This window comes from Xyrauchen texanus, chromosome 46 (genome assembly GCF_025860055.1).
Source record: "Xyrauchen texanus isolate HMW12.3.18 chromosome 46, RBS_HiC_50CHRs, whole genome shotgun sequence".
Classification (NCBI taxonomy): domain Eukaryota; kingdom Metazoa; phylum Chordata; class Actinopteri; order Cypriniformes; family Catostomidae; genus Xyrauchen; species Xyrauchen texanus.
In genome coordinates this window covers 1,013,141-1,541,875 of record NC_068321.1, presented here as the reverse complement: position 1 = coordinate 1,541,875, position 528,735 = coordinate 1,013,141, and the positions used below count along the sequence as shown (strand labels likewise).

The 528,735-nt window shown below is 41.3% G+C and overlaps 8 protein-coding genes and 4 long non-coding RNA genes across 35 annotated transcripts; 6 read left to right on the top strand and 6 right to left on the bottom strand.

Moving 5' to 3' along the window:
• Nucleotides 1-45,290: 45,290 nt before the first annotated feature.
• On the bottom strand, nucleotides 45,291-49,717 carry LOC127637902 (arp2/3 complex-activating protein rickA-like). Of its 2 annotated transcripts, none has more exons than XM_052119143.1 (11): nucleotides 49,598-49,717; nucleotides 48,564-48,764; nucleotides 48,406-48,477; nucleotides 48,070-48,303; nucleotides 47,837-47,943; nucleotides 47,533-47,701; nucleotides 46,147-47,407; nucleotides 45,949-46,066; nucleotides 45,726-45,848; nucleotides 45,581-45,646; nucleotides 45,291-45,355 (listed from the first exon to the last, which is right to left on the bottom strand). In XM_052119143.1, the coding sequence occupies exons 2-9, from the start codon at nucleotides 48,687-48,689 to the stop codon at nucleotides 45,842-45,844; spliced, it is 2,094 nt and encodes a 697-aa protein (XP_051975103.1). In that variant the 5' UTR covers nucleotides 48,690-48,764; nucleotides 49,598-49,717; the 3' UTR covers nucleotides 45,291-45,355; nucleotides 45,581-45,646; nucleotides 45,726-45,841. The 2 variants fall into 2 exon arrangements, with proteins under 2 accessions (XP_051975103.1, XP_051975104.1); XM_052119144.1 differs by having other exon boundaries at nucleotides 45,333-45,355; nucleotides 45,554-45,646.
• Nucleotides 49,718-57,604: 7,887 nt separating this feature from the next.
• On the top strand, nucleotides 57,605-81,284 carry LOC127637941 (uncharacterized). The gene is made up of 3 exons (XR_007969821.1): nucleotides 57,605-57,697; nucleotides 59,694-59,837; nucleotides 80,006-81,284. It is a non-coding gene; the product is annotated as an uncharacterized LOC127637941 (long non-coding RNA).
• LOC127637921 (protein inscuteable homolog) lies at nucleotides 78,063-374,483 on the bottom strand. 3 transcript variants are annotated; one of them, XM_052119175.1, is made up of 14 exons: nucleotides 373,933-374,483; nucleotides 256,600-256,688; nucleotides 243,018-243,378; nucleotides 242,520-242,572; nucleotides 237,984-238,107; nucleotides 222,068-222,181; nucleotides 203,741-203,866; nucleotides 186,166-186,337; nucleotides 185,795-185,973; nucleotides 104,034-104,066; nucleotides 85,851-85,917; nucleotides 85,350-85,505; nucleotides 81,984-82,060; nucleotides 78,063-78,917 (listed from the first exon to the last, which is right to left on the bottom strand). In XM_052119175.1, exons 2-14 carry the CDS (start codon nucleotides 256,653-256,655, stop codon nucleotides 78,789-78,791), a joined length of 1,647 nt encoding a protein of 548 aa, XP_051975135.1. In that variant the 5' UTR covers nucleotides 256,656-256,688; nucleotides 373,933-374,483; the 3' UTR covers nucleotides 78,063-78,788. The 3 variants fall into 3 exon arrangements, with proteins under 3 accessions (XP_051975135.1, XP_051975136.1, XP_051975137.1); XM_052119176.1 differs by lacking the exon at nucleotides 104,034-104,066; XM_052119177.1 differs by lacking the exon at nucleotides 104,034-104,066 and having other exon boundaries at nucleotides 85,851-85,878.
• On the bottom strand, nucleotides 113,828-124,303 carry LOC127637938 (uncharacterized). Of its 2 annotated transcripts, XR_007969816.1 has the most exons (7): nucleotides 124,289-124,303; nucleotides 122,742-122,812; nucleotides 121,680-121,773; nucleotides 118,315-119,440; nucleotides 117,971-118,205; nucleotides 115,557-115,598; nucleotides 113,828-113,931 (listed from the first exon to the last, which is right to left on the bottom strand). It is a non-coding gene; the product is annotated as an uncharacterized LOC127637938 (long non-coding RNA). The 2 variants fall into 2 exon arrangements; XR_007969815.1 differs by lacking the exon at nucleotides 124,289-124,303 and having other exon boundaries at nucleotides 122,742-122,950.
• Nucleotides 120,330-126,704, top strand: LOC127637939 (uncharacterized). The gene is made up of 3 exons (XR_007969817.1): nucleotides 120,330-121,465; nucleotides 121,699-121,808; nucleotides 126,222-126,704. It is a non-coding gene; the product is annotated as an uncharacterized LOC127637939 (long non-coding RNA).
• Nucleotides 127,840-200,939, top strand: LOC127637940 (uncharacterized). 2 transcript variants are annotated; one of them, XR_007969820.1, is made up of 6 exons: nucleotides 127,840-127,892; nucleotides 196,932-196,980; nucleotides 198,026-198,079; nucleotides 198,642-198,841; nucleotides 199,053-199,192; nucleotides 199,670-200,939. It is a non-coding gene; the product is annotated as an uncharacterized LOC127637940 (long non-coding RNA). The 2 variants fall into 2 exon arrangements; XR_007969819.1 differs by lacking the exon at nucleotides 127,840-127,892 and having other exon boundaries at nucleotides 196,741-196,980.
• Nucleotides 374,484-379,294: 4,811 nt separating the features above from the next.
• Nucleotides 379,295-385,974, bottom strand: LOC127637934 (calcitonin gene-related peptide-like). 4 transcript variants are annotated; one of them, XM_052119206.1, is made up of 5 exons: nucleotides 382,871-383,963; nucleotides 381,543-381,634; nucleotides 381,298-381,429; nucleotides 379,778-379,949; nucleotides 379,295-379,654 (listed from the first exon to the last, which is right to left on the bottom strand). In XM_052119206.1, the coding sequence occupies exons 1-4, from the start codon at nucleotides 382,874-382,876 to the stop codon at nucleotides 379,790-379,792; spliced, it is 390 nt and encodes a 129-aa protein (XP_051975166.1). In that variant the 5' UTR covers nucleotides 382,877-383,963; the 3' UTR covers nucleotides 379,295-379,654; nucleotides 379,778-379,789. The 4 variants fall into 4 exon arrangements, with proteins under 4 accessions (XP_051975166.1, XP_051975163.1, XP_051975165.1 ...); XM_052119203.1 differs by lacking the exon at nucleotides 379,295-379,654 and adding an exon at nucleotides 385,899-385,974 and having other exon boundaries at nucleotides 379,816-380,750; nucleotides 382,871-382,996; XM_052119205.1 differs by lacking the exons at nucleotides 379,295-379,654; nucleotides 382,871-383,963 and adding an exon at nucleotides 381,995-382,085 and having other exon boundaries at nucleotides 379,816-380,750.
• A 27,126-nt stretch (nucleotides 385,975-413,100) lies between these two features.
• On the bottom strand, nucleotides 413,101-421,738 carry LOC127637924 (uncharacterized). The gene is made up of 2 exons (XM_052119180.1): nucleotides 420,713-421,738; nucleotides 413,101-413,980 (listed from the first exon to the last, which is right to left on the bottom strand). Exons 1-2 carry the CDS (start codon nucleotides 421,303-421,305, stop codon nucleotides 413,101-413,103), a joined length of 1,473 nt encoding a protein of 490 aa, XP_051975140.1. The 5' UTR covers nucleotides 421,306-421,738.
• A 9,114-nt stretch (nucleotides 421,739-430,852) lies between these two features.
• Nucleotides 430,853-456,183, top strand: psma1 (proteasome 20S subunit alpha 1). The gene is made up of 10 exons (XM_052119189.1): nucleotides 430,853-430,957; nucleotides 431,603-431,647; nucleotides 431,734-431,835; nucleotides 433,056-433,159; nucleotides 433,378-433,466; nucleotides 433,591-433,661; nucleotides 439,003-439,132; nucleotides 440,173-440,252; nucleotides 440,353-440,457; nucleotides 455,980-456,183. The coding sequence occupies exons 1-10, from the start codon at nucleotides 430,955-430,957 to the stop codon at nucleotides 456,037-456,039; spliced, it is 789 nt and encodes a 262-aa protein (XP_051975149.1). The 5' UTR covers nucleotides 430,853-430,954; the 3' UTR covers nucleotides 456,040-456,183.
• A 195-nt stretch (nucleotides 456,184-456,378) lies between these two features.
• Nucleotides 456,379-475,949, bottom strand: ric3b (RIC3 acetylcholine receptor chaperone b). 2 transcript variants are annotated; one of them, XM_052119184.1, is made up of 6 exons: nucleotides 475,687-475,949; nucleotides 474,840-475,054; nucleotides 474,680-474,755; nucleotides 474,459-474,552; nucleotides 474,193-474,335; nucleotides 456,379-457,933 (listed from the first exon to the last, which is right to left on the bottom strand). In XM_052119184.1, the coding sequence occupies exons 1-6, from the start codon at nucleotides 475,817-475,819 to the stop codon at nucleotides 457,575-457,577; spliced, it is 1,020 nt and encodes a 339-aa protein (XP_051975144.1). In that variant the 5' UTR covers nucleotides 475,820-475,949; the 3' UTR covers nucleotides 456,379-457,574. The 2 variants fall into 2 exon arrangements, with proteins under 2 accessions (XP_051975144.1, XP_051975145.1); XM_052119185.1 differs by having other exon boundaries at nucleotides 475,702-475,949.
• Nucleotides 475,950-479,518: 3,569 nt separating this feature from the next.
• Nucleotides 479,519-483,121, top strand: LOC127637930 (uncharacterized). Of its 15 annotated transcripts, XM_052119193.1 has the most exons (5): nucleotides 479,519-479,902; nucleotides 481,002-481,090; nucleotides 481,797-481,832; nucleotides 482,469-482,556; nucleotides 482,717-483,121. In XM_052119193.1, the coding sequence occupies exons 1-5, from the start codon at nucleotides 479,725-479,727 to the stop codon at nucleotides 482,740-482,742; spliced, it is 417 nt and encodes a 138-aa protein (XP_051975153.1). In that variant the 5' UTR covers nucleotides 479,519-479,724; the 3' UTR covers nucleotides 482,743-483,121. The 15 variants fall into 15 exon arrangements, 12 of the variants coding, with proteins under 12 accessions (XP_051975153.1, XP_051975154.1, XP_051975159.1 ...); XM_052119194.1 differs by lacking the exon at nucleotides 482,469-482,556 and having other exon boundaries at nucleotides 481,797-481,828; XM_052119199.1 differs by lacking the exon at nucleotides 482,469-482,556.
• A 12,624-nt stretch (nucleotides 483,122-495,745) lies between these two features.
• Nucleotides 495,746-512,049, top strand: rpl27a (ribosomal protein L27a). Its single transcript, XM_052119207.1, has 4 exons — nucleotides 495,746-495,900; nucleotides 496,042-496,117; nucleotides 498,372-498,546; nucleotides 511,882-512,049. Exons 2-4 carry the CDS (start codon nucleotides 496,086-496,088, stop codon nucleotides 512,008-512,010), a joined length of 336 nt encoding a protein of 111 aa, XP_051975167.1. The 5' UTR covers nucleotides 495,746-495,900; nucleotides 496,042-496,085; the 3' UTR covers nucleotides 512,011-512,049.
• Nucleotides 512,050-528,735: the final 16,686 nt, after the last annotated feature.

Here is a 528,735-nt window from a genome sequence, read left to right as displayed (position 1 = left end):
TAGGATATAAAAATGAGACTAGTAAGAAATTCAAAGGACATAATGTATTTCACTGATCAATTATTGCAAAACACAAGATATATGTCTGAACTTCCATTGTGCCACTTTACTATTTTATTTTGTTTAAAATCTTCAATTTATTTTCTGTTAATTTAAAAGGTAATTTATGTTGGTTTATTTGACATAATGAAAATTCCTTCTCCTGAGAAAGAGTAAGAAAAGGGAGAAAGTAATCATAAGAGAGTTTTAAATGAAAACTTAAATTTCTCAATGGTCTGAATACAAATGTGCATTAATTTTATTGCGTGAGGAGGGAAGGGATAAGAGAAGTAGAAATTCTAGAAGTTTTCTTGAAGATGGTTTACAATGGCAAAGGTTGAAAGCAGATAATATAATAAAATATATTTGATTATATCATTTTATTAAATTACATTTATCACTATTCTCACTGTTGTAGAATTACAAATGTGTTATTGTGATTTTCTAAGAAAAAAAAGGAATAACTGTAACAACAGTGTGAAGGAGTGCAATCTCTCTCTCAAAATTCTTTCCCTCTCGCTCTCAGTTTAAGTTTTTAAGTGGGCTAAAACCATATCACTAATTTGTTTTATTTTCTTTTGATTTTATTTTCTTTTACATGGAAAATGATGTGATTTGACAATAATGTTAGATACAGTAATATGAAGGAAAGGTTCAAACAGCTTTCCTCATCATGATTAAAGATTTGTTATTTTCAGAGGGCAATTTGAATCTCATACTAAAGATAAGAGATTTGGTTGAGTGTACATCTGGATGAATAAATGTAGGTTCTAAAACTACCTAGAAATTATTAAATTAAGTGATGATTTAAATTAAGCATCTTAGAAACTTGACAGAGGCGATCCTGTATTTTGATTTGTTCTGATGGATAGTCTTCACCAAGAGACAAAGTCTTTTATGACCTTTGCTAAATGAGAAAATATAACAACTTGAATGGAAATTAGTGAACTGTAAATGAGTTCAATTGTTGCATTTTACTTTTCATTTGGACAATTTCAATAGATTGTTGAACTGTGAATAATGCTTTGTGAATTTAACCATGTTTTGGACTGTCTCAATGTTTGAGCAGTTGTAGATGCTCCATTGGCTGTGATGGTTCTCAGGTGATGCTCCCTGAAGCAAGGGAAGATGTTTGTTTACAGATACCAAATTATTAAAGATTGGATAATAAGACTGAGCGGTACCGAGACCAGAGACAAGAGATGATGACCCAATAATGGGTAAAATTCTCCAGTGGCAAGAGGTGACTGACCCAATGACGGGTAAAGACTCTCCAATTGCAAAATGAGAGCTGCCTAAGACAGGCGCCACCGCCCTGGAAACATGCCCAAGAAGGGTGAACTGGGTTTAAGGAAGTGGATGGATGCTTTAAGGAAAGAAGCATCAAAAGGGAGGTCTAGAAGAAACCTGCCAGAAGTTGTGAGTTCCACTCAACCTGACAGTGTCTTAATAACCGCTTTATTAAAATATTTTATCACAGCGATGAATAACAAGCATTCTATCACTGTGTTATCAGGGGATCACACCCTGTGTAGAAGACCAATTATAGATTGATTTTGGAGGTAAAGCTTTGAGAACCGTTGCATACAAAGAAGTGCCTAAATTATTATTAAGCAAACCTGGGACTGTTTGCATGATGAAGGAAAATTATTTTTATTTATGCTGTTATTGAACTCATGTACATTTGAATAATAATGAAGAATGGAAAAGAATATATGGTGGTGACTAAAAATGAACATGACCTGATTGCCAAAAGAAATGGGGTACACAATTAACTAAAATTAATATAATGTCTGGATAATAACATTGTGGAAGGAATAAGATTCTGTTGTGTGTGATCATTGGTAAAATAATTTTGGATTCAAGCAACAGTAAAGCAGATGACTTTGATTGATGTGAATGGCCCAATGCAATGGCAACTACCCTGAATGGACAGAAAGACCAACTTGGGAGGAAATTGATTCCTTCAATGAATATATAAGAAGATATGAAGAACCACGCCCTGGGTGTAAGTGCTGGTTAACCTCTCCCCAAAGGGTGATCCTCTACGATGCATAAAGCATCTGGGTTGAAGACATCTACACTACAAGCAAGAACTCTTAAAATTAGGATGAATATTTTGTTTAATGCAATCTACATAACTGTGACAACCAAAAACAAGACCAAACCAGGAGCACGTACATGCTTAAATATGTTAATTTGTGACTATAGAAAGTCACAGAGGAGGGAATATGTAGTATATTTTTTATCAAGTTAAATTGTTGTTTTATACCACAGTTATGTCTGAGGAGCAAACATGCAGTTTACTGTGTGTAAAGGCCTGTGACGTGATGAATGTGTGCTCACATAGGTTTGACTATTTGACTTTGTGTGCAGAAACATAAATAGCATTACTTAGGGGAGAATTGATCTCTTCCAAAGGACATTCTGTTACTTCTTAATATGGTCAAGACCAGAGTCAATGAAGAGCATGATGGATAATACATGTAAGCCCCACCTTGTTTGAGGAGATGTATTTAAGTAAAACCAAACCAGAGATGCTTCAGTTGTTGTTGGTACTGTGGTTTCACCGTAGGCAACTCGGCTTTATTGTGTGATAATAAAGTCTATTCTTCTGAAATCAAAACCCCAAAGATGCTGAGTGATTTTTCACAAAATTGGCATGAAAAACTACTACAATAGATAGATAGATAGATAGATAGATAGATAGATAGATAGATAGATAGATAGATAGATAGATAGATAGATAGATAGATAGATAGATAGATAGATAGATAGATAGATAGATAGATTGATTGATCCTTGCTACCCTGAGTCCCATGAACAAAGCCAGAAGTCATTATGTTGTTCTGGTGCAGAGATATGTGATTTGTTACTTGGTTGCTAAGGTAACACCATCTGCTTGCTAGGTAGTTACCAAGGTGATACTCAAAAATCTCCTTGTCAACCTGTGTGAAATGAATCAAACCCAGAAGTCTCTATGAATTTCTGGTGAGAGATATGTGATTTAATTCTCGGTTGCTAGGGTAACCCCATCTGGTTGCTATGCAGTTACCATAGTTATACTTATCAAGTCTCCTTGCCATCCTGATTGAAAAAAATCAACCCAGAATTTTCTATGAATTTCTGGTGCAGAGATATGTGATTTGTTACTTGGTTGCTAGGGTAACCACATCTGCTTTATGTGATTTAATTCTCGGTTGCTAGGGTAACCCCATCTGGTTGCTAGGCAGTTACCATAGTTATACTTATCAAGTCTCATTGCCATCCTGATTGAAAAAAATCAACCCAGAAGTCTCTACGAATTTCTGGTGCAGAGATATGTGATTTGTTACCCGGGGGCTAGGGTAACCCCATCTGCTTGCTAGGCAGTTACCATTGTGTTATTTATCAAGTCTCCTTGCCATACTGATTTAAATGAATCAACCTGGAAGTCTCTACGATTTTCTGGTGCAGAGATATGTCATTTGTTACTTGGTTGGTAGGGTAACCTCATCTGGTTGCTAAGCTGTTACCAGGGTGATACTTCTCAAGCCTCCTTTCCATCCTGAGTGAATTAAGTCAACCCGGAAGTCTCTACCATTTTCTGGTGCAGGGATAAGTGATTTGTTACTTGGTTGCTAGGGTAGCCCCATGTTGTTGCTAGGTAGTTACCAGAGTAATACTTAACGAGCCTCCATGCTATCTTGAGTGAAATAATTCAACCCGGAAGTCTCTACAATTTTCTTTTGCAGAGATAAGTGATTTGTTAATCGGTTGCTAGGGTAACTTATGTGGTTGCTAGGCAGTTACCAAGGTGATACTTAATGAGGCTCCTTGCCACCCTGAGTGAAATAAGTCATCCCAGAAGTCTCTATGACATTCTGATCCTGAGATACCCATCTTAGTGATTTTTATTTTTTTATTGTATTTTTTTTTCTTCTTTATTTTTACAGGCAAGTCATTAAGAACAAGTTCTTATTTATAATGGCGGCCTGACAAGTGGAATAACCACTTAGGGAAAGGTAATGGGGCTAAAATAAATACAGTACATTAGAAATACATACAGGTTAAGAATTACATTAAATACAATTTAAAACAACACAGTAGATAACACAAAATGATTATGTAGAGAAGCAACTGCATGTGTCCATGAACAAGGATGACATAATAGTTTTAAAAGATGAAATTTAAATTAGTGTATCTAGTTTGAGAATATTTTGCAGGGCATTCCAGTCGCGAGCGGCAGCTGATTGAAAAGAAGACCAAAGGCAGAGTTAGTTTTGGGAATATGAAATTGAAGACGAAGTGAGGACCGGGTGTTGTATGTGACAGGCTTTGGCTGCAGCAGGTGACCCAAGTAAGGGGTTGAGCGGCCGAGAAGGGTCTTGTAAATGAAATTTAACCAGTGAATTTTGTGGCGATTGTGAAGGGAGGGCGAGTTGACAGATGAATATAAAGCGCAGTGGTGTGTATTGAAAGGAGCATTTATGGCAAACCTGATAGCGGAATGGTAAAGAATGTCAAGAGTTGATAGAGTGGACTTGCAAGCAACTCTGTATATAGTGTCTCCATAGTCTAACATGGGTAGAATGGTCATTTGAATTAGAGTAAGTTTGGCAGAAGTGGTGAAGGAAGAGCGGTTTCTGTAAAGGAAACCATGGAGAAAGAAAATGACGTTTCCAACCAAATACCCAAGTATTTATATGCAGTGACTTGTTCTAGAATAGCCCCCTTGCAAGTGGTGATTTTAAGGGCTGGAGGAGGCGTTGTACCCTTACGGTAAAACCACATGGTTTTTGTTTTGAAGGTATTAAGAGTGAGTTTGAGTTGTGTAAAGGATTGCTGTAGTTGGAAAAAGCTATCTTGCAAGGTAGTTTGAACAGCATCAGGGGAGGAGCCCGTGGCATAAAGGATTGTATCATCAGCATATAAGTGAATAAGTGAATTACCAACTGCCTGGGGAATGTTATTAATATAAATTGAGAAAAGTGTTGGGCCAAGGATGGAGCCTTGGGGGACACCCCTGGTGACCGGTAGAGAATGGGAAAAAAGGTTTTCAAATCTTACACGTTGAACCCGGTGAGAAAGATAATTTGAGAACCAAACCAGTGAGTGATCAGTGACACCAATGCTGCTAAGTCTGTGGATGAGTGTGTTGTGGTCCACGGAGTCAAAGGTTTTGCAAGGTCAATAAATATAGCAGCGCAGTGTTGTTTGATATCTAACGCGGATGTAATGTCATTGAGCACTTTAGTGGTAGTTGTAACACAACCATTTTCTGATCGGAAGCCAGACTGTGCCCCGGAGATGATACCGTTCACATTAAGATGATTGATTAGTTGTTTATTAACAAGTTTTACCATAATTTTAGACAAACAAGGCAAGATGGAGATTGGTCTGTAATTGTTTAAGTCAGCCTGTATAAGTGCTTCCCCTTATACAGAGGAAGCACAACCGCTTCTTTCCAAGCAGGTGGCATCTCGGCTGTATGGAAGGATAGATTAATGAGGGCTGTTAGAGGAGCCGCAATAACCGGGGCAGCAATTTTAATGAAAAAAAGCGGCAAGATCATCTCATTCAGCCATTTTATTGGAGTCCTGAGCGGTCAATTCCTTCAGGACTTCCCCCACTAAAACCGGCCGAATGGAAAAACTGTGAGGAGGTGCTAAAAGGCTGCAGGTATTAGAGACTGCAGGGGCTGTAGCAATAGGGTTTAACGCCTTGGAAACAAAGCCAGAATTTATGAAGTGGTGATTGAATGCTTCAGCCATGGAGTTTTTATTAGTAACAACTATGTCATCCACTTTTAGGGACAATGGTATGGTCTGGGGTTTGTTTTCAAGTTTTTTTACCGTGTTCCAAAATGCTTTTGGATTCGCACCACAAAGTGTGAACTGTTCTTTAAAGAAGCCAGCTTTAGCCGCCCTCACCGCTTGTGTGGCCTTGTTCCTGATTTGACGAAATAAACGGTTGTCTTTGGCAGAATGTGACTTGCGTGCATTTTGAATGGAAGTCAAAGGGATTTGGTTGCTAGGGTGCTCTAAATGGTTGCTAGGGCATGGCCTAGTATTTTCCATGATGATACTTAAAGACTGACTGCTCACCCAATTCAAACAAGCCAACTCTCATGTCTGTAGGACATTCTGATCAGGTGAGAAGACAGATAGACAGACAGATAGACAGACAGACAGACAGATAGACAGAGGAAAAAGGATGAATAGAAATAAATAGATAGAGAGAGAGAGAGAGAGATAAACATTGTATTGACATAGCAATATTGTAAAAACAGTGAATTAAATAAAGTTTGATTGAATTTGTAAAATTCATAAAATAATACAAATAATAATAAATATAGTCACAAGCGGCAACCATCGGTCCAAGCAGATTTGGGAACCAACAGTGAAAATTGTGCATGGTGTTTATAGACTGCATATGAGCCTTCAGTAAACAATGTGTAGACAGAAGTGGTAGTTCAAAACTTTGTAAGTGGACAAGTATTTATCTGAAGTACTTAATTTTAGACAAATAAGTATTTCTATAATAAATATATGTGGCCCTCTAACTTATAAAACTATGTAATTTTGTGAATTGTGTTGAAAGTCTAATGTGCAACATGTCTATAGCAATGAAACTAAAACCAAATTAATGCTAGAAATTGTATAATTATTAGCTTATGTGTGTACATAGGTTATGTGTATTTGAACATTCATATAACTCATGAAACTGCTTATTTTATGTTGCAATTTAAAATATGTTGAAAATTAAGAAATGGCATATGGCCCAATGATAAAAGAAATTCTTTCATCTTATATCACAAATTCTAGTGTGTGTAAATGAGTAGGTAAAGAGATGAAAGCTATATGTGTAAACTAAGAAAAACGTAAGTAATAACCTACTGTTCCCCTACTGTCGCTCTCTCCACGTTGTGTCGGAGAAGTGACACTAGGGGTCTCTCTTGAGTGCCGATATATACCTCTGTTCTATGAGAAGTTGGCAGACGGTATTTGCATATCCTGCCCCCGGACATACAGGCATTTAAGTGGGGCAAATACGGGAGTTCATTCAGAAAATTTATTTGGAGCCGGTGGTCGTGTATGCAGTTGCTGAGAGTTACACACCAAGTTCCTGCTATTCCTCTGATGCTCTGCATGCTGTTGGATCTGACGGCGCACAACAGCGGCTTTCTCCCTCGTGCACGGCTGTGCATTCTTGCCCCTGGGCGCTTCGACAGCGCAGATAAAACTCAGATGAGTTTTCTTCATAAAAGAGTGATTTTATTTAAAAGAGTAATTTCCTCTAAAAGAGCAAAACACAGCGGCGTTGAACGTCCTTTTAAGCACGCATCTTTATAAAGATGCCTTTCCGCCCCTGTGTTGTTCCTGGATAGGGTAGAGTGAGTGCTCTCCGCTTCAGACAGCCACAGGCGTTGTCTCGTGTGTCTGGGCAGCGATCACACCGAGGCTGCGTTTGTGGATGACTCATGTTCTCACTGCGTCCCCCTGTGGCTAAGAAACACACTGCTCCACCTCAACCCGGGCCCAGCTCTCAGCCCCAGCGTCGCCCCCTGTCTCACGGACCCCCTCGAGGACACGGAAGGCTCCCAGGCGCTCCTGAGACAGTCCACCCAGAGTCCAAGACGTTAGCTCCAGAGGTGGTAAGACCGCTCCGTCCCCCGGTGGAGGGCCGGGAGGAGAATCTTGTGTTTTTTCATTTGCCGCACTACCTAACAAGGGCTGCGGTACCCAAATTCTCAATAAAAGAGCTATTTCCTTTGTCTCTGGGTCACCTGGCCCGCAAATGCCGTTCTCACGGCACTTTGCTTCCAGATCTCAACAGTCCCTGCCCTCAGCCCCATGACTGTTCCCCGGCCGGATGGTTCAGACAATTCCAGAGGACGCCAACATCAGACCTCCTCCTCAGTCACGAACCCGCCCCTGCTGGGTGCGCGGAGCAAGGTAAGTTCTCAGCACCAGAGCCTCGGGACACATCACTGCCTCCCGACGCCATATTACCTGTTCCGCAGCGCTGCGAAGCCCCACCGTGTACGTCCAAAATACTCGTCCCCTTGGTGCCCCTAGCACGGAGTTTAGAGGCATGGCTTTCACTGCCCAACATGTCACGACGGCTGCACCGGACCTTTCGACTCAGTTACGCAATTCAGTTTGCCAGGTCTCCACCCCCCTTCGCGGGTGTCCATTTTTCCGCAGTATACGGCGAACATGCCTAGTCCCTGCCCGAGGAAATCACCTCTCTTTTACTCAAAGATGCGATAGAGCCTGTCCCTCCAACTGAAACGAAGAAGGGTTTCTACAGCCCTTACTTCATTGTACCCAAGAAAGGCGGCAGCTTACGACCGATCTTGGACCTGCGAGTTTTCAACCGGGTTCTGTCCAAACTCCCATTCAAAATGCTCACCCAGAAACAAATTCTGTCTGGCGTCCGGCATCTAGATTGGTTTGCAGCGTACTTTCACGTCTCGATCCTGCCACGACACCGACCCTTTCTACGGTTCGCGTTCGACGGCCAGGCGTATCAGTACAAAGTCCTCCCCTTTGGCCTGTCTCTGGCCCCCTCGCGAGAGTTACTATACGTGCACAGAGACCAGGTGCTCAGGCACCTCAGCCGTCTGGGGCTTCAGGTCAACTGGGAAAAGAGCAAGCTTGCCCCGGTTCAGAGCATCTCTTTTCTCGGCATGGAGTTAGACTCAGTCTCAATGTCAGCACGTCTCTCCAACGAGCGTGCACAGTCAGTGCTGAAATGCCTCACTTCCTTCAAGCCAGGCACTATGGTCCCTTTAAAACATTTCCAAAAGCTCCTGGGGCATATGGCATCCTCCGCGGTGGCCGCACCACTAGGGATCATGCATATGATACCACTTCAGTAATGGCTGGTCCAGCTGATCTGGGAGCGGTTCGGCAAGGCCCAGGTAGACCTGTTTGCCTCCCAAGAAACCTCCCACTGCCCGCTCTGGTATGCCAAGACAGAGGTTCCCCTCAGGGCAGACGCTTTGGCACACAGCTTGCCCGCGGGGCTGCGCAAGTACGCATTTCCCCCAGTGAGCCTTCTTGCACAGGTGCTGTGCAAGGTCAGGGAGGATGAAGAGCAAGTTACCTTGGTGGCCCCCTGTTGGCCCACTCAGACTTGGTTCTCGGACCTCACGCTTCTCGCGACAGCCCCTCCCTGGCGAATCCCCCTGAGGAAGGACCTTCTTTCTCAGGGACGGGGCACGCTCTGGCACCCGCACCCAGACCTCTGGAACCTCCACGTCTGGCCCTTGGACAGGATGCGGAAGATCTAGCCGGTCTACCATCGACCGTCGTAGATACTATCAACCAAGCCAGTGCCCCCTCTACCAGGCATCTTCACGCCCTAAAGTGGCGCCTATTCGCAAATTGGTGTTCCTCCCGGGCTGAAGACCCACAGAGGTGCGCGGTTAGATCAGTGCCCGTGAGCACTGGAGAGGCTGGAGAGAAGGCTGTCCCCCTCCACCCTCAAGGTGTATGTCACCATGACACGACAGACGGCAAGTCTGTAGGTAAGCACGACTTGATTATCAGGTTCCTAGAGGCTAACTCCCTCCCGGCCAAGCCTATTCCCCTCCTGGGATGTCTCGGTGGTCCTCACGGGCCTCCATAGACCCCCCTTCGAGCCACTAAATTCAGCTGATTTACTCTATGCGAGTGATAAATCTAAAGTTCCACACTTTTACAGAAAGCTGCTCACGTACCTGTTTGCTACACTCCTCCTTGCTGCTGTCGTCCACCTGAGTGTGGAGGAGTGTTCGAGGAACACGCAACGGTACATCAGAGAACCGGTGAGTGAGCTTTTTCTCTCTCTCTCCTCTCTCTCTCTCTCTCTGTCGCACCGTGTTGGCCTCTTCCCTTGCCTTTTTTTTTGTTGTTGTTGTCTTCCCCTCCTGTCTCCTCCCAGGGCGAGGAAGGCGGGGATGACCACGGCCTGAGATAACGCCGGGAGGAGTGTGGAGTGGAGGGGGGCAGGGCCGGGTCGAAATATCACGCGCCCGGTCCCCAATCGGCCTGATGAGGCGCGCAAGGGATAAAGGCGGCTGGTGACGATGGTTCGCGAGAGAGAGAATTACAGGCATGTCTGTCATGTGTTTATGTTTATGCTTTTGGTTTAAGTTTTCATTAAATATTATTTATATTGACAAGCCGGTTCTCGCCTCCTCCTTGCCCATCCTTTAACTGTGTTACACACCTGTTATTGAAAGTGACAAAGGCACTCCGTTCACATCCAAAGTTATGCAACTACTCGCAAAGGAATTAAACATAAATTGTCATTTCAACATACCTTATCCACAGTTGGCAGGCATGGTTAAAAACAAATCTAATATTAAAAGAACGCTAGAACAAAGCCTGCACCGAAACCGGAAGAACATGGGTTGATGTTCTACCGGCTGTGTTGACTGAACTCAGAATGTCACCATTCTCTGTTGTTAAACCCTCTCCATTTCAAATACTACTGGGTAAGCCTTTCCCAACCATTTGAGCCAAAGGCCGTGCTGACTCTCTCTCCATAGGAGACATGGAGGTGGTGATTGCAGAATATTTGGATTCCCTCATTAAAACATTAAATGGCATAAATGGTGATGTTTCTCTTTCTCTCTCTCTGCCTGCAGAAAGCCCTACTCGTCCATTTGTTCCAAATCAGCAGGTTTTGGTAAAGTGTCTGAAACCAACAAAGTTAGGTGAACCAAAGTATTTGGGCACGACTACTGTACTGGCGGTGACTAGAACGGGGGTGCTGACTGACCTTCAACCACAGTGGATCCACACAAGCCGCGTGAATCCCTCTCCAGAGGAGGGCCTTACTGATTCAAGGTGAAGGGTGAAAGCACTGGAGGAGCTGAACATGCAGCGCCAGTGTCCAACCAGGAATCTGTGAATTAGGAGGACCTGAGAAGGGACCCGGAATAATCAACATGAAAACATTCTTACCGACGCTCTGCATATGGCAGGTGGTCATGCTTGCCTAGCCTGTTCAGTGTTAACACAACAGCAAGGAGTCATAAGTGTAATTCCAATTCCCAGAATCAATGCCCAGCGTTTACCGCACTGGTGGTAAACAATGTATAGTGTGCTCTAGATCATCAGCATCAATTTCTTATGTCATCCCCGTGCCAATGAATGCAACAACATGCCTAACTCATCAGGAGGAGGTGATAAAGAGGAGGCCTCCATGTTTGAAAAAGTATGAGCATGTGTTACATCTATCGCATATGGGGAAACTGAAGGGTACATTTTATTGAGTTTAGTTTTGGTATAGTGTAACCTATGCAACACTTTAAACTGTATAAGTTGTAATCTTGAATTAATAGAGCAGGTATGAATTCACTTCAGTCCTTCTTCCCAGATCTCATTTGAGATATTAATTCCAGTATCATTTTCCCAAGCTACTTTGAGGTGATCTAACGACACTGAAAAATGAGAAACAAACACTGCAAAATGAGAAACAAACAAAGAAACTAACCGTGCCACCAAATGTTTACCAATAGGAGGTTGACCCAAAAGATCATAAATATAATGATCCTGAGGCAAATCCTGAAACTCAGTAAAGGAATGTTTTATGTAGTGGCGCACCTGTAGATATCGGAAAAATTGTGATTGGGAAAGCTCAAAGGTGTTTGAAGTGGCGAATTTTCCATCTATATAAAATCCTTAACTGTGCTCAGTCCTTTGCCTCTCCACAGTGAAAATACCTTATCTGATTGACCAGGCAAAAAATTATGTTTATCACAAATGGGCAGGAGCACTGAGGGACGCGTAATGTTCAATGCGGTCTTCAATTGATTCAAAATTCTAAAAGGAATTCTAAAGCTAGATCAAATAACATTGGGCTTAAAGCCCATGGTGCAGGTTAAACACCACTGTCGATTAATGGGTAGATAAAGCAGTCAAGATATGTATATAAAGTTAGAAATGTCTCCAAAATGGTGTTAAAGTCCAGTTTTTGTAGTTTTTGGTTAGAAACGGTTATTTTTTACGCGATTTGGCGATGACGTCACATGAGGTAGACGCGGTGGAATGTAGCCTCAGCCGTTCTCAGCTAGGGCCTACTTGAACTAATTCTAGCAGACTAGCACTGACTACTATGGCGTCTAACTGGGATGAGGAAGAGGTGGCAAGACCCACAGTTAACATTTATGATGGCCCACAGCCATACAATTTCGAACCGTTTAGACGTGAGAGGGCGAATGAGGAAATACCGTGAGCAGATGGCCGTCAAAGACAAATAAATGCATGGTCAGAGAATGAATGGAGAGTTGCTATCATTTAGAAACGCAGCAATGACCGCTGGAGCTAGTAGTCTATGAACAGCAGTGCATACAATAACTTTAATGCTTTATTTCTAAGCTTTTACCTCTTTCTCCGGTGAAAATGTTGTTTAGCCGTGAGCTCGACCGAGTAGGCGTCGCCAGTGTGATTATTGTTGATAGTGCCAACTAGTTTTCCTCGTGATTGATTGTTATTGACACCGCCAGGCTTACCGGAGAGGGAGTGAGTGAGTAGTTTGGCGTCTGTGTCGCTGTGTTTGGCAGGTGTCTGTGTGGGCGGTGTCGTCCCATGGAAACTGTGGTGGAGAGCTTGTGTTGTAGGGAGGTGAGCTGCTTTTGGTCGCTGGTCGAGGATCTCACCCCGCTGCCAGCAGATGTAACGTGCCTAACGCAGCATCCTGGATTTGAGGCATGCTGCCTGAATCCGCTTGTGCTACAAATAGCATATTCACACTTCAGACAGGATCATGGTCCCCTTCAAGCCAGCACGCACGAGTATGTTCATGGTTTATGTTTACTTTACCAATGTTTTTACACTGAGTCCTTTGAACAACAGCAATAGGTGACAGGAGATGTGTTGCATGCACAAACATGCATAAGAGACAGGCTTCAAATGACGTTTCCAACCTACTTACAGAGTTTAAAACTTAAGGATCTTTCCTACTTATTCCTAGGCAATACCGGTACACTGCGTACAGGCAGGCTATACGCTGGGCTTATGGAGTTTTAGGGAGGAGTATAAGGAAGCCTCTACCCTCTTGTGTGGTTTCAACCATCAGACAAAACTTCCAAAGTGGTGACCAAACCTATCAGGGCTTTCAATGGCCTCGTTTGGATGAGAATGAATAAAAATAATTGTTTATTCTGTTGTGATCGCCCAATTGCCCTTAAAATGTTATAAAGTACACAGAACACATGAATTTTAATAAGAAAAATCAGTTTATTGGCATTGCTTGTAAGGGTTACTAAACATTTACTGAACAAGGACAAGGATTACTGAACAAAGACACAGGTTGCAAGTAAACAAATCTATATAAAAAAAGCCCACTGATGAAGGGCTAGACCTGAAACCTTTGCACATTGTTTCTTTTGCCTGCAAAAGTGTGGTCTTACCTGAGGGTCAACTGATGGTTCTCGCACTCACTCACACTCACTTACTCACACACAGTCACTCACACTCTTTCATGAATGCATATGCAGTGATACATGCAAAAGCATATCAAGCTGACACACAGTGAACCCAGACAACACCGCACACAGATGTTGACAAGGCACAGGTAAAATGATTGGTAAATTATTTTGAATTACATAAAACAAATTTCATGCAAATAACAGACAGAGGAGCAGACATGCAGCATGCAGGACCCCTTGAAGTCAAGTCAAGTCAATGGGGTACAGCGACAATTAATGCCACTTACAAAGACGAAAAAAATGCCACTTACAAAGACGAAAAAAAGTAATGATTTAGTGCAAAGTAAAACCAAAGCAACAACACACAAAACATGCAGAATACAGGAAACCACCACCAAATGAGATGACAGGGACAGAAGGAAAGAAGATAAATAACAACTAAAATAAATACAACTAAATCATTGGACTTGTCTGTGGAAAAAAAAAATAATAATAATGTGAATTTAGGTTCTCTTGTAGCGTGACTGCCGGGCTAGGAAGAGGCTGACGGCCTCCTCCTTAGGCACCTGTTCGAAGGATTTAGCGATAGGGGCGGGTGCATCGGAGGACAAATTAGCGTTAACCTCTCGAAGAGCTGCAGGTGAATGGGTGTAGCTTTCCTGAAGGGCCTTCATCAATGATGTTGCATAACCTGCAGATATAATAATAATAATACTGAATAAAGATCATTGCCACTGATCACAGATGTCTCGTGAGCCATCTCAAAATATGATAGAACTGCATGACACTGCTTACCGTATGAGGCTGCCTCTTTGATGGGACGCACCACATGGGCACCTTTTCTGAAGCGCGGATACCGCGACGCAGTACTTCTCCGTCCCATCACTTTTCCGTGCTGTCTCGCGGTTGGCATTGTGATTGTAATGCAGCCGCTAAGAGAAGCCTACAAAATAACACATTTGAGATTTTTTTACTACAATAGGCATGATAATAGGTACTATTATTACTATAAAAGGCATAATAATTGGCTGTATTATTCCTTGGATAGCACTGACCTGCTATACATCCCAACGTATGAAAACCCTGTGTGCTTGGGTGCGAAGTGCAAGATGAGGGAGTGGTAAGCCTCAAGGGAGAATGTCTGATGCTGTGGAGACAGCTGTCGAACATCTTTCAGTAAGGCAGTCCTCGTGATTATGTTCTCCAACTTTACTGCTGCCAATGAGCCTGCAAAGACCAAGACAGGGAGGCAGACAGACACACAAATGGAAAACGTATAAATAGACAAGATAGATTCAGACAAAAATTATTTTTTTAATGGAAACACATGAAATGGTCCTGCATATGAATTATAGCAAACATAAACAGTAAACAGAATGTTATGAGATTGCCAGGGAATGAAAAAATAATTTAATCATCATAGGTCACATGTCAAAGCACTCAGACAGCAAATACAACAAAACTGTAGAGCGTACATAATACCACATGCTGTGTGTACTGTACCTGGGTCCAGCCACTCTTTGTTGCGCTGATCCCCGCCTAGAGGGCCATGGGCACAACTGGAGAAAGCAGGGGTGTCATGGTCATGGATGTCCTGGATGTGGTTGACTAAACTTTTCCATTTAGCCTCCATGACTGCTGGGTTGCCGTCTGGGGTTGAGGCTGCAGTCCAATAGAGGTGATTCACTATAGCAGGCCTCCACAGCTGTAGTTGGTTACACTCTTTTGAAGCTGCATCCAATGCCTTCCCCAGACCTGTTTTAGAACAAATGGTATTAATTGATATGCACTAACAAAAACTGCTTCAAGGTTCCAACAATGGATACATACTTTTGGCAATGTGCCACACATCAAAATAATGCCGTGTCCCTTCAGGGCTCAGCTCCTCTCTCACCCATTTGGCAACCTAAGGAGAAATAAACAAACTTTTGTGGATGATTGACCTGTGTGGCCCTCTGTGTATCAGCAAACCACAAACATCCAGCTTCAGTGCAATTCAGATGTTTACATTCTATACTGCATTTTTATTGTAAATACCTGGCGATGACGGTCCGTGATCAGCGTTGCTAAATGCAGGTCCTTTCCCCTCAGCAGGCCAACACTGTGCTTGAGCCCTTCAAGCTCACACCATGAGCTGTTGGGGACCTCTGAGCTCTGCAACATGACATAACAGTGTAAGTGTAAAATGCTGGTGTTGTTGAAGGAGGCGTGAACGAACCGACGCGTTGCTGGTCCAAGCATTACGATACACTGTACTCTAGTTAGGCAATACACAAATCTCTAAGCATCGTTGTACTAGTGGAAAGATGTTATATTAATATACAATCAGTTTACTAAATTGCAGAGTTCATTTCTTTGTCTAATAACATCAGGTTTACCTGAACAAGCTGAACATCCACCACCTTGTTCACTCTGTCCTCGATCAGAGAGTAGGATCCATACTTGCAAGCAGTGCCCAGGAGAATCTGACCTGGAATTAATTACAAATTTGAATTAGGTTTCAAGTTTTTAATAACCAAGGTCTGTAAAGACAATCCACCATGTCATCTGCAAATGCCAACTAAAGCCACCCTACATGATAACAAATAAAAAAATCAAAATGTGCAACTGGTCTATGAGCTCTCACACTGGTTTACTTGCAGTCATCAGCAAGAACTAGCCTGCCATCCATTGCCCGTAGGTCACTAAAATTCTTCGCTTGATCGTTTTGCCAGGCCTGAACGATTACAGGGATGGTGTAGCGGCGCTGATGGCGAAAGTAACTGCTCGCACTGATGCACTGCAGGCCAAACAGAGTCAACATTCCTAATGTCTGGGTGGCCAAACATCCAGTGAAATGAATGGCCCCGCTTAACAGGAGGTTGCAGGTCAGCATGTTCCTGTGGAGCATTGGCTGGTTTTGCCAGAAACGGTGGTAGCCACATGATGCACAGACCTAGATATGTAAAAAAAAAAAAAAAAAGAAGAAAAAAAAGTGTAATCAACAGTATATCAGGATTCAATATAGATTAGGTACTGTACATTACTGGTCAAAGGTTTCATGTTTTCAATGAAATACACGACCAATACAGTATAACACTCAAATATGATGCCATCACAAACCAATAGACTAAAGCCAGCCTGGTACATACATTGTAAATTAAATTAACTGGCAAGACAGTCAGAGCTATCAGATTGTAATTAGATATTCTGATTTTCTAATCAGATGGCCTGCTGCGTAAACAAAACCGTACCTGCTTGATCTTAAGAAAAGTTCCTTCCTGCTGCACGATGCTACTATCTGACCTCTCACAACAGGCCGGACAGATGACAAAAAGGCCCATCAGCTCCTCTTGGCAAACAATGAATTTGTCAATGCCACTACAAGAACAAAAAAATTGTTGTTGGGGGCATTCAAATTACCAAAGCTACAGTACACCAAAATGAGCATTCAAAATGGTCTATGTTGGTTTTAAACTATCTCACTTGTGATGGGGGTCACACGTGTAAGGTGGCTCCTCATCAAACAAGTCCTCCTCATGCATCGGCTCTTCGGGCACCCACGATAAGTCACTGATGACAGAGGCATTATCATCATCTTCATCTGTCTGTTCAGGACTAGCAAGGGAGTGGAGGTTTGTGTGCCGAATGATGTCTGTGTGCCCACGCTGACCATCTTGGGCTTCAGGTTAACCTGCACAGCTGTGGAGAGGCAGTAAACATACCCAAACATGAGACAATCATGGCAAATCTAAACTGGTATGTTTTTTGGTGTAGGCTATGTATTAATTTAATCAATGTGTATGGAAATGTTCTGATTGCATAGATACTGGCAATGTTTTAGAGACTATATCTAATAACTACCCCTTAAAATACCCAAGTTTTACCGTGAGACCATCGGGGGCTTCAAAGAACACTGTGTCCCAGCGTCAGAAGTGGAGGAGGGCAAGGGCTGATCCCCAGTATCGACACTCTCCACAGTGTCTACACTGTCCACAGTCTCCTGCTGTGAGGCGTCTGTCAACATCTTGCGAAAACAAATATGAAAAAGGGTCAGCAAAATGCAAATGAGTGTAGTGGTGAAATAAGAGGTGGGTATACTATGAATACTTAGAACAGTGATTCGCAAGCACATTGGGTGTACAAACACATTGCAGGAGTACATGGAAACATTTAATCATTTATTTTCAACTTGGAAGTACTGAGAATTATTTACTTATCATCTTTGAAATTCCAAGAAGATAAGTAAATATTCCCAGTCATTTCATAAGTCCATCAATAAAATGGGACGTGTGTGCTACAACTAACGTTAGTTTCCCAGTGGAAACAATAACCTATGGCACAGCCATAAAGCTTTCATGATGATATGGACTTTTACTTCAGGGCAATTTTGTTAGTATTCAAATTTTTATTCGTGAATCACGAAATATGCTCTTCTAATGTCAGAGTGATCGTGCGTGTAAGTTAGTGGAGGCTGTGTCAAAGGGAACACGGTATACAAAATACACACAGAGCTAGCTAAAGCTGCGTACACACTGCCAGCGACTTTATCGCTGCAGGTCGCCAGTGGCTGGCGGTGAAGTCGCTAGTGGGTGTTCCCACTACTGGTTGCCTAGTAACGTTTATAAATGACATTCACGGATGTCATTCCATTGCTGTTGACAGCGAATCTCTTTTCTTGCCACTAAAAACAAACATTTTGGAGGGCAAAGACTAAATATAAATGGAATCAGTACATAAAATGCTTTATATCAAAGATGAATGATAAACAAGTCGTGCTGTTTGCCAGAGTGGCTGTTTATCTGCGGCGAAAATGCAAATGTCGGTCTGTCTGGGTCCATAAAATCCCCGCGATCTCAGATACACCTTTCCACGCAGTATTTTTCTTTAAAATGTCCTTGTACGTGGGAAGAGACATATCATAGAGCACTGGAAACTTTCTAACAGCAAGAATTAGCCTTTCATCCATCTTTCCGTTACTGCAGGAGAGAGAGAGAGAGAGAGAGAGAGAGAGAGATCACGTGAGCTCTCCCGTCGTCTCTCCTATTGGCTTCCGTTAGTCGCTCCAAAGTTGAACTTTTCTCAACTTTGTCGCGTCGCTGGACACGCCCACATCTAGCGCCAACGGTCGCGACAGCTCGTGTCGCCGGAAGTCGCTGTGCTCGCATTGAAAATGAATGGTATTGAGTCGCTGTCGCGCGCGATGTCGCTGGCAGTGTGTACGCACCTTCACTCTCCCTCAATTGTAAGGTGGGCTGCGGGCTTTCTTCCGTCGTCCAACAGTCAGCGAGTACCTCATGTGACGTCATGGAATGCATTGTGGGAGAAATAAGAATAATCGCTAAGCTGTAGCTAAAAGCTAACATATCACCTACTTTTCCGTATTATATTTCTTTTTTGTAGTACCCTACAACATCAAATACAATGGATAACTGTTTAAATGTTTATTACCAACTAGAAAATTGCCAAAAAAAAAAAAAAACCTGCACCATGGGCTTTGAACAACAGCCCTGTCGTGTCTACACTGAAGAGGAAAGAATTTTTATGAATGATTTAAAATTCTCACCAAAGCCAAACCGATCCAGCACAGAAAACATATTACAAGCCCGTAGGCAGGGGGGGTTCGGGTGGTTCGAACGAACCCCCCCCCCTCACTGCCAAAGGTCCAGAATTTAAGTTGTTTTTTTTTTTTTTTTATGTGATTATTGTCATCATTGTTTTAATCAATGCTTGTGACAAATATTCTGGATTGCCGTTTCAAATTAATATGATTTAATATTGTAGCTGGACATGTGTGTGTGTGTGCCGCGTGTGCAGTTCAGAGAGAGTTCTCGCAATACACGTTTCAAAGCAACGGTGAAGAAGCATCGCCTCTGAATGATGGGGGGGGGGTTATATATATATATATATATTTTTTTTTTAATGAAAATTTCTATATTTTATACACTCAATAGTCTACAATATAATAGCCATATAAACGTAGCGTAATTAATAATAAAACATAGTTGGATATTCAGTGATACTGGCTGTGCAATATCGACTTTTGTGATTGGCCAATACCGGCAGACTGGAGCCAATGGAAATGCTTCTCCTTCGGTGCGCATCTTATTCCTCTGAGAACTTCAAATCAGACCGCTTGAGGTAAATTATCTGGAATGATTTAATTGATTTACGATGCCTAGTATGCGAGAGTGTTATGTCTTAATGTGAGTTAGTCTGAGTGTTTTTTATGCGTGTCATGTTATCCTTTATTTATTAACTGTTATGAGTTTATTTTGCACCGATTCACTGATAGTGTGAGGATGTATGAGGTCACGAGTATGTACTAGTTGAGCACACATTCATGCGTAGCAGCATGGGAGAGGACCGCTTGTCATCCCTGGCCCTCATCCATACACACTATGACATGGCAGTCAACCTGGATGAAGCTGTGAACATATTCTCCAAATTGCACCCAAGAAGATTGGAACTGACCAGTGTATGGCGTTTAATTTTGGACAAAACAGCGCAAGCTAAAAACACCGCACGCAAGTGAATTTCAACAGTGTGAGCACCATGACACAGCTCGCGACGTAAAATTTAAACCTGCAGAACTTGCAAATCACAAACTCGAGCACAAAAAATATGATTGTGCACACAAATTAACAAGTCCCACACACGCGCTAGTTTTTTCTGCACGCGCAAGAGAACTGTACACACGCTGCGAGTTCTTTTCTGCACACAAATCGGTTTTGACACTCAGGGCGGGGCCCAATCCTTTCTGTTAACAAATGCTATTGGCTGCTGACCAAATACTGTATTGATTGGCTGCATCTCTTCGAATCTCTCGTGATTGGCTGTTGTTGGACGAGAACAGACAGAAAGCGGAACTTATTATTTTTGACAAGAAAAAAACATACAAAACTCTCTTAGTGGAGAAATAAGAAATATACATCAATTGGAACAATACAATTATTGTCAGTGTAAATGAAAAAAAAAAGCGTCCCCTACACAATACTGAACAACAAAAAGCAAACAACAAGGGGATATTGGTTTAAAAAAAAGTATTGAGATCAAAAGGCTTGAGAGAAAATGTAAATATTAAAGATAAAATTTAAATAAAAGCATCCTTTAGACGTAGCATACAAGTGGATATTTATAGAAACAATTGTCTGGATATATCATTACACATCTTTCTTGCAATTTTAGACTTTACTTATTTCAGTGAGGAAAATACTATTTATAATCGTTCATAAACCATGAAAAAGAAGGATTCGAAAATCTCCACTTACTATAATGAATGATATTTACCCATGAGGACAATCATATTAACCAAATCAGATAGGGATGAATCTACATTATGGATCCATATAAAAGAGAATTTGTGATAAGTCAAACATCAGGATGTCATCAATCTTAAATGACATGTAAATCAGACCAGAAGCTTTTGGCCATAGGACACACAAAAGAACAAGTGTTCCAGAGTCTCATCAGCAGCCTCACAAAATTCACAGGGATCTACTTCCAATTTAAACCTCTTTCTAAGAAAGTCAGCAACCGGATATATTTTATAAATTATTTTAAAGTGAGTCTCTTTGACTTTAGGGCAAATGGGCCATTTGATGAATTTGAAATGTGGTTTATCAATGGACAAGTCATTCATATTTGGAATTTGTACACACAATCCTCTATTATAATCCAAAAACATTTTGTTATATAAATACATTTGTTATAACATTTTCTGTAATGTAAATTACATTCATTAATTACTAGATTTGGTAAGGTTGGTGAAAGTCTTATTCTCACATACAACAATGTGTTTTGGATTAACGGTAATAACGGTATTGATTTACACATTTTATTATATTCTCTATAAGTGCGGTTAAGATTATACTTGAGCAAAAATGCTAAATGTCCCAAAAAGTCACTATTATCATCTAATTTATCATTCACAAACACAATACCCTTCTCATACCAATCACTTTTAAACAATGATTTCATATTAATTATAATGACCCTGTTATTCCATAGGGTGGATCCATGGGGAAAAAAGTTGTGGGTAAATATAATTTTACAGTATTGGAGAAGTTGTTTGTGGAAGTTTGATAATTTAATAGGAATCTTAGATACCTCAATCACATTTTAAAAGAAATTCAGGCCCACCTATTTTATTAAATAGAAATCTAGAGATCTATCATATAGAGTAAGTATGATTTCAACCATTTACCCTTAAATGCCCCAAACATTGATTCAAAGTCCAAGGCATTGATACCACCCTTATCATTCTCTTTCACTAACTGTGATTTCCTAATATAATGGGTTTTATTTTTACAAAGGAGGGAACTGGGAATATTGGGAATCGGATGATGGCAGACAGTAAAGAGGTTATGGTTTCTTTCTAAATTCCTCCTTAATTTCTTTTAGCTGTAAGATGTTTTGTGCGTTTATATATATATATATATATATATATATATATATATATATATATATATATATATATATGTGTGTGTGTGTATGTGTGTGTGTATGCACAAAACATCTTACAGCTACAAGAAACTAAGGAGGAATTTAGAAAGAAACCATAACCTCTTTACTGTCTGCATAATCCTTCCTATTGTCTGTCTGTTCTCGTCCAACAACAGCCAATCGCGAGAGATTCGAAGAGATGCAGCCAATCAATACAGTATTTGGTCAGCAGCCAATAGCATTTGTTAACAGAAAGGATTGGGCCCCGCCCCTGAGTGTCAAAACCGACTTGTGTGCAGAAAAAAACTCGCGCGTGTGTGGGACTTGTTAATTTGTGTGCACAATCATATTTTTTGAGCTCGAGTTTGTGATTTGCAAGTTCTGCCGGTTTAAATTTTACATGCGAGCTGTGACATGGTGCTCACACTGTTGAAATTCACTTACGCGCTGTGTTTTTGCACTTGCGCTGTTTTGTCCAAAATTAAACGCCATACTAGTGTACTAAATCCATAAGTGTCAAGACAAATACAGCAACAAGCAAAGAGGCATTGACAGAGAGTCAAGAAATGATGATGAGAAGAATTATTATTAATATTTCAGTAAAGTTCATTAAATCTATTCTGTTGTTAGTGTGGTCTTTAAACTTATGAACTGTGTATGGACTGACAAAGGTGTTACATGAGGAAGCATTTGACAACAATGCAGTAAATATTTTAGGTGCATCAAAAAGCGTGCTCGTTAACCAGCAGGCAAGCTAATCCAGCACAAATTAGTGCATAAAAGGTCACCAAAATGAAGTATTTGAACCTCATAATTAAATACAAAAGGAGGAGAAAAACTGTAAAAAGGTCCACTTTTTGAAAAAAAGAACCCCCCCCTTTCAATAGGCTGGCTACAGACCTGTATTACTCCATTCAATTCGGTCGAAGGCCTTTTCAGCGTCTAAAGAAAGAACAGCGGCCTTAGAACTCATACTCTGATTACAATACAAAATATTTAGCAGGCGACGCAAATTAAAAAATTAAAATCGACCTGTGATAAAGGCAGTTTGATCTGGGGGAATTAACAAGGCCACATGTTTAGTTAAATGGGTGGCCAAAATCTTGGCAATCACTTTTTGATCGCAAGTGAGGAGACCAATTGGCCTGTAACTAGAGGGCTCTGTAACATCTCTGTCTTTTTTCTTCAAAAGGCATATGTGTGCCTCATACAAAGAGTCAGGAAATATTTTCTTCTCAACCGAATGATTTACCATTCTAAGCAACAAAGGAATGATTGCATTTGCATTCGCCTTATATAATTCCACACCAAACCCGTCAGGGCCTGTGGCTTTCCCATTAAAAAAGTAGATTTGCCTCCAAAATTTAACAAAGAGTGAACGGTTCCTCTAATTCCTCTCTGGCACATTCATTAAGTTTTGGAAAGTCCAGTGCATCAAGAAATTGGTGCCCTGTAGCATTCAGCTCAGAACAGCTGGAAGAATAAAGATGCTTATAAAATTCAATAAAACGATTATTGATTTCTTTAGGATGTATTAATAAAGTACCATTCTGAGATTTTATTTGATGAATGGCCCTGCTAGCCTGCACACCTCTTAGTTGCCTGGCAAAAAGCTTGTCTGTTGTATCTCCCAACTCAAACTGTTTTTGTTTAAGTTTAATTAATAAATTAGAAATCTGATTGCTCAAGTTATATTCATATTTCAACTTAAGAATAGCATTAAGGTCACTCTGAGCTTTAAATGAACAAAATGTTTGTTCTAAAGAAGGAAGTATGGATTCCATCTCAGACAGACGCCTACACTTCTCCTTCCTCAACAAGGATTCATATGCAATAATATGACCTCTTAACACTACTTTACAGGTTTCCCACAGACAAAAATCTGAAACATCCCCCTTGTCGTTGGTCTCCAGAAATTGGCTTAAATACTCAAGTCAAGATTGAAACTGTCTATCCATTAATAATTGAGGGTTGAAACGCCAACAATCCTGCGCCCTTGGACGCAAAATATTCAGACCCATAGAAATAGGGCTATGATCAGAAATTAGAATATAATGATATTTGGACTGAGTCACCCCCTGAATGAGTTTGGAGTCAATAATAAAGTAGTCAATACGTGTATATGATTTATGGACATTGGAAAAAAAGAATAATCACGAGCAGTCAGGTTAAATAATCTCCATATATCCACAAGATTTATAGATTTTATCAAATTATTTAAAACACCTACAGACTGAATAGAAGGAGAAACTTGTGAAGAATGACGATCGAGATAGCAATTAAAGCCACCTGCAATTATCAAATTAGTCGAGTTAGTATCTGGGATAAGCCCAAATAATTTCCTAAAAAAAAAAACAGGATCATCCATATTTGGCCCATACACGTTAACATGTAATAGGGAAATTATTAATTGAATCCGGATATAATAATATATCTTCCCGCAGGGTCAGACACCACAGAGTGCATTCGAAAAGGAATTGATTTCCTAAAAAGTATAGCCACACCTCTAGCTTTAGTGGAAAAAGTGGCTTGATAAACTTGTGAGATCCAATTTGCCCTAAGCCGCATCTGTTCGCTGGGTCTAATATGGCTTTCCTGAAGAAAAATAATGTCAGCCGACAATAGGAAAGGTGGTGCCCCATTCCTCTTACATTCCAACTAACAAATGTAATATTCACTATGGCATCGTTATTACTATTAGTAATAGTGCCACTCATACAACATCTTCAAAAACTTAGCAAACACAAAACTGATAATAATCGTAGCAAGAATAAACATTATCTGGTGCAACAAAAAACATTAAAAAGAACTCACAAACTCCCCAAAGCTGCCCCAGGAACCGGAGCAGCAAATATTCCCCAATCTCTCGCCCCTGCTCCTCTCCTTCGCTTATTCCCACACATTTAAGATTCAGCCTACGAGAGCGTCCATCCAAGTCACTCAGTTTAGCCCAGAAAGATGTATTTTTCCACACGCAAATCTTCACACACCTTCCCGAGAAGTAAATCCATACCGTACATGGCCCCCTTAGCTCTTCCATTTTTTGTTTAACACAGGTGTTGTGCCTAATTCCGACTGCCGGCTAAAGTCTACCCCCCTCAGCGTGCACGCGCACAGTACCGCTGTGCTTCCACTAGATGGCAGTAAAATGTGACAATTTCGTCTTCCCCCAAGCCATCCGAAAGATCAGTTTGGATGATAAGTTATACATTTTCCAGTAGATGGCAGCACAGACTCTGAAATTTAATTCGAAGGATTTCAAACGTCATTGCCCTACGTCCTTTTGATCCTTATGGAAATAGTGTTTCTACACAACAAGTCGATTCTAGGTCTCTTTTGTCTGCTATTTGGACGTTAAATCACTAGCCTACTGGTAGAAAGTTCTGTAATTGGCTCTTGGTGGCAATAAATAATATAGACTATTTTTATTTCTACTGCACCTTTCAGATTTTAAGCACATTTTTTTTAACAAATGAATAAGAGAAATCTACATAAATTAATAACATAAACAACATAAACATACAAGAATATCATATATAGATATAGATATACACACTGTGTACTGACACAAGCAACACTGTTTGTCTCATAACATATTCTGTTTACTTAAAAAGTTTTTCTTCTTGGTTGTTTTTAAAATGTTTTAGCATACAGTAAGTGCACACACAAATCCCATGTCAGCCCAAGTAATAATGCAATTTCTTTATATTATTTGAGCAGGCAAGACATAGAAACACAACAAAAGGAAAAAAAGAGCATTTAACATGCACAATTAGAAAACAAACATGACAAAAAAATAAATATCTTTTTTAAAAATCATAAAGAAATTAAACCCACCTAGATTCTACCTCCCTCATTATTCTGCATGGATGACCAAATAGTCAAATAGGTACAGTGCATTGACACAAGAGAAACTCTATGTCTCAGAACACTTTTGATTCCATTGACCTAAACACCTATATTATTCAGGGGGGTATTATCTAGGCAGCACTATTGTTTACATCTCTGCCTAGATTCTACCTCCCTCATTATTCTGCATGGATGCTCAAAAAGTCATACAAATAGGTACAGTGCATTGACACAAGAGGCACTTTAAGTCTCATAACACTTTTGATTCTATTGACTTAAACACCTATATAATTCAGGGGGGTATTATCTAGGCAGCACTATTGTATACACCTCTGCCTAGATTCTACCTCCCTCATTATTCTGCATAGATGCTCAAAAAGTCATACAAATAGGTACAGTGCATTGACACAAGAGGCACTTTATGTCTCATAACACTATTGATTCCATTGACTTAAACTCCTATATTATTCAGGGGGGTATTATCTAGGCAGCAATACTGTTTACACCTCTGCCTAGATTCTACCTCCCTCATTATTCTGCATGGATGCTCAAAAAGTCATACAAATAAGAGGCACTCTATGTCTCATAACACTATTGATTCCATTGACTTAAACACCTATATTATTCAGGGGGGTATTATCTAGGCAGCACTATTGTATACACCTCTGCCTAGATTCTACCTCCCTCATTATTCTGCATGGATGCTCAAAAAGTCAAACAAATAGGTAAAATGCATTGACACAAGAGGCACTTTATGTCTCATAACACTTTTGATTCTATTGACTTAAACACCTATACTATTCAGGGGGGTATTATCTAGGCAGCACTATTGTTTACATCTCTGCCTGGATTCTAACTCCCTCATTATTCTGCATGGATGCTCAAAAAGTCAAACAAATAGGTAAAATGCATTGACACAAGAGGCACTTTATGTCTCATAACACTTTTGATTCTATTGACTTAAACACCTATATAATTCAGGGGGTATTATTTAGGCAGGGCAATTTTACACCTCTGCCTAGATTCTACCTCCCTCATTATTCTGCATGGATGCTCAAAAGTCATACAAATAGGTAAAATGCATTGACACAAGAGGCACTCTATGTCTCATAACACTATTGATTCCATTGACTTAAACACCTATATTATTCAGGGGGTATTATCTAGGCAGCACTATTGTATACACCTCTGCCTAGATTCTACCTCCCTCATTATTCTGCATGGATGCTCAAAAGTCATACAAATAAGAGGCACTCTATGTCTCATAACACTATTGATTCCATTGACTTAAACACCTATATTATTCAGGGGGTATTATCTAGGCAGCACTATTGTATACACCTCTGCCTAGATTCTACCTCCCTCATTATTCTGCATGGATGCTCAAAAGTCAAACAAATAGGTAAAATGCATTGACACAAGAGGCACTTTATGTCTCATAACACTTTTGATTCTATTGACTTAAACACCTATATAATTCAGGGGGTATTATTTAGGCAGGGCAATTTTTACACCTCTGCCTAGATTCTACCTCCCTCATTATTCTGCATGGATGCTCAAAAAGTCATACAAATAGGTTAAATGCATTGACACAAGAGGCACTTTATGTCTCATAACACTTTTGATTCTATTGACTTAAACACCTATATAATACAGGGGGTATTATTTAGGCAGGGCAATTTTACACCTCTGCCTAGATTCTACCTCCCTCATTATTCTGCATGGATGCTCAAAAAGTCATACAAATAGGTAAAATGCATTGACACAAGAGGCACTTTATGTCTCATAACACTTTTGATTCTATTGACTTAAACACCTATACTATTCAGGGAGGTATTATCTAGGCAGCACTGTTGTTTACACCTCTGCCTGGATTCTAACTCCCTCATTATTCTGCATGGATGCTCAAAAAGTCAAACAAATAGGTAAAATGCATTGACACAAGAGGCACTTTATGTCTCATAACACTTTTGATTCTATTGACTTAAACACCTATATAATTCAGGGGTATTATTTAGGCAGGGCAATTTTACACCTCTGCCTAGATTCTACCTCCCTCATTATTCTGCATGGATGCTCAAAAAGTCATACAAATAGGTAAAATGCATTGACACAAGAGGCACTCTATGTCTCATAACACTATTATTGATTCCTATTGACTTAAACACCTATATTATTCAGGGGAGTATTATCTAGGCAGCACTATTGTATACACCTCTGCCTAGATTCTACCTCCCTCATTATTCTGCATGGATGCTCAAAAGTCAAACAAATAGGTAAAATGCATTGACACAAGAGGCACTTTATGTCTCATAACACTTTTGATTCTATTGACTTAAACACCTATATAATTCAGGGGGTATTATTTAGGCAGGGCAATTTTACACCTCTGCCTAGATTCTACCTCCCTCATTATTCTGCATGGATGCTCAAAAAGTCATACAAATAGGTAAAATGCATTGACACAAGAGGCACTTTATGTCTCATAACACTTTTGATTCTATTGACTTAAACACCTATACTATTCAGGGGGGTATTATCTAGGCAGCACTATTGTTTACACCTCTGCCTGGATTCTACCTCCCTCATTATTCTGCATAGATGCTCAAAAAGTCAAACAAAATAGGTAAAATGCACTGACACAAGAGGCACTCTATGTCTCATAACACTATTGATTCCATTGACTTAAACACCCATATTATTCAGGGGGGTATTATCTAGGCAGCACTATTGTTTACATCTCTGCCTAGATTCTACCTCCCTCATTATTCTGCATGGATGCTCAAAAAGTCATACAAATAGGTAAAATGATATTGACACAAGAGGCACTTTATGTCTCATAACACTTTTGATTCTATTGACTTAAACACCTATATAATCCAGGGGGGTATTATTTAGGCAGGGCATTTTTTACACCTCTGCCTAGATTCTACCTCCCTCATTATTCTGCATGGATGCTCAAAAAGTCATACAAATAGGTAAAATGCATTGACACAAGAGGCACTTTATGTCTCATAACACTTTTGATTCTATTGACTTAAACACCTATACTATTCAGGGGGTATTATCTAGGCAGCACTATTGTTTACACCTCTGCCTGGATTCTAACTCCCTCATTATTCTGCATGGATGCTCAAAAGTCAAACAAATAGGTAAAATGCATTGACACAAGAGGCACTTTATGTCTCATAACACTTTTGATTCTATTGACTTAAACACCTATATAATTCAGGGGGTATTATTTAGGCAGGGCAATTTTTACACCTCTGCCTAGATTCTACCTCCCTCATTATTCTGCATGGATGCTCAAAAAGTCATACAAATAGGTAAAATGCATTGACACAAGAGGCACTCTATGTCTCATAACACTATTGATTCCATTGACTTAAACACCTATATTATTCAGGGGGTATTATCTAGGCAGCACTATTGTATACACCTCTGCCTAGATTCTACCTCCCTCATTATTCTGCATGGATGCTCAAAAGTCATACAAATAAGAGGCACTCTATGTCTCATAACACTATTGATTCCATTGACTTAAACACCTATATTATTCAGGGGGTATTATCTAGGCAGCACTATTGTATACACCTCTGCCTAGATTCTACCTCCCTCATTATTCTGCATGGATGCTCAAAAGTCATACAAATAGGTAAAATGCATTGACACAAGAGGCACTTTATGTCTCATAACACTTTTGATTCTATTGACTTAAACACCTATATAATACAGGGGGTATTATTTAGGCAGGGCAATTTTACACCTCTGCCTAGATTCTACCTCCCTCATTATTCTGCATGGATGCTCAAAAAGTCATACAAATAGGTAAAATGCATTGACACAAGAGGCACTTTATGTCTCATAACACTTTTGATTCTATTGACTTAAACACCTATACTATTCAGGGGGTATTATCTAGGCAGCACTATTGTTTACACCTCTGCCTGGATTCTAACTCCCTCATTATTCTGCATGGATGCTCAAAAAGTCAAACAAATAGGTAAAATGCATTGACACAAGAGGCACTTTATGTCTCATAACACTTTTGATTCTATTGACTTAAACACCTATATAATTCAGGGGGTATTATTTAGGCAGGGCAATTTTTACACCTCTGCCTAGATTCTACCTCCCTCATTATTCTGCATGGATGCTCAAAAGTCATACAAATAGGTAAAATGCATTGACACAAGAGGCACTCTATGTCTCATAACACTATTGATTCCATTGACTTACACCTATATTATTCAGGGGGTATTATCTAGGCAGCACTATTGTATACACCTCTGCCTAGATTCTACCTCCCTCATTATTCTGCATGGATGCTCAAAAGTCATACAAATAAACAGAGGCACTCTATGTCTCATAACACTATTGATTCCATTGACTTAAACACCTATATTATTCAGGGGGTATTATCTAGGCAGCACTATTGTTTACATCTCTGCCTAGATTCTACCTCCCTCATTATTCTGCATGGATGCTCAAAAAGTCATACAAAAAGGTAAAATGATATTGACACAAGAGGCACTTTATGTCTCATAACACTTTTGATTCTATTGACTTAAACACCTATATAATCCAGGGGGGTATTATTTAGGCAGGGCATTTTTTACACCTCTGCCTAGATTCTACCTCCCTCATTATTCTGCATGGATGCTCAAAAAGTCATACAAATAGGTAAAATGCACTGACACAAGAGGCACTTTATGTCTCATAACACTTTTGATTCTATTGACTTAAACACCTATACTATTCAGGGGGGTATTATCTAGGCAGCACTATTGTTTACATCTCTGCCTGGATTCTAACTCCCTCATTATTCTGCATGGATGCTCAAAAAGTCAAACAAATAGGTAAAATGCATTGACACAAGAGGCACTTTATGTCTCATAACACTTTTGATTCTATTGACTTAAACACCTATATAATTCAGGGGCGTATTATTTAGGCAGGGCAATTTTTACACCTCTGCCTAGATTCTACCTCCCTCATTATTCTGCATGGATGCTCAAAAAGTCATACAAATAGGTAAAATGCATTGACACAAGAGGCACTCTATGTCTCATAACACTATTGATTCCATTGACTTAAACACCTATATTATTCAGGGGGTATTATCTAGGCAGCACTATTGTATACACCTCTGCCTAGATTCTACCTCCCTCATTATTCTGCATGGATGCTCAAAAGTCATACAAATAGGTAAATGCATTGACACAGAGGCACTCTATGTCTCATAACACTATTGATTCCATTGACTTAAACACCTATATTATTCAGGGGGGTATTATCTAGGCAGCACTATTGTATACACCTCTGCCTAGATTCTACCTCCCTCATTATTCTGCATGGATGCTCAAAAAGTCATACAAATAGGTTAAATGCATTGACACAAGAGGCACTTTATGTCTCATAACACTTTTGATTCTATTGACTTAAACACCTATATAATACAGGGGGGTATTATTTAGGCAGGGCAATTTTACACCTCTGCCTAGATTCTACCTCCCTCATTATTCTGCATGGATGCTCAAAAAGTCATACAAATAGGTAAAATGCATTGACACAAGAGGCACTTTATGTCTCATAACACTTTTGATTCTATTGACTTAAACACCTATACTATTCAGGGGGTATTATCTAGGCAGCACTATTGTTTACACCTCTGCCTGGATTCTAACTCCCTCATTATTCTGCATGGATGCTCAAAAGTCAAACAAATAGGTAAAATGCATTGACACAAGAGGCACTTTATGTCTCATAACACTTTTGATTCTATTGACTTAAACACCTATATAATTCAGGGGGTATTATTTAGGCAGGGCAATTTTTACACCTCTGCCTAGATTCTACCTCCCTCATTATTCTGCATGGATGCTCAAAAAGTCATACAAATAGGTAAAATGCATTGACACAAGAGGCACTCTATGTCTCATAACACTATTGATTCCATTGACTTAAACACCTATATTATTCAGGGGGTATTATCTAGGCAGCACTATTGTATACACCTCTGCCTAGATTCTACCTCCCTCATTATTCTGCATGGATGCTCAAAAGTCATACAAATAGGTAAAATGCATTGACACAAGAGGCACTCTATGTCTCATAACACTATTGATTCCATTGACTTAAACACCTATATTATTCAGGGGGTATTATCTAGGCAGCACTATTGTATACACCTCTGCCTAGATTCTACCTCCCTCATTATTCTGCATGGATGCTCAAAAAGTCATACAAATAGGTAAAATGCATTGACACAAGAGGCACTTTATGTCTCATAACACTTTTGATTCTATTGACTTAAACACCTATATAATTCAGGGGTATTATTTAGGCAGGGCAATTTTTACACCTCTGCCTAGATTCTACCTCCCTCATTATTCTGCATGGATGCTCAAAAAGTCATACAAATAGGTAAAATGCATTGACACAAGAGGCACTTTATGTCTCATAACACTTTTGATTCTATTGACTTAAACACCTATATAATTCAGGGGGTATTATTTAGGCAGGGCAATTTTTACACCTCTGCCTAGATTCTACCTCCCTCATTATTCTGCATGGATGCTCAAAAGTCATACAAATAGGTAAAATGCATTGACACAAGAGGCACTTTATGTCTCATAACACTTTTGATTCTATTGACTTAAACACCTATATAATACAGGGGGTATTATTTAGGCAGGGCAATTTTACACCTCTGCCTAGATTCTACCTCCCTCATTATTCTGCATGGATGCTCAAAAAGTCATACAAATAGGTAAAATGCATTGACACAAGAGGCACTTTATGTCTCATAACACTTTTGATTCTATTGACTTAAACACCTATACTATTCAGGGGGTATTATCTAGGCAGCACTATTGTTTACACCTCTGCCTAGATTCTACCTCCCTCATTATTCTGCATGGATGCTCAAAAGTCATACAAATAGGTAAAATGCATTGACACAAGAGGCACTTTATGTCTCATAACACTTTTGATTCTATTGACTTAAACACCTATATAATTCAGGGGGTATTATTTAGGCAGGGCAATTTTACACCTCTGCCTAGATTCTACCTCCCTCATTATTCTGCATGGATGCTCAAAAAGTCATACAAATAGGTAAAATGCATTGACACAAGAGGCACTTTATGTCTCATAACACTTTTGATTCTATTGACTTAAACACCTATATTATTCAGGGGGTATTATCTAGGCAGGACAATTGTTACACCTCTGCCTAGATTCTACCTCCCTCATTATTCTGCATGGATGCTCAAAAGTCATACAAATAGGTAAAATGCATTGACACAAGAGGCACTTTATGTCTCATAACACTTTTGATTCTATTGACTTAAACACCTATACTATTCAGGGGGTATTATCTAGGCAGCACTATTGTTTACACCTCTGCCTGGATTCTACCTCCCTCATTATTCTGCATGGATGCTCAAAAGTCAAACAAATAGGTAAAATGCATTGACACAAGAGGCACTTTATGTCTCATAACACTTTTGATTCTATTGACTTAAACACCTATATAATTCAGGGGGTATTATTTAGGCAGGGCAATTTTACACCTCTGCCTAGATTCTACCTCCCTCATTATTCTGCATGGATGCTCAAAAAGTCATACAAATAGGTAAAATGCATTGACACAAGAGGCACTCTATGTCTCATAACACTATTGATTCCATTGACTTAAACCTATATTATTCAGGGGGTATTATCTAGGCAGCACTATTGTATACACCTCTGCCTAGATTCTACCTCCCTCATTATTCTGCATGGATGCTCAAAAGTCATACAAATAAGAGGCACTCTATGTCTCATAACACTATTGATTCCATTGACTTAAACACCTATATTATTCAGGGGGTATTATCTAGGCAGCACTATTGTATACACCTCTGCCTAGATTCTACCTCCCTCATTATTCTGCATGGATGCTCAAAAGTCAAACAAATAGGTAAAATGCATTGACACAAGAGGCACTTTATGTCTCATAACACTTTTGATTCTATTGACTTAAACACCTATATAATTCAGGGGGTATTATTTAGGCAGGGCAATTTTACACCTCTGCCTAGATTCTACCTCCCTCATTATTCTGCATGGATGCTCAAAAGTCATACAAATAGGTAAAATGCATTGACACAAGAGGCACTTTATGTCTCATAACACTTTTGATTCTATTGACTTAAACACCTATATAATTCAGGGGTATTATTTAGGCAGGGCAATTTTTACACCTCTGCCTAGATTCTACCTCCCTCATTATTCTGCATGGATGCTCAAAAAGTCATACAAATAGGTAAAATGCATTGACACAAGAGGCACTTTATGTCTCATAACACTTTTGATTCTATTGACTTAAACACCTATATAATACAGGGGGTATTATTTAGGCAGGGCAATTTTTACACCTCTGCCTAGATTCTACCTCCCTCATTATTCTGCATGGATGCTCAAAAAGTCATACAAATAGGTAAAATGCATTGACACAAGAGGCACTTTATGTCTCATAACACTTTTGATTCTATTGACTTAAACACCTATACTATTCAGGGGGGTATTATCTAGGCAGCACTATTGTTTACACCTCTGCCTGGATTCTAACTCCCTCATTATTCTGCATGGATGCTCAAAAAGTCAAACAAATAGGTAAAATGCATTGACACAAGAGGCACTTTATGTCTCATAACACTTTTGATTCTATTGACTTAAACACCTATATAATTCAGGGGGTATTATTTAGGCAGGGCAATTTTACACCTCTGCCTAGATTCTACCTCCCTCATTATTCTGCATGGATGCTCAAAAGTCATACAAATAGGTAAAATGCATTGACACAAGAGGCACTCTATGTCTCATAACACTATTGATTCCATTGACTTACCTATATTATTCAGGGGGGTATTATCTAGGCAGCACTATTGTATACACCTCTGCCTAGATTCTACCTCCCTCATTATTCTGCATGGATGCTCAAAAAGTCATACAAATAAGAGGCACTCTATGTCTCATAACACTATTGATTCCATTGACTTAAACACCTATATTATTCAGGGGGGTATTATCTAGGCAGCACGATTGTATACACCTCTGCCTAGATTCTACCTCCCTCATTATTCTGCATGGATGCTCAAAAGTCAAACAAATAGGTAAAATGCATTGACACAAGAGGCACTTTATGTCTCATAACACTTTTGATTCTATTGACTTAAACACCTATATAATTCAGGGGGGTATTATTTAGGCAGGGCAATTTTTACACCTCTGCCTAGATTCTACCTCCCTCATTACTCTGCATGGATGCTCAAAAAGTCATACAAATAGGTAAAATGCATTGACACAAGAGGCACTTTATGTCTCATAACACTTTTGATTCTATTGACTTAAACACCTATACTATTCAGGGGGGTATTATCTAGGCAGCACTATTGTTTACACCTCTGCCTGGATTCTACCTCCCTCATTATTCTGCATAGATGCTCAAAAAGTCAAACAAATAGGTAAAATGCATTGACACAAGAGGCACTCTATGTCTCATAACACTATTGATTCCATTGACTTAAACACCCATATTATTCAGGGGGTATTATCTAGGCAGCACTATTGTTTACATCTCTGCCTAGATTCTACCTCCCTCATTATTCTGCATGGATGCTCAAAAAGTCATACAAATAGGTAAAATGCATTGACACAAGAGGCACTTTATGTCTCATAACACTTTTGATTCTATTGACTTAAACACCTATATAATCCAGGGGGTATTATTTAGGCAGGGCAATTTTTACACCTCTGCCTAGATTCTACCTCCCTCATTATTCTGCATGGATGCTCAAAAGTCATACAAATAGGTTAAATGCATTGACACAAGAGGCACTTTATGTCTCATAACACTTTTGATTCTATTGACTTAAACACCTATATAATACAGGGGTATTATTTAGGCAGGGCAATTTTACACCTCTGCCTAGATTCTACCTCCCTCATTATTCTGCATGGATGCTCAAAACGTCATACAAATAGGTAAAATGCATTGACACAAGAGGCACTCTATGTCTCATAACACTATTGATTCCATTGACTTAAACACCTATATTATTCAGGGGGTATTATCTAGGCAGCACTATTGTATACACCTCTGCCTAGATTCTACCTCCCTCATTATTCTGCATGGATGCTCAAAAGTCATACAAATAAGAGGCACTCTATGTCTCATAACACTATTGATTCCATTGACTTAAACACCTATATTATTCAGGCGGGTATTATCTAGGCAGCACTATTGTATACACCTCTGCCTAGATTCTACCTCCCTCATTATTCTGCATGGATGCTCAAAATGTCAAACAAATAGGTAAAATGCATTGACACAAGAGGCACTTTATGTCTCATAACACTTTTGATTCTATTGACTTAAACACCTATATAATTCAGGGGGGTATTATTTAGGCAGGGCAATTTTTACACCTCTGCCTAGATTCTACCTCCCTCATTATTCTGCATGGATGCTCAAAAAGTCATACAAATAGGTAAAATGCATTGACACAAGAGGCACTTTATGTCTCATAACACTTTTGATTCTATTGACTTAAACACCTATATAATACAGGGGGGTATTATTTAGGCAGGGCAATTTTTACACCTCTGCCTAGATTCTACCTCCCTCATTATTCTGCATGGATGCTCAAAAAGTCATACAAATAGGTAAAATGCATTGACACAAGAGGCACTTTATGTCTCATAACACTTTTGATTCTATTGACTTAAACACCTATACTATTCAGGGGGTATTATCTAGGCAGCACTATTGTTTACACCTCTGCCTGGATTCTAACTCCCTCATTATTCTGCATGGATGCTCAAAAAGTCAAACAAATAGGTAAAATGCATTGACACAAGAGGCACTTTATGTCTCATAACACTTTTGATTCTATTGACTTAAACACCTATATAATTCAGGGGGGTATTATTTAGGCAGGGCAATTTTTACACCTCTGCCTAGATTCTACCTCCCTCATTATTCTGCATGGATGCTCAAAAAGTCATACAAATAGGTAAAATGCATTGACACAAGAGGCACTCTATGTCTCATAACACTATTGATTCCATTGACTTACCTATATTATTCAGGGGGGTATTATCTAGGCAGCACTATTGTATACACCTCTGCCTAGATTCTACCTCCCTCATTATTCTGCATGGATGCTCAAAAAGTCATACAAATAAGAGGCACTCTATGTCTCATAACACTATTGATTCCATTGACTTAAACACCTATATTATTCAGGGGGGTATTATCTAGGCAGCACTATTGTATACACCTCTGCCTAGATTCTACCTCCCTCATTATTCTGCATGGATGCTCAAAAAGTCAAACAAATAGGTAAAATGCATTGACACAAGAGGCACTTTATGTCTCATAACACTTTTGATTCTATTGACTTAAACACCTATATAATTCAGGGGGGTATTATTTAGGCAGGGCAATTTTTACACCTCTGCCTAGATTCTACCTCCCTCATTATTCTGCATGGATGCTCAAAAAGTCATACAAATAGGTAAAATGCATTGACACAAGAGGCACTTTATGTCTCATAACACTTTTGATTCTATTGACTTAAACACCTATACTATTCAGGGGGGTATTATCTAGGCAGCACTATTGTTTACACCTCTGCCTGGATTCTACCTCCCTCATTATTCTGCATAGATGCTCAAAAAGTCAAACAAATAGGTAAAATGCATTGACACAAGAGGCACTCTATGTCTCATAACACTATTGATTCCATTGACTTAAACACCCATATTATTCAGGGGGGTATTATCTAGGCAGCACTATTGTTTACATCTCTGCCTAGATTCTACCTCCCTCATTATTCTGCATGGATGCTCAAAAAGTCATACAAATAGGTAAAATGCATTGACACAAGAGGCACTTTATGTCTCATAACACTTTTGATTCTATTGACTTAAACACCTATATAATCCAGGGGGGTATTATTTAGGCAGGGCAATTTTTACACCTCTGCCTAGATTCTACCTCCCTCATTATTCTGCATGGATGCTCAAAAAGTCATACAAATAGGTTAAATGCATTGACACAAGAGGCACTTTATGTCTCATAACACTTTTGATTCTATTGACTTAAACACCTATATAATACAGGGGGGTATTATTTAGGCAGGGCAATTTTTACACCTCTGCCTAGATTCTACCTCCCTCATTATTCTGCATGGATGCTCAAAACGTCATACAAATAGGTAAAATGCATTGACACAAGAGGCACTCTATGTCTCATAACACTATTGATTCCATTGACTTAAACACCTATATTATTCAGGGGGGTATTATCTAGGCAGCACTATTGTATACACCTCTGCCTAGATTCTACCTCCCTCATTATTCTGCATGGATGCTCAAAAAGTCATACAAATAAGAGGCACTCTATGTCTCATAACACTATTGATTCCATTGACTTAAACACCTATATTATTCAGGCGGGTATTATCTAGGCAGCACTATTGTATACACCTCTGCCTAGATTCTACCTCCCTCATTATTCTGCATGGATGCTCAAAATGTCAAACAAATAGGTAAAATGCATTGACACAAGAGGCACTTTATGTCTCATAACACTTTTGATTCTATTGACTTAAACACCTATATAATTCAGGGGGGTATTATTTAGGCAGGGCAATTTTTACACCTCTGCCTAGATTCTACCTCCCTCATTATTCTGCATGGATGCTCAAAAAGTCATACAAATAGGTAAAATGCATTGACACAAGAGGCACTTTATGTCTCATAACACTTTTGATTCTATTGACTTAAACACCTATATAATTCAGGGGGTATTATTTAGGCAGGGCAATTTTTACACCTCTGCCTAGATTCTACCTCCCTCATTATTCTGCATGGATGCTCAAAAAGTCATACAAATAGGTTAAATGCATTGACACAAGAGGCACTTTATGTCTCATAACACTTTTGATTCTATTGACTTAAACACCTATATAATACAGGGGGTATTATTTAGGCAGGGCAATTTTACACCTCTGCCTAGATTCTACCTCCCTCATTATTCTGCATGGATGCTCAAAAAGTCATACAAATAGGTAAAATGCATTGACACAAGAGGCACTTTATGTCTCATAACACTTTTGATTCCATTGACTTAAACACCTATACTATTCAGGGGGGTATTATCTAGGCAGCACTATTGTTTACACCTCTGCCTGGATTCTAACTCCCTCATTATTCTGCATGGATGCTCAAAAAGTCATACAAATAGGTTAAATGCATTGACACAAGAGGCACTTTATGTCTCATAACACTTTTGATTCTATTGACTTAAACACCTATATAATACAGGGGGGTATTATTTAGGCAGGGCAATTTTTACACCTCTGCCTAGATTCTACCTCCCTCATTATTCTGCATGGATGCTCAAAAAGTCATACAAATAGGTAAAATGCATTGACACAAGAGGCACTCTATGTCTCATAACACTATTGATTCCATTGACTTAAACACCTATATAATCCAGGGGGGTATTATTTAGGCAGGGCAATTTTTACACCTCTGCCTAGATTCTACCTCCCTCATTATTCTGCATGGATGCTCAAAAAGTCATACAAATAGGTAAAATGCATTGACACAAGAGGCACTTTATGTCTCATAACACTTTTGATTCTATTGACTTAAACACCTATATAATCCAGGGGGGTATTATTTAGGCAGGGCAATTTTTACACCTCTGCCTAGATTCTACCTCCCTCATTATTCTGCATGGATGCTCAAAAAGTCATACAAATAGGTAAAATGCATTGACACAAGAGGCACTTTATGTCTCATAACACTTTTGATTCTATTGACTTAAACACCTATACTATTCAGGGGGGTATTATTTAGGCAGGGCAATTTTTACACCTCTGCCTAGATTCTACCTCCCTCATTATTCTGCATGGATGCTCAAAAGTCATACAAATAGGTAAAATGCATTGACACAAGAGGCACTCTATGTCTCATAACACTATTGATTCCATTGACTTAAACACCTATATTATTCAGGGGGTATTATCTAGGCAGCACTATTGTATACACCTCTGCCTAGATTCTACCTCCCTCATTATTCTGCATGGATGCTCAAAAGTCATACAAATAAGAGGCACTCTATGTCTCATAACAATATTGATTCCATTGACTTAAACACCTATATTATTCAGGGGTATTATCTAGGCAGCACTATTGTATACACCTCTGCCTAGATTCTACCTCCCTCATTATTCTGCATGGATGCTCAAAAAGTCAAACAAATAGGTAAAATGCATTGACACAAGAGGCACTTTATGTCTCATAACACTTTTGATTCTATTGACTTAAACACCTATATAATTCAGGGGGGTATTATTTAGGCAGGGCAATTTTTACACCTCTGCCTAGATTCTACCTCCCTCATTAATCTGCATGGATGCTCAAAAAGTCATACAAATAGGTAAAATGCATTGACACAAGAGGCACTTTATGTCTCATAACACTTTTGATTCTATTGACTTAAACACCCATATTATTCAGGGGGGGTATTATCTAGTCAGCACTATTGTTTACATCTCTGCCTAGATTCTACCTCCCTCATTATTCTGCATGGATGCTCAAAAAGTCATACAAATAGGTAAAATGCATTGACACAAGAGGCACTTTATGTCTCATAACACTTTTGATTCTATTGACTTAAACACCTATATAATCCAGGGGGGTATTATTTAGGCAGGGCAATTTTTACACCTCTGCCTAGATTCTACCTCCCTCATTATTCTGCATGGATGCTCAAAAAGTCATACAAATAGGTAAAATGCATTGACACAAGAGGCACTTTATGTCTCATAACACTTTTGATTCTATTGACTTAAACACCTATATAATTCAGGGGGGTATTATCTAGGCAGCACTATTGTTTACATCTCTGCCTGGATTCTAACTCCCTCATTATTCTGCATGGATGCTCAAAAAGTCAAACAAATAGGTAAAATGCATTGACACAAGAGGCACTTTATGTCTCATAACACTTTTGATTCTATTGACTTAAACACCTATATAATTCAGGGGGTATTATTTAGGCAGGGCAATTTTACACCTCTGCCTAGATTCTACCTCCCTCATTATTCTGCATGGATGCTCAAAAAGTCATACAAATAGGTAAAATGCATTGACACAAGAGGCACTTTATGTCTCATAACACTTTTGATTCTATTGACTTAAACACCTATACTATTCAGGGGGTATTATCTAGGCAGCACTATTGTTTACACCTCTGCCTGGATTCTACCTCCCTCATTATTCTGCATAGATGCTCAAAAAGTCAAACAAATAGGTAAAATGCATTGACACAAGAGGCACTCTATGTCTCATAACACTATTGATTCCATTGACTTAAACACCTATATTATTCAGGGGGTATTATCTAGGCAGCACTATTGTTTACACCTCTGCCTAGATTCTACCTCCCCATTATTCTGCATGGATGCTCAAAAAGTCATACAAATAGGTAAAATGCATTGACACAAGAGGCACTTTATGTCTCATAACACTTTTGATTCTATTGACTTAAACACCTATATAATTCAGGGGGTATTATTTAGGCAGGGCAATTTTTACACCTCTGCCTAGATTCTACCTCCCTCATTATTCTGCATGGATGCTCAAAAGTCATACAAATAGGTAAAATGCATTGACACAAGAGGCACTTTATGTCTCATAACACTTTTGATTCTATTGACTTAAACACCTATACTATTCAGGGGGTATTATCTAGGCAGCACTATTGTTTACACCTCTGCCTGGATTCTAACTCCCTCATTATTCTGCATGGATGCTCAAAAAGTCAAACAAATAGGTAAAATGCATTGACACAAGAGGCACTTTATGTCTCATAACACTTTTGATTCTATTGACTTAAACACCTATATAATTCAGGGGGGTATTATTTAGGCAGGGCAATTTTTACACCTCTGCCTAGATTCTACCTCCCTCATTATTCTGCATGGATGCTCAAAAAGTCATACAAATAGGTAAAATGCATTGACACAAGAGGCACTATATGTCTCATAACACTATTGATTCCATTGACTTAAACCTATATTATTCAGGGGGTATTATCTAGGCAGCACTATTGTATACACCTCTGCCTAGATTCTACCTCCCTCATTATTCTGCATGGATGCTCAAAAAGTCAAATAGGTAATGCATTGACATAAGAGGCACTCTATGTCTCATAACACTATTGATTCCATTGACTTAAACACCTATATTATTCAGGGGGTATTATCTAGGCAGCACTATTGTATACACCTCTGCCTAGATTCTACCTCCCTCATTATTCTGCATGGATGCTCAAAAAGTCATACAAATAGGTAAAATGCATTGACACAAGAGGCACTTTATGTCTCATAACACTTTTGATTCTATTGACTTAAACACCTATATAATTCAGGGGGTATTATTTAGGCAGGGCAATTTTTACACCTCTGCCTAGATTCTACCTCCCTCATTATTCTGCATGGATGCTCAAAAAGTCATACAAATAGGTAAAATGCATTGACACAAGAGGCACTTTATGTCTCATAACACTTTTGATTCTATTGACTTAAACACCTATATAATTCAGGGGGTATTATTTAGGCAGGGCAATTTTACACCTCTGCCTAGATTCTACCTCCCTCATTATTCTGCATGGATGCTCAAAAAGTCATACAAATAGGTAAAATGCATTGACACAAGAGGCACTTTATGTCTCATAACACTTTTGATTCTATTGACTTAAACACCTATACTATTCAGGGGGTATTATCTAGGCAGCACTATTGTTTACACCTCTGCCTGGATTCTACCTCCCTCATTATTCTGCATGGATGCTCAAAAAGTCATACAAATAGGTAAAATGCATTGACACAAGAGGCACTCTATGTCTCATAACACTATTGATTCCATTGACTTAAACACCTATATTATTCAGGGGGTATTATCTAGGCAGCACTATTGTTTACATCTCTGCCTAGATTCTACCTCCCTCATTATTCTGCATGGATGCTCAAAAAGTCATACAAATAGGTAAAATGCATTGACACAAGAGGCACTTTATGTCTCATAACACTTTGATTCTATTGACTTAAACACCTATATTATTCAGGGGGTATTATCTAGGCAGCACTATTGTTTACACCTCTGCCTAGATTCTACCTCCCTCATTATTCTGCATGGATGCTCAAAAGTCATACAAATAGGTACAGTGCATTGACACAAGAAGCACTTTATGTCTCATAACACACTGGATTCTATTAACTTAAACACTTATTTTATGCCCAAATATTTAACATTATCCCACTTTCAGGAGAAACAGAATACTTATCAACACGTAGAATTATTTTATTAACAATAGCATTCAGTGTTTGAAGGAAATAACATAATAAATATTAACAATATACAAATAAATAATAAGCAAATTTCACAGATAAATATATTGAAGAGAGAGAGAGAGAGAGAGAGAATAGGGTTGTAAAGGAAGTAGAGTGAGCATGGCACGAGAGTTAGAGGAAAAGTGACAGAGAGAGAGAGAAATACAAACAAACAAATTTAGCCAATGGCCCTGTAGAGGGTATTTTCTACCCAAGCATTCCAATTAAATAAACATCAGAAGAAACAAAATATGTATAAATATCCTAATTTACAATTAGCAGCCAGTGTTTGAACAATGTACAATGTAACTTATTAAATAAATAGATATGTTTATTTTACATAAAAAACAAGGGAATTAAATTAACAAGAAACAACCAAAAAAAAGTATTTTTTTAATGTAATTTACACAAGCCTCTTTGTATGTGTTCCTCATGTCATCAGAATTTTAACAGGCAGGACACAGAAAATTCACATTTGATTTCCCTCGACGCATGATTGGTGGTACCAATGGTTGCATGAGTCACAGGCAATCTAAAATTAAGCAAGAACTTATTATCTTTCAGCAATAAAAAGGACAGAGTTGGTAAAATTGCTCTAGATGAAATGAGTGAACAATACTGAAATACAGCTGTGATGGTCCCAAGCACCATGGGTTCTTTTTAAGTTTTGAAACACTTACTATAATTTTTCACATTTTAGAATAATAGTAAGTCATCAAAACTATGGAATAACATAAATAGAACTATGGGAATTATGTTGTGACTAAACAAAATCCAAACAAAATAAAAGTGGTGTTATATTTTAGCATCTTCAAAGTGGCCACCCTTTGCCTAGAATTTGCAGAAATGTACTCTTGACATTTTCTCAAACAACTTATTGCGGTATCACCCTGGGATGCTATATATATATATATATATATATATATATATATATATATATATATATATCTAAGCTATTAAAGTATTTTGCCTTGCCATCGTAACACTTTTCAATATATCAAATATCTGTTCACAATTTAGCATCTACAATGTATTGGCATAATGTTGCCGAAATGTGTTGCCAGTCACATGAATCCTGTTGAATGTTGTCCAGCTTGATGAGAACAATCTATGTACAAAGTAAGTGAAACTGACCCCACTACTTTAGTTAAAAAGTGGCACTGAAAAGCCCCCACCCCCAATGTGTTAACTAGATATGTGTTCCAACTTTCTTAATTCTTTAAGCATGCTAAGCACCCAAAACTATGAAAATAAAAATTAATTAATAAACCCTAATAATAACAATAATACTGTTAATAATAAAATATAATCCCATCAAAAATAAGGGACCACCAGACCTTCAGTGATTGAGACCTAAAGATAAACACTGAAGAGTTTGTAACTACTTACCCAGTTATAATCTCCACTTTCTTCTCCACAGGCATGGCACAGCTGGCTCAGGTCATCTAAAAAAATGTTGAATTTAAATTTTGCATCCTTTTAAAATTACAATTTGCAAGTTATGTTTTCTAAAGAATCCTATGCAGACTTGAAAATCAAAGTGTTATAACAAATATTATGTAAATGCATTACTTTAAACATACCACTGTTTTGTAGAAGAGTGACAGCTATTGCTTTCCTCAATTCTTCCACTCCCTCTGCTGTATTAAGAAAAACAATTGGCTCCTCTCTGAGTACACATTCTGCAAACTGAAAAAGAGCAAAGCAATAAAATAAGCAATAAATATATTTTATAATATAGAGAAATCAAACATATGTTACACATCAACCATATTTTCCATAAATCGTCTTCATTGTGTTTTCCAAGATCATGCTTGAGGACATTGTCAGTTTAGTAGGATAGCATAAAAAATATATTTTACATCACTTACTTTCAAAGCAAAGACACCACATGATGTGCCATCTTTTTGCTTTGGGTGAGGCAGCGTTCGGCAAGACCACCTTGACACATGGCATCCTTTGTGTTGCAAAAAGCCCTTAACAAATAATAATCATCATTATTCTGTCATTGAAACACAACTTATTTATTTATTTTAAATCAATTGAGCACATTAAAAGCACATTTTGTAGTCTAACAACTTCTGATACCTTGTTACATCCTGACACCTTTTAGATTGGAAGAAATTTCTCCCATGGGATCAAGGAACAAAGCCCTCCTTTGGGATGGTAGCATAATCTTTTAAATGTAGAAAAAAAATGTAGGAGATAAGGATACTTTGTTACACTTATATTATGTTAAAGAAAAAATTATATTCATTAAAAGTAAATTCAATGTACATCACATGGTTTTAGAAAAACTATAAAAGGTTATATAATCTTATTAATAATTCAATATCTGTATTATAATATGAAATCTTGCAAGTGTCTTATTTACATGTAAAGACAAATGTTTTGTTTTTACCACAACTGTCCAGTGGTGATGGTCATTCACAATGCCAATGAGATATTTGTACATTGTGGGATCAACCTGAAATTCAGAAAGAGTATTATAACATTTCTGTACTACATTTCAAAATTGCAACATACATTAACCTGAATAAACTAACCTTTAGTTTTGATCTTTTTCCATTCCAGATTTTTGTCATTTCAAATGTGTCAATTTGGAATGCTTGTACTTCTGAATGTGTATTGAATCTCTTTACAAGAAGAGACATGTATGCATTTATGACCTTAAGAAAGACAATGAGAGATTTACAGTTAAAGCCAACATTTGATACTATGATGATCCTTGTCTATGATTTAAATCACTGACATTTAAAAAACTTTTACCTCACTTTCAAGCTCATTATTTGGAGCAGTTTTATTAATGTCTGCAAAGAAGATTTTGTATGGTCCAATTCTGGACAGCAACACATAGACATTTTTCCTGACCAAGCCTCTTGGATACCTGTAATGATGGATGTCAAAAATAAACATTTTAAAGCACTATCAGTCAGCATATGTGACCAAATAAGATTTCTAACTTACATTGGTTAACAACTGTTAATCCTGTTGCTGAGGTACTGTTGTTGAGGTTGTCCTGTACTGCTGTTGCTGTGGTGGTGGTGGTTGATACCACAACTGCTTTTAAGCTGAAGTGAGAAGGCACAGATTTTGCTAAGGTTATAAGTGATTGTGCTGTGGCAGAGATGGTGGGTGATGGCAAGGTTGCAACTGAATGTACAGGTGTTGCAGATGCTACAGAGTTGGTAGGGGATGACACAGATGCAGCAGTGGTGAAAGATATTGCAGCCATGTCAGAGGTGGTGGGTGATGGCACTGATAATGCTGTGGTGGAGGGTGATGGCACTGATGATGCTGTGGTGGTGGGTGTTGGCACTGATGATGCTGTGGTGGTGGGTGTTGGCACTGATGATGCTGTGATGGTGGGTGATGGCACTGATGATGCTGTGGTGGTGTGTGATGGCACTGATAATGCTGTGGTGGTGGGTGATGGCACTGATGATGCTGTGGTGGTGGGTGATGGCACTGATAATGCTGTGGTGGTGGGTGTTGGCACTGATGATGCTGTGATGGTGGGTGATGGCACTGATAATGCTGTGGTGGTGGGTGATGGCACTGATAATGCTGTGGTGGTGGGTGATGGCACTGATGATGCTGAGGTGGTGGGTGATGGCACTGATGATGCTGTGGTGGTGGGTGATGGCACTGATAATGCTGTGGTGCTGGGTGATGGCATTGATGATGCTGCTGTGGTGGGTGACGGCACTGATGATGCTGTGGTGGTGGGTGATGGCACTGATAATGCTGCTGTGGTGGGTGATGGCACTGATGATGCTGAGGTGGTGGGTGATAACACATTTGCAGGTGATGCAGCAGAGGTGTTTTGTGATGCAGGTGTTGCTGTGGACATCCCAGAGACAATCTTGTGAGGAATGCGTGGAGTCTCCTCAATATACAGCCTCATGTGGTCAATATTTATTTTTTTTAAAATGAACCCTCTCTCATCTGCCAGATCAGCACTCTTCCCTTCTATAGTTTTAACGGTGTAAGGGCCTAGAAAATCTGGATCCAGTTTTCCTCCTTTTCTCTGCTGGCTTCGAACATTCAACCTCCACACCCTGTCACCCACAGAGAATTTAATTTTTTGTGATTTTTTGTCTTTTTTGTTCATTTGTTTCTGGACCTGAGCAGTGTGGGTCAGGGCAGTTTGAATAACTTCATCAAGTTTTAGGACACTCTCAGTCATTTCTTCAATCCCCATGACAGCTTCAACAGTGTTGTCGATCTGAAAATAGTACATTTATTTACTTGATTTCTAATTTTAAATATCTGCATTTCAAGTTCATGTAGATAATTTCACACTGAATGCAAGACAAAGAAACAAAACAACAAAAAACAACACATGCCCACCTTATAATATTCAGGGACCTCAGATGGGTATCGTGCCTCACGACCAAACATCATATAAAAGGGGGAAAACTTCGTGGTCATCTGTTTTTTGGTCCTCAATCCGAACATTACAGCATCAAGATGTTTATCCCATTGCTTTGGTTTTTTTGAAACTAATTTACAGAGAGCCCTATAACATTTTTTAATACATTACAATTATTTTACATCCATAGTGTAAATATAACATTAGTTTCATTTTGGTTCAAATGACAAATACAGCAAAGTACCGATGTATAAAATCGGATGTATTATTACAGTACAGTACCTCTGTATTGTCCCATTCATTCTTTCAACAAGACCATTTGTCTGCGGATGATAAGGTGAACACAAACTCCTTTTGATTCCGAGAATTCTGGACACATTTTTGTTGATCTGTCATTACAAACAAAATAGTATGATTAATTCTGGTACAATTATTTAAAAATAAAAAACAATTTGTAGTTGCATTTACCACTTTTATATGCTGTTATTGTAGAGCAGTGTACAAGTTCAACTTACCTGATTAACAAACTCCCTCCCTTGATCTGTGAGTACACGTTTTGGTGCCTCAAACTGATAAAAAAACTTAATAATGCAGTTTGTGACCTCCTCTGCCGACTTAGATTGAAGTGGATATGCCTGTGGCCATTTGGTCAAGTAATCAATCATTACACATATGTACTGATGGCCACTGTCTGTGAGTGAGAGTTTCCCAATCAGATCCATACCCAAAAGTTCAAAGGGCTGTGTAACCTTGAAAGGAATATGAAATGTATATATCATTTATTAGAGCATTATGAATGGCAATTGCTGGTGGTGCAGACAGAAAGAAAGAAACAGAGAGAGACAGTTTACATGTATAGGTGTAAATTGTACTTCTTCTTTAATTGATGCTTTGGCAGTCTGACATGACACACATTCAGCCACCTGAATAAAAAGGAGAACAGTTTACATTTACAAGATAGAATAAAAATGTTATTAATTTTTATAAAACGAATTAATAGTGTATTTACCCATTTGTCAAGATCTATTGACATCCCTGGCCAGTAAAATCTTTTTGATATGGCATCTTTGGTTTTTTCTGTCCACAATGTGCACCAATGTTGCTTGCATGGAACTCCAAAAAAGATTGTTTGCATCCTCTGCACCACAAACAACCTTCACTTTGAGTTTACGTGAAGTGCCTTTATATCTAGTATAGTAGAGCTCTCCATCTGCAAGATAAGTGTAATAAATTAAATATTATTATTAGTAGTAGTATGTGAAGAAGAAGCCTTTATTATGGTCACTTATTTTACATACATTTTTGTTTTTGAAATTCTTTTTTCACATATTAAACTGATAATAACGGTTTAAACTTGCATGAGTTGGGCACTGTTCGCTGTGTTACCACTTTACTCCAATACAACACTACTCAGTATACTCTGTTTGGCAGGTCATATTTATGAACAAAGTGGGAGAGGGCAGTGCTGATTCCAGACATCTATATATAATATTTAGCTATGTTTAAGAAAAAGTGGCTAATTTTATGACCAAATGCAATTATAACTTAAGTTCTAATGACAAAATATTGAATCTGTGCAATTCAATATTTACCTATAAACAAATTTTTTATGAATAAAAATAATCTTAAAGTGTAACTTTATGCTATATAATGTTAAAAGTTTACGTAATACTCTTTTCTTTTTATCCTGTTTTTGTAAGTAAAAAATAACGTTTTTTCCCCCAAGAGTCATGAAACTAGATTCCCTAAATTGTTAAATATGTTTGATTGTACTGTACAATGTAGAATTAGTACCACAATCAATTTTATAAATAATCATGCTAAATTTTGCATTAGTGCGATGGTAAACTTAACATCTCCATCAGGTCCTTTGAATAAACCTGGTAAATTGATTGATTATATTAAAATAGTAGGCCTTCATGAAAGACTAATGTAGCCTTTAATAAAAATGTTATCCCAATATGTTGCTATATTGTTATTCTGTAAATAGTTTAGAAAATAATAATACAGTTTTAACAGAGTTGTTTGATTAAGTTTACTCACCTTCAATGCAATAAAGAGCAACTTTTTTTCGAAAATTTGACTTTTGATCCTTGGACAATCCCTGAGGGTAACCACCACCTGTTTTGTAGATCACAATACCACGGTATGATGCGGGATCCATATTCTATAGACAAAAAAATTAAAATTGACTGAGTAAGAGAGATTGAGGTTGGTTGGAACAGATTTAATTCTTTGTTATTTTCTATTTAATTTTACAGAAATGTAACATCTAACTAAATAAATGCTCAGTTTCTTGCTCTACAGTGATTCTGTCAGGGTATTTAAATGTTAAAATCTATTAAGGTGAATATAACAAACCAGAGAAAGATTATAACAATTTAAATTTTAGTTAAAAGTTATTGGTATAATAATTATTTAGATATAAGATTTACAAATAATAGTGGACTAATATCATGTGCAGAAAACGTATGATTAGGGTTGGTTGACAAAGTTTTTGATAAGACAGATTACTTAACATTTAATAACCTTCAAACACACCGTTTACAAAATGCCTACCTGTACATGCACAAATGTTTCATTAAATGTATTTTTACCAAATAACTTTAGCTTTATTCAATTATGTGTTTGAAGAAACCCTCATCAGTTTGATTAGGAACATATTTGAATATAAATAAGTGACAATTGAAAAATATTTACCTCAAACTTTTTTTACCTCAAAAAGTGACAATTTCGAGGGGTATTCGATTTCTTCTCGTTCTACACATGAACATTAACCTGCGATTAAAAGAGAGAGAAAAAAACACTTGTTTCTAAAATGAAATATGTTACATCTGAAGTACATTTCTGGAATTTCGTTCACAATTTGTCATTCTTAAAGATATTAGCCTAATTATTCAACTGTATGATTACCTTCATGGGATTCTTCAGTGTACCGAATAGCACCTCCTCTTTTGCACACGTCATCGCACCTGATGCCGAGTACTGATTGGCCGATCTCCTGCATGATCGGGGCATGGACAATACTTGTGCTCTGCTACAAGATTATCTTTTTTTTTTTTTTTGCCACTCAGCACCCCTCTTCTGCACACGGCTATTCGCACCCTAAAACGAGTCCTGATTGGCCGATTTTCTACTTTATCGGCACATGGACAAAACATGAGGCTTCCAATTCTGCAGATTAAGCAATTGTTTTGCTGTAGGCTAGTTGTTGAAAAATAAAATGACATAATTTGCCTTTCAAGTGTTATTGAAATAAAAGTGTAGTATGCAGAATCATCATCCAATACATAATTATGAGAATTACTTTAATGTTGCTATTATTGGACAAAATAAAAAGATTGAACACACGTTAATAGTATCAAATATTATATCACTACCAATGTATTTTCTTATTTATTGTTTATCTCTACATAATACATTTATGTAGTGATATAATTTCACAATGAAGAGTAATAATTTAATATCTTAATTAAAATACAAAATAAACATCAAATTTAAAAATCTCAGCTAAAAAGGCTAGTAATTTTAAACGTAACTAAACGGTGTATAATAAAAGCTCATACATGAGTTTAAATAATTAGAGGGATGATAAAAAATAAATATAGAGATTAAATTATAAAATTCAATTAACATGTAGGTTTTCATGAACAGTGTACGCACATAAAATGCATATAAACACACACAAGCACACACACACACACACACACACACACACACACACACACACACACACAACACACACACAAACAAACGTTAGTCTACCTATCATTATGTGGAATTTCCATTGACTTAATGATTTTTATACTGTACAAACTCTAGATTCTATACCATAACCCTCACAAGAAACTTTCTGCATTTTTGACATTTTCAATCAAACATAATTTAGTATGTTTAAGCAATTTAAATTATGGGGACAATAGAAATGTCATCATAAATCCCTTTATATCAAAATACCCTTCTAATTATTAAATGTTCCTGCCTAGATAATTCCCCCTGAATAATGTAGGTGTTTAAGTCAATAGAATCACATTTGTTATGGGACATACAGTGCTTCTTGTGTCAATGCACTGTACCTATTTGTATGACTTTTGAGCATCTATGCAGAATAATGAGGGAGGTAGAATCTAGGCAGAGGTGTATACAATAGTGCTGCCTAGATAATACCCCCCTGAATAATATAGGTGTTTAAGTCAATAGAATCAAAAGTGTTATGAGACATAAAGTGCCTCTTGTGTCAATGCATTTTACCTATTTGTATGACTTTTTGAGCATCCATGCAGAATAATGAGGGAGGTAGAATCTAGGCAGAGGTGTATACAATAGTGCTGCCTAGATAATACCCCCCTGAATAATATAGGTGTTTAAGTCAATGGAATCAATAGTGTTATGAGACATAGAGTGCCTCTTATTTGTATGACTTTTTGAGCATCCATGCAGAATAATGAGGGAGGTAGAATCTAGGCAGACGTGTATACAACAGTGCTGCCTAGATAATACCCCCCTGAATAATATAGGTGTTTAAGTCAATGGAATCAATAGTGTTATGAGACATAGAGTGCCTCTTGTGTCAATGCATTTTACCTATTTGTTTGACTTTTTGAGCATCTATGCAGAATAATGAGGGAGGTAGAATCCAGGCAGAGGTGTAAACAATAGTGCTGCCTAGATAATACCCCCCTGAATAGTATAGGTGTTTAAGTCAATAGAATCAAAAGTGTTATGAGACATAAAGTGCCTCTTGTGTCAATGCATTTTACCTATTTGTATGACTTTTTGAGCATCCATGCAGAATAATGAGGGAGGTAGAATCTAGGCAGAGGTGTATACAATAGTGCTGCCTAGATAATACCCCCCTGAATAATATGGGTTTTTAAGTCAATGGAATCAATAGTGTTATGAGACATAAAGTGCCTCTTGTGTCAATGCATTTTACCTATTTGTTTGACTTTTTGAGCATCCATGCAGAATAATGAGGGAGGTAGAATCTAGGCAGAGGTGTATACAATAGTGCTGCCTAGATAATACCCCCCTGAATAATATAGGTGTTTAAGTCAATGGAATCAATAGTGTTATGAGACATAGAGTGCCTCTTATTTGTATGACTTTTTGAGCATCCATGCAGAATAATGAGGGAGGTAGAATCTAGGCAGAGGTGTAAAAATTGCCCTGCCTAAATAATACCCCCCTGAATAATATAGGTGTTTAAATCAATAGAATCAAAAGTGTTATGAGACATAAAGTGCCTCTTGTGTCAATGCATTTGACCTATTTGTTTGACTTTTTGAGCATCCATGCAGAATAATGAGGGAGTTAGAATCCAGACAGAGGTGTAAACAATAGTGCTGCCTAGATAATACCCCCCTGAATAGTATAGGTGTTTAAGTCAATAGAATCAAAAGTGTTATGAGACAAAAAGTGCCTCTTGTGTCAATGCATTTTACCTATTTGTATGACTTTTTGAGCATCCATGCAGAATAATGAGGGAGGTAGAATCTAGGCAGAGGTGTAAAAATTGCCCTGCCTAAATAATACCCCCCTGTATTATATAGGTGTTTAAGTCAATAGAATCAAAAGTGTTATGAGACATAAAGTGCCTCTTGTGTCAATGCATTTTACCTATTTGTATGACTTTTGAGCATCCATGCAGAATAATGAGGGAGGTAGAATCTAGGCAGAGGTGTAAAATTGCCCTGCCTAAATAATACCCCTGTATTATATAGGTGTTTAAGTCAATAGAATCAAAAGTGTTATGAGACATAAAGTGCCTCTTGTGTCAATGCATTTAACCTATTTGTATGACTTTTTGAGCATCCATGCAGAATAATGAGGGAGGTAGAATCTAGGCAGAGGTGTAAAAATTGCCCTGCCTAAATAATACCCCCCTGGATTATATAGGTGTTTAAGTCAATAGAATCAAAAGTGTTATGAGACATAAAGTGCCTCTTGTGTCAATGCATTTTACCTATTTGTATGACTTTTTGAGCATCCATGCAGAATAATGAGGGAGGTAGAATCTAGGCAGAGGTGTAAACAGTATTGCTGCCTAGATAATACCCCCCTGAATAATATAGGAGTATAAGTCAATGGAATCAATAGTGTTATGAGACATAAAGTGCCTCTTGTGTCAATGCACTGTACCTATTTGTATGACTTTTTGAGCATCCATGCAGAATAATGAGGGAGGTAGAATCTAGGCAGAGATGTAAACAATAGTGCTGCCTAGATAATACCCCCCTGAATAATATAGGTGTTTAGGTCAATGGAATCAAAAGTGTTCTGAGACATAGAGTTTCTCTTGTCAATGCACTGTACCTATTTGACTATTTGGTCATCCATGCAGAATAATGAGGGAGGTAGAATCTAGGTGGGTTTAATTTCTTTATGATTTTTAAAAAAGATATTTATTTTTTTGTCATGTTTGTTTTCTAATTGTGCATGTTAAATGCTCTTTTTTCCTTTTGTTGTGTTTCTATGTCTTGCCTGCTCAAATAATATAAAGAAATTGCATTATTATTTGGGCTGACATGGGATTTGTGTGTGCACTTACTGTATGCTAAAACATTTTAAAAACAACCAAGAAGAAAAACTTTTTAAGTAAATAGAATATGTTATGAGACAAACAGTGTTGCTTGTGTCAGTACACAGTGTGTATATCTATATATGATATTCTTGTATGTTTATGTTGTTTATGTTATTAATTTATGTAGATTTCTCTTATTCATTTCTTAAAAAAAAATGTGCTTAAAATCTGAAAGGTGCAGTAGAAATAAAAATAGTCTATAATATTTATTTCCACCAAGAGCCAATTACAGAACTTTCTACCAGTAGGCTAGTGATTTAACGTCCAAATAGCAGACAAAAGAGACCTAGAATCGACTTGTTGTGTAGAAACACTATTTCCATAAGGATCAAAAGGACGTAGGGCAATGACGTTTGAAATCCTTTGAATTAAATTTCAAAGTCTGTGCTGCCATCTACTGGAAAATGTATAACTTATCATCCAATCTGATCTTTCGGATGGCTTGGGGGAAGACGAAATTCTCACATTTTACTGCCATCTAGTGGAAGCACAGCGGTACTGTGCGCGTGCACGCTGAGGGGGGTAGACTTTAGCCGGGCAGTCGGAATTAGGCACAACACCGGCCTGTTCTGACTGCAAAATTACCAGTGTGGTGTCCGGCGTATCCAAGCGAACACTTAAGGCTGTCATCTTACCCTCTATCAGCTTTTTCAAATCATCTCATTGGGCATTGATTGCGGCAAGTATCCCGTTCACTTCCCTGTGAGACAGAGTCACCTGAGTTGGCGTCCTCCTGCAAAGGTTTTTGAAGATTTATTAGACGCCATTTTGTGGACACAGCGAAATGATGGAAATCGTGCTCAACACACTTAAATTTCACAAAGTACTCAAAACAACTGACAAAGGGTAATGTAACCCTGGTTACAAACAGTATTAAGATGTGACTGAAAAATGTAAATGAGCAGAAGGTAATTATTTTTAATAAGCAGTAAGACAGCAAATTAAAATATGTTGTACTTTGGAGAACTGACCAATGATATTTGAGAATGGTGTTTAGCGCATTTTTCATTTCCTTAAGTAGCACGCGGAACAGAAGTTGTGTTTCATTGCACTCTGAAGAAATTAGAAACGTTATTAGTCAAATAGCAATATTTGATTAATATTGAAGTGATATTTATTTAGACACAATTTAACATGTGAAATGGAAGATTTAGTGTATAAAAAAAAAGGATTTTATTTAGTTGCTCAGATTGACGTGGCTGCTGAGAAGAAGCCTCGTTAACGCGTAACTAACGCATTAAACAGTTGTTTTATGAAGAACGAAAGAGTTTGTAATGAGTGTAGTTTTCAGGAGATGTTTGAGCAAAAGATCAATGGAAATCTGAATTCTTTTGGAGTTAAAATATTCAAGTTCATCAGTGGTCTTGGTGAGTTAAAACTGTACTATTTCATGTACTAATCTGTTGTATAAATGTTCATATAACTGAAATGTAAAATGAAAGCATTGCATTTAATTAATGGTGAATATACGATATGAGGCCACAGATGATGAACGCATGCTTCAATGTTCGTATGTAAAATACAACGGCCATTTTTGATATCGTTGTGAACTGCGGTAATAGATGTTTGTATATCATTAAAAAAAACGCATTACTGATGGCTCTGTGAGCTTGATTTCAAGGTCAGGTTTTTTTTTGTGTTTCTTTCTGTTTATTATTTTTTTGGTTTCATCGTCTCCTGCCTGATGAATGCTGTGTGCTGATGAGCCAAGGTTGCATTGAAGTGACGTTCAAAGAAGTGAAGTTCTTGGACTTCTAGAATTGTCCAAATTCCCGTGTCGTGGAGGGAGTTGGGACTGGCGAGCCACAAGGATCTAAAATCAAGCTTTAATTGAGTGACATTGTCGTTGCTGAGTTGGACGGTAGGAAATTGAACCAACAACAACTGTATTTCTCTGGTTCTTTTGGAGGATCAAAATCAGAGGAAAGACTGAGTGGAAAAAAAAACAATACAGTTGTTCTATGGTTCTATTGTTCACAAAGTTGTGAATTTAAGAATTAAAAGACTGATTCACAGAACTTATTTTGAAACTGGGATCTAAGTTTATGTAAAAAAAAAAAAAAAAAGGAAATCATATGTGAAATTATTCAGATTTAATTTGTGTTTCTTTTATTGGTATTGTTGTTCGTGTCATTTGATTTTTTTTATTTACACAAATTGAAACGGGGAAATGTATTGCATAAATTGAAAGAAATACCAAACAAGTGAATTTACCTGCTAAGATAAGTTTGTTTTTTGAGTACATTTATTCAAAAGTTAAACTCAAGAGGTTCATTGGAGTGGGTTCACATGTATCTCTATATTAAACTGAAACTAATAAGAGAATAATACCTAGAAGCAATCAAATTCAAAGTGTAATACAATTGGAATAAAAAAAAAAATTATTCTATGTTTATTTAATTGTTTTACACAAACTTTGTGTTTTTTGAACCTAAAACAATGTCTGAGGGAGTCATTGTTGTGAGCTCCTTATTTTCAGTAGGCAAATCTAATCTTCTGATTAGAGCTGGTCCATATTCGGACTGTTTGTGTATGCAGTAAATTGTGTAAAGGCTTACAGTAACTTTCAAAAAGTCATTATCGACTGTAAACTGGATTGACGGTACTTTAATTACAAAGACATTCAAAATCTAGCATCAGCTAGAGGAGCTCAGAAAAAAATGACTACTATATGATCTGCACCCATAAGGTAATATTTATGGAATCAATTCCACGCCACATATATTTGCAAAAATATAAAGTTTTGCAAAATAAAAAAGTACTGAGCAAAAAAAAAATTTGATACGTATTTCAGACGCGTTAGCGAGTATTGGCTAATAAATCCACCGCTTTAACTGATCTGTCACTACTTTATCTGAAGCAAATGTTGTTAAAACGCATTTAATGCTAATTAAATAAAAGGAAAGAATCAACTTTACATACCTGAGATCCACCCACATGCCTTTGCTCTGCCATGATGTTTGATCCGTGTCTTAAGCTAATGACGTAACTTCCAGGGAGGCATCACTGAGCCCGTTGTACACGCCCCAATCCCCTGACTCCACCCCCACGTCTTAACCGTGCCATAAAGTGAAACGCACAGAAAAGTGAAGCGCAAAGGCAAAATGGTATCATGAACTCGCACGTGATGGAAATGCAGATTAAAAGGACTGGGGCGTGTGAGAATTTGAGAAATAATCTGTCCATCTGTTTTTTTGAGTGTAGCCCTGAATGTATTTTGAATAGTTGACTGACAAATATGAAATCGGACAAAAGCCTATGTAAACCCCTGAAATCATAAGTTGCCTTATTTCATTGTGCTTTGGCTTTGCACATACTGCATACAGCCTGTAAAAGTAGACATAATCTAGCCTATAGAATAAAAATTCCTCTGCTGTCGGTAGCCTATGGGCTACTCCGTTTCTTCCTGTCTGTTGAATATGCAGCAGGTAGAGGAGGAGCTTGCACAGTCGTTGACGTCAACTAACGTTACTTAGTGGCGAGTTAACGGCAATTAGCAGGAAAGACAGCAAAAATTAAGCAAATGAGGCTTTGGGGATTTTTCCGAAAGAAGTCAGTGGGTAAGAATTCACATTTGTTTTTGTCCTTAAAGTCTTAAGATCATCATCTAGCTGGCTTTCACCCGCAGTAGGCTAAACCTCAAGAGTTGTAGCATCTAACGTCCGTGTATAGATTAACGCAGCTTGGTAGCTCCGAGTTAACGCAATCGCCTCTCACGCCAGATTCTGCTGTTCGAGCCCCGTTCGGAGCTTACTTTTCTTGTTTATCAGGTGTTGTTTTCGCTAAGGATATCCAATAAGCATTAACATAAAATGTATGTGTGACTTGTTTTGTGATATTAGTTTGTAGGAAATATACACGTTGATTTGATTAAATGGTTTTGTAGAGTGTAGCAAAGATGAGCTACAGACTGAGGAGCAGCAGCTGTGCCAGAATCAGGCATGGAAACTGGTAACAATTAATAAGTCACTTTACTTTAGAGAAAGTTAAAAGTGAAACATTGTTTATCTCAATGATCCTAATGAAAGGATTTTGACAGGTGAATTATTCTCATAGAGATGATGAGAATTATATACAGTTCGATGCCATGGTGTGTCAATGAACTAAAGTCATTCATGTATTGCTTTAACTTAGGATATTATACATCATTTTGACTATTTATGTCAAAAAATATAAATGATTTATATTCAATATTTTTTTTTACATCACTTTACTCACTATAATATAACTCTTTTGTGATGACTTTATGTTAATGTACATGAAAATTCAAGAATCATGATAGATCTAAGGGCAATCCCACTGATCTGCTCTTCCCAATACATTTTCTTCAATGGTATTGGTCTACAATTTGACATATGTAGCACTTGATGAATTAGTTGTTTGAAGCTGATTTGCAATAAGATATGTGCTGTATCTGTTCTTTTGCATCACAGATGATTCAGGGAGGAGAGAGGATGTTGAGGATAGTACTAGAGTGGAAGATTTAGGAACTGTAGAAACAGGCCCAGCCAGAACAAAACTCAAACCCTCTCACCAGCTTTGGACTACAGGGAAGTGGTTGCTAGTGTGAAAATAAAATTGTCTGGGCTAAGCCCCGGATGTCCTTCAATGCTGGAAACGCCTCTGCATCTGATGATAAATTACAATTTAAAAGCGGATTGTTTTGTGAATATTTTTCCATCGCTAGCAGATGAGTGAGGTCTGACACAACAAAAATCCAGTTTAAGCCCTATAGTCTAATAGGGGCCCTGTGCCTATCTCTGGGTTCCTGGCTTAGAAAAAGATATGCACTAAAACAGATTGTGTGTAGTATAGCTTAATTTTGCGCTGATTTTTTCAATTGTTTATGTTGCCCCCCCAAACATGATATCCTGGTAACCCCTCTGTAAAAGGAGCGTTGCTAAATAATTAGTAGGCATTGCAAAGAAAAAGATGTGTGGCAAAATCATTGCTGCCTAAAAATCTGTTGCAGAGATAAAAAAGGATAAAAGTTAATTAGTTTCTTTTACAACAGTCATTGATTTTTGCAATTAATTATATCTTGGTTTTTGCTATATTTTATTTATATGTTTGCAAAACTTTATTTTTTTTCTCTCGATACTTTATTTTACTTTTGTGATAATTTTTTGTTTTAAAAAAAATTTTTTTTTTTTTTTGCTCAATACTTTTTTCTTTTGCAAAACTTTATATTTTTGCAAATATATGTGGCGAGGAATTGATTCCATAAATATTTAATTAAAATAAATTATGAGTCATTTAATGTCTCTTCACAAATTTGAACAGTTTTTAAAAATTTCTTGTTGCTTAGTACTCTCAAAGACATTATTGGTGAAGCAAAAGCATGTGTGTGAAAACAGTAAAGTCACTTCATGTGAAAGACTCTGAATGCGTATAAATATCAGTCACATTTGCACATTAATCATTGCTCTTCACAATCACAAAAGTGACCGATTATGGTTTCAAAATTGTGAATTTCTCTGAAAGGTGTTTGGATACCTGAAATATTTTTTTCTTTTTCATGCATTTATTTATTTTGTGGAATTTTCATTTTCACAGCACACCCGACAATCTTTCAGTGGTTGGGAAACACTGCTTTAGGCGATGCTGAGCTAGAGGACCGAAGAAGAGCGAGGAACAGATGTGAAGGAACAATAATGAGTGAATTTTATGGCCCTTGCATTGTTGGGGGTGTTATTTCAGGTATATATTTTAATTGCATGATAAGATCTGTGTGCCTGTTCTCCCAGAGGACTTTGCATCCCTGGTGAGATTTTCCCTCTGCTTTCAGACTCCCTGTGCTCCAGCCTTACACAGCTCCTCTCATGCCCACATGAATACTCTTAATAAAAACATTCTGTCAGTGAACCAGAAATGAGAGCGTAGCAAAGATGGTTGCAAATATCAGAAATATCTATAGACAGTCATTAATGTTAATGAATAAATAGAATACAACAGGGATATTGTTTTAATCAATTTGTATACAGCATAGAGTTAGCCTACATACAGTATAAACACATGTGGCTCACTTATTGCATTTATTTTTTCATGAAACATAAACGATATGAAAAAGTGTTACACATGATTACTTAAGGTGCACTCAGTAACTTTTGTCTTTGTGTCATCTTGGTCATACACTGACACCCAGAGGCTTGGATGCAGCATAATTTTAAATCATAGTTTTCAATTTCAGATGTCATTGTAGAAATTTAGTATTCACATGATTCCTTTAATCAATGAGTGAAAGTGTCAAATAACAAAGATTAAGTGAGTAGTATTTGGCTGGTCATGTGTTTCTAAAATGACCCTCACCATTAAGGTTACTGATATGACTGGTGTCTTCATTATAATGTGAGTGGTCATGATTTCCTACGTATATTGCTAAAGCCAGCCAGAGGAGAACTGGCCCACACAGTGAGCCTGGTTTCTCCAAAGGTTATTTTTCTCCATTAACCAGCATCTTATGGTGTTTTGTGTTCCTTGTGTAGCCGGTGAGGTGTTACCAGTAGAGGGTGTGGCCAGTTAGGCAATGAGAGGGTTTTTAAGCAGCCGCCCGATATGAGACATTGAGATGGGGTCCGCTTTTATGCATTGAAGCGTGCTGTCTGATAGCGCTTCATTGTTTGATTTTGCATGGACATGATCTGGGTGAGCAGATGCAAACATTGTGGATGGTCTGGTAGGCCATTGGTCACGCCCGCTCTCATTTCATCTTGGCAGTTAAATATGGAGATAGCTGTGTTTCAGGTTTACGTTGATCGCTTTTCTTGTGTTTTTTGTGTTTCATTTCATCGCTGGCCCGTCCTTGTATGTGCGCGCTGTGTGCCTCCAGCGCTGGTATCTTTAATGGTTGTTGTAAACGGGACTGGCTCGTGGGGCGTTTGATGTTTTTGTTTGTTAGTCTATACCTTCCCAGCCTCATGTTGCCAGCCAACCTCCATACTCCCGATGCTTTGAAACACGTAAACTTTTCATTTGTATGGGGTTTATGTTTGCTGTGGAATTCATTTGGTTTGGAGTAGGTTTTCTGGTAAACCGGTTATATATTTGATGTGATTTTTGATTTTGTTTCTTTAATTTGCATGATTCTGCATGAAGAAGCTTTGGTTTTGTTGACGTTTATGGAGTGTTGGTTGGCTATTAATATTTGAGTGGGAATGAGTTTGTTGTATGTTTGTTTGTTCAATACATGTGTTTATTGGTATCTTAGGTTTATTTATTTGTATTAATAAATTACTATTTTTGTCAAATAAGTTTTATTTTGGGTCACCTTGGCTTAAGGTGACCCACAGTCAACTTCTGTTGCCACAGTGAACTTCAGCTTGCTCACTGGGGTTCTGAATACAATTATTATTTATTTATTTTCATACACATTTTACAATCATATTTAATTAAACTACACAATGATGTGTCACGATGCAGGAGGAGGCAGACAATGGGTTGGATCCAAATGCAGTGTACTTTATTGTAAATCAAAGTGAGACAAAACAAACAGGAACAAAGGAAATGACCACGATGGGTAAAACGACACTAAAACCTGTAAACACGGAAAACATGAAAGGGAGAACAGGCAGGATAAACATCAGGGGGAGCACGGAGACAGGCATCCACAAACATCAAAGACCGACAGGGGAATGGTGAAACAAACCGGGTTAAATACACAAACACAATGACGACTAAACGAGACACAGGTGAGACCAATGAAGCGTGCAGGCAGTGAGAGAGGCCAGGAATTGTGGGAATTGTAGTTTTATACACAGACAGTGAAACACTGGGCGGACAACAAGGAAAACGTGACATGGAATTTGACGTGCTGAGTGAAACAGAAAACACGGACCGGACCACAAGGAATGTGACATGGAATGTGATAGGTGAAACGGAGAACATAGGCCAGACAACACAGGAACGTGACATAGCCCCCCCGTCAAAAGGACCGGATTCCAGACGGTCCTAAGAAACAACAGAATAGGAAAAATAAACAGAGGTTAAAGGAGAGGGGGGCTGGACAAGGGTGAAAACAGACAGACCAGAGGGGCACAAGGGACACAAAGACAGACTAAGGAGGCACAAAGGAACACAGAGACAGACCAAGGAGGCACAAGGGACACAGAGACAGACCAAGGAGGCACAAGGGACACAGAGACAGACCAAGGAGGCACAAGGGACACGGAGACAGACCAAGGGGGCACAAGGGGCAATTAGGCAGTCCACGGAGGCACAAGGGCAAAGGGCAGTCCAAGGGGCAGGGACAGATCCAGGAGGCCTGGGAGGTGGCCACAGGACAGGGACAGGTCTAGGAGGCCTGGGAGGCGGCCACAAGACCGGGACAGGTCTAGGAGGCCTGGGAGGCAGCCATCGGACAGGGACAGGTCCAGGCCCAGGAGGCGGCCACAGGACAGGGACAGGTTCAGGAGGCCTGGGAGGCGGCCATAAGACAGGGACAGGTCTAGGAGGCCTGGGAGGCGGCCTCAAGACGGGGACAGGTCTAGGAGGCCTGGGAGGCGGCCTCAAGACGGGGACAGGTCTAGGAGGCCTGGGAGGCGGCCTCAAGACAGGGACAGGTCTAGGAGGCCTGGGAGGCTCTGGAGTCCCTGGGGGCAGAGCCGTAGGAGGCTCAGGAGGCGGCGCCGTAGGAGGCTCAGGAGGCAGAGCCCTAGAAGTCTCTGGGAGTAGAGCCGTAGGAGGCGGAGCCGAGGAAGGCCTAGGAGGCGGAGCCGAGGGAGGTTCGGGAGGCTCTGGAGTCTCGGGGTGCAGAGCTGTAGGAGGCTCGGGAGGCAGAGCCGTAGGAGGCTCGGGAGGCGGAGCTCTAGAAGGTTCTGAAGTCTCTGGGAGCAGAGCCATAGGAGGCTCTGGAGACGGAGCCATAGGAGGCTCGGGGAGTAGAGCCGTAGGAGGCGGAGCCGAGGAAGGCCTAGGAGGCGGAGCCGAGGGAGGCTCTGGAGTCTCTGGGGGCAGAGCTGTAGGAGGCTCGGGGAGAAGAGCCCTAGGAGGCAGAGCCGTGGAAGGCTCAGGAGGCTCTGGAGGCAGAGCCGTAGGAGGCTCGGGGAGAAGAGCTCTAGGAGGCTCGGGAGGCGGAGCCGTGGAAGGCTCAGGAGGTTCTGGAGGCAGAGCCGTAGGAGGCTCGAGGGGGGAGCCCTGGAAGACTTGAGAGACTTGAGGGGTGGAGCCCGGGGAGGCTCGAGAGACTTGAGGGGCGGAGCCCTAGAAGGCTCGAGAGGCTTGAGAGGCAGAGCCCTGGAAGGCTTGAGGGGCGGAGCCTTGGGAGGCTCGAGAGGAGCCCTGGGAGGCTCGAGAGACTTGAGAGGCGGAGCCCTGGGAGGTTCGGGAGGAGGAGCCCTGGAAGATTCGAGAGACTGGAGAGGCGGAGCCCTGGGAGGCTCGGGAAGCTCGAGAGGCGGAGCCCTGGAAGGCTCGGGAGACTTGGGAGACGGAGCCCTGGGAGGCTCGAGAGACTTGGGAGACGGAGCCCTGGGAGGCTCGGGGGAAGGAGCCCTGGAAGACTCGAGAGACTGAGCTCTGGAAAGCTCGGGAGGCGGAGCTCTGGAAAGCTCGGAGGGCGGAGCTCTGGGAAGCTCGGAGGGCGGAGCTCTGGGAAGCTCGGGAGGCGGAGCTCTGGGAAGCTCGGGAGGCGGAGCTCTGGAAAGCTCGGAAGGCGGAGCTCTGGAAAGCTCGGGAAGCTCGGAAGGCAGAGCTTTGGAAAGCTCTGAGGGCGGAGCTCTGGAAAGCTCGGAAGGCGGAGCTCTGGAAAGCTCGGGAGGCGGAGCTCTGGAAAGCTCGGGAGGCGGAGCTCTGGAAAGCTCGGGTACTGGCACTGGCTCTTGGTCAGACTCGGGTACTGGCACTGGCTCTTGGTCAGACACGGCTACTGGCACTGGCTCTTGGACGGTCATGGCTACTGGTGCTGGCTCTTGGACGGTCATGGCTACTGGTGCTGGCTCTTGGACGGTCATGGCTACTGGTACTGGGACAGACAAGACCACAGGCGCTGGCTCAGGGACGGTCGAGGCTACAGGCGCTGGCTCAGGAACGGTCGAGGCTACAGGCGCTGGCTCAGGGACGGTCGAGGCTACAGGCGCTGGCTGAGGGACGGTCGAGGCTACAGGCGCTGGCTCGCTGACGTCGGAGGCTACAGGCGCTGGCTCGCTGACGTCGGAGGCTACAGGCGCTGGCTCGCTGACGTCGGAGGCTATAGGCGCTGGCTCGCTGACGTCGGAGGCTACAGGCGCTGGCTCGCTGACGTCGGAGGCTACTGGCGCTGGCTCGCTGACGGCTGAGGCGACAGGCGCTGGCTCCGGGGCGCTGACATCGGGGGCTAACGGTTCACTTACCGTGGCAGGCGTGGGCTCTGGCTCGCTGGCCGGGACAGGCGTGGGCTCTGGCTCGCTGGCCGGGGCAGGCGTGGGCTCTGGCTCGAAAACCGGGATCTTGAGGGGTGGTTCGTCGGGCGCGAGTTTCTTTAGGACGAGACTCACATACTCCCTCCACGTGTGGTCTCCGGGTTCTGGCGCTTCCCACCACTGGGCTGATGGTAACCCGATCCAGTAGATGGTCTTCAGGGAAGCGTCATCGAACCCGGAATAGATGGTGACCGTGGAGAAGAGACGTGAGTCAGATCAGCCTGGGCCAGTTCGGTGAAAACCGCTGCTGGATCCATTATTGGGTCGGTCTATCTGTCACGATGCAGGAGGAGGCAGACAATGGGTTGGATCCAAATGCAGTGTACTTTATTGTAAATCAAAGTGAGACAAAACAAACAGGAACAAAGGAAATGACCACGATGGGTAAAACGACACTAAAACCTGGAAACACGGAAAACATGAAAGGTAGAACAGGCAGGATAAACATCAGGGGGAGCACGGAGACAGGCATCCACAAACATCAAAGACCGACAGGGGAATGGTGAAACAAACCGGGTTAAATACACAAACACAATGACGACTAAACGAGACACAGGTGAGACCAATGAAGAGTGCAGGCAGTGAGAGAGGCCAGGAATTGTGGGAATTGTAGTTTTATACACAGACAGTGAAACACGGGGCGGACAACAAGGAAAACGTGACATGGAATTTGACATGGAATGTGATAGGTGAAACGGAGAACATAGGCCAGACAACACAGGAACGTGACATGATGACTCAGACTTTATAGATATTACAGTTTAATTTTCTGTTAATGCATGAGTTTCTGTAAAACTGCTTTGAAACAATGTGTGTTGTGAAAAGCGCTAGTCAAATTAAAATGACTTGAAAAATTACAATTTGTCTTTAGGAGTTAAACTTTTTTTAATGAGGAAAAAATTACTGAGTGCACCTTTTAAATTAAATACAAAAAGTCTTAAAGGAATAGTTCACCCAGAAATGAAAATTTGCTGATCATTTACTCCACCTCAGACCATTGAAGATGTATCTGATTTTCTTATTTCACCAAATACAATATAAGTATAAACAATGCAAGTGAAAGTACTCAAAATGCATATTTAGGGTGCACCAAAATAATCCACACTACTCCAGTCGACAAATAAAGTTCTTCTGAACCCAAAATATTGATTATTTTTTTAGAAACCAAACAATACTTGTATACTTTTTAACTACAAATGTTCACTTCCGTACATCTCTGTGATGCACGCTCATGAGAGGAATGACAAGCTCAATACTTGTATACTTTTTAACTACAAATGTTCACTTCCGTACATCTCTGTGATGAACGCTCATGAGAGGAATGACAAGCTCATTGGTAAGGTCATGCTTCACATGGAGGAGGAGGCAGTAAGCGCGTCATTGTTTACAAGAAGGAGAGCTGTAAAAAAAGTTACATTTTCTTTGCTGTAGATTTGTATTTGTAGAAGTGTATTGTTCAAAATGTTCATTTGGCGTGTGTATCCTGAATGCGTCAACCTTCAGAAACCCCAAAGAAAATGCACGCCTTGAAAAATATAAACTTTTCAATGATTTCCTATACATGATCATGAGCGATTGAAGCTTTGGCTTATCGCGCTGAACCTGGATATCAGTACACCCCTACATTCTCTCAAATATTAGAGGGTGTGCAGTGAACATTTTAATCCTGATGATTTCAGACCGGAATTCATTGGCTGTGCCGTGCTGTTTTTTCCAGCGAACTCTGGTATGTGTGAAAACTTTATTATGTCATTATCGTGTCATTATCACACCTTCTAATTCACCACTCCTGCACTCAATTAACTCGCTTATCACTGCCTACATAAATAATTCACTGTCAAGTCTCACACAAAGAACTTGCAGTGTTTATTTACATGTCTGTATTTGCTCTTGTTCTTCGTCGATATCTGGTTAGTGCTTACTAACAGTTACAGCTTGCACACTACAGCACTTTTGACCTGTTTTGTTTGTGAATCTTTTCTTCTATGTGATATCACCTATACCATTGATAATGTGGTGTAAATGTGTAAATCCTGTGAATCTCAGTAAATGCTCTCGCACTTGGTTTCACTAATTACAACTTGTGTGGCTTGAATTCCTGACAGTCATAAAGCCTATATATTTCTGCTAAAGAAAAAGCAGAAGTAGATAACTCAACGGCATTGCTCTGAAATAAAGGATGAAAATTTACTGCAGTAATTTTTTTTATTTTTTTATTATTTGGAAATAATTTTGTATTTTATATTGTTTTGAAATTATTTTGGACTGTTTTGGTTTTTGAATTGCGCTTGGTCTGTGCAAGTTTCTCTTTTAAACAATGACTTGTTTCCTGCCTCCTCCGCATGTGACCTTACCAACAAGCTTACGTCATCCCTCTCATCACAGAGATATACCGAAGCGAACATTTGTAGTTGAAGTATATAAGTTTTGTTACTAAAACTAATCAATCGTTTGGGTTCAGAAGAACTTTATTTGTCGACTGGAGTAGTGTTTATTTATTTTGATGCACCCTAAATAGGCATTTTGGACCATCAAAAAATTTTGTACATTCATTTGCATTGTTTAAAGGAGGAGGCCAGAAATGAAATCATAATCTCAAATTCTGTTTTGATGAAGAAAGAAATTCAGATATATCTTGGATGGCCTGAAGTTGAGTAAATTATCTGCAATTTTTCATTTTTGGGAGAACTATTCCTTTAAATTTTGTTTACAGAGGTCTTAACTTTAGGACATGAATATAGGAGATGCTTACATGTGATTTATCTGATGGGCTTTTAATAACGATGGTAACTAATTTGCAAGCTGTTAAAACAGTATGATGGATTATTGGGTGAAGTAATCAAAATACCAAACAATGGGGAAATATAAGTTTAACAATAAGTAGCAAAAAAATTATGACTTATCGGACTGATTAAAACCAAAGAGCTCTAAAATGGTTAAAATCAGTTAACATTAGGTAATCTGGGTCTGATTGCAGGGATTTCAGCTATTGCACACAATTGTCGGCATTCTTGCATGTTCAACTTTCATAACCTGATGTTCAAACACTTCTATTCACTTTAACATGTAGCTGACAATTGGTAAACCAATCCAAACAGATAAACAACTCAAATAATCAATAATTTGTTTCAAACTGTAATTTTGCTCTAGTAAATCCGATCTTCTGTCTCTCTCGTGCTGCCAGCATTCAGCAGCTCATTATACGCTTGAGTTGTGAGAGCTCGCACGGCGAGGAAGCTCATTTGACAGAATTTAAGATGTTACAGAAACCTGTTAATCCAACATGCAAATGATGTTACACCATGTCTCTGCAAGTGAGTGATGCAAGTATTTGAAATACTTTATAATCCACTTTATAATCAACAAAGCTAACAATGTTGCAACTTGCAAATTACGAGGTTGGAGCGATCTAGTTTTACCACCTTTCATATCATAGTACTCCCTCACACTACAGCACTTTTGACCAGAAAGACAGAAATGGCAAAAATGCTTGATGTAATGCTAACAGGACTGCTCACCTGCATCTCTCATCTCCATCTCTCTAGAGTTCCATCTGATGCATGCAGGTATTTACTTTACAATGTGAATCAGTCAATTAGTATGTAATTATAAATAACAGTATAATACAATTATATAATTTTTATAATATGAATTATATGCTTAATGTGAAAATATATTATATTTAATATATATAGTATATTGTCTGTTCCCTTACGAGGGAACTCGCGATGCGTCGATGACGCTTTGGGAACGCCTTTGCGTGAATGCCCCTGAAGCACGTATGTCAACTAGTCCAATGGAATGAATGAACGCCACGGGTGGGTGACGTCATGACCAGGAAAGGATATAAGCACATCCGGTGCGTTACTCGCGTTAGCTTTTGTGCCTCAGCAAAGCGCTCTGTGTCAAAACTGTCTGTCTTATTTATTGTTGTCTGTCTCTCTTTATATTGATATTATGGCGAAACAACTATTTAAAGCCTGTGCTTCTCCTTGCCCTCGTTATATCACGGGTGGAGATACACATGAGCTTTGTGTAGTTTGTTTGGGAGTGGAGCATGCGATGTCAGCTTTCAAGGGGGCTGACTGTCACCATTGTGAGGGTCTGCCGCTCCGCATGCTCCGCTCCCGTCTGTCCGCATTTGAGGATGATGGACAGGCTCGCGAACCTCAGGGTTCTGGACCCGCGGCTGTCGAGGCAGCTCGGAGAAGGCTCACTGGGGGTTCGTAAATGGATCTCTCCGAGGGATCCATTGCTCTCTTGCCGGTGTCGGAAGCCCGCGCTGCGGCTTCTTCCGCCCGGGAAGAGAGCCCGATGCTTCGGTGCTCTAGATCTGAGGAGGTGGAGTTACTGAGCATTTATGAGAGTGACACAAACACTAACACAATAGGGGGAGCCTCCCTCTCCCCAGCATATGAGGTGATAACTCATGCTGTTAATAAATTAAATGTTGACTGGCCAGCAGAAAAGAGATACTCGTCCTAAAAGCAATTTAGACGAGCGTTTTCTCACATCTAATGTTTCATCTCAACCGGGCCCCTCCATTTTTCCGGATCTACATAGTGAGCTATGTAGATCATGGAATAAACCACATTCGTCTTTTTAACCTCTATGTTCACACATATTCAAATATAAAGGGGCTGAAAGATTTTGGTTATGGGTCGATGCCCCCAGCTGAATAGACGCTTGCGAGCTATCTGTCTCCTGGGTCAGCATCGTCCCTGAAGGATCCCGTGTTGCCGAATAAACCACTAAAAACCACATCGAATTTAGTGGGTAAGGCTTATATGGCAGCAGGTCAAGCTGGAGCCTGTCTACACATGATGGCAGTGCTCCAAGCCTATCAAGCAGATCTGCTGGGGGATATCGATAGGAGTGAGGGAGTTAGTCCCGACGAAATTCGAGAACTTCGTCGGGCTATAGATCTTTCTCTCAGAGCTACGAAGGAGACCGCCCATGCTATTGGGCGGTCTATGGCAGCCCTCGTAGCTACTGAGAGACATCTTTGGTTAAATCTTGCAGAGATTAAAGATAAAGAGCGGGCTTTTCTTTTAGATGCCCCTGTGTCTCCCTCTGGTCTCTTCGGTGACTCGGTGAATACGGTTGTTGAAAGATTTCTAGAAAATATAAAACAATCTGAGGCTTTTAAAAAATTCCTTCCTTGCCGAGTCCATCCTCCAACTAAAGATGCTGGGCGTGAGCATCCCCAGCCAAGCTCCTCGCACCGTGTGCAACAGAAAATAAGTGTTGCGTCTCGTGCTCCCCCGAAATCTTGGGGACCGAGCCAACACTCTCAGCCGAAGTCGGCTAAGTCTAAGCCGGATCTGAGGACTGTACTTACGGCTAAGAAGGCTTCGGCTCAAAAAAAAAAGGTCCTGATGCTATGCACGTCAGACCATCAAGGACAGCCCCAACTGAGGTGGAGCGGTGTACACCTCAGAATACGGTGCCCGCTCCACTTCGGGGTCCTCATGGGACCAGTCTGCCAACCCCGCCACCCTTGGTGCTTCGGGGCGCAGTGGTATCCAGCGGAAGTTCGGCACAATGTCGACTCGACGTTGCGACTGGACGTGAGCCCTCTGAGGGGGGTTCAAAAACAGTCAGTTCGGTTGTTTCCTGCCAATATGCTTCAGGTCGCCGGAGTGGCTGTTCCTTTAACACCAGAGGCCAGTCTCGAGAGACTGGTACCCTTAGTACGGTCTAGCTCTGTCACCCCACACGTTCACGAAGTGCGTAGATGCAGCTCTGGCCCCGCTCAGGCTGCAGGGCATACGCATTCTGAACTACATCGACGACTGGCTGATTCTGGCGGAATCAGAGCAGTCAGCGTTTCAGCATCGAGATGTTGTTCTCGCTCATATGAAGAAATTGGGGTTGAGACTCAATGCCAAGAAGAGTGTGCTTTCTCCATTACAGAGAACCACTTTCCTTGGTGTGGTATGGGATTCAGTCACGATGCGGGCCACACTATCGCCTGTTCGTGTAGCTGCTATCATCACAGCCACAAAAGAGTTGAAGCTAGGCCAGTCACGCACTGTGAAACAGTTCGAGAGACTGTTAGGCCTCACGGCAGCAGCGTCCAATGTGATCCCCTTTGGCCTGCTGTACATGAGACCTTTGCAGTGGTGGCTCAGGACCAGAGGGTTCTCCCCGAGGGGGAACCCACTTCGTATGATCAAGATCACGCAGCGGTGCATCCGCGCCTTGATTATATGGAGGAAACATTGGTTCCTGTCCCAGGGTCCGGTGCTGGGAGCTCTTTGCCATCGAGTTGCTATCTCGACAGACGCTTCTCTCACCGGCTGGGGAGCGGTAATGGAAGGCCGCTCAGCTCAGGGTCTGTGGAGGAACATCGTCTCTCTTGGCACATAAATTGCCTGGAGATGATGGCCGTCTTCAATGCGTTGAGACATTTCTTCCCAGATCTTAGGGGCCATCATGTGCTTGTCCGTACAGACAACACATCGGTGGTCTCTTATTTAAATCGACGGGGGTCTGTGCTCATGTCCACTCTGCAAACTGGCGCACCAGATCCTCTTGTGGTCCCTGGGTAAAATACTCTCCCTGAGGGCAGTGTATATCCCAGGGTACCAGAATATAGGAGCAGACACCCTGTCGAGGCAGGTGCTGAGGCCAGGGGAATGGAGACTCCACCCCGAGGTGGTGGAGCTCATTTGGGAATTTTACGGCCAAGCAGAAGTGGATCTGTTTGCGTCTCCGCTTACGACGCACTGTCCACTTTGGTTCTCCCTCACGCAACCAGCCCCCTTGGGGTTGGACGCTATGGTACAGATGTGGCCGAGGCTACGTCTGTACACATTTCCCCCTGTTGCTCTGCTCCCAGGAGTTCTGGAGAGAGTCCGCCAGGACGGAGTAAGTCTATTATTAGTAGCTCCACGCTGGCCGAGTCGAATTTGGTTTGCGGACCTAATTCATCTCCTCGACGGCCCTCTTTTCGAGGTACCCGTCAGGAGAGACCTTCTGTCTCAGGCAGGGGGCACAACATTTTACCCCCGACCGGAGATTTGGAACCTATGGGTTTGGCCTCTGAGGGGGCCCAACTTTTAGAGAGTGGTCTTTCGACTGAGGTCGGTGAGACCATTCTTAGCTCCAGAGCTCCAGCCACGAGGAAATTATATACACTTAAGTGGAAAGTTTTCATGTCTTGGTGTCACCAGCATCAGCGAGATCCAGTTAACTGTTCAGTCAACACAGTACTTGAGTTTCTCCAGTATCGTTTTACATCAGGTTCATGTCCTTCTACCTTAAAGGTTTACGTGGCGGCCATTGCGGCTTTCCACGCCCCTGTGGGTAGGACATTCTTGGGTCGAGACCCCCTGATTATTCATTTCCTTCGTGGCACCTTGAGGCTGAGGCCTGTGGTTATTGTACTGCAGGCATTCTGTCCTCCTCAGTTTACATCTTCGGACCAGGAAAAACTGAATCTCTTGTGTCCAGTGCGAGCCCCGTGGAGAAGATCTAATCAGTAAGTGGATAGCTGAGGCTATTTCTCTTGCATATGAGTCCTCTGGCCAGCCGTGCCCTTCGGTGGTCAGAGCTCACTCTACTCGAAGTATGGCGGCCTCTAAAGCCCTGGTATCAGGAGTTTCCCTTCAGGAGGTTTCTGATGCGGCAGGTTGGTCCTCGCCGCTAACTTTTGTGAGGTTTTATAGCCTGGACCTGGAAGCTGCCCCAGGATCCCAGGTGCTTTTTACTGATTTGCCGACAGTTTTTATCAACTGGCATTTTGTAATTATGGCGTATTGGGTATTATCGTTCCCAAAGCGTCATCGACACATCGCGAGTTCCCTCGTAAGGGAACGTCTCAGGTTACGACTGTAACCCTAGTTCCCTGAGAAGGGAACGAGACGATGCGTCGCCCTGCCATACTTCCTGCATCCCTGCGATCGACTTTGCTTCGGCTCTAAAAGCTAACGCGAGTAACGCACCGGATGTGCTTATATCCTTTCCTGGTCATGACGTCACCCGCCCGTGGCGTTCATTCATTCCATTGGACTAGTTGACATACGTGCTTCAGGGGCGTTCACGCAAAGGCGTTCCCAAAGCGTCATAAACGCATCTTCTCGTTCCCTTCTCAGGGAACTAGGGTTACAGTCGTAACCTGAGACGTTTTCAATATACATCATAACTGATTATGCAGCAAGGTTCTCTTTCATGATTTCAACGGTTAACATTTTCAATACATTTTGTCAACATTATAATGCCATTTTTAATGTAACTTTTGAGTATTGACTTGTACTTGTCACCCAAAAATCACTCCAAAATAAAAATTATCATCACTTACCTTCATACTGTTGCAAACCTGTTATCATTTCTTTTTTTTAGTGGATATCTAAAGGAAATTTTTGTTTCGGTCACCATCCACTTTCAACAAAAGATGCAGTGACAGTATGATTGGAGACCGAGACTAACATTCTGCTTAACATAATTATTTTTTTTTTTTCCCAACAAGAGAGAAATTCTATAGATTTGAGGGTTAGTAACAATGACAGAAATTTAATTTGGGAATTAAATCCCCTTTAACTACCTGTAAAATAGTCCATATTATGCTCATTTACAGGCTCATAATTTTATTTTGGGGGTCTACTAGAATAGGTTTACATGCTTTAATGTACAAAAAATATTATCATACTGTACATTGCTGCAGCCCCTCTTTTCACCTTCTGTCTGAAATGCTCTGTTGTAGCTCATCTCTATAAAGCCCCCTTTCCGAAAAGCCCAGTCTGCTGTGAATGGTCAGCTACTCAGTCAGTAGTGATTGGTCAACCACTTAGAGTGTGTGTCAGAAATGTAACCCCGTACCATAACCGAGATTCAGCTACTGGGCATTAGGCGGGCATCATGCAAATGTGCTACATGGTGACATAGTTATGAAAAAAGATGCACCGATCCAATGCCACTCCGATACTGAAGCTTTTAGACGGATCAGGTATGGGGCCAAAGAGCCTGATACAAATCCGAATGTTCGTTACTGTCAAGCTCCAAAAATGACACAAAAGAACCATAAAACCACAATTAAAGTAGTTCATATGACTCGTGCATTTTATTCAAAGCATTTTGAAGACGTGTGATAGCTCTGTGAATCACAAAAGGCTGTTTTAAAGTAAATATATGAAATGCAGATCCACCATGTCAATGAATGGCGCTGCATTTTTACACACACTTGCAGCTATTTTTAGCCTTCACGCTGTGCGCAACATTTGAGCACTACTCACGATCAACATCTGAGATGTAGATGCTCAAAATTTCGGTTCACTTATAATATGCATTCATAATGGCACTAGAGGTTTTTTTTTTTTTTTTTTTTTTTTTTTACCAGAATCTGAATAAGAAGCGAATTAAACTACTGTGAACTTGCCAGCAATCAGACACATTTACAGAACTTCCTGGATAATTCAGAATGTCAAAATAAAAGCATGAGGGTTTAAAAGTTAAAGGTGCACAATTGAGATATATTACTATGTATTACTATTATAATATATTATTATTATTATCATTTGTTTACAAATGATGATTTTTAAATTGAATGGGTTAAAAAAATAAATGTGTGAATGAAAAGTGAGCTAATATCATAAAACTAAATAGAACAAAAAAGAGATCTGAATCCTTTAAAGTCCTTCTTTTCTACTAATGACATACTGGAATTACTGTTAATTTTGCTGCTACATTATCCAGTATACTAGTTAACGCTAAAGTTTTTCTTAATAAGCTATACATTTATATTGAAATAATGGGTAGTTAGAGGTTTGGATTTCTTTACATATTAAAGAGCACACCCAATTATTTCCACACAATAATGTAAAGTGGACTTTAATAGGAGCGCATGCTCGGTCCCAGGCACATTTCGCAGGGTTCTTTGGCCGTGGTTCTCTGATTGGTGGATTTTCTCTGCTGTACTATGGGTAATGTAGTTGTTTACCATGAATTCCACCATCAAACATGATTTTTAAACAATGAAGTTGTATGCATATACAATCAATAAACAACCTCATAGCTCATGGTAGGTCTGTCTTTAAAATTGTATCATTTATCACTGAAAATCAATTAGTCTATGGGATAAATTAATGGGATTTTTACTTCCAGAACCAGACTGTTGCACTCTATAACACTGGCCATCTTTGGTTGAAATAAAGAAAGACAAATGCTGATGTAAAACTATCGTAATAATAAATAAAAAAAACAGTTTGAAAGAATTGATTTGTGCAAATAAGTCAAATTCCCAAAACCCCGGGTAACTGAGAATTGTGTTTCATATGCATTATTAATATAACAAAATGACATTGTTTATTTTTCAAAATCACAGAAATGCATGTTGAGCACCTGAATGCAACAGCCAATCAGAGGCACTGGTGCAGAAGAAATTAGTGATGGGAAGATCGGTTCATTTTACTGACTTGGGGTCTTTGTTCAGCAAAATGAACGAATCATTTCATCCATTTGAGCAGAATTAAATAAAAATTTTACATTTTCAATAGGCAAATCGCCCCCAACATGTCTACTTACGCAAACTTTCATTATAGTCCCAATAAGGAAAAAATTATAATGCAGCTAAGGACCAATTATGAGAAACAGAAAGATTAGTTCACCTCTGGAATCTTCTTATCCGTGTCATTTGTCAAGTGATAGTCATATACGCAATGCACACACAGGAAACAGAAATTATTAGTTCACCTCCTGAGTCATCACGTATAATGTTTTAGATAATTATATTCTGTTTGAAACAGAAATTCGCTAGATTATCATCAGATTCGTTGCATTCACATTAATAATATCGCCGTCATGTCTAAGGTGCCGTTTACACAACAACGTTTTCAACTAAAAACTGAAAACCTTTTATGCATTTTGGCTGTTCGTTTACATGACTACGCATTTTGGGACCTGAAACTTTCAAGAAACTTTGAAAATGGGTTTCACTACATCACTGCAACGACCAGCTATCGGCGGCTTCATTGTTTGTATTCACTGCTCTGTGGAAGAATGCTTATGTGCGCAGGTGCGTAGTGTTTCTTTACAAAGTGACATCACCAGCTACTGGCCTGGCATGTATGATACAGCGTTTTTAGTCATTTTCGTGGATCAGTGTGAATGGGGATCATTTTGATAATGCTGGCTGTACGCGAAACTTTTCAAAAACGCAAAGGAAAAATTTTAAAATGTTTAGTACATCGTTGTCGTGTAAATGTACCCTAAAAGTCGCCAAATCTAGCGACAAATTCGCTAAATTGGCAACACTGCCCACAACATAAAAAGCTTATTGGTCCCACAGCTACAGCAAGTAGAATCATGATCTCTACATGGCAGTTCTAACCATAAATAATGATTGTTCCCTTTACAAAAAGCTTCACTATGATGCTGCTCTGCTAAGCACTATGGGGAACAATCCTAGTTGTGACCGAGCTGAATAATGTGTGTAACACGTCAATGAACATTGACCGGAATTTATAGCCTCGGCTGATGTAATCATTAGATGCACCTGCGGCCAGGCTATAAATGGATACGTCACCAGGTGTCGTCAGAAACTCTTTTTTCAGAGCGATTCTGTTTCTGTGTGTTTTACAAACCCTGTCAAAACTTTATTTCCTCTGTTAGGAGTTAGAATTGGTTAGGCAGTGTGCAGTGAACGTTGTTCTCTTTTCTCTTCTGTTTAGAAAATATTATATATATATATATATATATATATATATATATATATATATATATATATATATATATATATATATATAATTCTAAAAAAAGAAAAGAAAACAAGAGAGAATGACTGAAAGCCGCAAACACTGCATCAGTTTTTGCTCTGTTTGTTTGGGGGTAAGAGCACGCTGCTCTCGCATTGCAGCAGGGCGGGTGTGAGCACTGCGATTTGCTTTAACAGGCAAAGTGTGATCAAACAAGTTTGGGTGAGATCTTAGGGCAGAAGAGGAGCTCTTCGCCTCTATGAATAGCGCAATGTCTCCTCTACCTCTCCCTGAAATCACCCAGCCCCCTTGGGTCTGGACGTCAAGACACATACATGACCCAGATTGCGTCTGTATGCGTTTCTTTCCCCGGTTTCTCTGCTCCCAGGAGTCTTGGCAATGTTCACCAGCAAGGGTCTTGCCTCCTATTAATGGCGCTGCGCTGGCCGAACAGGATATGTTTCTCGGAGTTAATTCCTCTCCTCAACGGCTCGCCTTGGGCGATTCCGAACAGGGAGGACCTTCTCATCCTTAGCCCGAATTGTGAAACCTTTCATGTCTGGCCCCTAAGGGTACCAAATGAGGTTCACAGGGTTTTCTCTTGAGGTTATCGAGACCATTTCAAGTGCTAGGGCTCCCTCCACTTGGAACTGATCTGGGTAGATTTTACAGGGCAGAAGAGGACCTCTTCGCCACTGTTGATAGCGCAATGTCTCCTCTACTTCTCCCCGAGTCGCCCAGTCCCCCTCCTCGGGAGGGGCTGATCGTAGTAACGCATACATAGAACAAATGCGCCTGCATGCGTTTCCTTCTTATGCGTTTCCTCTTACCCCCAAACAAACAGAGCAAAAACTGATGCAGTGTTTGCGGCTTTCAGTCATTCTCTCTTGTTTTCTTTTCTTTTTTAGAATTATATATATATATATATATATATATATATAATATTTTCTAAACAGAAGAGAAAAGAGAACAACGTTCACTGCACACTGCCTAACCAATTCTAACTCCTAACAGAGGAAATAAAGTTTTGACAGGGTTTGTAAAACACACAGAAACAGAATCGCTCTGAAAAAAGAGTTTCTGACGACACCTGGTGACGTATCCATTTATAGCCTGGCCGCAGGTGCATCTAATGATTACATCAGCCGAGGCTATAAATTCCGGTCAATGTTCATTGACGTGTTACACACATTATTCAGCTCGGTCACAACAAGGATTGTTCCCCATAGCGCTTAGCAGCGCAGCATCTACGCTTTTTCAGGGAACATAGGTTACACATGTAACCCGAGACGTTTTATGTTATTAGTAGAGCTGTTTGAATTAATGCATTAATTACATGCAATTAATGTAAACATTTAAACGCATTCATTTTTCTTGATCGCGATTAACGTATTTGCCATTAATACAGCATAAACCAGCATAATTATTAAATATTTAATTATAGTGCACTGTCTTGACTAAGACCATAAGCCAAGACCCAGATCCAGACAAAGACACTGAGTAACGAGACCCAAATCCTAAAACTGCGATAATATGGACCAAGACCACAAGATCAAGACTCCAACTCTGTAGAGGTATCTGCCAAGAACAGCAATATAAATGTAATTCAGCATATGATTGCAACACATCTGGCTGGGAAACAAGACTAAATAAAAGGATCATAATGTATTCTACATACTTTAGGCTACATGCATTCATTATGAATTCATTTAGAGTTTATAAATAGTAAAGATTGCATATGTTAATGTATTCTATAAAAATAATATTATATAAAAACAGAAAACTCACATGAATGCACAATATAACATAAAAGACATGTCCAGGGACATCCAAGTGGCCTCATTTATTTTTTTTATATAGAAAAATTTTATATAGAGCCATTATTTTCATGTCAGAGTGGTCTTAAATGTAATTTTATTTGGCCTTCAACAGTCTTAAAAAGACATACATTTATTTTTTCAAAGCTGCAGATACCCTGTTATATTCAGGCGTGACTTTACTTCTGGGAAATACAGGTAAATAAAATGATCAACAAGCACATACATGCTTGGTGTTCAGGTGTACACATAGCATTAACCATAGTGTATATTTTCATAACACACTTGAGGTATTAATTGAGTTTATAACATTTGTCAGGTTTAGTAGAAGATCAGTGTGAATTAGTCAAAAACAAATTGAACACTGTAGCGTACCGATGCCCCATGGTTATTGCAGATTTTTAACCCCACAAACAGTTTTTCCCATCCAGATAAAGAGCAAAGATTCAGTTACAATAATATCTACTGAGGTTTTTATTCAGGACATGCCGTAAAGTATCAAATATTTGTTTTATTATAAACTAATTTGAAAAAAATAAATAAAAAAATAGTCCACAATGATCTACTGTATTAAAATGTCTGTTAAACCTTGAAGTGCATTATATTTCTAACATGTGACTAAGTTTTATACAAAAACATACAACATGGCATTTTCTTTTAGTAATATATAAATATGCTAAAATAATTGCACAAATTCTTTATTTCCCATCTTAATCAATGCCAATGGTGTATATAAGCCAGAGTCTGTCAGACAAAGCTTTCCTCCATGTTGGAGCACAGCAGGAAGGAGTCCACTAATCTGGGTTTGATCAGCTGTTGATGGTCAGTGGGCGCAATACTGTCTGGACATTCAACCGCAAGTCTCCTCAGAGCAGCCTGTGTACAATGAAAAATACACATACTCTATCTTCTCATACAGAAGGTGTTTACACTTTTTCTTGAATTTCTAATTGCATGTATAATTAGATGTACAGGTGTTCCTAATAAAGTGGTCGGTGACTGTATAATACCTTGCTTCATTTCTGTAATCTTATTTCACACTGGATTTAGTTTTTTACTATTTTGAAAAATCATTACTTGATTAAATAAAGTGAGCCAAAATTATACAGATACATTTTTAAATTATACGGATTAAATTTTATATATATGAGGTTATTGTTGATTTATCTTTTGATATAAACTCATCTTAACTTTTCACTCTGAATTATTAATTCAGAAGAATTCTTAAAATAATTAATAAAGAATTCATAAAGTGTCAGTTATAATTTGGTGGATGATTAAAATATTCGGGTATCACCTGTAGGTAACAGATGTGTCTAATCAAAGAATGTTGTAATTAATCTTAGTACTGTATTATAGTTGGATGTGTCAAATCTCCTCTGTGCTCAGAAAAGCAGTCCAGCTTGGAAAGAAAAATACTTTTGTCCTAAGAACACAAAAAAACCTATTGATAAAATGTTGCCATCGTAATATATTTGAGCCTTGTCTTAAAGTGATAGTTCATGCAAAAATGAAAATTCTCTCATCATTTACTCACCCTCATGCCACCTAAGATGTGTATAACTTTCTGGTGATCAGGCCTTTGAAGCTCCAATTAAGAGATAAAGTCATAAATATAATCCATCAGAATTCAGTGGTTTAATCAATTTAATTATTAAGTTAATAGTTCCTAGAATATCAAAATCCACAAAAGGAGGTAGATCCTTTTCATATTTGGCTCCTAAACTATGGAATAGTCTCCCAAACACTGATCGAGATGCAGACACACTCTCTCAGTTTAAGTCTAGACTAAAGACTCATCTATTTAGCCAGGCATACACCTAATTTATCCTCCAACCCACAATTAGGCTGCTTTAGTTGGGTCTGCCGGAACCAGAAACATTGAGCATGATCTCTAACTCTGCAATAATTTTAATGGCATCTATGCTTACATCTTTTTATTTGTTTCCCTGTCTCAACCTCAGGACTCCTATCCTGAGGTCACCAGAACCGGCTGGATCCAGCACCATTCCTGCTTCATGTTGGACTCCACTGCTACATGTCGCTGAATGATGATGACTAAATGCAGCCGATGCCAGCCATATATCACTTCAGTCTATTATGATGGACTTCAGAGGATGAACTGATGCCAATTCCAACCTGCACCACCTCGGTCTATTGATGGACTACGATCTTGAAATGAATGCATAGACTAACTATTGCCAACAAAAGCCTTCATCAGTCAATTAACAAGGACAATTGCATCTATGTGAACTTCTGAAGTTAATCAAGATGGACTTCAAAGACTGTGGTCATTAACCTTACAGTTTAAACACTGACCCTTAACCCTTACTTAGTTTAATAATTTTAAAACATGATTTTAACTATACATAAGTAATATTGACATTATATTCATGCTGTTAGTCAGAGGGGAACTGGCCCCCACAGTGAGTCTGGTTTCTCCCAAGGTTATAAAACATCTTATGGAGTTTTGTGTTCCTTGCCACAGTCGCCTTCGGCTTGCTCACTGGGGTTATTAATACAATTATTATTTAATTATTTTTAAACACGATTAAGAATCGTATTTTATCTAAATTACACAATGATGATTCATCGACCTTATATACATTACAGTTTTATCATCTGTTAATGCTGATCTTCTGTAAAGCTGCTTTGAAACAATGTGTGTTGTGAAAGGCGCTATACAAATAAAATTGACTTGACTTGACGGACATACCACAATAGTGCTTCCCTGTCAGTGATATAATGATGGAAAAAGGAGCTCTTAGCTGTATTATTTGATGTACAAAACAAGCCTAGATGGGACTTGTGATAGAAATCAAGTATTTTCAGCACATTTTAATTACCGTGGCAAGTCTTAACAATCACTCAGATTTTCCCGTGGAGCACTGGATGCTGGCGCTATCACATTATGGAGTTGACTCGAATCATGAATGCAGCTTCAAGATTGCTTTAGGAAATATTGTGGATGATGAGAGTTTAAGAGATTTAATGCCCATTGAAATGAATACTAAACCAATGGGGACTAAAGCCATCTTACACTGCAAAATTGGCAGAGAAGAAGCATCTGAAGTGGCAATTAGATATTTTCACAGAGCAGGAATAAATGCATTTACACAGCAGTTGCAAATGCATAAATAATGTTATGAGATGAATATTTTAAATGTAAAATTATGAATATAGAAATATGAAATTAATGAAAATATGAATGAATACTAATTCTGTGGGGACAAATGTTTTCAATAACTTCCCACTTAGACTTTGGGAAACATTTAATGATACTTGAATTGGTGCTATTTTAATGCATTTCTATCTATATTATGGAACATATTGTTTTGTTTTCTTTTGTAAGATGGAAATAAATGTATTTTGACAGGAAAATAAGTATATATGGTGTCAAATGTCATTAAAAAAAAATTTTAATCCCCATTTTCTCTCAATTTGGAATGCCCAGTTCCCACTACTTTCTAGGTCCTCGTGGTGGCACGGTTACTCACATCAATCCGGGTGGTGGAGGACAAGTCTCAGTTGCCTCCGCTTCTGAGACCACCAACACATGCACCTTATCACATGGCTCGTTGTGCATTACACCATGGAGACTCCGCATGTGGAGGCTCATGCTACTCCGCGATCCACGCACAAATTACAATGCGCCCCATTGAGAGCGAGAGCCACTAATCATGACCACGAGGAGGTTACCCCATGTGACTCTAGCCTCCCTAGCAACCGGGCCAATTTGGTTGCATCGGAGGCCTAGCTGGAGTCACTCAGCATGCCCTGGATTCAAACTCATGACTCCAGGGGTGGTAGTCAGCATCAATACTCATGCCCTAATATAAATGTATAAATATATTTCAACAAACAAAAGAAATTAGAAAATTTTCATATCAGCTGTACATGCAACATGTATGTTTAAGCAAAATGTTAAAATGATTTTGTTACCAGACAGGCCACAAGCACAGAGTCACTGTTGTTCCTTTCTGCTGGAGACCGACACAACTCAATGAGACGAGGAACAGCTAAGGAAATAAGGACTATTATACATGTGTTGTGCTTTTACAATTTTGTTCTGTGCTTATAATATATATATACATAATTTCAATAAGAAACACCAGAAGTGATAAAACACAGTTCTCAGTGTCACAGCTTAAAAGGAATAGTTTACCTAAAAAAATATATATGTACTGTATATTTTATATAAAGTCAGTGACTCACTTTAAAGTTTGGGAGGAGCATGTACACTTAATCCTACCAATCACAACACCAGAGTAAGCATATATAATCCGCAGCGTACCTCACTGCTGCAACAATTCTTTCGGAATTTGGCCCCGCCCACTAACCCGTGAGAGATCCATGCAACAGATTTGAATGACCCACTAATCTGCGTGAAGCATTTGCCCTCATCAGATAAGCTCTTCCATCACAATTGTCATGTTATTCAACAAAAGCTACCACAGAAGCTCACTATTTTCATATTTTATGGCAAGACTGGCTGCCATTTAACTGTTCTAACATTCTAATCTTTACTCACCGAAGCAGACCCTGGCGTTGAGGCAGCCTCTGCAAAGCTGCCACTGCTTCACTGTATACCTGTTGTACAGCTCCCTTTAGCTGCATACAGGTCCTCTCATCTTAACATTCCACCCTATATGGCATAAAGCCTATATGCGATGGGCACTGCGCCGGCTGCACATCACTTGAGCTCTATTACAGCTTTAGTTGAAGACAAGGTAATCAAATTATTAGAAATTGAATTCCGACATTATTCCAATGTACAGTGTTTCAATCCTGTAATCCTGCAAAGGTGCTTCCTGTCAGCCTGGATAACCTTGGTGTGCATTTCGTTTTATGGTGCGTTCCATTCAGAAGTAATCATCAATATGCCGCAGAGGTGGGGGACTCGAGTTACATGAATTGACTCGAGTCACAAATTTAAGGACTTGTGACTTGCATGACTAAATGAAGAAAAAGACTCGACTTGACTTTGACTTGAGAATCTGTGACTCGAGACTTGACTTGAACTGCATGACTCAACAATGACTTGAATGTTCCCCTTCTGTCGCTCTCTCTACATTGTGTCAGAGAAGGGGTCTCTCTTGAGCGCCGATATACACCTCTGATCTATGAAAAAAGGCCAATGAGAAGTTGGCAGCCGGTATTTGCATATCCCGCCCCCGGACATACGGGTATTTAAGTGGGGCAAATACGGGAGTTGGCCGTGTACTGCGGAAAAATGTACGCCCACGAAGGGGGGCGGAGACCTGGCAAACTGAATTGCGTAAACGAGTCGAATGGTCCGGTGCAGCCAGCGTGACGGGTTGGGCAGTGAAAGCCACGCCTCTAAACTCCGTGCTAGGGGCACCAAGGGGACGAGTTTTTTGGACGTACCCGGCGGGACTTCGCAGCGGTGCAGAAAAGGTAACGCAGCGTCGGGAGGCAACGTGGCGTCCCGAGGCTCTGGTGCTGAGAATAAACTCAAAGCACTTACATTGCTCCGCGCATCCGGCAGGGGGCGGGTTCGTGACTGAGGAGGAGGTCTGATGCTGGCGTCCTCTGGACTCGTCTGAACTGGCCGGCCGGGGAACAGTCGTGGGGCTGAAGGCGGGGACACCGCGTCCATGGAGCCGGGACTGTTGAGGCCTGAAAGCAGAGTGCCGTGAGAACGGCATTTGCGGGCCATGTGCCCCAGAGACAAAGGAAATAGCTCTTATATTGAGAATTTGTGTACCGCAGCCCTTGTTGGGGGGTGCGGCAAATGAAAAAACAAAGGATTCTCCTCCCGGCCCTCCACCGGGGGACGGAGTGGTCTTATCACCTCCGGAGCTAATGTCTTGGGCTCTGGGTGCGTTGTCTCAGGAGCGCCTGGGAGCCTTCCGGATCCTCGAGGGGGTCCGTGAGACAGGGGGCGTGCGCTTCCCGCGGGTTGCTCGACGCTGGGGCTGAGAGCTGGGCCAGGGTTGAGGCAGAGCAGCAGCTTGCCGGACGAGCCTGTGGCGGTGTGACGAGTGGAGAGGGGTGCTCTCCACGAAGACGTCAGCTCGTCATGCACTTCCGGGAAAAACGGAACCGGGGGGGCGAAACTGTGAGCGGCGCCCAGACCCCAGGAACCAGACGTCCAGCCGTGATGGTTGTGGGGAGGATGGAGGGTTCCAATCCAAGCCCACGCTGTTGGCTGCCCAGGAAAGCATGTCGGTCATCTGTGCGTCGGCCTCAGCCTGGGCGTGTAGGCCCGAAAGCGGCAGCCCAGGGGAGTCCTCAGCATCAGATACCACGCCCTCCGATGCCGCGCTGAGCTCATCTGCTTCCATCGCAAGAGGGTCGGCAGACTGGCTGTGAGGCGAGTCGCCGCCGCCTCGAGCACGGACGGGAATCAACGAGCGTGCTGGGGTGCGGGTGGTCCGAGGGGGCGTACCTGGCGGAGCTGCACCCGCTGCCATCCCCAAATCGCCTCCATCGCCAGCCGCATCGTCCTCAATCCCGTGGGAAGAAGGAGCAACATGGGGGGCGGCTGGAGTGGCTTATTGGACAGTGCAATAACAGCTCATGCGAGAGCTAATTTCCAAGTGGCCATAACTGACAATTCTTCTACAGTGCTTCCATCTTCACTTCATTTCTTCTCTGCTATCTTCAAATTCTATCCCCATTCTCAATTTCTCAATAATTTCCTACCCTCAGGCCAACCCAAGCATGAGGCTGCCTCTGCAAGTGACAACTGCTTGGTCTATTATTTGTGGCACTTTGCCCCACTTACCCAATAAAGCCCAGAGAGCACTCCCTTATGCTGCTTTCTGCTGTATGAGCGGAATCATAGAAATGCTGATTATGATTATGATGATTTTGGGTGAACTATTCCTTTAAATAATATGTTTTTAATTTAAATTTACCAGTTAATAAATTACAAATAAATGTAAAAAAAGATGCTTCAACAAAATGTATTTTCTCTATGTACTGTACAGTGGCCCCAAAAATTATTTGAACTATCTCTGTGTTGACTGTGCTAGGACACCTGTGTGAACTTGAGCCGAACAGACTTCATATATCCACTGAAAAGCACGTTGACAACAGTTATGTAAAATGTATTGCTAAAGTGGCTCAGAAAACTGAAGTTAGTAATAAGAAAAGTATAATTTGTTTGCAAATTACTTTCACTTTGATATTTTGTTATCTTGAATTATATTCAGACATTTTAAGTGTGACTTAAACAGTCCAAATACTATTTTGTGGCCACAATATAAAGACTAAACTTAAGGTTCAGTGCTGGGTTTTTTTTCTCAGCTGTATTGTGAAGTTAGTGGTTTTGCTTCATACCCATGAGTTGTATGGCAGTTTGAGCAACCAGCGGATCTCTGCTGAGACGGGCCAGTGTGACGACAGCTTTCTGCTGGACTCGCTCACATGCTGAACTTTCTGAGGGACTGAAGGATGAAGGCTTCTCATTCAGCAACAGAAGCAGCTGCTCGATTCCTACAGAAAACATTTACAACACTAAACACCAGTGGCTTATCTCCGCAAACATTCAACAACACCAGTGTGACATTAGGCTATATGTGATACTAAGATGTTGCATTTAGTGCATCTTAATCTTTATGTAAAAAATGCATAGAAATATAACAGCTACAATCTACATCAATGGTAAACATTCCATTATCTAGATTTTATATGTTAGGTGCTAATCTATTTTACATTTTGAGAAGCAGAGCAACATTACAATACACTACAACAGAAAGGGTAGACACATTAAAAAAATTATATTCAGAATTAATAATTCAACCTATATATCATTGATTTGATAATGTTATTTTCCGATACCTTTCTCCTGAAGCACTTCTGTACTGCACTGCTCCAAAACAGACAGATTAGCAAGAATTGTCACAACCTACAGGGATTGAAGTATTGTGTCATTTTTATTTGTCGTCATCATCAATATGATTGTCATGTTTAAATGTGTTTTTGTTCATGTTTTGATTTCATGTCTTATGTTAATATTCTAGTTCCTGTTTTATAGTCACGTGTTCATATCATATGATTTCCTGTAACCTCATGTGATCTTGTCATGTGATTCTGTAATGTGTTACCCCTGTTCATGTGTCTTATTTTCATTGGTTCATAGTTTAAGCAGTCTTGTTAGCAGTCTTGTCTTTTCATTGGTTAAAGTTTATTATTCTTGTTATTTTGTTTATACTTCAGTCTTGTTCTGGTTGTCATTGTCATTTGTTTGCCCATGTCCATGTATTTAAGCCCTCATGTTTGCTATTGTCTTCGGTCAAGTACTGTTGGTGTAACGTTGTGTCTTTGTTCTGTCAAGTCAAGCCAATTCAAGTAAGGTGAAGTCTATATCTGTTTTGTTTTCACTTTGGAGTTCCGGTTTTGGATTTCACGTCGTAAATAAATTGCACTTGGGCTTTCTCACTTCATCGTTGTCTTCGTCTGCCTGTCATTGCTAAGCAACGTTACAATGATACTGGGGAAATAAATACTGTTTGTGGATAACATGGAATCCAAATGATATTGGAGTACTACTAGGGATGTGCTAGTCGAGTAGTCTGTTTTAAGGATAGTAATGTATAATATAGGCTCTGTCATGTGACCATGATTGGATGCATTTCGAGATATACGGCCAATAAGCGCAGCACTATGGCAACTAAAGGATATTAAACCAAAAAAATGTTAATAACTATAACATCTTATTCCACAATACTATCAAAGTAAGAAATAAGAAAGGCTCCAATAAAGAACAGCACAAAACCGTTTATGCATATCCTGAACACAGAATGATGTGCTTCAATGTAAACATAGAGCTTGGGAGTCTCAGGATGATCCTCGTCGCACAGTCAAAAGCGCAGATCTGCTAAATAAAATTCCAGGTACACATCTTGTTCACAACATAGTCATGGGAAGTCCAGTTATTTTCAGTGGACCAGTCCTTTTGGATGGTTCATTTCAATTAACCCTTTAATAAAAACTATTCGACAGTTCTTTTACGTCATAACATAATGACGTCACTAATATCTAAAGCTAATCAACCCGGCATATTGGAATGCATGCTTAAACACATTCTTGTTGATTATTACATTTTATTCAATTGCGTTATAATAATAAGTGTGTTTATTTTCCTCAGAGTTTCATTCAGTGATACTGCACCTCAAATACGACTGACAACTGTTGAAAATATCTTGGATCAATTTTAATAAGTCTTAATCAACTCTCCCTTTTTTACAAAAGCCATAAACAAGCTCGTAACACCTTAAAATATAATCTGCATGCACAATAGCTTCTCAAAAGTACTAGCCAGAAACTGTTAACCACAGTAGTCAATAACTGAAGACCATTTCTGGCAAATACCCTCTCAAGAAGCGAGTGTTTAACTAGCAGATCAACCCATTCGATAGAATAGATTATTTAATTTTCAAAAACTTGACATTCTATAGAGATTGCCCTCCTGTCAGTACCTGAAACCCTGCAATGGTAGGATCTAATTGAAAATTATCAGTCCACATACTACATCCTAAAAATTCTACCTTCTAGCTCTGAACTGGTTGCCCACTGAAGCTAAGCAGGGTTGAGAATGGGCAGTACCTAGATGTGAGAATTCATGTGGTAAACAAGGTTCCTGCTGGAAGAGGTGTTTGTGAGTCCAACAGGGCCATGCAGCCTGTGTGGGCCCTAATGCCTCAGTTTAGTGAATGGGGACACTACACTGTAAAGAGGCCACCACCTTTTGGATGAGAGGTTAAACCTATGTCCTGACTCTCTGTGGTCCGTAAAAAATCCAAAGTAAAGTATAAAAGTGTAGGGGTATAACCCTGGCATCCAGGTAAAATTTTCACATTATCCCTTATCAATCATGTACTTTAACAACATGAACAAGAGGTCTGGTACTTGACCTAGTTGAGGATAAGTTGGGGTTTGGGTTGGTAAATAATTAAAAACAATGCTTGCAAACACACAAGGTGTGTTTTGCGTGACCCTGTTTTTTGCTTTTTTTGTTGTTGTTGTTGTTCTTTCCATTTTTCAGTGTAAACACACGCTGGTAAGAAATCTTCATCCATTGCATGCATCTTGCTGGGTTTTTTTTCAGCATCTCCTGAAAAACTGCAGCATTTTTTTAGACAACATTATTAATTTAGATTAAAAGAAATGACTAAATTCAGGCATGAAACTCATGGTGTAATCTGTTAAAACCACGTAGTTAACAAGGTAAGTCACTAGTTAAATACGCTCTAGGCTTTCCTGGTCCAGGTACACATTATAAGTTAGTTTACTAGCAGTGTAAGCCTTTCTGCCAAGAAGGCTCAGGTGCACATAGAGATTTAGTTTGTTAGCATAACGCCATTCAGCCAAGCAGGCAAAGGCACATTTAGTTAGCATACTCTCAGTGCACATGGCTCATTGGAGCAGCAGCAGTACACAAGTCTTGGCAATAGATCTGCTTGTTTTGTTTTGTGTTGTGTTTTTTTGTTATATGCAACTTCCCTGCTATTTTAATTTTTCTTTGAAACCCTTCTTCTCCCCAGCTCTACCTGTCTAGATCTGTGACATGAGTATAATATTTATGTATAATTGTGCAGCAGCATGTTCACATGGTTAACTAAAATGTCTGTGTATGCAGGTGTAACGGGTTGTATATGGGTTCTTTTAAATTGCTGCATAAATGGGGACAGCGCCCTCTGCTGGCGTCATTTTCACATTGCACCGCGGCGCTAAAAATAACGATTTCTGGGTAATCCACAGCAGAACTTCTGATAACTGCTGTGGGCTGTTTATGTCTCTGTCCGTGATTTTGACATGCCTATCCTGATTCAGCTTGGTTTCCCCATGTGCAGATGCCGCTCCACATACACAACATAGTGAGACTGATCCAAAGAGGACCGTTACACAGGGGTGTAAAATGTACTCCGAAATTATACTTAAGTGAAAGTATAGATTCTGAGTGAAAATTTTACTCAAATAAAAGTCCAAGTATCTAGCCACAAACATACTTGAGTGAAAGTAAAAAAGTATTCACATTAAATTGTACTTAAGTATTAAATTAAAAAGTAATTTTTTGCCTAGCAAGAATGAAATCAAGAGAGGAGATTGTGTGAGAGAGGATGTTGTTAAATTCGATTGGTTTATTAAGTCGCCTTTTTACTGTCTCTGACGACTGTCATATTTCTCAAATCGTTTTACAATAACAACATTTTTGCTAAATTATTTTTATGTGGCCTGTTGTATGTAACACAGCATTTACAAGCTTGTATATCAAATGTAAGCTGTGATCAAATTGCATGGTAGCTCAACTGATAGTGTTGCACTTGCTAGTCGACACGTGAGCCAAAAGTGTCATAGAATCACCACAAAATAACATGGTTGTTTCAAAAATTAGCTTTTTATGACACAATCAGTTAGGTTTAGGTTTAAGGTGGGGAGATAGAACATTAAACTTAACCATTAACATTAAACCTCATCTGTTCGGGAGAACATTTCACTCTCTTTTAGTGCCAAGCAATGGACATTTTACTTCAAAACTGCCCTGAGAACTGTAATGAACCACATCATTTTATTTAGCAAAAACGTTGTCATAGAGAGCATGGGAGAAGGCACCCCTGAATTGTGATGTCAGAGGACCCAGCCCCTTGAGACATAGACAAAGATTAAAACAAAAAATATCTATATAAGCTTTGAAGAAAGTTGGTAATGTTGTTGGTTTGTGAATAGTTTTTTGAGGTTTGCTACCAAACATTGCTGTTGAGCAGATTCCAAATTAATATTTACTCAGATTCCATTATTTTTATTATCATTGTTATTATCATTAAAAAAAAAATGTTTTATAGTTATTATAAATATAGCTGCAAGCAGTGATTAACAGGGTTCAAGCCTTTAGGGTCCTTTAAGTTCACATGCAACAGATATCAAGTATTAATTAGATTGCTTTAGTTGCTTTCAGGCTATGTACATTTTGAGAAACATCAGGTGAGGTATCACACAGATATGGTCATTTTAAGTTCCTGACTGTTACAGCACCACCAAGAGGCATATGTATGCAATGTTTTTCTTTATGTATTCAATGTTCTTAGAATGACCTCACACATACAGTATGTGTCTCAAATTTTGTGAAAATATCTCATTCCATTCAAGAGTTATAACTATTTGTTTATAAAAAGTGGCCACACCAACTGCTTACATTTTGGTGTAGCTTTGCAAAGTTGAATCAAAAGTTAAACATTTTTTGATAATTATTAATAATGGGACTCTAGAGTATCTTTCTGCACTGGTGTAGTAGTGCAAATAGCTGCTAAAAGATCATTTTGTTGATGGCGGCAATGTTTTTCAAGGTATGTGACTGTCCTTATAGACCTTGATTGCACCTTAGTCATAGACACTGCATACAAATCAAAGTTGATGGCCCAACCGTTCCATAGTTAGATCCATTTTAAAGGTTTTTACTATTATAGTGCCACCAAGAGATGGAGATGCACATTACATTTGTGTGTCCTTAAGGTGCGTACACACTGCCAGCGACTTTGTCGCTGCAGGTCGCCAGTGGCTGGCGGTGAAGTCGCTAGTGGGTGTTCCCACTACTGGTTGCCTAGTAACGTTTATAAATGACATTCACGGATGTCATTCCATTGCTGTTGACAGCGAATCTCTTTTCTTGCCACTGAAAAAAAACATTTTGGAGGGAAAAGACTAAATATAAATGGAATCAGTACATAAAATGCTTTATATCAAAGATGAATGAGAAACAAGGCGTGCTGTTTGCCATAGCGGCTGTTTATCTGCGGCAAAAATGCAAATGCCGGTCTGTCTGGGTCCATAAAATCCCCGCGATCTCAGATACACCTTTCAACGCAGTATTTTTCTTAAAAATGTCCTTGTACGTGGGAAGAGACATGTCATAGATCACTGGAAAATTTCTAACAGCAAGAATTAGCCTTTCATCCATCTTTCCATTACTGCAGGAGCTGAGAGAGAGAGAAGGATCACGTGAGCTCTCCCGTCTTCTCTCCTATTGGCTGTTGCTTCCGTTAGTCACTTTTCATTTGAATAAAGTTGACCTTGTCCCAACTTTTTCGCGTCACTGGACACGCCCACATCTAGTCGCACCTTTAGAATAACTCCATACATATGTGTACCAAATTTGGTGACAATATCTGATTCTGTTAAATAGTTATAATCATTTTAGTAAAAGTAGCCACGTCCATTACAAAGTTTTGGTGTACCTATGACAATAAATCAAAATTAAAAAATTCCTTTAATAACTTTTCATTTTGGGACTACAGAGAATATTTCTGCACTGGATTGGTTCCGACTGGGCGAATGGCCTAGGACTAGTTCGAAAAAGTAAGTATTTATGCAATGTTTTGTTTCACACCAATGATACTTGCGTACAAAATGTTGTTCAGAACGAGGAGATCTACATTATGGTATGAATAACATGTTTCTTTGTGAAACACAGTGGTAAATACAATGATTTACACGCATGTAAACATGATAGTGCCTCCCGGTGGCCAATTTCTTCCAAATTTTCCACATACCTCTTGGGCCAAGCGACAAATAGGCCTACAATGTTTAGTTCCAATCAACCTAACCCTATATAAAAGCTGCTGAAAATGTATTGGTCGATGGTGGACATGTTTTTAAAGATATGCGACTGTCCTCATAAACCTTGATGGCACCTTGGTCAAAGACACTGCATGCAAAATTCCAAGTCGATTGGACCAACGGCTCCATAGTTATTGTAATTGTATTTTTTATTATTATTATAGCACCCCCAAGAGGAAGAGATTATAATTTTTTCAACAAATCATTGAAAAAAGATTCTTTCCAAAAAAAATAAATAAATCAGTAAACAACAAACTCCACAAAGCACATGTTGTGAATATTAGATGTGATCTAAGACCTTTATAGGCCCTAAGAGATCTAATGATTTTCACATAAATACACTTTTATGTTTCTATTTTATATACAATGATAGATTGTAGCCTACTAAAAGGCATGATTTACCTTTATACATTTTTACTTAATTTGTTTTGCCTATGAACAAGGTTCACAACAAAATTTTTGAAACTCAGTAGAACATTGCATAATGCAAAAATATTACTGTGGGTCCTTGTTTGGCAGTATTGTTATCGTAATACCTCTTTAAAGCACAATCAAATAAATTACAGAAAACATCTAGGTTACTATTGTAACCTCTATTCCAAATAGGCAACGAGACGTTGGGTCGAACAAGCGACACTAGGGGTCTCTCTTGAGAGCCTCACGCATCTCTGAACTTGAGAAAAGGCCAATGAGAAATTGGCAGACAGAATTTGCACTTCCCGCCCCCGGACATACGGTTATAAAGGTAGGGAAATGCGTCTGCCCATTCAGGATTTTGCTCTTGCTGCCGAGAATGAGGTTCGGCTGTAACAGTGGCTCAGTTCAGCGTCGTGGCCGGGAGGACACAATGTCTCGTTCCCTCCTTCAGGGAACGGAGGTTACAATAGTAACCTAGATGTTCCCCGTCTGTCTCTCAGTTCGACGTTGTGTCGAAGAAGCGACACTAGGGGTCCATATTTAATCACGCCATGCACTGAACCTTGTACGTGCGCTGCTAACACAGGTGCGGGCAGGCAGTTGCGTGCCAAAGAGACAGGCCATGTCAGCCTACACGTACCCTTCCCTAACGCCCCATAAAATCGTCATAACCTTCTGGTACCCTACACCCCGATATGGGGGGAACAAGAGGACGTGCTAAGCATGGGAGTAAGCTGTGGCAGCAGCGCCTTTTCTCTCTCTATGTTTCTCGCATAGAGTCAAAGCGGCTGGGGCCATCTTAACGCTATCACACGCATCGGGGAAGGCGTTCTTTTCCAATTCCTATTCTTTCAGAGGGAAAAGACCCCGCAGAGACCACACCTGCCCAGGCTGGGGGAGGTAAAGAGTGATGAATTACATCACATGGGTTTTCAGGTCACATGTGGAGAATGGCGTGGTGGTAGATCCTACCTATTGAGAGGGAGGAGTTGCTACAAACACGGTGACTGATGGGCAGCGGGGACTGCCCAAGGGAGACACGGGTCCACTCGCAAGGGGATCGTACCACGGAAAATACACACAGCGGGATTAATCCACATGGGGGCCCGTCTTGTGGAGCACCTATTCCAGTACAGAGTAGTTTCAGTACTCGTTGTTGGTCTGGTCGGGGAATTCCTCCGCTGAATTCGCGGACCAGAGGTATAGGGAGGAGTCATCCAGGGAGCCGAGTTAGTGGGATCTCCTGGGATAAGAGTGCACGTGATCGCCTCAGTGGAGGGAAAAGGCGCTAGGTGCAAGCGGTACACTCAGTCAGTTGTTCCGCATTACCAAGTTCTACCGGCTCGAACCTGAGAAAACATGGGATGAGACCGAATCAGCCCTGAGATTGTAAAATCTCATAAAGGTAATGGGTGTTGCCCAGCCCGCTGCTCTGCATATGTCTGCTAGGGAGGTGCCATTGGCCAGTGCCCACGAGGATGCCACACTTCTCGTAGTGTGTTTTCAAACCCATAAGGGGGTGGCACGGCCTGGGTGTGATAGGTCAATGCTATGGCATCAACGACCCAGTGGGAAAGACTCTGTTTGGAGACAGCGTTCCCTTTACGCTGTCCACCAAAGCAGACAAAAGAGCTGCTCAGAACATTTAAAGTTCTGCATGCGGTCCACATAAGTACGCAAAACGCACACCGGACACAGCAACGGAAAATGCTGGAACTGCCTCCTCCCGGGACAGCTTCGCTTGCAGGTTCACTACTTGATCCATAAAGGGGGTCGTAGGAACCTTGGGCATGTAGCCCGGTCACAGTCTTTGGACGACATGTGTGTCTGCCAGACCGAACTCCAGGTGACAGAGAACGCTTGCAGGTCCCCAACCCTCTTGATGGAGGCGAGCGCAATCAGGAGGGACGTCTTCAAGGAGAGGGCCTCGAGCTCAACTGAGTCAAGTGGCTCGAAGGGGGGGTCTCTGAATGCCTGCGAGGACCACTGAGAGAACCCAGGAGGGGAACAGGCTTGGCCAGGGAGGATTCAACCTCCGGCACCTATAAGGAACCTGATAATCAAGTCATGCTTAACCAAGGACTTGCCGTCCACTGGGTCATGGTCCAACCTCTCTTGCAGGGATGAATGCACTGACCGAACTGCGCATCTCTGCGGGTCTTCAGACCGGGAAGAACCCCAATTTGCAAACAAGCATCAATTTGGGGTGTAAATTTGCCTGGTAGAGGGAGCTCTGGCTTGGCTGATCATGTCTACGATGGCAGGTAGTAGGCCAACTAGATCTTCCGCATCCTGTCACGGGCCAGACATGGAGTTTCCAGAGGTCTGGGCATGGATGCCAGAGGGTGCAAGAAGGGGAAAGAAGGTCCTCCTCAGGGGAATTCGCCAGGGAGGGGCTGTTGCGAGCGTAGCATCCATTAGGGAGTAGCAGAGCGGGTAGTGGGAGGTCTCATGGGAGTCAAACAGGACTACCTGTGCTTTGCCGAACTTTTCCCAAATCAGCTGGACCGACAGGGGGTGAAGCCTCCACTCTCCGCTTATTGTACCTTGTCGCGACAACGCGTCCGCTTCCGTGTTGAAGCTGCCTAGGATGTGAGTGGCGCGCAGCTCCAAAGGAGGAGATGGCGAACCAGTTTTGACATGTGACGGGAGCACACGCCGCCTTGGCAATTTATGTACATTACGTCGTGGTGCTGTCTGAATGGATCAAGATGTGCTTGCAACAAGTTTAATGGAAGGAAACTCCGTAGGGCAAGATATACAGCCAGCAACTCTAGGCAGTTGATTTTCCAATGCAGCGGGGGCATGCCTGTTGCACACCGTGCCCCAACCCAACTGTTCCTGTCCGTAGAAAACAGAGGTCTGTCCAGGGTTTGAATCTGGCGGCAGGCGTAAATACACGGTGCGTGCCGCGGCACCATGCCCATCTCTCTGGGGCCAGTGCTGAAGTGGTCTCATATGCATCAATCCCAGTGGCGTGACTGCCGCAGAGGATGTTATATGCCCCAGGAGCCTCTGGAAATGTTTTTAGAGGAACCGCCATGCCTGGCTTGAACAAGGTGAGGCATTTCAGCACTGAGCATTGAGACTGAGTCTAACTCCATGCCGAGAAAATAGATGCTCTGAACCAGGGTGAGCTTGCTCTTTTCCCAGTTGACCTGAAGCCCTCGGTGGCTGAGGTGCCTGAGCACCTGTCCCTGTGGGCGCATAGTAACTCTCTGGAGTGGGCCAGGATGAGCCAGTCGTCGAGGTAGTTGAATATGCGGATGCCCACTTCCCCTGGTGGGGCAAGGGCTGCCTCTGCGACCCACGTGAGGACGACATGAGGGGACAAGCACACGCCGAAGGGGAGGACCTTGTACTGATACGCCTGTCCATCGAATGCAAACTGTAGAAACGGTCGGTGTTGAGGCAAGATAGAGAAGTCCTGGCCAACTAGCGTGATGGGTTGGGAAGTGAAAGACATGCGTCCAAGCTCCATGCGAGGGGCACTAAAGGGACGATCGTTTTCGACATACCTGGAGAGGCTTCGCAGCGGGGCAGATAGTGTGGCATCAGGAGGCAAAAGCGCGTCCCGAGGCTCTGGTGCTGAGAGAAGACTCAAACATTTCAAAATAAGAGTCCCCAATATATTTCATACTTTAAAGTTAAAAGTTCCACTCTGTAAATAAAATATTTTTTTCTTTTTTATCCATAGTTTGGTTGCACCATAAACTGCATCTTGAATTGTATTTAATTAGGACAATATTAGCCTCTGTCTGGCCCTCCACACCACAGGAAGGAAAGATGAAGAACATATAATATAGGCCACTAATTTTAAAAACTATTGGCAGATAAAATTGTTTTTATTTCAATACATTATCATATCAGCAAAATTCAATATTTGTCGACCTCTAATTTGTATTTATTTACATAAAGATACATAAAACAATTTATTGTGATATATATGTGGTAAACCTGTCTTTTGCGATTGTGTGGATTTGATTTTGGATGGGATTACAGTATCAATTTTATTAGTACAGGTCTTTAAAAAGTCTTAAGTTTGATTTAGAAAACTCTGCAGCAACCCTACTATCAAGCATCTCATATGTGGTGGTCCATCTGTTTACTTTGCTAGAAAAAGTGTCACCTGCTTGAAATTTGTTTTTGTCGAGACGTCAGGTTTGCGCACTCATGATAACAAGCGAGTGATTGCAATAAACAACAGCCAATGAAATAGAGAGCTCAAAAGGAGAGTAAGACAATGTGAAGAAGCAGACAAAAAATATTTTGTTACCTATCGCTTGCAACTGCTCTCATTAAGTGCCGGATTAATATTGTTTTATCATTTCTTCTTGAGAGAACCGTCTTTGTCCCGTGTCCCCGCATACAGGGAAGCGGTAATCACTCCGACACCGAGATGAGCCATCGCTCTTGAACCTTGGATTTGAAAGAATACGTCGCAGCTGATTGACAAAGATTTCGGGCCATAATACATATAAATAATATGATAAATCGTTTCACAGAGGGCTGATGGCATATTCACTGTTCTCTTACAAAGTTATTCATGTATTCATTCTATTTCAATTAAATATTTATATGACCTTATCTGCAAGTTTAAATGAATCCATAAGGGAGGTTTAAATGTTAAATTGGTGTTTAAATCACCCCATGTTAAAAATTATCTGAATTAAGATATACAGAATGTTTAACCATTATGTAATACCTGCAATAATTGAATTACAGTCAGACAGCGGATCATAACAGACTTAAAAAGATTATCTGAATTACAGGGCCTGTGGTAAATTAAAGAATGTAGAATTTCTGTGGAATCAGACATTTACAATTTTTCTTGTGGCTCCCTCTGGTGGAAAAACTGTAAAACAGCTTGCCTATCTCCATATTTCTAAAAATGCAGTTGTAAAATTGTTATTTTTTTTATCTTATAGCACTGCCAAATTTATGCAATTTTGTATGTTACCTCAGAATGTTATTTTGCGCATGAATATTAGGTTTTGTTATATTTAAAAAATGTGCTCACAAGCAGGGACAAGATTCATTGATAGGGGGCTAAGCCTCTTTTAAGGAGGTCTGGGCATTAATTGAATGTCACACAAATACAGGACACGGGTCTCGTCTCAACGTCTGACCTTTTTATGATTTAATACGGGACACAATGCCTTATGGGATATTCAATATTTCGCTCTTTGCTAAAATACAGGACCCCGAGATAAAAGGCATCCCATATGGAGCATCGTGATTTCGGCCAAGGTACAGGACATCCACGTTAAAACACTAGCAGCAACAAACATTGCATATGTCACCTATCCCATTTTAAGCCATTTTCTGTGAAGAATGTTCATATTTGGATACCGCCATCATGAAAAGTGCAATCAATCGTAAAATATCCATCGCTAAAATATCATGCATGGTGAATGACAACCACGACAACGAATGTGGACATGACAACAAAAGCGACTGTAGTATGAACAGAAAATATCTGATCTAGCCACATATAATTTGCAGTTTGAACAGTCACTCAAAAAACAAAAAAACAAAACGTATTTGTGGGAAAAATCAGATTTGTCCTGCAGTGTGAACAAAGCAATATAGTTTCACTGCTCACATCATACATGGCACTGACTGCTGAACTAACATGATGTTACTTGCTTTCCTTGAGCTGCTCCTCGAGAAATGTGAGTCCCGCCTTTTTGATTGGTAATCTCAAACGAAATTGATGAGCAGTGTTAAATCACTAACATTTCTACTGCAAACCTATTTACAACTTGAAACTTACTGTGATTTAAAACATTGTTATTATTATTACTATTAAAAGCATTTTTTGTATTGTTAGCTTTGTGAAAACTTGTAAATGGCATATAGTTATGTTTATGTATGTAGATAGATATTTATATTGATACCTTTCTCCTCTTCTCCTTCCAGGGGTTGTGTTATAACACGTAACATTTAAAATATATATTTGATTTAGATTTTGATCTTCAACAAATCAACATTCCATGGTAAATTGTTCATATAAAAAAAAAAAAAACTAAAATCATTCTGTTCTTAAGAGTGCCATCTTGTGGTGGAATAATGTAAGGACACCACATATTGTGTCATGTTTTTGTTTGAAGAATACAGAAGCCCTGAACTTCAAGGTTGGGGGAACAAACGGTGATTTTTTTTTGTTTTGTTTGTCCCAATTTGTTTGGGATGAGCATTTTACATCGGTATAACTGTCTAGCTCATGTTTAGACAGGCCAACAATATTTGGATATTTATTTGACATTCTTCATCTGGAACTCTTTGCTTTCTGCAGTAGACAGTGTGTTTCAAAAGCATAAGCAACTTGTTATATTAAAATATAAATAATTATATAAATATATTATTATTATTAAATGTCACCATGAAAGTCTGATCATGACATATAGCAACAGAGAAAGCATTAAAAGCATAAGATTACATGTTTACTAATAGTGGCACCTGATGGCCATGGTTGGTACTGCAATCCTTTTTTTGAAGAGAAAAAATAATAATTTGGAAGAGAGAAAAAAAAAATTGAGCTTCCGTAGAAGAGTGAGTTGAATAACGTGAAAAAAGAGGAAGAAAGAAATCTAGTGATCAGTGCAAGATCTTCCTTACCTAAACGTCCTCTCACTTTCAACTGCTTTTATTTTCAGCAAACTTAACAAGTGTTTGTAAGAACATAAAATGAAGAAAAGCCAAAATCAAAAGTAACAGTCAGTATCTGGTGTGGCCACCAGCTGCATTAAGTACTGCAGTGCATCTCCTCCTCATGGACTGCACCAGATTTGCCAGTTCTTGCTGTGAGTTGTTACCCCACTAAGGCACTTGCAAGTTTCCGGACATTTTTGTGGGGAATGGCCCTAACCCTCACCCTCCGATCCAATAGGTTCCAAACGTGCTTAATGGGATTGAGATCCTGGCTCTTCGATGGTCCTGGCAGAACACTGGCATTCCTGTCTTGCAGGAAATCACACACAGAACAAGTAGTATTGGCATTGTCATGCTGGAGGGACATGTCAGGATGAGCCTGCAAGAAGGGTACCGCATGAGGGAGCAGGATGTCTTACCTGTAATGCACAGCATTGAGATTGTCGCCATGACAACAAGCTCAGTCCGATGATGCTGTGACACACCGCTCCAGACCATGATGGATCCTCCACCTCCAAACAAGTGGTGTTGGTGCGTAGTGGGCTAAAGCACATAACTGTTAATCAGAAGGTTGCTGGTTCGAGCCCCACAGCCACCATCATTGTGTCCTTGTGCAAGACTTAACTCCAGGTTGCTCCGGGGATTGTCCCTGTAATAAGTTCACTGTAAGTCGCTTTGGATAAAAGCGTCTGCCAAATGCATAAATGTAAATAAATCCTGCTCCAGAGTACACTGAATCCTCCTCAGTGTAATGCTTGTTCCTTCAACAAAAATTGTTGCTGGTGATGTCTGGTAAGGACCTGCCTTACAACAGGCCTACAAGACCTCAGTTCAGCCTCTCTCAGCCTATTGCCTGGTGTAACTCAGGCAGTTGTTGTTGCCATTCTTTACCTGTCCTCATAGAGTCCTCCCAGCTGGCGGAGGTCCTCCAGTCCCTCACGACACTACACCAGAGCCACCAACAATCCCTGCTTGAGCTCCGGCAGGACCAGGATCGCCGGTTTTTTGAGATCATGCGGGCTCAGGCAGAGGACCGGCACGCCATCCGGAGCCTCCTCAGCCAGGAGGCCGCGCCGGCCACAGCCGCGACCCCGGACACCCGCTCCACGCTGCCCCCGCCCACGTTACAGAAGATGGGGGTAGCAGACGATCCTGAGGCCTTTCTGGATTTGTTTGAGCGAACGGCAGAAATCTGGGTCTGGCCGCATGAACGATGGGCAGCCCGCCTAGTTCCTCTCCTGTCCGGGGAAGCTCAACTCGCGGCTCAACAACTGCCGGCAACTAACCTCCTGGCCTATACAGACCTAAAAAGAGCCATTTTGCAACGGGTCGGTCGGAGCCCGGAAGAGAATCGTCAGCTCTTCCGGGGCATGAAGTTGGAAAAGTCCGGTCGCCCGTTCGCATTTGCCCAACGGCTCCGGGACGCCTGTCGGAGGTGGCTGCTCGAGGGGGACCGCAACGTCGAGGGTGTTATCGATCAGGTGGTACTGGAGCAATTTAGTCAACGGCTGCCCCGGAAAACGGCGGAGTGGGTCCAGTGCCACCGCCCAGCGTCGCTGGAGGAAGCCATTCGTCTCGCAGAGGACCATCTGGCGGCGATCCCGAGGGCGGACGAGCCCTCTTCTTCGTCTCTCTCTCTCTCTCTCCCCTTCCCTTGTGTCTGCCCCTGCCCTCGCCTCCTCCCCTTTGGTCTCTTCTTCTGTTCTCTCCCCAGGGCCCGTTCCTGCCCCGCGCAGGCGTGGAGGGTTCCAGAGACCAGCTTCCCGGCCTTGGGAGAATGTACCCTCCCACTCCCCGTCTTTCAGCCGCTCTCCTCCTCAGGTGGGGGCGCCCGCCAGCACAAGTGCGGCCGCAACGCCTGGGCCGGCCTGTTGGAGGTGCGGAGACCCGGACCACTTCCGGGATCAGTGTCCGCTGATGGATTCCGGTAAGGATCAGGGGGGGTATTTACCAAGCTTTGCTGGATACCGGCTGCAATCAGACCACCATCCACCAACGCTTGGTTCAACCCGGGGCTTTGGGTTTAGCTAAACTGGTGAGGGTGAGGTGTGTGCATGGGGATGTTCACAAGTATCCCATGGTGACTTTGGTGATTAAATTCAGGGAAAAAAACCATAGTGTGGAGGCAGCGGTTAGTCCCAGCCTCACCCATCCGCTAATCTTGGGTACCGATTGGCCGAATTTTAAAGATATTTTAGAGGGTATTTGTGCGGATGGGTCCTGCATAAAGAGGTGTGTGGTGTGCGATGCTTTGGCAGGGGAGGCGGAGCCGGGGCCGTCCTCAGCTGCTCGGAATGACGAGGAAAGGGGCGAGGTGGCCACCCCTCCTCTCAGGGAATTCCCTGAGGGGGACTTCCCTCTAGAGCAGTCGCGGGACGAAACCCTTAAACATGCTCTTGACCAAGTGAGAGTAATTGATGGTCAACAGCTCCGGCCGGGCATCGCCATTTCATACCCATATTTTGCCATGATTAGAGATCGGTTATTGACGCAGGACGCTCAAACAAAGGAGGAAGTAACGCAATTATTGATGGTTACAGGAAACGGGAAATGGTTTTCCAGGCGGCTCACTATAATCCTATGGCCGGTCACCTAGGGGAACGGAAAACACTTCTCCGTCTAATAGCCCGTTTCTATTGGCCGGGCATTGGCGGTGACGTCCGCAGGTGGTGTGCAGCGTGCCGTGAATGTCAGCTGGTAAACCCACCGGCCACCCCAAAAGCGCCATTGCGCCCTCTACCATTAATCGAGGTCCCCTTCGAAAGAATTGGGATGGACCTCGTCGGGCCATTAGAACGGTCAGCACGCGGACATCGCTTCATGTTAGTCCTAGTGGATTACGCGACGCGATATCCGGAAGCAGTGCCTCTGAGCAACATCTCCGCACGTAGTGTTGCGGGGGCACTCTTCAAGATAATCTCCCGGGTGGGGATTCCGAAAGAAATCCTCACCGATCAAGGCACGACTTTTATGTCACGAACACTTCGCAAACTTTACGAGCTCTTGGGCATTAAATCGATTCGCACTAGCATTTACCATCCGCAGACTGATGGCCTAGTGGAACGATTTAATAAAACGCTCAAGAACATGATTCGTAAATTCATACACGATGACGCTAGAAATTGGGATAAGTGGCTAGACCCCCTGTTGTTTGCAGTACGAGAGGTCCCACAAGCCTCCACAGGGTTCTCCCCGTTTGAGCTGCTGTACGGGCGACGCCCCGCGGTGTCCTTGACGTCATCCGCGAGCGTGGGAGGAGGGACCTTCTAATAGCAAAAATGAAATTCAGTTCGTTCTCGATCTTAGAGCAAAACTCCACACACTGGGGCGATTAACACAGGAGAATTTGCTCCAAGCTCAAGAACGCCAACGCCGGCTGTATGACAGGGGTGCTCGGCTACGGGAATTCGCACCGGAGATAAGGTACTCAGTATTACTCCCAACATCGAGCTCTAAATTACTCGCCAAGTGGCAAGGACCCTTTGAGGTCACACGACGAGTAGGGGATCTCGATTATGAAGTTAAACGTACCGATAGAGGGGGCGCACGTCAAATTTATCACCTCAACTTCCTGAAATTATGGAGGGAGGAGGCGGCCTCTGTGACGTTGGCCACGGTAGTTCCGGAGAGGGCGGAGCTCGGACCGGAGGTAAACAAAAACTACAATCTTAACACTCTGGTTACTTGTGGAGACCAACTCTCACCGCGGCAACTCACAGAGGTTTCCGAATTACAAAAGGAATTTGCGGATGTGTTTTCCCCTCTACCGGGCCATACAAACATCATACAGCACCACATCGAGACCGAGCCGGGCGCGGTGGTGCATTGCCGCCCCTATCGCTTACCTGAACATAAAAAGAAAATAGTACGGGAGGAATTAGATGCGATGCTTGATATGGGCGTAATAGAGGAATCCCACAGTGATTGGTCCAGCCCGGTTGTTCTTGTTCCCAAGAGTGATGGTTCTGTTCGATTCTGTGTGGATCAACGCGGTGTCTAAATTTGACGCGTACCCAATGCCCCGTGTTGATGAACTGCTCGATCGGTTAGGTACTGCTCGATTTTATTCGACCTTGGATTTAACAAAGGGTTATTGGCAGATCCTCTTGACACCAATGTCCCGTGAGAAAACAGCCTTCACTATGCCGTTTGGATTACACCAATTTGTGACGCTTCCTTTCGGTTTGTTTGGGGCTCCGGCCACGTTTCAGCGACTCATGGATCGGATCCTCAGACCTCACACCGCGTACGCCGCTGCCTATTTAGATGATATTATCATTTATAGCAATGATTGGCAGCGGCACATGCAACATCTGAGGGCCGTCCTGAGATCGCTGCGGCGGGCGGGGCTCACAGCAAACCCTAAGAAGTGCGCGATTGGGCGTGTGGAGGTACGGTATCTGGGGTTCCACTTGGGTCATGGCCAGGTGCGTCCCCAAATTGATAAGACCGCGGCGATTGCGACTTGCCCTAGACCTAAGACCAAAAAGGGGGTGAGGCAGTTCCTGGGGCTGGCTGGCTATTATAGAAGGTTTGTGCCTTATTATTCGGACGTCACCAGCCCGCTGACAGACCTCAGTAAAAAGGGGGCTCCAGATCCGGTCCAATGGTCAGAGCAGTGCCAACAAGCGTTTATGCAGATTAAAGCCGCACTTTGTGGGGGGCCGCTTCTTCATGCACCTGATTTCTCTCTCCCTTTTATTTTGCAGACGGACGCTTCAGACAGAGGGCTGGGGGCCATACTCTCGCAGGTGGTGGAGGGGGAGGAGCGCCCAGTGCTGTACATTAGCCGGAAGCTCTCTTTGAGGGAGACTAAGTACAGCACCGTGGAGAAGGAGTGTTTGGCCATCAAGTGGGCGGTCCTCACCCTCCGGTATTACCTGCTGGGGCGGGCCTTCACCCTCTGCTCGGATCACGCCCCACTCCAATGGCTCCACCGCATGAAATATACTAACGCCCGGATCACTCGTTGGTATCTGGCTCTCCAGCCCTTTAAATTCAAGGTGGTCCACAGACCGGGGGTGCAGATGGCTGTCGCCGACTTTCTCTCCAGAAATGGGGGGGAGTGGTAGGCAGGCCAGATGGTGCCCCGGCCTGAGTCGGGCGGTGGGGGTATGTGGCAGCGGGGGCGTGGTCAAGCGCCCGTCCGGGAGAGGAAAGCAGTAAGGGCGCTTACACCTGAGCTAAATTATGCCTAACACCTGTCTCTAATTCCAGTGAGCACGAGGAGAGCGGCATAAAAGCAGACACAGAGCCTCCAGTCAAGGGGAGACGACAAGCCAACTCAGTGCGCTTGTATTACATTGTGTGTTGTAAAGAAAGAGAATAAAAGCTTACCTTGCGCTGAACACCTGTTTCCTGTCCTCCTTCCTGTGGGAAGCGTTACAATTATATTAACATAATAAATTGTATTCGGGGAAAAAGCAACAACTATGAACTTACTTTGGTCATATGAATACAGACAGTCTTGAATAATGACACAGAGAGCCCAACTCAGAATCTTACGTAGGTTCGTGGAGTGAACTCAGCAGCATAAATGCATTTTGGTAACCAACATTGCTGGAAAGTGCTGATTTACAGGCTTTTTACCAACGTATCAAGTGGTTACCCCCACTTTGTAAGATTTGGCATACTGTTGAATGTTTTATGCACAGCTGTTAGCAGTTTCATATGTGTTACCAATGTACAAAAACACAAAAGCTCTGTACCCAGTTGAGCTGATAATATATTTGTTAAAGTGTTTGCGTAGTTGTAGTTTCAGTTCTAAAAACATTGCACAATAGAGTTTAAACACAACAGTTCATGAAAACACATAGTTTTATAAGTTAGAGGGCCACATATGTTTATTATAGAAATACATATTTGTATATCATAGGATATCATAGCTCAATTTCAAACAAATGTTAAGTTACTTTTTATGGCCCAAGCACAAAGTGCGTAGGACCCTATTGTTTTCGTTAGGATTATTATTATTATTATTATTATTAGGGCCCAAGCACAAAGTGCGTAGGACCCTATTGTTTTCGTTAGGATTATTATTATTATTATTAGGGCCCAAGCCTTGAAAAGGCAAGGCCCTATTGTTTTCGTTAGGATTATTATTATTATTAGGGCCCAAGCAAAAAGTGCGTAGGACCTTATTGTTTTCGTTAGAATTATTATTATTATTATTATTATTATTTTTTTTTTTTTTTTTACGACTTACGGGGCACTTTTGGGGCTCTTAACATGCTCAAAAACTCTTGAAACTTTGCACACGGGTCAGAACCTGCGGTCATTAGGGCCGGCCTGAAGCTGGTACCCGGGCGTGGCAGGGGGGCTCGACAGCGCCCCTGGAACAGGGGCCGAAAACTTGGTCTATAACTCAAACACGCTTGCATGTAATAATATGAAACTCGGTACACATATAGATCTCATCATTTCATATATCCTTCATACTTTTACTTTTTACCCCAGACCAACAGGAAACCGTCTATTTAGGGTTGTTTGAAAACGCACGCAATGGAATTTGGAATACTCCTCCCAGAGAACTCCACCAATCGCCACCAAACTCGGTCAGCATGATGTCAAGACATTGACCATGAAAAATTGCCGGCAGGTTTTTGATATCTCCAACGGTTTGGCCGTGGCGAGGAAACGAAATGATGGCGAGAAACGAGAAACAGTCAGAGTGTTATAACTTCTACATACATTAATTGATCTCGATGAAACTTCAGCGGTGTGTTCGCTGTAAGAGGCCGATCGCATGGATGTGACTATTGTGAGTCAAAGTTATAGCGCCACCAACTGGCAGAAGGAAGTGTGTCACTTTCAAAATGCTTTAAAATCACCCACTTATTGTTACACGATTTACTTCAAACTTTAGGTGTATAATGTAAACACACGGCAGATGTAGACGTGTGAAAGAATTATTGATATCTTAAATACTGCTGTCGCGGCAGCTCTTCAAACTTGAATTTTCTTTTTTGATGCCTGGTGCAGGGGCTCAGTAGCGCCACCTTCAGACAAAAGTGGGGTATTGGTTTCATACTTTGACCTAGAGTCAGATATTTTGGTTTGAATGTGGAACACATTGCAAAAGAACTTTGAAGCTCAAAAAAGCACATAAATGAAGCTTAAACAGCAAGGAAGTGTGTTATAACTTCTGCATACATTACTTGATCTCGATGAAACTTCAGCAGTGTGTTCGCTGTAAGAGGCCGATCGCATGGATGTTGCTATTGTGAGTCAGTTATAGCGCCACCAACTGGCAGAAGGAAGTGTGTCACTTTCAAAATGCTTTTAAATCACCCCCTTATGTCTCAAGTGAACAAACAGACCAACAGAAAGTCAGATATTTTGGTTTGAATGTGGATTTCTTGGAATTTGCACACATCTTCTCGACGGTCGAAGCGAGCTTACGTTATTGCCCGTCATGCGCGGCGACCCTAAAGGCCCAGGGGTGGCGGTGCCACCGGCTTGGGCCCGTCATCGCTGCTCGCAGCTTTAATTATTATTATTATTATTATTATTATTATTATTAGGGCCCAAGCCTTGAAAAGGCAAGGCCCTATTGTTTTCGTTAGAATTATTATTAGGGCCCAAGCACAAAGTGCGTAGGACCCTATTGTTTTCGTTAGGATTATTATTAGGGCCCAAGCACAAAGTGCGTAGGACCCTATTGTTTTCGTTAGGATTATTATTATTATTAGGGCCCAAGCACAAAGTGCGTAGGACCCTATTGTTTTCAGTTAGGATTATTATTATTATTATTATTATTATTATTATTATTTTATTTTTTTTACGACTTACGGGGCACTTTTGGGGCTCTTAACATGCTCAAAAACTCTTGAAACTTTGCACACGGGTCAGAACCTGCGGTCATTAGGGCCGGGCTGAAGCTGGTACCGGGCGTGGCAGGGGGCTCGACAGCGCCCCTGGAACAGGGGCCGAAAACTTGGTCTATAACTCAAACACGCTTGCATGTAATAATATGAAACTGGGTACACATATAGATCTCATCGTTTCATATATCCTTCATACTTTTACTTTTTACCCCAGACCAACAGGAAACCGTCTATTTAGGGTTGTTTGAAAACGCACGCAATGGAATTTGGAATACTCCTCCCAGAGAATTCCACCAATCGCCACCAAACTCGGTCAGCATGATGTCAAGACATTGAGCATGAAAAATTGCCTGCAGATTTTTGATATCTCTAACGGTTTGGCCGTGGCGAGGAAACGAAATGATGGCGGAAACGAGAAACAGTCAGAGTGTTATAACTTCTGCATACATTAATTGATCTCGATGAAACTTCAGCGGTGTGTTCGCTGTAAGAGGCCGATTGCATGGATGTGACTATTGTGAGTCAAAGTTATAGCGCCACCAACTGGCAGAAGGAAGTGTGTCACTTTCAAAATGCTTTAAAATCACCCACTTATTGTTACACGATTTACTTCAAACTTTATGTGTATAATGTAAACACCCGGCAGATGTAGACGTGTGAAAGGATTATTGATATCTTAAATACTGTTGTTGTGGCAGCTCTTCAAACTTGAATTTTCTTTTTTGATGCCTGGTGCAGGGGCTCAGTAGCGCCACCTTCAGACAAAAGTGGGGTATTGGTTTCATACTTTGACCTAGAGTCAGATATTTTGGTTTGAATGTGGAACACATTGCAAATGAACTTTGAAGCTCCAAAAAGCACACCATGGAAGCATAAAAGCAAGGAAGTGTGTTATAACTTTTGCATATATTAACTGATCTCGATGAAACTTCAGCAGTGTGTCACATTGATGTGACTACTGTGAGTCAAAGTTATAGCGCCACCAACTGGCAGAAGGAAGTGTGTCACTTTCAAAATGCTTTGAAATCACCCCCTTATGTCTCAATTGAACAAACAGTTGATAAACAAATCGGGTATCAATATATTGAATTATGAATTATTGCAGTGATCAACTTTAATGTCCGGTTAAGATGAAAATAAACTATTGCTCTGTCTAAGCCATTATCTTTCTGAAACACGTCACAAAAACTTACAGAAACTGATAACACAAACATGATGTTGGAAATATACACTTATCAGAATAGTTATATTAAACTTTAGTCTATTTCAGTTAAAGCCATTTCAGTTATAAAGCTGTCTCATATGTAATTTCTCCTTTAATTCTATAATATAACCACTAGGTGGAGTTCTAAGCCTATTTTCTGTATTGTCGTTGTTTTAACGTATGAAGAAGACTTGTACATGTTGTTGAGAACGCAGTAAAGTGTGACGCATATTTCGTTCTGTGAGTTTTATGAGTACTCCGAGTCTTTATTAAAACCAACACATGAAACATATGTCTAAAGAAAGTAGGGATGGGCTGATCGATCCGAACGTATCAAAACGTCCGAGAATGATGTTGATTTAGGGTTGTGTCTGACAACACGTGATCCTCGAGGCGAGATTATTTTTGCTCGCATCTTCACGAAGGTTTGTCGGTTGTATACAATGTTTGCCTGTTTGAACATTCAAGCGATTTTACACTATTCAACTCAACAAATGTGAAAACAACTCAAATACATGTTTGCGAGCAGATTGTGTGACACAGCGAGCCGCCGAACGCCGATGAGAGTTCGCTTTCGCTCCTGCTTGCGTCTGAACGGACAATTTCATACAAAATAAATGTCAAAATAGGCTACATGATATATTGGGGAGTCTGTTATATCTCAAGTGAACAAACAGACCAACAGAAAGTCAGATATTTTGGTTTGAATGTGGATTTCTTGGAATTTTTCTCTCTCTCTCCCTCTCTGAGTGCCGCCTGCTGTGTGTGTGCGTGCGGGGAATTTACTGAATAAATACGGTCTATATGTAAAATCCCATTCACTTACATTGGCTGAGCAACTGCTACTGGAGTAACTTTGTCTACCACATGCAGCTCTCCTGTTTAATCTCTCTAATGGAGCATTTCGGTCTCCTAGTAGGTGGAGCTCCTCCAAGAGGTCCTCGCTGCAGCCTGTAGCACGATGACGTAGCTGGATGGTCCAATACGTACTGGACGCTGTTACGCTTTGTTAAATTAAAACTGTTTCTATATGTGAGTCCTTCAATATATTTACATGATGTTTAGCCTTCCCCCCTGGCTGTTTTGTTTTTCTCTTTATATATGTATTATTGTAGTTTTGACTGTACATTGACTTTGTTTGTTTGAATCTTAATAAAAGTTTAAAAAAAACGCTGTTACGCTTTGTTGTGGGGACTTATTTAAAGACTTCACGCAGGCTATGTTGGAGATGGAAGGAAAGGAATCCTTCGTGACTTTTACTCGACCAAAGACTTTGAAGGTTACTGCTCAGCAGACTGCTTCATCAGTGACGGCAATCACTATAGCACAAAGGACAACTATTTATAAATATAAATGGTCACTTTAGTGACAAGCGCTTGATCTGATCTGCTGTGATCAGTTTGTATATTAAACTTAAAATCAGTTGTTGTTTTTTTTTTTTTTTTTTAATGTACGTACATGTCCTGCAGACACTGAAATAAAAAATATACTTCTGGTTTAAAGTTAGGTTTAAAATTATGTGATTTAAAATGTTGTAAAATTAACTATCCAGTACGTATTGGACCATCCAGCTACGTCATCGTGCTACAGGCTGCAGCGAGGGGTGTCTCAGCTCCAGACTTAGACTACAGAAGACATCTTATTTGCGTCTGCACGAAGGTAAGTCAATTGTGTTTTAATGCTTTCCAGTTTGAACATTCAAGCGATTTTACACTATTCAACTCAACAAAGGCAAAACAACTCAAATAAATGTTTGCGAACGTTCGCACGTCGATGAGAGTTCGCTTTCCCTTCTTGCGTTTGAACGGACAATTTCATACACCAAACTGCATGATATATTATGTCTCAAGTGAACAAACAGTTGATAAAGAAATCGTGTATCAATATATTGAATTAGGAAGTATTGCAGTGATCAACACGGATTCCGCTGTGATGTCCTGTTAAGATGAATATAAACTATCGCTCTGTCTAAGCGATTATCTTTCTGAAACACGTCACAAAAACTTACAGAAACGTATAACACAAACATGAAACATATGTCTAAAGAAAGTAGGGATGGGCTGATCGATCCGAACGTATCAAAACTTCCGAGAATGATGTTGTTTTAGGGTTGTCTCTGACAACACGCGAGGCGAGATCATTTTTGCTCGCATCTTCACGAAGGTTTGTCGGTTGTATACAATGTTTGCCTGTTTGAACATTCAATCGATTTTACACTATTCAACTCAACAAATGTCAAAACAACTCAAATACATGTTTGCGAGCAGATTGTGTGACACAGCGAGCCGCGTCGCGTCTAACTCACGCACTCTGATGAGAGTTCGCTTTCGCTCCTGCTTGCGTCTGAACGGACAATTTCATACAAAAAAAATGTCAAAATAGGCTACATGATATATTGGGGAGTCTGTTATGTCTCAAGTAAACAAACAGACCAACAGAAAGTCAGATATTTTGGTTTGAATGTGGAACACATTGCAAACGAACTTTGAAGCTCAAAAAGCACATAAAGGGAGCATAAAAGCAAGGAAGTGTGTTATTATCTGCGTACATTAACTGATCTCAATGAAACTTCAGCGGTGTGTTCGCGGGAAGAGGCCGGTCGCATGGACGTGACTATTGTGAGTCAAAGTTATAGCGCCACCAACTGGCAGAAGGAAGTGTGTCACTTTCAAAATGCTTTGAAATCATCCTCTTATGTCTCAAGTGAACAAACGAACCAACAGAAAGTCAGATATTTTGGTTTGAATGTGGACCACGTTGCAAATGAACTTTGAAGCTCCAAAAAGCACATAAAGGGAGCATAAAAGCAAGGAAGTGTGTTATTATCTGCGTACATTAACTGATCTCAATGAAACTTCAGCGGTGCGTAAATTATAATTACATTCATAAACCTGTACAAAGACCTCCGGATAAATACTGGCCTTCTGGATTAACACGTTTAAGTGCTGCAAAAGATATTGACCTATGACATAAAAAATTATTCTACATTTGAATTACCTCATAGATGTGACTATTGTGGTTCACGGTCATAGACCCTGTCCCAAATGGCACACTTCATATGAATTTTCAGTCTTGTGTAATTATTTCGTGTGTCCATTAACTCCATGAGACCGTAGGGTGTCTCATTTTTCATTTTAGGTATCAGAACGGTGCTCGCGCATACTTTGTGGTTGATGTGTGCCCTCGATGTGCACTTTTGCAGAGCCCGCGCTGATGCGAGCTCTACAGCGCGCGTCTTCTCGACGGTCAAAGCGAGGTTACGTTATTGCCCATCGTGCACAGCGACCCTAAAGGCACGGGGGTGGCGGTGCCACCGGCTTGGGCCCGCCATCGCTGCTTGCAGCTATATTTATTATTATTATTATTATTATTATTTTTTTTGTTACGACTATTGGGGCACTTTTGGGGCTCTTAACGTGCTGAAACTTTGCACACTGGTCAGAACCCGCGGCCATTAGGGCCGGGCTGAAGCTGGTACCCGGGCGTGGCAGGGGGGCTCGACAGCGCCCCCTGAAACAGGGTCCGAAAACTTGGTCCATAAATCAAACACTCTTGCATGTAATAATATGAAACTCGGTACACATATAGATCTCATCGTTTCATATATCCTTCATACTTTTACTTTTTACCCCAGCCCAACAGGAAATCGTCTATTTAGGGTTCTTTGGAAAACACATGCAATGGAATGTGAAATACTCCTCCTAGAGAATTCCACCAATCGCCACGAAACTCGGTCAGCATGAAGTCAAGACATTGAGGATGAAAAATTGACAGCGGATTTTTGATATCTCGAACGGTTTGGCCGTGGCGAGGAAACGAAATGATGGCGCGAAAAGTGAAACAGGAAATGTGTTATAACTTCTGCATACATTAATTGATCTTGATGAAACCGCAGCAGTGTGATCGCTGGAAGAGGCCGATCGCATGGATGTGACTATTGTGAGTCCAAGTTATAGCGCCACCAACTGGCAGAAGGAAGTGTGTCACTTTCAAAATGCTTTGAAATCACACTCTTATTTTTACCCGATTTACTTAAAACTTTATGTGTATAATGTAAACACACGGCAGATGTAGACGTGTGAAAGGATTATTGATATCTTAAATACTGTGGTCGTGGCAGCGCTTCAAAGTTGAACATTCTTTTTTGATGCGTGGTGCAGGGGCTCAGTAGCGCCACCTGTTGAAAAAAGTGGGGTATTGGTTTTATACTTCGACCTAGAGTCACAAAACTCAGGAATTATATTGTTCTCATCGAGCCGGACAACTTTCTAATTTACAGTCATTGGCTCAGACCAACAGAAAGTCAGATATTTTTGTTTGTATGTGGAACACATTGCAAAGGAAACTTTGAAGTTCCAAAAACCCCATAAAGGTAGCATATAATGGGAGCAAATAGCAAGGAAGTGTGTTATAACTTCTGCATACATTAACTGATCTCGATGAAACTTCAGTAGTGTATCACATGGATGTGACTATTGTGAGTCAAAGTTATAGCGCCACCAACTGGCAGAAGGAAGTGTGTCACTTTCAAAATGCTTTGAAATCACCCTCTTATGTCTCAAGTGAACAAACAGACCAACAGAAAGTCAGATATTTTGGTTTGAATGTGGAACACATTGCAAATGAACTTTGAAGCTCCAAAAAGCACACAAAGGAAGCATAAAAGCAAGGAAGTGCGTTATAACTTTTGCATACATTAACTGATCTCGATGAAACTTCAGCAGTGTCACATGGATGTGACTACTGTGAGTCAAAGTTATAGCGCCACCAACTGGCAGAAGGAAGTGTGTCACTTTCAAAATGCTTTGAAATCACCCCCTTATGTCTCAATTGAACAAACAGTTGATAAAGAAATCGGGTATCAATATATTGAATTATGAATTATTTCAGTGATCAACTGTGATGTCCGGTTAAGATGAAAATAAACTATCGCTCTGTCTAAGCGATTATCTTTCTGAAACACGTCACAAAAACTTACAGAAACGGATAACACAAACATGATGTTGGAAATATACACTTATCAGAATAGTTATATTAAACTTTAGTCTATTTCAGTTAAAGCCATCCCAGCAAACAGGGGACGTCCCCCGGACGTTGTGAACGTCTACTTAGGTCCGCATTTGGTCCGGTTCATAACGTTCGCTGGGGGACGTTCCGAGGACGTCCGCATTTGGTCCGGTTTATAACGTTCGCGGGGGACGTTCCGTGGACGTCCGCATTTGGTCCGGTTTATAACGTTCGCGGGGGACATTCCGTGGACGTCCGCATTTGGTCCGGTTTATAACGTTCGCGGGGGACTTTCCGTGGACGTCCGCATTTGGTCCGGTTTATAACGTTCGCGGGGGACGTTTCGTGGACGTCCGCATTTGGTCCGGTTTATAACGTTCGCGGGGGACATTCCAAGAACGTCCGCATTTGGTCCGGTTTATAACGTTCGCTGGAGGGCATTCCAAGGACGCCCAATTACCTAGTAATGTTTTTTTTTGACATTACTATGGTTTTAATGCATTAAACCATAGTAATGTAAGGAAAAACATGTCTATTTGTGGAAATGGTTTTACCAATAAAAAAAAAGTTATATGTAACAAATCATGTTTCTTAAGAATGGTTTAGAAACTACTCAATATTCTGTAAAACATGGCCTTAATATTGATCCTTTACTGATTGTATTACAATGATCCAACTAAACCTGATTTCACTATTTAAAATGAATAAAAAGATATGATACAATGCAATTGTTTTCATTAAATAATTTCCACCACCATTACTATATGACTTAATTAGGGTCAATTTAATGTGTTGCATAATCTAAATCACAATGCACACAAAATCAGGCAATAGTGCACCACCATTGTGCAGTTATAGATTAACTGATTAAAACAATGACAATAAAAATTAAGAACAATGTTAATGTGTTTTTTTAATTCAGAATCTTTGCAAATTTCCATCAATGAAGTACTATAAAATAAATAATTGTTGCATATCCACACAAACACATTCAATTAAGAAAAACAAACTTGAATGTACAACTATAGCCCAAATAGAAAACGTTTATTATTGCTAAGGGTTCAAAATGTAAGCAAAGCTGAATGAAAACAGAAATGCAGAATGACAGGTCCTGAATCAGATGCAAGCAATGACTTCCAAACAGCAAGTGCAGGAGAGGCGACCAAAAAGGATGGGAACAAGTCCAATGCTGAAATTGCTGGAAAAGAAAAATGAAAAAGATACAGGTAAGACATGCATCCTCATGTAAACTTCGGCAATTTCACATTCTACACACCCATCATTTCAATTGACAAACTGTTGGTCAGGCTGCAAAGTAAGGTATTTTTTGTCCCAAAATAAAAATAATATGAATAACAGTTCATGCATAATGGATGGGTGGAAATACATGATTCTCATTTAAAAAAAATCTGAATAATATGAGAGCCCAAATATATATATATATAAAAAACAGGAATACAAGCTTGATAAAAAATAAATAAATGTGACTGTTCATTTGAAACATTTTGTAAAAGGTATAAACTACAAAAAGAATATTGTCACTACAGACAAAAATTGTTCTACGTGACTTCAAAAAAAATTTCAACACTTTTCTGTGATGTCAAACACCAAAAATACTGCTGTAAAAGTGTCCTTAAAGAACAGTTGACCAAATAATGAATTATTGCTCATTGTAGGTGAAAAAGACGTACAGTAAAATTTATTAAAAATGCATTCAAGTATATTTGTATTGTACTAAAAACATACTCAAGTACATTTTAATAGTACGTCTTTTTCACCTGGCCACATTGGTCTGACCTGCATTGTGTGAATACAAATAATATCTCAGATCTGTATAGGTCCAAAGTGAACAGATTTTACAATGAAACAATCTATATTTATGTATGATTTAGCACCATATCAGCAGCAATGGGTATATATATACCCATTATACTGGGACGATACGCCTATCTCCCTATTTGATACTATTACGATGGCGATACAATATGTATTGCGTTTTTTTTTTAAGAATTGCGATTCTACAAGACTGTATAAGTAACATTTACAAAAACAATTCATCACAACTTTCTGACTTATTTCAGAAGCATCATACAGTACTACATTCTCTTGAATAAATAATTCAATAACAAAAACATTTTTTAACAGTCACTTGTCACCACGTAGTAACGAAACAATGTAATTGATAATTTTTATTTTTTTTACATTATTTTAAGCGCCAAGTTTCTATCAAGAGCTGATTTCTATGATAATTTGAACTATTGGATCATCACAGTGAAGTGCACTTTGGGTGAGAGCACAAAATCTGCAGGAATGAGTAAAATTTTGCTCAATACGCGCAATCCTCGCCAGAATTCAAGCCCTGTACCACCAACAACATTAATCCGGAGCAAATTAAATGAGTGAGTAAAGGGTTGGTGTGTCAACTTCATGGTCGGAGAGATTAAAGAGCGAGAACACGCAGCTGGTATCGTTTGTATCTTTTCTGCCAGAGAGTTTCAGATATTTCAGTATCAATATGTATCGAAAAATCAATATTACTGCCAACACTAGATTGCACTTAGTTTTATTATTTCAGATGCCTTTTTAAAACACTACCATTGAAAAATGTAAGGTATATAAAATTCAACCTGCCAAAGCGGTGTTAATGTCAAGCCCTGGTGTTAAAACAAATGCTAAGATTTTTAATAAATTCATGTTTCAGTATTGAACACCCCATTTCCATTTGTTTTACACAGATACATAATACCCTTGCAGCCCTAATATGTTATTAAAATAGTAAGAAAGCAAACGTTTCAGGTAGTGGTGTCATTTGAATTTGCTTACCTAAAGCATCCTCCTCCAGGAAGTAAACTATGACACCAGGGACTGGAACACAGAAACAAATTAGATTAATAGGCATTAATTGTTAGGTTAAGTGTAAATGCTCTCTTGTACCACAATCCTCCATTATTATTACAATAGTCATCTGTGGGTTTACAAAAAGGTTGAGTCTGGAATAAAAAGCAACAAACTTCCCTTTAATAGGGAAAGAAGAAGAAGAAGGGAAAAAAAAGAAAAAAAAAAACACTAGTACTGATGAATTGTCACAATTAAAATTCAGCCAAACCAAAAAGAGGGGATACAATACATTTGAATACACAAATTTGAATGCACCTCGCGAGAGATACTTATAACTGACATAACGGAATTAACGTTTGTTAGTGAAAGACAGTGGTGGATATAGACGAGCTCCTATTGATTTTCGTATTTTTTTCATAAATTGCGTGTATTTTGTAGTTAATTGTTAGATAAGTTAGTTGATTCATTTAGATTTCATCATAGGTTAAGTTATAGTTATCATATATAGTATTTATATTAGTTATAGTGTACAGTTTGATAATTAGATAGGTAGTTTTCGTAGCTTAATTGACGTTAGTTAAGTTGTGTGTATATATATGCTGTTCATACGTGTTTGTGAATAGGATTAGTTAGTTTATACGAGGTTTATAGCTATAAGTTACTTATTTGTTTGATTTTTCATATCGTATTCGCGTTCATATCATAGGTAACGTTACATTAGTTATCATATTTTAGTGGATTTTAGCTTTCATAGTACGTCGCAGGTCCATTACACCACTTTCTTCGCGAAACCAGTGGAAATAAAGTTAAATTTGAGGTAAGTAACTTACGTGTATTAATATATATTAACCGTACATACATATAAGATACGCTGCGTGAAGTGCGCGAGATACAGTTACAGCTAGCGCGAGCGAAGTGCGCGAGATACAGTTACAGCTAGCGCGAGCGATGTGCACAAGATCATGCATCCTTAGCTAGTGACGAATAACTTTAATCTGTCAAAAGATTAACGTTATTGTATAGAAGAAAAACAAAGTTACTGTAGTCACGATTAAACACATTTTAACGTTCAAATTAGGCAAAAATTTTTACCCGCAGTCTTCCAGCAACTCGTCTGCCTGCCGTGATGTGTGCATATCATAGGCGGATATGGCCCTACAACTTCCTGTTCATCAAATGGGTTTACTGGCGGGCAGCACACTAAATGCATGCCGCCACCTATTGTACTGGAGTTTAATTAAAATTAGAGTTATTTCTATCTTATAAACTGTTTTACAGTCTATGGGGAAAACACACTGGAAAGTAATGATTCAAGTGGACCTTAAAAACAATAACCACTGCAAGTAGCTTTTGGGCCAAATCAGAATAATAATTCACCTCCCGTGTTTGTAGAAAGACGTGGATTCATGAACTTATTCCTAAGGTCACAGCTGTAGACTGAGCAGACCATTGATTTAGTCTGAATTTATGTATAAATAATGCATATCTTTTTGGAATTATCTTTAAATCTGTATAGCTTACATTATACATTCAAATTAATTAAATTTAAATGTATATTTAAATATAACTTTTAAACATTGAAAAATCAAACTATGAACAATTTACAAATTGTTTACCTGAGAACAAAACCATGTGTTATGTATGACTAAGTTTTTTATGCCATACATCACAAAAAATAACAATTAAATTTGATATAAACAATATTAAGTATTATGATGTTAAAAACAGCCAACAGTGTGGCTACATCTTTTAATTGATCTTGTTTGAAATAGTTATGTATGTATATATATATATATATATATATATATATATATATATATGTATGTGTGTGTGTGTGTGTATTTATTTAATTGTTTATTTCTGTTTTCTCAGCCTTTGTACTTCTGGCCAGTATGTCCTCCAAAAAGGTAAGTTCAGTACCAATCAAGTTATATGGCTGATAGTTTAAGGGAAAAACAGATTAAATCTGGAAATGTACTGATAAACGCAATTTATTGAATTATTGGCAGAGACACCAGTATAGTAGATGGATGACATCAATAGAGCGTAAGAGGCAGTACAATAAAATCTGGGCTAGAGTGTCAAGGGCACAAAAGGCAGCAGCCAACAAGGAAACGATCAGTGCAATTGAGACGGCCAGCTTTGCTGATAGTGACAGTCACAACCAGGTCTTTGAGGAGGAAAATTTTAGCATGTTTATAGATCCAGCCCTGTCAAGTTCTGATAGCTGAACAGGATACAACTACTCTCAAGGAAGAACTTTCAAAATGGGCATGCAAGTTTCAAGTTAAACATAATGCTGTGGATGCTCTCTTAAACATCCTCAAAATACATGGGCATGCAGAACTCCCCTATACTGCAAGGACACTCTTTGCAAATGAGAAGCATTATGAACTTACTACCAAAGATGCTGTTGAGAGTGTACAGTTCAATGTGGCAGATCAGCTCTCAAAGCATCTGAGCAGATATTATGCAGCTGTGACAGACCATCTGCAGTCACTGGACCTCTCCTTAAATGTTGATGGGCTACCATTATTTAAAAGCTCAAACTTGTCCCTCTGGCCAGTTCTTTGTTCCATTAATTTGTCACCAGCATGTATTTTCCCCTCTGCCTCACCACTGCTGCATCCAAACCTAAAACACAAGACTTTATTAGTGACACAGTTCAGGAATTGGCAGAACTAATGCAGAATGGTCTGACCTGGGAAGGCAAACATTTAAACATCCAACTGAGATGCGTTACCTGCGATGCTCCTGCCAAAGCCATGGTCAAGTGTGTCAAGCAGTTCTCGGGCTACTATGGGTGCGACAGATGCACCCAGAAGGGATCCTGGGATGGTCGGATGACGTATCCAGATGTTGACAATCTGACCTTGAGGACAGACCAATCATTCAGGGAGTGTTGGCAACCAGAACACCATCACGAGGAGAAGATTTCGCCTTTCTCTGTCCTCCCAATCGACATGATCAAATCATTCCCCATCGATTACATGCACCAGAGCTGCCTTGGGGTCATGAAAAAGTTGCTGCTATTGTGGACAAGAGGTAGATCCGAGTACCGCATGTCATCAGGGGACGTGGCCCGTGTAAGCAATAGGCTGGTGACACTGAAGAAAACAATTCCTGACTGCTTTGCCAGAAAGCCAAGGGGTTGCAAGAAATTGAGCGTTGGAAAGCAACCGAATTCAGACAGTTTGCATTATACACAGGGAAGATAGTTCTGAAGGGAGCACTACAAGGACAACTGTACGAACACTTCTTGTGTTTTAGCACTGCTCTGTGCATCTTAGTGAGTCCAGAACTTACAAAGGCACAAGGGCCTTATGCCAGCCAACTACTTCAATACTTTGTGGAGAAAGGACGGGAGATATATGGAGAGACATTTTTAGTGTACAACGTCCATTCATTGCTGCACCTTTCAGAAGATGCTCAAAACTTTGGCTGCCTTGACAACTGCAGTGCGTTTAAATTTGAAAACTATCTACATCAGATGAAGAACATGGTCCGCTCTGGAAAAAATGTCTTAACTCAAGTAGCAAATCGTCTGGAGGAAACATCAAAGCTGAAGCAAGAAAACAAGGAAAAAGTGGTGTCATTGAAAAGCCCAAACAATGTGTTTGTTTTAAGCCCTGAAGAATGTTGTGAGGTGGTGTCAGAAGGGGTGGACAACACAATGTTATGCAGAGTGTTCACCAATTTACAGCCATATCTGATGACACCATGCGATTCCCGTCTTTATGGAGCGTATGTAGCTAGCATTAGGCACTCACAAATGCGTTGCCTTGACAGAAAGGCACTTGAGAGGAGGGCATTCATGTTGGAAGATCGTGGAATCAGAATTGTCGTGTCTATCCTTCATACTTTGTAGACTGTTGAAAGATGTACATAGTTATTTATTAGTTTCATTTAAAGACACAGAGCATTACAACCAAATCATCAAATATGTCACAAGACTCAAGCCTTTCTGTAGAAGAACATTTTAACTACAAAAATGAAATGAGAATGTCTAGAACTTAAGAAAACAAGGAGGATCAAAATGGAACAAATGGATCTGATACAAAACAGCCATTATCATAATTTATTCATGAGGTTAGAGCATGTCCTATGGATCAATTCATAACTAATTATAAAAATTTCAACAAATTATATTTTAACTTTTCTGTTTAATACAGGATTATTTGCGCTATGTTGTGCTTCATTTTATTGAGCACAATGAAGTTGAGGTGGCTCCATCCAGCTGGTTGGAGTTAAATAATGAGGTAAGACGAAGTCCATATATATAAAAATAAATGTTAAATATTAAACAGGTTTATTGTAAATGTGCAAATGAAAACAAATACATCTATGTCTGAAAGGTATTGTATTGCTACTGGCCTCACGTGAACGCTGGTATTATGGTAAAAAATGTGCCATTCCAGACAAGAAGCTGTGGTCAAAACATCAAGTCAGAATATTTTCTGACACAGGTAAAGTATGCAAAATAATACCTTACAAACTTTTTAATCAAGACAAAACAATAGCAAATATTTCTATAATAAGTTATGCTGCTTTGTGAGCAGATAATTATGGTCTCGCAAGATTTCGGGCAAGAAAGGCCCAAGAAACGTCGCATGTTGAGGACTCTGATGAGAATAGGGGAGAAAAGTCATTCCCCTAGACGATTTAGAGGTATTTAGATATGGTATAATACATAGGTTAAAGATCTTCCCTAATTTATTATGAAAGGTAATTTTTTTAATTTGTTTTTGCAGAGGAAGAAGTCTTGCCCAGCCAGCCCAGATGGGCAAAACAGGCTCAAAGCTGTAAGCATATAAACTATAACTGAAATGAGAATGATTATGAAAAGCCAAAATTTGTGTTCTCTATTAATGTTTAATTAAATTTTGTTTTGCAGTTCATGAGAATGGTGGGTCGTCTCAAGGTGAATTCATTGTGGTGTGCTCATACCAAAAAAAAAAAAGGGTTTTAAATATCAGTGAGGATTTTTAAAAGGAGAATTTATTTAACTATATAACCTAATTCTTTATTTTCATTATTCCATTTGGCCTGGAAGATGACATTACCAGCTTACAAGCAAAGAAAAAGAAAACAAAATCGAAGAAAGACTTTATACACATATATACAGATGACCTGGATAGATATGTACAGGCATTGTGATTCTAACAGTCATACTTTCTTTAATATGAATCAGCTCTGTTTAATCTGTCTTTTTGACATTTGCTATAATATATATATATATATAATATTTTGAAGGGCATAGGCCTTTTTTGTTGCATTGATTACAATAGTGTTATTTGAAGCATTTATTACATAAATGTTAAAATTGATAGATTTTAATTATACTGTAATGCTGAATGGCTATAATTACTAAAATTGAGAAAAAAATCAGAGAGAGAGAGAGAGACAATGTTTTCACAATGTTTTCACAGATATCTCTCAGCTATTTGATGGCTTGGAGAGAAGAATACTGCTGAAACTTGACCAAATCCATGCCGATATTAAAACAGCTATTGGACTGCAGTCTGTGAACCAGCAAAGCACCTCTGCCTTGGACCTATTCGAGGTGCTAGAGGAGCCTTGCAAGTCAGTGGAGGAATTGGAAGAGCTGTGCGAAAAGCTGAAAGCTGTTGAGTTTCGCAAGAAGATTGTATGTGCTGAAACAAATGCTGTTTTATGTTATGCTGCAATTTCTTGGCACTGTTCTTTGATAACTGATTGTTGTTGTTTGTATGTAGATTCGATATCTTTGTCTTCAGAGTGCAGGCAGTTTGGGGGATGGCATTAGAAGAATGCTAAAAAAATCGGAGAGAATTCCCTTTGGGCTGAATACAGCTACAAAGGGAGAAAAGGAAAACGGGCATTTCAGCAACTGCTGATCAATGATGCGATCATACGTAAGTTCAAAACATTACTCAAGAGATCCTGTCTCCAAGATTGCAAAAAGCGCAAGTTGAATGTGATAGATTCATTCTCTTTGATTGAAATATTCATTCAAACTTAGCATATAAATATATAAGTGGAAAATGATCTGTTATGAGAACATGATGGATTTTTAGTACTATCGAGAATAATACTTTCTACATGTGTCTGTGATCTAGTTATACTTACTGTGAACTATAACTTGAAGGTGCCTGCAGTAAGGTGTATCCACACCACAAGACCCAGAGTGTGGAAGACATGATAGCCGTGACCCTTAAGCATGCTCCACATCGTGAGAAAGCAAAGAAAAATGTTCAGGTAAGAGGATTTTGTCCAAAAACTCACAATATAAGTAGGCTTACTTTTAAAAGAGTATTAACACTGGAGAGTACGTAGATGTGAATTTGAGAACTTGTACAATAAATATTCATACTTGTACGTGAACATTTACACTCACAGCTCCAATGTGAAAACCTGTCAAATTAAAATCTGAAGTTGAATGTTGAAATTTGCACTCGCAGACAAAAGACAAAAAAAATATATATATTCTGAATTTGAAGCTGCAGACAAGTAGTCACAAATGTGAAAAATGCCATTCACAGAAATACAATGACAGTCACAAACTTGTAATATATATATTTGCCTTTAATCGCAGTACAACCTCAATTAGGCACTTCTCAAATCTGTCACTACAATTTCAAATTTCGTTGCAAAACTAACTTGTGCACTTGCAACTCAGTGGCGGTGAGAGAGAAAGGGAGACGCTCTGAGATGCTAACATGGCTTAATGCATTAGACTGATATATAAAGAAATAAATGATATTATCAAACTCAGTAAACACCATACTAATAATGCATTCTACAGAAAAGCAGATGAGCACAGAATATGACGAAAGAAAGCAAATTTGTGTTCAGTGCAAATAAACCTGCTGCCTTTGTTTTATTAATAATGTATAACGAATTGTGTGGTTTTTTTAATAACTGTTGGTCTATTAAGCGTTTTCAATGGGAGGGAGATGCTTAACGTACAATTAAACACATTGCTTTGAACACCCTGCCACCCCTTCTCTCTCACCGCCCCTGAGTTGCAAGTGTAAATGTTCACGAAATATGATTATTTTTTGTACAAGTTCTCAAATTCACATCTACGTGCTCTAGGGTGTTGATACTTTTTACCTTCATAGAGTAGTGAGTAATGAATGCGAGAGTGGTGATTAGGTAAAGTGAAAGGCATCTATATATAATACTTACGAGCCATAATGGCCATGGTTGGTTATGATGTTTTTGGTATCTCTTCAACCAATGGAGGACAGCATTCCCACCTGTGGAAACAAAAGTCTAAATTAGTGAGAAGTAAAAGACTGATAAATGATAGAGAGGTATGGGCAACATATTCATAGACAGTATATTCTGATTTACAGGATAACAAAAGCAGATATCCATAAATCCCTCTGTAATTATTTCTCCATCTAATATGTGAACACAGTGAAAAACAAGGTTAAACGTCAGTAATTAGCCAGCATAAGCCGCAAAATTAAATTAAAATTGGATATTTGTGATAAATAAACTGTATTATTAAATAATATATAAAATATATTGTTTCTGTTTTATAAATTTTTACCAGTGCTAATTGGCTTTATGCACAGCTGCACTAATTCCTGAACTTCAGCCAGCTCCTTTGTTTCCTGTCTGCCATTATTGGACAAACTGATTAATCCAGGTGTGTCTGATTATTGTTGTTGTGACTACTGAGGTCAGGCACACCTGGATTAATCAGTTTGTCCAATAATGGCAGACAGGAAACAAAGGAGCTGGCTGAAGTTCAGGAAGTAGTGCAGCTGTGCATAAAGCCAATTTAAACAAAATTAATTAATTTAAATGGATGAATAAACAAACATGTTGCACAATTGTTATTTTATTTATTTGTCTTTATTTATTATATTTGCAATGAACGATTAGTTTACCTTTACATCATTAAAAATGGGTGTCTCAACTGTACCACATATGGGTACAGTTGAGACAAAGTTGAGACAAAAAGCACCTTATTTTTATGAGCTAATTGTGGAAAATATAAACTACTCATGGGTATTATTGATTGATAATATCTTAGTCTACAAGCTAATGAAATGTCATGTGGCATGTCATGTGGAAATTCACTTCTTTTCAGTATCTATTTTTGTGTGAAATATCAAAACGAAAAAAGTGTCTCAACTATACTCACTCTACCCTACAATAGCCAATCAGAAAATAGCACTATTGTATCTGGGTAAGATTCAAGATAAATCATGATCGCCTGTTTTAATGTTATAAAAACAACTTGTTTGACACAAAAAATGACAACTTGACTGATGTTAGACAATGTTTCCCAGATAATTAGCATCAGTTTTTCATGAGTGTCTGTAACTTAGACAACAGTTTTACAGCCTGTTCACTGACAACACCTGCTTAGAACAAGTAGTAGTAGGCCTAGTTATATTTTCGTTATCACACGATGACTGACATATTGTCACATTATAAACATCTCTCTCTCCAAATAGGCTTAAAATAATAACTTTTAAAATCATGTCATATTTTATAATTATATCCTGGCCATGGATGCATTAATCATTGCATCTGTCTTTCAAAGATGTCAGGTAAAAAGCAGGGGGGTTTTGGTGAATTAAATTCAGCAATTTTGGTGAATAATAAGCAAATATCACCGATTCAGCCTATATAATTATGTAACAGACTAACATGACATCAACACCAGTTTACTTTTATAATGTACTTCCTAAATGATACTTGAATAACGCACTTACCAATTAGCAATGACGGTGCAGCCTGCAGTCTTCCACTCTTGTCAGCGGGATTATGGGGTGGCGCAGCAGCTCGCAGGGGGAGGGGGTCGAAGTACTTTTATTGTACTTGACCGACCGGACGAGTAACTTAATTTTAGTGACAAAAAACAATAACCAGGGAAGCACCGAAACGTAAGAATGATTGTGATTTTATTACATTCAATGTAACGTTAAACAGCGGTTGATAATGGGTGTATTTCTGGTAACAATGTCGCGTTGAGGCTTAGATACATTCGTGGAGAAATAAAAACAAATGAGTGAAACAGCACACAAAACTCACAGAAGAAATGCACTGAGGTAAAAAATCAAACGTTAGTGGTGTTATGTTAAACAATCATATGTTATAAATAAAACAACAAAGGGAGCTTTTTTGCTAAATATTAATATCACGATTGAAAATGTTACATTGAATTTATAGTTCATTAATCAAGTAGCGTAGTTAATATGTATTATTAAGCTATTTACATTTTAGACACAAACAATATCAACTGTTTATGTTCTATTTTGCCGACGAAAATAGTTCCAACAGCAGCGCAGTTACTGAACGATTCAGCGTTTTGAAGGAATCTTTTGTATGAATGACTCAATTATGACTCACTAATTAAGACGGTCACATGCCGCCACCTATTGGCGGTTTAGTTTCATGTTCAAGCATTGCATTTTTTTATTTGTATATTCAAACATTTATTTAAAACATCAATCTCATAACATTATTTATTGCAGTTGTAATTTTGCAGTGCGAATTATTTAATGTAATGGGTAACAGCCCTCTTATTATTATAACTGAATTTATTGATCAAATGTAACAATTTGACATGAAAGATGATACATACATTTAATAACGTAAAGTTGTCTTAATAAAAATAAATAACACACTGGGGTAAATATCACAAATATGAAGATTTAAGCGTGTCAAATCTGAAAATATTGCTTCAGAATAAATATATTTACACCACCAAATCCCCCACTCCGTACAGTAGGCTGCAGTAGGCTACAATATTTATTTTTATTGGTAGCCTACAATCCGTGCCGCGAGATGTTTTAAAAGGTGGTGGGGACAATATCAACCCTGGCAAAAAGTTTATTTTACTAAAAACATACTCAAGTACATTTTTAATACATTTAGTATATGTCTACGTCTTTTTCACCTGCATGGGTGCTCCAAAAGTGTTTGAGCAAGATGATTCGGTGAATTGCCATGTGTCTAATCAAATATAATGTTTGCATATTTAAGCATGTCTTGCTACTTGACAAATATAGACCTGTTGTCATTGTTAATATGATATATGAAAAAATAAGTTAAAATTGTATGATCTTTAAGCATTTTTGAAGATGACTTATTTTTGTGTGTGTAGCCTATCATAGCCTAAAAAAGCGCGTATAGGCTTTATACTAAAAAGGTGTGTATCGGCAAGTAAAAGGTCATTTATGTGTATAAAGAGCACGCAGAATGAATGCATGAATTTGTACTCAGTACCAGGAGACTTCCCGAATTCATACATCTCTATGATGCTGTGCTTGTGTCGTGTGTGTATGCAAACAGACAGTGGGTACGATGCGGTAACACTTTATTTTACAGTGTCCTTGTTACATGTAGCCTACTTACAATAGCATAATTATGCATAATTACATGCAACTAACCCTCAACCAAACCCTAATCCTACCCTAACTCTATAGTAAGTAGCCTACATGTATAATATTACTTAAATATATAATTACGCTGTCAATGACACCGTAAAACAAAGTATAACCGCACAATGTGTTCTTGAATAAAATCACTTCTAGCCTAGGGCACAATGATCCTCTGTAGCCCATTTAAAAATATTTAAATTATAGAAAACTAGCTGTATTTAAGATAAAACCTAAAGGTTTACATTTTGTTACTTTGTTTTAGGTTCCAAGGGTGGAATCAGATGTGGAGGAGTAACGCTTCAACATGGAAACTTGGCAACTCCACGCAAACACACACACACGTTTTTGTTTATGAAAATAAAAGTATTTTTGTGTCCTGATATTCGGAATTTGTGTGTTTTTCCTTGTTGTGTGTTTGTTCCTTGGTTGTTCAATTTTGTGTTATCAGACTAATGCTACACTATAAAAGGGTGTTAAGATGTTAAAAGGACTTCTAGTGAAGTTCCGTAAAGGTCCCCGAAAGTTTTCTAAACGTCCCGTGAATGTCCCTCGGGACGTCGCGCGAACGTCCCCCGCGAAGTCCTGCGAACGTCCCGCTGACGTCCCCCGCAACGTCCTGCGAACGTCCCGCTAACGTCCCCCACGACGTCCTGCGAACGTTTAAAGAACCCTACACGAAGACGTTCAGGGAACGTTCGCAGTGGACGTTCAGGGGACGTTCTGGGGACGTTTTTTTGTTAGCTGGGATTTCAGTTATAAAGCTGTCTCCTGTAATTTCTCCTTTAATTCTATAATATAACCACTAGGTGGAGTTCTAAGCCTATTTTCTGTATTCTCGTTGTTTTAACGTATGAAGAAGACTTGTACATGTTGTTGAGAACGCAGTGAAGTGTGACGCATATTTCGTTCTGTGAGTTTTATGAGTACTCCGAGTCTTTATTAAAACCAACACATGAAACATATGTCTAAAGAAAGTAGGGATGGGCTGATCGATCCGAACGTATCAAAACGTCCGAGAATGATGATCAAATTTCAAAATGCTTTGAAATCACACTCTTATTTTTATTGTAAACCTGTGATAAAACATATATGCTTGTGTTTTACATTTTTAAGAAAACAAAAAAATGGCAGCAAACAACCACTTTTATAATTATTGTTTTGCGATCTTTGCGATTGATTTTCTTTCTGATTAATTTTCTGATAAATCTACCATTTGTTGTTGAAATGACGTAGTTCCAACGGGAGTGCGAAGTGGAGGGCGGGTCCACCTTCTTCATGTAGCCAATCAGATGAGCTAATCGCTAACTCTCGATTTACTCTTATCTGATTGGTTTAAAAACACGCCAGTCACCAGAACACATCTTTAACATAATTTGGCTCAGACCCGTTCTCGTTGCTGCAATGGTACTTTTAATAATGCACACATGCATGTTAAATAATAAATAAATAAAAGAACAAATGAATAAATAAATGAATAAATAAACCATGATTACTTAAGGTTACAAATACACACACACACACACACACTCCATCATTGCAATCTTGACATCGCAGCCTGTTCATTATATCCGCAATAAAATATAATAATAAAATAGTAAACCTAACATATAAAAATTACTCTGTTTAAATTAGGGCTGGGCGATAAAACGATCTCGATATGGCATCGCGATAATATTTATTTAGACTACGATGATAAACTTTTGACATGTTTACTCGATATGGATAGACCTAACAGCCTATTACAAAGCAGAAATAAACGGACAACAGCCAGTCAGAACGCAGATTTTGGCTTGTGCGTCTAAGTACACGCCCATTTGCTAGCAGAGCACTGTTTGAGCTACCGGCAGTGAAGAAAGTGAGTGTAAAGAAAAAATGAGTGGAAACGACGAACTCGAACTATCTTCCAAAGCCGAGGAAATTGTTGACAAAAAAGGTAACAAGACGTCAATTATATGGAAGTGGTTTGGATATCTGAAAAGCGACGACGCGCAAATAAAGACGGTCTGCGAAATATGCCGTCGGTCGGTGATAACCAAGACTGGAAACACAACAGATAAAACCTTTTCGGTCACCTGAAAAGGTACCATCCCAGCGACCACACCGAGAGTATGAAAATGCGGGCCCATGTTAATGTTACTCCGTCCAAAAGTTTTGCAGACTAGTCTTTCTGGTAAAAAACCTATAATAGGGTAATTTGGGTTACATATGACGAGCACTACCTAAAAGGTGTAGCATAGTGACTGGTTTACAATGTTTACATTTTGCACTTTTTACTCAGATTGCTACCTCTAAAACATTTGAGATATTTAAAACCAGTACACAATTAATATTTTATTTATCTGACAGTTAAGTACTTAAATCTGCCAGGGACTTTGTGGTTCACTTGTTTACATTTGTTGTCTTGGTTGTACCTCTGCAAACATTTTGAAATGTTTGCTGCCCTGCCAAAGAAATTTGATGTGATAGTACTGTAGTCACAGCTTTTAGTTTGATATTTTATAATCAGTTACAAGGCAAGCTAACTTGCATTGTTTTGTCAAGGCAGATAAAGCATGTTTGCTAAAAGTAAAATGTTAACATTTAGATTTAAAGTTTATCAATATTCTTTTATAACAAAATATATTCTCAACCAATCCATGTTTGCACAGTTAAATGTTTGCATTGTTATTTATTTATGTTAATAAACTATATAGTTCAACTATTGAACCTTCTGGTTTCTTCAGGCATCATTATCAGTATACTTTTCAAACGGGCAGCATTATTAAATTATATATCGTAACAAATATCGATATCGATCAATATGGAAAAAAATATCGTGATAATATATTTTGCCATATCGCCCAGCCCTAGTTTAAATAGTCAGTAGTACAATTCGTATCATTCACAGTAAGCACCGCTCCACTGTGATGTTTCCAAGCATATTTTTGCGCATGTAAAGCGGATGATTTTCTACGTCGGTATTGGAGCGTGAGTAAAGTACAAAGCCTATAATAAAGAATAGTTTAGCATCCAAATACATCGCAAATGTAAAAACATTTTGATTGTAAAGAGAGCGTTTTTTTATTCGTGTTCTGTTCTGAATATCATTCAATTTCAAGGATTTGTTGTGGAATGTTTTGAGAGTATCATCAAATAAGAATAATTCTCTCGTTTTAGTGATTCCCTAGTTATTTTTTTTATAATTCTAATCAGGTAAGGCAAGTAATATTCTCTGTGTCTTTATATAAATAAACCAAAACAAAAAAGTTTGAGAACCGCTGCTTTATGGCACGTTTTGGATTGTGGTCAGCACAGAAAACAGCGCACGATTCTTAAATGGTTTGAAAGTTATATTGAAATGCTTACAAAGGAATGGATAAGAGGAATCGACATTTTTATTTAAAAACAAGTCATCTGAAACCTGACATCAAGTAAGGTGAGGAACAACGAATTTCACACACTTGGAAAATGCTTTTTATTTGAATGAGTGAATGTGGCTCTTAAAAGAGCCATTGTTGCTGCCCTTAAAAGGACATTTGTTGCTTCATCTTCTGAGTTCCACCTGCAGAGCTTCTCGGAGGTTGCTCGGCAGAAGCTGGTTTCCCTCTGGTCTCAGGTGGACTCCGTCTCTGCACAGATGGAACAAGCCGATGTTTCTGTGGTGAATGCAGCGCATCTGCCTCTCTGCCAAGAAGCCAGACATGGCGCCGTTGATCCACCGCCGGCTTCGTTCAATGCCATAGCCAGTCCTGCCAGTCTGTCCTCTCCAATTTAGACGGGGTAAAATGCCAGAAAACACCAGCCTGGTTCTGGGAAACATTTGTAAGACTTCGGTCAGGTCACTCTTTATTTCCCGAAGAAAATCGAGGCGGTTGCGGCCCACCCGACACAAACTGTTCCCTCCCAGGTGAATAATGAGAATATCTGGAGCTGTAGCTTTGGCCCTGAGAGAGCGCAGAGCTGGAAACAGCTGCTCCCAGAGTCTGCCTCCTCTGCCGTCCCAGGTGATCTCACACTGAAGACCGAGGTTTCCGTCCAGGCGCTGCTCACAGAAGCGAGTATGCAGTGTGCGGATGATGGAACTGCCGACGATCCAAACACGTGAAGCCATCTCAAAGACGAGTGAGGGAATGTGATTTACAACCGGTATTTATGAGTGTTGCACGTTTGGTTCCTAAAGGTGTTACAGGCCCCACCCATTTCCAGATTCAATAATCGGCTCGTTCTTACATAGTAGAGCACGTTCGCACATGCGCAGTCTTCAAAAACGGTGCTTTATTTATTTATGTACCGCACTAAAAACGGTACATAAATAACATTTGTATGTGTTCTAAACAAAAGACACAGGTTGTACTGAATGTCAGCTTGTTTATTTGGCTCAAGATAAGGATTTATTAAGTCCACATGTCATGCAAACAAGAAATGCTTCTAACTAGGTCGAGAGCTGTCGTTGCGAATGTTCGTTGGAGCTCTACAGCACACATCTTCTTCGACAGTCAAAGCGAGGTTACGTTATTGCCCATCGTGCACAGCAACCCTAAAGGCACGGGGTGGCGGTGCCACCGGCTTGGGCCCGTCATCGCTGCTCGCAGCTTTAATTAGGGCCCAAGCACAAAGTCGAGGACCTATTGTTTCGTTAGATTATTATTATTATTATTATTATTTTTTTACGACTATTGGGGCACTTTTGGGGCTCTTAACGTGCTCAAAAACTCTTGAAACTTTGCACACGGGTCAGAACCCGCGGCTGTCAGGGCCGGGCTGAAGCTGGTACCCGGGCGTGGCAGGGGCTCGACAGCGCCCCTGGAACAGGGTCCGAAAACTTGGTCTATAACTCAAACACGCTTGCATGTAATAATATGAAACTCGGTGCACGTATAGATCTCATCGTTTCATATATCCTTCATACTTTTACTTTTTACCCCAGACCAACAGGAAACCGTCTATTTAGGGTTGTTTGAAAAACGCACGCAATGGAATTTGGAATACTCCTCCCAGAGAATTCCACCAATCGCCACCAAACTCGGTCAGCATGATGTCAAGACATTGAGCATGAAAAATTGCCGGCAGATTTTTGATATCTCTAACGGTTTGGCCGTGGCGAGGAAACGAAATGATGGCGCGAAAAGAGAAACAGGAAGTGTGTTATAACTTCTGCATACATTAATTGATCTCCATGAAACCGCAGCAGCGTGATCGCTGGAAGAAGCCGATCGCATGGATGTGACTATTGTCAGTCAAAGTTATAGCGCCACCAACTGGCAGAAGGAAGTGTGTCACTTTCAAAATGCTTTGAAATCACCCACTTATTTTTACCCGATTTACTTAAAACTTTAGGTGTATAATGTAAACACACGGCAGATGTAGACATGTGAAAGGATTATTGATATCTTCGATACTGTCGCCGCGGCAACGCTTCAAACTCGAATATTCTTTTTTGATGCTTTTGAGACTCTTAGCATACTTGAAATTGCATGAAACTCGACAGACACATCACATTTATTAGCCAGTACACATGTGCAAAGTTTCAGAAACGGGCGTGGTGCAGGGGCTCAGTAGCGCCACCTTTTGACAAAAGTGGGGGTTGCTTTACACTTTGACCCACAGTCACAAAACTCAGGAATTATATTGTTCTCATCGAGCCGGACAACTTTCTAATTTACAGTCATTAGCTCAGACCAACAGAAAGTCAGATATTGTGGTTTGAATGTGGATGTTTTGGAGAATTTTCTCTCCTCTCTCACTGACCCTACGTCTCTCTGTGTCTGGGGGAGGGTGCTGATTTTGCTGAGGAGTGAAAATGCTTTTATTTTTGTTTTTCAAGGTTTTGGGGCCCTTAACGTGCTCGAAAACTCTTGAAACTTTGCACACGGGTCGGAACCCGCGGCCATCAGGGTCGGACCGAAGATGGTACCCGAGCGTGGCAGGGGGCTCGACAGCGCCCCTGGAATGGGATTCGAACACTTGTCCATATATCAAACATGCTTGCATGTAATGATATGAAACTCGGTACACTTGTAGGTCTCGTCGGGCCGAACAACTTTCGTGCTCTAAGTTTTACGCCAGCCCAACAGGAAGTCGGCTATTATGGGTTGTTTGGAAACACGTGCTCTGGAATTATATATTTTCCTCCTAGAGAATGAATCCAATCGCCACCAAACTCGGTCGGCATGAAGTCAAGACATTGAGGATGCTACATTCCGGACGGATTTTTGATATCTCGAACGGTTTGGCCGTGGCGAGGAAATTGATTTATGACTAAAAAGGACACATGAAGTGTGTTATAACTTAGTTAGTTCTATCTACAGTTACAAAACTCGGCGTGTATATTGTTCTCGTCGAGCCGAACAACTTTCTAATTTACAGTCATTAGCTCCGACCAACAGAAAGTCAGATATTGTGGTTTGAATGTGGATTTCTTAAAATTTTTCTCTTTCTGAGTGACCAATCCTCCTCCCTTTCTGTGTTTTTTCTCTCAGTGTCTCTCTGTCTGACAGACAGAATGGGCCTGCCAAATTTTTTTGTGTGTGTGTGTGTGTGGGGAGGGGAGGGGGGGGGTTCTCTGTTGGGTTTAGATTTGCTTTTTGATTGTTTGATTGTTTTTCAAGGTTTCTGGGACTTTTGGGGCCCTTAACATGCTCGAAAACTCTTGAAACTTTGCACACAGGCCAGAACCCGCGGCCATCAGGGCCGGGCTGAATCTGGTACCCGGGCGTGGCAGGGGGCTCGACAGCGACACCTGGAATGGGATTCAAACACTTGTCCATATATCAAACATGCTTGCATGTAATAATATGAAACTCGGAACACTTCTAGATCTCGTCGGGCCGAACAACTTTCTAATTTACAGTCATTAGCTCAGACCAACAGAAAGTCAGATATTTTGGTTTGAATGTGGAACACATTTCAAATTAACTTTGAAGCTCCAAAAGCACATCAAAAGTAACATAAAAGAAGGGAGTGTGTTATAACTTCTGCATACATTAACTGATCTCGATGAAACTTCAGCAGTGTGTTTGCGGGAAGAGGACGGTCGCATGGATGTGACTACTGTGAGTCAAAGTTATAGCGCCACCAACTGGCAGAAGAAAGTGTGTCACTTTCAAAATGCTTTGAAATCACCCTCTTATGTCTCAAGTGAACAAACAGACCAACAGAAAATCAGATATTTTGGTTTGAATGTGGAACACATTTCAAATTAACTTTGAAGCTCCAAAAAGCACATCAAAAGTAACATAAAAGCAAGGAAGTGTGTTATAACTTCTGCATACATTAACTGATCTCGATGAAACTTCAGCAGTGTGTCACATGGATGTGACTATTGTGAGACAAACTTATAGCGCCACCAACTGGCAGAAGGGAGTGTGTCACTTTCAAAATGCTTTTAAATCACCCTCTTATGTCTCAAGTGAACAAACAGACCAACAGAAAGTCAGATATTTTGGTTTGAATGTGGAACACATTGCAAATGAACTTTGAAGCTCCAAAAAGCACATAAAGGCAGCATAAAAGCAAGGAAGTGTGTTATAACTTCTGCATACATTAACTGATCTCGATGAAACTTCAGCAGTGCGTAAATTATAATTACATTAATAAACCTGAACAGAGACCTCCGGATAAATACTGGCCTTCTGGATTAACACGTTTAAGTGCTGCAAAAGATATTGACCTATGACATCAAAAATTATTCTACATTTGAATTACCTCATAGATGTGACTATTGTGGTTCACGGTCCTAGGCACTGTCCCTGTCTCAAATGGCACACTTCATATGAATTTTCAGTCTTGTGTACTTATTTCGTGTGTCCATTAACTCCATGAGACCGTAGGGTGTCTCATTTTTCATTTTAGGTATCGGAAGGGTGCTCACGCATACTTTGTGGTTGATATGTGCCCTCCATGCGAACTTTTGCAGAGCCCACGCTGATGCGAGCTCTACAGCACACGTCTTCTCGACGGTCAAAGCGAGGTTACGTTATTGCCCATCGTGCACAGCGACCCTAAAGGCACGGGGTGGCGGTGCCACCGGCTTGGGCCCGCCATCGCTGCTCGCAGCTATATTTATTATTATTATTTTTTTTTACGACTATTGGGGCACTTTTGGGGCTCTTAACGTGCTCAAAAACTCTTGAAACTTTGCACACGGGTCAGAACCCGCGGCCATTAGGGCCGGGCTGAAGCTGGTACCCGGGCGTGGCAGGGGGGCTCGACAGCGCCCCCTGGAACAGGGTCCGAAAACTTGGTCTATAACTCAAACACGCTTGCATGTAATAATATGAAACTCGGTACACATATAGATCTCATCGTTTCATATATCCTTCATACTTTTACTTTTTACCTCAGCCCAACAGGAAATCGTCTATTTAGGGTTGTTTGGAAAACGCATGCAATGGAATTTGAAATACTCCTCCTAGAGAATTCCACCAATCGCCACGAAACTCGGTCAGCATGAAGTCAAGACATTGAGGATGAAAAATTGCCGGCGGATTTTTGATATCTCGAACGGTTTGGCCGTGGCGAGGAAACGAAATGATGGCGTGAAAAGAGAAACAGGAAGTGTGTTATAACTTCTGCATACATTAATTGATCTCGATGAAACTTCAGCAGTGTGTTCGCTGTAAGAGGCCGATCGCATGGATGTGACTATTGTGAGTCAAAGTTATAGCGCCACCAACTGGCAGAAGGAAGTGTGTCACTTTCAAAATGCTTTGAAATCACCCTCTTATTTTTACCCGATTTACTTAAAACTTTAGGTGTATAATGTAAACACACGGCAGATGTAGACATGTGAAAGGATTATTGATATCTTAGATACTGTTGCCGCGGCAATGCTTCAAACTCGAATATTCTTTTTTGATGCTTTTGAGACTCTTAGCATACTTGAAATTGCATGAAACTCGACAGACACATCACATTTATTAGCCAGTAGACATGTGCAAAGTTTCAGAAACGGGCGTGGTGCAGGGGCTCAGTAGCGCCACCTTTTGACAAAAGTGAGGGGGTTGGTTTTATACTTTGACCCACAGTCACAAAACTCAGTAATTATATTGTTCTCATCGAGCCGGACAACTTTCTAATTTACAGTCATTAGCTCAGACCAACAGAAAGTCAGATATTTTGGTTTGAATGTGGATGTTTTGGAGAATTTTCTCTGCCTCTCTCACTGACCCTACGTCTCTCTGTGTCTGGGGGAGGGGGCTGATTTTGCTGATGAGTGAAATGCTTTTATTTTTGTTTTCAAGGTTTTGGGGCCCTTAACGTGCTCGAAAACTCTTGAAACTTTGCACACGGGTCGGAACCCGCGGCCATCAGGGCTGGGCCGAAGATGGTACCCGGGCGTGGCAGGGGGGCTCGACAGCGCCCCCTGGAATGGGATTCGAACACTTGTCCGTATATCAAACACGCTTGCATGTAATAATATGAAACTCTGTACACTTGTAGATCTCATCGGGCCGAACAACTTTCGTGCTCTAAGTTTTACGCCAGCCCAACAGGAAGTCGGCTATTATGGGTTGTTTGGAAACACATGCTCTGGAATTATATATATTTCTCCTAGAGAATGAATCCAATTGCCACCAAACTCGGTCGGCATGAAGTCAAGACATTGAGGATGCTACATTCCGGACGGATTTTTGATATCTCGAACGGTTTGGCCGTGGCGAGGAAATTGATTTAGGACTAAAAAAGGACACATGAAGTGTGTTATAACTTAGTTAGTTCTATCTACAGTTACAAAACTCGGCGTGTATATTGTTCTCGTCAAGCTGAACAACTTTCTAATTTACAGTCATTAGCTCCGACCAACAGAAAGTCAGATATTGTGGTTTGAATGTGGATTTCTCTGAATTTTTCTCTCTCTGACAGACAGACCTGCGATTCTGTGTGTGTGTGTGTGTGTGTGTGTGTGGGGAGGGGAGGGGAGGGAGGGGAGGGGAGGGAGAGGGGATTTCTCTGTTGGGTAAGATTTGCATTAAGATATTGTTTTTCAAGGTTTCTGGGACTTTTGGGACCCTTAACGTACTCAAAAACTCTTGAAACTTTGCACACAGGTCAGAACCCGCGGCCATCGGGGCCGGGCTGAAGCTGGTACCCGGGTGGCAGGGGGGCTCGACAGCGCCCCCTTGAATGGGGTCTGAAATCTTGGTCCATATATCAAACATGCTTGCATGTAATAATATGAAACTCGGTACACTTCTATATCTCATCGGGCCGAACAACTTTCGTGCTCTAAGTTTTACGCCAGCCCAACAGGAAGTCGGATATTATGGGTTGTTTGGAAACACATGCTCTGGAATTATATATATTTCTCCTAGAGAATGAATCCAATTGCCACCAAACTCGGTCGGCATGAAGTCAAGACATTGAGGATGCTACATTCCGGACGGATTTTTGATATCTCGAACGGTTTGGCCGTGGCGAGGAAATTGATTTAGGACTAAAAAAGGACACATGAAGTGTGTTATAACTTAGTTAGTTCTATCTACAGTTACAAAACTCGGCGTGTATATTGTTCTCGTCAAGCTGAACAACTTTCTAATTTACAGTCATTAGCTCCGACCAACAGAAAGTCAGATATTGTGGTTTGAATGTGGATTTCTCTGAATTTTTCTCTCTCTGACAGACAGACCTGCGATTCTGTGTGTGTGTGTGTGTGTGTGGGGAGGGGAGGGAGGGGAGGGGAGGGAGAGGGATTTCTCTGTTGGGTAAGATTTGCATTAAGATATTGTTTTTCAAGGTTTCTGGGACTTTTGGGACCCTTAACGTACTCAAAAACTCTTGAAACTTTGCACACAGGTCAGAACCCGCGGCCATCGGGGCCGGGCTGAAGCTGGTACCCGGGTGGCAGGGGGGCTCGACAGCGCCCCCTTGAATGGGGTCTGAAATCTTGGTCCATATATCAAACATGCTTGCATGTAATAATATGAAACTCGGTACACTTCTATATCTCATCGGGCCGAACAACTTTCGTGCTCTAAATTTTACGCCAGCCCAACAGGAAGTCGGATATTATGGGTTGTTTGGAAACACATGCTCTGGAATTATATATATTCCTCCTAGAGAATTAATCCAATCGCCACCAAACTCGGTCAGCATGAAGTCAAGACATTGAGGATGCTACATTGCCGACGGATTTTTGATATCTCTAACGTTTTGGCCGTGGCGAGGAAATTAATTTATGACTAAAAAGGACACATGAAGTGTGTTATAACTTAGTTCTATCTACAGTTACAAAACTCGGCGTGTATATTGTTCTCGTCAAGCCGAACAACTTTCTAATTTACAGTCATTAGCTCCGACCAACAGACAGTCAGATATTTTGGTTTGAATGTGGAACACATTGCAAATTAATCTCTGAAGCTCCAGAAAGCACATAAAGGCAGCATAAAAGCAATCCATACTCCATTGGTATAATTCATAATTCCCGCAGTGTACTTGCTTGTTATATTAGCTACTACAAAATATATAAATACATTTACTATCTTAACTTTAATGATGTACTTAACATAATGATAAATAATCTTAAAATATTATATTGTATGCTATGTATTGTGAATACACCCATGTTAAACATAAAAATGTACTTCCATTGCATATCATAGGAACACATAAGCGTAAATTATAATTACATTAATAAACCTGTACAAAGACCTCCAGATAAATACTGGCCTTCTGGATTAACACATTTAAGTGCTGCAAAAGATATTGACCTATGACATCAAAAAATTATTCTACATTTGAATTACCTCATAGATGTGACTATTGTGGTTCACGGTCATAGGCCCTGTCCCAAATAGGGATGGGCGATATGGCCAAAAAAATTTATCACTGATAATTTCAGGGATTTATTGCGATAACGATACAAATGACGATAAATTATTTTCTTCTGTAAAATATCAGATTATGTTATGTTTAAGTTGTGTTCCAGTGACTGTGCTGAAAAACATCACACAACAACAATTACACAATAATAATAATTCAAATCAATTACAAGTTTAAAATGTAAACACAGATTCTTCATTTATTTATACTCTCATGGTGGAAAAATAGTGCACAGCAAACAGCAAAAGTAACAATCACCAACCATGTCTTCAGTTGTGTTTCAAAATTACAACAGAGTACAACTGCAAATAAATCCTGATAAAGTAAAGAAGTTCAGAGTGAAACACACTCTTACCCCGGATTTCCACCAACTGCGGATCGGCTCCGCTGCGTGTCGGATCCGTGCTCTGCCGTCCTTCAATACCAGATACGGATTTGTTGTGGAACGGCTGCGTTCCGCCATGCTTGTTTTCACTCCGCACAGAGAATGTCCGCACGTGAACAGTGAATCGCGCGCGCGCGCACAAAACTACGTCATCAACTAGACTTATCATTATTATCGTGAGGAGACACATTTTTATCGTGAGGAGAATTTTAAACAATATATCGCAAACGATAAGATATCGCCCATCCCTAGTCCCAAATGGCACACTTCATATGAATTTTCAGTCTTCTGTACATATTTCATGTGTCCATTAACTCCATGAGACCGTAGGGTGTGTCATTTTTCATTTTAGATATCAGAAGGGTGCTCGCGCATACTTTGTGGTTGATATGTGCCCTCAATGCGCACTTTTGAAGAGCCCACACTGATGCAAGCTCTACAGCACACAACTTCTCGACGGTCAAAGCGAGGTTACGTTTTTGCCCATCGTGCACAGCAACCCTAAAGGCACGGGGGTGGCGGTGCCACCGGCTTGGGCCCGCCATCGCTGCTTGCAGCTATATTTAGGGCCCAAGCACAAAGTGCGTAGGACCCTATTGTTTTCGTTTGGATTATTATTATTATTATTATTATTTTTTTTACGACTATTGGGGCACTTTTGGGGCTCTTAACATGCTCAAAAACTCTTGAAACTTTGCACACTGGTCAGAACCCGCGGCCATTAGGGCCGGGCTGAAGCTGGTACCGGGGCGTGGCAGGGGGGCTCGACGGCGCCCCCTGGAACGGGGTCCGAAAACTTGGTCCATAAATCAAACACGCTTGCATGTAATAATATGAAACTTGGTACACATATAGATCTCATCGTTTCATATATCCTTCATACTTTTACTTTTTACCTCAGCCCAACAGGAAATCGTCTATTTAGGGTTCTTTGGAAAACACATGCAATGGAATGTGAAATACTCCTCCTAGAGAATTCCACCAATCGCCACGAAACTCGGTCAGCATGAAGTCAAGACATTGAGGATGAAATATTGACAGCGGATTTTTGATATGTTGAACGGTTTGGCAGTGGCGAGGAAACGAAATGATGGCACGAAAAGAGAAACAGGAAGTGTGTTATAACTTCTGCATACATTAATTGATCTCGATGAAACTTCAGCAGTGGGTTCGCTGTAACAGGCCGATCGCATGGATGTGAGTATTGTGAGTCAAATTTATAGCGCCACCAACTGGCAGAAGGAAGTGTGTCACTTTCAAAATGCTTTGAAATCACCCTCTTATTTTTACCCGATTTACTTAAAACTTTAGGTGTATAATGTAAACACACGGCAGATGTAGACATGTGAAAGGATTATTGATATCTTCGATACTGTCGCCGCGGCAACGCTTCAAACTCGAATATTCTTTTTTGATGCTTTTGAGACTCTTAGCATACTTGAAATTGCATGAAACTCGACAGACACATCACATTTATTAGCCAGTAGACATGTGCAAAGTTTCAGAAACGGGCGTGGTGCAGGGGCTCAGTAGCGCCACCTTTTGACAAAAGTGGGGGGTTGCTTTACACTTTGACCCACAGTCACAAAACTCAAAAATTATATTGTTCTCATCGAGCCGGACAACTTTCTAATTTACAGTCATTAGCTCAGATCAACAGAAAGTCAGATATTTTGGTTTGAATGTGGATGTTTTGGAGAATTTTCTCTGCCTCTCTCACTGACCCTACGTGCTCTCTGTGTCTGTGGGGAGGGTGCTGATTTTGCTGATGAGTGAAAATGCTTTTATTTTTGTTTTTCAAGGTTTTGGGGCCCTTAACATGCTCGAAAACTCTTGAAACTTTGCACACGGGTCGGAACCCGCGGCCATCAGGGCCGGGCCGAAGATGGTACCCGGGCGTGGCAGGGGGCTCGACAGCGCCCCTGGAATGGGATTCGAACACTTGTCCAGTATATCAAACATGCTTGCATGTAATAATATGAAACTCGGTACACTTGTAGATCTCATCGGGCCGAACAACTTTCGTGCTCTAAGTTTTATGCCAGCCCAACAGGAAGTCGGCTATTATGGGTTGTTTGGAAACACGTGCTCTGGAATTATATATATTCCTCCTAGAGAATGAATCCAATCGCCACCAAACTCGGTCGGCATGAAGTCAAGACATTGAGGATGCTACATTCGGACGGATTTTTGATATCTCGAACGGTTTGGCCGTGGCGTGGAAATTGATTTAGGACTAAAAATGGACACATGAAGTGTGTTATAACTTAGTTAGTTCTATCTACAGTTACAAAATTCGGCGTGTATATTGTTCTCGTCAAGCCGAACAACTTTCTAATTTACAGTCATTAGCTCTGACCAACAGAAAGTCAGATATTGTGGTTTGAATGTGGATTTCTTGGAATTCCTGACAAACAGAGTGACCCCTCCCATTCTGTGTTTTTTCTCTCTGTGTCTCTCTCTCTGACAGACAGAATGGCCTGCCATTTTTTTGTGTGTGTGTGTGTGAGGGAGGGGAGGGGAGGGAATTTCTCTGTTGGAACTTTGAAGCGCCAAAAATCACATAAATGCAACATAACAGTAACCCATAACACTCCAGTGGTTTAATCCATACTTTCAGAAGGGATATTATAGGTGTGGGTGTGAAAAAGATAAATAGTATATATTGTATGTAGTATATATAGTATTTTTATATTTTTTACTATAAATTGTCCACCCTGCTCAGGAGGGGTGATATGCTTAAGTAAATCACCCAAAAAAAAAAAAAACAACTGAAACAGAACTCTTAAGAGAGAAGAGCTTGTGAAAGTGAAAGTAGAGATTTATAGTAAAAAATGACTTAATTATTGATCTGTTTCACACCACTTCTCATTTACTTACATTGAAAGGACCAACAGAGCTGAGATATTTGTAACCCAGATGATCCAGGCTACCAGTAGAAGAGTTGAGAGATGTGTAAAAAGATGGGAAAATTAAGAAAATGCGAATAAGAGAGAACAACGAGTGCTTTAGAAGAGAAAGTGTTTCATCCACTTATGGATCGTGCTGCATTGACTGACACTCCAATGAGCCAATGGTAGCAGCGCACTGAGACTGCGCGGGCCACACTGCTGTTGTCAAAAAAACATTGGGAGAGAGCGAGCGAGTCTGACGAAGCAGATACTCCTCATTAAAAAGTAGATATTGAGGAAAAGAAACTTGAATGCAATCAAAATATTACATTTGAGTGAAAGTGATAACTTTGAAGAGCTGACGTCGAAGTCGAGAATAAAAACCGATGTAGATACACGGAGCGCCAAAAAGCACCGCAAATTATCTTCTTGCAAAATAAGATGTGAAATTCTTGCCTTGGTGAGTTGTTTTTTTGTTTATTGACTTGACATTTTACAAGAAACTGTTGCAGACGCAGCGGCAAATCAGTAGTGTGACATTAGAGTTCATATAGGCCGCTTGTGCATAGTGTGTGAGCTAGTGTTAATTTGCACGTTGGGCTAAAGCTAATCACATGTGAAGATGCAAACGAGTCGATGAAAAGTGACAATGTTGTGTGTAAGTGTCAAGATATTGAGTTAATGCGTTGTTTGAAGTGTATACATGATATTTGTTGATGAAAGTGTTTGAATGGAAGATTAATTATTGTTCTGCCTTGTGCTTTTGCAAGGCTGTTTTTTTTTTGTTGGCTGTTTTTTTTTTTTTTTGTATGTTTGTTTCTTCCGAGAAATTGTGATCAACATCCTGGATACGTGCAACGCATATGAGCGTATGTAAAAGGCGAGCCACCCACGGAGACCATTTGATTGAACTTTGATCTTGAACTCATCGAAACTGGTATGAGAAACCTTTTCGTTTTCGGACAAATTGGACCGAGACTTTGTTTTTGCATATTTTTCCTCGAGCTTTGAACGGAGAGACATCGATTCTGAACTGAACGATTCTAAAGAGTCAAAAACTCTTTTGATCCGAGTCATTTGACTCTGAACTGACACTAACTGAATCAATTCAGTGGATTTTGAACATTTGATTCATTTGGCTGAAAAGACTGTTACATTTTAAATTGAAAGAGTGATTTGAGTTATTAAGTTGCAATATGTTGTTTTAAGAACATTGTTTATTGTTTCTAAAAATGTTATTGGGTCATAACCAAACTGAGTCTGAGTTTTCCAAGTTTCATTTTATTATTTCATTTTCATACAAAGTATATGACAACTGTTGTCAATTGAGTTGATTTGTTTGAGTTGATGAGTCCAACTTCCTGGAATTTCAAAAAAGAGATTTGATTGTAAGCATTATCATACATTGTATGTTGTCAAATTACAGTATTGAGATTTACATGCTCCAGACAAATTGCAATTAAGAATTTCTTCAACGAATACAAGATTCCAACCAGTAAAAAAAGCTCTTGGTTTTCACCTACCTGCTGTGTTGTTTCCCTCTCTCCAGTAGCCGCTCCTTATCTTCTGATCAGTTGGCCCATATCGAATTATATTGAACCTTATACAAGTGTGACACACAAGACCTGGCACGTGTGCCTCGTTACATATTCTTGCATACTTTGTGGTTGATATGTGCCCTCGATGCGCACTTTTGCAGAGCCCACACTGATGCAAGCTCTACAGCACACATCTTCTCGACAGTCAAAGCGAGGTTATGTTATTGCCCATCGTGCACAGCAACCCTAAAGGCACGGGGGTGGCGGTGCCACCGGCTTGGGCCCGCCATCGCTGCTTGCAGCTATATTTAGGGCCCAAGCACAAAGTGCGTAGGACCCTATTGTTTTCGTAGGATTATTATTATTTTTTTTTTTACGACTATTTGGGCACTTTTGGGGCTCTTAACGTGCTCAAAAACTCTTGAAACTTTGCACACGGGTCAGAACCCGCGGCTGTCAGGGCCGGGCTGAAGCTGGTACCCGGGCGTGGCAGGGGGCTCGACAGCGCCCCTGGAACAGGGTCCGAAAACTTGGTCTATAACTCAAACACGCTTGCATGTAATAATATGAAACTCGGTGCACGTATAGATCTCATCGTTTCATATATCCTTCATACTTTTACTTTTTACCCCAGACCAACAGGAAACCGTCTATTTAGGGTTGTTTGAAAACGCACGCAATGGAATTTGGAATACTCCTCCTAGAGAATTCCACCAATCGCCACCAAACTCGGTCAGCATGATGTCAACACATTGAGCATGAAAAATTGCCGGCAGATTTTTGATATCTCTAACGGTTTGGCCGTGGCGAGGAAACGAAATGATGGCGCGAAAAGAGAAACAGGAAGTGTGTTATAACTTCTGCATACATTAATTGATCTCGATGAAACTTCAGCAGTGTGTTCGCTGTAAGAGGCCGATCGCATGGATGTGAGTATTGTGATTCAAAGTTATAGCGCCACCAACTGGCAGAATGAAGTGTGTCACTTTCAAAATGCTTTGAAATCACCCTCTTATTTTTACCCGATTTACTTAAAACTTTAGGTGTGTGATGTAAACACACGGCAGATGTTGACATGTGAAAGGATTATTGATATCTTCGATACTGTTGCCGCGGCAACGCTTCAAACTTGAATATTCTTTTTTTATGCTTTTGAGACTCTTAGCATACTTGCAATTGCATGAAACTCGACAGACACATCACATTTATTAGCCAGTAGACATGTGCAAAGTTTCAGAAACGGGCGTGGTGCAGGGGCTCAGTAGCGCCACCTTTTGACAAAAGTGGGGGGGTTGCTTTACACTTTGACCCACAGTCACAAAACTCAGGAATTATATTGTTCTCATCGAGCCGGACAACTTTCTAATTTACAGTCATTAGCTCAGACCAACAGAAAGTCAGATATTTTGGTTTGAATGTGGATGTTTTGGAGAATTTTCTCTCCCTCTCTCACTGACCCTACGTGTCTCTGTGTCTGTGGGGAGGGTGCTGATTTTGCTGATGAGTGAAAATGCTTTTATTTTAGTTTTTCAAGGTTTTGGGGCCCTTAACGTGCTCGAAAACTCTTGAAACTTTGCACACAGGTCAGAACCCGCGGCCATCAGGGCCGGGCTGAATCTGGTACCCGGGCGTGGCAGGGGGGCTCGACAGCGCCCCCTTGAACAGGGTCTGAACACTTGTCCATATATCAACATGCTTGCATGTAATAATATGAAACTCGGTACACTTCTATATCTCATCGGGCCGAACAACTTTCGTGCTCTAAGTTTTACGCCAGCCCAACAGGAAGTCAGCTATTATGGGTTGTTTGGAAACACATGCTCTGGATTTATATATATTCGTCCTAGAGAATTAATCCAATCACCACCAAACTCGGTCAGCATGAAGTCAAGTCATTGAGGATGCTACATTGCAGACGGATTTTTGATATCTCGAACGTTTTGGCCGTGGCGAGGAAATTAATTTATGACTAAAAAAGGACATATGAAGTGTGTTATAACTTAGTTAGTTCTATCTACAGTTACAAAACTCGGCGTGTATATTGTTCTCGTCGAGCCGAACAACTTTCTAATTTACAGTCATTAGCTCCGACCAACAGACAGTCAGATATTTTGGTTTGAATGTGGAACACATAGCAAATGAACTTTGAAGCTCCAAAAAGCACATAAAGGTAGCATAAAAGCAATCCATACGACTCCATTGGTATAATTCATAATTCCCACAGTGTACTTGCTTGTTAAATTAGCTACTACAAAATATATAAATACATTTACTGTCTTAACTTTAATGATGTACTTAACATAATGATAAATAATCTTAAAATATTATATCGTATGCTATGTATTGTGAATACACCCATGTTAAACATAAAAATGTACTTCCATTGCATATCATAGGAACACATAAGCGTAAATTATAATTACATTAATAAACCTGTACAAAGACCTCCAGATAAATACTGGCCTTCTGGATTAACATATTTAAGTGCTGCAAAAGATATTGACCTATGACATCCTATGATATCAAAAATTATTCTACATTTGAATTATCTCATAGATGTGACTATTGTGGTTCACGGTCATATACCCTGTCCCAAATGGCACACTTCATATGAATTTTCAGTCTTGTGTACTTATTTCATGTGTCCATTAACTCCATGAGACCGTAGGGTGTCTAATTTTTCATTTTAGGTATCAGAAGGGTGCTCACGCATACTTTGTGGTTGATATGTGCCCTCGATGCGCACTTTTGCAGAGCACACACTGATGCGAGCTCTACAGCACACATCTTCTCGACATTCAAAGCGAGGTTATGTTATTGCCCATCGTGCACAGCAACCCTAAAGGCACGGGGGTGGCGGCGCCACCGGCTTGGGCCCGCCATCGCTGCTTGCAGCTATATTTAGGGCCCAAGCCTTGAAAAGGCAAGGCCCTATTGTTTTCGTTAGAATTATTAGGGCCCAAGCACAAAGTGCGTAGGACCCTATTGTTTTCGTTAGGATTATTATTAGGGCCCAAGCACAAAGTGCGTAGGACCCTATTGTTTTCGTTAGGATTATTAGGGCCCAAGCACAAAGTGCGTAGGACCCTATTGTTTTCGTTAGGATTATTATTATTATTAGGGCCCAAGCACAAAGTGCGTAGGACCCTATTGTTTTCGTTAGGATTATTATTATTATTATTATTATTATTATTATTATTATTTTATTTTTTTTTACGACTTACGGGGCACTTTTGGGGCTCTTAACATGCTCAAAAACTCTTGAAACTTTGCACACGGGTCAGAACCTGCGGTCATTAGGGCCGGCCTGAAGCTGGTACCGAGCGTGGCAGGGGCTCGACAGCGCCCCTGGAACAGGGGCCGAAAACTTGGTCTATAACTCAAACACGCTTGCATGTAATAATATGAAACTCGGTACACATATAGATCTCATCATTTCATATATCCTTCATACTTTCACTTTTTACCCCAGACCAACAGGAAACCGTCTATTTAGGGTTGTTTGAAAACGCACGCAATGGAATTTGGAATACTCCTCCCAGAGAACTCCACCAATCGCCACCAAACTCGGTCAGCATGATGTCAAGACATTGACCATGAAAAATTGCCGGCAGATTATTGATATCTCCAACGGTTTGGCCGTGGCAAGGAAGCGAAATGATGGCGAGAAACGAGAAACAGTCAGAGTGTTATAACTTCTACATACATTAATTGATCTCGATGAAACTTCAGCGGTGTGTTACGCTGTAAGAGGCCGATCGCATGGATGTGACTATTGTGAGTCAAAGTTATAGCGCCACCAACTGGCAGAAGGAAGTGTGTCACTTTCAAAATGCTTTAAAATCACCCACTTATTGTTACACGATTTACTTCAAACTTTAGGTGTATAATGTAAACACACGGCAGATGTAGACGTGTGAAAGAATTATTGATATCTTAAATACTGCTGTCGCGGCAGCTCTTCAAACTTGAATTTTCTTTTTGATGCCTGGTGCAGGGGCTCAGTAGCGCCACCTTCAGACAAAAGTGGGGTATTGGTTTCATACTTTGACCTACAGTCAGATATTTTGGTTTGAATGTGGAACACATTGCACAAGAACTTTGAAGCTCAAAAAGCACATAAATGAAGCTTAAACAGCAAGGAAGTGTGTTATAACTTCTGCATACATTACTTGATCTCGATGAAACTTAAGCAGTTTCTTCACTTGAAGAGGCCGGTCGCGTGGATGTGACTATTGTGAGTCAAAGTTATAGCGCCACCAACTGGCAGAAGGAAGTGTGTCACTTTCAAAATGCTTTGAATTCACCCCCTTATGTCTCAATTGAACAAACAGTTGATAAAGAAATCGGTATCAATATATTGAATTATGAATTATTTCACTGATCAACTGTGATGTCCGGTTAAGATGAAAATAAACTATTACTCTGTCTAAGCGATTATCTTTCTGAAACACGTCACAAAAACTTACAGAAACGGATAACACAAACATGACGTTGGAAATATACACTTATCAGTATAGTTATATTAAACTTGTCTATTTCAGTTATAAAGCTGTCTCATATGTAATTTCTCCTTTAATTCTATAATATAACCACTAGATGGAGGTCTAAGCACATTTTCTGTATTCTCGTTGTTTTAACGTAAGAAGAACACTTGTACGTGTTGACTGTTGAGAACGGTGTTTGGAGATTTTAAAAGACGCGGACCAGACGGAAAAACAAGACATACTGCATCATTGCGTTCAATATTTTAACGAGGGCCACTCGTACGCTGTACACGGTGTAAGCATCAGCTTGAGGACTCTTCAAAATGTATATAGGTCTCAGTTCTGGATGGAGTTATTTGCAGACCTTAGAGATGCTGGATACTTCAACGGGAGTCGTGAGCGTCATTGCTTTGGTGATACAATAAAAAATACTCTACAAAAAAAAAAAAAAAAAAAAAAAAACAGGGTTTCCACGGGGTCTTAAAAAGTCTTAAAAGTCTAAAATTTCAAAATCACAATTTAAGGCCTTAAAAAGTCTTAAATTTGCTGAAGTATTGTGTTCTAGGTCTTAAATAATTTTTAACAGGTCTTAATTTTCCTACGTCCATGTAAATCTCATTTAAATGCTCCCGCAGCGCTTTGGAATGTTTCTTTTTTACTTCCGTGGTGTTGTAGTTTCTTATTTCAGCTAGTCCAAATATAATTCGCTGTATTATGACTACAAAATAGACCAACATGCAACAGCCAGCTTTGAGCTTTCGTGTTATTGGCGCGAGTCTCTCGGATACAACAGAAAGACGTTAAACGGATTTTATTCAGCTATGAGGAAGTGCAAGTTTAGCGATACTTGGCTTGAAAAATCTGAATTTCGTGCTTGGTTAAACCCAGTTGCAAATAACGCATTTGAAGCCTACTGCTTATGCAAGAAAGCTATTAAATTGGGAATGTTGGGTGTACGGGCGCTGGAGTCTCATTCAAAAAGTGAAAAATATCTAACTGCTGTCAAGGGTCTCCAGCAAACTACAGCCATCAGCCATTACGCGCTTTGGAATAGCGGATGATGACTAATTTCCAAAATCACGGGACCGTTCGTGCTGATGTTCGACGAAAGTCTTCATCGCACCACCAAAACGAAACAGCTGGACCTGCACGTACGTTTTTCGTCTGCTGCGAATGGGTCGAGACTGCAATAAATAAAAATAAAAAGGAATAGGCTACAATGAATGATCTATGGCAGGGCTAGTATAATGGTGGCCCCCAGATCATCTTTATCTGACCCTCCAACAGTTTTTTTATTTTTAAAAACCCTCACAATCTGATATCAAAGTGCCCTCTCAGCAAAGGTTTAGCGCGTTCATAGGCAACCGCATTCATCGGTGAGTTTAACAACGCTCATTGTGGCGTACAACACCATTCATCGGTGAGTTTAACAACGCTCAACTGCAGGTAAAGCAGCACTCAGAGGTGAGTTCAACCAAAACAACGCTAAACTGCATGTGGCTAATGTTTACACTCAGGGTACATTACGGCATGTTTTCCATAACGTTACGACGTTCTCAATATAATTCATAATCACACGTTTATAATGAACAACGCGTTATGGTTATTGTGTTATTAAAAACTGTGTACGCAGGTGTTACAGTTAACATGGTAACACTAAGTTACACCTGGTTTACTTGTATGTTACTGATTAAGAAGTAATGTAAAAAAAACAGTTATAACTGCATGAAGATGAATGGTAACACAATACTGGCAAAATACTGTTTACATCTTGCAAATGCATATGATTCAAGACTACAATTCCCCCAGAACGGAGGGAGGGGCGGGGTGACCAAACCTCATTATCATTTAAAGTCATATGCACTGAAACGGCGTGCTGAAAACGGAGCTGTTTTTGAGCAGTTAAAATTAGTGTTTTCTTAAAATACTAATGAGAATTTTTAATAAAAGTATATTACAAAGTTTTCATTTAGACCCTAAAGATTCATATTAACTTGTACAAAAATGGCATTATATGACCCCTTTAAGGTTACAAATACACACACACACACACACACACATCCATCATTGCAATCTTGACATTGCAGCCTGTTCATTATAGCCGCAATAAAATATAATAATAAAATAGTAAACCTACCATATAAAAATTACTCTGTTTAAATAGTCAGTAGTACAATTAGTATCATTCACAGTAAGCACCGCTCCACTGTGATGTTTCCAAGCATATTTTTACGCATGCAAAGAGGATGATTTTCTACGTCGGTATTGGAGCGTGAGTAAAGTACAAAGCCTATAATAACTGGCAGAAGGCAGTAAGAGAAACAGGAAGTCTGTTATAACTTCTGCATACATTAATTGATCTCGACGAAACTTCAGCAGTGTGTTCGCTGTAAGAGGCCGATCGCATGGATGTTGCTATTGTGAGTCAGTTATAGCGCCACCAACTGGCAGAAGGAAGTGTGTCACTTTCAAAATGCTTTTAAATCACCCCTTATGTCTCAAGTGAACAAACAGACCAACAGAAAGTCAGATATTTTGGTTTGAATGTGGATTTCTTGGAATTTGCACACATCTTCTCGACGGTCGAAGCGAGCTTACGTTATTGCCCGTCGTGCGCGGCGACCCTAAAGGCCCAGGGGTGGCGGTGCCACCGGCTTGGGCCCGTCATCGCTGCTCGCAGCTTTAATTAGGGCCCAAGCACAAAGTGCGTAGGACCCTATTGTTTTCGTTAGGATTATTATTATTATTATTATTATTTTTTTTACGACTATTGGGGCACTTTTGGGGCTCTTAACGTGCTCAAAAACTCTTGAAATTTTGCACACGGGTCAGAACCCGCGGCTGTCAGGGCCGGGCTGAAGCTGGTACCCGGGCGTGGCAGGGGGGCTCGACAGCGCCCCCTGGAACAGGGTCCGAAAACTTGGTCTATAACTCAAACACGCTTGCATGTAATAATATGAAACTCGATGCACGTATAGATCTCATCGTTTCATATATCCTTCATACTTTTACTTTTTACCCCAGGCCAACAGGAAACCGTCTATTTAGGGTTGTTTGAAAAACGCACGCAATGGAATTTGGAATACTCCTCCCAGAGAATTCCACCAATCGCCACCAAACTCGGTCAGCATGATGTCAAGACATTGAGCATGAAAAATTGCCGGCAGATTTTTGATATCTCGAACGGTTTGGCCGTGGCGAGGAAACGAAATGATGGCGCGAAAAGAGAAACAGGAAGTGTGTTATAACTTCTGCATACATTAATTGATCTCCATGAAACCGCAGCAGCGTGATCGCTGGAAGAAGCCGATCGCATGGATGTGACTATTGTCAGTCAAAGTTATAGCGCCACCAACTGGCAGAAGGAAGTGTGTCACTTTCAAAATGCTTTGAAATCACCCACTTATTTTTACCCGATTTACTTAAAACTTTAGGTGTATAATGTAAACACACGGCAGATGTTGACCTGTGAAAGGATTATTGATATCTTCGATACTGTCGCCGCGGCAACGCTTCAAAGTTGAATATTCTTTTTGATGCTTTTGAGACTCTTAGCATACTTGAAATTGCATGAAACTCGACAGACACATCACATTTATTAGCCAGTACACATGTGCAAAGTTTCAGAAACGGGCGTGGTGCAGGGGCTCAGTAGCGCCACCTTTTGACAAAAGTGGGGGTTGCTTTACACTTTGACCCACAGTCACAAAACTCAAGATTTTTATTGTTCTCATCGAGCCGGACAACTTTCTAATTTACAGTCATTAGCTCAGACCAACAGAAAGTCAGATATTTTGGTTTGAATGTGGATGTTTTGGAGAATTTTCTCTGCCTCTCTCACTGACCCTACGTCTCTCTGTGTCTGGGGGAGGGGGTGATTTGGCTGTTGAATGAGAATGCTTTTATTTTTGTTTTTCAAGGTTTTGGGGCCCTTAACGTGCTCGAAAACTCTTGAAACTTTGCACACGGGTCGGAACCCGCGGCCATCAGGGCCGGGCCGAAGATGGTACCCGGGCGTGGCAGGGGGCTCGACAGCGCCCCTGGAATGGGATTCGAACACTTGTCCATATATCAAACATGCTTGCATGTAATGATATGAAACTCGGTACACTTGTAGATCTCGTCGGGCCGAACAACTTTCGTGCTCTAAGTTTTACGCCAGCCCAACAGGAAGTCGTCTATTATGGGTTGTTTGGAAACACGTGCTCTGGAAATATATATTTTCCTCCTAGAGAATGAATCCAATCGCCACCAAACTCGGTCGGCATGAAGTCAAGACATTGAGGATGCTACATTCCGGACGGATTTTTGATATCTCGAACGGTTTGGCCGTGGCGAGGAAATTGATTTAGGACTAAAAATGGACACATAAAGTGTGTTATAACTTAGTTAGTTCTATCTACAGTTACAAAACTCGGCGTGTATATTGTTCTCGTCAAGCCGAACAACTTTCTAATTTACAGTCATTAGCTCCGACCAACAGAAAGTCAGATATTGTGGTTTGAATGTGGATTTCTTAAAATTTTTCTCTTTCTGAGTGACCCCTCCTCCTCCCTTTCTGTGTTTTTTCTCTCAGTGTCTCTCTGTCTGACAGACAGAATGGGCCTGCCAAATTTTTTTTGTGTGTGTGTGTGTGAGGGGGGGTTCTCTGTTGGGTTTAGATTTTAAATTCTGGGACTTTTGGGGCCCTTAACATGCTCGAAAACTCTTGAAACTTTGCACACAGGTCAGAACCCGCGGCCATCAGGGCCGGGCTGAATCTGGTACCCAGGCGTGGCAGGGGGCTCGACAGCGACACCTGGAATGGGATTCAAACACTTGTCCATATATCAAACATGCTTGCATGTAATAATATGAAACTCGGAACACCTCTAGATCTCGTCGGGCCGAACAACTTTCTAATTTACAGTCATTAGCTCAGACCAACAGAAAGTCAGATATTTTGGTTTGAATGTGGAACACATTTCAAATTAACTTTGAAGCTCCAAAAAGCACATCAAAAGTAACATAAAAGTTGCATGTTAACATGCATGTTAAATAATAAATAAATAAAAGAACAAATGAATAAATAAATGAATAAATAAACCATGATTACTTAAGGTTACAAATACACACACACACACACACACTCCATCATTGCAATCTTGACATCGCAGCCTGTTCATTATATCCGCAATAAAATATAATAATAAAATAGTAAACCTAACATATAAAAATTACTCTGTTTAAATTAGGGCTGGGCGATAAAGCGATCTCGATATGGCATCTCGATAATATTTATTTAGACTACGATGATAAACTTTTGACATGTTTACTCGATATGGATAGACCTAACAGCCTATTACAAAGCAGAAATAAGCGGACAACAGCCAGTCAGAACGCAGATTTTGGCTTGTGCGTCTAAGTACACGCCCATTTGCTAGCAGAGCACTGTTTGAACTACCGGCAGTGAAGAAAGTGAGTGTAAAGAAAAATGAGTGGAAACGACGAACTCAAACTATCTTCCAAAGCTGAGGAAATTGTTGACAAAAAAGGTAACAAGACGTCAATTATATGGAAGTGGTTTGGATATCTGAAAGCGACGACGCGCAAATAAAGACGGTCTCGCGAAATATGCCGTCGGTCGGTGATAACCAAGATGGGAAACACAAATAAAACCTTTTCGGTCACCTGAAAAGGTACCATCCCAGCGACCACACCGAGAGTATGAAAATGCGGGCCCATGTTAATGTTACTCCGTCCAAAAGTTTTGCAGACTAGTCTTTCTGGCAAAAAACCTATAATAGGGTAATTAGGGTTACATGAGCACTACCTAAAAGGTGTAGCATAGTGACTGGTTTACAATGTTTACATTTTGCACTTTTTACTCAGATTGCTACCTCTAAAACATTTGAGATATTTAAAACCAGTATACAATTAATATTTTATTTATCTGACAGTTAAGTACTTAAATCTGCCAGGGACTTTGTGGTTCACTTGTTTACATTTGTTGTCTTGGTTGTACCTCTGCAAACATTTTGAAATGTTTGCTGCCCTGCCAAAGAAATTTGATGTGATAGTACTGTAGTCACAGCTTTTAGTTTGATATTTTATAATCAGTTACAAGGCAAGCTAACTTGCATTGTTTTGTCAAAGCAGATAAAGCATGTTTGCTAAAAGTAAAATGTTAACATTTAGATTTAAAGTTTATCAATATTCTTTTATAACAAAATATATTCTCAACCGATCCATGTTTGCACAGTTAAATGTTTGCATTGTTATTTATTTATGTTAATAAACTATATAGTTCAACTATTGAACCTTCTGGTTTCTTCAGGCATCATTATCAGTATACTTTTCAAACAGCAAACGTCCGAGAATGATGATCAAATTTCAAAATGCTTTGAAATCACACTCTTATTTTTATTGTAAACCTGTGATAAAACATATATGCTTGTGTTTTACATTTTTAAGAAAACAAAAAAATGGCAGCAAACAACCACTTTTATAATTATTGTTTTGCGATCTTTGCGATTGATTTTCTTTCTGATTAATTTTCTGATAAATCTACCATTTGTTGTTGAAATGACGTAGTTCCAACGGGAGTGCGAAGTGGAGGGCGGGTCCACCTTCTTCATGTAGCCAATCAGATGAGCTAATCGCTAACTCTCGATTTACTCTTATCTGATTGGTTTAAAAACACGCCAGTCACCAGAACACATCTTTAACATAATTTGGCTCAGACCCGTTCTCGTTGCTGCAATGATACTTTTAATAATGCACACATGCATGTTAAATAATAAATAAATAAAAGAACAAATGAATAAATAAATGAATAAATAAACCATGATTACTTAAGGTTACAAATACACACACACACACACACTCCATCATTGCAATCTTGACATCGCAGCCTGTTCATTATATCCGCAATAAAATATAATAATAAAATAGTAAACCTAACATATAAAAATTACTCTGTTTAAATTAGGGCTGGGCGATAAAACGATCTCGATATGGCATCGCGATAATATTTATTTAGACTACGATGATAAACTTTTGACATGTTTACTCGATATGGATAGACCTAACAGCCTATTACAAAGCAGAAATAAACGGACAACAGCCAGTCAGAACGCAGATTTTGGCTTGTGCGTCTAAGTACACGCCCATTTGCTAGCAGAGCACTGTTTGAGCTACCGGCAGTGAAGAAAGTGAGTGTAAAGAAAAAATGAGTGGAAACGACGAACTCGAACTATCTTCCAAAGCTGAGGAAATTGTTGACAAAAAAGGTAACAAGACGTCAATTATATGGAAGTGGTTTGGATATCTGAAAAGCGACGACGCGCAAATAAAGACGGTCTCGCGAAATATGCCGTCGGTCGGTGATAACCAAGACGGAAACACAACAAATAAAACCTTTTCGGTCACCTGAAAAGGTACCATCCCAGCGACCACACCGAGAGTATGAAAATGCGGGCCCATGTTAATGTTACTCCGTCCAAAAGTTTTGCAGACTAGTCTTTCTGGCAAAAAACCTATAATAGGGTAATTAGGGTTACATGAGCACTACCTAAAAGGTGTAGCATAGTGACTGGTTTACAATGTTTACATTTTGCACTTTTTACTCAGATTGCTACCTCTAAAACATTTGAGATATTTAAAACCAGTACACAATTAATATTTTATTTATCTGACAGTTAAGTACTTAAATCTGCCAGGGACTTTGTGGTTCACTTGTTTACATTTGTTGTCTTGGTTGTACCTCTGCAAACATTTTGAAATGTTTGCTGCCCTGCCAAAGAAATTTGATGTGATAGTACTGTAGTCACAGCTTTTAGTTTGATATTTTATAATCAGTTACAAGGCAAGCTAACTTGCATTGTTTTGTCAAGGCAGATAAAGCATGTTTGCTAAAAGTAAAATGTTAACATTTAGATTTAAAGTTTATCAATATTCTTTTATAACAAAATATATTCTCAACCAATCCATGTTTGCACAGTTAAATGTTTGCATTGTTATTTATTTATGTTAATAAACTATATAGTTCAACTATTGAACCTTCTGGTTTCTTCAGGCATCATTATCAGTATACTTTTCAAACGGGCAGCATTATTAAATTATATATCGTAACAAATATCGATATCGATCAATATGGAAAAAATATCGTGATAATATATTTTGCCATATCGCCCAGCCCTAGTTTAAATAGTCAGTAGTACAATTCAGTATCATTCACAGTAAGCACCGCTCCACTGTGATGTTTCCAAGCATATTTTTACGCATGTAAAGCGGATGATTTTCTACGTCGGTATTGGAGCGTGAGTAAAGTACAAAGCCTATAATAAAGAATAGTTTAGCATCCAAATACATCGCAAATGTAAAAACATTTTGATTGTAAAGAGAGCGTTTTTTTATTCGTGTTCTGTTCTGAATATCATTCAATTTCAAGGATTTGTTGTGGAATGTTTTGAGAGTATCATCAAATAAGAATAATTCTCTCGTTTTAGTGATTCCCTAGTTATTTTTTTTATAATTCTAATCAGGTAAGGCAAGTAATATTCTCTGTGTCTTTATATAAATAAACCAAAACAAAAAAGTTTGAGAACCGCTGCTTTATGGCACGTTTTGGATTGTGGTCAGCACAGAAAACAGCGCACGATTCTTAAATGGTTTGAAAGTTATATTGAAATGCTTACAAAGGAATGGATAAGAGGAATCGACATTTTTATTTAAAAACAAGTCATCTGAAACCTGACATCAAGTAAGGTGAGGAACAACGAATTTCAAACACTTGGAAAATGCTTTTTATTTGAATGAGTGAATGTGGCTCTTAAAAGAGCCATTGTTGCTGCCCTTAAAAGGACATTTGTTGCTTCATCTTCTGAGTTCCACCTGCAGAGCTTCTCGGAGGTTGCTCGGCAGAAGCTGGTTTCCCTCTGGTCTCAGGTGGACTCCGTCTCTGCACAGATGGAACAAGCCGATGTTTCTGTGGTGAATGCAGCGCATCTGCCTCTCTGCCAAGAAGCCAGACATGGCGCCGTTGATCCACCGCCGGCTTCGTTCAATGCCATAGCCAGTCCTGCCAGTCTGTCCTCTCCAATTTAGACGGGGTAAAATGCCAGAAAACACCAGCCTGGTTCTGGGAAACATTTGTAAGACTTCGGTCAGGTCACTCTTTATTTCCCGAAGAAAATCGAGGCGGTTGCGGCCCACCCGACACAAACTGTTCCCTCCCAGGTAAATAATGAGAATATCTGGAGCTGTAGCTTTGGCCCCGAGAGAGCGCAGAGCTGGAAACAGCTGCTCCCAGAGTCTGCCTCCTCTGCCGTCCCAGGTGATCTCACACTGAAGACCGAGGTTTCCGTCCAGGCGCTGCTCACAGAAGCGAGTATGCAGTGTGCGGATGATGGAACTGCCGACGATCCAAACACGTGAAGCCATCTCAAAGACGAGTGAGGGAATGTGATTTACAACTGGTATTTATGAGTGTTGCACGTTTGGTTCCTAAAGGTGTTACAGGCCCCACCCATTTCCAGATTCAATAATCGGCTCGTTCTTACATAGTAGAGCACGTTCGCACATGCGCAGTCTTCAAAAACGGTGCTTTATTTATTTATGTACCGTACAAAAACGGTACATAAATAACATTTGTATGTGTTCTAAACAAAAGACACAGGTTGTACTGAATGTCAGCTTGTTTATTTGGCTCAAGATAAGGATTTATTAAGTCCACATGTCATGCAAACAAGAAATGCTTCTAACTAGGTCGAGAGCTGTCGTTGCGAATGTTCGTTGGAGCTCTACAGCACACATCTTCTTCTCGACAGTCAAAGCGAGGTTACGTTATTGCCCATCGTGCACAGCAACCCTAAAGGCACGGGGGTGGCGGTGCCACCGGCTTGGGCCCGTCATCGCTGCTCGCAGCTTTAATTACAGTTTACATTTTTTATTACAAGTCCATAATATTTATCTTTAGCACTCTTATTTTAATGTTCATTTATTTAATATGTATTTTTGTTAACTTAATAATGTATTTATCTGATTTACAAGGAGTGGCTGAATGTCAAAATATAAATGTTAGTATTCTTTAAAAACATTTCTTGTCATGTGGACAAACAGTAAAACAGCCTGTTTATTTCCATATTTCTAACTGCTTAAAAAGGCAGTTGTAAAAATAGCTATTTGTTCTGTTATAGCACTGCCAAAATTATTATAATTTTTTGTTCTAAGTTTAAAAATTGTGTTCACAAGATACAGGCTAATCAGTCATTATAAGCCTTGCCCAATACATATTTGTTTATGTGTTTGGAATGATTAGAAATATAAAAATTCTTGTGTAGCACCCCATAGGGGTGAAATTGTACAAAATTTGCGGAAGTCTTCTAAAGTCCTGTTGATTGTGTGTACCGAGTTTGGTTACTTTTGGAGTTTGCATTTAGATATTGATCAATTACACAAAATCGTTAATATTGTAGGATTATCTGTGAACAAAGCACATCAAATGAACAGAACACCACATTCCACAGTTTAGAGAGATCCCCCACAGAGCCATTATAGAGCCATAAAAACGAATCCATCACTCTCCCATACCTGTTTAACTTCAGACTTTGTAATGACAGCGCTGACCAATAATGAAGACCATTCTTTGTTCCACAAACTCAACACTCTGTAAAACCAAACGGCCAGGTAATACCTCTTGACATTAATGCATAAATCCACGTGGGAATCCACGTATCAGGAATGGAGATCGTGAAGACAGTCCCACGGCCTGAAATCAACATAGACCGGCTCCCTCAATTATAGGAAGTATATGTTCCCCTTCTGTCGCTCTCTCCACGTTGTGTCAGAGAAGCGACACTAGGGGTCTCTCTTGAGCGCCGATATTCACCTCTGAACTATGAAAAAAGGCCAATGAAAGTTGGCAACCAGTATTTGCATGTCCCGCCCCCGGACATACGGGTATTTAAGCGGCGCAAATACGGGAGTTCATTCAGAAAATTTCTTCTGAGCCGATGGTCGTGTCTGCAAGTGCTGCGAGTTACACACCGAGTTCCTGCTATCCCTCTGCTGCATGCTGTTGGATTCTACGGCGCACAACAGCGGCTTTCTCCTGTTGTACGGCTGTGTACTTCCTGCCCCTGGGCGCTTCGACAGCGCAGATTAAAAAACTCTCACAAGTTTTTTTCATAAAAGAGTGATTTTATTTAAAAGAGTAATTTCCTCTAAAAGAGCAAAACACAGTGGCGTTGAACGTCCTTTTAAGGACGCGTCTTTATAAAGATGCCTTTCCGCCCCTGTGTTGTTTCTGGATGCGGTAGAGTGCTCTCTGCTTCCGACGGCCACAGGCGTTGTCTTGTGTGTCTGGGTAGTGATCACACCGAGGCTGCATTTGTGGATGGTTCATGTTCTCACTGCGAGAACATGACCATGACAACGTTGTGGTCGCGGCTTGCTTACAACCGTGAGCAAGCCACTCCAGCCGCCCCCCGTGTTGCTCCTTCTTCCCACGGGATTGAGGACGATGCGGCTGGCGATGGAGGCGATTTGGGGATGGCAGCGGGTGCAGCTCCGCCGGGTACGCCCCCTCGGACCACCCGCACCCCAGCACGCTCGTTGATTCCCATGCCCCATCTGCTCGCCGAGGGCGTCCTCCCGCAGCCAGAAGGCAAGCTCCTGCTCCACCTCAACCCGGGCCCAGCTCTCAGCCCCAGCGTCAAGCAACCCGCGGGAAGCGCACGCCCCCTGTCTCACGGACCCCCTCGAGGGCCCGGAAGGCTCCCAGGTGCGCCTGAGACAATGCACCCAGAGCCCAAGACGTTAGCTCCAGAGGTGGTAAGACCACTCCGTCCCCTGGTGGAGGGCCGGGAGGAGAATCCTTTGTTTTTAAAAAAATAAAAGTTTGCCGCACCCCCCAACAAGGGCTGCGGTACACAAATTCTCAATAAAAGAGTTATTTCCTTTGTCTCTGGGGCACATGGCCCGCAAATGCCGTTCTCACGGCACTCTGCTTTCAGGCCTCAACAGTCCCGGCTCCATGGACGCGGTGTCCCCACCTTCAGCCCCATGACTGTTCCCCGGCCGGCCGGTTCAGAAGAGTCCAGAGGACGCCAGCATCTGACCTCCTCCTCAGTCACGAACCGCCCCCTGCCGGATGCGCGGAGCAATGTAAGTGCTTTGAGTTTATTCTCAGCACCAGAGCCTCGGGACGCCACATTGCCTCCCGACGCCCCGTTACCTGTTCCGCACCGCTGCGAAGCCCCGCCGGGTACGTCCAAAAAACTTGTCCCCTTGGTGCCCTAGCACGGAGTTTAGAGGCGTGGCTTTCACTGCCCAACCCGTCAAGCTGGCTGCACCAGACCATATGACTCGGTTACGCAATTCAGTTTGCCAGGTCTCCGCCCCCCTTCGTGGGCGTACATTTTTCCGCAGTACACGGCCAACATGCCCATTCCCTTCTATTAAAGGACGCGATAGAGCCTGTCCCTCCAACCGAAACGAAGAAGGGTTTCTACAGCCCTTACTTCGCTGTACCCAAGAAAGGCAGCGGCTTATGACCGATCTTGGACCTGCGAGTTTTCAATCGGACCTTGTCCAAACTCTTGTTCAAAATGCTCACCCAGAAACAAATTCTATCTGGCGTCCGGCATCTAGATTGGTTCGCAGTGGTAGACCTGAAGGACGCGTACTTCCACGTCTCAATTCGCCCTCGACATCAACCCTTCCTAAGGTTTGCGTTCGACGGCCAGGCGTATCAGTACAAAGTCCTCCCCTTCGGCCTGTCTCTGTCCCCTCGCGTCTTCACGAAAGTCGCAGAGGAAGCTCTTGCCCCGCTCCGAGAAGCCGGCCTACGCATACTCAATTACCTCGATGACTGGCTCATACTGGCCAACTCCCGAGAGTTACTATGCGCACACAGAGACCAGGTGCTCAGCCACCTCAGCCGTTTGGGGCTTCAGGTCAACTGGGAAAAGAGCAAGCTCTCCCCGGTCCAGAGCATCTCTTTTCTCGGTCTGGAGTTAGACTCAGTCCCAATGACAGCACGTCTCTCCAACGGGCGCGCAGCCGCAGGCCGGTGGAACCGAGGCCCGCTGCGCTGGCACATCAACTGCCTAGAGCTGCTGGCTGTTTTTCTGGCCCTGCAGAAGTTTCTTCCGTTAATTCGGAACAAACACGTCCTAGTCAGAACAGACAGCACCACGGTTGTAGCCTACATAAACCGCCAAGGCGGAGTATGCTCCCTCCACATGTCACAGCTCGCCTGTCGTCTCCTCCTTTGGAGTCAGCAGCGACTCAAGTCACTGCGCGCCACTCACATCCACGGCAACCTCAATGTGATAGCGGACGCGCTGTCAAGACAAAGCTTGCCTGGCGGAGAGTGGAGGCTCCACCCCCAGTCGGTCCAGCTGATTTGGGACCGGTTCGGCAAGGCTCAGGTAGACCTGTTTGCCTCCCAAGAAACCTCCCACAGCCCGCTCTGGTATGCCCGGACAGAGGCTCCCCTTGGGCCAGACGCGTTGGCACACAGCTGGCCGGGCGGGCTGCGTAAGCACGCATTTCCCCCAGTGAGCCTTCTTGCACAGGTGCTATGCAAGGTCAGGGAGGACGAGGAGCAAGTCATTCTGGTAGCCCCTTACTGACCCACCCGGACTTGGTTTTCGGACCTTACGCTCCTCACGACAGCCCCTCCCTGGCGAATTCCCCTGAGGAAGGACCTTCTTTCTCAGGGACAGGGCACGCTCTAGCACCCGCACCCAGACCTCTGGAACCTCCACGTCTGGCCCTTGGACGGGATGCGGAAGATCTAGCCGGCCTACCACCGACCGTCATAGATACAATCAATCAAGCCAGAGCCCCCTCTACCAGGCATCTCTACGCTCTAAAGTGGCATCTGTTTGCAGACTGGTGTTCTTCCCGAGCCGAAGAAGTGCGCAGTTAGGTCAGTGCTCGTGTTTCTTCAGGAGAGGCTGGAGAGGAGGCTGTCCCCCTCCACCCTCAAGGTGTATGTCGCCGCTATCGCGGCCCACCACAACACGGTAGACGGCAAGTCTCTTGGTAAGCACGACTTAATCGTCAGGTTCCTAAAAGGTGCCCGGAGGATAACTCCCTTCCGGCCTAACCTGTTCCCTCCTGGGATCTCTCGGTCGCCCTCACGGGACTCCAGAGACCCCCTTCGAGCCACTTGACTCAGTTGGACTCAGGGCCCGCCTCTCAAGACTGCCCTGCTGATCGCGCTCGCTTCCATCAAGAGGGTCGGGGACCTGCATGCGTTCTCTGTTAGCGATGCTTGCCTGGAGTTCGGTCCGGCAGATACTTTCGTGATCCTAAGACCGCGACCGGGCTATGTGCCCAAGGCTCCTACCACGCCCTTCAGGGATCAGGTTGTGAACCTGCAAGCGCTGCCCCGGGAGCAGGCAGACCCAGCCCTTTCACTGCTGTGTCCAGTACGTGCCTTATGTATTTATCTGGACCGCACACAGAGCACCAGATGCAGATCTGAGCAGCTCTTCGTCTGATTTTGGGGGACAGCAGAAAGGGAACGCTGTCTCCAAGCAGAGACTCGCCCACTGGGTTGTCGACGCCATTTCCCTGGCTTATCACACCCAGGCCGTGCCCCCCCTTGCGGGTCCGAGCTCACTCCACCAGGAGTGTTAAGGCCCTCATGGGCACTGGCTAGGGGCACTGCCCTAGCAGACATTTGTAGAGCAGCGGGCTGGGCAACACCTAACACTTTTGCGAGATTCTACAATCTCCGAGTTGAGTCAGTATCGTCCCGTGTTTTCTCAGGTACCGAGCCCGTGAGAACTCGGTAGCACGCCTCAATCTGACCGGGTGAATCGCTTGCACCTAGCTCCTTCCCTAACCAGGGGAAACAGTGCCTTCATTCCCAGGAGATCCCAGGTTTGGGACACTGGTTGATTCCTCCCTAGCCCTCGTGGGTCACAGTTCAGCAGAGGAACTCGCCGTCCCAAGCCACTGCGGGTACCACAAGCTACCCTGTACTGGTATAGGTGCTCCACAGGTAAGGCCTCCTTCGGACTCCCCCTGTGTGTAACACCACGGTTCTGTCCCCTCTGGCGAGCGGACTCCCGTGTTTCCCTTAGGCAGTCACGGCTGCCTCGGTTGCCGTGCTGTATGTTCCCCCCTCTATGAGGCTGGATCCACCACCGCACCAACTTTTCCACATAGGCCCTAAGTCTTAAACTTGCCTCCCCTCTCGGGTAGGCGTGGCCTCCGCAGGGTCTTCTCCGCCCTGAATAAGGGCTAAGACCCCCTTCCCTCAATGCGCGTAAGGGCCCCGGCCTTAGTTGCTCTATGCGAGAAACATAGAGAGAAAAGAGGCCCGGCCAGGCTTGGCCCGTTCCCAGGTTGGCGGCCAGCACCTTGTTCCCCCCTCCAGGGTAACGATAAGGAATCCTGATGGCTTAAATGGGGCATTGGGGAAGAATACCTGCTCGCTCCTGTATCAGCAGTTCACGTACACGGCTCAGCGCATGGCACTTTTATAAGTGGGACCCCTAGTGTCGCTTCTCTGACACAACGTGGAGAGAGCAACAGAAGGGGAACGTCTAGGTTACGTATGTAACCTCTGTTCCCCGATGGAGGGAACGAGACGTTGTGTCTCCCCTGCCACGTCGCTGAGCCGAGCCACTGTTGTGGCCGGACCATTTCCGGCTCCTCAGAAAAATCCTGAATGAACTCCCGTATTTGCGCCGCCTAAATACCCGTATGTCCGGGGGCCGGACATGCAAATACTGGTTGCCAACTCTCATTGGCCTTTTTTCATAGTTCAGAGGTGAATATCGGCGCTCAAGAGAGACCCCTAGTGTCGCTTCTCTGACACAACGTCTCGTTCCCTCCATCGGGGAATGGAGGTTACATACGTAACCTAGACGTTATTTGGTATCTTTTTGATGGATGAATGATTTCTAGTAATTCTAGTAATCTAAATTTGATGCAATGTAGACTTGTGCAGGATGCACCATAGGTACACTATAAAAGTTGTCTTAAAGTGCATACTAAAACGCACGCGATCATGTGGATATTATTGAAATTACATGCAAGAACAGGAGAACAGGGCGTAGAACCCACCCAAGCCCACATCTGATTGGGAGAAACACTCGTGGGGATGGACCAGATCGACATGGTTAAAACCCAATGACAATCATTCCAAGTTGGCTTTTGCTTGTTTACTTTGGTTTGCTTGTGCTGCTTGCAGGCTCTTCGACCACCAAGATCTCACTCCAAGATTCATCAACTCTTCCGTCTGAGCCTTTGTTAAACCTCACCGAAGAATAACTCCTCAAAGTCCCTGCTTCCAGCAGTTCATCGAGACGCAGAGAAAACTTTCTTGTGCAGCAATGCGTAACCCTGCAACCGGCATACGAGGCTCCACCCTGCAGAGTCAACCATCCATTCACTGCATAGTGGTTTCCCTGAGGACTCAACATCGACTGACCACCCGCCAATCAGAGCTGCCGAGATTCCCTCCAGCAAACTCACAGGAGAAACCAAACGCAAGTACAACAGTCTCCTAACTCTTGCTGAACTGGTGCAAATCTTATTAAGCAAACGAACAAAGGTTGAATTGCTAGTGTGATGATACCCTCAGGTTGCGGTCTAAGACATAATGTCTAATGCTAGACATTTGGGACTCCAATATCACACTTTTTCCTGACACTGTATGAATGTATGTGTGTGTGTCTGTGTTCTCGTTAGATTAGTTTATGTGTATTAGAGTAGTTCAGTAAAGTCTTGTTTAATTTTACATACAAGTGTCTTGTGCAATTATTGGTGTTCAAGCACTGTAGGGCCTTTAAGCCCATGTTCTGGACTATATTAGGCATTTCTCAAACATTATGCAACAAAGACAATGCGAAATTGCATACAAAATGTCAACTCAATCGGAAAAGCGGTAACGTTGTTACATGCACTTTAAATTTAGTCATTGTTGTAGCACCACCAAGTGGCCAAGCCCCATTTCTTTGTATGTTTGTCCTAATAATGAGCCCTTACATAAGTGTGCCAAATTTTGTGACAATATCAAGAGTTATAGCAATTAAAGTGCAGTGGCTAAGTCAACTACTTATATTTTGCATGCCATTGACATGTAAAATCAAACGTCAGATTTATTTATATAACTATTCATAAACAGACGCCAGATAATCTTGTGGCACTTGTTTCATTGGGATTGCGCAAAAAACCTAGAAGTTCACAAAAATAGGTTTTTAACATAATCTCAAATATTTAACGAATGGTTTGATGGACACCATTGGTTCTTGAGGCAAAGTTGTTCAGAATGAGAAGAGCTATCATATGATATGAAGTACTTGTGTTTTGTAAAATGCTGCATTATATACAACCGTTAATATGCACAAAAATTGTGATAGCACCACCAAGTGGGCGATTAAAAAAAATAAATTGCACAGACCTCTTAGGACAAGAGTCAAAATAGGTCCACCAAATTTCATTCCAATTTCATTTCTAGCCCTTCAGGTTTGAACCCCTAATAATAAAAATCCTTACAAAAACAATACGTTTTTCTAGCCCTTCGGGCATGTGTGGAATATTTTTATCAAGTTAAATATAAATTAATCAAGAGTAAATATAGCCATTTTATTCTACAATTATTTCTGATGGTCAATATGTATTTTACTGTGTGTGTGTGTGTGTGTGTGTTTGAGTATAGAGGCCTGTGAAAATTAGGCCCCTCATATATGGTAAACTTGAGTCTCATGGTTTGACACTAGAGAAAATATATGATAAGAGGTTCCAGATGTTCCCTTCTTAAAAATAACAGACTGAAGACACAGAACAAAATGTATGGAAGGTTTTAGCCACGCCTTGTTAGACCTATGTCCTGGGGCAAACTCAAGACACATGAGTTGTTTCTGCAGGGGCAACTCGGCTTGTTATCGCTGATCATAAAGTCTATTTTCTGGCGTCAAAAACTCCAAGTATTTTAGAGTGATTTTTCACAAATTGGGCAGAAACCACAACAAAATTGGTGACCACGAAGGGACGGAACAGGGCAGAAGAGTGACCACAGCAGGTTTGCTGGATGAGCAACACAAAAACAGGTGGCCACATAGGCGGAAATCACGGGGGGGTCTGGGGGGTCAGGACCCTCCCTATCCGAGGGTTGTCCCCCCCCCCTAAAATATCATGAAAATGTGTGTATTGTAAATAATATAATAATATATTCTTAAAATAATTTTTTAAGAAATAAAATAATACAAATGCAAACGGGGCAACAACAAAAAACCTTGGTTTCCCCTTCAAAAATTGCCCCCCCAACATTTTGATGAAATTTTCGCCCCTGGGTGGCCACCAAAAAGGTAAGCATTTTGCTTATATAATTTTGTGTTGCTTGCCAGTTTTCCTGTGGTGGTAAAGACACTCAAAAGCTCTTCCAAATTTAAATAATAAAATGACTAAAAGGGTTTTTGATTCCAGAAGAGAAATAATTGCATACAATGATCTGTTTTTACTGTTCATATGATGGAGAGTGATACATAAAAACCTCCTGTGTTGAGGAATTAAAAATATTCCTCATGTGTTGAGGAATTCAATATTACAGAGATTTTTGACAGAGTAGGCAAAAATTCTGTAGGTCACCTAAGAGGGGTGGTAGAATAGTTGCGTTTTAGAATTTGTATTGTATTTTTTTTGAGAGCTCCGTGTTTATAAAGGTCTTGTGTATGTAAAAAGTGTATGTGTATGTGGAATTGTCTGTGTCCGTGTCTGTGGGAGTGTTGGTATGACTGTGACAGTATGAGAGAATAAGACCTGAAGAAAAATAAAGAGGACAATAAATAAAGGGTTGACTGCATGAGCCTTAAGTAATATTATTATTAATAAGGCTTATACATTCATATCCTTATAAGGATAAATAATGAATGTATGAGAATACCAAACAAATGGGACAAGTATAGATGAGAAAATATATGTATGAGACATTTGAGCCCCACACAACAATAAAGGGCCTTTTATGAATTTATGGATTGAATAGTGAAGGTGAAACAAATTAGAAAAATTGTTTCAAGATATAAGGCTATGAAGATTAATTGTAGAAGGGAAATAAACAAAAATAATAAGATATAAGTTTATTCTCTAAATTTAATGATTTATCTAAATTAATGGTGATAAAATTATTTTTCATTCTTTAGGCCAAGTAGAAATAACAGTGAAAGAAATAAAGACTCATCTAATCTAAGTAAAAGCATAAGATAAGGAAATTGTTTTAGAAAGAAATACAAATAATTGGAAACTTTGATTAAAAAAAAAAGATAAGGGTAAAAACAGAAGAAAAAGAATAAAGTAAGAGCTACCAATATCCAGGAAGGATACAATTTACTGAGAAATATGAGGCAGGCCAGGGATGCAGAGGAGGGTTAAATGGCAAGGTCCTTTTTAAAATACCTCCATATGTGACCCCAAAGGTGAGCTCCCAATACTCAAGGGAACTGTAGAAGTTTTAGGAGAATGTGGATGGTGGACTTATAAAAAGAAAGACAAACAAGGGTGAAGAGACAGGATAGGAGAAATTAGAGAAACGTCTAGGTTACGGATGTAACCTCCGTTCCCTGATGGAGGGAACGAGACATTGTGCCGAAGAAGGCACAAGAGAGCCTCTTGAGAGCCTATGGCATCTCTGATCTATGAGAAAAGGCCAATGAGAAATTGGCAGACAGAATTTGCATGTCCCACCCCCGGACATACGGGTATAAAGAGAGAGCAATGCGTCTGTTTCATTCAGGATTTTTCTGAGGAGCCGAAAATGAGGTTCGGCCGCAACAGTGGCTCGGTTCAGCGACGTGACTAGGAGGACACAACGTCTCGTTCACTCCATCAGGGAACGGAGGTTACATCCGTAACCTAGACGTTCCCCGTCTGTCGCTCACTTCGACGTTGTGTCGAAGAAGCGACACTAGGGGTCCAATTTCAATTACGTAATGCGCTGAGTCATGTACGTGTAATGCTGACACAGGAGCGGGCAGGTATTTTACGTGCCAAAGCGACCAGCTATGCCAGGCAGCACTTACCCTTCCCCAACAGCCCATAAAATCGTCAAAGCCTTCTGATTTTTTACCCCCGACAGGGGGGAACAAGGCGATGTGCCAAGCATGGGAGCAGGCCGCGCCAGCCACACCTTTTCTCTCTTTATGTTTCTCGCATAGAGTTAAAGCGGCTGGGGCCATCTTAACGCTATCATACGCATCGGGGAAGGGGATCTTTCCAAGTTTTCCTATTCTTTCCGGGGGGAAAGACCCTGCGGAGACCACACCTACCCAGACTGGGGGAGGTAAAGAGTGCTTAAATACGTCATATGGGCTTTTAGGTCACATGTGGAGAATGGCGCGGTGGTAGATCCTACCTCATTGGGAGGGAGGAGTGGCTTAAAACATGGCGACCGGGGGTCCGTGAGGACTGCCCAAGGGAGACACGGGTCCGCTCGCAAGGGGACCGTACTGCGGAAAATACACACAGGGGGAAAAGTACACGGGGTAGCCCGTCCTGTGGTGTACATATTCCAGTACAGGGTAAATTGAGTACCCGCATTGGTCTTGGTCGGCGAATTCGGAATTCTTGGTCGGGAGGAGTCATCCAGGGAGCCGAGTTCGTGGGATATCCTGGTGTAAAAGTGTACGGTATTACCTCAGTGGAGGGAAAGGTCGCTATGTGCAAGAGGTCCACCCAGTCAGTTTGTCAGCGTGTACTGAGTTCTACCGGCTCGGACCTGAGAAAACATGGGACGAAACCGGCTCAACCTTGAGATTGTAAAATCTCGCAAAGATATTGGGTGTTGCCCAACCCGCTGCTCTGCATATGTCTGCTAGGGAGGTGCCCTTGGCCAGTGCCCATGAGGATGCAACACTTCTTGTTGAGTGTGCTCGGATCCGCAAGGGGGAGGGGGGGGCACGGCTTTGGTGTGATAGGCCAACGTAATGGCATCCACTACCCAGTGGGAAAGCCTCTGTTTGGAGACAGCGTTCCCTTTCCGCTGTCCACCAAAGTAGACAAAGAGCTGCTCAGAATGTCTAAAGCTCCGTGTGTGGTCCAAGTAGATATGCAAAGCACGTAATGGACACAGCAATGAAGGGGCTGGGCCTGCCTCCTCCCAGGGCAGTGCTTGCAGGTTCACTACCTGGTCCCTGAAGGGAGTGGTAGGAACCTTGGGCACGTAGCCTGATCGCGGTCTTAGGATCACACGAGTGTCTGCCAGACTGAACTCCAGGCAGGTGTCACTGACAGAGAACACTTGCAGGTCCCCGACCCTTTTGATGGAGGCGAGCGCAATCCGAAGGGCCATCTTCAAGGAGAGGGCCCTGAGTCCGACTGATTCTAGCGGCTCGAAAGGGGGTTCTCTGAAGGCCCGAGAGGACCATTGAGAGATCCCAGGAGGGAAACAGGCTCGGTCGGGGGGATTTAACCTCTGGGCGCCTCTTAGGACCCTGATAATTAAGTCATGCTTACCCAAAGACCTGCCGTCTACTGTGTCGTGGTGGGCCGCGATAGCAGCTACATACACCTTGAAGGTGGAGGGGGACAGCCTCCCCTCTAACCTCTCCTGCAGGAATGAAAGCACTGACCTAACTGCGCACCTATTTGCGCTGAAGAACACCAATTTGCGAACAAGCGCCACTTCAGGGCGTAAAGTTGCCTGGTAGAGGGGGCTCTGGCTTGGTTGATCGTGTCTATGACAGGTGGTAGATCAGCTAGATCTTCCGCATCCCATCCAGGGGCCAGACGTGGAGGTCCCAGAGGTCTGGGTGCAGATGCCAGAGCGTGCCTCGTCCCTGAGAAAGAAGGTCCTTCCTCAGGGGGATTTGCCAGGGAGGGGCTGTCGCGAGGAGTACGAGATCCGAGAACCAAGTCAAACTGAATTGCATAATGAGTCGAATGGTCCTGGCCAGCTAGCATGACGGATTGTGAAGCGAGAGCCAAGCGTCCAAGCTCCGTGCCAGGGGCACTAAGGGGACGATTATTTTTGACGTACCCGGCGGGGATTCGCAGCGGGGCGGAGTAGGTAATGAGGTGTCGGGAGGCAAAAACGCATCCCGAGGCTCTGGTGCTGAGAGAAAACTCAAAGGTTCACCGAAAAGGCCGAACTGGGAGACAGGTGCGTCGAGGAAGGGGCTGGGCTGGGCTGTGTGCGGCGTGCAGACCCGAGGAACCAATCATCCAGCCACGAAAGCTGTGGGGAGGACGGAGGGTTCCAGTCCAGCCCCACGCTGACGGCGGCCCGGGCAAGCATGTCGGATATCTGGGCGTCTGCCTCAGACAAGGCGTGCTGGGCCGAAGGCAGCAGCCCAGTCGAGTCATCCACGTCAGACGCCGGACCACTCTCCGATGCAGAGGCGAGCTCATCCGGCTCGGGGGGCTCAAGAGGATAGGCAGGCTGGCCGTGAGGTGAGCCGCTGTTGCCTTGAGCCCGGACAGAAGTCAATGATCGTGTTGGGTGGTTCACGGGGACATACCCGGCGAAACCGAGTCCGCTGCCATCCCAAATCGCCTCCATCGCCAGCCGGGTCATCCTCAATTCCGTGGGAAGGAGCGGCGTGGGGGGTGGCTGGAGTGGCGTTACTACTGAGGAAGGAAAGCCGCGACCGCAACGTTTCCATGGTCATGTTCTCGCAGTGAGAACATGAGCCATCCACAAATGCTGCCTCGGTGTTATTGCTGCCCAGACACACGAGACAGCACCAGTGGCCATCAGGAGTGGAGAGCACTCTACCACATCCAGGAACTACACAGGGGTGGAATGGCATCTTTATAAAGACGTGTCCTGAAAAGGACATTCAACGCCAGCTGTGTATATTGCTCTTTTAGAGAAAATAACTCTTTTAGAGAAATATCTCTTTTACTGCGCTGTCTAAGCGCCCAGGGGCAAAACTGCACTGCTGTGCAGAGAAGGGAGAAAGCCGCTGATATGCGCCGTAGATCCAACAGCAATCGCACTCAGAGATCGGAGAAACAGTGTGTGACTTGCAGCTCACTGCATAAACAACCAGTCGGCTCCGAAGAACATTTCTGAATGAAACAGACGCATTTTCCTTTATACCTGTATGTCCGGGGGCGGGACATGCAAATTCTGTCTGCCAATTTCTCATTGGCCTTTTCTCATAGATCAGAGATGCAAAAGGCTCTCAAGAGAGACCCCTAGTGTCGCTTCTTCAACACAACGTCTAAGTGAGCGACAGACGAGGAACCTGCCTTTAGATTGTTATGAACAGGAGAGCTATTGTTTTGTTGTGTACTTCCCTTATTGAGGCTAGTAATTGTCAATATAATGATTAAGAGAAATTTAAAAAAAGGATTTTTTAACTGGAGTATGAAAAATAAACCTTAAATGAGAAAACTTCACATTCATGTGTCTGTTTTAAGTTCTGTCTATTAAACTTTATGAGAGAATAAAATTTTTGACAATATTAAATTAAACACTATAATATCTTGATATCTAAATGTGTAACGGTTACCCTGTCTTGTTTCACTGTTGCCCTCTTGTTTTCCATCTTGTCACTTTTGCACTTCTTAGTTTTCACTTTAGTCCCTTATGTAACTCCATAGTCCTCTGTTAGCGTTTGTGTTCCCTGTCATTGTTTTCACCTGCCCTCATTAGTTTGCCGTTTGCTTCTGTTAATCACCTTATTATCTTGTTTGAGTTCTGTTCGTTCATTGGCCCCTTTTTCCCTTGTTTGTGTATTTATACCCCGTGTCTTTGTTCAGTCCTTGTCTATCGTCGTTTGATGTCAACCTGGTGTGTGTTTCCTCCTCGAGTCCCCTGTTTGCTTACGTCGTGTTAATTTACTATTTTATGTTTTATTTCCCCATCGTGGGTTGTTCCTTTGTGTTTTCTTGTTTTGTTCATGTAATATAGTTCGAACTGCGTTTGGACCCACATCTCCTCGTCTGCCTCGTTAATCATTCATGACAGAACGATCGACCACCCATGGATCCAGCAGTTCAACGCGCCAACTACCATCTACTCTGCTTAAAACAAGAGGACCGCCCTATCGAAGACCACATCCACGACTTCCTGAACCTGGCGAGTGTCTCAGACTTCCCGGACTCAGCCTTGGTGGCCTTCTTTAGGGGCAATTTGAACGCGGTGCTGAGGGAGCGGTTGCCACAGGCAACGCACGGCTGGACGCTCTGCAACTTCCTGGAGGCGACCCTACTAGTTTGCGGCTCACAGCTCACCGTGGGCGTCGTAGAGGAGGAGGACCCTACCCCTCCACCCACTGTGGAGACCCTTCAGCTGTCCGGGGCTCTTCCTGTCACGCCTGCCCCGGTCTGCAAGCCAGAGCCCACGCCTGCCCCGGTCTGCGAGCCAGAACCCACGCCTGCCCCGGTCTGCAAACCAGAGCCCACGCCTGCCCCGGTCTGCGAGCCAGAACCCACGCCTGCCCCGGTCTGCAAGCCAGGGCCCACGCATGTCACAGTGAGCGAGCCAGCAGCCACGCATGTCACAGTGAGCGAGCCAGCGGCCACGCATGTCACAGTGAGCGAGCCAGCAGCCACGCATGTCACAGTGAGCGAGCCAGTGGCCACGCATGTCACAGTGAGCGAGCCAGCGGCCACGTATGTCACAGTGAGCGAACCAGCGCCTACGGCCTCTACCATCAGCAAGCCTGAGCCCTCGTCAACCACGGCCAGCGAGCCTGAACCCACGCTGACCAGGAACAGCATCCCAGCCTCCCCAGTCGCATCAGCCCGGAGGAAGAGGAGAAAGGGAGTGGTCTCTGTGCTCCAGCCTCCGCCTGCCGCAGCTCCATGCCCTAAACCCCCCTTGACCCTGCCCTCAGCGCCCGGCGAACCTAAGCCGGCACATACCATGGTAACCCAGCCAGAGCCAGTAGCCTCGGACGTCAGTGAGCCAGTGCCGTTAGCCTCGGACGTCAGTGAGCCAGTGCCGTTAGCCTCAGACGTCAGTGAGCCAGTGCCGCTAGCCTCGACCGTCCCTGAACCAGCGCCTGTAGCCTCGACCGTCCCAGAGCCAGCGCCTGTAGCCTCGACCGTCCCAGAGCCAGCGCCTGTAGCCTCGACCGTCCCAGAGCCAGCGCCTGTAGCCTCGACCGTCCCAGAGCCAGTGCCTGTAGCCTCGACCGTCCAAGAGCCAGTGCCAGTAGCCATGACCGTCCAAGAGCCAGTGCCAGTAGCCATGACCGTCCAAGAGCCAGTGCCAGTAGCCATGACCGTCCAAGAGCCAGAGCCAGTAGCCGTGACCGTCCAAGAGCCAGTGCCTAAAGCCGTGACCGTCCAAGAGCCAGTGCCTAAAGCCATGACCGTCCACGAGCCAGTGCCAGTAGCCATGACCGTCCACGAGCCAGTGCCAGTAGCCATGACCGTCCAAGAGTCAGTGCCGGTAGCCATGACCGTCCAAGAGCCAGCACCAGAAGCCTCGATCGTCCAAGAACCAGCACCTCTCGAGTCTCCCAGGGCTCCTCCTCCCGAGCTTTCCAGAGCTCCACCATCCGAGTTTCCCGAGCTTTCCAGAGCTCCGCCATCCGAGTGTCCCGAGCTTTCCAGAGCTCCGCCATCCGAGTTTCCCGAGCTTTCCAGAGCTCCGCCATCCGAGTTTCCCGAGCTTTCCAGAGCTCCGCCATCCGAGTCTCCCGAGCTTTCCAGAGCTCCGCCTTCCGAGTTTCCCGAGCTTTCCAGAGCTCCGCCTTCCGAGTTTCCCGAGCTTTCCAGAGCTCCGCCATCCGAGTTTCCCGAGCCTTCCAGAGCTCCGCTGTCCGAATTTCCCGAGCTTTCCAGAGCTCCGCCCTCCGAGCTTCCCAGAGCTCCACCTCTCAAGCTTCTCGAGCCTACCAGGGCTCCGCCTCTCAAGTCTCTCGAGTCTTCCAGGGCTCCGCCTCTCAAGCCTTCCAGGGCTCCGCCTCTCAAGTCTCTCGAGTCTTCCAGGGCTCTGTCTCTCAAGCCTCCCAAGCTTTCCAGAGCTCCGCCCTCCGAGCTTCCCAGAGCTCCGCCTCTCAAGCCTTATGGGGCTCCGCCCCTCAAGCCTCTCGAGCCTGCCAGGGCTCTGCCCCTCAAGCCTCTCGAGCCTGCCAGGGCTCCGCCCCTCAAGCCTCTCGAGCCTGCCAGGGCTCCGCCCCTCAAGCCTCTCGAGCCTGCCAGGGCTCCGCCCCTCAAGCCTCTCGAGCCTGCCAGGGCTCCGCCTCCTGAACCTCTTGAGCCTTCCAGGGCTCTGCCTCTCGAGCCTTCCAGGGCTCCGCCCCCGAGTCTCCTACGGCTCCGCCCCCAGAGCCTCTCGAGCCTCCTGCAGCTCCGCCTATGGGGCCTCCTGCGGCTCCGCCTCCAGAGCCTCCTATTGCTCCGCCTCTCGATCCACTCAAGCCTTTGAAGGCTCCGCCCCCAGAGCCTCTTGAGCCTCCTACGGCTCTGCCCCCAGGGCCTCTCGAGCCTCCTGCAGCTCCGCCCCCGGGGCCTCCTGCAGCTCCTCCTCCAGAGCCTCCTATGGCTCCGCCTCTCGATCCACTCAAGCCTTCGACGGCTCCGCCTCTCGAGCCACTCAAGCCTTCGACGGCACCGCCCTCCGAGCCTCCCGAGCCTCCTACGGCTCCGCCGCTCGAGCCACTCAAGCCTTCGACGGCTCCGCCCTCAGAGCCTCCTCCGGCACCGCCTCTCAAGCAACTCAAGCCTTCGACGGCTCCACCCTCAGAGCCTCCTACGTCTCTGCCCCCAGAGACTCCAGAGTCTTCCTGGTCTCCGCTCCTAGAGCCTCCCACGGCGCCGCCTACCCCGGCTCCGCCTCCTGCGCCTCCTTTGGTTCCACCTCCTGAGCCTCCCTCAGCTCCGCCTTCTGGGCCTTCTGAGCCATCACCTCCCTCGGCTCCGCCTCAGAGGTCCTCCTTGGCTCCGCCTCACGCGGCTCCGCCGGCCTCCCCTGTGGCCACTCCATCCCCTAGGCCACCAAAACCGGCCTCTGTCCTGTGGTCATCTCCCAGGTCCCCTGAACCGGCCCTTGGCCCACGACCACCTCCCAGGCCACCAAAGCCGGTCTCTATCCTGTGGCCTCCTCCCAGGCCTCCTGACCCGGTCCCTGTCCTGTGGCCTCCTCCCAGACCTCCTGACCCAGTTCCCGTCCCGTGGCCTCTTCCCAGGCCCCCCGACCCAGTCCCTGTCCTGTGGCCTCCACCCAGGCCTCCTGACCCTGTTCCCGTCCTGAGTCCTCCCTCCTGGCCTCCTGACCCAGTCCCCGTCCAGTGGCCTCCTCCCAGGTTCCCCAAACCTGTCCTAGCCCTGTGGCCAGCTCCCAGGCCTCCTGCACCTACCCTTGCCCGGTGGCCAGCTCCCAGACCATCGAAACCTGTCCCTGCCCGGTCGATACCACCCCGGCCTCCTAAACCTGTCCCTTTGTGCCCCCATGGACTGCCTAATTGTCCCTTGTGCCCCCGTGGACTGTCTCATCTCCCTTTGTGCCCCCGTGGACTGTCTCACCTCCATTTGTGCCCTCGTGGACTGTCTCATTTCCCCCCCGGACGTCCTGCCTGCCCAGTGTGCCCCCCTGGTCTGCCTGTCTGCCCATGTGCCCACTTGGACTGTCTGTTTGCCCCTGGTGCCCTCATGTTGTTCTTGTGGGTTTTTGTCTTTTGTTATTTGTTGTTAAGGATCGTCTGGTATCCAATCCTTGAGGGGGGGGGGCTATGTAACGGTTACCCTGTCTTGTTTCACTGTTGCCCTCTTGTTTTCCATCTTGTCACTTTTGCAGTTCTTAGTTTTCACTTTAGTCCCTTATGTAACTCCATAGTCCTCTGTTAGCGTTCGTGTTCCCTGTCATTGTTTTCACCTGCCCTCATTAGTTTGCCGTTTGCTTCTGTTAATCACCTTATTATCTTGTTTGAGTTCTGTTCGTTCATTGGCCCCTTTTTCCCTTGTTTGTGTATTTATACCCTGTGTCTTTGTTCAGTCCATGTCTATCGTCGTTTGATGTCAACCTGGTGTTTGTTTCCTCCTCGAGTCCCCTGTTTGCTTACGTCGTGTTAATTTACTATTTTATGTTTTATTTCCCCATCGTGGGTTGTTCCTTTGTGTTTTCCTGTTTTGTTCATGTAATAAAGTTCGAACTGCGTTTGGACCCGCATCTCCTCGTCTGCCTCGTTAATCATTCATGACAAAATGTAAGAACCCATGATTATATGTTTTGTTTTTTTGATGTGTTTAAATATGTCTGGAGAACAATTTACATGTGAGTGCAACTTTATCGGTAAAATATATAAATAAAAAATAAGACAAGCAAAAATAATAAACACTGCTTGTCTTATTTTCAAGTTTAGATCAATCAACAAAAATAAGACAAGCAGTGTTTATTATTTTTGCTAGGGCATGTCTGAATGAAGAGATTGAGTGAGATATATTAGTGCCCTGATTAGAAACAGATCCTGCACTCTGTAAGGAGAGTGAGCAGGAGGGGTTATACCCTGTACTAAAAAATCTCTCTTGATGTCTCCGCTTAAAACAAAGGGGCGCCCCGAATTTAGAAAAGATAGATAGCAGATTCTTTTAAGATTAGATATTTTTCTTTTATTTCTTGTTTTATATACACAGTGTAGGTATTGGTTGATCATGAGTACACTGAGAGCTGCCACTGAGACTAGAATTAAAGAAAATAAATTTAAGAATGATTTAGATCATTTCATGTTCTCTACTTTTCAAATTTGCTTTGAGAAGTTTTTTTCTTGGGTTTGTTCTGTGACCAACAATGCCAGATTAAATTAAAATAAAGTCCTAACCTTCAATAAGGAAGCAGACCTAAGCAAACGTTATAAACAGTTTTGCTCAGATGCTCTGATATTTAACAAAATAGAAGTTCCCCATTTGTCGCTCACTTCGACGTTGTGTTGAAGAAGCGACACTAGGGGTCTCTCTTGAGCACCGAATATGCCTCTGATCTATGAAAAAAGGCCAATGGGAATTAGGCAGACAGCATTTGCATACACCGCCCCAGACATACGGGTATAAAAGTGGAGAAATACGTCGAGTTCATTCAGAAATTTTCTTCGGAGCCGATGGTCGTGTTGCAGTCAGCTGCGAGTTACACAACTGTTCCTGTTCCTCTGACGCTTGCCTGCTGTTGGATCTACAGCGCTAGAGTGCTCTCCGCTTCAGATGGCCACAGTTGTTGTCTCGTGTGTCTGGGTTGCGATCACACCGAGACAGCATTTGTGGATGGTTCATGTTCTCACTGCGAGAATATGACCATGCAACGTTGCGGTCATGGCTCGCTTTCAACCCCCCACGTTGCTCCTTCTTCCCACGGGATTGAGGACGATGTGGCTGGCGATGGAGGCGATCTGGGTGCAGCTCCGCTGGGTACGCGCCCTCGGACCACCCGCCCCCCCAGCATGCTCGTTGACTCCCGTCCGTGCTCGAGACAACAGCAGCTCGCCTTACAGCCAGCCTGCCTATCCTCTAGAGCTCGAGGTGGATGGTCCCCTTTTTCCCGGAAGTGCATGATGAGCTGACGTCTGCATGAAGGGCACCCCTCTCCACACGTCACAAAGCCATTCGCTCATCTGCTCTCGCTACCGTCGATGGTGGAGCAGGCGATTCCCCAGATGGACAGGGCTGTTGCGCTCCACCTGTGTCCCGAAAACTCTACCACCTGGCGGGGTCACCCTGTACTCCCCTCCAAGGCCTCTAGGACAACGTCTTCACTAATGGCCAAAGCCTACAGCGCCGCTGGACACGCCGCTTCTGCCCTGCATACCATGACCCTCCTGCAAGTCCACCAGGGCACTCAAAGATCTGCACGGGGATAGCCCTGATCCCGACATGCTGCAGGAACTGCGCTCAGTGACCGACATCGCCCACAGAGCCACGAAGGTCACAGCGCAGTCACTCGGGCAGGCGATGGCCACACTCGTGTTCCAGGAACGTCATCTGTGGCTGAACTTGGTCGAAATGCATGAGACCGACAAAGTGCGCTTCCTCAATGCCCCTGTCTCCCAGTTCGCCCTCTTCGGCGACACCGTTGAGGACTTTGCCCAGCAGTTATACGCGGTGAAGAAACAGACGGAGGCCATTTCGCATATCCTGCCCTGCCGCAAGCCTGCCGCCATGGGCCATGCCCCGTCTGCTCGCCGAGGGCGTCCTCCTGTGGCGAAAAAAACACCCTGCTCCAACTCAACCCGGGCCCAGCTCTCAGTCCGCGGGTCGAGCACCCCCCTTGCGGGTCCGAGCACACTCAACAAGGAGTGTTGCGTCCTCATGGGCACTGGCCAGGGGCACCTCCCTGGCAGATATATGTAGAGCAGCGGGTTGGGCAACACCTAATACCTGAGTCAGTATTGTCCCGTATTTTCTCAGGTCCGAGCCGGTAGAACTTGGTAACACGCTGACGGACAGGCCGGGTGGATCGCTTGCACCTAGTGCCCTTTCCCTCGGTCGTGGTAAAACTGTGCACTTTCTTTACTAGGTTATTACATATATTCAGATCCCTGGACGACTCCTCCCTAGCCCTATGGGTACACAATTCGGCGGAGGAATTCACTGACCCAATACACTGCGGGTACTCAAATCTACCCTGTACTGGAATAGGTGCTCCACAGGTCGGGACTCCTGTATGGACTCCTCCTGTGTGTATTTTCCACGGTACAGTCCCCTTGCGAGTGGACCCGAGTGGAGTGCCCTGTCTACCTTAGGCAGTTCCAGCTGTCCTCGTCGCCGTTCTGTAGCAACTTCCCCCTCCTTGAGGCTGGATCTACCACTGCGCCATTTTTCCACATGTGACCTGAATGTGATGTATTCGCCACATTTACCTCCCCATCCCTGGGCAGGTGTGGTCTCCACAGGGTTTTTTCCCCCTGAAAGAATAGTAAACTCTATGCGAGAAACATAGAGCGAAAAGAGGCCCGGCTAGGCTCGGCCCGTTCCCCTGCTTAGGGTAACCAAAAGGATTCTGATGTTTTTCATGGGTTATTGGGGAAGGGTACGTGCAGTCTGACACATGTAGGGCCTTGCCCCACTGAAAATGGCATCAGAGACAGCATGGCCCTTTGTTCTATGATCAAAGGTGAGACATTGAACTCGGTTTCCCAGAATGCATCACAACCGGACGGAAGTCCTGCCCATGGACTCAATCTCAGACGTCATTGGTCAAAAGCGGCCGATGACGTCATCTTAACAAAACTAGCGCTCACATTTGAGCTCGCTCTCTCTCTGCATCCAGCCTGACTGTTACACCTACAGCTTCGCTGTGCTCTAAAGAGACATATCTACACCAATGAATTTCCCTCCTTCTGGACAAAGAAAGACCACGTTTTTCTAAACCTCACCATTTGGCCACGGTAGAGTAAGATTAACTTAGCTTTGTTCCAGTCGTGTAGTGTACAATCTTCAATGTAAAACAACAGTGAATTTATTTAGATAACGGAAAATGTGACCAGCTTCCCTTCTCAATCGTTTTCTCTCAACGTTGACTAACTCTCGCATTTCTCGCGATGTGTCAAATTGTGTGAATCAGGCTGGTGTTTTTCAAATTCTCCCGCCTGTTTCGTTCAGTTCCTTTGTGTGTCTGCTCATTACCACCCGCACGTGGTATTAGCTCTGTTGTGCTGGATCTGATCCAGCCATCTTGCTTTCCCTACATCTTCGCATAATCGTTGGCTCCGCCCTTTCCGGCCTAGCCCTCCATTTTGACTAGTTCCTCATGAGGAGTTTAGATTGCCATTTTGTGTCTTGGTTACCGACTCGAGACACACACACAGCATATAGCTCCACCATTTAGTTAGGATTTCCACCTTATGTTTTTGTGTTATATTCATTTAGTATTGGCAGTGTTCATTACTGTTTGATTATAATAAAGCTTGTTATATTACAATAAGTATTCCTGGTTTGTTTGTTTGAATATTGTGTTGAAGCCAGCCTCTGCCACGTCAAGAACTCCTGTATTACTTCAGTATTGTTAAATTGTTGTTGTTAGAAGCCAACTGTAACCAGATTACTGTTGGGTTTATATGGCAACAATTTGACTAACTTCTTCCCCTTTTGATTATTTTATTCTCAATCAAAATACTCAATCTGCAGGGTAGAATTTTATGAGACTTGATCAGTCACTTACTATCATTTTTCTCTTGTCAAAGAGTGGTGCCCCGAGGATAGAATTTAACTAACTAAATTCTATTATTTAATTTAATTATTAATTAATAACCATTAATTATTCATTTATATCTGATAGTAAAACTGATCTAACCAACCTGTGAGCCTACATAAATTGGTGCCTGTGTAACATTGATTCTAATCAATGTTCTATTAATTAATAATTGATGGTTGTCTATGATAATTATTAATTATTACTAATAAACACACCCGCTCCAAAAACTGTGAGCCCTACACACATCTGGTCGCCTTTGCATGTGAAATACCTGCCCCTCTTGTGTCAGCAGTACACGTACACGGCTCAGCGCATGGAGTGATTTGAATTGGACCCCTATTGTCGCTTCTTCGACACAACGTTGATGTGAGGGACAGATTGGGAACGTCAAGGTTACGGATGTAACCTCCATTTCCTTATGGAGGGAACGAGACATTGTGTCTTCCCGGCCACGTCGCTGAGCCGAGCCACTGTAGTGGCCGGATCATTTCCGGCTCCTCAGAAAACTCCTGAATGGACTCGTATTTCAACGTATTTCTCCGCTTTTATACCCGTATGTCCGGGGCGGGGTATGCAAATACTGTCAGCCTAATTCCCATTGGCCTTTTTTCATAGATCAGAGGCATATTCGGCACTCAAGAGAGACCCCTAGTGTCGCTTCTTCGACACAACGTCTCGTTCCCTCCATCAGGGAACGGAGGTTACATCAGTAACCTAGACGTTTTCTTTGTTTAGAAGTGCATAAAATGGAAAATGCTATTTGTGCTAGAAGTTCTAATTTGAAGATTTAAGAAATATATATGATATATTTAATTATAAAAATAATTGAAAATGCTAATAAAAAATTGGTCATTGGTAGCAATGCAGATGATTGAGAATACAACATTGAGATTGAGATTAAATTGAATATCAAAAATAAGTTCATGTTGTCATCATTAAGTGTATGTTGTTCACTAACTCTGCAACTAGTCTCTTACCACTGTAGATGAGCTGGTCAAATGATTTATTGAAGCGGCTAATACTGCAGGAGGAAGTCAGAGGAAAAAAAATAAAAGATGAAAGATGAGGGCTATTATCTGATTAGCCCTCCCACTATCATGACTGCTGGTAATCATTACTGAATTGACATTACAAATGTGGATTCAAGTTGATATCAGTCATATATGACTAATTGGATTTTTGACTTTCCAACTGCCATCCATGTGTTCAATACCCATGTCTAAATTGTTCTGAGGGTCTAAATTTAAATCCAGCATCTAACCGCTGAGTTATTGATTTATAGAGTAAATATTACAAATGTATGGCAAAGTAAGAGTTACCTATTGGATTGGTATTCGCCAAAATTTTCCAGAGTACCCTCACTTTAAAGAAAAAGGGTAGTGGGTGTTACAAAAAGTTGATAGAGTATCTTTTTCTAGTAAAATTTTTCCATTTTGAGATAAATCTATTAAAGTATCACTTTAAAGGCATAAAGTTGTGATGTTTGTCTCTACAATTTAACAGAATAATTTATCAGGAAATGCTGAGGAATATAAATAATAATAACTGAAAAATCTTATTGTTAAATGATGCTAAACATTAGGATATAAAAGATGAGAGTCATGAGAAATTAAAAGATTTAATGTATTTTACTGATCAATTATTTCAAAACACAAGAGATTTGATGAATTTCAATTGTGCCTCTTTTATACTTTATTTTGTTTAAACATTGACTTACTTTTCTGTTAGTTTAAAAAGGTGATTTTTGTTGTTTCATTAGATAGAATGGAACTTCCTTCTCATGAGAGAGTAAGAAAACAGAGAAAGTAATCATTAGAGTTATTTTAACAGAAAGTAAAAAGAAGGGATAACATAGGTTTTGTAAATGTAAAGCTGAGCTTGAACAGAAGGCTAAAGTAAATTGAATTGAATGTAAAGAGAATGTTGAAAAAGAAAGGAAAAGCTGGCATTTTATTAAAGATTTAATGGCTCTAGTTTTAGAAATCATAATGGAAAATAATGCAGGTCTATATAAATACTATGTGGAAAAATAGGAAGAAAAAATAAAAAGACACAAGTTATATGGCGTTTTCATGAAGCATAGATGGATCAACTAAGATTAACGGTGGGGGGGGGGGGGGTAATAAAAGGTATTAAATAACAGGAATATTGGTCTTCATTTTTAGGTTGATGAGTTTTTAACCACATGTGAAGTCTGTGCACAAAACAATGTCAGAAACCTACACCACGGGGATTGTGAAGCCGTACGTGGGAAATGGCACGGTGGTAGGTCCAGCCTAATGAGGGGGGACTCTACAAGCACGGCGACCGGGGCAGCGGGGCTGCCCAAGGGAAACGCGGGTCCGCCGACAGGGGAACCTTACTGCGGGAAATACATCACGGGGAGTTTGCCTAAAAGTTGAACAAAGCCCGTGGAGCCCGACCCCAGTACAGAGCACCTGTGACTCGTAGTGGGTTTGGCCGTGAATTGCTCTGCTGAATTCGCAGGCCAGAAGGCTAGGGAGGAGAACATACAGGGAGCAACGCTTAGTGGCTAACCTGAGATAGAAGGCGCACTGGATCAACTTGGTGAAGGGCGCTGTGTGCAAGCTGAACATCCGGTCGGTTGTGACGCGTTACCGAGTTCTACCGGCTCGGACCAGACAAAACATGGGATGAGACCGACTCAACCCTGAGATAGTAAAATCTAGCAAAGGTATTGGGTGTTGCCCAGCCCGCTGCTCTGCAGATGTCTGCTAAGGAGGTGCAAAGGGCCAGTAACCATGAGGATGCCACACTTCTCGTAGAGTGTGCTCAAACCCACAAGGGGGCGGGCACGGCCTGGGTGTGACAAGATAAAGAAATAGCATCAACAACCCAGTGAGCTAACCTCTGTTTGGAGACGGCGTCCCCTTTCCGCTGTCCGCTGAAGCAGACAAAGAGCTGCACAGAACATCTAGAGCTCTGCGTGCGGTCCAAATAGACACGCAAAGCACGTACCGGACACAGCAACGAGAAGGCTGGGTCTGCCTCCTCCTGGGGCAGCTTGCTTGCAGGCTCATGACCTGGTCCCTGAAGGGAGTCATAGGAACCTTGGGCACGTAGCCCGGTCGTGGCCTCAGGATAACGTGAGAATGTGCTGGACCGAACTCTAGGCAGGTGTTGCTGACAGAAAACACATGCAGGTCCCCCACCCTCTTGATGGAGGCTAACGCAAGGCTGTGACGCTCTCCGATGCAGCGGCGATGTCGTCATCCAATTCCGGGGGCTCAAGGGTGAATGCTGGCTGGCCGCGAGGCGAGCCTCACTCATCCCGAGCTCGGACGGAAGCAAGCAAGCATGCCGGGGGGGGGGCGGGTGGTTCGTGGGGATTTACCCGGAGAAACCGAGCCTGCCGTTATCCCCAAGTCGCGTTCATCGCCAGCCGGGTCATCCTCAATCCCATGGGAAGAAGGAACGATGCGGGGGCGGCTGAAGTGGCTTTCTCTCATGATAAAATGTTGCCATAGCTATGTTCTGAGAACATGAACCATTCATAAAATGCTGCCTGCGTGTGATCGCAGCCCAGGTAAGCGCAGGCAGCTTTTATGACCGTCAGAAGTGGAGAGAAATCAACCGCATCCAGGAACTACACAGAGGCGGAAAGACATTTTTAAAAAGACGCGTCCTGAAGAGGACGTTCAACGCCTGCTGTGTATTGCTCTTTTATGAGTGGGAACTCAAACTCTTTTAGAGAAAATAAACACTTTTTAGGAGTAGAAACACTCTTTCAGGGAATGAAAGCGCTGTCGAAGCGCCCAGGGGCGTAGACTGCACAGCGTGCAGAGAGAGAGAACGCCAGCTGGAAACACGCCGTAGATCCAACAGCAGTGCTTATTGCCAGTAGAGGTAAGTGAAACAGTGGTGAACTCAGCTTGCTGTTGCACAACCGTTCGGCTCTGAAGAAAAATTCTAACTGGCACTCGCTGCCCTGCTTCCCTTTATACCCTTATGTCCGGGGCGGGGCATGCAAATTCTGTCTGCCAGCTTGACATTGGCCTTTTCTCAGGTTCACAGGTACGTTTGGCGTCCGAAGAAGACCCCTTGTGTCCCCAGTGAGAGAAGGGGAACTCTTAATATTATGATGCATATTTTGTTTTATGTTTGATATACTCTAATTGCACACTCATGCTTAAACATGCTTATATGCTTCAATAATTGAATGAAGGTATATGGGGACAGAATTTTTTTACTCCATTCTCAATCAAACTTGAATGAGATGAGATGTTTAGTTTCTGAAAAATCTCCACTGGAGTGTGGTTGCATAATCTGGTCATTGAAGGTGAAGCTGTGTGAAATAATTTAGTCACTAACTGAGTCATAACTGAGATGACTAAATTATGAAACTGTACTCTGGGTAAAAACAGTGAAGGTGAGACTTATTTAAGTCTCAGAGGGGGAAATGTGGACAATTTGTATCAATTAAATAAAAATTAATCAAGTGTAAATATAGCCATTTAATTCTACAATTATTTCTGATGGTCAAGTATGTATTTTACTGTGTGTGTGTGTGTGTGTGTGTGTGTGTGTGTGTGTGTGTGTGTGTGTGTGTGTGTTGTTTCTGCCGGGGCAACTCGGCTTGTTATCTCTGATAATAAAGTCTATTTTCTGGCGTCAAAAACAAGTATTTCAGAGTTATTTTTCACAAATTGGGTAGAAACCACAACACTTAAACCCCTAATAATAATCCTTACAAAAACAATAGGGTTTCTAGACTTTCGGGATTGAACCCCTAATAATAAATAGAAAATCAGTACAAATACAATAGGGTTCCAGCACTTCATGCTTGGACCCCTAAAAATCCTTACAAAAAAATAGTATTTCTAGCCCGAAGGGCTTGTACCCCTAATAATAATAATTAGGGCTGTCGATTTAATGCGTTAATTCAGTGCGATTAATGTTATTAAAAATATTTGTTAAAACAATTTACGCAATTAATTGCAATGCCCCTGGACCCTAATAAGGAAGATTCCTGAGAAATGCAAGCTTGTAGTACCACCTGTTTACTTCAGGGGGCAGTAAGTGAAACTTCAGCTGTATGGGCAACACGCAGTTTATACAGTGAAGAAAACAAACCTTCAGCAGCAGCACACTTGATGGAGTGCAAATTCGAACTAAGGGATCTCAAGATGTGCTCAAGATAATTTTTTTAATATTTAAAGATAACTATGTATAATTATTTCATCATTATATATAGAATTATTGTTATATGAGGGGCTTTCTCAGCAAATATTTGTATATTCGATTAAATGTGATTAATTTAATGTGGCTCGGGATAGGGAAGTTTGGGTTCCCCTGCTGGAGCAGCTGCCCCCGCGACCCGACTTCGGATAAGCGATTAAAGATGGATGGTGATTAATCGCGATTAATTAATCGGGACACCATGTAATTAATTAGATTAAAAAAAATGATCGATATACAGCCCTAATAATAATACAATTTCTTAAAAAAACAATAGGGTTTCTAGCCCTTTGGGCTTGAACCCCTAATTAATTACTGCCTCAAAAATTATAATTCAGAAAATAGAGCGTAGAAATTCATAGATATGATTTAAATATGCAAGTGTAAAAATAAATTACATGTAGACATTTGATTACAAAAGCCTTTTGTTTTTATATATATATACACTACCTGTCAAAAGTTTTGAAACACTTGACTGAAATGTTTCTCATGATCTTAAAATTATTTTGATCTGAAGGCATATGCTTTAATGTTTGAAACAATTGTTTTGTAGACAAAAATATAATTGTGCCACCATATTAATTTATTTCATTACAAACTAAAATGTAAATGTATGACTTGGACCAAATAATAAAGAAAAGCAGCCAATACGTGCCCAACATAGATGAGAACTCCTTCAATACTGTTTAAAAAGCATCCCAGATCAAGAACTTGGTTGAGAAAATGTTTTGGGTACATGTCTGCAAATTCTAGGCAAAGGGTGACTAATTTGAAGATGCTAAAATATAACACAGTTTTGATTTATTTTGGATTTTGTTTAGACACAACATAATTCCCATAGTTTCATTTATGTTATTCCATAGTTTTGATGACTTTACTATTATTCTAAAATGTGAAAAATAAAGAATGAGTAAGTGTTTCAAAAGTTTTTACCGGTAGTGTATTTGTAACGTGAATGATAATTTTTTACTTCATAACTGTCCAATCGGAAGAAGTAGCAGGCGTTTAAAAAACTTCAGTGTTTCTCTCTTCATGCTCATAATTTTAAAAACGTACAGACATCACATTCAGTCAGTCAGTCGCTTTTTTAGAAAACATTTTTAGGAATTTTGTGTAACAAAACTTCAACACTCTGAAAAATCTCAGGTTGCAAAGAGGGCTTCATTTGACTGTTACACTGTTAACATGATTCAAGATTGTTTTTAACCTTTGAAAGATTCAGCACTTGATAAACAGTTCTAAAAGGACTGGGGGTAATGTAAGGGGGATGTGGAAGATTAATCGAAAAATTGATATTTTTACCCACCCCTAGTATTTAACATAATTTTACTGCATAATATATACAATATACTTTGAAAGTGCTTGTATATCACGTGGTATATTTGCTTAAGTGCAGTTCTTTGCAATGATTTTTCAATGTAAGATTTTTTGCTGTAGATTTGTGTGAGAGCAATACCTGGTCTTTGGAGTATGGCGTGTCGACTCGTTGACGGTCTCTGCAGGCATGCAGCAGGATGTGAATGGCATTCATCTGCAGGAGTATTTCACACGCCATGCTGTCAAAGAATGTGATGTTTGCCAGTGCTGCTGAAGCCAACAGAAACACTTCACCACAGGAGGCACTCTCACACAGATCTGCAGAGACAGGCAAACACATATGAGATCATACACACATAAATAAAGCATTAAAGGATTCTGAAGAATACTCAATACATTACAGTAATCAACTTCTGCACAATAGAAAGTCACCCTATTTTTTCAGCACAGACGCATGCTTGCTGAGAGGTGCAATGCTGAAAAGACAAGTTAATGAGTGTTAAAACTCACTGATGAGGGCCGTGACAATGTCCTGCATGCTCTCCAGGAAGCTGGCGAGATATTGTGTGGAAGTGTGATGTGGAGACGTGATCTGAGCCATTACTGCTGCAGCCTCTGCTCGTGTCGCTTCCGTACAAGTGCCGTCAGTTAAGATGTCTGCCAAACACAGGATTCCATCCACCTCGACACACACACATAAGCACAAATTTACAATTCATCATCCTCATTCAGTTTATCAAAGATGAAACAAGATCATAATCATGGTGTTTCTAATCTGAGATTGATGGAGGATAAATGAAAACCTATGTCCTTTATTCTACGTGTGCTTCTTTGTCAAAGAAACCAGGGCCAGGTTTCAAGAAAAACCTTAAATTAAGAAAACAATTCATAATTTTATTGCCACTAAGGCTTTCCTTAAAGGGGTCATAAAGTGTTTTGCACCAAATGTGATAATTTTCCACCCTGTATTTGGCCCTCTGTCTGAAAATCTCAGTTTTGGCCTAAGTACCTCCTTAAAACTTCAACGTAAATGCCCACTGTTCTGATTAGCTAACATAATTCACCCTCTAATATTCAGCAAACTCAATCGGGAGAACATTACAAAACAATTTGTCAGGGTTTACACATAACACACATCCAATACATTGCATCTGAATATATTAAACTGTTCATCTGTTAAAACTCAGCACCATAAACATATATAAAGCATATCAAATGGACTGATTGTTGATGAATCTTTTGGTTTCTGAATGTCCATTTGTTCAGAAGTGATTTTATATGTCTCTCAATCTATTTGTAAATATATATCTACAATATATTCATATATCTATCAATCTGGTAAAAAAGTCAGTTATATCATATATTAGCACATGGTGGCGCAATTACTCTATCTATGATACGCTTCTCACTATAATACAATGACATGACTCACAATATCTATACTGCAAAATGTAAAAAGAGAAGATACCTTGTTTGAAAAGTGTGCTCCTGTGAAGCCAAACATAAAGGTACGAGTATGTGGTTTGATAGTATGTTTGAGAGGTTTAGTATTAACTCACACACACACACGTGAAGACTTGCAAGTAGTATCTCTTCTTTACTTTTACATATTTATCTTTCACAGCTGATACGGTGAGTCTGTCGCTCACTTCAACGTTGTGTCAAGTGAAGCGACACTAGGGGACTTTCTTGAAGGCCTCGGTTACCTCTGAACTAGAGAAAAGACCAATGAGAATTTGGCAAGCAAAATTTGCAAGTCCCTCCCTTGGACATATGGGTACAAAAGGAGGGACTCGTGCATCTGTTCATTCAGATTTCTTCTTCGGAGCCAGGTGGTTGTGCGATCAGCGAGCTGAGAACTACGTTGGATCTACTGCGCATATCAGTGGCTTTCTCCAGCAGTTTTGCCCCTGGGTGCTTCAACAGCACTTCTAAAAGAGAGTATTTTCTAATAGAGTTTATTTCTCTTTTCAGGACGCGGCTTTGTAAAGATACCCTTCCACCCCGTGTAGTTCCTGGATGCAGTCAATTTCTCTCTGCTCCTGATGGTCATAGATGCTGCCTCGTGTGTCTGGGCCACGATCACACCGAGGCGACGTTTGTGGATGGTTCATGTTCTTACTGCAAGAACTTATCCATGGTAACGTTGCGGTCGCGGCTTTCTTTCTTAAAGCGGAACGCCCCCCCGTTTCGCTCCTTCTTCCTACGGGATTGATCTATCTACGTAGATGTACACAAAGGACGCTAGCATCTATGTAGATGTAAGCAAAGGACGCGTGCATCTACGTAGCTGTACGCAAAGGACGTGGGCATCTACATAGATGTGCGCAAAGGACGCGTACATCTACGAAGATGTACACGAAGGGCGCGTGCATCTACGTCTCTATCTTGCCTCGATACCGACCTGTCCTACGGTTTGCATTCAACGACCAGGTGAATCAGTACAAGATCCTCCCATTCGGCATGTCCCTGTCCCCTTGTGTCTTCACGAAGGTCACAGAGGCAGCCCTTGCCCCACTAAGGGAAGTGGGTATCCGCCTACTCAATTACCTCGATGACATCCTAGGACATCCTAGCCTACTCTCGAGAGTCACTGTGCGCCCACAGGGACCAGGTGCTCAGACACCTCAGCCATCTTGGGCTTCAGGTAAACTGGGAGAAGAGCAAGCTCACCCCAGTTCAGAGCATCTCTTTTTTCGGCATGACAGTATGCCTCACCAACGAGCGTATGCAGTCGGTACTGAAATGCCTCACCTTATTTAACCCATTCACAACGGTTCCTCTAAAACAATTCCAGAGGCTCCTGGGGCATATGGCATTCTCCGCGATGCATATGAGACCGCCTTAGCACTGGCTTCAGACTCCAGTCCCGAGATGGGCATGGCGCACATACAGTGTTCATCACCCCCTTGCCACCAAACTTTCAACCCCTGTACAGACCTCTGTTTTCTGTGGACAGGAGTCCCCCTACAGCAGGTGTCCCGAAGCGTTCTGGTCACCACAGATGCCTCCAAACAGGGTTGGGGCACCGTGTGCAATGGACACGTAGCCGCCGGCAAATTGGTGTTCTTTCCGATCTGAAGACCCACAGATAAGCACAGTCGGGTCAGTGCTCTCAGTTCTGCAGGAGAGGCTGGAGGGGAGGCTGTCCCCCTCCACCTTGAAGGTTTATGTAGCCGCCATATTGGCCTACCATGACGCAGTGGACTGTAAATCCCTAAGGAAGCACAATCTGAATATCAGGTTCCTTAGAGGCACCCGGAGGCTGAACCCTCATGGGATCTCTCTGTGATCCAGTCCAGCTAGAATCAGTCGAGCTCAAAGCGCTCTCCTTGAAGATGGCCCTCCTTATCATGCTCTCTTCCATCAAGAGGGTTGGGGACCTGCAAGCGTTCTCTGTCGGCGACACTTGCCTGCAGTTCGGTCCAGCAGACACCCTTGTTGTCCTAAGACCGCGACCGGGCTACGTGCCCAAGGTTCCTACGACCTGAACCTGCAAGCGCTGCCCTGGGAGGAGGCAGCCTCAGCCTTTTCTTTGCTGTGTCCGGTGCGTGCTTGGCGTACCTATGTGGACTGCACGCAGAGCTTTAGATGGTTCTGAGCACCTCTTTGTCTGCTTTGGTGGACAGCGGAAAGGGAATGCTGTCTCCAAACAGAGGCTTTCCCACTGGGTCATTGATCACACCCAGGCCGCCCCCCTTGCGGTTTCGAGCACACTAAACAAGAAGTGTGGCATCCTCGTGGGCACTGGCCAACGGCATCTCCCTAGAAGACATTTTTAGAGCAGCGGGCTGGGCAACACCCAATACCTTTACAAGATTTTACAATCTCAGTGTTGATTCGGTCTTGTCCCATGTTCTCTCATGTCCGAGCACGTAGAACTCGGGAATTTGGATCATCTGACCGGGTGTTCCGCTTGCACATTTACCCTCCACTGAGGTGATCATGTGTGCTCTTTTCGCCCAGGAGAGTCCACTAAATTCACGCTCCCTGGATGTTCTTCCTCCCTAGCCCTCTGGTCCACGAATTCAGCAGAGGAATTCCCCCACCAGACCCACTACGGGTACTAAAATTACTCTGTACTGGAATAGGTGCTTCACAGGATGGGCCCTATTAATCCCCCTGTGTGTATTTTCTGTGGTACGGTCCCCTTACTGGTGGACCCGCATCTCCCTTGGGCAGTCCCCGCTGCCCCCCCGGTTTCCATGTTTGTAGCAATTCCTCCCTTGCAGCAGGTAGGATCTACCACTGCGCCATTTCCACATGTGGCCTGAAAACACATGTGATGTATTTCTCCACACTTTACCACCCCCAGCCTGGGCAGGTGATGGTCTCCGCTGGGAGTTGGAAAAGAATGCATTTCCTGATGTGTGTGATAGCGTCAAAATGGCCCCAGCCACTGTAATTCTATACGAGAAACATAGAGAGAGAAATGGCACAGACTGCTCCCATGCAAATTCTGCCTGCTAAATACTCATTGGCCTGTTCTCAAGTTCAAAGGTAACCAAGTCCCCTAGTGTCGCTTCACTCAACACAATGCCTCCATCAGGGAACATTACAACAGTAATCTAGACATTCATTTTCTTCCTTTCTCCATTAATTTTTATCCCATAGGGATTTTTTAACGATAACTTATTAACTTTTAAAGACAGACCTACTGAGAAATCTGAAGTAAATTGATGATATATGTTCATATTGAAGCCATCACTCCATATTGTTTCAACTTTATTAAAAAAAAAAAGTGTTTAACAGCAGGATTTCTGGTAAAGAAATACCTATGATGTTGAAGAGAATGGTTCACAGTGAGTCAAATGGTCTCGGAATTCATCCCACATTACTTATATAGTTCTGACTTTCTGCAGGAAAATTATCAGCAGGCACATGCCCCGCCACTCTCAGGGTTTACGTGGCCACTCTATCAGCTTGCCACGCCTTGACTGACGGAGGCCGTGGAGCCATGCGATTGAGACCTCCTGCTAGGACCAGGATCCCTTCATGGGACTTAGCAATAGTCCTTGAGGGTCTGGTTGAGACCCCCTTTGGACCTCTATAGAGTCAGCGTCTGAGAAACTTCTGACTCTCAAGATGGTTTTTCTTATAGCAATTACTTCTCTAAAAAGAATTGGGGATCTGCAGGCTTTGTCTGTCTTGCCAGCCTGCTTAGATTTTGCCCAATGGTGCGGTCAAGCTTCGCCAATAGGGATTAGGGCTCACTCTACCAGAGGGGTGGCCTCCTCTAAAGCCTTGGCTATGTTCTTGGAACGTCGTTTTGAGGTTATTAACAACTGGCGAATGTTCTCATGAGTTGGGAGAAAATGTTTTTAGAATAATGTTCTCGGAATGTTCTTTTGATGTTATTAACAAGTGAATAATGTTCTCAAGATGTTGGGAGAAAAAGCTTTTAGAACAATGTTCTTTGAACGTCCTTATAATTTTATAAACAACTGAATAATATTCTAATAATGCTGGCAGGAAATGTTCTTAGAACAATGTTCTTGGAAAGTCCATATGATGTTATGAAAACTGAAGAATGTTCTTCAGAACATCCTTGAAACCTTTTGATGTTATTAACAACAGAAGAATAGGGAAAAACATACTTTAAACAGAATTCGTGGAACATCCTCAAGATTTTTCTAATTACTGAAAAACTTTCTCATAATGTTAAGAGAACATTCTTAGAATCTTTTATCCAAAGCGACTTACAACTGAGGAACATCACAAGCAATTTCTCATATGAGCTAACAATATTCGTAGGACACATTGTCAAGCAGGGTGAAAGAGATTAGTACATTGAAAGCTAGAGTAGATGTGAAATGTGCAAAATGGAAAGAGTTATATTAAGTGCCTATAATTATGATTGTGGGTTAGATGTTTCTTGAAAGTTGTAATGAAGATCGGGTGGAGGTTGGCAGCTTGTTCCACCAAAGAGGGTGACAGTTTTGATAAGTGATTGTGTGCCTCGTTGTGAAGGAACAACCAGGTGACGTTTGTTCATTGACCATATCTGGCATGAGGGAACATACACTTGTATATTGAGGTAGGGAGGTGCAGTCCTGAAGGCCAAAGTCAAAGCCTTGAATTTGATGTGGAAGGCTAAGTTAGCCAGTGGACTTAGACTAAGAGAGGTGTGATGTGTGATTTTTTGTCTGATTGAAGACCAGATGTGCTGTTGAGTTCTGGATAATCTGCAGAGGCTTAGTCCCGCTGCTTGGATGGCCGGCCAAGAGAGGGTTGTGGTAGTCCAGTCTTGAAATGACAAGAGCTTGAACAGGGAGCTGTGCAGAGTACTCAAGACAGGATGATGATGTTAAAAATAATTGTGTGTTTACATAGTTTCTGGGGAAGATCGATCAATCCATCCATCTAGAAAATATTGAAATTGTGGTTTCTGTCAAGTTTTGCCCTACACCTTTAAAAGAGTTATTTTAAACCTCCTCGGATCTACCATTGGAAGAGCCAAATTTCTCTATGGTTAATGGTCAAATAAGACACTGTGCACTATAAAGTCTCCCCAGAATTGAGGCAACTCTGCATAGAAGGAATTGAAATTTGTGACAATAAATGTAACAACAGGGTAATTACAAATATTCTTTTACAGGCATGTTACCAGAACCCTGTAAAATGGAAATATGTGCTTAAGGAATTTGGTGCTCTAGAGATTTAGAAAATAAGGAAAAGTTAATTGTAACTTCCAATTCCTCCTAAGGTTAAAGATGTGAACTTCTACATTTTAAATAAGACATCCAACAAATGAATTTATTTAAGATAAAATTTAAATTTTGTATATGATTAATTGTGTATTTTGTTAAACAGATATAAAAAAATATTATAATGTTTTTTCATTGTGAATTGGTGCAACCTTTTTGGAGAGATGAGCTGATAACAGACCAGGGAGACTGAACTTCCACCCCTGACAGAGAAGATAATAAAATATGGTATTTTCTTTTTTGAAAATAAGGAACTAGACTTTGAAACAAAAACTATAACAAATTATTGAAACTTGTATATGTTTGGTTAAATTTAAGCTAATTTGAGAAATACCTTTATAATAAAGGTAAAGGTAAGTGTATAAAGAGCGGCTATACTTTTCTTAATCATTATGAACTGTTTGTTTTGTTGATTACCAAGTTCACGGCTGTTTTACCTTAATGTGTATTTAATGTTTGAAAGTATTTACTTGTTTTAGCAGGATATTCTATTGTAAATCTAGCATACATAGATTGAATATATATTAAAATGAAGTGCACTAAATATAACTGTTAGGGTTACCTGTCTTGTTTCACTGTTGCCCTTTTGTTTGCCATTTTTGTCACTTTTGCATTCCTTAGTTTTCGCTTTTGTCCCTTGTGTAACTCCATAGTCTCTTTGTTAGCTTTCGTGTTCACCGTTCATTGTTTGCACCTGCCCTCGTTTATTTGCCATTTTGCTTCTGTTAATCACCTAGTTATCTTGTTTGAGTTCTGTTTGTTCATTGGTTCCTGTCTTCCCATGTCCACGTATTTAACCCTGTCTGTTTGTTTAGTCACTGTCTATCGTTGAATGTTGTTAGCCTGGTGTGTGTTCCCTGCCCGTTTTCCTCAGTCTTGTGTTCATTTACCCATCGAGGGTTTTTCCTTTGTTCCCGTGTTTTCCATGTATCTGCCTTGTTTGTTCCTCAATAAAAGTTGAACTGCACTTGGATCCGCATCTCCTCGTCTGCCTTTGCTGCTCATTCGTAACAGAACGCTAGAACCAACTATGGATCCAGCGGTTCAGCAAGCAAACTACCACCTGCTCTGCTTACAACAAGAAGACCGCCCTATAGAGGACCACATCCGCGACTTCCTTGAGCTGGCGAGTATTTCGGATTTCCCGGACTACTCTCTGGTGGTCTTCTTCAGGGGCAATCTACACCCCGCACTGAAGGAGCGGCTGCCACAGGCGACGCGTGACTGGACCCTCCGCGACTTCCTGGTGGCAACCCTACTGGTGTGCGCCTCACCGCTCGCGGGTTCCTGGTGGCGACCCTACTGGTGTGCGCCTCACCGCTCGTGGGCGTTGCTGAGAAGGACCCTGCCTCACCGTCCACAGTGGTGTCTCTCCAGCCACCCCCGGCGCCCCCTGTAACACCAACTCCACCTGTCAACGAGGTCACCCTCACGTCAGTCGCCTTCCATGAGCCAGCACGGCCCTCTTCGTCTGCCCGGAGGAGGGAGAGAAGACTGGCTTCCGCCTTTCGGTCCGCGCCTGCCCCGGTCTTCGAGCCTGTGCCCACGCCTTCCACGGTCAGCAAGCCTGTGCCCACGCCTTCCATGGTGAGCGAGCCAGCGTCTACGCATGTCACTGTGAGCGAGCCAGTGCCTACGCATGTCACTGTGAGCGAGCCTGCGCCTACGCATGTCACTGTGCGCGAGCCTGCGCCAACGCATGTCACTGTGAGCGAGCCTGCACCAACGCATGTCACTGGGAGCGAGCCTGTCGCCTCAGAAGTCAGTGAGCCAGTGCCTGTTGCCTCGACCGTCCCCGAGCCAGTGCCTGTAGCCTCGACCGTCCCTGAACCAGCATCTGTAGCCTCGACCGTCCCTGAGCCAGCGTCTGTAGCCATGACCGTCCAAGCACCAATGCCTCCCGAGCTTTCCAGAGCTCCTCCTCCCGAGCTTTCCAGAGCTCTGCCTACCGAGCCTTCCAGGGCTCCTCTCGAGCTTCCCAGAGCTCCGCCTCCCGAGCTTCCCAGAGCTCCGCCTCCCGAGCTTTCCAGAGCTCCGCCTACCGAGTCTTCCAGGGCTCCTGTCGAGCTTCCCAGAGCTCCGCCTCCCGAGTCTTCCCGGGCTCAGTCTTTCAAGTCTCTCTCGAGCCTCCCAGGGCTCCTCTCGGGCCTCCCAGGGCACCGCCTCTCAAGCCTCCCAGGGCTCCTCCTCTCGAGCCTCCCAGGGCTCCGCCTCTCAAGCCTCTCGAGCCTTCCAGGGCTCCTCCTCTCAAGCCTCCCAGGGCTCCACCTCTCAAGCCTCTCGAGCCTTCCAGGGCTCCTCCTCTCGAGCCTCCCAGGGCTCCGCCTCTCAAGCCTCTCGAGCCTCCCAGGGCTCCGCCTCTCAAGCCTCTCGGGCCTCCCAGGGCTCCGCCTCTCAAGCCTCTCGGGCCTCCCAGGGCTCCACCTCTCAAGCCTCTCGGGCCTTCCACGGCCCTACTCCCCGAGCCTCCTATGGCTCCACCTCCAGAGCCTCCTACGGCTCCGCCTCCCGAGCCTCCTACGGCTCTGCTCCCAGAAACTCCAGAGCTTTCTAGGGCTCTGCCTCTCGAGCCTCCTACGGCTCCGCCTCTCGAGCCTCCTATGGATCCGCCTCCCAAGCCTCCTACGGCTCTGCCCCCAGAGACTCCAGGGCTTTCTAGGGCTCCGCCTCTCGAGCATCCTACGGCTCCACCTCACAAGCCTCCTTCGGCTCCGCCTCCCGAGCCTCCTATGGATCCGCCTCCCGAGCCTCCTACGGCTCTGCCCCCAGAGACTCCAGAGCTTTCTAGGGCTCCGCCTCTAGAGCGCCCTACGACTCTTCTCCCCGAGCCTCCTTCGGCTCCGCCTCCTGAACCTACCCTTGCCCTGTGGCCAGCTTCCAGACCACCTGAACCTGTCCTTGCCCTCTGTGCCCCCTTGGACTTCCTGCCTGCCCTCTGTGCCCCCTTGGACTTCCTGCCTGCCCTTTGTGCCCCCCTGGACTTCCTGCCTGCCCTTTGTGCCCCCCTGGACTTCCTGCCTGCCCATTGTGCCCCCCTGGACTTCCTGCATGCCCTCTGTGCCCCCCTGGACCTCTTGTCTGCCCCTCGTTGCCCCCTGGACTGCCTGTCTGCCCCTCGTTGCCCCCTGGACTGCCTGTCTGCCCCTTGTTACCCCCTGGACTGCCTGTCTGCCCTTCGTTGCTCCCCTTGGTCTGTCTGCCCACCACAAGCTTCCCCCCCCCAGTCAATGGACATTTGTTCTTCATGTTTTTTTGTTTTTTTTGTTCTGTTACTGTTGAATCCGATCCTTGAGGGGGGCTATGTTAGGGTTACCTGTCTTGTTGCCCTTTTGTTTGCCATTTTTGTCACTTTTGCATTCCTTGTGTAACTCCATAGTCTCTTTGTTAGCTTTCGTGTTCACCGTTCATTGTTTGCACCTGCCCTCGTTTATTTGCCATTTTGCTTCTGTTAATCACCTAGTTATCTTGTTTGAGTTCTGTTTGTTCATTGGTTCCTGTCTTCCCATGTCCACGTATTTAACCCTGTCTGTTTGTTTAGTCACTGTCTATCGTTGAATGTTGTTAGCCTGGTGTGTGTTCCCTGCCCGTTTTCCTCAGTCTTGTGTTCATTTCCCCATCGAGGGTTTTTCCTTTGTTCCCGTGTTTTCCATGTACCTGCCTTGTTTGTTCCTCAATTAAAGTTGAACTGCACTTGGATCCGCATCTCTTCGTCTGCCTTCGCTGCCCATTCGTAACAATAACAAAGATATAAAAAGAAACATTAAAGTTTTAGTTGGGGAATGACCCAAATTATTAAAAATAAATACATTCATATTGCAACGAGCCATAGACAGTAAGCATTTTTTGAATTTTCCCGTCCACCTTTTCAGGTCTAGTGATATTTGAGCTCCGTTTTATGTTGGTGGTTTGCGCAGTTGTTTTTGTATAGCAGATGTTTTGTTGATTTTTTATATTTCAAAATTAAAAGTTCAGTCTCTTTCATAAATACTGTAACATCCGTACTAGTGAAATTGCATTTATTAATGTGAAATGTACAGAGAAACAATACAATTGCGCACGTTTTTGATAGAGAGAGATAGTGTGTCACCCTAATGTTCACCACAGTGACCCTCAGTTTATGTGTGTACATATTAATTTATGTGTAAGTGGTCTTCAGTTATTTAAACACTGTGGTCTTCAGCAGTTCTGATCTTGTTTTTGTATTTATTTGTATATTTGTTAAATTGGTCAACTAAATTTAATTATAGATTAAGGTGTAGTTCTGTTTTTACACAATCTCTGCTTTGGCAATATTGTATTGTTTACAGTCATGCCAATAAAGCCACTTTGAATTGAATTGAATTGAGAGAGAGAGAGAGAGAGAGAGAGAGACAGAGAAAAAAAAATATGTAGAGAGGTGACAAAATAATTTATTTTATTTTATTTCCAAAATCTCAATCCTGTACTCTTCAGTTAATAAAATGGCAATATACTGTATGAGTTTTGGAATTCCCTGCATGCCTTTAAAGGTTAGGGCACAATAAGTGGGTCTCGACACTAATTTGTCATATTTATATTTTTTCTCTACAGTGATCAAGCCAAAAAAGAAGGATAATTGAGGAGCTTTTGTCCATACAATGTAAGTCAGTGTGGCCCAAATCATTCAAGCTCCTAAAAGGATATTAAAGCAGAATAAAGGTAATCTATATGACTCAAGAGGTTTAATACTGAAGCAGTTTTGGCCGAGATACCATAATTTCCTTATTCATAAGCAGTTTACTTGGCATGTTCATGAGTGAATCTTGTTCACACTTGCACAGACCTGATCTATGTGCGGAGCACTGTCCATATGTTTAGCTGATGTACACATGCTCTTCACAAGTGTCAAGCTTAAAGAAATGTGAACAAGCTTCTCTCATGAACGCGCATAGGAGACTGTCGATGTCAAGTTTCATTACGATTAAGAAGTCACATATTGGGCTCACTACTAGCCCTGCCACTGTTGAAGTAGTTAGTCCATTTGAAGTCTACCCTAAGAGACCTAAGTAATACAGGCAGAGTTGGTTGTATTTAATTTCCTGTGAAGTCCATCTGAAGTGACACAGGCAGTTGTCTTCACCATTGAATCACTCACCTAATAAATATAATAAAGGGCACCAGAAATATTTCTAGGCTGCACCTGGGTATTTGACAGTTCTCTCAAGCAACAGAATACTGTTTAGTAGTGTTTGAAGTCATGTTTAATTTAAAAGTAAAACATTATTGTAGAACTTATTCTAGGGGCTGGGTAGCTCAGTTGACAATGACACTGACTTTCACCCGTTGAATCACAAGTTTGAGTCCAGGCTGTACTGAATGCCTCCAGCCAGGCCTCCTAAGCAACCAAATTGGCCCTGTTGCTAGATAGGGTAGAGTCACATGTCACAGGTTACCCTCCTGGAGGTAGTGATAGTGTAGCCGGTCTCAGTGGGGTGCATGGTAAGTTGTGAGCGGAGAATAGCACGGCCCACGCACCAAGTCTCCGTGAGCCACGTGAAAAGATGACCATCTCTGTAGCAGAGGCAACTGAGATCGCGCCACCACAAGCACTGGGAATTGGACATGCCAAATTGATTGAAAAAGGGGAGAAATGGCCCAAAAAATAAAAACATACTTATTGTAATATTTTATTTCCTTAATTTCAGTTGATTACATGCCATGCACACCTACCTCAGACAACACCCACAACACCAATGTGGGTGAGTATGCATTGCCCTGCACTGCTTATTCATTCAATTAATATTTTTGACTAATATTGATTCAGTGAATTCTTGACATTTTTATAGCCTAATATAAAATAAGCAGAAAAGCGATTCCATTTTTTGTCTAAAGCTTATAGTATCAGATTAGGCAACTAGAATAATAAAATTACGTTTTTCAAATGGATTGCATATGCACATAATATTTTTGACTATTTACCTAAAGGATTTAAACTTTTAAACTAGTCGATTACAACATTTCTTTTTAAACAGCACTTAAATTAGTCATTGGCACATTCCTATTGCTGAAATGAGCTAAATTAACTGTTGTCAGTTTATTTTTCTGCGACTAAACCTGTTTTACGATAAAACACAGATAGCAATAAAAAAAATCTGTTTCAAATTGTCCTATGGACTTATGAACTGCAAATTTAAATGTTTTTTATAATTTAATGAAATTTAGATGAGTCATTGTGAATGAATATGTGATTTGTTTTGACAAATAACCATAAAGTGTCTTTCACTACTTATAACCTTCTCTTTTGTGTTAACTTGTTAACAGCACAAATGTCAGAGAATTCAGAACTGGAGAAACTGGAACGAGTCATATTTGTTCGACTGGACAATGTAGACCAGAAACTGTCAGATATCAAATCCATGCTTTTTGGTCTTGTCCCACCAAATGACTCTACCGATGAGTTCTTTTTAAATCCTTGCCAGAGCACAAATGAATTGGATGATGGCGAATATACAAATAAAACTGTAAGATATTTAAATTTACCAGGAGTTTGCCAGTTGATGTTTTGTTTCAATTTTGAATGCAGCATTTGTCATTCTTTTAGTCACATAAGTCCCAGAGACTTGCTTTTTCTACATTTTATACTGTTTTAGTGGTCTGCACGTAAGTCTATATGGAATTGAAATGGGAAAAATGCAGCCCGCAAAGTGCTAAAATATAATTGATTTATTTCAGATCCATCACCTAAGTCTTCTTGGTAGCAAAACTCTGTAAGGAGGGTGTTGTGCACAGTTGCCACAAACAATGTGTGGGCAGTACAGTATGAAGGGTCGAAAGGGAAAGAAAAGACCTGGAAATCTGCACGGTGATCATTCGTAAGTGTTCCATAAAAAGATTTTCTGTACCTCAACTGTGATATTGCTTTTATACAAGTTTAATCAGCAAGCATATTTGTTCAATAAATGGCCATTTAAAACAGAGATATTCTGATACACAAAGATATTCTTTTTTACTTTTGCCTACCTATGCTCTATGGTTATTTCAGAATCCCTGTCACATGTTCCCTGTTGTCTTTTTTTTTTGTGCTTTTATTTTGAAGTTTAGTTTAGTTCCTGTTTCCTGTTAGATTTGTAGTGCTTTGTAGTTTAATTCCTTGATTGGTTCTCCCTGATTATTTGTCATTCCCTGATTGTTTCCCCAGGTGTTCCTCGTTCCCTTGTTTGTTCCCTTGTATATTTAAGTCCTTGGTTTCCCCTGTGTCAGTTCTTGCATGTTTTGTTATGCTCTGTACTAGGTTCCCTGTGTTTTTCTTTATTCTGAGTTACCTTGTTTATCTTTTGTTTTTATTAAAGCTGCACTTAGATCCCCATTCTTTGCCTGCCTCGTCACAGAAGAACTGACCTAAGATGGATCTAGCAGCTGTCAGAATTCTCCTCCTGAGCAAGGGGACTGTCCAGTTGAGGATCACGTCCGTGAGTTTTTAGAGCTGGTGAATTTAGTGCACTACCCAGACTACTCTTTGGTGGTTTTCTTCAGGGCGGGTCTCAGTAGTGCACTAAAGGAGCTATTGCCTCCAGCAGATCCTCACTGGACGCTCACCAAGTTCGTGGAGGAGGCTCTGCGAGTTAGCGGCTCGCCTTTCACTGTGGGTGTAGAGGAAGTGGGCTTTAAATCTCCTCCCACAGTGGTCGCCACCCAGCCTTCCATACCTCATCCTTCCACGGCCAACGAGCCAACGCCCACCACGGCCAACATGCTGGAAGTCTCGTCTGTCCCAGAGCCAGCGTTGCCAGCCTTGTCTGTCCCAGAGCCGGCGTTTCCAGCTCTCTTTGCCCCTTGTGCCCCCTTGGACTGCCTATTTGCGCCATGGATTTTTTTTTGGAGCGTCTGGAATCCGCTCCTTAAAGCGGGGGCTCTGTCACATGTTCCCTGTTGTCTTTTGTTTTTGTGCTTCTATTTTGAAGTTTAGTTTAGTTCCTGTTAGTTTTTCTAGTCCTTTGTAGTTTTATTCCTTGAATGGTTCTCCCTGATTATTAGTCATTCCCTGATTATTTCACCAGGTGTTCCTCGTTCCTTTGTTTGTTCCCTTGTGTATTTAAGTCCTTGGTTTCCCTGTGTCAGTTCTTGCATGTTTTGTTATGCGCTGTACTAGGTTCCCTGTGTTTTTCTTTATTCTGAGTTACCTTGTTTATCTTTGTTTTATTAAAGCTGCACTTAGATCCCCATTCTTTGCCTGCCTCATCACAATCCCAACAGAATTCAGATTCATTGCACCTGTAAAATGATGGGATACATTCTTTAGGACATCTTTTGTTTTAAGCTATTTAGGGCTTTTCACACGGTTTATCCATAGTTTAAAGGAGATGTTAAACCAGTGTTAAGGAAAATTGTGGCCATTATAATCAATTAGATTGTATATGCTGGTTGTGTCGCCACGTTGCATTGCACAAACAATAGAACAGTGTTCCAAAATGTCAATGAAATGCCTCTTTTGAAAATAAAACAGCATGCAAATTATTCAGAAATTGTAATTGTTTAAGTCTACTCAAGTTCGAAGCTGATTGTCTGTGCTCTATGTACATTTTACAATTATTAATTTATTATAACCTTTATTCAAGATATGCAGCAAGTAAATAAATTCATAACTTAAAGTATCAAGTATTTTTGTCTTGTTTTACATTTTAAATTGTCTAAAAATCCTTCAAGAGGGACGAGTGTCCACGCGACAGTGTGCATCAGCCGGGTGCAGTTTCAAACTCTTCCCATTAGATTGGGATAGTCGCGCAACTCATAGAAGAGGCGCTGACCACAAACACACACACACATATATATATATATATATATATATATATTTCTATTTGTATCCCTGTCTCAACCTCAGCACTCCTATCCTAAGGTCCATTCCTGTTTCATGTTGGACTCCACTGCTACATGACTCTGAGTGATGGCGACAAAATTCAGTCGGTGCCAACCAAACACCACTTCAGTCTATTACGATAGACTTCAGAGGATGAACTGATGCCAAATTCCAACCATAAGACATTGGATACAAAATATGCCATTGCCTGAACCTTGGATTTAGGATTTAGGACTCCCTGAAATTGAACTGCGATGCACCTCACTGATCTCTGCCTGTATCAACTTGGTCTAATGATGGACTACACTCTTATAATGGAATACATAGACTATAATGCACTGCCATCACAACACTTCATCAGCCAACTAACAAAGGACAATGCATCTATGTGAACTTCTGTATATAATCCAGGATGAACTTCAAAGAAATTAGTCATTAATACTACAGTTCATACAAAATCTTTGTTTAAACACTGACCCATAACACTAACTTAGTTTACTAAATTTAAACCATGACTTGCACTATACATAAATAACTAATATTGTCATTATATTCATGATGTTAGTCAGAGGGGAACTGGCCCCCACAGTGAGCCTGGTTTCTTCCAAGTTTATTTTTCTCCATTAACCAACATCTTATGGAGTTTTGTGTTCCTTGCCACAGTCACCTTTGGCTTGCTCACTGGATTTCTAAATACACTAAAAACACAATTCACAATCGTATTTTATCAAACTACACAATGATGACTCCAAGACATTATAGATATTACAGTTTCATTTTCTGTTAATAAAAATGACGACTTGAAAAACTTAAAATCAATAGTGTGGAGCGGAGGGGGGTGGGGCCGGGTCGGAATATCGCGCGCCCGGTCCCCAATCGGCCTGATGAGGCGCGCGAGGGATAAAGACGGCCGGTGACGATGGTTCATGAGAGAGAGAATTATGGGCATGTCCGTCATGTGTGTGTTTATGTTTGTGCTTTTGGTTTGAGTTTAATTAAATTATAATTTATATTGACAAGCCGGGTCTCGCCTCCTCCTTGCCCATTCTTAACTGTGTTACATTGGTGCTGAAAGCCCGGGAAAGAGGAGGGATTCCCGTTGCAGAGTCCTCGACACTGCGGTCCACCCAGGGAAGCGTCGCTACCATCTGCCGGGTGACGGAGTAGCCCGACCGCCCGGATGCAGGGAACGGCCGTCGTCTGCGGGGCAAGTGGACTGGATACCCTGACCGCCTGGAGCGAGGGAGCCGCTGCCGGGGGCGGAGGAGTGCCCTGCCATCCCCAGAGACGCGGAGGGGTCGAGGGAGACCGCAGTCCGCGAGGGGAGGAGGGAAGAAACTCTCCGACCGCCCGGAGCCGCTGCCAGGGGAGGAGGAGTGTCTCCATTTGCTGCCAGAAAAGCGGAGGGGCGTTCTGCCCGCTGGGGGTCGAAGGGCTGACTCCGGTTCGCCCAGGGTTGGAGCGGATGTCGTCCGCCTGAGTGTGGAGGAGTGTTCGAGGACCACTCGACATCAGAGAACCGTTGAGTGAGCTTTTTCTCTCTCTCCTCTCTCTCTCTCTGTCGCACCGTGTTGGCCTTTTCCCCTCGCCTGTTTTTTTTTTGTTGTTGTTGTCTTCCCCTCCTGTCTCCTCCCAGGGCGTGGAAGGCAGGGATGACCACGCGGGATGCAAGATATACCCCGCCCCAGGGATAGGGGGGGTGTACGTCATGCAGGTGGCACCCCGGCGTAACCGGGTCGGAATATCGCGCATGTCCATCGTGTGTGTGTTTGTTTATGTTTGTGCTTTTGGTACCAATGTAACACTGTTAAAGGATGGGCAAGGAGGAGGCGAGAACCGGCTAGTCAACATAAATCATAATTTAATGAGAACTCAAACCAAAAGCACAAATATAAACACACACATGACGGACATGCCCGTAATTCTCTCTCTCTCGAACAATCGTCACCGGCCGCCTTTATCCCTCGCACGCCTCATCAGGCCGATTGGGGACCGGCTGCGCGATATTCCAACCCTGCCCTGCCCCCCTCCGCTCCACAAATAGTTTATATATTTCCATATTTTTATACATACATTATGTCATTCACAATGCTCCATGGGACTGTAGTTCATGTCCTCATCAAAGACATTAGCCTAGGTATTTCCTTTGTTTTTTTCCCGATTTTCAAATACTTTTTGGGCTTCAAATTAAAGCTTGTTGTAATGTTTGAGCTTGTTGGTTTGGTTTATGACTTCATAAATTGTTATCAAAGAACACTTTTATGAATACTTTTATGAAATCTCTAAGAAAAAACAGCAACAAAACAAATGGGAAAAATACTTCCGGAACCCAGAAGGCTGAAAAAGTGTGCTGCACTATTGCAATCTATTGAACTATTTGAAATGGCCCAGACTAAAACCACTGTTGATTGTTCATAAAATCTCATCTGGTAATCATCTTTAAACATGGATACATGGTTTTCAAGCACTTCATGAGGAACATGTAGACCACTGCACTCTCACTCCCTGCTCCTCTGCACATACAGTACATGTGTGTCATCTAAAGAGCATACTGAGAAACTGATACCTTCTCCAGCTGGTTAATGCCCTCTTCCACACAGCAGATTGAAGCCACGGTTCTCAACGCGCGAGCGTATAAAGTACTGAAGCAGTCCTGCCTGCAGATCTTCAGCAGGGCCACAACAGCGCCCTCCTGTGGGCCACACAGACATTAAAGCTTAACATATCCATTCAAACAGACATTACTTTTAGAAAAAAGTTAGTCCAAGTAGTACTTTTTTATATTTACCCTTAAACCTTTTATTTGACTTTCCCTTTCCCAAAAGAAATTAAAAAATATATATATATATTTTTATTCACATTAAAAAGTTATTACTCTTTCAAGTAAGGTTTAAATATCCTCAGAAATAATTTGATTGGATTTAGGCATATGTGTGTTTTTTATTTGATATGCTCAATACAGAACTTGACTGTGTGTTGAGTATGTGAATACATCATGTGTGTTTATGAGAGATTTTCTCAGGATCAGCATCCTTTAGCCCAGAGCTGTGCATGTGCAAATAAGTCGGCCACTTCGGAGAAAATGACCGCGAGATAAGCTAACCACTGTCATTATGTGAATAAGCCTAATTATATGTGCAACACACCTGGTGTAATTCGGGTTCACATGATGCCACGTTAGAGAGCCGCAATCTGCAGGATATTCATAGTCTCTAAACACACATATTCACATCAGCTCTGGGTTTCTCATGTCAAAACTGTTGTTCATTCTAGGAAATGCACATCAATCCTAAAGCAGCTCTGTTCTGATATTAATGATGTTCTTGCTTTTTTGAAAAAAATAAATAAATAAAAATGAGTCACCCTCAGAAAAGGATTTGCTGACGAATTTGTTGATTGAATTTTTATGTTTATGTGCACTGCTGTAGCATGAACATTATAATATAAAAATTGCATTGAGTTATATCCTTTTTTTGTTTGTTTGTTTCTTTCTTTCTTTCTTTAACCACAACCTGTGCATACTTTTATGGTTTCATGGCTAAACATATACATATAGCCTACTAACATTTTTACAATCTCTTCAATTAGAATTTTTTTTTAAATTATTATTAGCTGGGTAAATTTTAGGTTGGACTATTCTAACCTACGTATTCTAATTCAGATGTACAAATATGTAAGACAGTGGTAAAGAGACTGCTGTAGTCAAGGCACAGAACCATGAAAACAAGACTGTCACCCTATGCAGAACGCTTATGCAATGGGACAGTATTGATCTGATTACACACACACACACACACACACACACACACACACGGGTTTCCATGTTTTATGGGAACTTTCCATAGACATAACGGTTTTTATATTGTACAAACTATATATTCTATCCCGTAACTCTACCCCTAAACCTAACCCTCACAGAAAACTCTCTGCATTTTTACATTTTCAAAAAACATAATTAGTATGATTTAAAAGCTGTTTTCCCCATGGGGACCGACAAAATGTCCCCACAATGTCAAAAATGTGGGGTTTTACAATCCTTATGACATTTGGTCCCCCACACACACATACACACATTATATGTGAGCTCATCCAGGTCAATGTTTTGGCAGCCACAGACCTGGATGAGCCCACCGATACTGTGACATCATATATCAGTTTCTGTGAAGATATGTGAATCCCAAATAGGACATTTTTATCATTAAAAAACGATAAACTATGGTTTACAGGAAAACTCAGACAGCTTTGTCATGCCAAAGAGGATGCTTAAAGAAGTGTAGATAAAATATTGTACAACCAGGCCAGGAACACACTCCATAAGGAAATCAGAGTGGCTATAAGAAGCTATTCTGAAAGGCTGAAAAAACAGTTTCCCACCAATGATCCTGCATCTGTGTGGAAAGGCCTGAAAAGTACAAGACACCTCCCCATCGCTCTGTAGAGAGTCAACTAATGGTTGATGAACTGAATGCGTTTACTGCAGGTTTGAATAGCCCAGTCTCACACCCCTCCCCTGCACTGATCTTCAATTCACATACACATCAACATCTCCTGGAACCCCCCTCCTGCTACTCAGTCTGCATTTATGATCTGTGAGGAGGATGTGTGCAGGGTATTTCGGAAACAAAAGTCCCACCATACAACAGTGTTTCCCAGCCACTGTGCCTGAGTGGATAATTATAAAATTCCACAAAATAAATGCATGCATGAAAAAAAAAATATTATTTTAGGGATCTAAACTCCTCACATATCTGAGAAATTCACCATTTTGAAATCATAATCAGTCACTTTTGTGATAGTGAAGAGCAATGATTAATGTGCAAATGTGACTGATATTTATACGCGTTCAGGGTCTTTCACATGACTCGCGTCAGCGCTGTAGAATAAATTGAAGTCTATGAAATGACTTTACACCAAAGTGTTTTTCACACATGTTTTTGCTTCACCAATAATGTCTTTGAGAGTACTAAGCAACAATAAATATTTAAAAACTGTCCAAATTTGTGGAGAGACATTGAATGTCTCATAATTTCTTTTAATTAAATATTACCTTATCGTTTACGAATATCAGAGACCCCAGTTATTGAACAAAATGCTTAGACCTAAACATAAACTAGTCCTTTTATTACTTTCTGCAATCAAAGCAACTGCAAGCTTTTTGTCTCTCTTCCAAATACATGTTTTCAATGTTTATTGTGCACACCTCCTGCTTTTTTACATTGGCAAACTCGTTAAATCGCCCCTCTGTGACACTTTCTGCAACTCTTGTCATGTGGAGGGCGATGCGGTGCTTGACGCTGGGTTCAGCCTCCAGAACCAAATTACACTGCCACGAGAAGTCGTCTGTCCGAGGCAAAGACACAGAATCTAATGACAATTGCCTCAGCATCAGTCTCCCTTGATGCGTTTGATTACGCACAGGTAAGCACACAGTTTAAGTCGATGTGGACCAGGAGGAAGGTTTGAGTTGTCGATTGAGTTCTGTTCAGTTAATTTTCTTTTAATATTTTAATCGTATTTGTTTTTTTTTATATTGCGTTGTTCATATGTCGTGTTTTAGTGGCCTCCGAATCTGCTTCATGTGATGTCTCTGTTGTTCATCTGTTCTCTTCATAAATAAATAAATGCATAATCTGCTATATGCTCGTCCTGTAAATTCTCTTCATAAATAAATAAATGCATAATCTGCTATACGCTCGTCCTGTAAATTCATGATTAAAAATGAAAATGTGAATGAAAATAAAAGCTATTAAAATTCTTATTGTCATTAAAATATGAAAAATAAAATTATTTTGACTGAATATTTCCGAAATTATCCGTCAAAATGTAAAGTAGAAAGTCTAACGTAAGCACTGTATGTGACTTGTTATTTTATTTTTTTCAAATCAAATTTCAAACATTACAATTAAACACGCTACTAAGATGGACAGAAAACATGGACAAGTTCTTGAAAAGGAAAAATAATAGCCTATGTGGGATAGTGGTGTGCCGTAAAATTTTAATGAATCTTCATTGCATTTCATATTCTTTTTTATAATACAGATGAAGTCAGAAGTTTACATACACCTTAGCCAAATACATTTAAACTCAGTTTTTTCACAATTCCTGACATTTCATCGTAGAAAACATTTCCTGTCTTAGATCAGTTATTATGACTACTTTATTTTAAGAACGTGAAATGTTAGAATAATAGTAGAGAGAATTATTTATTTCAGCTTTTATTTCTTTCATCACATTCCCAGTGGGTCAGAAGTTTACATACACTTTGTTAGTATTTGGTACCATTGCCTCATTGTTTAATATGTGTCAAACTTTTTGGGTAGCCTTCCACAAGCTTCTCACAAAAAGTTGCTGGAATTTTGGCCATTCCTCCAGACAGAACAGGTGTAAATGAATAAGGTTTGTAGGCCTCCTTGATTGCACATGCTTTTTCATCGGATTGAGGTCATGGCCAAACAGTTAAATTTTTGTTTCATTAGACCAGAGGACATTTCTCCAAAAAGTAAGACTTGTCTACCAGTTACCTCCAGCATCTTCACAAGGTCCTTTGATGTTGTTCTGAGATTGATTTACACTTTTCTAACCAAACTATGTTCATCTCTATGAGACAGAATGTGTCTCCTTCCTGAGCGGTATCATGGCTGTGTGGTCCCATGGTGTTTATACTTGCATACTATTGTTTGTACAGATGAACATGTGTAACCGGTGGCTCGCGACACCAGTTATGAAAACACTTGTCTGCGTTGTGAAGCGTTGTGGAGACAGACACTGGACAACAGGCGGCAGTTTCACTGGGTTTACTGATACACAAAACATACAAGAGCAGCATCTAAGTAAATCGCACTTATATTGCTCTCTTCAGTGCATTAACAATGCCAAGAGCAAGAAAAAAAATACAGAGAAAACATACCTGATACACAAAACATACAAGAGCCGCGTCTGAGTAAATCGCCCTTATATTGCTCTATAAAACATATGTGATGTACATATAATCAACATGTGCTTTCATCTCCACAAATATAGGCTAAAGTCAAAAATATAACTTAATTAGGGTAAAATGATCAAAATAACCGCACAGATAAGTAAAATAACATAATACACATAACTTGCAGTGAAGATATTTACACAAACACAACAATTAAAATAAAGATGAATTACGATTAACAGGAGCCACAAATAACTCACCTCTTCAGTGCATTAACAATGCCAAGAGGAAGGAGGAGACAAAATGTCTAGGTTATGTATGTAACCTCTGTTCCCCTTCTGTCGCTCTCTCCATGTTGTGTCAGAGAAGCGACACTAGGGGTCTCTCTTGAGCGCCGATATCCACCTCTGATCTATGAAAAAAGGCCAATGAGAAGTTGGCAGCCAGTATTTGCATATCCCACAACGTCTCATTCCCTCCATTGGGGAACGGAGGTTACATACGTAACCTAGACGTTCCCCTTCTGTTGCTCTTTCCACGTTGTGTCAGAGAAGCGACACTAGGGGTCCACTTATAAACGTGCCATGTGCTGAGCCGTGTATGTGAACTGCTGATACAGGAGCGAGCATGTATTCTTACGTGCAGGACGACCAACTGTATCAGACTGCACGTACCCTTCCCCAATGCCCCATTCAAGCCATCAGAATCCTTCTCGTTACCCTGGAGGGGGGAACAAGGTGATGGCCGCCAACCTGGGAAGCAACTACGGCCGGGGCCCACCCTGCAGAGGCCACACCTACCCCACAGGGGAGGCAAAGGGTGGCAGATACCTCACATGGCCTGTCAGGACCTATGTGGAAAAGTTGGTGCGGTGGTAGATCCAACCTCGTAGAGGGGGGATAGCGTACAGCACGGCGACCGAGGCAGCTGTAACTGCCTAAGGGAGACACGGGAGTCCGCTCGTGAGGGGACAGGACCGCGGAATTACATACAGGGGGAGTCCGAACAGGAGGCCTTACCTGTGGAGCACCTATTCCAGTACAGGGTAGATTGGGTAACCGTAGTGGCTTGGGTCGGCGAGTTCCTCCGCTGAACTGCGGACCCAAAAGGGCTAGGGAGGAGTCAACCAGCGACACAAAGATGGGATCTCCTGGGAACAGAGGCGCACTATTTTACCTCGGTTGAGGGAAAGGCCGCTAGGCGCAAGCGATTTACCCGGTCAGATCGTCAGCGTGTTACCGAGTTCTACGGGCTCGGACCTGAGAAAACACAGGATGATACTGACTCAACTCGGAGATTGTAGAATCTCGAAAAAGTGTTAGGTGTTGCCCAGCCTGCTGCTCTGCAGATGTCTGCTAGGGAGGTGCCCCTGGCCAGTGCCCACGAGGACGCAACACCCCTGGTGGAGTGAGCTCGGACCCACAAGGGGGGGGCACGGTCTGTGTGTGATAACCCAATGAAATGGCATCGACAACCCAATGGGCAAGCCACTGTTTGGAGACATCGTTCCCTTCCCGCTGACCCCCGAAGCAGACAAAGAGCTGCTCAGAGCATCTAGTGCTCTGTGTGCGGTCCAGATAGATACGCAAAGCACGTACTGGACACAGCAACGAAAGGGCTGGGTCTGCCTCCTCCCGGGGCAGCGCTTGCAGGTTCATTACCTGCTCTCTGAAGGGTGTGGTAGGAACCTTGGGCACATAGCCCAGTCGCGGTCTTAGGATCACGTATGTGTCTGCCGGACCGAACTCCAGGCAAGTGTCAGCTAACAGAGAACGCTTGCAGGTCCCCGACCCTCTTGATGGAGGCAAGCGTGACGTGGAGGTTCTAGAGGTCTGGGTGCAGGTGCGGGTGCCAGAGCGTGCCCCGTCCCTGAGAAAGAACATTCTTCCTCAGGGGAATTCGCCAGGGAGGGGCTGTCGTGAGGAGTGTGAGGTCAGAGAACCAAGTCCGGGTGGGCCAGTAGGGGGCCACCAGAATGACCTGCTTTTCGTCCTCCCTGACCTTGCATAGCACCTATGCAAGAAGGCTCACTGGGTGAAATGCGTACTTGCGCAGCCCCGCCGGCCAGCTGTATGCCAAAGCATCTGCCCCGAGGGGAGCCTCTGTCCGGGCATACCAGAGCGGGCAGTGGGGGGTTTCTTGGGAAGCAAACAGGTCTACCTGGGCGTTGCCGAACCGGTCCCAAATCAGCTGGACCGACTGGGGGTGGAGCCTCCACTCTCCGCCGGGCAAGCTTCGTCTTGACAGCGCATCCGCTATCATATTGAGGTTGCCGGGGATGTGAGTGGCACGCAGTGACTTGAGTCGCTGCTGACTCCAAAGGAGGAGACGATGGCCGAGCTGTGACATGTGGAGGGAGCGTACTCCGCCTTGGCGATTTATTTAGGCTACGACCGTGGTGCTGTCTGTCCTGACTAGGACGTGCTTGCCCCGAATTAATGGGAGAAACTTCCTCAGGGCAAGGAAAACAGCCAGCAGCTCTAGGCAGTTGATGTGCCAACGCAGCGGGCCTCGGTTCCACTGGCCTGCGGCTGCGTGCCTGTTGCACACGGCGCCCCAACCCAATTTGGAGGCATCAGTTGTAACCAGAACGCGTCGGGACACCTGCTGCAAGGGTACTCCTGCCCGTAGAAAGCAGAGGTCTGTCCAGGGTTTGAAGGATTGGCGGCAGGCAGTGGTAACTTTTACGTTGTGCGTGCCGCAGCGCCATGCTCGTCTCAGGACTCAAGTCTGGAGCCAGTGCTGAAGTGGTCTCATATGCATCAACCCCAGTGGCGCGGCCACCGCGGAAGATGCCATATGCCCCAGGAGCTGTTGGAATCATTTTAGAGGGACCACGGCACATGGCTTGAAGGAAGCGAGGCATTTCAGCACTGACTGAGCACGCTCGTTGGAGAGACGTGCTGTCATTGAGACTGAGTCTAACTCCAAACCGAGAAAAAAGATGCTCTGGACCGGGGTGAGCTTGCTCTTTTTCCAGTTGACCTGAAGCCCCAAATGGCTGAGGTGCCTGAGCACCTGGTCTCTGTGCGCGCATAGTAACTCTCGCGAGGGGGCCAGGATGCGCCAGTTGTCGAGGTAATTGAGTATGCGTATGCCGGCTTCTCGGAGCGGGGCAAGAGCTGCCTCTGCGACTTTCATGAAGACGCAAGGGGACAGAGACAGGCCGAAGTGGAGGACTTTGTACTGATACGCCTGGCCGTCGAACGGAAACCGTAGGAAGGATCGATGTCGAGGGCGAATCGAGACGTGGAAGTACGCGTCCTTCAGGTCTACCGCTGCGAACCAATCTATATGCCGGACGCCAGATAGAATTTGTTTCTGGGTGAGCATTTTGAACGGGAGTTTGGACAAGGTCCGATTGAAAACTCGTAGGTCCAAGATCAGTCGTAAGCCGCCGCCTTTCTTGGGTACAACAAAGTAAGGGCTGTAGAAACCCTTCTTCGTTTCGGTTGGAGGGACAGGCTCTATCGCATCCTTGGCTAAAAGGGAGGCGATTTCTTCGTCCTCTTTTAAATAAAATCACTATTTTATGAAAAAAACACGGGAGAGTAATCTGCCCTGTCGAAGCGCCCAGGGGCAGGAATGCACAGCCGTGCAAACTAGAAAGCCGCTGTTGTGCGCCGTAAGGTCCAACAGCATGCAGCAGAGGAATGGCAGGAACTGGTGTGTAACTCGCAGCAATTGCAGACACGACCATCGGCTCTGAAGAAATTTTCTGAATGAACTCTCGTATTTGCGCCGCTTAAATACCCGTATGTCCGGGGGCGGGATATGCAAATACTGGCTGCCAACTTCTCATTGGCCTTTTTTCATAGATCAGAGGTGGATATCGGCGCTCAAGAGAGACCCCTAGTGTCGCTTCTCTGACACAACATGTCAGTATATAACAACAGATTTCAAGTTGAAGAGTAATGTACTTACAACTGCCATGTTCCCTCACGATGATGCTAAAACAGCTGAAAATATCCGCAAGGAATTGCAGAAGCAGCTTGTGTCAGTTCTGAAGTTTGATCCCTCTGTAATGACTAAGGTGGTGTGGGTAACAGACCAAGGTTCGAATATTGTTGCTGCATTACGACCTTACCGGCGCTTGGACTGTCATGATCACATCTACAACATGGTGCTCCGACATGCTTTGGACATCACAGAGTTGTCAGTAACAGTCCCAGAGGTTGGTGCAACTTTGCTGGCTGTTAAGAAAGTAGTCCGGTTTGTGAAACAAAGCGGTCTGGCAAGCCAGTTATCCAAGACCGTTCTGCAGATGGTAGAAACACGTTACAGAACTGTATTTCTCACACTCAAGTCTATCAAGGATGTGTATGCTGAACTACTGGAAAAACTGGAGAGCCGTGGAGAAGGCCAAAGAATGTGTCCCCAGATGTTCTGGATTTTTTTGGTATTTTTTCTCCAACCCTTCTACGAAGCCCAGCGGGAGTTGGAAGGGGATCAATATCCAACTTTAAACCTTGTTGTGTTGTGGCACGAGAAGCTGACGCGTCATTCCCAGCCAGTAAGCACTGACATGCCTTATCAAGCCACCATCCGCCAGCGCCACTTGGAGTGGATTGGCAAGAAGGTCCAGATTCAGCCACTCCATAAACTGGCAATATTCCTGCGGCCAAAATTCAACCAGTTGCGGATGTTCTGTGCTACCGAGAGAGATACCATCCTGCAAGATGCGAAGAGTTGGATCGCAAGCTATCGAGCAACAGGTGGAAATGCGACTGAGGAGCCAGCTAGCTGTCCGCCGCCACCGGCAACAAAAAAAAGAACACTGTCAAACTTAGAATTGGAGTGGGAGAATGTCACTCAGGGTGATGACACAGCTGTGGATGAGGTTCACATATACCTCAACCTTAACCAGAAAACGGAATTTGATGACCGAGATTTGCTGGGTTGGTGGAGTGAACATGAGAAGACCCTTCCTTTGTTGTCAAGACTTGCCTGTCATGTATACCTGCAAGCAGCAGCAGCAGCGAACGCGTTTTCAGCACAGCAGGGAGGACGCTGGAGGAGAGGAGAACAGCTCTGAAGCCTTCAGTGGTGGATGCGATTATTTTTCTTCACAACACCGCCAATAAACAGTGACAGTTCAGCCTTTACACAGTTCACCGATTTATTATTTATTTTTTACGTTAGCCAGTTGGCGAAGAGTTCTTTGAAACATTGTTCTCCCGTTTCTGTAAAGTTTCTTCACATCAAATAAAGGTAGGCCGTACATCTTTATTTACTTATTTGCTATATTTGAGGCCTATAATAACATTACCTATTAGCAATAGCATGTGTGTTTGCGTGTATTAGAGAGAGCGTGCATTAAGATTTACACACACACACACACACACACACACACACACAAACAAACACCACTGAAAGTATATACAATGTTAATTTTTTTATTTTATTTATAAATTTTTTAAACACACTTGTTCAATACAGAATTTGTTCTACTCTGTTATTTTTCATGCTCATATGAATGCTTTGGCAATACAATGTACAATTTGTCATGCCAATAAAGCTCATTTGAATTGCATTAGAGAGAGCGCACATCAGAGAGCTTAAATATTGGCGTCAGAGAGAGCGCGCGTCAGAGAGCTTAAATATTGGCGTCGGGCTCGGGCTGAATAATTGCATTTGTTTTCGGGCTGGGGTCGGGCTAGGGCTTGAACACTACGGGCTAGGGCCAGGCTAGGGCTGGAGTTTTTGGCCCGTGCAGGGCTCTACTTCACGGCCTGCCTGCCGGTCCCTAGAGCTCCCGGGATTGGATGACGATAATCACCGCTGCATCGGAGAGCATTACAGCGGCGTCTGAAGTTGATGACTCGTCTGCGCCGCCACCTCCGGGTCTGCGCGGCCAGTCTGAGCCTGATGCATAGAGGTCCGATCTGCTTCCCCGTGTACCGCGAGTGAAAGGTTGGACCGGAGAAATCCCATCCCCCTCCCCCTCACGACTATTTGATTGGTTCCACGGGCATGTGCGCCGCTCACAGCCACGCACACCCCCCCCAGTTCCTTTCTTCCCGGGCGTGCATGACGGGCTGAGCAAGCCAAGCTTCCTCGCTCCTCTGCTCTCACTACCCTCGGCGGTAGAGCGGTCGCAGACCACTCCCCCCTGCACGCCATGGCCCCCTCCTGCAAGTCCACTGGGCCAAGGCACTCCAAAATTTGCACTTGGGTAGTCCTGTTCTTGACGTGCCGCAGGAACTGCACTCGAACAGGCGATGGCCACCCTCGTGGTCCGGAAACGCATGGACTGGACCTGGTCGCAGTAGAGGAGGTAGACAAAGCACGCTTTCTCAAACTCTCCCATCTCCCAGCTCCGTCCATTCGGCGACACCACCTGACAACTCCACCCAGCAGTCCTCAGTGGTGAAGAAACAGACGGAGGCTATTCACACATCCTGCCCTGCCGCAAACACCTGCCGCCAGGGGCCTTGCCCTGTCTGCTCGCCGAGGGCGTCCTCCTGCGGCTTTCAAGAAAGAAAGAAAAGTGGTGCTCCGCCTCAACAAACATGGGCTCAACTCTCAGCCCCGGCGTCGAGCTACCCGCGGAAGATGGACGCCCCCTCATCTCACGGACATGCGTCCGGCACCTAGATTGGTTCGCAGCGGTAGACCTGAAGGATGCGTACTTCCACGTCTCAATTCTGCCGCAACACCAACCCTTCCTACGGTTCGCGTTCGACGGCCAGGCGTTTCAGTACAAAGTCCTCCCCTTCGGCATGTCTCTGTCCCCTCGTGTCTTCACGGAAGTCGCAGAGGCAGCCCTTGCCCCGCTCCGAGAAGCCGGCATCCGCATACTCAACTACCTCGACGACTGCCTCATACCGGCCCACTCCCGAGAGTTACTATGCGCTCACAGAGACCAAGTGCTCAAACACCTCAGCCACTTGGGGCTTCAGGTCAACCGAGAAAAGAGCAAGCTCACTCCGGTTCAGAGCATCTCCTTTCTCAGCATGGAGTTGTCTGCAACTCAGTGTCTGCACGTCTCACCAATGAGCATGCACAGTCGGTGCTGAAATGCCTCGCAAAGTTCAAGCCAGGCACAACGGTCCCTCTAAAACTCTTCCAGAGGCTCCTGGGGCATATAGAATCCTCCGCCGCAGTCATGCCGCTGGGGTTGGTGCATATGAGACCGCTTCAGCACTGGCTTCAGACTCGAGTCCCGAGATGAGCATGGCGCCATGGCACGCACCATGTGATAATCACCCCCGCATGCCGCCAAACACTCAAACCCTGGACAGACCTCTGCTTTCCTGCAGCAGGTGTCCCGACGCGTTCTGGTCACTACCGACGCCTCCAAATCGGGTTGGGGCGCCGTTTGCAACGGGCATGCAGCTGTGGGCCTTTGGAGAGGGGCCCCGCTGCGCTGGCATATCAATTGCCTAGAGTTGTTGACTGTTTTCTTTGCCCTGCGACAGTTTCTCCCGTTAATTCAAGACAAACATGTCCTAATCAGGTCAGACAGCACCACTGCGGTAGCGTACATAAATCGGCAAGGCGGCGTACGCTCCTGCCACATGTCACGACTCGCCCGTTGTCTCCTCCTTTGGAGCGACTCAGGTCGCTGCGTGCCACTCACATCCCCGGCAAACTCAATGTGGTAGCGGACGTGCTGTCACGACAACACTTGCCCAGTGGAGAGTGGAGGCTTCACCCCCAGTCGGTCCAGCTAAATTGGGAATGATTTGGCAAGGCCCAGGTAGACCTGCTTGCCTCCCGAAAGACCTCCCACTGCCCGCTCTCGTATGGCCGAACAGAGGCTCCCTTCGGGGCAGACGCGCTGGCACACAGCTGGCCCTCGGGGCTGCGCAAGTACGCATTCCCCCAGTGAGCCTTATTGCACAGGTGCTGTGCAAGGTCAGGGAGGACGAGGAGCAAGTCACACTAGTGGCTCCATACTGGCCCACCGGGCCTGGTTCTCGGACCTCGTACTCCTCGCAACAGCCCCTCCCTGGCGAATTCCCCTGAGGAAGGACCTTCTTTTTCAGGGGCAGGGCATGCTCTGGCATCCGCATCCAGACCTCTGGAAACTCCACGTCTGGTCCCTGGACGGGACGCGGAAGATCTAGCTGGCCTACCACCTACTGTCGTAGACACGATCAACCAAGCCAGAGCCCCTTCCACCAGGCAGCTCTACGCCCTGAAGTGGCGCTTGTTCGCAAATTGGTGTTCTTCCCGGGCCGAAGACCCACAGAGGTGCGCAGTTAGGTCAGTGCTCCTATTCCTGCAAGAGAGGTTGGAGGGGAGGCTGTCCCCGTCCACCTTGAAGACGCAGTAGATGGCAAGTCCCTTGGTAAACACGACTTAATCATCAGGTTCCTAAGAGGCCTGGTTAGGTTAAATCCATCCCGGCCAAGCCTGTTCCCCTCCTGGGACCTCTCGGTAGTCCTCACGGTCCTCCAGAGACCTCCCTTCGAGCCGCTAGAATCAGTTGGACTCAGGGCCCTCTCTCTTAAAACTGCCCTGCTGATCGCGCTCGCCTCCATCAAGAGGGTCGGGGACCTGCAAGCGTTCTCTGTCAGTGACACTTTCCTGGAGTTCGGTCCGGCAGACACTCTGTGATCCTAAGACCACGACCGGGCTACGTGCCCAAGGTTCCTACCACTCCCTTTAGAGACCAGGTAGTGAACCTGCAAGTGCCGCCCCGGGAGGAGGCAGACCCAGCCCCATCGTTGCTGTGTCTGGTACGTGCTTTGCATACCTATTTGGACCGCACGCAGAGCTTTAGATGTTCTGAGCAGCTGTTTGTATGCTTTGGGGGACAGCGGAAAGGAAACGCTGTCTCCAAACAGAGGCTTTCCCACTGGGTAGTAGATGCCATTTCATTGGCTTATCATACTCAGGCCGTACGCCCCCCCCGCTTGGGAGTCCGAGCTCACTCGACAAGGAGTGTTGCGTCCTCGTGGGCACTGGCCAGGTGTACCTCCCTGGCAGACATTTGTAGAGCAGCGGGTTGGGTGACACACAACACCTTTACGAGATACTACAATCTCAGGGTTGAGTCAGTTTCATCCTGTGTTTTCTCAGGTCCGAGCCAGTAGAAATCGGTAACACGCTGATGGGCTGGCCGGGTGAATCGCTTGCATATAGCGCCCTTTCCCTCGCTTGAGGTAAAACTGTGCGTCTTTTTTTCCCAGGAGATTTCACTCAACTGGAATCCCTGGTCGATTCCGCCCTAGCCCTCATGGGTCCGCAGTTCTGCGGAGGAACTTGCCGACCCAATCCACTGCGGGTACTCAAATCTACCCTGTACTGGAATAGGTGCTCCACAGGGTGAGGACTCCTACGCGGACTCCCCCTATGTGTATTTTCTGCGATACGGTCCCCTTACGAACGGACTCGCGTTTTCCTTGGGTAAGTTTCGGCTGCCCCCCGGTCGCCGTGTGTAGCAACTCCCCCCTCGCTGAGGCTGGATCTACCACCGCGCCACTCCCACGTGTCGCCTAAAAACACATGTGATGTATTAACCACCTTACCTCCCCAGCTGGGTAGGGGTGGTCTCCGCAGGGTCTTTTCCCCCTGAAAGAATAGGAAATTGGGTAAGACCCCCTTCCCTCAGTGCATGTAAGGGCCCCGGCTGTCTATTGCTGTATGCGAGAAACATAGAGAGAAAAGAGGCCCAGCCAGGCTTGGCCCGTTCCCAGGTTGGCAAGCGTCACCTTGTTCCCCTGTCAGGGTAACCAAAAGGATCCCGACGACTTTTGTGGGGCATTGGGGAAGGGTATGTGCAGTCTGATACAGCTGGTCGTCTGGCACGTAAAAACACCTGCCCGCTCCTGTGTCAGACCAGGTACACGGCTCAACGCATGCCGTAATTTAAATTGGACCCCTAGTGTCGCTTCTCCGACACAACGTGGAGAGAGCGACAGAAGGGGAACGTCTAGGTTACGAATGTAACCTCCGTTCCCCGATGGAGGGAACGAGACGTTGTGTCCTTCCCGGCCACGTCGCTGAGCCGCTGTAGTGGCCGAACCATTTCCGGCTCCTCAGAAAAATCCTGAATGAACTCTAGTATTTGCCTCGCCTTTGTACCCGTATGTCCGGGGGCGGGGTATGCAAATACTAGCTGCCAACTTCTCATTGGCCGTTTTTCATAGATCAGAGGTATATTCGGTGCTAAAGAGAGACCCCTAGTGTCGCTTCTCCGACGGGGAACGGAGGTTACATTCGTAACCTAGACGTTCACCTCTTATCAGAAGCTATTTGACTAATTGTCTAAAGGCTTGACATCATTTTCTGGAATTTTCCAAGCTGCTTAAAGGCATGGTTAATTTAGTGTATGTAAACTTCTGACCCACTTTAATTGTGATATAGTCAATTGAAAGTAAAACTGCTACTGTTTGAGTGAGAACAGCTCATGAATTTTGTCAGTTGTGCTCACTGAATGCATTTTGTGTCAGAGCAAAGACTAAATTAGTCTACAGAAACTGCTGTTGTGTTGACTGTATGAAGAGTTTGAAAATGTGTACTAGGTATTAAGATAAGCGTAACCAGTTATAAAAAACTGTAAATGATTCAAAGCTATAACTACAAGAAATGACTTTGATAACAGAGTTTCTATTATGAAATGGCCAAATGAAACAAATGTGTGGCATGACCTGAAAACGTTCACATATGATCTCTATCTCACCTGCTCATGCAGTAACAAATTTGTATTGGATTGCAAATCTGGTTTAAAAGAAACAGAATGTGAAACAAAGGTGAATACATTCTGAAGACAGATACTGAATATAAGCTGAGTGATGCAAACACCTGAGAATAATCATGACTACAGCAGGACTGGAACGTTGCTGGCAATGGAAATGCCAAAGACTTTGAAGATGGAGTGACGAACCCAAGTGCAGTTTATTTACAATAGTGAAATCCAACAAACCATAACTCCAAAAGTGAACAAAACATGAACTTGACTAAACTTCACTTGAACAAATCATAAACATGAACTTGTCTTGATTAAACATGACTATGAACTTGACACAACGCTACACCAACAGAATAAACATGGCATTTCCCTCCCTCTAAGGGGCAGCTCCTGACGCCCCAACACATGAACAAAAACACATAGAACATGACCAGTCCAGAGTTCTGTAGGGAGCTGGGGGAAGGGGGTCTTGGGGTGTGGTCTGGCATGACAGGGTGTGGAGCATGGGATTAAGGTGGAGCCTATGGGAGGATGCTGGAGCCATGAGAAGCTCAAGGGGCAGAGCCGATGGGGCTGAGGAACAAGGTGTAGTATGGGCGGGCCTGCATTGCATGGAGCAGACTGAGGTTCGGCTGTGACATGGTCTGGAGCTGACACTGGCGTGGTTGTGACATGGCCTGGAGCGGACTCTGGCATAGACAGAGACTCTGGAATGACCTCTGTGGTCGAGGGCAAGGACTGAGACTCGGAAATGACCTCCGTGGTAATGAACATGGGCAGAGACTTGGAAATGACCTCCGTGGTCGTGTACATGGGCAGAGACTTGGAAACGACCTCCAGGCTCATGAACATGAACAGAGATTCCTCCTCCGTGAGGCCAAAGTGGGCGTTGCAGGCTCTGTGACAGACGAGGCTGGCAACGTTGGCTCTTTGGCTGTGGCAGACTTGGTAGTTGGCTTGTTGTCCATGGCAGGCATGGGCTCATTGGCAATGACGTGGGATGCTGGCTTGGCGGCCATGACGTGAATTTCTGGCTTGGCGGCCATGACGTGAAGCTCTGGCTTGTAGGCCATGTCGAGGAACTCTAGCTCTGTGGTGGCCATGTTGAGGAACTCTGGTTCGGTGCTGACCATGTCGTGGAACTCTGGCTCGGTATCCGCCTCCCCCACAGTGAACGTAGAACCAATGATCTGCAGGAAGAGGTCAATATATTGGGCCAAATTGAGGGGACTGCGACCGCCTGGCATAAAGGAGGAGATTGGCTCATTAAGTCCGAACCGAAAAATGTCCTTGAGGGCAAGCTCATTAAAAGCCACCTGACTGGCTAGGGCACAAAAGTCCTCAACATAATCCTCCAGGGGATGACTCCCCTGACAGAGGCTCAGAAGCTGAACTGCTGGGTCCATTGTGTGGTTGAGTATTCTGTAACGTTGCTGGCAATGGCAATGACGAAGACTTTGACGATGGAGTGACAAACCCAAGTGCAGTTTATTTACAATAGGGAAATCCAACAAACCATAATTCCAAACGTGAACAAAACATGAACTTGAATAAACTTCACTTGAACCAAATGTGGCAAGGCGGGTTAGAACCCACCCTATTATTTGTGATTTGTTACATGACTGATGGGTGTGACAGCCTATGGGCTGCTGTCCCTGACCTATTTAAGGCGGAGTTCGGGCCACCTGGATATGCGTCATCATCAGATTCACTTTTGCGTGTGCGCGCGCAGCTCTGTGGGAGGTATGTACCTAGCTGTTTGGCTAATGTTGCTGCTAGTACACACACATACACTATTAAAGTGGTGGTGTATTTGTTGTAGCCAGGTTCTGGCCAGGATTGGTGCGACTTTGCTTTTGGGGTGCAGGCTGTCTTTTACCTCCGGTATGTCTATTTTAACGGACTAATGTTTGTCCTGGTGTGAACCCCCCCGGTAACTTGTGCTTCTATCGTATTGCAGTTAATGTGTACGTTCAGATGGAACACCTGTACATTGGGGTTTGCTTATTATGAACGAAGCTGTGAGTGAAGGAAAATAATCTGTGGGTCTAACGCTCTACTATACCCGGGTATATTTAACCACTTGAGCATGATGAGGTTGAGTATTTTTCATTCATTCATTTTGCATTAATCTGCTCTGGAGCGGTTCGTCACTGTGGACTGTGGGGCAAATGCTTCCTAGACGACAACCTTGTTAGACTGCACTGTTTGTTCTGCTGCCTTTCATACTACAGTGTGACTTTGTTTTCTTTTGTTTTGTAGATAGCTTTACGCTAATACTGGTGGTCTTGGTGAAGGGTGGCTAGTCTCAGGGCCGTCACTCAGCGTGAGACTTTCCAATGTTGTACCCTAGCCCCACCTTTTGCAATATCGCTACCAACTGTTTGTTTGTTAATTTGTTGCTTTCTTTGTTTTGTACTTTTCCTAGTTTAACTTTCTAATTACTTTTTGTTTTGTGATTTCATTTGTTTGAAGTATAATTAATTGTCATTTCCATTTTGTATTGTTTGACTTATTTTGTTTGTTTGTTATTATTTATTTTTTTATCGCAGTTGGCTGCTCCATTGTTTGTTCAGGAATTACTGGCAATTTGGTGTAAACCTTTCTGGGTTACACCAGTCTGTCAAACTTGTGGCCAGTAATTCGCCAGTTATTGACCTTCTTCAGGGTTGGAACCTGCTTTACTATAACTGAGTGTCTGTTGATTGCAAAATAAATTGTTTTTGTTGTTTGTTTCAGGAACTGGAGGCCCCCGGTGTAGGGAAGCTATCTGTCCTTGTCCTTTTTGTGGTGTTTCCTTCACAGAGTGTTTTGCCGTTGGTACTTGCCTTTCTCTCACTTGGCGTGTGTGAGTGTGTGTGAGTGTTGGTGTGGTCTTAGGATACTCACTGTGCAGCTAGCCACCCTACTGGTAAGCCTCAGCCTGAAAGTTTTTCTTCTTTATTTTCCATTTTTTTTTGGTCTGGCACCCACTGAAGCAGTATAAACTCTTAACCGTTCTTATACATTTTAAATGTATTATTGTTGTGAAAATAAAAAAATAGTTTTGTATTCATGTCCACGTCTCTTGTTCTCTGTGGTAGCGAACCTGTGTGTCTTATGAAATTTCCCCGTTCATAGAAACGGGGTGGCGTAGTCTGCTCTTCATCTTGGTTCATTTTGTACATTTAGTGTATTTTTTGTCCAACCACTGCCCCGCCACACAAACATAAACATGAATTTGACTTGATTAAACATGACTAGACTATGAACTTAACACAACGCTACACCAACAGAATAAACATGACAAGAACAGTGTAATAAACACCAGAAATCTGCATGTGTCTTACTTTAGCGATGATGCTGCAGAGCTGCGGTCCATCTTGAGTTAAAGACTGCAGATTACTTATGGCTGTGCTGATGGCAAAAACATTATCAGACTCTTCAATCTGTCTGATTAAGATCTGTGAAAAAACAGTAATGTTAGAATCAGTTCAGATGTTGTAATATTTTACATCCTAGTCTTTCTTAAGCAGTCAAATTAGATATGTTTAATCAATCTACATGAAAATCGAGAACTGTAGTACAATATTGTTTAAGCAACACCGTGTGTGCACAACATGCGATTTAGTGTCAGCAAAATTGGCAGACCATCTTAACTTAGCCTACATTTGTAGTACACAATACACATTCAATGAATTAAAAAAAGACTTGAGAAAAAGACTTTGTCGGAGAGGCTGTTCCATCTAGCTGGGTTAGACACTAGTTCAACTTGAGACTGGAGAAGCTACAATTATATATAACTTAATTATAATAATAATAATTAGGAATAATAATCATTTGAGGGTTTAATATTTTGCAAGATGCTAGTGTGAATGAAAGACAACATCTTTTGGATTCAATAATATAAAAATGTGCATTTATATATAATTCATACATAATTATTTTTTTTCTGTATGTGTGTCCCTTGCTCTCCAGGGGCCAGTTGCACCAGCTATATGTAGGTTACAACTTAGCCTAGTTGTGGTGTAAATGGGTACTACAGTAAGTCACAATTTTCACACTACAAAATATTTGAGCATTGTACCATTAAACTTAGGTAGGACTAAATATTTATGGAAGCCTCCACCAGGAGTACTGGTTGGAGTAAAAAAGCAGACAGATTTTTAATGACATCAATAAGCTCATGTGTGACAGGCATCAATAAGCTCATGTGTGACAGGCATCGATCATTTCAACATTCAGTATGATGTTGATATTTACACTCATTTACATTTATGAGAGAGAAAATAAACATACTTTTAAGCAGCTCTTCAGCATGAAACAGTTCAAACGGTGCAGTTTTCAGGGTGTGTCACCCAGTGTCAAGTTTTAACACATTCAAAATATACAGTATATAGGTTATTCAAATGAATAAATGTCTATTTTTCCAGCCTGTTGTATTAGTATTTATTTATCACCCCTGATTTATTTTAGATACAGTTCCTATATATTGTTGTTTACACAGGGCAAATATACTATTTATCAAATCTAATTTTATTACATATCATATTAAATGGGGATATAATGTATTACAGCTGACAGTTACGTAAGCAGACAAGGTTTGAACATCAACTGTAACAAGATCAAATTAAAGTTCATGTCTTTTTATCAATTCTATGTGCAAATTTGAAGGCTGTTTATTGGATAAATACAGGTAAACGTCATATTATGTGACTATGCATTACTTTATTGGGCGCTTATGACCTACAATTTAAGTCTTGCCTTCAGAACAGGTGGTGCAACTAAATTAAGCACTGACTTAGTTACAAACTAACTAGTAGTTACTGCGCCCTTAGTGTGAACTTTATGTCCCAATTTATGTGTGACCTTACGCACAGCTGGTGCAACCCTACCCAGGTCTTTCTGTTCCTACTAACCAGCCAATCAGAGGTGGGGTCCTGAGCAATGAGAGCATATAAAAACACCCAAGATGAACACCTGGGGGCTGTTCAAGAAACCAGTTTCAGCAACTAAACTAGGTATGTTTACTCAGAGTAAGCGGTCAACTTTTGGTTCCAAAGACCGGAGAAGTTTTCAGAATAGATAGGAAAGTCTAGGTTACGTATGTAACCTCCGTTCCCCGATGGAGGGAACGAGACGTTGTGTCAGAGAAGCGACACTAGGGGTCTCTCTTGAGCACCGAAATATGCCTCTGACTTATGAAAAAAGGCCAATGAGGAGTTGGCAGACAGTATTTGCATACCCCGTTTGCATACCCGGACATACGGGTATTTAAACGGGGAAAATACGGGAGTTCATTCAGGATTTTTCTGAGGAGCCGGAAATGGTCCGGCCACAACAGTGGCTCGGCTCAGCGACATGGCGGGGAGGACACAACGTCTCGTACCCTCCATTGGGGAACGGAGGTTACATACGTAACCTAGACGTTCCCCTTCTGTCGCTCTCGCCACGTTGTGTCGAAGAAGCGACACTAGGGGTCCCACTTTAATCATGCCATGTGCTGAGCCATGTACGTGAACTGCTGAAACAGAAGCAGGCAGGTAATCTTACGTACAAACGCGACCAGCTGTATCAGGCTGCACGTACCCTTCCCCAATGCCCCATTAAAGTCCCAGATAGCAAAAAATATCTGCACGGCTTCTTTTTGCCGCCGACCCTAAGCTGTCGGCTATAGGTGCGTCCCACTGGCGGGGATGAAACGTTTGCCGCCGAATTCGTCACTCCCATTTCTTGCGAGATGCCGCCGGCGAAAAGCCGGTGGGCCGACTGCTTCATTTTCTCTGGCGCTTGCCTCCGTCTAATGGAACGGGCTGGCTGGCGGCAAGCCGCTTTGATATACAAGGATTTCTACTCTCAAAATCGACCAGCCATGTTAAGCCATTAGGGTTTATAACAGAGTCTTGACTCTTGATTCCATGATAAGGTAAGGTCTAGGAAATGACATTTAAATTACTTTGAAACTCTGAAGCGATTATACAGTAATATATGTAAAATATATTGAATTATTTTATGCACTTAGGTGAAAATTGTTTAAATTTCTTTGATTGATGCACATTTGAGACATGCACCAATAAACCAAAAATAATTCCTTTTGTAAAACTTACTTGGCAATAAATATCTTTCTGATTAGGTTTTAAAATAGATATTTAATTCATGGTATGAACAATTTAGCAGAATAAATTGATGAAGTTAGACTTTTCACCAATGCCTGACTATCAGTGAACAGTGAAAGACATCTGCAACATGGCCAAAATCTTGGGTATAATTTATATTTTTTTTATTAATTTGCAACCATGGTGATATCTATCATAAACATGAAAATCCCTGTTTTGACGTGAAGGACAAACTCAATGAAAAAGGCATTGTGCTACAGGTCCATGAGGAAAGCAGAGAAACCTCACAGTTTGAGTGTATGGTGAAGCTAGAATTGATAAGACAGCAGGCTTGTTACTTTAATAGTACTAAAGTAAAAAATAGGTGTTCCCGATGTTCCTGGGGACTCGACTAAGGTTATTCATGTTTAATGTAACTCAAATCAAATGAAAACAGTTATTGTAGGCAGGTACGTTTCCCTAGCTGGTCCCCTCCGTGTAAAATGCGTTCTTATTCAAGTTTTCAACTCAGTCATTCGTTTAAGATGCAATCTTGTGTTATACGTATTAGGCTATCATGATTATACAGTGAGCAAGCTATATAAATAAGTATTTAATATAATAAAAGTGTAGAGAAACAACCTAGGGTGTAAGGTAAAGGCTGAATATTGTAGATTTATTACAATATGTTGCATGTTTGAATTAAAATACCTGTGGATATGCAACTTCCCACTCATGAAAGTTTTATGTTCTACAAAGGAGCACACTCTACAAAGGCCTGACTGGAGATTTGCCTGATCTATCCATCCTTCAGGTGAGTAGGGATATAACAATAGCACATTTCACTGTACAGTATGATATATCAAACAAAATCTGTATACCAATATTTTATTATTTTCTTTTTCCTCCCCTTTTACAAACAAATATTCTGCTTCAAAGAAAATAAATGAAATTGAATTCATGTTCTCATAAGGGTTCTTCATTATGAACTTGTATGCCATTCATAACATACTGTGGATAGAAAAGGGAAAGTTACTGGTATGATAATTGTGGTTATATTATATTACTATTATATTTAGTGTATTGCTAATCAATATATTGTTACTTCCCAGGTGACAGCGCCTCACTTCGAGAGCAGGTGAAGCAAGTTGGGACAATGTTGAAGATTCTACAGACACGATTGGAATGGACATGGCTAATAAGCAAAGGGTCCCTAGGAAATTCATTTGAGGGTGGATAAGGTTAACAAGTTCTGCAGATTCATCACTGAAAGATGAAATGTGGCATTGTGCTGCAGCAGCAGGTAGACAAGAAGGATACAGAGCTTGTTGAGCACCGCTGTGTTACTTAATCCATTGTTGTGGAGTGGCACCAAGAAGACCAGAACAAGTCAAGCCCACGAGGTACGCCCCAGAAGGATACAACTTTTACCCCACAGACAAGACAGGGAAGGCAAGACAAGGAGAAGAAACCAGGGAGGAGGCGGCTATTCAATTGGCCAAGATCTAACGATAATGATGCATGGATCAAGCTAGATTGGGACCTGTGCTACACTTAGAGGAAGGGTGAAGGCCAAACCTAACATGTTTAGTGACATTTTGTTTGAAGAATGCATTAGTAGATTTAGTTAAGTATTATTGGGGAAGAATAGTCCCAGGGTGATGGGTAGGAGAGAGAAGGAGATACTAAACCAGGTGAAAAAGCGGAGGCAACGTTGCAAGGCATGGAGGATGGCAGAGGAGCATGAGTAGGAGGTGTTGTGGGATGGCATAAGGGCTAGGTTAGCGGTACTGAAGAGGGCAGGGGGTGAATTGTGATCAGATCTTTGTAGCTCCAAAATCACAAAGTAATCCATATGACTCCAGTGGTTAAATCTATATCTTTAAAAGCGATAAGACAAGTGTGGGTGAGAAACACATCAGTATACACCACATGTGGCTTTCAGATGTAAAACTGAAAGTGAATGTGGAGTTTTAGAGTAAAAAAGGACTTGATCTGTTTCTCACCCACACTTATCATATTGCTTTTTAAGATATGGATTTACCCACTGGATGTCAGGATGGTGTCAATTTGGTCCGTTCCTTTTTCATTCATTGTGACTGGATCCTATCATTCACATCTGGTTTTTGTGTTTGGGAACTCTTTCTTTCGTGTTTAAGCACATGACCTGTTTGTGTTTCATGTCAGGCATGTGCTTTCTCTACTCCTCCTACTTGTTTCCATTATCACACCCTTATTCTGTGTTTAATCTCTGTCATTACTCTCACATGTTGTTCATTTCATCCTCTCTTCCTGCTCCCTATTTATACTCCCTTGCTTCCTCAGTTTGATGCTGGATTTTCTTCTGAGTATATCTCCTGTGAATTCCTGCTTTGAGGATTTTCTGAGATCCTCCTGACTACAGCTTTCTTAGTTTTTCCAGTTTTATTTCTGTTACTTTGAAGCTGTTAGTTATTTTTTCCTGTCTATTTTTTGTACCCTAATTTCCATGTCACTCCCCTGGACATACGGGTATAAAAGGAGACAGCTTGCAACCACTGATTTAGATTTGTTCTTCGGATCCGATCAGTGTTGGAAGCTAATCCACATGCATTCCATTCACCAATACAAGTGTTTAACCCTCTGGGGTCAACTGCTGGATATTTTCGTCATTACAGCAGAAACAACTTAAAATACTCCATCATTTTTGGGTATACAGATAAGTGTAAGACGTCATTAGAGACTATAAAGGGTCTACTTGTATTTGTGTACACACACAATAACAACAAAATCTTGTGCTTTTGTAAAATAAAGAAAATAAAAAGGGTGAGCTTTCAGCAGTCTCTGTGTTCACGAGCATATTTCAGTCACAAAAATGAACTGAAACTCCGCCAATACTTCACACAAACATGAAACATATGTCTAAAGAAAGCTTAAAATGTCTACTTTTAAATAAAACAATTCAAATTTAAAACAAATATCCTCCTGCAATGCAATCTGTTTGAAACAAAGCGATATACAGTTTATACAGTTTTTACTAGGCTATCTAATTATCTGTAATTTGATCCCACCCACCAGCAGAGCGTGCCATTCATACGCTAATGTGCTGAGACGATCAATGCAAATGTACACGCCCCCGACTGTGAGGTTTGATGTAAACACAACACAACTCAACTTTTCTGCATGTTTGTAATGATACACAGGCGACTGTGAGGTTTGATTTAAACACATTTAATTCATTTTTCTGCGCGTTTGCAACGATACACAGATGAGAAAGCTCCACGATATTATGGAAGAGTTAACATTTTCCTCAGAAGAAGAGCGGGACTCCGATGAACGTTTAAAGCAGGTATTTAAATTGTATGCTGTATAATATAAATATGATATGTAATATGATATAAAATTATATGAACGTTTAGATTATATTTTAAATAGCGTTTATGCTGCCTCATTATCATCAACAAAGCTTGTGCTTGCAAAGATCTGTTCAGGTGTAAATGAGTAAAATACACTTTAAATATGCCCATATTAGAAAATCAGGTTTCTGAAGGATCATGTGACATTGAAGACTGCAGTAATGATGCTGAAAATTCAGCTTTGATCACAAATTGCATTTTACAATATATTAAATAGAAAACTGTTCTTTTAAATTGTAAAAAGTGTTCAGAATATCAATGTTGTTTCTGTATTTTGGATCAAATAAATCCAGTCTTGGTGAGCAGAAGAGACTTCTTTTAATGGTAGTGTAGTTCTAAAATTAAGTAAAGAAAATATTTAGTCAGATTACTTCTTTTAACTTAAAACTTGATTTGGATAATTAAGTCTCCTCACATTCATTCTCTATCAGAATCAGAAGAATCAGAATCAGAATCAGCTTTATTGCCACGTATGCTTACACATACAAGGAATTTGCAACCAATAATCCTCTCAGCAGACCGAACTGTCCTTTGTAGTCTTCTGATGTCTGATTTCGTAGCTGCACCAAACCAGACAGTTATTGAAGTGCAGAGGACAGACTCAATGACTGCTGAGTAGAACTGTTTCAGCAGCACCTGTGGCAGGTTGAACTTCCTCAGCTGGTGAAGGAAGTATAACCTCTGCTGGGCCTTTTTCACAATGGAGTCGATGTGTATCTCCCACTTCAGGTCCTGTGAGATGGTAGTGCCCAGGAACCTGAATGACTCCACTGCTGCCACAGTGCTGTTTAGAATGGTGAGGGGGGACAATGTTGGGGTGTTCCTCCTAAAGTCCACAATCATCTCCACCGTTTTGAGCGTGTTCAGCTCCAGGTTGTTTTGAATGCACCAGACAGCCAGCCGTTTAACCTCCTTTCTATATGCAGACACATCATCATCTCGGATGAGGCCGATGACAGTGGTGTCGTCTGCAAACTTCAGGAGCTTGATAGAGGGGTCCTTGGTGGTGCAGTCATTGGTGTACGGGGAGAAGAGTAGTGGGGAGAGCACACATCCCTGGGGGGCACCAGTTCTGATGGTACAGGTGGTGGAAGTGAATTTTCCCTGCCTCACAATCTGCTGCCTGTCCGTCAGAAAGCTGGTAATCCACTGACAGGTAGAGGTGGGAACAGGGAGTTGGTTTAACTTAGTCCGGAGTATATCTGGGATGATTGTGTTGAAAGCCGAGCTGACGTCCACAAAAAGGATCCTTACGAATGTCCCTGGTCTGTCCAGATGTTGCAGTTGCAGGGATGCAATCCCATGTTGACTGCATCATCCACAGACCTGTTTGCTCGATAAGCAAATTGAAGGGGGTCCAGAAAGGGTCCAGTGATGTCCTTCAGGTGGGCCAACACCAGTCTCTCAAACGACTTCATATCTCTCATTGATAGGCCCATGGGAGGGTCTTTGTCTTATCAGGTGTAAATCACCTTCATATTCATGATCATTCACGCCTCCTCTCATATTACCTTTCAACACTAAAATTGTCTTACAAAAGTTAAATTACTACATTGTTTTGTATGAATGAGTGCTCAGGATGGTTTTCACATCATTTTGTAGCAAAAACTCTAGGTTACAAGATCCAGTTCTCAAAAGTCTTGTGGACAAATGTTTAGATCTGTTATATGACCTTATTTCAGTGACTTAAAGTTTTAGTTTTTTCAAAAACCACGCATAAACATTATTTTCTCAAAAATACAAACCTGTACATACATGTTGCTCACATATTATTGTAGCCCAGTTTGTGCTGAATACAGTGTTATCAGATTTTAGCCATTAATATGTTTTTAAGCAACTGAAAAAAGCACAAACGTCAAGGCATGTCAAAACTTCTCCAGGGCCCAAAATACCCTCAGACCCCAGAGGATTAAAAGGCTGTTGGATATACGGTAATTTTACAGTGGGTTCTCCTTCTTGCCCCAGTTCCTTTCTTCCCCGGCACCTCTCTAACAGACATCTGTAGAGCAGTGGGCTGAGCAACACCCAATACCTTTCCAAGATTTTACAATCTCCGGTTTGAGCCAGTTTCATCCCGTGTGTTAGCAGGTACGAACAGGTAAATATGTGAGCAGCTGGCTGGGTGGACCGCTTGCACTCAGTGACTTTCCACTCCCTGAGGGGATAACATGCGCTTTTTCATCCACATGAGTTCCCAGGACTGGCGAACGCTGGATGTCTTTCCTCCCCAGCACCCAGCAGCAGGCGAATTCGGCGGAGGAATTCGATGCCAGGCTTAGTACTTGTGTAGTATGCCCTGTCAGGTCAGACCCTGTACTTGGGATAAGTGCTCCATATATAGTGGATCCCTGTCGGTCATCCCATTTGAGGTATTTTTCATGGTACTGTTTCCCTGACGGTACGCCCGTGTCTTCCCCTGAGCAGAGCTCTGCACTGCCACAGTCCCTGCGCTTGTAGAGCTCCTCCCTTCCTGGTAGGACCTACTGCAGGGACTCCTTTCTATGTGTGGTACTTCCCGGTGGGTAAGTCCATGTGATGTGCTCTCCCCATGTTAACCTCCCTCCGGGCAGGATGTGGTATCCGCGGTGTCCTTTCTCCGTGGGGGAAAAGAACACCTTCCCCAGTGCAAATATATCTTGGTCCCAGCTAAGGGAATTTTTAAAAAACATCTATTATACAAAATTATACAAAACATCTGATGGGACCTATTCCCATTGTAAGTATGTCTTGTCCACCACCTTTTGGGGTATGAGGGACTATGTGACTTATGTGGGACGTTGGGAAGGTTACGATGGGGCTGTGTGCACTTGTTACTAGGCACGCCGTAGCCTGCCTGAATCTGCACCGCCGATCTATGTAACACAGTTCAGCTGGTCGTGGTGTTTTGTATAGCGACCCCTAGTGTCACTACATTGACACAACTTCAAGTGAGTGACAGACAGGGAGCGTCTTGGTTACTGTTGTAACCTTCACTCCCTGATGGAGGGAACACAACTTTGTGTCCCTCCTGTCTCTGCCTTTCAGCACAAACTTGAATGAGTGGATACAAGCCGTCTCCTTTTATACCCGTATGTCTGGGGGAGTGGCATGCAAATTCCACTCGCCAATTCTCATTTGGCCTTTTCTCAAATTTCAGAGGTGATTGGGGCTCCAAAATTCGACCCCTAGTGTCACTACATCGACACAACGTCTCATTCCCTCCATCAGGAAATGGAGGTTACAACAGTAACCAAGACGGTTTTACCGATCCCAGATTCTCTCCCTTGTTTGGCACTGTTAATCTGATTTAGCTCATAGCCTTCCAGTGTCTCTGAACTCACTGTGTTGCCAGCCCAGTGTGTGCCTACTGTCTTTCCTCAGACCCAGTGGATCTGCCGGAACTCTCTCCCTCTTTGCAAGTCCTTCAGCATTCATCTCTCATCCTCCCTTGTTGTGTTTGTCTTCTTCACTCCCTCTGAGTCCAACAGTGTCTCGTCTCTGCTCCCTCATTGTAACAACCCATCTCTGCAAGGCCTCAAGCGGTCCATGTCTCATACTCCCATTGTGCGTCTGTCTCCCTCACTTCTGCAGAACCCTACAGTCATCAACCCACTCTGCCTGCTGATGAATCTACATATACCCTGCCCTATTATTTGCTGCTGACTGTTCAATAAATCCCATATCATATAATCTGTGTTGTCTCTGTTTACAGAAAACCTGACACTGGAGTCCTATGGTTTACTTTTATGTTTCCTTTATTTGATTCTTGGAACTAGATCTGATCACCATTCACTTGCATTGTATGGACCTACAGAGCTGAGATATTCTTCTAAAAATATTTGTTTGTTTTCTGCTGAAAAAGAAAGTAGTGCACATCTGGGATGGCATGAGGGTGAGTAAATGGTCTGCACTTATATAGCACCTTTTTAAACTTTGCGGTATTCAAAGAAATTTACACTGCGTCTCATTCACCCATTCACACACCAATGATGGCAGAGCTGCCACGCAAGGCGCTAGCCTGCAATTGGGAGCAACTTGGGGTTCTGTGTCTTGCCCAAGGACACTTCGGTATGTGGAGTCGTGGAGCCACAGCCGCCCCATGATGAGACGATGAGAGAATTTTCTTTTTTGGGCGAACTATCCCTTTAAATCTGTGAGTGGTGGTGGCGTAGTGGGATAATGCACACAACTGTTAATCAGAAGGTCATTGGTTTGAGGCCACCACTATTGTGTCCTTGAGCAAGGCACTTAACTCCAGGTTACTCCGGGGGGATTGTCCCTGTAATAAATGCACTGTAAGTCGCTTTGGAGAAAAGCATCTGCCAAATGCATAAATGTAAATGTAAAACCCTGACAATTGTATTGAATTATATGATGACATCAAATAAGACAGGTTCAGGCCCCTTATTCTTACACTTGGGGGAAAGGCTGCAGCTGTGATGGGTCATGACCTCAGACATTTTGACATCTTTTGAGTTTTCAATCTTTTGAGATCAATTTTGAACTTTATTTGTTTTGGCTGCTTACTGTGAGTTACTGTGCTGTGCAATTAATTTTTCTCTCTTGAAGTAGTATGTTCCATTGGTGAAACTTGATTCAGATTTTTCTGGGTCAAAATTGAAAATTCCAAACAATTTCAACTAAATTTCTAACAGTCTTGATTTTTTAGTAAATATGAGCTCTTACTGTTGTTAATGGGTTGTGGTTTATCTTTAGTTACCCAGATCAGGTCTGTTTGGCATTCCACAGTTCGTAAAAACCTTATGCAGTCTGAAGGCAGGGGACCCTTCAACCAGTTTGCATGCTTCAGCGTATCTCACCTTGTTTACACATTTGATTTTCTGAATTTCCTTTACTTTGACCTAGACAGCGCAGACTTTTGAGGAGGCTGAATGGTCAGCTGAGCAATGTCTGTATTTTGGTGGTCTATTACAGGCTGCTTCACTGACCTTCTCTCCAGAATTACAGCAAACAGACTTATTCTTGTACCCAGCAGAACCATGGTCAAATTTCTGGCATTTTAAACATCTAAGTGGATTTGATATAATGATATCCACAGTGACACTCAAGTAGCGAATTTGGATTCTTTATGGTGGTTGAGGCATAGTGAATGTCATGATGTATGTACCAGTTTTGATTATTTGGTCAACTTTTTTAATTGTAATTTGTTTACACACTTATCACACATTGTTTTGTCAATTCTGCCGCTATGTCAGACTCCTCCATGTCCTGTAGTTCTCTGGTACGAATTACACCTTTGCTGTTGTTCAGAGATGGATGATAAATGGCTTTTATAGCAACTCCAGCCAAAACACTAGTTTGTAAAAAATTTTAAGAATGAGCTTTTCTAGCACACTCCACCAGAATCTTTCCAGATCTCAACTTTTTAATATCTTAAACTGCCCCTGCTATTCATGTAATCCCATTCTGTATAGCAAAATGGGACAGTTTGGTAAGAGGCATGACTGGAGACAGTGATTCCAGAAAGAGAAACCTTTGCCAGTTATCATTTTTGGTGGAAAACATAAAGCCAGTGGTTAAATCAACATCCAATTCCTGGTCTAACATCCGTCCTTTAGGGTTTCATTTGTTAACCATGTTTGAAAAATTATTTTTCATCCTCCCTACTCCTCACCCACCTCGTAGTCCAAAAAGGGGATGCACAGAGCCATGGGAATCCACTGGTTCCGCACCAAGGATACAGGAATGGAATATATAGGTGTTTATAATATAAATAGGTGTTTATAATACTCAATAGACCCTTGTCAGCACCTTGGAAGTATTAAAGTATTGCTGATTTTAATACCAAAGAGCAGCACAGGGCAAGTCTTGACTAGCTGCTTGATTGGAACAGGCCTTTCCAACCACCCATCTATGTGAAATAGGAGCCAAAGTGCTGTGTTGGACTTGGGATAGCCACAGCTAACCACATTCCTCAAGTACTAGGACCTCTACCTCAACCGACACAGGTCACAATTCACAGCAAACAAGTCGCCCCATTTGTCACCTCTTACGATCAGCAAGGGGGTGCTGGGGTCCTATTCTACCCCGGATCAACACGGGGGGATGTATGCAGGAATTGAGCCTATGACAAACCCTCCTAAATCTCTGTGCTCAATATCCCCTCCTCTCACATCTTACTCATATGGTCCCTCAAAAGCCATTGAGAAGTGGGAGGTGAGAGGAGCGGCTTCAGAACAAAAGTAAGCTGCTAAAGCAATGGTTCTCAACACTGTTCCTGGAGCCTCCCCAACACTACACATTTTAGATATCTCCCTAATCAAACACACCTTATTCAACTCATCAGCTCGTTAGTGGAGACTCAAAGATCTGAATTGTGTGTGTCAGAAAAGGGACATATACAAAATGTGCAGTATTGGGGGGCCTCCAGGAACAGGACTGAGAACCCCTGTGCTAGAGCCAAGCATTTTGCGTTTTATATGCACACATTGAATTCATCCAGTCTCATTGAGCACTGTTAGAGAACAGCCTGTCATCAAAAAGGATGTATCGCTTGCAGTTGGAGAAAATTTCTGTCTTTAAATAGATATAATTTTCAGCAAGTGGCTCTTTTAGTTTTCTACAATATACTCTATTATGAGTGCAGTCTGAACACACTACAAACCCAGAAGAGTTTTTGAAGAGGTGCTTCTTTGCCAGTAGATGTAAGGAGAAGAGTAGAACTTTTCCTGCTGACCAGTTGCAAGATGCTCAGCGAAGTGTTGGTTTAAGGGATCCAGTAGCACAAGTCTATGCTGCCTTGAAAAAGAAAAAGTCTGACGATATGAAGCTGGGTTTGACATTCACAATGATGTTAGCATAGGCGTGATGGTAAAGAGTTTCAAAGTCCCGCTTCCTAATGGAGTTAATTAACAGAGGTTCGGGAGGAGCATGTTAATTTTAATTTGACAAATCACAGCCTGCGAGCAGGAGTATATAAGACACTGCTTATGCAGAGTTTACACTACATGATTTTAAGCCCGATTTTTGCTCGCCGACAGTTTTGTGGAGATTGTAGGCAAATCAGAGCTTGCTCAAGAACAGACCCAGGCAGTCGGATCATCGGATGCAACTTCACTGCAAAGCATTCGGCTCCACCAGCTCTTCTATCCAAATAATCTCATTATTCAACAAAAGCTGCCACAGCAGCTCTTTTGCTTTAAGCAGAATTGACGGCTACCACGTTAAGTATTGTATTTTTTACCCTGTCTTTCTTTCAATGCTCCATTTGCTGAAGCAGTTTATAGCATGAAGTTGCTTCCACAAACTGGCTACTCCGGCACTTTAAAAATGCAAAACAGCTTTCTACGACTGCTCATGTTCTCATATCTAAACTTTCCACATGGAAAGCAGTACGAGCTGCCTCCACGAATGGGCTCCGTTCTGGCTTCATGCCATTAGAGTTCAGTTTTTATTTGAAAGCGAGAGAAACAAAGATTATCTATTCAATCCAACCACCATTTCAGCCCCCAACAAATCAGGTTCTGCCACACTGGTGATTCTCATCAGCCTGTTTACCTCACCACAGCTTGTTTAGGGCGTGCTGTATCCAGTTATCGTTCATCATCTAACATGTATATCACAATTGTTTCTCCCCCGTAAGTGCCCTTCGGAGTGTGATTTATACCATTCTGAACACCGGGTCATCATGCAACAGAGAACTCCTTCCAATCGACCGATAATCTAATGACAACTGCATTCCTCAATAATTTCATGCTGTTCACAGCTATCACAATGCAATGCATTTCCTGTGCAAGACCTATATTGTACTACATGTGACATGTGTCATACTCCTAAGGAACAAATGGTCTCAAGTGAATCCTTCAATTATGATTGCAAGTCCATTTCTCCTGCATGTCTATATGCAGTTCAGAGCCAAAACTCTGAACTGCATATAGACAATTTTCTGCAGTTTTTTCAGATAATTTTCTGCAGTTTTTTCACATTGTTTATTAAGACGTACTGTATTCCCCAGCACTTTTCTCCAAAATTTCTGTATGCATTGCAAAGCTGCAACTCTCTTTTCATAGATCATTATGCATGTGGTCAAATTTTTTCTAAATGTTACTAATATTTATTTTCTCTTCTGTCTCTCTCTAGTAAAAGAAGTATTCCCTCTACCGGCACAGGAGCAGCCCACTCTCCAGTGGCCATGGAGCTAACTTTTCACAGATTATTTCTTATTTCACAGGGTTGTGAAATGTCTTCCTAGTATAAGTTTCACCTAAATATGACTATTTTATCTTTTATTCAGCAATGCCTGAAATTGCACCTTCCACAGGGGTTTTACCATTATTACTTCCAACAGGTACAGGTTTAATTTCCTGTCACTGGATTGTACGCAGGTTTCCCTCCTGCTTTCTCTATCTAGGTGTCTTTCTAAGACTTCACCATTAGCTACCGAGGAGCCAAAGAGGGCAAACATTTTAGTTGTTAAGAAAGCACAACTGTGGTGCTCCTACCTTTGGCTCAAAACATTCCTAAGTAGCACAAATGTGCTGTCCACGGGCCACGACTGTGGTGTCTTTCGTATAGTTCAACAAACTCCCATGACACCACAAAACAGCGCAAACGTGCTGTACTGATGCCGCAACTGCTGTGTCTTTTAGGCTGTGAGTCTAAAACTCCGCCATGCAACAAACTCCCACCCTACTGCAAAGTTGTCTAATCGCATTGTAGCCCTCTTGACCAGCCATTGTATATAAGTATATAAGCCGCTGCTTACCTGCTTCCTGTGACAACTCTCCTTATATTCCATCTCCACTCCATCTCCAACTGTTCTCTAGATTCATTATCTAAATAAGTAAATTCCAGGGGGGTAATCAGGACTCGAGATGAGTCTTTGACCTCCGAGCCCTCCTGTATATGGACAGCAAGCCAAATACATTTACTGCTTCAACATAAGATTGCATAAACATATGCACTACTGAACTGGGCTCTCCCAAAGAATCAGCTTCTGATGCAGCATAGAAGTTACCTTCTTAAAAAGGAAACTTAGGGTTACAGGATTGATTTTGATTTGACAAAAACAAAAAGAGAGATCTGTGAGAACAGGCACGTTTCAATGGAGAAATAATGCAAATGCAACTAATGACGCATTAAAATAACCATGATGGAAACTTTACAACTCATATCCATCCGAATGACAGGTCATTTGTATTTGGATCACAACCTCTAAATGGCAACGCTCGAAAATTCTCTAAAATTTGTAATGGTTTAATTTTTTTTTAAATCATATAACTTTAACCGGTATATCAATGTATGAGCTTAATCCTGTAACATATATAAACATAGTGACAAATAAGGGGACAGCTTGCCCACATGTGACTTTATTTGACATCGATGTGGTTGGTCTGTTTTGAAATGTTGCCTTGTAAAAGCAAACCGAACCAAGAAGAAAATGGAACATTGTAACAATTTAGTCCCCGTTTCTGAATAAAGCAAATAGTCTACAGGTCTAAAAACACCCTTAGTGTCTTAATTGCATTATAGATGTCACTTTACTCAAAAAAGATTGGTTCAGTTTCTGTTAATGATCTGTTACCCCAAACAAAAGTTACTATGGTATTGAACACTCATAGAAGCCAAGCCAAATTCATGGTACCTTAAACCCAGGGTTGACACAAACTAAACTAAAACTTACCTAGCTATCCACCTAAACCAGTTGCATGTATAGGCCCCCTGGCAATTTCACAATGTTGAGTAATGACATAAGGGCAAATCTAATGATCAATGAAGAACAGCATACCAAGCACTTAATGTTTAAAGTTTATCTGTCTATAAAAGTTGTGACTTACCTGTATCTCATTAGCCAATGCCATGTCAATCATATGGCTGAAGGAGTCGCTGACATCAGTGAGGATCTCATGAATGGCCTCCTTCATGGATTTGAGGAAGTATTCATCCTCCGTGTGAAGACATCTACAGAACAAATGAGACATCAGAGCTTTTTACAGCTGTAAGATGTATATTTCTCAATGAGAAAAACATTCAAGACACTTTCAAAAAACAATTTAAATTACCTGCTGGACAGGTTGACTGGCAATATATGTCAGGATCCTATCACAAGGGTCTGCTTTGTTTATAGTTCTTTGTGTTAGGATCCTGACACCCATGTTGTGTCTTGTTATGTGTTAGCACATGGTTGCTGTTTGTGTTCCTTTCACATATGTTCTTCTGTCATTTCTTTGTTTTGTGTTCAGTTCCTTTTTTGTCTGTGAGCACATGGCCTTTGTTTGTGTTTCCATGTGCTCTCCTGTCAGTCTGTCTTGAGTGCTAACCATGCCCCGCCAATTTCCTTATTATTATTCCATTTGTCACACCTGCCTTCCTCCTTACCCTCTTCATTTATCACTCTATTTACTCTCCCCCAGTGCTGTTTTATGTCAGTTAGTGTTGGTGATTTTGATTCATTTTGTGACTCAAGTCTTTTGAATCCATTCGCCAAATATATTTGATCAGATTCGTTCCTTGATTCAATTATTTACCATTTCTACAAATTACACCTTTGCACCATTAGATGTAATGGTTGACTGTGCCAAAAGACAGTCTTTTACTCAAATGAGTAAATAGCATTGAACCAAAGCACAGACATTCACAACAGGATCAAGTCTAACTATCCTTTGTTCAAATTTGCATGTCCACAATTCTTATAAGAGATTATAAGCACTGCAGAGTGTTTAAGCATCATAAGCATTATTCCACAAATGACAACAAAGCATATCTATCAAATTGTGACCTGCTGAGCACAACTTTTTCATCTGGCTATGCAAAAAAAGACAACAATACTAACCTAAAAATAATTATGAGTCAATAATATCCTTATGTCATTGTAATGTTTGGTCATCACTCATTTTGATTCGTAATTCATCAGGGACCTTTTCTTGTTGAATGAAATTGACGAACTGTATGACTTGCTTTTTCTTCTTGTTCAGCCAATCAGTAGCAGATCCTTGTTTGTGAATGAGATGACTGATTCACTCATTTCATTCATGAACAAGTGTACGATTATGTTCAGTTCATTCATGATTGAGATGTCTCAACTCGTTCAGACTCAAATGAACAGTGAGTGGTGAATTTGTTCAGTAGGTCATGCTCTTTCACAGTCCACACTCACATGCTATTGGCTCATGCTGAAATCTTTAAAACAAGGACATCACAAATGAAATTTTCATTTCAACAAATGTAGAAACAGAGTTGGAGAGTAACGGACTACATGTAACGATGTTATGTATCTAAAAACATAATTCAAGTAATTGTACTTACCACTACAGTTACAATTTAAATTGTTGGTTATCAGAATACAGTTACTTTCAAAAAATATTTTGATTACTGAAGAGATTAATTCGTATTTTATTGTCATTTGTTTCAATTTATATTTAGTCTATTCAGTTGGAAAACATTAATGCTTTTAAATGAACCAATCTGAGGAGTGTTTGAACAGCGGATAAAGTGAAACTCAGCTGATGAGTTGAATCAGGTGTGTCTGATTAGGGAGGTATCAAAATGTTTAGTGCTGGGGGGGAGGCTCCAGGAACAGGGTTGACAACCACTGGTCTAGTGGATACCATTAGACCAATACAATCTATAATGGAAACCAATACATACTGTTAAATCTTAATAGAATATTACCCAAAATACACTATACTCATAATGGTATTCTTAGTGGAAACCCTTACAATATAAAATTTAGTCTTTAAAAATTCCTTATTGTAGAGGTGTAACCCCGGTGTCCTGGCCAAATTTGCCTATTGGCTTCTTTCCATCATGGCTTCCTTATAATCCCCTATGCATATGAATTGGTGGTTGAGGAGATACTACTTAAAGCACTTTGATTGTCTAGAAAAGTGCTCCATCCATCCATTCTCTATAGCTGCTTACCCAGTGTAGGGTTACTAGTAGTGCTGGAGCCTATCCAGATTTTTGTCAAATGTAAAATAAAATGTTAAATGTAACAAATTATTATTATTATCATCATTTCTATATTTTTTTTTTCAGCAAGTGGGGCATCAAATATAGTTCCTTGTGTAAATTTCCATGTGAACATTTAGCATTATGTTAAGGTATAATAGTATTTATAGCCATGTACTGTTACCAGTTGTAATTATATTTTATAATTCTCTATGGATATATGGATATAACTCTATGGATATAATGCAAACATATTACTCTTAATTAGAATTTGTATTCATTTTGTTTTTTCAGTAAAAAAAAATCTAAGAAATCCTTACTTGAGATTTACTTGAAATTTACTTGAGAAGCTACACTGCGTAAGATATTCAGGCTTTTTTCAGAGCATATATTTTTTATATAAGTATATGTTGTTTACCGATTTTTTTCCTGCGCTCACATTCCCTGTACAGGCCACCTGCATCCTTGAATTGGGCAAGCCTGGGCTGACAGAAGGGATGTAAATTATTAAAGCTTGCAGTCTTTGTGTTGCGGCCCCAGAGTGTCCTTTAATGAATAATCCTATGCTTGTTTTTCATAAAGTAAAAAGCAACTGTTATTTCTGATTCTGCTTTTATGCTTATCACATATTTCTGCCATGCTATCATCTGTAAGTTTCTAGAATGTTCTCTGCTAGGTTTGCTTATCTTCTGCAGGTGTCTCATGGCTATAAAAGTCTGTGTTTGCAACTACTAAATTGTCTTTGAAATAGACCCAGCATGTAAAACTCAATAAAGGACTCATGCATGATTGGTCTCAACTTTGTCTCTGGCCATCCTAAAACACAATGTATTTAGATTATGTTACTGATGATGAGTAGGCTATTCTAACAGAATACATTCTGTAATCTGTAGTGGAATAAATGTTAAAAGTATTCCAACTCTGTGTATGAAGAGACTAAGAGATCAAATATATGAAGAGATCAAAATAGTTTAAACTCCACAACCATTTTCACCACACATGGAAGGTCTTATTTTTCCCATATTTTGTATAATGCCAAGACACAGAAAACATCCAAGAAAAGCCAACATATCTTACACTGTGCACCAAAGCACAATTTTTCGATTCTTAATTTATGTCATTTTAACTGAATGGTCTTCAGCCATTTATATATTCATAAATTGGGGGATAGTTTTTTGCATAACTATGAATTTGTCATAGTGCATTTGACCTATTTCTCTCCGTGTCGAATGCAATTGCCTCACATGCCAAACTGACCAACATGCCTCCTCTCATATAATCAGTCAGTAAATCCTCGTTCATGAAGGATATGACTGAGAACGAGTTTACATTCAGTCCATATGTGAACTAGACATGACATCTCATCTCATTCAGACTCAAACGACTGTCTTGACTTGTTAATTGAAGGGCATATTTGTTACAAGGGTGAAACCAATGATATGCATCTCAGCCCGCACCAAAGCAGTCTTGTTGGAGAGATTATTGGTTCTAAAAGGGAGAGACTTCAGTAAGCGAAAAAAATATATCAGTCAGTGTACGAAGGTAAATGAGAACGATTCGGTCATTTAAAAGATTTGTTCACAAATGAAACATCACTAGTGTCAGTTTTGGTGGGGTATTTTCCCTGTCAAGATATTGGATCATTGTTCTCCCTATTAGTCTTTGTGTCTATTTGGATTTGTCTGTCAGTTCTTGCTCTGGTGCCTCACTTTTGTGTCTCTAGCTGAGATATCCAGCCTAACTAGGCAGCAGACTTCCTATTGAGAAGCATGACAGCTGGACTGAGCACAAGAGAATGCAGGGATCTCGAGATGGGTATTTCAAAGTTTCAAACTATGTTTAACTTGATACAGCGTCCTAAAAACACAGCGCTAATGACTAGAGGTGCTGAAAACTAGTGAGACACGATGCAACCAAAGTGAGATGCTCTAAAAGCATCAATTTAGTATATATTAAGTATATTAAGTAGAGCAAAAGAAAGTTTGAGTTATGTTTAGTGATATGGAAATACACAAAATTTTCACATTTTATATTACCTAAATGAGTTGTAATATGGTGTAATGGATTTGAATTATCTGAATTATAATATGTATTATTAGGTCTATATAGCATATTTAAAAATATTTTAAATATTCTAAACTACCTTCATTTTGGGGCATTTGTCAGTAAATAGTGCAATACGATTAATTCTATAATCTGCAGATCATTTAAATAAATCGATTTATGTTTGTTTAAAATTGTCAGGCAAGGATACAAAATTGACACACTCACTGTAAAAAAAAAAAAAACTACATTTGTTAAAGTTTCTATCTGAATCCATTGTTTCTAAATTGCAGAAAAAAATATGCATTTGGTGTAAAACTGCTTGAACAGAGTGAGATAACATGAGATGTTGTGTTGTGGATAATGTTTGAGATCTTCACCTCTCAGTAATGACGTTGAGCTCCATGCATTTCTCCAGCAAAGACATCTCATACTGAGAAAGAGAGATGAGCAAACAGAATATCAGACATTTAGGATTCACAATGAAGTTTTGCAGTTTGATAACATCTGATATCACAGATCTAGGGACAAATGACTGAAGTGTTTGTGAGAATACAGGAGTTGAGTGACATCAATTCCAAATGAGCTGTTAGTCATCTACTGCTGAATCAATAACATTTTATTTTATTGTAAGAGAGCTGAGGTGGAAGTTTAAATTCCCATGGCTTACAACAATAAAATGTTATTTCACACTGGTTGTCTTTACCATAAAGATACTGTGTATGAAAGAGTTCATGACAGAGCTGTAAGAAGAAAGAGATTATCTGTGATAGACTGGCTATTTTGTTAATTGATTATATACTGTTCATAAAGGAACCTTAAATATAATAAATCAACAGTTAACAAATTATTTTATTTATGAATCTGTTCTTACGCACCTTCTGCATTTCGGCTGGGGCGTTTCTGGCTGTGCTGTACTCTTGGATCAGCGAGCGCACATGGCAGTTGACTCTGACGGCAGTGCTGTTGACCCTCTGCCAGCGACCCTTCTCCAAACGCTGGAACATCTTCCCCATCTCTGTACTGACCACCAGCGCCCGCTTCAGCAGCGTCTGCAGGTTATCACGAGTGACGTGCTCGCCGACAGCACCCACTCTGGATACAATCAGCTCACTTGGAGCATCTTCATCCATGCCTATGGGTTTGGACTGTAGAACACACATGCACTCTACCTCCGTCATGTGACGCAAGTCTTCCATCCAGCGCTGGACCGAGTCCACATGTATGGAGTGCATCTTGCTGCAGAGGATGATTTTTTGTTATTCACTTAACTGAAAAAAAAAACTCTGAACATGAGAGGAACTGATTTCATACATGCTCTGAAATTAATGAACTCTAGACAGTGCAAAGCCCAGACCTAAACCCCACTGACCATTTGAAAGCACAAGGCCCAATATTAGTGCACCTGACCTCTGATTCTCTTGTGCCTGAATGAACAAGTAGTTGAAATCCAAACCAATGTTCGGTTTTACAAAGGAAGATTACGTGGCTGGCTAGATACGTTTAAAATTAGTTCAAGAAAACTCTGAATTCACAGTATCAGTAAGGTAGATTGGTTTTCATCAAGATTCATCACTGTATAACATAAAGGGCTAATCTGCACCTGGGCAGGTTATGTTCTCGATCACAGATCATGCACAGATGCTGAACCAATAAGCTGTAGGCAAAGCAATATCTCTGATGCAATAAGGTCACTCCCCCCATATCTCTTGCTCCAATTTAAGCACACTTCAAATAAACTATTTTAGATATCCATAAAATCATCTTTTTATGATAATTATTTATTTAATAAATTACCAGTGTTTGTAGAGCAACGTTCTTCCACCTCAGATATATTTCTAAATTATTGCTCATGCACTATGTTGCTGATGCTGAAAAACTAATTCATGTGTTCATTACCTCAAGACTAGATTATTGTAATGCATTACAGGGAGGATGTACTGCAAGTTCAATAAATAAACTTCAGTTGGTTCAAAATGCAGTTGCCAGAGCGCTGACTGGGATCAAGGAATATGATCATTTTATCTTCATTACATTGGCTACCTGTACAATTTTGTATTCATTTAAATTTCTGTTAACTGTATACAAAGCTTTGAATGGTCTAGCTCCATAGTACTTAAGTGAACTTCTGCCACGCTATATTCAAACACATTCATTTAAGCCCAAGGTGGACTTAGAGCACGTTTGGGAAAAGTTGTGAAGACTTGGAGAATCGTAACCAGCGGAACAACGTCCGAATTGTTGGAAATCCTGAGGACGAAGAAGGCCAACATATGGTGAAATATCTAGATGGGCTCTTCCCAAGTCTGCTCGACATAACACGCCATAACAGGCCAAAGGTTTTCGAGTGATGTGGGCAGGTGGGCTTCATTACATTTATCTATGATTAGGAAGGTTAATGTTATTAAAATGAATTGTATTCCAAAATGTAACTAACTGTTAGAATCTCTCCCTGTAGATTTCTCCCTCTCTTATTTCAAGCAATTTGATAGCATAGCAAAGTCCTTCATTTTGAATGGTAAGCGTCCTAGATTACATTTTAATAAATTACATAGGCTGATTGACAAAGGTGGGCTAGGCCTACCCAAGATTTGGCTCATTGGTCACTTCCACCTGAGAGAGCCCCTCCCTGGTTTGATATTAAACAGGAAGTTTTTGTTCCTATTTTGCCATTGCAAAATCTTTCTATCAAACTAATCTGAGAAGTTAAGTTACACCCTGCTATCTCGCATTTGCACTCGGTATGGACAAAAGTGTCCAGAGTGTTAAATTCTGACATTTATTTAAATGTTGCCTCGAGCATATCCCTGAACCCTAAATTATGTATTAATAAGTCCCTTTTCTGCTGGTCAGAGTGGATTGTGAGGGGTGGTTACTACACTCTGTGACCTATATGAGAGTGGAGTGTTGAGATCTTTCGAAAATTTGGTTCAACATTTTGAGGTTCCCAGATCTCAGTTCTATAGGTGTAACGATTACCCTGTCTTGTCCCTCTGTTGCCCTTTGTTTTCCACCTTGTCACTTTTCACTTCTTAGTTTTCACTTTAGTCCCTTATTTAACTCCATAGTCCACCCTGTCTCATTTCACTGTTGCCCTCTTGTTTACCATTGTCACTTTTGCACTTCTTAGTTTTCACTTTAGTCCCTTATGTAATTCCATAGTCCTTGTTAGCGTTCGTGTTCACTGTTCATTGTTTACACCTGCCCTTGTTAATTTGCCTTTGGTTTCTGTGAATCACCTTGTTATCTTGTTTGAGTTCTGTTCTTTCATTGGCCACCTTTCCTATGTTTGTGTCTTTGTTCAGTCTTTGTCGATCGTTGTTCGATGTTTGCCTGATGTTTGCGTCTCTCCCTTGTTCCCTGTTTGTCTCTACCGTGGTTACCTTATCTAGTTTATGTTTCTTTTCCCCATCGTGGGTTGTTATTTTGTTCATTTAGTCTTTTTGTTATCAAATAAACTCAAACTGCGTTTGGATCCGCATCTCCTCGTCAGCCTCATTATTCAGACGTTACAGAATGATCGACCACACAATGGATCCAGCAGTTTTTCGAGCGAATTACGATCTGCTCAGCCTGAAGCAAGGGGACCGACCTATAGAAGACCACATCCACGACTTTCTGGCTCTGGCAAACGTTTCAGACTTTCCTAATTACTCCCTCGTGGTCTTCTTCCGAGGCAACCTGAATGACAGGCTGAAGGAGCGGCTGCCACCGGCAACGCGCCACTGGACGCTTCACGCGTTCGTTGAGGAGACCCTACAGATCTGCGGTTCTCATTTAACAGTGGACATCATCGAGGAGAACCCGTGGCGCCTCCGCAGAATTGACCCTCCATTCGCCCGTGGCTCGTCCTTTCGCGCCGGTCAGCGAGCCAGCGTGGTCCTCTTCGTCTGCCGGAGAAGGAGGAGAAGACAAGCTTCGCCTCCCGGCCCATGCCGGCCCCTGTCAGCGAGCCCGTCCCCACGCCAGTCACCTTCCACGAGCCAGCGGCCCACTGCGTCTGCTCGAGGAGGAGAGAAGACGGGCTTCCGCCTCCGGCCAGCGCCTGCCGCGGTGAGCGAGCTAGAGCCCACGCATGTCACGGTGAGCGAACTAGAGCCCACGCATGTCACGGTGAGCGAGCTAGAGCCCACGCATGTCACCGTGAGCGAGCCCGAATCCTCGTCAACCACGGTAACCCAGCCAGAGCCTGTAGCCTCGACCGTCCCTGAGCCAGCGCCTGTAGCCTCGACCGTCCCTGAGCCAGCGCCTGTAGCCTCGACCGTCCCTGAGCCAGCGCCTGTAGCCTCGACCGTCCCTGAGCCAGCGCCTGTGGCCTCGACCGTCCCTGAGCCAGCGCCAGTAGCCATGACCATCCAAGAGCCAGCGCCAGTAGCCATGACCATCCAAGAGCCAGTGCCCAAAGCCACGACCGTCCAAGAGCCAGTGCCAGTAGCCGTGACCATCCAAGAGCCAGTGCCTGTAGCCGTGACCGTCCAAGAGCCAGTGCCAGAAGCCTTGACCGTCCAAGAGCCAGTGCCAGTAGCCATGACCGTCCAAGAGCCAGTGCCAGTGCCAATGGCCGTGACCGTCCAAGAGCCAGCGCCTCTCGAGCCCCCTAGGGTTCTGCCTCCCAAGTCTCTCAAGTCTCTCGAGCCTTCCAGGGCTCCTCCTCCCGAGCTTTCCAGAGCTCAGCCATCCGAGTTTCCCGAGCTTTCCAGAGCTCCGCCATCCGAGTTTCCGAGCTTTCCAGAGCTCAGCCATCCGAGTTTCCGAGCTTTCCAGAGCTCAGCCATCCGAGTTTCCGAGCTTTCCAGAGCTCAGCCATCCGAGTTTCCCGAGCTTTCCAGAGCTCAGCCATCCGAGTTTCCCGAGCTTTCCAGAGCTCAGCCATCCGAGTTTCCCGAGCTTTCCAGAGCTCCGCCTCCCGAGCTTTCCAGAGCTCCACCTCTCGAGCCTTCCAGGGCTCCGCCCCTCAAGCCTCTCGAGCCTACCAGGGGTCCGCCCCTCAAGCCTCTCGAGCCTCCTAGGGCTCCGCCTCTCAAGTCTCTCGAGTCTTCCAGGGCTCCATCTCTCAAGCCTCCTAAGCTTTCCAGAGCTCCGCCCTCCGAGCTTCCCAGAGCTCCGCCTCTCAAGCGTCTCGAGCCTTCCAGGGCCCTGCCTCTCAGCCCTCTTGAGCCTACCAGGGCTCCGCCCCTCAAGTCCCTCGAGCCTTCCAGGGCTCCGCCCCTCAAGTCTCTCGAGTCTTCCAGGACTCCGTCTCTCGAGCCTCCAAAGCTTTCCAGAACTCCGCCTCTCGAACCTGCCAGGGCTCCGCCCCTCAAGCCTCTCGAGCCTGCCAGGGCTCCGCCCCTCAAGCCTCTCGAGCCTGCCAGGGCTCCGCCCCCCGAACCTCTCGAGCCTGCCAGGGCTCCGCCTCCTGAACCTCTCGAGCCTTCCAGGGCTCCGCCCCCGAGTCTCCTACGGCTCCGCCCCCAGAGCCTCTCGAGCCTCCTGCAGCTCTGCCTACGGGGCCTCCTACGGCTCCGCCTCCAGAGCCTCCGATTGCTCCGCCTCTCGGTCCACTCAAGCCTTTGACGGCTCCGCCCCCAGAGCCTCTTGAGCCTCCTACTGCTCCGCCTCTCGAGCCACTCAAGCCTTCGACGGCTCCGCCCTCAGAGCCTCCCGAGCCTCCTATGGCTCCGCCTCCCGAGACTCCTCGGCTCGCCTCTCCGAGCCACTCAAGCCTTCGATGGCTCCGCCCTCAGAGCCTCCTATGGCTCCGCCTCCCGAGCCTCCTCCGGCACCGCCTCTCAAGCCACTCAAGCCTTTGGCGGCTCCACCCTCAGAGCCTCCTACGTCTCTACCCCCAGAGACTCCAGAGTCTTCCTGGTCTCCGCTCCTAGAGCCTCCCACGGTGCCGCCTACCTCGGCTCCGCATCCTGAGCCTCTTTCAGCTCCACCTCCTGAGCCTCCCGAGCCTCTCCCGGCTCCGCCTCCGAAGCCTCCATTGGCTCCGTCTTCAGAGCCTTCATCGCCCTCGCCTCCTTCGGCTCCGCCTCCTTCAAATCCTCCTCCGAAGCCTCCATTGGCTCCGTCTTCAGAGCCTTCTTCGCCCATGCCACCTTCGGCTCCACCTCCAGTGGCTCCGCCTTCTGAGCCTTCTACACCATCGCCTCCCTTGGCTCCGCCCAACACTGTTCCGCCTCCTGACCTGCCCAAGGCCTTACCACTTGAGTCTGCCATGGCCCTGCCTAAGCCTCCTTTGGCGCCGCCTCCTAAGTCTTCTATGGCTCCGCCTCCGAAGTCCTCCTTGGCTCCGCCTCACACGGCTCTGCCAGCCTCTGTCCTATGGCCTCTCCCCAGACCTCCAGACCTAGTCCCAGTCCCGTGGCCTCTTCCCAGGCCTCCTGACCCTGTTCCCGTCCTGAGGCCTTCCCCCAGGCCTCCTGACCCAGCTCCCAGACCACTGAAACCTGTCCCCGCCCAGTCGATACTACCCCGGCCTCCCAAACCTGTCCCTTTGTGCCCCCATGGACTGTCTGGTTGTCCCTTGTGCCCCCCGTGGACTGTCGCATCTCCCTTTGCGCCCCCGTGGACTGTCTCATTTCCCCTCGTGGCCCCCCCGGACTTCCTGCCTGCCCTCTGTGCCCCTTGGACTGCCTCCTTGTTCTTGTGCCCCCCCGGTCTGCCTGTCTGCCCCCGGACTTCCTGCCTGCCCAGTGTTCCCCCCTGGTCTGCCTGTCTACCCATGTGCCCACTTGTACGGTCTGTTAGCCCCTGGTGCCCTCATGTTGTTCTTATGGACTTTTGTCTTTTGTTGTGTGTTTTTTAGGATCGTCTGGAATCCGATCTTTAAACGGGGGGCTATGTAACGATTACCCTGTCTTGTCCCTCTGTTGCCCTTTGTTTTCCACCTTGTCACTTTTCACTTCTTAGTTTTCACTTTAGTCCCTTATTTAACTCCATAGTCCACCCTGTCTCGTTTCACTGTTGCCCTCTTGTTTACCATTGTCACTTTTGCACTTCTTAGTTTTCACTTTAGTCCCTTATGTAATTCCATAGTCCTTGTTAGCGTTCGTGTTCACTGTTCATTGTTTACACCTGCCCTTGTTAATTTGCCTTTGGTTTCTGTGAATCACCTTGTTATCTTGTTTGAGTTCTGTTCTTTCATTGGCCACCTTTCCTATGTTTGTGTATTTATACCCCGTGTCTTTGTTCAGTCTTTGTCAATCGTTGTTCGATGTTTGCCTGATGTTTGCGTCTCTCCCTTGTTCCCTGTTTGTCTCTACCGTGGTTACCTTATCTAGTTTATGTTTCTTTTCCCCATCGTGGGTTGTTATTTTGTTCATTTAGTCTTTTTGTTATCAAATAAACTCAAACTGCGTTTGGATCCGCATCTCCTCGTCAGCCTCATTATTCAGACGTTACAATAGGTATTTACAGCTGCACCACCTGCTCTGTATTGTTTTTGGGAGCGCACACCCTGTTGGTGTGCAGAATAGGGAGGGTGGCAGCTTTCGATGATGTGGCAAGTAGAAGGCTGGGGTTTTGAGATATGTTTGATAGGAAATGGAGCAATTATTTAGTGCTTTTGGGTGACTCTCAGGGAGGGGCTGTAGAGAGAATTTTAGTTTTAATTATGCATGTTTATTATATATTCTTTTTTGTTTTCAATTTTATGTGTATTTGTATTATTATATGTGACCACAGGAGTGTTTGTTAGGGGTCAGGGTGGGATTGGTGATTGGGGGCGGGGTATTAGTGGGGGTTAAATTTAAAATGTTGATTCGATGTATAAGTGTTTTTCTTTGTTGTGTATCTATGAATAAAAAAAAACTGTTAATTGGAAAGAGTGCGGCACCACGGATGCCATCCATGCCCACCGGTTGCTGATGGAGAAGTACTGGGAGAAGAACAACATGGTGCACATGGCATTTATAGATTTGGAAAAGTCTTTTGATCAGGTCCCACATGACCTCATATGGCAAGCGCGTCGATCCTATGGTGTCCCAGAAGTGTAGATTTGGGCCCAACTTCTTTACTGTAATGTCAAAAGCATGGTTCAATGTCCAGCCAGATTTCACCACCTTTCAACATCACTGTCGGTGTCCACCAATGATCAGCCCTCTCACCCCTTCTGTTCATCCTCTTTATGGATATGGTGATGGCCTGCAATCACCGCTCCCCTGGACACTCATTTATTCAGACGATGTGGCGCTTTCACAAGAGACCTGCCCTGCACTTCAACACCATGTGCAGAATTAGAAATATCTGCTTGGTGAGAATGGAATGTCCCATCTGTATGCAGACTTGTCACCATTGCGGATGAGGCCAATGACTGTGGTGTCGTCTGCAAACTTTAGGAGTTAAGCTTGACAGAGGGGTCCTTTGCAGTGCAGTCATTCATGTAGAGCATTCGAGAGAGAACACATCCCTGAGGAGCACCAGTGCTAAAAGTGAGGGTCCCGGATGTGAGTTTTCCCAGTTTCAATAGCTGCTGCCTATCTGTCAAAAAGCTGGTGATGCATTAACAGATTGGGGTGGGAATGGAGAGCTGGGTCAGTTTGGCTGAAAGAAGATCAGGCATGATGGTATTGAAGGCTGGACTGAAGTCCACAAATAGAATCCTTGCATAAGTCCCAGGTCTGTTGAGGTGTTGCAGGATATAATTAAGTCCCATATTGACAGCATCATCCTGTAGCGTATGAAGGATAATCATTAACCCATCAGATTCTGAATAACAAAGAACCCACTGTTAAAACTCCTAATCACGGAAATAGCGCCAAATAGTCTCCACGAGCACAATGCGCTATTGACAAAGAGACACTCCAGCTATTGACAGAGGGACCGCGTGCTTTACCATGTGAGAAAAGGCACGTGGAAAGTTGGCAACAGAATGTGTGTCTTTCATTTTAAAACCTAGAAGGGTTTATTTTTAAGTAAATACGTTTAATCCCTGTATGTTGTGTATTTCTGATGTTAGATTAAACTAGTAAAAGTTTGTTTAGTTGTGTTAGTTAAACTCTGGAGCTTTAAATAAGGGTCATAAAATGTATATCCACTTTTAAGTGTACTAAATACACGTTTCTTGGTATCAAATTAAACCTTACGACTTGTCCTAGCTGAATATATATATATATGGTCACATTAAAACGCATTCTGCTATGTTTTACCATCTTTTGAGTTATTCAAGCCAAAGCCGGACCCGGTCATGCAAATGAGCCTTGACGGGACAAAGGGACCATCTCATGCCCAAAATAAGGGAGACTTTTACGACCTCCAAAGGAATGTGCAGAGATTGCTGATACTCACTTAATTCTTACTGAGAAGGAGAAATGAACCCTTTTAATCCTATATATTCTATATATATATCCATGTGATAAATGTATTGACATGTATCTAATGTTCCATCTCATGATTTCCCTTTATGCTGTTTGGTCTATGTTTTCTTGCAAACTCTAATGGGTTAATGTTTCAGACTTTGCATACTATGGTTAACCGAAATCATATGTATGGCACATTTGGTCTCTATAACTTGGTATTTTGAAGATCGAAATGACTGTGTACATGATATGTCGATAACAACAACATATTAGTATTACAAGTATATTTCCTAGTTTCTTCATTGGCTACCACCCCTCCAGGGTGCACACCAAGGAGCACCCTTAGAACAAAGAGCAATAAACCAAATTCCCGCCTGGAACTTCCACCCTTCTTATTGGTCGAGCCAATGAGAGGTGGGACACGTTTTCTAAGGTTATAAATTGCATCCACACTGGCCCTTCACTCTCTTATCTTATCTTCTCCTCTTCTTGGCTGCTCCCAACTCCCAACTTACTTCATCTCTCCTCCCTTCCCCTTGGACTCCCCCCGGCACACCTCTCTCTTCTCTTCTGCTGAACATTGCAACTTCTCGGAACAACCCTTCAATTCCTCTTCAAGTGAGTTTCAACTCCACGCGCTGGAAACACCAAACCGAAATCCTCCATCTCAAGGATGCCATGGAGACGCGACATCCACGCAGCCTTGCTCAGCCACACATAGGTCCATTTTGCAAGTATTATTCCATTGAAATTCAAATGCATCACAGTGTGTAATTTCCTCGCTGGCTCCAAAGGGTGAATTGTTGAAATAAGTTTGCCATACTTCTAATAATTATTTTATCTTCCCTTACTGTGTTTACTTTGCTTATTTTATGTTTATTCTATGTTAAATGTTTGTTTGTTGAGTTCGTGATATATCCTAGTTCCTTGTATTAAACCCAATTATACGCTTTATTGTCTATGTTTGTTGATCATAAAACAAAGCCTTTTTAATGTGCGATTTTAAGCCACGAGCTGATATTATCAAAGTAAGTTAACGTGCTTTGATGAGTAAGCTTATAACTAAGAATAAACCTTCAAGAGAATTGATCAGGAATATTTAGCAAAGCAGTTCGCTGGACGAACTGACTGATTGCGGTAGCCTACGGGTCAATTCCATTGAGGGTTTAATTAAATTAATATAGCCTGTCTGCATATAATGTATATTCCTAATTAATTATAATTCGTTGTGTTATTTGAAGCAGACTCTTGGACTATATAAGCCCTTTTTGGGGCTCATTACTCATTAAGTCCTGTGATTTTGTTTTTTGGGGGACCAGAATGATGGTGGGGTGTTTGAAGCAGCAGGGAACTTCACACTGCTCCAGTGATCATTTAAAGATCTGTGTGAAGATGGGGGCCAGTTCATCAGCATAGACTTTCAGACAGGCAGCTGAGACACTGTCTGGGCCTGAAGCTTTTCTAGTCTTTTGTTTTCGAAAGACTAGACACATCCTTCTCACAGACCATAAGTGAAGATTGAGTAGCAGGAGGGGGGGAGGGGAGTTCTAGGATGTGTTAGTGTGTGTGAAGATCAGAGTTGAGGAGGGGTGTGAGACTGGGCTTTTCAAACCTACAGTAAAACACATTCAGCTAATCAGCCATTAGTTGACTCTCTACAGAGCGAGGGGGGTGGTGTCTTGTACTTGGTGATGCTTTTCAGGCATTTCCACACAGATGCAGGATCGTTGGTTGAAAACAGGTTTTTCAGCTTTTCAAAGTAGCTTCTTTTAGCCACTTTGATTTCCTTAGTCAGTGTGTTCCTGGCCTGGTTTACAATATTTTATTCCCACTTCTGTAAGCATCCTCTTTGGCATGACAAAGATGTCTGAGTTTTCCTGTAAACCATAGTTTATCATTTTGAATGGTAAAAATGTCAGAGTAGGGATGCACATATCCTCACAGAAACTGATATATGATGTCACAGTAGTAGCTCATCCAGGTCTGTGGCTGCAGCTTTAAAAGACACTCCAATCTGCTTTGACTGCACTGATTGGAGTGTTTGGTATTGTTTGGCATCTCTGTATCTAGAAATGCAAGGGTGCGCCTTATGCAATTCAAGATATTACATAGATTCTATTGGAATCTACTTTCGTTGATGTAAAAGCATGTTCCACCACCCCTTGTTTTCCCAGATGATTCCACAACACAATCTACTCTGAATAGCTCATCATCCCTGGTGAAACTGATCAGAATAGAGTGTCAAAAACATGACAAACAAACTAAATTAACAAAACTGCTAGAGAGTTCCACACCGATACAGACATCCATGGTGCCATCATTTGTGTTGACAATGCACGTTATTAGCGAACCTAGCCTCAGACTGCAAGCGAACTGTACTCAGACCACCTCCCAAGATGCTCTCGGTTCGGTTTGCTTTAAAGGGGTCTGAGTTTGGAATGTACACATATGGGCCAAAAATCCCTCGAACCGTACTCAGACCCCTGAAAAGGACCAAGTGTGAAAACACCCGTAGTATTTTTTTATTTGAATGACAGCATGCACTGCCGCTGATGTGAACAAAACCTGATGATCATGTTCTCCAGTACGATTTAAGAATGTCCCAAAGAGCATAAAATTAGCTTTTTTTGGTTAATGACCTAGAAAGAGTGCAAATTTTTTTTTTCATTGTATTTCAAAACGCTTCCGTTTTAAATATTTAAAACTCCTAAAATTTTGGTTGGTTTGTTAGGTTTAAAATAAGATTTAGAATTTTTAATGTGGACACAGATTTTGAACCCCACTTGAATGGGAAAAAGAACCTTATATCACAAACTTACACAGGGAAAAAGCTGCACGGTACACCTACAAACTGCACATCCAGAGCGATTTAAAGCATGTATTACCATCCACAAATTCATCAATTATTCAGCTCATCTTGTCAGCGGGCATGTGAATGTTTACCATGTCAGCTCAAATGTCAGATTCACGTCAATGGAGAATCCCTCAGAATAGAAACAGTAATTTCTGGAGAAAAGTCTGGATCTGAATATCAAATTCTACATTTGATGGTCAAACAAAAGATTGTTTTGGATGAGCTGTCTAGCTTCTGTATTATTCATGTACACCCTGCATTGTGAATCAGAGGTGGCATTATTAACATATTGACATGAGCACATCTATATGGGTCATAGAGTGACATCACAGTTCAGTTCACAGATTAAATGTTATTATGTCAAATCAGATGATCAGATGTGTGGGTATATTATATCACAGGCAACTCGTGTGTGTGTGTGTGTGTGTGTGTGTGTGTGTGTGTGTGTGTGTGTGTGTGTGTGTGTGAGCGTGTATTTATCACTTTGTGGGGACCAAATGTCCCCATAAGGATAGTAAAACCCGAAATTTTTGACCTTGTGGGGACATTTTGTCGGTCCCCATGAGGAAAACAGCTTATAAATCATACTAAATTATGTTTTTTGAAAATGTAAAAATGCAGAAAGTTTTCTGTGAGGGTTAGGTTTAGGGGTAGGGTTAGATTTAGGGGATAGAATATAAAGTTTGTACAGTATAAAAACCATTATGTCTATGGAAAGACCCCATAAAACATGGAAACACAACAAGTGTGTGTGTGTGTGTGTGTGTGTGTGTGTGTGTGTGTGTGTGTGTGTGTGTGTGTGTGTGTGTGTGTGTGTGTGTAAGCTGATATAAAGTCCAGTGGAGCAAAGACAAGCACCTGTTTAAACTGCTGGCGTGTGCAATGCTAATTGTTCATCAGGGGTGGACAGAAAACTCAACTCGCTATGATTCAGCATCACCGTGAACATGAATGAGCAGCAAAAAAACATCTTGTTTGCTTCTCGCTTAAACCTCCACCTGTTGTCTGACGTAGTATTGAGTCGTGAATCACACAGGCTTCATTTCAGCCTGCTGTCTTCATACTAATGCACATGTGAATATATATTTATACATGCATGTATTCAGGTGATCTAAAAAACAAATTATGTACATTCTGAATACATTTTCGTTATTTCGCTATGTTAGTGTTTTCAAATCCTAGCCCAAAACAAATTGTAAAAAGCAATCTTGCAAAGAAATTAGAGAAATGTAGTAAAACTACAGTAGTAAAAAAATAATATTTATAACACAGGAAAATGAGGGTGGATGTAGAATTGTTAGGAATTCCTTGTCTTGTTTCACTGTTGCCCTCTGTCTGCCATTTTTGTCACCTTTGCATTCCTTAGTTTTCACTTTTGTCCCTTGTGTAGCCCCTTAGTCTCTTTGTTAGTCTTCGTGTTCACTTGTCATTGTTAAAGAACTACACTTCCCAGAATCCACCTGCCATCATCACTGCCATTTTTTGTTCATTGTTCTCACCTGTGTCTTATTCAGTCATCACTCACTGTGTATTTAAGCCCTGCATTTTGTTCACTCCTTGTCGTTCGTTGAGTGTTGTTAGCCTGGTATGTGTTTCCTGCCTGTTTCCTCTGTCTTGTGTTTATTTCCCCATTGTGGGTTTTTTCTTTGTGTTTATTTGTTTATCTGTTTATAATAAAGTAAGCTTGCATTTAGACCCGCTCTCCTCGTCTGCCTTCGCTGTCTGCACACGTAACAAGAATGTTGTCAAAATAAAATGTCATATTTAAATATATTTTATTGAAATTTAAAATACCCTCTACATGAGTTTCTATTGTTGCCTAATATTAAAGAAATCCAAAAGAACAAATGCCACTTTTCATTTATTTCATAAACAAAGCAATCCAGCATACCTTATACTGTATGCTCTGCGTTTATTATATTACCTTTTATTCAATAACAGTCCTTCACTTTAAACGAAGAACATATTCATCCTCCCATAACAAATAGTTACATGTTTCCACACATATACATTTATAAAACATCCCTGACTAAAAATAATGTAACATACTGTAAATGATACTGACAAAGGTGTGTTTTGAAAAACAAACAAGTTCGTTTCATATCACTGGTAATGTAGGTCACAGATTTTTGTGTCCAGGGAAGAAGCTTCATCATGTTTACTGTCATAGCAACAGGAGCACACCACAATATCAACCTGTGAGGCATGTCAGCATCTATTACTACACATTCTCATTCATCACCTCATACTGTTTGCTTTGGCTTTCTGCTTCCCCATTCATATAAAATGTTGAGACTGTGTTTTCAGTGATTTTGCACTTACATTTTTCCAGAGATGGAGGAGTAGCTGCTCTGTCTTGAACTTTGAGGGCTCGCCATTCTGACTGTGTCCTCTCCACTTTAACATAACACCTAAAAATTATTCACACATAAAACACAGAAGGCACTTATTAAAAAATGTTACAGATACTTTATTAAACAAGAATATATTATATTTGTGTCTGATACTACCAGCAATAAAGTAAAGAAATCTTACATTAACAACAGAGATTTTTCATGAATCATGACCAACCTTCATTCTCAAAGTCAATGATACCCCCAAAGGCAGTAACAGAGACCTGGCCAGTTCTGTACTGTAACTGATCACAGTCAGGTGGCCATTGAGAGATCTGATCATCTGAAATATTTATATATATTTGGACTTAATGTAAAAATTTGGCATTCACAATGAATATTTTAAGTTCTGTTCTGTATCTGCTGCTCTTTTTTTGTGAATAGTTTGATTGTGTCTTTTTGTTACAATCTTTGCTCAATCCTCATTTTCTGTGAGTGTAATATTCTCTCCAAGAAAATTGTATAAAAAAGAAATCCCTGCCTGTCTGCTGAGGTCATAGACCTAAAAATAGCTATATAAATTGTACTGTGTTTTGTTGGGGAGAATAAGCGTTCTCTAATGAGTGACGCGTGGTTTCCCACATATATTGCACAGTACAACGTAAATTACTGTTTCAGTGACGTTAGTGTGGTCAGAAAGAGCCTGTCCAAGTTCATCTCTCACCATTGATCTAAATTCAGGAGCTTTCTATTCTTGTCCAGTCCTTTCCTCCATAATAATTTTATTATCAATAAATTGCTAGAGCTGGAGAGCGCCAAAAGAGTATGTCTTATCTTCTGATTTCTGTCAGATTGCCATCCAGTGACTATACTTTAAGTTCGAGCAAAAGCTTTAGTGCTTATTTCATGTTATTTATTAATGTATACCATTTTCATTATTTAATTAATAAAACTGGCAAACCATGGGAGCCTGTACTCTCTTCTCATACATTTGATGCTATCCTGCAGCAGGATAATTTAACTTTGAAATTACTTTAATCGAGCCATTGTAACCTGATCTTGTCATCGTACCACAGAGAATTTTACCGCATTTTGTGTTAATTATCGGAAGTTAGTACCTATGATTTGGAAGCATGAGCAATGCTGCAGTGACAGGACAACAAAGACAACATCCCTTTGACTGCACCTAGAAAGTTATACTTGGATAAAACTGTGTTGTGAGTTGTCATGTATTTCCTTTGAAGAAAAAAAACTCTCTGTCCCTGTCTTTCTCAAGAGCTGCCATTAAAACCACCTACAGCATTAACATACAAATTGAAGTGGACAAGTCAAGCACATCCTGACCAGAACAGCACTTGTTTAAGTGACATGTCAAGGGCCATTGAAAATGATCTCACCATTTCACCGTAAGAGCCATTTTCACTGTAACCATGTGATGTGATTATGATGATGATTAATGTAATAGAATGATTTCAAACAGGTAATTGTTTGCCTTGGGCTTGTGTAGATTTAGCTATGGATGTTCAGGGAGAAAGGGATACATGCCCTTATACAGCAGAATAATTTAACTAACTTTAACTGTGTGTTTGTGTCTGACAAAAGTCAATTTCAAATGCCTTTACAAGGCTTCATAATAATATGTAAAGTGAATTCATGTGTTATAAAAAAAAAAAAAAAGGAAACCGAATCAAGCAAAAATAATCTTATTCATGTTCATTTATCAATAAGATCAAACACCCTTTCACATACCAGCAAGACACAATCATATGTTATTATCCACCAATATTTTAATGATATGATGCCATGAATTCCCAAACAGACACTATGTTATAGGCTGGGTTTCCTGATAATGTTGCAACTTATGCTTTTAAGTTCATCTTAACAAAAGCCCAGTGCACACTGTATGATTTTCCCCACAACTTTGCCATCTGAGACAGTAAATCCTAAAGGATTTCTGTGGTCACAGGGCAAAATCAACTATCTTACAATGTTTAGTGTGACATGCTCACCGATGGCCGATTAATAGCCTTTGCGATGATCTTTAGCCTCTGACGATGTTCTGGCAGTGTCAGAAATTTAGCATCTCATTCATACATTGTGACCGCTATTATGATGGCCAGATGAGAGTCCGCTCCTCCCTCGCTCCCGAATCCCAACTGCGAGTCTGCACCTGTCACGTATTCCCTGTTTCTGTGCTTAGACTTATGTTGAAATTCTTGTTTAGTTCCCCATTCCTGTTTCCAGTTCATTTTGAAGTCCTTTGTTCATGATTGGTTTTCCCCGGATTGTTTCCACAGGTGTTCCTCATTCCCTTGTTCCCCCTGGTTTCTTTGTCTGTCTTCACATGTATTGTTTGATGCACTGTGCTAGGTTCCCTGTGTTTTGTTTCCTTATGAGTTACTTTGTTTATCTTTGTTTTATTAAAGCTGCGCTTAGATCCTCATTCCTCGCCTGCCTCATCACAGAAAGACTGACCAAAAATGGACCTAGCGGCTCCCAGAATTCTGCTTCTTAAGCAAGGGGACAGTCCTGATGAGGATCACAACCGTGAGTTTTTAGAGCTAGCTAATTTATTGCACTATTCAGACCGCTCTCTGGTGGTTTTCTTCTGGACTTGTCTGAATAGTGCACTGAAGGAACTGATGCCTCCTGCTGATCCTCACTGGATACTCTGCGAATATGTGGAGAAAGCTCTGGAACTTTGCAGATCCCTTTACATAGCCGATTATGGTGGGAACCCCGGGCCAAATCCTTAATCTTCAGCTCCCTTGTCCAAGCCTTCCACAGATCCTTGGTCTAAGCCTTCCATAGCTCCTTGCTCCAAGCCCACCCACGGCTCCTTGCTCCAAGCACACCCAAGGCTCCTTGGCCAATGAGCCAGCACCCAGAGCCAATGCTTGTGGCTTTGCTCCCAGCTGTCCCGAAAAGAAGGAAATGGACACCTTCTCCCAGTCTCTGCCAGTGTTCAGGACCACACAGGTTGTTCCCCAGTCGCTACCAATGCTCACGACCACGGAGGTCATTTCCAAGTTGTATACCAATGCTCATGACAACGGAGGTTATTCCCCAGTCACTGCTAGTGCTCACGAACACAGAGGTTGTTCCCGAGTTGCTACCAGTGCTTTTGTTCATGGAGGTCTGTTCCCAGTCACAGCCAGCTCTCGTTGAGCCTCCCACGGCTCCACCTTCCATGGCTTCACCCCTCAGAGCCTTCCACGGCCCCGTCCGCTCCCCCCGAGACTCCTCCTCCAGCGGCTCCGCCCGCTACCCCCCAAGACTCCTCCTCCAGTGGCTCTGCCTACTCCCCCCGAGAATCCTCCTCCAGTGGTTCAACCCGCTCCACCAGAGACTCCTCCTGCGGTTCCATCCATCTTCCCAGAGACTCCTCTTACAGCTGCTCTGCCCACCCCTCCTCCATCGGCTCTGCCGTCTGATCCAGTCCTTGTCCTGTGGCCACCTCACAGGCCTCCAGACTTAGTCTTGGCCCTGTGGCCGCCTTCCAGGCCTCCTGACCCTGTCTCAGCCCTGTGACTGCCTCCCAGGCCTCCTGACCACGTCTCGGCCCTCTGGCTGCCTACCAGGACTCCTGATCCAGTCCCTACCCTGAGGTGATCTCCTTGGTCTCCTAGTCATCCGCCTGATCTGCTCTGGTCTCTTTGGTCTCCTGGCCATCTGCCTGATCTGCTCTGGTCTCCTGGCCGTCCGCATGATCTGCTATCGTCTCCTTGGTCTCCTGGTCATCCACCTGATTTGCTCTGGTCTCCTTGGTCTCCTTGCCTGCTCTGGTCTCCTTGGTCTCCTGGCCATTTGCCTCATCTGCTCTGGTATCCTTGGTCTCCTGGATGTCCACTTGATCTGCTCTGGTCTTCCTGGTCTCCTGGCCATCTGCCTGATCAGCTCTGGCCTCTTTGGTCTCCAGCTCCACCTCAGCCCTCTGAAACTCTGGCTCCAGCTTGGTCCTCCGAGTCTGCTGCATCGCCCTTGCTCTCCATCCCTCCGGCTCCACCTTGGTCTCAAGCATCCCTGACTTTGCCTTGTTCCTCTGCTCCCCTTGTCCCTTGTGCCCCCTTGAACTGCCTGCTTCCCATTTCTCCCTGCACTCTATGGACATTTTTTTTTTGTGGAGCATCTGGAATCCGCTCCTTAAAGGGGGCTCTGTCACATATTCCCTGTTTCTGTGCTTTGACTTATGTTGAAATTCTTGTTTAGTTCCCTGTTCCTGTTTCCTGTTAGTTTTGTAGTTTATTTTCATTACTGGTTTTTCCCGGATAGTTTCCACAGGTTTTCCTCGTTCCCTTGTTTCCTCTTGTGTATTTAAGCCCTTGTTTCCCCTGGTTTCTTTGTCAGTCTTTGCATGTATTGTTTGATGTTCTGTGCTTGGTTCACTGTGTTTTGTTTCCTTATATTCTGATTTACTTTGTTTATCTTTGTTTTATTAAAGCTGTGTTTAGATCCTCATTCCTCGCCTGCCTCGTTAAAGCACCATAACAACATTTGTGCCCAGTTATCAAAAAAATAAGCAGAAAATACTTGGAGAAAGTGTAAGACTTCAGCAATATGAAAGCATTATTCCTCTAATTAAATACAGAGCTTACGAAATGATTTCATTTTGTTAACATGTATTTTTTTTATCATGAATTTTATTTACAACTTTATTAGTGGTGCTTGCCAAAGGCAAGGCATCACTATTGTTATTCGCCATACTTATTAGTGGTGCTTGCAAAGCATCACTATTGTAATCTCACAAACTTATTTTTCTTTTTATTATTATATCTCCGTACAAAACTTCGGCACCTAACTCGTCCCGCACCGTTTGGCGTAGACCCACGAATGAGGTGTCAAATCGAACGGCCTATTCAGGACACGTGTGCTATAACTTTTATAAGCGATCGGGGGTACGGTGTTTGCCCCAGGGGCAAAAAAGCGGCCGAAAAATCCCATAGACTTAACATTGCGACAAACTTTGATGCGTCACAGCTCCGAGCGAGGATTTTGCAGAAACGTGTGATTTGCCACATTTAAAGAGGCTGGCAGGCTCTGTAAGAGCATACCTCAATATGGGGTAAAAGTTGCACCCCTGGGGGGCAGGAGCTGCCCAAAGTTGCCCCCATTGACTTACAATGGTGTAGGACGGCCCATGAAATGAAATTGCATAATTGTGTTTAACATAGCTCTGGATCACAGTGTCATAGAGACAAGGGGTCGGGCTCATTTTACTCAGATGACCAATCAGTCTCTCGGGATCATTGTGAAGCTATCAAGCCAGCAACAATTTAAAGCACCTTAGCAACAAGTCCCATAGACTTCTAATGAAAGATATCAAAGGGATATCTCCGGATAGTAGTGTCATAGAAACACAAGGGTGGTCTCGTTTGACTCGGGGCAGCAAACAGCCAATCATGAATCACCTGAACACTTTCTAGCCCCTCCCTAGCAACCATTGTCGAGCACCTTAGCAACCAAAATCCATAGAGGGATATCTTCTTGATAAGTATCACTATGGTAACTACCTAGCAACCAGATGGGGTTACCCTAGCAACCGACTAGCAAATCACATATCTCTGCATCACAATAACATAGAGACTTCCGGGTTGACTTATTTCAATCAGGATGGCAAAGAGACTTGATTAGTATCACTATGGTAACTGCCTAGCAACCAGATGGGGTTACCCTAGCAACCGAGTAACAAATCACATATCTCTGCATCAGAAAAACGTAGAGACTTCCGGGTTGACTTATTTCAATCAGGATGGCAAGGAGACTTGATAAGTATCACTATGGTAACTGCCTAGCAACCAGATGGGCTTACCCTAGCAACCGACTAACAAATCACATATCTCTGCATCACAAAAACGTAGAGACTTCCGGGTTGACTTATTTCAATCATGATGGCAAAGAGACTTGATTAGTATCACTATGCTAACTGCCTAGCAACCAGATGGGGTTACCCTAGCAACCGAGTAACAAATCACATATCTCTGCATCAGAAAAACGTAGAGACTTTCCGGGTTGACTTATTTCAATCAGGATGGCAAGGAGACTTGATAAGTATCACTATGGTAACTGCCTAGCAACCAGATGGGGTTACCCTAGCAACCGACTAACAAATCACATATCTCTGCATCACAAAAACGTAGAGACTTCCGGGTTGACTTATTTCAATCAGGATGGCAAAGAGACTTGATTAGTATCACTATGGTAACTGCCTAGCAACCAGATGGGGTTACCCTAGCAACCGACTAACAAATCACATATCTCTGCACCAGAAAATAGTAGAGACTTCCGGGTTGACTTATTTCACTCAGGATGGAAAGGAGCCATGCATTGTATTCCCTTGGTAACTGCATAGCAACCACATGGCCTTACCCTAGCAACCGAGTAACAAATCACATATTTCTGCACCAGAAAATCGTACAGACTACTGGGTTGATTTATTTATGACCATAATTTTTGTTCTTTTCAAGTAATAACATGCTGTTTGACGAGTTTTGCCACGGAAAGCACCACTCACATTTTCTTCAGGAAATGTACCTATCTAGTTAGTGGTGCTTGCAAAGCATCACTATTGTAATCTCACATACTTATTATTAGTGGTGCTTGCAAAGCATCACTATTGTAATCTCACATACTTATTATTTTTATTTTTATTTTTATTTTTATATCTCTTAACAAAACTTCGGCACCTAACTCGTCCCACACCGTTTGGCGTAGACCCACGAATGAGGTGTCAAATCGAACGACCTATTGAGGACACGTGTGCTATGACTTTTATAAGCGTATCGGAGTACGGTATTTGCCCCAGGGGCAAAAAGCGGCCGAAAAATCCCATAGACTTAACATTGAGACAAACTTTGACGCGTCACAGCTCCAAGCGAGGATTTCATAGAAACGTGTGATTTGCCACATTTGAAGAGGCTGGCAGGCTCTGTAAGAGCATACCTCAATATGGGGTAAAAGTTGCACCCTGGGGGCAGGAGCTGCCCAAAAATGCCCCAATTGACTTATAATGGTGTAGGACGGCCCATGAAATGAAAAGGCATAGGGATTTGTATTGAACATAGCTCTGGATCACAGTGTCATAGAGACGAGGGGTGGGCTCATTTTACTCAGACGACCAATCAGTCTCTCAGGATCATTGTGAAGCTATCAAGCCACGCCCTAGCAACCATTAAGAGCACCTTAGCAACAAGTCCCATACACTTCTATTGAAACAGATCAAAGGGATATCTCCGGATAGAAGTGTCATAGAAACACAAGGGTGGTCTCGTTTGACTCGGGACAGCAAACAGCCAATCATGCATCAAATCAACACTTCCTAGCCCCTCCCTAGCAACCATTGTCAAGCACCTTAACAACCAAAATCCATAGAGGGATATCTTCCATTCTGAATGTCACAGAGGCATGGGAGTTGGTTTATATCATTCATACTGACAAGCAGCCTTTGGAGATTCATGATTGGCAGCTGCCAAGCCACTCCCTAGCAACTACACAGAGTACCCTAGCAACCGCTTAGCAGTAACTATATCTCTGCACCAGAAAATCAGAGAGACTTCTGGGTTGATTTATTTCAATCAGGATGGCAAGGACACTTGATTAGTATCACTATGGTAACTGCCTAGCAACCAGATGGGGTTACCCTAGCAACCGAGTAACAAATCACATATCTCTGCATCAGAAAAACGTAGAGACTTCCGGGTTGACTTATTTCAATCAGGATGGAAAGGAGACTTCATTAGTATCACTATGGTAACTGCCTAGCAACCAGATGGGCTTACCCTAGCAACCGAGTAACAAATCACATATCTCTGCATCACAAAAACATAGAGACTTCCGGGTTGACTTATTTCAATCAGGATGGCAAGGACACTTGATTAGTATCACTATGGTAACTGCCTAGCAACCACATGGGGTTACCCTAGCAACCGAGTAACAAATCACATATCTCTGCACCAGAAAACAGTACAGATTTTTGGGTTGACTTATTTCACTCAGGATGGAAAGGAGCCATGTATTGTATTACCTTGCTAACTGCATAGCAACCACATGGGCTTACCCTAGCAACCTAGTAACAAATCACATATTTCTGCACCAGAAAATTATACAGACTTCTGGGTTGATTTATTTATGACCACAATTTCTGTTCTTTTCAAGCAGGCTATTTGACGAGTTTTGCCACGGCAAGCACCACTCACATTTTCTTCAGGAAATGTACCTATCTAGTTTTTATTTTTATTTTTATATCTCCGTACAAAATTTCGGCACCTAACACGTCCCGCACCATTTGGCGTAGACCCACGAATGAGGTGTCAAATCGAACGGCCTATTGATGACACGTGTGCTATGACTTTTATAAGCTTATCGGAGTACGGTATTTGCCCCAGGGGCAAAAAAGCGGCCGAAAAATCCCATAGACTTAACATTGCGACAAACTTTGACGCGTCACAGATCCGATCGAGGATTTCACAGAAACGTGTGATTTGCCACATTTGAAGAGGCTGGCAGGCTCTGTAAGAGCATACCTCAATATGGGGTAAAAGTTGCACCCCTAGGGGGCAGGAGCTGCCCAAAAATGCCCCAGTTGACTTATAATGGTGTAGGACGGCCCATGAAATGAAATGGCATAGGAATTTTGTATTGAACATAGCTCTGGATCACATTGTCATAGAGACAAGAGGGCGGGCTCATTTTACTCAGATGACCAATCAGTCTCTCAGGATCATTTTCAGTCTATCAAGCCACGCCCTAGCAACAATTTAGAGCACCTTAGCAACAAGTCCCATAGACTTCGAATGAAAGACATCAAAGGGATATCTCCGGATAGAAGTGTCATAGAAACACAAGGGTGGTCTCGTTTGACTCGGGGCAGCAAACAGCCAATCATGAATCACCTCAACACTTCCTAGCCCCTCCCTAGCAACCATTGTCGAACACCTTAGCAACCAAAATCCATAGAGGGATATCTTCCATTCTGAATGTCACAGAGGCATGGGAGTTGGTTTATATCATTCATACTGACAAGCAGCCTTTGGAGTTTCATGACTGGCAGCTGCCAAGCCACTCCCTAGCAACTAAACACAGTACCCTAGCAACCGTTTAGCAATAACTATATCTCTGCATCAGAAAAACATAGAGACATCCGGGTTGACTTATTTCAATCAGGATGGCAAGGAGACTTGATTAGTATCACTATGGTAACTGCCTAGCAACCAGATGGGGTTACCCTAGCAACCGAGTAACAAATCACATATCTCTGCATCAGAAAAACGTAGAGACTTCCGGGCTGACTTATTTCAATCAGGATAGCAAGGAGACTTCAATAGTATCACTATGGTAACTGCCTAGCAACCAGATGGGGTTACCCTAGCAACCGAGTAACAAATCACATATCTCTGCCCCAGAAAATAGTACAGACTTCCGGGTTGACTTATTTCAATCAGGATGGCAAGGAGACTTTATTAGTATCACTATAGTAACTGCCTAGCAACCACATGGGGTTACCCTAGGAACCGAGTACCAAATCACATATCTCTGCACCAGAAAATAGTAGAGACTTCCGGTTTGACTTATTTCACTCAGGATGTAAAGGAGCCATGTATTGTATTACCTTGGTAACTGCATAGCAACCAGATGGGGTTACACTAGCAACCGAGTAACAAATCACATATCTCTGCACCAGAAAATAGTACAGAGTTCTGGTTTGATTTATTTCAATCAGAATGGCAAGGAGACTTGATTAGTATCACTATGGTAACTGCCTAGCAACTAGACGGGGTTACCCTAGCAACCGAGTAACAAATCACATATCTTAGCACCAGAAAATAGTACAGACTTCCGGGTTGACTTATTTCACTCAGGATGGAAAGGAGCCATGTATTGTATTACCTTGGTAACTGCATAGCAACCACATGGCCTTACCCTAGCAACCGAATAACAAATCACATATTTCTGCACCAGAAAATCGTACAGACTTCTGGGTTGATTTATTTATGACCATAATTTTTGTGCTTTTCAAGTTATAACATGCTATTTCATGAGTTTTGCCATGGCAAGCACCACTCACATTTTCTTCAGGAAATGTACATTCTAGTTTTTCTTATTATTATATCTCCGTACAAAAATTCGGCACCTAACTCGTCCCGCACCGTTTGGCATAGACCCACAAATGAGGTGTCAAATCGAACGGCCTATTGAGGACACGTGTGCTATGACTTTTATAAGCGATCAGGGGTATGGTGTTTGCCCCAGGGGCAAAAAAGTCCCATAGACTTAACATTGCGACAAACTTTGACGCGTCACAGCTCCGAGCGAGGATTTCACAGAAACGTGTGATTTGCCACATTTGAAGAGGCAGGCAGGCTCTGTAAGAGCATACCTCAATATGGGGTAAAAGTTGCACCCCTGGGGGCAGGAGCTGCCCAAAGTTGCCCCCATTGACTTACAATGGTGTAGGACGGCCCATCAAATAGGGATTTTGTATTAAACATAGCTCTGGATCACAGTGTCATAGAGACAAGGGGGCGGGCTCATTTTACTCAGACTACCAATCAGTCTCTCGGGATCATTGTGAAGCTATCAAGCCACGCCCTAGCAACAATTTAAAGCACCTTAGCAACAAGTCCCATAGATTTCTAATGAAAGACATCAAAGGGATATATCCGGATAGAAGTGTCATAGAAACACAAGGGTGGTCTCGTTTGACTCGGGGCAGGAAAAAGCCAATCATGAATCACCTCAACACTTCCTAGCCCCTCCCTAGCAACCATTGTCGAGCACCTTAGCAACCAAAATCCATAGAGGGATATCTTCCATTCTGAATGTCACAGAGGCATGGGAGTTGGTTTACATCATTCATACTGACAAGCAGCCTTTGAAGTTTCATGATTGGCAGCTGCCAAGCCACTCCCTAGCAACTAAACAGAGTACCCTATCAACAGTTCAGCAATAACTATATCTCTGCACCAGAAAATCAGAGAGACTTCTGGGTTGATTTATTTCAATCAGGATGGCAAGGACACTTGATAAGTATCACTATGGTAACTGCCTAGCAACCACATGGGGTTACCCTAGCAACAGAGTAACAAATCACATATCTCTGCATCAGAAAAAACGTAGAGACTTCCGGGTTGACTTATTTCAATCAGGATGGCAAGGAGACTTCATTAGTATCACTATGGAAACTGCCTAGCAACCAGATGGGGTTACCCTAGCAACCGAGTAACAAATCACATACCCTAGCAACCATTTAGCAATACCTTTATCTCTGCATAAGAACATCATAGAGACATGGGGGTTGGTTTATATCATTCACACTGACAAGCAGCCTTTGTAGTTTCATGATTGGCAGCTGCCAAGCCACTCCCTAGCAAATAAACAGATTACCCTAGCAACCGTTTTGCAAGAACTATATCTCTGCACCAGAAAAATATTGACACTTCTGGGTTGATTTAATTCAATCAGGATGGCAAGGACACTTGATTAGTATCACAATGGTAACTGCCTAGCAACCAGATGGGGGTTACCCAAGCAACCGAGTAACAAATCACATATCTCTGCACCAGAAAATCGTAGAGACTTCTGGGTTGATTTATTTCAATCAGGATGGCAATGAGACTTGATAAGTATCACTATGGCAACTGCCTAGCAACCACATGGGGTTACCCTAGCAACCGAGTAACAAATCACATATCTCTGCACCAGAAAATGGTAGAGAATTCTGGGTTGATTTATAAAAAATCAGGATGCAAGGTGACTTGATAAGTATCACTAAGGTAACTGCCTAGCAACCAGATGGGGGTACCCTAGCAACCGGGTAACAAATCACATATCTCTGCATCAGAAAAACGTAGAGACTTCTGGGTTGATTTATTTCAATCAGGATGGCAAGGACACTTGATTACTATCACTATGGTCACTGCCTATCAATGAGATGGGGTTACCCTAGCAACCGAGTAACAAATCACATATCTTTGCACCAGAAAATAGTAGAGACTTCTGGGTTGACTTATTTCAATCAGGATGGCAAGGAGACTTCATTACTATCACTATGGTAACTGCCTTGCAACCAGATGGGGTTACCCTAGCAACCGAGTAACAAATCACATATCTCTGCACCAGAAAATAGTACAGACTTCTGGGTTGATTTATTTCACTCAGGATGGCAAGGAGACTAGATTAGTATCACTATGGTAACTGCCTTGCAACCAGATGGGGTTACCCTAGCAACCGAGTAACAAATCACATATCTCTGCACCAGAAAATAGTACAGACTTCTGGGTTGATTTATTTCACTCAGGATGGCAAGGAGACTAGATTAGTATCACTATGGTAACTGCCTTGCAACCAGATGGGGTTACCCTAGCAACCGAGTAACAAATCACATATCTCTGCACCAGAAAATAGTACAGACTTCTGGGTTGACTTATTTCACTCAGGATGGAAAGGAGCCATGTATTGTATTACCTTGGTAACTGCATAGCAACCACATGGCCTTACCCTAGCAACCAAGTAACAAATTACATATTTCTGCACCAGAAAATCGTACAGACTTCTGGGTTGATTTATTTATGACCGTAATTTTTGTTCTTTTCAAGTTATAACATGCTATTTGACGAGTTTTGCCACGGCAAGCACCACTCACATTTTCTTCAGGAAATGTACCTATCTAGATAGTGGTGCTTGCAAAGCATCACTATTGTAATCTCACATACTTATTATTTTTATTTTTATTTTTATTATATCTCCGTGCAAAACTTCGGCACCTAACTCGTCCCGCACCGTTTGGTGTAGACCCACGAATGAGGTGTCAAATCGAATGGCCTATTGAGGAGAAGTGTGCTATGACTTTTATAAGCGATCGGGGGTACGGTATTTGCCCCAGGGGCAAAAAAGCGGCAGAAAAATCCCATAGACTTAACATTGTGACAAACTTTGACGCATCACAGCTCCGAGCGAGGATTTCGCAGAAACGTGTTATTTGCTACATTTGAAGAGGCTGGCAGGCTCTGTAAGAGCATGCCTCAATATGGGGTAAAAGTTGCACCCCTGGGGAGCAGGAGCTGCCCAAATGTGCCCCAATTGACTTACAATGGTGTAGGATGGCCCATGAAATGAAATTGCATAGGGATTTTGTATTGAACATAGCTCTGGATCACAGTGTCATACAGACAAGGGGGCGGGCTCATTTTAATCAGACGACCAATCAGTCTCTCAGGATCATTTTGAATCTATCAAGCCACGCCCTAGCAACAATTTAGAGCACCTTAGCAACAAGTCCCATAGACTTCTAATGTCAAGTCAAGTCAAGTCAATTTTATTTGTATAGTGCCTTTCACAACACACACCGTTTCAAAGCAGCTTTACAGAATATTAGCATTAATAGATGATAAAAACTGTAATGTCTATAAAGTCGATTAATCATCATTGTGTAATTTAGATAAATTACGAATTTTAATAGTGTTTATAATAATTAAATTATAATTGTATTAATAACCCCAGTGAGCAAGCTGTAGGTGACTGTGGCAAGGAACACAAAACTCCATAAGATGTAGATTAATGGAGAAAAATAACCTTGGGAGAAACCAGACTCACTGTGGGGGCCAGTTCCCCTCTGGCTAACATTATGAATGTAATGTAAATATTAATTTTGTATAGGTAAAATCATGGTTTAAAATTATTAAACTAAGTGATAAGGGTCATTGATTAAACATAGATTGTGTTTGAACTGTAAGATTAATGACCAAAGTCTTTGAAGTCCATCTTGATTAATTGCAGAAGTTCACATAGATGCAATTGTCCTTGTTAATTGGCTGATGAAGGCTTTTGTTGGCAATTGTTAGTCTAAGCATTTCATTTCAGGATCGTAGTCCATAAATAGACCGAGGTGATGCAGGTTGGAGTTGGCATAATTTCATCCTCTGAAGTCAGTCATAATAGATTGAAGTGATGTTTGGCTGGCACCGGCTGCATTTAGTCATCATCATTCTGCGACATGTAGCAGTGAAGTCCAACATGAAGCAGGAATGGTGCTGGATCCAGCCGGTTCTGGTGACCTCAGGGTAGGAGTCCCGAGGTTGAGACAGGGAAACAAATAAAAAGATGTAAGCGTAGATGCCATTGAATTTATTGCAGAGTTAGAGATCATGCTCAATGTTTCTGGTTTCTGGTTCCGGCAGACCCAACTAAAGCAGCCTAATTGTGGGATAAATTAGGTGTATGCCTGGCTAAATAGATGAGTCTTTAGTCTAGACTTAAACTGAGAGAGTGTGTCTGCATCTCGAACAGTGTTTGGGAGACTATTCCATAGTTTAGGAGCCATATACGAAAAGGATCTTCCTCCTTTAGTGGATTTTGATATTCTAGGAACTATTAATAGGCCAGAATTTTGCGATCTTAATGAATGTGTTGGAATATAGCGTGTTAGAAGATCACTTAAGTACTGCTGAGCTAGACCATTCAAAGCTTTGTACGTAGTTAACAGAATTTTAAAATCAATACGGAATTTAACAGGTAGCCAATGTAACGATGATAAAATGGGGCTAATATGATCATATTTCTTGGTTCTCGTCAGCACTCTGGCTGCTGCATTTTGAACCAATTGAAGTTTATTTATTGATCTTGCTGGACATCCTCCCAGTAATGCATTACAATAATCTAGTCTTGAGGTCATGAACGCATGAATTACTTTTTCGGCATCAGCAACCGAGAGCATATGCCTTAATTTAGCAATATTTCTTAGGTGGAAGAATGCTGTTCTACAAACATTTGTAATTTGATTTTCAAAGGACAGATTGGTATCAAATATAACACCTAAGTTCTTTGCTGTTGAAGATGATGTAACAGTACATCCATCTAGAGTCAAATTATATTTTAGTGGCTTATTTTTAGAGTTTTTTGGTCCAATAATTAGAACCTCTGTTTTGTCAGAACTGAGCAGAAGGAAATTTCTGGCCATCCAATCTTTTATTTCATTGATACACTCTGCTAATTTTGAGAATTGTGAAATCTCATCAGGTTTTGAAGAAATATAAAGTTGTGTATCGTCAGCATAGCAGTGGAAACTTATTCCACGATTCCTGATAATATCTCCCAGGGGAAGCATATACATGGAGAAAAGCAGAGGCCCTAAAACTGATCCCTGTGGCACTCCATACTTTACTTTTGTTTGGTTTGACAATTTCTCACTTAAATAGACAAAGTGGTAGCGGTCTGCTAAATATGACCTAAACCATGCTAATGCCACTCCACAAATTCCAACATAATTCTCCAGCCTATTCAAGAGAATGTTGTGATCTATCGTGTCGAATGCAGCACTAAGATCTAAAAGCACTAGAAGAGAAATGCTGCTGCGATCAGATGATAAGAGTAAGTCATTTGTAACTCTGATAAGTGCAGTCTCTGTACTGTGATGAGGCCTAAATCCTGATTGAAATTCTTCATATATACTACTTCTCTGTAGAAATGAACATATTTGGGAGGATACTACCTTTTCTAGTATTTTTGACATAAACGGGAGATTTGAAATCGGTCTATAATTAGCAAGTTCTCCAGGATCAAGTTGTGGCTTCTTAATTAGCGGTTTGATAATTGCCATTTTAAAGTTTCTTGGGACATGTCCTAAGCATAGCGAGGAGTTAATGATATTAAGAAGCGGTTCTGATATTACAGGAGATACCTCTTTTAAGAGCTTAGTTGGTATAGGATCTAACAAACAAGTTGTGGCTTTTGATGTTTCGATAAGTTTTGTTAGCTCTTCATGACCTATGATAGCGAAGGATTGAAGTTGCACATGAGGGAAATTATTCGACACTGTTTTCTGAGGTGCTATGACAGATGATTGCATAATTCCAATTTTATTTCTGATTATTTCAATTTTATTTGTAAAGAAATTCATGAAGTCATTACTCTTGAGCTGTGACGTAATATCTGGTTCGGTTGAGGCTTTATTCCTAACCAATTTAGCCACAGTACTGAATAAACATCTAGGATTTTTGTGGTTATTTTCTATTAGTTTACTAAAATATGACCTGGCAGCTTTGAGTGCGTGTTTGTAGCTACAGACACTATCCTTCCATGCACCCTGAAATACATCTAATTTTGTATTTTTCCACATGCGCTCCATTTTCCGAGCTGCTCTCTTCAGAGCATGAGTGTGATCATTGTACCATGGTGCAGGGCTTATTTCTTTAATTTTCTTTAATCGAAGTGGGGCGACAACATCAAGGGTGCTAGAGAAGACTGCATTTAAATTTTTGTTATTTCATCAAGTTCTTCTGGGCTTTGGGGTTTATTGAGTATATGAGATAGATCTGGAAGAGTATTAGTGAAGTGATCTTTAGTGGTCGAAAGAATAGTTCTACCTGAACGATAGCGTGGTGTAGATTGAGTAACATTAGCTGATTGCAGCATGCAAGATACGAGGTAATGATCCGAGATGTCATCGCTCTGCTGCAGAATTTCTATTTTATCAACATCAACTCCATATGAAAGAATTAAATCTAGCGTATGATTATGGCTGATGAGTTGGTCCTGTTACATTTTGTCTGACTCCAAGAGAGTTGAGAATATCGATAAATGCTAATCCCAATGTATCATTTTCATTATCTATGTGAATGTTGAAGTCACCAACAATTAAGGCTCTATCTACAGTAACTACAAGATCTGATAAAAAATTTGCAAATTCACTAAGGAAATCTGAATAAGGCCCGGTGATCTATACACTGTAGCAAGGGTAAAGGACTACAGAGATTTTTTTATTTATATTTGTATTTGACGGTGTCACATTAAGCATTATTAGTTCAAAAGACTTACATTTATATCCTGTCCTCTGAGTAACACCAAAAACTTCACTGTAAATTGTAGCAACACCTCCTCCTCGACCCTTCAGACGAGGTTCATGTTTATAACAATAACCTGGGGAGTAGATTCATTTAAACTAATATATTCATCCGGTTTAAGCCAGGTTTCAGTCAAACAGAGCGCATCCAATCTATGATCTGTAATCATTTCATTGACAATTAGTGCTTTGGTAGCAAGAGATCTAATGTTTAGTAGCCCTATTTTTATATGATATTTATTTTTAATTTGTTTGTTTTGTTCAAGTTTGACCTTAATCAAATTTTTTCTAAATGATTTAGTGAGGGTATTGTGTTTGGTAGTTCGGGAAACAGACACAGTCTCTATGAGATATCTAGGTGATACAGTCTCTATGTGTTGTAGTTTATGTGACATCAAAGGGATATCTCCGGATAGAAGTGCCATAGAAACACAAGGGTGGTCTCGTTTGACTCGGGGCAGCAAACAGGCAATCATGAATCACCTCAACACTTCCTAGCCCCTTCCTAGCAACCATTGTCGAGCACCTTAGCAACCAAAATCCATAGAGGGATATCTTCCATTCTGAATGTCACAGAGGCATGGGAGTTGGTTTATATCATTCATACTAACAAGCAGCCTTTGGAGTTTCATGATTGGCAGCTTCCAAGCCACTCCCTAGCAACTAAACAGAGTACCCTAGCAACCGTTTAGCAATAACTATATCTCTGCACCAGAAAATCAGAGAGACTTCTGGGTTGATTTATTTCAATAAGGATGGCAAGGACACTTGATAAGTATCACTATGGTAACTGCCTAGCAACCAGATGGGGTTACCCTAGCAACCGAGTAACAAATCACATATCTCTGCACCAGAAAATCAGAGAGACTTCTGGGTTGATTTATTTCAATCAGGATGGCAAGGAGACTTGATTAGTATCACTATGGTAAAGGCTCTCAGCCCCAGCGTCGAGCACTCCGCAGGAGGTGCATGCCCCCTGTCTCACGGACCCCCTCGAGGACCCAGAAGGCTCCCAGGTGTTCCTGAGACATCCGACCCAGAGTCCAAGACGTTAGCTCCGGAGGTGGTAAGACCACTCCGTCCCCCGGTGGAGGGCCGGGAGGAGAATCTTATGTTTTTTCATTTGTACCCACATTCTCAATAAAAGAGCTATTTCCTTTGTCTCTGGGTCACCTGGCCCACAAATGGCGTTCTCACAGCACTTTGCTTCCAGATCTCAACAGTCCCGGCTCCCTGGACGCGGTACCTCCGCCCTCAGCCCCACGACTGTTCCCCGGCCTGCTGGTTCAGACGAGTTTAGAGGACGCCAAGATCGGACCTCCTCCTCACTCATGAACCCGCCGGGCCTGCGGAGCAAGGTAAGTGCTTTGAGATTATTCTCAGCACCAGTGCCTCGGGACGCACCCGTGCCTCCCGACGCCACACTACCTGCTCTGTCCTGCTGCAAAGCCCCGCCAGGTATGTCCAAAATACTCGTCCCCTTGGTGCCCCTAGCACAGAGTTTAGAGGCGTGGCTTTCACTGCCCAACCCGTCACGCTGGCTGCACCGGACCATTCCAATCGGTTACACAATTCAGTTTGCCAGGTCTCCGCCCCCCTTCGTGGGTCCGTTTTCCCGCAGTACACGGCAAACATGCCAATTCCCTGTGCACGCAAATCGCCACTCTTTTACTCAAAGATGCCTGTCCCTCCAACCGAAATGAAGAAGGGTTTCTACAGCCCTTACTTCATTGTACCCAAGAAAGGCGTCGGCTTACGACTGATCTTGGACCTGCGAGTTTTCAACTGGGCTTTGCTCAAACTCTCATTCAAAATGCTCACTCAGAAACAGATTCTGAATTGCTTCCAGCATCTAGATTGGTTCGCAGCGGTAGACCTGAATGACGCGTACTTCCACGTCTCGATTCTACCACGACACCGACCCTTCTTACGATTCGTGTTCGACGGCCAGGCGTATCAGTACAAAGTCCTCCCCTTCGGCCTGTCTCTGTCCCCTTGCGTCTTCACGAAAGTCGCAGAGGCAGCTCTTGCCCCGCTCCGAGAAGCCGGCATCCGCATACTCAACTACCTTGACGATTGGCTCATCCTGGCCCCCTCATGAGAATTACTATGCACGCACAGAAACCAGGTGCTCAGGCACCTCAGCCATTTGGGACTTCAGGTCAACTGGGAAAAGAGCAAGCTCGCCCCGGTTCAGAGCATCTCTTTTCTCGGAATGGAGTTAGACTCAGTCTCAATGTCAGCACGTCTCACCAACGAGCGTGCACAGTCGGTGCTGAAATGCCTCGCTTCCTTCAAGCCAGGCACTATGGTCCCTTTAAAACATTTCCAAAGGCTCCTGGGGTATATGGCATCCTCCACGGCGGTCGCGCCGCTGGGGTTGATGCACATGAGACCACTTCAGCACTGGCTTCAGTCTCGAGTCCCGAGAGGAGCATGGCGCCACAGCATGCACCGTGTGATGATCACCACCGCCTGCCACCAAACACTCAAACCCTGGACAGACCTCTGCTTTCTGCGGGTAGGAGTACCCTTGCAGCAGGTGTCCCGATGCGTCCTGGTCATGACCGACGCCTCCAGATCGGGTTGGGGTGCCATGTGCAATGGGCACGCAGCCGTGGGCCATTGGAAAGGGGCCCCGCTGCGCTGGCACATCAACTGCCTAGAGATGCTGACTGTTTTCTTTGCCCTGAGGAAGTTCCTCCCCTTATTTCAGGACAAAAATGTCCTGGTCAGGTCAGACAGCACCGCAGTGGTGGCGTACATAAATCGCCAAGGCGGAGTACGCTTCCACAACATGTCACGACTCGCCCGTCGTCTCCTCCTTTGGAGCCAGCAACTAATCAGATCGCTGCGTGCCACTCACATCCCCGGCAACCTCAATGTGATAGCGGACGCGCTGTCACGACAACGATTGCCCAGTGGAGAGTGGAGGCTTCGCCCCCAGACGGTCCAGCTGATTTGGGAATGGTTTGGCCCAGGTAGACCTGTTTGCCTCACAAGAAACCTCCCACTGCCCGCTCTGGTATGCCCGAACAGAGGCTCCCCTCGAGGCAGACGCATTGGCACACATTGGGGCTGCACAAGTACGCATTCCCCCCAGTGAGCCTTCTTGCACAGGTGCTGTGCACGGTCAGGGAGGACGAGGAGCAAGTCACCTTAGTGGCCCCCTATTGGCCCACTCGGACTTGGTTCTTGGATCTCACACTTCTCGTGACAGCCCCTCCCTGGTGAATTCCCCTAAGAAAGGACCTTCTTTCTCAGGGATGGGGCATGCTCTGGCACCCGCATCCAGACCTCTGGAACCTCCACGTCTGGCCCTCGGACAGGACGCGGAACAGCTAGCCGGTCTACCACAGACCGTCGTAGACACAATCAACCAAGACAGAGCCCCTTCTACCACTAGCCAACAGGGTAGTGAAACACTGACACATAAGCCCTCCTTCAAAGTCAAAATCTGGGAAGAGGGGGAGGAAACATCCAAGTTCAAAAACCTGGTGAAGGTGTTAGGGGAAGCCCAGCCTGCTGCTAGGCAAATGTCCTCCAAGGCCCAAGCAAGAAGGCCATGCTCCTGGTGGAATGAGCTTTAAAAACCATGGGGCACTGTATGTATTGTGAATTGTAAGTGAGCACAATGGTATCAACAACCCAGTGAGAAAGTCTTTGCTTGGAGATGGTCAAACCTTTTCTATGATAAAAAGTGGATGTTACAGCCTGAATTGAGTTGTTCGGACAATTTAAATATGCTATGCCCCAACATGACAAAGCATGTTCATCCTCTTAGCCTTGTCTGACTCAAATGGAGGAGGAAAAGACCCTTGAAAGGTGCAAAACTACGACTTGAAAGAAGTGGTCAATACTTTGGGTACATAACCTTCCCTAAGCTTAAGAATGGCTTCCAACAAGCCCAGTCCAAACCTTAAGCAAGTATCTTTGACAGACAAGTCCTGAACCTTAAACAACAGCGTGGATTCCTTGTCTTCCCAAACCTTGCAAAACACTTGTTGTAGCAAGTGGACAGGAGGGAACGCATACTTGCATTTTGCTTACCATTTGTGAGCTAGGACATCCAAGCCCTACAAAGCTTGTGTCATGAATACCAAAGGCAACTTCCCAGAATACCTCCCAAATCCTCTGAACTGTCCATTCCCATGGTCTGACTCCCTTCTCCACATTGATAGGAGATGAGAATTGTCCCGGATGAGAATTCAACAAGCCAGAGCCAACATCGGGCATGCACATACTCAGCGGCATGTTACTAGGGGATCTAAGTGACTGCGTTTCCACATGTGATGAGCCAAATACTGGAGGTACTGCAGATGCACTGACATGGTCACCCAGTTGAGTTTTGACTTTGAGGCCCAAATGCTCCAAATAATGGTTAATGTGTGATTAGCCAGGGACAATCAGAATGGTAGGACTTCCTCATTCCCTCGAAGGCGAATCTCAAGAATTACCTCGAGGGACTAATTGTACATGAAACAATGCGTCTTTCAGATCTATTGACACAACCCTGTCTAAAGGGCTGACATAAGACAAAATCTGTCTCTGAGTAACCGTTTTGAATGTAGATTTTCCGAGTGTCCGGGTTGGGGTGGCAGCCTTCTGTTTCCCGGCTTGCGATAGCAAGGATAGCAAGAGGGATGTAATGTAATGAATGAATAACAGAGGTGTTATTCCAAGCCTTATTGAGCCCGGAAGAAGGCTCCAAATCTCTGATATGCGATGTGGCAGTCTTCTGGCATTAGTAAAGAGGCACTGAGGTGACCTGCGCCATGCCTCAAACGCGTTCCCAGCTTGCAATGGTGGGGAAAGTATGAGTGCTGCATTGAGGACACAAAAGGGTTTCCTTCTCAAGTGCCGGAAGAAAATACTGTGGGCCCTATTTTAAACGTTTTGGGCCCTGGAGAAGTTTTGACATGCCTTGACATTTGTGCTTTTTTTCAGTTGCTTAAATACATATTAATGGCTAAAGTCTGATAGCACTGTATTCAGCACAAACTGGGCTACAATAATATGTGAGCAACATGTGTGTACAAGTTTGTATTTTTGAGAAAATAACATTTATGCATGGTTATTGAAAAAACTAAATTTTTAAGTCATTGAAATAAGGCCATATAAACACATAATAAATATTTGTCCACAAGACTTTTGAGAACTGGATCTTGTAGCCTAGATTTTTTGCTACAAAATGATGTGAAAACCATCCTGAGCACTCATTCATACAAAACAATGTAGTAATTTAACTTTTGTAAGACAATTTTAGTGTTGAAAGGTAATATGCGAGGAGGCGTGAACGATCATGAATATTAAGGTAATTTACACCTGAAGAGACAAAAGACGCCTCCCCTTGGCCTATCAATGATGGATAGAGAATGAATGTGAGGAGACTTAATGAACAAAATCAAGTTTTAAGTTAAAAGAAGTAATCTGACTATACATTTTCTTTACATAAAGACTTTACTTAATTTTATACCTACACTACCATTTAAAAGAAGTGTCTTCTGCTCACCAAGGCTGCATTTATTTGTAAAAACAATATAGTAATTTAACTAAAAGAACAGTTTTCTATTTGAATATATTGTAAAATGCATTTGTGATCAAAGCTGAATTTTCAGCATCATTACTCCAATCTTCAGTGTCACATGATCCTTCAGAAATCATTACAAAATGGTGATTTTCTAATATGGGCATATTTAAAGTGCATTTGACTCATTTAACCTGAACACATATTTGCAAGCACAAGCTTTGTTGATGATAATGAGGTAGCATAAACACTAGTTAAAATATAATCTAAACATTCATATTATTTTTATATCATATTTATATCATATTCATATCATACAGCATACAATTTAAATACATCTAAAGGCTGTTTCGGCTGAAGCAGGTAACTAAAACTTGCCTATTAGGACATATTTCAAATTTCAATACTGGAATCCTGGCTGGTAAGTCTGGAAATATTCCCACTAGTAAAATATGTACATGTTTATATAAAATAGCATGTCAACTAATGAAAACTAAATGACTTACTTGTCCGAAATTGTATCCTCAGCTGGATCAAATCTCTCGATCAAAGTACAAACGTTCATCGGAGTCTCGCTCTTATTCTGAGGAAAATGTTAACTCTTCGTCACTATACAGGAGTTTTCTCACTTGTGTATCATGCTGTCTTTCAAATGTGCAGAAAAGTGAATGACTTTGTTTTTAAGGCACAGTTGGGGGCGTTTACCATTTCATTTGATCGTCTCAGCACATTAGCGTATGAATTGGGGTGGTGGGTGTGATCACATTAGAGATAATTAGCTGAGCCAGTAAAAACTGTACATCACTTTGTTTCATGCAGGAGAATATTTGTTTTAAATTTGAATTCTTTTATTTAAAAGTAGACATTTTAAGCTTTCTTTAGACATAGGTTTCATGTTTGTGGGATAAGTATTTGTGGAGTATCAGTTCATTTTTGTGACGTGTTTCAGATATATGCTTGCGAACCCAGAGACTGCTTACAGCTCACCCTTTTTATTTTCTTTATTTTACAAAAGCACAAGGTTTTGTTGTTATTGTGAGTGTACACAAATAAAAGTAGACCCTTTATATTCTCTAATGATGTCTTTCACTTATCTGTATGCCCCAAAATGACAGAGAATTTTATGTTGTTTCCGCTGTAATGACGAAAAAATTCAGCACGCACTTCACTTCTACCGGTCGACATTGAATTTGACAAACTACATTCATTAATTGAAACATGAAAAAATTACTGATAGTATTTCTAAATACAAATTACATGAAATGAAAATATAATCCAAATAAAGAAGAGGCAAAAAATTCATACCAAATGCAAACATTTTACTCTTCTTCTTCCACCTACCCCTTTTGCAGTGACTTAAATATAACAATAATAATAATAAATATAGCTGCTATCAGCAATTAATGGGTTCAAACCTTTTAAGAACTTTCAAATTATGCAAAAAAGGAATGTATTTGTATATGTATATGTACTTTGTAAATTGCTGAATTTGCAAACTGGTGTTAAATATGACTGATGTCTTGTGTTCAACGATCCTGAAAAAGGATAATTGTTATGGTGGTCATTTTTATTAACTTTTTAACTGTTATAAAGCCACAATGCACCCAATCTCCAAAAAGTTTTTAGAAGTTTGAATATTTATATTAATTAGAATAGCGGAGCCATTTTATAAAATGCCATAAAACAAAGATATACATTTTGTACGTCTTGGTGCAAGGAATTGAGGGAAAAATAATTTTGAGATTATTCAACTCGGTTGCGGAGTTATTGGTGAAAATGTAAATGTTCTTGTTATAGCACAACCTTGTGGCTGATTTTCATAAAACTTGGTACACAGCCTCATTCTAACACTGTGTATAAATATGTCAAGTTTCGTAACAGTCGGCCATTCAGATCGTCTAGGTTACGTTATGCCAGCCGTGTACGTGAACTACTGAAACAGAAGCGGGCAGGTAATCTTACGTGCAAATGCGACCAGCTGTATCAGGCTGCACGTACCCTTCCCCAATGGCCCATTAAAGACATCAGAATCCTTGTTACCCTAGTGAGGGGAACAAGGTGATGCTTGCCAACCTGGGAATGGGCCAAGCCTGGCTGGGCCTCTTTTCTCTCTATGTTTCTCGCATAGAGCAATCACGGCCTGGGCCCTTACATGCATTAAGGGAAGGGGGTCTTACCCAGCGCACTATTTTACCTCGGGTGAGGGAAAGGGCGCTAGGCACAAGCGATTCACCCGTCCAGTTCGTCAATGTGTTACCGAGTTCTACGGGCTCGGACCTGAGAAAACACGAGATGATACCAACTCAACCCGGAGATTGCAGAATCTCGCAAAGGTATTGGGTGTTGCCCACCCTGCTGCTCTTCAGATGTCTGCTAGGGAGTTGCCCACGGCCATTGCCCACGAGGACGCAACACTTCTGGTTGAGTGCGCTCGAACCCGCAAGGGGGGGGGCACGGCCTGGGTGTGATAAGCCAATGAAATGGCATCGACAACCCAGTGGGCAAGCCTCTGTTTGGAGACAGCGTTCCCTTTCTGCTGTCCCCCGAAGCAGATAAAGAGCTTCTCAGAACATCTAGAGCTCTGCGTGCGGTCCAAATAGATACGCAAAGCACGCACCGGACACAGCACCGTAAGGGCTGGGTCTGCCTCCTCCCGGGGCAGCGCTTGCAGGTTCACTACATGATCTCTGAAGGGGGTGGTAGGAACCTTGCGCACGTAGCCCGGTCGCGGTCTTAGGATCACATATGTGTCTGCCGGACCAAACTCCAGGCAAGTGTCGCTTACAGAGAACGCTTGCAGGTCCCCGACCCTCTTGATGGAGGCGAGCGCGATCAGCAGGGCCCTGCGTTTTGAGAGAGGGCCCTGAGTCTAGATGGCTCGAAGGGGGGTCTCTGGAGGCCCGCGAGGACCACTGAGAGATCCCAGGAGGGGAACAGGCTTGGCCGGGAGGGATTTAGCCTCTGGGGCGCTTTCAGGAACCTGACGATTAAGTTGTGCTTACCCAGAGACTTGCCGTCTACTGTATCGTGGTAAGTCACGATGGTGGCGACATACACATTGAGGATGGAGGGGGACAGCTCCCCTCGAGCCTCTCCTATAGGAACAAAAGCACCGACCTAACTGCGCACCTCTGTGGGTCTTCAGCTAGGGAATAACACCAATTTATGAACAAGCGCCACTTTAGGGCGTAAAGATGCCAATATGCATATCAAAAAAATTTGCTAGATGATCAGACAATCCCAAATCAATAGTAGACAACCCAGACACAAAAGACCCATTTGATATCACTAAATCTAAAATATGTCCTTTGTTATGTGTAGTACAGTCAACAAATTGATTTAAACCAAAGCACTCCAGCAAGGACGAAAAATCCTTTGTTAATGCAGAGTCTTTTTTGTCCATCTGGATGTTAAAATCCCCCAAAAAAAGAGTTCTCTCAAATTTAAGGCACAGATACGACAACAGTTCTGCAAACTCAGATAGAAAGTCTTTGTTTGCTTTAGGAGGGCGGTAGACTGTAGTTATGGCAATTGAATGACACTCGGGAACAGCTAAAACAAAACTTTCGAATGAAGAGAACAGAGGACCAGCAACAGGTCTTAAATTGATTTTCTGATTGTACAGAACAATAATGCCACCACCTCTGCCAGTTGTTCGCGGGAGATCTAACAATCCGTAGCCAGCTGGAGTAAGTTCATTAAAAAGAAGACCGTCCGAATGTTTGTGCCATGTTTCGACTATACTTAAAAAGTCAAGTTTTTCTTCGAGAATGATATCAGATAAAGCCACCGCTTTACTGCTGACAGAGCGAGCATTAAAACATGCAGACTTCAACAGGCACAGGGACTCCGAAACCTCCCGTGAATGCTCTTTGTATGTTAGTACGGTCAAGTTGTTATGGTTAATCCCAACAGGTTTACATACCGGCTTTCGGGGTTTATGAAGAAATGCAGGGCAGGGAATAGCATCAGCATCAGATGAGGAACATATAACACCGCGCCTTGAGGAGCGATGTAAATAGCGCTTACGCCGGAGCATTCCAACATCATCACAGTTAGCATAGGTGTCGTGTGCTAAAAAAGAGTTCCGTTTTAGTTTCAACAGTTGGAAAACAGTGTACCTCAGTGCCATACGGAAAGAATCCACACTAATAGCAGCCTCGCAGAAGTGTAGATCCAGAGGAGGGCACCAGGAAAATGTGTTCCAGCAACAGACGTATAAATTAGGAACAATAGGCCAACAGGTGAAACCAAAACGCACATCGTAATTCAGTAGTTCAAAAAGGTTTTTCAAACTTCCAACTTCTTCAAACTTTAAATGCTCCAAGACCGTTGCTCCAAAACCGTTGTCTAATATTTAAAAACAAACAAACAAAATGGGAGAGAGGAGCGGCAGCCAAAATGCGCCAGCGTTCCCAATCACCAACCACATGATTGAACCATTTTAACCATTCAAATGACACATCAAAATACATTTCACACTACAGGATTTGGAATCGCAGACAGGTATAGATATTTAACCAGCTAAACAGATCTCGGGCATCTGGAACACATCGGCGTATCTCTCAGATTGCGTCTTTGAAAATTCACACATATCGACTGTCGCTCATGTGAGCAAGCACCGATTTGCCTTTGAATTCGGGCTTTTGTCAGCGATCTTCGTGAGTGGAAAATCAGGGCTAAAATTGAGCAATGTATACACTGCATAACCCTACCTTACGCAAATTAACCATGGTTTTACTACAGTAATCATAGTATCACCATGGTATTTTTCTAGTAAAATCATAGTAACCACAAGATTAAATATGGTTAATATTAATTACTATTAACAACATGTTTCTGTAGTAACACCATGGTTAGTACATCAGAATGATATAGTTTCCACCAAAACACATGGTTACAATATTACTACAATAAAACCATGGTTAATTTGGGGGCAATGTCATTTCTTGCAGAGTGCCCTGTTCTTCTATTCTAATCTTTTCTATTTTCAAAAGTAATGTTTGGGAGTCTAAAATGTATTTTTCCTATTGACACACTAAAGCTGAAGATATAAATAACCATCTTAAGACAAATGTTTTTGTGAAACATCTTAAGTGCATAAAACTTTTGCACAGTACTGTATAGTTTTTTTTATAAAAAAAACTTTTAGATATTTTAATATATTCATATAATATTTTATTATATTATGAAAGTAAACTATTTCTGTCCTAATTCTTCTCTTTCACACATTATTTTAAACTCCAGAGCCTTTATTTGTCATGAAGCAAAATCATGGTGATTTCATTTCATAATTTCATTCCTCCACAAATAAAGCATGCGTCTCTTCTGTGTCACTGCGTGTATGAACCAGGAACATTTGCCATTAAACGATCTTTTAAAATGAAAACGGAGAGCTTTCCAGTCACTATTGGAGTATTTTAGTGGACTAGTTTTCAGATTGGACAGTTATCCACACGTAAGTTTAAACATTTGTTCGGTGGGTGACTGACTTCAATTAGACTGGCCACATGACCAAGAAACCCCCAAACGCTCCAAGTTAGAGGACAGATTTCTGTCTGGTGGCCAAGGGAAGGGAACACCTCATCAGTCCCTTCCCTTCTTTGATGACCTCCACGATGAGCTTGCTCGTTCATGGAGGAAACCTTATACCTCGCGCGTTCACGTGCCCTCGACGTCGTTATATTCGACTATCGTGGGTGCTGAGGTGCGAGGGTATTCAAGGATGCCGCCGGTCGAAGAGACACTTGCGGGTTATCTCTCGCCAGGTTCGGCATCGTCTTTGAAAAAACCTGTGCTCCCCTCTAAGCCATGCAGAACTACCTCCATGCTAGTTGGGAGGGCTTATCAAGCGGCAGGTCAGGCGTACCAGGCTGACCTGCTAAAAGATCTGAGTGCGGGTAAAACTCTCGACAAAGAGGCCTTTTCAGAGCTTCGTCGAGCTACAGATTTGTCTCTCCGTGCGACCAAGCAGTCAGCCCGTGCCATTGGCCGGTCTATGTCCGCTTTGGTCAGTACGGAGAGGTATTTATGGCTTAACCTTTCAGGCATCCGAGATAAAGACAGTTTTCTTACTCGATGCCCCGTTTTCGCCTTCTGGTCTCTTCGGAGACGCCATGAATACGGTTATCTCCACATTCCAGGAGGCGAAAAGCCACGAGGAAGCCTTTGGGCAGTTTCTTCCTCACCGCATTCAGGGGGCGGGGCCGTCGGCCACCCAGTCTCGCCCCGATTCTGCTAGGAGAAAGGCTCAAAAACAGAGCGTGGCGAGTCGTGCTCCCCCTCGTAGGGACTGGGGACAGGCTCGTCGCCCTCAGCAGCTGCCCAAGAAAGACCTCAGGGCTGTGATTTCTAAAAGAAAGAAGCCCTGACGGTCTTGTACCCAACCATGTGAGGGTAGTTCCCTTCGGGACAGGGCATGTGTATCATCCACTTCGGCCCTCCCGATACCCTCACGAAACCTCTTCACTCCCGCCGCCTTTGGTGTTTCGGGTGATAGAGGCTTCCAACAAAGAGTTGGGTGTACCGTTGCTTCCTGCCTTAATCCAGGACACGGAACACTCAACACCCCCTCAACAGGAAGTGTTGAAATTAGTACCCATCTCAGAGAACCTGGCAGCGTGGAAACTTCTGCCAGTTATTTCTATATGGGTTCTAAAGACAGTAGAAAGAGGCTACAGAATTAAATTCGCTCGCCGCCCTCCGCATTTCAACGGTGTGGTTCCCACTACCGTAAGACCGGAACAGGCATGTCTACTGTGGAAAGAACAGCAAAATCTCTTGGCAAAAGGGGCCATAGAACACGTTCCCCTTCCAGAGAAAGAGTCAGGCTATTACAGCAGATACTTCCTGGTTCCCAAGAAAGGTGGGGGGTTGCGTCCGATTCTAGATCTTCGAGGCTTGAACCGCTCAGTCAGGGTGTTCAAGTTCAAGATTCCACCTGTCAAGTCGGTCGTGTCTCAGATCCAACATCACGATTGACTGGTCACGATCGATCTCATGAACGCATATTTCCATATTGGACTTCTGCCACAGCACAGGAAGTTCCTGAGGTTTGCTTTCAGGGACGAAGCCTTCCAGTATCGGGTTCTTCCATTCGGCCTAGCCGTATCACCACGCACATTCACGAAATGCATGGATGCAGCACTGGCTCCTTTGCATCTCCAGGGCATCCGCATTCTGAATTATTTAGACGACTGGCTGATACTAGCACAATCTCAAGAACTGGCAGTTCAGCACAGAGATATTGTCTTGGCTCATCTAGGTTCTCTGGGTCTGAGACTCAACGTCCAAAAGAGCGTTCTTTCTCCAACCCAGGAAATTACCTATCTAGGGATTATATGGAACTCGATCACGATGCGGGCACAGTTGTCTCCCGCTCCTGTCAGGTCCATCCAGAACTCCCTGAGCAATCTCAGGCTAGGTCAAAGTTGCACTGTTCGTCAGTATCAACGAATACTAGGTCTCGTGGCGTCTGCGTCCACGGTGATTCCTTTGGGCCTTCTCCATATGAGACCGTTTCAGCTGTGGTTAAAAGCCAGGGGATTTCATCCAAGGGCCAGTCCCCTAAGGCAAATAAGGGTTACGCGCCGAGCACTTCGTTCCCTTTCTATGTGGTTCAGACCCCGGTTCCTTACCTTGGGTCCTACTCTCGGTGCGTCATGTCGTCGCAGGATGCTAACAACAGACGCCTCTCTGACGGGTTGGGGTGCGATCTTAAGTGGTCATCCAGCCCAAGGGGAATGGGAGGGTCATCAGCTCGATTGGCACATCAACTGCCTCGAGCTGATGGCGGTATTTCTGGCCCTGAAATACTTCCTCCGACATCTGAGAGGCTGCCATGTCCTTGTGCGGGTGGACAACACAGCAGCAGTCTCCTACATAAACCATCAAGGATGTCTACGTTCTCGCCACCTGAATTTGCTGGCACGTCGGATTCTCCTTTGGGCCCAGGGCAAGCTCCTGTCACTCAGGGCAATTTATATCTGTGGACGCCCATGTGGGAGCAGATTTTCTGTCCAGACAAAACATACCGAGGGGCGAGTGGAAACTCCATCCCGAGGTAGTACAACAAATTTGGGAGAGATTTTACAGAGCAGAAGTGGACCTCTTCACCTCTCAAGAGACTGTGCAATGTCCCCTCTACTTCTCTCTGAGTCACCCAGCCCCCCTGGGTCTGGACGTGATGGCGCATACATGGCCCAGAATGTGTCTGTATGCATTTCCCCCGGTTTCTCTGCTCCCGGGAGTCTTAGCCAGAGTTCGCCAGCAAGGGTCTTGCCTCTTACTGATAGCGCCTCGCTGGCCGAACAGGATTTGGTTCTCAGAAATGATATCTCTCCTCGACGGCTCGCCTTGGGCGATTCCAGACAGGAGGGACCTTCTGTCTCAGGCACAGGGGACGATATTTCATCCCCGGCCCCTGAAGGGTACCAACTGAGGGACACAGGGCTGTCGCCTGAAGTTATCGAGACCATTCTTAGTGCTAGGGCTCCCTCCACCAGAAGAATCTACACCAATAAATGGGGTGTCTTCGAAAAGTGTCACAGTTTACATGGTGCAGATCCAGTTAACTGCCAAATTGTTTCAGTTCTGGACTTTCTGCAGGAAAAACTGTCAGCAGGCATATACTCCGCTACTCTCAGGGTTTATGTGGCCGCCATTTCGGCTTGCCACGCCTTGATGGACGGGGTGCCTTTGGGGAGGCACCCTCTCCTCGCTCGCTTCATTCTTGGAGCCAGGCGACTGAGGCCTCCTGTTAGGACCAAAACTCCCTCATGGGACTTAGCAATAGTCCTGGAGGGTCTGGTGGAAACCCCCTTTGAACCTCTAGAGTCAGCGTCTGACAGACTTCTGACTCTCAAGCTGGTTATTTCTTGTGGCGATTACCTCTCTTAAGAGAATCGGGGATCTACAGGCTCTGTCTGTTTTGCCAGCCTGTTTAGAGTTTGCCCCAGGTATGGCCAAAGCTATCCTGCATCCTCATCCTGACTACCTTCCTAAGGTGCCTTTTTCGACACTACACCCTGTCACTCTGGAAGCCTTCTGCTCCCCGCCGTTTTTAACACTGGAGCAGGAAAGTCTTCATGGACTCTGCCCAGTCCGTGCCCTTCAGACTTATGTCCACTGCACTAGCCAGTGGCGTAAGTCAGGGCAATTATTTGTCTGCTTTGGGGGCTGCAACAGGGGGGCAGCCGCTACCAAGCAGACTATGTCACATTGGGTGAGGGATGCTATTGCCCTGGCCTATGAGGCGCGCGGTCAAGCTTCGCCAGTAGGTGTCAGGGCTCACTCCACCAGAGGGGTCGCCGCCTCTAAAGCCTTGGCTAGAGGGGTCCCTCTGCAGCAAGTTTGTGATGAGGCAGGCTGGTCCTCTCTGCACACATTCATCAGATTTTATAGTTTGGATGTTCATGCTACTAAGGGCTCTTACGTCCTTGAGTCAACATCCCAATCTCATGCCTGAACAGGGTTGTGACGCGGCAGGCTGGTCCTCTCCGCGCAAATTCTTCAGTTTTTTTATGGCAGGCTCATACCTGAACACGTTTGTGATGCGGCAGGCTGGTCCTTTCCGCACACGTTCATCGAACTTCATGGGTTAGATGTTTCTGCTACTCCGGACTCTTACGTCCTTGAGTCGACATCTCAAGCTCACGTCTGAACAAGTTTGTGATGCGGCAGGCTGGTCCTCTCCGCACACATTCATCAGATTTTATAGTTTGGATGTTCATGCTACTCCGGGCTCTTACGTCCATGAGTCGACATCAAGCTCATGTCTGAGACCTCTCGCATTTTTGTGAGCACACTTCACAACCGTAGGGTTCCGGACAGCTCCAGTGCGGCGGCGTGGGTATTTTTGTTCACCGTAGCACTTAGCAAAAGCGCAGCATCATAGTGAAGCTTTTTGTAAAGGGAACGTCTTGGGTTACATGTGTAACCCTTGTTCCCTGAAAAAAGCGGAATGAGATGCTGCGGTTTTTTGCCGCACTGGGACGTCCCAGGACTGCTCTTCAGAAAAAGGTATCTGTCGACACGCTGGTGACGCCTCTATTTTATAGCCTGGCCACAGGTGCATCTAATGATCATCACCAGCAGAGGCTATAAATTCAGGTCAATGTTCATTGACGTGTTACACACAAAATCACAGCTGTTCACAATGCAGGATTGTTCCCCATAGCGCTTAGCAAAAGCGCAGCATCTTGTTCTGCTTTTTTCAGGGAACAAGGGTTACACATGTAACCCGAGACGTTCAACTGAATGACACACAAATGTGCCATTCATGGCATTTATAGACTATATTAGCTTAAAATTCCCTTATTTGGACATTAAAATGTGATTGGAATTACAATGCCCAATAATCGTGGTTAACTCAAATAATCGCAGTCAGATCAAATAATCTCGATCAGACGGTTATTTAATAATGGCGACAGGCCTTATGCTCATAAAAAGTGACATCATCCGAGGTCAACTCCGCCTTACAATTACATTAAAATTTCCAATGGTTGCCAACTCATTTGGTGTTCTTTCAGGGTGTGTTTCACACCCTTGCACTACCCAAATAAATCTCACGCCAATTAACAAGACAATGTAATTCAAATTAAAATAAATAAAACATAACAATTATTGCAAGTATGATTTTTCCATCAGAGTGGGACTTAAATTTTCAGGCTGCCAAAGCAAATTTAACACAATCTATAAGCTGGAAGAGGTAGGATGAAAATAAGGTGCCTTACATACTGTTCTGATAACAGTTTCCTTAAGAGTTAAGGAAAGTTAAGCCATCTGACTGGGCATCAAGTCATCTGCTTTCGGATGCAGAAGATATCTCTGCGGAGACCACAAAAGAATGCACCCACATTGTCTACAGAGAATCAAAGCGCTGTGGAAGAAGTCAAACCTCTCATACTGCTAGCAACATTTTAAACAGCACTGATGAGGTAAAAAGTAAAGAACACCATGCACGCATCAACATCAGTTACAAGGCTTTTTAAAATACACATTATAACCCTTACTAATATGTATAATGTTTATTCTGTAGTAACATGGTGACAGAAAATACATTTTCACATTAAATCTATTAGGCGGAATCAATTATAATACATTTTTATATTATTGTTTATTGTTATTATTTATTGTTATTTTTTATATAAATGTGTTTAGGCTGTTAGTTTTAGACTAGCTACAATGACCTAACCAAGGCAATTAGGAGACATCCATTGTGGTTATGGCCCTATTATAACAAATGCCTGTTAAACTTTGGAAGAACTATAACAGTCTAAACATTCATTAGGTTCAGTTTAGAATGAAGGGATTTAGTCTTGATCTCCATGAATTTTTAAGAAATTATGGACATGCTAAAGCACATAACTGTTAATCAGAAGGTTGCTGGTTTGATCCCCGCTGCCACCACCATTGTGTCCTTGAGAAAGACACTAACTCCAGGTTGCTCAGGGGGAATTGTCCCTGTAATAAGTGCACTGTAAGTTGCTTTGGATAAAAGTGTCTGCCAAATGCGTAAATGTAAAATATTCAACAAACTCTCTGTAAATGATCTGATCTCACAGTAAAATTGGAAACAGTAGGTTCGTAGGCATCCAAGATATCCAATATTAACATGAAATGCAATTTAGTAATTATGTTAATTATTTATTAATTGCAATTATGTAATCAACCAACTCTGAGATTGTGGGAGACAGTGAACTACAGCCACCACTGAAGGTAATTTTTGGAACCAGGTAAAACCCTGGTTATGCAATAGTGTTTTGAAATTGTGAATACCAGGTTAATTGGTGAGCACAAATACAAGAAAATGATCATTACATGCCTTTGTAGGGATTGATTATGCCGGGTTAGAAACTGAAAATAGTACTAGTATTAGTATTTACTAGTATTATGCAGACTATTTCCAGGGCCTCATTAAGGTACCACGGGGGTCCAGGGCTTAAACGTTTCGTCTATGCAATGCGCCCCTACCATGTCATCAATATTTCATCTCAACTATTTAACCAAAGTTGGCAACCCTGGATTTCCTTAGTAAAACTTGTTCTTTGCAGTTTCATGAATAGGTTTTAAGCAAAACAGGTTTTAACTAGGAACTCTTTGGAGAACTCCAAGTGGTAAGAAAAAACTCTTGCCCTGACGGCTGAGAGGGCTAAAAGTAGCTTTTCCTGAGATGTCTGGCCCTGTTATCACTGACCTTCCCCTTTCAAAATACTTTCAATATAAAAGCTAACATAATGTTTAATCTGTTTAACCAATACCTTAATTACTGTGAAAAATTACCTCGTTACCGTCATCACATAAAAACTGCAAACAACAAGCTAATTTCATTAGTTTTTATCTTTAATGTATAAGCCTGTAGATTCTGAGTGTTCAATATCACATGTGGACACATACAGTACAGTAAAGCAAATGACTGAAAATCCCTATAGACTCAACAAGAACTAATATAAACAAGTGTTAGGTAAGTTATTCTAAAAAAAGGAATTCATTACTAACTACATCTTCTACAGTGTAATTAGATTACTGCACTAATTATGCTGTCTGATATTTTATTGTATTAATTAATACTAATTACTTTCTAAAACCCTTATCAACTTCAACCAGATGAAAAATACAAGGATAGACATTAAACTGTTCTTTTAATTCTTTCAAATAAATCATATAAAATCAAATAAGTTATTCATTAACTGATTTAACAGGGCAAAATTTAATTAGACGTTAAATTTCGATTGAAAATTCACTATTATTTAATATAAAATTGTTCTATTGTCTATACAGTATTTATTGCAATTATATCAGAAGTAACTGTAATTAAATTACCAAAAATAATCAAGAGTAATCCCTTACTTTTTTCAATGAAAAGTAATTTAATTACAGTAATTAATTACTTAGTAATGCATTACACCCCACACTGTATATAAATGATGACAATACAGACAAACAGGGTTTTAGTACACAATATGATATTCTGAACTTATTAGGAGACATAGTATTTTCATTCATGTCACAGACAGAATAAATACATGAGACATTTTGTAAATTATGTAGATGCAGTCACATGAATCACACACAAATTTTGCACTAATACGAGGATGATAATATTTGGACATGAGGCAAGCATGAAATTCAACATGTTGTGACTGTGATTATATTCTAGTTTTGTTCTTGCTTGGAATGGCCATAAATACATTATTCATAACCTTTAATAACTAGCACTCAGAATAATTTTCCTAGAAATTTTATTGCTCATATGCTGTAAAATGTAGGGCAGGTGACAGCTCATGAGAGTTACATAATCAGTGTACAGGAGTGGACAACATGATAAATCACTGGCCGCTCCATTGACTAAAGACTTCCTCACTATTATTTGCTAATGAAAAGAGGTCTTATGAGCACATTATCCTCCAATTCCAATGAAAGGACAAAAAGCAAAAAGGCAAATAATGAAATTCAACAAGGGTTGGCTGAACAGGAGCCAGAGCAGACTGTGTATTGTACCGTCACAACCTTATCAGCCAAGCTGCATGCAAGGATTTGGAGAGTGAGTGAGTGAGTGAGTGAGTGAGTGAGTGAGTGAGTGAGTGAGTGAGTGAGTGAGTGAGTGAGTGAGTGAGTGAGTGCGTGCGTGCGTGCGTGCGTGCGTGCGTGCGTGTGCGTGCGTGCCTGCGTGTGAGAGAGAGAGAGAGAGAGAGAGAGAGAGAGTCCAGATCTGGAGCAAAGTTAATTAGGGCAACATGATCATACACTTCCAAAAGTTCATGTATCCTGAAATCAACCCCAATCAAACCAAAATTACTCACAAACAGCCTCCCACATTATATTTTTTTTTTTTTGCACTTTATGTGTGCATGTAAACTATTTTAATGCACAACGTGGAGGCAAAGAATCAGTTGACGCAAAGTGCATTTAAACATTTAATGCACACCTAGCCGCAGATTATACCACAGATTATAAAATGGTCAATGCAAGCACTGATTATTTAAATCTGTCATTGATTTTGCAGTGAAACTTTCGACTGGAAGTATAACACCAATGGTTAACTTTATCTATGAGTCAATAGATCCAGAGATCTGCCTGTTCTTAATCAGACACAGAGATAAAGTAGTGTGGTAATATTACTGAAATAATATTTATTTGAATTAATTAAATAAAAAGCTGTGAGGATAATTGAAAAAACATTTTTTTTTGAAGACTACATACATAGACTACATGTAAATGCGTAAATGTAGAAGGGTTGGCATTCATAACATATTTATTTTGGACTCTTTGTCATTTTCACATTATTGAGGATAAGCCAACATTACAGGTGCAACATCTCTCTTTTACAGACTTAACAGTTGTAAAAGAGAGAGTTGGTATGATTAGGGGAAACCATCCAAAATGCTATAAAACCTGCAGACTTTGACCTCTGATACATCGGTATGGTGTTCATTAACACCGTGCGTGCGTGCTTACTTAACCACAAAAGGCTGCCTTTAAATGTCTACATTGACAGCTTCAGTCAACTATGCATAATCAAATGTGTCAAGTGGCTGAGCAGCGCAGAAATAATAGATTATGTTTTTCATATTATAATTCAAATCATCTTGCCTCGTCTTGCTGGATAGCGGAAGACACCTTTGCTAGATCCTTTACCTTTACCTTCCCTCTCCCTTTGTACAAAACATAACTGAAAATTAAATCAGACTTTATTTGCAATTAGGGTTGACACCCATCCATCCATCCATCCATCCATCTTCAACCGCTTATCCAAAGTCGGGTCGCGGGGGCAGCTGCTCCAGCAGGGGGCCCCAAACTTCCCTATCCCGAGCCACATTAACCAGCTCTGACTGCGGGACCCCTGGCCAGTGTGGAGATGTAATCTCTCCACCTAATCCTGGGTCTTCCCAGAGGCCTCCTCCCAGCTGGACGTGCCTGAAACTCCCCCTTACCAGATGCCCAAACCACCTCAACTGACTCCTTTTGACACAAAGGAGCAGCAGCTCTACTCCGAGCTCCTCACGGATGACTGAGCTCCTCACCCTATCTCTAAGGGAGAAGCCCGCCACCCTTCTGAGGAAGCCCATTTTGGCCGCTTGTACTCGTGACCTAGTTCTTTCGGTCATGACCCAGCCTTCATGACCATAGGTGAGGGTAGGAACAAAAATTGACCGGTAGATCGAGAGCTTTGCCTTCCGGCTCAGCTTTCTTTTCGTGACAACGGTGCGATAGAGCGAGTGCAATACCGCCCCCGCTGCCCCGATTCTCCGGCCAATCTCCTGCTCCATTGTCCACTCACTCGTGAACAAGACCCCGAGGTACTTGAACTCCTTCACTTGGGGCAATACCTGCTTGACACCCGTCCTGTAAAATATGGGATTGTCCTGTATTTAAAGACGAAATCATGCTTACCGAATCTAATCCATTTGTCCCGTATTTAGGCTGGTCCATTGACGTCACTGCAAAATCATTGAAGATCGTTAATTTAACCATGATATTTGTTGGAAATTGTGGCCACGGTGTGGCATTTTTAGCTAAATATCAGTAACTTTTTTGGCCAATTTTGTTGCTTGTGGAAGATAGTCAAACCTTTTTAGTTATGAAGCATTTATTTGTAGTACTGCTGCTAACAAATTTTTCCTGGAAAAAAACTTGACCATCATCAGCAAGCCTCTTCTTTTTATATAAACGTTTTTTGGAAGTTTCTGTGAAACTAGCTAAATAAACATTAGCTAGCAATACTATTGTAACGATTTGTGGGAAGCAGGACAAGGAAGACGGGAGGTAGGATCCAAACGCGGCTTTATTATTACACAAAAATAAACAAACAAAAATCAGGAACAAAGAAAAGATCCACAAGGGGAAAAGGAAACCAAAATACTGGGTTGAACACAGAAGGGGTGCAGGCATCGAACATCCACGGAGCACAGGGTAAACCTGAAACAACAGACAGCAGGGAACATGGACAGCAGGGTAACCTCGGACGGATGAGCAACGAGAGCGGGGAGCATCAACAAGGAACACACGAATGAACGAACATGAAGCGTAGACAGGGACATGAAACGCCAACGCACGACAACGGGAAAGGAAAACAGCGGGGTTTAAATAAAGAGACACGGTAACGACAAAATGACGGACAGGTGCGGACAATAACACAGTGACAGGGCCGGAAAACATGGGAAGAAGGGAAGTGTAGTTTTCACAGAGACAGTGAAACATGGGCGGACAACAAGGAAGACATGACCGGGAGCGTGATCGGTAAAACAGAAAACACGGGGCGGATAACAAGAGAGCGTGACATGGAACGTGACTAGTGATGGGTGAAACAGAAAACACGGGACAAACGACACGAAACACGGTGCAGACGACACGAAACATGGTGCAGATGACACAAAACAGGGTGCAGGTGAGCGAGACCGTGACAACTATGTACAATTTTAACTAAATATCAATAGCTTTTTTGCCAATTATGTCGCTTAAAAATCCACCTAAAATAATGTGAGGATTTTAATTTTTTTTAAGCTGTTCAGACCTGCCTGGAAACTGGCCTGCTAGTGAGATAACTTATCTAGCTTGCTGATTTTACCATGTAATAAAAATGTAGATATCTTTCTATAATTTTGCAAATAGCCTTACCCATCCATCACACAGACATGATATGATTTTAGATTGTGTGTAGCTTTCTGTACGCAAGGAAAGTGAGAGAGGGCTGTTTGCAGTTGGACATTCTGGTTAGACTATTCAGTGTACAGATTTGTGAAGGACACACTGCTGGCTACCAATTGTGTACTTTTTTCTGTTGTAAAGATGGATAGCTGTTCTGTGATGAAATCCAAAAGGCAAAAAATCCAAGAAAATAAAGATAATTCCACAATGTATTTTCTGTCACAGTCTGGAACAGCTTGATAAGGGTGGTTTTTGCACGATCGATCGCTAATCCCTTTGAGCAGCAACATGTCGTTCCTGAACGCCGGTTTACATTCAGCTGATTCGAGTGACATCACGGGGATTCCCTGGAGCTACGCGACAGAACTCTCGCATGAGTAAAACGGGAACTCAAACACATAACTGGGCAATAAACACAGGTAGAATAATTATAACATAGCAGCTGTCTTATAAGAATAATTAGAATAACTCACAGCAATATAAATATTCATCCCTTATGTGGCCACGCTACACTGTTACTCTTATTATTTTGGGTATGGCTAGCCATTCTTGCACATGTCCCAAGGCCTCTCCCATTTAAGCCTAGCTGTCCATTCGGAATTGACCGGTATGCGTCAGGCTGTGCGGTCAACCACCAATATGATGTTGTTTTTCATGCTGTTTTTACTGTATATCTCAGGCTGTGGTTGCTGAGATATGCAGCTTTATAAACCATCAGGGGTGGAAGCTCGTCCTAAACTGTCATATTCCAGCTACCATAAAAAAGTTTAGAAAGTTTGATTTTGTATGTTTTGCTGTGTAATTTGTGTGTAATTCTAATGTTCAAATTAAATAAAGTGTGTGTTTTATTGAACACATAAAATTTATATTTCAGTGTTTGTGTTCAGTGTTTGTGTCCTTCAATTTCAGATGCAATCTCAATTTATTATTATACATGCTCAAAAGGAAAATTTGAGGAGTGGTCATGTGAAATGTATTTTAACATTCTAAATGCTTGTTTTATTCCATTTTCCCACTAATCACTAGAATGGTCATAACTTTTAAACAATAGATTATATCTCTAATCTGTGTGCTATTCTACATTGCCACAAAATTATGCATATTTCATACACTCCAAGTTTCCCTCTAGCTTGTAAATAAATGGTTGAAAATGCAGTTGTCTGACGAAGTATGGTAGCCGGAGAAAAGTTTTGTAAAAATTGCTGTGTGAAATCTTATTGATAAAGGATGATTATACTTAAATAATCATACATATATTTATATCATTTGAAAATGGTATATAGGTGTGTGATGCTATTTGAATATGAATATAATATGAATTTGGATATGAATACCATATTCTGGCACAGAATGGAATTTTCAGAATTTTGGGCTCAGGCTGGAAAGGGACGATATATAATATATTTGCAATTTATAATTAGAAAAGTTACATGGTACTTCTGAGGAGAGGCTTATAGAATACGTGCTTTAATATTAAATACGTATATAAGCGCTCCACAGGATGCTGGATCTGTTCAAGTTGTGTAAGGTTGGTTTATTACATCTGTCTGAACTAGATATGCACATATTGGCAGACGGTATATAATATACATTTTATTGATATTTGCCTTTATCATTAGACAAGACAGTTTAAAGTTAAAACGTGCTAGCAGCATGCTAACACATGCTAGTATCGCCTAGCATAGTGCTAAAATGTGCTAAAATAATGCTAGCATCATGTTAACACATTCTAGCAATGCCTAGCGAAGTGCTGAAATGGGCTAAAAATGTGCTAGCAACATGCTAATACATGCTAGCAACACTTAGCAAAGTGCTAAACATGCTAAAAACATGCTAGCATCATGTTAACACATGTTAGCAGTGACTAGCTAAGTGTTAAAATATGCTAAAAACGTCTAGCATCAGGCTAATACATGCTAGCATCACCTAACGAAGTGGTAAAACATGCTAAAAACATGCTAGAACATGTTAGCAATGTCTAGCAAATTGCAAAACATCCTCAAATTGTGCAAGTGTTAAAACATGTTAAAACATGTTAACAAATGCTAGCAACACCTAGTGAAGTGTTAAAACATACTATCTACATGTTAGCAACATACAAACATGATTATAATAGCAGTGCTTTGCAACATGCTAGAACATGCTAGGTGACAACTTTTACCATGGCTAGCACCACTCACATTTTCTTCAGGAATCTAGTTAGTGGTGCTTGCAAAGTAATCTATGTAATCTCACATACTTATTATTTTTATTATTATTATAAGTGGTGCTTGAAAAGCATCATTATTGTAATCTCACATACTTATTTTTCTTCCTATTCTTCCGAACAAAACCTAACTCGAAACAAAAAAAGCCCGAAAAATCCCATAGACTTTGTATTGCGACAAATTTTGATGGATCATATCTCCGGATCAGAATTTCATAAAGACATGTGGGTGGACTTGTTTCATACGGCCTAGCAAGCAGTTTTGGAGCATTACATGAGTTAGGGGATAAGATTTATCCCTGGGGGGTAAACGGGCCCAAATATGCCCCATAGGCATACTTCCGTAACCTCTGTTCCCTGATGGAGGGAACGAGAAGTTTTGTCGATGAAGTGACACTAGAGGTCACTCTTGGGAGCCTGAGACACCTCTGATCTTTAATAAAAGGCCAATAGGAATTGGCGAGAGGTATTTGCATGACACTCCCCCGAACATATGAGTAAAAAGGAGCTGGCAGACTAATGTGTGCCTCACAGCCAGCGCACCAGGCCGACACGTAACCTCCCACAACGCTGTTATGAGCGTCGAGCGTTGCTCGTTCGTGAGTGGAGTCCAACTCCAAGCCGAGACCAACAAGGTGGACATCAACCGCTCGAGAGACCGTGCTGTGACCTTCGTCGCCCAGAGGGTGAGGTCGGTCACCAAATGCAGATCATGCATCAATCCCAGGGCAGAACTACCCTTGTGCAGCTCTTTTAGCACATTGGCTTGGTGGACTTGCAGAAGAGCCATGGCAAGCAGGGTGGAGGCGGCTTTCCAGTGGCACCGTAGGCCTTGGCCGTCAGGGACAACGTAAACCTACAGGCCCTGGAGGGGAGCTTTGGGTGGCCGCGCCAGGTGCCAGCGCTCATTAGGCATAGGTGTGGGTAGGGGAGCTGAAAGATCGGGACTAGGCAGTAAAAGTTGCCTCCCACGATCTTGTCAGCTCCTTGTGCACTTCTGTGAAGAAAGGAACCAGGAACCAATCATTGAGCCGTTCAGGGGAGAGCGGAGGGTTCCAATCGAGCCTGACGCTTGTGGCTGCCCGGAAAAGGATGTCCATCACTTCGGAGCCAGCCTGCGACTGGGGGACCCGATGGGGGAAGCCCAGCCGAGGCATTCACAGAGTGAATCGGAGACTGGACAAACCCACTCTCCGATGCTACCCCTGAGAGCTCATCACCTTCGTGGGCCCCAAACAAGAAGTCAAACATGCCCTGAGTTGAGCTGGCGCACTCATCCGGAAGTCCAATTGGGGCAAACGAGCATGCTGGGGAATGGGAGGTCTGTGGTGAAATACCCGGCAGAGGTGGTCCCACTGAGGTTCCCAAATCATACCTGTAGGTAGAAGGACCGCAGTGGGGAGCCAGAATCCAGCAGAGGTGAATGGAAGCCGTGGGATTTCAGCTCAATGAATAGCGAAAAGAAGAAAAGAGAAAATCTGAATGAGCGGTTTGCACACCAGCTCCTTTATACCCATATGTTCGGGGGAGTGGCATGCAAATACCACTCGCCAATTCCCATTGGCCTTTAATCAAAGATCAGAGGTGTCTCGGGCTCCCAAGAGTGACCCCTAGTGTCACTTCATCGACAAAACGTCGAGTGAGTGACAGATATGGAACAATTGTTTTTTCCCTACAACTCAGAATGTCCTACAGACATGAGAGTTGGTTTGTTTCAATTGGTTGAGCAATCAGTCTTCAAGTATCATCATGGGTAATACATAGCCATTCCCTAGCAACCAAACACCGCTGACTTCCATTCAAAATCACTAAGATGGGCATCTCAAGATAAGAATGTCGTAGAGACTTCCAGGTTAACTTATTTCACTCAGGATAGAAATTAGCTCTGTATCACTCTGGTAACTGCCTAGCAACCACATGGGGCTACCCTAGCAACCAAGTAACAAATCACATATCTCTGCACCAGAAAATCATAGAGAGACTTCCGTATTTACTTATTTCACTCAGGATAGCAAGGAGTCTTGAAAAGTATCACTCTGGTAACTGCCTAGCAACCAGTTGGGGTTACCCTAGCAACCAAGTAACAAATCACATATCTCTTGATCAGAAAATCGTAGAGACTTCCGTATTTACTTATTTCACTCAGGATAGCAAGGAGTCTTGAAAAGTATCACTTTGATAACTGCCTAGCAATCAGATGGGGTTACCCTTGCAACCAAGTAACAAATCATATATCTCTGAACCAGAACATATCTATCAATCTATCTATTTATCTATCTGTCTGTCTGTCTATCTATCGATCTATATATCAGATTGTCTTATAATCTTTAAACTTTTAAAACTATTACTTTAACTTGTAACTACTTCAAACTTAAAACCTTCAAACTTCTAACATTTACAGCTACTTCAAACTTTCAGGATAGACTTTCTCAAGCCAACCTAAAGTTTGTCCACAAACTTTCAATCTAATTATTCTTATTCTTCTAAACCAAAATTTTAACAGTATCTCCTCTGAGAGCTTTAAAGCTACAACCACCTAACTCAGGTCAGACCTTCAGACTCTTCTGACTCTGATTGCTATATCTTCTCTAACTGATCGGACTTCCAAAAAGGACTGATTTTACATTGACATTAAAAAAAAAAAATATATATATATATATATATATATATATATATATATATATATATATATATATTTTTTTTTTTATTTTTGATATATATATATTTTGATATATCTTTGATATAACGGCGGCGGAACGGCGGATGGCCAGCGGGCCGGCCACGGAACGAAGGCGGTAGGAATGCGGCTGCCGCTTTTTAAAAGCGGCTGCCACCGGCGGTGCGCCGTCAAACGTGTTTGCGATATCGCCATTCTGTCGCTTCTACTGCCTCCGGAGCACCGCCAGGGGCCCGCCGACTCATAGCTATCTGGGTATGATAGACTGAATGGTCTTATAATCTTTAAACTTTGAACTTTTAAAACTACTACTTAAACTTGTAACTACTTCAAACTTAAAACCTTCAAACTTCAAGCTTTTGCAACTACTTCAAACTTTTATGCTAGGCTTTCTCAAGCCATCATCAAAGTTTGTCTTGACTAACTTTTTTGTCTAGTTAATATTATTATTGTATCAATAATAGTAAGCTATCAAGCTTATTTAAGTGTACTTTTAAAAGTATTTTGCATTTGTATAGATGAATTAGGGAGTTTTTATTCTGATGGTACTATATAAGATCATAAGTTTAGGGGCGGGTCATTAAAAGAAAGGTTTCTCTCTCAAACATGAATGTGCATGTGCTTTCTCTGTTTCTTATGTTTATGCAGACCAAGAGGAGAGAGTGAAGAGTAAAGAGTAAAGAGTTTCTTTCATGGTTGTATTTTGACTGTCAAAGTGATTGACAGCGTTTGAATGATCCATCAATGTTTCAAAATTTTGGTAAATGATGGATGTATTAAATGTGTCGCTCAGGCACAAGATGCTGAGAAAAACAGTAAGACATGAAGAAAATGTTTAAAAGATGTCCATGAAGCATAAGCAAACAATTACATTTACAGTATATACTTATACACTTATGTATACGGATGCAAAAAAATTATAATACGTTTTTGAAATATGAGAGGCAGTTTATGTGTCATAGAAATATATTACTTCTGTTTATAACTTTCATGAAAAACATGAATGCATTATTTCAATAGCCTATAGGCTACTCTTGCTGAACTTAGTAGTTAACATTTATGAAGGACTAATCGATTTTCTGAATCCTACAATGTTTGTTAATGACTAATGAATGTATAAAGTGTTATCAATATAATGCCTGCCTGTGAATATATTGTATATTGTGAGTCTTAAAAAGCCTTTAAAAACTGAACTCTGACTGAACCCTGCCCCTACATTTTGTACTTTGCACCTCAAAATATTCAGTCATTGGCATTAGTAGCCTACTCCAAAACACAAATGTTAATGTAGAGTCCCTTACATGTATACAGCATATAATAATAATAATATTATAATTTTTTTTAAATCACGTTCTATAATTTAGCTGTGACCCACCAATGAGCCTCAGTCCACAGTTTGAGGACCGCTGACATAAGGACATGTAAAACTGATGCCCAGTAGCCCATCAAATACACAGAATGTATGATAGACAGTCCTAACTGTACAGAGGATGGCCTCGTTTCCTAAAAGCATCGTAAGCCTAAGTATATCAAAGAATTCATTTTAAGATTCATCTTAGTTTTGAGGCCCATTTCCCAAAAGCATCTTAATTTAAGTAGTACTTGAAAATTATCGTAGATTAAAGAGTGCTCTGGAGTACATCGTAAGGAGACATATGCAGACATCAGCAGTACAATCTCGAAATTAGACCTGATACAATTTAATCACCCATAGCTACACTTTATGCTTATTTAATATCAGTATACTGTACATTTTATAAAAAAAAATTTTTTAACTGAAAAGGCTAATAATAATAATAATAATAGTAATAGTAATAATGAATGCATAAAATGTTTAGTCAATATCGGATGAACAGATAAATTAATAAGTAAACAAATGACATTTATTTGTGGACTAGTTGGTAACAACAAAGTGGTGGGACGATTGTTGTAGGGAACTGCAAAAATTACAATCAGAGACAGAAGGAAAAAGTCAATAACTTAATGCCCTGCATGAAAACTGTCCGTACAGTATAATGGCTCCTCATCCTCGTCTCCTCTTCCTCTCTGACACCTAAGGGCGCTCTGACCCACACCACGCGTTGTGTAGTACTGCACATGTTGTGTAGCATTGCTGTTACCGTTATCAATTTAGGAGGAAAAAGCAGATCTCACTTTGATTGGCGAATGTCCCAAAAGCGCAGCTTCCACACGTCTCCTTATTTTGCGCTCTGCAATAACATGGTGAAACTTGTTATATTCAATTAATGCATGTTAGCAGGACCATACACAGGGCTCCGCTATATTCACTGATTCTTTAATCAATGAAGCTTTAATCTCGACCCACAGGGCAATTTTTTTAAAAAATATTAAAATGCACATCTGATGAATGAAAGTGATTGTATAAAAGAAATATATCGGTCTTCACAAAATGATTGGAAAACAAAATGCAATTATGTAGTGAATTAAATTGTACATTTAAGAAGAGTTAAATAACAAATGTTTTTAAAGTTAAGCAACAAATAATGTAGTTGCAATGATAAGTAGCAATATATGGTCACAATTCAGCGCTTTACCTTTGTGGACAGCATCTCTCTTAAGTAGCACATAAAGCGCGTCCTCCAACATTATTAAATGTAGAAAAAAACACTCTTAACCGCTAAAATCAATTGTTATTTGGAAACGCAGCACACATCAATATGAAGATGATGCAACATCCCAGACATTTTTAGCCAATTTTGAAATCCCGGTCAAGACATTTTTTTCATGTCCGAAAAAGAGGACATGTCAGAAAAAAAGAGGACGAATATAGCAATATAAAATGTTTTATTGTAAAATATTAAAACAACAATATTTTTTATAACTTTTCACTCTACTACTATTTTTTATATTTTGTATTATTACTACTTTTCACATTTTAGATTAACAGTTATTTTATTAACAATATACAGTTTTGGCTGCTTTTATTCTATCTTTTTGTTTATATTATTATCTACTCTAACTCTTACATTTGAATGTAATTGTTTCTTTATTAAATTTTTTGTGTTGTAAAGAAATGTATACATAGGCACAATTTATTTTTGTCTGATTTCACACATATAAGCATAAGCCTCTGCATCAAAAGGTCTTCATAAAAAAACACAATTGACCAGTAAAGGTTTATTCAATGTAAAGAGCCATTTCCATTAAATTTTAAACGAGTATTCTATTTTATTGTGTAACACCTGCTGACATAATGTCAGAATGTACAATACACTAAAGAGATTCCTCATGACATCAACAGACAGATGGCAGCGTGAGGTCAAATTACTCACAAGTGAGGTTAAGTTACTGTTTAAAGAGACACTTCCTCTATAGTACAATACACATATAATACACACAAATCACCTGAATAGTACTTTCTCTTAATACAGACAAGAGGACTGACGCATAATGTATACACTCACTGACATCATTGGCCAAATCTGTCTATTAAACCTCAATACCATACACTTTATAACATTAAATGACATGCTAAACAGCATGGGTTCCTTGTCTTATTAAGACAGACAGACAGACAGACAGACAGACAGACAGACAGACAGACAGACAGACAGACAGACAGACAGACAGATAGATAGATAGATAGATAGATAGATAGATAGATAGATAGATAGATAGATAGATAGATAGATAGATAGATAGATAGATAGATAGATAGATAGATAGATAGATACCTTTTGTAAACTCAATTAAAAGATGCAAAAAAAGGAACCAATGATCCAGGATGAATTCTCAAAAATAGCTGAAGATAGGGTCACGCTAAATATGTCCAGGAGCTCATAGCACATCTTTGAAAGGTTACGAGAGGAACTACAGTCACTCCTGTCTAATGAAAGAGAGTGACTTGCAGCAGAAGGGATGCAGGCAGCTAAACACCTTTAGCCTCTTAATAATTCATAAAGTGCAACTAGACCCTGAAAAGCACATGCTGTCCACATGCTCAGTAAGCAACTAACTCAACAGTCCAGACCATTTGAGAAAAATTTTCTCTAGTCCTTTAAAAAACATTTTATGCTCATATTCATCTATGTATAAATAAATAATAACAAGGTGGGATCTATTTTCGTGAGTGCGCATTGCGCAAAGCAACGTGCTATGGATGCGTGCAAAGTGTTATTCAATTTGAATGAGAGCATTAATTCTAAGTTATCACAAAAATGGCCCGGTTGCTAGGGAGGGTAGAGTCACCTGGGGGTTACCTCTTCTTGGTCATGATTAGGTGTTCTCGCTCTCAATGGGGTGCATGGCAAGTTGTGTGTGGATCGTGGAGAGTAGCATGAGCCTCCACATACAGAGTTTCCACGGTGTCATGCACAATGAGCCATGTGATAAGATGTTTTCTGGATTGACGTCTCAGAAGCAGATTCAACTGCCTTGTCCTCTGCACACCAACACAAGGACCTGCTAAGTAGTGGGAATGGGCAGTCCAATTTGGGAGAAAAAGGGTATAAAAATGTAATTTAAAAAAATGTATGAGATTTTCTGGAGGTCACGGTTGTTATAGGGCAGACAAGGAGTGGGATCTAAATGCGGGTTTTATTGACAACAGAGTGAAAACAAACAAACAGGAACAAAAGAAACATCCACGATGGGAAAACTGAAACTAAAACAAGAAAACCTTGAAGGAACACGGACTGGGGAAACACGGCATAAACATGAACAGCGAAACATTAAACATGAGAGAAACATCATAACATTCAGAACAACGAACGACAAGGGAATGGAGGAACAGCAGGGTTTAAATACACAGAGACATGATGATAACAAACGACAATCAGGTGCGAACAATGACATAGTGATGAAGGATGGGAATCGGTGTGACGACGACACGGAAAACACGGGGCAGACAACCAGGGATCGTAACATAATCCCCCCTCAAAGGATCAGATTCCAGACGATCCTAAACAAACAAAAAAAATGACAAAAAACCCACAAAACAAAATCGTCCATGGAGTGGAGGGGGGCTAACAGACCAAAAGAGGGCACCAGGGGCAAACAGACAGTCCAAGGGAGCACAGAGGGCAAGAAGGCAGTCCAAGGGGGCACAGAGGGCAAGAAGGCAGTCCAAGGGGGCACAGGGGGCAAGAAGGCAGTCCAAGGGGCAGGGACAGGTTCAGGAGGCCTGGGAGGCAGCCACAGGACAGCCATGGGGAACTCCGAGGGCGGAGCCGAGGTAGGAGGAGCCATGGAAGTTTCTGGTAGCGGAGCCATGGAGGGCAGAGCCGTGGAAGACCCAGGTGGCAGAGCTGAGGGAGGCTCGGGAGGCGGAGCTGTGGGAGGCTCAGGAGGCGGCGCCATGGGAGGCTCAGGAGGCAGAGCCGAGGAAGGCAGAGGCTCAGGAGGCGGAGCCGAGGGAGACTCAGGAGGTGGAGCCTAGGGAGGCGGAACCATGGAAAGCTCTGGAGGCTCAGGGGGCAGAGCCTTGGGGGGCTCAGGAGGTGGAGCTGAGGGAGGCTCAGGAGACAGAGTTGAGGGAGGCTCAGGAGGCAGAACAGAGGGAGGCTCAGGAGGCGGAGCCAAGGAAGGCTCAGATGGCGTAGCCGTGGAAGGCGAAGCCGTGGAAGGCTCGGGAGGCGGAGCCGTAGGAGGCTCTAGAGGCGGAGGCCTGGAAGGCTCTGGAGGCGGAGCCGTAGACATAGTGATGAAGGACGGAAATCGGGGTGACGGCGACACGGAAAACATGGGGCAGACAACCAGGGATCGTAACAACGGTAAACATTTTTCAATTATTATTATTAGTGGTCCTTGCGGAGCAAAAGACCGAAAAACCCCTATTGTTATCATTAGTTTTCTTATTATTATTATTATAATGAAGGTTGTTATTGTTTGTTTTCTTCTTCTTATTATTATTATTAGGGGTCAAGCCCCGAAGGGGCGAAAGACCCCTATTGTTTTTGTTAGTTTTCTTATTATTAGGGATCAAGCCCCAAAGGTGTGAAAGACCCCTATTGTTTTCGTTAGTTTTCTTATTATTATTATCAGGGGTTCAAGCCTGAAGGGCTGAAACCCTATTGTAATTGTAAGGATTATTATTTATTATAATGATTAGGGGTCAAGCACGAAAAACAAGCCCGTGAAAGACCCCTATAGTTTTCATCAGTTTTCTTATAATTGGGGGTCAAGCCCCGAAAGGGTGAAAGACCCTGTAACACAGTTAAAGATGGGCAAGGAGGAGGCGAGAACCGGCTTGTCAACATAAATGATATTTAATTAAACTCAAACCAAAAGCACAAACATAAACACACACATGACGGACATGCCCGTAATTCTCTTTCTCTCGAACCATCGTCACCGGCCGCCTTTATCCCTCGAGCGCCTCATCAGGCCGATTGGGGACCGGGCGAGCGATATTCTGACCCGGCCCCACCCCCCTCCGCTCCACACTCCTCCCGGCGTTATCTCAGGCCGGGGTGCCACCGGCATGATGTACACCCCCCCATCCCTGGGGCGGGGTGTATCTTGCGTCCCGCGTGGTCATCCCCATCTTCCTCGCCCTGGGAGGAGACAGGAGGGGAAGAAAACAACAACAAAAATAGGCGAGGGAAAAGGCCAACACGGTGCGAAAGAGAGAGAGAGGAGAGAGAGAGAAAAAGCTCACTCACCGGTTCTCTGATGTACCATCGCGTGGTCCTCGAACACTCCTCCACACTCAGGCGGACGACAGCCGCTCCAACCCCGGGGGAACCAGAGTGAAACCTTCGACCCCCAGCGGGCAGAACGCGCCTCCGCTTTTCTGGCAGCAAATGGGGACACTCCTCCGCCCCTGGCAGCGGCTCTACCGCTCCGGGCGGTCGGAGAGTTTCTTCCCTCCTCCCCTCGCGGACGGCGGTCTCCCTCGACCCCTCCGCGTCTCTGGGGAGGGCAGGGCACTCCTCCGCCCCCAGCAGCGACTCCCTCGCTTCAGGCAGTCGGGTTATCCAGTCCCCACTTGCTCCGCGGACGACGGCCGTTCCCCGTATCCGGGCGGTCGGGCTACTCCGTCACCCGGCAGATGGCAGCGGCGCTCCCCAGGGTGGACGGCAGTGTCGAGGACTCTGCGACGGGCACCCTCCTCCTTCCCGGGCTTCGGCACCAATGTAACACAGTTAAAGATGGGCAAGGAGGAGGTGAGAACCGGCTTGTCAACATAAATGATATTTAATTAAACTCAAACCAAAAGCACAAACATAAACACACACGTGACGGACATGCCCGTAATTCTCTCTCTCTCGAACCATCGTCACCGGGCGCCTTTATCCCTCGCGCGCCTCATCAGGCCGATTGGGGACCGGGCGTGCGATATTCCGACCCGGCCCCGCCCCCCCTCCGCTCCACAGATCCCTATTGTTTTTGTCAGTTTTCTTATTAGGGGTCAAACCCCAAAGGAGTGAAAGACCCCTATTTTTTTCGTTAGTTTTCTTATTATTATTATTATTAGGGGTTCAAGCTCGAAGGGCTGAAAACCTATTGTAATTGTAAGGATTATTATTATTATTAGGGGCCCAAGCCCGAAGGACTGAAACCCTGTTATAATTGTAAGGATTTTTATTATCAGGGGTTCAAGCCCGAAGGGCTGAAACCCTACTGTAATTTTAAAGATTTTATTATTATTTTTTTTTTATTATTCTGCCCTAAAACTGATCACGCAGACCATAAACAGTAAGTCGTAGAGAGCTGAAACTTCTAGGGAAGGTAGTCTCCCAGAGCACTATATGTTATCAAATTTTCGGCCCGATTGGCCTCAAGGTAGCACTATAGTGATCATGTTTACGTTAGCTGTTACCCTAAACCATTTGTCACACACTCAAGTGTCTTACATCATTGGATTCCTTGGCTCAAGATGAACAAATAATTGTAATTGTAAGGATTATTATTTATTATTATAATTAGGGTCAAGCACGAAAAACAAGCCTGTGAAAGACCCCTATAATTTTCATTAATTTTCTTATTAGGGGTCAAGCCCCGAAGGGGCGAAATACCTCTATTGTTTTCTAAAACTTTTTTGGAGATTGTGGCTTTATAACAGTTAAAAAGTTAATGTCCACCATAACAATTATCCTGTTTCAGGATCGTTGAACACAAGACATCAATCATATTTAACACCAGTTTGCAAATTCAGCAACTTACAAAGTACTTATACATATACAAATACATTCCTTTTTTGCATACTTTTGAAAGTTCTTAAAAGTCTTGAACCCCGTTAATTGCTACTTGCAGCTATATTTCTTTTCTTTGAAATGAAATGGCACACAGATAGACGACAGTCTGATATGTTACCACAGCAAATTTGGCATCTCTACCTTACACCCTCTAGCGCCACCAACTACCCAAACATGCACACGTTTATGTTAATAACTTTTGAACCGTGAGTCCTAGAAACAAATGTTTTTTATCTGATTCATTGGCTCAAGAAGATTCGATTACACCTTACAACATAATTTTCTGTCGTGAAAATATTTTGCCATTTTGAATTTTCTGAAAAACATACTTTTTCGAACTCGTCCTAGGCCGTTTGTTTGATTTCCGCAAAAATTGGCCTGTATTATCTAGAGGCACGCACAACAAAAATGTATTCACAGAATTTTGATAAACCATACCATTTTCGAATGGAGTTTCAATGAATTTGACGAAGAACATGCAAAATTGAATAAAATTCATTTTAAAAATGCTAATAGCTATTGACTCCTTTTGCCTACTGTTATGAGACTGGTCTTGATCGATTCTGTAGTTCATGCCAAGAACAATGATACAAATTATGTCATGATCGAGCAAACTTTCTATCCGCCATTTTTAAATGTTTTGAAAACCTATTTTTTTGAACTCCTCTTAGACTATTTGTCTGATTTGCACGAAAATTTACCTGCATCATCTAGAGGCACGCACATCAAAAATCACAGATTATTTTGATAAACCATACTTTTTCCGAATGGCGCTTCAATTAATTCAGAAAATGTAACGAGGTAGTATCTCCACAACGCTTGGAGAGATTGGGACAAAACTTGGTACGTGTCATCAGCCTGAGGCCCTGAGGTTACCTGCAGTGTTTTGGTGCACTGCCCCCAACTGGTCACGAGATAACAGCAAATGTTTGCTTATAAATTCGGAACAGTTTGTCATAAAATCAGCCAATTGGTCTCATTAGATTCAGTGAGGTATAGCGAGTCCAAAGATATGAAAAATTCCTATTTTGGCCATTTTTGATGTCGGCCATTTAGAATTTTCTGAAAAACATTCTTTTTCGACCTCGTCCTAGGCTGTTTGTCCTATTTGCACGAAAATTGGCCTGCATCATCAAGAGGTGATGTCTACCTGCAGCATTTTGGCATACTGCCCCCTACAGGTCAGGAGATATATAGTATATAACTTGAACGCTTTCCTGTATAATAACCATCATGCCCAGATACTACCTAAGCAATATCAGAACAGCACCACATACTAGACAAAAATTCTAAGAAGTAGCTATTTTGAGTTTTTTATGGTTGAAAGTTTACTTTTTCTAACTCCACTTACACTGTTCATCGGACTGTAACCAAAAACATGTCACAAAGCTTCTTTTGCTGCTCAAGATGCCGATAATTATCTTGACCCCGGTATTGCTGCTTGACGCTATATTTATTAGGTTGGCTTGAGAAAGCCAACTTACTGAAATCCTATTTAAACTAATTATTATTATTATTATTATTATTATTATTAGGTTGCTTGAGAAAGCCAACTTACTGAAATCCTATTTAAACTAATTATTATTATTATTATTATTATTATTATTATTATTAGGTTGCTTGAGAAAGCCAACTTACTGAAATCCTATTTAAACTTATTAGGTTGGCTTGAGAAAGCCAACTTACTGAAATCCTATTTAAACTTATTATTATTATTATTATTATTAGTGGTGCTTGCCAAAGGCAAGGCATCACTATTGTTCTCTTGCATACTTATTAGTGGTGCTTGCCAAAGGCAAGGCATCACTATTGTTTTCTTGCATACTTATTCTTCTTCTTCTTATTAGGTTGGCTTGAGAAAGCCAACTTACTGAAATTCTATTTAAACTTATTATTAGTGGTGCTTGCCAAAGGTAAAGCATCACTATTGTTCTCTTGCATACTTATTAGTGGTGCTTCCCAAAGGCAAAGCATCACTATTGTTCTCTTGCATACTTATTATTAGTGGTGCTTGCAAAGCATCACTATTGTAATCTCACATACTTATTATTTTCATTATTTTTATTAGTGGTGCATGCAAAGCATCACTATTGTAATCTCATATACTTATTATTAGTGGTGCTTGCCAAAGGCAAGGCATCACTATTGTTATTCGCCATACTTATTAGTGGTGCTTGCAAAGCATCACTATTATAATCTCACATACTTATTTTTATTATTATTATTATTAGTGGTGCTTGCAAAGCATCACTATTGTAATCTCCCATACTTATTATTATTAGTGGTGCTTGCCAAAGGCAAGGCATCACTATTGTTATTCGCCATACTTATTAGTGGTGCTTGCCAAAGGCAAGGCATCACTATTGTTATTCGCCATACTTATTATTATAATTAGTGGTGCTTGCAAAGCATCACTATTGTAATCTCACATACTTATTTTTATTAGTGGTGCTTGCAAAGCATCACTATTGTAATCTCACATACTTATTAGTGGTGCTTGCAAAGCATCACTATTGTAAACTCACATACTTATTATTATTATTTTTATTAGTGGTGCTTGCAAAGCATCACTATTGTAATCTCACATACTTATTTTTCTTCTTCTTTTTATTAGTGGTGCTTGCAAAGCATCACTATTGTAATCTCACATACTTATTATTTTTATTTTTATTTAGTGGTGCTTGCAAAGCATCACTATTGTAATCTCACATACTTATTAGTGGTGCTTGCAAAGCATCACTATTGTAATCTCACATACTTATTTTTATTTTTATTAGTGGTGCTTGCAAAGCATCACTATTGTAATCTCACATACTTATTTTTCTTCTTATTATTATATCTCCGTAAGAGATATAATAGACATCAAAGGAATATCTCCGGATAGAAGTGTCATAGAAACACAAGGGTGGTCTCGTTTGACTCGGGGCAGCAAACAGCCAATCATGAATCACCTCAACACTTCCTAGCCCCTCCCTAGCAACCATTGTCGAGCACCTTAGCAACCAAAATCCATAGAGGGATATCTTCCATTCTGAATGTCACAGAGGCATGGGAGTTGGTTTATATCATTCATACTGACAAGCAGCCTTTGGAGATTCATGATTGGCAGCTGCCAAGCCACTCCCTAGAAACTACACACAGTACCCTAGCAACCGAGTAACAAATCACATATTTCTGCACCAGAAAATCCTACAGACTTCTGGGTTGATTTATTTCAACCAGGATGGCAAGGACACTTGATTACTATCACTATGGTAACTGCCTAGCAACCAGATGGGGTTACCCTAGCAACCAAGTAACAAATCACATATCTCTGCACCAGAAAATCAGAGAGACTTCTAGGTTGATTTACTTCAATCAGGATGGCAAGGACACTTGATTACTATCACTATGGTAACTGCCTAGCAACCAGATGGGGTTACCCTAGCAACAGAGTAACAAATCACATATCTCTGCATCAGAATCACATATCTCTGCATCACAAAAACGTAGAGACTTCCGGGTTGACTTATTTCAATCAGGATGGCAAGGAGACTTCATTAGTATCACTATGGTAACTGCCTAGCAACCAGATGGGGTTACCCTAGCAACCCACTAACAAATCACATATCTCTGCATCACAAAAACGTAGAGACTTCCGGGTTGACTTATTTCAATCAGGATGGCAAAGAGACTTGATTAGTATCACTATGGTAACTGCCTAGCAACCAGATGGGGTTACCCTAGCAACCGAGTAACTAATCACATATCTCTGCATCAGAAAAACATAGAGGCTTCGGGTTGACTTAATTCAATCAGGATGGCAAGGACACTTCATTTGTATCACTATGGTAACTGCCTAGCAACCAGATGGGCTTACCCTAGCAACCGAGTAGCAAATCACATATCTCTGCATCACAAAAACATAGAGACTTCGGGTTGACTTATTTCAATCAGCATGGCAAGGAGACTTGATTAGTATCACTATGGTAACTGCCTAGCAACCAGATGGGGTTACCCTAGCAACCAAATAACAAATCACATATCTCTGGATCAGAACATCATAGAGACTTCCTGGTTGACTGATTTTACTCTGGATAGCAAGAACACTTGATAAGTATCACTATGGTAACTGCCTAGCAACCACATGGGGTTACCCTAGCAACCAAGTAACAAATCACATATCTCTGCACCAGAAAATCAGAGAGACTTCTAGGTTGATTTATTTCAATCAGGATGGCAAGGACACTTGATTAGTATCACTATGGTAACTGCCTAGCAACCAGATGGAGTTACCCTAGCAACCAAGTAACAAATCACATATCTCTGCATCACAAAAACGTAGAGACTTCCGGGTTGACTTATTTCAATCAGGATGGCAAGGAGACTTCATTAGTATCACTATGGTAACTGCCTAGCAACCAGATGGGGTTACCCTAGCAACCGAGTAACTAATCACATATCTCTGCATCAGAAAAACATAGAGGCTTCCGGGTTGACTTAATTCAATCAGGATGGCAAGGACACTTCATTTGTATCACTATGGTAACTGCCTAGCAACCAGATGGGCTTACCCTAGCAACCGAGTAGCAAATCACATATCTCTGCATCACAAAAACATAGAGACTTCCGGGTTGACTTATTTCAATCAGCATGGCAAGGAGACTTGATTAGTATCACTATGGTAACTGCCTAGCAACCAGATGGGGTTACCCTAGCAACCAAATAACAAATCACATATCTCTGGATCAGAACATCATAGAGACTTCCTGGTTGACTGATTTTACTCTGGATAGCAAGAACACTTGATAAGTATCACTATGGTAACTGCCTAGCAACCACATGGGGTTACCCTAGCAACCAAGTAACAAATCACATATCTCTGCACCAGAAAAACGTAGAGACTTCCGGGTTGACTTATTTGACTCAGGATGGAAAGGAGCCATGTATTGTATTACCTTGGTAACTGCATGGCAACCACATGGGCTTACCCTAGCAACCGAGTAACAAATCACATATTTCTGCACCAGAAAATCGTACAGACTTCTGGATTGATTTATTTATGACCATAATTTTTGTTCTTTTCAAGCATGCTATTTTACGAGTTTTGCCACGGCAAGCACCACTCACATTTTCTTCAGGAAATGTACCTATATAGTTAGTGGTGCTTGCAAAGCATCACTATTGTAATCTCACATACTTATTAGTGGTGCTTGCAAAGCATCACTATTGTAATCTCACATACTTATTAGTGGTGCTTGCAAAGCATCACTATTGTAATCTCACATACTTATTAGTGGTGCTTGCAAAGCATCACTATTGTAATCTCACATACTTATTAGTGGTGCTTGCAAAGCATCACTATTGTAATCTCACATACTTATTATTTTTTTATTAGTGGTGCTTGCAAAGCATCACTATTGTAATCTCACATACTTATTATTTTTTATTTTTATTTTTATTTTTATATCTCTTAACAAAACTTCGGCACCTAACTCGTCCCGTACCGTTTGGCGTAGACCCACGAATGAGGTGTCAAATCGAACGACCTATTGAGGACACGTGTGCTATGACTTTTATAAGCGATCGGAGTGCGGTATTTGCCCCAGGGGCAAAAAGCGGCGAAAAATCACATAGACTTAACATTGAGACAAACTTTGGCGCGTCACAGCTCCAAGCGAGGATTTCGTAGAAACGTGTGATTTGCCACATTTGAAGAGGCTGGCAGGCTCTGTAAGAGCATACCTCAATATGGGGTAAAAGTTGCACCCCTGGGGGCAGGAGCTGCCCAAAAATGCCCCAATTGACTTATAATGGTGTAGGGCGGCCCATGAAATGAAAAGGCATAGGGATTTGTATTGAACATAGCTCTGGATCACAGTGTCATAGAGACGAGGGGTGGGCTCATTTTACTCAGACGACCAATCAGTCTCTCAGGATCATTGTGAAGCTATCAAGCCACGCCCTAGCAACCATTAAGAGCACCTTAGCAACAAGTCCCATAGACTTCTATTGAAACATATCAAAGGGATATCTCCGGATAGAAGTGTCATAGAAACACAAGGGTGGTCTCGTTTGACTCGGGACAGCAAACAGCCAATCATGCATCAAATCAACACTTCCTAGCCCCTCCCTAGCAACCATTGTCGAGCACCTTAACAACCAAAATCCATAGAGGGATATCTTCCATTCTGAATGTCACAGAGGCATGGGAGTTGGTTTATATCATTCATACTGACAAGCAGCCTTTGGAGATTCATGATTGGCAGCTGCCAAGCCACTCCTAGCAACTAAACAGAGTACCCTAGCAACCGTTTAGCAGTAACTATATCTCTGCACCAGAAAATCAGAGAGACTTCTGGGTTGATTTATTTCAATCAGGATGGCAAGGAGACTTGATTAGTATCACTATGGTAACTGCCTAGCAACCAGATGGGGTTACCCTAGCAACCGAGTAACAAATCACATATCTCTGCATCAGAAAAGCGTAGAGACTTCGGGTTGACTTATTTCAATCAGGATGGAAAGGACACTTCATTAGTATCACTATGGTAACTGCCTAGCAACCAGATGGGCTTACCCTAGCAACCGAGTAACAAATCACATATCTCTGCATCACAAAAACATAGAGACTTCGGGTTGACTTATTTCAATCAGGCTGGCAAGGACACTTGATTAGTATCACTATGGTAACTGCCTAGCAACCAGATGGGGTTACCCTAGCAACCAAGTAACAAATCACATATCTCTGCACCAGAAAATCAGTACAGACTTCTGGGTTGATTTATTTCAATCAGGATGGCAAGGACACTTGATTACTATCACTATGGTAACTGCCTAGCAACCAGATGGGGTTACCCTAGCAACAGAGTAACAAATCACATATCTCTGCATCAGAATCACATATCTCTGCATCACAAAAGCGTAGAGACTTCGGGTTGACTTATTTCAATCAGGATGGCAAGGAGACTTCATTAGTATCACTATGGTAACTGCCTAGCAACCAGATGGGGTTACCCTAGCAACCCAGTAACAAATCACATATCTCTGCATCACAAAAGCGTAGAGACTTCGGGTTGACTTATTTCAATCAGGATGGCAAAGAGACTTGATTAGTATCACTATGGTAACTGCCTAGCAACCAGATGGGGTTACCCTAGCAACCGAGTAACTAATCACATATCTCTGCATCAGAAAAACATAGAGGCTTCGGGTTGACTTAATTCAATCAGGATGGCAAGGACACTTCATTTGTATCACTATGGTAACTGCCTAGCAACCAGATGGGCTTACCCTAGCAACCGAGTAACAAATCACATATCTCTGCATCACAAAAACATAGAGACTTCGGGTTGACTTATTTCAATCAGCATGGCAAGGAGACTTGATTAGTATCACTATGGTAACTGCCTAGCAACCAGATGGGGTTACCCTAGCAACCAAATAACAAATCACATATCTCTGGATCAGAACATCATAGAGACTTCCTGGTTGACTGATTTTACTCTGGATAGCAAGAACACTTGATAAGTATCACTATGGTAACTGCCTAGCAACCACATGGGGTTACCCTAGCAACCAAGTAACAAATCACATATCTCTGCACCAGAAAATCAGAGAGACTTCTAGGTTGATTTATTTCAATCAGGATGGCAAGGACACTTGATTACTATCACTATGGTAACTGCCTAGCAACCAAATGGGGTTACCCTAGCAACAGAGTAACAAATCACATATCTCTGCATCAGAAAAACGTAGAGATTTCCGGGTTGACTTATTTCAATCAGGATGGCAAGGACACTTGATTATTATAACTATGGTAACTGCCTAGCAACCAGATGGGGTTACCCTAGCAACCGACTAACAAAACACATATCTCTGCATCACAAAAACGTAGAGACTTCGGGTTGACTTATTTCAATCAGGATGGCAAGGAGACTTCATTAGTATCACTATGGTAACTGCCTAGCAACCAGATGGAGTTACCCTAGCAACCAAGTAACAAATCACATATCTCTGCATCACAAAAGCGTAGAGACTTCGGGTTGACTTATTTCAATCAGGATGGCAAGGAGACTTCATTAGTATCACTATGGTAACTGCCTAGCAACCAGATGGGGTTACCCTAGCAACCGAGTAACTAATCACATATCTCTGCATCAGAAAAACATAGAGGCTTCGGGTTGACTTATTTCAATCAGGATGGCAAGGACACTTCATTTGTATCACTATGGTAACTGCCTAGCAACCAGATGGGCTTACCCTAGCAACCGAGTAACAAATCACATATCTCTGCATCACAAAAACATAGAGACTTCGGGTTGACTTATTTCAATCAGGATGGCAAGGAGACTTGATTAGTATCACTATGGTAACTGCCTAGCAACCAGATGGGGTTACCCTAGCAACCAAATAACAAATCACATATCTCTGGATCAGAACATCATAGAGACTTCCTGGTTGACTTATTTCACTCAGGATGGCAAGAACACTTGATAAGTATCACTATGGTAACTGCCTAGCAACCAGATGGGGTTACCCTAGCAACCAAGTAACAAATCACATATCTCTGCACCAGAAAAACGTACAGACTTCGGGTTGACTTATTTCACTCAGGATGGAAAGGAGCCATGTATTGTATTACCTTGGTAACTGCATAGCAACCACATGGGCTTACCCTAGCAACCGAGTAACAAATCACATATTTCTGCACCAGAAAATCGTACAGACTTCTGGATTGATTTATTTATGACCATAATTTTTGTTCTTTTCAAGCATGCTATTTTACGAGTTTTGCCACGGCAAGCACCACTCACATTTTCTTCAGGAAATGTACCTATATAGTTAGTGGTGCTTGCAAAGCATCACTATTGTAATCTCACATACTTATTAGTGGTGCTTGCAAAGCATCACTATTGTAATCTCACATACTTATTAGTGGTGCTTGCAAAGCATCACTATTGTAATCTCACATACTTATTAGTGGTGCTTGCAAAGCATCACTATTGTAATCTCACATACTTATTAGTGGTGCTTGCAAAGCATCACTATTGTAATCTCACATACTTATTATTTTTATTAGTGGTGCTTGCAAAGCATCACTATTGTAATCTCACATACTTATTATTTTTATTTTTATTTTTATTTTTATATCTCTTAACAAAACTTGACACCTAACTCGTCCCGTACCGTTTGGCGTAGACCCACGAATGAGGTGTCAAATCGAGCGACCTATTGAGGACACGTGTGCTATGACTTTTATAAGCGATCGAGTGCGGTATTTGCCCCAGGGGCAAAAAAGCGGCGAAAAAATCACATAGACTTAACATTGAGACAAACTTTGGCGTCACAGCTCCAAGCGAGGATTTAGTAGAAGCGTGTGATTTGCCACATTTGAAGAGGCTGGCAGGCTCTGTAAGAGCATACCTCAATATGGGGTAAAAGTTGCACCCCTGGGGGCAGGAGCTGCCCAAAAATGCCCCAATTGACTTATAATGGTGTAGGGCGGCCCATGAAATGAAAAGGCATAGGGATTTGTATTGAACATAGCTCTGGATCACAGTGTCATAGAGACGAGGGGGTGGGCTCATTTTACTCAGACGACCAATCAGTCTCTCAGGATCATTGTGAAGCTATCAAGCCACGCCCTAGCAACCATTAAGAGCACCTTAGCAACAAGTCCCATAGACTTCTATTGAAACATATCAAAGGGATATCTCCGGATAGAAGTGTCATAGAAACACAAGGGTGGTCTCGTTTGACTCGGGACAGCAAACAGCCAATCATGCATCAAATCAACACTTCCTAGCCCCTCCCTAGCAACCATTGTCGAGCACCTTAACAACCAAAATCCATAGAGGGATATCTTCCATTCTGAATGTCACAGAGGCATGGGAGTTGGTTTATATCATTCATACTGACAAGCAGCCTTTGGAGATTCATGATTGGCAGCTGCCAAGCCACTCCTAGCAACTAAACAGAGTACCCTAGCAACCGTTTAGCAGTAACTATATCTCTGCACCAGAAAATCAGAGAGACTTCTGGGTTGATTTATTTCAATCAGGATGGCAAGGAGACTTGATTAGTATCACTATGGTAACTGCCTAGCAACCAGATGGGGTTACCCTAGCAACCGAGTAACAAATCACATATCTCTGCATCAGAAAAGCGTAGAGACTTCGGGTTGACTTATTTCAATCAGGATGGAAAGGACACTTCATTAGTATCACTATGGTAACTGCCTAGCAACCAGATGGGCTTACCCTAGCAACCGAGTAACAAATCACATATCTCTGCATCACAAAAACATAGAGACTTCGGGTTGACTTATTTCAATCAGGCTGGCAAGGACACTTGATTAGTATCACTATGGTAACTGCCTAGCAACCAGATGGGGTTACCCTAGCAACCGAGTAACAAATCACATATCTCTGCACCACAAAATAGTACAGACCTCTGGGTTGATTTATTTCATTCAGGATGGCAAGGACACTTTATTACTATCACTATGGTAACTGCCTAGCAACCAGATGGGGTTACCCTAGCAACCAAGTAACAAATCACATATCTCTGCACCAGAAAATATCACAGACCTCTGGGTTGATTTATTTCACTCAGGATGGCAAGGACACTTGATTACTATCACTATGGTAACTGCCTAGCAACCAGATGGGGTTACCCTAGCAACCGAGTAACAAATCACATATCTCTGCACTAGAAAACAGTAGAGACTTCGGGTTGACTTATTTTACTCAGGATGGCAAGGAGACTTCATTAGTATCACTATGGTAACTGCCTAGCAACCATATGGGGTTACCCTAGCAACCAAGTAACAAATCACATATCTCTGCATCAGAAAAACGTAGATACTTCTGGGTTGGTTTATTTCAATCAGGATGGCAAAGACACTTGATTATGATCACTATGGTAACTGCCTAGCAACAAGGAGGGGTTACCCTAGCAACCGAGTAACAAATCACATATCTCTGCACCAGAAAATTGAAGAGAATTCTGGGTTGATTTATTTTAATCAGGATGGCCAGGAGACTTGATTAGTATCACTATGGTAACTGCCTAGAAACCAGATGGGGTTAACCTAGCAACCGAGTAACAAATCACATATCTTTCCACCAGAAATTTGTAGAGATTTCGGGTTGACTTATTTCACTCAGGATGGCAAGGAGACTTCATTACTATCACTATGGTAACTGCCTAGCAACCATATGGGGTTACCCTAGCAACCAAGTAACAAATCACATATCTCTGCATCAGAAAAGCGTACAGACTTCTGGGTTGGTTTATTTCACTCAGGATGGCAAGGAGACCTGATTACTATCACTATGGTAACTGCCTAGCAACCAGATGGGGTTACCCTAGCAACCGAGTAACAAATCACATATCTCTGCACCAGAAAACACTACAGACTTCGGGTTGACTTATTTCACTCAGGATGGAAAGGAGCCATGTGTTGTATTACCTTGGTAACTGCATAGCAACCACTTGGGCTTACCCTAGCAACCGAGTAACAAATCACATATTTCTGCACCAGAAAATCGTACAGACTTCTGGTTTGATTTATTTATGACCATAATTTTTGTTCTTTTCAAGTTATAGCATGCTGTTTGGCGAGTTTTGCCACGACAAGCACCACTCACATTTTCTTCAGGAAATGTACCTATCTAGTTATTTTTATTTTTCTTATTTTTTATATCTCTTAACAAAACTCGACACCTAACTCGTCCCGCACCGTTTGGCGTAGACCCACGAATGAGGTGTCAAATCGAGCGACCTATTGAGGACACGTGTGCTATGACTTTTATAAGCGATCGAGTGCGGTACTTGCCCCAGGGGCAAAAAAGCAGCCGAAAAATCCCATAGACTTAACATTGAGACAAACTTTGGCGTCACAGCTCCAAGCGAGGATTTAGTAGAAGCGTGTGATTTGCCACATTTGAAGAGGCTGGCAGGCTCTGTAAGAGCATACCTCAATATGGGGTAAAGCTGCACCCCTGGGGGCAGGAGCTGCCCAAAAATGCCCCAATTGACTTATAATGGTGTAGGGCGGCCCCTGAAATGAAAAGGCATAGGGATTTGTATTGAACATAGCTCTGGATCACAGTGTCATAGAGGCGAGGGGTGGGCTCATTTTACTCAGGCGACCAATCAGTCTCTCAGGATCATTGTGAAGCTATCAAGCCACGCCCTAGCAACCATTAAGAGCACCTTAGCAACAAGTCCCATAGACTTCTATTGAAACAGATCAAAGGGATATCTCCGGATAGAAGTGTCATAGAAACACAAGGGTGGTCTCGTTTTACTCGGGACAGCAAACAGCCAATCATGCATCAAATCAACACTTCCTAGCCCCTCCCTAGCAACCATTGTCGAGCACCTTAACAACCAAAATCCATAGAGGGATATCTTCCATTCTGAATGTCACAGAGGCATGGGAGTTGGTTTATATCATTCATACTGACAAGCAGCCTTTGGAGATTCATGATTGGCAGCTGCCAAGCCACTCCTAGCAACTAAACAGAGTACCCTAGCAACCGTTTAGCAGTAACTATATCTCTGCACCAGAAAATCAGAGACTTCTGGGTTGATTTATTTCAATCAGGATGGCAAGGACACTTGATTAGTATCACTATGGTAACTGCCTAGCAACCAGATGGGGTTACCCTAGCAACCGAGTAACAAATCACATATCTCTGCATCAGAAAAGCGTAGAGACTTCGGGTTGACTTATTTCAATCAGGATGGAAAGGAGACTTCATTAGTATCACTATGGTAACTGCCTAGCAACCAGATGGGCTTACCCTAGCAACCGAGTAACAAATCACATATCTCTGCATCACAAAAACATACAGACTTCGGTTTGACTTATTTCAATCAGGATGGCAAGGACACTTGATTAGTATCACTATGGTAACTGCCTAGCAACCACATGGGGTTACCCTAGCAACCTACTAACAAATCACATATTTCTGCACCAGAACATTATACAGACTTCTGGGTTGATTTATTTATGACCACAATTTCTGTTCTTTTCAAGCAGGCTATTTGGCGAGTTTTGCCACGGCAAGCACCACTCACATTTTCTTCAGGAAATGTACCTATCTAGTTATGTGGTGCTTGCAAAGCATCACTATTGTAATCTCACATACTTATTATACTTTTTATTTTTATTTTTTATATCTCTTAACAAAACTTGGCACCTAACTCGTCCCGCTACCGTTTGGCGTAGACCCACGAATGAGGTGTCAAATCGAGCGACCTATTGAGGACACATGTGCTATGACTTTTATAAGCGATCGAGTGCGGTATTTGCCCCAGGGGCAAAAAGCGGCGAAAAATCCCATAGACTTAACATTGAGACAAACTTTGGCGTCACAGCTCCAAGCGAGGATTTCAGTAGAAGCGTGTGATTTGCCACATTTGAAGAGGCTGGCAGGCTCTGTAAGAGCATACCTCAATATGGGGTAAAAGTTGCACCCCTGGGGGCAGGAGCTGCCCAAAATGCCCCAATTGACTTATAATGGTGTAGGACGGCCCATGAAATGAAAAGGCATAGGGATTTGTATTGAACATAGCTCTGGATCACAGTGTCATAGAGACGAGGGGGTGGGCTCATTTTACTCAGACAACCAATCAGTCTCTCTGGATCATTGTGAAGCTATCAAGCCACGCCCTAGCAACCATTAAGAGCACCTTAGCAACAAGTCCCATAGACTTCTATTGAAAAAGATCAAAGGGATATCTCGGATAGAAGTGTCATAGAAACACAAGGGTGGTCTCGTTTGACTCGGGACAGCAAACAGCCAATCATGCATCACTTCAACACTTCCTAGCCCCTCCCTAGCAACCATTGTCGAGCACCTTAACAACCAAAATCCATAGAGGGATATCTTCCATTCTGAATGTCACAGAGGCATGGGAGTTGGTTTATATCATTCATACTGACAAGCAGCCTTTGGAGATTCATGATTGGCAGCTGCCAAGCCACTCCTAGCAACTACACAGAGTACCCTAGCAACCGTTTAGCAGTAACTATATCTCTGCACCAGAAAATCAGAGAGACTTCTGGGTTGATTTATTTCAATCAGGATGGCAAGGACACTTGATAAGTATCACTATGTTAACTGCCTAGCAACCAGATGGGGTTACCCTAGCAACCGAGTAACAAATCACATATCTCTGCATCAGAAAAGCGTAGAGACTTCGGGTTGACTTATTTCAATCAGGATGGCAAGGACACTTCATTAGTATCACTATGGTAACTGCCTAGCAACCAGATGGGCTTACCCTAGCAACCGAGTAACAAATCACATATCTCTGCATCACAAAAACATAGAGACTTCGGGTTGACTTATTTCAATCAGGATGGCAAGGAGACTTCATTAGTATCACTATGGTAACTGCCTAGCAACCAGATGGGCTTACCCTAGCAACCGAGTAACAAATCACATATCTCTGCATCAGAAAAGCGTAGAGACTTCGGGTTGACTTATTTCAATAAGGATGGCAAGGACACTTGATTAGTATCACTATGGTATCTGCCTAGCAACCAGATGGGGTTACCCTAGCAACCGAGTAAAAAATCACATATCTCTGCATCACAAAAACATAGAGACTTCGGGTTGACTTATTTCAATCAGGATGGCAAGGAGACTTCATTAGTATCACTATGGTAACTGCCTAGCAACCAGATGGGCTTACCCTAGCAACCGAGTAACAAATCACATATCTCTGCATCAGAAAAGCGTAGAGACTTCGGGTTGACTTATTTCAATCAGGATGGCAAGGAGACTTGATAAGTATCACTATGGTAACTGCCTAGCAACCAGATGGGGTTACCCTAGCAACCGAGTAACAAATCACATATCTCTGCATCACAAAAGCGTAGAGACTTCGGGTTGACTTATTTCAATCAGGATGGCAAGGAGACATCATTAGTATCACTATGGTAACTGCCTAGCAACCAGATGGGGTTACCCTAGCAACCGAGTAACAAATCACATATCTCTGCATCAGAAAAGCGTAGAGACTTCGGGTTGACTTATTTCAACCAGGATGGCAAGGAGACTTCATTAGTATCACTATGGTAACTGCCTAGCAACCAGATGGGGTTACCCTAGCAACCGAGCAACAAATCACATATCTCTGCACCAGAAAACACTACAGACTTCGGGTTGACTTATTTCACTCAGGATGGAAAGGAGCCATGTATTGTATTACCTTGGTAACTGCATAGCAACCACATGGGCTTACCCTAGCAACCGAGTAACAAATCACATATTTCTGCACCAGAAAATCGTACAGACTTCTGGGTTGATTTATTTATGACCATAATTTTTTTCTTTTCAAGTTATAACATGCTGTTTGGCGAGTTTTGCCACGGCAAGCACCACTCACATTTTCTTCAGGAAATGTACCTATCTAGTTAGTGGTGCTTGCAAAGCATCACTATTGTAATCTCACATACTTATTATTTTTATTTTATTTTTATTTTATTTTATATCTCTTAACAAAACTTGACACCTAACTCGTCCCGCACCGTTTGGCGTAGACCCACGAATGAGGTGTCAAATCGAGCGACCTATTGAGGACACGTGTGCTATGACTTTTATAAGCGATCGAGTGCGGTATTTGCCCCAGGGGCAAAAAAGCGGCGAAAAATCCCATTGACTTAACATTGAGACAAACTTGTGGCGTCACAGCTCCGAGCGAGGATTTAGCAGAAGCGTGTGATTTGCCACATTTGAAGAGGCTGGCAGGCTCTGTAAGAGCATACCTCAATATGGGGTAAAAGTTGCACCCTGGGGGCAGGAGCTGCCCAAAGTTGCCCCCATTGACTTACAATGGTGTAGGGCGGCCCATGAAATAGGGATTTTTAATTAAACATAGCTCTGGATCACAGTGTCATAGAGACAAGGGGCCTGCCTCATTTTACTAAGACGACCAATCAGTCTCTCAGGATCATTGCAAAGCTATCAAGCCACGCCCTAGCAACCATTTAGAGGACCTTAGCAACAAGTCCCATAGACTTCTAATGAAAGAGATCAAAGGGATATCTCCGGATAGAAGTGTCATACCAACACAAGGGTGGTCTCGTTTGACTCGGGGCAGCAAACAGCCAATCATGAATCACCTCAACACTTCCTAGCCCCTCCCTAGCAACTATTGTCGAGCACCTTAGCAACCAAAATCCATAGAGGGATATCTTCCATTCTGAATGTCACAGAGGCATGGGAGTTGGTTTATATCATTCATACTGACAAGCAGCCTTTGGAATTTCATGATTGGCAGCTGCCAAACCACTCCCTAGCAACTACACATAGTACCCTAGCAACCGAGTAACAAATCACATATCTCTACACCAGAAAATAGTACAGACTTCTGGGTTGATTTATTTCACTCAGGATGGCAAGGAAACTTGATTACTATCACTATGGAAACTGCCTAGCAACCAGATGGGGTTACCCTAGCAACCGAGTAACAAATCACATATCTCTGCACCAGAAAATAGTACAGACTTCGGGTTGACTTATTTCAATAAGGATGGCAAGGAGACTTCATTACTATCACTATGGTAACTGCCTAGCAACCAGATGGGTTTACCCTAGCAACCGAGTAACAAATCACATATCTCTGCATCAGAAAAGCGTAGAGACTTCTGGGTTGATTTATTTATGACCATAATTTTTGTTCTTTTCAAGCATGCTATTTGGTCGAGTTTTGCCACGGCAAGCACCACTCACATTTTCTTCAGGAAATGTACCTATCTAGATTTTTATTATTTCTTATCATCTCGTAACAAAACTTCGGCACCTAACTTCGTCCCGCTACCGTTTGTCGTAGACCCATGAATGAGGTATCAAATCGAGCGACCTATTGAGGACACGTGTGCTATGACTTTTATAAGCGATCGAGTGCGGTATTTGCCCCAGGGGCAAAAAGCGGCCGAAAAATCCCATAGACTTAACATTGCGACAAACTTTGATGCATCACAGCTCCAGCGAGGATTTAGTAGAAGCGTGTGATTTGCCACATTTGAAGAGGCTGGCAGGCTCTGTAAGAGCATACCTCAATATGGGGTAAAAGTTGCACCCCTGGGGGCAGGAGCAGCCTAAAGTTGCCCCAATTGACTTACAATGGTGTAGGGCGGCCCATGAAATAGAAGGCATAGGTTTGTATTGAACATAGCTCTGGATCACAGTGTCATAGAGACAAGCGGGCAGGCTCATTTTACTCAGACGACCAATCAGTCTCTCTGGATCATTGTGAAGCTATCAAGCCACGCCCTAGCAACAATTTAAGAGCACCTTAGCAACAAGTCCCATAGACTTCTAATGAAAGACATCAAAGGGATATCTCCGGATAGAAGTGTCATAGAAACACAAGGGTGGTCTCGTTTGACTCGGGGAAGCAAACAGCCAATCATGAATCACCTCAACACTTCCTAGCCCCTCCCTAGCAACCATTGTCGAGCACCTTAGCAACCAAAATCCATAGAGGGATATCTTCCATTCTTAATGTCACAGAGGCATGGGAGTTGGTTTATATCATTCATACTGACAAGCAGCCTTTGGTGATTCATGATTGGCAGCTGCCAAGCCACTCCCTAGCAACTAAACAGAGTACCCTAGCAACCGAGTAACAAATCACGTATTTCTGCACCTGAAAATTGTACAGATTTCTGGGTTGATTTATTTCAACCAGGATGGCAAGGAGACTTCATTAGTATCACTATGGTAACTGCCTAGCAACCAGATGGGGTTACCCTAGCAACCGAGCAACAAATCACATATCTCTGCACCAGAAAACACTACAGACTTCCGGGTTGACTTATTTCACTCAGGATGGAAAGAAGCCATGTATTGTATTACCTTGGTAATTGCATAGCAACCACATGGGCTTACCCTAGCAACCGAGTAACAAATCAGATATTTCTGCACCAGAACATCGTACAGACTTCTGGGTTGATTTATATATGACCATTATTTTTGCTCTTTTCAAGCTATAACATGCTGTTTGACGAGTTTTGCCACGGCAAGCACCACTCACATTTTCTTCAGGAAATGTACCTATCTAGTTAGTGGTGCTTGCAAAGCATCACTATTGTAATCTCACATACTTATTATTTTTATTTTTATTTTTATTTTTATTTTTATTTTTATTTTTATTTTTATATCTCCGTACAAAACTTCGGCACCTAACTCGTCCAGCACCGTTTGGAGTAGACCCACGAATGAGGTATCAAATCGAACGGCCTATTGAGGACACGTGTGCTATAACTTTTATAAGCGATCAGGGGTACGGTGTTTGCCCCAGGGGCAAAAAAGCAGCCGAAAAATCCCATAGACTTAACATTGAGACAAACTTTGACGAGTCAAAGCTCCGAGCGAGGATTTCGCAGAAATGTGTGATTTGCCACATTTGAAGAGGCTGGCAGGCTCTGTAAGAGCATACCGCAATATGGGGTAAAAGTTGCACCCCTGGGGGGCAGGAGCTGCTCAAAGTTGCCCCCATTGACTTACAATGGTGTAGGACGGACCATGAAATAGGGATTTTGTATTGAACATAGCTCTGGATCACAGTGTCGTAGAGACAAGGGGGTGGGCTCATTTTACTCAGACGACCAATCAGTCTCTCGGGATCATTGTGAAGCTATCAAGCCACGCCCTAACAACAATTTAAAACACCTTAGCAACAAGTCCCATAGACTTCTAATGAAAGACATCAAAGGGATATCTCCGGATAGAAGTGTCATAGAAACACAAGGGTGGTCTCGTTTGACTCAGGGCAGCAAACAGCCAATCATGAATCACCTCAACACTTCCTAGTCCCTCCCTAACAACCATTGTCGAGCACCTTAGCAACCAAAATCCATAGAGGCATGTCTTCGATTCTGAATGTCACAGAGGCATGGGAGTTGGTTTATATCACTCATACTGACAAGCAGCCTTTGAAGTTTCATGACTGGCAGCTGCCAAGCCACTCCTAGCAACTAAACAGAGTACCCTAGCAACCGTTTAGCTACAACTATATCTCTGCACCAGAAAATCAGAGAGACTTCTGGGTTGATTTATTTCAATCAGGATGGCAAGGACACTTCATAAGTATCACTATGGTAACTGCCTATCAACCAGATGGGGTTACCCTAGCAACAGAGTAACAAATCACATATCTCTGCATCAGAAAACACTAGAGACTTCGGGTTGACTTATTTCACTCAGGATGGAAAGGAGCCACGTATTGTATTACCTTGGTAACTGCATAGCAACCACATGGGCTTACCCTAGCAACCGAGTAACAAATCACATATTTCTGCACCAGAAAATCGTACAGAATTCCGGGTTGATTTATTTACGACCGTGATTTTTGTTCTTTTCGAGCTACAGCATGCTGTTTGACGAGTTTCGCCACAGCAAGCACCACTCACATTTTCTTCAGGAAATGTACCCATCTAGTTATTATTATTAGTGGTGCTTGCAAAGCATCACTATTGTAATCTCACATACTTATTATTTTTATTTTTATTTTTATTTTTATATCTCCGTACAAAACTTGGCACCTAACTCGTCCCGCATCGTTTGGCGTAGACCCACGAATGAGGTGTCAAATCGAGCGACCTATTGAGGACACGTGTGCTATGACTTTTATAGCGATCGAGTGCGGTATTTGCCCCAGGGGCAAAAAAGCAGCCGAAAAATCCCATAGACTTAACATTGAGATCAAACTTTGACAAATCACAGCTCCAGCGAGGATTTAGCAGAAGCGTGTGATTTGCTACATTTGAAGAGGCTGGCAGGCTCTGTAGGCATACCTCAATATGGGGTAAATGTTGCACCCTGGGGCAGGGCTCAAAGTGCCCCATTGACTTACAATGGTGTAGGCCCATGAAATGAAATTGCATGGTGATTTTGTATTGAACATAGCTCTGGATCACAGTGTCATAGAGACAAGGGGAAGGCTCATTTTACTCAGACGACCAATCAGTCAATCAGGATCATTGTGAAGCTATCAAGCCACGCCCTAGCAACAATTTAGAGCACCTTAGCAACAAGTCCCATAGACTTCTAATGAAACACATCAAAGGAATATCTCGGATAGAAGTATCATAGAAACACAAGGGTGGTCTCGTTTGACTCGGGACAGCAAACAGCCAATCATGAATCACCTCAACACTTCCTAGCCCCTCCCTAGCAACCATTGTCGAGCACCTTAGCAACCAAAATCCATAGAGGGATATCTTCCATTCTGAATGTCACAGAGGCATGGGAGTTGGTTTATATCATTCATACTGACAAGCAGCCTTTGGAGATTCATGATTGGCAGCTGCCAAGCCACTCCTAGCAACTACACACAGTACCCTAGCAACCGAGTAACAAATCACATATTTCTGCACCAGAAAATCCTACAGACTTCTGGGTTGATTTATTTCAACCAGGATGGCAAGGACACTTCATTAGTATCACTATGGTAACTGCCTAGCAACCAGATGGGGTTACCCTAGCAACCAAGTAACAAATCACATATCTCTGCACCAGAAAATCAGAGAGACTTCTGGGTTGATTTATTTCAATCAGGATGGCAAGGACACTTGATTACTATCACTATGGTAACTGCCTAGCAACCAGATGGGGTTACCCTAGCAACAGAGTAACAAATCACATATCTCTGCATCAGAAAAACGTAGAGACCTCCGGGTTGACTTATTTCAATCAGGATGGCCAAGAGACTTGATTAGTATCACTATGGTAACTGCCTAGCAACCAGATGGGGTTACCCTAGCAACCGAGTAACTAATCACATATCTCTGCATCAGAAAAACATAGACGCTTCCGGGTTGACTTAATTCAATCAGGATGGCAAGGACACTTCATTTGTATCACTATGGTAACTGCCTAGCAACCAGATGGGCTTACCCTAGCAACCGAGTAACAAATCACATATCTCTGCATCACAAAAACATAGAGACTTCGGGTTGACTTATTTCAATCAGCATGGCAAGGAGACTTGATTAGTATCACTATGGTAACTGCCTAGCAACCAGATGGGGTTACCCTAGCAACCAAGTAACAAATCACATATCTCTGCATCAGAAAAACGTAGAGATTTCTGGGTTGGTTTATTTCACTCAGGATGGCAAGGACACTTCATAAGTATCACTATGGTAACTGCCTAGCAACCACATGGGGTTACCCTAGCAACCGAGTAACAAATCACATATCTCTGCATCAGAAAAACATAGGGATTTCTGGATTGGTTTATTTCAATCAGGATGGCAAAGACACTTGATTATAATCACTATGGTAACTGCCTAGCAACAAGGAGGGGTTACCCTAGTATCCAAATAACAAATCACATATCTCTGGATCAGAACATCGTAGAGACTTCCTGGTTGACTGATTTTACTCTGGATAGCAAGGACACTTGATAAGTATCACTATGGTAACTGCCTAGCAACCACATGGGGTTACCCTAGCAACCGAGTAACAAATCACATATCTCTGCATCAGAAAAACATTGGGACTTCTGGGTTGGTTTATTTCAATCAGGCTGGCAAAGACACTTCATTATAATCACTATGGTAACTGCCTAGCAACAAGGAGGGGTTACCCTAGCAACAGAGTAACATATCACATATCTCTGCATCAGAAAAGCGTAGAGACTTCGGGTTGACTTATTTGACTCAGGATGGAAAGGAGCCATGTATTGTATTACCTTGGTAACTGCATGCAACCACATGGGCTTACCCTAGCAACCGAGTAACAAATCACATATTTCTGCACCAGAAAATCGTACAGACTTCTGGATTGATTTATTTATGACCATAATTTTTGTTCTTTTCAAGCATGCTATTTTACGAGTTTTGCCATGGCAAGCACCACTCACATTTTCTTCAGGAAATGTACCTATCTAGTTAGTGGTGCTTGCAAAGCATCACTATTGTAATCTCACATACTTATTTTTATTTTTCTTCTTTTTATTATTATTCTATCTCCGTACAAAACTTCGACACCTAACTTCGTCCCGCACCGTTTGGCGTAGACCCACAAATGAGGTGTCAAATCGAGCGGCCTATTGAGGACACGTGTGCTATGACTTTTATAAGCGATCGAGTGCGGTATTTGCCCCAGGGGCAAAAAAGCGGCGAAAAATCCCATAGACTTAACATTGTGACAAACTTTGAGCGTCACAGCTCCAGCGAGGATTTCACAGAAGCGTGTGATTTGCCACATTTGAAGAGGCTGGCAGGCTCTGTAAGAGCATACCTCAATATGGGGTAAAAGTTGCACCCCTGGGGGCAGGAGCTGCCCAAAAATGCCCCAATTGACTTATAATGGTGTAGGACGGCCCATGAAATGAAAAGGCATAGGGATTTGTATTGAACATAGCTCTGGATCACAGTGTCATAGAGACCAGGGGGTGGGCTCATTTTACTCAGACGACCAATCAGTCTCTCAGGATCATTGTGAAGCTATCAAGCCACGCCCTAGCAACCATTAAGAGCACCTTAGCAACAAGTCCCATAGACTTCTATTGAAACAGATCAAAGGGATATCTCCGGATAGAAGTATCATAGAAACACAAGGGTGGTCTCGTTTGACTCGGGACAGCAAACAGCCAATCATGCATCAAATCAACACTTCCTAGCCCCTCCCTAGCAACCATTGTCGAGCACCTTAACAACCAAAATCCATAGAGGGATATCTTCCATTCTGAATGTCACAGAGGCATGGGAGTTGGTTTATATCATTCATACTGACAAGCAGCCTTTGGAGATTCATGATTGGCAGCTGCCAAGCCACTCCTAGCAACTAAACAGAGTACCCTAGCAACCGTTTAGCAGTAACTATATCTCTGCACCACAAAATCAGAGAGACTTCTGGGTTGATTTATTTCAATCAGGATGGCAAGGAGACTTCATTAGTATCACTATGGTAACTGCCTAGCAACCAGATGGGGTTACCCTAGCAACCGAGTAACAAATCACATATCTCTGCATCAGAAAAGCGTAGAGACTTCGGGTTGACTTATTTCAATCAGGATGGAAAGGACACTTCATTAGTATCACTATGGTAACTGCCTAGCAACCAGATGGGCTTACCCTAGCAACCGAGTAACAAATCACATATCTCTGCATCACAAAAACATAGAGACTTCGGGTTGACTTATTTCAATCAGGATGGCAAGGACACTTCATTAGTATCACTATGGTAACTGCCTAGCAACCAGATGAGCTTACCCTAGCAACCGAGTAACAAATCACATATCTCTGCATCAGAAAAGCGTAGAGACTTCGGGTTGACTTATTTCAATCAGGATGGCAAGGACACTTGATTAGTATCACTATGGTATCTGCCTAGCAACCAGATGGGCTTACCCTAGCAACCGAGTAACAAATCACATATCTCTGCATCACAAAAACATAGAGACTTCGGGTTGACTTATTTCAATCAGGATGGCAAGGAGACTTGATAAGTATCACTATGTTAACTGCCTAGCAACCAGATGGGGTTACCCTAGCAACCGAGAAACAAATCACATATCTCGGCACCAGAAAAGAGTACAGACTTCGGGTTGATTTATTTCAATCAGGATGGCAAGGACACTTGATTACTATCACTATGGTAACTGCCTAGCAACCAGATGGGGTTACCCTAGCAACCGAGAAACAAATCACATATCTCGGCACCAGAAAAGAGTACAGACTTCGGGTTGATTTATTTCAATCAGGATGGCAAGGACACTTGATTACTATCACTATGTTAACTGCCTAGCAACCAGATGGGGTTACCCTAGCAACCGAGAAACAAATCACATATCTCGGCACCAGAAAAGAGTACAGACTTCGGGTTGATTTATTTCAATCAGGATGGCAAGGACACTTGATTACTATCACTATGGTAACTGCCTAGCAACCAGATGGGGTTACCCTAGCAACCGAGAAACAAATCACATATCTCGGCACCAGAAAGAGTACAGACTTCGGGTTGATTTATTTCACTCAGCATCGCAAGGACACTTGATTACTATCACTATGGTAACTGCCTAGCAACCAGATGGGGTTACCCTAGCAACCGAGTAACAAATCACATATCTCTGCACCACAAAATAGTACTGACTTCGGGTTGATTTATTTCACTCAGGATCGCAAGGACACTTGATTACTATCACTATGGTAACTGCCTAGCAACCAGATGGGGTTACCCTAGCAACCGAGAAACAAATCACATATCTCGGCACCAGAAAAGAGTACAGACTTCGGGTTGATTTATTTCACTCAGCATCGCAAGGACACTTGATTACTATCACTATGGTAACTGCCTAGCAACCAGATGGGGTTACCCTAGCAACCGAGAAACAAATCACATATCTCGGCACCAGAAAACAGTACAGACTTCTGGGTTGATTTATTTCAACCAGGATGGCAAGGACACTTCATTAGTATCAATATGGTAACTGCCTAGCAACCAGATGGGGTTACCCTAGCAACCGAGTAACAAATCACATATCTCTGCACCAGAAAACACTACAGACTTCGGGTTGACTTATTTCACTCAGGATGGAAAGGAGCCATGTATTGTATTACCTTGGTAACTGCATAGCAACCACATGGGCTTACCCTAGCAACCGAGTAAAAAATCACATATTTCTGCACCAGAAAATCATACAGACTTCTGGGCTGATTTATTTATGACCATAATTTTTTTTCTTTTCCAGTTACAACATGCTGTTTGACGAGTTTTGCCACGGCAAGCACCACTCACATTTTCTTCAGGAAATGTACCCATCTAGTTATTATTATATCTCTGTATAAAACTTCGGCACCTAACTCGTCCCGCACCGTTTGGCGTAGACCCACGCATGAGGTGTCAAATCGAACAGCCTATTGAGGACACGTGTGCTGTGACTTTTATAAGCGATCGGGGGTACGGTGTTTGCCCCAGGGGCAAAAAAGCAGCCGAAAAATCCCATAGACTTAACATTGCGTCAAACTTTGACGCATCACAGCTCCGAGCGAGGATTTCGCAGAAACGTGTGATTTGCTACATTTGAAGAGGCTGGCAGGCTCTGTAAGAAATGAAATGAAATTGCATGGTGATTTTGTATTGAACATAGCTCTGGATCACAGTGTCATAGAGACAAGGGGGCAGGCTCATTTTACTCAGACGACCAATCAGTCAATCAGGATCATTGTGAAGCTATCAAGCCACGCCCTAGCAACAATTTAAAGCACCTTAGCAACAAGTCCCATAGACTTCTAATGAAACACATCAAAGGAATATCTCCGGATAGAAGTGTCATAGAAACACAAGGGTGGTCTCGTTTGACTCGGGGCAGCAAACAGCCAATCATGAATCACCTCAACACTTCCTAGCCCCTCCCTAGCAACCATTGTCGAGCACCTTAGCAACCAAAATCCATAGAGGGATATCTTCCATTCTGAATGTCACAGAGGCATTGGAGTTGGTTTATATCATTCATACTGACAAGCAGCCTTTGGAGATTCATGATTGGCAGCTGCCAAGCCACTCCCTAGCAACTACACACAGTACCCTAGCAACCGAGAAACAAATCACATATTTCTGCACCAGAAAATCCTACAGACTTCTGGGTTGATTTATTTCAACAAGGATGGCAAGGACACTTCATTAGTATCACTATGGTAACTGCCTAGCAACCAGATGGGGTTACCCTAGCAACCAAGTAACAAATCACATATCTCTGCACCAGAAAATCAGAGAGACTTCTGGGTTGATTTATTTCAATCAGGATGGCAAGGACACTTGATTACTATCACTATGGTAACTGCCTAGCAACCAGATGGGGTTACCCTAGCAACAGAGTAACAAATCACATATCTCTGCACCAGAAAATCAGAGAGACTTCTGGGTTGATTTATTTCAATCAGGATGGCAAGGACACTTGATTACTATCACTATGGTAACTGCCTAGCAACCAGATGGGGTTACCCTAGCAACAGAGTAACAAATCACATATCTCTGCATCAGAAAAACGTACAGACTTCCGGGTTGACTTATTTCAATCAGGATGGCAAGGACACTTGATTATTATAACTATGGTAAATGCCTAGCAACCAGATGGGGTTACCCTAGCAACCGAGTAACAAATCACATATCTCTGCATCACAAAAACGTAGAGACTTCCGGGTTGACTTATTTCAATCAGGATGGCAAGGAGACTTCATTAGTATCACTATGGTAACTGCCTAGCAACCAGATGGAGTTACCCTAGCAACCAAGTAACAAATCACATATCTCTGCATCACAAAAACGTAGAGACTTCTGGGTTGACTTATTTCAATCAGGATGGCAAGGACACTTCATTAGTATCACTATGGCAACTGCCTAGCAACCAGATGGGGTTACCCTAGCAACCCACTAACAAATCACATATCTCTGCATCACAAAAACGTAGAGACTTCTGGGTTGATTTATTTCAATCAGGATGGCAAGGACACTTGATTAGTATCACTATGGTAACTGCCTAGCAACCAGATGGGGTTAACCTAGCAACCTAGTTACAAATCACATATTTCTGCACCAGAAAATCGTAGAGACTTCTGGGTTGATTTATTTCAATCAGGATGGCAAGGACACTTGATAAGTATCACTATGGTAACTGCCTAGCAACCAGATGGGGTTACCCTAGCAAACGAGTAACAAATCACATATCTCTGCATCAGAAAAACATAGAGACTTCTGGGTTGGTTTATTTCAATCAGGATGGCAAAGACACTTCATTAGAATCACTATGGTAACTGCCTAGCAACAAGGAGGGGTTACCCTAGCAACCAAGTAACAAATCACATATCTCTGGATCAGAACATCGTTGACACTTCCGGGTTGACTGATTTTACTCAGGATAGCAAGGAGACTTGATAAGTATCACTATGGTAACTGCCTAGCAACAAGATGGGGATACCCTAGCAACTGAGTAAAAGCAACTAAAACATGCTAAAAACGTGCTAGCATCGCCTAGCGAAGTGCTAAAAAATGCTAAAAACGTGCTACCATCATGCTAACACATGCTAGCATCGCCTAGCGAAGTGCTAAAAAAATGCTAAAAACGTGCTAGCATCATGCTAACACATGCTAGCATCGCCTAGCCGAAGTGCTAAAAAATGCTAAAAGCGTCTTAGCATCATGCTTAACACATGCTAGCATCGCCTAGCGAGGTGCTAAAAAATGCTAAAAGCGTCTTAGCATCATGTTAACATATGCTTAGCATTGCCTAGCGAGTCGCTAAAACATGCTAAAAACATGCTTAGCATCATGCTTAACACATGCTTAGCATCGCCTAGCAAAGTCTTAAAACATGCTAAAAATGTGCTAGCAACATGCTAACACATGCTAGCATCGCCTAAGCAAAGTGCTAAAACATGCTAAAAACATGCTAGCATCATGCTAACACATTCTAGCATTGACTAGCGAAGTGATAAAACAAGCTAAAAATGTGCTAGCATCATGCTAAAATCGCCTAGCAAAGTGCTAAAACTTGCTAAAAACGTACTAGCATCATGCTAACATCGCCTAGCGACGTGCTAATTCATGCTAAAAACATGGTAGCATCATGCTAACATATGCTAGCATTGCCTTGCAAAGTCATAAAACATGCTAAAAACGTGCTAGCATCATGCTAACACATGCTAGCATTGCCTAGCGAAGTGCTATAACATGCTAAAAACGTGCTAGCATCATGCTAACATCGCCTAGCGACGTGCTAATTCATGCTAAAAACGTGTTAGCATCATGCTAGCATCGCCTAGCGAAGTGCTAAAACATGCTATAAACTTGTTAACACATGCTAGCATTGCCTAGCCAAGTGCTAAATCATGCTAAAAACGTGCTAGCATCATGAAAACTGACATTTTCAGACACACAGATAAAAAGGGCCTAGCATCATGGTAACACATGCTAGCATCACCTTGCTAAGTGCTAAAACATGATAAAAATGCTAGCATCATGGTAACACATGCTAGCATCGCCTAGCAAAGTGCTAAAACCTGCTAAAAACGTGCTAGCATCATGCTAACACATGCTAGCATCGCCTAGCGAAGTACTAAAACATGCTAAAAACGTGCTAACATCTTGCTAACACATGCTAGCATTGCCTAGCAAAGAGTTAAATTATGTTAAAAACGTGCTAACATCATGCTAACACATGCTAGCATCGCCTAGCAAAGTGTTAAATCATGCTAAAAACATGCTAGCATCGCCTAGCGAAGTGTTAATACATGCTAAAAACATGCTAGCATCGCCTAGCGAAGTGCTAAAACATGCTAAAAACTTGATAACACATGCTAACATTGCCTAGCGAAGTGCTAAATCATGCAAAAAACGTGTTAGCATCATGAAAACTTACATTTTCACACACACAGACAAAAAGGGCCTAGCATCATGCTAACACATGCTAACATCGCCTAGCAAAGTGCTAAAACCTGCTAAAAACATGTTAGCATCATGTTAACACATGCTAGCATCGACTAGCAAAGTACTAAAACATGCTAAAAATGTGCTAACAGCTTGCTAACACATGCTAGCATCGCCTAGCAAAGAGTTAAAATGTGTTAAAAACGTGCTAGCATCATGCTAACACATGTTAGCATCGCCTAGCGAAGTGCTAAATCATGCTTTAAAACGTGCTAACATCATGCTAACACATGCTAGCATCGCCTGGCAAAGTGTTATAACATGCTAAAAACGTGCTAGCATCATGCTAACACATCCTAGCATCACCTAGTGAATTGCTAATCCTTGCTAAAAACGTGCTAGCATCATGGTAGCATCGCCTTGCGAAGTGTTAAAACATGCTAAAAACGTGTTAGCATCATGGTAACACATGTTAGCATTGCCTAGCGAAGTGCTAAAACATGATAAAAACGTGCTAGCATCATGCTAACACATGCTAGCATCGCCTAGCAAAGTGTTAAAACATGCTTAAAACGTGATAGCATCATGTTAACAAATGTTAGCATCACCTAACGAGGTGTTAAAACATGCTAAAAATGTGTTATGATCATGTTGACACATGCTTACATTGCCTAGCGAAGTGCTAAAACATGCTAAAAACGTGCTAGCATCATGCTAACACATGTTAGCATCACCTAGCAGAGTAATAAAACTTGCTAAAAATGTGCTAGATTCATGTTAACAAATGCTAGCATCACCTAACAAGGTGGTAAAACATGCTAAAAATGTGTTAGGATCATGTTGACACATGCTAGCATTGCCTAGCGAAGTGCTAAAACATGCTAAAAACTTACTAACTTCATGCTAACACATGCTAGTGTCACCTAGCGAAGTACTAAAATGTGCTAGCATCATGCTAACACATGTTAGCATCGCCTAGGGAAGTGTTAAAACATGCTAAAAACTTGTTAATATCATATTAACACATGCTATCATCGCCCAACGAAGTGCTAAACATGCTTACACATGCTAATATCGCCTTGAGGTTCATTCTATCTTGAGTCTATATATCTGATGGTCATTATCTATCTATCTATCTATCTATTTATCTATGGGTCATTATCTATCTATCTATAGATCTGTCTATCTATCTATCTATCTATCTATCTATCTATCTATCTATCTATCTATCTAAGGGTCATTCTCCATCCATCCATCTATCTATCTGAGGGTCATACTCTATCTATCTATCTATCTATCTATCTATCTATCTATCTATCTATCTATCTATCGGAGTGTCAATATCTATCTATCTATCTATCTATCTATCTATCTATGGGTCATACTCTATCTATTTATATCTATCTAGATTCAAGATTCAAGATTCAAATAGCTTTATTGGCATGGTAAATGAAATCTTTACATTGCCAAAGCATTCATAACACTATACAATACAAATAAGTAAATAATTATAAAATAAATAAAAATAAAGTGGAAATAACCTGGAAATAAACATTGCAATAAAAATGTTATATTTTCTAAAAGTTATAATAGTGGCGTATGGTTGGTAGCTCTGTCCTGCAGGAGGCTCTTTCTTCGTGACAGGACCTCACGTACCTGGCAGCCAGGCTTGAGCTCGCTGGGCTTTCTCCTAGCAGGAGTGGGAGTTTGTCCATATTTAATTTTTGGTGGAAGTCTTTCTGGTAGGTTGTAAAAAGGGGATAGAAAGTGTCCCTAATATTTGTATAATTGGGGCAGGATGTCAAAAAGTGTAGTTCTGTTTAAACTTGGTTCTCTGTGCAGTGAGGACACAGTCGCTCTTCCTTCGGCCAGGTCTGTCTGTGTCTGCCTATCTCTATGCTCAGTGTGTGTTCACTGAGTCTGTACATGCTCAGGACTTTCCTCAGTTTAGGGTTGCTCACTTTACTCAGGTATCCTGCCAATTCATATTTTCTGTTTAGGGCCAAATAGCATTCCAATTTACTCTGTTTTGCTGTTGCGTCTGTCCAATGTTTGAGGTATTTCTCTTTTTGTGTTTTAATTATTTGGTTTGGTCTGGCTATGTTTTTATTGTCAGTTTGTGACGTCAGCTCTAAGACCAATCAGCCGAGGGCGTTTTTCTCTGGCTTCAGCTCTTGGTAGGACAGGGCTTTGTGATGGAGGGTCTGTTCATCGCTATTTTTTAAGTGGGCATGGAATTTAATGGCTCTTTTTTGAATCGTTATTACAAGGGGGTATAATCCTAATTCTGCTCCACAGGCATTATTTGGGGTTTTGCGCTGAACTCGTAGCATGATTTTGCACAGCTCGGTCTACAGAGTCTCTATTGGGTGTTTGTCCCATTTAGTGAACTCTTGGTCTGTGAGTGGACCCCAGACTTCACACCCGTACAGTGCGATGGGCTCTATTACAGTTTTTATTATTTTTAGCCAGATTCTGATTGGGATGTAAATTTCGATATTTCTCTTAATAGCATAAAAAGCTCTCCGTGCCTTGTCTCTCAAGTCGTTTACAGCTTTTTTTTTATTTCCTGTGTTGCTAATATTTATGCCAAGGTAAGTGTAGTCCTGCGTGTGTTCGAGGAGCATGTCATTCAATTTAAAACTATGATGTTGGTCTTGGTGGCTGGGTCATTATTTTTGTCTTTTTGGGGTTAACTGACAGTGCCCATGACTGACAGAAGCTGTGCAGGAGGTCTAGATGCTGCTGTAGACCCTCTTTAGTGGGAGACAGCAGCACCAGATCATCAGCAAACAGAAGGCATCTGACTTCAGTGTCCAGTAGAGTAAGGCCAGGTGCTGTAGACTGATCCAGAGCCCTCGCTAGCTCATTTATGTAGATATTGAACAGAGTGGGACTTAAGCTGCAGCCCTGTCTCACTCCACGACTCTGAGGGAGGAATTCTGTGTGTTTGTTACCAATTTTAACAGCAAATTTGTTGTTTGTGTACATTGATTTGATGATGTCATATGTTTTTCCTCCAATGCCGCACTGGATTAATTGAAGAAAAAGACCTTCATGCCAAATGGAGTCAAATGCTTTTTTGAAGTCAACAAAGCATGAGAAAATTTTACTTTTGTTTTGGTTAATTTGCTTATCGACTAAGGTATGGAGAGTGTATATATGGTCTGATGTGCGATATTTTGGTTGGAAGCCAATTTGACACTTGCTCAGGACATTTCTGTCTCTGAGAAAATGGGCTAGTCTGCTATTTAGGATGTTGCAGAAGAGTTTGCCTAGGTTGCTGTTTACACATATACCACGGTAGTTATTAGGGTCAAATCTGTCTCCGTTTTTATGGATTGGGGGTAATTAGTCCTTTGTTCCAAATGTTGGGGAATATACCTAAACTCAGGATGATATTGAAGAGCTTGAGAATGGCTAATTTGAATTTGTGGTCTGTGTATTTAATCATTTAATTTAGGATACCATCGACACCACAGGCTTTTTGCAATTTCAGGGTTTGTATTTTGTCTAATAGTTTGGTTAGTGTCATTGGGGAGTCTAAGGGGTTCTGGTAGTCTTTGATGGTTGATTCTAAAACCCTTAGTTTGTCATAAAGGGCATTTTGTTCCTGATTTTTGTTTACATTATTAAAGAGGTTGGAGAAGCGGTTAATCCAAACTTCTCCATTCTGGATAGCTAGTTCTTGATGGTAGGATTTGTTTAGTGTGTTCCAATGTTTCCAGAACTGGTCGGATTCTAAGGATTCTTCAATTTCCCTGAGTTGACTTTTTTGTGTTTTTGTTCTTTATTCTTTCTTAAAGTATTCCTATATTGTTTAAGTTTTTTGTGATAGAGATGACAGATGTTCTCATTGTCAGCATCTCTGTGTTTCTGGTTGGATAGGATTCTTAATTCTTTCCTAAGTTTTTGCAGTCATTGTCAAACCATTTCTCAGTGGCATGTGGTCTTTTTGGTTTTCTTTATGTGGTTTTGAAGTTGGAGAATGTTGCTGATACCTCAAATATTCTGTTCAGCTTGTCTACTGCTAGGTTTGTACCTTCACTATTGTGCGGGAAAGGAGTGGCAAGGAATTGATCTAATAGGGCTTGAATTTTCGGTTGACTAATTGTACTTAGATATGTATCTTTACTGTTTTGTTTCCATCTATACATGTTTCTAAGTGAGTGGAGCTGGGTTTGTTTAGATGCTTCTTGGTTGGGCATTGCTCTGTTTAAGTAGAGGGTTATTTTACTGTGGTCTGACAGGGGGTTTAGTGGGCTACCTGTGAACGCTCTGAGGCAGTTTGGGTTAAGGTCTGTCAGAAAATAGTCGACTGTACTGCTACCGAAAGATGAGCTGTAGGTGTATCTACCGTAGGAGTCTCCTCGAAGCCTGCCATTGACTAGAAACAGACCTAGTGTGCGACACAGATGAAGAAGATGTGTTCCGCTTTTGTTTGTTGTTTTATCTTAATTGTGTCTCTGTGCTTGTATAGGTGTGGGGAGGGCGTCTCCTCCAGGCAGGTGTCCCCCTGAGAGTTAAGTGTGTCCAGTTCTTCACTTGTTCTGGCATTCAGGTCTCCACAGAGCAGTACACTTCCCTGTGACTGGAAGTAATTAATGTCTTCTTCAAGAATGGAGAAACTGTCTTCATTAAAATATGGAGACTGTGCTGGAGGGATATAAGTGGCACACAGGAGGATGTTTTTCTCTGTTGCAGTGACTGTCTTATTAATTTCTAACCATGTGTAGAATTGTCCTGTTTTAGCTACTTTGATGGCATGGGCAAGATTTGATCTGTACCAAATAAGCATGCCTCCTGAGTCTCTTCCTTGTGTCACTCCAGGCAGTTGAATGGATGGGATGATGAGTTCTCTGTAGCCTATCTATCTATCGGAGTGTCAATATCTATCTATCTATCTATGGGTCATATTCTATCTATCTATATCTATCTATCTTTGGGTCATACTCTATCCATCTATCTTTGGGTCATACTATATCTATCTATCCATCCATCTATCTATGGGTCATAATCTATCTATCTATCTATCTATCTATCTATCTATCTATCTATCTATCTATCTATCTATCTATCTATCTATCTATCTATCTATCATGCTAGGCTTTCTCAAGCCAACCTAAAGTTTGTACTCAAACTTTTTAATCTAGTTATTATTATTCTTCTGAGACTAAAATTATCAAGACTAACTCCTCCTAGAGCTTTAAGCTACATGCACCAAACTCGGGACAGACCTTCAGACTCATCCCGAATAGTTTGCTGTATCTTTTCTAACTGATCGGACTTACGGTTTTCCCACAGCAGATGATCAATAACGGGAAAATTCCCATTGACTTAACATTGCAGAATGTTAAGAAATTTAAATCCCAACTGACATTTTCGCACACACAGACACAAAAGGGCCTGACAGCCCTGCGTCTCTCCCTCTCTCTCTCCCTCAGAGGATTTATATTATCAAGCAGCCAATAAATAATGACTTAAAATCTTCATAGCCACACCCTAAAACATGTTAAAACATGCTAGCTTCATGCTAACACATGCTAGCATTGCCTAGCGAAGTGCTACAACATGACAGACAGACAATGTCTATCTGTCTGTCTGTCTATCTGTCTGTCTGTCTATCATTTAGTGCAACCTAGCAACCAGAACCCATTGACTGCCATTCAAAATTGCTTTGATGGATATCACCTCATCAGAATGTCCTACAGACATGAGAGTTGGCTTGTTTGAATTGGGTGAGCAGTCAGTCTTTAAGAATCATCATGGAAAATACTAAGCCATGCCCTAGCAACCATTTAGATCACCCTAGCAACAAAATTCCTTTGACTTCCATTCAAAATCACTAAGATGGGTATCTCAGGATCAGAATGTCATAGAAACTTTTGGGATGAATTATTTCACTCAGGATGGCAAGGAGCCTCATTAAGTATCACCTTGGTAACTGCCTAGCAACCACATAAGTTACCTTAGCAACCGATTAACAAATCATATATCTCTGCACCAGAAAATTGTAGAGACTTCCGGGTTGAATTATTTCACTCAAGATAGCATGGAGGCTCATTAAATATTACTGTGGTAACTACCTAGCAACCAGATGGGGTTACCCTAGCAACCGAGTAACAAAAAACATATCTCTGGACCAGAAATTAGTAGAGACATCCGGGTTGACTTAATTCACCCAGGATGGAAAGGAGGCTTGAGAAGTATCATGCTGGTAACTGCTTAGCAACCAGATGAGGTTACCCTAGCAACTGAGTAACAAATCTCATATCTCTGCACCAGAAAATCGTAGAGATGTCTGTGTTTATTTATTTCAATCAGGATGGCAAGGAAACTTGATATGTATCACTATGGTAACTGTCTAGCAACCAGATGAGGTTACCCTAGCAACCAACTAACAAATCACATATCTCTACACCAGAACAACATAAATACTTCTGGCTTTGTTCATGGTACTCAGGGTAGCAAGGATCTATCTAACTATCTATCTATCTGAGGGTAAATATATATATATATATATAAATATCTATCTCTCTATTTATCTATCTATCTGAGGGTCAATATCTATCTATCTATCTATCTATCTATCTATCTATCTATCTATCTATCTATTTCATAGACTGAATGGTCTTGTAATATTTAAAATTTGAACTTTGAAAACTTTGAAAACGTATAACTATATCAAACTAAAAACCTTCAAGCTTTTACAACTACTTCAAACTTTCACGCTAGGCTTTCTCAAGCCAACCTAAAGTTTGTACTAGTTATTAGTGGTGCTTGCCAAAGGCAAGGCAAGGCATCACTATTGTTCTCTTGCATACTTATTAGGTTGGCTTGAGAAAGCCAACTTACTGAAATTTTATTTAATCTTGTTGTTATTATTATTATTAGGTTGGCTTGAGAAAGCCAACATACTGAAATCCAATTTGAACTTATTAATATTATTATTATTATTATTATTCTGAGACTAAAATTATCAAGACTAACTCCTCCCCTAGCAACCGAGTAACAAATCACATATCTTTGCACCAGAAATTCGTAGAGACTTCCGGGTTGACATAATTCACTCAGGATGGAAAGGAGAGTTGAGAAGTATCACCCTGGTAACTGCTTAGCAACCATATGGGCTTACTCTAGGAACCTAGTAACAAATATCATATCTCTGCACCAGAAAATCGTAAAGACTTATGGGTTGACTTATCAAGGGTACTTGCCATACTGATTTAAATAAGTCAACCCATAAGTCTTTACGATTTTCTGGTGCAGAGATATGATATTTGTTACTAGGTTGCTAGGGTAAGCCCATGTGGTTGCTAGGCAGTTACCATAGTTATACTTATCAAGGGTACTTGCCATACTGATTTAAATAAGTATCACCCTGGTAACTGCTTAGCAATGACAAGGGGCTACCCAAGCAACCAAGTAACAAATCACATTTATCTCCACCAGAACATCGTAGAGACTTCAGGGTTGACTTATTTCACTCAGAATGGCAAGGAGCCATGTTAAGTATCACCCTGGTAACTGCCTAGCAACCAGATGGGCTTACCCTAACAACCAAGTAACAAATCAAATTTCTCTGCACCAGAAAATCCTAGAGACTTCTGGGTTGACTTATTTCACTGAGGATAGCATGGAGCCTCATTAAGTTTCACTCGGGTAATAGCCTAGCAACGACATGGGGCTACTCTAGCAACCAAATAACAAATCACATATCTCTGCACCAGAACATCATAGAGACTTCAGGGTAAACTTATTTCACTCAGGATGGAAAGGAGGCTTGGTGAGTATCACTCTGGTAACTGCCTAGCAACCAGATGAGGTTACCCTAGCAACCAAGTAACAAATCATATATCTCTACACCAGAACATCGTAGGGACTTCTGGGTAAACTTATTTCAATCAAGATGGCAAGGAGAATTGTTAAGTATCACTATGGTAACTTGATATTTATCACCCTGGTAACTGCATAGCAACCAGACAGGGTTACCCTTGCAACCGAATAACAAATCACATATCTCTGCACCAGAATATCATATAGACTTCTGGGTTGATTTATTTCAATCAGGATGGCAAGGCGAATTGGAATGTATCACACTGGTAACTGCTTAGCAACCAGATGAGGTTACCCTAGCAACCAAGTAACAAATAATATATCTCTGCATCAGAACATCGTAGAGAATTCCGGGTTGACTTATTTCACTCAGGATAGCAAGGAGCCTTGATAAGTAGCACCCTGGTAACTGTTTAGAAACCACATGGGGTTACCCTAGCAACCAAGTAACAAATAATATATCTCTGCATCAGAACATCGTAGAGAATTCCGGGTTGACTTATTTCACTCAGGATAGCAAGGAGCCTTGATAAGTATCACTATGGTAACTGTTTAGCAACCACATGGGGTTACCTTAGCAACCGACTAACAAATAACATATCTCTGCACCAGACAATCGTAGAGATTCCGGGTTGATTTATTTCACTCAGGATGGCAAGGAGCCTTGATAACTATCACTATGGTAACTGCTTAGCAACCAGATGGGGTTACACTAACAACTAAGTAACAAATCCCATATCTCTGCACCAGAATATCGTAGAGTCTTCCAGATGGACTTAATTTACTCAGGATGGAAAGGAGGCTTGATAAGTATCACCCTGGTAACTGCATAGCAACCATACTGGGTTACCCTAGCAACCAAATAACAAATCACATATCTGCAGCAGAACATCATAGAGACTTCTGGGTTGACTTATTTCACTCAGGATAGCAAGGAGGCTTGATAAGTATCACTCTGGTAACTGCCTAGCAACCAGATTAGGTTACCCTAGCAATCAAGTAACAAATCACATATATCTGCACAAGAATATTGTAGAGACTTCTGGTGTTGTTCATGGGTCTCAGGATAGCAAGGATCGATCCATCCATCTATCTATCTATCTGTCTGTCTGTCTTATAATCTTTAAACTTTTAAAACTACTACTTAAACTTATAACTACTTCAAACTTCAATCTTTTACAACTACTTCAAACTTTAATTCTAGGCTTTCTCAAGCCAACCTAAAGTTTGTCCACAATCTTTTCAATTTAGTTATATTTTATTATTCCATTATTGAGACAAAAATTTTTGACTCTAACTCCTCCTTGAGCTTTTAAGCTGCATGCACCAAACTCGCCACAGACCTTCAGACTAATCCTGAATAGTGTGCAATATCATTTCTAATTGATCGGAAATCTGGTTTTCACGTATCAGACTTCTGAACAGGACTGATTTTTCATTGACTCCCATTCAATGTGTGAAAAGGTTTTCCTATAATTTTCTCTTTACATCACTCTTTTTATTCTTTCTTTCACTATATCACTTTAACACCCTAGCAACTGCATACAACCTAGCAACCATTTAGTGCACCCAAACAACCAAAACCCATTAACTGCAATTCAAAGTGGCTTAGATGATATCTCCTTATCAGAATATCCTACAGACATGAGAGTTGCAACCAGATGGGGTTACCCTAGCAACAGAGTAGCAAAACACATATCTCAGAACCAGAACATCATAGAAACTTCAAGGATGGATCATTTGACTCAGGATAGCAAGGAACCTTTTGAGTATCACCCTGGTAACTGCCTTGAAATCAGATGGGGTTACCTTTGCAACCAAGTTTCAAAAACATATCTCTGCACTAGAAGATTGTAGAGACTTATGGGTTGGGTCATTTGACTCAGGCTAGCATGGAGCCTTGTTACTATCACCCTGGTTACTAAAATTCAAGTCAGTGACTCACCTCAAGCAAGTCAAGTCAAGTCCTGATGAGTTTCAATAAAGTCGAGTGAACCCACAGTGCTAAAATAAATAGAGATTCATTTTATAAATAAATATGTATTTTTGCTCTGAAAAGATAAACTTATATACATATCTTTACATTCACTTTTATATGAATTGTATAACAATAATGTGTCATACAATACATATATATAACATATGTAACATATGTATTAGTAAATTGCATTAATGAACATGCACAGTATTTTTATCGTGGGCACTTCAAAATACTGTGAATACTTCTAGATACCTTATAATCCGAATTTTTTTACCGGTTAAAATTTATAACACTGTGTGTATGCAACGAGGCTCAATCCAGTTTGCAAGCTCCTCGTCCAAATGTTGTTAATTCAAGAGTAAATTTGCTCATCTACCCTCAACAGGCAGATGATCTGTAAGAGGTCTCGGAGTGACACATCAGTTAGTACAGTACACAGTGAACCACATGAGACTAAACAGACTAAATAATATTTCTACATAAAGTGCATGTGCAAACGTGTGCAAAAAAGAACGGGTGGGTACAATAAATTACTAAAAGGAACAGGACAATAGACACAGTAAGAGACAGTGCAGCACCGACCAGTACACATTTGTAATGAATAGTGCAAAAAGATAACACTTTCTAAAAATGCCAAATGTAAACATAACATACTATGAAATGGACATAGCAGTTATTGAAAAAGTTGGATGGTGTACGTGTGTGTGTGTGTGTGTGTGTGTGTGTCAGTCCAGTCTCTGAGTATTGAGGAGTCTGATGGCTTGGGGGAATAAGCTGTTACACAGTCTGGTGGGAGAAGATGGTAGGAGGGAGAAGAGTTTGTGTGAGGGGCGTGTGGGGTCATTTGCGGATGCAGCACTTTGTGTAATTGTCTTTGATGGAGGGAAGAGAGACCCCGATGATCTTCTCAGCTGTCCTCACTATCCTCTGCAGGGCTTTGCGGTCCAAAACTGTGCTGTTCTCAGCCTTCGAAGAAAGTAGAGACGCCTCTGGGCTTTCTTGGTAATAGAGCTGGTGTTGAGGGACCAGGTGAGGTTCTCCGCCAGGTGAACACCAAGGAATTTGGTGCTCTTGACAATCTCCACAGATGAGCCATCGATGTTCAGCGGACAGTAGTCACTCTGTGCTCTCTTAAAGTCAACAACCATCTCTTTTGTTTTGTCAAAAGACAGGTTGTTGGCTCTACACGGTCTGTTAGCCGCTGCACCTCCTCTTGTATGCTGACTCATCATTCTTGCTGATGAGACCCACCATGGTCATGTCATCGGCGAACTTGATGATGTGGTTCAAGCTGTGCATTGCTGCACAGTCGTGAGTCAGCAGAGTGAACAGCAGTGGACTCATTATTGTGTTGAATGCTGAGCTGAAGTCTATGAACAGCATTCAAACATATGAGTCCTTTTTATCTAGGTGGGTGAGAGCCAGATGGAGGTTGGTGGCGATGGCGTCGTCTGTTGAACGGCAGCGGGGTCTTAATGTGCCTCATGACAAGCCTCTCGAAGCACTTCATGATGATGGGTGTGATTGCGATGGGACGGTAGTCATTGAGGCAGGACCCTGAAGACTTCTTTGGCATGGGGACAATGGTGGTGGCCTTGAAGCACATTGGAACAATGGCGCTGCTCAGAGGAATGTTGTCTAGTCCAGCAGCCTTCCGTGGGTTAACTCTACGTAGAGTTTTCCTCACATCAGCCATGGTAAGACAGAGCACCTGGTCGTTGGGAGGAAGGGTGGTCTTCCTCGCCACCACGTTATACCTCAAACCGAGCGTAGAAGTCATTCAGCGCATCTGGAAGGGAGGCATCTTTGTCACAGGCAACTGATGTTGTTCTGTAGTTGGTGATGGCCTGGATGCCCTGCCATATGCGCCGCATGTCGCCGCTGTCCTGGAAGTGACTGTGGATTCTCTGGGAAGTCAATGAGTCTTTTCAGAAATAAAGTATTTTTATAAATAAAAAGCTCTGCATCTAACAGTCACAAGCTCCACCAGCGATGAGCAATAGCTAGAAACTAGCATAGAGTTCTTGCACCATTCCGTGTTGATGTAACAAACAAGACACCACCGTGGGTCTTACCACACAGAGCTGCATTTCTGTCGGCACGGAACGAGGTGAGCCCGTCTAGCTGAACACTAGAACACTGTCGCTGAGCCACGTATCTGTGAAAACAAAGACACAGCAGTCTCTAAACTCACGCTGCGTAGTCTGCTGGAGTCAGATGTAGTCCAGTTTATTGTCCAGGGAGCGAACATTTGAGAGCAGGATAGATGGGAGAGCCGGCCGGCTAGGGTTTGTTTTTAGCCTAGCATGGACCCCCGCCCTCTTGCCGCACTTCCGCTTCCTCACACACCGCTTATGACGGTAACTGCTTCAGGCAACGCTGAGGATTGGAGGCCTGGTCTCTGCAGAAAGCTGAGGTCATGTAGCTTCTCCTGCAGATCATCATGCAGCTTGGTTGTTGCATGAGTTTTATATTTTAGCAGTGTCTGGCTATGGTAAACACGAACACCGGTTGCTCCGATGTCCGTGTGCCATAAAAAGTCGGGCTAAGTACAAAAATAGCACTATTTTGGATACGGAGTGGCCGCTGCGTGCTACTGTGCCATCATCTTGGATCAAAAGCCCGAAATGCTGTTAGTCACAAAGACATGCTTGAAGAAACACATTTATATTTTTAAGAACAGACAAAATAAAAGCCTTCAGTGCTCATGTCTGATTCACTGTTTGTTCAGAGGCGTGCAATGGGACCCTGTCTCGTGAAACAAGCTTATAAAGAGTTTTCCCTCCTTTTTCTCTTTTTCATTCAACAGAAAACTGTTTGGAAGAATAATGTTGTCTATGAGAATGATGCACATGATCTCCGATCATCTTGTGAGGTACTGCGAGTTTAGTTCAATCTTACACATTGTTAACGCATCTCTGTAGGTTCAGTAATATATACAGGTATCTTTGTATTAAAGAAATAAATACAAAGTGATTAAATCATAAAGTAATACAAGACATGTTCATCTTGAACCTAAAACTGAGTTCTATTTTATTTTCTTTAGGCAGCATTAACTGCATTACCAAAATGCAATGCAGACACATTCGATAATAACACACATTTGGCAGCATTTTTTGGGAACACAAGGGATATTTATTAGGCTTATTTATCATGATGATTATTATAATTATCTTTACATTTACAATTGTCTTTAGTTCTTAATTTGCACCTGTTGCCGCATACTCATACTTGCGTGATGGCAAATGGGGTCCTTGGAGATGGTAAATGTTTGTATTTGGGAAGTGGTTATATAGAACATTCTTTAATCACTTTGTTATTTTAATTGCTTTCGTTTCATTTTTGTTTAAGTTTTTTGTGTTTTATTAAATTAATTACATTTTTAAAGCAAAATCAATCAAGCTAAAATATTCACCATATAATTAAGTATTGCGATATTTTAAATGTGATTATCATTCAAATATTCTTACATATCACCCAGCCCAAAAGAGAAGTGGAATAATTTTATGGAGACTCACACAAACAGTCACAAGCTCCACCAGCGATGAGCAGTAGCTAGAAACTAGCATAGAGTTCTTGCACCATTCTGTGAATAATTTTATGGAGACTCACACAAACACGTGTACTCAATTCCATATTGCAACATTATCTATTAATGTTTGCATATTTTTGTGTTTGTTTTTGAGTAGTCTATGGGCAATATAAAAATGGTATTTTATTGAAAAATTTTGTTTTTGAAAATAGGAAATTATTTGTTTGTGGTATGGCTCTTTCACTTCCGCAATGAATCATTTGGAGCAGTTTTTTGCTCAGTAAAAACGAAATCTTTGACTTAAAATAAAAATAGTAGAGGTGTTAACAGATCAAAATAATTCATCCCGATTAATCTCATGAGTTTGCAATTAATTTTGTGTAACAAAGGTTTTATTTGCTGCAGGACTGATGGTGTTCACCTTTGAACAAATGATGTTGTTTCATTCATGTGTGATATTTCATACATGTCGACCTTTAATAATAATTAAATACCATCATATAAACACTTTACAAATACTTTTATTTTTGTTAAATGCCCATCCGTATTTAATTTATAAATAATTTTATAAAGAACATGGATGTCACGTTTCTCTTGCAAAACTATTAAAAGAATATTCCAGTTTTAACACAAGTTATGAAATGCTCAAATGACAGCATTTAAGGCATAATATTGGTTACAACAACAAAAACATTTTACTTGTCCCTCCCTGTCTTTACAAAAAGGAATTCAATGGAAGTGAATGGGGTCAATCCGTAAAACTATTGAAACAATTTCATAACTACAGACAAGACATAAACCGAATATGTGTGTTAACTTGATTTTAGTGGGATAAAATCTCTTACTCACCTTTTCTGCGTAAAGTTATAGCCAATTTTACAATTCCCCTCCCCTATTTGCCACTCCATCATTCAACAAACGATGGATATCCTCTGTAGCCTGCATAACCAACATGTCAAAGCGAACCTGGACATATAAATTGTTTGGAAGACCAGGTTGGACTAACTGCCAACCCAAAGAAAAGTCATCCTTGTTAGCCTGTCCTCTCAGACCTGATTTAGACAAGCCCCAAAAATAAAGTTGAGCAAGAGGTCGGATCTATGGATATATTACTCCATGCTAAAAGAGCAGGCTGTGAAGGCACCAGACATCAGCCAGCTGCTTCTCCTGTGCACAGATGCTTCACAGATGATATCAGGGGCAGATGAGGTGCTCTCATGGGTATGCCTAGTATAGGAGCATCTGGGTCACAAGTTGTCCAGCAATCTAGTGGGCAATCCTGGAGTTGTATTGAGGTGTAGTCATACCTTAATAAAAGACTTTGGTCCTTTCAATGGTTCGATAAGGTGGCAAACACTAATTACACAAAACATACTGTTTCCTTACACTACAGTTCCACAATAAAACACAAAATGGGGTTAAATTGTCCATAATGTTCAATAAAATATAAATACATTTACAATTCTTCTATTTTTTGTGTGCTCCATTCCAGTCACGTGTTTGTTTAGTAAATTTCACACATTATGTCCTCATTTAGCATAGTTCTCTAGAGCAGCACATGACAGCACAACTCCAAATATAAAATGTGGAATATACAAGAAACTGCACACCAATTTCTCACTTCCATGCAATTTTGCTAGGTTCATTAAAAAGCTGAGTAACCGTCAACCGGAGGGGTTTAAATCCAGGACTTGCATCAAAAGCAAAGATCATGCTAGACCTGCACACTGTAAATGTTTAATTGTTATGTGTATATTTACTGTATTTATGTGGGTACTAAATTTTTAATTCTTTTATTTTTTGTATTTGTTTTATTTTCAAAATGATTTGTGTTTTATAGAAAATACAGTGAGATTCACTAGTGTAAATGCCTTTATTTTGCATTGTTTCATAATTTAATACAAATATTTCTGTACAAATCATATTAAAAATTATATTTCTAATGGTATCGTGCATTGGCTCACACTCATGATCTTCTATTGTGGACAGTGACAGCGAGCTTTCTGTACGGCTGTCAACATTGCTGATGGAATCGGGAGATAGCATGTTACGTCCACAACAACAGTGAGCGATCCCAAAATATCTGTAGGATATTTAGGGTGTGATGGTGACCCACAAAGGAGCATGATCAATGCATTTTTACTTAGTTTTTTCAATCTCTTTTTCTTCTTTTCTATAGAAAGTGAGTTATTTGACATTAAATATGGATTCTGGACTGCTTCAAAAATAAATTGATATGATTCATATTGTGATTTTGAATATTAATTTTGCTTTGGCTTGTAACTTTATATGTTTGTAACATATATATGATAGTTTTATAGGTTTGTCTAAACAGTGATTTATAATAATACGAAACCGCTATTGGGAAGATACAACTTTTCTCTTAATTTATTTGATGCAACAAACAGTTGAAACCGAAACTAAAAACCGATCAGCACACCTGGCATTCTTGTATATAAGCTGCCTGCGGCAAGACCAGTGGGGAAAATACAGCAAAAACTCATAAACAGGGCAAATTAAGACTTAAACAGTAACATTTAAATAAATTTAATGTGACATTTCTTAAGGTTTTCTTACAGTAAGTGCTTGTTTCCTATAAGGCTTATCTTAAAGGTGTCATGCATTGAGAAATGTAATTTTCCTTGATGTTTAGACATATAAGATAGTACTATAAAAACATACTGTAAGTTTCAGAACTCTATAATTATTAGTTATTCGTTAGACCAAAAAAGGCTTAATTGAAACCAATATTCCGAAACGAATAGATTATATGCAGCTCCATGACTCGTAACTTAATTAATCATAATGTATGTGTCACTGTGCATTTCTTATTGTGAAGAAAAATGCCAATACGCAGCTTTATTAATAAGAGAGAGTTTTGTTTGTGTGAGTTAAAGATGGATTAAAGTGAACAGAAAGTTGAGAGAAGTAGTCTTTGCCCCATTATACACTGCAAATTTTCTTTACAAAAATTAAATATATATATATATATATATATATATATATATATATATATATATTTTTTTTTATTATTATTATTATTTATTTATTTTTTTATTTTTTTTTATTAACAATTTTATTGATTCAAAAGATAAAACATACAAACACAACATCAAAAATGGCATCAACGGACTTCCGGTCATGGCAGCGCTAGAGTGAATTGCGTTTGACATACCTCCCAAAACAATCATCTATAAAAACCCCTATTAAGATACTAAATATTACCAAAAGTACTTGCGTAATTGTAAGATATTCTTGCTGAACATCAGACACGCATTTAAATATGCCATCATCAAAGAAAACCGCAGTAAAAAGAAGAATTATCTGATCCACCGCCATGGTTCCATGCAGAAATGGAAAAGGGCTTTATGAGATCAGGATCTAATTGACGGATGGTTGAATAAGATTGTGGACTATAGAAAAAATTAACAGTGAACAGCAATCAATGAAACTGAAAATTATGGAAATGGAATCAAAACAAAAGGAGTTTCGAAGTATCAGTAACAGACCTACACAAAGATATCACAGAAGTCAGAACAGCCAACGATGAAGAAATTAAACAATTAAAAGACAAAACTGAAGAGCTAGAAAATCAATTGCGTTGACAGAACTTGCGTCTAATTGGATTTCCAGAAAGAGTGGAAGGTAGAGATACTGTGGAATTTTTGCAGGAATGGCTGCCCAAAATTCTGGGTAAGGAAGGTGAAGTTTACGAAATTAAGAGAGCTACCTCCCTGAAAGTCTGCCCACAGTGATAACTGATAGGTCTAGTTAGCAGGAAGAGCGACCAATCAGGATACACTCTCTGTCACTCGCTCTCTAGGTCTCTCCAAAACACGTCTAATATTAAAATTTCTCTGGTCTTGTCATATTCCCTGTAGTTTTTTTGGTCTTGTCTTTTATGTTGTAATTCTTGTTTAGTTCCTGTTTCCTGTAAATTTTTCTAGTCCTTTGTAGTTTCATTTTATGATTGGGTTTCCGTTGATTGTTTCCCCAGGTGTTCCTCATTCCCTGATTGTCTCCCCAGGTGTTCCTTGTTTTCCCTTGTATATTAAAGCCTGTGTTTCCCCTGATTAGTTGGTCAGTCTTTGCATGTATTGTTTATGCTTGTTTCCCGGTTTGGGTTCATGGTATGCACCACCCTGCGATACTGAAGATTCAGCTACCGGAGGGGCAGAGATCTTTTAGTTCAAAAGGCTTGGCAGAGGTCTACCTTCACCAGCACCATCCACATTTGATCAACCAATAAGGTACCAATTTGGGCATTCGGCAAAACTTGGTGGACAATTAATAGATGTTAATCAGCGGATTACACTAAAACTGTATTAAGAGTGGGTTCTAGACAGGGATAATGACAACACCTCTTCCTGTGGTATGTTGGACTCCACGTTATAGGGAACCACCTAAACCCTTTTTTTCCGTTATTATGTATACAGTTAGTTTTTACACTGTTACTGTTTGCTTACGATACAGAAATGTCTGATGGAAGTAATGTCTCAAATTTAAAGTAACATTAATCAATCAATAATAATTCAGAATGGGCAGTTGTCCGGGGGCTATCTATGCTAGAAGGTACAAGAGAAGTCAAGTTAGACTGTAGGTTGTTGAATACAGTCAGTTATTGGTGTTCTAATTTACCCTTTCCAGTTGGGGAGGAGGTGGAATGGGAAAGGGAGGACAGGCAATGCTAGGGATTCCTTTAACCAGTTATTTAACTTTCCTTTGCTATAACAGAGTTTAAAGTATATGAAGTTGCAGTTAATACCTTACGTGATAGTCACCAGTATAATTACACTTCTACATAGTAAACTATGACTAATGATACAAAGTCCATGACAGGGGAGATAAAATATAAATATGTCACCTGGAATGTGAATGGCCTAAATCAAATACTTAAAAGGAAAAAATAATTTTATACCTTAAAAGACATAACATAGGAATCGCTCTACTGTAGGAAATGCGTTTGACTGAAATTGAACATTAAAAACTAGCGAGACAAGGGCCAGGACAAACATTCTTCTCGTCCATCACATAAAAATCAAGAGGGGTCACTATACTTATTGATGAACATACACCATCAAAAGGAATCAGGTAGATGCATCATTTTGAGAGGAATAAAGGCTTTTCAAAGGGTAACACTGGTGAACATATACCATCCCGAGATAGAAAGGGCTGACTTTATTCATAACATTCTCTTTAAATTATCATACCCTGCTACAGAATTAATAATTTGAGCAGACTTTAATTTGGTTCTAGACCCTGTACTAGATAGATCATCTGCCAAATTATCAGCACTAAGCCTGTGCTGACCTTAAAAATTTAAATGGTATTTTATTTTATTATTCATTCGTTATATTGTGAATTATTTCCTCTGGGACTTACGTTGTGAATTATTTCTTCCGGGACTTTTATTTTGAAATAGCGATCTGATAGCACAATTGCGGATATGTTATGACATGTTCAGAATGCAACAGATAAAGGAAAACGTCGCAGCACAGCTTAAAAATTCGATCTTCTAACAGTTTAGCTTTGGAAAACATTTGACTGTAAGTAATTAACAAGTTTATTCTACTGTAATTAAGTTATGATTGTTGAATGTAACAAGTGATTGAATTGATTACAACATTGAAACGAACTTTGTAGAGAATGGTTTGAACTGAGAGTAGTCAGTTGACTGTTATCTAACAGTATTATTGTATTTGTTTTCCTGCAATATATATTTACATATTTTATTTTTTTTATTTCAGTTTTACAGTAAAGAATAATCACCAAGAAAAGTTACGCCTTGGGACTTTATTTCCGTATGTTCACTATCTGTCTAATGGAGCACAGTCACGTTCTGTGAGGGCAGAATAGTAAAAAGTCAAATATCACAGCGGGCTAAGCTTAACAAGGTTTCTGCATGAACAGCTCATGATACTGCGGTCTTCCAAGAGACTTCCTCCTCTTGAAGATAAGGTACAACTCACAATGGAGCAACAACAAGGAGCAAGCTACCAACCAACTGAGGTAGAGGAGCATATGAAGAAATCCACTGAGCCTGTAAAGCCGATGGATACACGATCGCTATCCTCTAGGTCATCAAAGTCCAGCACAAGCTCAGCAGCTGTGAGAGCCAGAGCAAAAGCAGTTGCAGCACAAGCTCAAATTGCCTATGCAGAAAAAGAGGCACTTATGATGAAACAAAAAGCAGAGCTTGAAGCAAGTATGATGAAACAGAAAGCAGATTTGGATGCGAGTCTACACATCTTACAGGTTGAACGTGCAGCAGCAGCCGCTTCAGCTCAAGCAGCAGCATATGAGGAAGCAGAAGAAGAGCGTGAAAGTGACGAATTTCATGTAAAGACAGTTCCTGACATGCAGCCAGTCAATGTTGTTCAGCGTACCTGTGAGTATGTACAACAGCACTCAAGAGAATCTTTTACAGAACTCCCATTTAATGATGAGTCATTAGAAAACAAAGTTAAGCCATCATTACCTCCAGCTACAGCAAAAGTTGACTATACACTGCCGACGCAACATTATTCAGATGTAAACAATCTGCGTTTTACAAATCAAAAGATTGGTTCTGCAAAAAATGAGAATGATGTGAAAAGAATATCATTCTTCACAATATGTACCAGAGACACAATTTTCATCAGATCTAACCAAATATCTGATCAGACGTGAAATGGTCAGTTCTGGTCTTCTGAAATTTGATGACTGCCCAGAGAACTACTGGGCGTGGAAAGCCTCCTTTGTTAATTCAAACAGAGAACTGAATCTAACAGCCAAAGAAGAGTTGGATTTGATGGTAAAATGGCTAGGAAAAGACTCCTCGTAACAGGTCAAATGAATAAGGTCTGTGCATGTTCTTAATGCAACAGCAGCAATCAGTACGGCTTGGCAGCGTTTAGAGGAGTGCTATGGAGCACCTGAAGTGATTGAAAACGCACTTCTAAAGAAAACTGAGAATCTACCGAAACTGTCAAGCAAAGACAACCACAAATTGAGAGAGTTAGGAGATATCCTTCTCGAACTGGAATGTGCTAAAGCTGACGGGTACCTTCCAGGCCTTGCTTATCTCGACACTCCACGTGGGGTTAATCCAATAGTAGAAAAACTGCCCATAAGCCTCCAAGACAAATGGATAGTGCAGGGGTCTAAATACAAGGAGGATTATCAGGTAGCATTCCCTCCCTATATATTTTTCTCACAGTTTGTGAGAAATCAAGCTAAAATAAGGAATGACCCCAGTTTTTCATTCTCCACTTCTAGTAGTCAACCAGCATCAAGCAGAGTTGAACCTAACAAATTCAGTGGAAGGAGTTCTGTAACTGTACATCGAACAGAGGTGTCATCTCAGACGTTTGATTTGCAGGCAAAACAGTATCAGAAACGAATTGAAAGTCCAGATCGCTTTTGTCCAATTCATCGCAAGCCTCATTCACTCAAAAAGTGTAGGACTTTTAGAGAGAGACCGTTAGAGGAGCGTATATCTTTTCTAAAAGAAAATCGTATCTACTTCAGATGCTGTGACTCTACAAAGCATATTGCAAAAAATTGCAAAGCACAAATCAAATGTTCTGACTGTAACAGCGAAAGACATGTTGCTGCTCTGCACTCAGATCCACCATTTCTAACTTCAGATAAGCCTATCAAGGAGAAAGAGCAATGCGGGGAGCAGACTGATATCTCACCTACCTCGGTTACTTCAAAATGCACAGAGATATGTGGTGAGTCCGATCATGCAAGATCATGTTCTAAAATTTGTCTGGTGACGGTGTATCCTGCTGGCAAACGAGAGAAAGCGGTCAGGGTATATGCGGTCTTGGATGAACAAAGTAACAGATCTTTAGCCAAGACAGAGTTTTTCAATCTTTTCAAAATCAAAGCCAGTTTCGCCCCATACACTATTAAGACATGTGCTGGGGTAAATCAGACTTCTGGACGGAGAGCCATAAACTTTATGGTAGAATCTATAGATGGACTGACAAAACTCTCATTGCCAACCTTAATAGAGTGTGATATGCTGCCAGAGGATAGAACAGAGATTCCCTCTCCGGATGTTGCTCAGCATTATCCTCACTTACGGCCAATTCTAAATAAAATTCCTTCAGTTGATCCTGATGCTCCTATCCTTTTACATTTAGGAAGAGATATTCTGAGGGTGCACAAAGTTAGAGAGCAAATCAATGGACCCAATGATACTCCTTATGCTCAGAGACTGGATCTTGGATGGGTGATAGTTGGGGAAGTGTGCCTGGGAACAGCACATCGACCTTTGAGTGTAAATGTCTATCGGACACATGTGCACAGTAATGGTCGCACATCATATCTCACCCCTTGCCCAAAACAGATTCAAGTGAAGGAATGTATTGGTGAGATACCAAAGCATCTTACCATGTCATCAGAATATGATGTAAAATTAGGTGCAAGGAGAACTACTGATAACTGTACAGTGTTTCAAAGAACAGCAGATGACGACAAGCCTGGGCTGTCTGTGGAGGATAAAGTTTTTTTAGAAATCATGGACAGAGATGTATTCCAGGATTCCGCAAACAGCTGGGTGGCACCATTACCATTTCGCTCCCCAAGGTCTCGATTGCCAAATAATAGAGATCAGGCAATGAAACGCCTCACATCACTTCGCAAAACTCTGGATAAAAAAACCTGAGATGAAACGTCAGTTCATTGAATTCATGCAAAAACTTTTTGACAATGACCATGCAGAGCATGCCCCTCCTGTGTATAAAGAAGAAGAGAGTCGGTACCTTCCTATGTTTGGTGTTTACCACCCACAAAAACCTGACCAAATCAGGGTTGTGTTTGACTCAAGTGCAGAATTTGAAGGCATGTCACTTAACAAGGTGTTACTCAGTGGACCTGATTTAAACAATACACTCCTTGGATTTCTCATGAGGTTCCGAAAAGAGAGCATTGCAGTGACAGCGGACGTGCAGCAGATGTTTTATTGTTTTGTAGTACGCGAGGACCACAGAGATTATTTAAGGTTTTTGTGGTATGAGGACAACAACCTAGAAAAAAGGGTAATTGAGTACAGGATGAAAGTTCATGTATTTGGGAACAGTCCTTCACCTGCTGTGGCAATTTACTGCATGCGACAAGCTGCTCTGCAGGGAGAAAATGATTATGGCTCCGATGCCAAGCACTTTATTGTGAGAAATTTTTATGTTGATGATGGGCTGACTTCTGTCTCCACTTCTGAGGAAGCCGTTGACCTCTTCAAAAACACACAAAAAATGCTTGCAGAGTCAAATCTTAGATTACACAAAATCGCATCCAACAGCAAAACCGTCATGGAAGCATTTCCCAAAGAAGATCATGCCAAAGACTTGAAGGACTTAGACCTAGGAGTTGATGATTTGCCTGTTCAACACAGTCTGGGTCTCTCTTGGAACTTAGAGACTGACAGCTTTAATTTTCAATTGAATCAAGAAGAGAAACCATTTACAAGAAGGGGCATTTTATCCACAGTGAATAGTCTATTCGACCCACTTGGATTTCTGGCTCCTGTCATAGTGCGAGGAAAAGGTTTACTCAGAGAACTTTTATCTGAACAGAACGATTGGGACGCACCTCTTTCAAAAGAAAGACAAGGAGAGTGGAATGAAAGGAGAAATTCTCTAATGACATTGGAACATTTGCAGATTAAGAGGCCGTATGTACCTGTTCCGCTGTCTGCTACTCAAAGAAAAGAACTGTGCTTCTTCTCGGATGCCTCCACAGTTGCAATAGGAGCAGTAGCTTACCTTAGGGTAGTCGATGCTGATAACCAATATCAAGTAGGGTTTGTCAAGGGAAAAGCAATGTTAGCCCCTCTTCCAGTTCACACCATACCTCGCCTAGAATTATGTGCAGCTGTGCTAGCAGTGGAAATGTATGAAACGATCATGGATGAGATTGATGAGGAAATAGACTCCGTTCGGTTCTTCACAGACAGCAGGGTAGTCTTAGGATATATCCATAATGTCACAAAGAGATTTTATTTATACGTAGCCAATTGGGTGACTCGTATAAGGAAATCAACATATCCTGACCAGTGGTGTTATGTAAATACCAACTACAACCCAGCAGACATTGCCACCAGAGATGTGTCAGCGGAACGCTTACAGTATACCCATTGGTTTTCTGGGCCACAATTTCTACTTCAGAGCAGTGCTCAAGAATTGACTGAGACTTTTGAATTGGTGGAACCTGATGCTGAAATTTGACCAGACATTTCAGTTCTTGCAACCAAGATTTCTACAGCTCAACTAACCTCTCACAGATTTGAGAGGTTCTCTAGCTGGAAAGATCTTTGTAAGTCAATAGCTCGACTAATTCATGTTGCAAGATCCTATCATGGTAAAACAGATGACACTCATTTTAAAGGGTGGCATAACTGCACCAAATCCTGCAGCATAAGTGAGTTGACACAAGCCAAGAATGCAATAATACGCAGTGTGCAACATGAAACATTTAAGGAAGAGTTTGAGTGCCTTAAAAACAGGGTGGTCCTTGCAAAACGAAGCCTCCTTCGAAAATTAAATCCTGTAATTGATGAGAATGGGTTGCTAAGAGTTGGAGGTCGTGTATCTTCATCAGACCTGTCTCAAAGCGAAAAGCATCCTCTCATTATCCCACACAAGCACCATGTTGCCACCCTTCTGGTAAGACACTATCATAACCAGGTAGCACACCAGGGTCACCATTTTACTGATGGAGCCATCAGAGCAGCTGGATTTTGGATAATAGGAAGCAAACGTCTCATTTCTAACAATATTCACAACTGTGTTATCTGCCGCAAGCTTAGAGGGAAATTGCTGATTCAAAGAATGGCAGACTTGCCTGCAGATAGGCTGTCTTCTGAACCACCTTTTACTAACGTGGGCATTGATGTGTTTGGCCCATGGAGTGTAGTCACACGGCGTACAAGAGGTGGCAGTGCAGATTCAAAACGCTGGGCAGTGATATTCGTATGCATGTCTGTCACAGCAGTACATATTGAGTTAATTGAATCTATGTCTACACCAAGTTTCATCAATGCATTGCGATGTTTTTTCTCCATCCGTGGTCCAGCAAAACTACTTCGTTCTGATAGAGGGACAAATTTTGTTGGTGCCTGCAAAGAGTTGAAAATCAATGTGAACGATACAGAGGTAAACCATTATCTCAAAGACAAAGGATGCACATGGATTTTCAATCCACCCCATGCTTCTCACATGGGGGGATCTTGGGAGAGACTCATTGGAGTTGCTAGACGAATTCTGGATGGTATGCTGATTCAAAAACCCACTCGCCTCACACATGAGGTTTTGGCAACTCTAATGGCGGAAGTTATGGCAATCATAAATGCCAGGCCTTTAGTACCAGTGTCTACAGACCCAGAAGCACCTGAAATACTCACTTCAGCATTGTTGTTGACACAGAAAAGAGATGCAGATTCAGCTCCTGTGGGTAATTTTGACACAGCTGATCTTCATTTAAAACAATGGAAACAAGTGCAGTGTCTTGCGGATACTTTTTGGAAAAGATGGCGAAAGGAGTATTTGTCGACACTGCAGAATCGTAAAAAGTGGCTTGATGAAAGACCAAATGTGAATATTGGTGATGTTGTACTTTTGAAAGAAAGTCAGGCGCCAAGGAACAACTGGCCTGTTGGACTTGTTGTCAAAACCTTTCCAAGTGCAGACAAAATGGTTAGAAAAGTGGAAGTGAAAATTGTTGACCAAGGAACCATTAAATTCTTTCTGAGACCAATCTCAGAAATAGTTGTCCTCTTTTCTCAGAAACTATAGAGACCTTTATCAAAGACTCTGAAGTAAAACAACTTTTTGATTGTTGATAAGCAGTGGCATAATTTCATTATTCCATGCGGAGAGTGTGTTGACCTTAAAAATTTAAATGGTATTTTATTTTATTATTGCATTCGTTATATTGTGAATTATTTCCTCTGGGACTTACATTGTGAATTATTTCTTCCGGGACTTTTATTTTGAAATAGCGATCTGATAGCACAATTGCGGATGTGTTATGACATGTTCAGAATGCAACAGATAAAGGAAAACATCGCAGCACAGCTTAAAAATGCGATCTTCTAACAGTTTAGCTTTGGAAAACATTTGACTGTAAGTAATTAACAAGTTTATTCTACTATAATTAAGTTGTGATTGTTGAATGTAACAAGTGATTGAATTGATTACAACATTGAAACGAACTTTGTAGAGAATGGTTTGAACTGAGAGTAATCAGTTGACTGTTATCTAACAGTATTATTGTATTTGTTTTCCTGCAGTATATATATATTTACATATTTTATTTTTTGTATTTCAGTTTTACAGTAAAGAATAATCACCAAGAAAAGTTACGCCTTGGGACTTTATTTCAATATGTTCACTATCTGTCTAATGGAGCACAGTCACATTCTGTGAGGGCAGAATAAAGCCAAACTGTGAAACATGAGCTATCCGATCTGAATCTGATTGATATATGGAGACAAAAAAATTAGAACACTAATTTTATTCACATAAGTATAAAAATTATTCAAGAATGTATTATTTCTTCATTCCCAAAGGGAGAGTATACTTGAGTAATTTATGCAATTATTTTGCCAATAATACTGTCAGACCACGGCCCCTTATCTATGTCAATGCAACAAGTGGCTGAATTGCAAAATTGTCAAATATGGCTGTTCAGGAATTATTACCTCAATGGATCCAATGCAATGTAAATAAATAACAATATTGATAGTTTTATGACTTTAAATAAGGATTTGACTAATCCTGGAGTAGTTTAGGAATATGAAAGCTTTTCTGAGTGGCCAAATTACTCCAAGTTACTCTACCGACAAGAAAAAAAACAGTATCAATTAAAAACGCAATCACTTGAAAACGAAATTGCAAAAATGGAACAAGAATATTTTCACACTAAAAATAGTCAATTACTTCAACAATTACACTCCAAAAAATTGGAATACAATATTCTGACTACCAAAGAAGCATAGAATGCCCTTTTAAGGTCGAAGCAGAGATATTTTGAACATGGTTAGAAGAGTGGGAAAGTATTGGCGTGGCAACTTAGAAAAGAACCCTGCCTCGTTTCAGCGGCTGGTAGGGGACTCCTCTGCCCCTGGCAGCGGCCCTGACCACTCCAGGCGGTCGGTTAGGAGCCCCTTCTCCTCTCGCAGTCGGCGGCCATTCCTCCACTTCCAGGAGGCCGGGCTCCTCGTCCCCCGGCAGACGGCCGCGGCTGCTACGTTGGGGTGGACGGTAGATGGCGATGATATCGAAATACATGATTTTCTAAACACATTAACTATCCCTGCTATAATTAATGAAGACCGGGAGGAATTGGAGAAAGACATTTCAAAACAAGAAATTCAGACAGCTATCTCAGCTCTAGCTGTAGGTAAAATACGGGACTGGATAGTTTTTTTGATGAATTTTTATAAAGCCTTTTTACCAAAATTGGCGGATCCATTGCTTTCTATGTACACTGACGCAACACATAAAAAAGTACTACCAGAAACTTTGAGGCAAGCTCTAATAACCATTTTGTTGAAACTTGGCAAGGATCCTGAATTACATGCCTCATACCGACCAATATCATTGCTTAATTGTGATTTATAAAATCCTCACTAAGATGATTGCATTGCAGTTAGAGCAAGTTCTACCAAATCTAATTGATCAGGATCAAAATGGTTTTATTAAAAACAGATCCTTTTTTGATAATATACGGAGATTCACGAATGTCATGTTCTAATCCAAACAAGTAGAATACCCGGTAATTGCACTCTCTCTTTAGGCAGAAAAAGCCTTTGACTGAGTGGAGTGGCCTTACTTAATGGTAGTTCTGCAAAGAATTAATTTTGGAGCAAAATTCCTTGACATGGTCCATATGCTATACAGAAATCCAGTAGCAGCTGTCCGAACCAACTCCGATACGTCACCGCAGTTTAGTTTAACAAGGGGAACCAGACAAGTGTGCCCTTTATTCCCTTTACTTTTTGCAATAGCAGCGGAACCTTTAGCTATTGCAATAAGGTCTCATGAATTACTGTCAGTGCTGGAAATTGGAGGTATGAAACATATCATATCGCTATATGCTATTGACATAATGTTAGATTTTACTAATCCAGAAGTTTCTGTGCCAACCTTATTGCAATTATTGGAAAAATTTAGTAAAAATGATTCCTAGAAAATTGGAGAAGACATACTCCTTGAATTATACCCCATATTAAAAAAGTAACAAGAGGCCTAGCTGGAATGCATTACCTCTTTCATTGATTGGCTGTGTAAATTTGTATAAAATTGTGTATTCTCCCAAAATTCTTATATCTATTTCAAACTACTAGTAATGTAACAATTTGATGCATTGTCTATTAGAGAGGGTGGGTGAGGGGAGAAAAGTTGTACCAGATGTTATCCTGTTGTAAATTTTTTTTGTACACTTTTTTTCATTGAAAAAACAATATATTGAAAAAAAATTTAATCAATTATTCACACAACCCCCCCCCCCCCCCATTAAGCATGCCTCCAAAAATCCCTCTCCACAGCCACTCCCCGAGAACCCTCCAAAAATGCCAAATATCCCCCCACTCTCTGACGAACAAATCACATTTCCCCAGCCTTCTAAAAAACATCTGTACAAATGCTACCACCTTGCCCATCTTCCTGCACCATTCCCTAAATGAGGGCGCCCCAGCAGACTTTCCAATCATGACTCTGGCTAGGACCCATCTTTTTAAATAACTGTCCCAATATCAAGAGTCGTCCCATCACCCATGGGGCTAAATGAAAGTTCAGTGTTCAACACCTCACACATAAAGTTCTGAACCCCCAACCAAAATTCTTGGACCATTACACATCCCCAGAACATGGATTGTGTCCCCATCTTCTGATTGGCACCACCAGCAGGTGGGTGTGTCTTTAAGACCCAACCTATACAATTGGTAAATGAGGCATTATATATATATATATATTATTCTAGATTAAATCTTATGGACTGAAGAAAAAAATGTATAGTCCCTACCAGATGGGTTCAAAAGTCATCCCTTCAAAAAAATCCCTGATCATCAGCATTAGGTGTGTAAATATTAGCCAAAATTAATCTTTGCCCCTGAATTTCTGCTAACACAATTATGACTCTTCCTAATTCATCATTAATCAGTTAGAGAAATTTTAAATGTAGATGTTTATTTATCAATATAATGACTCCCCTGCTTTTACTTTAGCCAGCACTAAAGAAAACATGTCCACCCCATATCTTCACACATTTTCCAGCTTCCTGTGGGGAAAGATGAGTTCCCCTTCTGTCACTCACTCGACGTTGTGTCAATGTAGTGACACTAGGTGTCTCTCTTGAGAGCCTCGGTTACCTCTTATCTTTGAGAAAAGAATTCGAACAGAACAGAATTTGCATGCCCCTATCCCGGACATACAGGTATAAAAGGAGGGAAGCCTGCATCTGTTCAGACAGATTTTTTCTTCGGGGGCCGAGCTGTTGTGTTTCAGCGAGCTGAGTAAACCCACTGCTGTTCCACTCACCTCTAAAAGGGCATACGCTGTTGGAGATACAGCGCATTTTCAGCGGCTTTTCTCTTCTTCTGCATGCCAGTACAGACTATGCCCCTGGGTGCTTCGACAGCCCTCTAAACAAGTATATATTACTTTAAAAGAGTACACATTGACGTAGAACGTCTTTTTAAAGACGCATCTTTTTCAAGATGCCCTTCCGTCTTTGTATCATTCCTGGATGCGGTCGTTACTTCTCCGCTTCTGATGGCTACGGGTGCTGCCTCACGTTTCTGGGCAGCAATCTCACCGAGGCAATGTTTGTGGATGGCTCATGTTTTCCCTGCGAGAACATGACCATGGCAACGTTGTGGTCACTTTTTTAAAGCCACTTTAGCCGCCCCCCATGTCATGCCTTCTACCTAGGGGTATAGGGACTGGCGCTGTAGGCGATTTTGGGAGTTTAATGGGCAAAGTATTGCCGGGTAAATCCCTGCGGACCCCCCATTCCCCAGCATGCTTTTCTGCCCCCGTCTGATTCCGAGAGGAGACCGGCTCGCCTTACGGCCAGTCTGATGTCTCTTTCGGAACCCCCGAGCTGGATGAGAGTTTCGCCACTGCATCGGAGAGCGTCTTGGCAGACTCCGATGCTGAGGACTCGACTGGGCTAGCGCCTTCAGGTGTGCCGGCTCAGACTGAGGCCGGCGCCGAGCTATGCTACGCTTGCCCGGGTCGCCGCGAGTGTGGGGCTGGACTGAAACCCTCCGAACTCCCCTCGGACGATTGGTTCCTGAGTTTGGGGCTTCTCTCACAGCCACGCCCCCCCCCCCCCACCAAGTCCACCAGGGCAAGGCGTTAAAATGTCTGCACCTGGGCAGTCCTGATCCTGATGTGCTGCAGGAACTGCACTCGGCGACCGAGCTCGCCCTCCGGGCCACGAAGGTCACAGCGCGCGCACTCGGACAGGTGATGACCACCCTCGTGGTCCAGGAACGCCACCTGTGGCTGAATCTGCTCGAGATGCAGGACTTAGACAAGGCTCCCTTTCTCAATGCCCCCATCTCCCAGATAAGCCTATTCGGCAACATCGTTGAGGACTTCGCCCAGCAATTCTTGGTGGTGAAGAAACAGACAGAGGCCATCAAACACATCTTGCTCCACCGTAGCTAAAGATCCCATACCCCATCTGCTGACAAGGACCATCTGACTCAGCTACACGATTCAGTTCCTCCACCCTGCGTGCGGAGATTGCAACCCTTCTGCACAAGGACGCGATAGAGCCTGTCCCTCCAGCCGAGAAGGGGTTTTACAGCCCCTACTTCATCGTACCCAAGAAAGGCCTTACACAGACTCCCGTTCAAGATGCTGACGCAGAAACGTATTCTAACATGTGTCCGGCATCAGGATTGGTTCAGGGCGGTAGACCTGAAGGACGCATAATTTCACGTCTCAATATTACCCCGTCACAGACCCTTTCTACGGTTTGCTTTTGACGGACAGTAGGCGTATCAGTACAAGGTCCTCCCCTTCGGTCTGTCCCTGTCCCCTCGCATCTTCATGAAAGTCACAGAGGCAGCTCTTGCCCTGTTAAGGGAAGTGGGCATTTGCATACTCAACTAGCTCGACAACTGGCTAATCCTAGCACATTCTCGGCAGTTGCTCTGTGCACACAGGGACCTGGTGCTCAGGCACCTCAGCCTTTTAGGGCTTTGGGTCAATTGGGAAAAGAGCAAGCTCTCTTTTCTTGGCATGGAGTTAGACTTGGTTCCTCATACGTCCAGTGTATATTTAACGAGTCAAGTTGACTCAGAGGCCACGTAAGAAATACACCATGATTTACTCAGTCCATCAACTCTATAAAATACATCGCTTGTTGTTGGCATGTAGATATTTTGCTTCAGTGTAAAAGCGATCCTCTGTCAATGCAAAAGTTTCTTGAAGGAGTGTTATTCCACAAAACAAACTCCAACTGCTAGGCGAAACCAACACAAAAAGAAACAAAAATTGATTCTTCCAAGAAAGCTTTCCTTTGCTCCTTGCCTCCTGTTACACAAGATGTTTATCGGATGATCTCAGGAGTCTGGCCAGGATTGTCTCCCTCAGCTGTCTATGAATCTGAACCCTGTGAGCTTGCTCGATTTCCAGTTTATGGCCTGTTATTTTTAGCAGACTCTGGAAGAGCTTGTCTAGGAATTTCACCATATCTCTGCCCTCCTCATGCTCAGGAATACCAACAATTTAGATGTTATTCCTGCGGTTCCTATTCTCAAGGTCTTCAAGTTTTTCAAGAACGTGTTCCAAATCAACTTTGGTTGCCAGTGGATTATCAGATAATTCCCTCTCCGATGACTCCAGATAATTGATCGCTTCTCAACATCTGCCACTCTTGTAACCAACTCAGAGAATTTAGTTTCCATCACCATAATCGATCAACGTATTACAGTGGAATATTCTAAGTCAGCATCACAAACATGTTGGACAGTTGACGCTGGATTTCTCCTGCCGCACCATTCAAACCGAGTCCCTGGTCTGCAGGCCCATCAGAGGTTTCAGCTTGAGCACGTAAGTGTCTTTTTATTTCTCCAGAGCCCGAGGATTTTGAATTTTTTTACATATTGACTTCAAAGAGAAAATGTGTAGCAGGGTGTTTCAAATCTCACCAGATTATAAACACAAAAAGCAAAGTGCGCAGAGTTCGTCACCTACGTGTCGGCTCCTGGCATGGCATTATGTGACTAAACAAAATATGCATTTGATTTGTTTTTGTTATGCTTGTTTTCCAATATAAATATCTAAAACTCAGTTAAAACAAAATACATTTTCTTTAGCATTTATACTGCCAAAACCATCCGAACGTTTCAAAACAATTTCACATGCGTAAAGGCAGGGGCGTTGACACTTATTTCATATGAAAAGATGTTCACAAATCATATTAGTGGGCATTTACATTGAAGTTTAAAGGGGACATGACCCAAAAAAAATTATCAGAGGGCCAAAAACAGAATAGAAAATTGACAATTATATCTAAATTATGACTATTGTTTTATAAAAAATCTTACTAACATAATAAGTGGACCTTAATGAACATTATAAAAATAAATGCAATGCATGACACCTTTAAGGCTATCTGTTAGGAATGCAGACGAGGGCAGACGAGGAGTGGGGATCTAACTGCGGGTTCTTCATTATTAAGCAGAGTGAGGACAAAACAAACAGGAACAAATGAAACATCCACGGTGGGAAAACGAAACCAAAACCCGAAAAAACATCAAAAGAATAAACAGGCTGGGGAAACATCCACGACGGGCAAAGGTAACATAGAAACATCTGAAACATTGACATTCAGTGAAACATACACATTCAACGATCGACAAGGAGTGGAGAAACAGCAGGGTTTAAATACACAGGAGACATGATGATAACAAACGACAATCAGGTGAGAACAATGACACAGGGCTGGCAGTGATGAGGGCCGGGAATTGTGGGAAGTGTAGTTTTTGACAAAGACTAGTGAAACACAGGGAAGACAACAAGGGAATCGTGACATAACCCCCCCTCAAAGGAGTGGCTTCCAGACACTCTTAAAAAAAAAGGAATACCCAAAAAACTAAAATCGTCCAAGGAGTGAGGGGGGCGGAACCCTGGATGGCTCTAGAGGCAGAGCCCTGGATGGCTCGAGAGGTGGAGCCCGGGGAGGCTTGAGATGCGCTGGCTCTTGGACGGTCATGGCTATTGGCACTGGCTCTGGGACGGTCAAGGCTACTGGCGCTGGCTCTGGGATGGTCGAGGCTACAGGCGCTGGCTCTGGGACGGTCAAGGCTACTGGCTCTGGCTCTGGGACGGTCGGGGCTACAGGCGCTGGCTCTGCGATGGTCGAGGCTACAGGCGCTGGCTCTGGGATGGTCGAGGCTACAGGCGCTGGCTCACTAACGTTCGGGGGCTGCAGGCATTGGCTGGTTGGCCGTGGTAGGCGGAGGCTGGTGAGCAGAGACCTTTCCTTTTCTCCTCCTCCTCCGGGCGGACGAGACCGGCAACGCTGGATCGTTGACTGTGGCTGGCGTGGACTCAGGCTCGCTGACCGTGGCTGGCATGGGCTCAGGCTCGCTGACCGTGGCTGGCGTGGGCTCAGGCTCGCTGACCGTGGCAGGCGTGGGCTCTGGCTCGCAGACCGTGGCAGGCGTGGGCTCTGGCTCGCAGACCATGGCAGGCGTGAGCTGGGGAGCAGAAACCTTTCTTCTCCTCCTCCTCCGGGTGGACGAAGTTGGCAGCACTGGCTCGTTGACCAAGGCAGGCGTGGGGGTTGGCTTTCTGGCAGGTGGGGCAGGCGTGAAAGGACAAGCCATGGACAACTGGAGGGTCACCACTGTGGGAGGAGAGGCAGGATCCTCCTCAACAACGGCCACAGTGAGTGGCGAGCTGCATGCCAGCAGAGTCTCCTCCACGAAGTCGCGGAGTGTCCAGCCGCGCGTCGCCGGAGGCAACTGCTCCTTGAGCGAACTGCTCAGGTTGCCCCGGAAAAAGACCACCAGGGAGGAGTCCGGGAAGTCCGCGACACTCGCCAGCTCGAGGAAATCGTGGATGTGGTCTTCCACCGGACGGGCCTCTTGTTTGAGGCAGAGGAATTTGTAGTTCGCCTGTTGAACCGCTAGATCCATTTGTAGTCGATTGTTCTCTTAGGGATGCAGAGGGCAGACGAGGAGTGGGGATCTAACTGCGGGTTCTTTATTATTAAGCAGAGTGAGGACAAAACAAACAGGAACAAATGAAACATCCACGGTGGGAAAACGAAACCAAAACACGAAAAAACATCAAAAGAATAAACAGGCTGGGGAAACATCCACGACGGGCAAAGGTAACATCTGAAACATACACATTCAACGATCGACAAGGAGTGGAGAAACAGCAGGGTTTAAATACACAGGAGACATGATGATAACAAACGACAATCAGGTGAGAACAATGACACAGGGCTGGCAGTGATGAGGGCCGGGAATTGTGGGAAGTGTAGTTTTTGACAAAGACTAGTGAAACACAGGGCAGACAACAAGGGAATCGGGACACTATCAAAAGCCTACAACTGTGATGTTAGCTTAGCTAACCAAAAGACAGTTTGCTGCTTTGTGAAGCTAACAGTATTTATGGAGAATTCTGTACAAAATAATTCTTATTCAGGGAATAGCGAGATTTTTTATTTTTTTTTCAAACCTCATGTAACACGGTTTTCTTGCTTTGTCCGATTTAAAAAAAAATAATAATAATAATTTTAGGAGTAATCATTGTATCTGTGTGCATTTAAACAGGCTCAAATGTTGACTAGTTCCACAAATCAGATCCATAGTGTAGAGTATGAACGGAAAATCATGAACTCATTAATGCTGAATGCAATGCACACATTCTTGCAAGGGTCCTAAACCCCCCACACACTGTTTCTCTCCCCACACCCCCCTCCTTAGATGAGAAAGGAATGTGATATTTTCTTAGACACACACGTTCCTTTCATTTAAAACCAAGAAATGGCTTAATTTTAAGGAAATATGTTTTATTCCCGTATGCTTGGGTATTTCTGCTGTTATATCAAACTAGTTAAGATTGTTTAGTTGTGTAGTTAAACTCTGAGGGCTTATATAAAGAATCTAAGAGTATATACTCACTTTTAAGTGTACCAAATACAAGTTTCTTGGTATCAAATTAAACCTTACGACTCGCCCTAGCTGAATATATATATATGGTTACATTAAAATGTATTCTGCTATGTTTTACCATCTTTTGAGTGATTCAAACCACATCCAGACCCTGTTGTAAATTAGGCAAATGGCGAGCCTTGACAAGACAAAGGGAACCTTCTCGCGCCAAAACTGAGGAGCCTCATTGGGTCATTCCTCCCAAAGGAGGCATGACCTTCCTACCTTAAAAGTCAGGATCTGGTGTGGAATCACCCTCTCTTTGTCCTCTCTTGTCCTCTTGCTTTCTCTTCTGAACCTCTTCAAGTTTTCTTCAACTTCTCTTCAAACTCTCGTCAGACATGTCTTTTGTTTTATTTGGCGTTTATCTCAGTCTTTTTCTTGTCTTCGGACAAAGCTCAACACTCTACGTTTTTGGAGCAGTCCGATATCCTCCGGGTGAAAGGACTCTCTCTCAGTTTCAACCATTACTCCTAAGATGCTTTGAACTTCCTGCGAGCTATCCACGCTCGAGAACCACCAAGAGAAATCCTCCATCTCACGAACGCAACGAGGACATTCACGCACACACGCAGTCTTGTTCAGTGACACAAAGGTCCATTTTGCAAGTATTATTCCATCTAAATTCAAATGCATTAAAGTGTGTAATTCCCTTGCTGGCTCTTAAGGTTTAACTGTTGTAACAAGTGTGCTATCCCTGTAATCTCTTTATTTTCCTGACTGTTTTACATTGTTTGTTCTATGTTAAATGTGTTCTACGTTTGTTAAGTTTGTGATATATCCTAGTTCCTTGTATTAAACCCAATTATACGCTTGATTGTCTGTGTTTGTTGGTCATAAAGCAAAGCCTCTTTAATGTGCGATCTAAAGCTACAAGCTGATATTATCAAAGTAAGTTAACGTGCTTTGATTAAGTAAGCTTATACTAAGAATAAACCTTCTGGAGAATTGATCAAGAGTGTCGAGCAAAGTGGTTCAGTGGACGAACTGATTGGTTGCGGTACGGGTTAATTCCATTAAGGTGTTCTGAAAATTAATACAGCCTGTCTGCATATGATGTATATTCCTAATTAATTATAATTCGTTGTGTTTAATTATCTATATCTGAAGCAGACTTTTGGGCTATATAACCCCTGTTTTGGGGCAATTTAGAATGTATTGGTATCTAGTTCAAACCGTATGATTAATCATTGATTACAATCATTAATATTAATTGTACATTACCCAAACCTGAACCAAGAAACCCTACAATAGCAATCCATAATTGACTAAATACTGTTATATTTGCAATCTACCTTTTGTGTAATTTTCTTTTTTTCCATCCTTGTTTGAGTTATTGCTTTAGATTCAGTAGTCCTGAACACCATTGCAGCTGATAACTCCATACTGATGGAAGGCCAGACTAATGTCTGGTATAGCGCAAAGCAGAAGCTCAAATTAGACTTATTTGTTCTTTCATTTGTTTGACACATTTCCACAAATTCATGTGGCCCAAGTTTCCATGCATGAAAACGATGCTATTCCCTTGACACGCTTCCCCCACCCACAATTCACGAAGTAGTCCGTTTACAGATTGGCTAAAAATGCTTACGAATTGATTGATTTTTTTATTGCTTTTTTTGTTATTTGTAATTAACTGTAACCCTCCAATATGCATTTAAAGAAAAATGCTGACTGCGAGACTATATGAGTGACCTTGACTTGAGGCCTGACTCTGCTGAACAAAGAGTCTTTCTGGGTAGACTGAGTGTAGTAACCGTATCCCTGAGCCCTTTAAATCCACACATGCATTTGTTTGAGGTACTGGAGACATTTGTGTCTCTAGATGCCCATTAAATGGTTACACTCCTTCAACTCTGTTATTAGTGGTCGCAGTGTCCACATGTTTGATGCTCCACATAAACACACCCATCAGCTCTACAATAGCAGGCAGATTTTGAAAGTCAGCACATCTCTGGAGCAGGGTAATAATACAACCAAATCATTCTGACACATACAGTAAATCTTCAAAGTATATGTCCTTGACATTTTAGTTTGAAAGGTGCAATCAGCCATGGAGAGTTTAAAGTAATTAGAAGAAAAACGGTTCTACCTCTGTAAACACATTCTGATCCGAATCATGTCAAGTAAGAATTACTAGCACTTTTCACACAACGCATTGATTTGACCCCTTAAAAATCCCCCCCCCCCCCAGAGAGTCATCCAAAGGCAAGAGTGCCAAAGAATAAACTCCCTGCGATTTTATTTTATTATAATTTTTTTTCTTTAGCAATCAACTAAATGATTTACTAGCACCCTTTATTCTACACAGATCAGTGCGACAAGAAAACCAGCTTTTTCAATAAAGTTTATATATGGGAAAGACTTACCACAGTAGTTTCCAAAAGTTTGCACGTCCTATCAAGTGAAGAGCCACATATTGATAGCTGATATCTTCACACCGTGATGCTAACTGGAGATCTGGAACTCAGTAGATGCAGCTGCAGTCTGAAATGAGCCCAGTGAATCTCCTCATCAGTCAAGCAGCATAGTTTCAGCTGGGCTAAAGTCCAAGTTGACACGAAACCAGTCTATTTCTGTCTGCCTTATGAGGCTGTGCTTTTCAAGACATTCTGTGGTCAAACATGTAATTTCAGAGTGACCGGCTATGGTAAAATGTAATTGTAGACTTCATCGGATGAAGCCTGGCTGCCAACAGTACACTGGAGAGAACTTTAAACTCCCTGAAAAACAACCCAAGTCGCATAAATAAATGTGGGCCTGGATTCCAGATGTGGAATAGGGGAGGAATGAGAGAGGTAGCAGACGATGGGGAAACCAGTTAGGAGAGCTAGACGGCAGAGCTGCTGCTGTGATGGGAAAGAATTTGACATGAAAGTGTTTTTCGTAGAATCTCAGAAGATGGGCTATTTTGGGAGGAGCTGTCTGGGTGAGGTTATTCCTAGACTTTTACCATTAAACTTCCAGGGTATCTGATTTCACCATGGAAAAAAAGCCTATGAAAACAAAAGTCAGCACAAGGAGGCCAATTCATCAGGCCAAAAGCACATTGAAATTTTTCTTGGCTTATCAGAAAGAATATTAAAGAATGAGTGTTTATATTCTCACTACAGAAAAAAATTTATGTTGTGTTGAAAATAACAAAACATTGTGACTAGTGACTCAAGCCATTAGTAAAGGAGTTCCTTACTCACTCTGTAACATTTTATATTCAACTGCAATTATTAAACGACAAACAGCTGTTCACTATTAAGGACACTCTCTTCATTGGCTCAGGAGGAACATTGCTGAAAATGTTTGAAAACCCAGAAGGAGAAAAAAAGATCCCTGGTTTCGAGTGAGACACAATCTTCTGAGCAAACTTTCCATGTGAATACCGCAAGAGTTTCTCCACAACTGAGTTTGTCCAAATGAATTGCATGGAGACCATGGAAAGATGGTGAAAAATAAATTTGAGTGAAATAATGGCCATAATTTCAGGTTATATAATGGGCTCTGTATTCCAAAATGCAGTAAATTACCATTAACCACAAGAACTAAAGTTTATGACACCAAATTTAAGAAACTTTCCCTACTGCTGCTGTCTTTTATGTTTCTAAATCAAATTTGAAAAATAACTAAATATAATTTGAAGGCATGACTCCTATTGCGCATACAGCATGTACTGTAGGTTCAGTTATTTGAACAAACCCCAAACCGTTATTAAGTTGATATGTATAATTTTTTCAGTGTTAAAATTCTTTCTTAATATTCTTTATATGCAGAGTAAACTATAAATATAAATTGTAGGATAATTTCACCCTTAAAGTGTGACTCTGGGGGGGGGGGGGGTTTACTGAATTTGTTTTGAAAATAGGGATTATTTATGCAATGCCATTTCAGAAATGATACACTTCAGCTTTAAATTTCAATGTGTAACTCCTACACTGTTTGTGTTACAGACATGAATTAGACAAATCATGTGTTGTTGAGGAGAGGTGTGAAATAACACTTATTTCCACTTAAATACAGGACAATTGGTGTCCCGTATGGGACATCTTAATTTCAGCAAATATATGGGCCACCCCAGCAAATACAGGACAGTTGACAACCCTTGTGTGTGTCTTGACTCAACAATTAAGTAATACCCATTGTTTTAAGTCTTTTCTTTTCTTGTATTATCATGACAATTATCATAATTTGATATCTAAAATATCAAATGATCAGAGATTTATATTTAAAAATAGATGAGATTCACTCTGCCACCTGTTGGGAGGATGACGGTATTACATAATTAATGTTAGATCTTGAATTCAATTGGCAAGTTTAACATGTTAAACAATGAACATAAATCCATGACTTGAATAATTATCTAAGGTCAGCGAAACTCCACATCAAATTCCGACTTGTGACAACAAAGGAAATAGGAAGCTATTATAACAGGATAAGTACATGATAATATGGTTATAATATCAAATAGATGTAAATAACAATTATTGTTATTCTTGAATGAATGAAAACATTTTATTTTATTTGTTGTAATTTAGGGCCATTGTGTTAATCTTCTAGACAATTAAAACAGTTTTCAGTGCAGATTTGTGATGATGTGAATCAGGGTTCCTGTGGGTCCTTAAATATCTTAAATCGTATAACTAAACTCTTAATTATCATTTAATTTAATATCATATGGCCTAATGTGATTATTATTCCTACCTTAAAACACTATGATTTAATGAAATAAATGTGTGCAGTGCATGCTTCAAAGTTACATTCTTCAAGCACGCGGAGAGCTTGTGATACTAAGTTTCCAGCAGTTTCACATTTTAAAACAAGCAATCGCTATTGATCTAGTGTTGACATATGTTTGCTTTAAGGTATTTGTATTTTAATACATTGTTGATGATTGTACGAGTGCATATTTTATTTCAATTATCTGGCATGTTTATTTGATTCAATTTGGGCTCATGTAGCCCATTCTCTGGCCCACCCCGTCACAGACTAAGACATTTTTTTTTACACCGTATCGGCAATCAGTTTTTAAATCTATCGACAGATAAAAACAGTATTGCCTGTCTTTTAAAACATTATTATCTTATCCGCACAATCCAATATCTGTCGATCTCTAATTGGTAAACATTGGTACATGTACACTGGCGGCCAAAAGTTTGAAATAATGTACAGATTTAACTATTTCAGAAGGAAATGGGTACTTTAATTCACCAAAGTGGCATTTAACTGATCACAAATTATAGTCAGTACATTACTGATGTAAAAAAACAGCACCATCACTGTTTGAAAAAAGTCATTTTTGATCAAATCTAGACAGGCCCCGTTTCCAGCAACCATCACTCCAACACATTATCCTTGAGTAATCATGCTAAATTGCTAATTTGGTACTAGAAAATCCCTTGCCATTATATCAAACACAGTTGAAAGCAATTTGGTTCATTAAATGAAGTTTAACATTGTCTTTGTGTTTGTTTTTGAGTTACAGTCTAGTGCTACAGTATGCACTAGACTGCCATGTCTTAAGGTCAATATTAGGTTAAAAATGGCAACAACAAAAAAAGAAATGGCTTTCTCTAGAAACTCATCAGTCAATCATTGTTTTGAGGAACGAAGGCTATACAATGCTTGACATTGCCAAAAAACTGAAGATTTCATACAATGGTGTACACTACAGAAAGAGATGTGGAAGACCAGATGTACAACTAAACAAGAAGATAACATCAGAGTCTCTAGTTTGAGAATTAGATGTCTCACATATCCTCAGCTGACAGCTTCATTGAATTCTACATGCTCAACACCAGTTTCATTTACAACAGTAATGAGAAGAGAAATTGTGAAGAAAAAGCCTCTATTGAAACATTAAAACAAAAAGAAAAGGTTAGAGTGGGCAAAAAATAACAGACATTGGACAACAGTTTTTTTTTAACTTGCAGATACTCTGTTATGATGATAAACTGTGCTACATCTGTGTTGAAAGTATTACCAAATTCTCTTTAAAGAGGCGTGTTAATTATTTTTGCATTAAAAGCAGCTTATTGTCCATGGCTGCAAACGTTGTCCTCTCCCTCTCTTTCATGCGCATGCAGAGACCTGGAGAGATATGCCGTGTGAAGATTTTTATGTGTCAAAATTACGGACTGTGTTTTGAATAATGACGGATTAATCTCGCGCTTACACGCGCTATTCTAAAATGTATTAAATTAATAATATAAAAATTAAAAAAATGCGCGAATCCATAATATGCGTGATAAAGGTAAACGGCATGTCAAGCGTCCTCGTCTAACTCAACGTCAACGTAACCTCAAAATCACTCTACAAATAACAGCCTCTTTGCACAACTGCGTGAGGATGACGCCAAATTTGCAGTATTCTGCGTCTAACGAGTGCTTTTATTCTGCTGGCTGTCGCGTGGACAAGTGCTTGTGGGTTTTGTTTTCTTGGATCTTAAATTGTCATGAAAATTCAATAACACCATAACCACGCACTGCAAGACCGTAAAAACCTCTTAAAGGAGCTGCATGGCTCTGTGTCAATATATAATAGAAATGTAAACTGCTAGAAATGTATCAAGTATATCATGATTATGCAAAATCCGTGGCAATGCACGTTACCCAAAAAAAATTTGGTATATAAAAAACATATTTTGCATTTCTCAGGACCATCGATGATAGTGCTCTCGCATTAAAATTGTGCGCGCGCGCGCACACAAGCAAACACATAAAGCACGAGGAGAGAGAGCGCGCATGCATGGCGGTGATTTACTGTATGTGTAGACTTATATTTAAGTAGTGAGGGCTTCAGCGTAAAAAGTTTGGGAACCACTGATCTATATTTTCACAGAAAAATCATAAAAAATAATGAAAAAAAAAACAGCCTATACAGACGCAGAACTGCTTCTTTGTGGTAGTTTATGTCATAAAAAATATGTTAATATTGTATGTATAACTTTCATGAATGAACCATTAAGCATTATACAATGCTTACTAGACAGTTAAAACTGAAGCTATATGAACATAGTTATTATGAATGTTATGAAAGTTTGAAATATTTAAATGCTGATGAACTATCTACTAATCTGTAAAAAATTAGGCCTAACTAAAGAATATGTTTGTTAATGCAAATGGAAGTATAAAGTGAAATCAATATATTATTAGTTTATTAGTGGAGCTCCATCAGGATTGATGTGGTGCTGCCTGTAAGGTTCATTTAAGAAATAATAATTTGAAAAAGGACATCCTTTGTCATGTATGAAAAATCATTTGTTAATTCGTTCTGTAGTAATTGTTAATGCATGCATGCTCTGTTGTAATACCAGTTGTTATCAACCTGAACACCAACTCTGCCCCTAAATACCACAAAGCGCAGCACCCCCCAATCAAACCCAACTCAAAACCTCAAGAGATTAAGACCCCCCATAAGACCGGCATCAATTCAGGCACTGGGAATGATGCTAAATAAAGTCCCACAGGAAACCATAGAGCTCATGCTTATTGTGTTTGTTCATAAAGCTGAACCTGATCCCTTGATATGATCGAAACTAAATTTTGTTTGCTTACGCCTTTGTCTACCAAAATGCATTCACAAATATAATGTATATGAAACTATGAAGTCATGGCATGTGTCCCTTTGTGTGTCAAGAAAAACACTAATCTTCACTCATCTGTATCTAAAATACATTTCATCTTGACATTTATATCAATCACCATGTCAATGACTGAACTTTCTTATATTTATTATCAGGAGTTTCTTTAAGCATAAATGACACAAAAGTTTTTTACATCAAGGCACGGTACAAAGCAGTTGTCTTTCTAAGGCTGGATTTATTTTGACCCCACAGAGATGGAGAATAAACACTGATGTCTTTATTAATCTGATTTTTTTTCATATAAAAATCTATATATTTCTCTGTCAATACATATGGGATACATAACATAAGTGCAGAAGTGCATTTTTAGAATTCTCTGTTGAGTGTAAAAAAACAAATGTCATGAAAATCATCATTGCTGAGGATATTGTTATTAACTGGAAAAGTGATATCTGTTTTTCTGGTTATCCCATTGTCTCAGACTGAAAGTGATACAGGTTTTGGCCTCAGATTCAGTGCTGAAATAGAAAAGAGACAATCAGAAATTCATGTCTACTAAGTATTACTTATGCTTACATGACATGATTTGTAGGATTCAATGGGTAATACGGGAGAGAATCTGAGAGGTTTATTGAGCACACCTGCATGACTGCTCACATCTGAGGTTTTCTCCTGCGACGGCCGAATGCTTTAGCGCCCACGTTGGTCGGGATGAAGTTGTTGTTGCCGATTCCACCGGAGCGGCTCAGGAAGTCTGCCAGACGGTGAGTGACACAGGTGGCCGTATTACACGCTCGCTTCTGTGCCGTAATGCTACTTTTACAAAGACAGACAGGAGATCAGAAGGGAGCTTGCAGAATTAACGTCCATAAAAATATTATGCATTCAACAAAGCATATTTATATAACTATGATATTTACTACATTAACAATCTACCTTATCATTTTATCACATTCACAGATGTGTCTGATGTCTTACCTGTAGAAATCATGATGGGTTTTTTTTGTAGATGAACTTAATATTAATGTGTATAAACACAAATAAAATAAATTTTATTTAAAGTATTAAGTAGACAAAAAGGAGTTTACTGATATAAAAATAAATTTATTGAACTGAAAACACATGAAGGAAATCATTCCATTTTAAATGTGATTATTATCAGTGGATGTTGCCTGTATAATACAGATATTCAGTTATTCAAGAGTCATGTGTAAAATGCACCAAAAAATGCCCCAGAATTAGCATTTTTCATTATATATGGAAGAAATGTAAAGTGGATGCATATATATATATATATATATATATATATATATATATATATATATATATGCCAAAAGAAAAAAAGAGCAATGCAACCAGACGTTTGTGTGCAATCAGTAAAGCAGGTAGAATCCACATGCAAGGGGAATGCAGAATACAGAAAGTTAGATGCTGTTAAATGTTTCTTCATAGCTCGTAAACTGATTGCCTTCGAGCAGGCTGCGTTTCTTGCCGGGTGTACCGGCGCCCACGTCCGTCTGCGGGAACGTTTGTAATTTGTGCAGCTCCTGGGAGAGTTTTCCCAGCACGCAGGTGCTGAGATTGGAGCAACGCTTGGACAGGAACCTGCCCCGGCTGTCAGGAGAAACACACATGCACACATCACTGACATGCATCGTTCTGCATTCACACCACTGTTAGTATAGAGCCCTTCACTGCATGCAGACGCATTCTTACTTAAGAGTTCTTTTCATATTGAGAACAGGTTAAGAAAGAAACATGCTTGCTTTTGAGGGGTTTTTAATATAACATGCTCTGCATCATATGCTAAATAATTTTCAGAGGTAAAACTAGAAAAACAAAACATTTGGAGTTAACATGCAGACATTCCATTGAAATTAAAGATTGACATGCTGTTGTTGTTGTTAGAACATTTCCATAAAAGGGGCTTTGGCAAGCAAACAGGGTTTAACAGCATTATTCAAATTCATCCGTGCAGAAAGACTGACACAAATCTCCATACCTCCTTACTTAACTAACTTCATTATTCACTGTGTATAGCATCTACTTTGATTCCACCTCTTGCAGAATGAAACACAGGAGTTGATTGTATAGAAATAAACAGTCTTTTCCTAATTGAAAAAAAAAAAATAAAAACTCCTGAATAATGCTGAATCTGTACCTGTTTTCATCATTTGTTGGTTCCAGTTCCTCTGCTGTCATCTGCACTACATTTTTGACTATAGCGCTCAATAATCGCTGAGTTTCATAATCCATGAGCATGAGTCTGTCTGTCAGAGATTCGGAACCAGCTCTAAAGACAAATATTACACAAAAATCTTGATTGATTGAGCCTCCAGAGTGTAACGCATAAACCATGAGCTCATTTCAGTGACAAATAGAAGGACAAATATGGTAGAAATGTACCTCGCTGGGGCAGCATTTGATTTGCACATCTGGCACACGACTACAGCATAAGCGACAAGGAAGGCAGAGATCTTCAACATATACATGGTACCCTGTGACAATAAAAATTACATTTTAATGGAAAGGTTCAATTATGTACATACAACCAAGTTAAAATTACATTGCTTTTCATTTAAACCATTTCTGATTTAGACCTGTTCAGAATTTCTTCACATAAAGAGTGGTTTTCCTCCTCTCTGACAGATCTCTTTCCATTTATTTTGGTCTCTCACTTCATCAAAATTCTTCAAAACAAATATAAACCTCTCTCTTTCTCTCTCAAATTCTTAGACATTAGTAGAGGTAAGCAACAAAACCTTCCTCCTGCACCCCATCAACCCAATCGAGCCAAACATGTAAGTCGATACTCCCATATCCAAAGGGAGCACAAGTTTTCAGAAGTCTTACCTCACCTTGTACGTTTACGCCTTCCTGCTCAATAAAAAATATCGATTCTCTGAACTATAAGAAGATTCTTCTGTGTGCAGCTACAATGTTCAAGCCCCTATATATATTGACCATGAGAAATAATGTATTATCTGTGTAGGTGTTTAATGATCTTGCATCGTCCAATCATCAGACAGATAGGCACCAGGCATCCAATAAGCTTCTTTTCCATGGCTCCAGTGCACAGATAAAGTCTAAACATTTACTATGACGTTATTGTTCAGCCACTAAGTGCTCCATTCACTAAACTTAACTGTAATTTGAACTTTTTGATATCAGCATTTGCATCTACATTCAAGTCATTCAATTATCTAAAATGAATTAATGCCCATGTGAGAGACTGCAGTCTCTTCAATGGGCTCTAAAGGAATCAACGCAGATCTGGTTAGTGCCACCATCTGCTGGTGAGAAAAGTACACTACAAGACATTACCTCAGAATTAATTTCTGTCAAACCATCATTGTCCTATAATAGAACACCAGACAGCAATTTTATGATGAATGATGAAAGTAAAACAAGTAGTTTTTCTATTTTAGTGGGAACCTTAGTGGAGCTAGACTAAACTAACCATGTTGCCATATTAATATTTAATATAATGGTCCATCATTGATTGGTAAAAATATGCAGGTATTGATGCAGGACAAATTAGTAGATACATTAACACTTTAGTTACAACAATTAATTAATATGGAAACATGATTAACTAATCAGTAAGTAATAGCAAACTGATGACGGAGGTTGTTCACTGTTAGATAATCAAATTAATATATTAGATTAACTTCCTTGAAATGATTGAATGGGTAGTTCACTCAAAACTGAACATTCTCTCATCATTTACTCACCCTCATGCCATCCCAGATGTGTAAGACTTTCTTTCTTCTGCTGAACACATATTACGACTTTTAGAAGGATATCTAAGCTCTGTAGTTCCTCACAATGCAAGTGAATGGTGGCCAGGCCATTGGAAGCTCCAAAAATCACATAAAGGCAACACAACAGTAATTCATAAGACTCCAGTGGTTTAATTCAAACCTTCAGAAATGATATGATTAGTGTGGGTGAGAAACGGATTCATATTTAAAGGGTCACAACACCCCCTGTTTAAGCACAGATGAGTTCTCAACACATTTTTAAAAGATGCACTCCAAGTGGGCATGATCAGTAGTGGGGTGAGGTGAGAATGAGAAGTGAACGCAATAACTGTCTGATCTAGAAACAAAACACACAAATAAATTATACACTGTTTTGTAAGCTGACAATACATTACTCGCACTGGTAATTTATGTCTGTAATTTAATACGCCGGTTAAATGCCAAGCCATGTACTCGAAAATATGTGAATGTTTTTTACACTTCATTAACTTTAGAGACCAAGACAACGATTTACAAATAAAAGTGCTTAGACTGGCTAACACACTCACATTAGGGATGGAGGGAAAGCGTTTGGGTATGGGACAACAAATGTAAACAGCGTCTCAAACGAGTCTCAGTCGCAGACAGTCCACCTCACCACATGTTGAAACACTCATGTTAATAAATGCGTGCTGCACGAACATTTAAGGGGTGTTGCCTTGACTGAAAGCTGTCATCAGTGCCACTGTACTATCAACTTTCTCAACTGCACTTGAGAGTTTGAAGCACTGGTCCCGTGCATGGCAACGACACTGATAAACCTGCAGGCAGGTGCACACTGTACGATTTTGGCCACGATTCTGACGTCGGAGACATATTTCGGGAATCCTAAAGGATTTCTCTCTTCGCAGTTCAAAATTGGCAATCTCCCAACGTTCAGTGTGACATGTTCACAGACTGCCGATTAATAGCCTTTGCAATGATCTTCAGCTTCCGACGAAATTTGGCCAGTGTCTGAAATTTAGCATCATAGTGTGTGACTGCTTTTACGACCGCCAGATGAGATATTCTATGGAAAGCCAAGAGGGTCAGAAATCACGTGTTTTGTATTGCCGTATTAAGCTTTTAAACGCCGGCATTAAGCTGCGTACACACTATGGAGCCAGAAATACTACAAAACAATTTGAATTTGAATTGTGTAAATCTGAATTATAGACTTTTGAATTTGAATTATAAGTGTGATTTTTGCCAAATGTAATATTACGTTGTATTTTAAATAGATTTGAATTAGAATTTTTTAAACTCCAATCCTGGACATTTCATATTTAACCAAATTGAATTTTTTTTTTTATGGCACAATTTAATAAAAAATTATTTTCAAACAGCACATTTTTGGTTCTGAATTCTTACACTGTAAATATTCCGTTTTAAAAAATACAGCTTCAAGTTTTCAAGATGAAGAAGAAATTCAGAACACCAAATTCAAAAAAGTGGGTCAGAGGTCAAGCTTCCGTGTTCCACAGGGAAGAGTAGAGGGTGCATCGTTATGGTGACCATAATGATGAATAAAATTATGAAACAGTAAAAAGGCTTATACATTTTTACATTCTTATTATTAACAATAATCAACATTACCCAAAATCGAACCTTTTTATGCTACTTGTTTAAACTTATTTTGCAGCTTTGAAGATTTATGACAAGAACACGTGAAATGTTCCGTTTAAAATGATTCTGACAGTCAAACTAAAATAAATGGCATTATGACTAAACATCAATAGGGATGTGCACCCTCCAAGAATGACAGTCATCCTGTGTTTGTAACATTTGTTAGACTTCGGTGCGTAAATTAGCCATTAAATGCCTTACAATAAGCCTACAATTTGCATGAAATTAATCGTATAATGTAATCATGCCTGCTAAATCACACACATCTGAATGATCATTCGTGATGTTCATGTCTTGAGCTCAAAACGCACTTACAAACACCAACAAGTGTTTGAAATAACATCCGACTTGGATCTGATGTTGGATCACAGAATGAAGCAGAATTACATTCATTATTGAGTTATATGTGATGCTTACTCTTACGCATACTTTCATACTAAATATAATTTATACTAAAAAAAATACCAGAGACCGCTTAGACAAATGTCTCATGTGCTGAGAATGTGCTAACCATAAAAATATAACTCATAAAAGTTTAAAAACCACTTCATGGTCAGAATGGCAACCTTTTGGATCACGCTCACGCCAGACAATTATTGCACCTTGACCTGTAACTGGCCAAAATGCTATGTTCGACTTTTCCAAGACCCTCTACTCTTCCCTGTGGAACACGGAAGCTTGACCTCTGACCCACTTTCTGTAGAACTGAATTTTATAATATTGAATTTGGTGTTCTGAATTTCTTCTTCATCTTGAAAACTTGAAGCTGTATTTTTTAAAACGGAATATTTACAGTGTAAGAATTCAGAACCAAAAATTTGTTGTTTGAAAATACATATTTATTAAATTGTGCCATTAAAAAAACAATTCAATTTGGTTAAATATGAAATGTCCAGGATTGGAGTTTAAAAAAATCTAATTCAAACCTATTTAAAATACAACGTAATATTAAATTTGGCAAAATCACACTTATAATTCAAAAGTCTCTAATTCAGATTTACACAATTCAAATTCTAATTGTTTTGTCGTATTTCTGGCTCCATAACACACTGCAATTTTCTAACTGCGGTCAAGCCAGCCGCCACTTCGAAATGAGCGGTCAAACTAGCCGCACCTATATTTCGTGCTGCGCGTATACACTGGTTATTGCGGTATGACCGTCAGAACTAAAACAAGCTAATTCCTGCTAAGGCAATTTCACATGCATTCATTTATTCTGTCTGTCTGTCTGTCTGTCAGAAAGAAAGGAAGACAGAACGAAAGAAAGAAAGATTTTAGCACACCTCACAACCTGTCACTGCATGATATATTGAAGTCCAAAATAAGAACCCCCCCCCAAAAACTCATAAATTACCTTTGTTGTGTACACATTCAGAAAATCATAAAAATAAAAGTCCTAGCTTCCACAGACCAATTTTACCTCAGATGGGGAGGACACCTTCTCAAGGTGTGAACTACAATGTTTCAGGACATTCTGATGTTGAATTCCAAAATAAGAGCCCCCCAAACTCGAATATTAGATGTTTTGTTTACACATTCATAAAATCATAAAAATAAAAGTCCTAGCTTCCACAGACCAATTTCACCTCAGATGGAGAGGACACCTTCTCAAGGTGTGAACTACAATGTTTCAGGACATTCTGATGTTGTCTTCCAAAATAAGAGCCCCCCCAAAACTCATATATTACCTTTTTTGTCCATTCAGAAAATCATAAAAATAAAAGTCCTAGTTTCCACAGACCAATTTCACCTCAGGTGGGGAGGACACCTTCTCAAGGTGTGAACTGCAATGTTTCAGGACATTCTGATGTTGAATTCCAAAATAAGAGCCCCCCCAAAACTTACATATTAGATGTTTTGTGTACACATTCAGAAAATCATAAAAATAAAAGTCATAGTTTCCACAGACCAATTTTACCTCAGGTGGGGAGGACACCTTCTCAAGGTGTGAACTACAATGTTTCAGGACATTCTGATGTTGTCTTCCAAAATAAGAGCCCCGCAAATCTCATATATTACCTTTTTTGTCCATATATTCAGAAAATCATAAAAATAAAAGTCCTAGTTTCCACAGACCTATTTCACCTCAGATGGGGAGGACACCTTCTCAAGGTGTGAACTACAATGTTTCAGGACATTCTGATGTTGAATTCCAAAATAAGAGCCCCCCCAAAACTCATATATTACCTTTTTTGTCCATACATTCAGAAAATCATAAAAATAAAAGTCCTAGTTTCCACAGACCAATTTCACCTCAGATGGGGAGGACCCCTTCTCAAGGTGTGAACTACAATGTTTCAGGACATTCTGATGTTGAATTCCAAAATAAGAGCCCCCCAAAACTTACATATTAGATGTTTTGTGTACACATTCAGAAAAACATAAAAATAAAATTCCTAGCTTCCACAGACCAATTTTACCTCAGGTGGGGAGGACACCTTCTCAAGGTGTGAACTACAATGTTTCAGGACATTCTGATGTTGTATTCCAAAATAAGAGCCCCCCAAAACTTACATATTAGATGTTTTGTGTACACATTCAGAAAATCATAAAAATAAAAGTCCTAGTTTCCACAGACCAATTTTACCTCAGGTGGGGAGGACACCTTCTCAAGGTGTGAACTACAATGTTTCAGGACATTCTGATGTTGAATTCCAAAATAAGAGCCCCCAAACTCGAATATTAGATGTTTTGTTTACACTATCAAAACTCATAAAAATAAAAGTCCTAGCTTCCACAGACTAATTTCACCTCAGATGGAGAGGACACCTTCTCAAGGTGTGAACTACAATGTTTCAGGACATTCTGATGTTGTCTTCCAAAATAAGAGCCCCCCCAAAACTCATATATTACCTTTTTTGTCCATACATTCAGAAAATCATAAAAATAAAAGTCCTAGTTTCCACAGACCAATTTCACCTCAGATGGGGAGGACACCTTCTCAAGGTGTGAACTACAATGTTTCAGGACATTCTGATGTTGTCTTCCAAAATAAGAGCCCCCCAAAACTCATATATTACTTTTTTTGTCCATACATTCAGAAAATCATAAAAATAAAAGTCCTAGTTTCCACAGACCAATTTCACCTCAGATGGGGAGGACACCTTCTCATGGTGTGAACTACAATGTTTCAGGACATTCTGATGTTGAATTCCAAAATAAGAGCCCCCCAAACTCGAATATTAGATGTTCCCCTTCTGTCGCTCTCTCCACGTTGTGTCAGAGAAGCAACACTAGGGATCTCTCTTGAGCGCCAATATCCACCTCTGATCTATGAAAAAAGGCCAATGAGAGTTGGTAGCCAGTATTTGCATGTCCCGCCCCCGGACATACGGGAATTTAAGCGGCGCAAATACGGGAGTTCATTCAGAAAATTTCTTCGGAGCCGATGGTCATGTCTGCAATTGCTGCGTGTTACACACCGAGTTCCTGTCATTCCTCTACTGCATGCTGTTGGATTCTACGGCGCACTACAGCGGCTTTCTCCTGTTTGCACAGCTGTGCATTTCCTGCCCCTGAGCGCTTCGACAGTGCAGATTATAAAGAAGTCTCACGAGTCCTTTTCTTTCATTAAAGAGTGATTTTATTTAAAAGAGTAATTTCCTCTAAAAGAGCAAAACACAGCAGCGTTGAAGTCCTTTTAAGGATGCGTCTTTATAAAGATGCCTTTCCGCCCCTGTGTTGTTCCTGGATGCGGTAGAGTACTCTCCGCTTCCGACGGCCACAGGCATTGTCTCGTGTGTCTGGGTAGCGATCGCACTGAGGCTGCGTTTGTGGATGGTTCATGTTCTCACTGCGAGAACATGACCATGACAACGTTGCGGTCGCGGCCTGCTTACAACCGTAAGCAAGCAACTCCAGCCACCCCCCGCATCGCTCCTTCTTCCTACGGGATTGAGGACGATGCGGCTGGCGATGGAGGCGATTCGGGGATGGTAGCGGGGTGCAGCAGGGAGGACTCCTCTGGGCTGCCGCCTTTGGGCCTGCATGCCCAGGAAGAGGCCGACGCACAGATGTCCGATATGCTTTCCCGGGCAGCCAACAGCGTGGGCTTGGATTGGAACCCTCCATCCTCCCCACAGCCATCACGGCTGGACGACTGGTTCCTGGGTGCTGGGCGCCGCTCACAGCCTTGCACCCCCCCCGGTCACGGCGATTCCCCAGGTGGATAGGGCTGTTGCGCTCCATCTATACCCCAGAAGCCCTACCACCTGGCGAGGCCGTCCTGTACTCCCTTCCCGGACCTGTAGAGCAACATCCTCGCTGACCGCAAAGGCCTACAGTGCCACCGGACGCGCCGCTTCCGCCCTGCATTCCATGGCTCTCCTGCAGGTCCACCAAGCCAAGGCACTGCAAAACATGCACGGGGGTGGCCCTGATCCCGACACGCTGCAGGAACTGCGCTCAGCGACCGACCTCGCCCTGAGAGCGACGAAGGTCACAGCACAGGCGCTCGGGCAGGCGATGACAACGCTGGTGGTCCAGGAACGCCAGCAATGGCTGAACTTGGTCGAGATGCGTGAAGCTGACAACACTCGCTTTCTCAACGCCCCTGTCTCCCAGTTTGGCCTCTTCGGCGACACCGTTCTCCGTGGTGAAGAAGCAGACGGAGGCCATTTCCCACATCATGCCTCGCTGCAAGCCTGCCGCCACGGCCCATGCCCCGTATGCTCGCTGAGGGTGTCCTCCCGCGGCCAGAAGACCTTCTGCTCCACCTCAACTCGGGCCCAGCTCTCAGCCCCGGTGTCGAGCAAACCGCGGGAAGTGTACGCCCCGTCTCACGGACCCCCTCGAGGACCCGGAAGGCTCCCAGGTGCTCCTGAGACAACATACCCAGAGTTCAAGAAGTTAGCTCCGGAGGTGGTAAGACCGCTCCGTCCCCCGGTGGAGGGCCAGGAAGAGAATCTTGTGTTTTTTCATTTGCCGCACCCCTCAACAGGGGCTGTGGTACCCAAATTCTCAATAAAAGAGCTATTTCCTTTGTCTCTGGGTCATGTGGCCCGCAAATGCCGTTCTCACGGCACTCTACTTTCAGGCCGCAACAGTCCCGGCTCCCTGGACGTGGGGCCCCCGCCCTCAGCCCCACGACTGTTCCCCGACTGGCCGGTTCAGATGAGTCCTGAGGACGCCAGCATCAGACCTCCTCCTCAGTCACGCTACGTTGCTTCCCGACGCCGTGTTACCTGCACAGAGACCAGGTGCTCAAGCACCTCAGCAGTTTGGGGTTTCAGGTCAACTGGGAGAAGAGCAAGCTCACCCCGGTCCAGAGCATCTCTTTTCTCGGTTTGGAGTTAGACTCAGTCTCAATGACAGCACGTCTCTCCAACGAGCGTGCTCAGTCAGTGCTGAAATGCCTCGCTTCCTTCAAGCCAGGCACCGTGGTCCCTCTAAAACGTTTCCAACAGCTCCTGGGGCATATGGCATCCTCCACGGCGGCCGTGCCGCTTGGGTTGATGCATATGAGACCACTTAAGCACTGGCTCCAGACTCGAGTCCCGAGACGAGCATGGCGCTGCGGCACGCACAACGTGAAAGTTACCACTGCCTGCCGCCAAGCCTTCAAACCCTGGACAGATCTCTGCTTTCTACGGGCAGGAGTTCCCTTGCAGCAGGTGTCCTGACGCGTTCTGGTTACAACCAATGCCTCCAAACTGGGTTGAGGCGCCGTGTACAACGGGCACGCAGCCGCAGGCCGGTGGAACCGAGGCCTGCTGCGCTGGCACATCAACTGCCTAGAGCTGCTGGCTGTTTTTCTTGCCCTGAAGAGGTTTCTCCCATTAATTCGGGGCAATCACGTCCTAGTCAGGACAGACAACACCACGGTGGTAGCCTACATAAACCGCCAAGGCGGAGTACGCTCCCTCCACATGTCACAGCTCACCCGTCGTCTCCTACTTTGGAGCCAGCATCGACTCAAGTCACTGCGCACCACTCACATCCCCGGCAACCTCAATGCGGTAGCGGACGTGCTGTCAAGACAGAGCTTGCCCGGCGGAGAGTGGAGGCTCCACCCCCAGTCGGTTCAGCTGATTTGGGACAGGTTCGGCAAGGCCCAGGTAGACCTGTTTGCCTCCCAGGAAACCTCCCACTGCCCGCTCTGGTATGCCCTGACAGAGGCTCCCCTCGGGGCAAATGCTCTGGTGCACAGCTGGCCCGCGGGGCTGGGCAAGTACGCATTTCCCCCAGTGAGCCTTCTTGCACAGGTGCTATGCAAGGTCAGGGAGGACAAAGAGCAAGTCACTCTGGTGGCCCCCTACTGGCCCACCCGGACTTGGTTCTCGGACCTCACGCTCCTCACGACAGCCCCTCCCTGGCGAATTCCCCTGAGGAAGGATCTTCTTTCTCAGGGATGGGGCACTCTCTGGCACCTGCACCCAGACCTCTGGAACCTCCACGTCTGGCCCCTGGACGGGACGCGGAAGATCTAGCCGGCCTACCACCGACCGTCATAGATACTATCAACCAAGCCTCGACCAGGCATCTTTACGCCCTAAAGTGGCGTCTGTTCACATACTAGTGTTCTTCCCGAGCCGAAGACCCACAGAAGTGCGCGGTTAGGTCAGTGCTCATGTTTCTACAGGAGAGGCTGGAGAGGAGGCTGTCCCCCTCCACCCTCAAGGTGTATGTCGCCGCCATCGCGGCTCACCACGATACGGTAGATGGCCAGTCTCTTGGTAAGCACGACTTCATTGTCAGGTTCCTAAAAGGTGCCCGGAGGCTGTCTCCCTCCCGGCCTAACCTGTTCCCCTCCTGGGATCTCTCGGTCGTCCTCACGGGCCTCCAGAGACCCCCCTTCGAGCCGCTAGATTCAGCTGGACTCAGGGCCCTCTCCCTCAAGACCGCCCTGCTGATCGTGCTCGCCTCCATCAAGAGGGTCAGGGACCTGCAAGCGTTCTCTGTTAGCGACACTTGCCTGGAGTTCGGTCCGGCAGACACTTACTTGATCCTAAGACCGCGACCGGGCTATGTGCCCAAGGTTCCTACCACACACTTCAGGGATCAGGTAGTGAACCTGCAAGTGCTGCCCCGGGAGGAGGCAGACCCAGCCCTTTCGTTGCTGTGTCCAGTATGTGTTTGCGTATCTATCTGGACCGCACACAGAGCACTAGACGCTCTGAGCAGCTCTTTGTCTGCTTTGGGGGACAGCGGAAAGGGAACGCTGTCTCCAAACAGAGGTTTGCCCACTGGGTTGTCGACGCCATTTCATTAGCTTATCACACCGAGGCTGTGCCCCCCCCTTGTGGGTTCAAGCTCACTCCACCAGGGGTGTTGCGTCCTCGTGGGCACTGGCCAGGGGCATCTCCCTAGCAGACATCTGTAGAGCAGCGGGCTGGGCAACACCTAACACTTTTTCGAGATTCTACAATCTCCGAGTTGAGTCAGTATCGTCCGTGTTTTCTCAGGTCCGAGCCCGTAGAACTCGGTAGCACGCTGATGATCTGACCGGGTGAATCGCTTGCGCCTAGCGCCCTTTCTCTCAACCGAGGGAAAACAGTGCACCTCCGTTCCCAGGAGATCCCATCTTCGGGTCGCTGGTTGACTCCTCCCTAGCCCTCGTGGGTCCGCAGTTCAGCGTAGGAACTCGCCGACCCAAGCCACTGCGGGTACCTCAAGCTACCCTGTACTGGTGGAATGACCTTCCCAACTCAATCCGGGAAGCTAACTCACTCTCTATCTTCAAAAAACGGCTAAAAACACATCTTTTCCTAAAGCACTTAACCGGTCACTAAAATAAAAAAAATAAAAAAATTATTTACATTTCTTGTTGCACTTAAATGTGTTTTGTATACTATTATGATGATAGTGAAACTTTGTAATATGGCACTTTTTGTACCACTGTCTCCCTGAGATGATTCGCTGATGTTCTTCCTCTTTTGTAAGTCGCTTTGGATAAAAGCGTCTGCCAAATGAATAAATGTAAATTTAAATGTAAATGTAAATGTAGAGGTGCTCCACAGGTAAGGCCTCCTGTTCGGACTCCCCCTGTGTGTAATGCCACGGTACTGTCCCCTCACGAGCGGACCCCCGTGTCTCCCTTAGGCAGTTACAGCTGCCTCGGTCGCCGTGCTGTTCGCTACCCCCCCCCTACGAGGTTGGGTCTATCACCGCACCAACTTTTCCACATAGGTCCTAAGTTAGGCCATCTGATGTATTTGCCAATTTTGTCAAATACATAATGTCCTGAAACATTGTAGTCCTCCCCATCTGAGGTGAAATTAGTCTGTGGAAACTAGGACTTTTATTTTTATGATTTTCTGAATGTATGGACAAAAAAGGTAATATATGAGTTTTGGGGGGGCTCTTATTTTGGAATACAACATCAGAATGTCCTGAAACATTGTAGTTCACACCTTGAGAAGGTGTCCTCCCCATCTGAGGTGAAATTGGTCTGTGGAAACTAGGACTTTTATTTTTATGATTTTCTGAATGTATGGACAAAAAAGGTAATATATGAGTTTTGGGGGGCTCTTATTTTGGAATTCAACATCAGAATGTTCTGAAACATTGTAGTTCACACCTTGAGAAGGTGTCCTCCCCACCTGAGGTAATATTGGTCTGTGGAAGCTAGGACTTTTATTTTTATGTTTTTCTGAATGTGTACACAAAACATCTAATATGTAAGTTTTGGGGGGCTCTTATTTTGGAATTCAACATCAGAATGTCCTGAAACATTGTAGTTCACACCTTGAGAAGGTGTCCTCCCCATCTGAGGTGAAATTGGTCTGTGGAAGCTAGGACGTTTATTTTTATGTTTTTCTGAATGTGTACACAAAACATCTAATATGTAAATTTTGGGGGGCTCTTATTTTGGAATACAACATCAGAATGTCCTGAAACATTGTAGTTCACACCTTGAGAAGGTGTCCTCCCCATCTGAGGTGAAATTGGTCTGTGGAAGCTAGGACTTTTATTTTTATGATTTTCTGAATGTATGGACAAAAAAGGTAATATATGAGTTTTGGGGGGCTCTTATTTTGGAATTCAACATCAGAATGTCCTGAAACATTGTAGTTCACACCTTGAGAAGGTGTCCTCCCCACCTGAGGTAAAATTGGTCTGTGGAAGCAAGGACTTTTATTTTTATGATTTTCTGAATGTGTACACAAAACATCTAATATGTAAGTTTTGGGGGGCTCTTATTTTGGAATTCAACATCAGAATGTCCTGAAACATTGTAGTTCACACCTTGAGAAGGTGTCCTCCCCATCTGAGGTGAAATTGGTCTGTGGAAGCTAGGACTTTTATTTTTATGATTTTCTGAATGTATGGACAAAAAAGTAATATATGAGTTTTGGGGGGGCTCTTATTTTGGAATTCAACATCAGAATGTCCTGAAACATTGTAGTTCACACCTTGAGAAGGTGTCCTCCCCACCTGAGGTAAAATTGGTCTGTGGAAGCTAGGACTTTTATTTTTATGACTTTCTGAATGTGTACACAAAACATCTAATATGTAAGATTTGGGGGGCTCTTATTTTGGAATTCAACATCAGAATGTCCTGAAACAATGTAGTTCACACCTTGAGAAGGTGTCCTCCCCATCTGAGGTGAAATTGGTCTGTGGAAACTAGGACTTTTATTTTTATGATTTTCTGAATGCATGGACAAAAAAGGTAATATATGAGTTTTGGGGGGGGGGCTCTTATTTTGGAATACAACATCAGAATGTCCTGAAACATTGTAGTTCACACCTTGAGAAGGTGTCCTCCCCACCTGAGGTAAAATTGGTCTGTGGAAGCTAGGACTTTTATTTTTATGTTTTTCTGAATGTGTACACAAAACATCTAATATGTAAGTTTTGGGGGGCTCTTATTTTGGAATTCAACATCAGAATGTCCTGAAACATTGCAGTTCACACCTTGAGAAGGTGTCCTCCCCATCTGAGGTGAAATTGGTCTGTGGAAGCTAGGACTTTTATTTTTATGATTTTCTGAATGTATGGACAAAAAAGGTAATATATGAGTTTTTGGGGGGTTCTTATTTTGGACTTCAATATATCATGCAGTGACAGGTTGTGAGGTGTGCTAAAATCTTTCTTTCTTTCGTTCTGTCTTCCTTTCTTTCTGACAGACAGACAGACAGAATAAATTAATGCATGTGAAATTGCCTTAGCAGGAATTAACTTGTTTTAGTTCTGACATTCATACCGCAATAACCAGTGTATACGCGCACCGCGAAATATAGGTGCGGCTAGTTTGACCGCTCATTTCGAAGTGGCGGCTGGCTTGACCGCAGTATTTTCTAGCCAATGGTACTTGCCGTGCTGACTCCGAGATTTAATGGTTTTGTGTGTAGTATCAGGTTAACTACTGGGGTAGGAACCTTGTGAGGTGGTTGTAAAATGGGGGAAGAGAAAAGCCGTGGGTTCAAGGGACGTACTGTTGTTATCCTTGTGTCGAGCTTCCTTATAGTGTACTATAACCCACATAACATGGTGTCAGAAGAAAAAACGTAATATTAACGGACGTCGAACAAATAAGAGATAACACAGGACGCAGGCTAGTTGTTTATTTGTTTTCTCTCTGCCGATTACCGAAAGTTTGACGCTAACGCTAATGCTAGCGATCTCACGGACGGCAAAATGAATCAGTTTCAAGTTTCCCCACCAGAGAAGTTCACATTTAAAGCCGAAGACTGGACTAAATGGATTAAACGCTTCAACAGATTCCGCATCGCATCTGGATTGGAGACACAAGCGGACGAAAATCAAGTGAATGTACTGATTTACACAATGGGGGAGGAGGCGGAGGATATACTGGTTTCCCTGCACCTCAGCCCAGAGGAAGCGAGTGAGTACGACACAGTTAAGAGAAAGCTGGATGCTCACTTTGTAACACGCAGAAATGTGATCTTCGAGAGGGCAAAGTTTAACCAGAGGCAGCAAGAAATGGGCGAGTCGGCTGACAGCTTTCACACAGCGCTGCACTGTCTAGCAGAGCACTGCGGATACGGGGCTCTGCATGACGAAATGGTGAGAGATAGACTTGTTGTGGGTCTGAGAGATAAACGCTTGTCAGAACAGCTACAACTCGATCCCGAACTGACTTTAGAGAAAGCAATTAACAGAGCTAGACAAAGCGAGCAAGTGAAGAAGCAACAAGAAATGCTAAAAATTAACTTCAAAACAGATATCTCTAACGCTCAGCTTGACAGCGTGCACGCGCGACAGCGCGACAGCGCAACGGCGCACGCGCAAAACAACCCATACCAAAACAACCCAAGCAACATTACAAGCAAACAGAAAAAAAACAGAAGGAAAGACAAGCACAATGCAGCAGATGTGGTGATTCAAGATGGCATAGCCAACAACAATGTCCAGCTAAAGAGGTAATATGCAATAACTGCAGAAAAAAAGGACATTACGCCAGAGTATGCAAAACCAAAAGAATGTGTGAAATGCATGTAGCTACAGTGGTTGAGGACACTGGTGAGGAAGTTGCATTTCTGGGTTCACTGTCAGCGGACGCAAATGACAGCCCATGGATGACAGACATACATGTGGAGAATCTCAATGCACGCTTTAAAATTGACGCACTGGCGCAGACGTCACCGCTATATCGGAAATGCTGTATAACCAAGGCCAGTTCAGCAGGCTGGAGAAGTCAACGAGGGTTCTCCTGGGGCCAGGAGGGACTCGTCTGAATGTGAAGGGCAAGTTCACCGCCACTCTCAGAAAAAAACAGTAAAAGTACTAAAGAGGAAATTTACGTTGTGGAGGGGCTGTGCACACCACTGCTAGGCGGGCTTGCTGCAGTGGCACTGCAGTTGGTCGCCAGAATAAATAACGTCAGCCTGGACTCCAAAGAGACAGTAAAAAGGGAGTTCCCAAAGCTTTTCTGTGGACTAGGTAAAATGGAGGGCGAGTACAACATAGTACTGAAACCAGGCGCTCAGCCTTTCTCCCTCTCAACTCCCAGGCGCATCTCCCTCCCACTCCTGCCAATGGTCAGAGAGGAGCTGGACCGTATGGAGCAGCAGGGAGTTATCTCAAAGGTGGAGGGGCCCACTGAATGGTGTGCACCTATGGTGGTGGTGCCGAAACGCACAGGCAAGGTGAGAATATGCACCGATCTCACACAGCTGAACAAATCAGTTATGAGAGAGAAGCACCCCCTCCCCTCAGTTGAACACACTTTAGGACAGCTCGCTGGGGCCAAAGTGTTTTCAAAGCTAGATGCCAACGCAGGCTTTTGGCAGATTCCACTGTCCAAGGAGTCAACTCTGCTAACCACTTTCATAACTCCGTTCGGGCGGTATTGTTACAATCACCTGTGCTTTGGGATCTCGTCAGCACCAGAACATTTCCAAAAGCGCATGTCACGCATCTTGGAGGGCCTAGTGGGTGTTCTGTGTCAGATGGATGACGTGCTCATTTGGGGAGCCACACAGACGGAGCATGATGAGAGATTGTGGAGAGTACTGTCACGACTGCAGGAGGCGGGAGTGACGCTCAACGACAAGTGTGAGTTTTCTAAGAGCAGGATCAAATTCCTGGGACAGGTCATCGAGGCATCAGGCATCAGTGCTGACCCTGATAAAGTGAGTGCTGTAAAAGCTATGCCAGCACCCAGTAACATCAGTGAGGTGAGACGCTTCCTGGGAATGACAAACCATCTGGGGAAGTTCCTGCCTCACTTGGCTGAGAGAACACAACCACTCAGAGACCTGCTGAAAAAGTCCAGTATGTGGGCCTGGGGGCTGCAACAACAACAGGCTTTTGATAACATAAAAAAAGAACTGACGACACCCCCAGGGCTTGCATTGTATGACCCGAATGCTGAAACGCTTGTCTCCGCCGACTCTTCCTCATATGGGATGGGCGCCGTTCTTCTCCAGTGGCACACAGACACAGAGTGGAAACCTGTGGCGTATGCCTCGAGAGTCCTCAGCAGCACTGAGCAGCGTTACGCCCAGATCGAGAAAGAGGCGCTAGCATCAACATGGGCCTGTGAGAGGTTTGCAGAGTTCCTCATTGGAAAGAGTTTTCATATTGAGACAGACCACAAGCCCCTAATTCCTCTACTAGGCTCAAAGAGCTTAGATGAACTTCCTCCACGCATACAGCGTCTGCGCATGCGACTAATGCGTTTTGCCTACACCATATCACATGTGGCCGGCAAAGACATTGCCACTGCGGATGTGCTGTCCCGAGCTCCCATCAGTCACACAGCAGAAGGATTGCAAGAGGAGGAAATCAACCTCTATGTTGACTCTGTTGTAGCGAATCTCCCAGCTACAGAAAAGAGGTTAAGAGAAATTCAGAGACACCAGGATGACGACTCCACACTCAAGCACTTGAAGAAATTCTGTGTCGAAGGATGGCCAGATAAATTTTCAATTAACAGAGTGTTTCAGCCATATCTGCAATTTTCAGGTGAGCTCACAATCCAAGATGGTCTACTGTTGTATGGCAGCAGGATAGTCATCCCAGCATCACTCAGGGCGGACATTCTGTCAAAGCTGCTCGAGGGCCACCTGGGAATAACTAAATGCAGAGAGCGAGCTAAGTATTCAGTGTGGTGGCCAGGGCTCAGCAGAGAGCTGACAAACATGATAGAGAAATGTGATGTGTGTAGCCGTGAAAGAGTCAATTTCAAAGAAAAGATGATGTCTACTGAGTTTCCGCCAAGACCATGGTCCACTGTAGGAGCGGATTTATTCCAGATAGACAGCAGACAATACCTGGTCATCATGGACTATTTCTCCAGATATTTTGAAGTAGCCAAACTGACGTCTACAACACCTGGAGCTGTGATTGATCACGTCAAGTCTATCTTTGCTCGTCATGGTATACCTGAAGTGGTCCGCTCAGACAATGGCCCACAGTTTGCATCAGAGATTTTCAGACAGTTCGCACAGGATTGGGGTTTTAGTCATGTGACATCCAGTCCCCATTTCCCACAGAGCAACGGGGAGGCGGAGCGTGCTGTGAGGACAATCAAAAGTCTTCTCAAGATATCCAGCGACCCTTATCTAGCCCTGATGGCTTATCGAGCTGCTCCCCTGGCGAATGGATACAGTCCCTCTGAAATTCTGATGGGGAGGAAAATGAGAACGCCAGTTCCTGTCATTCCATCCAAGCTCAACCCAGGGTGCGCAGACATGGATAACCTGAAAAGGACAGAGAAAACGTACAGACAAAAACTGTGACAGAATTATGACCAAAGACACAGAGCACGCGACATGCCGTACCTTCAACCCGGTGATCATGTGTGGGTCAAAGATACATTGCAAAGAGGCACGGTGGTGTCTACTGCCGGCACGCCGAGGTCATAAATCATTGAGATGCCTGGGGGCACTCTGCGAAGGAACAGATACCATCTTTCACCAACCCCTGTGGCTCCTGGAGAACCTGCTAACTTAATTGAACCAGCACCCGAGAGCATAGTTCCTGACACACACACTCCTGTCAAACCCGGAGCACAGTGTGTAGCCAGTCAGCAGTCTCCTGTGTGCGAAAGACGTTTCCCAGCCCGAATAAGGAATCCTCCATCTTACCTGAAAGACTTTGTTCGTTCTTAGGAATGGCACCCGAGAGGTGGGGGAGGGCAGGGAGTAGTTGATAGTCGCCAAATTATGTTGTTGATAAAGTGTTTACAGAAGCACATGTTCATAGTACTTCACAGCCAAACTTATGAAAGAAAAAAAGAACCATAAATGTGTGTTACGGCTGTACTGATCTTGATCATCATTTTAGTGATGATATGGGTTATATTTTCAGTATAAGTAATCAGAAGAGCCTTCTGTTAAAGTTTAGAAATGCTCTTAATGTTATTAATGTTTCTGCATCTGCACATAGTTTATCCTTTGCTTAGAAAGGGGGATATAGTATCAGGTTAACTACTGGGGTAGGAACTGTGGAATAATTAATGCTTCTCAACAACTTCTCTGGTGATGTAATGTGGAATAATGAAGGCCTCTTTTATGTATCTCTTGTTGGGGGTAGCTACAGCTGCTCCCTGCTCTAAAGATGTTCTAAGGAATGTGTTTTTGTCTCACGTTTCGCACGTAGCTCAAACATGTATGTCACCCCCATATAAGGTAAAGAACTATTTCATTGGTGAGGGTCCAGTGGAATGTGGTTTTCTGGACCATAAAACAGAGTGTTGGGACAATAAACGTGGAAGAAGGATTTGATAGCATTGGTTCTCTGTGTCAGTTCTTTCTTCCCTCAGCTGAGCCGTATCGAGACGGGGATTGCAGATCAACAAATAAATTAAATACATTGGATGACAAAATTATCTAACAGTTTGGGGGCTCGTCGGGATCTCTCCAGACAGGTAAGACTGATTTAAGTATCAGGTATTCCTGTCTGATGAGAGATTGAATAAAATTGAATAAAATTTAGTTTAATTTGGCTCGATATTAACTCCGTTAATAACTCTGCTCGGGGGCCCCTTCAGAGGGATGAATTTGCCTTATTATAAATAGGAAGGAGGGTTTTTGTTCTATTATAAATAGAAAAAACCCCACGACCGCAGCAGCAGTTTTAAGGATATCCTTATTCTGGTATGAATAGGAAGAGGATGGTAATTGTCCTAAGGAAAAGACGGAGAGAATTTGATCTGCATTATTGATCTGCAGGAACCGTGTCGATCGGGAAATTGTTTGTATTATTATTATTATTATTAAAAGGGTGACATTATGGGACAGGAAATAAGCCGCCCGTTATCTAAGTAAAATCCAAATAATGGATGTTTTGAAATAAATAATATTATAATACTGAGCCATCAGCAATTTGGCTGGGTGGTCAGAGAAAGGAAAAAGGAGGAAAAAAAAGAAAAAACGTAGTTAGATCAATTCAGGAGTAAATCCAAAATCTATGGTTAAAAAAGGGTGAACGGACCCTCAGTGAGATTATAAATATATAGTAATAGTATATATAGAATCATACGATGAGTGGAAGAAAATAAAACTATTCTGGGACATAGGTCCTGAACAAAAAGAGACTAATTAAATGCATGCAGCGGTCTCTGTTTCAAAACAAGCCGCCTAAACATGATATTATAGTGAACAAAGCTTTAACCCCTAGCTTACCAAAGACACCATGCGCACTGTTGTATCCCGATTTAACACAATTTAAAGGGTAACTCATTCGCTGCAGCCGCGGACGTATTCGATTCAGATTCAAAGAAAAATACGAGCAAAGATACAACAGCTGCATTTCTTTAATCAAGTGCCCAAACGGATATAAAATCGTTTCAATAACATTGTCAGAGACGCTGAATAAATGCAAAGAATTACTATATAAAACCGCATACCTTTATCATCGAAACTGGCGCATCTAAAAGATCATTTACAGCGCATTGCTATGAGGGCTCTATTACAGGACGCACTCTGAACTCTGTGGGAATGAATGGCATTCCTGTAAAGTGTAATATGACACCAAAATTCCCCGTAACATCTCCAGATAACACAAACTTGTTTAAAATGCATGATTTTGCCTGACTCGTCTGTACTCCGATGCATAAAATTGGGAAAAATAACTTTTGATTCTAACTAATTACAATTACTGTTTCCCTCAGTATATTTTCAGTCTGTGTATACAGGACATTACGGAGAAGTTTGCAGCTCAACGTCTGACAACACTTCTGCTGCGAAACAGGAAATGCTCAACGTAGACCCAGCGCTATGGGCCGCCCACAAAGATGAGGCGGGCTTTATTGATGTAAGACCATATGTTGCCAAACTCTCTTTAACTTACCAGTATAGCAAACTGCAAACAGTATCCATTTTTCAAAGAAAAGAACAAGGCATTGGCCCAATAATATAGCAATGCCTGTCACAAGGTATTTTGAAACACATTCACTCATCACAAAAATCATCAATTAATCCTATGAAGAAAGCTAATAATACATGGAAATTAACACAAGATTTGAAAATTAATGACATTGTGACCAGTGGTGCCGGATGTGTGCACTACTATTAACTAAATTCCAGCAGACCACACTCATTTTATTATTAGTAATTTGTGTTAATTCAGTGTCAGTTATGCCAATTACACAGCCGCTGTTCACATTCACATATGGAGGCCAATAGTAATAGAATTTAGAGACTCAGCCTGCTGTGTTCTCTGCTGTAGTACACGCTACTTTGAAGGACACCAAGCTGCCACCTGTCTATTGCAGTATGCTGACGACATCCTGCTTTCCGGCCCGGACATCATGTCATGCACAGCCACTTCAACTACAGTGTGCAATATATTAGTGAAGGCTGGCTTCAAGACATCAAAAGAAAAAATGCAATGGGTGAAACTGAACTTTCAATCTGGGTCATGAACTACAGAAAGGAACAATATGTCTCTCCACAGACAGAGTGAAGATGATTAATACCTTCCAACACCCTAAAACATAGACTCAAATGCAAAGCTTATTGGGCTTAGTAAACTATTGTCGAGCATGGGTGCCAAACTGCTCGGTATATGACAAAATCCTGAGAGAAGCAACACTCTCAAGGGCTGAGGAGCCTATCAAATGGACTGCTGAAATGAACATTACTACCAACTCATGATGAACCCTTTCATCTGTACGTGCACGAGGCGACAGGCACAGCAGCAGCGATCCTCGCTCAGTCCCATGGCGGAACATATAGACCAGTGGCGTACTTGTCAAAAAATTTTAGAGGCAGTTGCCAAAACCTCCCTGCATGTTTGTGAGCAGTGACTGCTGAGGCGTTGATGGTACAACATGCAGAACGCATTGTACTCTCACATCCATTAGTTGTGCACACCTCTCACCAGATAGGAACAATCCTGCACAACATTACCACATGACAGCATAACATTGATCGGGTATCAATTACTAACTAAAGGTGAATTTTCTGACTGACACATATAATTGATTCAATCGCCTAAAACATGTACTTTATACAGGCGGATGTTTCATCATCCGCCCTGGAGGAGGGGAACCATTGGAACGTTGATGGGTCCTGTTTGGTTAAGCTGTAATGGAACTTCCAAATGGAATTATTGAAGATTATTCGCTCCCATATAAATCTACACAAGCTGCTGAGTTGTTTGCGTTGATCAGAGCATGCCATTTGGCTAAAGGTAAATCAATCGATATATACACAGACTCGAAGTATGCTGATGAGGTAGCAAAGTGGGCTGCAAGGGAAGTTGTGGTAAGCCTAGAGCTGAATCAAGCTGAAGAGACTTTTTCCATGATACAATTAATACTGGTAAAAGACATTAAATTGTTATAGGTAAATCCATCTGAATCTGACAACATTGGGCCTCAGATTAAGTGAAATCAAACTTATTGCATAAATGGGGTACAAAATGCAGTAAAATGTATGTCTTGTGTCTTAATGTGCGCACAGAACAACAGACACAAGCCTACGAAGCACGACTCAATACCACACTCGGAACTGCAATTCTAAACGGACAGAAGCTTTCCTGTGAGGTAAAATTATAAAATGGTGAAAATTTGGCAAAATAAATAATACAGAGATTCAGCTGACTGAGCTCAGAATGTCACCGTCCTCTGTTGTTAATCCCTGCATTTGAAATACTAATGGGTAAGCCTTTCCCGACCCCTTGGGGTCAAAGGCACGCTAGCTTTCTCTCCACAGGTGACACGGAGGTGGTGATTGCAGAATATCTGGATTCCCTCATTAAATATTAAATGGCATAAATGATGATATCTCTCTCCTCTGCCTGCAGAAAGCCCTATTCATTTGTTCCGAATCAGCAGGTTCTGGTGAAGTGTCTGAAACCAACGAAGTTAGGTGAACCAAAGTGGGCCAATCTGTACTGCCGGTGACCAGAACGGGGGTGATAACTGACCTTCAACCACAGTGGATCCACGCAAGCCGCGTGAAGCTTGCTCCAGAGGAGGGCCTTACTGATTCGAGGTGAACGGTGAAAGCACTGGAGGAGCTGAACACGCAGCGCCAGTGCCCAACCGGGAATCTGTGAATTAGGAGGACCTGAGGAGGGACCGGAACAGTCAACATGAAGACATTCCTACTGACACTTTGCATATGGCAGGTGTTCGTGCTTGCCTATGACCATTCAGTATCAACACAACAGCAAGGAGTCGCAAGTGTAATTCCAGTTCCTAGAAATAATGTATGATAGTTTATGTTTTATGGTAATGTTACAGGAAGAGGTTTCTGTTATGAAGGTACGGGTAAACACCCGGAAACGAAGGTACATAGAATGTGATGCCTCAAGTGACCCTGAAGTATATCTAGACAGTGTTGGACAGCCAAGAGGTATTAAATGTTTGGATTAATTCTTGGCTAAAGATGGAGGAGGAATATGTAAAATATTTGGTGACAAATGCTATACATACATCCTGGGTCACATTGATGATGATGGTGAATTCATGAAGGTATGAAAGGAAATGGATAAGTTGAATAAAGGATTAGCTGCTGATAACATCAGGGAAGATAGGGAAATTTTCAATGTGTTTGGGTGATTCGCACCCTGGATGTTTTCCATTATATCGATTGCCATATGCATTCTACTTATGTTATTATTTGGCCCATGTTTGCTACAATTACTAATGCAAAAGATGAATGTAATGATAAACAGGCATAATATCGCCATGCTGCATTATATGCGTGTACCTAACACTGAAGTTGGTTGAGAAGGCTATGTGATCCTTTCAGGATCAAAGTGGGCATTGTGGAATAATTAATGCTTCTCAACAACTTCTCTGGTGATGTAATGTGGAATAATGAAGGCCTCTTTTATGTATCTCTTGTTGGGGGTAGCTACAGCTGCTCCCTGCTCTAAAGATGTTCTAAGGAATGTGTTTTTGTCTCACGTTTCGCACGTAGCTCAAACATGTATGTCACCCCCATATAAGGTAAAGAACTATTTCATTGGTGAGGGTCCAGTGGAATGTGGTTTTCTGGACCATAAAACAGAGTGTTGGGACAATAAACGTGGAAGAAGGATTTGATAGCATTGGTTCTCTGTGTCAGTTCTTTCTTCCCTCAGCTGAGCCGTATCGAGACGGGGATTGCAGATCAACAAATAAATTAAATACATTGGATGACAAAATTATCTAACAGGAACCTTGTGAGGTGGTTGTAAAATGGGGGAAGAGAAAAGCCGTGGGTTCAAGGGACGTACTGTTGTTATCCTTGTGTCGAGCCTCCTTATAGTGTACTATAACCCACATAACATTGTGGACCCAGACAGACCGGCGTTTGCATTTTCGCCGCAGATAAACAGGCGCTAAGGCAAAGAGCACGCCTTGTTTCTCGTTCATCTTTGATATAAAGCATTTTATGTACTGATTCCATTTATATCCCTCCAAAATGTTTGTTTTTAGCAGCAAGAAAACTGATTCGCTGTCAACAGCAATGGAATGGCTTCCGTGAATGTCATTGTTAGTAGGCAACCAGTAGTGGGAACAGCCACTAGCAACCTAACCGCCAGCCACTGGCAACCGGCAGTGTGTACGCAGCTGTAGGCGTTACATAAATGCTGTCCGCGCGTGTGTGGGACTTGTCATTACGCGCGGTTTTGTTATTTCTGCTCACGAGTTGTTAATTTGTGTGCACAGTCATATTTTTTGTGCTCGAATTTGGTATTTGCAAGTTCTGCAGGTTTACATTTTACGTTCGATCTGTGTCATGGTGCTCACACTGTTGTAATTCACTTGCGCGCTGTGTTTATGCGCTTGCGCTGTTTTGTCCAAACATTTAACGTCATATCTTAGAGAGATTCTTCAAAGATTTTCCACGCCACTAGCTTGATTTTTATGCATATGCATGTTGCAAAATGGATCGCTTTGTAGTGTCTACAATACAAAAGTCTACAGGAGATTCTGGGCCAAGCAAAAAAACGGAGGAAGTATATTTAAAGTTGGGATTTTCGTGGACTGGAGCCGTAGATGCGCCGCTGCCACAGTATGTTATTTGCAAAGAGGTACTAGCAAATGATAGTATGAGACCCTGTAAACTCCGGTGTCACATTGAGACCAAGCACTCTAGTCTGGTGGCCAAGCCACTGGAATTTTTTGACAGAAATCTGAAAGAATTGCAAACACTAATAGACGGTGGGCTGAGGGGAGATTTCGTGTTTTCAGACGATCTGTGGGGATGGATAACCCAGTTTTTATATATATATATATATATATAACCACTACACTTCTCAACAATGCAAATAAAAACTGTTGCCACTCACATACTTTGCACATTACTATAATATCGGTAACTTTCTGCAGGTTATTTTCCCGGCGAATAGAGCAGGCGGCTACGTGTGGGGTCCGAAATGCATGACGTATTTGTTGCCTTCATCCAATAGCGTGCGTGGGAAAGTGTCGGTGTTGGTGACGCGTTTGTCAACACACTGGCGCATCTGTGCACATCTTTTCGAGAAGTGATTTTAGCCCAGGAAAGATTGAGTTTGTTAACTCATTTTGCCCACTTATGCTACATATTCAGTTTGACACAACCCAGACAACAAATTAGGTCTTGCCGACGTTGGGGCGCGTGTGCCTGCCCGACATAAAGTGCCTCGGTGAGATGTCTTATGGAGATCGGTAGCTAATCGGCAAGATATCGGGAAGATGGTGGCATTAGAATGATCGCCGACCGTGAGGCAACGTTAACCCGACATGATCGCCGACCGTGAGCCAACGTAAACCCGAAATAATTATTATGACCTATGCGGCGCGATCCTAATAGTGCGAGGAAAGCATTCGGTCGCCTGCTCTCCCATTGACAACACTGGAACAGCTGATTTTCGGCTGCATCGCTGGAAACGCCACAGCATACTTGAAAATCAGCTGTTCCAGTGTTAAGTCAAAGGGAGCGAGGCGTCTGAATGCTTTTCGCCGCTCTAGTAGGATCTCACCGTTATGTCTTATTGATTTGTTTAGGCTTACTGCTGTCAGATTGTGTTCCAAGGACACAAGTTTCCTATTGTGTATCAACAAGTCAATAACAGTTTATGTGATGTGTAATCATAAAGTTTCTTCCCTAACAGTTTGAGAAGAGTTGAGAAGTAGGCAACTAGCCCACTTGCATGCGAGACTCCATGGCTGCGCAGTCTGCAGCCACTTCATTATTTTTGAGTTGGCAGGTTTTATAATAAAAAAAGTTTAAATTGAAAGTAAGTGTTTGTTTTTATGTGTAGGGTGTATTTCATACACAATCTGACCACCTGGAAAATGTCAGTCTAACAGAAAAAAAAAAAATGGATCAGTGATTTTAAAATTAAGTTTGATGGTCATGCAAATTAGGCTACAGGAGGAAATACAGGTTTTCCGGGAGAAATAACAAAATAGGACACCGGGAGATGAACTTGCAAAAAAATTTTTTTACTTTGTTTTTGCAAAAGCAGCATAATTTATTTTAACACTCAACAAATCAAACATAGAAAACTACAACAAAAATAAGAAATTCCCTCCAAAATATTTAATCAAGAAAAATCAGTCCAATCAATTATTTCACTTTAAGATGCTTGCTCGCCCCGCCTTTGCCGCCCCCCATTCCTGTCCCTGCTCAGCCGCAGCCAGTTTCTCACAGTCATCTCTACATCTGCCTCAGTGGAATTTTGTTGGGCAGGATTTCTTAACACAGCACCAAAACAAAAAATATAGAGCAACAGGGGAAAAAATAAGACAGTAGCACAAAAGTCTATATCTTTGTTTGATTGTTTCTATAAAGACAAGTCAGAAAAGATACCTGTGCATCCAGCAGGAGCTGATCTGGCAGATCTATGACCTGTGGAAAACAGAAAAATATTTGTTAACAAAAATACAAAGTATGAGTGTGTCTTGTTTTTTTAATAAAACTGTGAGAGAGACAGAGACTTCCTACCCAAATTAAAACCGAAACAGGCAGCCAGCTACTGTAGTGACTACTCTGTCTCAGCCTCTAGCCTACCATAACACAGAGTAAGAAGTACAGACACATAAAACACATCATACACTAAAATATGTCTTACTTTGAGGGGTCCTGTGTGGAAGGCCTGGATGGGATAGAGGGGTTTCACGACACTGCGGCATGTTGGTGTTCACAGACACTTGAAACACAAAGCTTAAAAAGGTTAAAACAAAGATTAATGATTCTTTCAGGTAATCAGTGTCAGATCATATCGGATTCAGTCAGAATGACCGTACGAACGAGGGCAGCCTTTTTTGCACTCTGCACAGCCTAGCCTACACAGAGAGAGACTTTTCTTCCTACCCTTAAAACCGAAACAGGCAGCCAGCTACTCTAGTGACTACGTGTTCGTGACTCACGTAATATGCAATTATGTTCAAAAGGTCACGCTTGACGTCGGCGGAAGTACCGAGTCAGTGTTTACAAATGTGAGGAAGGAGGACCATATACACATATTCAAATGTCTTTGTGTCAGTTTATCGTTTAAAATGCCCATTTCGTGTGCGTATCCTGGGTGTTTTAATATTAAAAAGGCTAAAAGAAAATTTTCATCAGGACAGAAGCGTGACCTTTTCAACGTAATTGCGCATCACAGAACAGAGCAAGGCGAGCATTTGTGCTTATAAAACGTAAACTTTTGTATTTATTTTTTAAATGACCGATCGTTTCGCTAGATAAGACCCTTATTCATCGTCTGGTATCGTTTAAAGCCATTTGAAGCTGCACTGAAACTGTCATTTGGACCTTGAACCATTTGGGGTACAATGAAGTCCATTATATGGAGAAAAATCCTGGAATGTTTTCATCAAAAACCTTAATTTCTTTTCGACTGAAGAAAGAAAGACATGGACATCTTGGATGACATGGGGGTGAGTAAATTATCAGCCAAAGTTTTTTTAAAAGTGAACTAATCCTTTAAAGCTGCAGTCCGTCGTTTTTCCTCTTTGTCGAAATCAATTGACTCAAAAATATAAAACGGCAACAGCACATCTCAGGTGTAAATACATCCAGTAAATACAATAGCTGTTGGGAGTAACTACATTGCTGTGAAACATGTAAAAATGTAGGGAAAAAACAGGGATATACATTTTGATTAAATAAGGGATTGATGAAGCAGTGGATTTCAGTATGTAAGGTAATGTTTGAGTAGTAGGCTAGTTAGATCCATCTGCTCATATATTGTGTTCCTGATGACAAACTTCACATGACTGAGATCAAAGTGAACTTCAGCTAAGAACCAAATTATAGATGAAATCTTAGGGTGATGATGGTCACTGTGTACCCATGTTGGAGCTGTAAACTGGACTGGATCTGGAATATGAGTGGGGCTGAACATTGCCTGTGGAACAGATAATCATATTATATGTAGGGAGCATTAGTTTATAGACAATTTGAAAACCCTGCAATCAATATGTATTGGACCAGGTTGTGATCTAATATGTAACCACTGGTCCCTCAGATTCAAAAGAAACCAGCCATATTGACGATATGTGCCGAACTTCACCTCTGCTATGACTCTCCTTGCTATGGCCAGCGAAGTGGCAAGCTAATTATGCTAACGTTAACGCTTGCTGAGAACACATCCCGTAGCATTTTCTAACCACAACAGCCGTCATAGGATACAATATCTGATTTAAAACACTTCTACAATGAGTTTACTTATGTGTTATCCTCTAAGTTAGCCATAGATATATAATGTTACAGTAAGTTAGCAGCCAAGTTAACCAGATAGCTTGAGAAACATCTTGTGTAACTTAACCGGTAACTCTTTCCCCGCCAAACACGGAATTTTCCGTGTTTTATGAAAAAACGCTTCCCCGCCAAACACGGAATTTTCCGGGTTTCCCTGTTATACGGTAAGGAAGACCCCTCCGCATGTTTTGAAAGAGTGTTTTGAAACTCTTTGATCAAAGAAACAGACTGCGATCATCTCAAACATGAAGAAGTGGAGTATGAGAAGCTCAAAATATCAGACATAAACATGCCTTTTTATCAGCTTTTTGTCTGAAATGTTGTTTTTTGACAAAACCGACCTCTGTTCAAGTCGCAATAAAAAAAAGAACAAATGAAGATAAAATAAAATCGTTTTTTTTGCCTAAAAGCAGAGGCTCAGATCTTTATTGTGATATATAGCATCTTCATATATTCATGGAAGAAAATATTCTGCGGGCCATTAAAGTTTAGCGAAAATCGTCAAAAACCCTGGCGGTGGCTGGCAACTTTTTTTTTAAAACGCTGGCGGGGAAAGAGTTAACGTTACTATCTCCAAAAAGTTAGCCTACATGTATATGCATCCGTTATGCATTCTACCAAATATCAAAACAAGAGATGCCAGGAAACAACTCTGGAGGCAGTGGAGGACGAAGTAAAATCAAATAAATTAAAGAAAGAACATTAATATGTTACTCACAATTGTTGACACACAATATTACAGTACAGTCATTACCAAATGTTGAGAATTATGTTATTATGAATATCTAAGACAAATCAAAAGTCAAACTCCAAGAATGTGCCAGGCAGTTAAAAAAAAATCTTAGGATGCCAATAATCAAGACAAGCAAACAGGGGAAAGTTATTACATAAGTGTGTATCGATATCCATCCATCCATCCATCCATCGTCAACCGTTATCCTGTGTACAGGGTCGCGGGGGTGTATCGATATATATGTGCAAAATAACTTTAACTACATTAATTAAAGATAGTGTTTCAGTTGTCTTTGAGGTTAATTAAAACACATACTTACTGTACAAAGGCAAAGACGCTGTGTAAAATTGGCTCTGAAAAGAGCCTTTGGGGTGTATGTAGCTCCTGTTGAGAAAAATAAGAAACATGAAAAGGAGTCAAATATATTGCAAATGCCTTTGTGAATTAATAAGTTTTAATGTATCTTTATTGACTAAAACAGTATGTTAAGAACATGGCAAATCAGAACTGTAGGATGACTTCTAGATTGATCACTTACAAAAATCAGATGAAAATTGATCACTGAAAAAACAGAAAAGACAATTATTCTATTTTGTTTAAATTACAAAGGTTAATAAAGGCTCTATTTTATGAATAGGCGTGTGTCCAAAAATTTAGGGTAGTGGCTGCGTGCCTGTACTAAACTGAGCTGTTTGATTGACAGGTCTACTTTTAACGTTACCATAGAAACGCACAATAAAAGAGCTGCCTTTAATTTTAAGCATGTCACTTAGATAAAATCATTAATAAATGCCTTCAGAGTGTAAGTGGTTAATATTATAAAATGACAGATGTCATTTTTGTGTGGGAAAAAAGCCAATCCGTCAATTTTATGACCGTTTATTAGTTAGTTTAACCTGGCTGCTTAACGTTAACAGTTACCTCTCCTCAGACTGAAAGAGAAAAACGAGTTACCCACATATCTAAATAACTCACTGAAAATATTTAATACGCGAACGTATTAACAGTCAGTTAAAAACTAAAGTCAACAGTTAGTTAATAACAACAACTAACTTAACCAAGTCTCACACGTAACGTTAATCCTCCGGCGCCAATTTCTGTCATCCGTTAATCGAAAACATTTCTCAGAAAACTCGACGTTTTTCTAACAAAATAATATTTTTCAATAAAAAAATAAGTACACAAAACAAAATAAACACATACTGGCCTGAAAACTGTGTGTTTGAAATGGATAAACAACAATGGATAAACATACTCACAAGAGAGTCCGTTGGCTCTCGAGGCGATGCTGTAGACTTGATCATGCGCATAAAAACGTGCACGCGCCACATAAACTAAAAAAAACGGCAATATTTACTGTTGTAAATCACACTTGAATTTGGTCAATTTGCAAATTATACTCAAAAGACATGCAGTAGATTTTGGCCCGCGCTTGAAAATTCATTTATAAACAGATAACATTAAAACCTAAACAAAATTTCTCACAACAAATACGTGAAAAACTTACGTTTTTTTTTTTTTTATCAGAACTCATTTTGTCATTTTCATTGCATACGTTTTTATCTCTTTTTTCCTGACCCTGTTTTGGACGTCTGTTTGTTGGGGCATACGGATTTTACACAAGCTCACCAACGGTTGCGTAGATCTAGTAGCAGCAGCGTGTGAAAAAAAAAGAAGCGGGATCGACAAAATGGTTCCTCACGGTTCCTCCGCCGATCTCCGGAGTGTGCATGAATTGGAGTGGCTGTAGATTCATCCTGCCGATGGTTTACCCACCTAAGTTTTTTTGGTGTGCAGGGGAAAAACCCCTTCCGATACTTTGCCGGTGGTGCCCTCCTGGGCTTAATGCCGCGCACTTCCGTTCTGGTGCTTCCGCATTTCTCAGCCAGCTTCAGTATTTCCGGTTCCCGCCAGCGTATGCTGTAGCTATGTCGTTTTTTACGCGATTGCTGCAGGACCTGCCGAGTATAACGGCAAACGATGTACATCGGATCATCCAGACCACATCGAAGACACCAACATCAAAAAAGGACAAAGGTTTTAAATTGTATGTGTCCAGCTATATAAACAACTACGAAGGTAAGTTAACAAGCCTCTGTTTTGAGTTTACCAAAAACGATACATGCTAGCTCATTGGCTCTTTACTAGCCAAAGATAGCACAGTGAGGAAGCAACGTTAATAATGTTAGCAGAGTGATAGGTTACATAATGAATATTTTGTGTTTCTGAAATGCAATACCCTAACCTCTATGTTAATCACAGTTTCAAACAAGGAGTCAGGAGAGGTCACGGTTAGGTCTGAGTGCTTCAGATCTATGAGGAAAAGCCAGAAGCCTCACTGTATGAGTGTAAGGGAAAGTCATCCTGCAGGTTCAGTTCAGGTTCAGAAGAAACAGGTTCTTTTCTTTGTCAAAATGAAGTTTCTGTGAGCCATATCATTGCTGTGAATTAGATCCAGATAAACACCATCATTGCACTATATGAATCATATTGTACCTGAGATATCATGTGAAATATGAATACAGGGTGTGCCAGAAAGAATGTAAAATGAATGGCTCCCACAGAAGCAAGATTTTGTTAAGAGCTTTTATAATTTCTTCATTACTTATTCTGCACTGCTATTTTAAAATGAGTATAGTGAGATTACTCATGATATATTACATCTGACATGGTCAACTATAGGCTAAATAAATTGTAACAATCCCTGTATCACTTTGCACATTTTAAAGTTCACTAACAGATTTTTGCTAACAGACGTTCACAAATTTAGTGTGTAAAAGGCTGTCTCTTTAATTTCAGTTGTAGCCAGTACAGTTTTCTAACAAATATTTGTTGTTGTAACAGATATAACAAATATATTTGACAGTGAAATGTTTTTGATTGTGATGTAATGTTTTTAATTATGATGTAATGGTTTTGATTGTGATGTAATGCTTAGGGTAAGTAATAAATGACTTGATAAATCTGAGCATTTTGGTGTTTTGTATGGCTTAAATTTAGTTTTAAAAGGTAAGAGACAGGAATTAAAAATGAGAGACCAAACAAAAGCAGATTACTAACAATTATTTTTAATATCACAAAGCTTTCATAAATCTTTCATAAAGGCACTGCATATCAAGCTTTTACTCAGACGTCCCTCATCAGTGCACTGCACATATAATACATAGTTTTTATGTATGTTATGTGCAATGGCTTGTTGAAGGTCGTCTGGCTGAAAGCCTGATATGCAGTGCCTTTATGAAAGTGTATAAATATACAGTGTGGTTGCACGTTGGAAATCCTCAGATCTCAGGCTTCTTTGCCCAGGCCTTTACCAGTGGCCCATTTTCATAGTTTGTAAGGAGACAAGCCACCGTGTACAGTTGGTTGATGCTCCCAAAAACCCGTAGGGGAATCACAGAATCGAAAAACTTGTGCTCTTTGACCCGGCGAATGAAGCGCTCCACATGCACCCTTAGACGTGCTATGGCCTGGGTCTCCCTAACCTCAGAGGCAGATATTTGAGGCCTGCCAGAGAGGAAGGCTGGCCTGTAAACCTTGCAGGGCACAATGTCATTAATGAGGAAACCTCTGTCTACCATGACAGCCATCCCAGGTTTGAGCAGACTGAGGAGACCAGATTCACGGGTAATCTGTTTGTCGCTGATAGACCCAGCAAACAGCGCAGACACAAATGTCACTGGCCCATGTGGCGTGATCCCAATGAGCCCCTTCAGAGTGCAGTGGGAAATGTAGGAGGAAAATACCTCACTTTGGAGGAGAGGGGAAGATGGGCATTGACACCTCAGCTCAGTGCAGTCAAGGATGACTGTGGTGTCGGGGTAGTCCTTGAAGTCTGCAGGCAGTTTTCTCTGTATCTCCTCTTCAGGTATCCAGATCCTCACTGAGCCGAGTACTGTGAACAGGAAGTTGCTCCATGTTGTAATGATTCTGCTGACCGTGGACTGATGAATGCCATACCGGTCAGCAAGGTCCCGTTGCTTAGACCCAAGGGCAAGGTAATTCAAAAATAGGAAAAACTCGTCAATGGGCTGCAGGGAATGGGTTGTAGCATTTGACTCTTTGAGAGCTCCTCTTTGTGCTTGTCGAACACTGACCATGGATGGTAGTGAGTTCGCAATCAAGCCCCAGAAACGCATCAGTAGATCATATGATGCAAACCTAAAGAAATGGAATACAGATACACTATTAATAACGGTTCATAATTAACACAAAATGTACACACATAACTTTAATTAAATGTATTTGTGCAAATTGAAAACACTAAGGCACATTGTTTATCAGGCATTTTGGCAGACAGAACAATAAATAGTGAAATAAGTTACATATCAACATTCCTAATAATTATTTAATATTATTATGAAAATGTTGCCAATCAATACTCCCATTTTTACACTTTTTTTGGGATGGAAAATCATATATCAATCAAATCCATTATGTCTTTCATAACATAGTTGAGAATTATCTTTAAACAAAGTTTGGTTAAAAAAAATCCTGAAACTTAGAAATTGATTGGTGAATAAAAAAAAAAAACATTGTTTTTACCTATGCATGTAATTTCATGTCATTTTATTTTTAAAACAACCTGGTGTTTTCTACAGAGGACATAGCATAAAATATTAATAAAATATATTTTTTAAATTTGTTTCTTATGCTCTAAACGGTGTAATGACGTAAAAAAAAAATACTAAATTAAAAAACAAAATCTGGGATGTACGGAAGAGGATTAGGGCCAAGCAATAATAAAAAAAATAAAACCATCTCGAGATTAAAGTCATTATAATGCGAGATTAAACACGTTAAATTTCGAGAAAAAAAAGTCGAAATACAATCTCGAGAATAAACTCATTAAATATCGAGAATAAAGTCATTATAATGCGAGATTAAACTCGTTAAATTTCGAGAAAAAAAAGTCGAAATACAATCTCGAGAATAAACTCATTAAATATCGAGATTAAAGTCATTATAATGCGAGATTAAACTCGATAAATTTCGAGAAAAAAAGTCGAAATACAATCTCGAGAATAAACTCATTAAATATCGAGATTAAACTCGTTAAATTTCGAGAAAAAAAGTCGTGTTTTGAGAAAAAAAAGTCGAAATGAAATCAGTGTTCACAGCCATACTGATAGAGGACATGGCAGAGTTGGATCGCTTAGTCAAGCTATATTTTAGACTTTCTTTCAGTAACAAAGAAATACTATCGACTTTAGCTAACTATGACAGAATAATAATTAGCATACGAACTTTAAAGAGAATTTGCAAGCGGCTAGGTCTTTTAGAAGGAAAAATCAGTCCAATTTGCGCGATGTACTCGCTTTTGTCCAACATGAAATGACAACCAGTGGACAAATGCAAGGTTATCGCTGGCTTCACCTACGCGCGATTCATCGAGATTTCGTGGTTTCCCAGGATACAATAAGACGCATAATTAAACTTGTTGATCCTCAAGGTGTGGAATTTCGACGAAGGAGACGCTTGAGAAGACACCAGTACACTTGCGCTGGCCCAAATGCACTCTGGCATATGGACGGCTATGATAAGTTAAAACCGTACGGCATTGCCATTAATGGGTGTATACAGGGGCGTCGGACTGGGGGGTAAAGGGTACCGAGTACCCAGGGCCCGAGGCAGGGGGGGCCCCTTAGAAGTCAGTTTTCTATACATACATATTTGGTACGGGGGCCCAGCAAGATGGTTTGTACCCAGGGCCCAAAATTTGGTGCTACGCCCCTGGGTGTATAGATGGTTACAGTCGTTACATTCTGTGGATGGAGGCGTACACAACCAACAGCGATCCTAAAGTAATAGCCAGTTACTTCATAAAAACAGTTATTGGCATAGGAGGGTGTCCCGAGAGGATCCGCGCTGACATGGGGACCGAAAATGGTAGTGTGGCAGCAATGCAAAGGTTTTTACGAAGTAACCATGGAGACAGTTTTGCCGGGGAAAGGAGTTTCCTTTACGGAAGAAGCACAGCAAACCAACGACTCGAGGGATGGTGGGGTATCCTCCGTAAGCAGAGCGCACAGTTTTGGATGAACTTTTACCAGACATTAATCAGTGATGGACACTTTAGCGGAGACTTTTTGGATAAAAGTCTGATCCAGTTCTGCTTCCTTAACCTTATTCAGGTATGTCTTGTTTTAAAATGCCATTTTATAGACCTATTATAGTTTTATAGCTAACCTATGACATTTCTAACATGAAAAAAATACTATAGTTTACTATAGTAAATTCAATTAGCCTGCTGTATACGAAAGTATTAACAATTTGTTAATGAATGCTACTGTAGTGTTAACTATAGTGAACTGACAACTGCGTAGTACAAATTAATTCAGGTAGCCTACTTTACTATAGTGTGGTTCAAAACCACTATAGCATTTTTACTATAAATTACTATAGTATTTTTTTCATGTGGGTTACCATAAAAAAAACAGTTCCAGACCTAGCCGCTAACAGCCAGGATAAACAATGAACTAGCGAGTAACAACGCCAACGGATTTTAGAACGAGTATTGGTAGCATTTGCTAATCTTGTAAATAGCAATATAATTACGCATACAACACACTATTGTGTAGTATACCTAAAATATACTTTATTTCTCTGTACATTTTTTTTCCTTCTTTCTTTCTTTCTTTCTTTCTTTCTTCTTTACAGGACGAACTGGATGAGGTTGTAAATACATGGAATTCCCACAAAATCAGAGCACGATCTGGAAATGATGCAGCATCAGGACGTCCAATAGTGATGTTCTCTCTTCCAGGATTGCACAATGAAGATAGACTCAAATTAATTGACATGGACGAAGCGGCTTTGTGTCAGGAAGAGTGCACCCCCAAGGGTCAGTTCCCTTGTGACGAAACAGTTTTTGATCTGTGCTGTCTGTTACTGGAGGAAAATGGATGGGATGCTCCTACAGATCCATTCAGTGCAGCTAATCTCTACATATTGTTGAGAGCAGAAATACAGCAAAATATCTGATTGTCCTTAATCCACAGAAAAGTTTGTTAGCTGGGCTACAGCTGGGCTCTGTCATAACTCATATTTATTTGTCTTATCTGTAGTTCATACTGCATATCAATGACAATTACAACCGGTGTGTTAAAATGAGTGTGACTGCAATATCAACAGCAAAAGTTTAATACACAATGCTTACTTAACCCTTTGTAGGTAACTATGTATTCAACGTATCTCTATATAGTGCATTATGGATTGCACAGCCTCTATTTAGCTAAACTGCGTGTTGCTGTGTGCCATGTTAAAATAAGAGTATTTGATGTTTTTTATGATACTGAATTACCAATATTATGTCTGATTTATGCACATGTTTTTGTATATGTACATTTCATCTTTAAGAAAATTGTTTATTTAGTACAAAATGTGAACAATGAACAGCACTGCTTATTGAAACATGAAAACATTTTGAAATTTCAAAATCTGTTAAATTGGCACAAAACTCCTTGGATTTTAACAGAAACATTTTCTAAAGGAACTTTGAGTCTGCACTGAAAATTGACAATAAAACATTTGAGCATACAATTACAAGTATCAGTGTATGACAGACAATAGTGTCTTTTTATCTGTGTCTGTATCTAAAATGTGATCAAGCAGTTACATTCTTAACAATTTACAGCATAATTAAAACTGGGATTTAAATGACATTTTATTTTATTTTTCAAGCATTTGCTTGTATAATTGCAATCATCAAGCTAAGATTTCTAAGGCAACATTGGTAAAACCAAACAAGCAAGGGGGCATGTGTTAATTTATCTTTAACTTATGCTAAACTTTTGATTTCTGTAAATCAAATCCAAATCAAACAAATCAAAAAGATTTTTCAGATATTCTGAATGAGGTGGACAACTACATGTTAAACTATGTCCATTACCCAAATGTTGCTCTCCAAAACAGCATTAAATTCAGCACGGAAGTCTGGAAAATTCTCATAGTTCTCACACAGCTGAAGGAACATCCCACATGTACGCCCAATAGGGCGCCTTGTGAAATCTGACATCACTGCAAACTCAACAGAGATGTGGTCTGACACAATCAAGTGACATCCTGTGCAGAACCTCAGAAACTTTCCTAGTTTCTCATCATCTATTTCTCTGAGGTACCTTTTCAGATGATGTGCTACTTCTCTTTGCTTTGCTGTCATATCAGCAGGGAACTGCAAAAGTCCTAAGACCTTTTTAGTTGTTGGTAAGAGTTTAGCATACATCTCTTTTAGCTCATCAAAAGTAAGGGAGATTTGTGATTGTGTGATGTCCTTCCAACAGTCTAACACAAACATTGGCTTTTGGACAAGCTCTTTGTGGGAAATCTCCTTCAGAATTTCTGAGAAGTTTTCTGCAGAGACTTTTCTGTGGCATTCATAGCTGTCAAGAACTTCCAACAGTTCATCAAGTTCAACAGAAGAGAAATCCTGTAATGCACGTTGAAGAATTTCCCGTTCGTGGGTGCTTACAAACTGAAGGAAGCACTCTATCAGGTCACTGTATACTGCACCAAAAAGCATCTCCTCCATAAAAGGGGGGGCCAGCTTTATTGGAATGTACTGGCAGTCTTTGTAACCTTTCAGGAAAATTCTGCCAACAGCTTTCCAAGAGTCTGCTTGGAAATCATGTCTAATAAAAGGAACTTTCATTGTAGTTCCAAGTGTACAACGATCATAGAATTCTTGCCAGAAGGTACTATATACATCTCGGAGAACCCCTGACCCACAGCCAGCTTCCTCTGAATTGTCTGGCAATAAGCGTCTAAATCCCAGTTGGCTGGTCAAAGTCTCGGGGTCAGAAAATTCATTGATCATGTCATGGAGGCAGTTTCCATGACGTATAATTATTTGTTTTGTTTGAATGCCAGTTTCAGTGGTTTCTGGAGGCAGATAAACAAATGTGTTCTCCAGGTCAGATTCATCTCCTGAGTAAGGGCCAAATGTGATTTCAGGGTCAGAAATATTAAGTGGGTCATTCACTACATCATCTGCCATGATGAAAACTTCCTCAGCTAATGTAATTTTCAGGCCAGGTACCACTGGAAAATGTGTAACAACTGAATAATCTGTGTCGTTAGTGGGCATTGTAGAAGAGTCTGTTAAATCTTCACTATAATCACTTTGTAGTGAGATGATGCTGGTCTCATCATTATTTTCACTTTCAGACTCAATATTTGAAGTACTGTTAGCTGACTCGTTTGGGCTAGTAGCTATGTAGAAGCGCAAATTTGGCAGTTTCACTGCCTCATGTATTGTGCCAATGGAGACATCACTGGGAAGAACGTTTTGTCTGAAGTCCCAAACTTCAAATGTGAAGTCACATTCATCACCCTTACAAGAATTTCCATCTGGGAAGAAAAGTTCTTTACCTTCTTTAAGGATCTCATTGTATCCTGCATTAATGTCCATTGCAACCTTTCTAGTACCACCTCCTTGTTTTGTTCTGACCTGTTTTGTTTCTTTGTTTTCTGTATGAATCCAGCCAATTTCAATCTGTCGCTTACATGCTTTGGCTCTGGATTTGGATTTAGAAGTCTCAGGTGTCTCTTCAGACTGGGGTTCAGTTGTAGATTGCTTTCTCAGTTTCATCTTTTCTCTCAGTCTTTCAAACAGACCCAACTTCCTTTTAGGGAAGCAGGGTTTTGGTTGCGGCAAAAATTGAAAAGAGCAAGTCTATCTCCATATGAGGGAATATAGTTGGCCAGAGCTGAATCCTCCATTAGCAAGATAACATCTCTGTCAATCTGTGGATTAAAAAAAAAATTTCATTTGCCTTTCAAAAGTACAGTGGGGTCGCTGTGTCCATTTCTTTTACTGTCTATGGAAATTATCCAACTGCGTCTGTGTTGTTTAATATACATGTGCGTCATCAGTAGATCACGCACAGAACTGACTCCCATGCCGCTTTGTGGAGTTGCGCTCTCACGCTATTTGCCCTGCTTACTAGTAAATCTGGGCCTATAATACAGTGGGTTCACTGAAAGGAAAACAACACTGACTTTTCAATAAAGCACTAAATATGTGTTATTTTTAATCAGATGTTCCAATCGTGTTGAATAGCTACATACCCTTTCTTCCTCCAGAAGTGAAAGTATGTCCTCTGAAATACCACGGCCTCGTAGAAATTCTGTCACAGTGATGATGGACATAATTGTGCAGTCTGCTCCCTGGGCCTTTCAAATTGATATTACGTTAGAAAATGACTCATAAATGGGTCTAGCGTTAAAGCTACAACATCATTATAGGCTAATATATTTGTTTATGCTATACGAAGAAAGTGGAGCTATAACCAGGTCTGTAACGGGTTTGTTCTTGGACCATTTTTAGGAACTATTGATACAGCTAGCACTATTGCAGCGCACATGGTATACAAAGTCACTAATAATCAAGATAAATGTTTAAGTCAAAAATCACTCACTCGCTCGCGTGTCGATGGCCGAAACGCACGCAGTAGGCTCGATGTTAGGATGAATGTGGCCTCAAATCGGTCTCAAAATGTAACGCGTTCATTCTCGAAATGTAATGAGTTTATTCTCGCATTATAATGACTTTATTCTCGATATTTAATGAGTTTATTCTCAAGATTGTATTTCGACTTTTTTTCTCAAAATTTAAAGAGTTTAATCTCGCATTATAATGACTTTATTCTCGATATTTAATGAGTTTATTCTCAAGATTGTATTTCGACTTTTTTTCTCGAAATTTAACGAGTTTAATCTCGCATTATAATGACTTTAATCTCGAGATGGTTTTATTTTTTTATTATTGCTTAGCCCTAATCCTCTTCCGTAGGGGCTCCTGACTCGAAGCTTAAAAAAATAAATAAATTCTCTCTCTTTCACACACACACACACACACGTTAGCCTAAGCCTACCTGTCAAGATGTAAGTTACCTTGTAAAGAACCTGATATCCTTGTCCGAGGCAGCAAAACGATGAATGCCGAACCGCTGCCTCAGTGTAAGCCCCTCGATCTGTTGGCGTAACAGGCGATTTTCCTCCCGGAGAGACGCATTTTCCTCCAACACCAAATCGACGACTGCAGCTTCAGGTTTCGACGCGTAGTCGTGTTGCATGGGGACGCCGAATGTTCCGTGGTCCGGTGTATCCTCCCAGTCATCCTCTGGCGGCGGTGGTCTTTTCCTTCTCTCCCAAACCCCCGGTCTTGTAGGTGGAAGGGAGAAGTTGTTCCACTCAAATAAAACCAGAACAACACCCTTTTTTAACAGCCGACGACCTGTTTCTGATGCTGGTTCACGGATGTCTTCCGTTCTGAAGTGCCGGCTACACACCCGGGTGTGAGGCGTCACGGTGAATTTGTCCCTGCGAATATTGACGATCCACTTACACCTCAGCTCCTCATCAGCAGGAAAAGTAAAAAAACTAAGTACAGAATTGTACTTTCCGGATGCCTGGCACTGTGGCACACAGCAGTGTTCGGCAGTAGTACCAGACACTCTCTGGTATTTAAACTTTGATGACTTCATATCAACTCAGACTGTAAAAAAACTAGAAGCAGCTACTAAAACAAGTCGACGCTTAGGCTAACCGGAAGTATTCGTGGTGGCTGACATTTCAGCGGAAGTACGTCACAACAGCCGTTGGCATTTAGCCTTGCCAACGTTGGTAAGACTGAACGTGCTGTCTGGGAAAATGTGAATGTAGAGGTAACGTTATGCATTTTCACTGTTTTTATTTTATGTAACCATCTTTTGTCATGTCCTGTCATTTCGTTGTAATCTTTAATAAATATACCGTTCTGATTTCACTCATTTGCACTATGGTATTGCTTGGAAACACAACATCATAAAAACCATAGACAGCTACAGCAGGATACAACGTTAAAATAGCCTAAATATAAAGTTATGAAACTTCACTTTGCCCTCAGCCAAAACGATTTGCCAAGGACCAAATTATAGATTAATGAGACCAAAGATCGCCCGTTAGATATACACAAGACGAATTATATCTCATGTTTAACCACTAGACATCAGAGCCAGCGGCAAACGTCAGAAGCATTAGCCGAGGTAAGGCTGTTCCAGGTGGGGTACATGAGCGCCTGGATCTCTCACTCCGAAAACGTCAGATCAAAATTTTAAATAGGCTCTATCTTTATGAATAAACCATAGATTTGATTCTTAGACAACTACATTGTCGACTGAAAAACTATTAAAACTACATTTCGTGACACAATAACAGTAGTATTTTGAAATTTCTAATTATTTACTAATTATATAATGGCCAAATACAACCAGAAACAAATGTTCAGTCTTGCTTATGAAAGGTAATTCTTCGAGCAGCACATGAAACACATTTTTCTCAATTCCCGGTATGAAAGTTATGGGAAAGTTGCCCTCCGCAATGTGGCGGCACATTTGACGTACGCTCCAGTGGGCAATTGGGCGTCTATGTATTTGTTATGTCTATGATAATACTCTTTTTCCCTCACATTTTTACTGTGGAAGAAATGGCAAAACCATGAAGTGCTGCATGCATATATGTGAGGGAAATGGACCCACCATTCCCTTCACAGACATAAGTTGTGAGAAATTTATTAAATCTGGGTTTCTGCGGAAAGACCTTGAATGCAGAGAAAGTCTTATAGCAGAAGAGGCAGTACAGGCATACAAGTTACAAAGCCAGGAACCTACAAACCAGTTAGTCAAACCAGCTAACATTGGCTACCACAGGGAGTGCTACAGCCATTTCACAAATATCACGAAGATAGAACGAGCACAAAGGAGAAGAGAGAAGGCAGTATTAGTTGAAGAAACTGCAAATGAAGGTTGGTATTATATTGTATAGATAGGTGGTGCAGTTTAAGACATTCGGTACAGTGTAGACAGTAGTATACATTTAAGAAAGTAGTATGTTTTACAGTAATATAAATTACATAAATGTGCATAATAGAAATGGTTATGCAGTATGAACAAACACATACAGTTATGTGCAGTGTAGTAGCAGTAACAGTATAAATAATATAGTTATATACAGTGTATTAACAGTAATATAATAAAAACATCCTGCAACAATGTACCCTTCCAATTATGGCATTATTAATATCAACAAGGCCAAACACCTGAACACTGTGAAACTGGTTTATTAACCATGTTAAGGGAACAGGTGAAACCAATATATGGAGCATGAGTTTTCCCCTACTGAAAGTTACAAACCATTTTTCTTTAATCAGTGATGTGGGGAAGGGTGCAGAACCTCAATCTATTGTTTTGCACTTTTTTTAGTGGTAGAGGCAGAGGATGGTGAGGCAACTCTAGTAAAAACACGGGCTCTGAGGTCTAATGCCCGTGATCTCTACACATCCAAGCAGGCCCCACACCTGCTTCCAGTACAATGCATTATTTGCAAACATGAGAAGTACAAGGTTCAGACACACAGCAGGAAAAGGGTAAAAGAAAAACTAACGCAGTGTGAAACACTCCATGCCGGGAAATTGCTTCTCGCCGCTGAAGGGAGAAGGGTTGAATCTCTCCTTCTCCATACCCAAGACAGGGACTTGGTGGCTAGTGAAGCACGGTATCACTTCACCTGCTATCGAGATTATACCCGGTACCTGACCACACAAAAAAATGAGAGAACAGAAACCAACATATATGAAAATGGATACAAGCACTTCTGCAAAACAGTCATTGAGGAGAGGCGTTTAAAACACCGCGAAGTACTTCGACTGTCAAAGTTGAATTTGCTTTGAATAACAGAGGGAGTGAACATTGCAGCTTATAAGGCACATTCACTTAAGGCAAGACTTCAAAAGTCTCATCCCTTCTTGAAATTCCTGAAGGCATCCACAACCTTGTATGTGGACAATCTGTCAGCTGACGAGATTGTGCATGAAGTTGCTGTCATTCATTTTAATTCCAAAATCTAAACCAAGCTAATCTCAAATATATATCATACGATCTCTTGTGATCGTATGCAGGAGATTAGCTTGGTTTAGATTTTGGAATTAAAATGAATATATAGTATATATATATATATATATATATATATATATATATATATATATATATATATATATATATATGAGATTAGCTTGGTTTAGATTTTAGAATTAAAATGAAGGATGCATTAATCTAATAGTAATGTCGTAGTTTTGGTTCAGAGCTGTGACCTAACGTTAGACATGCTAGCTACTGCTAGTTAGCCAGCTGAAACTACCCTACTTAAAACGACACTAACGAGACGCTTACATACGTTTGAACAACACAGTGTACAAAATAAACATTTTTTATAGATATCATATTCTAATTAAATGAATACTTACAATCACAAAAACAATGTCCTTGGCTATAGTCACTGTGCTGCCGCCGCAGATGCTGCTCGTGTCTGACAGCTGAATCATCCGTGTAACAGCTGTTCTAAATAAGCTACATCTGATTGGTTAATAATAATCCTATGTCAGTATCTTGCCACGCTATTGGCTTGACTGATATAGTAGGCAACCGCGTTTGCCTGCATATTTACGGTTGTGCATTATGATTTCGGGGGAAAATGTGCAATAAATGGGAGTGGCAACACTTTTCATATCGTTGAGAATAAAACAACCGTCCCAACTTTACAAATTCAGGTTCTCCCTCCATGGGGATCATCCATTTCGAAAAGTAAAGCAGATATGGGCCCTCGGCCCACCGTCTAAAAAGAGCATAATCCAGACTTTTAGCTCTGTTAATACTACAGCTGCGTTCACACTGGCAGTTACTTTGTCTCTGCATGTCTGTTAGGTCGCTAGTTGTGTATATGGGGAGTCTAAACAGCACTGTTTCTTTACAATTAATTTTATTATTAAAATATTAGGATCAGGTGAGCTCTACCATCTTCTCTCGTATTGGCTGTCGCTCCTGAAAGTCACTCTTCATTTGCATAAAGTTAAACATTTCTCAACATTGTCAGGATACTGGCAGGCCCACATCCGGTTGCCAACGGTCACCGTCGCTCGTGTTGCCGGAAGTCAACAGCTCTCATTGAAAATTCATGAGATGAGGTAGTTTTGTCGCTGCGTGTCGCTGGCAGTGTGAACGCAGCTTTAGGTGACCGAAGCATCATATCGCGTTGCTTTACGTATAGGACTGAGTTTCCCCACCTCTCTCGAAAGGCTATGAAAGTCCTCATCCCCTTCACCTTATAGTATATTTTTGAATATTCTAGTATGTTTTTATATCAAAGTACTTATATGAGATTCCTGGCCTTTGTGTGACCCAGGAGAGAGCATATGAGGATACTAAAAGTGTTGATGCTGCAGAGGCCACAAAGAGCACCCAGCTGTAACAAAATAAGAGGATAAGGACCTTGAAACACAGCTGAAGATAAGGAGTAAAAACAACTAGTGGTCAAATTAATTAAAAAGATAGACTAAAGCCAAGTTTCTACCAGTAAAAAGATATCAAAAGGCTCTGTGAGATAATGGTGGCAAATAGTATCCATTGGTTACTAAAATAACGAAGGGGCGTAGAAATGAGGTAATGCCAGATAACAAACTGTATAGAAGAGGAGGTTTTGGACTAAGAGAGTCAGAACGGACAGATGACCGGTCTCAAGTTTGTTGGTGTTCAATAAACTACAACTTTGGCATCTGGGACCCTGGACTCCGAGAGTTTTCTTGCATTTTAGAGAGATTCGTCAAAGATTTTCCACGGCAACCTCCACTTACTTATGTGAGTGCGGGTTTTCCGCTTTGACCCTGCTTAATAGCAAATACCAATCAAGGCTGCAGGTGGAGGACATTTTACGTCTGTTCCTTTCTACAGTGCAGCCCTGCATCGATCACCTGTGTGCATCAAAAAGTTGGACTCATTTTTCCCACTGATGTAGGGCCGATTGAAGAGGCAAAATCAGCAATCAGATTTTTTTCTTTTCTTTTTTTTATTTGCTAAACGTAGGCCTAAACGTAGGTATAAGTGATTTTTATGCATTTGATACTGTGACAAAACACTGCTGGCCATCTTGCTGATGTTGTTTTATGTCTGATGTTTTCAAATTTGAATTGGCTTAATTAGCCTGAAATCTCCAAAATAGCTTTTATTCAATTAAGATAACAGTAGTAGCCTGTGGCTGTTAATGAACATTTTTCCAGTTTAGTTATTTGACCATCGAGGGTTATCTGTTCAGTGATCAGAAAATAGAGCTGTCCATCGATGTCTGATTTTGTTGGCTCTTTGGTTATAGGGCTGTTGAGAATACTTTGTTTAGTTTTTTGACTGTGGAAGATTCTGTTCAGAAGGCTAATTTTAATAGTTTCCCAATTGCTTTTTGCTAAGTATGTGTTCACAATATGTTTTAAAAAGAAAAAAAAAAAAAACATGTTTTGAAATTGTTTTTCAAAATGAAACTGAATTTAAAATGGAATGTTGATGGCTTAATAAAATTAAATATTCATATTTATAAAATTTCTTTTGAGTGGAACATAACCTAAAGCAATAATAATAATAGTATTACTACTACTACTAGTAGTAGCAGCCTAGAAGTACCAATAATAATAGCCTAATTAGTGGTTGTGGAGGTGTTGGGGGGGTGGGGGCACATTCACCCAATTTGAAAACCCCCGCTGCAGCAAAACCATGGTTAATTGTATCAAAACCTTGGTTATTGAAAAAAAACATGGTTACTACAGTCGTGGTTACTAGTCATGTTTAATACAATATTACTACAGCAACTCTATGTGTAGTTTTCATAAGGGTTTCATTTATTAATGAGGATTAAGGATTATTGTCAATGTTTTAACACCTCTGAATTTAAATAAGCCTGTAAAAGTGGTCACACAAGTCCATTATAATACATGTAATTTCTAGATTTGTCATTACTTGGTGTGAATAACTCCAGATGCTGTTTTTCTGTCATTATCTCAGGAAAACGTCTCGGGTTACTTCAGCATCTCGTTCCGCTTTTATCAGGGAACAAGGGTTATATTTAAGTAAATCGAGATGTTCCCTTTACAAAAAGCTACACTTCTGATGCTGTGCTGGAAGCACTTTGGGAACGAGAATACCCACGCCGCCACACTGTGGCTGTCCGGACCCCCTACGGTTGTGTAGTGTGCTCACAAGAGCGTGAGAGGCCTCAGACATGAGCTTGAGATGTCGACTCAACCACATAAGAGCCCGGAGTGGCAAGAACATCCAAACTATAAAAATCGAATGAATGTGTATGGAGAGGACCAACCTGCCGTATCACAAACTTGCTGCAGAGGGAGACCTCTAGCCAAGGCTTTAGAGGAGACGAGCCCTCTGGAAGAGTGAGCCCTGATACTTACTGGCGAAGCTTGACCGCGCGCCTCGTAGGCCAGGGCAGTAGCGTCCCTCACCCAATGCGACATAGTTCCAAGTGGAGGGAGCCCTAGCACTTAAAATGGTCTCGATAACCTCAGGAGAAAGCCCTGTGTACCTCAGTTGGTACCCTTCAGGGGCCAAGCATGAAAGGTTCCACAATTCGGGCCGGGGATGAAATATTGTCCCCTGTGCCTGAGAAAGAAGGTCCTTCCTGTTCGGAATCGCCCAAGGCGAGCCGTCGAGGAGAGATATTAACTCCGAGAACCATACCCTGTTCGGCCAGCGTGGCACTTTCAGTAAGAGGCAAGACCCTTTCTGGCGAACTCTGGCCAAGACTCCCAGGAGCAGAGAAACCAGGGGAAAATGCATACAGACCCAGGGGGGCTGGGTGACTCAGGGAGAAGTAGAGGAGACATTGCGCTGTTCATAGAGTCGAAGAGGTCCTCTTCTGCCCTGTAAAATCTCACCCAGATTTGTTCCACTACCTCGGGGTGGAGTTTCCACTCCCCCATCGGTATTTTCTGTCTGGACAGTAAATCTGCTCCCACATACGGGCTATAAACTGCCCTGAGTGACAGGAGTTTCCCTGGGCCCCAAGGAGAATCTGACGTGCCAGAGATTCAGCTGACATGAATGTGGACCTCCTTGATGGTTTATGTAACCACATGTAACCCGGGTCTGAGCCACATAGAAAGGGAACAAAGCCAGCGGCACGTAACCCTTATCAGCCTAGTGGATTGGCCCTTGGATGAAATCCCCTGGCTTTGAGCCACAACTGACATGGTCTCATGTGCAGAAGGTCCAAAGGGATCACCGAGGATGCAGTTGCCCTGAGACCTAGTAATCGTTGATACTGATGAACAGTGCAACCTTGGCTTAGCCTGACTTTGCTCAGGGTGTGCTGAATGGACTTGATTCGATCGGGAGATAATTGTGCCCGCATTGTGATCAAATTCCATACGATCCCCAGATAGGTAGTTTTCTGAGTGGGAGAGAGGACGCTTTTCCTGGCGTTGAGCCTCAACCCCAGAGAAACCAGATGAGCTCAGATGATATCCCTGTGCTGAACTGCCAGTTCTTGGAACTGCGCTAGGATCAGCCAGTCGTCTATGAAATTCAGAATGCGGATGCCCCGGAGTCGCAAAGGAGCCAGTCCTGCATCCATGCATTTCGTGAATGTGCGGGTTAATAGGGCTAGGCCGAATGGAAGAACCCGATACTGGAAGGCTACCCCCACAAGATTAGGCGCAAGACCATCAGGGTTTCTTTCTCTTAGAAATTTGCGTCCTGAGGTCTTGCTTTGGGGGCTGCTGAGGGCGACGAGACCATCCCCAATCTTTGCGAGGGGGAGCACGACTCGCCACGCTTTGCTTCTGAGCCTCCCTTCTAGCAGGACTGAGGCGGGTCTGGGTGGCAGACGGGCCCACCCCTTGAATGTGGCAAGGAAAAAACTGCCCGAAGGCTTCCTTGTGGCTTTTCGCGTCCTGGAACCTGGAGATGACTGTGCTCATAGCGTCCCCGAATAGGCCAGAAGGCGAAACCAGGGCATCAAGGAGGAAAACACTATCCTTGTCCTTGATGCCTGATAGGTTGAGCCAAAGGTGTCTCTCTGTGCTGACCAAGGCAGACATATGGCCCGCCAATGGCACGGGCTGTTTGCTTGGTCGCACGGAGAGAAAGATCTGTGGCTCGACGAAGCTCAGAAAAAGCCTCTTTGTCGAGCGCGGCACCCGCACTCAGGTCCTTCAGCAGGTCAGCCTGGTACGCCTGTAACACTGCCATCATGTGCAGAGCAGCACCAGCCTGACCCGCCGCTTGATAAGCCCTCCCCACTAAAGTGGAGGTGGTTCTGCAAGGCTTTGTGGGGAGAGAGGGTTTTTTAAGTGACGATGCCGAACCCAGCGAGAGATAACCCGCAAATCTTTTTACTTCCTGTGTCCACTTCGACCGGCGGCATCATTGAATACCCCCGTGTCTCAGCACCCAAGATAGTCGAATATATCGACATCAAAGGCACGAAGACACAGGAAGTAAACAGATTCCTCCATGAACGAGAAAGCTCGTCATGGAGGTCATCAAAGAAAGGAAGGGACTAATATAGCGTTCCCTTCCTCTTTTTTTTTTTTAGCCACAAGACAGAAATCTGTTTTATAGTTTAGAGCGTTTGTGGGGGGTCTCTTGTTCGCATGGCCAGTCTAGCTGTAGTCTGGCCACAGCCCGAGTAACCACCTCGAGTAATTTCTCAGCTGCTTTTTAATTATGCATGGAATGTACAGAGGTTCAGCGCCCCCCTCGTGAAACGAAGAGGCGCCGAGGCGCGCATCAGGCTTACGAGAAGGATCAGCTGGATCTGGGGAGAGAGCGAGCGATAGGGACGGACCCGTCTCTCGTTCCTCAGCCAGATATATTCGAGAGCCCCACGATGAAAGAGTGGGTGCTGACTCCCGGAAGTAAGCAAGGCGAGCGCAAAGCATTTTGCTCCAACGCGAGAGAAGCATGCTCTTCTCCCGAACAAACAAAGCAAAACTGATGTGTGTCCCTCTCGGCCATAGAGCGTAAACAAGGGAACACGCATCGTTTGCTCTGACTTTCAGTCATTCTCTCTCTCTCTTTTTTTTTTTTACGATAGAAGAGAAGGGAGAAAAGGTTCACTGCGCACTGCCGAACCAATTCTAACTCCTAACAGAGGAAAGAAAGTTTGACAGGCTCGTAGAAACACACATAGAATGATCTCTGAAGACAAAATATCTGCCGATGCTCCGGTGACGCATCTATTTATAGCCCAGCCCCAGGTGCATCCAATGATTACAACAGCAGAGGCTATAAATTCCGCTCAATGTTCATTGACATGTTACACACATATTCATAGCTGGTCACACACATGAAGGTGTTGCCAAAGCGCTTCCAGCGCAGCATCAGAAGTGTAGCTTTTTGTAAAGGGAACACTGCTCCGTGTTTGAACGAGCGCTGTGACTGAAAGGGTGAGCGCTGTTTACTGGTGTATTTTAGCATTTCTGTGTCAAGATGAGCGGAAGAAAAAATAGTTCCGGTAAATGCAACTATTTGCCCATATAATGACTATTTTCCACTTCGAAGCTTATGAGATGCATTAATAGTCATATTAGCTAAATAATTAGAACACTAGTTAAAAAAAAAAACAACTTCAGAATCTATATTTTTATGTGAGGATCGATTTTCTTTTTTTTACCACATCAGTATTGGAAGTATCGATACATTAGTATCGATCCGCCATCCCTAATTCGAACTAGCGAACTCCAGGGGTACCCAGCGTCTTTACACTGAGCTGCAGGCCCCTTCACATGTGACAATTCTTAAATTATCCTGAGGTTTCCAGCTATCACAGAAATTATTTGTAAAGTTGTATATTTCTCGTGAAAAGGACAATTTGACAACTTGTATAAAAATGTGTGAGTTCACTCATTTTTATACAGAAGAATTCATTATAAATTATTAATAATGCATAATGCATTTATAATGCAGAATAAAGTATTTTACTATTTAAAAATAACTTGCTGCACATAGCTGCACAGCACTTTAGTACTGTAAACATGGATGGGTAGACATTTGTGTCTGCGCTAATCAAAAATATGCCTCAGATGCCTTTACATAACTTCCTGTAACCTTACAGTACTGTTCTGGGACGGTTTCAAACCAACTGTTGGAACACAAATGACTGCTTTTGTAACGGAAGATGGCGCTGTATACATGAATAAGAGTTTGTTAAAATACGTACACTAGACTGTGCTCGATTATTTTAGCCTTTCTCTATCTCAGGAAGACAAATCGAGCTGAATCATCGCGAGCTCAGCGTATAGTTTGACCGATTTACTGCAAAATGGTGAGAAATGTTCATATTCTATAACTGACCGATATTCTGCTGATAGATACTTTATTTTGTATAAATAGTTCAAACTATGAGAGAATGAAGATCTTTCTCTTTTCGTAAGAGTATATGTGTGAATGAAGAGAATGAGTAAGCGAAAGATCATGCTAACATTATGAAAGACAAGCGTACTAGAATAAACACACCCTATTTAATGAATTTCTGCTGTTTATTGGCTGCCGTTAGTAAATATACTTGAGTCTGGTTGTGTAATAAAACAATATAGCAGTTATTCTGTTGAGAAATCAAGTTTGTCCGCTTCTCATTTAATGAGTTGAGAGGCCACAGGTTTCGCTTTCATTGTTTCCTCACATCATGAACACACATTGATCAGAAACTAAATTACACTACAGTTACAACTCAACATTATATCAGTTAAACGCAGAAATCACATTTAACTATAGGCGATGAGATGTTTGCGTTAAGCAGCAGAGATAACAGAATCTGAGAGCAATTGACGGAATTATCATTCTGCATATTAAATTAAATCTAATAAATAATCAAATTAAAATTAAATGTATTTTCTCTCTTGATTATGAGAGATTTCATTATCTCAGCTTCATGACATTTGTGAATTAATTTCTCTGTTCGTTTTCACAGTTTCGAAATCAATATGACAACGATGTGACTGTGTGGAGTCCTCAGGTAAGCACAGTTTTAACATCTGATTGACAGATAAGTGTTGTGTTAGGTTTGTGTTTGTTTATTTGTTGGTATGATTGTGTACTCAGGGTCGTATTCATCAGATTGAATATGCGATGGAGGCTGTGAAACAAGGATCAGCCACTGTAGGGCTCAAATCATGCAGTCATGCGGTTCTCGTGGCCCTCAAGGTACACTACACATTAAGCACACATTATGCATGTTCACTACACCTTATTACACATGCCCACTACTTTATTTTATACTACACTACAATATGGCTGTCAATTGAGCAGAGAAATTGAATTAGAATTTTTTCAGAATTAGAATTTTTACATATTTTCACATTTTTAATAATATTCAAATTTTATGGTCAGATGATTCTTAAACTGACGTTGTTTCCTTATTCCACAAGAGGGTGCAATAAATATATAAACCATACAGCACTGTTATATTAACTCAAAGAACATTCCTGGCTGTTAAAAAAAAGAGCAATTTATTTTCAACTAATGTGCATAAAGTAAATAAAACGTTTTAGTCAGTCCATATTCTCAAATGTTAAGTCAAAAGTAAAATGAGAGGGGAATACGCTTCAATAGACAGATTACATGGTGTTACACTTGCACTGATGCCACAGTATACTACCCAAGACACAAGCTATAGTAACAGTGAAATACCACATTGTTTTTTTTATTCACTACAGTTGAATGTAGGGTAGCAATATTCCCAGATAGCAGTGGTGTTTGGCTGAACATGGTGGTGAAGCGGCTAAGACTATCAGCCCAGGCCAGGGGCTGTTCAAACAAATGGAACACAACAGAATGGAACGAATGGAACACGAGAATCTCGAGTTACACATTTCCAAATTGAACATCTTTCCTGACAAAGCGTTTAAAAAATGTATTCATTGATTAATCTGAGAAATGCTTCTAAGAGAGCAAGATAAAATTGTCAAGTACCTCCACCTACTGTAAGGGGCTGATCACACCGAACGAGTCACTTTTGCAATCATCCATTGATTTTTCTCTGTAAATGTGCACTAGACGAACGTCTTCGTTTTTGTTTATTTAGCGTCTCATGCAGGAGCACTGTTTTTAGATGCTGTGTATATTTAAAAAGAACTATAAAAGGTGTCTAGCCTTTTTAGCACAAGAATGCGATCAATCTGAAGTCATATTCAGTTCTTGGCAAACATCCAAAATTCAAATGCACAGTTTTAGCATTCAAATGTGAATTGTTTTTCTTAAAGTTGATGAATATTCACTAGCCCTACACGAAGTACATTATAACACATTAGATGTGTCCACTACACTAGGTTTGCACAATGAGGGATCATTTGTTGAGTTATGTGAATAGTGTGAATTGTGTTTAAATTTTGTGTCTGGCTCAAAAGAAAGCTGTTGTGTTGTAGAGAGCTCAGTCTGAACTGGCCGCCCATCAGAAGAAGATCCTTCATGTGGACAATCATGTGGGCATTTCCATTGCTGGACTGACGGCAGATGCCAGACTTCTCTGGTAAATCAATCCAAGTAACAGCAGCAGTCAATATTTCAACATCTCCTGTTATTTTTTAAAACACAATCATCATGCTCGTGATATGAGAAATGTGCATTGTTAGCCTAGGAAATCTCTCAACATCCCTCATGCCAGCTGAAAAGTTGATGTTACAGAAAAACCGTTTTAACAGGCTGGTTGATGTTTTTGAATGACGGTGTCTCTCTTTCCCTCGACAGTAACTTCATGCGTCAGGAGTGTCTGGACTCCAGATTTGTGTTTGAAAGACCACTTCCTGTTTCTAGACTGGTCTCGCTCATTGGAAGCAGTATCCTTTTATCTGAGAAGAACAATTAGTATTGCCTTTATATACAGTTACTTGTAATGTTATTACATTAATTTGTGTTTTTAGACTATCCTTGAGCTGTAATTTTTCTTTAATGATGTTGTAGAAACTCAGATTCCCACCCAGAGGTATGGCAGACGGCCATATGGAGTGGGGCTGCTGATTGCAGGATATGACGTAAGTACAGGGTACTGTGTCCATTTTCGGACCTCCTCATACTTCTGCATCAGTTTTCAGCCATCATACAGAACAATATTGTGCCTACATACTAAAACATGGTACTGCTGTTGTTATTTTGCTGATGCCCATCTTTGCAGAAGTGGAGAGAAAGACAGAGGTGAGCCTGTATGTCTGTCATCCCTTCACTATTCTAAATATATATATGTGTGTGTGTGTGTGTGTGGGTGTGTGTGAGCCTGTATTTATCACTTTGTGGGGACCAAATGTCCCCATAAGGATAGTAAAACCCGAAATTTTTGACCTTGTGGGGACATTTTGTCAGTCCCCATGAGGAAAATAGCTTATAAATCATACTAAATTATGTTTTTTGAAAATGTAAAAATGCAAAAAGTTTTCTGTGAGGGTTAGGTTTAGGGGTAGGGTTAGGTTTAGGGGATAGAATATAAAGTTTGTACAGTATAAAAACCATTATGTCTATGGAAAGTCCCCATAAAACATGGAAATACTACATGTGTGTGTGTGTGTCTGACAGCTCTGGCTGTACAGAGCAAGCCCAAAGCAAAACGGCCAGTAAGTGTGACACCCATGGGTAAAAACAAGTTTGAACCTGCTAGTTAGATGTCGGCTTTAAAATACCATTATGAGACGGATTTTAGACCCAAGAGAGTTCATTTAATGACTGGGCTACCTGGTGCTACCTCGCAGAAATAGAAACCAAGTCAAAGATTGAATGCTGTGTCGCTGTTGGGACAAAAACACAGATTAACATGAAAATATATCTTTTATTGCAGCATCGCATCTGGTTAGGAAATGGTGTGATGTCTTTTTTTTATGCTGTTTATTGTGATGCTGTTATGTTGGGATGTGCACAAGTAATTGAGTTATCGTTCTGCACCAGCTACTAAAGTATTAAAATCACTGATTCTAAAGCAAAACCAAGTTATATTACAAGACAATACTTGTAATATTTTGATTCTTCTAGTCTATTTGTGTTCGGTTTTTGTTGGATTCATACAAACCAATGGACAAGGAACTGCTTTTATGTGGGAAGATACAATGAACTCTCAAGCTTATCAGACCAGTATGTGTGTTAAATCTCTCAGCACAGGCAGAGCGCATTTTATAATATATACTTTTTTTTTTTTTACTGAATAATAACACGTGAAATTATAAAAATGTCATTAGCCTTGCATATAGACTTGCATCAATGTGCCAAAATATTATGACCACTCAAAGTTGAAGCAAATAACGTTGATCATCTCCTAACAAGGCCGCATGCCAAGATCTGGGTTTCTGGGAAAAGTTGCTTTTCCACAACATTCAAAAAAATAGACGGCAGTCTTGGAATTAGCCCACAATACAAAAAACATATAATTTCTGTGCACCAACAATCATGCTACGGTCCAAATCACTGAGATCACATTTGTTCCCATTCTGATTGTTGATGTGAACATTAACTGAAGCTGCTGAAATGTATCTGAATGATTTTATGCACTGCACTGCTACAGTCTTGTACAACCAGGCCAGAAACGTACTGACTAAAGAGATCAGAGTGGCTAAAAGAAGCTAATCTGAAAAGCTGTAAAAAGCCAACAATCCTGCATATGTGTGAGAGGCCTGAAGGACATCAAGCACAAGACACCACCCCTTGCTCTGTAGAAAATAAACAACTGGCTGATGACCTGAATGGGTTTTACTGCAGGTTTGAAAAGTCCAGTCTCACACCCCTCCCCTGCTCTGACCTTCACTTCACATACCCACTTACACCTCCTGCAACCCCCTTCCTGCTACTCAACCTGCACTTATGGTCTGTGATGAGGTTTTGTGCCGGGGCTTCAAGAAGAAGAAGACTAGGAAAGCTTCAGGCCCAGATGATGTTTCACCTGCCTGTCTGAAAGTCTCCACTGACCAACTGGCCCCATCTTCACACAGATCTTCAATAGATCACTGGAGCAGTGTGAAGTTCCATGCTGCTTCAAAAGCTCCACCATCATTCTGGTCATGAGTCATGAGACTGGTCTTGATTGATTCCGTGGTTCATGCCGAGAACAATGATACCAATTCTGACATGATCAAGCAAACTTCCTGTCCACCATTTTTAAATGTTTTGAAAAGAGACTTTTTAGAATTTCTCCTAGACTGTTTGTCCACTAGACTTGTAGACTGTTGCCTGCATCATCTAGAGGCACTCACGACAAAAAGTTATTCACAGAATTTTGATAAACCATGCCTTTTTCGAATGGCTCTTCAAGGAATTTGACGAAAAACGCACAAAATTGAACTTGAGGCTGTATCTCCACAACGCTTGGATTGGGACGAAACTTGGTATGTGTCATCACCATTAGGTGCTGAGGTTACCTGCAGTTACCTGTGTTTTGGCACACTGCCAGGTGATAGAAAAATGGCTATTTTGGCTTATACAGTCAGGTCCATAAATATTGGGACATCGATACAATTCTAATGTTTTTGGCTCTATACACCACCACAATGGATTTGAAATGAAACGAACAAGATGTGCTATAACTGCAGACTTTCAGCTTTAATTTGAGGGTATTTACATCCAAATCAGGTGAACGGTGTAGGAATTACAACAGTTTGTATATGTGCCTCCCACTTTTTAAGGGACCAAAAGTAATGGGACAATTGGCTGCTCAGCTGTTCCATGGCCAGGTGTGTGTTATTCCCTCATCCCATTTACAAGGAGCAGATAAAAGGTCCAGAGTTCATTTCAAGTGTGCTATTTGCATTTGGAATCTGTTGCTGTCAACTCTCAATATGAGATCCAAAGAGCTGTCACTATCAGTGAAACAAGCCATCATTAGGCTGAAAAATCAAAACAAACAAAAACATTAGGTGTGGCCAAATCAACTGTTTGGAACATTCTTAAAAAGAAAGAACGCACCGGTGAGCTCAGCAACACCAAAAGACCCGGAAGACCACGGAAAATAACTGTGGTGGATGACCGAAGAATTCTTTCCCTGGTGAAGAAAACACCCTTCACAACAGTTCGCCAGATCAAGAACACTCCAGGAGGTAGGTGTATGTGTGTCAAAGTCAACAATCAAGAGAAGACTTCACCAGAGTGAATACAGAGGGTTCACCACAAGATGTAAACCATTGGTGAGCCTCAAAAACAGGAAGGCCAGATTAGAGTTTGCCAAACAACATCTAAAAAGCCTTCACAGTTCTGGAACAACACCCTATGGACAGATCAACTTGTACCAGAGTGATGGGAAGAGAAGAGTATGGAGAAGGAAAGGAACTGCTCGTGATCCAAAGCATACCACCTCATCAGTGAAGCATGGTGGTGGTAGTGTCATGGCGTGGGCATGTATGGCTGCCAATGGAACTGGTTCTCTTGTATTTATTGATGATGTGACTGCTGACAAAAGCAGCAGGATGAATTCTGAAGTGTTTCGGGCAATATTATCTGCTCATATTCAGCCAAATGCTTCAGAACTCATTGGACGGCACTTCACAGTACAGATGGACAATGACTCGAAGCATACTGCGAAAGCAACCAAAGTGTTTTTTAAGGGAAAGAAGTGGAATGTTATGCAATGGCCCCAAAGTGTTTTTTATGGGAAAGAAGTGGAATGTTATGCAATGGCCAAGTCAATCACCTGACCTGAATCTGATTGAGCATGCATTTCACTTGCTGAAGACAAAACTGAAGGGAAAATGCCCCAAGAACAAGCAGGAACTGAAGACAGTTGCAGTAGAGGCCTGGCAGAGCATCACCAGGGATGAAACCCAGCGTCTGGTGATGTCTATGCGTTCCAGACTTCAGGCTGTATAGAGCCAAAAAGATTCGAATTGTGTCGATGTCCCAATATTTATGGACCTGACTGTAACTTTTGAATGCTTTCCTGCATGATAACCATCATGCCCAGATACTACCTGAGCAGTTTCAGAACAGTGCCACATACTGGACAAAAATTCTAAGAACTAGCTATATTTTTTTACTTTTTCTAACAACTCATACACTGTTTTCATCTGACTCTAACCAAAAACATGTCACAAAGCTTCTTTTGCTGCTCTTGCATTTTAATTAACGAGTAATCAATTACTCCTTTTTTGTTAGAGTACTCGACTACAAAATTACTCCAATGCCCATCCCTACTGTTAAGTCCAAGGCCATTTCGTATTATGCCATTTAGTCTGATTCAGTTTCGTCGGAAGTATGGCTGCACAATTAATAGCAAGCAGTAATTACAGGTAAAGTGACTATAGATGATCTACCAAATCACAAGCTCTTTCGAAGTATATTTGCAATTTGACTAACACTTCAAGCTCTCTTCAGAAGCTCTCCACTGACCAATACCTGTTTGACTTTCAAACACGCTCTGAAATACGTAGCCGCAGATTCTTACGAGTATTGTGTGTCTGCTGCTCTGATCTAGTGTATTACGCATGAGGCTCAACATCATAATGCGTTGTTTCAGTGGTTCTATGATGGATACTCACTAATTCCATCTCTGATGACGTTTTATCACAGAACAGCTGTGCATGTGTTTGTGCAGCTGTGTTTGTGCGTGTCGCACATATAAATGTTTTATATTTAAAACGCTTCAGATTTACTTCAGTTGAACATTTGCATTATTCCAAATATGTTTGGTCATTAAAAGTTTCTAAACAAATTTCAAGTAACTCCATGTCACCGGGGTTTTTTGGACCGAGGAAGAGATGAGATGTACAGTCTATATGCATGTACAGTTTAGAAAGTGGAGCACAAAGCTGTTGTCAACTCAAATTAAACCGAAACAACAACAACACACTTCCTTCAGTTTTCTTCCTAAATAAAGTCTTAAGACCACAGAGCAATGGCACGTGATAAATTATTACTAAAATATATTACTATTGTATATTGCAATAAATATAATAATAATTTAAAACATTTGTCTTTTAAAGAGAACTCAAGTGAGAACACTCTACAGAGTAACTATTTGTATTAGCATGGGCAAAATATTACTTAATTTTGGTCAAATAGGAATAATTTAATAGTTTGTAGTATAACAACTTGTTGTAATATTTAATATTATATTAATGTAATATTTATTTTTAAATGTCTCAAATTACATAATAATCTTGATTAATAATCATGATTAAAGTTTTGAGCTAATCTTGATTATTATATTAATCATTATCGTGCAGCCCTAATTTGTTGTCTTCCGATTGCATTTAGTTATAATGCCGTTCTGTCTGATGGCTAAGAACTGATGCTGAGGTATGAGGAATTTCTAAAATAGACACCGTAATAGGGAATGATGCTCATGTGTCAGCATTACATGTTCACCTTAAGCAATGCTATATTATTTGAAATATGTGTTTTTAACAGGACATGGGGCCGCACATCTTCCAGACTTGCCCCTCTGCCAATTACTTTGATTGTAAAGCCATGTCCATCGGCGCTCGCTCTCAGTCCGCCCGCACGTATCTGGAGAGACACATGGACTCATTCTTGGACTGTAGGTTTACTTCATTTACAGTAACAATCGATACACTTCCAAATGCATTATCATACACAATATAAAGTGTTCACGTTTCAAAATGTCTGAATGCCATTGCATTATGTAACGAAATGTCTGGGCAAGTGAGACTTATTTTAAAGAAAGAAAGGCACAGGTTTCAAGCAACACATTTGACAGAAAACTTGAAATGCTAAAAAATATAATGTGTAAAATGAAGATACTTTGTTTGTCAGTGTGGTCACGGTGAATGTGCTGAACTCCACCTGTCGTTAATCTGCTAGGACAATGGCGCAATTTAAAGATTACTGACTTCTACTAAAAATCACCAAGACACCAGTTGATTCAAAGTCATTAACTCTTTCCCCGCCAGCGTTTTTAAAAAAAAGTTGCCAGCCACCGCCAGGGTTTTTGACGATTTTCGCTAAATTTTAATGGCCCGCAGAATATTTTCTGCCATGAATATATGAAGATGCTATATATCAAAATAAAGATCTGGGCCTCTGCTTATAGGCAAAAAAAACTATTTTATTTTATCTTCATTTGTTCTTTTTTTTATTGCGACTTGAACAGAGGTAGGTTTTGTCAAAAAACAACATTTCAGACAAAAAGCTGAGAAAAAGGCATGTTTATGTCTGATATTTTGAGCTTCTCATACTCCACTTCTTCATGTTTGAGACGATCGCATTCTGTTTCTTTGATCAAAGAGTTGCGTACTCTTTCAAAACATGCGCAGGGGTCTTCCTTACCGTATAACACCTAAAACACGGAAACCCGGAAAATTACGTGTTTGGCGGGGAAGCGTTTTTTCATAAAACACGGAAAATTCCGTGTTTGGCGGGGAAAGGGTTAAATAGAAATCACTCAGAAATGTCAAGTCAGTTCTGAGAAAAGTTTCAGCAACATTTGTTTTTTATTTTGTGATCCAATGCAATGACATTCACACATTTCGGCACACAAGCCGCTGTAAATGCTTTCTGCATAAAGTTTCAGCATTGTATGTTGTAGCAGAAGTGATGTTCATGATGTGTTGTTGACAGGTAATCTGAATGATCTGGTGCAGCACGGTCTGCGTGCATTGAGGGAAACTCTACCTGCTGAACAAGATCTTACCACAAAGGTTTGATATTTCATCCTCTGTAACCTGTGGGTTTACTCACTTTCATTATGATCGTTTACACTGTTTATCTGTTGAAACAAATAACATGTTTCTCCTGTAGAACGTGTCCATTGGCATAGTGGGAAAAGAGATGGAGTTCACCATCTATGATGATGATAATGTTGCATCATTCCTTGAGGGTCTGGAGGAGAGGCCACAAAGAAGGGTGAGAAATGCTCAGTCTTTCTAAAAAAAAAAAAATATTATTATTTGAGTGTTTATGAAAAATAAAGATATGAGGCTCCATCCATGGCTTACCTCTTAATGAAAGGGCAAGCACTTAATGGACAAAGTTTCCTCCCTGTGTCATTCAGATATTCATAAAGATTACTTTAATCATTAAGAGTCTAATAAAAGGAAAACAGTATCTGTTATGGAGTAGGAAACAAACATTTTCACTAACAGTCCCAACTCAGTAAAGTGGTCTACTCATGGGTACAGTCTGAATATTACAACTAGTATTTTTTATTATATATAATATAAATATATTGATTGAAAAGTACACAACCGAGAAAAACACAACACATACACATCAAATTAACATTTAACCCCAACGAACACCCCTGTGGTCACATGTAATAATACACGCACACACAAAATGAAAAATTACATATATAATAAACATACATAATTAAACTAAACTTCCCTCTCCCCATCCCCTCTCTGAAAGTCCCCCAAAACACTAAATAATGAACCCATTTCCTGACAAACAAGTCCCCCCAAACCCCAACCTTCTATTTGCCACCTCCTTGAAAGCTGCCACCTTCCCCATCTCCGCACACCACACGGGAAATGACAGCGCTCTGTCCAACTTTCAACCCCTTTAAATAATTTGTCTGCCAATCATGATACTGGTCAAAAAACAATTTTTTTATGTTTATCCCCCAAATTTATGACCGCCCCAAGTCTGGGGAAAGGTAAAAGTTTGAGTCCCAAAATGTCTCACAAACAAATTCTTGGATCTTAACCCCCCAAAAGGCATGGGTTGTGTCTCCAACTTCTGATTGTTATCACCAGCAGGTGGGTGTGCCTTTAAGACCAAGCCTGTATAATCTAGAGGGGGTCCAGTAGAATCTTTGTAAAATCTTGAATTGCATAAGGCGCACCCTTGCATCTCTAGATGCAGACTTTTTTTTTTTTTTATCCTAGCCCACACTCCCTCCTCCAATACCAAATTTAAATCTTCCTCACATAATCTCTTGAGAGAACTTGAAGCTCCATCCCCCAGACTCTGAATTAGCAGGGAGTAATACACTGATGCCTCATGACCTTTTCCAAAAGCAGTATCTGCCGCTTTATCAAATCACTTTGTCACACGACCATATAGACAGTAGGTTAAAGTCTTGTATGCAGTTCCGAGCAACATAGCAGTCATGACAGTGATGAGACATATACCAATCACAATAAACAACATATTTACACAACAAAATTTACATGTCAAATGTACACTGTGATGCAGCCAGTCAGGATGCTCTCTACAGTGCTGGTGTAGAACCGTGTGAGGATGTGGTGGTTCATTCCAAACTTCCTCAGCCGTCTCAGGAAGAAGAGGCGCTGGTGAGCCTTCTTCAAAATGGCCTCAGTGTGGACGGACCATGTAAGTTCCTCAGTAATGTGGACACCGAGGAACTTGAAACTGCTGACTCTCCACCGGTGCTCCATTAATGGTGATGGGGCTGTGTTCTCTGTCTTTCCTCCTGAAGTCCACTACAAGCTCCTTGGTTTTACTGAGGTTGAGGGAGAGGTTGTGCTCCTGACACCAGCATGTCAGAGTGTGCGCCTCCTCTCTGCAGGCTGTTTCATCATTGTCAGTGATCAGACCTACCACCGTTGTATCGTCAGCAAACTCAATGATGGCATTGGAGCTATGTGTTGCCACACAGTCATGTGAACACAGCCCTGTGGGGCTCCAGTGTTGAGGGTCAGTGATGAGATGTTGCTGCCCATTCTAACCACCCGATGTCTGCCTGACAGGAAGTCCAGGATCCAGCTGCACAGTGAGCCGTTTAAGCCCGGAGTTTCACATCAAGCTTGGAGGGCATTCTCACATATGTGTTCCTTTTTTCCAGGTGGGAGAGAGCAGTGTGTATTGTAGTTGCAATGGCATCTTCAGTGAAGCGGTTGTTGCGGTAGGCAAACTGCAATGGGTCCAATGAGGTGGGCAGCACAGAGAAGATGGGATCTCTGATTAGCCTCTCAAAGCATTTGCTGATGATGGGGGTCAGAGCAACAGGACGCCAGTCATTTAAACAAGTGATTTTTGATTGCTTTTGTACAGGCACAATGGTGGACATTTTGAAGCATGTGGGGACTACAGACAGGGAGAGGTTGAAAATGTCTGTTAAAAACACCAGCCAGTTGGTTCGCGCACGCTCTGATGATCTGAATGCCATCTGGACCCGCGGCTTTACGGCTGTTCACCCGTCGGAAGGATCGGGTTACATCCGCAACAGAGACGGAGAGTGAACCATCCCCTGTAGTGTCGGCCGCGAGTGCTCTGTCCGCGAGAGCGGTGTTATTTTCCTCGAAACGAGCATAAAATTTATTAAGCTCATCCGGGAGAGAGGCAGCGGTGTTCACGGCGGAGTTTTTATTCACTTTGTAGTCCGTGATGATGTTAATTCCCTGCCACATATTTCTAGAGTCGGTGGTGTTGAACTGTCCTTCAATTTTGTGCCTGTACTGGAATTTGGCTGCTCTGATAGTGTTACGGAGGGCATAACTGACTTGTTTATGCTCCTCCGCTTTCACGGAATTAAATGCGGAGGTCCGCGCATTAAGTGCTGCGCGAACATCGCTGTTAACCCATGGTTTCTGGTTTGGGTAGATCCGTATTGTTTTGATCGCAACAACATCCTCTACGCACTTCCTGATGAAACACGTTACACTATCAGCGTAAACCTCGATGTCGTCATCAGTGGTGGACCGCGTGATCAAAATAGTCTTGTAGCATAGAGTCTGATTGGTCCGACCAGCACACGATCGTTCTGAGGGTGGGTGCATTGTTTCAGTTTCTGCCTGTAAGCGGGCAGAAGCAGAACGGAAAAGTGGTCTGATTTGCCAAATGGGGGGCGGGGGTAGGGATTTGTAGCCGCCCCGGAAAGGAGAATAGCAATGGTCCAAAACCCGGTCCCCTCATGTGTTGAAGCTGATGTGTTGGTGGTATTTTGGAGCGATTGTTTTAAAATTGGTCCACGGTAACAATGAACGCGGCCTCAGGGTGTGTGGTTTCCTGCTCACTTATACTCCCATACAGTTCCTTGAGTGCCCAGTCTGTGTCCGCTTGTGGGGGAATGTACACAGCTGTGATAGTGACCATTGTGAATTCCCTCGGTAGCCAGAATGGTCAACACAGAAGCATGAGAAATTCCAGATCAGGAGAGCAGAAAGACTTGATAAAATGTGCGTTCCTCTGATCACACCATGATTTGGTGTTGAGGAATTTGAAGTCCGGTTTTCGGTGTGTAATTGCAGAACCAATGTCCAAAAGCATTTGTCTGTTGTATACAATAAGTCAGACAACATCCAAGAAAAAAATAAATAAAACTGCAAACAAAACAAACAATAAACTGCTGTGTTGTATCGGAGCTTGCAACGCAGCAGCCATACTCGGCACCATCTTGAGTACAACCTAGGGGGGTGTGCTACTCCCAAAAATAGTGCAGAGCAGAAGGCACAGCTGTAAATGCCTATAAAACTGAGATCTGGGAATCCCAAAATGTTGAACCAAATTCTCCAAAGATCTCGACACGCCACTCTCATACTGGTCACCGAGTGTAGTAACCCCCCTCACAATCCACTCTGACCAGCTGAAAGGAGACTTATTAATACATAATTTAGGGTTCAGCCATTTGCTTGAGACATTTAAAAAAATGTCTGAATTAAACACTCTGGACACATTTGTCCATATCGAGTGCATTAAGAGATAATGGGATATAACTTCTCCGATTTGTTTAATAGAAAGTCTTTGCAATGTTTAATAGAGTGGCTTTTGCCACTCTTTCAGGTGGAAGTGGCCAATGAGCAAAATGTGAGATAGAATGCGTGATAATAAAACAAAATCTTAGGTAGGCCTAGCCCACCTGTGTCAATCGGACTATGTAACTTATAAAAATGCAATCTAGGATGCTTACCATTCCAAATGAAGGACTTCAATATTAGGATATCAAATTGCTTAAAATAAGAGAGGGGGACATCAACAGTGAGATTGCAGCAGGTAGTTGAATTTTAACATTAAAATAACATTAACCTTCCCAATCATAGAGAAATGAAGCCCACCTTCCCACATTGCTCAAACCTTTTTTTAAGGGGTCAAAATTAACTCTTAACTAATTCAGACAAATTTGCTGGGAATAAAATTACCAAATACTTAATGCCCTGTCTTGGCCACTGGATGGTGCCTGGCTGAAAAGCTGTTACTGGGCAGTACGCTGTCAGAGCCAAAGCTTCAGATTTAGACCAGTTGTTTCTGTATCCCGAGAATTTAGAAACTGAATTAATCAATGGAGGCATAGCATAGATCTAGTGGTGTCAGAGAAGAAGAATAAAATATCTGCGTAAAGCTTATGCGCCATACCTCCCTCACAATTAAATTGGTTAGCCAAAATGTTTGACTATTTTAATGTCTAGCTGGATCAGGTAAATTGGATGATAACACTTACACTCACTTGGATCTTTGTCATTTTTAAGAATCGGACCGATCCGGGCTTGTCATGTTTGGGGGAAGCTTTCCATTCTTTAATGATTCCGTATACACTTCTAACAAGAATGGAACCAGTTCTGTAGTATACAATCTAAAAACTCAGTGGCAAAGCCATCTGGCCCCGTAGACTTGCCTGTAGGTAAGGCTTTAATTACCTCACCAAACTCCTCCGTTTATCTAATTTTTTTGCTAAATCGTCAGTTTAGGGAGTTCTAATGGTTCCACAAAGTTTCTAATATCTTCATCAGTAGACGAAGATGTGGAACTATAGAGTTCAAGATAGAATTCTTTAAAAGCATTATTAATAAGCATTATTAATATCTATGTAAACATTTCACCACCAGCAAAATTCACTGAGGGAATTGTAGAAAGACTCTCTGCTTTATATATCTAACCAAAAGCTTCCCTGCTTTGTCCCCCGACTCGAAGTATGACCGTCATGACCTGAATAGCCAAAACTCCACCTTCTGCAACAAAATAGTATTATATCTGTATTTCAATCGGGTTGGTTCTCTGAGTCATCTGACAACATTCGGCGCTTCAGCTCTGCCTTGGCACTTTTAATATTCCCTTCCAACTCCACAAGTTCTCGTGCTTTGGATTTTTTGATGAATGAGGCATACTATATGATCCAACCCCTAAGAACTGCCTTAAGTGCCTTCCAAGCCTTGCCCACAGAGGATACTGAGGACCAGTTAGTCTCCATATAAACATTAATTTCAGCCTTTAACATTTGTTGGAAATCAGGATTTTGCAAAAGAGATACATTAAATGCCACTGTTGCTCTAGGGGGCTCACACACTTTTGCTTCAATATGATCAAGGTCCATCAATAGATTAAATTCTGCTCCCAATATTATATCATGAGGGGTGCCAACGGCTTGCAGAATCCCTTCAAGATCTATTATAAAGCCCTGATCATCAGCGTTAGGTGTGTAAATATTAGCCAAAATCAACCTTTGCCCTTGAATTTCTGCTAAAACAATAATGACTCTTCCTAATTGATCTTTAATCTGTTTGAGACATTTGAATTGATGATGTTTACTTATCAATGTAATGACTCCCCTGCTCTTACTTGAGTCAGCACTAAAGAAAACATGTCAACCCCATATCTTCCCAAAATGTTCAGCTTCCTTTGGAGAAAGATGCATTTCTTGAAGAGACACTATCATATTTCTTACGTTTAAGAAAATAAATAACCTTCCTTCTTTTTATGGGATGTCCTAACCAATTCACATTCCATGTGGAAAGAGACAGTCCATTCATATGAGCAAATTACATTTACATTTTGACATTGTGTCAAAAAATAAAATTCTTAAAGACCACATTCCAACATTAGTGCCACAATCAAACCCCAAACTTCCCCCCGAAACAAACAAACAGAAAAAAGAAAAACGTGCGCATTAACCCCATGCACGACGGTGCCAACAGGCGTCCATCCCTCCAATCTCAGAGCCACATATGTCTGCAACAACTTTGCCGTCGGATTGCTCAAGTCCAGTGTTTCTATACAAATTGAGACAGCATTACATAACAGAAAATGATCTATAAAACAAACTCTAGCCAATAGGCAGAATAAACACAAAGAATGTTCAGTGAGCCAGCTGTTCATGAGTGCATCAGATGACCTAATCCTTCCAATGTCCTGCAAAAAATACTCCACAAAACAAACTCCAGCCAATAGGAGGCATAAAAACAAGGCATGTGCAGATTCATCCACCACTGTCCAGGGGTGTTATTCTACAAAACAAACTCCAGCCGCTAGGCAGAACCAACACAAAAAGAAACAAAAAGGCACCCAGCTTCCTCAGACAGTCAAGTGAAAGTTCAGTGAGTCAGGTCCACTAGGCAGTAACATGAAAATCACAAAATGGCTTACTCACCCCATTATCTCTATTAAGTACAATGCTTAATGTGGGCATGTAATATTTTACAGCCTTACTTGGTATCTATTCTCAATTTAGCCGGAAACATCAGTGCAAAAGCGACCTTCCTTTTGATGTAAGAGTTTCTTGCATTCCTTGAATCGATCACGGTCGCTAGCGGGTTAGCAGCTAAATCCTTCTCCGATGACTCCAGATAATCTATCCATTTCTCGACATCCCCAATTCTTGTAACCAACTGTAACCGAGATTTTCGTTTCCATCACAGTGATCGATCGACGTATTACAGCAAGATCCTCCTTCGTCAGCATCACTGACATGCTGGACAGTTGACGGTGAATTTCTCCCTCCGCACCTTTCAGACGGAGTCCCTGGTCTGTGGCCCTGTCTTGGGTATCTTAAGTGTTTTAATGTATTCAGAGCCCGAGAATTTTGAATTCTTTGACATATTGACTTCATAGAACATATATGTAGCAGGATGTATCAAATCTCACCGTTTTAAGACACAAAAATAATTAAAAACTAGCAAAGTGTGCAGAGCTCGCCGTTCACACGTCCGACCCCCGCATGGCACCACGCGACTATTACAACTAGTCTTATAGAAATAAGGTGTTTATTAAATTAAGTTTAGTTTGATGTCACATAGAACCTTATAGTAAAAATCCTGCATAGAGTTAAAATGTGTTTAGATGATGAAAAATAACTTATCCAATGTAAACATGCAATTATGTAATAAACCAACTCCTTTATAACCCTGTATATAGCAAATGCAAAATAGAAGTTCTTATTTGTTTCTTTTGATTTTGGAGTACAATAAGATCAGGGGCCTGATGGATGAATGTTGCACACCAGAAAAAAAAAATATGCATTGAAATGTGTGTACGCCACGCATACATCGCGATTTATAAAAACAAATTGTGCGAATTTTATGTGTGTGTTTTTCACACTGGTTTGTGTGAATTTGTGATCCTAATTGGCCAAGTAATTAACTGAAAACTGATTATAAACACTTTCATTTAATACACCACATTTAGAAAAAAGTATTGAAATACAGTGTATCCGGAAAGTATTCACAACGCTTCACTTTTTCCATATTTGTTATATTACAGCCTTATTCCAAAATGGATTAAATTCATTATTGTCCTCATAATTCTACAAACAGTACCCCATAATGACAACATGAAAGAAGTTTGTTTGAAATCATTGCAAATCATCATCCTTGAGTGGCCCAGCCAGAGCCCAGACTTGAACCCGATTGAACTTCTATGAAGAGATCTGAAAATGGCTGTGCACCGACACTCAGTGTTGCCAGATTGGACTAAATATTTCCAGCCCAACTACAGCTTAAAACCCGCCCATTTCAAAAAATACCAGCCCAAAATACATACTGTTATTAAAACTGTTATACAATAAAACACACAGAATTTATTTTCTTATTAAATAACCAGATTAACAAATTGCAGAGCACCATGCTCGCGGCATATTTCCAGTGCATCTTTTTTAAAATATAAATAATAATTTTAATAAAACACAAGGTCTACATCGGAAACCTCAGAAGGGGACAACATTTTTTTATTGTTCTTGTGCTACTATTGTCAGAACTACAGTTCTTCTCTAATAGGCCAATTCTGAAATCATTTCATTACACGTTTCTTTTTGCATTAGTGCTTAAAAATGTGTGCTTTATTTACAACTAATTAAATTTTTTATATTATTATTAAAATTATTATTATTTAACTTATAGACCACTGGGCGAATCGAGATGAATTCTCTTTTTTTTCCTTTTAATTTTAAATAAAATAACGACTGAATTATACACTGAATCATCACTAGACACTACATCAGCTACCTGTAGCCTATATGTTATTAGGTTTAAGAAATGATCAAACATGACATCAGAATTGTACAGCAAAATAAAAGTGTGCTATAATAGCATAAACACGCTTACCTTTTAATATGGAGTTAACGTAGAGAATCTCCGCAGAACTGATGAAAACGTCTCTATTATAGAACAATTATAGGACTATGAAATTATAGAACCAACTTTGTACAGTCACAACCAGGTAGATTAATAGATCGTTGAGTCAAATCTCTCCAGCAACTGCCTGGGAGGTTTGAACGTTGCCGAGATAAAGCCATTTCTGACCAGGCCAGTGCGCACATCCATGATGCTGGAGAGTAGCGGTAGTCCCATACGATTCCTAGTGTCATCTTTTAAAAGCGAGACGAGGGAAAATGCTCGCTCAACATGGGCATTGGAAACAGGCAGAACAAGAAGTCTTATGGCAACTTGAGCCAATTCCTGGAAACGCTTGTGCCCCCCTGCATCTTTAAACGCTTCGACTTTGAGTCAAAACTTGTCAATGTCCTGCTCATCAGAGAAGCTTGCGGTTGTCACATTCCTCCACTGCGATTCTAATGTACCAATGGGGCACGAGAAAAGATCAGCTGGCAAGTCCTTTACTCCAGGCCTATTTATAGTGGACATAACAGATTTCGGGCAGATGAGCTCCAGTTTGCGCAGGAATTCCATTGAAACAGGTAAACACAATTGGTACTGCTTTACAAGTTCTTTCAGAAAATCCATACAACGCGAAGCAATTCTCTCCTTCATGTCTGGGGCTAACGTACTTTCCTCCAGTTTGCCCATAAATGTGGTACCCAGGTCCACATCCAGAGGGGATAGGAATATGCCAGACTGTGTGAGGTCAAGTTCACGGAGCTGCTTGTGATTACGCAAGACGCTCGGTTTGAGAATGTGTCTAACAGTTGTCATGTACAGCCTTTCCAAGTCTGTAAACACACCGAGAGTTTTTCCTGTTTCTAATTAAAGCATTTATTTACAGCTTTGATTTCCATCAGAACAGGTTGAAGAAAGTACATGTAAAGGAGATTACTTTTGTCATTGTACATTTCCTTTAAAAGCCGGGCAGTATAACAGTGTTCTGTACTTGAAGCCATGTTAAAGTGCAATGTGAGGGCATCTTTTTGATCCACAATGCAGTTAATGCAGTCAGCCATCACAAGCCAACGGGTACAGCTTGGACTTATTAATTTCAAGGGGCAGCCCCCGTTATTAATAGTCTTGTATATGTTCTTGTATTCATACTGCCGCTTTGCTGAATGAGCGAACCAGTTGTAGGTTTCTCTAACCATGTATTCTATGTTGCTCGGAAGAAGCTTCACTGCTTTATTTGCAACGATGTCAAGTGAATGGCAAACACAGCGAATAAGCTGCAGGTTTGGCTGTATTTGTTTAAGTAGGGTGAAAACTGAGTGTTTTTTTTCCAACCATTATGCTAGCACCATCTGTGGCAATGCCCATCATGTTTTTAATCTGCAGGCCGTTCTTTAATAGAAAAGCAACAACAGTGTCTGATATGGCTTTAGCATCAGCATCTGTCAGCTCCACAAGTCCAAGATATGTACTGACAAACTTGCTGTGTTTTTTTTGAGTGGTATTTCACACAAATGCAAAGAAGTTTGTTCACGGATATGTCAGTGCTTTCATCGAGATACAGGGAATATGGAGACTCACCAATATCCTCCACAAGTTCTTCTCTGAAGTGTAGCGCGAGGACAGATTTGATAATAGCTGTGCACTTTGTCCGGTGTATTTGGAATGTTCCCATCTCATCTTTCAAAATGTCTGACAAATCGTCCACCGCATGTATTGAACTGTGACAATAATGTAGGCAGCAATTCTAATTTCCCAGCGCTTTTGGTCATCTTTGATCGGACACTGCACTGCTCCCGCTGGCACAGTAAAAGATTTTACACTTGGTGCACAGCGCGATTTGTGTTTTTTTGTGTTAGCATGCTCTTTCAAATCGTTGAACTGTGCTCTGATTTCTGATTGACAGTATTTACAAAATGCCTTTGACTCATCGCCTACCACGGGTGCAATCCATGTTTTCAGAGACGGGTCACTCTCCCATTCCTTTCTGTAGGACTTTTTATATTTACGCCACTTTGGCATGTGAATGATGAATGATGATGATAAATGCCGTTTTGACGATATAACGAATAGAACGATTAGCCTACAACAACCCGCCAATCAAGCTTGAAGTCCGATTGGACAGGATTCCCCTGAACCTTATTGGCTAACCTGAACATACCTAATTTAAACGTCATCCTACATTATATAATTTATTTTATAGTTCGTTTTCATGAAAAATATAAAAAAATACTGTTTATAGTTAAAAATAAAAACCAGCCCAAATTTTAAAGACCCGCCCAATGCATTTTTTTCCGGTCAGACGTGACCAAAAGGAGCCCGATTGGGCGGGAACCCGCCCAATCTGGCAACACTGCCGACACTCCCCATCCAACCTGAGGTCCTTGAGAGCTTGAGAGGTCCTGCAAAGAAGAATGGGAGAAACTGCCCAAAAATAGGTGTGCCACGCTTGTAGCATCATACACAAAAGACTTGAGGTTGTAATTGGTGCCAAAGGTGCTTCAACAAAGTATTGAGCAAAGGCTGTGAATACTTATGCACATGTGATTTTTTTTTTTTTATTACATTGTTTATTTTTTTTTAATTTATAAATTTGCAAAGATTTCAAACTAACTTCTTTCACATTGTCGTTATGGGGTATTGTTTGTAGAATTTTGAGGAAAATTATAAATTTAATCATTTTTGGAATAAGGCTGTAACATAACAAAATGTGGAAAAATTGAAGCGCTGTGAATACTTTCCGGATGCACTGTCAGCATTTGATTCAGAGTAATAGTTCATTTTTCAGCTGATATTAGACTATATACATCTTATGTACCTAATTGATGCGCTGCTTTTGGAAGACTTTCCCATGGTATCATAGAGGGGGAACGTACTTTAATGAAAGCGAGGATTTCTTGGCTCGTGGTATTTTTTTTTACAGAAATCACGTCCAGAGGTAAAAGACAGCATTCGAATAAAGATAAATCTGTTATGCGCACTTGACTAACTGACGTGGCATGGACAAGTAACACCGACAGTATAATAACAGACACTGCCGGAAACATTCAGTAGTCGAACAGACCATGGCAAAGAGTGTGCTGGTCTGCTGTCTGAATAGTTCTTATCAGAACCACAGAACTGTACAGCCACTCAAAGGTACAGCAAATGTGCTTCCTGCCCCATTTACCATTTATCCTGACTAATGAAAAATATTATGAAAAATACCATGTCATCTCACAATTTTAGTATTTAAAAAAAACAATAATCTGATGATGTCTGATGTTTCACACTGCAAAAATAAATGTATATAATTTTCTTTGTTTTGCTTATATACAATATATATTGTTTATATATTTCTATATATTTATTAGGGCTGTCAATCGATTAACATTTTTAATCAAATTAATTACATGGTGTCCCGATTAATTAATAGTATATACAAATATTTGCTGAGAAAGCCCATCATATAACAATAATTCAATATATATAATGATTATACATATTTATATCAATATATAATTATACAGTTATCTTTAAATATTTAAAAATTGTATATATATATATGTGTGTGTGTGTGTGTGTGTGTGTGTGTGTGTGTGTATAAAATATTCAGATAATTACAAGGCATTATATTCCTTTAGCAGAAGAGTTAATCCTTGATAAGACCATACACAAAACGGCTTTAGAATACAATGTATTGTTTACTAGAAGAATAGAATCCTTTATTTTGGTCACACATTATACACACAGTTTTTTGCATATATACAGTGAAATGTATTAGTTTTCACATATCCCAGCTAAGCTGGGGTCAGAGTGCAGGGTCAGCCATGATACAGCGCCCCTGGAGCAGATAGGGTTAAGGGCCTTGCTCAAGGGCCCAACAGTGGCATCTTGGTGGTGCTGAGGCTTGAACCCCCAACCTTCTGGTCAGTAACCCTGAGCCTCAACCACTGAGCCACCACTGAGTGTACAGCTTGTATAACAATGTAAATTTGCTGTCCCCTCAACACACTATTAATGTATAAACCACTGGCAACAAAAGTGAGTACACCCCTAAGTGAAAATGTCGAAATTGGGCCTTATTAGCCATTTTCCCTCCCCTTTACATTGTAGCAAAGTGTCATTTCTTCAGTGTTGTCACATGAAAAGATATAATCAAATATTTCCAAAAATGTGAGTGGTATATGGTCAGGCGAGTTTGCTGGCCAATTAAGAACAGGGATACCATGGTCCTTAAACCAGGTACTGGTAGCTTAGTCCTGTTGGAAAATGAAATCTCCATAAAGTTGGTCAGCAGCAGGAAGCATGAAGTGCTCTAAAACTTCCGGGTAGACGGCTGCGTTGACCTTGGACCTCAGAAAACACAGTGAACCAACACCAGCAGATGACATGGCACCCCAAACCATCACTGACTGTGGAAACTTTACACTGAACTTCAAGCAACGTGGATTCTGTGCCTCTCCTCTCTTCCTCCAGACTCTGGGACCTTGATTTCCAAAGGAAATGCTAAATTTACTTTAATTAGAGAACATAACTTTGGACTACTCAGCAGCAGTCCAGTCCTGTTTGTCTTTAGCCCAGGCGAGACGCTTCTGACGCTGTGTCTTGTTCAAGAGTGGCTTGACACAAGGAATGCGACAGCTGAAACCCATGTCTTTCATACGTCTGTGCTTGGTGATTCTTGAAGCACTGACTCCAGCTGCAGTCCACTCTTTGTGAGTCTCCCCCACATTTTTGAATGGGTTTTGTTTCACAATCCTCTCCAGGGTTCGGTTATCCCTATTGCTTGTACACTTTTTTTTCTACAACATCTTTTCCTTCCCTTCGCCTCTCTGTTAATGTGCTTGGACACAGAGCTCTGTGAACAGCCAGCCTCTTTAGCAATGACCTTTTGTGTCTTGCCCTCCTTGTGCAAGGTGTCAATGGTCGTCTTTTGGACAGCTGTCAAGTCAGCAGTCTTCCGCATGATTGTGTAGCCTCCAGAACTAGACTGAGAGACCATTTAAAGGCCTTTGCAGGTGTTTTGAGTTAATTAGCTGATTAGAGTGTGGCACCGGTGTCTTCAATATTGAACCTTTTCACAATATTCAAATTTTCTGTGATACTGATTTTGGGGTTTTTCATTAGTTGTCAGTTATAATCATCAAAATTAAAAGGAATGAACACTTGAAATATATCAGTCTGTGTGGAATGAATGTATACATTATCCAAGTTTCACTTTTTGAATGGAATTACTGAAATAAATCAACTTTTTGATGATATTCTAATTATATGACCAGCACATGTGTATGTGTGTGTGTGTGTGTGTGTGTGTATACACTCACCTAAAGGATTATTAGGAACCCCATACTAATACTGTGTTTGACCCCCTTCCGCCTTCAGAACTGCAATTAATTCTACATGGCATTGATTCAACAAGGTGCTGAAAGCATTCTTTAGAAATGTTGGCCCATATTGATAGGATAGCATCTTGCAGTTGATGGAGATTTGTGGGATGCACATCCAGGGCACGAAGCTCCCGTTCCACCACATACCAAAGATGCTCTATTGGGTTGAGATCTGGTGACTGTGGGGGCCATTTTAGTACAGTGAACTCATTGTCATGTTCAAGAAACCAATTTGAAATGATTCGAGCTTTGTGACATGGTGCATTATCCTGCTGGAAGTAGCCATCAGAGGATGGGTACATGGTGGCCATAAAGGGATGGACATGGTCAGAAACAATGCTCAGGTAGGCCGTGGCATTTAAACGATGCCCAATTGGCACTAAGGGGCCTAAAGTAGAAAACATCCCCTACACCATTACACGACCAGCCTGCACAGTGGTAACAAGGCATGATGGATCCATGTTCTCATTCTGTTTACGCCAAATTCTGACTCTACCATCTGAATGTCTCAACAGAAATCGAGACTCATCAGACCAGGCAACATTTTTCCAGTCTTCAACTGTCCAATTTTGGTGAGCTCTTGCAAATTGTAGCCTCTTTTTCCTATTTGTAGTGGAGATGAGTGGTACCCGGTGGGGTCTTCTGCTGTTGTAGCCCATCCGCCTCAAGGTTGTGCGTGTTGTGGCTTCACAAATGCTTTGCTGCATACCTCGGTTGTAACGAGTGGTTATTTCAGGCAAAGTTGCTCTTCTATCAGCTTGAATCAGTCCGCCCATTTTCCTCTAACCTCTAGAAAATCAACAAGGCATTTTCGCCCACAGGACTGCCGCATAAACAAGTCTTAACTCTATATTATGTTTCTCTGGTAAATTGATCATGTTTAAAGGAGGTTCAGATACTTATAACTAAAACAAGACATTATTTTCAGCAGCAGCATTTTTAAATATATATATATATATATATATATATATATATATATATATATATATATATATATATATATATACACACTTCTTAGCTGTCCATCGTGTACGATGATGACGCTTGCTCCGGGGGTGGGAGGGGGGTGGGTTTAGCGACCTTGTCGCTGGTGCCACTTCTCGTGGGCGTGGAGTCCGATCCTTGAGCCGCACACTCGTCCGCAGATGGAGCAAGGGAAACCCACACACACACACACACACACACACACACACACACACACACACGCGCGTAACGTATTATCGAAGTATGCACACTTAGGATAACTTCTACAGCAAGTTTTATACATGACACACTGTGACATTTTCTTGACCGGTTTTGTGAGAATTACCCATTATGTAACATAAAATTAGCATGAATATTAGCTATTTTTAAAATCATTAAATGTCTGATGAAAGTCACTGAAATCATACAGCAGTGTCATCATTTTGATAATCTGTTGAATTGATCTTCAATTTAAAAAATTATGAACATTTATTAATTGTAATATTTATGTTTGTGATAATTTACTAAGCAATTTAGCTTGCCCTGACTGAGAGATGGCCTCATTTATCCTAAATCAACACACCTGTTACCCATTCTGGATTTATTTTGTTTTAATTTTAGAAATTGCATTTTGTTTATAATGTTTATTGCTCAAATAATGAATTGACATGATTTATGTGAGGTTTTAAACTGTAATAAATGTCAAATATGAGCTCATGTATTGTAAATTGTAGGGAGAACTTCTGGGGTGGGCAAACAATGTTTGCAGGCAGATATTTGACACTGATGAGGTTGATGTTGGTTGTGTTTCACAGGTGGCTCAGGCAGCTGATGAAGCAGCTCCTGCTGTACCTGATGAACCAATGGAGCACTGAGATAAACTCATCATACACATGTCTGTTTCACTTCTGAAATAAAGACCTGTAGCATTTAAACTCATTACGCATTGTACATTAGACAGTAAAACATTGCTTTTCTATCTGAGTTATAAGGAATAATAAAACTGCTTGTGGTTTCTTTGATCATGATAAATGTGGATTATTGCTTCAGCATCACATGACACTAAACACCTGACAGTCAAAACAAACACACTCAATCAAGGCCTCTTTTGGGTAAATTCAGTCTGATTATGTCCCTTTCACAAGTACACACACTACCCTAGTGAACATGCCATAGGAAATGCTGCCCAAAGGAAAGAAACCTTCAAATGAGTTTTGCAGTTTTCACATTGGTGCAGAATGTGTGTTTCCTTTTCAACATCTTCGTAAATTATGGAATATGAATAGAATTCAAATAAAAAGGTAATCACAATATGACAATTTTATATAATGTATTGCATCCACAGTCAGACAAGTGTATAAAAATCATCCAGTATCACTAATATTATCATCATCATTGGCTTTACGTAAGATTAGTGTCTAGTGACACAACTAATGAAGATGCATTTTAACGGAAGAACACAAGTTGAAAAAATAACGTGTTTTCTTTTATTGACATAACAGATTCAAATGATAAACCATTATTAACGTTAGTATACAAAACAGAAAATATGGAAAACATCAATTAAATAGTTAATTACAGCAAAAATGTCACATTAAATCTTGAGATGTAATAATGAGCAGTGATTAGACAACAGAAATGTCTGAAACTCCAAAAAAACAAGAGTAACAAACAAAATAAAACCCAATGGTGTTACATTAAAAATGTTCCAAATGAAAAGTGTACAGCCTATTATTGTGTTAAATCTGTGAAACTGTTTGATGTACTTTAGGATTGAAGGAGAGTTCCTCTAAGTGGTGCATATACAGTATGTGAATAGAGTATCATAAATTGTAATTTAATTGTGATATAACAATGTTAATATAATAGATATACTAATATTTGAGGTCCAAGAAGACTTGCAAGCATGTATTCCTCATTCAAATGTAAGTTCTGCAGTTTACAGATTTATCTAAAATTTATCACAAAAGTTTTGCACTAAATGCAACAATCTAATAGTGACAACCAGCCAAACCGTGATGTGCTGCACATTTGTATGTTTGCAAACACGTACAGACTTGCAGCCTCAGCATCTCTAATTTTGCTTCATACAGTAGCATCAAATATTACACTGGAAAACAAATTGTTAATATTCATAATATAGACGTAGATATGGAACCTTTTACAATATAGAGAAGATATTTATCACAAATACAAGTTTTTTAAAAGAGTAAATGGCAAATTATCCATGACTATTGCCTTGAGGGCTAAATGTGTCCTGAGGATCATGTGTCAGGGTGATATTTCAAACATTATACAGCAGGCATATATTTAAACAGCTGCTGTGTGTCAACATGAGCTGCTAGTTCCTGGTTGTCTAATAAACAAACTCCACATTAAGTGTGATTTCATGGTTAAAGGTTCATTTTTATTAATTGATTTCTTTTTTGCTCCACCGTCTGATGACTCTATTGTCTGAAACTGAAATGGACGTGATGTCACTTCCTGTTTGAGTTGTGTGCTGTGATTGACTCATTGATTCAAGCACAGAAATATCTTCTATTTGTCTGTTTCTGTTGGCATCTGTCTTCTCTTCATTGTCACCATCATCTTCCTCATGTTCTTCCACACACTGTATCTCATGAGACTCATGTATGTCCACAGGATCAGTACTCAACTCATTCACATCAGTCTGGTGCTCATCATTTGTGTTTGAGGTGAATGTGTGAGATGAATGAATGCAGCAGAACTGCTCATTCACATCATCGTTTTGACTGTCGGCAGGAAAATCTGTCACAATAACATTACACTACATTAGTTTTACTTGTATTAAAACTAATAATGTAAAACTAATATCACAATTTTCATATATCTATACACAATATATCTCTCTCTCTCATATAGGTGATTCATCAGTTTTGGGCACTTTCATGTCCCAGGATTAGATTTTTTTATTATTTCTATTTAAACTTTTTTTCTCCCAATTTGGCATGGCCAATTCCCAATGTGCTTTTAGGTCCTCGTGGTTGCATAGTGACTCGCCACAATCTGAGTGGTGCCTCTGCGTCTTAGACCATCAACTCGAGCATCTTATCACTTGGCTTGTTGTGCGTGTTGCCACGGAGACATAGCATGTGTGGAGGCTTTACGCCATCCACCGTGGCATCCACACCCAACTCACCCCACCGAGAATGAACCACATTATAGCGACCACGAGGAGGTTACCCCCATGTGACTCTACCCTCCCTAGCAACTGGGCCAATTTGGTTGATTAGGAGACCTGGCTGGAGTCACTCAGCACACCCTGGTATTTGAACTATTTTTCTTTTTGTTATATAAAAGCCATTACATTACCTTTAAGCTGGAATCTTTTTATCATGCCTTCATAATTTTTTTCTGGTACTCTTTAAGTGTGTTTTATGTACAGATTTTTACCAGACTTTCAATTAAGGAACACTTTACATTAATGTACACTTTAAGGGTTTATAAACAGGGTTGAGGAGTACCGGAATACATGCAACGAGATAACGTATTTAAAATACAAAAAATAAATAACTGTATTTCACTACAGTTACACTTTAAATCTATGGTAATCATAAAACAGTTACATTCAAATAGTATTATTTTGTTTACTATAGAGATTAATTGTCATTTTTTATATTGAATATTTAGTCTATTAGATTGGAAACATTAATCCATATAAATGATGCAAGGCAAAATATATTAATATTTAAGATACATTCTCTGAAAATAAATCTAAATAACTTAATATCAGTGTAGTTCCTCAAGTAAATGTACCTTATTTCAATCAGAAAGCATGTTAAAAAAATGAACAGCTCACTTGATTACACAACAGATTTATCTCACAAAAACAACTTAATAACCAACATAAACTTTTTTATCCCCTTTTTCTCCCAATTTGGAATGCCCAATTTCCACTACTTAGTAGGTTCTCGTGGTGGCGAAGTTACTTACCTCAATCCGGGTGGCGGAGGACAAGTCTTAGTTGCATCTGCTTCTGAGACAGTCAATCCGCACATCTTATCACGTGACTCGTGGTGCATGACACCGCGGAGACTCACAGCACGTGGAGGCTCATGCTACTCTCCGCAGTTCACATACAACTTACCACATGCTCCACTGAGAGCAAGAACCACTAATCGTGACCACGAGGAGGTTACCCCATGTGACTCTACCCTCGCTAGCAACCAGGCCAAAATGGTTGCTTAGGAGACTTGGCTGGAGTCACTCAGCACACCCTGGATTTGAACTCATGACTCCAAGGGTGGTAATCATCTTCAATACTAGCTGAGCTACCCAAGCCCTAAAAACTCTTTCTTCTAAATGGAACTTGGTATTACCATTTTCTTCACAATAAGATAAACAAAGCAACACATTAATAAACTATAATTTAAAACACCATAGGCCATGACCACTGAAAGCTGCGGCAAACGTGCAAGAGGGTGCATCAGCTCGTAAACAGCTTGCTGTGCAGCTGGATCCTGGATTTCCTGTCACGCAGACGTCAGGTGGTTAGAATGGGCAGCAACATCTCCTCATCACTGACCCTCAACACTGGAGCCCCGCAGGGCTGTGTTCTCAGCCCACTCCTGTATTCACTATACACACATGACTGTGTGGCAACACATAGCTCCAATGCCATCATTAAGTTTGCTGACGATACGACGGTGGTAGGTCTGATCACTGACAATGATGAAAGAGCCTACAGAGAGGAGGTGCACACTCTGACATGCTGGTGTCAGGAGCACAACCTCTCCCTCAATGTCAGTAAGACCAAGGAGCTTGTAGTGGACTTCAGGAAGAAAGACAGAGAACACAGCCCCATCACCATTAATGGAGCACCGGTGGAGAGAGTCAGCAGTTTCAAGTTCCTCGGTGTCCACATTACTGAGGAACTTACATGGTCCGTCCACACTGAGGCCGTTGTGAAGAAGGCTCACCAGCGCCTCTTCTTCTTGAGAGGGCTGAGGAAGTTTGGAATGAACCACCACATCCTCACACGGTTCTACACCAGCACTGTAGAGAGCATCCTGACTGGCTGCATCACCACCTGGTATGGCAATAGCACCGCCCACAACTGCAAAGCCCTGCAAAGGGTGGTGCGAACTCCCAGACACATCATCGGAGGTGAGCTTCCCCTCCCTCGAGGACATATACACCAGGTGGTGTGTGAAAAAAGCTCGGAGGATCATCAGAGACTCCAGCCACCCGAGTCATGGTCTGTTCTCACTGCTACCATCAGGCAGGCGGTATCGCAGCATCAGGACCCGCACCAGCCGACTACATGACAGCTTCTTCCCCCAAGCAGTCAGACTGTTGAACAATTGCTCTCACGATCAATAATTTGCACTGCACTTTAATTAATCTATAATCTCACACTGGACTCTCAACATATTCTCCTCAATACAACTACTTGTATATATATATATGTATACTCTTTACTTATTGTATTGTATATTGTGTATTCTATACTGTGTGTATTGTTTACTGTACATTGTATATTATTATTGTGTTGTGTAAGTATGTGTACATTTGATATGTAAATTGTTTTGTGTAAATATGTTGTTTACTGTAATTGGTATATGTCTCATCACTGTCATGACTGCTATGTTGCTCGGAACTGCACACAAGAATTTCACCTACTGTTGCACTTGCGTACATGGTAGTATGACAATAAAGTGATTTGATTTGATTTGATTTGATCAGCGGAAGCGTTTTCATTTAGACTTTTTCATTTAGACTTTTTCATAAAGCAGCTCTGACCGCACATAGAAATTCTAGTTTCTGAGTTCATGCTTATTTAGATCACTTGCTACCTTATAATTTGAATTTACAGACAAAAGGAAATAACATCGAGGAGTTTCCTTTTATATGCTAACATGCAAAATTTGCTCCCGCGGAAATGCCATAACAACACTGATTCTGTGTGTAACTTATTTAGTAGCCTATGTTTGTATAATTTGTCCATTCTTTGCTGTCTTCATCATTGTGAGCTCTTTGAAATGCATCTGGACTATGAAGTGCATCTTCGCAACCAGGGTTTGAAGTTTAACTTTTTGGCTCACTGGCCACTGTGACTAATAGTTTTCTAAAGTCACTAGCCACTCAGCATTTTCACTAGCCAAAATCCCCTGCCTTGCAAAAAGTGATAAAGCTAAATGGAGACTTTAACGGCATGCATTTTTATGGACATTTTACTTGAACGAGACTGATTTTAGTTTATCAGCACACAAGCCTAATGATTTAAGTCACCTTTAGAATATTTGAAGGTAAAAATAGCCAGTTAGAACTGTAGGAAAATGTTTCAAAAATGTGTCTATAATTCATGGAAGTTTGAATCCCTTCATTCTAAACTGTACATACCTATATGAAAGTTTACCATTGTTTCACCATTATTTAACAGTGGCATTTGTAATGATAAGGTCATTATTACAGGTAAAGACCATGGGTGGATCCACATTAATGTGGTTAGATTAATGTTGATATTTTTTTCTACAAAATTACATTTAGTATTTGTTAGGAAAAAACGAATAGATTAAACACATTAAGAAACTTTTAACTAGGGTCACGTGACACCATGCGAGCAGCAGACATGTGAGCGATGAGCCCTGTGCACTTTGTTAGTTTTTTTTATTTGTGCTCAAGCTGAAACCTCTGATGGGCCTGCAGACTGGGGACTCTATTTGGATGGCATGGCTGGGGATATTCAGCAGCAACTGTCCAACATGTTTGTGATGCTGATGAAGGTTGTTGCCGACTTGGAGGATCTCGCTGTAATACGTTGATTGATTACGGCGATGGAAACAAAATTTGCTGAGTTGGTTACAAGAGTGGCAGTTGTTGAGAAACTGATTGTTTATCTGGAGTCCTCGCAAATGGAATTATCCGCTAATCCACTCATGACCAAAATGGACCTGGGACACATTCTGGAAAAACTGGAAAATCTCGAAAATAGGAGCCGAAGAAATAATGTACGGATTGTTGGAATTTCAGAGCATGAAGAAGGCAGAGATATGGTAAAATTCCTAGACGAGCTCTTCCCGAGTTTTCTCGACATAACAGGACATAAGCTGGAAATCGAGCGAGCAAGCTCACAGAGTCCCGGCTTGCAGATCTGCATGTGGAAACAGGCCCCGATAAATTCTGGCCAAATTTCTAAGATCATCCGATAAAGATCTCGTGTTGTGCGAGAAGCAAAGTAAAATTTTCTAGTTCCTGGACTTTGAGAATTAGACAAGAGAGAAACGGGATCGATTCAAGCAGTGTAAGAAACTCTGGCATCAACGGAAGATTGCTTTTGCACTGATGTTTCCGGCCAATCAAACTAAAAAGATGGTCTTTTATAAAGTTGATGGACTGAGTAAGGCATGGTGTTTTATTTTTATGCAGCCTCCGAGTGAATTTGACTCTTGACCATCCGAGGAACCGGGACAGCTGTTTTGTTTCTTTTAGTGCTGGTTCCGCCTAGCGGCTGGAGATTGATTTGTGGAATGGCACTGCTTCAGGGACACTTGTGGATTAAAGTTCCTTGTGCTTATGCCTCCTGTTAGCTGGAGTTTGTTTTGTGGAGTATTTTTGCAGGACATTGGAATGATTATTTCATCTGCTGCACTCATAAACAGCCGGATCACTGAACACTTGTTTGTCTGTCTGAGGAAACTAAAGGCTTTATATCAGTTGGAATTTGTTTTGTGGAGGAAAACCCCTTCGAGACAGTTCTGTGAATGAACCTACATGTTATTTGTGTTTATTCTGCCTATTGGCTGGAGTTTGTTTTACAAAGTATTTTCTGTTATGTAATTTTTGCCTTACAAAATCTGTGCAGAAGCAACGGACTTGAGCAATTCGACGGCAAAGTTGTCGTGGGGGCTTTCGTAGGTGTACATGGACCATTTGAGTTTAGAGGGATAGAGTTTAGTTAGTGCTGTCGTGCACGGTGTTAATGCACACGTTTTACTTTTTTTCCTGATGGTTTCGTTTGGGGGAAGTTCGGAGTTTGATTGTTGTCCTAATGTTGGAATGTGGTCTGTATAATCTTATTTTTTACACAATGTCAATTCTATTATATCAAAATGTCAAATGTTAATATGAGTGGGTGTGACAGGGCGGAGGGCGGGGCCGGGTCGTAATTTTACACCCCCCCTCCCTTATCAGGCTAATCAAGCATCCGAGAGGGATAAAAGCCGACTACGGACGGTAGTGCGACAGAGAGAGAACATTTACGGGCAGCCGTCCGTCCTATGTGTGTGTTTGTGTCATTTGGTTTATTTCTTCATTAAACTATTATTTATATTGTCAAGCCGGTTCTCGCCTCCTCCTTTCCATTGAACTGCTTTACAGTGGGTTATCTTTCTCCATGTGGAATGTGAATGGGTTACGGCACCCCATAAAAAGAAGGAAGGTTATTTCTTTTCTTAAATGTAAGAAATGTTATATAGTGTTTCTTCAAGAAAGAAGAAACAGATCAGGAAGCTGAAACATTTTTGAAGATATAGGGTGGACATGTTTTCTATAGTGCTGGCTCAAGTAAGAGCAGGGGAGTCATTATATGGATAAATAAACATCTACAATTCAAATGTCTCAAACAGATTATATATAAATTAGGGAGAATCATTATTGTTTTAGCAGAAATTCAGGGGCAAAGTTGGTTTTGGCTAAGATTTACGAACCTAACGTTGATGATCAGGGCTTTTTTATTGATCTCAAAGGGATGTTGCAAGCCGCTGACACCGCTTATGATATAATATTGGGAGGAGACTTTAATCTATTGATGACTGAGTCCTTGATCATAGTGAAGCAAAAGTGTTTAAGCCCCCTAGAGCAACATTGATGCTTCACGGGATGTGTAAAAATCTTGGTCTTGGGCGACTTTTATATAGTTGTTGCTTTAATGTATCCCTTTTGCAAAAACTTTTTTCCCACTAATTTTAAAGACTGAAATCAATGTTTATATGGAGACCAACTGGTCTTCAGTATCTTCTGTGAGTGTGGCTTGGGAGGCACTTAAGGCAGTTCTTAGGGGCCAGATCATACAATATGCTGCATTCATAAAGAGATCCAAGGCACGAGAACTTGTGGAGTTGGAAGGGACTATTAAAAGTGCAGAGGCAGAGCAGAAGAAGATATCTGACCTGATTGAAATACAGATATAATACTATTTTGTCACGGAAAATTGGGTTTTGGTTATTCAAGGAAAGACAGTCTTACTTTGAGAAGGGGGACAAAGCAGGGAGGATTTGGCTAGATATATAAAGCAGAGAGTGTCTTTTTCTACCATTCCCATCTGCTGGTGGTGAAATTTGTACTTCGGCCATTGATATTAGTAATGCCTTTAAAGAGTTCTATCTTGGTCTTTATAGTTCCACATCTTCGTCTGCTGATGAAGATATTAGAAACTTTGTGGATCCATTACAGGATTTCTGCAGGTATCATCAAATCTAATTTAATGCTTTTTAATGCCATCCAAAGACCCATGACTAACCACGTATATACAGTGGGTACGGAAAGTATTCAGACCCCCTTAAATTTTTCACTCTTTGTTATATTGCAGCCATTTGCTAAAATCATTTAAGTTCATTTTTTTTCCTCATTATTGTACACACAGCACCCCATATTGACAGAAAAACACAGAATTGTTGACATTTTTGCACATTTATTAAAAAAAGAAAAACTGAAATATCACATGGTCAGACCCTTTGTTCAGTATTTAGTAGAAGCACCCTTTTGATCTAATACAGCCATGAGTCTTTTTGGGAAAGATGCAACAAGTTTTTCACATCTGGATTTGGGTATCCTCTGCCATTCCTCCTTGCAGATCCTCTCCAGTTCTGTCAGGTTGGATGGTAAATGTTGGTGCACAGCCATTTTCAGGTCTCTCCAGAGATGCTCAATTGGGTTTAAGTCAGGGCTCTGGCTGGGCCATTCAAGAACAGTCACGGAGTTGTTGTGAAGCCACTCCTTCGTTATTTTAGCGGTGTGCTTAGGGTCATTGTCTTGTTGGAAGGTGAACCTTCGCCCAGTCTGAGGTCCAGACCACTCTGGAGAAGGTTTTCGTCCAGGATATCCCTGTACTTGGCCGCATTCATCTTTCCCTCGATTGCAACCAGTCGTCCTGTCCCTGCAGCTGAAAAACAACCCCACAGCATGATGCTGCCACCACCATGCTTCACTGTTGAGACTGTATTGGACAGGTGATGAGCAGTGCCTGGTTTTCTCCACACATACCGCTTAGAATTAAGGCCAAAAAGTTCTATCTTGGACTCATCAGACCAGAGAATCTTATTTATCACCATCTTGGAGTCCTTCAGGTGTTTTTTAGCAAACTCCATGCGGGCTTTCATGTGTCTTGCACTGAGGAGAGGCTTCCGTCAGGCCACTCTGCCATAAAGCCCCGACTGGTGGATGGCTGCAGTGATGGTTGACTTACTACAACTTTCTCCCATCTCCCGACTGCATCTCTGGAGCTCAGCCACAGTGATCTTTGGGTTCTTCTTTACCTCTCTCATCAAGGCTCTTCTACCCCGATAGCTCAGCTTGGCCGGACGGCCAGCTCTAGGAAGGGTTCTGGTCGTCCCAAACGTCTTCCTTTTAAGGATTATGGAGGCCACTGTGCTCTTATGAACCTTAAGGGCAGCAGAAATGTTTTTTGTAACTTTGGCCAGATCTGTGCCTTGCCACAATTCTGTCTCTGAGCTCTTCAGGCAGTTCCTTTGACCTCATGATTCTCATTTACTCTGACATGCACTGTGAGCTGTAAGGTCTTATATAGACAGGTGTGTGGCTTTCCTAATCAAGTCCAATCAGTATAATCAAACACAGCTGGACTCAATTGAAGGTGTAGAACCATCTCAAGGATGATCAGAAGAAATGGACAGCACCTGAGTTAAATATATGAGTGTCACAGCAAAGGGTGTGAATACTTAGGACCATGTGATTTTTCAGTTTTTCTTTTTTAATAAATGTGCAAAAATGTCAACAATTGTGTTTTTCTGTCAATATGGGGTGCTGTGTGTACAATAATGAGGAAAAAAAATGAACTTAAATGATTTTAGCATATGGCTGCAATATAACAAAGAGTGGAAAATTTAAGGGGGTCTGAATACTTTCCGTACCCACTGTATATATATACATTGTTTCTGACCATGTCAATCCCTTTATGGCCACCATGTACCCATCCTCTGATGGCTACTTCCAGCAGGATAATGCACCATGTCACAAAGCTCGAATCATTTCAAATTGGTTTCTTGAACATGACAATGAGTTCACTGTACTAAAATGGGTCACAGTCACCAGATCTCAACCCAATAGAGCATCTTTGGGATGCGGTGGAACGGGAGCTTCGTGCCCTGGATGTGCGTCCCACAAATCTCCATCAACTGCAAGATGCTATCCTATCAATATGGGCCAACATTTCTAAAGAATGCTTTCAGCACCTTGTTGAATCAATGCCACGTAGAATTAAGGCAGTTCTGAGGGCGAAAGGGGGTCAAACACAGTATTAGTATGGTGTTCCTAATAATCCATTAGGTGAGTGTATATATATATATATATATATATATATATATATATATATATATATATACATATACATATACATATATACACACACATATACAAACGATACATTTTTAAAAAGCCCATGTCCCAATTGTAACCATTCAAATTGACAATGATGCAATGATGATAATCTTGGATAATTGAGACAATCTACATAATTTAAATAAACTGTATCACTCTGAAATTAAAATATAAAAATGTATTTGCAGATATGTCAAATTTAATTTAACATAGTACCAATCAACTAGATACTGAATGCTATAGGCATACTGAAAAAATCAGGCCATGACTACAAAAAAGCCATTATGTTTCTGTTTGTGTAAATTGTAAATCGCACCTTTGCCTGCAGCACCGCATTCAAACCAAACGCTGCTCAAATGTCGATCGATTTTCCTTCGGTAGTGGCTCCGCAGGAAGCGGTGGTCACTACAGCAGCAGTTGAGGTGGTAGTATGTCAAAAATACTAGAAAAGGTAGTATCCTCCCAAATATGTTCATTTCTACAGAGAAATAGTATATATGAAGAATTTCAATCAGGATTTAGGCCTCATCACAGTACAGAGACTGCACTTATCAGAGTTACAAATGACTTGCTCTTATCATCTGATCGCGGCTGCATTTCTCTTCTAGTGCTTTTAGATCTTAGTGCTGCATTCGACACGATAGATCACAACATTCTCTTGAATAGGCTGGAGAATTATGTTGGAATTTGTGGAGTGGCATTAGCATGGTTTAGGTCATATTTAGCAGACCGCTACCACTTTGTCTATTTAAATGAGGAATTGTCAAACCAAACAAAAGTAAAGTATGGAGTGCCACAGGGATCGGTTTTAGGGCCTCTGCTTTTCTCCATGTATATGCTTCCCCTGGGAGATATTATCAGGAATCGTGGAATAAGTTTCCACTGCTATGCTGACGATACACAACTTTATATTTCTTCAAAACCTGATGAGATTTCACCATTCTCAAAATTAGCAGAGTGTATCAATGAAATAAAATATTGGATGGCCAGAAATTTCCTTCTACTCAGTTCTGACAAAACAGAGGTTCTAATTATTGGACCAAAAAACTCTAAAAATAAGCCACTAAAATATAATTTGACTCTAGATGGATGTACTGTTACATCATCTTCAACAGCAAAGAAATTAGGTGTTATATTTGATACCAATCTGTCCTTTGAAAATCAAATTACAAATGTTTGTAGAACAGCATTCTTCCACCTAAGAAATATTGCTAAATGAAGGCATATGCTCTCGGTTGCTGATGCCGAAAAACTAATTCATGCGTTCATGACCTCAAGACTAGATTATTGTAATGCATTACTGGGAGGATGTCCAGCAAGATCAATAAATAAACTTCAATTGGTTCAAAATGCAGCAGCCAGAGTGCTGGCGAGAACCAAGAAATATGATCATATTAGCCCCATTTTATCATCGTTACATTGGCTACCTGTTAAATTCCGTATTGATTTTAAAATTCTGTTAACTACGTACAAAGCTTTGAATGGTCTAGCTCCGCAGTACTTCAGTGATCTTCTAACACGCTATATTCCAACACGTTCATTAAGATCGCAAAATTCTGGCCTATTAATAGTTCCTAGAATATCAAAATCCACTAAAGGAGGAAGATCCTTTTCATATTTGGCTCCTAAACTATGGAATAGTCTCCCAAACACTGTTCGAGATGCAGACACACTCTCTCAGTTTAAGTCTAGACTAAAGACTCATCTATTTAGCCAGGCATACACCTAATTTATCCCACAATTAGGCTGCTTTAGTTGGGTCTGCCGGAACCAGAAACCAGAAACATTGAGCATGATCTCTAACTCTGCAATAAATTCAATGGCATCTACGCTTACATCTTTTTATTTGTTTCCCTGTCTCAACCTCAGGACTCCTATCCTGAGGTCACCAGAACCGGCTGGATCCAGCACCATTCCTGCTTCATGTTGGACTCCACTGCTACATGTCGCAGAATGATGATGACTAAATGCAGCCGGTGCCAGCCAAACATCACTTCAATCTATTATGACGGACTTCAGAGGATGAAATTATGCCAACTCCAACCTGCATCACCTCTGCCTATTTATGGACTACGATCCTGAAATGAAATGCTTAGACTAACAATTGCCAACAAAAGCCTTCATCAGCCAATTAACAAGGACAATTGCATCTATGTGAATTTCTGCAATTAATCAAGATGGACTTCAAAGACTTTGGTCATTAATCTTACAGTTCAAACACAATCTATGTTTAATCAATGACCCTTATCACTTAGTTTAATAATTTTAAACCATGATTTTACCTATACATAATTAATATTTACATTACATTCATAATGTTAGCCAGAGGGGATCTGGCCCCCACAGTGAGTCTGGTTTCTCCCAAGGTTATTTTTCTCCATTAATCTACATCTTATGGAGTTTTGTGTTCCTTGCCACAGTCGCCTACAGCTTGCTCACTGGGGTTATTAATACAATTATCATTTAATTATTTATAAACACTATTAAAATTCGTATTTTATCTAAATTACACAATGATGATTAATCGACTTTATAGACATTACAGTTCTTATCGTCTGTTAATGCTAATATTCTGTAAAGCTGCTTTGAAACGATGTGTGTTGTGAAAGGCGCTATACAAATAAAACTGACTTGACTTGACTAGTAGTAGTTGCTGAAATGTTACTTTGTTGGTCACGGCGAAGTAACTTGAGATAGTTAATTGCTGTCTGCCTTTCACAGCCGATCGGACTGCATATGAGATTTAACGGCTCCATGTTGACAACCAACCATGTAAGCAACCATGTCCTAAATTCTTTGTCTTCTAGCCACTTTAGCTGGAATTTGCACTTACCCATTTCTTTGCAACTTTACTAAATTTACGTTCTCTGTTCTAACTCCTCCAGGTCCCAGCTGCCTCTGTCCAAACATCCGGCGTTACGTCAATTTTGCACCGGCCGGAGGTAATTACCAAACTGGATCTGCGTGTTTATCACACCAATATTTTTGCGAGAGCAAATCAAAGTTATTAATTGTGAAGGCTATATTCAAAATAAATTTGTAATATTATTTTTTCAAAACGATCTAAAATTTTTAATGCCTGTAGGAATAACATTTAATGCTTTTTAATGCCATTTAAGGCCTTAATTTTCACAAAATCCATTTAATGACTTTTAATGCCCTCCGGAAACCCTGCACTAAAACTCCCTAAACTGACGACTGAGCAAAAAAAAATCTATTGATTCTGAGATAACCTTGGAGGACCATGACAAAGTAATTCAGTCCTTACCTACCGACAAGGCTCCGGGGCCAGGTGGTTTTACCACTGAATTTTATAGATCTTATGCTACAGAATTGGCTCCACTTTTGATAGAAGTTTAAACAGAATCATTAAAGAATGGAAAGCTTCTCCCAACACAAGTCTGGATCAGTCTGATTCTTAAAAAGGAAAAAGATCCAAGTGAGTGTAAAAGTTACAATCCAATTTCCCTGATCCAGCTAGATGTAAAAACATTTTTTAAACATTTTGGCTAACTGATTAAGTTATGGTATCTCTTATACATATAGATCAGGTGGGGTTTATTCGGGGCCGCAGCTCTTCTGATAACATTAGGCGTTTAATCAATATCATGTGGTCAGTGGCAAATGATTAGTCTCTGGTTGCTGCCATCTCATTTAACGCCGAAAAGGCATTTGATATGGTAGAATGGGATTATCTTTTTAAGATTTTGGAAATGTATGGGTTCAAGAGTACATTTATTGGTTGGATTAAGTTACTAATGACAAATGCAGACTATTTTACTCTGAATAGGGGCACTTGACAAGAGTTGCCCTCTTTCCCCATTATTGTTCTGTCTTACCCTGGAACCATTAGCAGCTGTGATTAGAAAGAAGGATGATTTTCCAGGGGTGGTGGCGCATAAGCCTCTGCTTTACGCAGATGATATTTTATTATTTGCCTCTGAACCTACTAGATCTATGCCTTACCAGAACAGAATTAATCATTCCTTTTCCAAGTTCTCAGGATACAAAATCAATTGGTCTAAATCCGAAGATTTGGCTCTGACAGTGTACTGTCCAGTAACGTCTTTCCAGCAGGATGCCTTCCAGTGGCCCAAACAGGGCATTAAGTATTTGGGCATTTTATTCCCAGCAAATTTGTCTGATTTAGTTAGTGTTAATTTTGGCCCTTTAATAAAAAGGTTTTCGAGCAATGTGGGCTCTTCATTACATTAATCGATGATTGGGAAGGTTAATGTTATTAAAATTAATTGTATTCCAAAATGTAACTCCCTGCTACAATCTCTCCCTGTATATGTCCCCCTCTCTTATTTCAAGCAATTTGATAGCATAGCATTGCGTTTCAATAAGTTACATAGGCTGATTGACAAAGGTTGGCTATGCCTACCATTTTTTTATTTTTATTACTATGCGTTCAGTCTCAGACATTTGGCTCATTGTAACTTCCATCTGAGAGAGCCCCTCCCAGCTTTGATATTGAACAGGAAGTTCTTGCTGTATTTCAAAGCCTCTCTATCAAACTATTCCGAAAAGTTCAGTTATACCCTGTTATTTCACATTTACACTCTGTATGGACAAAAGTGTCCAGAATGTTTAAATCGAGCATTTATTTAAATGTTGCCTCGAGCATATGGCAGAACCCAAGAATGTGTATTGGTAAGGCCCCTTTCTGCTGGTCAGAGTGGATTGTGAGGGGTGTTGCTAAACTCGGTGACCTATATGAGAGTGTAGTGTTTAGATCATTTGAAAATTTTATTCAACATTTTGGGATCCCCAGATCTCAGTTTTAGAGGTATTTACAACTGGAGTGGTGGTGGCGTAATGGCTAAAGCACTGGGCTGTTAATCAGAAGGTCGTTGGTTCGAACCCCACGGCCACCACCATTGTGTCCTTGAGTAAGGCACTTAACTCCAGGTTGTTCTGGGGGGATTGTCCCTGTAATAAGTGCACTGTAATTTGCTTTGGATAAAAGCGTCTGCCAAATGCATAAATGTAAATGTACAACTGCGCCACTGTTTTGCTTTGTACTGTTTTTTTCTCTGGAGTATGGGAGAAAGATTTCAACTTGGTATTGGAGGAGGGAGCGTGGGCTAGGATTATTAAAAACGTTAAGTCTGCATCTAGAGATGCAAGGGTGAGTCTTATGCAATTATTTTTTTTTTTTATATAGATTATATTGGAACCCTTAAGATTGTATAGGCTTGGTCTTAAAGACGCACCCACCTGCTGGCTATGCCAGTCGGAGGATGGAGACATGGCCCAAGTTATTGGTGGTGTGTTGAGATCTATAAATTCTGGTTGAAGGTTCAGAATTTTGTGTGTGACGTGGTAGGCACTCGGGTTTCGTTTTGCCCCAGACTTTGTGTTCTGGGCGATGGGGCGGTCATCGATGTGGGGATAGTCATATAGAGAACTGGGTTCTGACCTGTATGATGATCGCCAGGCAGGTTATTTTGAGGGGTTGGAGGTCAGCTGGTGCGCCCCCATATCCGGAGTGGTGCAGGGAGGGTGGCAGCTTATGAGGAGGTGTCATTGGGAAGATGAGGTGACTTGGATTTTTTTATCTGGAAATGGGCCAGATATTTGGAGATTTTGGAGGGCTCTCAGGTGGGGCGTGGAGAGAGTGGTGTAGTATAGTATTGTTTTAAGTGAGTATGATTATATATATATATATATATATATATATATCATCTGTTCTAAATTAAAGTGTAAGTGTAGTGCGTATCTGTTAGAAGTTACTGTCTTTATTTTTTAAATTACATATGTTAGTCAGCAGGTGGTGGCAAAAGATCATTTTTGTGTGTAATATGAGAATTTATGTGACGTAAAGTGAATCTGTTAGTCATATTTACATAGAACAGCGCTCCATGATCGCTCGTATTACTAGTACATTACCAAAGCTAGGAAATAGATTTAAATGGGTTAAATGAGATTAAGGCTCATCACAGCTGAGAGACACAACAGACTGATTTATTACAGAACTCAAGGTGCTTACCTTTTATTGGAGTATCCACATTGGATACATGCTGTTTAAAATGGCAGAGGACATCGCTGTTTCTATAGTGAATGACTCTTGCGCACCGGCTACTGCGAAATAGAGAGGAATATCCCTGCTTGGACATCTATTTTCCACTGAGAAAGCTGACCTTCAGAAAGCTGACAGCATCTCTGATTGGGTGTGGCAGCAAGTGGTCGCACATGCTCCATCTCTCTCTTTTTTTCTTTTTAATTGTAAGATTTAATAAAAAACAATTATTACCAAAAAGAAACTTTTAACTACTAAGTAATAAACATAATGTCTAATAGATTCACTCTAATAGATTTAATATGACTCTATAAATGTACCAGTTAGTGTTACAGCATAAATAAAACAAATAAACATTTTAGTAAGGATGTTGATGTGTATTTATAAAACTGATATATAAAACGTGTATTTGTCATCTCTTTACTCTTTACTATCAGTGTTTTTTGTAATAGTAGTTTGTAGTTTGAGAGGTTTGAGTTCCTCCATATAGAGCTTTATTCTAGAATGTTCTCAATAGAATTCAAATGGATCACATAAATTGTGGTCTAAAGTCCACAATTCGCGGTCATGCGAAAGCACACTTCATTCACCCAACAAAGATGCATGTGAGTTAAGAGAGGCATATTTAGTACTTATAAAATGCTGAACGCAAGATGAATACCATTACATTTGCTTTGACAGCGGCTCAGAGTCACCTGACATTCACAACATTTTCAATGTAGGAAACAACCCTGAAAATTTCACCTGCCAAAGTGGCTAGAAAAAAGTGACATTGGGTGTTAATTTAAAACCCTACTCACAACCCTGTTTCTAAAGAGGTTCATTAATGACTTATAAGTCTTTTACAAATGCATTGTTAATAACTGATATGCAGTTATAACAGCCAGAATATAAAGGCAACTTTGATGCAATATTTAACAAATAGTAAGCATTTTAACTTGCATGTTATAAATGCTTAACAGAGCGCAGCTGCAAAGTTCTGAGTTTGCAAATATTCCATTCAATACTCTCTCAATAAGTTACACATTTATTAAAACTTACTGAATTAAAACCAGTAATGCAATGACAGTAACATTGTCAAATGTAACAAAGAGTAATTGTTTTCCATTCTAAATTTACTTGAGTAAAAAGTACCCACCTTTAAACCTAATCTTAAAAGTGCATTTTCTCCAAAAAAAAGTGACTCAAGTAAATGTAAAAGAGTAAATGTAGCATTTTACTACCCACCTTAGGATGCATGTATGTATGTACATACACAGTTGGACTATTTTTTAGTGGACAAATTGAACAAACTAGTGAGAGTGTGAAAACATTTTTAACATCACTTTACTCCCTAGAAGTCCACAGTGCCCGAAATTGAAGAAATACCTATTTATTTATATAAAAATATATCAATAAATAAATTGAATTCAAGTGTGTATCTCACCAGCACACTCGTGTTGGCAGTGGTGTTCTTCAGTGTTTGTTGAGACTGTGTCCACGAGTTGACCCTCATGCATGACGCGTGTGATCTCCTGCAGCTGGTACAATAACGTCAGCTCCTCATCTACAGCTACAGCACCTGTCATACTACAGCACACACACTCATATAACATATAATATACAATACCCTCTCCCTCTTGAATACCTACAGGACATCCCATTCTGCAGCACAGTGAGTACACACGTCAAACACAAAAATGACAGACACACCTGTCTGAGGAGACACTAGCTGCTGAAATGATTCTCTGGATCACGTCCTTCGTTTCATTTAATCTGTCCTGCAGCTGAGCCAACTCAAAATCAGCTGAAACAGACACACAAGAAATGGAACATCAGAGAGAGGGAGAGAGACATATCTGGATTTAAATATGGTGCATCTGTGTGTGTGTGTGTGTGTGTGTGTGTACATCATATACTGTATATATACATACTAATTTTCCTCTTTTCTGATCTGACATCAGTGAATCGGCTCTCGGGAGGATTGGTTGTTTTACCTTTGGATGTGATCTATAATAAACACGAACAAACACTTTCAGATGCCATGTAAGACAACAAGCTCAGCTGAAACACAATGATAGACAGACGTCTCACCTTAAATAGAATATAGAGGATGTACAGTAAGATGGCAAAGCCATAGATAGGAATGATCTGTCCTGCGAGGTTTGACTTTCTTCCAGTACTGGCTCCAGTGCCGGCTCCTTTAGCCCGGGCGATGGCCTCAGGATTATGAGCTCTTGAACTCTGCCGACCGGAATGCCGCTGCTCCTCGGATACTGCCGCTTTGTGCGGCATGGGAGGAAAATGCCCTGCAGACAAAATATATACATACTTTACACATTTGTGGTTATTTGTTCAGTTGGATGTTTGATATTTCTTATCGCACAAATATGGGAATAATGAACAGAACTCTTTAACTATTAACTATCACTGTTAATAGTTACAAGAACTGAACGGTTAAAAAAATTATATATACTTTATGTATATAAAATAAATAAATATGTAAATAAACTTTGAATAAAATAGTTTTTAAAAAAGATTCTCCTTTTATTTATGGATACATTTTTATTTACATATTTATTTATTATTTGTGATTTTATTTTTCATTGTTATGCTTGTTATTAGAATATCTGTGTATTTTTCGAATATCACTAGAGGACTGGATAATTTAGATAAGTCAAGTCATTTTTATATGTATAGTGCTTTTCACAAGATACATCGTTTCAAAGCAGCTTTACAGAAAATCATGCATTAACAAAAAAATGAATCAGTAATATCTATAACGTTTTAAGATAATCTCTTTCATTAATCAACTGCAGAAAACAAAACATTTATTTTAAATTGAACACAGAAATAGATGCTGTAATAAGAAATAAATAAATTGATAGATATAATAAAATATACAAAATTATAATAATAACAATAATTTCATGATAAATACCGCTGCTCGTGTTACCTTCATTCTGCGTCGCGTCTCTCTTTCCGCGAGATAAAAGCATTTTCGGCAGCAGGAGCGCGACGCACAGAACCACACATGACAGTATAGTGAGCTTATGAAATGTAGAAATACTCATTTTACATTAATCTAATGTGAACCAAGTGTAAATGTGAACGTTCCAGCTTTGAACTGTGTCTGCATCACACTGACGCGCACCTGCTACCCGCATCCATATTACAGCATCTTCTTTTCCGGTGTTGTGCCAACATGCGACGGCAGGGAAAGAATAATTTATGTTAATGAATAAAAGCGATATCTGATTTGGGCGATTTTGTAATATTAAATAGTAAAGCCCTACCTGATTGGTAGGAGAAACTATAAACCAACCCTAAAACTATTACTAAACCTCCCCATAAGCAATTAGGTAGAGCTTTCCTCATAAATATGAACGAGACTTTCCCCTGCAGTCCTACGTTTCCGCGAGCGGCTCGATCTGAACTGGGCGGTGTTTTTATTGGTCATGTGCTATTTTTCTAAATAATAATTATAGTTTTATTAATCACAATATTTTGTATTTATTCAACGTCTCATTTACGTTCATCATTGTCATTATTCAGGTGTAATTTATTTTGGTTACACTGGGCGGAGCAAAAGTGAATATTCATGAGTTTTCTGTTTCCTGTTAAAGCGACACTGAAAATAGGCTTGTTTGAGATAGAGATGGGCAGATCGAGGCTTCGTGAAGCAATGAAACAGTCGAAGCAAATGTGCCATTTTGTTTCGAGGCTTCGAATCAATCCGAAACCCGTCTCCACGGTGACACCTAGTGGTCACTTGCAGGTGTTGATCTGAAACAACCTTTACAAAGAGCTAATAAAAAAATGTGTTGGTTTTTTTTTTTTTTTATTGTATTTTTGTAATATATGAAGCTTGTAACCTGTAGTCTCTTCACATTGCATAATGTGATTTTGGTCATGAAAAATGAATATTAATAAAAATAAATCAAGCCACAATGTCTCCCTTTCTTATAGATTTTTATTCAAAAATATTAATTTCTCTGCTGTTGAAGGACTCAGCCTACTTCTTTTTTACAGATAATTTCTCCAGCCTTTGAAAAAATTCTCTCACAAGGGACACTTGTTGCTGGCATACAAAGATATTTTTTAGCTAGGACATACAAATGAGGAAAGATTACTGCTCTCTCTTTCCAGTAAGTTAGAGGATCATGAGTTCTGGGCAAAAACGCATCGCTGAGGTATTTTTTCACTTCCACTGTGGCATCAGCTGTAGGATTGTGTATCATCTGGGTCTCACGGATACGATTGTCAAAATGTTCCCATAAACTGTCTTGTGTTTCAACTGGTGTTGATGATGGGCCTGATGTTGACATTTGTGGTTCTGAATTAAAAGAAAACGGCAATTAGTAACAAATCATAAACTGACAACACATATGAAGTATAAATTTCATGAATCACATTACATAAGATAACATAGACTGAAACTCACCAGGAGTTGTGTTTGAACGCATCAGTGAAGCACACTCCAGTGTGATGTGCTTTTCAGCATCCAGGGCTTTGGCAGGATTTCCAAAAGCCACATTTTTAAACCTTGGGTCCAGCAGTGTAGCCAGTGCCAAGGCTCTAAAGTCTCGTACCCTCCACATCTGGAGTGCAGACCTTCTTGTAGATGTGAGCCTATGAGCCAACACAAGAGAAAACCATATTAATTAAAATAATGACAACAATATGAGAGTTATGGCCAATTACACGTATGGTCATAGTGTCCTACCTAATTGTACAGTTGATTCCTGCGTTGCATTTCCTTTTTCTGTGCAAGCTTGTGCTGCAACATCCTGTACAATGGTATGAGCTTTGAAGCAGACACTCTCTGTTCCTCTGACATCTCTGTTGTTGCTAGTTTGAATGGTTGAAGAAGTGTCAATGACTGTTGAATAATGTCATACTCAAGACTTGTCAGGGAGCAGTATCACTGTTTAAATTGGCAAGTGCAGCAGCCACTGGCTCACGTTGCTCATACAAGCGTTGTAGCATGTCGAATGTGCTGTTCCATCTCGTTTCAACCTCCTGTATCATTTTCAGACTTGGTCTGCCCATCAAGCTCTGCATCTCCACAAGCTTGTCCTTTGCTTTGCAGCTGGATCTGAACAACCCCACTATCTTTCTGGCTTTCTGGCGAATTTCATTGATGACTGGGGTTTGATCCAGGGCCTTTTTCACTATCAAATTCAAATTATGAGCAAAACATGGGACATGGCGAAGGTTGAGTAGCTGGGCACTTAGGATCATGTTGGATGCATTGTCAGTCACCATGCAGTGAACTTTGGAGGTTATTCCCCACTCAGCCATTAGCAAGGCTTTAGCCTCCATGAGATGCTGGGCTGTGTGGGTTTGGTAAAACCTCCTTACACCCAGTAAAACAGTTGCCATTGTTGCCTCTGGTGTTATGTAATGGCATGTTACACCAAGATATCCATCCATATTAATGGAAGACCACATGTCAGCCGTAAGGCTAACAAATTCCGCCTTTTGTAGGTCCTCCATTGTCTTCTCCTTGGTTGTGTTGTACCTTTCAGCTGACCATTGTTTTAAACACCTTCCGGGATGGGAGGACATAGCTTGGATCAAGCTTGTTCACAAAGGCCCTGAAACCCTCATCCTCCACGATGGTGAAGGGCTGCAGATCCTTCACCACCATGTTCAGAAGAGCCTCATCCAATTCCCTCTGTCTGCCTTTTAAAAGAGAAGATAAAACATACTTTCAGACAAATATATTGGAAAAATAGTAGCCTACCGTGAAAGTAGTCTACTGGTTCATTTGGAAACCTTCCTAAACAAAGTTATGTTATGAATATTTATGCTCAGTGTGCAGAGAAAGATAAAGTGCATTATAGAAATACAACAATTACAAAAAACAAAATGATGTCTTGGCTGTAGATTGGGTACTCATATGTAGACATATAAAATGTATATTCACAAAGTATAATATTATATTGACAACATTTGTTTTTAAAGTGATTGGCAGTTGTGATTGGGATGTTAGGCATGTCTTAGTCCATGGCCTTTCTAAACAATGGCCCAACACTTAGTTATTATATTTCACTTATAATTAGCCTATATTTCAAACAATGCATACCTTGCTTAGATGGCCCAGCAGTGTCAGTAGCAGGCCTTGGTACAGGGGAACACTACCATCCTCTGCACCCTGCAGAATGGCAGGATGAATGCTCCTCAAATGGCGCATCATGGATGATGTATTGTTGCAGTAGGCTGAGCTGCCGATCACAATACACACATCTCACTTTATTTGGGGTTTCCAAATGGAAATGCTCCCACACCACAGATGTACGGCATCTCTTCTGTGGAGCCTCCATTTCTTTCTATCTATCTATCTATCTATCTATCTATCTATCTATCTATCTATCTATCTATCTATCTATCTATCTATCTATCTATCTATCTATCTATTTTATATGTAGCCTATCTATCTAATAATCTATATGTATCTGTAATATATGTATCTATCTATTAATCTATATATATATTTCTATCAATGCATCTATTCATGTGTCACTATATGTACTCTGTGTGTCTCTAAGTCAATGTGTAAATGTAAATTAAATCCTAAATATAACTAAACAAATCGCACTATAAATGTCACTATATCACCAAAAATCCACTATCTCAAAACCAAACTCCTCTCACAAAAACCCACGATATGAAAATGCGTTGACAAAACTTTTATACTGTGTGATTGTGTGATTTGTTCCCGAACCGACCAATCAATGAAACCCTGATTCGGCGGAGCACTCCACCTGATGAAACACTTAGACGCTTCATTTAGCCGTTGTCACGTGACGTGGGTGTTTTGAATCACGCTTCGGATCAGTGTTTCGAATCATCTTTGCTTCGGGATCTCGCAAAGCTTCGGAACGTCTGTTTCGCGCCAGCCATCCTTAGTTTGAGATGCGCCTTGCCTCGCCTGAAATGTAGGCGAGAGTAGGCGGCTGCAATCATAGACATTATGTCTATGGCTGCAGTGAGGAGAGTAGTGAAAAAAGTGCAGGCAAGCCGGACACTTCCTGAATCTCGCTGTGTTGTGGACTGCAAACGTCAGCAATGGAAGAGATCGCGTTCTTTATCGCAGACGAAGTGGATGCAATTGAAATGTCACTGTTTTTACACGAAGAGAATCACCGAAGGTGAACAGTGCTCATTACTTAAAATGGCTTATTCAGTAAATGGTAGGGATATAAATATATCTGGTCTAGAGTGGTATGTTGCAACTTGCATCTAATGAAACTTATGTCGTGTAAAAAATAAACAGCCCAGACTGCAGATAATTCAGCACCAAATAAAAGAAAGATTTTAAGTATTTTATTAAAACGTAAATTAAGCCAATAGCAAGTTGCTTTTGAGCGAGAAAGAGAGAGAGAGAGAGGTCATAAAAATGTTTTCTCTCTCCTAGGAATGTCCCTAAAATTCCTCACTTTGTTGAGAATGTGGTCCATTTGTACAGTCCTTCTGAGTTTCAAAGTCATTTCAGACTTTCTAGAGGGCATGTGGAGGTATGTAGGCCTACAGGAATATGCTGTACAGTGTAAAACATTTTTTTTTCATTATCAAATTTGAAATAAATTTTAGCTTGAACATTTAGTTTTTTCCCCCAAGCAAACAAAAAACAGCATGTACATAGAACTATATAAAATAGGGGGATAGAATATCATGCTATGAAAATACATAAAATTGTCAATAACAAAGAAAAACACAGAAATGTACTAAGGGGACATAGTTTGTGAAAATGTACAGTCATTACATTTTTGGCTTAAGCCCTTGGTAGTTTCAGCTCTTGTGCTGTCATATGTGAGATGTATTCATGTGTCCATGTTTATATTATATGATAACTATTTTTTCTCACACTTGCACTTGGTCCTTTCTACATGAATACACAGCAGACTAAGGTGCCGCTGACAAACAGTATACTTGCCTCTCTATGGACTCTTTCCAACCAAGAGTCTTATAAAGGAGTGGCAGACAGATTTAACATAACCAAATCTACAGTTTCAACACACCTGCATGATTTCTGTTCTCTTGTAATAACGCATTTGTCACATTACATCTCCTGGCCCAGAGGACAAGCCCTGCATATATCCCAGTTAGAATTCGAAACAGCTGGGTTTCCTAAAACTGTCTGTGCAGTTGATGGATGCCACATTCCATGGTAAAACATGGTAAAACCACACTGTGAAAATCCTGTGGCCTATATCAATATGAAACAGTTCTATTCTGTTATATTTACAGGATTCTGTGACAGTCAGCGGCGGTTCTGTCATGTCAGTGTGGGTCACCCTGGTAGCTGGCATGATTCAAGGGCATATCGTTTGTCAGAGGTAGGCCGACTTCTTGAGGAAGATCCACATTCCCTGGTTCCTGAGGGTATGCATATCATTGGAGATTCTGCATACCCTCTTTTGCTTCAGCTAATGAAGCCATACAGAGACAATGGCCACTTGACTGTCAGGCAGAGATGGTTCAATAGGAAACTGAATTCTGCTCGTGTAGTCATTGAGCATGAATTTGGAATTTTAAAATCAAAATTCAGGAGACTCAGATGTCTGCACATGAAAAAAGTGAAGAGCATTTCTTCCGCAGTCACAGCCTGTTGCATTCTTCATAACATCTGCCTGAAATCCAATGACCACTTTGAGGAGCATCTGCAGGCAGATGATATGGAGGATGACCCATACCCACTAGAAGCCCACATTCACAATAATGCATCACATCATAGAGATGCAATCTGTGGCAGCCTGTGAACAGCACATTGACTTGTTTTACCTTCAACACTTGCCTTAAACTTATCTTAAGATGATGGTGGATGGGATTGTACAGGATGATATTAAGCACTTAATATCAAATGATTGACATAGTATTCTGCCAGTCAACCACTGTCCCCTGTCTAGGGAGGAATGTTTTGTGTTGTTATCTCTGTAATAATGATGTGATGAGCAATAAAAATGATGCGATACACATGGGAATTGACTATATAGTTAAACTTTATTTTTTAATAGATTGATTATCATTTCTTGGGATTTACAGATTTTTTTGAGTTGTTCAATTATTTCTCCAAGGCAGGTAAGAGATTTTTTTTCAAACACCCTTTTCCGCCTCTCTTTAAGCCTTCTTTGGCGCTCTAAGTCAGGCCGCACTAGTGACTCTAGAGCAGCTGTTCTCCTCTCTGAATGCGCTTCAAAAACTTCACGGAATGTGGATCTTGTTTGTCTCCTGTGTATTTCTGTGGAGGGCATAGCAGTGGAGGGACCTGGTTGCTCTTCTGGGAGAGGCTGTTCTTGGGAGCTTGTGGCCTGTGCAGTTGAGGACTTCGGCACTGTAGTCTGGGATGAGGTAGTGTTGAACAGGGGAGTTGAGCACATTGTGCCTGATGGTGCACTCCCAACTCCACATTTCCCAAATAAGTCTTCCATTTGCTTTGAGAAAACATGTAAAACAATGTAAATAGAGATGCTTTAGAAATTATTTTAAGTATAAACCCAGTGATTCTGCAGTAATTTCGATACAAAAAGCACACCAACCTTGTAATACTCCCATGTATCTTTTCCCTCTCCTGTTGACCGACACCGGTCTTTAGACCTTTTGTAGGTAGTTATCATGTTGCCAAGTTCTTTTTGCAATTTTTCATTGCTGATGTTGTAACCTTTTTCTTTGAAAACTTGCTCAAGCTTTTTGTAGAATGCAATTTTATTTCTATAGTACAAATGCAGATACATTTGTGTGAGATCAAGCAGCAGCAGCAGTGTGGTCCTGTGTGTGAATTCTATGAAAACAGCAATTTATAATTGTGAGATAAACTTTTTTATTTATATATATATATATATTGGATATTTTGAAACTGTGCATACCTTGTTGGGTTTCTTGACATTCTGACTGCATGGAAGGGGATTGAAGATTTTGTGTTTGTGAGGATTGTTGTGTGAGATTTATTTTCCTTATTTCAACAGGGCACTCGACAAGGGATGCTGGATGAGTAATCACTGGATTGGGACACTGAGACAGAGTAGTAACAGGAGGAAAACACTGAGACAGAGTAGTAACAGGAGGGAAACACTGAGACAGTAGTAACAGGAGGGGGACACTGAGACAGAGATGCTGGACGTGGAGGGGGACACTTGAGACAGAGTAGTAACAGGAGGGGGACACTAAGACAGAGATGATGGACAGTGGGTAGTATCTGCCAAAGAGAACACAATAAAAAAATAATAAAATCCCCATGATCATTTTAAATGTTATTATGGTTAAAAAAAATGCCTTACCTTGTTTCTGTTCTGCATTTCTCACATGTTGCATTATATATGCTGCATGTTTTTTATCTGTAAAAAGGAATTTCAATCAATAAAATAAAATTAATTCCATCATCAATTAACCAGTTTTTTTGTCTCAGCAATTTCTTTGCTTACTGTTAATGTCATTGCTCCCTGGGAGTCTGATAGTGTTAATAACACATTCTCCATCTTGCTACAATTGTTAACTTTGTGGGTGCCTTTTATAATCAAAGCCATAATGAGAAATGATGAGCATACAGATGCTGCACTAAATTTACATTGTTATGCCTAATTATGGGTTAAACATTTCAGAGTGGGATATGGCACAGCTGATTAACCTAATGATGTGTATCCTACTTAAGGGATAGTTTACCCAAAGAAAAAAAAAATATTTGGGTGAACTATCCCTTTTTTACATTAAAAATAATCTATATAAATATATTACACAATTGTTTGTCACCTTAATGTAAGTTTGAATTTCATGTTTAATGATTAGGAAAAGTGTGTACAGCAAATTATTATTCAAAAATAATATGAAACAAAAACACATTTTAAATTAAGAAATTAGCATGCATGTGTGGGTTTTGTTCACTGCACTCCAGGAATAAGACATACCCAGATAAAGATATCAGATAAAAACACACAAACATCAGACTTCTCAATACTCAGAGACTGGTTTGACACACACGTGTCCTGAGTTGCACTTTAATAACTGTCACTTTATAACTGTCTGCTACCTCAATAACTGCTATGTGCATAGAACATTATCTCATAGTATGTTATGTTTACATTTTTAGAAACTGTCATCTTTTTGCACTACTGAGTACTGGTCGGCGCTGCACTGTCTATTGTCCTGTTCATTGTCAGTAATTTGTTGTACTGTCCTGTACTTTTTGCACATGTTTGCACGTGCACTTTATATAGGTATATATAGGTAGTTTATATAGGTATTTTATTTCGTTGTGTAGTCTCATGTGGTCCTATGTTGGTCCTTTGTTGTTTTTATGTAGCACCATGGTCCTGGAGGAACGTTGTCTCGTTTTGCTGTGTACTGTACTAACTGTATATGGTTGAAACGACAATAAAAACCACTTGACTTGACACTTGACTTGAAACATGAGGCCTAATTGTAAAACTGTCACATTAGATGTATGTATGCATGTATTGATGGATTGACTAATTTATTTAATGGAATAATGTGGTACAAAAATGTCAATGTACAAAATTAACACAAGCAATACAATAAAGAGAAAATTACAACAAACAGGACTTCAAACCAAGAAAATAAAAATAAAAGGGTAAATAAAGCACATGTACTAATTACTAATAAAGTACTATAGAAAAAGTAAAGAGTATTAGGCTATAGGTAAAGGACTTCTTAGGATTAAGGGAAAAAAATATCAGCTGACAATCGCAGCCATTGAGCATTAAGTTGTGTCGTCAGCAAGTCGTTTCCCATCATGCTTTTGATCAGCGCAGTCGGTGGAGAGCAACTGCGCGCGACTGCAGAATCCGACACGTGCGCCTTGCGCTCGCGAGAGTTTTTTGACATACGTCACTGTCAGCATGACATCAGAGCAAGGCGGACCGCTCTCGGACACATTTCTAACCTATGGAACGCGAACGGGGCCAATAGTCTATTTACGAAACGCGTGAAATTTGACCGCGTCAACACGCGCTGTTTGTTCGCGTTAACGCGGCAAAGAGCACAGTAGCCAATGAAATTGCTGTATTTGAGACTATATTTGCATATGGTACGTATGTCTCTGATTGGTATGTACGTATACAAACATCAGAAGTCATGTTTATTAATGAATGATGTCGTAATGGTACACGTATGCAAACATCAGACGTTATAATAGTTCATGAGGGATAATGCATTGGTACGTAGTGTGTGATGTCAGCCTTATGTCATGATTTATGAGGTGTGATTTATGCACTTTTTGGCGATCGCTAAGCAAACTGAGAGGTGAACTAACGTGTATACGCTCGCGAGCCGTCTGGCCAAAATCCCATAGTATTCAGGCGTCAGATGTAAGATTTGAGACGTCACACGTCACGGTCACGTGTTGGAGCTGCGCTCAAAGTCCGCGGCGGCGTGGCGACGACGTAGCTGAAAAAGGTTTGTATTTACTTTGCGTCTGAATAACGTACGCGTGGGTAAACGTGTGGATAAACGTCTGGATAACGTACGTGTGGATCAACATCTGGATAACGTACGTGTGGATAAACGTGTGGATAAACGTCTGGATAACGTACGTGTGGATAAACGTCTGGAAAATTTAGTCAATGGCAGGAAAGATTAAAGTAGAATTAAAGTAAATTCCTATGTACACTAGCAATGGACTAGCCTACACAGAAATTCAGAAACGCAGAATTAGAAAATTATCTGTTTTTGTCACATAACACACACAGGAAACAGTAATCCAATAGCAGTAGTTTTTAATGGGGTAATCCAAAATCGTAGTCTTCCAGGCAGGGGTCAAAATCCAAATAATCAAACCAAACACAAGAACTAAAACAAGCTAGAAACAGAACTCAGAAGTGGTGTGACATATAACAAGGACTCCGTGACAATGACTGAACAGACAGGGTATAAATACACAGATACTAACAATGAATAACAGGGAACAGCTGGGTACAAAGATGACGGGGAACAGCTGAGTGCAATGAACAGTGATTGGTACAGACAAGGATTGTGGGGAATGCAGTTCCAGAGTGAATGGTGACAGTATGGGGAAGAGACCTTTAGTGGACACCCGGGGAAACACAAACCAGACACTGTGACAGTTTTATATCAATATTTTAATCAATATTTTCATACGTTATAAGTTATAATTATAAAATATATATAATTATAGAAATTATAAGACTGTATACGAAAAACTATGTAAAAAAAATTATATATATATATATATAATTTTTTAACATAGTTTTTCGTTAACATATATAAATATATAAAATAGGCAACTCGATCAAAAGAGTTAACCCACTACCAGCCAAGCTTTGAATACTACTTTTAAGTATCTTGATCAAAAGATTGCGTACAAGTGCAGGCCAAATATACTTGGACTTTTCTCTCAGTATAAATCAAGTAGGGCCTATACCTAATGTAATTTTAAGTATATTTCTGAGAGGTACATAAAGTATATTTTTGAGAAGTATATAAAATGTAGACTGAAAGTATACTTATTTTTTAGTTGAAAAGAAGTAATAGAACAATTTTGGTAAGTGTTAGCCTTACTAAATGTATAGTTTTATAAAATTGCTGTAGGCTGCAGTAAAATCTGTCAAATATCAACTGCAAATTTGAATTAATTGATTTACCTTTTACTAACTGGCAGCCTTAAGTAAGATAACAGTTTTTGCAGTTCTACTATAAATCTTGCATAGGCCTACATATAAATATACTAATTATACTGATTACTAATAGTGTCTACACTGTTGTACAACCCACAAAAAAACATGAAAACGTGTGTGTTATGATTACATCCCAAATTAAAAAGGTACAATAGTGAAGATAATAGATATTTGCCTAAGTATTAATCCAGGCGCTTATCCACGCATGCGTTATCCACGCGCTTATCCACGCGTACGTTATCCACGCGTACGTTATCCACGCGTACGTTATCCACGCGCTTATCCACGCGTACGTTATCCACGCGCTTATCCACACGTACGTTATCACACGTCATTGGTCACGGCAATGTACGTGACGATCGACACGATGATTGCTTAGTTTGCAAAGTAAGTGCACAAATCACACCTCATAATGATTTGTCATGCCCTTTGTTCTACGTTCTTTCTCAGTATGAAACGCGATCAGGTACAAAGTAAGCAGCTGAAACCATAACCATGGCTCTTAGAAATTTTTTAGCAAACTGCCAAATAACTTTTTCAGACTGCGTGGAGCTGGCTTCTTCTAATAACCATACTAATGAAGATTTGAATCTTGTAATATTACGGTATGTCCAAAAGGCATTACATTTATAAGAAAGATGGCTGACTTAATGCAACTTGAAATCATTACATGGTATGGAGAATTGTCCTGTCTTTCAATACCAGCGGATGTTGCGGACTTTAGATAGGACAGGTGCGCAGTCATGTGCAGTCATGATAGAACAGAAATGGCCATCTCTGTTCCCACAAAGTTGGGAGCATGAAATTGTCCAAAATGTCTTGAAAATAATAAAAAATAATTTAATAATATAATTATAATAATAGTAAAAATAATTCTTTCTTTCTCAAAACTGAGTTTGGATTTCTAAGTGATCAATTTATGTACAAGTGTTTTCCCACATGCTCATTGCCTAGGTCATCAGAAAATTAATGTGGCATTTAAATGGCAGTGTTTCCCAAATTAAACACAAGAGCTGTTAGTTTTGAATGATGTGAAACTCTACTGATAGAGTTTTGCAAAAAGTTTGTTTTTCAAATGCAAACTCAGTGCAAAGCAATAATGTCCTTGTATTTTTGCAGACTTGGTCTAAAGATTGGGTATATGAGTGAATGGTTTCACCGAGTGATCCTCAAATTCCACTTTTAGCATCTTAGCAATTTGAAAAAACTGTAAAACAAACTGTGACAGATGTCGCCTATATGGAATGAACCAAGAAAATCTTAAAATTGCATGGAACTGAGAAGCATGAACTGGAAGGAACAAAAACAGACTGCAATTAAAAAAAAACAACAGACAATTATTTTAATGCAAGCAAAAAAAAAAAAAAATGTGCACACATCACCTTTGGAATAAAAGAAAAGAAATCTGGAAATCTGTTTGTTAGTAATCTGTACTGAATTACAACATGAATTACATGAATTAAACATTAATTAAACTCCTGTCTTAATATAAACCCTGTCTGGGAAACCGCCCCTCAATATTTAACTAAGTTATTCTTGCCACTATAACTTATGGATCCCTAAAGACAAGTTTATGGGTAAATAACATATTAATAATAAAAGTATAATGAATATCAAAACACATGTTAAATATAATGTAGTAATTTTATTGTAGCACTCATCATCCTGCAGCAGCCAAGATGATGTTCTGCAATACAGACAACAGCAGAAACTCTACAACCAATTAAACACCAAATTACAAAACATTATTAGGCTATGTGAAAGTGAATAAATGTGTGTGTGTGTGTGTGTGTATTTAGTTATAAATGTGTGCTGTATAAGTTAGCCTATAATACTTTTGGAAATTATAACTTAAAACAAAAACAAATAATAACCCATAAAGATACATTATAATAATTGTATTATATGGATAATTAGCAATTACTTAATATACATTTTAACATTACTCTAGCACAGCAGTCAGTAAAACAATGCCACAATAAACTGAATGATTCATATGTAGGAAGGCTACATCTTAAGGTAAGTCTGTTTTTCTAAAATATTACACTTCAATACGTACAGAATGTGCGCGTTAAGAAGTTCAAATTGGTCGTCTCAACATGGTAAAACTGTGCGTCTTTACACGCACTAAAGTAACGCGACGAAACTGACGCCTTAACACGACCAGAATGAGCGTGTCTACACGTTCAAAAGAAACACGTAAAAAATTGCCGCGTTAACGCGAACAAACAGCGCGTGTTGACGCGGTCAAATTTCACGCGTTTCGTAAATAGACTATTGGCCCCGTTCGCGTTCCATACTAACCGGCATGCATTACGCGCTGATCGGTTCCCTTACGACTTCAGTCCACTTGACATTGCGTTACTAACGCATATGGGGAGTGCCTTCATACACGACCTATTTGAAACCTCTCTATATTTATATTTATATATTTAGAAGAGCCACTTACGTGTTCACGTCTTTTTCAAGATGTTGTTCCGTAAGTGTTCCTTGTGCGAGAGACACATCCTGCCGTCAGACAAGCATGAGAGCTGCTTTTCTGTCTGGGCCGCGCCCACGCAGAGTCAGCTCTCATGGAGACAGACTGTCCTCACTGTGAGGACATGAGTCTCAAGTCGCTTCGCTCACGAATCGCCCTCGTTCTGAGGGACGATTCAGCCTCTCGCGCCCTCCTACCAGCCTCTTCTGTGATTCCCAAGGGTTCACACGAGGAGGCACGGCGGGGCCGCGAGGCAGAGCAGGACGAACTTGAGGTGGATTTCGTGCCGGCACACGCCCCACGAGCCCCTCAATCTCCACGAAGCGCATATATCCCCATACGCTATGTGCGAGACGAGCTCCGGCCCTCTGATGAGCGTGCAGCCTCATCTCGTTTGGTGGATCTGATGCTGGGGATGATGACGATGTCATGTCTCTCGCCACATCAGGCAAATGGTCAGTGGATAATGCTGCCGCCCCTCCCCCAGCGAGGGCGAGGAACGTGCACGCGCCACTGACAGGGAGATGCTCCGCGTCCTTACAAGGGCAGTCGAAGAGCTTCACCCTGACTGGTCTCACCCAGAGGAACCGTCTCGCCTCGATGAATGGTTCCAGCAGTGCGGGCGGCGTTAAACGGCAGCATCCCGCACATTTCTTTAATGTGGATAATTTCTTTGGGAAAGAAAACGGTTATATGCCCAATTACCCCCTGTGGAGGAGGTGGTAGCGGCACACCTCTGCCCAGCGAGTAACATGTACATCCTTCCAAACCGTGTCGACAAACGTCCGCACTGGCGGGAAAAGCTTACTCAGCAGCAGAACAAGCTGGATCAGCACTCCACACAATGGCGGCGCTCCAGGGCAGAAATGAGTGATATACCCAATTACCCCCTGTGGAGGAGGCGGTAGCGGCACACCTCTGCCCAGCGAGTAACATGTACATCCTTCCAAACCGTGTCGACAAACGTCCGCACTGGCGGGAAAAGCTTACTCAGCAGCAGAACAAGCTGGATCAGCACTCCACACAATGGCGGCGCTCCAGGGCAGAAATGAGTGATAAAGAAAAAGCCACTCTTTTAGATGCTCTTGTGTCTCCAGCCGGCCTTTTGGCGGCTCTATGAATAAGTTTGCGGAGCGTTATGTCGCGATTCAGCAGCAGTCACAGGCTATGAGACACTTTATGCCCACATGGAGTATATCACAGCCGGTTTGCCCTCGCTCTGTTTCGAGTCAGCGCGCGACTAAAAGCCTCACAGGCACCTGCGTATCATTACGCGCAGCAAAGCGCTCCTGACGGGCAATAGCATTTGAAGCGGAAAGCAGAGCCCGCGATTCCCTCCGGGTCTGCTCCAAAAAAGGCTCGATTGGAGAGACACAAAACACTGTTCCCAATCTCCCCACTTTTGTTGGTCGGGAAAGGGATATTGTTATTCAAAATGTTGTTTCTGTGTCTTGCACTCAAATAAATGCAAAAATAAAAATGCAATAAGTGCAAAAAAGAATACAGCATTCATTGCAAATGCACGAGATGCTCACACATTCTCAATAAAGAGCCCCCTTTTCCTCTTCAAAGCACACACATTATGCGCAACCGCTTCCCTAGAGTGAGCGTCGCATCATATCATACAGTGAGCAAACCAAACTGCCCTCTGTCCCACTATGCGGATGCGTGGCGATCCCTAACCGGTATTTCAGAATGGGTGCAAAAACGATCGAATAAGGATATACGATCCTTATTTGCACACCGGCCACCCCGTTTCAACGGCGTTCTGTCTTCCACGGTTTCGTCCGATGACGCGCCAGTGTTACGAGCCGAAATACACCTCTCATCGTGAAAAATGCGATCGAGATTGTGCCAAATTGTCAAGCACAAAATGGTTTTACAGCCGTTATTTTCTTGTTCCAAAGAAAGGCGGCGGGCTTCGGCCAATCCTGCATCTGGGACATTTTAATCGCGCATTTGTAAGCGCCTATTCAAAATGATTATTCAGAAAAGATTTTATTGCATGTACGCCCACATGATTGGTTTGCGTTGATAGATCTGAAGGATGCGTACTATCATATCCAAATTGTATGACATCACAGGATGTTTTTGAGATTTGCGTTCGAGGGAACAGCGTATCAATTCATAGTCCTGCCCTTCGGACAGTCTTTGTCTCCTCGCACATTCACAAAGTGCATTGATGCGGTTGTCGCCCCTCTGAGACTGAGCGGTATGCATCCTAAACTACATCGACAATTGGCTGTTACTGCCACAATCAGAGGTTTTGTTATGCCAGCACAGTTTTACTGCTTCAGCCATTTTACAGTGTCCATCTCAGTTAAAACTGGGGAGAACATTTCCACTGAAACTTGTTTCAGAAAGCACTGGCATTTGTGGCGGCGGCATCCGTCATTCCATTAGTTCTCTTACACATGAGACCTCTTGAGTGCTGGCTGAAGCGCCGTGTGGCGCGACGTGCCTAGGGCCGATGACGCATGCGCATCACTATATCCAGCCTCTGTTCAGCACCACGTACAGATCCTCTTGCATTTTACCAGCGAGGTGTCGCGCTGGGGCAAGTGTCACACGGTGCCTAAAGCCATCGGCTGTATTCCTAGCCTTAAAGGCTTTCAGTCAGAAATATCAAACTGTCATGTCCTGGTTAGCTCAGACAACATGACAGTTGTGGCATATATAAACCGCCAAGGCAGAATTCAGGAGACTTCACCCTCAAACTGTATTGAGGATTTGGGAAATATCTGGCAAAGCAGAAATCTATCTATTTGCCTCAGTGGAGAATACTCACTGTCCCCTCTGGTACTCGAAGTCCCAAGTTGTCAGGCGAAAAGAGGTGACCACGGATGCTTCCAACACAGGTTGGGGGGCGGTGTGCAATGGACACCCAACATTTGGCACCTGGACAGGTGTGAGGAGGGCGTGGCACATCAACCGCTTAGAGCTATTGGCTGTAATTCTAGCTTTAAAGGCTTTCAGTCTGAAATAGTGAGCTGTCATGTCCTGGTTTGCTCAGTCAACATGACAGTTGTGGTATATACAAACAGCCAAGGCGGAATTCATTCACCGCCACTGTCGAGAATGACGCGTCACCCTCTTCTATGGAGCGAGCATCATCTCTCTCTGAGAGTGATATATGTCCCAGGCTGCCTGAATTACTGTGCACGTCTACTGTTACGCTAAGGGGCGATATCGGGCGAATGGAGACTTCAACCTCAAACTATACTGAGGATTTGGGAAATATTCAGCAAAGCAGAAATCAATCTATTTGCCTTAGTGGAGAATGCCCACTATCCCCTCTGTTCTTCGAAGTCCCAAGCCCTGCTGGGAAGGGATGCAATGGCACACAAATGGCCGGTGAAAAACAAATATGCGTTTCCTCCAGTATACCTGATCCACTCTGCCATATGCAAAGTCTGAGAGGACAAGGAAACGTTCTATTAGTTGCACCGAAATGGCCAACCAGCCATGGTTTCTGGAAATGATGGAGATGCTGTACAGCTCACCATAGGAAATACCACTGAGGAGGGATCTCCTCTCTCAGGCACACAATTTGGCATCCCCAGCCCCAGCTGTGGAACCTGCATGTGTGGCTCCTGAATGGAGCATACTAAATGCACCAGAACTGACGTGTTCAGTCATAAACACCATTTTACAAGCCAGAGCACCGTCCACTAGACGCCTCTATGCACTAAAATGGAAGGTGTTCGCTGATTGGTGTCTCTCACACAGCAAGGACCCGGTAAACTGCCCCATACATGAAATTGTAATATTTCTTCAAGAGCGATTAGACGCAGGACTCACCCCGTCAAAACTCAAAGTGTATGCGGTAACTAGATCTGCGTATCACGCACATGAAACCGGCGCCTCTATAGGCAAGTATGATTTAATCATAAAGTTCCTTAAAGGAGCAAGACGATTAAACCCATCTCGGCAGGCTACAGTCCCGACTTGGGATTTAACATTAGTCCTAAATGCTCACGCAGGGCCCCCCCTTCGAGCCTTTGGACTCTGTTGATTTGCGTATGCTCTCTATTAAGACCGCACTACTGCTGGCTCTGGACTCGGTCCAGAGCCAGCAGTAAAAACGGTAAAAACGGGTCGTTGACCTACATGCATTATAAGTCGACAATTCATGTCTGGAGTTTGGCCTGGTCTTTTAAGAGCCACTGTCAAACCCAGGAAAGGCTATTTACCCAAGGTCCTGACCACACCCTTCAAAGCGCAGGTGGTTCATCTTCAGGCCTTCTCCCCTCCTCCATTTGTTTGCATTTGTTATGCCCTGTGCGGGCGCTACATACATACATTGAGCATACTTGCCAGTGCAGACTGTCTGATCAGATCTTTGTATGCTATGGAGGATGTGCAAAAGGGATGTCCTTCTCCAAGCAAAGACTTTCTTACCCTGGCTTATGAATCGCAGGTTCAGACTTGTCCAATTGGTGTTAAGCACACTCAAATAGAGGCATTGCCTCCTCATGGGCATGGGTGAATGGTGTGTCCTTACAAGACATATGTTTTGCAGCAGGATGGTCCTCGTAAAAACACGTTCATAAGGTTTTACAACCTAGAAGTAACATCTCTTCCTTCACAAGTCCTTGCTATTCATTGGCCATATATATATATATATATATATATATATATATATATACTTATGCCCCCTTTTAAGTACAGGCTCCACATCATTTACACAACCGCCTGCATTCAGGCTGTTATAATGCCATAAATCACAAGCACTTCATTATAAATAAACTCCCTTCCCGGCCGGGTTCATAAGGAGTAATTCATACTAGATGGCTATAGCTCATATATTCATTATGAGTGCTCTCCTCCTGGCCATCATGAGGATCACTCACTGCGGCATACACATTTCGGTCGCCATCCCATAAGACTGCACCACCATGTTTCCTTTCTAGGAAGTTATGTCGTGTAGTGCGGCGTGATGGGATTCTGTTCCCCATATGCGTTAGTAACGCAATGTCAAGTGGACTGAAGTCGTAAGGGAACGTCTCGGTTACGTACGTAACCTCGGTTCCCTGAGACGTAGGGAACGAGACATTGCGAACGCTAGCCGCACCACAAGACTCAGAGTTCTTGAGGCACGAGCAATGCGCTCCTTGTTCTCAGTCAGAAATTCTGAGGAAATGGTGTCTGTGCACCTGTTTTATAGCGGTCAGTTCGCGCCGAAACGAGCGGTCAGTTTCGCGTCAAAACAGGCTGGCTCAAACACCATAGCCAATATTAGAATATTGGCGTTATTGTAGAGAGGTTTCAAATAGGTCGTGTATGAAGGCACTCCCCATATGCGTTAGTAACGCAATGTCTCATTCCCTTTGTCTCAGGGAACCGAGGTTACGTACGTAACCGAGACGTTCTGCGCAGATTTTGCTCATCTCAAACAAGCCTAATAATAGTAATAGCCTGCTAAAGCTTTCATTACTAGTATGTTTTCTTTCCATATAATCATTGTTTAAAAAAACAAGATTATTGTAACATGCAATGAGAACATTTGGTTTGATCACGGAACCACAACAGTATGGCCTTTTTCCCCTTCAATAAGGTACTTTAAACATTCAGTTAATTCAATAGCCAACAAGGTAATATACTTGTTCAAATCACCCTTAATGCTGAATAAAAGAAGTTACTTTATTATAACCCATATATGTATTCATATATGTAAATGTTAATACTAATAATCCAATGAGGCATACATTTATTTTTATATTTAAACGCAGCTCTTTGTTGGATTGGGTTTTCTGAGCCGTCAGCGGCATATGCAGGACAAAATAAAATAAAATCTGAGATTGCTTTTAATACACCGACACGCCACCTCTGAATCAGAGGTGGTATCTTAATATACTAAAACAATTCATTTTAAAACGTTTAATTTTATAGTTGAGAGCGGTCATTGAGCTCTATAATACGGTTTCGACAGTGACTGTTTGCTGATACAAATGAATGGGAAGAACGGCAAGAGCCATAAACCTACCTGTCGCATTATTGTCCGGAACTTATAAAACAGCATTTTATTTTCTTTTTTTATCGTACTATACTCCATACATAGTTTACTCCAAAGAATTGTTTAGAATAAAACAAATCCCTGCTAAAATTCCATCCAGATGGTAGATGTTTTGGAACATTGAAACATTGGAACATTGGAACATTGAAAAGAGAGAGACCATCTTAGACCAGCTACCAGCTTGTCATACCAGCTCAAGGTGGTCAAGCTGTTTTTTGGAACATGGTAGCTGGTCGACCTGCTCATGAAAACACATGTCCAAAACACAGCAGATTAGCGGAAAGGATGTCAATTTATTAAGTGATGAGCTGCTCCTCCCTGGCAGACTATACCTGTATCAATATGACATTTTAATTATCAATATTCTGAAACATGAATTAAACTATTTTATATTTTTGTTTCAGTGACAACCATGAAGAGAATGAACGTAGATGCGCTCAATATTACAATAACATGTATTTTAGAGCTACGTGGCTTGACGTCATTACATTTTTATTGTCTTCGAATGTGTAGTTCTGTCCTCCTGTCCATTTGCGGCGCTCTCTCGCTGTAAATCTTGCTCCACGGGCGCGTCAGGCGTTATATCGCGAGATCTCAACGTTCACTGTCTCTTTACGTTCTCTTCCGTGATGGTGAGTGTTCGCGAAAAGTGCTCTCACAGTCATTAAAACATTAATCCTACTGAATCCTTTAATATGCTGCATTAAAAGAGATTGATAACATACCAAACTTATTCCAAAACTGTTTACGCGTCATTATTTGTCTGTATTGTGTAGATATTTTCAGAGAATTCTACTTTTAGTGACATTTTTATCCGTTAGCATCTCGTAGGGCTGCACTGTATGTGGGATGTTTCTTCATCATAGCTATTTAACTATTATGAGTAAAACAAAAATAAACGTTAAAATATAATCTTAAAATCAATAAATGTGATTTCTTTACAGCCAACCAAGAAGACCAAGACAAGGAAGCTGCGCGGGCACGTTAGCCACGGACACGGGCGTATCGGTCTGTAAACACGTGAAGCTTCTCAGCTATTATAATAAATCATATTATTAATAATAATAATAAATATAATATTTATTTTACCGTCAAATGTGTTGTCTAAAAATGTTCAGTGCAGTGTTTCACATGATGTGTGTTATGTAGGCAAGCACAGGAAGCATCCTGGAGGTCGCGGTAATGCCGGTGGAATGCATCATCACAGAATCAACTTCGATAAATAGTGAGTATTAAACATGATCAGCATTGCGAATTTTGTGTGCTGTACCTCTGTAGGCTTGAAACGAATTGTATCACCCTGTCTGACTCTGCACTCAAAGTTACCACAGATTTTATTAATCTTGGATTCACACACATTAAATGCGTGTAGACAAACCAATGCCTAGCAATTCAGTCCAATGTCCGGCATTTTTGGAAATCTTTTTTTTTTTTTTTTTATTGAACAAAAAGCACGGGGGATACATGTATCAAGCACAGAAAAATAAAATAAAAATAAGACAGTACACTCAAAGTAAGCAAGGCAATAGGCTAGATAAGGGATAGTCCACTAAAAAAAAATAAACACAATTCACAAGACATGCATAGAAACAACAAATATACAAAATGAATACAAGTAATTAGAAGTAAATAACATTGGGAATACATAAATATATATATATATATAAAAAAAATAAATATATATATATATATATATATATATATATATATATATATATTATTTTTTTCAGAAAAGCATGAGGGAATTTATACTGAAACCATAATTTCTTTGAGCAACAAAGAAGTTTTAGCAGCTTTCTTATTAGCTGATAAACAAAGAGAGTCGTAAAATAATTTCAAATCAACACAAAAAAAGTCTAAAATTAGGCTTAGAATCAGTTACTTTACATTTATGAAGATGAAACTCACCACATAAAGTAAGCAGTTTTAATCTGTCATCCAACTCCTTTGATCCGGAGTCCCAAATCAAAAACAACACATTCACAACCTCAAACGTAAAGAGTTTGTAATAAGCAGAAAAAATAAGCCAGGCTACTTTTTTCCAGAACTTCTTTGCATAATCACATTCAAAAAACAAATTTGGTATTGTTTCCAAATTAGAATTACAGAATGTGCACTGTGAAGAGATGTCCAACTTAAATTTAGAAAGAAGAGAGTTACAGGGATAGTAATTATGTAGAATTTTAAAATGAAGCTCTTTCCACTTGTTAGGAAACAGAAACTTATTAATTCCAGCCCATATATTAATGGTAGAAAGAGAAGGATAATATAATTTCCATTTGAAAAAAGCTTTGGGATGACAGCTGATCTTCCTAATAAGAAATCTTCTAATCCAAAAATTGTTACATTTGACATTGGAAAGCTCCAAACCTCCAATACATAACCGGGGCAATTCACAAACTGATGCTCTGTAGCTACAGTCTGACCTAACCATATGCAAAAGTTTAGGTGAAATAGAATTAATAACCCAGTTATAAACTTTAGGTGAGGAATCCACTCCAAAAAGGTTGATAAATTCATTGTAGGAATAAAAGCTGCCATCCTCCTTCAACAAATCCAAAACAAAAAAAAGATAGATTTTTTTCCACGCAGCACATTCTGATTGTTCCATAGAATACTCCTATGAGGGGAAAAATTGTGGCAAAAGGCAAGCTTACAGGCCTCCAAGGCTTGCTTATGAAAATTAGCAAGCTTGAACGGAAGTTTATTTTTGGAAGGTCTCTCAGAAGGTTATTTTCAGTCATGCAAGTGCATCTAAAAAACGGTTTGTCAAGATCACGACCAAAGAACATAATACAAATCAGCTATTCAATTTTAAATATTGGAATCTTAAATTGTTCTTTACCTCATATTGCGCTAAAACATGCAATTTTCCCGGCTTTTATAGCTAATACGCATTAGTGAGTTGATTGATGGGCGATGTCAGTATCTAAAAGGTAATTGGCTCTTTTAACTGTAAGGCGAGACTTCCTTTCAACATCTGTTGGCGCTAGAGCTTCTTGGTTGAGCGTTCAAATTTCTCATTCATTTTAATTGAAGTGGCCATTCTATGCTAAATCTCGGTTTAAACGCATGTCATCATATACATTTCAGTCTTTTCCACATATTATACTTTAAATGCTAACATGTGAATTTGAGAGAGCGTTGACAAATAGCAGATCGAAATGTCTTATTACCTCCTGATTCATTTGCATAATATTTGCTTCATTTTGCAAATTCATCAAGTTTAAAATAATGAAAGAATCTGTATCTTGTGTTGTAGTATTTGGAATAAATGGTTGATTTACTGAAAACACGAGCCCAGTTTTTAATGTCATATCCTCTATTCGTTGTGGTTTCTGAAATATTTGGAAATTGAATCTAGTGTGACTAGCATGTCATGCTTTTTTTGTATTTTATGCTGATGTTTGCTGGGGTCAGCCTACTATTGACATTTCCTTGTAGTGTGGAGCCGGCGTGAATGCATGTGTCTTCTCCAGTCATCCAGGTTATTTTGGTAAAGTGGGAATGAGGCACTATCACCTGAAGAAAAATGCTATCTTCTGCCCCACAATTAACCTGGATAAACTGTGGACGTTGGTCAGCGAACAGACGCGAGTCAACTATAGCAAGAAACCTGATGGACCAGCACCCATAATCGATGTCGTTCGTGCTGTGAGTACCATCTGAATAATGTTCTAGTGATGAATGTGATCATGCTGAATCTCTTAAAGGGATAGTTCACCCAAAAAGGAAAATTCCCTCATTTACACCATGCCATCCCATATGTTTTTTTATTTTTTTTTCCTTGCTTATAACAAACAGGCATGAAAACTCCTCACCTTTCGGCGAATTTCGCCGTTTTAAAAACAAAATGGGTCACCTACGTGACTTGTGCAGATCCGATGAAAAAACATTTTTTGGGGGTGTTGGGGTGTGTGTGATGTATCTATAGTTACCATAAACTTCGCGGCTTTAAAAACCAATCCAATCATTCCTAATGCCGAAACCTGACAGCCAATCCGAGTCAGAGTACCTGCTATATCTCTATAGTTACCATAAACTTGCGGCTTTAAATACCAATCATCATTCCTAATGCCGACTGACAGCCAATCCGAGTCAGAGAGTACGGCAGAATTTTTTTCAAAGTCACACCGCAAGTCTGATAACTAGACACACTGCCGAACAAAGACAGTTCTGCACGTCGAAAAGCAAGCCTGAGGTAAGTTAGCTTACAATGTTATTTGCATTCTCTATGGGTTCCGGGAGGGCTCGCACTAATGTGCTTTCATACAGTACGTGACCTTAACTTGTGCAGCGATTGGTGGAAACAAATATACCTCTATTAATAATATTTAACGAAGTGACTTCCAATAATTTCCTCAGTGCATAACTTGATTCCACAGACATATTCTCCATCTGTAAATGTTAGAAAGTTATGCAAATATTTCCATTTTGCTGTCATGAGTGGACGAGCCTTCAGCAGGCTAAACTTCCGTGAAGCGAGCATGCTGCGCCGAACAGGCGGGCGCTAATAGAATAGGAGCCTAATAATTCTGACTAAAATATACATTAACACTAAATAATAAATAGATTTTGCTAATATATTTATTGTTGAATATTTGTTGTTGATGGTGAACATAAATGTGCTAGAGAATTTCAAACCTACAAGTGTATTTTTATGATATCAGTTTTGTTTTTATTTTCATTTTAAGTTTAGTAAATTTTACTACTTCTTTAAAAAGCATTATTTTGTTTTTAGATCGTAATGTTTGCAATGTTAGAGTGTAATGTGATTTGACCCCTTTTTTGGATAGACTGAAAGGTTGCATTCACTGTTTGTTTTCATAGCCTTCAATATGAACATTGTTTGTAGGACAATATTTACCAGGATATGAAATAACTTTTTTTTTTGTTTAAATTAAATACAGATTTAAAAGAAAAGAGAAAAAAAAAAAGTTAAATACTGAGATTATACCATCGCCATTTAGCCCCAAAATTCAGATTTCATTGGCAATTGCCCAACCCTAACTTATGGCATGCTTTAAATGCTGAATTTCCATTTAAATAAATTTCCATGTAAATACTTGCCTCCACACATTAAAATGGCCCCCATATTTTGTATGTTTTATGTGTTACTATATTTTCAATTTATTCTTTGTGCAGCAAATGTGAAATGAATGAGAAAAATTAAAATGTGCTATATATACAGTATATATAAAGTCGATTGGATTGGATTTTTTTGCTGCCGTATTCTTCTCACCTTTTTTACCCCTGACCAGTTTTCATGCCTGAACAAATTAAGATTTTTAGAAGAATATTTTTGATCTGTAGGTCCTCACAATGCAAGTGAATGGGTTCCAAATCTTTGATGCTCCAAAAGCTGCATGAAAGTAATCCATAAGACTCCAGTGTTTACTTCTGTATCTTCACAAGTGATATTACAGGTGTGGGTGGGAAACGGATCAGTTTTTGATTCCTTATTTACTACAAACCTGCACTTTTGTTTTTGGCAATTCACATTCTTCGTGCATATTGCCACCTACTTGGCAGAGAGAATAATTTATAGTTAAATACTTCAATATTTATTCTGTTTTGATACAGAATTCTGACAGTTTCTCCAGGAAAATGCTTGCTCATAACTGCTGGTCTAGGATAAGCTTCCCCACCTCAAATTCAATCGTCATGCTGTAATTTATGCGTATTAACGAAACAAACATAATATGGAAAATAGCAAATTTTTACTTGCAGCACAGCATTGTAAATAAGATATGTCCAAACACAACCTAAAATGGTACATTGGCCTGAATTCTCACAGCACGACTGAGTGGTTAAAGTTTTTGAGTGAAATGAATGTGCTTGTATTTTCGATTTGAGACCGTTATAACATTATAACTCCCGACTATTCGAACTGTGTGATCTGTGTGATCATTCCTAAATATTAACCAAGATTAATAAATGCTGTAAAAGTTGTTGCTTGTTAGTTAATGATAACTGTTGTTAATAAATGGAACCTTATTGTAAAGTGTTATCAATGATGTATTTCAACAGATGCAATAAAGGTGTAAACCACAATTAAATTAAGTGCATTTTAGATGCATCGGTAATAGGGCTGCAACTAATGATTTTGATAATCGATTAATCTAACGATTATTAGAGCGATTATTTGACTATTCTACTATTATTGCAACGATAAATCATTAGCTCTTAACCAATTATTCAGCTTGTCCCTAATTTAAAAGGTTGTATTAAATGTGCTTACTAACAATAAAGAGGACAAAATCATCATTTAAAAATACCTCTAAATGACATTGACTGAATTAAAGAGAAAAATACTTTTTATAAGTTTAATTCAGTATATTCTTCAGTAAAGAAATTCACTGCAAAAAAAACTGTTGTCACCTGTTTTTGTCTTGTTTTCCATTTTTTTAATTGTCAATCTTTTTAAAATGAGAAATTTACTTGAGAAGCAACATAAGATACTTGCTTTAAAAGAAAGTATCTTAAATATAAATGTATTTTGTATATAAGTGTATTTTCACTTTTTTATACTTCTGCAAGTGCAGTAAAGACAAAATATACTTGTATTCAAGATCTATTCTCTAAAAACAAGTCTAAATATCTTATATGCTGCTGCTCAGGTGAATGCATCTTTTTTTAAAGGATTTTTAGAGATTATAAAATATTTGTATTTTTAATATTATTTTCAGCATTCTCAGTTTTTTCTTCTGCAGTATAGTTCCGAAAGTAAATGTACGCTGTTTTAAATGAGTTTTTGATATTTTTATTGGAAAAGAAGCCAAAACGAATCATAAACGTATGTTGTTGCAGTGTATAATGGGGTGAAGACTTCCTCTCTCACCTTTATGTTCACTTCAATCCATCCTAACACCCAAAAAATAAACTCTTATTAATAAAGCTGCTTATTACCAATTTTCTTCACAATAAGAATTGCACAGTGGCGTATATTATGATTCAATAAGTCACAAGCCATCGTGTTATAAGAGTGTGCATCAGCCGGGTGCAGAATCAGTCTCCCCCCCCTTAGATCGGGACATTCGCACAACTCATAGAAGAGGTGCTGACCACACAGAGAAATGCCAGTTTCGGAATTTGTAATTTAAAGGATCTGCTTCTGTATTATTTGAACTTTAATAAAGCTATAACACATTAAATATAACTTTATTTAAGATGTAACACTGGGGTGTTTACTAAAAGAGCTCCGACTCACTTATTCCACAACGAGAGTGCTTCTGTATTTACTTACTTTTAGGGCTGTCAATCGATTAAAGATTTTAATCGAATTAATTGCATGATGTCCCGATTAATCGCATATACAAATATTTGCTGAGAAAGCCCCTCATTAAATTATTGTTATATACACTCACCTAAAGGATTATTAGGAACACCATACTAATACTGTGTTTGACCCCCTTTCGCCTTCAGAACTGCCTTAATTCTACGTGGCATTGATTCAACAAGGTGCTGAAAGCATTCTTTAGAAATGTTGGCCCATATTGATAGGATAGCATCTTGCAGTTGATGGAGATTTGTGGGATGCACATCCAGGGCACGAAGCTCCCGTTCCACCACATCCCAAAGATGCTCTATTGGGTTGAGATCTGGTGACTGTGGGGGCCATTTTAGTACAGTGAACTCATTGTCATGTTCAAGAAACCAATTTGAAATGATTCGAGCTTTGTGACATGGTGCATTATCCTGCTGGAAGTAGCCATCAGAGGATGGGTACATGGTGGCCATAAAGAGATGGACATGGTCAGAAACAATGCTCAGGTAGGCCACTGGCATTTAAACGATGCCCAATTGGCACTAAGGGGCCTAAAGTGTGCCAAGAAAACATCCCCCACACCATTACACCACCACCAGCAGCCTGCACAGTGGTAACAAGGCATGATGGATCCATGTTCTCATTCTGTTTACGCCAAATTCTGACTCTACCATCTGAATGTCTCAACAGAAATCGAGACTCATCAGACCAGGCAACATTTTTCCAGTCTTCAACTGTCCAATTTTGGTGAGCTCTTGCAAATTGTAGCCTCTTTTTCCTATTTGTAGTGGAGATGAGTGGTACCCGGTGGGGTCTTCTGCTGTTGTAGCCCATCTGCCTCAAGGTTGTGCATGTTGTGGCTTCACAAATGCTTTGCTGCATACCTCGGTTGTAATGAGGGGTTATTTCAGGCAAAGTTGCTCTTCTATCAGCTTGAATCAGTCGGCCGCTTCTCTTCTGACCTCTAGCATCAACAAGGCATTTTCGCCCACAGGACTGCCGCATGCTGGATGTTTTTCCTTTTTCACACCATTCTTTGTAAACCCTAGAAATGGTTGTGCATGAAAATCCCAGTAACTGAGCAGATTGTGAAATACTCAGACCGGCCCGTCTGGCACTAACAACCATGCCACGCTCAAAATTGCTTAAATCACCTTTCTTTCCCATTCTGACATTCAGTTTGGAGTTCAGGAGATTGTCTTGACCAGGACCACACCCCTAAATGCATTGAAGCAACTGCCATGTGATTGGTTGATTAGATAATTGCATGGAGAAATTGAACGGGTGGTACTAATAATCCTTTAGGTGAGTGTATGTAATAATGGAATAATTATACATGGTTATATTTAAATATTTAACAATTTTATATTTTATATATATATATATATATATATATATATATATTCATATTCAAATTATTAAAGTGCATTAAATTCCTGTAGCAGAAGAGTTAATCATTGGTAAGACGATACAAAAATCGGCTTTAGAATACAATGTGTTGTTTACTACCATATTATTGAACATAAGCCAGTCATTGGCATACAGTTCACAGCAATCCATTTCACAAGTGAATTTGTCAATCAGTTCGAGATTTATTATGAGGGCTTGTTTAAGGACCCGTCAATTTCAACAAGCGTCAGACATGCTTGTGTAGCGTCTCTGGTGCGTTAGCATAAAATGTTTAGTTCACTCTGTCAAGTTAAATATAGTTTAATACTTAGAACACATCTTGAGATCCCTTAGTTCAAATTTGCGCTCAATCCAATTTTTGAACGTAACAAATGTCTGTTTTGTGCTGTCTGGTTGTTTTCACTGTGTTAACTGCGTTGCCACACAGCTGTAATTTCAATTACTGCCCTCTGGCGTAAACGGGTGGTACTACAATCTTGCATTTCTCAGGAATCTTCCTTATTGCAATCCAGGGGCATTGTGATTAATTGTGTTGATTTTTTTTTAATGCTTTATTTATAATAAAATTAATCACACTGAATTAATGCGTTAAATCGGCAGTCCTACTTATTTGGTATTTTTGTATAATTCCCTTGTACCTTGCAATCTACATAAGCTGAAGAGCATCTGGACTGTGAGCTATGTAATTCTTCCCCTCCTCAATCAGGAGCTAACTGCAGTGCTGCTCTCACACGTCATCATTACAGTATAATTTGATCTCATGTTACATTAAATGAGATCGAACGACTATTTGACAATGAACAGTTTTGTCGACAATTCCTTATTGTCGATGTTGTCTAATAGCTTCAGCCCTAATCAGTATTTAAATCTAGGGTTTGGAACAGAGCACTTGTTCAGAATCGGTTCCATTCTTTACAAAATACTGGAATTGGATGATCTTTGTGACTAAGTTCCATTAACGTTTTCACTGCATTAAATTTCCTCTGCAGCTGGAGCACCATACCTAAATACTCTGACCGTGTTTCCAGCAGCGCATTTCTGAAGCAGCGCTGCCCTCTACTGGGTCAAAAGTGTGAAACGCATAAAACAAATGAGTCTTATGAGTGGATCTGTTGAATCTGCAGTGCTAAACGTACATCTTACATTGATGTGCAAGTTATGAATGTCCAACTCGAAATTAAAAAAGTAACTGTTGTAGTCTTAAAAGCTTTAAGTACAACATTAGACTGCAGTTACTGACTGGTTGTACATATGACAATGTTTTAGTCAAGATACACAATTTGTCTAATACAAAATTTTATATAAATTAAAAATGCCATCACATTTCTTGTTCGTTTAGATACAGTCCAGATATAGCCTAATTAGGATCAATTATTGGATTGGATATACAGCTCTGGAGAAAATGAAGAGACCACTGCAAAATTATCAGTTTCTCTGGATTTACCATTTATAGGTTTGTATTTGTTTAAAATGAACATCTTTGACAACTTTTCTCTCAAATTCCTAATAAAGATTTTACATTTAAAATTGAGCGTTTATTTGCAGGAAATGACAACTGGTCAAAATAACAAAGATTCAGTGTTTTCAAACCTCAAATAATGCAAAGACAAAGTTGATATTCATTTATAAACAATACTAACGTTTAAACTTAGGAAGTGTTCAGAAATCACTATTTGGTGGAATAACCCTGATTTTCAATCACAGCTTTCATGCACCTTGGCATGCTCTTTACCAGTCTTTCACATTTTTGTCAAATTCAATTAGCTTGCCTTTGTGGAGAAATTGGGTGGATATCTGACATTGCTGTGATTTTATAATATGTTTTTTATTTTGTGTGTCTCTAAACATGTATGACCACTGGAATGTTGTTGGGGGCCAGGGTGGGGATTTGGTGGGGATGGGGTTATGGTGGGGGTTAATTGTTGAGTCTGTGTTTTCTGTGTTCAATATATGAATGAATCAAAATTGTTAATCAGAAAATAAAAGCAGCTCGCCTTTGATGGACTGTGACTACTCGTCTTCTTGATCACATTCCAGAGGTTTTCAAAGATTTGTCACAGACTAATCTGCCCAATTCCAGCCTTGCTCAAGCCCACCCAGATTGGGTTGCTCCGATACCAAAATTTTGGCTTTGGTACGGTACTGTAATCAACAAATAAAAAGCCTGCATAAAGCATTAAAATGTTTCTGGATTCCATGTTAATTGTTTTAATTAAATGTTATGTTCAAATGGTGTTGCATGAATCAAGCCACGTACAAGGTTATCCTAAAAGAAAACATGCTGCATTCTGCTGACAATGTTCCCCAAAGTGCAATTAAGTTGTGGATTGAGGACCACAAGATCAAGACCCTGTCATGGCCAGTTCAATCTCCTGACCTGAACCCCATTGAAAACCTCTGGAATATGATTAAGAGGAAGATGGATGGCAACAAGCCATCAAACAAAGCTTGAGCTATTTGAATTTTTGCACCAGGAGTGTCATCAAGTCACTCAACAGCAATGTGAAAGACTGGTAGAGAGCATGCCAAGACGCATGAAAGCGGTGTTTTGAAAATCAGGGTTTTTCCACTAAATGGAGATTTCTGAACTCTTCCTAACTTAAAACTTTTAGTATTGTTTAAAAATGAATAAAAACTTGTTTTCTTTGCATTATTCAAGGTCTGAAAACATGGCAACTTTTTTGTTATTTTGACTCATTTTCTGCAATTAAATGCTCACTATTTTTATTTGGAATTTGGGAGAAATTATAGGCATGCGTTACTAATAATGTTTCAGTGGTCTCTGATTATTGCCTCTAAAATGTCAGCAAACAATGTATTTCTGATTTTGTTATATTTGCTCAGTGGAAATCTTGAAGGATCTCATAATTTGGCAACAGAGGACAGTAAATCCAATAAAAAAATTGCATTTCTCATTTTCAAACAATTCTGGTTCTTTTAAGAGGAATTGGAATCATAAAAATATTTCCATCCTTTTACACACATTGCTGTAGGCATAGTGTCAAGTCATTTTTTGTGTTGCCCGTCTTTGGTTAAATAAAAAAAGACCTGCACCACGGTACAATGATCACACTCATGCTCTCCAGAAAGCAACTCGTAAAATCGATCTCAAGTGGAATAGAAAATTACAGGTATTTCGTGGTGCATGGAAGGATCATGTCTGTAGCTACAGACAGGCACTAAAAGCTGAAAGGTCAGCATATTGATGGAAGAAGCTATAGTAGACATGTGGCTACTATATGCCATAACTTCCCACAGTTGTTTGTTGTTATGGTTCTTGAGCTGGAGGGTTTGTGTTTGATGTGGTTCCTGATCAGTAGATGTTTGAGACTGATGCAATAATCTGTGTAAAACAGTGAAAACGAATGCATGCAGTTGAGTCGTGAGATGTAGACAAGCGTGGGGAATAATGGAAAGAAAAAAAAGAGAAGCTGGTGCCTGCGGTAAAATGCACATTTGAACCAGAAAAACTGGAGTGAAAAATGTGGTAAAATGGCAATTAATATAATTTAGAAGTAAACTCGGCAAAAAAAGAAACGTCCTCATTTTCAATTGCTTTTATTTTCAGAAAACTTAACGTGTAAATATTTGTATGAACATTAAAAGATTAAACTACTAAGACATAAACTGAACATGTGTCACAGACGTAACTAACAGAAATGGAATGTGTCCCTGAGCAGGGGGTCAAAAGTAGTAGTCCTTATCTGGTGTGGCCACCAGCGGCATCAAGTACTGCAGTGCTGCATCTCTTGAACTGCACCAGATTTGCCAGTTCTTGCTGTGAGATGTTTACCCCACTCTTCCACCAAGGCACTTGCGAGTTCCCGGACATTTCTGGGGGAAATGGCCTTAGCCCTCACCCTCCGATCCAACCGGTCCCAGACGTGCACGATGGGATTGAGATCCTGGCTCTTCGCTGGCCATGGCATAATACTGACATTCCTGTCTAGCAGAAGTCACACACAGAAATAGTATGACTGGTGGCATCGTCATGCTAGAGGGTCATGTCATGATGAGCCTGCAGAAAGGGTGCCACATTTGCTTATCTACGGTATTGAGAACAAAAATGCAACCAGACTGATAATCTCACCTGCACATCTTTCCTTCTCGTCTGCCTGTCAGACTCGTCAACTTGCCCCACACACATGCACAGTGGAGAAAATGTCAAAGAAGTGAGGGGGGGGGGGTGTTAAAGTAGTGTTTCTCAACTGGTGGATTGCAGGTCTATTCGGACTGGGTCGCAGACAGCAGTGAAAGAACAATGGCATGGTTAACCCATTAAAGATACTTCAGCGGCTGTCCAAGTGATCGCCTACTTAGGACTGCCAAGGCAGATTTAATGAATTTCGCAATCAGCTAAAGGCTTCTCATCTGCATTTTCACACTAGCGTAACGGAACCAGCTCGCGCTAATGATCTGTTCTCTGACGCGCGTATGCAACAACCGGGCTTCCCTCGATATTGCGGAGTGCAGACCTCAAAACTGATGTGACCAATTTCAATTAAAGTGAGACTTCTAGTTTAAAGCGTTACGGAGGAAGTTAAATTGAACCTCAAACAGTAGGCAGCCCTGAAATGCCAAACGGCCCTAAAGAAAAGAACAATATGCGTTTTTTTTTTTATTATTATCCATTACACATCACCTTTACAAAATTGTTTCACAATTTTACAGGAGTAAGTTATATTTTGACAATGTTATAGTTTCATATGAAATAATCTAAAGGTAGAATCTATTAGACCTCATTTTATATAAACCGTGGCAGTTGTAGTTAGTTGCAAGATGTGTTTCAGCTAGTATTATTTTTTCATAAATACTATATTTTGCTCAAATACACACAAACCGATGGAGTGCGTACTCCAGGTAGGGAAGGAGGTATTGTCCCAAGTGATGGAGTTCAAGTATCTCGGGATCTTGTTCACAAGCGAGGGGACAATGGAGCGGCAGGTTGGCCGGAGACTCGGGGGGGCGCGGTATTGCACTCGCTCTATCACACCGTTGGCACGAAAAGAGAGCTGAGCCGAAAGGCAAAGCTCTCGATCTACCGGTTAATTTTTGTTCTTACCCTCACCTATGGTCATGAAGGCTGGGTCATGACCGAAAGAACTAGGTCGTGAGTACAAGCGGCCAAAATGGGCTTCCTCAGAAGGGTGGCGGGCTTCTCCCTTAGAGATGGGGTGAGGAGCTCAATCATCCGTGAGGAGCTCGGAGTAGAGCCGTTGCTCCTTTGCGTCGAAAGGAGTCAGTTGAGGTGGTTTGGGCATCTGGTAAGGATGCCCCCTGGCCGCCTCCCTAGGGAGATGTTTCAGGCACGTCCAGCTGAGAGGAGGCCTCGGGGAAGACCCAGGATTAGGTGGAGAGATTACATCTCCACACTGGCCTGGGAATGCCTCGGGGTCCCCCAGTCAGAGCTGGTTAATGTGGCTCGGGATAGGGAAGTTTGGGGCCCCCTGCTGGATCAGCTGCCCCCGCGACCCGACTTCGGATAAGCGGTTGAAGATGGATGGTCTATAATTTGTTGTTGTTTTATTATTATTACTACTATTATTCAAGACTAGCTACACTGACCTAACCATGGTAATATGTATGTTCTGTTTGAATTATGTTTGAAACAAACGGGATAATAATGGGCTAATATAAGTAAATATTCTCATTTTTAAAAGGGGGAGAGAACTTCCTGTAGATTTTGTTGTTGACAACAACAAAAATGTCACATGATGTAGGTCCTAGTACTTGAAAACCATGAACAAAACTATGCAACAGAAGGAAATGTGACTCTGGATACAATAAAATCCGGTTACGTTTTTACTATGGTGTGTCGCCACTTGATTTCTAATGTAAAATCTGTCTTGAAGTAAAACCAGTTGAGAACCACTGAGATAAAGGTACAGATGGGAACAGTCTGGATTTGCTGTAATGTGCCAACAGTATGTTAATTATTACTAATCATAGGACATTACTTTAAAAGCTGACACAGCTGATGTTATTTTTTATTTAGTAGTTAATTTAACATGCTATGCTAGCATGTAAACTAACATGCTTTAGTTAAATTGCATGGTATTTTTATCATGTTTATTATAATTCTGTTAGCTTATTTCTTCTATTCATTTTCAAAAGGGAGACTTTTTTACACATACCTCGATTAAAAAAAATGGTTTAAATTTTCAATTACTATAAAACTTTTTGTTCAACCAAAAAAAAAAAAAGAAAAACTTCTGTTTTCACTCCTTTTAAGGGTCATTGTAACTGATAAGTGTAATACCCTGAGATTTTCGGAGACCGTTATCGTACTTTGAAAATCTCATACCGTTGCAACCCTAGTGGCCATAGCGACGTTGTTGCCAGTGATGTCTGGTAAGGACCTTCCTTACAACAGGCCTACAAGCCCTCAGTCCAGCCTCTCTCAGCCTAATGCAGACGGTCTGAGCACTGATGGAGGGATTTTGTGTTCCTGGTGTAACTCAGGCAGTTGTTGCCATCCTGTTCCTGTCCCACAGGTGTGATATTCGGATGTACCAATCCTGTGCAGGTGTTTTTACACGTGGTCGAACAGCTGTCTCCCTGTAGCACTGTTTTAACCTGTTGATATTCACCCCCTTATTGAGCACAAACCATGAAAATGACATACCTGAACTTCAGAGGGTCCAGTAAATACAACCATTTGAGTATGGACACAGTTGTAGTATCTTTTGAAAGATACGTTGGGCTTTATTTCCCAAGTTTTGGAATTTATATATGTTGTTAGTTTTTAAAGTTAGAGAAGCTGAAGTTTATAGTAATGGACAAATTTAGTGCGGAACATGTTTATTTAATCTAAAAAAATATATAATAATAATAAAAGTGCCAAGACAACCCAGAAATACAGTGTTCACTAAGCCACAAGTCTAAAGAAGTTAAGTTTCAAATTTGAAGATGATCTAACAAAAAATGTGGTTCCTGCAAGCTTTTTCTCTGTAAAATCACTGGAAGCGTACAGAGTAAAATTAAGGCTCCTTTCAAGACGAGACAAAATCTGACTGCACTGCTTGGCTATTATGAATAAAACTACGTCGCATTTTTAAAAATAGACTTTGTTATGAAAATGCACAAAACAAGGCTGTCTCCAAAGGTATGAAATCCCATTTTGATATTGCATGTTTTCATTTGTACTCCTTACACAAATAACTAAATTGCTGTTTCTAGAGCGTTGCTAGCGTGAAACGGAAATCGGATATCAATGTTGAACTTGTATATTAAATGCAAGCAGAGTGACGTCACCACCGCTTGTGGGGAATTAAGTATCAACAGGTTCAGCTGCGTTCATACTGCCAGCTACTTTGTCGCTGCATGTCGCTGGCGGTTAGGTCACTAGTGGTGTGTATGGAGCGTAGCCTTTCCTCCATCTTTGCCACTGCATGAGCTTAGATAAGGATCACATGATCTCTACCATCTTCTCTCGTATTGGCTTTTGCTCTCAAAAGTCGCTCTTTGTTTGCATAAAGTGAAACATTTCTCAACTTTTTTTGCATCTCGGGACACACCCACATCCGGTTGCCATCACTTGTGTCGCCAAGCTCTCATTGAAAATGGATGAGATTGTTTTGTCACTGCGTGTCGCTGGCAGTGTGAACACAACTTTAGGCGTCTCACAGTATGGACATTGCAATTTATTGCCCTGGCCATTTCTGCAGTCCTCCTGCAGTATGCCTAAGGCATGTTCACACAGAAGAGCAGGGACCCTGGGCATCTTTCTTTTGGTGTTTTTCAAAGTCCATAGAAAGGTCTCTTTATTGTCCTAAGTTTTATATCTGTGCCCTTAATTGCCTACCCTCTGTAAGCTGTTAGTGTCTTAATGACCGTTCCACAGGTGCATGTTCATTAATTGTTCATGGTTCATTGAACAAGCATGCAAAACATTGTTTAAACCCTTTACAATAAAGATTTGTAAAGTTATTTGGATATTTACAAAATTCTTAAAAAAAAAAACAAAAAAAAAAAGTGTCCTGAAATGGGGTTGTTTCTTTTTTTGGTGAGTTTATAAGCAGTGCTATGCAGACTAGCAAGCTACAAACACAGACTTGTGCAGTGTGCCGGCATCAGCCGGAATGGGAGGTGAGCTGGAACCACAACAGAATCTTGTCACATTCGTAATAAAAGTTCATTTCCTGATGTAAACTGGGGAGAAAACTCAAGTCTGAGCTCTATCTGCAGGGTTTTTTATTCATACAAATGGTTTGATACACTGAAAATTAGTGTTTTTATATGTAGTCAAATTTCATGTTTTTCATTGCAAATTTCACGTCTGTAACGCTGGAATTTCCGTTTGTGTTTTGCAGGGCTACTTCAAGGTGTTGGGTAAAGGCAAACTGCCAAAGCAACCCGTCATCGTAAAGGCCAAGTTCTTCAGTAGACGAGCGGAGGAGAAGATCAAGGGTGTTGGAGGAGCTTGCGTGCTGACTGCATAAAAACCCCCAACTTTTGCTAAATAAAATAACAAAAGTTCATCTGGTGTTCTTGGTTTTGATTTTTATGGAGATCAAACTATACTTGCAAATGTGTTACTGTTCTCACATTTGTAATGCAGTTTTCCAGTCATGGAAAATGAGAAAAATACCTAAATGTCTTGGAAAAACGAACGATTTGTCCTGGAAAATATTAATACAGCCATTTCACTGTTGCTAGCAAGGTTTCCGTTACAAGCACAAAAACATGGTAACGATCTGACTCGCAATAGGAGTCAAATAAACAAATTTGTATAGTTTTTTTTCCCACTGTTGGCTGCTGCGCTTTGGGTTAAGGGTGCTTACACCATGATTGATTACAGCAGCAGCCAATCGTGAGTTTAGCTATCGTGGTGCAACCGATGCAGATCTTTTTATTGGTTACAGCTACGACCATTCGCGTGCCTTGCTTCAGCGGTGCATGCAAAGAAACTTGTCATTCATAAACTGAATGACCTGGTATATGTACCGACCGATTGAATGAGAAGGGGAATGTTGTTCGTTTAAGCATCGGTATGCGAGTCTACCTTGCTCATAATTGAGAGAAAAGGGTGCAACGTTCTAGATGTTGAGGGGATGTCACATGACTTGTCAGTGCTGCCGATTACATTTTAGTTTAGGAAGTGACGTGTCAGCACAACCTCTGCTCCAACTTCACACCAACGGGTTTTTCACACGTTTTGTCTCACAAATGATGTCTTTGAGAGTTCAAAGCTACATTAAATATTTTTTAATTTTATGAAGAGATGTTGAACGTCTCATAATTTCCCTCTTCGTCCTTCCTACATACCATCCCCGTTAAAATCAATGCATTCGCAACAAACTAGTGAGTGTGTTTGCACCCTAATGTGGAGTACAATGTGTTAAATTTATATTTTCAGAAGCAATATGATAGGTGTGGGTGAGAAACAGATCAATTTAAGTCCTTTTTTTCTCTAAACAGGCACCACACGTGGCTTTCATATGTGAATGTAGAGATTTACAGAAAGATCTGTCTCTCACCCACATTTATCAGATCGCTTCTGAAGATGCAGATTTAACCACTGTAGTCATATGGATTACATTTTTGTTTTGTGTGATTTTTGGAGCTTCAAAGTCTGATCACCATTCACTTGCATTATATAGACCTACAGAGCTGGGATCCTCTAAAAATCTTTTGTGTTCTGCTGAAGAAAGTCAAACATATCTTGGATATAGTCTGACAGGAACCTGACTTAATTCAAATTAATATATTTGTTCAAATTAGTCTACTCCCCATGTTATTGTTATGATCCATATCTGAAGGGTTGAGGAGGTGTTGCTTAAATTTGGTGATGTTTTTGGTGTTACTCCAAGGTCAGGATACAAGTTTAATTATTTTGAAGCGATTATGCTTTGTGACGTGTGTGTGTAGTTTGTTCTCTATACTGTATACAGACTGCCAGGGCCATACACTGATTTGAACGGTGATGGGCAGTTGCTTCGCAACAAATTGCGCAGCTATTAGCTTAACTGCATTTCTCAGTAGTGAGGTGGTATCTTAGCTAGTTTTAAATCAAGTAGCTTTTAGTAGCAAATCTATTACATTAACTCTGTAGCAGTAGTGTCTTGAAATGTACTTCTATATGTAAACCTGGAGTTTCTTGCGACATTTTGAATCCAAAAGGTGTCTGATTTGCAATTTAATCACTCATTCGAGTTTGTACCTTGCATTGAATTGCAAAGCAGCCTGTATCAATCTAAATAAATCCTGCGTGCGTTGCTGAATCATAGAGCAGTTTCTCAATCCCCAACACTAATAGAATACTTTACAACAAGCAAAAACAAAGGTTATGCTGGCTGTAGTGGATATTTATCTACAATCAATGGAAACCAAACCTGCAAAATGTAACATTGTTTGACTGAAGAAGGTCTCAAAACATGCAGCTTGTGAACATCTACTACAGGAAGACTTTCCAACCAAAAAAGTATCAAAATTCTTGAGCTGGATCTACGCTAGCAGGCTGTTTTGCTGAGATCTCGCTCTCTTCAGAGGTATTTGAATTAAAGGCACTTGTCGATTAAAGATGGTGGAGGGGCGACACAAAGACTCACTGCAAGTATCTGACAAAATAACATTAGAAAAACTGAATACAATAGAGTGACTTTGCTTGATTGTTCTGAAACCAGGACTATAATATGTATTTACAACTGCATTTTCTTCATGGTTCAGTTGGCTTTCACTAGGTATTTTAAAATGCACTACAACTGTAAAATATCCTTCAAGGTTATTTTTAATCCATCATTAGTTGCTTTTGTGTTATTTCTGCAGAATGACAGTCACTATGGATTTTAATCAGCGTTTGTGATGAAATGCAGCAGTGTGATTAAAAGTTTTGATCATCTTGTCATTTTGTCAGTTCTTTGTGACTAAATTATGTTTTTTTCTCAAACAAAACAGATGTTTCTTCAATGCTAGAAGCCATTGACTCAGTAGGGAGTCCCGACGGTCAAGCAATTAACATCTCCTGAGGGGTGATTGTTACACCTAACACCTGAAAATCATTGGAAGAATCATCGAGTGTATTAGTCCATTTGTGAAAATGTTTCTATTTTGCAGTTTTATTATTTAATCGTTTATTTTTCATTACAAATGACATTAACAGCATAACCGTTTGAGTGAAATTTTTGTGCAAACCCGATGATCATGATATAATCATAATCCTGGACGTGAATTTTCACAAAGCATTTTAAGTGATTTAATTAAGGAAAATCTTCTGGTGAAAATCTAAAAAAAAATTGTACAAAATGAGTTAACACCGTTAATGTCACAAATTTGTGTGGAATCTTAAATATTTCTTATATTATGTAATTGTAATCGCATAATCACTTGCACGCAAGCAACAGCGAGAATAAGCAGGCTATTTTATTTATATGAAGTTTTTCGCACCTGCATTCCAATCTACATCTTGTTGTAATGCTTCCTCATGATCAGGCAGTGTTTCATCAGCTGAATGGGAGACTAAACACTAAAGTGTAACGAGACTCGTGCTGCCTGTGCAACTTTTAGCCCTTTTCGGTGAATTGCACAGGTCTGCAAAATCCTAAAGCTATATTTCCAGGTTTCATTTATATTTTGAATAGACTTGAAAAGATTTTTGAACCCTACGATGTGGGTTTTTTCTTTTAATCGTTTACTGTAATTTTGAGTGTGACCATGGTTTAAGGAGTGTGTACCTGTATGCTGGGTTGGAAATCTCAAGGATTAATAGTGGTGTTTTTCTTATATCACATGTTGGTCTGAAAGCAAAAAGAAACAAATGAAACGTGGAATTTAGGCTGTCATTGTCATGGAATATCACGATGAATCTCTCTAAGTTGTAAGAAATCTCTCAGAGTCTTGAGTTCCAGATGCCAAAGTTGTAGTTTATTGAACACCAACAAACATGAGACCGGCCAGCTGTCCGTTCTGACTGTCTTAGTCCAAAACCTCCTCTTCTATACAGTTTGTTATCTGGCATTACCTCATTTCTGTGCCCCTTTGTTATTTTTGTAACCAATGGATACTATTTGCCACCATTATCTCACAGAGCCTTTTGATATCTTTTTACTGGTAGAAACTTGGCTTTAGTCTATCTTCAAGTTCCTTAGTCTCATTATTTTGTTACAGCTGGGTGCTCTTTGTGGCCTCTGCAGCATCAACACTTTTAGTAACCTCATATGCTCTCTCCTGGGTCACACAAAGGCCAGGAAACTCATATAAGTATTTTGATATATAAGAAACATACTAGAATATTGAAAAATATACTATATATTCCCACCTCTGAGACTTAAAGTCTCACACTCTATTTCCCTCAAACCAGAGTGCAGTCACACAAGCTAGCCTGTCCCATTTCATAATGTAGCCAAAGTAGGCCACTCAGTCCACTATCCAATGCCATTTTTATGGGGCTGCACTCTGCAGAACTTGGAACCAAACCTCTCCATCCACACTTAACTAGGAAGGAGTAAAAGATCCCAGTCCTCTAGGTAGCGCTGTGCCTGGGGGTGGGTGACAAAAATCAACTCATTTGTAATAAGCATGTGCATGCAAATGTGAAGCCTTGCGTGATGTAGAGTACAATTGATTATCCATCGAGTAGAAGATATATATATATATATATATATATGCTTTAACAAAACACTATTAAAAGTAACATAGTAATATTTATCCTTCGTTGCCAGAGGAACTCACAGACAATTCCGGTAGCCTGGAGCGCTATCTGGTGGTGTGTTGGAGCAGACAGCGGGTTTTAAACCACCAGTTGAGTCTATTTGCTCTTGCAGCCAAGCACTGAGGTGCTCGTCGCTCCTGTCTTCAAATATAGCTCTTATATGTCTTCTCTTGGCAATAACTTCACATATACATTATATGGAACCATAATCATCAAAAATGCTACTTCTATTTGGTTAGATACAGTGTACTAAAGATATACTTCACCAATAAGTAATAAGTAATTGGTTACATTGATAATAGGGGAATATGTCAAAAATAACAAACAAAACACCCTCTAACTCCTTTCTTGAGATGCTACCTATTTTGTTATGTAAAATGAAAGTACAATGGTCTTGCTGTCTCCCTTACTATCAAAAACATGAGAAAAGTGTTCAAAAATAAAATTCCCCTTACATTGTTATTTTCTTGATTGCTTCTCAGTAAATCTCATCAATCCAATCCTGGCCCAATGGTATATTATCTGGTTGCTACACTTGCTTGCGTTGTCATCATTGATACGGCTACCATTTGCTTAGCCTCCGTTCTAGTCATAATTGATCTCAGAATGGGTATAATACAACATAACAATAATGCAAATAAGGTCAGTCCCATAACTACTATTATACCTATTTTCATTAGTCCCAACTTCCATGAACCAAAAAGATCATCAAACCGTTGCCCAAACCGCTGATCTCTCCCTACATTAGATTTAACTTCCTTTCTCAGGTCATGCAGTTTCCTCATCGGCTGGGTAAAAGTTCCTTCTGGGGATGTATTATTTGGTATGTATGTATATACAGCAATCTAAATCTAAACCTAATCACATTATTATTAAAAAAAAAATTTCATCATCTAAATGCCATAAATTGCCCTTAAATTGTCCTACATTCGTTTTTCCTTTAGTTTTGTTAAAGCATTCATACTCCAGTTGACGATTTATTTTATTTGATAATGTGCTTTCTTTTTTCTCATTATCCACACGTACGTCTAATTTTTTGCATTCATCTCCCCACCCTATCATCTTATACTATTTATCATATTCCGGATGACCCAAGAATGCCAAACATTCTGCTGGGCAGAACACTGTTCTCCCTGTTTTACCACAATTTTTTGTCATAATACTCAGCGCAATGCTTGTAATCATACTGATTTGGGACTACTACAAATTTTTTCAATGGAGTGGGTGAGCACATTACACAGTTTGTCATTTTTGCTTGCTTAGCTGTATATCTGGCCCATTTATACCAGTCATTTTGATTTGCATATTGTAATAGTTCCTCTGTTCCTGCTGACTCTATGGGTTCCATATCATTTTCTAAATTTATTGGCTTTTTCAGTCTTTGGGTGATTATTTTGACAGGTGTCTTTTGAGGCGGATTCTTCGGTTTGTTCTGCTTAGTCAAAGTGCTTATCCAGATTCTTTGCTTTTCGGGTTCACATTTGTTTAGTGATCCAGGCGTTCGCTTCTTTCTGATTTCTCGTGCTATGTTATCTAGTCTCTGCTTATTAGGGGGAATAATATTGAAGGTCTGAGATGTCAATTGTTGGAAATTCATCATACCATGGTTGTTGTGATGGTCCCTCGCCTGGGGAGTCTGGGCCTTCCTGGATTTCCTCTCCGGTAGGCCCTGTATGGGAGGCAATACCTGTCCCAAATATGTTAGTAAGATCATTATCCACACTAGTACCTCCTTGAGCTTCCATTCTTTTCTCCATGTCCCACAACGCTTCATTGAATGACTGCGCTTGTTGGCCTGCTTCATGTCCTTCAGTTGTTTCTGTATCTGTTTCAGCAGGACGATCACTTTCTTCTTGTCTTTCTCCTTCTTCACCTTCCTGGTCCTGTTCCTCTGTGACATGTACTTCCGTCTCACTTTCTATGATTTCCTGCTCTACTGCGGCACTTACTTCAATCCCTCTTTCTGCCACAGCGTGCTCTTCCCCTACTTTCGCTTGTCCCTCTTCTACTTCCTCTTCTCTTTGTTCAGATTCTGTAGCCGGTTCCTGTTGATCTTCTTCCTCGGGTTCTTGTTTTTGTGCTTGCTGCTCTTCTTTGTCTAAATCTTGCCTCGTATTCATCGTTGGGAAGTCCATATTCATAGTTTCTTCAATACAGTCCGTCAAGTGCTCTGTACTTTCTGAATTCACTTTCTGGATTATTTAGTTTCAGGTTAGCTTCATTGGAAAGGCCAACCAAGATCCCCAAGGCTGATTGTAGGGAACCCATTCTGCAGTATGCTTTCATAGAATAGTTCATCTGGGGATCCTGGTCCTTCTTGGGACGTTTCTCTGGTAGGCCCCGTCATTGGGGGCAACACTTGTCCCAAGTATGTCAGTAATAACATCCATATTAATATGTCTTTCTTATTCATTGGTATTGTAGGCCGCAATTGTTTTCCACCTTCTCTCCTTCAGCGGGTCATCCTGTCCTAACTTGCTTCAATGATGGCAACAGTATGACTAATTCATTTTATATGCATAAAGAACACTGTAATCACCTCATATGGTTACATGTTTTATATTAACTAACAATCATTACTTTCTGCATTCATTTGATTAATATATTAAATGATTTCCTTATTAGAGTCATTTGCTACACACACATTTGTTGCATCTCATTTCTAGCACTAAATAACACATGGGTCCTCTGCCTCCTCCAGGCAGGAGCCAGTCATAGCCTGACTTTGTTCCAATTAAAAACATTAGATCATCCCATATCTATACACAACATTTTTCATGGTCATTCACAAAAAGGCTATAATTCTCCACAGAGGAGGTAAACTACCACAGGTGTTCCTTATCTTAAAACTCCCTACTCATTCACTTATCACATACATTTCATTTCCTCCTGTTTACCAAGGACTCTCAATGTCTGTATCACATTAATTAATTTTCCCTGAAAGCTAAGCTTTTTTTCATAGTTTCAGACTATATCAGAGTAATTCAGAGTATTAAATCAATAAAAGAATTATCAAATATATAACATATCATTGGAGGAATCAATTTCCTCCCAGTTTTGTCTTTCTGTTGCATTGGGCCATTTACATTGATCAGTACTTCATCTGGTTTTTTATTTAATCAATGGTAACACACAATATTATATTATTCCCCTCTCACAAATTGTTGTTTCAATTATTAAACCAATTGTAGCCAACCCTGCACCCTATTTCTTAATTAATTCCATTTATATTGTTACAAACAAACAAGACAAGCAATCTTAATCTTTAGTCACCACCATCTTTTCCATTCTTCATTACTTTTAAAATGTACATGAGTTCAATTAAAGCATAAGTACAAGTAATAAATCATCTTCCAGTCTAAATTCATTATCATACAAACATTCCCCATGTTTGTTTAATACTTCTATAAAAAGTCAAGCACTCCCTTGTCTGCAACGGTTCTCAAAACTTTACCCCAAAAACCAATCTATAAATAATCCTCTAAACAGGGTATGATCCCCTGACAACACAGTGACAGAATGCTTGGTATTTAACACTGTGATAAGTTATTTTAGTAAAGCGGTTATTAAAATGCAGTCGGGTTCAGTGGAACTTTTAAATTTTTGAGCAGGTCTCTTCTAGACCTCCCTTTTGATGCTTCTGATCTAAGAGCATTCATCCACTTCCTTAAACCCCTTTCAAACCTTCTTAGTCAGGTCTCCAGGGCGGTGACGCCCCTGCTTTGGTTGCTTAACCTTTTATGCCATTGTCAAGTCTTACCCGTCATTGGGTCGTCACCTCTTGCCACTGGTCTTGATACTGCTCAGTCCTCAATCCTTAATAATTTGCCATCAGTAAACAGATATTTTCTTTTTCAGGGAGTATCACCAGAGAACCGACACACAACCAATGGAACATCTACAAATGCTTAAATATGGAGACAATTCAAAACATGGTTAAATTCAAAAAAGCATTATTAAAAATTCATCAATCTATTAAAATTGTCCAAAGTAAAAGTAAAATATGCTAAAATTGAACTCATTTAAAGATCATTCATTTCCATTCAGGTTTTATTTCTGCTACTTCAGCAAATGTTACACAAAACTATGTATCATGGTGGGGACTAACATCAGAACAAAGCCTCTCAAGCTTCTAGGAAGCTTAATTAAAAACATCACCTTAATTCAATAATAGTCTCTAGATAGTTTTTGAACCTACATTTATTCTTTCAGATGAATTTTCAACTTAATCTCTTTTCTTTAGTATAAACCCTTAACTTTAGATTGCCCTCTTAATATATAAAATCTTTAATCATTGATGAGGAGAGCTGTTTGAACTCCTTCATATCACTCTATCTAACATTAGTGTCAAGGCACATCATTTTACATATAAAAATAAAATCAAACCAAAATAAAATGAAATAAAACACTTATGAATATTTCTTCAAATTCTGCTCTTGTGTTTCTGTTTCAAGCAGACACTCATCAATTTTAGACTGAGAGTGAGGAGTGGGGCATTACACTGTTTCACAATAATACATTTAATTTATTCTTCAACAGTAAAAATAGTGATATTTATAATAACTGATTATATTAACTGCTTTCAAACTTTCTCATCTCACACAAAAACAAAAACTACTCTCATCAAAAACTACTCTCATCTTACTTTCTTCTGTCCATTCAAACAACATACAAATAACCTTCTAATCTTTAATAAAACAGAACACAATGTCTTTTTCGACATTCTCTATATAATCAATACAACTTATGTTTAGCCTTCTGTTCATGCAGAGCTTTACATTTACAACACCTATCTTATTATTAATATATTATAATCCCTTTTTTATTATTAAGTAATAATTTATTATTATTACTTTCTCCATTTCTTACACTTTCTCAGGTGAAGGAACTTCCATTCTATCTAATAAAATAATATAAATCAAGTTTTTAAACTAACAGAAAAGTAAAAGATTAAACAGAATAAAGTCTTAAAGACAAACATATCTAAAAACATATCTCTTTTCTTGTGTTTTGAAATAATTGCTCAGTAAGATACACTACGTACTTTTAATTTCTCATGACTCTTACATTATTTATTTATTTATTTATTTATTTATTGTTTTTATCCAAATGTTTCATCATCTTTTAACAGTTATCACTATTATACCTCTAAAATTACACTTTCATGTATTAACTATGGCAAACTAAAATAGTAGTAATAGAAATAGACACTCAATCAGCACTTTATAGCACACACTAAGCTCCTTTTTTTTTTTTTTTTTTTATTATGAGGGTACTCTCTGGAAAATTTGGGGGAGTAACCAATCCAATAGGTAACTCTATAACTTTGCCACATGTTTGTAATATTTACTCTTCAAATCAATAAATCAGTGGTTAGCTGCTGGATTTAAATTTAGACCCTCAGAACAATTTAGACACGGGCATTGAACCCATTGATGGCATTCTGGAAAATCATAAAGTGATCGTATAAGACTGAAATCAACTTTTCCAGAGAAATTTGAATCCACATTATAAATGGCAAATCAATAATGATTACCAGCAGTAATGAGCGCAGGAAGATCAATCAGATCAGTCACATCATTTTCAGTCTTCTTTGTGTCCAGATTTCCTCCTGCAGCATTAGTAACTTCTATAAAATCATCTTTCTCAGCCGTCTGCAATGGTGAGAAAATAGTTCCAGAATGAGTTAGTGAAACAACATACACATAATAATAACAAATGAAACACAGAATAGACACATGAATATGAACTTATTAACATTCATATATGAGGAAGTTATGATGTTCAATTTAATCTTAAACTTTCTCCATGGGCTTCACCCGCCCCAAAGACCAATGTTTAAATGATCCAAATCATTCTTAAATTTATTTTCCTTTAGTCTCAAATGCAGCTTCTCAGTGTATCCACGATCAACCAAGACCTATTCTGTGTATACCAAACAAAAAATAAATAAAATAAAAATAATATATCTATTTATCTGCTATCTATCTTTTTCTAAAGTCGGGGCCCCTTTCTGTCTGTCTGAAGACATCAAGAGAGGCCTGTTTCCCCTCAAAGTCATCCTCAATGCCTTCATCAGACAGTTCCTAACAAAAATAAAAAATCTCTGCCTATCTTTTGTTGGTTGATCAAGTTTACACCGATAACGCTGCACTCACATTTAAATTGTTCTCCAGACATTTTTAAAATCATAGAAAATTCAAAAACAACTTTCTAGTGTTTAATTTAATAATGTTAAAATAGCATTCTCTCATAAACTGGACCAGACAGAACATAAAATGGACACATGAATGTGAAGTTTTCACATTTAAGGTTTAACTGCATAAGATACAAAATATAATTTTCTTATTTTATCATATTTTTGGTCCTCTTTTGCCATTTGCTTTAATATAACAACACTTATCTTAAATACAACCTTGGTTTAAAATACAATTACTTATTTGACTTTAGTTTAACGCAATACACTCGACTCAAAGCTTTATTGTTTGTCCAGATAATGTGATTTCCCAAATGCAATGCAATCGCTTTAAAGTGATCACTTTTTTATAATCTAAATATTCTTACTCATCACTTTGATATAAAAGGAGTTATGATCTGACACATGTCCATTCAACAGCTGCTCCCTTTCAGTTTAGTTAATCTTACATCAGGCTTCATTCATGACATGAAAAGAACAGCCCAAGTATAAACATTGTCCAGTCCACTAAGGGTTAACTTTTTGATTTCATGCACATTTTTGTTTTAAAGCTATTTGTTTGTTTATACTGTATTATATTTATCCTTATACATACATACATACATATACATATACATACACACATTTACACAGACATACAAATATAATGTTTATCATTGGTTTTAATTCTACAATCATAATATTTATTAAGTGCCCTCTTTGTTTTTAATCATCAGATCTCTTCTGCCTCTTATATTGATGAAAATAGTCTAAATAGATTTTCTTTTATGTAAATTTCATACATACTCCTCATTAGTTATGCAGCAAAGGATCAACCTCTCTATCTGGATGGATATTTATAAGGCTCATATAACATACACTCTGCTTCCATTTATTTATAGGGCTCATCATACACTTCCATATGCAATCACACTTCAGTCATACTTCCCATACTTTAAAACACAGATTCTCTCACAAACACAGAAACTTTCACACTTTTTACAAACACAAGGCCTTTATAAACACAGAGCTCTCAAAAAATATTATACTAAAACAAACCTATTACTTCTGCCCCTCCTTTTGCTCTCCTCTTTTTATCCCTCTCCTTTATTTCCATAAAAAACACTCATTATTTACAGTGGTTGATTGCTATATCTGTTACTACTTTTTATATTAAAACTCATGTACTTCCACCCACAGAGGTCACATCCATTTTGGGTCTCTGTTCAAGACAATTTCTACATTGGTGCTAATTCTCCTTTACTCTCCCTATTAAAAATCACCTTAACATTTTTGACTGTATTTAATTTGTTCATAACTCCAGAAATGATCAATAATTCCCTGTGTTTCTATTATTAATCTTTTTAATTCGATTTCTTTTCTCCTCTCAGTTAGTCTCCTCTCAAATTCAGTAACATCTTATTTCCACATTATGATTTCTGCTTCAGGAGGAAAGCTGAGACAAGGAAAAAAAAAAGTATTGTTCTGTTTCTCTGTGCATGCTCACAGCCCTCCCTTTACAGCTCCCTATTCTCACTCTAGCAGCCCCTCCCTTCTCTCTTTCCCAGCACTCAGTCTCCAGCGTACTGTAAGAGAGAGAGAATGAAAAAATCAACAACTGTGCTCATTTATCCGAGTCTTATCAACTATACTTCTGGATAACATCCAACTAAATAAACAAAATATTTATTACTACTAATACTTATTTATATATTTATTATACTTATTTGTATTTCTTATCTATTCCCCTTATATTTATTTATTATCTTTTATTTCTTTCTTTTTACTCTTTTTGTTATCCTCTTTATTTTCTTAACTTATATTTTCTCTTATTCTTTTATTTTATTATTTGCTTATGTTCCTTCTTTTATTGCTTATATGGTTTCACTTTATTTCTTCTCAAAACCAACTATTTGTTTATTCATGCTTTATGTTTGTTAGTATAATCTTATTTTGTGAATTACAAAACTTTTCTTAAAACATGGTTATACCTCACATACTACTTATACATACATCTTGGGTACAAAGTCTAAACTGGATAACATGATTATACATTACTTATTTCTTATACATACAGCATGGTCACAAGTGTTTAAACTAATGCATTCATTTTTCTAATTATTTGCTTTATCATGCATTATACTTTCATTTTTTATTACATATTTATTTCAACATGAGCAATACATTGCTTTCACATAAGTAATGCATCATTATCTATGTCTATATTAGCAATACACACTTAAGTTTTGCATTCTGCTTTATATCATGCATATCTATGTTTCCCTATCCAAGTCTGCCCTCTTAAAACAACGTTTCCCAATAATGTGCCACTTCAGATTTCAAGTAAGGAATATTCGCCTCCTTGACTGACACTTTCAAATGTCCCTTGTATATATCTATCTCATCTCTATGGCCTGTTTTACAGAGTGTAGATGTGATCCACAAATAATTTAGGATCTATGTTCCTAACCGCAACATCCAACCAGTTAACAAATGGCCACTCCTGTTCTATTTCTCCTAAATTCACCACTTCAGTTAAGGTTCTCATTAACTCCTTCTTTTTTGCAGTTAATTTTCTCTTCTGCCCTGCGTAATCTATGTACTCTGATTCTTTCCAAAAATGATCGCTGATTCCCTTTAACTCTATCAGGCTCTTTCCAATTCTCTCTCCCACTCTTCAGATCTGCATTGATCTCCAACTTTACAAAACTCGCTTGTCTCTGCATTTTTCTCTAGTCTTGTTCACTGCAATGGAAAACATTTTGCCTTTTCTTTATCTTTTTCCCAATTATTCTATTTTTTCTCTTCTGAATCTCCCCTTCCCCTCACTCACAGAGCTGTCCGTTCAGCTGACCAGTGAGTGAGAGCAAGGCAGGGAGATATCAGAGAAGCCGGTGCCATTTTGCGTCTTTATACTTTTTCAACAATTGTTTTATTCAATTCACTGTTTCAATTCATTTTCCACTTTTGCTCTCATTTAGCATCTCCTCAGTGCACCTGATTCTCTGTATTATTCTGCCTCTGCACACAATAAATCATCAACACTGCAATCATGCATTTGAATAAACACAAAAACAGCGCATTTAGTACCGTAAGCACACATGCACCAACAACATAGATAGTCATGCACATTATTCATTATCTCAAACATGCACATAGTTCAACATTTCCCCGTTTTCTACACACTCCGGGTTCCGTAAAACACTTCAATAAATAACTAAATCTAACACCTGGAGGAATTTTACGCGAATTTCAACCACCCGAGTTAGGATTTTCACCTGTACAGGATTTTCTCTGCCACTTCTTGGCCAAACCTTGAATAAATGCACCTAACCGGGAATTTTCACGCATCGTCGCTTCTCGACTCACCTCCAGGCCTAGAGTTGCTTCTCAACTCTCTTTAGTCGCTTCTCGACTCTTTAAATATATTTTAGTCGCTTCTCGACTTTTTAAATAACCTTCAGTCACTTCTTGACTCTTTAAATAACACTCAGTCGCTTCTCGACTCTTTAAATAACACTCAGTCGCTTCTAAACTTCTTAAATAACACTCAGTCGCTTCTCGACTCTTTAAATAACACTCCTTAAATAATCCCACCCCAAGTTTTTGAAATCTGGAACTCGTCTCTATTTTAGCTAATTAGTTCGAATTATTCTATGTCCGGACCGGCAAAAGTCTTAGGGAAGTCACTTACCGGGACTCGCTACCACAGATCACACAAAAACACCTTAAGCAAAGATGCTTACCTCAGTTTCTGGTGCGGGTGTTTCTGTGCGATTCGTGCAAGCCGTCCCACCAGCGACCTCTGTCCCCTTGACCTCAGTGCCGGCCCCACGAGTTGGGTGCCAAAGATATGTCGTGGAATATCACGATGAATCTCTCTAAGTTGTAAGAAAACTCTCAGAGTCTTGAGTTCCAGATGCCAAAGTTGTAGTTTATTGAACACCAACAAACATGAGACCGGCCAGCTGTCCGTTCTGACTCTCTTAGTCCAAAACCTCCTCTTCTATACAGTTTGTTATCTGGCATTACCTCATTTCTGTGCCCCTTTGTTATTTTTGTAACCAATGGATACTATTTGCCACCATTATCTCACAGAACCTTTTGATATCTTTTTACTGGTAGAAACTTGGCTTTAGTCTATCTTCAAGTTCCTTAGTCTCATTATTTTGTTACAGCTGGGTGCTCTTTGTGGCCTCTGCAGCATCAACACTTTTAGTAACCTCATATGCTCTCTCCTGGGTCACACAAAGGCCAGGAAACTCATATAAGTATTTTGATATATAAGAAACATACTAGAATATTGAAAAATATACTATATCATCCCCGTAGCTAGACGTGAAAACCGAACACAAAGCTCTGCCAGCTCGTGATGCGGGAATGGCTTGTACGTGCTGCACGATTCTGTTGGGTATACTGCATTGTCGTTACATTTTAACTTTTTGTTTAGTCTCCCATTGAGCTCATGACAACATGCTCATGATCACGAGGAAGGATTACACCAAGATGTAGACTGGAATGCAGGTGCAGAATTTATATAAATAAAATAGTCTACTCCTCTCTTGCCGGTGTGCCAGTGATTACACCTCCGCGTGCCAACACATGTTGCCGACCCCTGGCCATACAAATTACCATGGCATAACCAAGTTTTGGGGGAAGATGTGGGAAGACCATGTAAATACATATGAAATTGTAATCATAGCGAAGTACAATGGTATTCTTTGTATACCTTAAACCACACCTTAAAGCACCATGTAAATACAATAGTATGAATATGGCAACCATATATCAAAGGACCATGGTATACTTGGACCAAAGTGCTTTGAAATATGTTTACTGTTGTATTTACATGGTCCTTCAAACTCAAAGTATACATGGTCATCTTTAATCTACCTTAAAGGTGCACTCAGTAATTTTTCCTCATTTAAAAATTTTAACTCCTAAAGATATTAATTGTAATTTTGCAATATATGTAGGAAATCATGACCACTCACATAAAAAAATGAGGATCAGTGATTATAAAAGCTGTTTTATTCTTCATGGAGAAGGTCCATACATAGGGACTGCCATGTTAGAATCGCATGACCAGCCACATACTACTCTCTAAATCCAGAGATTTTTTAGCAGAGATTGGCCACTTCTATTCAAATGAATGGGAGAAATTAGAATGCCCAATGGCAGCCAACTATCAACGAATGTAGAAAGTAAGTCCAACCTTTGCAAATAAAAGAGCCAATCACCTTTTAGATACAAACATCACCTATCAGTCAACTCGACCATTCAATTAGATAGGAGCTACACTGTCTTTACTGGAAATAGCCTCCCGAGAGCATTCCAAAGATGGCTGACAGTGGACTGACTTGTTATAAAAACTTTGCTTAATCTCAGTAATTGTCCTGTTATTTGACACTTTCATTCATTGATTAAAATAAGCATGGCTGAATCTGAATACCAAATTTCTACCATTGCATCTGAAATGGAAAACTATTGATTTTAAATGATGCTGCATCCAAGCCGCTAGGTGTCAGTGTAGGTCAAAGATGACACAAAGAAAATTTACCAAGATCACCTTTAAGAAACAGTGTAAATACAATAGTATATTATATAAATATGTTAACCATATATCAAAGTACTATGGTATTCTTTGTCGTACTTTGAAGCATGATGTAAACACAGAATGGTACATAAATGTGGTTGTTGTATATCAAAGTACCATGGTATTATCATCTGATAACATCAGCTAGACACTACACAAAATAGTACAGTCAGGTCCATAAATATTGGGACATCGACACAATTCTAATCTTTTTGGCTCTATACACCACCACAATGGATTTGAAATGAAACGAACAAGATGTGCTTTAACTGCAGACTTTCAGCTTTAATTTGAGGGTGTACACATTTAGAACTGTGTCGATGTCCCAATATTTATGGACCTGACTGTATATTGCGTAGTTATACAGGAATGTGCAAATAAACTTAGGTAGTATTGGTAGTATAAGTATATAAAATATAACTGTAAAAATTGTGATTTTGCTTTTTTGAAGACACAGGTTTGCATAGGTTGCATGTATAAATATGAATCTACATGTTGTTTTTGCATGCACATACATTTGAGATCTTTTAGATCTGATTTATGCCCCCTCAGTTTCCTATTCTGTTCTGTTGTTATTCCTGATTTAGATTTCAGTTTTAGATTTCCAAACATTCCTTTTGCAAATATAACAGAAGTAAAAAACAAAAAACAAACAAACATAAAAGAGAGAGAGAGAGAGGGAGAGAGAGTCCTGCAACTGATGGTATGGATCTCAACATTATTGAGTCTGGGATTACATGAATTGA

Bases quoted from the DNA above. Each gene is read 5' to 3' on its own strand.
- psma1 (XM_052119189.1), top strand. The intron at 433,160-433,377 runs GTAAATCAATCC...TTCCCTCGACAG, and splicing joins GCAGATGCCAGACTTCTCTG to TAACTTCATGCGTCAGGAGT. The intron at 433,467-433,590 runs GTATCCTTTTAT...ATGATGTTGTAG, and splicing joins GGTCTCGCTCATTGGAAGCA to AAACTCAGATTCCCACCCAG.
- ric3b (XM_052119184.1), bottom strand. From the start codon at position 475,819: ATGAGTATTTCTACATTTCATAAGCTCACTATACTGTCATGTGTGGTT. The intron at 474,553-474,679 runs GTATGTATATAT...TGTCTGTTTCAG, and splicing joins ATCAGAAAAGAGGAAAATTA to CTGATTTTGAGTTGGCTCAG. The intron at 474,336-474,458 runs GTGTGTCTGTCA...TGTGTGCTGTAG, and splicing joins GCTAGTGTCTCCTCAGACAG to TATGACAGGTGCTGTAGCTG.
- LOC127637934 (XM_052119203.1), bottom strand. The intron at 381,430-381,542 runs GTACATTTCTAC...ATTTGTCTTTAG, and splicing joins TCAAATGCTGCCCCAGCGAG to AGCTGGTTCCGAATCTCTGA. The intron at 380,751-381,297 runs GTACAGATTCAG...TTCTCCTGACAG, and splicing joins CCAACAAATGATGAAAACAG to CCGGGGCAGGTTCCTGTCCA.
- LOC127637930 (XM_052119190.1), top strand. From the start codon at position 479,725: ATGTCTATGGCTGCAGTGAGGAGAGTAGTGAAAAAAGTGCAGGCAAGC. The intron at 479,903-481,001 runs GTGAACAGTGCT...TTATATTTACAG, and splicing joins CACGAAGAGAATCACCGAAG to GATTCTGTGACAGTCAGCGG.
- LOC127637924 (XM_052119180.1), bottom strand. From the start codon at position 421,305: ATGAAGTCATCAAAGTTTAAATACCAGAGAGTGTCTGGTACTACTGCC. The intron at 413,981-420,712 runs GTAACTTACATC...CCATTTCTTTAG, and splicing joins GATATCAGGTTCTTTACAAG to GTTTGCATCATATGATCTAC.
- LOC127637921 (XM_052119175.1), bottom strand. From the start codon at position 256,655: ATGGCGAGCCCTCAAAGTTCAAGACAGAGCAGCTACTCCTCCATCTCT. The intron at 222,182-237,983 runs GTAAGTCACAAC...GTTTTTTCACAG, and splicing joins CATTGGCTAATGAGATACAG to ATCTTAATCAGACAGATTGA. The intron at 78,918-81,983 runs GTAACAAAATCA...CATTGTACACAG, and splicing joins CTGTGCTTGTGGCCTGTCTG to GCTGCTCTGAGGAGACTTGC.
- LOC127637902 (XM_052119143.1), bottom strand. From the start codon at position 48,689: ATGCAAACAATCTTTTTTGGAGTTCCATGCAAGCAACATTGGTGCACA. The intron at 48,478-48,563 runs GTAAATACACTA...CTTTTTATTCAG, and splicing joins CAATAGATCTTGACAAATGG to GTGGCTGAATGTGTGTCATG. The intron at 47,944-48,069 runs GTAAGTTGAACT...TTGTAATGACAG, and splicing joins GGAGGGAGTTTGTTAATCAG to ATCAACAAAAATGTGTCCAG.
- rpl27a (XM_052119207.1), top strand. From the start codon at position 496,086: ATGCATCATCACAGAATCAACTTCGATAAATA. The intron at 496,118-498,371 runs GTGAGTATTAAA...TGTCTTCTCCAG, and splicing joins AGAATCAACTTCGATAAATA to TCATCCAGGTTATTTTGGTA. The intron at 498,547-511,881 runs GTGAGTACCATC...TGTGTTTTGCAG, and splicing joins TAATCGATGTCGTTCGTGCT to GGCTACTTCAAGGTGTTGGG.